We start from the raw sequence: 539,767 nt of genomic DNA on the forward strand, positions 1-539,767 counted from the left end.
TTTTTTTTCGCACAGTGTATTCTATGCAATCAAATTAGTGAAAAAAAATATTTGAGATAGTCCTGCATTTAAACAGACAAATGAATCTAACTTTATATATATAAATAAGTAATTTCCAATTAGATTGTATCCTATCATTTTGTGGTCATTTATCTCATAACAGTAAAAAAAGTTCAAATTGTCCTTTGTGGATAAGATGTTGCAAAGCTTAATTATATAGCCTAATTGTAAAAAGTATCTCTAAATTTTGATTTTTTTTTATATAATTTTGTAAAACAAAATTATATAACAGGTTGGTTCAGACCAGGGTAGGATAACTACTGCTCTTGGTTATACATGTAGGACTGTTTGGAAAGTATTTTAAGTTTAATCAGAAATATTTTTATATAACAGGTTGGTTCAGACCAGGTAGGAAATACTACTTGCTCTTGGTTATACATGTAGGACTGTTTGGAAAGTATTTACATGTAAGTTTAATCAGAAATATTTGAGAATTTCAGATTGTTAAGCTTTTCTCTTGCAATGCATATACATTATAATCAGTCATGGTTTGAATAATTGATATTGTGCCATATCTCACACTTGTGACTAATCATACTATGGTATTAACATTTAGATCTAATACTGAATAAAAACTACTATGTAGCCTCTTTTAATGATTTCATATAATCTTAAGATTTAGGGCGGACAGACCAAGGATTAACATGCGAAAGGCAATCAGATTCTAGAACCTGTAAGGAATTATGGTGAACGGATTTGTTGATTAGGGCTCTGTATGTGCTAATAATAGTGTAAGAATAGACTAAACAAGGCCGTCATTTTCAGAACATACATTTAATCGTCACAAACACACAGACGCTTGATAGGCTAGATGCTACTAATACTAGTGATATTATTTGAGACAATTAAACATGCCTAGAACTTCAGTGACTTGAAGTTATTACAAATAATTTAAAAACATAATTTTCAGTTGCAAACATGCAGCTGCCAAATATTTTCAGACATTGTTTTTGTTCATAGGTCACTGAAACATTATGAATATATATATTAATGCCGAATTTTCTTACTTTCGGTTATACAGGCATGTGTTAGTTCTATCAAAACAAATGAATGTTTTGTCTACATACTAACTTCACTAAGACTAATAGTAAGATGACATTTCAAAACAAACAAGTTAATTGCGACTCACCTATTGAAGGTATCAGCAACCTCTTGCCAGGTTTGTTCCTTTTTTTGCCACCTAGTGTGGCACCTTTAAATCGACAATATAACTCGTCGTACCGATCATTTATCAGTTGAACCACGAAGGTTTTTTCCGACATAGACCAATGCACCTGAGCAGTCATTGTAGTTGCAGCAGACGTCAACAAAAAACAACTTCCGCTTTACCGCTTACGTCCACAAAAAGTCGAAAAAAAAATCGATGTCGTTAAAAACCGATGTTGAACGACATCAATTTTAAATAACTTAGTGAACTCGAACTTTGTCATCGATGTCACTTGACAACGATTTTCAATTTCATGCAAAATCGATTTTCGATGACAGTAAAAAGTTTTGTGAACACGGGGCCAGGCCTAGTCACAAAGAAGCTGTATTTACAGAAAATCATCATTTTTTTAGTGAGATATGATGCGTTTTGGCAAATTTCACGGAAAAAATGCGTTTGTTTCACGAATTTAAGGAGCATCGTGAGTTTTTAAGAAAAAATACGTTTTCAGAGGAAAATAAGAAAAAAAATGTACAAAAACTCGTCTTGAGCATCTCAAATCGCAACAGTTTGTGCTAAAAGAGCTCATGAATACGTTTTAATAGTTGTTTACTTCTTTTTCTACATAGCTTGTAACAATATTCAAGTATTTTGACCGATTGTAATTATTTAGGGTAATCGTTTTACGCCTGAACGCCCGTTATAAATCAAAGCTCCGAACGCGAAAGCCACATGGCTTATCAGGCGTTATAATAAAATGCATTTTCAAGCATTTCTACGTGAAAGATCGGTCTGAAAATTGGCATGCACATAGAAAATAGATTTATAAGTATCGAGAAGTGCTTATTTTTCGCGATGTTAACAGTAAACGTTGTCTTATACGCAAAACCAGGCCTAGTCACAAAGAAGCTGTATTTACAGAAAATCATCATTTTTTTAGTGAGATATGATGCGTTTTGGCAAATTTCACGGAAAAATGCGTTTGTTTCACGAATTTAAGGAGCATCGTGAGTTTTAAGAAAAAAATACGTTTTCAGAGGAAAATAAGAAAAAAAATGTACAAAAACTCGTCTTGAGCATCTCAAATCGCAACAATTTGTGCTGAAAGAGCTCATGAACACGTTTTAATAGTTGTTTACTTCTTTTTCTACATAGCTTGTAACAATATTCAAGTATTTTGACCGATTGTAATTATTTAGGGTAATCGTTTTACGCCTGAACGCCCGTTATAAATCAAAGCTCCGAACGCGAAAACCACATGGCTTATCAGGCGTTATAATAAAATGCATTTTCAAGCATTTTCTACGTGAAAGATCGGTCTGAAAATTGGCATGCACATAGAAAAAAGATTTATAAGTATCGAGAAGTGCTTATTTTTCGCGATGTTAACAGTAAACGTTGTCTTATAGGTTACAATACACTAAATGATCGCTTCATGTAGGGCTGTACTCTCTAAAAAAATATCATAGTTTACAGGAAGGCATGTTTTACACTTTTTACCATTATTCAGGTGTTATCTTGCGGAGATAATGGTAGGGCATGAATAGGTGTTCACTACTGAATCCCTGAAATATGATACACTTGAAGACTATAGTAAACCATTGCACTAGAAAAGGTTACATTCCACTAGGAAACGGCCGAAAAAAAAAGTTGCAAAAACAGTCGATTTTGATTTGTGTCAAGTTCTTTCTTGCATTGTACATGACATATCTTTTTTATTGCATAAATCGATTCCGCTTAGAATGGCCTTTAAGAAAAGGTATGGTTATGGGGGTCTCTATGTGCAAATGTTGCATTTATTTTCGCTCAAAGTTGTCGCTTTTACATTGAATTATATAGGGAAACTATTTGGTGTATTATGACCTAAACGCAAAACCAGGCCTAGTCACAAAGAAGCTGTATTTACAGAAAATCATCATTTTTTAGTGAGATATGATGCGTTTTGGCAAATTTCACGGAAAAAATGCGTTTGTTTCACGAATTTAAGGAGCATCGTGAGTTTTTAAGAAAAAAATACGTTTTCAGAGGAAAATAAGAAAAAAAATGTACAAAAACTCGTCTTGAGCATCTCAAATCGCAACAGTTTGTGCTGAAAGAGCTCATGAACACGTTTTAATAGTTGTTTACTTCTTTTTCTACATAGCTTGTAACAATATTCAAGTATTTTGACCGATTGTAATTATTTAGGGTAATCGTTTTACGCCTGAACGCCCGTTATAAATCAAAGCTCCGAACGCGAAAGCCACATGGCTTATCAGGCGTTATAATAAAATGCATTTTCAAGCATTTCTACGTGAAAGATCGGTCTGAAAATTGGCATGCACATAGAGAAAATAGATTTATAAGTATCGAGAAGTGCTTATTTTTCGCGATGTTAACAGTAAACGTTGTCTTATACGCAAAACCAGGCCTAGTCACAAAGAAGCTGTATTTACAGAAAATCATCATTTTTTTAGTGAGATATGATGCGTTTTGGCAAATTTCACGGAAAAAATGCGTTTGTTTCACGAATTTAAGGAGCATCGTGAGTTTTTAAGAAAAAAATACGTTTTCAGAGGAAAATAAGAAAAAAAATGTTCAAAAACTCGTCTTGAGCATCTCAAATCGCAACAATTTGTGCTGAAAGAGCTCATGAACACGTTTTAATAGTTGTTTACTTCTTTTTCTACATAGCTTGTAACAATATTCAAGTATTTTGACCGATTGTAATTATTTAGGGTAATCGTTTTACGCCTGAACGCCCGTTATAAATCAAAGCTCCGAACGCGAAAACCACATGGCTTATCAGGCGTTATAATAAAATGCATTTTCAAGCATTTCTACGTGAAAGATCGGTCTGAAAATTGGCATGCACATAGAAAATAGATTTATAAGTATCGAGAAGTGCTTATTTTTCGCGATGTTAACAGTAAACGTTGTCTTATAGGTTACAATACACTAAATGATCGCTTCATGTAGGGCTGTACTCTCTAAAAAAATATCATAGTTTACAGGAAGGCATGTTTTACCACTTTTTACCATTATTCAGGTGTTATCTTGCGGAGATAATGGTAGGGCATGAATAGGTGTTCACTACTGAATCCCTGAAATATGATACACTTGAAGACTATAGTAAACCATTGCACTAGAAAAGGTTACATTCCACTAGGAAACGGCCGAAAAACAAAGTTGCAAAAACAGTCGATTTTGATTTGTGTCAAGTTCTTTCTTGCATTGTACATGACATATCTTTTTTATTGCATAAATCGATTCCGCTTAGAATGGCCTTTAAGAAAAGGTATGGTTATGGGGGTCTCTATGTGCAAAATGTTGCATTTATTTTCGCTCAAAGTTGTCGCTTTTACATTGAATTATATAGGGAAACTATTTGGTGTATTATGACCTAAACGCAAAACCAGGCCTAGTCACAAAGAAGCTGTATTTACAGAAAATCATCATTTTTTTTAGTGAGATATGATGCGTTTTGGCAAATTTCACGGAAAAAATGCGTTTGTTTCACGAATTTAAGGAGCATCGTGAGTTTTTAAGAAAAAAATACGTTTTCAGAGGAAAATAAGAAAAAAAAATGTACAAAAACTCGTCTTGAGCATCTCAAATCGCAACAGTTTGTGCTGAAAGAGCTCATGAACACGTTTTAATAGTTGTTTACTTCTTTTTCTACATAGCTTGTAACAATATTCAAGTATTTTGACCGATTGTAATTATTTAGGGTAATCGTTTTACGCCTGAACGCCCGTTATAAATCAAAGCTCCGAACGCGAAAGCCACATGGCTTATCAGGCGTTATAATAAAATGCATTTTCAAGCATTTCTACGTGAAAGATCGGTCTGAAAATTGGCATGCACATAGAAAATAGATTTATAAGTATCGAGAAGTGCTTATTTTTCGCGATGTTAACAGTAAACGTTGTCTTATACGCAAAACCAGGCCTAGTCACAAAGAAGCTGTATTTACAGAAAATCATCATTTTTTTAGTGAGATATGATGCGTTTTGGCAAATTTCACGGAAAAAATGCGTTTGTTTCACGAATTTAAGGAGCATCGTGAGTTTTTAAGAAAAAAATACGTTTTCAGAGGAAAATAAGAAAAAAAATGTACAAAAACTCGTCTTGAGCATCTCAAATCGCAACAATTTGTGCTGAAAGAGCTCATGAACACGTTTTAATAGTTGTTTACTTCTTTTTCTACATAGCTTGTAACAATATTCAAGTATTTTGACCGATTGTAATTATTTAGGGTAATCGTTTTACGCCTGAACGCCCGTTATAAATCAAAGCTCCGAACGCGAAAACCACATGGCTTATCAGGCGTTATAATAAAATGCATTTTCAAGCATTTCTACGTGAAAGATCGGTCTGAAAATTGGCATGCACATAGAAAATAGATTTATAAGTATCGAGAAGTGCTTATTTTTCGCGATGTTAACAGTAAACGTTGTCTTATAGGTTACAATACACTAAATGATCGCTTCATGTAGGGCTGTACTCTCTAAAAAAATATCATAGTTTACAGGAAGGCATGTTTTACACTTTTTACCATTATTCAGGTGTTATCTTGCGGAGATAATGGTAGGGCATGAATAGGTGTTCACTACTGAATCCCTGAAATATGATACACTTGAAGACTATAGTAAACCATTGCACTAGAAAAGGTTACATTCCACTAGGAAACGGCCGAAAAAAAAAGTTGCAAAAACAGTCGATTTTGATTTGTGTCAAGTTCTTTCTTGCATTGTACATGACATATCTTTTTTATTGCATAAATCGATTCCGCTTAGAATGGCCTTTAAGAAAAGGTATGGTTATGGGGGTCTCTATGTGCAAAATGTTGCATTTATTTTCGCTCAAAGTTGTCGCTTTTACATTGAATTATATAGGGAAACTATTTGGTGTATTATGACCTAAACGCAAAACCAGGCCTAGTCACAAGAAGCTGTATTTACAGAAAATCATCATTTTTTTAGTGAGATATGATGCGTTTTGGCAAATTTCACGGAAAAAATGCGTTTGTTTCACGAATTTAAGGAGCATCGTGAGTTTTTAAGAAAAAAATACGTTTTCAGAGGAAAATAAGAAAAAAAATGTACAAAAACTCGTCTTGAGCATCTCAAATCGCAACAGTTTGTGCTGAAAGAGCTCATGAACACGTTTTAATAGTTGTTTACTTCTTTTTTCTACATAGCTTGTAACAATATTCAAGTATTTTGACCGATTGTAATTATTTAGGGTAATCGTTTTACGCCTGAACGCCCGTTATAAATCAAAGCTCCGAACGCGAAAGCCACATGGCTTATCAGGCGTTATAATAAAATGCATTTTCAAGCATTTCTACGTGAAAGATCGGTCTGAAAATTGGCATACACATAGAAAATAGATTTATAAGTATCGAGAAGTGCTTATTTTTTCGCGATGTTAACAGTAAACGTTGTCTTATACGCAAAACCAGGCCTAGTCACAAAGAAGCTGTATTTACAGAAAATCATCATTTTTTAGTGAGATATGATGCGTTTTGGCAAATTTCACGGAAAAAATGCGTTTGTTTCACGAATTTAAGGAGCATCGTGAGTTTTTAAGAAAAAAATACGTTTTCAGAGGAAATAAGAAAAAAAATGTACAAAAACTCGTCTTGAGCATCTCAAATCGCAACAATTTGTGCTGAAAGAGCTCATGAACACGTTTTAATAGTTGTTTACTTCTTTTTCTACATAGCTTGTAACAATATTCAAGTATTTTGACCGATTGTAATTATTTAGGGTAATCGTTTTACGCCTGAACGCCCGTTATAAATCAAAGCTCCGAACGCGAAAACCACATGGCTTATCAGGCGTTATAATAAAATGCATTTTCAAGCATTTCTACGTGAAAGATCGGTCTGAAAATTGGCATGCACATAGAAAATAGATTTATAAGTATCGAGAAGTGCTTATTTTTCGCGATGTTAACAGTAAACGTTGTCTTATAGGTTACAATACACTAAATGATCGCTTCATGTAGGGCTGTACTCTCTAAAAAAATATCATAGTTTACAGGAAGGCATGTTTTACACTTTTTACCATTATTCAGGTGTTATCTTGCGGAGATAATGGTAGGGCATGAATAGGTGTTCACTACTGAATCCCTGAAATATGATACACTTGAAGACTATAGTAAACCATTGCACTAGAAAAGGTTACATTCCACTAGGAAACGGCCGAAAAAAAAAGTTGCAAAAACAGTCGATTTTGATTTGTGTCAAGTTCTTTCTTGCATTGTACATGACATATCTTTTTTATTGCATAAATCGATTCCGCTTAGAATGGCCTTTAAGAAAAGGTATGGTTATGGGGGTCTCTATGTGCAAAATGTTGCATTTATTTTCGCTCAAAGTTGTCGCTTTTACATTGAATTATATAGGGAAACTATTTGGTGTATTATGACCTAAACGCAAAACCAGGCCTAGTCACAAAGAAGCTGTATTTACAGAAAATCATCATTTTTTTAGTGAGATATGATGCGTTTTTGGCAAATTTCACGGAAAAAATGCGTTTGTTTCACGAATTTAATGAGCATCGTGAGTTTTTAAGAAAAAAATACGTTTTCAGAGGAAAATAAGAAAAAAAAATGTACAAAAACTCGTCTTGAGCATCTCAAATCGCAACAGTTTGTGCTGAAAGAGCTCATGAACACGTTTTAATAGTTGTTTACTTCTTTTTCTACATAGCTTGTAACAATATTCAAGTATTTTGACCGATTGTAATTATTTAGGGTAATCGTTTTACGCCTGAACGCCCGTTATAAATCAAAGCTCCGAACGCGAAAGCCACATGGCTTATCAGGCGTTATAATAAAATGCATTTTCAAGCATTTCTACGTGAAAGATCGGTCTGAAAATTGGCATGCACATAGAAAATAGATTTATAAGTATCGAGAAGTGCTTATTTTTCGCGATGTTAACAGTAAACGTTGTCTTATACGCAAAACCAGGCCTAGTCACAAAGAAGCTGTATTTACAGAAAATCATCATTTTTTTAGTGAGATATGATGCGTTTTGGCAAATTTCACGGAAAAAATGCGTTTGTTTCACGAATTTAAGGAGCATCGTGAGTTTTTAAGAAAAAAATACGTTTTCAGAGGAAAATAAGAAAAAAAATGTACAAAAACTCGTCTTGAGCATCTCAAATCGCAACAATTTGTGCTGAAAGAGCTCATGAACACGTTTTAATAGTTGTTTACTTCTTTTTCTACATAGCTTGTAACAATATTCAAGTATTTGACCGATTGTAATTATTTAAGGTAATCGTTTTACGCCTGAACGCCCGTTATAAATCAAAGCTCCGAACGCGAAAACCACATGGCTTATCAGGCGTTATAATAAAATGCATTTTCAAGCATTTCTACGTGAAAGATCGGTCTGAAAATTGGCATGCACATAGAAAATAGATTTATAAGTATCGAGAAGTGCTTATTTTTCGCGATGTTAACAGTAAACGTTGTCTTATAGGTTACAATACACTAAATGATCGCTTCATGTAGGGCTGTACTCTCTAAAAAAATATCATAGTTTACAGGAAGGCATGTTTTACACTTTTTACCATTATTCAGGTGTTATCTTGCGGAGATAATGGTAGGGCATGAATAGGTGTTCACTACTGAATCCCTGAAATATGATACACTTGAAGACTATAGTAAACCATTGCACTAGAAAAGGTTACATTCCACTAGGAAACGGCCGAAAAAAAAAGTTGCAAAAACAGTCGATTTTGATTTGTGTCAAGTTCTTTCTTGCATTGTACATGACATATCTTTTTTATTGCATAAATCGATTCCGCTTAGAATGGCCTTTAAGAAAAGGTATGGTTATGGGGGTCTCTATGTGCAAAATGTTGCATTTATTTTCGCTCAAAGTTGTCGCTTTTACATTGAATTATATAGGGAAACTATTTGGTGTATTATGACCTAAACGCAAAACCAGGCCTAGTCACAAAGAAGCTGTATTTACAGAAAATCATCATTTTTTTAGTGAGATATGATGCGTTTTGGCAAATTTCACGGAAAAAATGCGTTTGTTTCACGAATTTAAGGAGCATCGTGAGTTTTTAAGAAAAAAAATACGTTTTCAGAGGAAAATAAGAAAAAAAATGTACAAAAACTCGTCTTGAGCATCTCAAATCGCAACAGTTTGTGCTGAAAGAGCTCATGAACACGTTTTAATAGTTGTTTACTTCTTTTTCTACATAGCTTGTAACAATATTCAAGTATTTTGACCGATTGTAATTATTTAGGGTAATCGTTTTACGCCTGAACGCCCGTTATAAATCAAAGCTCCGAACGCGAAAGCCACATGGCTTATCAGGCGTTATAATAAAATGCATTTTCAAGCATTTCTACGTGAAAGATCGGTCTGAAAATTGGCATGCACATAGAAAATAGATTTATAAGTATCGAGAAGTGCTTATTTTTCGCGATGTTAACAGTAAACGTTGTCTTATACGCAAAACCAGGCCTAGTCACAAAGAAGCTGTATTTACAGAAAATCATCATTTTTTTAGTGAGATATGATGCGTTTTGGCAAATTTCACGGAAAAAATGCGTTTGTTTCACGAATTTAAGGAGCATCGTGAGTTTTTAAGAAAAAAATACGTTTTCAGAGGAAAATAAGAAAAAAAATGTACAAAAACTCGTCTTGAGCATCTCAAATCGCAACAATTTGTGCTGAAAGAGCTCATGAACACGTTTTAATAGTTGTTTACTTCTTTTTCTACATAGCTTGTAACAATATTCAAGTATTTTGACCGATTGTAATTATTTAAGGTAATCGTTTTACGCCTGAACGCCCGTTATAAATCAAAGCTCCGAACGCGAAAACCACATGGCTTATCAGGCGTTATAATAAAATGCATTTTCAAGCATTTCTACGTGAAAGATCGGTCTGAAAATTGGCATGCACATAGAAAATAGATTTATAAGTATCGAGAAGTGCTTATTTTTCGCGATGTTAACAGTAAACGTTGTCTTATAGGTTACAATACACTAAATGATCGCTTCATGTAGGGCTGTACTCTCTAAAAAAATATCATAGTTTACAGGAAGGCATGTTTTACACTTTTTACCATTATTCAGGTGTTATCTTGCGGAGATAATGGTAGGGCATGAATAGGTGTTCACTACTGAATCCCTGAAATATGATACACTTGAAGACTATAGTAAACCATTGCACTAGAAAAGGTTACATTCCACTAGGAAACGGCCGAAAAAAAAAGTTGCAAAAACAGTCGATTTTGATTTGTGTCAAGTTCTTTCTTGCATTGTACATGACATATCTTTTTTATTGCATAAATCGATTCCGCTTAGAATGGCCTTTAAGAAAAGGTATGGTTATGGGGGTCTCTATGTGCAAAATGTTGCATTTATTTTCGCTCAAAGTTGTCGCTTTTACATTGAATTATATAGGGAAACTATTTGGTGTATTATGACCTAAACGCAAAACCAGGCCTAGTCACAAAGAAGCTGTATTTACAGAAAATCATCATTTTTTTAGTGAGATATGATGCGTTTTGGCAAATTTCACGGAAAAAATGCGTTTGTTTCACGAATTTAAGGAGCATCGTGAGTTTTTAAGAAAAAAATACGTTTTCAGAGGAAAATAAGAAAAAAAATGTACAAAAACTCGTCTTGAGCATCTCAAATCGCAACAATTTGTGCTGAAAGAGCTCATGAACACGTTTTAATAGTTGTTTACTTCTTTTTCTACATAGCTTGTAACAATATTCAAGTATTTTGACCGATTGTAATTATTTAGGGTAATCGTTTTACGCCTGAACGCCCGTTATAAATCAAAGCTCCGAACGCGAAAGCCACATGGCTTATCAGGCGTTATAATAAAATGCATTTTCAAGCATTTCTACGTGAAAGATCGGTCTGAAAATTGGCATGCACATAGAAAATAGATTTATAAGTATCGAGAAGTGCTTATTTTTCGCGATGTTAACAGTAAACGTTGTCTTATACGCAAAACCAGGCCTAGTCACAAAGAAGCTGTATTTACAGAAAATCATCATTTTTTTAGTGAGATATGATGCGTTTTGGCAAATTTCACGGAAAAAATGCGTTTGTTTCACGAATTTAAGGAGCATCGTGAGTTTTTAAGAAAAAAAATACGTTTTCAGAGGAAAATAAGAAAAAAAATGTACAAAAACTCGTCTTGAGCATCTCAAATCGCAACAATTTGTGCTGAAAGAGCTCATGAACACGTTTTAATAGTTGTTTACTTCTTTTTCTACATAGCTTGTAACAATATTCAAGTATTTTGACCGATTGTAATTATTTAGGGTAATCGTTTTACGCCTGAACGCCCGTTATAAATCAAAGCTCCGAACGCGAAAACCACATGGCTTATCAGGCGTTATAATAAAATGCATTTTCAAGCATTTCTACGTGAAAGATCGGTCTGAAAATTGGCATGCACATAGAAAATAGATTTATAAGTATCGAGAAGTGCTTATTTTTCGCGATGTTAACAGTAAACGTTGTCTTATAGGTTACAATACACTAAATGATCGCTTCATGTAGGGCTGTACTCTCTAAAAAAATATCATAGTTTACAGGAAGGCATGTTTTACACTTTTTACCATTATTCAGGTGTTATCTTGCGGAGATAATGGTAGGGCATGAATAGGTGTTCACTACTGAATCCCTGAAATATGATACACTTGAAGACTATAGTAAACCATTGCACTAGAAAAGGTTACATTCCACTAGGAAACGGCCGAAAAAAAAAGTTGCAAAAACAGTCGATTTTGATTTGTGTCAAGTTCTTTCTTGCATTGTACATGACATATCTTTTTTATTGCATAAATCGATTCCGCTTAGAATGGCCTTTAAGAAAAGGTATGGTTATGGGGGTCTCTATGTGCAAAATGTTGCATTTATTTTCGCTCAAAGTTGTCGCTTTTACATTGAATTATATAGGGAAACTATTTGGTGTATTATGACCTAAACGCAAAACCAGGCCTAGTCACAAAGAAGCTGTATTTACAGAAAATCATCATTTTTTTAGTGAGATATGATGCGTTTTGGCAAATTTCACGGAAAAAATGCGTTTGTTTCACGAATTTAAGGAGCATCGTGAGTTTTTAAGAAAAAAATACGTTTTCAGAGGAAAATAAGAAAAAAAATGTACAAAAACTCGTCTTGAGCATCTCAAATCGCAACAGTTTGTGCTGAAAGAGCTCATGAACACGTTTTAATAGTTGTTTACTTCTTTTTCTACATAGCTTGTAACAATATTCAAGTATTTTGACCGATTGTAATTATTTAGGGTAATCGTTTTACGCCTGAACGCCCGTTATAAATCAAAGCTCCGAACGCGAAAGCCACATGGCTTATCAGGCGTTATAATAAAATGCATTTTCAAGCATTTCTACGTGAAAGATCGGTCTGAAAATTGGCATGCACATAGAAAATAGATTTATAAGTATCGAGAAGTGCTTATTTTTCGCGATGTTAACAGTAAACGTTGTCTTATACGCAAAACCAGGCCTAGTCACAAAGAAGCTGTATTTACAGAAAATCATCATTTTTTAGTGAGATATGATGCGTTTTGGCAAATTTCACGGAAAAAATGCGTTTGTTTCACGAATTTAAGGAGCATCGTGAGTTTTTAAAAAAAAAATACGTTTTCAGAGGAAAATAAGAAAAAAAATGTACAAAAACTCGTCTTGAGCATCTCAAATCGCAACAATTTGTGCTGAAAGAGCTCATGAACACGTTTTAATAGTTGTTTACTTCTTTTTCTACATAGCTTGTAACAATATTCAAGTATTTTGACCGATTGTAATTATTTAGGGTAATCGTTTTACGCCTGAACGCCCGTTATAAATCAAAGCTCCGAACGCGAAAACCACATGGCTTATCAGGCGTTATAATAAAATGCATTTTCAAGCATTTCTACGTGAAAGATCGGTCTGAAAATTGGCATGCACATAGAAAATAGATTTATAAGTATCGAGAAGTGCTTATTTTTCGCGATGTTAACAGTAAACGTTGTCTTATAGGTTACAATACACTAAATGATCGCTTCATGTAGGGCTGTACTCTCTAAAAAAATATCATAGTTTACAGGAAGGCATGTTTTACACTTTTTACCATTATTCAGGTGTTATCTTGCGGAGATAATGGTAGGGCATGAATAGGTGTTCACTACTGAATCCCTGAAATATGATACACTTGAAGACTATAGTAAACCATTGCACTAGAAAAGGTTACATTCCACTAGGAAACGGCCGAAAAAAAAAGTTGCAAAAACAGTCGATTTTGATTTGTGTCAAGTTCTTTCTTGCATTGTACATGACATATCTTTTTTATTGCATAAATCGATTCCGCTTAGAATGGCCTTTAAGAAAAGGTATGGTTATGGGGGTCTCTATGTGCAAAATGTTGCATTTATTTTCGCTCAAAGTTGTCGCTTTTACATTGAATTATATAGGGAAACTATTTGGTGTATTATGACCTAAACGCAAAACCAGGCCTAGTCACAAAGAAGCTGTATTTACAGAAAATCATCATTTTTTTAGTGAGATATGATGCGTTTTGGCAAATTTCACGGAAAAAATGCGTTTGTTTCACGAATTTAAGGAGCATCGTGAGTTTTTAAGAAAAAAATACGTTTTCAGAGGAAAATAAGAAAAAAAATGTACAAAAACTCGTCTTGAGCATCTCAAATCGCAACAATTTGTGCTGAAAGAGCTCATGAACACGTTTTAATAGTTGTTTACTTCTTTTTCTACATAGCTTGTAACAATATTCAAGTATTTTGACCGATTGTAATTATTTAGGGTAATCGTTTTACGCCTGAACGCCCGTTATAAATCAAAGCTCCGAACGCGAAAGCCACATGGCTTATCAGGCGTTATAATAAAATGCATTTTCAAGCATTTCTACGTGAAAGATCGGTCTGAAAATTGGCATGCACATAGAAAATAGATTTATAAGTATCGAGAAGTGCTTATTTTTCGCGATGTTAACAGTAAACGTTGTCTTATACGCAAAACCAGGCCTAGTCACAAAGAAGCTGTATTTACAGAAAATCATCATTTTTTTAGTGAGATATGATGCGTTTTGGCAAATTTCACGGAAAAAATGCGTTTGTTTCACGAATTTAAGGAGCATCGTGAGTTTTTAAGAAAAAAAATACGTTTTCAGAGGAAAATAAGAAAAAAAATGTACAAAAACTCGTCTTGAGCATCTCAAATCGCAACAATTTGTGCTGAAAGAGCTCATGAACACGTTTTAATAGTTGTTTACTTCTTTTTCTACATAGCTTGTAACAATATTCAAGTATTTTGACCGATTGTAATTATTTAGGGTAATCGTTTTACGCCTGAACGCCCGTTATAAATCAAAGCTCCGAACGCGAAAACCACATGGCTTATCAGGCGTTATAATAAAATGCATTTTCAAGCATTTCTACGTGAAAGATCGGTCTGAAAATTGGCATGCACATAGAAAATAGATTTATAAGTATCGAGAAGTGCTTATTTTTCGCGATGTTAACAGTAAACGTTGTCTTATAGGTTACAATACACTAAATGATCGCTTCATGTAGGGCTGTACTCTCTAAAAAAATATCATAGTTTACAGGAAGGCATGTTTTACACTTTTTACCATTATTCAGGTGTTATCTTGCGGAGATAATGGTAGGGCATGAATAGGTGTTCACTACTGAATCCCTGAAATATGATACACTTGAAGACTATAGTAAACCATTGCACTAGAAAAGGTTACATTCCACTAGGAAACGGCCGGAAAAAAAAGTTGCAAAAACAGTCGATTTTGATTTGTGTCAAGTTCTTTCTTGCATTGTACATGACATATCTTTTTTATTGCATAAATCGATTCCGCTTAGAATGGCCTTTAAGAAAAGGTATGGTTATGGGGGTCTCTATGTGCAAAATGTTGCATTTATTTTCGCTCAAAGTTGTCGCTTTTACATTGAATTATATAGGGAAACTATTTGGTGTATTATGACCTAAACGCAAAACCAGGCCTAGTCACAAAGAAGCTGTATTTACAGAAAATCATCATTTTTTTAGTGAGATATGATGCGTTTTGGCAAATTTCACGGAAAAAATGCGTTTGTTTCACGAATTTAAGGAGCATCGTGAGTTTTTAAGAAAAAAATACGTTTTCAGAGGAAAATAAGAAAAAAAATGTACAAAAACTCGTCTTGAGCATCTCAAATCGCAACAGTTTGTGCTGAAAGAGCTCATGAACACGTTTTAATAGTTGTTTACTTCTTTTTCTACATAGCTTGTAACAATATTCAAGTATTTTGACCGATTGTAATTATTTAGGGTAATCGTTTTACGCCTGAACGCCCGTTATAAATCAAAGCTCCGAACGCGAAAGCCACATGGCTTATCAGGCGTTATAATAAAATGCATTTTCAAGCATTTCTACGTGAAAGATCGGTCTGAAAATTGGCATGCACATAGAAAATAGATTTATAAGTATCGAGAAGTGCTTATTTTTCGCGATGTTAACAGTAAACGTTGTCTTATACGCAAAACCAGGCCTAGTCACAAAGAAGCTGTATTTACAGAAAATCATCATTTTTTTAGTGAGATATGATGCGTTTTGGCAAATTTCACGGAAAAAATGCGTTTGTTTCACGAATTTAAGGAGCATCGTGAGTTTTTAAGAAAAAAATACGTTTTCAGCGGAAAATAAGAAAAAAAATGTACAAAAACTCGTCTTGAGCATCTCAAATCGCAACAATTTGTGCTGAAAGAGCTCATGAACACGTTTTAATAGTTGTTTACTTCTTTTTCTACATAGCTTGTAACAATATTCAAGTATTTTGACCGATTGTAATTATTTAGGGTAATCGTTTTACGCCTGAACGCCCGTTATAAATCAAAGCTCCGAACGCGAAAACCACATGGCTTATCAGGCGTTATAATAAAATGCATTTTCAAGCATTTCTACGTGAAAGATCGGTCTGAAAATTGGCATGCACATAGAAAACAGATTTATAAGTATCGAGAAGTGCTTATTTTTCGCGATGTTAACAGTAAACGTTGTCTTATAGGTTACAATACACTAAATGATCGCTTCATGTAGGGCTGTACTCTCTAAAAAAATATCATAGTTTACAGGAAGGCATGTTTTACACTTTTTACCATTATTCAGGTGTTATCTTGCGGAGATAATGGTAGGGCATGAATAGGTGTTCACTACTGAATCCCTGAAATATGATACACTTGAAGACTATAGTAAACCATTGCACTAGAAAAGGTTACATTCCACTAGGAAACGGCCGAAAAAAAAGTTGCAAAAACAGTCGATTTTGATTTGTGTCAAGTTCTTTCTTGCATTGTACATGACATATCTTTTTTATTGCATAAATCGATTCCGCTTAGAATGGCCTTTAAGAAAAGGTATGGTTATGGGGGTCTCTATGTGCAAAATGTTGCATTTATTTTCGCTCAAAGTTGTCGCTTTTACATTGAATTATATAGGGAAACTATTTGGTGTATTATGACCTAAACGCAAAACCAGGCCTAGTCACAAAGAAGCTGTATTTACAGAAAATCATCATTTTTTTAGTGAGATATGATGCGTTTTGGCAAATTTCACGGAAAAAATGCGTTTGTTTCACGAATTTAAGGAGCATCGTGAGTTTTTAAGAAAAAAATACGTTTTCAGAGGAAAATATGAAAAAAAATGTACAAAAACTCGTCTTGAGCATCTCAAATCGCAACAATTTGTGCTGAAAGAGCTCATGAACACGTTTTAATAGTTGTTTACTTCTTTTTCTACATAGCTTGTAACAATATTCAAGTATTTTGACCGATTGTAATTATTTAGGGTAATCGTTTTACGCCTGAACGCCCGTTATAAATCAAAGCTCCGAACGCGAAAGCCACATGGCTTATCAGGCGTTATAATAAAATGCATTTTCAAGCATTTCTACGTGAAAGATCGGTCTGAAAATTGGCATGCACATAGAAAATAGATTTATAAGTATCGAGAAGTGCTTATTTTTCGCGATGTTAACAGTAAACGTTGTCTTATACGCAAAACCAGGCCTAGTCACAAAGAAGCTGTATTTACAGAAAATCATCATTTTTTTAGTGAGATATGATGCGTTTTGGCAAATTTCACGGAAAAAATGCGTTTGTTTCACGAATTTAAGGAGCATCGTGAGTTTTTAAGAAAAAAATACGTTTTCAGAGGAAAATAAGAAAAAAAATGTACAAAAACTCGTCTTGAGCATCTCAAATCGCAACAATTTGTGCTGAAAGAGCTCATGAACACGTTTTAATAGTTGTTTACTTCTTTTTCTACATAGCTTGTAACAATATTCAAGTATTTTGACCGATTGTAATTATTTAGGGTAATCGTTTTACGCCTGAACGCCCGTTATAAATCAAAGCTCCGAACGCGAAAACCACATGGCTTATCAGGCGTTATAATAAAATGCATTTTCAAGCATTTCTACGTGAAAGATCGGTCTGAAAATTGGCATGCACATAGAAAATAGATTTATAAGTATCGAGAAGTGCTTATTTTTCGCGATGTTAACAGTAAACGTTGTCTTATAGGTTACAATACACTAAATGATCGCTTCATGTAGGGCTGTACTCTCTAAAAAAATATCATAGTTTACAGGAAGGCATGTTTTACACTTTTTACCATTATTCAGGTGTTATCTTGCGGAGATAATGGTAGGGCATGAATAGGTGTTCACTACTGAATCCCTGAAATATGATACACTTGAAGACTATAGTAAACCATTGCACTAGAAAAGGTTACATTCCACTAGGAAACGGCCGAAAAAAAAAGTTGCAAAAACAGTCGATTTTGATTTGTGTCAAGTTCTTTCTTGCATTGTACATGACATATCTTTTTTATTGCATAAATCGATTCCGCTTAGAATGGCCTTTAAGAAAAGGTATGGTTATGGGGGTCTCTATGTGCAAAATGTTGCATTTATTTTCGCTCAAAGTTGTCGCTTTTACATTGAATTATATAGGGAAACAATTTGGTGTATTATGACCTAGCAGCAGTTTAATGGCGGACAGTCACGTGACTGACAATATGGCGGCGGTCAATTTATCGATTATGGAACGGTCTATAAGAAAAGGAAATAGGTCTCACACCTAGGAAAACAAAGTTCAGAGTCCTCGAATGAGAACTTTCAGTGCCTGTTATACTCTCCAAAAGCGCACGCATAACGTTGTGCAATAATTACATAAAAGCGCACATATGAATTGTGCACAAAAAGCGCACAAACAACGCTCAGTAAAGCGCGCAAGAGCGCACAATAGAATTTGAGCGTTCTTGACACGGTAAATGTCACTCGTCTTGAAATGATATTTCTGACGATATTACAATGAAGCAGTAGTCAAATACATATCAATTAAATCAATAAATCATTTATAAAGATGACTCTTACATTTTTAAACAATTGTTAAGAAGGAATATGAGTATTAAGCAAATTATATCGTATGACTAAACTAAAAAATACTGTAGTCACTGTAAACAACCCAGAGTGCACTTATGTCAGCATCAGGAAATCAACTTCCTGTTTATCCAAAATGGCTGCCATATTAACAGACGCTAATACAATGAGACATTTAAAAAGGATATTACAAATAATAAGGAAGCGAAAAAGGTAGGCATCGGCTGTTATCAGCTCTTATTTCCACACAGCATCCAATAGAGCATTAAATAACAGTGACATAGTCATTTAGATGCAAAACATAAACGGTGAAAATGAACAATGTACATGTACATAAACACATGTTTTCATGAACAATCTAGGGCATGACATTATTTTGCTTTTAAATGAAGCCCCTTATCAAAAATATATTAAAGGCGGAAAGTGTCGTCCCTGATTGGCTTTTGCGAACTGCACAGGCTAATCTGGGACGACATTTTACGCATATGCATTAATCCACGTTTTCCCAGAACTAGGCTTGACTTGGTAAATTCGGTCAATCCCGACTACCATTAAATATGATATATTCCGAAGTTCTCTATTTGTGCTTTTTTTACGATTTAGTAACTGAAAATTGGTCGACAATTTACCATTGAAGAATGACACAACCGTTCTCGTTACATCCGTTTCAATAGAATTAATAGAAATACGAACGTACTCCGGCATATTAACATATAAGCTGGAAACGACTGATATTGTGACCTAAACCGGCGAAGTAAGAGGTGTAACTTGTGTATTAACTCTTTCTAACAGTTGTCTCCACTGTACTCATATTGGCTACTTAGAAGCGTATAATAAACATGTAAAAGGTTTAGTACCAAACTTTGTCATCTTCACAGAAAACGACTTCCAGTATGAGCTAGGTTATAACGGACATTAAAAGGGCTTGTTCACTGATAATTGTTTATTTCTAATATAATTACATTTATTTACTTGAAAAACTGTATTATTTGGAATATATTAAAACAATAATTATATGTAAATAAGGCGAATATCCTGCCTATAATACAGGAAGAAAATTTACGTTTCTAAGTAATTAAATTAAAAACAAAGGTTTAAGTATTGTTGAGTTCTTTTTTTTCACTTAAAAGTCGCATATCCACCGCATTTTATATTTGCTATGATGCGCACGTATATGAAACCACATGAAATTTTTCGTTGATGCAAATTTTACTACGTGCGATCACATATGTTTCCTCGCGTGGCTTATTATGCATTTATTTCTTTGTCATCGAAACATAATAATGGGTTGTTGATATTTGAATAAGACGCAGTTTTCTTAACACACATTCAAATAACACCGTTACATCCGCGACATGCGAAAATTGGTCTTACGGCATATGCGGCCAGCGAAGTTCAAGCCCAGCCAGTGCACTTACGCGATCTGGTAAGGGGCTACGCTTTCCGCCATAAAAAGAATAGCACGCAAGGTTTCGTGGTATCAACTGAGTACTGAGCCACGCTGGCACAATAAGATATTGCATAAGACCCATCTTCAAATTACGCGGGTCTTTAAAAATCTAAAATTTACGTTTTGTAAATGGAACATCAAGCCAAGAGGCTTTTCGGTAAAAAATTGACGTGTATTGTGTATAGCAAACTGGCAAATCTCGGTTGCATAATCAGGCTTGCAGGAAGGATTTTTATTTTCACCGCATACGTCACACATGTTTTGCTAGATAGTTAAACGATTTCACTTGGATCATGGATCATTTCGGTAGTTGTCTCACAATTCAAGACAAATGTCATTTACCGATAGGTTCTTTTTCATTTATTTCCCTAAAATTCGTGTTATGTTATATCTTGAAAACAATATCAATATTAGACGTTTATTGATGGTACATTCAGCTTTTTCTTGACGATTTACTGACCCAGCACTGACCCTTCAAATCTTTGGGATGGAATTTACCGGTAATAAATAACTGTAACAGGGTCATAATGTATGTCTATGGTTCGAAATTAACCCGTATTTCCCTACAATGAACAGTGTTACATCCTGAACTACAACGACGCGATGATGCTGCCAATGTTCCGGGGAATTATGCTCAAATCAACCAATTGAATTATTCGAATGTATTAATTCGGGTCTGCTGGCGTTATGTAAAGGTCATTTTAGGCGAAAAGCTGGGTTAAAAAGCCATGCTGCATAATAGACATAGACATGTGTATAAGGTAATATAGGCCACTGGCCCAAAATACAGCATTTACACGAAAATATGTCAAACAGAGTGATACATAATCATACATTTAAGAACATTAAAGCATGTTGTTATACACTTGATTTATGTAAAGCATTTAATGCTGGGATAGAACAAGTTTCTGAAATGATAACTCTATACACATGATTAAAAAGTAAGAACGAGCATTACAGCAATCTATTTCAAGTATGTATGTTAAGATTTCTTTTCTTCTTACAAGCGAGTTATGCAAAAACTTAGTGATATTTATAATATTATGTTTATTTTTAAGCTCATCTTCAACTACGGTTATATTATTTTTTACACATAATTGACACAATCTTAAATGTCTATCTATTGATAAATGGCGACCTTTCTCAATCATGAGATCATGCGCTGGGCAATGAAAACCTGACAAAGGTTTCCTTAACTCAAAAAGCAAATTAATATTAAGATATGGTTCACTGTACAGATCGATTTCAAAAAATCTATTATAGGAGAATTATCAATTTGTTATTTCCATACTTGAAGAAAACAATCTTTTATTCGAATTTTGAACGGATGCATATTCATGCCCAACACCTTGAGCAAACCAAACATAACCAAATCCATAACTAAATAGTAATTCTGTGATATGAGTAGCCCATGCCCTTCCACCTGCATCATCTAACTCTTTTAACATTTTATAACACTGTCTAGGCTATCTATGATTTTCCATACGGGTGATTTTCAACCAGAACTTGATGTAATTGGGATATATGTTATACATAAAGGAAGTCTTCCTAAAGCTAAGATATTAGATGTGTATTGTTTACAAAATTTTATTTGTACTTTTTCAATTTAATCTATATATGAATAGCCCCATATTTCGGACCCGTAACAAAGTATAGGTTTAAACATGGCATCAAAAACTTTAAAAATATTTACAAAACTTAAATGACCAAATTTACGTTGCTATCGAAATATACAAGCCAATGATTTTATACTTTGAAATGCTAACATTTCTTGAGTTTTTGACTTTTGACCAAAGAAGTTTTGGCGTAAAATAAACACCAATATATTTATAAGATAAGACAATATCAATATTTTCCCCACAATATGTCCATTTTTCAGATTGTTTAACAACTCCACCATTTCTACATACGATGATTTTTGTTTTATCAAGATTAATTTTCATATCAACAGATTTAAAGAATTGCTCAATGGAATAAATTTGCATTTACAGACGTATGATGGTATCAGAGAAACTGAAAACATCGTCAGCAAACATTAAAGCAAACATTAAAGCAATTAACTCATTTATATCTTCAGAAAAATATATACCATTTTCACATTTTAATTGGAGATATGTAACTAAGTCATTTATGAACATTGAAAAAATTATGGGACTGGCCATACAGCCCTGCCTGGTTCCAATATAACAAGGGGGAAATTCCGTCAATCTGTTATTAACCTTAACACATGATTTTGACTTGCTATACATCGATCGAAGAATAAAATGTACCATTAACATATTTTGCATGCACAATTTTTATGTATGCTATCGAATGCTTTTGCAAAATCTACAAAAAACAATAAAAACAACCTTTTTTCTTAGATAATTTTTTTTCACAGAGCGCCATTAATGTAAAAATGTTATCTGATGTTGTATTTTGTTTTCTTAACCCTGCCTGTGACTCATCTATAACACCAAAAGTATCACATCATATGGTCAATCTATTACTTAATATATGGCAAAAGATTTTAGATATCGTGTCTATAAGTGAGATACCTCGGTAATTATTAGGGTCGTTAATAGATCCTTTTTGTATAGTGGAGTAATTATACTCTCGCCCCAATTATTAGGAAACATGCCTGAATCAAAAACCATTAAAAGTGGTTTTAAAAAAGGAAATATATATCATGAATAGTAAATTTATACATTTCAATACAAATTCCGTCAGGACCCCTGAGCGATTTGATTTTAGGTGACGTATGCTATTAATGATTTCTTGGTTACAATTGGGTGCGTTTACTACAATCGTATTGAATATGTTCAAAACTGATGTCATCTTGCTCTTGATAATTGATTTCTTTATTTATTAATACATTTTTGAGATAATCATGCTATTGCGGTAGGTCTATACTATTTTCTTGATGTTTACGGTTTCCTTTAACGTTTTCCAAAGCATTTTAGATTTTTTTCCGGGAACTTACTAGGTCATTACGCTTTTTCTAAGATAATATGACTTTATTATTTAAACATATAGATTTGAAAATACTTTTTAGCCTTATATGTCATTAGATCTTGTCTATCATTTGTTATTCTAAAATATCGTAAAGCTCGTGACTTTTCAATTTTAGCAATATTACATTCATGATCCCACCATTCAGGTTGTGAAGTAGTAAACTATTTAGAATTTGACTACACATTTTTTCCCAGCAGTTTGAAATACATTTATAAAATCAGAGATATACGAACTTAAAGTACGATTGTTACTAGTTCTTAGTTTTTCTTTAAAACAACGGAAATTAATACAAATTTATTTATTTATTATAAAAATCGTCTTTCAAATAATTTTTCCAAATAAACTTCTGCCATAAACGCACATTTGAATGACACATATTGCTTGTTGAATAAGTTGTTTGAGTTGATTCAAAACATTATTGACAAATAAGTGGAAAATTAATAGAGTTATCTTTATCACCAATTTTAAAGTCAGAAATATATCTAAATAAACTTGAAAACGTAATCATATAATCAACGACAACCCTTATTAGCAAAACATGTAAAATTACCATCTTTATCACCAAAAAGACGACCATTAAAATATGGATATCAAATGTACAACATAATTCTATAAGTGATAAACCAAAATTATTATAATGTTCATCTTTAGAATTTCTTCGAATTGCGAAATTATCAGATGGGTAATCAATATCATTCCCAAATGTAAATGACAGATCATCTTCTGGAATAAAGTCGTTAAAGTCTTTGATCCTAGAATTTAGATCGCCAGCCAAAAATAATTCGTTATTAGGAAAATCAGCAATACTATTATTTATTTTGGTACTTAGAATATCAATACCATTATTATCGTTTCCATCATAACAAGTTGAGTTTTCAGGTAAAACATATGCAAAAACAAAAAATAATTTCATCTAAATTTTTAAACAATGAGCCTTTTAACAATAAAACAACACATTCGGTAACATCATGACAATAAGCCCATCATTAATAAGAATATCTTTTATATAAACTGACACGCCTCCAGCACCTCTGTAAGCGGACAGTCTTTTCGGTCGAGGATAACAGAATGGAGTATAACCATGAATATCAAACGTATTATCTTTGACAGACAACGTCTCGTTTAATCCAACAATATCAAATGTTGAAATATAATTATGAAAATCTATATCATCTTGGTATTTTAAAAGACCCACAATGATCCACGTACAAATATTAAGATTTCACAGAAGAAATGTTGTTATGAAGATAATTAGTTGACTCATTTTCGTTATCATTAATTATTATCCAGTTGTTATTCAAACTCGTCGATGAATAACGCTGTAAATCAAAATAGGTGACCGTTAAGTCAGTGTTATTTTCATTTGAGTTTAAGTCATTGCTAACAATAGCCGATGTTAGGAAAGCATTAATTCCAAAGTATTACAGATGTCGCCCAAATATGTTTAAGTTTATCGAACTACTTAATAGTTCAAAGAAAAATGTGTTAAGAAAACTAGTCATGTTTTGTTTAAAAGGCTTTGAAATGCGAGAAAATGTCTTATATATGTGAACATGTTTCATTGTATTATATTTGTATTTACTGGATTTTATTTGTAATGCATTGATGCACTTTGACTGTATTGTGTTTACTAGTTTGTCAATGGTCCAAGGCGTTTTGCCGATTTTCCAATAAAAAACTTGAAACTTGCTATGTAGTATACATTTTATATCTTTCATAAAGCCACTAAGCGTATAATAATGTAATACTTGCTGCAATCATTAAACAACGTTTGTATATTATGTGGTCACTCAGTATTAACCTCTTCCATGTGACATTCTCACTTAAACATGTTGTATTTCATTCCTTTTTTAATCGATCTTCCTTCGAAATGATGTATATTTTGTATTTAATTGTAACGCATGCTGTTATTGTATATGTATGTTAACGACGATGAGCTGTATATATGCTTAAGTCAAATAAACTATTATGTTCTGTTCTGTTCTGTTATCACAAGAGCGTCGGTCGGCAACCTATTTAAATGATGGGACTGGACGCTTTTTATTTTCGTCGTATGGATTGCTGTTTCCATTAACGATAAGTTTATCAAAACGTAGATAGGCGTTCTTTCAAGCTTCAAGTGATTCTTTCAAGAATGGAATAAGAGAGGATCTAGCCTTCCGGACCCGCTCCGGAAAGTCCTCACACACACGAACACGTTTTCCACGTCCGGTATCAGTCGTAGATGCCTCATTGGAAGGAGCATCACTGGTTTCGTTCTCCCGATCGGATTTCCTTTGCTCACGATATCATTTAATAACGCATTCCTTATCCTTAAAGAAGGAGAATGTAACAATTAAAGGACGCGGATAATTTTTCCCTGGTAGACGATGGGCACGTTCAATTCTTCTAGTTTAAGCTCACTTTTTTTATATAATCTCGTACTTTTGCCGATTCGTCCCATGTTTCATTTCATGATTCCTCAATATTAAAGAAGTTCAAATTTTGACGTCTTGATTGACTCTCAAGCTGATCCGATTGTGGTGATTTTTAACCTACCGCCGTTTTACTTACGTTCAGTTTTCTGTTGGTATATTGTTCCTTTTAGTTAATATATTAAAAGCGTTCATTGATTTCCGGTAAGCATTGCCGAGGTTTTATTCATCGTTGAAAATATGCCTAGAAATGTATCGTTGTGTGTTGTTTTTATATCCATTTGTTTAATAAATGTTTATTGCGTTGATAAAGACCATAATCTCATTATTATGCTATATAATTAAGTCAAACCACTATTACGTAGATCTCAACTGTATCACTATGGAAATGTCAGAGAAACGCCGTATGAAAAGACAGTATAAAAGCGCGCGTTTTCTCTCTAAACAGGCAGTTCTCCTCCCGACTTCGTCGAGTTAACATCGCGAAAATAGGTAATTAAATTATATTATTAACATACATTAGGGACTTTGGGCACATAGAGACTGGCTATTCTCTTCAAACGTTCTGAGAGCTTTGAAGTTGGATTCCTACCCCTCAGCAGCCCGGGTCGTTAATAGTTGATATATAAGTCACATACCTTCATACAAACACAACAAAGCTCCATACCTAGGGCATCGAGTCACACAGACTCGGAGTCATTACGACGTTTTCCGAGACATAGGTCTCCATACATAGTTCCGAGACATAGGTATCCATACATAGTCCCGATGACATATGTCTCCATACATAGCTCCGAGACATAGGTATCCATGCATAGTCCCGAGGACATAGGTCTCCATACATAGCCTCGAGACATAGGCCTCGATACATAGCGTCGAGACATAGGTCTCCATACATAGTCCCGAGGACATAAGTCTCCATACATAGCTCCGAGACATAGGTCCCCATACATAGTCCCGAGGACATAGGTCTCCATACAAAGTCTCGAGGCATAGGTCTCCATACGTAGTCCCGAGACATAGGTCTCCTTACATAGACCCAAGGTCAAAGGCGTACATAGTGAAGTTCGAGGTCATATGATTATAGCATTTGATTATACTTGATTAACTGTTTCAAACCAATCATTGTATAAATAGCCAATCATAAAGCAAGGTAGCTTGAGGACAATTATATACTATTGTATTGTGCTTTGAGTTATTGTCTGGGCCATACTAAAAAGATCGACGCTCGGTCGAAGACACGCCACACAATTTATATGAAGACCGTTTTGATGTTAGTTCAAGCTCCGACACATTTGTAGCAAGTGAATTTACTGTTTCCGTGAGCTTGCGGTTTTGTTCTTCTCGTTTGGGGCCTCTATTAATAAATAAATAAATTTTATTTTGAGTCGGCAAGACATATAACAAAATAACATAAGCTGCAAAGCTTTTTAACCGACTAAGCAACAAGTGTAAGCAATAAAACATGAGTAAAACAGCTAAAAAAAAATCAAATACATGTTTTTAAGGGTGAAAGCACAAATTAAGACAATAAATTACATGCAACACTGAAATAAGTTTGACAATATTAAAGAATAAATAAAATTTGAGGCAATTAAAAACTGTGTAGGAAGCTGCTGATCTAGACCTGCTTGTAGGACTAAAAACTGCAATAAGACGACTGAATAAGAAACTGAATTCAAAAAGAAACACAAAAGTGCGACAGATAAAAAAGTGCTAAGAACGAATATCACCTCGAATCAGATTCGAAATGAACTGATCAGCAGCTTTCTCACAATAAAAACAAAATAACGCATGAAACAAAATTAAGCATGAAACAAACTAGAAGCAAACTAGAAGCAAGCACAGGCAATCAGAATAAAATAATACATACTACATAAGCAAAACAAAGACATCAAAAGCCACTAAACACAAATTAGAAGCAAGCACAAAAATAAAGCATGAAACAAACTAGAAGCAAACTAGAAGCAAACACAGGCAATCAGAATAAAATAATACATACTACATGAGCAAAACAAAGACATCAAAAGCCACTAAACACAAATTAGAAGCAAGCACAAACAATCAGAATAAAATACTAAATAATACATAAGCAAAACAGAGGCAGCAAAAGCAACTAAACACAGCGTGGCATGCAGCTCCAGAACTTTATGTACCTATGTAACTTTACAGGAAGAACATTTGCATTCTTTGCCAGTCCAGCTCATCATAAAGCTTTTAAATTGGTTAAAATTACTTGCTTTCCTGTGGCTTTCTGGTAAAGCATTCCACAGAACTGGAACTGCATGCCGGAAGCTGTTTGTACCATACTTAGTTGACTTGACTTGGGGAATCTCAAGAAGATTGGTATACCTGAAGTGATAACGAGATTCACGTTTGATAACAAGGTCATTTAGAACAGGTGGAGACATTCTATTTATAATTTTGAAGTGCTATAACTCTGGTTCTTCTAATGTATAGACTAGGTAAGTTTGCTTTTGTAAGTAATTGGTCATATGAACTGTTGTAATCATCATATACGAAGCGAAGAGCTCTCTCTTGTATTTTTTCAATTTTGTCTGTGTTACTTTTAAAACAGAAATGCCAAGTTAGAGGGAAGAAACTGAAATTTGATAAGATAAATGAATGGAAAATGGTCAGTCTACTAAGACGACAGAGGTTTTTCCCTATTCTTTTCAAAATATTTAGCTGTTGTGCTGCCTTACTACAAATGCTACTAATGTGGTGATCAAAATTTAGGTTTGAGTCTCGGACGCGTGGGACGGTATGGAAAATAGGTCTATTTCACTTATATTTTTATCTGAGCCTCTTCCCTGACCTTAAGCTCTTGAACTACGTCCTCCAGCCCCGCGTGGGTTACCACCCCTAGAACCAGGTCTAGGGTTCAACTCAACGCCGTGAACGGCTAAAAGCAAAAATAACGTCACACGAATGCACAGAGGTATACTGGAACCACTAACAATCAGAACTTGTAATGTTGTTTAACATACAATAATAATAACATTTAAACATGGGTCTGTCCTAGTTACGGAACGCGGTATCTATACAAGCAAAAGCCAACGCGCTTTCACTGTACCGTGCATGCTTTTGAATGTGTAACGTGTTTGAAACGCTTTGTCGGCACTACACGTGTGCGTTAAGTTATCGATGAATTGCGTTACAAACGCGTATTATTTTATGCTTTCCGATGGTTTATAGAGAAATATCAGTGAAACAAAACTGGAAATTCACTGTTGCAAACAGTGAAAACAAAGAGCGGAAATTATAGTGAAATAGTGAATGCCATAATTCCAGGAAAATTCTTCATTTTTAATGTAAATAAACGGTGTCGCATTCACTGATCGTAGACGCATGGATGCGCCACTCATAAAAATGTCAGTTTCTCTGATCATCGTGAATTAAAACCTTATCTACCAAAAGCAACACATTTGCTCTGTTTTGTTTTGCGATTTCAATTGACGATTATTGATTAGCGAGCTTTTTTCAACAATTTTCTGGGAAGTGTTATTTTGCTTGTTTTTAATGATATGCATAACGGAACATTCTTTTTTGGCGTAGCTGTCTTACCCAGTTTAAGACAATCTGTGATGCGAAACACGTTTTTCAATCCAGTTTGGTTAGGTACGATAAACCTGATAACTGCCGCATCCGCGACGAGAAAGAGTTATATAATTTATGCCAGACGTTTCAGTTCTTCAACTATATCCATTCACAAATGGACACATAATGTGAATATCGTGTAAAATGGAATATCTTTGAACGGAGCGTATATAGAAACAAGAAATATCTTTTGAAAAAGATATACGGCGTTGATTGTGGTTGGAGTTGGTGAAAGGTAAAGAGTTCAATGAATGAAATCAAAGATAGCAAATGTATTTTTCTGTGCAGTTCTTAGCTGCATCACACGCAGTACGGGATGTTACGCGGAGTTTTCGCGGCTTATTTTACATTATTACATATTGCTGGTCATAAACCTATAGATACAAAACAGGAAACCAAAAGAAGAATGGAAGTGAAATTAAAACATATGAGTCAACCGGCCACACGCGAAGTATCCGTACATATTTTAAATATTTATAGGCGCGTTCTTCGAACAAACCTGTTTTAGTGGTTGATCGGGCATTGCTATTTGATTCGAATATTAACAGTATCGAGAATCATCGCGCTCATGCTTAATACATTAGTCAAAATAGTGGAATGAGTTACAATGCTATGACGTTAAATTTTATTTACACTTAAATGTATTATGAATATTGCTGGGCCAAGTGTGAGGTTGAGCGCTCTATAACCAGGTTTAAACCCCCAATGCTTTGCATTGACCGTTCCAAGGCGGTGACCCCAGCTTTATTCATATTTTGTGTTTATGTTGGTTTGTATTGTGCTGTATTGTGCTGTTTTGTACTGTTTGGGCAATCGGTCACTTGCCTTAAATAAAGGACCAACTAATTGTTTTTAATGAAAATTCAATACTGCTCCAGCAGCTGGAGTTTCACTTCTTTATATTGTTAAGAGGTGTTGCTGCAGTTTTGCTGATTTTTTCCATCTAATCGATTTTGTCCAAAATTTATATTTTAGATATATATATACAAATACTATATGAAAAAATAAATAAAAACATAGGGTCACCGGCCTTGTTTTGATTTTATTCACCATTATATAATATTTACTTTTTCAATAAAACTGAAAAATCTCTAATTGCGTAAAAATAATTAATAACCTATGAAATTGGCAACATGTAGATATTACATAAGCTAAGATACATCATACACCATTTAATTTAACCACACACTACCAATAAAATGGAGTTCACAGGTTAAATGTTTTAATATTTTTATGTCACCCCAAAAAACGTCATTTTTTACTATTGCAACCACATTAATGGAATTTAAAAAAAATCTGTCTAATAGAATTCTGCGAAACTGATCAAATATGTTCATCTACGTATTGTCATCATAAAACACAAACAAAAAAGGGGGTCACCGCACTTGTAACAGATATTTTTTGTTTTAACTTTCCCTACCGTCAACGTTTGATGTTGCGGCAGTTTATTTTAGTGATAACACAAATATTGAGTTGTGATAATCGCATCATCGGTGTTGCTATCAATATATCCTTGGTTAAATAAACTGCCGCAACACCCCTTAAATTAATTAAAAATAATATTTATCATGGTATTGTTGAAAACACATTAAGAATCTATTATTGACATACCATAATTGTATCGCTGAATATCTTCATTTAACATATTTCTGGTCTAAAGAAAGTTACAGTTCACCTAGTTCACTCGATAGCGTCTATATTATATAACGATTATTTTACTGGACGCGAACTGACCCTGATACCTTGCGGGTTGGAATGCAATGCATTAAAGTGAGACCACGCTTCCACTGCTGGAACGACGGCTGGTTTAAAACTTTATACTTTTACATGTTACATGTTCAATTTCGAAAACAATTTAAAATGGTTTGGCCAAAACGAATATCAGGATAGGGAAAATGATACTTTTATGAACTTAAATATACTAATACACATACAGGAATATGGAAGTAATTACTAAATATGAGAACATAGCCTTTAAGTACAAACGCTATTGCGCATGCAATCCTCTGAAAATACAACCCATAGGCGGTTCCAGGGGGGGGGGACGGACGCGGCGTACGCCCCCCCCCCCCCCTAAAATCTCCAAATAAAGTAAATTCATTTGATGTTTTACACTTAACTAGATCTAAATCACCTATTGAAACTTGTCAAAGCCTTCAAAATCACTAAAATCGTGGAGCTTCCGGGGGGCTTCGCCCCCCCCCCCCCCCCTGGACCCCAAAAACTTTAAACTATGCACTTTTTTGGCATTATAAGAAGGTACTTTGATGAAAGTATATAAGGAGTGACATGCTCGAGAAGTGGTTGTCAAAGCCTTCAAAATCACTAAAATCGTGAAGCTTCCGGGGGGCTTCGCCCCTCTAGACCCCCTAAACGATAAACTATTCATTTTTTGGCATTATACGAAGGTACTTTGATGAAAGTATTTAAGGCGTGACATGCTCGAGAAGTGGTTGTCAAAGCCTTCAATATCACTAAAATCGTGAAGCTTCCGGGGGGCTTCGCCTCCCTGGACCCCCTAAACGACGAACTTTGCATTTGTTTGGCATTAAAAGAAGGTACTTCGATGAAAGTATATAAGGCGTGACATGCTCGAGAAGTGGTTGTCAAAGCCTTCAAAATCATTAAAATCGTGAAGCTTCAGGGGGCGACCCCCTAAACGACAAACTATGAACTTTTTTGGTATTAAAAGAAAGTACTTTGATGAAAGTATAAGGCGTGACATGCTCGAGAAGTGGTTGTCAAAGCCTTCGAAATCACTAAAATCGTGAAGCTTACGGTGGGCATCGCCCTCTGGACCCCCTAGCAGAGCTTTGCCCTGCACCGGCCAGGGGCCCTAGCGCCTAGCGGCCCCCTTGATCCCCAGCAAATCTTTCAATATCCCCCCCCTCTAACCAGAAATCCTGGATCCGCCCCTGATCTTCCCCTGGACCCCCTAGCAGAGCTTTGCCCTGCACCCGCCAGGGGCCCTAGCGGCCCCCATTGATCCCCAGCAAATCTTTCAATATCCCGACCCCCCCCCCCTAACCAGAAATCCTGGAATCGCCCCTGTTTTAACCCCCCCCCCCCCCACACACACACACACATTAAGAGACGTTCCCTTACATCCCTCCTTTGCCTATATAGCAAACAAACAAAAACTCTGTGTTTTGGTACTAGCCGCAGGGACTCGCATACCGGCTGTCCATTTATTATTATACTTAACATAATAACCATCATCAAAACGTCAAACATACATCACATAATACAATCTTTCTAACAGTCATCATACAGTGACATTCTATGTAAATTTAGTTCAATACATATATCAATTATTCAATTTCATATATAATTTCCATAATATGAAATATTAACACATTATTTTAAAAAATAACATGTATACCGTGCGAGTTCCCAAAGCTGAATGACGAAAACTGACCACGTTTTAACCATGCACGAAAACCTCGTGCTTCTAGAGCGCCTCTAGCGGCAAATTCATACTGAAGGGAAAGTAATTTTCGACTCATTCAATAAATTTCAAACATCGAAAATTATGTATATTTTTAGTATTTTTATTTTTTTACTGCACTAGTAGTAGTAGTAGTAGGAGTAGTAGAAGTAGTAGTAGTAGTAGTAGTAGTAGTAGTAGAAGTAGTAGTAGTAGTAGTAGTAGTAGTAGTAGTAGTAGTAGTAGTAGTAGTAATAGCAGCAACAACAGCAACAGCAGCAGTAGTAGTAGTAGTAGTAATAGTAGTACTAATAGTAGTATGTTATTTTATATCAAAGCATTGCTGTTTGTTTTGTTTGTATCAGAGTTTATTTACAGGTCCTACTAGCCTCTTCACGAGGTCTATGCAGCCCGACCTGATAAGAGCATTGCCTGCTTTGATCACCTATATATATGCGTACAGAATATTTACACATGTTACGCAAAATTTGATTGGCTGACTAACTCGGATTCTCGAGATAGCGAAAATTCTCTCCTCTTTTGTTTAATGCACTCTGCCTTTATTTACTGCACCGCTCTTTTTTTAATTGCACTCCGCTTTTATTTAGTTTTGCACTCCTCTTTTATCTATCTCGTGGCCACGACATAGCTTACTCGTTGCCACGAGATAGAAAAAAGAGGAGAGCAATTTAAAAAAAGAGAAGTGAATGTCACCTCTAAGCCACCGTACCTCACTGTCAAGTAATATTTTACTCGTATCTCCTAATTAATTATGTGTACCGCGCCCCTGTGCTAAATACCACGGACCATTACGATATTTGCCGATGGAAAACGATCTGTGTCGACATTCCGATATACCACGTGACTCCCAGTCTCGTCACATCTAGGCTTGTTCTCGAGGTGTGTCACTCAGCCGACAGCTTCAGCAGACGACAGACCGATCGCTTCAGAAGGCAACTAGGATAACTTAAAAGATGGTAAGTTGTTGCAGTACGTTTAAATAGTGATTGGAATATTAACTGTGAAACCATGCAATTATTTTCTGTAACCGCAATAAAAAACGGCAATTGCAAAATGTAATATTTATTTTTTCTCCATGTTTTTTATCTTTGTAAGTTGATGGAAATGGTTTTCATAATTTTAAACCAGAAGCGCTGCAGTCTCATTATTATGTTTACGCTTACGCAGTTTTAGTACCACTGAATGGCTTCATTTGTTTCTGCCAGAATTGTTTGTACACATTACTTTTTTACATACAAAAGATATCGTTCAACTAACATATCAGCCGCGCTCTGGGAAAGGCGATTGATGCTTAATGCATGTGCGTAAAGTATCGTCCAGGAGATTGATGTTTAATGCATGTGCGTAAAGTATCGTCCAGGAGATTGATGCTTAATGCATGTGCGTAAAGTATCGTCCAGGAGATTGATGCTTAATGCATATGCGTAAAGTATCGTCCAGGAGATTGATGTTTAATGCATGTGCGTAAAGTATCGTCCTGGAGATTGATGTTTAATGCATGTGCGTAAAGTATCGTCCAGGAGATTGATGTTTAATGCATGTGCGTATAGTATCGTCCAGGAGATTGATGCTTAATGCATGTGCGTAAAGTATCGTCCAGGAGATTGATGTTTAATGCATGTGCGTAAAGTATCGTCCTGGAGATTGATGCTTAATGCATGTGCGTAAAGTGTGCGTAAAGTGTGCGTAAAGTATCGTCCAGGAGGTTGATGCTTAATGCATGTGCGTAAAGTATCGTCCAGGAGATTGATGCTTAATGCATGTGCGTAAAGTGTGCGTAAAGTGTGCGTAAAGTATCGTCCAGGATTAGCCCGCACAGGCTTATCTTGCACGACACTTTCGCCTAGACTGAATTTTAGTTTAGAAGATACTTTCTTGCACGAAAAATTAAAAGCGAAAGTGTCGTCCTCGATTTGCCTGTGCGTTCGCTAAGGCAAATGCATTAAGCCCTGTTATCCCAGAGCGTTGCTCATATTGTTTTAAAATGTTTATTGATAGATATGTGCATAACACGCGTAACAAATTTACAATAAGTGGGAATGAATTTAATGTTACGTTCTGATTGCAGTGTATAATTTCAATTCTCTACACATCACATTACTTCTACATCCTTTTTAATTTTAAAATACATGCATACTTTAACTAGTGCAAAAGTTCGCTATTATTGTATTGCTTTCCATGAAAAACTCCTATTATTTCACTAGTGAAAATTTGCGCTTGTTTGTGTAGCGCTTTGTTAAAAACCTATATGTACAGTTTTTCTTCTCCAATACAGTAAACCGGCCAATACACTCCACAGGGACATTTAATAAAAATTCTCTACATACTACACATATATATACTGTTATATAGTATGTAGGTTTTTTTGCTTAAAGATCCCTGTGATACATACAGCCGCTGTACATGTCTCTCTCTCTCGCCCACTAATTTTTGATGCATGAATGGTATTCGTTAAGCGGTCGTAATTATATGTATATTTCTTCAATACGATGTGGTTACACAGATCTCGCAAGTTGTTTCGTGTACGTATACCGATAGATGTTTTACTGTTTCTTCAGGCTAGAATAACATGGTCAAGGTTGACTGGGCATTCTTCATGCATAGTTGATGACCTTGCGAGACTATCCTAAAAGAATATGGCCTTGTTACAGTATGGGCTGAAATATTGGCCTTCAGCCAAATGTACCTGTTGCATGTACGTTACGGACTTATTGATCATTCGTGCACGTAGATCTCAAACATTATTAAGATGTGTAGCGCTCATTTCAACTGGGAGTTTTTAAGCAATACTGTCCGGCAAAATTTAGTTATTTCTTGACTATCGATGCAACAAATGCTCAGAGTATTTTTTGGCGCAAGTGTCTAATGCAGGTTTTACTCATATTAAACTTTATCAACAGCAAATTGAATGTCATTAAATTAGAATTGTCATAGGGGCTTTTCGATTATATAAACAACGGATTCAATCACCGTGAAATTGTTCAACCTTTGACTGTGTGTACCCTTTCGACAAGAATTCACCCGTGAAGGAGAAACTCTGTCTCTTACAGTTTGTTAATGATTTGGTTAAAATTTGATAACTTCTCATTTAATATCAAAGTAACTAGTATCCTAAAAGCGGGGTGCATGTCAGGAAATCAATGGGCAACATTTGATTTTGATAGTTTCAATCATAACAAACCCTGTTGGAGACTCTAACCTTAGACTTCCGCTACGTAGGTTTACACCAGCCAACACAATCAAAAATACGTACATTTCTTTACATAACGATTCAAATAGATAGAGAACAATGCGTTAGTTTTAACCCATTTATGCATAGCGTCTAGAAAAAAAGGTCTTGGCAAACAGCGTAGACCCAGATGAGACGCCGCATGATGCGGCGTCTCATTAGGGTCTGCGCTGTTTGCTTTAAGAAATTTATGTAAGAAATATTCTAAATATAGAAATAAATATACTAGACATCCCTAATTTTGGAAATAATTTGATCAAATTTAGAAGGATGGGATAGTCCACTAGGCGTAAATGGGTTAAATAAAGATGACTGTTATCAGGCGAGGCATAGAGACCGGTGAGCGCGAGGCTTGCCTTAAAAGGTGTGTACAATTTATTTGAAAATTGACATAAATACAAAATGCACATTGGTTCCAAAGTTCAGAACTGAAATTACTTTTTACTACAAGATTATGTGACGTCGCATTAATTAAAATACATAGCATTTAAATAAGAAAATATCGTATACTAGTAAAGGTGTGCTGAAAATAGCGATCATATACATTTTAGCTGGAGTTATAGGATAAAATAATGTGCTTTACTCTGCAGCGCGAGAAATCTGGACATCGGCATTTTGCATAACAGCGTTGCAACTAATTGAGCCGCGTTCTGGGAAAACTGGACTTAATTTATTTACGTAAAACGTCATGCCAGATAAGACTCAGCAGTATACACAGGATAATCGGGGACGACCCTTCTGCTTTAAAGGGATTCTCATTTAAATGAAAATCCAGGCGGACAGTGTGATCCCTTGTTAGCCTGTGCGGACTACTGCACATACAAATCTGACTCGACGCTTTACGCTCCATCTTCCGCGCAGAGATTTGACTAGAACCAGCAAAGCTGGATCAAATTGTATGTGAGACCATGGAACGACACACTCATGCATGAAGTCCAGTTTCCCCAGAACGAGGCTCAATTTCTGAAGATGGCATTGAGTAGGCTCCCCTGAGTATTCTCCATAGAGCAGGGTGAAAATTTACTCAGTTATCGTTTCAATGTTTCGTTTCAAGGTCTTACGTTGTTCTCGTTATTCATAGTTGGCAAGTGCCCAACGTGCGGATCATTACACTCTATTAAGAAAGCATTAATAATTATTTCCCGAATGATAATTATGAAGCAAAGGGAATACACATCAGCATCGTGCAGTTTAGTTCCTGTAATTCTACTCGTCCAATAAAATTTTGCAGTATTACGACAGGATTACAATACATAATTATGTACTACTAGAAAGTAAAGAAACTAAATATGCTTTTCAATACAATAAATCTTTATGTCTTACAAAGAAATATGTATTTGCAGAAAAGTTCTGGGATTCGGCGCCCCAGCCGGGCAAAACATGTATGAGCATGCAAAAAGAATCGCAGCATTGGCTGGCATGGTGTGGATACAACCGTAATCTATGTAACTAATGGCATCAATTTAAGCCAGTCAGTAACCTACCAAGACGTACACGGCCACTTAGTTTCTCATTTCCGCGAGGCGGGAAAGGCAACGCTATAACAAAACTGTCTGCAGTATCGATCTAAGTTCTGATGCTGAGATCAATTCTTGAATGTGGACGAGAACATTGCTGCACAAAAACTTCTTAAACCGTCTAGACATGTTAGGGCAAAATTATTCTCCTGTTTTATTGCCAAGGTAACTCAAACGCTACTGTTCAAATACCGGGATATCATTCAAGAACATGTTGCTGTTTTCCGAAGTTGAACATTACTTTTAAAGGGGCCTTTTCACAGATTTTGGCATTTTTTAACTTATTCATTAAATGCTTTTTATTGATAAATGTAAACATTGGATCGTAAAAGCTCCAGTAAAATATCAAGAATAAAATTAAAAAAAGGAAAAGAACATTGCCCGGAGCAGGTTTCGAACCAGTGACCCCTGGAGTCCTGCCAGAGTCCTGAAGTAAAAACGCTTAGCCTACTGAGCTATTCCGCCGAGTACACATACTCGACGTATTTTATACCTTATATAAGCAATCTTCGTAGTTTCACAAAATTTAACGACAAAAACAGAACTCTCCAAATTATTCAATCGTTTCGCATTGCAACGCTTTATAATTTTTAGGTTTTAAAATCGTCAAAAGATGCATATAATGGCTATATTAGACCGTGGTAAATGTTCAGTATTACTGTTTCCTCACAAATATCATAACTAAAACGAAAATTTGCGAAAATCTGAAACAACTTTTTTCAATTTTGTCAATTTACCAAAGCGTGAAAAGATCCCTTTAAATGGTCACTGCCTTCGCAATGTAGACCTCGAGTGCGCATGTGCATATACTCACGTACCTGAAAAGCATGCTGTATCAGTCTGTGGACCCTATGTTATTAGAACTGAATCATCCAAAATGCCACAATCTATTAATTTTGCATTTAATATCATAATGAACAGTAACGTAGTCCTTAGATGTGTTTCTTGGTATGAAAATAAAAGATAGAAGTCGTTAATATAGGAGATCGTCAACGCAACCCCCAAAGTCATTATGTCGAGTCATAATTTCAAGTCAATAAGTGGACCGGGCTCTGTGAAAACAGGGCTTAATGCACGCGCGTTAATTTTCGTCCTTGATTAGCCTGTTCAGTCCACACAGGTTGATCTTGTACGACACTTTCTGCTTTTATGGAATTTTCGTTTACAGGAGGTCTCCTCTACACGTAAATCCAGTCTAGGCAGAACGTATCGTTCCTGACAATCTGGGACGACACTTTACGCACATTTTTTTTTACCGGAGCTAGGCTCAATGTCTGATTAAAGAGATAGATGCCGTTTTTGCTGCGTACTCCTGGGCTGGTATTCTAGAGTCTTCTTAGATAAATATGAAACTTTATTTTACTGGGATTAGTTTTTATGTACTTTTTTTTCTGTGCCAAGCCAATAATTCATGCTCTTAAAATTAAAAAACTATCTAAACAGCTTAAAGTATTATTTATAATTACACATAATTAAGCCAAATATCGATACATAAAATAGCTTAAAAATAAAATGGAATAATATAAAAAAAACTCTTTGTTTTTCTCTTAGAAATCTCTAGGATACCAGCCCTGCTGAATATAATATCTTGTTGAATACTAGACTCGCACTTCGGATTGGATATTTCTAAAGTTTCCGCAGTGAAATTGTGTTAAGGTTGTCCCTAGTGAAGTTAGATATATTCGACAAATGCAAAGTTTCTATGCTAACTGTTAATGAAACGTATGAAAGCACGTGAACGATGTGTTAATACGTTCAGTCTTACTTGGTTGGGGACCTGCCAATTGTTAAGAAGTAACATACTTTAAACGGAAAGAGGGTTTATTAAACCGCTTTGAATGGGTGGTATATGTGAATACAATAACCTGTAGGCTAATTTTCAACATTCCGTGCGAATTAATCCGACTGTGTTGTTGCTAAACCACCTGATATGAATATTTCATTAATCCTTCGTACAAACAAGCCTACTATGATGGATTGAATGTTATAAAATATTTTTGTAGTAGGTGATCATTCAGGCGTCCCGAAATTGCGTTACCTGTCATACGATATTTGCCGTATAGAGTGGATGCTTGAATGGTGGTTTCACTGGTGTCGCGAATGGTTTATCGGTCCATATAAAATAAGTTTATGAAGTTTGTATATTTATGTAGGTGTATACATTTATGTAGGTGTATTGAAGATATAAACCTGAATTGACGGACAAAATTAATATCATACTGTGCACTGTGATTTATTTTTTACACGATTCAGTCATAACAGTTGTTGTGCATATCTCCCCATTACAAAATTACCTAAGTCCAGTAAAAACTATAGTTTTAACCATATTTCACATTTCTCATCATTTTAAACTTGTGCAGCGATGCCCTTTAAACGAAGAATTTTTAACGTTAGTTAATTACTTGTCCATCCTATCATTTTGCCATGCCCCCACTTGACATAACCGCTCCGCGTCGCAACCTAGTACATTTTACATGGACCGCCGTTCAGATATCATATCACTAATGGCCTACGGGAATGTCCAAGTCATCGCCGGGGTAGAGGGGGTGATTGATGACATTGAAAGCATCAACGTGACTCAGAACGGTCGAATGTATTCATGGACAGTCTCAATAGTGATGAATTCGTTGGAATACAATTTGAACAACAACAAAATCCCCATTTATATTTATTATTAGCTCGGCTGTTTTCGGAGAAAACCCGAGGTATTGTCATAGCCAGCTCGTCGTGTCCGCCGTCCGTGTCAAGGTTTGTAAAGGTTTTTAGCATTGGCTCTAGAATCAAAGTCCTTCCACCTACAACTTTGAAACTTCATATGTAGACGCACCTTGATGAGTTCTACACGCCACACCCATTTTGGGTCACTAGGTCAAAGGTCAAGGTCACTCTGACCTCTAAAAAAAATAAAAAATAAAAAAATAAATAAATTCTGACAAGCTTTCGCAGCCGAGCGTAGCACCCGTTATGCGGTGCTCTTGTACATAATATACACGGTATGAAACGCACTATACGTATATTTTATAAATAGTTTTTGTACTTTTTTGTACTGATCATCATAGAACAAAGGTCCTAAACATGTATCAACCAAACTTACCACCCAATTGACTTTGAGTTTAAGTGGTAATTTCGGACGGGGCAATAAGGTTCCAAGGAGCGTGTGCATTTATATGATTTTTGGCGACTAATACCGCTGCCTATAATTGCTCCTTTTACAAATAGCAAGGTAGGCATTTCTCACGTCTAGCCCACATCAAGTTATATGCTGTCCTAACACGCCCGCGCAATTTTAGTAATCAATCCAAATGTATGTATTACGAGAGTTAATAAAACATATCACAATGAACATCATATCGTGTTTAGTTTTCTACGTCCACTGCTTTAAGTGGCAATATAATTATAGCAATATGATACCGAGATACTGTTTGAGTATGAAATGAAAATGAGCTTCTATTTTCACGACTTTACTGATTGATGTAAATTCCTTAAGTGTAGATTGTTTGCCATTGTTATAAACGATGTCTCAAATGCTTGTGGCAGGTTACATACATTTTGATAGTGGATGTTAACCTGAACGCGCGGGAACGCTTTGGAACCCGGAAATTTTTGCTATAAAGATTAAGCATATATTGCACCGCTAAACCAAAGTTTTTGCAAAACGACCAATTAGTTGTTTGAGGTCACATTGAAGCATTAACGTAAGAATAAACTTGCGATTTAATTTTGCTGGGTTGGACATTATTCGGTGGGTCTGTTCGGGGTAACATCATAAATTAGGACACATACAAGCGCACAATTAACTCTAACGTAATGAAAGGGATCTTTTCAAAGATTTTGGCATGTATTGAAGTTTGTCAATTTATGCTTTATAAAGATAAATGTAAACATTGTATCTAAAAAGCTCCAGTAAAATACAGAATAAAATTAAATAAAAAAAGTAACCCTGAACTGGGCTCGTACCACTGACCGTGGAGTAAATGTCTATCGCTTAGACCACTCGGCCATCCGTGCTGATACAAAGATGATATATTTTATACTTTACATACTAATATATAGTGTCACAAAATATAACGAAAGCAACAGAACTCTCCAAATTATTCAATCGTTTCGCATTGCAACTTTTTATAATTTTCAATTTTTTAAATCGTCAAAAGATGCATATAATGGATATTTTAGAACATGGTAAATGTTCAGTATTAATGTTTCCTCACAAGTATTATAACTACAACGAAAATTTGCGATTCTGACACTTTTTTTTCATTTTGTCAATTTATCAAAACGCGAAAAGGCCCCTTTAAAGCACATGATGAATTTTAACGTAATTAGTTGGGATAAATCACAATACTATGATGTAGTGCTTGGGGATAAATCACAATACTATGATGTAGTGCTTGGGGATAAATCACAATACTATGATGTAGTGCTTGGGGATAAATCACAATACTATGATGTAGTGCTTGGGGATAAATCACAATACTATGATGTAGTGCTTGGGGATAAATCACAATACTATGATGTAGTGCTTGGGGATAAATCACAATACTATGATATAGTGCTTGATCATTTAGCTGCGTACATAATATGAACCGATATAACGCACTTGTACACATAATGTTTTGCAGTCTTTTTTTATCAATATTGGTTTCAAATGTCTTCATTGTCAAGGTCATACATAGTGCCGGATTAGCACCGTTGATGCCCATAGGCAGTGAAACTTTTGGGGTCAAGGCCCAGAGTCCCTAGTCATACTAGTTCCTACTAGAACCGTAGAACGCCAGCGCCCAGTCGATTTCACTCTTAAATAAGCATACTAGTGCCAAGGCTGGCTAGACATTAAATGTGACAATTTGTAATGGTGTAATATTTCATTATAATACCGTTATGCCAATACGAAATTAAATTTATTAGATTACGAATTTAAGAAAACAATCACTTTAATATAACAATTGTTTCGTCATGGTCCGATGGGGTCCCTAAAAGTAGCGGGGCCCATAGTCAGTTGCCTACTCTAATGGGTAATCTGGGACTGGTTATACAGCAATTGATGGCACTTGCAAAAGTGACAACTCAACACCACATCTCACATGAATGTTCTATAAATATGTGAACGTTGCGTTGCCCGATTATTGAAACGAGAGTTACAATACAATTCATACAATGCAGTAAACCGTGACTAGATGTTTGTGGTTGATTATGAAAATGTTTATGTAGTAAAGGTGGTAGTGGTTCGGTCCATATAGATATTTTGTTACGATTAATTCTCACAGGGGCGCGTCTCAATAAATGGTGAACTTCACATAATTATAAAAGCTTTTATTCAACTATAATATTATTGCAACATTTTAATTAATAAAAGAAGTAATGTCCCTTCAGTTCTTGTCATTGAATATAAATATACCAAATCAGACACATGTTTTCAACAGCTCTCTGCGTTCTTTCGAAAAGAAAAATCCACCACAACGTTCAATCTATCTTCAAATTGTTTCATTTTTAGCTCATCTATTTTTTGAAAAAAAATTATGAGCTATTGTCATCACCTTGGCGTCGGCGTTGGCGTTGGCGTTGGCGTTGGCGTTGGCGTCGGCGTCCGGTTAAGTTTTGCGTTTAGGTCCACTTTTCTCAGAAAGTATCAATGCTATTGCATTCAAACTTGGTACACTTACTTACTATCATGAGGGGACTAGGCAGGCAAAGTTAGATAACTCTGGCGTGCATTTTGACAGAATTATGTGCCCTTTTTGTACTTAAAAAATTGCAAATTTTGGTTAAGTTTTGCGTTTAGTTCCACTTTTCTCAGTAAGTATCAATGCTATTGCATTCAAACTTGGTACACTTACTTACTATCATGAGGGGACTGGGCAGGCAAAGTTAGATAACTCTGGCATGCATTTTGACAGAATTATGTGCCCTTTTTATACTTAGAAAATTGACAATTTTGGTTAAGTTTTGTGTTTAGGTCCATTTTATTCCTTAAGCATCAAAGCTATTGCTTTCATACTTGCAACACTTACTAACTATCATAAGGGGACTGTGCAGGCAAAGTAATGTAACTCTGACTGGCATTTTGACAGAATTATGTGCCCTTTTTATACTTAGAAAATTGAAAATTTGATTAAGTTTTGTGTTTAGGTCCACTTTATTCCTACAGTATCAAAGCTATTGCTTTCATACTTGCAAGATTTATGAACTATCATAAGGGGACGGTGCAGGCAAAGTTATGTAACTCTGACTGGCATTTGGACGGAATTATGGGCCCTTTATACTTAGAAAATTGAAAATTTGGTTAAGATTTATGTTTTGGTCACTTTACCCCTAAAGTATCATAGATATTGCTTTCATACTTGGAACACTCACAAACTATCATAAGGGTACAGTAAAAGGACAAGTTGCATAACTCTGGTTGTCATTGTTACGGAATTATGGCCCTTTTTTGACTTAGTAACTTTTAATATATGGTTAAATTTTGTGTTTCGATCCACTCGAAGTATCAAGGCTATTGCTTTCAAACTTCAAATACTTACATGCTATCATGAGGTTACTGTACCTGGCAACTTGAATTTTACTTTGACCTTTGAATGACCTTGACTCTCAAGGTCAAATTATTAAATTTTGCTAAAATTGCCATAACTTCTTTATTTATGATTAGATTTGATTGATACTTTGATGAAACTACTCTTACCTGACATACCACAATAGACTTCACCCAAACCATCCCCCGTGCCCTCCCCCCCCTCCCCCCCTCCCCCCCCCCCTAATTTTTTTTTTTTTTTTTTTTTTTATAAGATCATCTCACAAATGACCACCACACCCTCACACTATACCCCCACCCCACCCCCCCACCCCCCCCCCCAAATTTTTTTTTTGATTTTTTTTTTTTTTTTTTTTTTTTTTTTTAAGATCATCTCACAAATTATCACCACACCCTCACACTATACCCCCCCCCCCCGATTTTTTTTTTTTTTTTTTTTTTTTTTTTCGCTTTTTTGGAAGATAATGTAATAAATGTCCACAACCCCACACTATACACCCCTCTTCACTCCACTCCTCCCTCCTTTGTGATTGAAAATGAGAGTCCCTTCACCTTTAAAAAGAAAATAGATGAGCGGTCTGCACCCGCAAGGCGGTGCTCTTGTTAATACTTTTGAATAGCTTGAATTCTGCTGTGTTTGCCAGCTAGCAATTGAACGACGGCACATTTACAGCGATATTAAATTTGTTTTTGTGTGTGGGTGTGAGGTAAACTTCATGTAGTATCGACCATACTGTAGACTGCTGTCTGTGTCTGTTGATTATTTATTTACGTGCTCCTGTTTCTGTGTTAGCGATAACCTGTCGAATCGGATGTAGCAAGTTACTCCCGGTCGTGTAGGTTTTATTAATATTAATGCGGATGATTAAGCGCTGTTGCAATTGCTTCTTGTTGTAGGCTACACATGAATACATATGTGGGTGTCAGTATTTGATGATTATATATTTTTTATAGCTTCCTTCCGATATTTTGCAGTTAAATTGCTGTGATTGTTTCTTTCGAACTGTCAGGCAACTGTAACTGGCGATCCCGACTTCACCGACGAAACTGCAAAGCTGGTCGCCGAAAAACTTAAGGATGCTATGGATGGCATGGGTAGGGTGGGGAACCAGATATTGTATATGTTGTGACGAATGCATTGATCGTTGTCGGTTTAGCACAAGTTTCTGTTCGTATGTAGAAAACGAATTATCATTTTCGGTATCGCACAAATTGTATTTTCATGTGTGGTGACAAATACGCTGATCGTTGTCTGTTTAGCACTTTTACCTGGAACACGTATGTGCAATTAATTTATAGTATTCCTCAGAAGAAAGAAATCTGATCCCAAGATTGCGAGAACTTAATTGTTTTAGAAAGCTGGTTGTATTTCAATTTTTAGTACGTTGCGTATCTAGCTGATGCAAATCGTGATGCATAGTTTCCAGAATAATACGTTAGAATGATTACAAACGTGTTACATCGACTATTTCTAATATCCTCTCTTAGATTGGTATCAATCGTGGTAGATCGACTATGTCCGAAATCCTCCGTATAGTAGATTCGATGTATACAATAAATTGTCTGCTTATCCGGAGTCTAGCTAATTCCTGCTTATCCGGAGTCTAGCTTATTCCTGCTTATCCGGAGTCTAGCTAATTCCTGCTTATCCGGAGTCTAGCTAATTCCTGCTATACATGTATATGGTTTAAACGGTATTTTCCTATGCTTTACTAATTGCGGTTCCCACTGCTTTTCCTACTGTGGTATGCATGATAACAATGTGTTTATAGAATACGAGGGCTTTTAAATGGCTTATTTATTATTTGTGTTATTGTTTATGAGGCAGTGTTTTATGGAGACCGATGTTCACAATTCGCTGTAAGTGTGATTGTTAGTTTGCTTAAAGGCATATCGGGAAAAACAAACGATTTTTTGCAATTCGGATCATGCCTTCCAAGTGATCATGTCTACCACGTGATAATGTATACCATGTGATAATGCCTACCACGTGATCATGCCTACCACGGGATCATTCCTACCACGGGATCATGCCTACCTACCAAGTTCTAACTTTGCCAACTGGAACGATGAACCTTTTCTTGTCACTGACGTAGACAAACAATTCTTGTCACTGACGTAGACAAACCATTCTTGTCACTGACGTAGACAAACCATTTTTGTCACTGACGTAGACAAACCATTCTTGTCACTGACGTAGACAAACCATTCTTGTCACTGACGTAGACAAACCATTCTTGTCACTGACGTAGAAAAACCATTCTTGTCACTGATGTAGACAAACCATTCTTGTCACTGACGTAGACAAACCACTTCGTATGAGAGCATCTATAATATCACACCAAAATAAAGATGAGCGGACAAACAATCGTATCTGCATTGAAACTTGCAATAAAACGTTGGATCATCCCATCGCCTATGAATTATACTAAACAACTTCATGTATTCTACTAGTAATAATAAATAAAAAAACTCATTTTCATTCGACCAGACCCAAGTGACACACTATGCCACTATGCAATGTTAATGACTGATGCTATGCTACGCGACATAAAGTCTCTTCATCGGGTCTTCAATTACCTAAAATGCTTCGAAAAGCATTGAAACGTCCGTCCACACAATGGGCCTATCGCCTGTTATGCTGTAGTTAATAACATTCTCATACTCCCTGGGTATATGTTTGCTTTTGCCATTTATGTTTTGTTCATGCACATAGAAGACATAATTTCATAGCCACCATTGTCATTCCTTTCGTCCTTCCCTCCGTTCATTCTATTTTTCTGTCCGTCCCACTTTTTTCTTACTCGGAACTCGCAAAGTATTGGTGCCAGAAGGATTAACATTTACACACTTATCAGCCAGCAAAAGAACATGCGCACACCCCACATTTGGTTCGCATATTTTCGACATAATCAGTTATTGCCTCTCTCGTAGCGAACTCATGACTTTTTCGGCGTAGCTGTTTAACGTCACTTTTGACCTTAGATGACCTTCATTCATGATAGGTCCGAAATAAATAAAACCCGAATTGTGCATTGGCTAATAATACAAAAATCACAGTAAACATTGGTAGTCTGGTTCCCAGACTAAAACATTGGATGCATATCATTTGAACTGAAATATGAATATATTGTAAATTACATGTAAATTACAATAAATTAAAAACTGTCATGATACAAAATATCCTCTTAACATTACATCGAAACGTTTCTCCTTAGTTTACGAAGCAGTATAGCATTAATCACATGTCTGTACAATTAAAAGAATCTATTGTTTACATGCCACACTAAACACTACAAAAACAGGCTAGATTGCACTTTACCGGTACGCAGTTGTTTACCACTATCGACAAAGCGGGGGTTTGGGGGCGGTAGCCCGCGATACTAAGGAAATATATAGGTGTTGGAAATATCTCTGTTTTGATTTATTATAATCCATATTTGCGTTTATTAGTGTAAATATGTTTCTTTGTACTTTGTTTTGTTCATTTTTTACATAAAATTCTGTTTCTCTGCAAAAAATTCATATCACTATGATGCTTGCAATATTGAGTCTTTTATGTTTACATTCTACTAACATCTGTACACATTATAACACATTATCTTTTATTTCATTTCAACATTATGTTCATATTTTTTCAGTGGCGAATATGTTTTCTTTTCCTATTGAAAGTAATTTATTACTCGTTCAATTATGAAAACCTAGTCATTACAATACTTATTGACAATAAAACATACAATTTCACCTCTTCTTGTTCTTCATTTTTATTTGTTAATACATTAAAATATATCATCTTATTATCACTCACTACCTTCATTAAAATACATGGTCGCTTCATTCCTTCTCCTTTCACTGGTCGCAAACATTACAACATCAACGCCGTATATCTTTTCAAAGATATTTCTTGTTTTTACTTATGTCGCTCGTAACTCAAAAGGTATTGCTGCTAGAGGGCTGGGATTTGCGCAAAACCATATGTTGGCTTTGATGTTTTCAATATAAAAGGAGATATGACCCATTTGAGCAACAACAAAAAGAACATGATTTAAATTGTGTCGCCGTAACTTGTAAGTATTGTGCTGCTTGGCATACAATCACCAAACATGTTAACCAGCATGAGAACTTCCTCACCGCAACATTTTGGTTTTCAGGTTATCAACACAACTAGAGTTATGGCCCCTTTATCTGTGTATGCACTACGTAAGTGTTTATATTGATGTGATTGTATACGTGTATACACGAATTTAATCTTATTTTGCATGAGCACTTCAAATGTGTGTGTGTTTGTACATGCATTTCAGTCATGCGTGGAACAATCCGAGAGGAAAGACGCCAGTCTTCATCACTTCAGCGGACCTTTTAAAGCTTCGGCTCACTTTTCGTTTGCGTTGTTGTCACTATCCTTATTTGCTTCCGCTTTGTTGCTAGGCAACAGTTCTCGGTGACTCGAACTTCACGGACGCAGAAGCCAAGCAGATGGCAGAAAAACTCAAGAACGCCATGGATGGCTTTGGTACAGGATGTTTATTTGAAAAAGTTGTTGTTTTCGTCTTAAAATACCACCATACTTCGTTTAAATATGGCTTACGTCTTACTACACAATAACTGTTGTATAGTGTTCAACAAAAGTATGGCTCCACAAAACAAAATAACTGTTGTATGGTATTTAACAAAAGTATGGCTTCACAAAGTGACAGGTATGCAGCACTGCACTTGTCTGTACGTACGTCCGGAATTTTGTGGACCCAACTGCTCTGTAACTGCTAGCTGGGTGCGCTGAAACTTCCACTTATTATTTATTCGACCATTAAATAATTAATTACTATCTGGAAGTGCACTAAACTCCTCTACAACTAACTGGTAACATGTGTCATTAGGTCATCCCTGTTGCGCCCATTAAGTTTCACATGTTCGTATTAATACTTATTTTATGTGTCGGTGTTTGTTGTCTGATTTTTAACTTTATATTTTATCTAAACAAATGGATCGTGTTTTTTTACATTTCGACATCGATCTGAAACATTTGAATTTATCCTACTAATAGTTTGTTCATATTTAATTTTTGCGCATAGCATATAATATAATGTGGTTGTTTTTTGCTTTCATATAATTAAGTTCACCTCGATAATAATTTTATAATGTTTAACTATTTACAAGTTGACCTAATACACTTGATGACCTTGACTTTGACCTTACAGGTACCAACGAGGATGAAATCATCGAGGTGCTGGTTACCCATAACAACGCCCAGCGGCAAAAGATCGCCGCCACCTATGCGCAAGCATACGGCAAGGTAGGGGCTAATACTCCGGTCCCCATAATGTCCGAACTCCGTGAAGTTACCTCTCTTGTCCGTGAATAAAATGGGTGTTTAGCTCAACTGAGCACAACCTGTTCATGGTGAGCTTTCGTAATCGCGTTTTGTCAGTCGTGCGTCGTCCACATCTTCCTTGTTTATACTCAACTGAGGTCCCATTATTGTCCAATCTTTCAAAAACTTGGTCAAAGAATCTTTCCAAGTGACATTTTGGCCGAGTTCAAAACTGGGTCATGTGGTTAATTGATTCTATGTAATAACGTTTAAATTAAACTAATAGTTTTTTAACACTCTGAAAGTCGTAGTTTTGCTTAATAAGCATAAAACTTAAGTCTGTTGTTCTAATGAAATCGAAAATGGTTCTTGTCTGTTGAAAACACGGCCGCTACAGTGCGGGTTGCTAGGGTACTGGTCAGCGTTACTTATATGGCACAGTGAAACTTTGTTAACACTATGGAAGTCACATACGTGGCACAATAATCATGACACTTGATCATAACATAAGGTCTTATGATATGTCGACCTAATTTGAAAATAGTTTCAATCAGTTGAAAATCTTTGGCGCTAGGGGGAGATTGGCGGGCGGGTCATTTGTGCTAAACAGGCTTAATGAACGCTTGATAACACTATAAAAGTCAAAGTTTTATTTAAATGGTCACACAACTTGATCATAAAAGCTTTGTAACTTGAACAGATGATGTCTTTAAACAGTATCAACTGATTAACTCAATCGACCACATTTTTTCGTTGACAATAAGCTACCGTTGGACGTTGAAAAACTCAGAAGGTTCGAATTCTTAGTTAACCCAATATGGCGCGTTATATTGTTTCAGCCACTGAAGGACGACCTGATCGCGGAGTTGACAGGGGACCTCGAGGAGTGCATCGTGGCGCTGATACTGCCGCCCCGGGATCTGGACGCTCAGATGATTCACGACGCCATCCAGGTGAGTTGAACGTTATATTAAACTTCGCTCAGGGAAAACAGGTTTTAATGCATATTCGTAAAGTGTAGACCCAGATTAGCCTGTGCAGTACGCATAGGCTAAGCAGGGTCGACACTTTCCAGATAAACTGGATTTTCGTATGAGACTTATTTTAAGCGAAAAATATTATTAAAGCGGACAGTGTCGTCCCTGATTCGCCTGAGTGGACTGCACAGGCTAATCTCTTATGACACTTTACGTCAATGTATTCCTGAAGTCCTGGAGTAAAAAGCATCCCGCCAAGACCACTCGACCATCTACGCTCATACTCAACGCGGATGTATTGTTTAGCTATATAAGCAATCCTCGTAGTTTTCCGAAATACCGAATCGCGTCGATACGACGCTTTATCTGTTGGACGGCCCCTTTACGCTGCTTATACATTTGTGATGACATTTATTCTTCGAATCATGCCACTATAAAGTCCCCAATCATTGCTACCATCACCACTACCACTACCAACGTAACCTACTCCTATCATTTCCTTGGTCCACGTGGTCACAAATAGGTAACTTTCAGAAATCATGAATCAGTTGTTGATAGAGCTTTTTTTTAATGTATTTTTATACTGTTTTATTTTGCCATTGGTATATGACCGAGCTTGAGCATTCAATTTTTGCGATTTTAAATAGATGCTTTTCCACAGGGTGCTGGCACCAATGAGACGATGCTGATCGGTGTCCTGTGCTCGCGATCCAACAAGGAAATCCTTGAGATCAAAGCCGCATACAAGAGGAGTAAGAACCGTAGTTTTTTCTTCTGAAAAAAAAAGCAACAACACATTGAGTCGTATCGTTGGAAAACTGGGCTTATTGTTTGGGCTATAGTGTCGCACCGATAAATTTTGTTCAGCCTGCATGTGCTATTCCTTGATGACACATGCCGCTCGTATGGTATTTTATGTTTGTTCAAAGTTTATGCCCATTATGGGCGGAACGATGGTACGACACTTGATGCACTTGCATTATGCTCACGACACGCCTAAATATATAGAGAATAATATGTTGGTGTCAACCTGTACTTTACTTTATCCGACCAGTTGAGGCAAAAAAATACACGGCGAGGCTTGCCTTTCTGAGACGAGTCGAATAAATGCAATCACACAAAGCCACTAATATAGTATTCTATTTTTATCATTCAGCTGACTGAATGATTATAATGAAACGCGGCTGTGGTGTAAACTTGTGCTTTACATGTCTACTAGCCTTTACACTGCTACTTCATGTACATAGCGTATAATCTATTAGGCCTTTCCCTTGTTAGACTTGAAGACGATATTACATTTTAACTGAATGTACAACAGATCGCTAAATTTATCGCGATTGCCTTCTTACATTACGTCACTGCATTGCAGTATTCATTCAGTTCAAGGACTTGAGTTTCTGAGCATTTCGAAACGCTATTGCATTAAAATATGGCGTTTTTGTGTGTTTAGGACGGATAATTATAATAAAATAATACCAGTGTTGTGAAAGGCCCGAAAAAGTAGTCCGCTATGAGCATGAAGTATGAGGTGATAAGGCTTATAGGCATGGAAAGCACAAGATTACATGACACCAATAGTACACATGTAATATCATTTAGCTGTCGGATAAAAAAAATACTGACTTCGGCTGTCCGGTTAGCGCAGTGTTTGCACACGGGCCTCTCACTCAGGCGACCCTGTTTTAATCCTTTGCCTGCTGGGAAATTTGTCGTCTGCTAAAATGTCGTCTGCTGAATTTCTAAAATTAGCATTTTCTTCGATTATTTTTCAAAGAATACTATCAGAATAGCAAACAGTTTGGATCCTGATGAGACGCCACGTTCTGTGGCGTCTCATCCGGATCCAAGCGGTTTGCGAAGTCCTTCAAAATTCGGTTCCAGCACTGAAAGAGCTAATCCTCAGGCGAGTTAGCTTGGTATGTTGGTAGGGTCTCCACCGAACAACACCACACGAACATGGACTTACTTTTAATCAAAACGAAATAGCTAGAATTAGCATGATGTGCATGGCATACATATACTGACGCTCGTTTGCGCTATTTTTTGTTTTCCAAGTTTTTAATATGAAAATATGTATACGTAATGTGTATAATATATAGACTTCCATTAATCCAAACTAATCTGCCGCCATGTTGTAACGTTACAGTGTATGACGCGGATTTGAACGACGACATTCAGGGTGACACCAGCGGCTACTTTGCCCGGATGATGTACTCGGTGGTTACCGGCGCGCGCCAAGAGTCCAAAGCGGACGAACATCTCGCTTATGAAGAGGCACAGAAACTTATTGAAGTAAGAAAACTTACCATCAGGCGACTTAAGACTGCCAGGTTTGTGCAGTGGTTGGCGCACGCGATTTTACATAGAGTAGTCGGGTTCAATTGCCACTCTTCCGACAAATAGTGGATTTGGACTCGTGCTCGCCTGCCAAGATAAATTGCGTGTTCAGATTATGTACACACCGGTTTTACTGACCTGTGTACTAACGCGAACGGAATTGTGGGTAGCACTTCTTTTACGAGTGAAACGTGGAAGCGAAAGTAGGTCAGGAAATCGTGCTTCTGATAATCGCTATTTGTCTTAATAGAGATTCAAAATCACATTTAAACATAATTAAATAACATTTCTTTAAAAAACATTCCGTTTTAAACACACAATAAAAAACGATTTTTCTTTCATTATTAACATTTTCATTTCTACGTAGAACTACTTTGGCGGAAGCATAATACCCCAAACCAGGGGAATGTGATGCGTCTTAGAGGTGACAATAACGTAGTGACGTCACCATCTATGTATATAATGAAAATTGCGTCTTTAATTATATATAGTTGTCGCGTTTCCTGAGAGTCGTTTACGAATACCTTACTTATTGAGATGTGTTTAATACCATTTAAGATTTTTTTAAGTTGGATGATTTATTTGCTACGGTCAAAATAAATCTTCTTTGTGAAGAATTAAATCTTAACAAGAATTACTAAAGTCTTCATGAGGACGATAGAGAATACTTTGTTAGTGTCATTTCGTACTTGAATTTATTCAACGAGTTGAAGATAACATAAGTACACACTGAAACCAACATGGTATTCGATTTATCCTACAATATTTAAAACGTTTTTGGTAAGACAATTAAAATATCAGCGTTTAATTGTTACAATCAAAAGCCAAACAGATTAAATTAACTGAATCGCACATTGCTTATCAAATTAATTTGGGATCTTTCCCGATTACGCATTGAGAAATATCCCTCAACAATTCCTTGCAAAAGCAGAGTAACAAGACAAATATAGCGTTATGCCTCGATTCAAATTTAATCAGCAATGCCAAATAATACACAATCAAGTAGAAGAAAGAGGTTTTGTTCAAACTTAAATTCTTGCTTCGCCAAAGAAAAATACAAAGATGGTTGCCGTGTTAAACTTACAAAATGTGTAGCTCAATGTCAAGCAATATTTAACCCGCCGCTATTGTAAATTTTAGTCTACATATACAACTCTCTTCAATTCTTCTTTTAAGTCCTGTACTACTAACTGGCATATAAAGTCAAACATCTACGGGCTAATGCTCTAGATCTACTCACAAAAGTCTTCGTTTGGATTAAAATCACCATGTTTATTTTCGTCTAGTTTCTAAAGCCCTCGGGCCGTTATGCTCCCTGCGGGCCGATTATCACTGTCCGGCCCGGCTCAGCCGTGTATTATCGTCTAAGGGTGAATGGTGTCGTCCCGATTGTCCCACATTTAGAAATTCAATACACCGTTCAAATAGGTGTGAAGAGGCGTAAGATGGGTAATACAAGTATAAAAAATATCATGTCTAGGATTTATTATGATTAACTACGATCAAAGTATAAAACGATGATTATCTATTGTTTGTCTGCTGTAACATAAATACAATATAAATTTAAAAAATAAGATAAATAAAAACTGTTATTTTATATAATTAAATAACAGTCGAACATCTCAAACATGCATTAATATATACCCATGCGTTATCAACAAATTAACCTAACTTCACTTTTTTCAAAATTCCACGTTGCTGTATTTACTTATAAACACGAAGGGATGAGCATTTTGCTTGACGGATTCAGATTTGTACTAAGTATGTATACTTGTATACTCATTGATCTTATAACATGCGAAGTATTGTTAGTATGCCATTCGAATTAAAGTATACAGAATCTTTATTCAGAGGGGAGATTAAATAAAGGATTGAACGATTGATGCTTTGAATCGAAATATTAAGAATAAATGGTGATTGTTAAATAAACAAATTACCTGAGATTGTCTAAACGTTACACTGATTTTAAATGTATTCATTCAGTTCATGTATATATTGAACTTAAAAGTCCCCGTTCATAGCTATATATATGGGCAGAATCCGAAGAAACGTGTTTTTTTATTGAGGATATCACTGAAAATCCGGTTGAAATCGGTTGAAAACAAATAATATAGCGATATTTAGTTTGGGGTCGAGTTCGTTAAAGCACGAAAACGACCTAATTAATATTCATTATTCGACACGTTAATTCAAACACAATTGCGGATACGGGCGAATTTAGCTGAGAGAAGGTAAGAAAAAATGCAAATACATCTGTTACAGACGGAAACTGAGTTGCAACGCTACGTTTTCGCAAAATCTATGTATTTATCTTCCATATGCTAATAATATTTAGCGAAAGCTAAATATAGATATAATTTGCATAACTCTCGACGCTGCAATGATTTTCGCCTATCGCATGTATTTATGATCATTTATATTTTATTTAATCGATTCAAAACCGATTTTGACCAGGTTTTCGATGTCAACCTCGAAAAAATATATTTCAATAAATTTATGTAAAGTTTATTTCTCGCTATACGATTTATATGCAAAATAACGATCCAATCCGCGAACTGGGGCTTTTAGAACAAGTGATTTAGGATTTTGATACATTTAACGAGTTAAATAGTCTACAAGTCTCAGTTGAACTTAAAACGGAAGTGACGGGCCTTAAAAGTAATCCGCGAAGTAGACGTGTAACGCCTGGTAGGCATGTAAAGCACAAGTTTACATGACACGCAGATTTTCCTTCTACAAAATATTTAAGCTGTAGGATAAAAAATAAACAGGGTATGCATGATTCTCTGATACACTTTTACTCTTGACTAGAGAACTTTATGGTATACTTTCATGTTTCCACCAATCGCCATTTTGGTTCCTGTTTTCAGGCCGGAGTGCAATCTCTAGGCACGGATGAATGCGCATTCAACGCTGTACTGGGTGTTTCGAGCTTCGATCATTTGCGGCTTGTCTTCAAAAAATACCAGGAGCTGCGAGAGGGTAACACTATTGAAGATGACATCAAATCCGAAATGAGCGGCACCCTCCAAGAGGGATACCTGGCCATTGGTAAGCGCCTCTGTGGATCTGCTAGCACATCCAATGAACACTTATAAAATAATAATTTGTTAGTGCCATTGAGAAATTGAATGTATCCGATGAGTTGAAGAAAGATTTTCACGGCGAGGCTTGCTGAGCCTTTTTGAGAAGAAAAAATCTGTGGTTAGACAATCAAAGTATTACCGTTTAATTTTAAAAAGCAATAGGCAAACAGATTCAATTGAATGAATTAAACCATACGTAGTAATATACACATTATTTGTGATCTTTCCCGGTTACGCCGCGCGAATAAGTCCTCAGCAATTAAATGCAAAAGCAGAGTAACAAGACAAAATATCGCTTTATGCCTCGAATATAATATAATCCGCATTCTAAATGTTACACGCTCAGGTATAAAAAAGAAGGTTTCGTTCAAACTTAAATTATTGTTTAACCAATTTTAAAGCAAAATACCATACACAGGTCCTTATATATATAAGAAAGAAAAGGTATTCCACGATGATTTCAAAGGTGTATTGAATTACACTATGCACCAGCATGAAAGATCACACAATGCAAACATATGTCGTTGTGGTTGCCAGCAGGAAGCGTCCATCTATGATAAAACACCGTTTATTTGATAAAAAATCCCCCAAGTATGTCCAAAACAGCTAAAAGTTTTTCAAATATGACCCCAAAACTGGAGTTTGTAATTCTCTACGTCCAAAGTGAGTTATGACAGGAGGCGATTTTTAGTTGAAATTTCACAATTAAAGAAGAACCTTGCTATAAATCCACGTACGTTTTTCATTGACTAAGTTTTCCTTCGATACCAAAAGCAAAGATGGATGGCGTTTTCAAGTTACAAAATGTGTACCACAACGTCAAGCATGATGAAGCCCTTATCACCATAGATATTGCTAGAAACAACTTTTCATCAACTCCTTTTCCGACACACTTTAAGGTTTAACTGAATGACAAGTCAACCCTTTACTAGCTCGTGCTCTACTCACCATAGTTTTTTTTATGGATTTTTGTTATCAAGTTATGTTTGCTTCCATGATGAGTTGAAAATCTACACGCGGCATACAAAATACATTAAATTTGCTCATCGCTATCCTTCTTTCCAATATGACAACAGTTGATGTAAGCAGACTATTCTGTGTGGATATTCATTCGTTGATCATCTAACAAAGAAACGACCTATTTATCAAAGAAATTATCCCTTAAAATCTACTTCAATTTCCGTCGAAAAGTGAAAGAACAATGCACCACATTCATAAGATTTAACGCTCTTTTTAGCCACTGACACTGTTCTCTATTCGTCATTTTTTCAACAAAAACACTGAATTTAAAACATCGTGTTATTCGAGTACATTCTACATTATTAAAAACAGCTACATTGTACAATGAAAACTCACCGGTTTCATTTGAACCATGTATTCCAATACTTGTATTCATATTTTATTGATATATTCCATCTTAAACAAACAAATACGTCATATTTTAATATAAATACGTTTCAAAATAACCTGACCCTCCCGTCCTTGAACTGATTGAATGAGGCAATGTATTCACGTAATGCCATGGGGCAAGCGCGTTCAGGTTGGCGATTTATTTGCATTCAGTTAGAAAGCAGAAACGGGTTATTGGGTGATGACATACAGCTGATATCATTTTACGGTATATTGGGTTTGAAATGTTTATACCATGTATGTAGTATATAGAAATTTTAGAGCATTTTACCGAGTCAAGTCGTATTCAAGTCTTAACCAAAAAAAGTAGTCCGCCATTTACATGGACGTGGCAGTGTACGGGCTGGTAGGTGTGTAAAGCACAAGTGAACACGACATCTAGCTCGAGTTTCCATCTATGAAATCATTGAGGTGTTGGATAAGCAATATTTCTTGTTTATTGAGAAGTCTTGTATTGAACAAGTTTTACAATTGACACCGGATTCCATTTCAACTACACCAAAATATCAACACGACACCAAAGCAAACTTCTAATTAGCGATGTCTATCAGGTCTCGGCCACTCGTTGAACGCTGTTCTTCTCTTTAACAGTGGGGATAGCCCAGGACAAGCAGCAGTTCTTCGCCGACTGGCTGTACAACACCACCACGGGGGTCTGGGGCACCAAGGACAGCGAGCTGATCGGAATTATTGTCTCCAGATCAGAGGTGAGTGCAGATGGGGCCAGGCTCAGATCCTCTCGAAATTTGTAGCATAAACGGACATATGACATCCTGATAGTTGTAGCATAGTCGGAGAGATGTCCTCGCGATAGGGTAAGCATATAGGGTTATTTTTAATGTAGACGGACATATGGCCTCTCGAATTACCATATATAAGACCTAATATTTCAATAATTTTAGATTATGTGACCAAGTATTACAACGTTTCTATAGGAATAACACAAACGTATTAAAACATCTGTAATCGGTTTCAGGAGGATTTGAAGGAAATCAAAAAAAAGTTTGCCAAAAAGTATGGCACGCCCCTGGAAGACACCGTGCGAAACGAATGCTCCGGCTACTACAAGCGCACGCTGCTGTCACTCATCGAGGGGCGTTACGTCAGCAAGAGCAGCTAACTTTAAACTCCGCCCATCCGGATAACTTCGCCCCACCCCTTTCCAACTGCTGTAGATCTGATTCTTGTTTTTGCATTTATTATTGTTACGTGTGGTTGTAAACTCTGTAAGAAGATTTAGGTAATTACCGTAAAGACATATATTATATTTGCAAGTGCTCTAAAGTATGAACCAAATTCAATTGCGTGTAAGCATTTCGAAAATAACAATAAAGTTGGAAAAATACATGCACTCAACTTGGCAACCCATTTTTAAATATCACACACATGTACTCGATATCCACAACTTTTATTGTGCTTCATTTTTTATAGACAATTCTTCATTTCGTGCTTAATTGTTGTGAAACAAACTTGCATTAGTTTATAGCTATAGGCAATTTGTATACTGAATTAAATGTGTGACAGACAGCGCAGGACCAAACACTGGTTGTGATTGCAATACATTTTAGTGATTTATGTATATTTTACATACACATTTCAGGTTGTACAATCTGTGTCGTATACGTAGCTTTTTCGAATACTCGTATGTCTATAGTGTCACTGTGTATTTACATGTCTAAGTTACGGTTCTTTCCGTCTTTGTCTTAAATACGCATTTTATATCGTTAGACGCACTTTTTCAAATGTATTTATGTTTTTTCTTAAAACTGTGTATGTATAGATATAAGATATTTTTCTTAGTTCAATAATGAATCCGTGTTATTCAACATCGTAAGACACACTTTCACATAACATTCGTTTATGAATATATTGATCATAAATGTCGTTTTCTATTTCACTAAAATTTCGGTCGTTACTAACATTTGTCGAACGATCATATACAAGACAGGGCCCATATCTACAAGAAACAGACTTTATTTCAACTTGTATCACCACTAATATATACAAATAAAACGTCTTGAGTTGACTTATATTGAACCAAAATAAAAGCGTGTATTGAATTTTAACATATACTAGTATATCATTTCTGATCCTCATTGAGACCAGCAAAACCAGTCTTCAAGAACGCTTGTTGGTCTTTACGATGGTGAACAAATGAGTCGTATCATGTAAAAGTGAGCCGTCTGTCAGATGCGGCCAGTGTAGCATCAGACCTACCTGCGCATAAGCGCGGTCTGATCAGGAGCTTCACTTATCACTTAAGATACTACGCACTACGCAACCTTGTTTGAAAATGGCGAACATGGTAGCTGCCGACCAGACTGGGCTAATGCGCATGCTGGTTTAGAGCTACGCTGGCCGCATATGGCACGAGACCCATTAGGCATAAAGTGGCTCATTTGTTCACCAATTTGGATGCGACCCTACCATAAACCGGCTTACTTATCCGTACGACGACATCGCTAAGGCACTTGATGATGGTATTGTACCAAGGTTTATTGGTCAAATTATCTTTCTATTGGCATAAGTGGCTCTATCTTGGACTAATGTTCTTCTAACCACTCTAGCAAGCAACGTGTTGTGTACGCGAATACATCTTCCTCGTCGTCTGTTAGTGTGGATGTCCCTAAAGGATCCATTCGAGTCCCATTGCTCTTTTTATTCCCCTAGTAGGGTGGCATATAGCATTTGAACTGCCTTTTGTCCGTCCGAAAACTTTAACATTTGCCATAACTTGCAATATTGAAGATAGCAACTTGATATTTGGCATGCATGTGTATCTCATGGAGCTGCACATTTTGAGTGGTGAAAGGTCAAGTTCATCCTTCAAGGTCAAAGGTCAAAAAAACAAATCCAAGGGAAGTAACAAGCTTTAAGGGGAGATAATTTATATTTATCATTTGGTAGGTACAGATCATTTTTACAACTCTCTCTCTCATCATTATAAAATTGTTAAAAATCCGCAACTGTCTGCCAATTTTTTTAACACTGGTCTGTATCGATTCATTTTCGGGTCGAATATCTGACTGGTCTCTTTTAATTTAGCAAAACATACTATTTCATATTCTGTCGTAATAACGTAATAAACACAAAACATTCGAACTGTAAATGAACGACATTCCAGTTTCGCAAGTCCGGTCCTACAAGCATCTTGGATATAAACCTTTGCAGTTGATGTTACATGGGAAAAACACACCTCTCATGATTGACGAGGCTTGTCAGATAGTCCGAGTAATTAATCCGTTAATTAAAGGATGTTTGATCTCGCCCGAAACTAGAGCGCATGTATCTTTTATTTATCCGACCCGTTTTTAATTGTTCGCTTGCGAACAACTAAGGTTTGTACCACGCGTTTCAAAGCCAGTTCCCTCTTCACTACGATAAACATGATAACTCATCATAACTGCCACATCTGCCGCACGGATGCGCGAGAAAGTGTTGTATAATTTATGCAAGAGTTCTTCAACTATATTCATTCACAGATGGAAACATAATGTGAATATCGTATCAAATGGAATATTTTTAGAAAAAAAAATCAGTAAACAATATTTGTATTAAACGTGTCGAGGAAGAGAATGTTTATGAATGATTAAAATAGTCCACTATCTGCTGCGTCTTAATGACGTAGTATCTTTGCTTAGCAAAGGTCATTCATAATCTGACGCTATTAATAGATGCGGGAAAATAAAACTACTGCTGATAAATAGAGAATAATAGGTTAGTGTTGATTATAGATCAGGTTTATCATGCGAGGCTTAGAAAACAAAAAGCACGAGCCTTGGCGAGTGCTTTTTCGTTTTCGTGCCGAGCATGATAAACCTGATCTATAATCAACACTGACCTATTATTCTATTTATCCCACTTTTTATTCAGTAAACTTTTTTTATTTAAACAAAATAAGTTTTCATGAGTGTTTGTCGTACTTTGATAATGACTGTAGTGTAACCAAGGCGAGTGTATTACTCCGCGTTCAAAAAATAACCGCTGATCAAATAATCTTTTTTTAAATCAGAATATCGTTCTGTAACAAAGTGTCGAGGGTTATTAATTACAATTTTAATCATATTGAATTGCAAATCTTAAAGTTTTATGATATCAATATGACATTAAGTTGTTATATACAAGGAACTACATTTGTTTACAACGTAGCCTAACACCACACACAATTCACTTTCGATAACAAACCATCAAGTAGATCACGAGGTGCACAATATTTGCTTCTTTGTTATAATATTGGTTATTTCGTGACGAAATAACAAAGATTACTTGGATTTAAGCTAATTATATACATTTTGAATGTTGAAAGTGGCACCAAAGAATTGTGAGGCAAAGTTGTTCGAACTAGAGAAAGACATTTGCTGGTGAAGTGACTGGGTGGGGCGAACATCAAGATCAACTTGTTCGACGGTAGACAGTGGTTGTCTAGGCTGCATTTCGGCCATAGTTTCGGTGCATGAAGGTGAACAAGAGGAATCTGTTGGATTGTTACATTTACTGGACTGAGCAAGAATGAACACTTTTGCTGCTGTTCAACAGATATGTTGGAATAATTGGTTATGGACTGGACATGTTTTGCCCTGTTATGGCCATGGTTTCAGTGGGTGGAATGTTTGCATTTCGAAGTTTTTTGACCAGGAATTTGCGAACTGAGTGGTTCGTTATTCTCTTGTGCTTGAGAAAGCCGGCGTCTTTTGCCATGGCCTTCAGCATCTGACCTAGCTTGTTGACACCCAATTGTTGACGCAAGAACCACTGGGATGCAGTGTCATTTGTGCGTATTGCCAGGTTGGAAAGATGCTTTGAAGAAAAATCAGATGGACACATATCCGAGTACAGCTTGTAAATTAACACAGGATTTCTTGGTCCAGACGATTGTTTTCTACGGTCAAAGGGGAGCAACTCGAACTGACTTCTTCAAAGGGGAGCTACAACAACAGAACCTATTTGCATAGTGTTAAATTTACCTAATACTAGAGGTTTTAATAAAAATAAATGACAAAAATACACGGGTTTTTTTGCTACTTTTCTTTGTTTTAAGGTCATTAAGATTGACAAACTTTTGAGTGTTTTTATTATTGATGCACTTGGCAAATACAGGTGACGAGGTGCGTGGGAAAAAGTAGTCCCGGTTCGGCAGTTGATGACGTCATTTCGTGCCATTGATTATAGCCTTGCCGTTGATTATAGATGAAATTTAATCAACGGGGCTTTAATCAACCGAATTCGCTGTAAAAGTGGGATAAACAAGTATAGTGGGATGTCCAATATACTATCACGCAACTGTAGCGTAACCTCGTTCATAGCGCATGCTACTACAGCGGGGTTAAATTTGTATGTCTGGGAGACGTTATTTTGTTCTTAACAGATAGCGGCGATCTTTTGTATTAACTGTGCAAACTACGCACTAGTAGAAGGTTAAGTGTGTTTACTTACAGTTTACTTCACAGTTCTCAATTTATAAACCGTTGAACAGGAGTTAACAAAAAATATAGGTATACTATAGACAACAACAAAAATGCTTTATAATCGCTAAAACCGAATATGAAAAACAACTAAATATAACAAGAAATATCTTTTAAAAAGGTAGTCGGCGTAAATGCTGACTTTGTTATAAAATTTGAAATTTATGTTTTTAAATAATTAAATTGAAAACAGAATTTTAGCAATTATGTTTTTTCACTTGTTAGTCGCATATTCACCGCATGAAATGTGTGTTATCATTGTCAAACCACACATTAATGAAGTAGATATTAAAATTATGCTACGAGAGTGCTCATCATATGTGTCCTCACATGCCTTATTATGAGTGTATTTTTTCACCATTGAAATATATCGTATGCTAATATTTGATTTACACACAGTTTTCTTTCCACACATTTAAATCACACTTTCATAGCCGCGTCATGCTAAAATGGGTCTTATGCGTTTCGGCAAGGGTATCTTAAGCCCAACCTGTGTATTTGCGCAGTCTGGTCAGAGGCGATGCTGTTCGCTATAAAATAACTCGATATGTTATGGTCTAATTATGTATCTTCTGACCAGACTGAGAGATACGCAGGCTGAGTGGGCTATATATAAATGGCCGCATATGGAATAAGACCCATTTTCGCATTTGTGGTTGGATAAGTAAACGATTTTCCTCTTATCGTGACACTATACTATTTCGGTAGTGTTTGTTTTCTCATCTCGAAAGCAAAACTGTGTTCATCGATAGTCAATTATACATTCCCTGGACTATTTAGTGAACGAGTACTGACGCTGAAATTCTGCGAGATGGATTTTAACGCATAATTGTAACTGCTCCACAATTTGTGTCGTTTGAACATACAGAGAGTATTTTTACTAACAAGAGCACCACATAACGGGTGCCAACGCTCGGCTGCTGTAGCAGTTTTGAATAAATGCTTGTCAATTTTTTTTTTAGAGGTCACAGTGACCTTGACCTTTGACCTAGTGACCCAAAAATGGGTGTGGCGTGTAGAACTCATCAAGGTGCATCTACATATGAGGTTTCAAAGTCGTAGGTGGAAGCACTTTGATTTTAGAGTCAAAGTTAAGGTTTTAGCACGTGGACGGCGGACGAGTTGGCTATGACAATACCTGAAATTTTATCAGAAAACAGCAGAGCTAAAAATAAACTTTTAACAATTTTGTACATGTATTCACAGTCATAGATTATTTTTCACAAAATTCAAAAAATAATATCATAACAATGTAGAATTAAGTTTGCCGTACACAGTTTATTTTATTTGCTGCGTATTAAAATTATTTAACTGATACATACATTGTACACAAAACCAAAAGAAACCAACTCGAGCAAAATTTCATAACTGCTGTAGCAAAAACATAAAACACGAAATTGAATCATTTGGACACAATGACATTTAAACTTGCCATAAAATGAACAAGATTATCAATTTATTTTCACTTCTAAACGGAATTCACAAACATATTGCATGATCAAAATCTGATCCAAGTTGTTATAAATGATTAGCGAGGACAAAAGGTATTTATTAGTATGCATCTAAAGCATCCAGAATTGAAGTTTTGAGCTTCTTCACAGATTTGTTTCCACATTCTTTATTATCAGTGTCCTGAAGAACTGGATTTTTTTCATTTGTTACACATGAATCCCGTTCAAAATAATTCTCAAACGTTCGTTTCCGACTTATCATATTAATTTTCTTTGTTTTAAAACCATGCTGTGCCTCGCCAAATTTTAAGACAAAATGAGATTTATTTGTGTTCATATCGGAGTTGCCTAACAGCACAAACTGTTTCCTATCTTTACACAACTGTTTTTCTTTTACTTCCACATTGCACTGAGAGATATTGGAAAAATGCTTCTGAGGATTACAGGAAGGATCACTATCCGCTGGCTGATCATTACACATGGAATCTATGTTGACACTTCCTGTGGAGGTAGAACTCTTCAAGAAATTTGGTATAAATGTTGGTTTCAAGGGCAAAAACTCTTGACAATCATTCTTTGTGTACTTTGAAAATTGCATACCCGTTGTCCCAATGTTAGATAGCGCTGCTTTATTTGATTGTTGACATGACATATTTGTTGATTTTGCATCTGCAGGCAGCGGAGCATATTTCAGCTGGCAATGGTTTCCAGTTTTCATAAGACTGCTATGCTGCTTTCCATCCACTGTTCTCCCCTTGACTTCTGCAGATATGTTCAGCAGTGGTTTCAATCTCTTACAAACTCTGCCACCTTTGGTACTTTTGTTACATGGCAATATGTCCTTCCTTGAACTAAGCATGTTTTCACAATTTTCCAAATTGAGAACATGTGTGTTTTGTCCAATAGGAGAACTACAAGATCGCCTGTGTTGTACACTTCTTTGATCCATTGAGACAGTGGCTGTACTTCTCAGAGTATCTAGGGAGTCTAAGAGGCCATGCCCATGAGATACTTTCACATCATGACACGCAGCATATATAGTCATAATAGAGCTTACATGATCCTCGCTTTCTTTAATAATGTCTTGAACCTGTTTCTTTTTGTCATGATTCTGTGCATATGGTATGACGATTGTGCTAGTGGTCACTCCATCATCTTTTACAGCAACTATAAAACCTTCCATGGTTTCATTGGATGATTTTCTTGACCCACAATGCATTAGTTCATCCACCTTTCTGCGATCTGAAATGAGCATACAAATGAATCAATCGAGAAAATAGCCATTACATCAACAAACATGTTCATTATGGTACATTGCACACAAAATTTGATGTGTAATTCAGTGGAATAATGATTGTTCATTGAATTTTAATCTACTATTTAACACAACGCTTTCAAAATTCACATTTATTTAATTAATAAAATTGTCAAGCATACGAGCATTTTCAAGTGCATAAAATATTCTAGACAGTCTTAAGCAAATACTGTTACATAGATACATTGTTAAATAAATAATTTAAATTATGCAATGTGGATGCATATGTATTAACATTGACATACCTGTCTTTCACCATATGACAAAATACTAGTTTAGATGCAATTTGTTCTGTACAAGATATGTTATGGATATGAATGGATCAACTGATTCGATCATGTTGACTTTCTTTATTAAAGTTTAGACTGTTTTATGTACAATGTTTTACTTTACTGGTGATTTGAGAATTGTGTCAGTTGTTATCTTTCTTATTAAATCGAAACCAGAATGCAAACAAGAATGCTGTTGAAATTTAACAATCTTCTTAATAATGTTGAGTTATTAAATCAACACACCTTATTTTCATCTAATTAGATATTAATATTATACGCAACAAAAAATAAAAACAAGACTATTGCCAAGCAATGTATGTTCCCTACCGGCTCCACCATTGTCAGATTTTTGTTGTTGTTGCCATAGCAACCAGAATTTTTGACGTAGGAACAAAATGAAATGACATGCATAATGTCCATATTGCCATCTATCCATGTTTCAAGTTTCATGAAAAAATATGATGCACTTTTTAAGTTATCGCAGGATCCAGAAAAGTGTGACAGACAGACGCACAGAGCGTAAACCATAAGTCCCCTCCAGTGAAACCGGTAGGGGACAAAAAATATTACTGAACTAATAAAGTTTATCCTTGATACAACAATAATGTGATGGCTATATCTGCCAAAATTAAAAAAGAAACAATATTGTAACATTATTATTAGTAAAATTTCATCCCTCTAGCATATGGATGTTAGTTTTGAGAGCTTGCAGTTACATACATGGAATTTCTATGAGCTCAGACTCAAATCCATGAGCCAAGTAAACACTAAATACCAAACATGCATGTACAAGATTTGAAATCCCTTTATATATTCAAAATGAGGTATGTCAAACTATGAAATTCTTAATGGGTAATGTGCATTAATTTTTAACCTTAATATATTAAAACGTTCATTCAATTTAAACAAAACCTCAATTTAAAAAAAATAGAAACAAATACTGCTATTTAAAAGGAGAAATTCAGCTAACAGAGGAATATTCCTATGTATATAAGGTTACCATATTTCATAACATTCCTTAAACCCACTCACACTTTTGCCAGATCAGCTGGTTTACCAGTTACCAGTACTCAGTGCACACACTTATGCCAAACACTGAGAACAGATTTATTCCTATCAGAGGTGGTGAACAGCTGTAGAAAGGATTTCATGAGCCATGTCTTGACAAACATTAACTTCAATTCAGCCCTACTCTGGGAAAACAGGGCTCCTTGCATGTGCGTAAAGTGTCGTCCCAGATTAGCCTGTGCATTCTGCAGCAACACTTTGGCTTTAAAGGAATTTTTCTCTTTAAGGAAGTCTCCTATAAATGAAAATCCAGTTTAGCGGAGAGTCCTCCCTGATTACTGGTAGCCTGTGTGTACTACACAGGCTAGTCTGGGATGACACTGTAGGCACATGCCTTAAGCCCAGTTTTCAAGAACACAGCTTAAAAGATAGAACAGAAAAATGCTTGCACCCATAATCTGAAAATGACGAACAACACCAAAACAGAATTGTGTATAATCTGAACTGTACTCATGAAGTTGGACATACAAAATAAAATGTATAGAGAAATCATTATGACTAAATCATAAATGTAAATATCGATAGTTCAAGTGCAACCTACATTTCTTTGGTGAAACTTATTTTTTTTTTTAAACCAAACGCGAAATTTGTACTTGCTGAGTAATATTACATGCAAATAATTGACGCTTATTTGAGCTCATGAATACCTTATTAGTAATTTTTTCCATATGACCCTTTCCAGATGCCAGCAAATCACTTTGGCATGTTTGTGCATGTTCTATTCAAATTTCCAGTTTGATTGTTAATGAAAGACAACAAGAGGGCCTAAAAGGCCAAAGTTGCTTATCTGAGATACAAAAGAACTGACCTGTTCTGTGCAGCCCAAGATATCATTAGATTAAATGTTCTGACAAAGTGTCATGAAAATTGAACTATAAGAGTTTTTTACTATAGACATTAATAGCAATACAACTTACAAGGAAAAATGCCCCGCCCCCCCCCCCCCCCCCCCCTGGCAGCCATGTTTTTCAACCAGCCAGAACCATTTTAGAACTCATCCAAGCTATCATTGGGACAAATCTTTTGACCAAGTTACATGAAGATCGAAACATCAAATGTTGCCTCTAGAGCGCTTACAAGGTTTTACTATAGCCATATTAGGAAAAATTCAACGCCCCCTGGTGGCCATGTTTTTCAACAGACCAGAACCATTGTTCAACTCATCAAAGATATCATCAGAACAAATTGTCTGACCAAGTTTCATTAAGATTGGACAATAAATATGTCCTCCAGAGTGTAAATAAAGGCACATGTTGACGACTCAAGACGGATGACTGACAAAAGGTGATCACAAAATCTCACCATGCTCAGGTGGGCTAAAAAGAAAACATACCAAGCCATCCTTTGAAACAATGGCAACCATGTGTACTTATGTCATTTTTAGTCCCCTACCGGTTTCACCGGAGGGGACTTATGGTTTGCACTCCGTCTGTCAGTCAGTCTGTCACACTTTTCTGGATCCTGCATTAACTTTAAAAGTTCCTAATATTTTGTCATGAAACTTGGAACATAGATGTCAATATGGACATTATGTTCGTCATTTCATTTCGTTCCTACATCAAAAATTCTGGTTGCTATGGCAACAAATAGACTAGAAATACTGCTGAAATGGTGGTTTTCTGGATCCTGCGATAACTTTTAAAGTTCTTAATATTTTTTCATGAAACTTGAAACATGGATAGATGGCAACATGGACATTATGCACGTCATTTAATTTTTTTCCTACATCAAAAATTCTGGTTGCTATGGCAACAAATATATATATAAAAAATCTGAAAATGGTGGAATTTCTGACAATGGTGGAGCCGGTAGGGGACTTATATTGCTTGACAATAGTCTTGTTAAACATTTTTCTTTACATGAATGAGTATTATTCTTTAAATAATTAAACAATACTGAGGCAAATGTTTAAATTGGTTAAAGCACTCTTCCGCCTTAATTTGAAACCTGGGCCATTGACATTCATTGTTCATTTGTCAAATGCTAATTTATATTTCTGTCCTAGCAAAAATTATTTTTTACACAAAACAATACCTTAACTTGTAAAAACAAAAACAAAATAAAGGCAGCATAATATATTGACACCCTGGCAACCACTACTTATATGCCAATGTATTGAAATCACATACTTAAACTTATTAATAATGAAACATTACTGAAATGCTAAATACAACTTATTCCCTTTTAAATGGCATGGTTGTGATAATTTCTTATTTAAACAAAAAGCATTCTAACATGCTTATACCCATCCTTGTCATATGAAATCATTTGGTCTGCCTTAAGATTACATTAGACTCAGTTATAAATATGGTTTGACTGTAGATAATTACCTCACTCTGGGAAAACTGGGGCATAATGCATGTGAGTAAAGTTTTTTCCTAGATTAGCCTTTGCAGTCGGCACAGACAAATCTTGGACAACACATTACGCACATACATTAAGCCAAGTTTTTCTAGAACAAAACTCATTGAAACTAGAGCTTTGTCACAGACATGATGTATACCCCCACATGCTGCATTGACACAGAATATATTACATGCTGTCTTCAAAACAAGAGAAGCTAATGTATGGCGATTTTTAAGAATTATTATGCCATTATCATTTATGGCCATTTTGACCTTTGAACTCTTGAATTCTTTCGCATGACACGCCATCCGATGACTGTGAACAAAATAAATGTACAGATTCTCTTTATAATCTCACAATGAATGACATAGTTATGGCCCGGACAAGCTCATTTATGGCCATTTTTCAGTGCTCACGCTGCTGCCAGACATTACAGCCAATGGCGATTATTTTATCCAACTGGCTATTATTTCTTAAAATTGTCTAGAAAAAATGGCGATTATTTTATCCTCCTACATCAAAAAACAAAATGCCTCTAAATGTTGTCCGGCGAATGTGAAACGCCTGCAAATCGGGCCATCAAGCAGGAAAAATCGATAACGAGATTACCTGTGTACACACTCGACCCTGTGTATTGTCATACACGCATCAATAACTTTTGCGACATTGTGGCCTAGAGCGTTTTTCTCAATCAGTGTCCGACAGCAGTGATATATTTCAGAAAAGAACGTTTTTAATCTTCCCGTGCTTTACCAATTATCAGAACTGTTAGATCTTTGTTAATTTTTCGCCAATTATTATTTGTTTTTCACGCCGTTTTTTCTGCAATTAGACTACGTTGAACATTGCTTGATGAAATAATTATTTAATCGCCATCAACTAATTATCCCCGTAATTACCGCTGTTTGTCGTCTGCTTTAACACAATTATTTCAATTTTTTACCAGGTAACCTGGTTTTCCCAATTCAAAGGGACCCGGCATATGCCATGGCCAGCTAATTTTAACGAAACACGTGTTTGGAATTACACTGAGATGATGTATTTTAACTCACGCGCTGTGAAGTTAATTGATATGAACATGATCGACATTGCGAACGTGTTATTTTTGGAATAAATCATTTTCAATTGATATTGGCCTCTGCCTACAATAATGCCGCCGATGGCAAACGTCGTATTAGGAGATAAAGTAGTCGAACGATATGCACATTTTAGATTATGCATATTAATATTTATGCCCCCCTTCGAAGAAGAGGGGGTATATTGCTTTGCTCATGTCGGTCTGTCGGTCCGTCCACCAGGTGGTTTCCGGATGATAACTCAAAAACACTTGGGCCTAGGATCATGAAACTTCATAGGTACATTGATCATGACTTGCAGATGACCCCTATTGATTTTGAGGTCACTAGGTCAAAGGTCAAGGTGACCCAAAATAGTAAAATGGTTTCCGGATGATAACTCAAGAACGCTTAGGCCTAGGATCATGAAACTTGATAGGTAGATTGATCATGACTTGCAGATGACCCCTATTGACTTTCAGGTCACTAGGTCAAAGGTCAAGGTCACAGTGACCCAAAATAGTAAAATGGTTTCCGGATGATAACTCAAGAACGCTTAGGCCTAGAATCATGAAACTTGATAGGTAGATTGATCATGACTCGCAGATGACCCCTATTGATTTTCAGGTCACTTGGTCAAAGGTCAAGGTCACGGTGACCCGAAATAGTAAAATGGTTTCTGGATGATAACTCAAGAACGTTTATGCCTAGGATCATGAAACTTTGTAGGTAGATTGATAATGGCTGGCAGATGACCCCTATTGATTTTCAGGTCACTAGGTCAAAGGTCAAGGTCACGGTGACCCAAAATAGTAAAATGGTTTCCGGATGATAATTCAAGAACGCTTATGCCTAGGATCATGAAACTTCATAGGTTCATTGATCATGACTCGCAGATGACCCCTATTGATTTTCAGGTCACAAGGTCAAAGGTCAAGGTCACGGTGACCTGAAATAGTAAAATGGTTTCCGGATGAAAACTCAAGAACGCTTATGCCTAGGATCATGAAACTTGATAGGTAGATTGATCATGACTCGCAGTTGACCCCTATTGATTTTTAGGTCACTATATCAAAGGTCAAGGTCACGGTGACCTGATATATTAAAATGGTTTCCGGATGATAACTCAAGAAGGCTAATGGCTACAATCATAAAACTTCATAGGTACATTGATAATGACTCGCAGATGACCCCTATTGATTTTGAGGTCACTAGGTCAAAGGTCAAGGTCATGGTGACCCGAAATAGTAAAATGGTTTCCGGTTGATAACTCAAGAACGCTTATGCCTAGGATCATGAAACTTCATAGGTACATTGATCATGACTCGCAGATGACTCCTATCCATTTTGAGGTCACTAGGTCAAAGGTCAAGTTAACGGTGACCCGAAATAGTAAAATGGTTTCCGGATGATAACTGAAGAACGCTTATTCCTAGGATCATGAAACTTGATAGGTAGATTGATCATGACTTGCAGATGACCCCTATCCATTTTGAGGTCACTAGGTCAAAGGTCAAGTTAACGGTGACCCGAAATAGTAAAATGGTTTCTGGATGATAACTGAAGAACGCTTATTCCTAGGATCATGAAACTTGATAGGTAGATTGATCATGACTCGCAGATGACCCCTATTGATTTTCAGGTCACTAGGTCAAAGGTCAAGGTCACGGTGACCTGAAATAGTAAAATAGTTTCTGGATGATAACTCAAGAACGCTTATGGCTAGGATCATGACACTTCATAGGTACATTGATCATGACTGGCAGATGACCCCTATAGATTTTCAGGTCACTAGGTCAAAGGTCACAGTGACAAAAAACATATTTACACAATGGCTGTCACTACAACGGAGAGCCCATATGGGGGGCATGCATGTTTTACAAACAGCCCTTGTTTATATTATGCGTATTTCATGTGCAAAACGCCACAATTTTTCGGATTACTGTTTTCGGATACTGTATTTTTTTCGTCGATTATGATTTATTTTCAAAGTTCATAATATTAAAAATAGAATGACGAATACACATGCGGTGTTATGGAAGGTGTGGTTTATAATATTTCGAGTTGTATTCACCAAAAATTGTAATTTGAAAACCTTAAAAAAATTAGTGTAATTAGTAAGGGCTCTGGGTGGGTTGGGGCCTCTGCCCTTAATTCTTATGTGTATGTGACTGTAGCTGAGATCTGGTTTGTTAATTCACACCCACAAAATTGATTGTATTCTTTATTGTAAAGCCATGATAATATTTTATAAGAAAATGGCACACTGATATTATGCTTGTTTTAAAGTGTATATATATATATATATATATATATATATATATATATATATATATATATTATAAGTAAAATGCAATAATCCAGATTGTGAATATTATATAATAAAAGTAAAAACACGTGTCTGGGATTTTAAATATATATTGATTTAGCCAACGCGTTATATAACTTTAATCCAATAGATATACTTTTAATAAAACATAGATAAAATGAGATTCATTGTTTTTTCTTTCTTTATGCCTTCAGTACCTTTTTGCGGAAAAGTCCGCATATGTTTTGGCTATTATTTTTTTAAGGAAAAAAATGATGTCTATTATTTTCTGAAGGCCAGAGTGAGCACTGATTTTTGACTTTTGAACTCCAAGTGTGACCTTGGAGATATTGACGTAATTCTTTCGCATGACACAGTCAAATGAATGTGAACAAATGTATCGAGTAATTTTAAAATCTCACAATGAATGACATAGTTATGGCCCAGACAAGATCATTTATGGAAATTTTTGACCTTTGAACTCAAAAGTGTGACCTTGACCTTGGAGATATCAACGTAATTCTTTCGCATGACACACCGTCCAATGATTGGGAACAAAAGTACTGAGTAATATTTAAAATCTCACAATGAATGACATAGTTATGGCCCGGACAAGATCATTTATTGCTATTTTTGACCTTTGAACTCAAAGTGTTACCTTGACGTTTCAGATATCAACATAATTTTTTCACATGACACACGGTCCAATTATGGTGAACAAATGCCCCAAATTATTTTAAAATCTCACAATGAACGACATAGTTATTGCCAAGACAAGCTCATTTATGGCCATTTTTGACCTTTGAACTAAAAGTGTGACCTTGACCTTGGAGATATCGACGAAATTCTTTCGCATGACACACCGTCCAATGATGGTGAACAAATGTGTCAAATGATTTTAAAATCTCACAATGAAGGACATATTTATGGCCTGGACAAGCTCATTTATGGCCATTTTTGACCTTTGAACTCAAAGTGTGACCTTGACCTTAAAGATATCGAAGTTATTCTTTCGCAGAACACACCGTCCGATGATGGTGAACAAATGCGCCAAATGATTTTAAAGTAGCACAATAAATGACTAAAAGTTATGGCCCGGACAAGCTCATTTGTGGGCATTTTGACCTTTGAACTCAAAACTCTAAGTGTGACCTTGACCTTGGAGATATTGACGTACTTCTTTCGCATGACACACCGTCCCAGACATCATCCAGATACAACTTCTGACCAAGTTTGGTGAAGTTGGATGAAATTTTCGGGACAGACAGACCGACCTACCGACCGACTGACAAAGTGTCTCCTATATAGCCTCCATTACCAATGGTAATAGGGGTATAATAATGATGCTTGACAAAATAAGTAATCAAAAGGCCTACAAAATCCAGAGGATTTCTTGGGTTTCAGATTCTTCAGCCTCTGAGCGTTATTCTCCTTCCAAGTCTTGATAACAGGCTGGGCCCACCCTTCTGTCCCTATTACCATGGTGACTGGCCTGACTTCCTCTGAGCATTTCCACGGAGACACAGGCACTGGCTGAATATCAATCAGTAAGAATACTTGGAAAATGGGGCTTAATGCATGTGAGTTAAGTGTTGTCCCAGATTATCCTGTGCACTATGCACAAGCTTATCAGGGACGCCTCTTTCAGCCTAGACTGGATTTCCATTAAGAAAAGACTTTATCTAAAAAAACTATAAAAAAAAATCCATAAAAGCAAAAAGTGTTGTCCCTGATTAGTCTGTGCAGACTGAACAGGCTTATCTGAGACGACACTTAACACAATTGCATAAGGCCCCATTCTTCCTCAGCCCAAGTTTAAAAACTACCATAAAAGTATGACACCAGGTTGTGCTTAGAAAAAGATTCAGGACAAGATAGGTAAGAGGGGTGGGGAATGGTGGATGCTGGTCACATTATTTGAAATTGTTCACACTAATAAATGCTGTATGAATAAGTAAATGATAGGAAATAAAAGAATATATGCGAGTTAATTTCTACTTGGGGATTATGAAAAATGCCATATTATTATTTATCAAAATATATTAATGGTAGTCCAACGTCAGATTTGTGTCTCCTGTTTTTTAGCATATCTTCATGAAAATACTATTGAAGAGTATAGGAGATATAGAGCAGACAGGAAAATGGATAATCAAAGCTTTTACCTTGAAGTACAACCTGACCAGACCATAAGCTGGCATGATAAACCCATGTCTAAGACTCTTATGCACATAACTGATTGCCCTAAATATATGCGGCAAGTTTCATGAATATCCTTCAAAAGGTATGGGAGATATGGAACAGACAAGTAAATGGAGTCTTGAACCTTTGACCTTGATGTAGAACATTGACCTTGAGGCAATATTATAGACATTTGAGGAAAGTTTCATGAAAATCCTTCCAAGTGTGTAGGAGATATGGAGCAGCCACTGAAGTGTTATGGACAGACTGACGGATAGGCAAAGGGCCTATAATGCCACCTACCGCTTTGCGGTGGGATATAATCAAAGAAAATATTTTTTGGTTAATATGGAGGAGGGTAATATGAAGCACTCTACTGCAGATGTTTGCTGGATCTTTCCTTATTACTGGACCATACAACAATTGCATTTGAGCTTTGCACTAGGAAAACGGAGTTTAATGCATGTTAGTAAAATGACGTCCCAGATTAACCTGTGCATTCCACACAGGCTAATCAGGACTTTCCGCCTAAACTGGATTTTTTTCAAAGAAGAGACTTCCTTCAAACAATAAATAAAAAACAGGGAAAGTATTGTCCCTACAGGATAACCTGGAACAACACTTTAAGCACATGCATGAAGCCCTGTTTTACCAGAGTGCAGCACATTTTAATATATATCACTCACTACTTTACTGCTTGGACCATTGGACAAAACCACCCTTGTTAGTCTGGGAAACTGGGTGAAGTATTTCAGGCAGAGAACAGACACACCTGTGTTTCCTGGAAAAACAAACAAACAATATTAACCAGATCGGCAACATATCTTTACGAGCTGACTGATTTCAGTTGCTGAAGACATATACAGTAATATAAACAGTCCAAGTATGCAGGTTCAGTAATTGGTTGAGATTGCAGCTTGTGTCCCAATATAAATTTAATACCCTGTATCACTGTGCGGGGTACAGATGAAACCTTGTAACCAATTAATTTTTCAGTCTCCATCCTTAATTTTATAACAGTTGAAAACTTTACTGTATTATATAACATAGTCTCATTTACAACTGTGACGTTATTTTACCTTACTAACCTAAAATAAAAAGCTACTTACCTAATATGACAAATTAAAAAGTCAACATGTGACGTAGCTGAGCCAATTAAAAACGAGTATTTTGTACGAGGTAAAATTATGAGTATACATAATATGAAATGATGAATACGTGAAAGATCAACCACAGAAAGTCTGCTGGGTCCATGTTTGAACATTCTAAATGGAATAGTCAGCTTTTGAATGCCAGCATCAGTGATGGAATTGCCTTTCAAACACAGCTGCTCCAGACTGAAACATGTCATGTACTGTTATTGAAAAGTGTTCTTAAAAAGTAGGTTTAAGCCAAGCAGGAAAGGTTGTTTGGCTAATTTGGAAAATTCAGCCGCCATCATTAAGAAGTGCATTAAGTAATCTGGCTGGTAATGAACTTAATCTAGATTATATGCCCAAAAACATTGTCACCATAAAGATGCAATTTAAAGTGTTTAAGTTAAGTTTAAGTTAAGTGACTGGATATGTTTTTGGGGGCAAAATTTGGTAATTTAAAGGGGCTGTAACTCATAAGTGCTTCAGGCTATCTGCTTGATTATTGAACTTGATGGTGATTATATGCCCACTAACATTTTCACCAAGAAAGATGATGAAACGATGTTTAAACATTTTTTTTATATTTAAGGGCCATAATTCTAAGTGCTTAACCTGATCTGGCTGGCTTGGCCATAGGCTGAGATCATATAACAGCAAACATTATCACCAAGTTTGATGTCAGATTAAAACTATTTGAGATAGAGAGCGGACACCATTATTTTACACTTTTTTATATAACGCAATGGCCATAACTCAGATATGATTCAGGCAATCTGGTGGGTAAGAAAACTTTGCTGAGACTATAGACCCAGAAACATTGCCATCATATTTCATGATTATCTGATTAAAACTATTTGAAGATCGAGCGAACACCTTTATCTCCTTGAGCCATCACCACAAGTTTTCCCATGATAAGCCTGGTTTTTGTAACAGGTGAATATTAGAAGTAGGTAGTTTTTGGCTGAAGATAATGGTCCCTATCACTGGAACAAGTAACTACGCTATTCTCAATTAAATGTCTGTAAATCATAGCATTCATTGAATTTGATATTTGTGTATTTCATTTCATATACAAGAACAAAAACTGTAAATAACTAGAGCTTTGTCACAGACGTGACGTATACCCCCACATGCCGCATGACAAAGACTATTTTGCATGCTGTCTTAACAAAACGAGAATTTAATTTATAGTGATTAATTTATAGTGATTTTTAAGAATTATTATGCCATTATCATGTATGGCCATTTTGACCTTTGAACTCTTGAATTCTTTCGCATGATACGCTCTCTAACGACTGTGAACAAAATTAATGTACAGAGTCATATTAAAATCTCACAATGAATGAAATAGTTATGGCCCGGACAAGCTCATTTATGGCCGTTTTTGACTTTTGAACTCCATGTAAGACCTTGACCTTGGAGATATCGACGTAATTCTTTCGCATGACACATTGTCCAATGATTGTGATCAAATGTACCGAGTAATTTTTAAATCTAACAATGAATGACATAGTTATGGCCCGGATAAGATCATTTATGGCCATTTTTGACCTTTGAACTCACAGTGTGACCTTGACGTTGCAAATATAGACGTTATTCTTTCGCGTGACACACCATCCAATTATGGTGAACAAATGTGCCAAATGATTTTAAAATGTCACAATGAACGACATAGTTATGGCCCGGACAAGCTCATTTATGGCCATTTTTTACCTTTGAACTTAAAGTGTGACCTTGACCTTTGAGATATTGACGTGATTCTTTCGCGCGACACAAAGTCCAATGATGGTGAGCAAATGTGCCAGATGATTTTAAAGTCTCACAATAAACGGCAAATAAATGGCCGGGACAAGCATTTGACCTGTGAACTCAAAGTGAAACCTTGACCTTGGAGATATTGACGTAATTATTTCGCGCGACACACCTTCCAATGATGGTGAATAAATGTACCAAGTCATTTTAAAATCTAACGATAAATGACATAGTTATGGTCCGGACAAACTTTCGATTAAAAACGCTCTAAGTGACCCCGTGAACTAGTTTTTGACCAAGCATGACCCATATTCAAATTTGACCTAGATAACATCTAGGTACAACTTCTGACCAAGTTTGGTGAAGATCTGAAGAAATTGTCGAGACAGACCAACAAACAGACAGACTGACAAGTGACTCGTATATAGCCCCCATTACCAATGGTAATGGGGGTATAATCTCTCAAGCCTCGATTGACCATTTGTCAAAATTAATATAAAATATATGATTTTCAATGCAAAACAATCATAAGCAAAGTCTTATATAAAGCCTTTCAGGCTTTTGTCAACAAAACATATTTCAATACCTGAATAAAAATCTTATTAAATTCAAGAAAATGATGTTTCTTTAAAAACTATTTTTTGTAATAAATATATTTAATCATATTTATGTTCAAAAGCATTTGATGCAAATGGAATAAATACTTTTTTAGGCTTGGTACAACCTAACTCTATTAATTACATTTACTCCAGAGGCTCAGAGGCTATTGAATAAAAACAAACCACCCAATTAAGTGTTTCCAGAGTGTTAGTATTTAAATGCATATTTTATGGGGGAAGGTGTTGGTAAGATGTTAATAACAAACTATGCATGAATATTATTTTCTTGCAATACTTGTGGACAGGGGCTTTTATTTATGTTATGTCTCAAGCTAAGACTTTCTTTGGAAGCTTTCAAACATGCTCCCAAGAAACGTACCTTATCATTCTAACCAGGTACCTCTATCAGTTTTAATTTCATTTTCCAAATTGACAAACTATATTACCATACCTGTAGAGGTGCGCTATGTGCTGTAGGAGTTCATGATTATCACCTAGACCACAGTGAGATAGGTCCAGACAATGGAGGTCCTGAAATTTTATTATGGCTTCTAGATGATAATTCAGACATAGGTGCTCACCTGAAATGTATAGGAACTGCTTTAGTCTTATTTATAAGACGCGCAAAGAATTTAGAGATACTTTTTATATGGGCTAAATTCTAACTTCTTATCAGGGAAAAGTCATTATGTGGAAGACACCAGATAGTTTAAATTTTCATAAATTTGCGTAAAATTGCAAAATAACATTACCAACTCATAATGTTTTAGTTCAGAAGTCCATTTTTATCTCAAATATCTTCGAATTGAAGTTAGAAAGGCATAAATTCTTCAGTTAAACTTCTGCTTAAATCGCAAAACAATCACTGACCTGTCGCCATGTCATGAAACTGATTTAAATATGAACCAATCAGAAGAAGGCATTACGGTGTAACGTGTACTAGTACGGTGCACGCGTAATTTTATTTAACATTAGCTTTTAACACCGACTTTTACCTAAGTAGATCTAGTATGCTCATCTTTGTCGATTTAATAAGCATATGTTCAAAACAGATATGGTGCAGTTTCTATTCACTCTTCTAAGTTTCAGCAACTTTTTATGCATGTCTTTTCCGCACCTCTGTCTGTGTTGTTTTATGTACTTACATTCTACCTTACATAGGACGGTATACTGTATGATCTGTATCACTATTATTTACGTACCGTATACAAATAAAAGATGTTGTTTATTTCAGAACGTTTTAATTGTCACTTTAGAAAAAAAAACAATGCTTAATTAATCCAGAAAAGTATAATAACATCCGTTTACTATATAACGCTCTGCACCACAACAGACGAACGCAAACTGTATTTTACGCAGTTTATTCTTCCACATGCTTTACATCGAGGCTGTGTTATTGATTTATATCTACACAGCGAGCGAATCGACAGATATTGAAAATTTGAATAGTCGATGGATTTAAATTGCTCAGGCATGCAAAATTAAAAGTGTCATTACATAATTTTTACGGAACATTATCGAGCAATGAATGATCCACACAGGTATGTAAATATTATTGCAATCCGTTGATATTTAGTGTCTGATATCGGGGCTTGAATGTTGCGCACAAAATCCTTGTGAAACAATATAGACAAAGAAGGAAAACTTTCCACCATTGTTTGAGTCCTTCCCCGGTTGTACGCTCCAAATATCACCAATATAAAAAGTAGCTTAATATTTGAGAGCGTCAACAAGTTGGACTAGGAACTGCTTATACCAGTCTGAATATCTCAATTAAATGAAGCTGTGCATCCAGTGACCATAGTGATGTATGGAGTCAGGGTTCGACATTAACTTTTTTTACAGCAAGACCGTCGGACCAGCTCCTCTTAAAATGAACTAGCCCGAACCTGATATCTACTAGACAACAAATGACATAGCAAATGAACACAATTGTGTCATGTAACTGTTTAATCAGGATTTATCAGTAAATAATCAGTGAACACCAGATTTTTTTGATACATAGAGTAAAACAATACAATAAAACTTTTTTTTTTGCTTTTCTCCGTCAAATTCAATCCATGGGAACCGACTCGATTTTCCATCTAGGATAAAATGGACATTTTCGTGTTTCTACGTATTTACGTTTCGTGCCAGTTTAAGCGTCGGATTCTTTTTTATTAACTGATTTGTCGGACGAAAATCCGAAACTTGAACAAAGCCATTCTTTAAATTACATTCTCTTGTCTGCTGCGCAAAAATGTTTACATTGACGATACCGATTTTCGATAGAAGTTGTAAAATCATGCTCTGCAGTTTTACGACACTGCAGAAAATCATTAATATTCATGACAACATGACCAATCGAAACAAGCAATTTCTGCAGGATGCTCTCCTTTGCGTCTAAAAATAGCAATGAATCATGTGAATGCTCCGCGTTCATTTAAATACACTAGTTTTGTTTTAATGTAAATAACAAATACGAGAGTAATTTTACTTATAAAAAATAAAGGTTTTCACAGCAGTTAGTTATAGTTATATGAATCAGTATAGATTTGTCTATGTACGACCAGTCGGACAAGCTAGCCCGCAGTTTTACTAGCCCGACAACGGATCTTACTAGACAATGTCTGTCGGACGTGCCTTAGTGTCGAACCCTGGGAGTGGGAAACTGCACAGCGTATATATGCATTATAAGGCAAAGGTTTTGTTTTTTTTCCAAAATAAGAAATCCACATAAAAACGCGGTGGTGTAGTGGATGAGGTGTCCGCCTAGCGATCGGGAGTTCGTGGGTTCGAACCCCACTCGTGACGCGTTCTCATTAACTCCTCCATAGACACCTAGTACTGGTTCTTCCCAGGAAACGGACTCGATAATGTCCCTCTGCCTATAATGCTCGAAAGAGCGGTTGGCAGTATACAAAGAAAGAAAACATAAGTTTTAAACCAAGAAATTTCATGCAGACAAATATAAATGATTTTTTTCAGTAACTCACACAACACGCATGTCTATTGCTAAGTAAACAAACAACACAACACAACTGGTACAGAACCTGCCATATTCAAACTGTACATCAGCTCTTCTCCAAATGCCTCACTGAAAACATTCAGGGTCTGGTCTGCGTACTCACGATCATCAAAGAACCTCGGCTGCATGATAGCTGTGCTGAAGATCTTTTCTCCAATCTGGGATGGAAACCCCACAAAGTCCTCGACCTTGTCCACATTGTAGGCGATAAACAATATGCACTGGTCAAACAGAGACTGGGGTGAAGACATGATAGTAATGGCTGGATTGTATCATATGAATGCCTTTAGATAAGCACCTGAAAAAGATTCATTTATAATTAAATATAATTTATTTATTGTGGCAATTGCCAAATGTTGGGAACGAATAGTTTTTTATGAAAAAAAAACTGAATGCTTAGTTCCGCAAATTAAATTCCGCAATCACTGCTGGGCAATTGAGCTATGCAAAAAAAATTAAGTTATTGAAGCCAGAACTAAACTAGGACACTTTGTAAAATAAGACTGTTACAGTAGAATAAAACAACTTCTGAATATTTATTAATCAAATGTGTTGTGCTTTCCTGGTGAGCCTATTCAAATTTAGACCATCAATTATTGAAATAAGACTTGTTAGACACTGTTTTACACGTCCGTTTTCACCTGTCAAATTTTCCCTCAAAAAAGTTCTTGTTTGAAAGTTTTAGCTCGACAGAAGTTTTACCGGCTCATATCAAATTCCCGATTAAAAGGTACTTTAAGAAATGATTTGTAAATGAAAGAGATCATCTTATAACAAAAAAATAAACATAAATATTTTAATAACGTCAGTTTTACTGACGTCTCAGTTTGATCGATTAAGAATTGTCACTGTAAACAACAATGGCGGCGGAAAACAAGAACTGACTTGAAATATTTTTTGTTACAAAAAATGCAACTCCTGTTTTGCTAAAAGACAACAAATAAACAGTTGTTTACTGAGGTAAGAATGTTAAGTAACATTATTTCTGATCATTAAATTATGTTTCAAAGTGGATATTAAGAATACGCAAAAGCATCGTAATGTCATATGTTTTCGCGACATAAATGTCTACACTTTTTCCACAGGGGCCAGTCAAAAAAAAAAAAAAAGTATATGTAAGAAAAAGGAAAAGAGCACCAACGCAATCATACTACCGGACATGAATTCCAAGGCACTGCTACACAATTCATATGTTTATCACCAAAAACTCTGCACAGATTTACAGCAACATAAATTATCTTTCAAACGGTACCTGTGTCATTCCATTTGACGCAGTATTAAACTGTCCACATGGCCTCAAACACGAGAAATTGTCAAAAATTCGGTCGATGTAGCTAAGCCTGTCCACTTGTGTTTACACTGGAGGAGTCCTGTTAGGCACGTAATAAGCGATTCCCTGATAAATTGTCTATGTCTCCATATAAAACACATCCAAGGAACACTATCCACGTCAATAACTCGCTCGGTCTCCAAATATTAGCCAAGAAATCAACTCGTTTTCACACACAATAATTCTTAACGTCAAAAGCAACCATTTGCTGGTGTCAATGTCAATTGTTACCTTACCTTTGAGCTTTTTACAATTTCAACCAATCAAATAACGGTGTTCCAAAATTTGTGCGATGCGGTCGGCAAATGGCTGCTTTTGACATTTAGAATTATTGTGTGTGAAAATGAGTTGATTTCTTGGCTAATATTCGGAGACCATGCGAGTTATTGACGTGGATAGTGTTCCTTGGATGTGTTTTATATGGAGACATAGACAATTTATCAGGGAATCGCTTATTACGTGCCTAACAGGACTCCTCCAGTGTAAACACAAGTGGACAGGCTTAGCTACATCGACCGAATTTTTGACAATTTCTCGTGTTTGAGGCCATGTGGACAGTTTAATACTGCGTCGAATCGAATGACACAGGTACTGTTTGAAAGATAATTTATGTTACTGTAAATCTGTGCAGAGTTTTTGGTGATAAACATATGAATTGTGTAGCAGTGCCTTGGAATTCATGTCCGGTAGTAGGATTGCGTTGGTGCCCTTTTCCTTTTTCTTATATATACTATTTATTTATTTTTGACTGGCCCCTGTGACTTTTTCTCATTTAAATATCTATGGAATAATAATTAAAAAATATTCATTGTTTGTTTTTTTAATTTTGTGTTAAATTATGTATGTTATATAGGGTTATTATCAACTGTTGAAGAATAACAGCTATTTACAAATGCTCCCAACATATATTTTTACATTCTGATTGACCTAGGTAAGCAACCCAGATACAAGATTGTACACTTGTTTTGAGATAAAGGTCTTTGCTTTGAAACACAATTACATGTAATAAATTATCATTTGCTTTCCAGATGCAGGTAATGTTGATGAATTAAGCTCCAAGATGAAGATTGATTTGGAGGTTTTAGCATCAACAGAAATAAGGCGGAAAAAACCTTGGCCTAGAATAATATGGATAGGCGAGGTAAGAAAAGATCCAACATACTTGACTGAAATGCAATCGTCTATTTATTAGCAAAATAAAACACCAAAAATATTGGTTAAAAAGTTACAGTTATCAATTTTAATTTAATATGTGCAATTATAGAACAAACAGATTTTAATTAATTGAACACTTGTTTACAGGAACAAGAAAGTCTTCTTCTCCTAGATGCCCCTGGAAAGAGGGTCAGTGTTCTGTATGTGCCGTCAGGCAAAACAAAACGAAGACTTTCTAAAATAACACCACTTGTGGAGCAAGTGAAATGCTTCACCTCAACCAGAAACGGTAATAGATTGTTTTTGTGGTTTTGTGTTGTTTAAGCTGCACATCTGGTTTTTTTTCAAGGAAAAATCTGTGCCACTAAAAATGTACGCTGGGCCCTCGATCTGCATTTTTACTCGCGCATATCCGTTGCTTCCCCCATCAAAGAAGTATACCTTTTTCCCCTATTTTTGTGGAAAATTCCCCCTTGAAAATAAAATAGCGCAAGCAAAACCCGTAACGCTGAACATATATTGAAAGTGTTTTCTAGTCTCATCGTTACGGTTCTATACATAATTAAATATTATGTTTCTCGCACCATCATGAGTTTAACATCTAGACCATTTCCGGTTTATTTAATCTCTCGTAATGCAAATTCATACAGAAAAAAGCTTAATAACAAAAATTATAACTACATGCAAAAAAATTATGTTCTCTTAAATGTGACTGCCTTACCATATTCAGTTGAAGACATTCTGTCAAAAAAATATTGGCTGACTAATTAAGAGATGCAAAAAGAAAATTAGTCTTTCACTAATTATATGAGCACTGAAAATTGTCACTTGCCATAAATAAAGAAACATGTATGTGTGTAAAATTGGAGAGAAATACTGCTAAAGCAACAGTCAATAAATGTGTAGACCCGATTGTTCTTGGCCATGTGTTTAAGGTTAAAAATGGATTGGCCCCTAACTATATGGGACAACATTTTATTCCGCAGGCCTCTATTCATTCATACAGGATCAGGTCAACTCAAAAAGGTGAAGTTGCTGTCCCCAAGGTCAAAGGTGTCGGGTCAAAGTCCTTTTGTTACACCGGATGCTCATTATGGAACAATCTACCCTCCAGTATAACACAGATTTATAAATTGTCTGTTTTTAAGCCATCTTTAAAAAATCATTTATTAGAAAATTTGTAACTTTTGATGTGTATTGTTTGTTTTTTTTGGCTTAAGGAATCATTTTTAGTCATCAATTTTTATCAAAATTGATCCTATCTTCCTTAAATGTTATGCATTCTCCATTTCTTATTCTAAGTATTTTAGGATAAATGATGCTATCTGTTATATTTAAACTATTTCTTACATATTTATGCCCCCCTTCGAAGAAGAGGGGGTATATTGCTTTGCTCATGTCGGTCTGTCGGTCGGTCGGTCTGTCGGTCGGTCCGTCAACCAGGTGGTTGTCAGACGATAACTCAATAACGCTTGGGCCTAGGATCATGAAACTTCATAGGTACATTGATCATGACTCGCAGATGACCCCTATTGATTTTTAGGTCAAAGGTCAAGGTCACGGTGACCCGAAATAGTAAAATGGTTTTTGAATGATAACTCAAGAACGCATACGCCTAGGATCATGAAACTTCATGGGTAGATTGATCATGACTTGCAGATGACCCCTATTGATTTTGAGGTCACTAGGTCAAAGGTCACGGTGACCCAAAATAGTAAAATGGTTTCCGGATGATAACTCTAGAATGCATACGCCTAGGATCATGAAACTTCATGGGTAGATTGATCATGACTCGCAGATGACCCCTATTGATTTTGAGGTCACTAGGTCAAAGGTCAAGGTCACGGTGACCCGAAATAGTAAAATGGTTTTTGGATGTTAACTCGAGAACGCATACGCCTAGGATCATGAAACTTCATAGGTAGATTGATCATGACTTGCAGATGACCCCTATTGATTTTGAGGTCACAAGGTCAAAGGTCAAGGTCACGGTGACCCGAAATAGTAAAATGATTTTTGGATGATAACTCAAGAACGCTTTTGCCTAGGATCATGACACTTCATAGGTACATTGATCGTGACTCGCAGATGACCCCTATTGATTTTCAGGTCACTAGGTCAAAGGTCAAGGTCACAGTGACAAAAATCGTATTCACACAATGGCTGCCACTACAACGGACAGCCCATATGGGGGGCATGCATGTTTTACAAACAGCCCTTGTTTTAATAGTGTATTTTTAGGATATCGTAATTAATAATGATATATGTGATATTTCAAGTATCAAAATAGTGTTAGATATATTTGCATAGTATTTAACTGTTTATTAAAATTATGTTTGACATTTTTATTGATGCAATTTAATTTAATATGTTTGTAAGTGCCTCTCTATGTCATGCCACCAGCACAAAGCACCACAATGGAAAAATGGGTTTACTCATTTAGGGGTCTCGCCAGTGGGCGAAGTGGGCGATTTCTTCTCTAAATTAATCTGCACTTCGCACATTAATTTCATGAAGGCGAAGTGACTTCTCCTCCTTTTAATTATTTACTTTGTGCCAGACATTGACTGATTAAAATCATTTTGATGTGGAAAATTGACATAGGAGGATTCTCAGCCATAAGTTGCCCTATTTACAGGTCATGCAAAGTTGACCATTCAAAGGAACAGTCTGGAGCTATTACACTTCTTGAAATTGTTAATAGATGATGCCTTGATTAATTGCCTTGTGCTGGCTACCAATAACTATGATTCAGCAAATTTAAATGGCCCATTAAAACAATACTCAAGAATGATCAAATGGGAAGAGGTAACCTAGCATTGGCAATACATATGGGGCTTGTTTACAGGTCTTATTTGTTATCTCTGCTGTAAAATGAGATTTTAAATGATTTTTTAATTTAAAGCAAATAATTGTAACAAAATATAAATTTGATTTAATGTTGAATTGCTTAAATTTTACAAGGAAGTAAAAAGATTCTGTACATTTCTGGTTTTGTTACACTTGAAGTTTTAATTGATACACCTGTACAGGAAAAAATATGTTAAAAGTACCATCATAAATTTACAATCAATGACAAAGAAGAACAAGAACACCGCCTTGCGGGTGCAGACCACTCATCTATTTTTATGTCTCCCACTATAGTAGTGGGGGACATATTGTTTTTGCCCTGTCTGTCTGTTGGTCTGTTTGCGCCAACTTAAACATTTTGCAATAACTTTTGCTATATTGAAGATAGCAACTTCATATTTGGCATGCATGTGTATCTCATGAAGCTGCACATTTTGAGTGGTGAAAGGTCAAGGTCATCGTTCAAGGTCAGAGGTCAAATATATGTGGCCAAAATCCCTCATTTTATGAATACTTTTGCAATATTGAAGATAGCAACTTGATATTTGGCATGCATGTGTATCTCATGGAGTTGCACATTTTGAGTGGTGAAAGGTCAAGGTCATCCTTCAAGGTCCGAGGTCAAATATATGTGGCCCAAATCGCTTATTTTATAAATACTTTTGCAATATTGAACATAGCAACTTGATATTTGGCATGCATGTGCATCTCATGGAGCTGCACATTTTGAGTGGTGAAAGGTCAAGGTCAAGGTCATCCTTCAAGGTCAGAGGACAAATATATGTGGCCCAAATCGCTTATTTTATGAATACTTTTACAATATTGAAGATAGCAACTTGATATTTGGCATGCATGTGTATCTCATGGAGCTGCACATTTTGAGTGGTGAAAGGTCAAGGTCAAGGTCATCCTTCACAAGGTCAAGGTCATCCTTCAAAGTTAAACATCATATAGGGGGACATTGTGTTTCACAAACACATCTTGTTCTTTTTAAAGGTTCAGGGACCTATCTCAATTTCAATCACAAAGGAGGAAGGGGTGGAGTGGAGAGGGGTGTATAGTGTGGGGGTGTGGTCATTTATTACATTATCTTCCAAAATGCAAAAAAAAATGCAAAAAAATAATAATTTTTTTTTGGGGGGGGGGTTCTTGGGTTGGATGGTTGGACGGTATTTCAAAAATAAAATAATAAAAATGAATATTTGTGTTTTTTAACCATGTTTGAAAAAACAAGAGATGTGTTCGTCAGAAACACAATGCCCCCTATTGCGCCACTTTGAAAAAAAATAAAAATAATTTTTTTACCTTTGACCTTGAAGGATGACCTTGACCTTGAACTTCCACCACTCAAAATGTGCAGCTTTATGAGAATGCCGCTTTGAAATATTAATATTTTGACCTTTGACCTTGAAGGATGACCTTGACCTTGAAGGATGACCTTGACCTTGAACTTCCACCACTCAAAATGTGCAGCTTCATGATAATGCTGCTTTGAATTATTTTAATTTTTTTACCCTTGACCTTGAAGGATGACCTTGACCTTGAACATCCACCACTCAAAATGTGCAGCTTCATGAAAACGTCGCTTTGAAATTTATTTATTTTTACCTTTGACCTTGAAGGATGACCTTGACCTTGAAGGATGACCTTGACCTTGAACTTCCACCACTCAAAAGTTATGGCAATTTTAGCAAAATTTAATAATTTGACCTTGAGAGTCAAGGTCATTCAAAGGTCAAGGTAAAATTCAACTTGCCAGGTACAGTACCCTCATGATAGCATGAAAGTATTTGAAGTTTGAAAGCAATAGCTTTGATACTTTAGAAGTAAAGTGGATCTAAACACAAAATAAAACCATATATTCAAAGTTACTAAGTAAAAAAAGGGCCATAATTCCGTAAAAATGACAACCAGAGTTATGCAACTTGTCCTATACTGTCCCCGTATGATAGTTTGCGAGTGTTCCAAGTATGAAAGCAATATCTATGATACTTTAGGGGTAAAGTGGACCAAGACAAAAAACTTAACCAAATTTTCAAGTATAAAGGGCCCATAATTCCGTCAAAATGCCAGTCAGAGTTACATAACTTTGCCTGCACAGTCCCCTTACAATAGTTAGTAAGTGTTGCAAGTATGAAAGCAATAGCTTTGATACTTTAGGAAAAAAGTGGACCTAAACACAAAACTTAACCAAATTTTCAATTTTCTAAGTATAAAAAGGTCACATAATTCTGTCAAAATGCCAGTCAGAGTAACATAACTTTGCCTGCACAGTCCCCTTATGATAGTAAGTAAGTGTTGCAAGTATGAAAGCAATAGCTTTGATACTTAAGGAATAAAATGGACCTAAACACAAAACTTAACCAAAATTTTCAATTTTCTAAGTATAAAAAGGGCACATAATTCTGTCAAAATGCAAGCCAGAGTTATCTAACTTTGCCTGTCCAGTCCCCTTATGATAGTAAGTAAGTGTACCAAGTTTGAATGCAATAGCATTGATACTTTATGAGAAAAGTGGACCTTAACGCAAAACTTAACCAGACGCCGACGCTGACGCAGACGCCGACGCCAAGGTGATGACAATAGCTCTTTTTTTTTTCAAAAAATAGATAAGCTTAAAATGTAGGTTTTATACACATGTCTTATTATAAATGAAATGCAGCCTTTTGAAATCCACCATCAATTTCAGTCTCTATTATAGAAATTATTTCAGCAGTATTGAGGCTTACCAGTTATTACATAAATAGCATGTGAATTAAGTATTAAATATATTAATTAAACTCAGTTTAATACAGCAATAACACAACATTAACACTTAAGTGTGTGTGTTTGTATTTGTAAATGTTGTCCCCAAAAGTGCGAAATGAGAGTTGTTTCTGATTAATGATAATTGGCATGGTGTAAATTTGAACCTAGGCTGAGCCCTGATTCTATCTTTTGAAGCAAAATATATGTAAAACTAAGATCTATGATGCAAATGTACCATTTCTCCAAAAGATGTTACCACTTCTCCCTATTTTGGCTTTAGGGAGAAGTGACTTCTCCCTAAATTTTGAGCCTAGCTAGACCCCTGTCATTTTTGTGTTATCCTTGGTGTGTATGTCATGGTATATTTATCTTCATGTATGTGATATTTTTATATATTGTACATGTTGTTAACGTCCATGTAAGCATTCTTTGCCAAAATTAAATCTATCTATCTATCTAACAGGAGTTTCACCTCTTTATTATATTGACATTCACTGTACAATTCATACTTACAATATAGTCTAATTTGAGTGTCAAATAGAAATTCTATTAGAAATTATAAAAAAGCAATGAATATAGTGCAAATATGTACACATGTAGTAATGAGAGAGTGGGTAAAAAAATTCCCCATAATAGGGAAACTGCGTGAAAATTTCTCCTCATTAGGGATGTGGGTAGCTTTCCCTGATGATTAGAGAGGGCCCAGATACATTTCCGAAAAATCTAAACCTGATATCAAATAATGCTTTCTCGAATGGGATACTGTGCTTAATTGAAAAAAAATCAAAGGTGGTTTTGTGTTGTTATAATTGTATAATTATGTAGGTTTCTGCTAGGAAATATGATTTTGTAGCTTTCTTTCCAATGATGTATGTTTTATAGAACTTTTCGCCAAACATTCTTCTCAGAATGCATGAAAGAATGGAAAGAATTGTCAGAAATGATACGAGCCAATTATATGTAAAACATGGATATTTTGGGTTGCTTGCACAAAAACAGTTTCTGCTTGTACATAATGAGGTTGTGTATTTCCACAATACCATAAGTCTTATGTTATGCTAACATTTTCCTTTGCTATCTATGTTACTTGAAGCAAGCATTATTTGTTTAATGTTTTCAGTTCCATTATAAATAGTTCCAAGAACATTCAGAATGCTTTGAATATTGTATTTTCATAAGTTAAGAAATACATTAATAGTAAAAAAAAACTTAAAATGTAACTACCTGGTAGTGTGTTTTTATGCAAACATTATACATGTATATGAACCATAATCTGAGAAAACCCGACTAAATGCATGTGTGTACAGAATTTTCGCTGAAGGTGCAGTCAGCACGGCCTAATCAGTGAGGACACTTAACAAAAATCCATTTTAGGCAGAAATTCGTTCCAGAATAGCCTGTTGTGACTGTACAAGCTAATCTTGGACAATATTTTATGCACATTAAGCCTCACTTTTTCAGAGCACTGCTCCTATATATTATACAGAACCTTTCCAAATAGTGCATTCTGTTATTCAGGACGTTACCTGCTAGGCTTGTTGAACAATGGAGAGCTGTTCATCTGGCATAAAGATAAAGATATCTCCAAATTCATTGCTGGTTTTGACAGACTGGTTGATGACTTTAGTGAAGGTAAGAACATACATGTCCTCAGAGTGTCAGATTTTGCTGTTTGTTTACTACATCTAGTAATAAGTGGTTTTCATGCTACTAGATAGATCCTGTGTATTGAAACATTAACAATTTAAAAAGGAGTCATAGGTTTATATAAAAAATTGTATACCGGTATGATGAATTGTAACATGTAAATCAAGGACTTTTGTGACTAATGGAAAGTACATACTGGTCCAATTTTGTTTTTGCAACAATTTGAAAGTGTGCATTTTAGTTATACAACTTCAATATTGTCTGCGTGCACTCATCATTAAACTTCTTATATAAGAATTAAAGTTGTATTAATCAAAACATTGTCTTTACTGTCAATAGGAAAATTACAGATGATCACTTTATGGGCATGCTTTTTGTTTAAGAAAACTTCCATATTAACGCCTCGGATAGCTGCTCCCACATTTTTGTCTCCGTTGGCAACAGGCAGTTCTTCTTGTGGGCGATGGAAAAAGGGGAGACAATTCTGCGGGACAAGGTGACCACACTGAAAGGGACGTGGCATGAGGTGTCAGTGCCGACGGGAATGGAGTTACCTCCCCTCAACGCCAGGGAGACCAGCATAGCCAGTGTGTTCTATGAAAATGTGGTATGAGATGAGATTTGTTTCTAATGGTGTAACATTTTCTTTAGCCAAATATAAAGTAGCATAACAAAATTCTTCCCATTTTGGCTATTAATAAGATTTTATGACAAAGAACATATGGAATTTTCTTAAGGCAAATGTGGTACATGTAATCAGTAGCCATTGACTAATTGAGCCGCGTTCTGAGAAAACTGGGCATAATGCTATGCGTAAAGTGTCATCCCAGATTAGCCTGTGCAGTCCGCACAGGCTAATCAGGGACGACACTTTCCGCCTAAACTTGATTTTTGGCAAGGAGGGACTTCCTTGAAACTAAAAATACCATAAAAGCGGAAAGTGTCGTCCCTGATTAGCCTGTGCAGACTGCACAGGCTAATCTGGTATGACACTTACGCACATGCATTCAGCCCAATTTTCTCAGAACTAGACACAATTTAACAAATGGCAGAGAAAGCCTCCTTAGATAAAGCTTGTTTGCCGTAATTTGAACAAATTTAAATAAGAGTCGTGCTCTGGGAAAATTTGGCATAATTCTTGTGAATAAAGTGTTGTCCCAGATTAGCCTTCGCAATCAGCATAGGTTAATTAGGGACAACATTTTCTGCTTTGATGGAATTTTTTGTTTAAATTAAGTCTCTTCTTTTAAAAAATCCAGTGTAGACAGAAAGTGCAGTCCTGATTAGCCTTTGTGGGCTGCACAGGCTTATCTGGGATGACAATTTAGGAGCATGCATTAAGCCCCATTTTCAAAGAACAAAGGTCATAATATAGCATTCAGCTTTATGATCATGTACCAGTGTATAGGAGTTTTAGGAAGGGCATAGTTCTTGCCAGAAAATTAAGTAGAGAATGTTTCTGAAGCTTTGATATTTCAATCCTATCAAGTTGGAATTACAAGGTTTAAATAATGATGGCCCAAATTTTATTTGTATGCATAAACAAATATGACACTATGAAGATTGATGTAACTGGCACTTTGATGCGTCTGAAAATTGACATTTTCATTTATATCGCCTCAGATTTAAAGATGAAATAAAATTCAGTTACATTCTACTTATACATGATATCTTTGCTGGCTATTGAGAGCATTTATAAACTTTATAGAAGTACATTACATAATTATCATAAGTGGTATGTGCGTTTTCAATATGTGAATTTTTTTTTCTTTCTAGCAGTGAAGTTTATTTTAATGTTTGTTTCTGACATTATATTTCAGAGCCTAGGCCAATGCTTTCAATGCTCCATGGTATTCAACAGTGACTGTATTCTATGTGTGGCAACGGTTGTGCTAAAGTTTCCAGATCCAGCATTGACACTGAAGTTTCCTGATATCGCACCTAAAAAGTAAGGAATATTTTCATTTCTTGAACATAGCAGCTAGAAGTATGCTTCAAACTGTTTATTTATGACTCATGATTTTTTGCATGCTTAAACTCTTTTCCACTCGAAAGCAAAGTGAAAATGGCTATGTGCAAGCAGTTTAAAACCAGAACAGACTGCGAGTAACTGTTTGCTGCTCACCAGTATAAGGGTTGAAAATGAAGCCTTTAAACTTGAATTTAGTATGAAAGGTCTTTAATTAAATGAAACTTTCTAAGGGACTACAAATGCGTGAAAATACGTATCTAAGTGGTAAAGGGTTAATTTTGTATCACACTTGAGGCTTTACATATTGTGTGATGCACCATCACAGGAGCCACACAGAGGTAGTCTTAAGATCTTTTATGAAGACATAAAGTACTGGTTTTACCCAGGAAATAGACTAAAGAGTGTCTCAATAAATTTAGATGCAATTGAGATAGATTAAAACTCAGCTACTGGACTTTTACATTGTCTTTAAACAATTGTTTATGTATACGAGTCTCGCTCAGGGAAAACAGGGTTTATTGCATGTGTGTATGTGTCATCCCAGATTAGCCTGTGCAGTCCACAGAGGCTCATCAGGGAAAACACTTTCAGCTTTTATGGAATTTTTCTTTAAAAGAATTCTCTTTAAAACAAAAAAACAGTCTAGGCAGAAAGTGTTGTCCCTGATTAGCCTTTGCTGACTTCTTTAAATCCCATTTTCTCAGAGTTAGGCTCATATGTAATATAAAGTTTGTTTTTTTCTCAAATCTTTTCCCAGTCTGCCAGTCTTTACTGCCGAATGGAGCCTCCTGCAGTACCCGTTCCAGCAGATGCATGCAGAGTTTGAGCCCGTCTCCACACTGGGCGCCTACGTCTCTGCATACAGCAGCAGCGGGCAGGTCAGTGATTTAATTTAACCATTTTGGGGATGGGACCAGGTCCTTTTGGATTGGGAAAAATTGCGTTGTTTTGACTAAAATGGGGAAATAAGTGGTTTTATTTTGTTAACAAATACGTAAAAATTGTATATAAAAGTTTGTTCAATACTATTTTTATGTATTTGTATTTTTTTTCCATTGGGAATGGGCCTCTTTAACAACCTTAAATTTGAATTTAAAAAAACACTCTGCAGGTGCTTGCAGTGGCGGCCAATCAGAGATTCCCATCTCGGACCACCATGCTGTTTGTGTCCCCGTTGACGGACACTGTGCTGGTCGGGGGTATGGGGAACTGCGGCGTAAGCAACGTCACCAAGACTGGCAGGTGAGGCCACTACAAATTGAGCCTCGTATTGGGAACACGTGACTTATTGAATGTGCAATCTGGGACAACACTTTACACACATGCATTGAGCCCAGTTTATTTAGAGCACGGCTCAATTTATCAGTTGTTAGACAGAATTTTCCCCATTAATGTTTTGGTGCGATCGAGGGCGAAATTTAAAATACTGTCCACGATTTTATCGTGGAGGAGTACACATTACAGACTTATATAGTTATACAGTGGTATAACAAAGCCACTGAAATAATTCACAACAGCGTGCATCTACGCTGCCTTAGGGCCATACTCTGATACTATTCGGCTTAAAAGTTTGGTCAAGAGCCTTGAAAAGGATAATAAGATGTTATCAATAAGGGCATAGTGGCGTTCAGAACAGCAGCGTGGCGCAGCCCCACACAGAAAGGGCCTGGGAAAAACACTAGAACATATTTGTTGAACATTTCTGCCAAATGCAGTTAGCTTGTCAAATGCTGCCATTTTGTACTATTGATTGTTTAAGGAAAATATATTCAATCTTTATTGTAAAATAAGTAGGCTTAAACCAAAATGAATACAAAGAAAAACAAATGTTCTTTTTAAAAATCCGATGCAAGAAAATTTGTCTTTTTGCCAAAATATATATGTATTTATAAATTGAAGGTTCTGCAACTCTTAGGAACATCTGTTTCCTTACATTTTTCATGCTTTACTTCATTATATTATCTGCTTTGCATCATTTTGCTGCGCATGCTTCCTACAAGCTTACTTCAAACTGTATTACATGTATATATCATACAGATGGATTTTTTTAATAGTATTAGTAATAGTATTAAAACTTTTATTTAAAAGCAACATGTACAGAGCATGTGACAAATATGCAGAAATTGAATGACTCTGGATTCCTTTTTTATTTGCACCTTGAAAATTCAAAGAGTCATTTTTTGTAACCAATATACCTGTAAATTCTTGATGCATTCTACAGCTTCTCTCCATTTAAAGAGCATGATGTGGGGTTTTAAAGGGAATAGGAGGCTGTTATGTTCAGCTTTTAAATTGTGTGTGTGTGTGTGTGTAGATAAAGAAAATCTAATAAAAAGTTTGACACTGCAATTTGTTGCTTATTGGGGAGCATCCTATAAATTGACTTTTAATTGTGTTTTGTGCTAAACATGTAATATGTAATGCAAGGAACTACACTTAATAGCCCAGCCTATTTCATTTTCACGTTTACAATCATGGTTCAGTTTGGCCCATTGAAATGGTTAGTGATGGTAATTGTCAAATCAATATGCTTAGCACATGTCAAGATTTGAATGATCTTATTTTGAGTTTTTAGTTTTTTAGTTTTGTTAATTATTTTCCATATTGTTACTGATAGGTTTATCTTCTTTTCGTCTATGGGAAAAAAGGTAGTAGGTATTTGTTATTTAGTAATTTGCCAGTGTTGTAATGTATTGCTCTGGAAAAATGGGGTTGAATGCATGCGTGAAAAGTACTATCCCAGATTAGCTTGTGCAGTCTATACAGGCTAATCAGGAACAACACTTTGACCTAAAATGGATTTTGGTTAAGAAGAGAGTTCATTTAAACAAAAAATACAGTGAAGCAGAAAGTGTCTTTCCAGATTAGCCTCTGCACAGACTGCAAAAGCTAATTTGGGACAATGCTTTACACACATGCATTTAGCCCCATTTTCACAGACTGATGCTCATTTTAAATATTTGTCACATATATTTCTTCTTCATCTTCCCCAGACAATACTGGGTGAGTGATCTAGCCTGGACCTCAGACAATCTCTTCCTGGCGGGCATTCTCAAGAACGGCAGCGTGTGTCTGATACCAAGGCTGGGTGACCCAGTCGCCATAGCAACCGATGGATGCTCCGTAACCATGGGACCCAGCCTGTTTTTGCCACTTCACCCGGCAATATTTGTCAGGTATGGGAAATTATTATACTGGTAAGCGGTGAATGTGTTTGGGGTGATATTTATCTTGGGGTTTATCACCTGCTCTGTGCATATACAACTAGATTTTGTGATATAACTGATATTATTGGAAAATATGTTTGTTTGTTTTAAACCTGATGATAGTGTATGTGACTAAAACTTACTAGGTGTATGGATATCAATGAAGAGAAGTGTCATGCACATGAACCATAACCCAAAACTTTCTTAAATGAGAGTTATTGCCCTTCGTTTGTTTCTGAATTCTATTATGCACCTTTTCAGGGCCGTATCTCAGATACCATACAAGATTTCAACATGAAACTTCATGGGTGTATTTTTATCATTGAGGAGAAGTACCATTCTGAGGAACCATAGCCCTTCACTTTCTTAAATAAGAGTAATTGCCCTTTGTTGTTTTGGTATGATGTAATTTTTCAGGGCTGTATCTCAGATATGATACAAGATTTCAACATGATACTTCATGGGTTTATAGATATCTTTTAGGAGAACTTTCTTGCACAAGAATCACAACCCTACACTTTCTTAAATAAGAGTTATTGCCCTTTTTGTTTTGATATGATGTAACTATTTAGGGTTATATCTCAGATACGCTACAAGATTTGAACATGAAACTTCATGGGTATATAGATATCAATGAGAAGAATTGCAATGCATAAACAAATACCCTACACTTAATTATTTTGTAATAAAAGGATTTTCATCCATCCATAAACAAACTTTATTGGCAGGGGATATCAATTCAATGAATTTGCTTGTATTATTATGTTACACATTTCAGTGGCAATGATGGCAACCTCGAACCATCAGCTGAAGAATGCGACCCCATGAGGCAGCAGTTCTCCGTGGCGACACATCCATCTCTTCCAATAGTGCTCTTCTCGGATGGTTTCCTGGTTACTGTGGCGCAGTTGCCAGTGGAGGTGACCTCAGTGACCCTAATGAGAGGCCTGGTTCTCGAGTCAGCCAAGTATTTGAAGAAACTCGCTGCACAGGAGAACCTGGATATGACAGTGGCTGATGCCTACAGACTGTCAAGAGGTTGGATATTTCATAACATGTTATAGAAATGAGCCTTGCTCTGGGGAAAATGAGACTTAATGCATGAGCTTTAAGTGTTGTCCCATTGAAAATGGTTTAAAAATTGAAAAATTGGAAAACTAAGCTTATTTCATTTTTTGAGGAGTGCCATTCTACATTCTTATTAAGATAGACACTTTTTGCTTGTATGGTATTTTAATGCCCCCGAAGGTGGGCATATAGTGATCACACTGTCCGACCGTCTGTCACACTTTTGTGTTTAGGTTTTGAAAATGATCATAACTTCTATGTCGCTTCTGATGTAACCTTCATATTTGGTATGCATGTGTATATGGACACGGCCTTTCCATCTGCACACAAATTTTGACCCCTTTAACCTTGACCTTGAACTAAGGGTCCGCATTTAGGTTTCGAAATCTGCGTTTAGGTTTCGAGTTTTTAGCGTTTTTTGGGGGCATATGTCTTCCAATGGAGTCAGCTCTTGTTTGTTCAAGTAAATTTATTCATCAGGAAAATCCATTTTAGGCGAAAAGTGTTGTCCTTGATTAGCCTGTGCAGACTGAACATGAAAGTCTGGGATATAAGCACATGCATTTAGCCCTCTTTTCCCAGACAGCATTCTAATTAACTTAGAAATCAGAAAACTGTATTACAACACTTAGAACAAATCTTGACAATTCAACTGAAAGTCATACAAATAACGGCCTCTTTTAAGGGTTAAAATTTAAACCAGCTTTTCTTGTTTTGTTATTTCGTTTAATAGTTTGTTAGAAGATACGCTTGTCTTTTTGCTGCATGTTGTATGTTGTGAATGTTATATTATGTTTGAAATATAACAACAGCTAACGTTTAATTGTCATGCATGTTTCTTACATTTGTAGGACAATTTACCTGGTACTTTCTTTTAACTTCTAAATTTAAGATTCGTTAAATTGTGAAAATAGTTTACACATCTTACTAGTCTTGTTGCCAGTCATAACCTTGAAATATATCTTATATATTATTTTGAGTTTTAATTTAATGTTTTTGTTCATTAAATATTTAATTATTCAAATTATGATGAATATATTTTTAGCTCGGCTGTTTTCGGAGAAAACCCGAGGTATTGTCATAGCCAGCTCGTCGTCAGCTGTCCGCTGGTGTCGTGCTAAAACCTTTACATTGGCTCTAAAATCAGAGTGCTTCCACCTACGTTTTTGAAACTTCATATGTGGATGCACCTTGATGATTTGTACACGCCACACCCATTTTGGGGTCACTAGGTCAAAGGTCAAGGTCACTGTGACCTCTAAAAAAAATAAAAATTCTGACAACCTTTCATTTATTAAAAAATGCACCCGCCGAGCATTGGCACCTGTTATGCGGTGCTCTTGTTGATATTTTCTTTCTATATCTGGAGCAGAGTTTTTTTCCATTGGGAAAAAGACGTAATAATTTGAGAATTGGTAACTGGAATATGAGGTTTTATAGACAAAGACCACATTGTGTTTACCTTTATAAACTCATTCTTTATATAAATATAACACAAATTTCAGGTCAAAAAGGTTCGAAGCAGAATCTTTCTGAAGTTGCAAACAGAGAGAAGAGCGGCAAGAAACGTTATGAATTTGAAATGGCAGAAGTGTCTTTGAACGCTACCAATGAAAGTGAAGTAAGCATTATAGAGACCACAAACAGGTTCGGCTTTGACCAGTTTGGGGCCATTGGTAACATGGAGGCTGGAAAGATTGTTTTCGGTGAGCCAGAAATGATTTCCATAGATCCAAATGCAACATTCAGTGGTCTAGAAGCGTCAACGTCTTTGCTTAAGTATTTAGAAGGAGCAATGTCTTCCTTGACCCTGGTGTGGAAACTAGGAGCCTCGTATTCCGAGGTTTGGTCAGCAGAAGTGGACAATGTGGTAAAGCAGGCGGTCCACAACCTCTCCAAGATTTTCAACGTGGTTCTAGACTGCCCAGCCGTCGATGCAATAATGCCGATCCTCACACCCCGACAGAGCTCCGCCATTCAGAATCCTCGAGTGTACAACATCATAGTAGCATACCGCAACATTCTGCAGCTGCTACGGTTCGACACATACAACCAACACCTGATCCCAGCGGCCCTTAGACTGGTCCACAAGACAATCACGCTGATGCTGACCAGTAAAGAGTTGGAAAACACTGATCCCAGGCTGAAAACACTCTTTGGATGTTTCAGTCTTCTGAAGCATGCTGAAACCAGTCTGAACCGGATCTACGTCTGGGTGCCGTCTGAAAATGGCGCGTCACCTTCGAGCAGTTCGCCTAGGACTTTTGAGCCCGGTGTCCTTGTAAAGAAAGATGCAGGAAGTGGGGGCTCTGGTAATAGGGGGCAGCTACCTGGGAAAAGGTAATACACTCTAGCACTGTTGATCCTCTTTGTGGGAAAATTGGGCTTAATTAATTTCCTTAACCCTTTCGCCAATAAGAAGCAAAGTGAAAATGGCTTTTGAAACCAGCATGAAACCAAAACAGCCTGCGAGTAACTTGCAGTCTGTGCAGGTTTTATGCTGTTTGCTGCTCATCAGTAACTAAGTGTTGGAAATGAAGCCTTTAAAATTTGAATTTAGTAAGGAAGGTTATTTATTAAAGTTAACTTTCTAAGTACCTATAAATGTGTCTAAATATGTATCTTAGTGGTAAATTGTTAAAGTGTCATCTCAGATTAGACTGTGCAGACAGGGAGAACCCTTTCCTCCTACACTGGATTTTTGTTTAAAACAGATCTTCTTTTAAAAAAATCCATGAAAGCGGAAAGTGCAGACTGCTCAGGCCCATCTGAGACAACACTTAACCCTTTCAGTGCGGGAACCAAATTTTAAAGGCCTTTGCAAACAGTTTGGATCCAGATGAGAAGCCACAGAACACTGGCGTCTCATCAGGATCCAAACTGTTTGATATTCTGATAGTATTCTTTGAAAAAAATCGTAGAAAATGCTAATTTTAGAAATTCAGCAGACAAGATTTTAGCAGACGAAAAATTTCCCAGCATGCAAAGGGTTAATGCACATGCATTAAGCCCAGTTGTCTTAGAATAAGGATCTATTAGTCTTCAATACTATGATGACTTTTGTATTCGTTGCATGTACACATTACGTACTTACAAAACCTCTAACAGTATATGTTTGGGCAAAAGCTGTTATTCTTTGTTATGAACCTTGTTGTAAAATTGAGACAAAGCACATTTTAATTTTCCTTCTTATATTTTAACAAGTGTGTCGATGGCAGAATTGGGTCAAACAAGTCATGATGTAAACATTTCACATAAAACGTCATAAACGAGCCTCTTTATGGGAGAAATGGGCTTAATGCATGTGCAGAAAGTGTCATTCCAGATAAGCCTGTTCAGTCTGCACAGGCTAATCAGGTATGACACTGTCCAAATTAATGGAATTTTTTGTTTAAAGGAGATCTCTTCTAATTCAAAATTCTGTCCATGCAGGAAGTATTGTCCCTGATAAGCCAGTGTGGACTGCACAGGTTTATCTGGGATAACACTTTACACACATGCATTAAGCCCCATTTATCCAGAACGCAGCTCTTTTTTAATCATCAGGCTTGTCCAGCTTTGGCTACTTTCTGATTTTGGTTACTACCCATCCAATGGTGTGGTAATAATATCTGGAAAACTTCTCATATTTGTTTCATAGACTGGCTGCCACATGGAAGTGTCTGTACCGGCATGTGCTGGAGTACCAGTCTAAGATTGCGACAGACAGTGATACCAGCGGGGATATCCCCCACACGGAGAAGCTTCTAGACTCCATACAGCGCATCTTGCATGATGGGGATGAACAGATCACTCCACGATCTGCAGCGGCAAAACTGTCCCCAGGTAGAATTTATTTAAATGTTTAAGAGGTAGAATTTATATGTTTTTAAACTTGAAACAAGTAGAATTGATATGATTGTACATTTGTTTCTAGGTAGAATTAATATGACTTTTCCCAGATAGAATTGATTTGACTTTAAACATTCTCCAGGTAGAATTGATATGACTTAAACTTACCCCAGGTAGAATTTATATGACTTAAAACTTTTCTCTCAGACTAATTAGATTTGATATGGCTTTAAACTTTTCCATGGTAGAATTGATATGACTTTAAACTTTCCCAATGTAAAATTGATATGCCTTTAAACTTTCCCAAGGTAGAATTGATATGACTTTAAACTTTTCTCTCAGACTAGTTAGATTTGATATGGCTTTAAACTTTTCCATGGTAGAATTGATATGACTTTAAACTTTCCCAATGTAAAATTGATATGCCTTTAAACTTTCCCAAGGTAGAATTGATATGACTTTAAACTTTTCTCTGGTTAGAAGTGATATGGCTTTAAACTTTCCCAATATAGAATAGGTATGTCTTTAAACTTTAAACAGGTAGAATTGATATGTCTTGAAACTTTTCTCTAGGTAGAAATGGTTTAAATTCTTTAACTCTAAAATGAGGTACTGACAGTGTTTTCTTTTATAAAAATGTTCAACATTGCAGTTTTGGAAACTTAAGGACATTAAAACTTTATATTTTTAAAAATGTTTTTTTAGTCTTTGTCAATTGAAGTGTACTTGAATAAGTGTGCACTGGTAGTTCAAATATCCACATATTCATCAAATATTGCTAGCTTATATTTATTTGCATATGCTACTGTTGGTCATAATGATGAAACCAGTTGGTATGACATTTTCCAGTTTGGCTTCGACACGTCTTTCCGTTTGATCTTCTCTCAAATTCTGACAGTTTCATGTACACTGATGATGATCAAAACACCACAAATGAGCCCAAATCATCCACCCCAAGCCCAAATAATTCCACACCCAAAAGTGATGATCAAAATGTATCCCAGTTAAGAACTACTGACATGGATCTTTCATTTGGAACTGCAACAATTAAAAATAATAATTGTTCCACATTTGAAAGAGACCCTTCACTTACATCAACATTAAGAAGTGAGCAGAAGTCTATTTTAAAGAGTGGTCAGAGGTCAAATGATTCTAACATAAATGTTCAGTCCCTTTCAACCTCCAGTCCTACAGTCGATGAGAACACAAGTTCTAATGGTGCTGTAACACCAAAGGGAACTTCACTGAAAGTTGCCGGTCTCTCGACTATTTTTAGATATGACTCCTCCCCCTCATCGGGTCAAAGTTCAGCACGATCTCCAAAAGGAGTTGGAGCCAAGTTCAAACTCTTTAACAAAATCAAGTCTGCTGTTTCAAAGCCGAAATCTGAAAAGTCAACTTTAAGAGTTGGAAGTGTTTCTTCCTCATCAAAAGAAAATAGTTCCTCCAGTTCATTTATGAGTGCTATAAGGTCTCAGCTTAAGATCAGGTCGTATTCCTCCTCACCTAAAGAAAGTAGTTCCCAGAATACGTCATCAACAATGCCAATTATTATGCTTGATATCACTGAAAATGGCTCTCTGAAAAATGAGCAGCCTGCTACTGCTGAAATTGAAACCAATAATTTCCTTGAAAAGGGTCAGATAACAGTGAAATCTGAAGATATAATTGATCCAAAATCAGAAGGTTTTGAAGTGCATGCAATAGATGAACTTGAGAGAACAATAAGTATGGAAAGTAAATTGTTTGGGATGAAAAAGAAGAAACACAATCTTCTGAAGAGTGAGTAACTGCACTTGTGTGTGAACAAGTTGGATTGGTGCACAGAAAATCTAGACATATCTGATAAATCTTTAACCCTTTCCCACTCAGAGGCAAAGTGAAAATGGCTATGTGCAAACAGCATAAAACCAGAACAGCCTTGGAGTAACTCACAGTCTGTTCAGGTTTTATGCTGTTTCCTGCTCATCACTATCTTAGGGTTGGAAATGAAGCCTGTAAAACTTAAATTTAGTAGAAAGGTCTCTGATTAAATGTATCTTTCTAAGGGACTTTAAATGCCTGAAAATACGTATCTAAGTGGTAAAGGGTTAAATAAGTAATATGTGTATGAGCTGTATTCTAGGAATATAGGGCTTGATGCAAGTCCTTGAATTGTCGTCCCATATAAGCCTTATAGTCAGCACAGGCATATATAGGACTACACTTTCCACTTTTATGGAATTTTTATGCCCCCGGTAGGAGGGCATATAGTGATCGGACTGTCCGTCCGTCTGTCCGTCTTTCCGTCACACTTTGCGTTTAGGTTTCGAAAAATGTTCATAACTTCTATGTCCCTTGAGATGTAACCTTCATATTTGGTATGCATGTGCATATGGACAAGGCCTTTCCATACGCACACACATTTTGACCCCTGTGACCTTGACGTTGAACTTAGTGTCCGCGTTTAGGTTTCGAAATCTGTGTTTAGTTTTGAAAAATGCTCATTACTTCTATGTCCCTTGACATATAACCTTCATATTTGGTATGCATGTGTATATGGACAAGGCCTTTCTATACGCACAAAAATTTTGACCCCTGTGACCTTGACGTTGAACTTAGGGTCCGCGTTTAGGTTTCAAAATCTGCGTTTAGGTTTCGAAAAATGCTCATTACTTCTATGTCCCTTGAGATATAACCTTCATATTTGGAATGCATGTGTATATGGACAAGGCCTTTCCATGCCCACAAAAATGTTGATCCCTGTGACCTTGAACTTAGGGTCCGTGTTTAGGTTTCGAAATCTGCGTTTAGGTTTCGAAAAATGCTCATTACTTCTATGTCCCTTGAGATATAACCTTCATATTTGGTATGCATGTGTATATGGACAAGGCCTTTCCATACGCACAAAAATGTTGACCCCTGTGACCTTGAACTTAGGGTCCGTGTTTAGGTTTCGAAATCTGCGTTTAGGTTTCGAAAAATTCTCATTACTTCTATGTCCCTTGAGATATAACCTTCATATTTGGTATGCATGTGTATATGGACAAGGCCTTTCCATACGCACAAAAATGTTGACCCCTGTGACCTTGAACTTAGGGTCCATGTTTAGGTTTCTAAATCCGCGTTTAAGGTTTTGAAAAGAGCTCATAACTTCTATCAAGGGTTTATAGGGGGCATAAGTCATCCTATGGTGACAGCTCTTGTTTTGTTTATAGAAAGTCCCTTCTAAACAAAAATTCAGTCTAAGCAGATGTCTGCCCTGATTACAGGATGACACTTAGTGCACAGATGTCTGTCCTGATTACAGGATGACACTTAGTGCACATAAAATTAACCCCATTTTCCAAGAGCCAGCTCATTTCTTTTAATAGCTACAGATGTCAGACCCGTTGTAATAAGAAAACATTCCAGAATTCCAATCATTGTTGGTGACTGTTTTTGTGTGCGCAATGCTGGTGATGGTCATAAAGTTAGCAATTTCTTCTTTTCAGAGTTTGGTATGTGTGTGGAATTAGCATTAGATTGATTTTTTTCTGTTCACAGATTGACAAATGACGACATGTACAAGTATTTTCATAATATGAATCTCATTCTAGTCTTGATGCAGTGTATTAGGCTAATCAGGGACGACACTTTTCGCCTAAACTTTATTTTTGTTAGAAGAAACTTCCTTTAAACCAAAAGTACGATAAAAGAAGAAAGTGTCGTCCCTGATAAGCCTGTGCAGACTGGAAAAGCTAATACGAAATGACACTGTGTGCAAATGCATTTAGCCCAGTACCGAATTTTGAAAATAAGAGAAACATGCATCCATCATTTTCTGATTGTTTGTGTTCTGCAATTCCTGGATTGGTTTAGCCATGAAATCAACAGAAATTAATGTCCCACAAATAATAAAGATTGTATAGTATCTCATTCATAGCCTTTATAAAATACATAATAATTATTTATAATATCAAATTTTAACTCCACAACATAAGAACTTCAAACTGTTGGTAATTATTGCAATAAACAACACTTACCCATCAATATTTCTTAAATAATGCATCCAGCTGGTTGTGGGTTTGATGGACATCATACACAGACCCTGTACAACCTTGTGTTAATCTGAGCTCTCAACCATTGATTATTACCTCAATAAACAATGCTTTTCTGTCAAATATTTAAGTCTCATTTTGGAAAAATGGGACTTATGCATAAAGAATTGTCTAAACACATATGCATACAGTATTGTCCCAAATTAGCCTATGCATTCCACACAAGCTAATCAGGGGCAACAATTTCCTACTACTAGTACTTGACTAAATTTTCATTTAGGGGAGACATCCTTTAAGAGAAAAACTCCATTACTGCCGAAAGTGTTGTCCCCGTTTAGCCTGTATGGACTGCACAAGCTAATCTGGAATGACACTTAAAGCACAAGTATAAAGCCTGGTTTGCCAATAACGCTGCTCATTTCTCTCCTACCGCGTACAGGTGAGAAGCTGAGTGTGGATGGTCAGCATACACAGGCCCTGGAGGCGTGGAAGGACCAGCTGAGGCAGCTGAAAGGTATGAGTGTACACAGAAAAAAAATATTAATAATTACATTCACCGCTGTTATACAACAAATAAGCTTCACTTTGGGGAAAAGCAGACTTCATGCATGTGTGTAAAGTGATGTCTTAGATTAGCCTGTGCAGTTTGGAATATTTGTTTCAAGGGATCCATAAATCAAGTCAAGTTGGAAATTGGGAAGACACTTTACACATATGCATTAAACCCTGTTTCCCCAGAGCATGGCATAAGTGCTTTAATGTATGCTTAAGACATCATTGCTAGTTCAGTGGTTTGACTTTAAATTTAAGACAATTGATATTTTCAACGGTTCTAATTCTTAATAAAAAAGTCACCATATAGGTAATGGGGACCCGATCCTCGTTATTGAAAACTTTTTCTTGTTTTGAACAAAATTGGCAGTTTGTTGATTTTTTGTAACAAATACTTTAATTCATAAATTAAGAAAAGAATACAATAAAATTGGTTTTAATATTCTATTAACTAAGGTTCAACTTTAACAGTGTTCTTTTTTTTGAAACCTTAAATGGGAAATTTAAGGCAGTCATTTGGGAAAAATATATTCTTTTTGAGATTGGGAATGGGGGAAAATACTGGGAATGGGGGAAAATACTGGGAATGGGGGAAAATACTGGGAATGGGGGAAAATACTGGGAATGGGGGAAAATACTGGGAATGGGGGAAAATACTGGGAATGGGGGAAAATACTGGCCCCAAATTGGGAATGGGGGAAAATACTGGCCCCAAATTTGGCCCCCAAAAATTTGTTACTGAAACTTAAGATTTTGAAAATCTTTTGGAAATTCTGTTCACAGGCAGAAAGGACAGTCCTAAGACCTCTAAGATGCTCCACGCAGTTCTGTACACGTACCTCCTCAAGGACGACCTCCGGGCGGCGGTGGACTTCATAGATAGCATCATCCTCCAGGCTAGCGTAGACATTGCTATGAGCTCCCAGGAGCTGCCTGCGTATGAGGACGGCACACGACCTCCACTCATGACTCTTGTCACCCATCGCTCACAGGTGGGTTTTGGTTTTGTCTCCCAATTCTTTTAACACATCCACGTCACCTGACCTGATTTTAACCTTGACATTGACCTACTGTTTGCCGGTCAGGGATTACAATTTCCGCCTACACTAGATTTTGGTAAAGAAAAGACTTCCTATTAACACAAAATTACGTCAAGCGTTATGGGTCTCCCTGATTAGCCTGTGCAGTCTGCACAGGCTGATATGGGATGACACTTCAGGCTCTTCACTCACATGCATACGCTCAATTTTCAACTGCATAGTTTGTTCCCTGCAAAAAGAACTGAGCAATCTGTCAGACCCTGCAGTTGATCGCTTAATGCCTACACAGGATTTTGGCCCAAAAGAGAATATCTTTGAAGGAAAAACACCATTAAAGCAAAAAGTGATTAGCCTGTGTGGACTGCGCAGGCGTATCTGGAACGACACTTTACGCACATGTATTAAACCCCGTTTTCACAAAATGTCCTCTGCAGGACTCTGAGGAAGAGGAGCTGGTTCCCTGCATAAAGAACCGAGCAATCCGTCAGACCGTGCAGTCAATGGCCCGCTTTATGGCAGCCTACTTCAGCAACCAGACCATGTTCATCTACCCACCGCACAGCGCCCAGCCTCTACCCACAGTGCACCTCAGTCAGGTCCCTACCAGTAAGTTTAAGTTTAAATATGTGATAATGTTTACTTGTGTCTATTAAATGTATTATATTCAGTAGAGATTGACATGTTCATAATGGTCTGTTTTCTAAGAAAACTCTTACTGATATTACATGTGATTGTATTCAACAGAGAGTCGAATCATCCCCAAATATCACGAGGAGGTCACAAACGTAATCACACAAGATAATCTCAGCAGCGTGTGGACTACGGAGCGCACAGTCGAGTACCTGCTACTTAGTGGACTGGTTTGTGAGACGGCCTGGTTTGCACACAAGATGGGAGACTGGAAGACTGGTTACCTTCTGTCTGTGGCACATACCAGTCACAGAGAGATAGCACCGCAGTTGTATAGGAAGTATGCACTGTGCTAAGAATGTGTTCATGTAATAGATGTTTTTTTGCTAACCTGAGCTCAGCTGAGCACATATTGATCACCGGCACCGTAAGGATACCGTTTTGTCCTTGAGTGTGTGCATCCTTCTGTCTGTCCGTTTACTTTTTTCTCCTAATTACTGTTTTCCTGAATGATGGGGCAGATTTTAATGCATATGTAGGTCAATGGAGGTAAAAAAAAATATGAAAACTTATCAAATCTTCTCCTCTGAAACCTCAAAGGTCAGGACTTAAATATTTGGTGTATAATATCATCTTGTTGTCTTCTACTGTGGTAATCATGTCCTTAAGGTAAAAACTGGTAATTCCCTAGCGTTCACAAAATTTGTGTAGACTTATACAGTTACTCACTTTAAAACGGTGTTTCTATAAAACTGCAAAGGTCAGGCGGTTCAATATTGTGTGTGTAAGATTGTATGGCGGTCCTCTACCAAGTTTGTTCAAATCATGCCTCTGGAATGAAATTTGGCCCCCCCTTGGGGGTTACTTTTCTATTTTAATTGCCTCAGACATATAACTTTTGTTTCAATTAAATGTAAACAAATGACAACAATGAATGCAGATCCACTTTCCTCCCTTTGATGACAGTATTGTTACAAAAATGTGTTATTCGTTCTGTTTTGAATATCATTTGGTGGATATGTACCCAAATAATTTTTATTATGCTTACTAACATTTTCTGTGGTTCTCTTCTACTATTTGTGAAACGGGATGGGAAGAATTTTTCCAACAAAAAGCGAAACATCACTTTTTATGTTTGTAATAACATATATTTATACTTCTGATTGAGGCATTAGCAAAATCATGTAAAGCATTTATGTAATTCAAATAAACAAACCTGATGTGTTTGTATGTTAAAACGTATTTTATGGCAAGTAATAATGTGTTTTTGAGGCATAATAATAAATGCCAGAGCCAACCAAAAATTTGCATTGATATTGTAGTATGACAAGGAGTAAGAAAACACTAGTAGAAAATATGGTGTCACATATTTGATTATGTGATAAATACATTTACTGGCAGAAAAGTTATAGGTATGTAATTTAAGTAAATGACTATTGCTTTGCAAAAATGGGGCTTAATGAATTTCTTAAGTTTCGTCCCAGATTAGCCCGTGCAGACACTTTCCACCATGAGTGGATTAAAGTTCAGAAGAAACTTCCTTGAAACAGACAATTCCAGTAAAGCGGAGACTGTTGTCCCTAAGTGAATGAGCCTTGCTTCGGAAAAACAGGGCTTAATGCATGTTCTAGAATGTTGTCCCAGATTAGCCGTTGCAGTTTGCACAGGCTTATCTGGGACAACTTTTTATGCAAATGCATTAAGTCCGCTTTTCCCACAGCAAGGCTTATCTATATTCAGATTTAAGAAGCCCCTTGGATTAGGAGAGGATCTGACCCCTGCAAGGATCCTACAGGAGAAGCTTGCAGGGCTAATAAGGTCCAACCGCGCTGACAGCACGCCAGCAGTCAACAAACAGCAAAGATGTAAGGCCATGGACCATGAAGTTTTCATAATATTGACTAATTCAAGAAATTATAATAACTATAAGCTCAGTTTGGTAACCAGTTTTCAGATATTGTAGATTTTATTAACATTGTATCAAATAATTCATTATGTGATATTATGTGGCACTTAAATGATATTGTGCGTTCAGATGCTCAGTATTCTGACTACACTTGTTATAATCTAAGAGATATCTCACTTCTCTAAAAATACTTTTCTTTATAAGCATCATTAAAACTTTTTTGTCAAACACATATTACAAATTTTCCATGTTCCAGGATATTGTATATACCTTGTACATTTTGTTTATTAATTTTTGGGTTTTGTATTTCTCAGATTTCATTCCCATCAACACAGAGACAAACATTTCCCAGCTGACCCGGACCCTCGGTGACATTTTTACAGCCGGAATAGTGTCAGACGTGGAGTTAGCCCCCTGGTTTCTCGCTACGCTGATCGCCAAACTGAAGTCAGTTGTGTGTAACCTGTCACCCCTTGTTGCTACGGAGTTCTACCTGCCTGCCCCACCGCTTTTCTGTCCACAACCAGGGGAAATAGAAACGGTTGGTTATTTTGTCTCAACCAGGCGAAGTAGAAATGATGGGTTATTTTGCTGTGCAAAATAGAAATAGTGCATAATTGTGAAAAATAAATTGTGGTATAGTGTGAACAGAAATGTTGGGTTTTTGTTATGAAATCATAACAAAGGACAATAACTCCATGGCTTTTTCATTGCAGGTGGGTTTTTTATGCCACCAAAGGAGGGCATACAGTGATCGCACTGTCTGTCTGTCTGTCTGTCTGTCCGTCTGTCTGTCCGTCACACTTTGCGTTTAGGTTTCGAAAAATGCTCATAACTTCTATGTCGCTTCAAATGTAACCCCCATATTTTGTATGCATGTGTATATGAACATGGCCTTTCAATACGCACACAAATTTTGACCCCTTTGACCTTGACCTTGAACTTAGGGTCCAAGTTAAGGTTTCAAAATCTGCGTTTAGGTTTCGAAAAATGCTCATAACTTCTATGTCACTTCAGATGTAACCTTCATATTTGGTATGCATGTGTATATGGACAAGGCCTTTCCATACCCACCTTGACCTTGAACTTAGGGTCCGCGTTAAGGTTTTGAAATCTGCGTTTAGGTTTCGAAAAATGCTCATAACTTCTATATAAGCGTTTTTCGGGGGCATATGTCATCCTATGGAGACGGCTATTGTTTTTCTTACAAGTTAAATTAAAAATTCTGACTGTACCTTTTCCTCAACAGGGCATCATGGCAGGAGATAGAATTGCTGTGTAATGCAGTTGGGCTAAGTGTCAATTGTGTGCACAGGCTAATCTGGGAAGAAACTTTTCGCTTTTATTGTGTTTTTTTAAAGGAAGTCTTTGTGTTTTTTTACAGGGTACTGAGGCCCCTGATGTCCAATACGAGGGTGAGATACGTATGGAGATCTCCTCCATCATTCAGCTGGTGCTGGTGGCTCTAAACTCCGCCCACCTCTCCCTCCCGTCAGCCAGGTGGTACATTCAAGAGCTGTTCAAAATGCAGGAGAGGGCAGCACAATTCAAGGTATGTAAAGTTCACTCAGTTTCAGCTATTATGACCCTCGCTTGGGAAAAAAGGGGCTTAATGCATGTGTTAAAGTGTCATCCTAGATTAGCCTGCAGTCTGCACAGGCAGACTTTCCTGGATTTTGGTTTAGACTTTCTTTAAACAAAAAAATATGTAAAAGCGGAAAATGTTGTCCCTGATTAGCCTGTGCAGACTGTTCAGGCTGATATGGGACGACACTTTAAGTACATGCATTTAGCCCAGTTATTCCAGCCTAAATTATTATTTGCCAAACTCTTAGCCCTTGGCTCGGTAGTACATTTAGAAGCTGGTCAAATTGCAAGATTAGGCAGCACAGTTCTAGGTATAAAAAAAATCATCTGTGATATTGAGGAATTATTACTTACAGGTATTTGATTAATGTTTTCTGTCACAGAAACAGTTAGAACTGAATATATAAACTTTAGAGCATGCAAGAGAGGTTTATGTCAATAAATAGTGTGTAGGGTTGACCATACATCAACACTTTGATCCAAGAACAGCTGTTTATTGTTTTCATCATTAAGCAAACAGCTATTCACTGAATTTGCTTTTCTCTATGAACTACGCTGCTAATATTAACATTCAGGGTTCCCAGCCAACCTGGAAATCAGGGAAAACCTGGAAAAAGACTCACTTTTTCCAGTCAGGGAATTTTGGAAAAATTCCTGAAATCAGGGAAAATTCAGGGAATTGTGTTTGGTCAGACTTTCCCGACTTGTGTCGAGAAGTCCATACAATTAAAGCAGCAAATCGATTCCTCTGCATGGCTATGGTGGCTTTGTAGTATACATGTAGCTTAGTTATGTCTGCAACTGCTATTTATTTTACGACTGCAACGATAAAACAACACATTACTCCATTTAACTAGTTTAATGACCCGATTCCAAAATATTTTGCCTCCCAATAAACATCACAAAATGTAATAGAATGCACAAAGTATTCACTAACAGATCTCTTTAATATTATACGAGTAAAAAGTGGGATATAAAAGGCCGCAGCGAAAAAACAGCCGGTGGTAACCACGAGCCCAACGAAAAATCGGCTACTCACTCGTGGAAACCTGTTACTTTGAAAATATACCTACCGGAGGTGGATGAGCACACGATAAAATTACAAAACGTGAAGTAACACCGTTATAGTAGCAACACCGTGTACCCAAAATAAAAAATGCTATTGCTCATCAAGCGACCGAACTAGGAAGAACCATATACTTTGCTGGGCTAAACCTAGTTCTACCAATCGCTTGACCATTGTATCCACTTTTACATGATAATCGCCATGACACTTTTAATGACACACTATAACTTTTACTTGATCACTACACTTGTGATCGCACTTTTTTCGCACTTGCGAATTACATACTTAATCGGACATTGATCACTACACTTGTGATCACACTTTTGCGCACTTGCGATAACACTTACTTGATCACTACACTTGTGATCTTTTACATACTTAATCGGACATTGATCACTACACTTGTGATCACGCTTTTTGCGCACTTGCGTTAACACTTACTTGATCACTACACTTGTGATCCAATACTTTTACTTGTACCTTTTACATACTTAATCGGACATTGATCACTACACTTGTGATCACACTTTTTCGCACTTGCGATAATATACTTAATCGGACATTGATCACTACACTTGTGATCACACTTTTTCGCACTTGCGATAATACTTTTACTTGATCATTACACTTGTGATCACTTTTATCGCCACACTTGCGATAATATTACTGGTACCTTTTTACAATCTTAATCGGACATTAAAATACAACTTATCGTTCAGGCAGCGATTTGACACCTAAACGTTTTTTACCCTACGGTATTGCTACTATTTTTTATTCTGTTCAAGCAGCTTAAACTTTAATAACTTGGAATTACCCGAAAGGACAAGGATGATAAACTACGCAAGTAGTCACAGAGTCCATTCAGATAAATGTAAACTTGGAATTACCCGAAAGGACAAGGATGATAAACTACGTAGCTTAGTTATGTCTGCAACTGCTATTTATTGTCGAAAACAATAATAGGTTGAAAATATGATCCTGGAATATTTATTTTCCATCAGGGGAAAATCAGGGAATTTTGTTCATACAAAAAGCTGGGAATCCTGACATTTTATAAACATTTTCTGTCCATTTAAAAAAAAAAGTGAATAAAATAGTGTCATTTTGTCTCAAATAGGCGACAACAGAGGGTCCTTGTTTGGAGCTGCCGGAGATTCTGCAGCAGTACAAGATTTTCCGTTCTGAATTTGTCGACCTGCGCCAAGTTCCCAGCGTTCATGAGGTTCTAGACAGCTTCCGTGACTTCTGCACGATACTCTGGCTCCTCCACGTGAGAGACAAGCTCTCACAGCATCTGCGTATGCGGGGAACACACCTGAATGAAAAGGATGGCCAGGTTAGCGAAATAGTAGTTTTATATCATAGCAGTTTTGGGAAAATTGATAAATAACTTTTATTTGTTTCTACTGTGATTAGTCTTCCTCCCTATTCGAATAATGCAGTTGCCAGTTCATTCATGTAATGCACTTGCCAGTTCATTCATGTAATGAAGTTGTCAGATCATTAAAGGAAAGCGTGGTCTGTTCATTTAAGTAAGGCAGTTGCCAGATAATTCATGTAAGGCAGTTGTCAGTTTAGTCAAGTAAGGCAGTTGTCAGTTCATTTCACTAATGCAATTGTCAGTTCATTTAAGTTCTTTTAAGTCAGGTATTTGTCATTTCATTGGAATAAGGCAGTTGTCATCTCATTCAACTACGGCAGTTGTCATCGCATTCAAGTAAGGCAGTTGTCAGTTCATTTAAGTCAGGAAGTTGGGCAGATATCAGTTCAAGGAAGGCTGCTGTCAGTTGATTGGAGTAAGGAAGTTATTAGTTCATTTGAGTAAGGCTGCTGTCAGTTCATTTGAGTAAGGCTGCTGTCAGTTCATTTGAGTAAGGCTGCTGTCAGTTTATTCTTATTAAGGCAGTTGTCAGTTCAAGTGAGGCAGTTGTCAGTTCAAGTGAGGCAGTTGACAGTTCAAGTGAGGCAGTTGTCAGTTCCTGGCATAATTATATGTATGTATGCACTGGCTGAACCAGCGTACCCAAGGAAAGTATACCAGGGTTTACTGACCTCTGTGATATCACTGAAACGATGTTGAATAAGTATTGTGAAACATCCAATCAAACAAACAACATTTCATGGTTGTAAGGTACTGAATTGTGTTGTGGTTGGTTTAGTATGACGTCAATTGCAAGTCTAAACTTGCATAGACATGAAATTTGTATGCCCCCCTTCGAAGAAGAGGGGGTATATTGCTTTGCTCATGTCGGTCGGTCGGTCGGTCGGTAGGTCGGTAGGTCGGTCGGTCGGTAGATCGGTCGGTCGGTAGGTCGGTCAGTCCGTCCGTCCACCAGGTGGTTGTCGTATGATAACTCGAGAACGCATACGCCTAGGATCATGAAACTTCATAGGTAGATTGATCATGACTCGCAGATGACCCCTATTGATTTTGAGGTCACTAGGTCAAAGGTCAAGGTCACGGTGACCCAAAATAGTAAAATGGTTTTCGGATGATAACTCAAGAACGCATACGCTTAGGATCATGAAACTTCATGGGTAGATTGATCATGACTCACAGATGATCCCTATTGATTTTGAGGTCACTAGGTCAAAGGTCAAGGTCACTGGTGACCCGAAATAGTAAAATGGTTTCCGGATGATAACTCAAGAACGCATACGCCTAGGATCATGAAACTTCATGGGTAGATTGATCATGACTTGCAGATGACCCCTATCAATTTTGAGGTCACTAGGTCAAAGGTCAAGGTCACGGTGACCCGAAATAGTAAAATGGTTTCCGGATGATAACTCAAGAACGCATACGCCTAGGATCATGAAACTTCATGGGTAGATTGATCATGACTCGCAGATGACCCCTATCAATTTTGTGGTCACTAGGTCAAAGGTCAAGGTCACGGTGACCCGAAATAGTAAAATGGTTTCTGGATGATAACTCAAGAACGCAAATGCCTAGGATCATGAAACTTCATAGGTAGATTGATCATGACTTGCAGATGACCCCTATTGTTTTTGAGGTCACTAGGTCAAAGGTCAAGGTCACGGTGACCTGAAATAGTAAAATGGTTTTCGGATGATAACTCAAGAACGCTTTTGCCTAGGATCATGAAACTTCATAGGTAGATTGATCATGACTCGCAGATGACCCCTATTGATTTTGAGGTCACAAGGTCAAAGGTCAAGGTCACGGTGACCTGAAATAGTAAAATGATTTCCGGATGATAACTCAAGAACGCTTTTGCCTAGGATCATGACACTTCATAGGTACATTGATCGTGACTCGCAGATGACCCCAATTGATTTTCAGGTCAAAGGTCACTAGGTCAAAGGTCAAGGTCACAGTGACAAAAATCGTGCTCACACAATGGACTGCCACTACAATGGACAGCCCATATGGGGGGCATGCATGTTTTACAAACAGCCCTTGTTTATTAACATTCTTTTAAATTGAGGCAAGCTAAAGTACTTCTATTGGTGGGACCGTTGAAATTTTCAGACGAAGCATGACAAATGTGTGATTTGTTTTCTTATGCATTTATTGAAGGAAAACTAATGCAAATAAGCACATGTGGTAATCAGAATATTTATTTCTTTACAAGTTCTCTTTTTTCCCAATTTCCCAATCTCTATAAGAATTATTTCTTCTGTTTCAATACCAATTGTATTGTGTATTTTTATATTTAATGTACTTGCCAAAATATAAATTTGTTTAAACTAAGTCTTCTCTTTTGCCAGGAAAGTCCAGAATCCACTCTAGGCAAGGAGTACATACAGGAATGCTTTGAACTCCTGAAGTGGGCGGTGCACATGCTGACATTCAGCCAGTACATTGCTGATGATGGCTGCATCCGTAAGATCATCCTGTCCCTCATTCTGGAGCTTCCTGCGACGGAGGACACGGCGGACATCTTGGCTGAACACTTCTACGCACCGCAGACTTATGATCCAGAGGTGCAAGAACAAGCATGCTTTTTTTGTGCATTATTTTATTTTCTCCGTCGATATTACATACATACATTTTTTATGTACAGAGTATTTTTAACGCAGGTATTTGATGATTTGATGAGTAAATAAAATAAGTTATTTCCTCCGTAAGATATTATAGACATGCATACATACAAGAATTTAATTTGTAATTTTTGTGTGCGTCATTTTATTTTCTCCATAGATATTACATACATACATTTTTTACATACAGTGTATTTTAAGTACAGGTATGTACAGATGATTACATGCAAAAAGTTATAAACATACAATAATTTGCAATTTATTGAGTTAATATTTCAATGATTACACCAACAAAACTAACTTGCACATGCATACTATAAAGTTTTAGTAATAAGTACTCATATCTTTTATCTTTAATATATTGAACATTATGAAGGTTAATTTGGTGCTGAATTGCATTGTGTAAAATACATTATTAATGCAAGGTGCAAGAAAAGCTTGAGAGACTTGTGACCAGCTGGCAGAGCATCGAGGTCGTGCCCGAGGACGACGGGAAGTCTGCTAGACTGGACGAAAAGGTTGTTCTCAGGTGAGCTAAAAACAAATATTAAAAATGTTGTGCTTAGTTGAGCTAATAAAAAATACAAAAAATCTTGTGCTCAAGTGGGGTAATAAAAAGACAATAGTATTGATAATAAAAAAGACCTGTTTGATATTATAAAAAGGTCACGTGACCAAAGACGCTCACCTGAAACCAGAAGGAACCAAGTTATTCTGAGTAGTAGGAGTTGAAAACAAAGTACTTTATTAAACATGAATATCTCATTTCTAGGCAAATTTAACTTTTGAACTCAGCTGAAATGCCATTAGAACAAATGTTCTGGCCATATGCAGATTCTATGTTAAATGTGACTTGAAGAGCCTTAACAACCTTTCTCTTTAATTTGACCTAGTGAGGAAGGGAGAAAGAGCCAGGATAGCGATGACGTTGATGAAGACAGCTCCGTCAGGAAGTCCGTGACGTTCTATCAGGCTTCCCCGCGAGCTAAGACCCTGTCGGTGTACTTCCATAAACAGTGCGACGTTGTTCAGAAGGTGTTGAAGAAGAAACGCAAGATTTTTGGACAGTATGATGAGTTTGTTTTTAGCTCAGAGGCCGAGACTGAGAGTGAGAATGGAAGCAGCGGGAATATTTGTATTGGGTCAAGGTCATTTGAGACCAAACAGTCGTACCTGGAATTTCTGGACAGGTTCTATGCCATCTGCTTCACAAAAGTGGTGGAGAGGGAATCAGAATCAGGGAAGGCAAAAATGCACGCCATCCTGCTGCCCTTCTCCAAGCAGATCAGAGAGGCTGAATTGGAGGCACATCTGTCAAAGAATGAGGAAACTTACCAGAAGAAGACAAGCTCCGTTGTTATGGCATCCCCTCGCGCAAAGTTCTTCCGAAGTCAGAGTGAGTCTCAAATGTCAGATGAAAAGGACTCCGCTTCACACCAGCAGAAAAGGAATCTCTTTAGGAGCAACAGTTCAGGCAACATGGCCCAGTCGCCGAAGCAATCAGGGATGTCAAAGTTTGTTAGTGAGGGATCATTGTTTGGCAAAAGTAGACCCCCATCGTCTCCTTCAAGGGCTAAACCCAATATGACGGTTATGGCCTCAAGATTCTTCCATTCCGAGGAGGTCTTGTATCGAGATGTGGCCAGTAGTGAAGAAGTTCACTGGATTCTGGACGTAAATTTTGGACAACGGTATGATAAACTGTTTTTTATTATTTATTTGATTATTGGTGTTAATCCCTAAGTGACTTGCCAAGGTGGTTCTCTTGAATATATATAAGTCATTACATAAAGTAAACTGATGCCTCTCTCATTAATGAGGTCAAACCAATTGTTGAATTGACAGAATGTCCGTCTGCCATTTAACCTGAAAATATACACCAATGAACCCGCTACATGTGCTTTGAAAGAATGAACTAATTAGCAAAATGAGCAAGGGAAAATTACTTTGTGCCTTCTGGCTGGCTAGAATTATGTTGACATATGATTCTCATTATCGTAAATACGGACATAACCCAGGTGTATAGTCCAACAATTAGTAATTTTAATGGTTATTGTTCATAACCTATCTGTGTAATTGTATCATTACTTGACAGGTACCTGGCTCTGCAGCATTTGTTGGACTACCTGCACCACTGGGCCGGGAAACAGAACTTGCTGGGGCTTCATGGGAAGGGCAACAAAGATCTGGGGTTAAAGCCCACTATGCGAATTGAGGTTCCAACTCAGCTTGTGGTGCTTGGACTGTGGCTGCTGGAGAATAAATATGATAGTGGGAAAAAGCAAAAATACCTGGGTAATGATCGTCAAGATGAATTTGAGACAAAAGCTGATGCTCAGGTGGAGAATACACCAAGAACGCCGAGAGATCGTGCAAAAAAGAAAGCTCTTCAAACGGTTGAGGAAATAACAGAACATGACAGCTTCACTCAGGTCTCCAACATTCCAAGGTCAAGGTCACACAGTCCCAAAGGTCAAAGGCCAAGGTCACCAAGTCCAAAACAGGATGCCTCAAGGTCACAGAGCGCAGGCTTTGATATGTCAAGGGACAGAACCCTGGACTTTGTGAGAAGCATCACCTCAACACAAGAAGAAACAGAACAAATGAAAACTGCTTACAAGAAGGTTCTTGATGGGTAGGTAATTTTTTTTAATGGTTTGTTTAATCAGTAGAATGCAAATAAGGCGTAATTTTTCTGACAGTTCATACAATTATAAAATGAGGAAAAATGCTCTTCAATTCTCAACAACTGTCACATATTGGTTGAATCGACTCGTGTTGATTTATCCAGTTTGTTAGCTCATCTTAGCAACATGCTCATGGTGATTAATTCCAGCTGTAGCACTGGACTGTCATCAGTCTGTAAACTTTTGTTTCAAACAACCTCTACTCCTGAACAGCTGGGCAGACTGTGATGAAACATCACAGGAATGGGCCTTGAGGTGGTCCTTTATGATAATTGTTTTAATGGTTCTGGTTGGTTGATCACTATGGACATGGGGCCAACATGGGGTTTTAAAAATGAAAACTTAAAATATAAGCAAAACTGTATGTGCAGAGGGCGAACTTTTGCTATGTAACATTATATTGTGTACCTCTACAAATTTCATATCATTACCCTGGGGTCAAAATTGACCCCACCCCAGATGTTACATTTTAATATTAACTAAATTAGCAAAAATAACTTCACACAAATGGTATGGAACATCACGCAGTATTTCGTATATTACATCAAATAATGGTCCTGTACTAACTTTGTTCAAAATATGCCCCTGTTGTAAAAGGTAGCCCTAGACCAGAGGTCTAGAGTATTATAGAACTGAGCTACAGTCTCTTAGGGGAACGTTTAAAGATCCAAAGGGTCCTCGTGTTAATTTTTTATCCTTTGGGACATGCTTCATAATTTCATAGGTCATATGCAAGATACATTCTTACTTCTTCAAACTAACATATTTATATGAGCCGCACTCTGTGAAAAGGGGGTTTAATGCATGTGCGTAAAGTGTCGTCCTAGATCGGCCTGTGTAATGCGCACAGTCTAATCAGAGACAACACTTTCGGCCGAAACTGGATTTTTGCTAAAAACATCTTTTTTTTAAAAGAAAAATATCATAAAAGTGGAAAGTGTCATCCCTGATTAGCCTGTGCAGACTGCACAGGCTAATCTGGGACAACACTTTACACACATTCATTAAAACCCCTATTCACAACGCACAGACAATTTGCATGATTAATTGCTTTTATTTGATATACCAGTTTACAGTTATTGTCATAGTTTCTGGGGATTATAATCATGTAGCAACATTTAAATGACAAACATATAACATTAAATATTAGTAGATTTTGTGATTGCTATTTTTATGCAATTTAATAGCATGTAAGAAACAGAAAAGATTTGAGACATGCTCTGAGAAAGCGGGGTTTAATGCATGTGGGTAAAGTGTCATCCCAGATAAGCCTGTGCTGTCTGTACAGGCTTATCAGGGATGACACTGTTGGCTTGAACTGGACTTTGGCTTAGAAAGGACTCTCTTTAAACAGAGAATAAAATAAAAGCAGAAGGAGTTGTCCCTGATAATACTGCGCAGACTGCATAAGCTAATCAGGTACGGCACTTTATGCACATGCATTAAACCCCACTTTACTGCCATCCTTCGAAGAAGAGGGGGTATATTGTTTTGCTGGATGTCGGTCAGTCTGTCTGTCAGTCGGTCAGTCTGTCTGTCTTTAGACAAGTTCATTTCCGATCAATAACTTGTGAAATGATGGAAGGATTGGCTTGATACTTCCCATGTGTAATGGCCTTGGACAGTAGATGACCCCTATTGAAATTGGGGTCACTAGGTCAAAGGTCAAGGTCACTATCACAATAAGTGTAAAAATCGTATCCGATCAATAACTCTTCAACGAATTGACCGATTAGCTTGATACTTCTCTTGTACATTGGCCTTATATAGTAGATGACCCCTATTGAAATTGCGGTCAATAGGTCAAAGGTAAAGGTCAATGTCACAATAAGTGGCAAAATTGTTTCCGATCAATAACTTGTCAACAAATTGGCATATTGGCTTGAAACTTCCCATGTGCATTTGCCTTAGACAGTAGATGACCCCTATTGAAGCTGGGATCACTAGGTCAAAGGTCAGGGTCACTGTCACAATAAGTGTGAAAATTGTTTCTGATCAACTTGTCAACAAATTGACTGATCGGCTTGATACTTCACATGTGCATTGGCCTTGGACAGAAGATGACCCCTATCGAAATTGGGGTCACTAGTTCAAAGCCCTGTTTGGGGGTACATATGTCTCTGACTGGGAAACTCTTGTTTCCAGAGTGTGACTCATATTTACTTGCATTTAATGTAAAATGTGTTTATTTGTATACAGTTTGGAATATAACATTGCCATGACTCATGGTTTGTTATGTATTCTCACTTATCATTTACCATTTCAGTCATCATTTTACACAGTAAGTAGTCACAGAATGCTTAATGTAGGATAGTTTACGCTAATTATTATTTGCTCTTCAAAAATGTATGAACGTTCAAGACGTCGCATGGCTTTTATGTATTACCTTTGAAATCACATTATTTGGTGTATTCATTTCAAAATCACATGTTACGACTTTTTTGTACTTAGTTATACAGATTTATTTTATGAAAATAGAGCATTTTATAACTTAAATTATTCAAATAATACATTTCAATAAAAATATGTGCGTTTTTTGTTTAGTTTAAGCTGTAAAAAATGATGTATTGCTGTATGAATGTACAGTTATCAATATTTCATGTGTGACACTAGTTTTGGAGTGTATTTTCTGTCTTTGTTGACTGGCTTGAATAAATGTTTGTAGATAATTTAGCTAGTGTTGGGTATTAGTACACAGTGTGTTTTTTATTACCTACATAACAGGATGGAAATAAGAATTTTTTATTGTATTACATTTAATACAATAACACTATTGTTCAAATCCTTAAATTGACATTTAATACAATTTTCAAATATATTACAGCTGTTTTATGTACCAAATAACTATTCTTATTGACCAGAGTATTTCTACAACTGCTACAATACAATAGGGCTCTTCTCTTGGAAAACAGGGCTCTATGCATGTGCCTTAAGTGCTATCCCAGATTAGCCTGTGCAGTGCTGTTATGAATTTGTTTGTGTAAAGAAAGTCTCTTCAAAATAAAAATCCAGTCTAGACACAAATCAATAAGCCTTTGTTGACTTCACAGACATATCTGGGATTACACTTTATGCACATGTTTTAAATCCTGTTTTCCCAAAAACAGGTTAATTACAATCTTGTAATACATTAACAGTAATTAACTTTGCATGATAATACACTAACCTTTATATATAGAGATGAATATTTGTGTTCATTTTCTATGTGTATATACATACATTCTAAATTGCTCACATATATTGACCTGAAACATAGGAACTCTTTAAGCATGAATTATGTGCTTTTATGGGTTCTTTTAAGTGACAATTCAAATTAAGCGTTTCCATTTCATATAATGAGTTTCTTTATACATGTACCATAGCAATATGTTATAATGGTGAAGTGCATTCATCTTAGTTTCTTCCCAAGCTTTATGATAATATGTATTCTATTCTTTTATGTCAGATATGTGTCTCATTTTCATGCACAGATTGTAAATTGAGCCTTAAACTGGGGAAAGTGAGCCCCAAACTGGGGAAAGTGGGCTTAAGGCATGTGCATAGAGTGTTCCCATGTTTAATTAGGGACAACACTTTTCGCCTCAACTGTATTTTTGTGTTGCAAGAGACTCTTTAAACCTAAAATTCCATTAGAGCAGAAAGTGTCATCCCTGATTAGCCATTGTGGACTACACAGGCTAATCTAGGACAACACATTACGCACATGCATTAAGCCCCATTATTCCAAAGCAAAGCTTAAATTGTTATTCAGCAGATCCAAGGCAGGTCACTCTGTTTGTCTTTCAGGGGAGATGACAGTAGTTCTCTGGAGGTAAGCTCCCTTGAGGAAGAAGCTTATGAGGCAGATTTGAAACAGCAGCTGTCCATTCAAAGGTAAGTAACCTAGCAACTCATGTATTGAGTCGTGTTCTGAGAAAACTGGGCATAATGCATGTGCGTAAAGTGTCAACCCAGATTAGCCTGTGCAGTGCGCACAGGCTATTCAGGGACGACACTTTCCGCTTTAATGACATTTTTCGTTTAAATGAAGTCTCTTCTTAGCAAAAATCCAATTTAGGCGGAAAGTGTCGTCCCTGATTAGCCTGTGTGGACTGCACAGGCTAATCTGGGACAACACTTTACGCACATGCATTATGCCCAGTTTTCTCAGAACGCGACACAATTGTCTAGCCTAGAAGTTGAACATATTGGGTCCTGGAAAAAATAACAGTATTATATTTACGTTTTTATTGCAATAGATACAATATAGGGGAAGGTAAAATGTATATTTGGGTATAAACTAATTATTAAGGTTCTAATCTTTGAGATAAAGATTTTTCATTTCATATTAAATCATTAAAAGTTTTTTCATTTTATCTCAAAATCATGAGAGGAAACAGCCATTGCAATATTTTAAAACAACCGCAAACAAAACAAAGGAATAAAAAAAACCTACACTGCAAGAATTCAGATTAACGTTTTACAAGCAATGATGTGGAGCCAGGAAAACATCTGTGATTTCAGGTCAGGGAGTGGAAGGGCAGGACGCAGTAAGAGTCTAAAACTGAAGAGTTCCCAGAGACTGGACTCGAGTCCAGATTCCAGGAACAATTCAGCTTTAAACCACACGCTGCAGCTCAATGCATCTCCAGAACGGGGCTCCCATCCACCCATTGTAAGTGGCTTATCTCTCTTTGAGGCATTTGTTTTATTTCTTGAAATGTTTGCTATAGACAGCTTTAAATGAGATTTTCAATGAAGAGCTTTTAACTCCACCCACTAGTGTTTCATCAGAGTGGCCTACTTTTTACTTTCACACTTGTGTTTCATCAGATGGGACAACTTTTAACCCCCCTATTAGTGTTTCACCAGAGGGGACTACTTTTACACCCCCAACCCATAGTGTTTCACCAGAGGGGACTACTTTTAAGCTTCCTAGTATTGTTTCACCAGAAGGAACTATATAGTGCGCAAATCTTGCTGACGTTAAAAAAACAACACCTGAAACCTGCAATCATTTAAACTTGGCAATGTTGGAAATTAAATTTTATTTCGGCTTTCGTCAGGATTATACCCTTCTTCCTATATTTTATACAAATCTCACAACTGGGTCAGTAAGACTGTAGAAATAATCAAATTATTTTAATGCTATGTTCTTTTTTTCCAATCTATCAGTTGGAGGCTTCAGCAACACTTTAGAACTGTATCTTTTGCTATATTGATCAATAAATGAAGTGATAATTTTACTATTAAACTCACCTGAGCAAAAAGTGCTCATGGAGAGCTTTTATGGTCACCTTTTATGCATCATCTGTCGTCCCTCGTGGGTTGTCAACATTTAAACACTCTAGAGGCCACGCTTAATGTCCTATCTTCATGAAACTTAGTCAGAAAATTTGTTCCAACGATATATTGTACTAGTTTAAAAATGGCTTCGGTCTGTTGAAAACATTATTGCCAGAGGGCGGGGCAGTTTTCCATATATTGCTATAATGAAACCTTGTCAACGCTCTAGAAGTCACTTTTTTGTGCAATCTAAATGAAACAAAGTCAGAACTCTTGGTCTAATTACTTCTCCGTGAAATTAAAAATATTTTGTTTTGTTCAAAAACATGGCTTCCATGGGAGGGGTGCAGTTTTCTTGATACGGCCATTCTTAAAACTTGTTGACACTATTTAAGCCACATATTTTGGCCAATCTTCATGAAACATGGTCAGAACATTTGTCCTAATCAATTCTCGGCTCAGTTTTAAACTGGGTCATGTAAATCCAAAAACTAGGTCACTAGGACAAATAAAACAACCATGTAAATACTCTAGAAGACACTTTTTTGGTCAAATTTTCATGAATCAGCTGGCACTTCTCAGTATACATTGTAGTTTAGTTAATTTGGGTCTCAATTGAGCACCTTAGGGCCCATTGCCCTCTTGTTTTCTAGTTCACAAGTGTTATTGGGCTTAAAAAAAAGATGTTATGTTTCTTTTGGAGTCTATGACAAAATGGTCATAAATGGTGTCGAAAATGGTAGACTTTTCCAAACTTTGCTCACATCAAGTCAGAACAAATATGAACAAACCTTATAATGAGCCAAGTTCTGGGAAAACAGGGCTAAATGAATGTGCTTTAAGTGCCATTTCAGATTAGCCTGTGCATTTGACACAGGCTAATTAGAGAAGACACTTTCTTTTTTGACTTGATTTTCATTTAGAAGAGACTCCTTTTAAACAATAATCAAGTTTAGATTGAAAGTATTTTCCCTGATCTGGGATAACACATAACATGCATGCTTGAAGCCCAGTTTGCACAGATATCTTATATTAATTATATCTTATGTATAATATATTTAGACGAGCACCCCATTGATGGGTAACAGTCCCAGCAGCAGACTACAGCGAAGTCACCAGGTGGAGTTGCAGTCAGCAGATGTATCCCGAGTAACCATGCCACCTGCTTTTGGTCTCCATGGCAACAACACGGCCCCACCCAGACCCCCTCATTACAGGTAGGAATGTGTATGAGCTTATTTTTGTGAGCCCTGTTCTAAGAAAAACTGGCTTATTGCATGTACATAAAGTGTTATACCAGAGCACGGCTCTATTATGTTTGCTCTCATTCCCAGGGGTGGACTTTTGGGAGGGGATCCCGCCCACACTGCCCCCTCTGTCATGAACGATGTGCAGGCTGGAACGCAGGCAGGGGCAGGTAATCCAGTCAATGTGCAGGGAATGGACCTGGCCCAGCAGTTACAGCTGATCGTGAGGGGAGAACTGAGGAGAATGATGGAGGTTAGCACTCTTTTTTGCAAATGATGATTATTGTTTTATTGAGGTTAGCTGCCATTGTTTGCAAATAATGATTCTTGATTTATGGATATTAGCTTTCTTGTTTGCCAATAATAATTCTTAGTTTTATTGAGGTAAGCTCCATTGCTTGCAAATCATAATTATTGTTTAATGGAGGTTAGCTCCCTTGTTTGCAAATAATAATTATTGTTTTCTGGAGTTTAGCTCCCTTGTTTGCAAATAGTAATTCTTGTTTTATGGATGTTATATCCCCTTGTTTGCAAATTATAATTTAGTTTTATGGAGGTTAGCTCCTTTCTTTGCAAATAACAATTATTTTTTTCTGAAGTTTATCTCCATTGTTTTAAAATTATAATTCTTGTTTTATGGATGTTATCTCTCCTTGTTTGCAAATTATAATTTAGTTTTATGGAGCTTAGCTCCCTTATTTGCAAATAACAACTATTGATTTCTGGAGTTTAGCTCCCTTGCTTGCAAAAAATAATTCTGGTTTTAGGGAGTTTTGCTCCCCATGTTTGCAAATCATAATAATTGGGTTAAATCCTCTTGTTTCAGATAAAAAAATATTGTCCTGTATATGTTTAAGTCTATGACAATACTCAGTGTTTGCTCTTCGGTGTTGTTCACATTTGCAACTTTCTTTGATGGCATTTATGTTTTTAAAGAACATTCACTGGATTACTGGATGCTGTGCATTTCTTTTAAAAGTGCCAATTTGTAAAGCTTTTATTTTGGGTGCAGGAGACAGTATATAAATATTACATGTCTGACAGGGTGACAGTAAATTTGTCAACTTGAGGAAATACTGTCAACCGAGGCGAAGCCAAGGTTGACAGTATTTTTCCAAAAGTTGACGAATTTACTGTCACCCTGTCAGACATGTAATTTTTATTTTATTATACCAAACAAACTATTCAAACATGAAGAATTTATATGAACCATGAACAATTTTTAATATTCAATAATTGTATTTAATTTCAGCAATAAACAACCATTAATATGTTGAGTGGTCGAGATTTTTGGGCCGAGCAAAATGAACTTTGCTTTATTCGGCATCGACCTAGTAATCGATTTATTCCATCAATTTTCTTAGTCGTCAATTATTTCTTTAAAAATACATTACCGAACCAGCTTTCCGTATTTTATTTTTATCACTTGATTACGCAATTTATGACGTACTCGTGTGACGTCATTTCGCTGACCAAACATTTTGGGATAACAATATGGAAGTGGTGGTTTTTTTAACAGTAAGATAATTATTTAAAGCATCGAACAAATCCAAAACGTATTTCGGATTGTGTGTTTGTCATGCATAACACCTTAAGAACAGACACTGGAAGTGTATATCGTTGTAACTTTATTGTTATTAGCATTGGATTAAAGTTGCCATTGAGGAAAGCGTGTCGTTGATGCTAAATTGATTTTTTTTATGACTCCTGTCAAAGCTTTAATAATGGCATTAATCTATTCTACAGCACAGTTTCAGCTGCAATTGATATTTTAATTATCCAAATACAATGGACATGCAAAACTGCGTACTGCGCATGCGCGAATGAGACAGTATTATTTTTTACCATTCCGCACGTGATTGCTAAGGTAGCGGGCGACAGTATTTTTTTGGACAGTATTTTTTTTTTCCGCTGGTGGCATGTGATTGCCAATGTAGCGGGCGACAGTATTTTTTGGACAGTAAATTTTTTCCCGCTGGGTATGACAGTATTTCTATGTCACGATGGCCTATGGGAGTTTAGCATTGTGAATAAAAGTGAGGTATAATAAAAATAATTGTATACCAGTAAAATAATTGCATATGAATTTCTTTTAATTCTGATAAACGCTTATGAATAGATGTGCATGTATTTATTTGTTAAAACTGAATTTATTTAATGTATCTCTTCAAAGGAAAAAGCTAGACAACCAGGCAGATCATTGTGCATTTCCTCAAGCTGTTCTAAAAATCATAAGCTTCTTCCTCAAAGGAATTAACTTCCAGAGAACTGCTCTATCCCCTTATCTCCTATGAAAGAAAAATAGAGAGACTTGCCTTTTGTATGTAATTCAAATTTACCTTATTAGTAGTAGTGTAAAAACATGTGTTTTTAATGCCCAGGTGCAGCACCAGAGCATGATTGCAATGATGGGGGCCCTAGATGGCGTTGCTCCCCCTATTGCTATGCAACAACTTCCAGCCAATCAGATGCCTGCCTATGTTCCTATGGAACCACCTTCAGCTAATCAGACGCCTGCTTATGCGTATGAGGAGATTCCACAGGAACAAGGTGGCAGGAGATCTCTCAAGGGAAAGAACTCCATTAGAAATGTTCTTGGAGAGCTGAGAAACTTGCAAGACGAAGAAAAGAAACAAACCAAGAAAAGGTCGAGGTCTTCGCCTGGGAAGGAGAACATGGTTGATTCTCCGTTGAGAATTTCTGAATTAAGGCCACAACAGAACATTGAGGTGTATAGAGTTGATGCTCCAGATGCTGCTGGAAACTTATATCCACATTTTTTACGCATTCAAGCTGAACGAGAAAGTGATGGTGTACGGTTTCCTCCAATACCAAGAAATGTGTGGGGGTCTCAGTTCAACTTTGTGCCGAGCCAAGACATTCCAGATATGCCACTACTCCAAGTGGATAGGACAGTTCCAGGGCACAAGTTCCCAGTTAGCCAGCGTAGTCAATCCTTGCCTCGATACATACCAGAACCTGGATTCTTCCATCCTGCTCCTCCACCGCCACAGTCAAATTTGCCTCGCCAGCCAAGTTTTCCGTTGTTTGGGACAACGGCCAGCTCAGACAGCGGCATAGGGATGCCGTTGCTACGGTTTCAGAATGAGGAGGAACGACAGGGGAGAGCACCAAGGTTTGGAGAGTTACTGCCCCCTGAACAGGTCATTGAGAGTGTGGGAGAGGCTGAGAAGAAGCTGCAGCTACGTGAGAGATACCTACGTGAATATCACCAACTGCAGGTAAAACACAATTTCTATCTTGATCTGGGGAAAATGGGGCTTAGTGCATGTGTTTAAAGTGTTATCCCAGATTAGTCTGTTGAATCCACATAGGCTTATTAAGGACAACACTTTCTGCTAGACTGGATATTCTTAAAGAAGAGACTTCCTTCAACAAAAAAATTGCATGGAAATGGAAAGTGTTGTCCTGATTAGCCTATGCAGACTGCATGAGCTAATCTACAGGGACCACACTTATGGCATATGCATCAAGCCCAGTTTTTCCAAAGCAAGGCTTATATTATTCTTTTTCTATTTTGTTTCATTAAGAAAAGAAATTATAAGTCCATTTTAATTGAAGAACTTTTTTTTCCAACCTTAATATTATTTCTCAACAATTTATCTTAATTTCTGTTGTTTGTTTTTGCATATATTCATTTATATTAAAGGATATGAAATTTGTCTTTATATTGAATTGTTGAAAATTTTTCCTAAAAAAAATCATGCTAATAAATGACTTTATTAGACCTTTTATAATTGGTTTTATCTTTAAAGTCATTGAATTAGAACAAATTTAAGTTTTTTAACAGACCTCGAAAGTTGAACAGTAAGTATTTTTGATATTAATGAAATAGAAAAAAATGAAGGTAAACATTACTTACACCATCAACCATTACTACTTATGGACTTGCCATTCGCCATAGGGAATAATTTATTACCACTGTACTTTAGAGAGTATAGCATGCATCCATGTATAATTCGCGCCCCATATTTAAATGTCTTAACGGATTCTGCATTGAACTTTAAATCAGCACCAACTTAGCAGTCAGAATAGCATTGTATCAATGTATAACAGTCAGAATAGCATTGTATCAATGTATAACGCACTCTTACTTTTTAAAATGAAATTTGGAGGGTTTTAATTGCGCATAATACACGATGAATTACGGTAATATCCAAATGAGGGCATAAGTCTCTGACTTTGAATTAATTATTCCTGTTCTTATTGTTTTGAAGGATAGTAATATTATTTAAAATGTAACAATTTCTTTAGGCTGAAAAGGCAACACAAGATTACAAGCGCCATTTTGGTGAGCATTTGTTGAAGATGGATCTTGAAGAGAGGCCAGACAAATCGGGAGTCGCCTCCCCTCAGAAGGCACAGAGAACCCCGTCTCCAAGGAAAACACCTCGTACACCTAGATCTGTCTCTGAACAAGTAAGTAAATATGAGCTTTGTTCTGGAAAAATGGGGCTTTAGGCATGTGTGTAAAGTGCATTTCAGATTAGTCGGCTCAGGCTAATGAGGGACGACATTTTCCTAAGTAATTGTATGTTTGCTATAAATGAAAATACCATTAAAGAATAAATTGTTGTCCCTGAGTAGCCTGTGCAGCCTGCACAGGCTTATCTGTGATGATAGTTTACACACATGCATCAAGCCGCATTTTCCCAAGACATAGCTCATAATTATTTGTGTATGTTATTAACACAAATATTACAAAAACTTGATTTCTTCAATTAGTACTAGACTGCAAGGACTAGATAAACTGTGTTTTATAAACTCTGTTTGTTTGTTTATTAATTTGTTTTTTTTGTCTGAAGAGTTTCTTGATCGTTTCAATTTACAATTCTGCATACTTGTACTTTTGTATTATTCTTTCATAGTAGAAATCTTATGTTTGCTATTATCAGAAATGTTGAAAATATATTTACTTTAATTAACTAGATATCTTCAAAATCATCAAAGAAATCAAAGAAAATGTTTGAGTTTGAACCAGAAGATAATTGGGATGATCAGCCAATCAGTGATGAGTTATCTGATGAGCAGCAGCCAATCAGTGAAAGGCCTTCTCAGAAACAACAAATCAGTGAGAGGCACTCTGCTAGGCAACCAATGGGAGAGGAGGAGGGGGAGGAGTCAGAGGCTGATGATATCACAGAGGCGGAGACTATGACAGAAGAAGAGGAGGAGCCTCTGCATGATGGATATGCCATCAAGCAAGGTAGGAGGGGTGTGGGGCTTATATTCTAAAGTTGTTTTAGTATTTTAAACATACTTTTAACCTTGATTCCATAAAATCCTGCCCCTTTTAGAGGCTCACTTGATTCTGATTCATGGACAAATCAAGTACTTGGTTAACTTGGATAGACTAGAAAAATTTCTCTCTTTAGGTGTGATCCAAAATGGCACCTCATAATTATAACGCAATCACTATACCATACTCTATCATCGTAACGGCGAAACTGGGCTAAATAAATGTCGTAAAGTGTTATCCCAGATTAGCATATGCAGTTTGCTAAGACTTATCAGGGACTACATTTACCCGGTAACAGCTTTTACAGAATGGAATAAGTGCTTCTAAACAATATACCAGTGTAAGTGGAAAGTGTCGTCCATGATGATATTCAGTAAGGAAACTTTAGGCACATGTATTTTGCCCAGTTTATCAAGAACAAGGCTGATATACCAAATTTTATGTTTTGCTGATTTGAAGTTCTATAAGGATGATGGTTTTTGCTGTTTTTGTGAAGCAAATTATAATGCAGAAGAATGTCATCACTTGCAACTTGTAAGTTTACTGAGAATTAAGCTACATAGATATCAAAATCACTGTTGATGAAATTATATAAATGGCAAAGAAACCAATTGAATAAATACGCGCTGGCTACTGGCTTTTATGACTGAACGACACTTACTGATATTCTCACTAAGGAATGTTGGTAATACATGTAATGGTACATATTCTTCAAACAGCACAGCTGTGTCATAGCAACACAGGTGTCAGAAATCTCATAGTAGCTTGTGTTACTCAGGTGTTTGAAAGAAATAGAGGAGTGTAAATTCTGTTCTGGTGTGTCAAAGTAATAAACTCCAATTGACAGGAGAGTTTGAGGCGTACCTTGCTCTGGAGAATGCCCTTGCCAAGACTAAGGACACCCATGCCAGGATCCAGCTGAAGACTGCCCTGAGGCTACAGAGGCAGAGAATGACCGAGAACTGGAAACGGCCCAAGGTCAAGGTAAATAGTGAATGCTATGCAGATGAGGCTTGCTGTGGGGAAATGGGTCTTAATGCATGTGCGTAAAGTTTCATCCCAAATTTGCCTGTGCAGTCTGCACAGGCTAATCAGGGACCAAACTATCTACTTCCATATAATTTTTCATTTAAAGGAAGTCTCTTGTTTATGAAAATCAAGTTTAGGCGAAAATTGTGATTCCAGATTTGCCTGTTCAGACTGCATAGACTAATCTGGGACTACACTTTACGCACATGCAATAAACTCTGTTTTCCCTGAGCCACACTCAGATCGTTGTGCCGTCTTCAAGGTCAAAGTTAAGGCTTGCAAAGTCGAATACATGTAATGGATATGTTGAAGCCTTAATTGCAGTCCTTTTGGCATCAAGATAAAAAGCTTCATCTATACAATTAAGTGAACCTTGAATCATACAAGTACAATTTAAAAGTTGCATAAGTTCAAATTCAATTCAAGCTATTACAAAAGAATGTTCTATTTACAGGGAGCTTCAAAATTTACAAGATGCCAACAGCAAAGACAAACTTAACTGATTTATAATTTTCAAGAATTTGCAATTTGATAGAAAATACTAAAATCATTTTCTTTATAACATGCTACCCATCAATAATTCCCTGTGATATGCAAAATCTCATTTTGATTTCAGGTTGATTTTGCCACCAATACAGCAGAGCAGCTCGACATGGGTACAGACCCAGAACATTTCCCACCTGAGCCTGCCCACGTGAGATATGCTGAGAAAGCAACCTCCATTACCAAGGATACTGGTCTGTGAACATTCTGTAGAATTGAGCCTCATTCTGGGAAAACTGGGCTTAATGCATCTGCATAGTGTTATCCCAGATAAGCCTGTGCTGTCAGTGCAGGCTAATCAGGGACAACACTCACCTTTATTTGATTTGTTTATTAATAGGAAGTCTTATCTAAACAAACATCCAGTTTAGGCCCAAAGTGTCGTCCCTGATTAGCCTGTGCGGACTGCATAGGCTTATCTGGGAAGACACTGAACACACATGCATTTAGCTCAGTTTACCTAGAACAAGGCTCAATTGCTTGCATGGTCATGGATATGGGTCATGGATAATTCTGTAGCATTACTTGCATTATCTCTGATATAGGTAATTGAATACAGTCAGGTCACTTGCTTGTAAATTTGTCAAATCTGTCATGATTAGGGGGAGAAAGGGTTCTGTGTAATATGGATTAGTCCTGACTCTTCCCTGACCCTGTATTAATTTACTGACCCTGTATTCTTAATACCTGTTAACCAATTTAAAGACATTGATTACATTGATTATGTGAGACAATCACATAACTTTACCTATCTTGTGTGCTTAAAGTATCTTCCCAGACAGGCTTATCATTGACAGCTCTTTCTGCATACATTGAATAGTTGTTAAGAAGAGACTTTCTTTAAACCAAAAAGTCCATCAATGTGGAAAGTGTCATTCTTTATAAGCTTGTGAGGACTGCACAGGCTAATCTGGTATTACACTTTACGCACATGCATGAGGCCAAGTTTTACCTGAGCGAGTCTCAGTTGTGTATTCCATACATTGTAGGTGTAGATCCTATACAGGAATATTCCATACATTGTAGGTGTAGATCCGATACAGGAATATTCCATACATTGTAGGTGTAGATCCTATACAGGAATATTCCATACATTGCAGGTGTTGATCCGATACAGGAATATTCCATACATTGTAGGTGTAGATCCTATACAGGAATATTCCATACATTGTAGGTGTAGATCCTATACGGGAATATTCCATACATTGTAGGTGTAGATCCGATACAGGAATATTCCATACATTGCAGGTGTTGATCCGATACAGGAATATTCCATACATAGTCGGTGTAGATCCTATACAGGAATATTCCATACATTGTAGGTGTAGATCCGATACAGGAATATTCCATACATTGTAGTGTAGATCAGATACAGTAATAGTCCATTACATTGTAGGTGTAGATCCTATACAGGAATATTTCATGTGTTGCAGGTGTAGATCCTATGCAGGAATATTCCATACATTGTAGGTGTAGATCCTATACAGGAATAGATCCATACATTGTAGGTGTAGATCCTATACAGGAATATTCCATACATTGTAGGTGTAGATCCTATACAGGAATATTCCATATATTGTAGGTGTAGATCCTATACAGGAATATTCCATACATTGTAGGTGTAGATCCTATACAGGAATATTCCATACATTGTAGGTGTAGATCCTATACAGGAATATTCCTTGTGTTGTAGGTGTAGATCCTGTACAGAAATATTCCATGTGTTGTAGGTGTAGATCCTATACAGGAATATTCCATACATTGTAGGTGTAGATCCTATACAGTAATTTCCATGTGTTGTAGGTGTAGATCCTATACAGGAATATTCCATATATTGTAGGTGTAGATCCTATACAGGAATATTCCATACATTGCAGGTGTAGATCCTATACAGGAATATTCCATACATTGTAGGTGTAGATCCTATACAGGAATATTCCATGTGTTGTAGGTGTAGATCCTATACAGGAATATTTCATACATTGCAGGTGTAGATCTGATACAGGAATATTCCATGTGTTGTAGGTGTAGATCCTATACAGGAATATTCCATGTGTTGTAGGTGTAGATCCTATACAGGAATATTCCATACATTGTAGGTGTAGATCCTATACTGGAATATTCCATGTGTTGTAGGTGTAGATCCAATACAGGAATATTCCATACATTGTAGGTGTAGATCCTATACAGGAATATTTCATACATTGTAGGTGTAGATCCTATACAGGAATATTCTATACATTGTAAGTGTAGATCCTATACAGGAATATTCCATGTGTTGTAGGTGTAGATCCTATACAGGAATATTCCATGTGTTGTAGGTGTAGATCCTATACAGGAATATTCCATGTGTTGTAGATGTAGATCCTATACAGGAATATTCCATACATTGCAGGTGTAGATCCTATACAGGAATATTCCATACATTGTAGGTGTAGATCCTATACAGGAATATTCCACGTGTTGTAGGTGTAGATCTGATACAGGAATATTCCATGTGTTGTAGGTGTAGATCCTACACAGGAATAGTCCATTACATTGTAGGTGTAGATCCTATACAGGAATATTCCATACATTGTAGGTGTAGATCTGATACAGGAATATTCAATGTGTTGTAGGTGTAGATCCTATACAGGAATATTCCATCTATTGCAGTTGTAGATCCGATACAGGAATATTCCATGTGTTGTAGGTGTAGATCCTATACAGGAATATTCCATGTGTTGTAGGTGTAGATCCTATACAGGAATATTCCATGTGTTGTAGGTGTAGATCCTATACAGGAATATTCCATACATTGTTGGTGTAGATCCTATACAGGAATATTCCATGTGTTGTAGTTGTAGATCCTATTCAGGAATATTCCATACATTGCAGGTGTTGATCCGATACAGGAATATTCCATACATTGTCGGTGTAGACCCTATACAGGAATATTCCATACATTGTAGGTGTAGATCCGATACAGGAATATTCCATACATTGTAGTGTAGATCAGATACAGGAATAGTCCATTACATTGTAGGTGTAGATCCTATACAGGAATATTTCATGTGTTGCAGGTGTAGATCCTATGCAGGAATATTCCATACATTGTAGGTGTAGATCCTATACAGGAATAGATCCATACATTGTAGGTGTAGATCCTATACAGGAATATTCCATACATTGTAGGTGTAGATCCTATACAGGAATATTCCATATATTGTAGGTGTAGATCCTATACAGGAATATTCCATACATTGTAGGTGTAGATCCTATACAGGAATATTCCATACATTGTAGGTGTAGATCCTATACAGGAATATTCCATGTGTTGTAGGTGTAGATCCTGTACAGAAATATTCCATGTGTTGTAGGTGTAGATCCTATACAGGAATATTCCATACATTGTAGGTGTAGATCCTATACAGTAATATTCCATGTGTTGTAGGTGTAGATCCTATACAGGAATATTCCATATATTGTAGGTGTAGATCCTATACAGGAATATTCCATACATTGCAGGTGTAGATCCTATACAGGAATATTCCATACATTGTAGGTGTAGATCCTATACAGGAATATTCCATGTGTTGTAGGTGTAGATCCTATACAGGAATATTCCATACATTGCAGGTGTAGATCTGATACAGGAATATTCCATGTGTTGTAGGTGTAGATCCTATACAGGAATATTCCATGTGTTGTAGGTGTAGATCCTATACAGGAATATTCCATACATTGTAGGTGTAGATCCTATACTGGAATATTCCATGTGTTGTAGGTGTAGATCCAATACAGGAATATTCCATACATTGTAGGTGTAGATCCTATACAGGAATATTCCATACATTGTAGGTGTAGATCCTATACAGGAATATTCTATAAATTGTAGGTGTAGATCCTATACAGGAATATTCCATGTGTTGTAGGTGTAGATCCTATACAGGAATATTCCATGTGTTGTAGGTGTAGATCCTATACAGGAATATTCCATGTGTTGTAGATGTAGATCCTATACAGGAATATTCCATACATTGCAGGTGTAGATCCTATACAGGAATATTCCATACATTGTAGGTGTAGATCCTATACAGGAATATTCCACGTGTTGTAGGTGTAGATCTGATACAGGAATATTCCATGTGTTGTAGGTGTAGATCCTATACAGGAATATTCCATGTGTTGTAGGTGTAGATCCTATACAGGAATATTCCATACATTGTAGGTGTAGATCTGATACAGGAATATTCAATGTGTTGTAGGTGTAGATCCTATACAGGAATATTCCATCTATTGCAGATGTAGATCCGATACAGGAATATTCCATGTGTTGTAGGTGTAGATCCTATACAGGAATATTCCATGTGTTGTAGGTGTAGATCCTATACAGGAATATTCCATGTGTTGTAGGTGTAGATCCTATACAGGAATATTCCATACATTGTTGGTGTAGATCCTATACAGGAATATTCCATGTGTTGTAGTTGTAGATCCTATTCAGGAATATTCCATACATTGTAGGTGTAGATCTGATACAGGAATATTCCATGTGTTGTAGGTGTAGATCCTATACAGGAATATTCCATGTGTTGTAGGTGTAGATCCTATACAGGAATATTCCATGTGTTGTAGGTGTAGATCCTTTACAGGAATATTCCATGTGTTGTAGGTGTAGATCCTATACAGGAATATTCCATGTGTTGTAGGTGTAGATTCTATACAGGAATATTCCATACATTGTAGGTGTAGATCCTATACAGGAATATTCCATACATTGCAGGTGTTGATCCGATACAGGAATATTCCACGTGTTGTAGGTGTAGATCATATACAGGAATATTCCATGTGTTGTAGGTGTAGATCCTATACAGGAATATTCCATGTGTTGTAGGTGTAGATTCTATGCAGGAATATTCCATACATTGTAGGTGTAGATCCTATACAGGAATATTCCATACATTGCAGGTGTTGATCCTATACAGGAATATTCCATGTGTTGTAGGTGTAGATCCTATACAGGAATATTCCATGTGTTGTAGGTGTAGATTCTATACAGGAATATTCCATACATTGTAGGTGTAGATCCTATACAGGAATATTCCATACATTGTAGGTGTAGATCCTATACAGGAATATTCTATACATTGTAGGTGTAGATCCTATACAGGAATATTCCATGTGTTGTAGGTGTAGATCCTATACAGGAATATTCCATGTGTTGTAGGTGTAGATCCTATACAGGAATATTCCATGTGTTGTAGATGTAGATCCTATACAGGAATATTCCATACATTGCAGGTGTAGATCCTATACAGGAATATTCCATACATTGTAGGTGCAGATCCTATACAGGAATATTCCACGTGTTGTAGGTGTAGATCTGATACAGGAATATTCCATGTGTTGTAGGTGTAGATCCTATACAGGAATATTCCATGTGTTGTAGGTGTAGATCCTATACAGGAATATTCCATACATTGTAGGTGTAGATCTGATACAGGAATATTCAATGTGTTGTAGGTGTAGATCCTATACAGGAATATTCCATCTATTGCAGATGTAGATCCGATACAGGAATATTCCATGTGTTGTAGGTGTAGATCCTATACAGGAATATTCCATGTGTTGTAGGTGTAGATCCTATACAGGAATATTCCATGTGTTGTAGGTGTAGATCCTATACAGGAATATTCCATACATTGTTGGTGTAGATCCTATACAGGAATATTCCATGTGTTGTAGTTGTAGATCCTATTCAGGAATATTCCATACATTGTAGGTGTAGATCTGATACAGGAATATTCCATGTGTTGTAGGTGTAGATCCTATACAGGAATATTCCATGTGTTGTAGGTGTAGATCCTATACAGGAATATTCCATGTGTTGTAGGTGTAGATCCTTTACAGGAATATTCCATGTGTTGTAGGTGTAGATCCTATACAGGAATATTCCATGTGTTGTAGGTGTAGATTCTATACAGGAATATTCCATACATTGTAGGTGTAGATCCTATACAGGAATATTCCATACATTGCAGGTGTTGATCCGATACAGGAATATTCCACGTGTTGTAGGTGTAGATCATATACAGGAATATTCCATGTGTTGTAGGTGTAGATCCTATACAGGAATATTCCATGTGTTGTAGGTGTAGATTCTATACAGGAATATTCCATACATTGTAGGTGTAGATCCTATACAGGAATATTCCATACATTGCAGGTGTTGATCCTATACAGGAATATTCCATGTGTTGTAGGTGTAGATCCTATACAGGAATATTCCATGTGTTGTAGGTGTAGATTCTATACAGGAATATTCCATACATTGTAGGTGTAGATCCTATACAGGAATATTCCATACATTGTAGGTGTAGATCCTATACAGGAATATTCCACGTGTTGTAGGTGTAGATCCTATACAGGAATATTCCATGTATTGTAGGTGTAGATCCTATACAGGAATAGTCCATGTGTTGTAGGTGTAGATCCTATACAGGAATATTCCATGTGTTGTAGGTGTGGATCCTATACAGGAATATTCCATGTGTTGTAGGTGTAGATCCTATACAGGAATATTCCATACATTGTTGGTGTAGATCCTATTCAGGAATATTCCATGTGTTGTAGGTGTAGATCCGATACAGGAGGCTGTGATAGAGTACAACCAGAGTAGACAGCCCAACGTCCTCCCACCAGACATCTACATGGGGCTGAGATTCAACGAGCATGACCAGGCCTCTGCCAAGCAACAGGTACGTTTCAATGGCTTTGGCTGATCTAAGTATCACAAACATACTAAAGTTAATATTCTGACTTAACTGTGAGTTTTTTCCCAATTTTTGAGATGGGTTTGACCATCATGCTCAATTTGGTTTTGATTAAAGCTTTTCTGAGTTTTGTGTTCAACTCAAGATTGAGTTTGAGGAAGAATGTAGGCATATTATTATAGCTAATATTTAAGATTGTAGCTAATATTTAAGATTGTAGCTAATATTTAAGATTGTAGCTAATATTTGTTCTTGAACGGACTGACTTCCTCAATACTCAGCTGGGTTGGAACTCAAATCTCATCTTTTGAGATGAGCAAAAAAAAAAGAGAACCTCCTTCATAATAGGTCCTATTTTGGACCTTGTCAAGGCAACAGGCATGTTTGAAGGGCCTTTTTGGGTCATTTCAGGGCCTTTAAAAGAATGGTTTTGGTCACGATCATCAGATTTGTTAAAATTTATTTCAATGAGAAATTTTTGTGTTCTATTTCGGAAATCTTTAGGGATACAAAATTGGCATTGATCATTGGATTAACAATTTTATTTTTTTTAATGAATACAATTATTGTTTGATACATTTCAATTAGGCAATTCCTACATTTTATTAATTAATTATTTTTTTAGATTCTGTTTATCTGGCCAAAGATTTTGTCTCATATTTAACCTAATTAATAGTATAAATTAATTATATTAACACTATAATGTGATACTGCATAAACATGGGATGAAGAAGTACTGAATTTTTGTTACATCAATTGACATTACTCCGTGAATGGATGAAATTTTATCCTCCGCCAAAGGCGGAGAGATATAAAATTGGACTTGTCCGTCGGTCCGTTCATCTGTCATTCCGGCAGTACGTCTGTCCGTCTGTCACTAAAATTTTGGTGGCTATTTCTGAGAAACTATATGAGATATCAACATGAAACTTCATATGTGTATAGACATCATTCAGGAGAAGTGCCATGCACATGGGTCATAATCATACACTTTCTTAAATAAGAGTTATTGCCCTTTGTTTTTTTATGATTTACCTTTTCAGGGCTATATTTCAGATACAAAACAAGACTTTGACATGAAACTTCATGGGTGTTTTGATATCAATGATGCAAAGTGCCATGCACAAGAATCACAACCCTACACTTTCTTAAATTAGAGTTATTGCTCTTTGTTGTTTTTGTATTATGTAACTTTTTAGGGCTATATCTCAGATACACTACATGATTTCAATATGATACTGCATAGGTGTATTGATACCAATAAGGAAAACTGCAATTCATAAAAACAATTACCCTACACTAAAATATTTTTAACCAGGTTTTCCGAAGGAAAAAACTGGTTATTAGATTGGCGAATGCGGGCGGGCTGGCTGGCTGGCTGGCGGGCTGGCTGGCTGGCTGGCGGGCTGGCGGAACAAGCTTGTCCGGGCCATAACTATGTCGTTCATTGTCAGATTTTAAAATCATTTGGCACATTTGTTCACCATCATTGGACGGTGTGTCGCGCGAAATAATTACGTCGATATCTCCAAGGTCAAGGTCACACTTTGAGTTCAAAGGTCAAAAATGGCCATAAATGAGCTTGTTCTGGCCATAACTATGTCATTCATTGTGAGATTTTAAAATCATTTGGCACATTTGTTCACCATCATGGGACGGTGTGTCGCACGAAAGAATCACGTCAATATCTCCAATGTCAAGGTCGCCACGACTAAAAATAGATTTTTTTTTTAAAACAAACTTACAAAGGGGGTTAATTTTGTTTGTTCATTTCAAAAGTTCAGTTTGAGTTTTCTCCCTTTATCAGATTTTTTTTTCACAATGAAAACCTGGTTTTGTGACAATTTTGTCCCTTGTTTTATGATTATACCATATATAGGGATTTGCACCAACAGATAGACAAACTTTATTTGGCAAGGTATATCAATTCAACTACACTTCAACACCTTTATTTCGAAGTCGTGGGGACCGTTAAAAAAACTTCGGATTAACGATAATTCGAAATAAACATTTGACAGAAGACTTCTTTGATTCCTTAAAAATAAAACGTTGTGGAATGCGCATGGTTGGGTTACACGCTTACTTAAAAACGTAAACTAGTCAGATAGCAATATATTTCTACTCGTAACAAACGGGGGAATAAAACGATTCTTTTTCTTGTTTTTATTTTTCTCTAATTACAGAACATATAAAATAAAACGAATAGCACAAATTATCAGACATACATACATATGCATACATTTTCGGAAATAAATTAACCTTTTTTTTAATAATACGCGATGTCTCTCTGAACACCGGCGTTCGCGCAGACGACAAAGGTGTTATTATCAGCTTTTGACGCGCCACGACAAAGGTGTGAAATTACGCTCAGTATTTTGCAGTTTTGACTTCGGATTAAAGATTGATAATTAGGTGCAAATTATAGTGTTGGGACCGACAGAATCACTTCGAATTAACGATTTCTTCGGTTTAACGAAGTTCGGATTAACAATGAAATTTTACATTAAACAAACAAGAATCAAAATCGGGACCAGAAAAATACTTGGAAATAACGGTGACTTCGGATTATCGGTGTTCGAAATAACGGTGTTGAAGTGTAATTTGCATGTTTATTTTTGGAATGGGAACATCATTATGCCAGTAATTGTTATGATACCAAAGATCTCTATAGCTGTTCTCATAAAAGTAAGATTTTAGCAGGCAGATATTAAATATGCAACAAACAAGATTCTTGATAAATACAATTCTTAGATAAACTGAGCCCTGCTCTGGGATAACAGGCTTAATGCTTGTGCAGTCTTCACAGGCTTAATGCATGGGCAGTCTCCACAGGCTTAATGCATGTGCAGTCTCCACAGGCTTAATGCATGTGCAGTCTCCACAGGCTTAATGCATGTGCAGTCTCCACAGGCTTAATGCATGTGCAGTCTCCACAGGCTTAATGCATGTGCAGTCTCCACAGGCTTATCAGTGTTGACACATTCAACTTTTATGTGTTTTTTCATTAAAAGGAAGTTTCTTCTAAGCGAAAATCCACTTGAGGCTAAAAGTATCACATGAATTAAGCCCCTTTTTTCCCAGATTATGGCTCAAGTTCTTTTGTCATTTTCCAACAGGGTGAACGTGGACGTAGCTACCTGAATGTGGTTGACCTCAATGCGTCTTCTGTGCTCAATGACCTCAGAGAGCGACCCGAGACTACTGAACCACGACTTGATGTGTCTCTTACAGAAGAACAGATGAGGTTGAGGAGTAGGATTGGTAGGTGGAACAGCATCTTGATTGGTTGAGAATAAGAAGTCGGGTCAGTAGGTGGAACAGCCTCTTGATTTGTTGAAAATTTGGAGTAAGATTTAAAGGTGGAGCAGCCTCTTGATTTGCTGAGAATTAGGAGTAGGATTTGTGGGTGGAACAGCTTATTGATTATTGAGATTGAGGAGAAGATTTGTGACGATTTATGAGTAGGATTGGTAGGTGGAACAGCCGGTTTTTTTTTTTTTAATGATGAGTAGGATTGGTAGGTGGAACAGCCTCTTGATTAATTGAGATTTAGGAATAGGATTAGTAGGTGGAACAGCCTCTTGATTTTTTAGATTGAGGAGAAGAATTGGTAGTTGGAACAGTCTTGATTTGTTACCTCATGTAGAAGGCGTTAAATTTCTGGATGGGACAGCCATTTTGGATGAGCCTATATGCCCGTTACTAAAAATGCATTTAAACAATACTTGTTTTCTCATTTCTGTAGAATCTCTTATTTTTTCCAGAGGTCTTTTTTTTACGTTTTTTGGTTTCATAATTGCGTGAACTTGAGAACATATCCCAGTACTTGGATAGAGGGAAAATGCATGTTATTCCAGGTTTTTTGCAAAACACCAATTGTTGTTGGTATGGTTACAGAAATAAGTGATAACTATAATCTTGATTGTGCATAACTCCAAAATATTCAACCTAGATGGATGAAAACCGGTGTGTGTATAGAGGGCAATATGCTGAATATGCCTTTGTTTTTTTTTGTCTTGCCAAAATTGTGATTGCTATGGTTACAGAAATAATTGAAAACTGAAATCTGCATTTTGCCATAACTTAACCTTGTTAGCTTGGTCAATGAAACATTAGTTGTATCATCCTTAAACTAATGCATCTTCATTGTGAATTGTGAGTTTTTAAGCTTGAATTTACTACTGCGTCTTTATATCCGCAATAAAATCCTTGGCAAAATATATAGCTTAAAAATTGTGAGATTTCACAAAAGATTGGATAAGACTTAAGGTTTAACATAGAACGTGGTAGAAGATTTTATGATACCTGAATAATGGCACGTCATTGTGAACTGACCGGTGGAAGAAACCTCTGTTTATACTTTCGTTGTCAGTATGAGGAAAAATGAACACATTTATTTTTGCTATTTAATGTAAAAAACATGACAAGATTGATGCAATTTGAATGTTTATAGGTAAGCAGCTCTATGGGAAAACTGGGCTGTACAGGCTAATCAGGGTTGACACTTTCTTTTTATACTTGGTTTGTTTAGAAGAGATTTCTTTTAAAGGAAAAATCCATAAAGGCTGAAAGTGTTGTCCAAGATAAGCCTGTGTGGGCTTCACAGGCTAATCTGGGATAACACTTTACAAAAAATTCATTATGCCCAGTTTGGCCTGAACAATTCTCATATAAAAAGCATGACTAGGTTAATGCAATTTGAAACTTTATAGATGACAACCTTCTCAATGTTGTGTTGCAGCTCAAGAAGAGAGAGCAAGGACCTCATATGAGGCGCCTGTGATTGAGCGTCCAACCCGAGCAGATGCCCTCACTGTGAAGATGTTTGAGACCAAAACACATGATGGGCAAGACAGGTATGCAGGGGCTTATTATCCAGGGGCAGTGTATGGCTACATTTGCGCACAGAGCCAAAATGTCCATCTAAGTGAGCAGCAAGATGTCGATTAAGTTAGCCTTGAACTATTTTTATATAATGTTGAGTTTTTTTAACCACATTCATTTGAGTGAGTCCATTTAAGTAAGTAATTGTTTATGATAAGTTTACAATTAGTTATCACAGAGCAGAATTTGGTGCAAAAAAAACACAAATCTGTGAAGAAGTCCCATACCCCTTTCCTTCTCAGAAGCAAAGTAGAAATGACTATACATGTATGCAACTAGCACAAAAACAACAATCTGCTGGTAACTCGCTGTCTGTTCAGGTTGCTGTTTGCTGCTTATCAGTATCTTAGAGTTTTAAATGAAGTCTCTAAAAGTTGAACCTGTAAATTTTTTTTTTATTTAAAATGGTTTTCTAAGGAATTACAAAGGAGTCTAAATGAGCAGTTAAGGGTTAACATGACATGCTCCCGTTTATCAGGTTCACGATGGCAATTGTACCACGGGACAGCATGCCGGAGTCCAAGTTTATCATTATGCAGCGTCTGCGCGAGATGAACTCACAGCTGGCGGCCATTGACCACATGTCCAACAACATCGAACGGGAATTCAAGAGCACCAGATTGGTATGATAAGCTTTCAATAATCCATGGGCAGGTAATTAATGCAAAAAAACAACATATGATTACAAGGGAGACAACTATGAAAACAATAATTATTGACCAGTTACATTTGCATCTTATGATAATGACCTTGTTGGCTAGAGTATTCAAGCATATGCACACAAAAGGTTTACATTATGGCCTCATTTTACATTGAATATATTATTTATTAATTAAGAGGAAACTTCAATGTTATATTTTTATGTCGCCCAGTCTATACTGGGTGACATATTATTGTTTTTGCCCTGTCTGTTTGTTGGTTTGTTTGCGTCAAACTTTAACATTGGCCATAATATTGCAATATTGAAGATAGCAACTTGATATTTGGCATGCATGTGTATCTCATGGAGCTGCACATTTTGAGTGGTGAAAGGTCAAGGTCATTCTTCAAGGTCAAATATATGGGGGTAGACATAGTGGTTCATGAACACATCTTGTTTATATTAAAATATCCGAATTTTATGAAATATTATTATGTTATAGGGTTAAATAAATAATTATTGTTAGTTACTACTGTGGTAGTATTTTGTTAAACAGGTTTTCCGAAGGAAAAAACTGGTTATTACATTGGCCAATGTCGGCAGGCGGGCTGGCGGGTCGAACAAGCTTGTCTGGGCCATAACTTTGTCGTTCATTGTCAGATTTTGAAATCATTTGGCACATTTGTTCACCATCATTAGACGGTGTGTTGCGCGCAAGAATTACATCGATATCTCCAAGGTCAAGGTCACAATTTGAGTTTGAAGGTAAATAATGGCCATAAATGAGCTTGTCCGGGCCATTACTTTGTCATTCATTGTGAGATTTTAAAATCATTTGGCACATTTGTTCACCATCATTAGACGGTGTGTCGTGCGAAAGAATCACGTCAATATCTCCAAGGTCAAGGTCACAATTTGAGTTTGAAGGTCAAAAATGGCCATAAATGAGCTTGTCTGGGCCATTACTATGTCATTCATTGTGACATTTTAAAATCATTTGGCACATTTATTTACCATGATTGGACGGTGTGTCGCGCAAAAGAATAACGTCAATATCTCCAAGGTCAAGGTCGCCACAACTAAAAATAGATTGATTCTGAAACAACTATGTAACTATGAACAATCAGTAACAATGCACATTTTGATTTTGAGTCGTCTCTCTTTATCAGACTTTTTTTTCTAATTGACATCAAGGTCAATTTTTCACAAGGGGGTTAACAATTCACATTTTGAATTGTCTCCCTTTATCAGACTTTTTTTCAACTGAAAACCTGGTTTTGTGACAATTTTGTCCCTTGTTTGTCATAAATTAATTTGCATGGATTAGGGTTAGGGTATCTCAATTGAAGCAATACATATGCAATATTGTGATTATTAATGCACATCCAAACACACCGATGATTCCAGGCTATACACACTCTGGAAGAGATGACCGAAGCCATGCAGCCCCCCAGAAAACAAGACCTTGATGACATTGATGAAGATGTCCCAGAGAGGCTTGTTGATTCTCGGTCAGACACCCGCTCAGAGTCGCGAACTTTGACCCCTCAGCTCTCTGCCAAATCCCCGATCCCTAGCGTACGGACTACCGCAAGGTCAACTGGGAGGTCGAAGAAATCGGCCCGAGATCAAAAGAAAGAAATGTAAGAATAGATGACATATACAATAGTATTAAAGAAACACTGAGATATGCAATAGTATTGTACCTCACTTATTCAACATCCAAATGGAACGGTGCTTTCTTAGGCTGACAATGTGAGCTTTTGCTGGAGAAGAATGAATTTTTATGCCCCCGGTAGGGTGGCATATAGCAGTTGAACTGTCCGTCTGTCAGACAGTCCGTCCGTCCGTCTGTCCGTCCGAAAACTTGAACATTGGCCATAACTTTTGCAATATTGAAGATAGCAACTTGATATTTGGCATGCATGTGTATCTCATGAAGCTGCACATTTTGAGTGGTGAAAGGTCAAGGTCATCCTTCAAGGTCAAAGGTCAAAAAACAAAATCCATGGGAAGTAACAAGCTTTAAAGGGAGATAATTTCTATTTTATATCCTATGGCAGGTACAGATCATTTTCACAAGGGAAGTAATCTTTTTTTAAAGGATATAATCTAAAACAAAGTTTAAGGTCAAGGTTACCCTTTAAGGTCAAAAGTCAAAAAATACAATCCAAGGTAAGTAATAAGCTATAAAAGGAAGATAATATCTAAACCTGCCAAATGATATATTGAAATTTTATTTCGAAGCGGCGCAATAGCGGGCATTGTGTTTCTGACAAACACATCTCTTGTTTTTTACATAAGCCGCATTCCTGGAAAACTGGGCTCAATGCATGTGCTTATAGTTTGGTCCCAGATTAGCCTGTGCAATCTGCAATAAGGGACATGTTTTGATTTCACAGTTTATTGTGTTTAAAGGAAGTCTCTTTTAAACAAAAATCCAATTTAGCCTGAAAATTGCCTCACATGCGAATCTGGGACAACACTTTACGCACATGCATTAAGCCCAGTTTTCAGTGAGTGAAGCTCATGAAAAGAAATCTGATAGGCCCTGATAGTAATCTTGCTATGGTGTCATTGAAACATTCCATAATGCTGTGAACAAGCAACAACATGCTAAATATCTCCATATATAGTCAGTTTATGTTTTTAAGTGATCTTGTTTTTTTATACCAGTTTTTCAAATGATTTTAACTGTTGTGACTTGTTTCACTGATTTAAAATTATATAAATTCTGTTTGGTTTCAAATTTAAGTCAATATGTAACACCTCTCAACTTGTTTGAAATGATATTTTTACATATGTTCTTTATAGTATTTTTTTATGGTTTTCAAATGTTGTTCTTGTTATCTTTCACCTTGTTGTAAATAACAATTTTAAAAGCATTATTATTTGTAGGACAGTTTTTTGTAATTTGAGGGTATCTTATTGGAATTTGATCAAAGTAAATTCCTCTTTTTTTTCCCAAAATTAGAAACCCCCACAATTTACATGTCCAGGAAAAATTCATGATTTGAAAAACCACACAATTTCACTCAGACAAATATCAGAGACTTAGCAGAATAAATGGGTTGTTAAGTAGAGATCTACTGTAGGTTCTTGTGATTTTCTTCAAATTTTCTTCAGATTTGCGTGTCTGATATTTCAAATATGAGCAGCAATATCTACTAAAATCAACTTGATTTACAAAGTCCACACATGCTCATAAGGGACAACACTTTCTATCTACACTGAGTTTTCGTCAAGGAGCGACCTCTTCTAAATAAAAATTCCATAAAAGCGGCAAGACTTGTCCCTGATAAGCCTGTGCAAACTGCAGAGACCAATATGGGATAACACTTGACACACATGCATTAAGCTCTGTGTCCCCAGAAGAAGACTGACTTGTGTGTGTTTGCAGGTCAGCAGAGCTTGCCAGGGTGTCAGGTCTCAGTGGTATCAAGACTGACTTGTGTGTGTTTGCAGGTCAGCAGAGCTTGCCAGGCTGTCAGGTCTCAGTGGTATCAGTGACATCATAGGAGAGATGGTGGCCCACGGAGAGATTGACATCGAGGATGTTGGGCTGTCGAGACGCGAGGCTGATAGACTGGTGCAACGAGGAATCATCAGGTAACCAGTAAATATAGTTTTGTAGGTAACCAGTCAATATTAGCTTCAATCTGAGAAAACTTGTACTAATGCATGTGGTTTAAGTTTAATATTGTTTTTATTACCAATAAATTTAGTCTTGAAGGTTAACAGTCAATATGAGTGAGAGGTATTAACCCCTTACCACTTACCGCAATTACTCTATGTTTTCGGACACTCTAAGTTTTCGAACACCCCTTTTTTTAGCAAAATTTTTTTTTTTTCGTGACTCTTAATTTTCGAACACACGAGTTTTCGTCCATAATTATTGTCTCGGACAGTATATTTCACAGCGCTATTTTACACAATTTTTCACCTGTTTTTGATATCTAATGACACTTCGATCATGGGGTTTTACAACCAGATTGACATAATAAAACATGGCAGGTGCATGCCTGAGGGCAACAGACCATTACATTTGCGTAATTGGGTAAATAACCTTGTAAACCGGTATTAAACAATGGTTTCACCCGATAGCATAAGCGTTATGACAATTGCCAGGGGTAACGCCAATTAACAGTTAAATTATCTACCGCAATGGTACTACCACTTCTCAGTAAAATAACTGTGACAAATACTAAACGCTTCAAAGTGTGATGCACCCTTTTGCAAGTTTTACGAACAATGGAAGGTGTTAGACAACAACTGTCGGAAAGGAACAAACAAAGAATTCATAGTTTGAATTTTTTAATGCATTAATTACAGGTTCATACTTGCCAGTATCGGTACATCACATGCTTATCTTTGAACTCGTTGGTCAAACTACAACCTTGTAGTAACTTTTTGTCAAATAAATTAAGCATTTAAAATTATTTCAAATGCAGTGCAAACATGTATAACTGTAATTTATACTTTACAGCATGGTATTTTACAAGCGCGTGCTATTACCGGTAGTCGTTGATACAATAGAAGCTATTTTCGGACACTTCAATTTTCGGACATCTGTATTTTGTGAATATTTTTCGTATCTAAGTTTTCGGACACGAAAAAAAATAATTATTTTTAAGTGTCCGAAAACATAGAGTAATTACGGTAGATACGTATTTTTATGCATTTGTAGTCCCTTAGAAAGTTAAATTTAATTCAAGGCCTTTCTTACTAGATTTAAGTTTCAAAGGCTTCATTTCCAACCCTAAGATACTGATGAGCAGCAAACAGCATAAAACCTGAACAGACTGTGATTTACTCCCAGGCTATTCTGGTTTTATGCTGTTTGCACATAGCCATTTTCGCTTTGCTTCTGAGGTGGAAAGGGTTAATTCAATATGGGTTCTGAATCATGAGCAGGGGTGTGATTTCTCCTCATTTGAGCTGATTTCCTCCCTTTCAATGTCAAACTAATTTAACCAAAAGTTATTAACTTGTATGGATCTATACAGAAATGAAGAGTTTTATTCAACTATGTAAGGGCAATGTCCTCCAATGAGGTGGTACTTAAATCACAAACCTGATTAGGGAACATGTCAATATAGGTTAGGAATCAAAAGGTAACAAGTCAATATGTGTTTGGAGGTTGTTTGGTAATGTTGGATTGGAGCTTTGTTAGCAGGTATACCTGATTCAAAATCTGAACAGTTAAGACTTTGTCTGCATTAAACATTTGAACCTTGTTCTGCGGAAACCATGTTAATTCATGTGCGTAAAGTGTTGTCCCAGATAAGCCTGTGCATTCGGCTTAGGCTTATTCGGGACAACATGTTCCACATAAACTGGATTTTCGCTCTAAAGATATTTTCTTTAAACAAAAAAATATCAAAGCAGAAAGTGTGGTCCCCAATTAGTCTTTGCAAACTGTACAGGTTAATCTAGGACTACACTTTAGGCAAATGCATTAAGGCCCGTTTACCCATAGAGAGGCACATATGAATCCTCAAGATAAATAGAATATTTCATCATTTGTATTAACTTTCACCTGAGTTTAGCGGTCACCTGGCGTACATGGTCAGTCTAAGTCCCCCCAACGACGAAAATAAGTCTTTTATTAACCAGGTTTTCCGAAGGAAAAACTGGTTATTAGATTGGCGAATGCGGGCGGGCTGGCTGGCTGGCTGGCTGGCGGGCTGGCTGGCTGGCGGGCTGGCGGGCTGGCGGAATAAGCTTGTCCGGGCCATAACTATGTCGTTCATTGTCAGATTTTAAAATCATTTGGCACATTTGTTCACCATCATTGGACGGTGTGTCGCGCGAAATAATTACGTCGATATCTCCAAGGTCAAGGTCACACTTTGAGTTCAAAGGTAAAAAATGGCCATAAATGAGCTTGTCCGAGCCATAACTATGTCGTTCATCGTCAGATTTTAAAATCATTTGGCACATTTGTTCACCATCATTGGACGGTGTGTCGCGCGAAATAATTACGTCGATATCTCCAAGGTCAAGGTCACACTTTGAGTTCAAAGGTCAAAAATGGCCATAAATGAGCTTGTCCTGGCCATAACTATGTCATTCATTGTGAGATTTTAAAATCATTTGGCACATTTGTTCACCATCATGGGACGGTGTGTCCCACGAAAGAATCACGTCAATATCTCCAATGTCAAGGTCGCCACAACTAAAAATAGATTTAAAAAAAAAAAAAAAACTTACAAAGGGGGTTAATTTTTTTTGGTCATTTCAAAAGTTCAGTTTGAGTTTTCTCCCTTTATCAGATTTTTTTTTCACAATGAAAACCTGGTTTTGTGACAATTTTATCCCTTGTTTCACATTTTTCACTGGTGTTAAGTGTATTGAATGTCTGCCATGTTTCAGACAAGAGCAGGCAGAAGACGCCCGTGTAAGCCTGGATGAGATCAAGAAAATGGCGGACATAGCGCACCGCGATGGGGCCCGAGACCGTGAGGCACTAAGAGAATGGATGGCAACCAAGCGTAGCAAGCAGATGGAGGAATACAAGCGCCACCTGGAGGAATTGAGAGAACGGGAACCGCGACCGTTCAGGCCAGCGCATGAGAACTTTGATCAGGTGCGTTTTGTTTCCATTGAAGTTTAACATTTTATTTGGCAACTGATATTTTATGTTTTGAAAACGAATGCAAATGTACAAAATGACATACCGTAAAACGTTGTGTATAACGCGCATTTATGTATAACGCGCATCTACTTTTTAAAGCTAAAAAATCGGGAAAAAAAGTTTTTGAAGCAAAACAATCGGGGGAAAAATTCCGTACCGCAGGCTAACTGAAAATCGTTATATTTACATTGCCGATCTTACTTATTCTTTTATTGCTTCAATTATAAATTATTTTTAAGACGATAACGATACAACTAGTTGGTGTTTTTTTTAATCATATTATGCGTAAAAATAAATGTTTGGATTTAAATGAATTATGCATGAAATGCACACTTTCCAAGAGGATACCATCAAGGTTTTCATCATATGTCTCCGAAGTAACTGTCCACGATTTTATCGTGGAGTACACATAACGGATGGATTAGTTATAACTAAGAAACTGACATTATTGATTGGTATTGTCACCTGGTTATTCATGCATGACTAATTCACAAACGCGCGTTTTATTTACAATGCCGATATCATGCGTTCTTTTCGAGTGTCTAAAATTGATAGGAGACTTTAACGACTCAAACTTCTCAACACCATCACGACATTACCGGCGATAAACAAACAATGGAGTTGTGAAGCCGTTTGCCGGTTCGCATGTTTTGATAATAGCCCAGCTACACAAAACTTGACAGGTAACGCAAATTGCTCAATAATCACATCCTCAATCTTGACAAGACGTATGAAAACGTGTAAACAAACACAGCATCAATTTTATTAACACATTTGAAAAGCAAGAAAAATAATCTTAAATATATCGGGAAATACCTTGCCGACATACTATTGTAAGTGCCCCCAAATAAATTGTGTAACCCTATATATAATATTGTGGGAAAAGTAAACAATAACATTTAAATAAAAATGGCTTCCTCGTTTTTCATTCTCTTCTTCAAATTTATTTGATTTCAATGCTCTGTACGTACCTGAAAAAGATAGAAAATATATATGTTAACTTTATAATGTTTGTTCATCTTATTCAGATCGTCAATATAACACTATTATTAACATAGTTACAGTTAAAACACCGGAAAACAGAATGATGCGAAGTACCGCTACTGGGTAACTGACAGCGAAAAAATGTCTTGGCATGGCTGAAGTTGTGCATAACGCGCATCAAGTTTTTAAAATGAAATTTTGGGGTAAAAAAGTGCGCCTTATACACAACTTTTTACGGTATTGAAAGAGTGCATAATTAAAGAGTACATGATGAAATGGTACTTAATGACAAATAGAAAATATCTATATTGGAGTATATAATGTAAATGTACATTATGAACATTTACATAATGGAAGATTACATAAATAAATTAATTGGATTAAATATCTGCTTTACCCAGGTGTAACATTTTTATGCCCCCGGTAGGGTGGCATATAGTAGTTGAACTGTCCGTCATTCAGTCAGTCAGTCAGTCAGTCAGTATGTCAGTCTGTCTGTCTGTCCGAAAACTTTAATGGTCATAACTTTTTCAATATTTAACATTGCAACTTGATATTTGGCATGCATGTTCATCTCATGGAGCTGCACATTTTGAGTGGTGAAAGGTCAAGGTCATCCTTCAAGGTCAAATGTCTAATATATGGCGTCTGTCCGTCCGTCTGAAAACTTTAACATTGGCCATAACTTTTTCACTATTGAAGATAGCAACTTGATGTTTGGCATGCATGTGTATCTCCTGGAGCTGAACATTTTGTGTGGTAAAAGGTGAAGGTGAAGGTCATCCATCAAGGTCAAATGTCAAATATTCCGTCCGTATACTTTAACATTGGCCATAACTTTTTCATTATTGAAGATAGCAACTTGATATTTGGCATGCATGTGTATCTCCTGGAGCTGAACATTTTGAGTGGTGAAAGGTGAAGGTCAAGGTCATCCTTCAAGGTCAATTGTCAAATATTTCATCCAAAAACTTTAACTTTGGCCATAACTTTTTAAATATTGAAGATAGCAACTTGATATTTGGCATGCATGTGTATCTCATGGAGCTGCACATTTTGAGTGGTGATTGGTCAAGGTCATCCTTCAAGGTCAAAGGTCAAAAATAAAAAAAATAAAAATTCATTTCTCCATTCAATCTCTTACTTACTTCTCATGGAACTGCACATTTTGAGTGGTGAAAGGTCAATGTCATCCTTCAAGGTAAAATATATGGCTTCAAAGCAGCGCAATAGGGGGCATTGTGTTTCTGACAAACACATCTCTTGTTTAAATATTTATTGATTTAATCAAATTGGTAACTGCGAAGTTCGAATGATATTACGAATACTCAAATTTTGCTTTTTTGACAGTGATTGTTTTAAGTGATTGATTTGAATGTGTTTGTTTTTTTGTACTTTTGGCTTTCTATACCGGTATTTGATTTCTGGTTTAAAAAGTAATTGCACCAATTCCATGTGGTTCTCAAAAGTGACAAACTGGGTTTAATGCATGTTTGTAAAGTGTTTTCCCAGATGAGCCTAAGCAGTCAGCAGAGTCTTATCAAGGATGACACTTTCTGCCTAAAATGGATTTTTATCTAGAAGAGACTTCCTTCAAACAAATATTCCATAAAAGCAGGAAGTGTCGTCCCTCATTGCCTTTGCAGACTGCCCAAGCTTATCTGGGACAACACTTTAGAAAATCATTTCTGATCAATAACTTTCAACCACTTGACCGATTGGCTTGATAAAATTGTTTCCGATCAATAACTCGTCAACAAATTTACCAATTGGCTTGATACTTTACATGTGCATTGGCCTTGGACAGTAGATGACCCCTATTGAAATTGGGATTCTCTAGGTCAAAGGTCAAGGTCACAATCACACTAAGTGTGAAAATCATTTCCAATTAATGACTAATCAACAAATTGATTGATTGGCTTGATACTTCACATGTGCATTGGCCTTGGACAGTAGATGACCCCTATTGAAATCGGGGTCACTAGGTCAAAGGTCAAGGTCACCATCACACTAAGTGTGAAAATCTTTTCTGATCAATAACTCTTCAACAAATGACCGATTGGCTTGATACTTCACATACGCATTTGCTTTGGACAGTAAATGACCCCTATTGATTTTGTGGTCACTAAGTCAAAGGTCAAGGTCACTATCACAGTAAGTGTGAAAATCGTTTCCGATCAATAACTCGTCACTGAAATGACCGATTGGCTTGATACTTTCCATGTATATTGGCCTTGGACAGTAGATGACCCCTATAAAAATTGGGGTCACTAGGTCAAAGGTCAAGGTCACTATCACACTAAGTGAGAAAATCGTTTCCAATCAATAACTCTTCAAGAATTGACCGATTGGCTCGATACTTTCCATGTGCATTGCCTTGGACAGTAGATGACCCCTATTGAAATTGGGGTCACTAGGTCAAAAGTCAAAGTCACTATCACAATAAGTGTGAAAATTGTATCTGATCAATAACACTTCAACTAATTGAAGGATTGGATTGATATTTCACATGTGCATTCGCCTTGGAGAGTAGATGACCCCTATTGAAATCAGGGTCACTTGGTCAAAGCCCTGTTTGGGGACTCCGACTGCGGAACTCTTGTTGTTTCTGTGGCTTTCAATTTTTGATTTCTGGTTTGAAAAGTTATTAGGCTTATCTCATGTGTTTATCAATTAATCCTTGTTCTGGAAAACTGTTATAAACACCTGTGTGTAAAATGTCCTCCCAGATTTGTCGCAGGCTAATCAGGGTGTCACTTAGACCTTATTTGGATGTAAGGTTATAAGAGACGCTCTAAAAAGGAAAAATTACATAAAAGAGGAGAGTGTCACCCCTGATCTGTGTGGACTGCACAGGCTTATCTGCCGCAACTTTTTATTCACTTGCATTAAGCCCAGTTTTCCCAGAACAAGGCTGACTTTGTCCCTTCAGTCCTTCACGATGCGAGAGCGCAAGGAGAGGGAGGAGTCTAGGAAGGAGGCACAGAGGACTTTCATGACTAGACGTCTGGACGAGGCTCAACATCTCCTGGGAAACATCCTGACTGACAAGCCTGAACTGCCACAGGAACCAGCGCCCAGACCTGTTACAACCAAACAGCGCATGTCCAGCAAGGACAGGTCACCAGCCAGCATGAGGGACCGGATTCCAGTGAAGGCGCAAACTGCACCTGCTAAGGAAACACCTCAAGTAAGCTGTAGATACTATACTTAAATCTTGAGCTAAGAGGGGACATTTTTTTTGTGTCATTGTCATTGAACTATATGAAGACAAGCTAAATGAACATGTACGATGTCAGTGTATATTTTAGCCTAGGAAACTTGGGCTTAAAGCAAATGCATAAAGTGTCGTCCCATATTAGCTTGCGCAGTCTGCCCAGGCAACAACTCAGGGGCAATGGTTTCTGTCTGAACTGGATTTTTTTGTAATATTACAAATCCTCTAAATGAAAAATCAAATGAAAGCAGAATAGATGTCCCTAGCCTATGTGGACTACACTGGCTAATCTGGTATGACACTACGCACATGCTTTAAGTCCAGTTTTTCCATAACAAGGCTGAATTCTCAGCATGTGATTACATGTTCATTGTTTAAGTCTTTGTAGTTGATTTCATAGGATACAATCTTATTATTGTAAGTTTTTTTTTCCATGGTTTTCTACAAAATCAAAAATACATACAGATCATCATAAAAACAAACAATGACGCAAATAAAAGATAATCATTTTCCACTAAGCAAATGAACATCTTTGATATTTTCATTAAAATGCAGGGAATTCTCAAAGTGCGGGATTCAAGTCCACCATTTACATCTGATTATGATGTGTCCATGGAGGGCTATGACAGCCGCGACCTTGACCTTGACTTAGAAGAAGACTGGGACATGCATGACCAGTTACCGCAGCAACTACAACCAAGGTCTCAAGTACCGAAGAGGGCTGCTCCTGTACCAGCCAAAAGAATAGACGTGTCCCCTGCACGAGGTCCGGTACAGAAAGGCTCTGGAGTAGTTCCAAAGCTGAAACTGGGCCTGGAGGATGTGGATGAGGAGGAGCCAGTCAGATTGCAGCAGACGGGAGAAACAACAGGTGAGATTGGTGTGAGACTGCAGCAGACGGGAGAAACAACAGGTGAGATTGGTGTAAGACTGCAGCAGATGGGAAAAACAACAGGTGAGATTGGTGTGAGACTGCAACAGGAGAAATAACAGGTGAAATTGGTGCAAGACTGCAGCAGATGGGAGAAATGACAGGTGGGATTGGTGTAAGACTGCAGTAGACTGGAGAAACAACAGGTGAGATTGGTGTGAGACTGCAATAGATGGGATAAACAACAGATGAGATTGGTGTGAGATTGCAGCAGATGGGAGAAACAACAGGTGAGATTGCTGCAGACTTGAGAAAGATTGCAGAAGACAGGAAAAACAAGTGGTGAGATTGCAGGAGATGGGAGAATTAACAGATGAGGTTGGTGTGAGACTGCAGCAGATGGGAGAAACAACAGGTGAGATTGTTGTGAGAATGCAGTAGATAGGAGAAACAACAGGTGAGATTGGTGTGAGATTGCAGCAGATGGGAGAAACAACAGGTGAAAATGGAGCAAACGGGACAAAGATTGCAGAAGATGGGAGAAACAAAAGGTGAGATTGCAGGAGACGGGAGAAACAACAGATGACATTGGTGTGAGACTGCAGCAGACGGGATAAACAACAGGTGAGATTGTTGTGAGAATGCAGCAGATGGGAGAAACAGCAGGTGAGATTGGTGTGAGATTGCATCAGATGGGAACAACAACAGGTGAAATTGCAGCAGAGTGGAGAAATAACTGGTGAGATTGCAGCAGAAGAGAGAAACAACAGGTGAAATTGGTTTGAAATTGCAGCAGACAGGAGAAACAATGGGTGAGATTTCAGCAGACAGGAGAACAACAGGTAAGATTGCATTGAGATTGCAGCAAAAGAGAGAAAGAACATGTGTGATTGAAACAGACAGGAGAAACAACAGGTAAGATTTCAGCAGACAGGAGAAACAATGGGTGAGATTGTAGAAGACGTGAGTAACAACTGGTGAGAGCAGACTGGAGAAAGATTGCAGAAGACGGGAGAAACAACAGGTAAAATTGCAGAAGACGAGAGAAACAACAGGTGAGATTGCAGCAGATGGGAGAAACAACATGTGAGATTGCAGCAGATGGGAGAAACAACAGGTGAGATAGGTGCTTGAGCCAGTGAGATTGCAGCAGATGGGAGAAACAACAGATGAGATTGCAGCAGATGGGAGAAACAACAGGTGAGATAGGTGTTTGAGCCAGTGAGATTGCAGCAGATGGGAGAAACAACAGATGAGATTGCAGCAGATTGGAGAAACAACAGGTGAGATTGCAGCAGATGGGAGAAACAACAGGTGAGATTGCAGCAGATGGGAGAAACACCAGGTGAGATAGGTGCTTGAGCCAGTGAGATTGCAGCAGATGGGAGAAACAACAGATGAGATTGCAGCAGATGGGAGAAACAACAGGTGAGATAGGTGTTTGAGCCAGTGAGATTGCAGCAGACAGGAGATACCACAGGTGAGACTGCAGCAGACATGAAGAACAACAATTGGGATTGCAGTATATTGGAGAACAGCCTGTGAGATTTGTGTGAAAGCTTTGTTCAGACTCACTTGTTAATGAAGGGATTTCACTGTACGTGCAGTATCAAGATTAAAATCTAAATAATATTCTTTATACTGGAATATAAGAAGAATAACTTTAATTTGAGGCAATCAGGGCATTTACCACCTCTATCTACATCATTTTTCAAGTAGACCATTTTGTTAATGACATAATTACGTGTGATAGTTTGTATATATTCAAATGCAGGTTTAATTTTTCTTAGTTTAAAGTCTTTTCTTTCTTCTTAAGTCTAAGAATGGGTTGGAGATAACCAAGTGTTTACTGCATGATCAAGATCAATCTTATCTGTAATTGATTCAGGAAATGTCAACAACAAAAGTAAGCTCTCTAAGTAACTGAATTGTGAGTCTTCAAAAACAAAATCTTTACTCTAGTATCAAGAAAAGTATTGGCAGTAATAATGGATATGTGAAATGTAAAACAATAAAATGATATCCAAATAAACTAAACTGAGCAACTTTTTACAATTATTTACCACAGGGAAATCCTAGCTGATATTAGTGAGAAAATCTTATCGATGAAATTAATTCTCATTAGGCAGCCATTTGAGTCGCTTTGTTAACCAATAGCTTACTGCAGGATCACAATCAGTCTTAGCTAATCAAGATCAAATAAGCGAAATTTCAAAAATAAATGGTAGGTCCTTATGGATGCGTAAGGAGAATGCCATGTTTACGGAGGATATACTTTAGGATCACGTTTATTACGAGTGGATTGGAAAAAAAATATTATTAAAGTTCATATTTGGATCTTAGTTCCGGAGCCATAATTCTGCCTAAATCTGTCCAGCTTATGTAATTTTTTTTAAATCATTTCTTTACATGATAATCACTTATAACTCTTAAAATTCAGCGGAGTCATTAGTTTTAAACTTACTTTAACCCTTTTCCACTAGGAAGCAAACAGAAAATGGCTATACGCAATCAGCATAAAACCAGAACAGCCAGCAAGTAACTTGCAGTATGTTCAGGTTTTATGCTGTTTGCTTCTCATCAGTATCTTAAGGTTGGAAATGAAGAACCTTAACACTTTAATCTAGTAAGAAAGGTCTTTAATTGCCTCAAAGTGCATATCTGAGTGGTAAAGGGTTAATTTTAGTTCATGATTGTATGCCTGCAGGTGAACTCACGGAATACTACAAGGCTATGCAGGATATGGACGTCTCATTCAGTCAAGACAACCTTGCTAGACAACAGTCCGTAGAAGAAACAAAGGACGACAAGCCATCTGCTACGCCGCAGAAAACTTTCAAACCAAAATCATTCACGGAAATAGTTCGCCTCCAGAGACCTGATAGGACCAGAAAACAGCCCAACAAGTTTGCTCTGAACTCTGCGGGTCGCGTGCAGTCTGTTAGCCAATCAGAAACGTCCCGTACGTCTGTACGTACACAGACCTCACAGCGGGAACAGGAAATGATACGTGGTAAGACTTGACAACACTATTAATAGCAATGTAGAAAAAAAATCAAACTTCTACTATTAACACCTTTTCTACTATTATTTAAAGACGTGTTTACATTTGTAAAGAATCACAGATGAACAACTGGAGTATAAGATTGTTATGCACTTTTTCCCATATACATATTATTTCTTACTGCGATTAAAAGAGCTAATTTGGGATTTTGGAATCGTCCATTCTACATTAAAAGAATAAGTTCATCGTGTTGTTTGTAAGAGAAAGGTCACAGTAAGAGTTAAAGGCTGTTTCAAAGCAGTATATTCTGCATCATTAGAATTTATGAAACTTTAAGTCTTTAAAATTGTTCATGTAATTTGATGCAATGTTTGCTGTCCTTCTGATGATCATGTCATAATTTGTTATCAACATCTAACTTCAAAATTGTTGTAGCTGTGCACTTTTTTATATCCAATTAAATGTTTTGTGTTTATGACAGGTCAAGGTCATCACAAAATCACAATTAAAGGTAAAATGTCTGTGTCATAGCGGTATGTTTGGGTAAATTGTCACTTTAGGGTGATTTATCGAGCCATGCTCTGGCTAATTTAGGGACAACTATTACCGCTCTATGGAATTTTTCATTTATAGGCAGTCTCATCTAATCAAAAACCCAGTGTAGGCAAAAATAGTTGTCCCTGATTAGCCTGTGCAGACTTCACAAACTAATATGCAACAACACTTTACACACATACATTAAGCCCAGTTTTGTCAGACCAAAATGAAAATAATCACAGTATTCACCTTTAGTTGCTTTATTCTAGCTAACATTTTCACATCTAGGTACAAAGAGGTCACCCATGAGGAAGTCTTCAGAGACAGGTCCCAGGCGTGTGAAGACGTACGCTGAACGTCTCCAAGAAATGAAGTCCGGGGAGAAATTTTCCACACCTGTGGCCCCTAAATCACATCTGGGATCATCAAGTAGGGGAAATACTACCTTCATCTTGTATCACCTTAATAACTTGAAAGTCATGAAAGTATTTATTCTTGTCAGACTATATCGCTAGGCTCATTTCATCTTTTGTTCTCCCCTCAGTTGCGAGCACCACTGCTCGCCCGACTTCCCGCCCTGTGAAGCCCAAACACAAGCCCATGACGTATGTGGAGCAGCTGAAGAAACTTAATCAGCCACACCATAAACCCAGAGGTAGTAGCCATTGTTTGTTTGTTGTTAATGAGATGTGCCCCCACACCATAAACCCAGAGGTTGAAGCAATTGTTAATTTATTATAATTGTGCCCACATACCATTAATCCAGAGGAGTTAGTCATTGTTTGTCTGCTATTATTGCGATGGGCTTCATTTTCTTATGATGGTAACATTTGACCTAGTTTATTTCAAAAGCTGCTGCCATCTACAGAATGTTTTGAGTCTGTCTCTAGGGAAGAACTAGTATGGGGTGTCTTGACCAAGATCATTGAAATGCATCAGATTAAGACTCTGAATCATTATTATTTGTGTCTTGTTCTGAGAAAACTGGGCTAAATTCATGTGCGTAAGGTGTCGTCCCAGATAAGCCTGTGCAGTCCGCACAGGCTAATCAGGGATGACACTTTCCGCTTTTATGGTATTTTTAGTTTCAAGGAAGTCGCTCCTTACCGAAAATCAAGTTTAGGCGGAAATTGTCGTCCCTGATTAGCCTGTGCGGACTGCACAGGCTAATCTGGGACGACACTTTACGCACATGCATTATGACCAGCTTTCACAGAACAAGACACATTTAAGAACAAGCTCTGGAAAAACACGTCTTAATGCATGTGTTTAAAGTGTTACCTCAGATTAGCTATGCAGTCTACACAGGCTGATTTGGGACAAATCTTCCTTGCTTAACTGTATTTTTTCTATAGAAAGACTTCTTTTACTCAAAAAATACGATTACAGCGGAAAGTGTTGTCCCTGACTGCACAGATTAATCTGGTACAATATTTTACACACATGCATGAATCTCCATTTTCTGAGTTTGAAGCCCATTTATATGAAGGCTTAGTCAGTAACAGTATTTTTTAATGTTAAACAAATATATATGAGCCGCACTCTGTGAAAAGAGGATGTATTGCATGTGCGTGAAGTGTCGTCCCAGATTAGCCTGTGCTGACTGCACAGGCTAATCTGGGACAACACTTTACTTACACGCATTTAACAAGGCGCGGCCCATATACAAAAGTTGGAAACTATCTAAATACTAGTATATCAGAGAAAGCTTTGTAGATTGAACTTAAATTCTTAAAAAGGTCACAGTGGTGTAGTGGGTACGGTGTTTGCCTAGCAACCGGGATGCCATGGGTTCGATCCCCACAGTGGGAGGGTTCTTTTGATTTCCCCCATAGACACCAAGTACTGGTTCTAGTCCCAAGAAACGGACTCGAAAGCGTTTCAAATAAGCCCTAGGCTTTCAAAGCAATCAAGCTAAAATAAATAGGTTTAAACTAAATTCTTAAAGAGATTACTTTGCCTCAGTGTGGTCTGGGCCCATATTCACAAAGTGCCTTTGGTAAATTTTAATATTAGTTGTACTTGAAGAAAGATTTCAGATCAAATTGTCAGTTAAAATTATAATGTGTTCTTCTGACGCAAGAATTAATTATTATTCATTTTAGCAATATTTACTTGATTTAAACATTAATCTAAAAATAACTCATCAATAAATAGCCAGAGACATAAGGAATGTTATGGTTTTAAGGAGTGTTTTTAAGTTTGCCCTACCCGGTAGGTAGCTTTGTGAATACAGGCCCAGGTGTTTACCAATCAACCTTTGTTTTCCTAGTAGGTGGCCAGACAACCGTCCTACAGAAGCCTATGATCCGCTCTCACAAGCCCCCACACCAACCAAAGACTTACGCACAACAGCTTCAGGAGCTACAGCCTGCAAAAACATTTTCCGGTATGTAACCTATGAAATTTCCTGGTATCTAACCAATGATATTCACTGGTATGCTACCTGTAACCTTTGGGTTCCATGTAACCCAAAAAGTATTGTTGCTAGAGGACTTTAACTTTACAAACGTACAATGTGAATCTGCGCATTTCTGCAAGGGTCATGGGTTTGATATTTGGTGTGTAACAGAATATAGTTTTCCTAATCTAAGATTGTTCAAATCATGTGCCTGGGGTCAAAACTTACCACGCCAGGGCTTTAATGATTTATATAGAATTTTACAGCAAGTAATGTGAACAATCATACTCTCTGACAGCGGTTAAATATTTGATGTGTGACATCGTCTGGTGATCCTCTACTTAATTTGTTCAAATCTTGCCACTGGGGTAAACAAATTTCCCATTTTAGGGTTTACTTGCTTTTTTTGTGGCGGCATATAGGAGTTGGACTGTCCTTTCATCCGGAATTTTGTTCCTGGTGTTTTTTCCTTGATGGTTTGATATATTGACCTGATTTTTGGTATGTGATTCTACCTGCATGAGTAACATTTCAAGTTCAAAGTTTGTTCCAGTCAATTGATTTTTTGCTGTTTGAAAGTTGATGAGCCTTGGGCTATTCTTGAAAATAATACTGGTCCGAATATTTTTGCAAAACGCTTTCAGATTATTTCCCAATTTTTTATACGCCCGTTTAAAAAAATGGGACGTATTAGAGTTTCACCTTGGCAGCAGTGTCCGCTCTCTAATTCAAATAGTTTTCTTCCGATCTTCACCAAACTTGGTCAGAAGTTTTATCTAGACAATATCTAGGTCAAGTTTGAATATGGGTCATGCAGTGTCAAAAACTAGGTCACAGGGTCACTTAGTGCATTTCAAGCATTTTTTAGCATGGTGTCCGCTCTCTAATTGAAGTAGTTTTCATCCGATCTTCACCAAATTTTGTCAGAAGTTGTGTCTAGACAATATCTAGGTCAAGTTCAAATATGGGTCATGCCGGGTCAATAACTAGATCACGAGGTCACTTAGTGCATTTCAAGCATTTAGTATGGTGTCCGCTCTCTAATTGAAGTAGTTTTCATCTGATCTTCACCAAAGTTGGTCAGAAGTTGTGTCTAGATGATATGTAGGTCAAGTTCAAATATGGGTCATGGTAAAGTTATCAAATTGTCCAAAACCTTCAAACGGGCGTATCTTGTGACAGTTTGGCACTCTTGTTGGTGTATGAGTCTACCTGCATGACAGATCAAGGTTGAGTTTTTTTACATGTGTGGAGTTTTTAGACAAACGTGCACTTTGCCGGGTGTGCCCTATGTACATATACCTTGTTAAATACGTGTTTATAGTAAACACTTTCATTTGTTATTTTACTTTTTTAGACCACATTAAGTCTGTGTCATACAGAGTAATAAGAAAAAAAGGATAACAATTTATGTTATCACACAAAAAACACACATAAGAAGGGCTAGTAGGTTGGTTTATACTTTTCTCAGGTTGGGGACCAAGGGCCTTAAATCAATTACCAATTTCATAAGCAAATGATGGTTAATAAGGTACCATTTATCATTTTCACCAACAATGACTTCAGGTGCACCCATCAAGCGGCCCCACAAGACCCACGGGGCCACACGGCAGCGCCCCTACCAGGACCCTTACAGAGCGCTGGGACCCAGTGACCTTGACCAGCTGGAGACCGCCTCTATCGTCAGTGGATGGTCCATGGGTGAGGACGTGAGGAACATCTTGTATGATGGGGAGAGCTCCATTGTAAGTACCTTTGAACATCTTTCTGATTGAACATCTTTTTATAGTGTTAAGTGCATAATTTGAAGATACGTATTTAACCCTTTACCACTTAGATACGTATTTTCACGCTTTTGTAGTCCCTTAGAAAGTTACATTTAATTAAAGACCTTTCTTACTAGATTCAAGTTTTAAAGGCTACATTTCCAATGCTTAGATACTGATAAGCAGCAAACAGCATAAAACCTGAACAGTCTGCGAGTTAAAATTGCACATAGCAATTTTACTTTGCTTCTGAGAGGGAAAGGGTTAATTTAAAGTAAAAACATAGGTTTTAAAATGGTAAAAATAACTTTGTCAAGTAAGTATATGCATAATTATTTTGAAAATTATTACTACTATTACCTATTACATGTTCAATACATTATTTTTATAAAGAGGCAGTGTGTTTTTACCCCCCCCCCCCCCCCCCCCCGCCCCCATATAGTGATCGGACCGTCCGTCTGTCTGTCCATCTGTCCTTCCGTCACACTTTGCGTTTAGGTTTCGAAAAATGCTCATTACTTCTATGTCCCTTCACATAGCAACTTGATATTTGGCATGCATGTGTATCTCATTGAGCTGCACATTTTGAGTGGTGAAAGGTCAAGGTCATCTTCCAAGGTCAAAGGTCAAAAAACATGTATCAAAGCGGGGCAGTAGGGGGCATTGTGTTTCTGACAAACATATCTCTTGTTTCATTCAAAATCTGGTCCGGTTATCAGCCTTAATGAAAAAAGTATATATTTTTTCAAAATGGGAGCTAAAAATTCCAAATGGAAGGTTTTTTCAATGTTTTTTTTAATCTTCCATCCATATAAGTTCAACCTTAGTAAATTTAATATTGAAAACATTTGTATTTTCAATGTTGAAGCATTTTTAGCGAGGCTGTTTTCCGAGAAAACCCGAGCTATTGTCATAGCCAGCTCGTCGTCCGACGTCAGCCGTAGGCGTTGTGCTAAAACCTTAACATTGGCCATAACTTTTTAAATATTGAAGATAGCACCTTGATATTTGGCATGCATGTGTATCTCATGGAGCTGCACATTTTGAGTGGTAAAATTTCAAGGTGAACATCATCCTTCAAGGTCTAGGGTCGAAAAAACAAAGTCAAGGGAAGTAATAAGCTTTAAATGGACATAGTTATCTGACCTGCCCACGCATATATTTTTGTTAAATAAATCAAAGCGGCGCAGTAGGCGACATTGTGTTTCTGACAAACACATTGTGGTAAAAGGTCAAGGTCATCCTTTACGGTCTATGGTAAAAAATACAGATTTAAGGGAAGTAATAAGCTTTAAAAAGGGTGAAAGTTATTCAATATTGAACATAGCCACTTTATATATTTGGCATGCATGTGTATCTCATGGAGCTGCACATTTTGAATGGTGAATCTACAGTCACAGTATAGTGGCTTTTAATTATTTGCTACTAAAAATAAAGATTTGTTACAGACAATTATTTTCAAGGAAATAATTTATATAATTATAAATCTCATATTATATATATCCTTACCAAGAATTGAAGTTCTTTTCACAGTAACTGTACAGATTTATTATTTTGATTATTTATAACCCAAATGATTGATTTTAGCAAAGTTTTTTTTTTAAATGATATAATTATAATTTCTTTGATGTTCATTACATACCTGTGGACTTATGTCCATAGATACATGATCAACTCTGGTTAAGATCTCTTTTAAACCACAGACCTTGGTTGTCAGTGATGTCTGACATGGTCATAATTGACTGTTAGACCCTCCCCACCCCCCACCTCCCGGTTGGATTGGACAAAAATTAAGGGAAGTAATAACCTTTAAAGGGAGATGATTTCTATACCTGCCAAATGATAAATAGAAATTTTATTTCAATGCGGCTCAGTAGGGGGCATTGTGTTTCTGACAAACACATCTCTTGTTGGGTCACTAGGTCAAAGGTCAAGGTCACTGTGACATCTAAAAAAAATAAAATCTGACAAGCTTTCGCAGCCGAGCGTGGCACCCGTTATGCGGTGCTCTTGTTTAGCAAAACAACAACAACACTAATTTCCCAATTTTAGTCAAAAGGCAGCGAATTTTCCCAATCCAAAGTACCTGGCGCAATTCTCAAAAATGTGATTAAAAACACTGCAGACGTTGTGTGAAGTAGCAAGTACATATGATAAAGACACCATTTACATTACATTTTAGCCCCGCTGTGGAAAAATGGGGTGTAGTGTGAGTCTTCCTGTAATTGAAAAATACCATAAAAGCGGAAAGTGTCGTCCCTAATTAGCCTGTGCAGACTGCAAAGGCTAATCTGAGACAATACTAAACACTTATGCATTAAGTCCCATATTCCCAGAACCAAGCTCATGTTCAATCTACTTTGCAGGCTGTGGGTCGTTCTGCGTCCTACGCCCCGTCAGACCAGATATCCGACTACTATGATGTTGTCATGGACAACCGCAGCCTAGGAGACGATTACACAGCGTCTGTTGACATTGATGACCTGGTGCAAATAGCTGATGGTGGATCCATGTCGTCTGGAAGCATGATGAGCTACATAGACTGGGACCAGGTGGACGATCTCATAGCAGACGTCAGATAGACTGTGATGCAGTTGCTGATGTGAGATAGACTGTAACTGTTTGTTTCTGGATTGTGTTGCTGAAATGTGATTTGTTAATTTTTTCTTATTTATCAATGGTTGAAGGTGAAACCACGTATCCAATATTAGTGTTTTATACAGGAAGGAAAAAGGGCGTGGTGCAAAATTTCAAAAAAGGGCACTTTAGCGCGTGACATCCATAAAAAGGGCACAAATATATCTGTATAGTGACTTAATAACAAGCTTTGTTACACACAAACATTGTATGTATAGTTTTGAGATTTATTGTTAAATAATTAAACCAACAAAATCCAGAATGTATATTTTATTATGTGTTTTATATTTTCATGTAGTAACAAAAAACAAGATTAAACACCATAGGATATATATCTTATACAAACTATAGCTTTTCAAAGAAGTCTTAGAATACTGTTAAATGAGTTACCCTCTTAAACAATTATTTATATTTAAAACGTTACACACATTGCACAAACAAGTCCTTTATATGCATCTTAAATGGAGATTCACAAACACTAACACTTTGTTGAATAGTCAGAAAGTTCTGCGTAATGACATTGTTTTCATGACCACGAGTTGTATTGTGTACATTTTATTTCGCAAAAAGTGTAACTAGGAACGGCGCCGTACTGTCTTATGTTCATTGTCAATTAATTCAAGACACGTTAATTGGTCTCCGATATAATTGTTTTGCTTACAACGCAATTTGCATAAATTTCTAATTTACGTTTCGTCGAAAGTGGAATGCCAAAATCGGAAAGCGTACGTTGCGACATTCTAAACACGAATGATAAGTGGTACAAGTTCAATATTTTTGTAAAATTCATATCTGTGTTTGCCAATTAACATATTTTGAAAAGTTACAAACGGGTCATAATGTTCTTAATTGAACCAATGGTGCAGGCCTACTACTGTTACAACAATTAACAACTTTTGGCCAAACAGGGTCCAAGACGGGTTATCAACTTCTTTGCCGACATTCACACGTTATTGTAATCAAAACATCGTGACAATAAACAAGCACGTGCTCCAATTAAGCGCGGTCTGCCTAACCGTGAACAGCAAACGTGTTAAGATTGTCGTCTGCTACAATTCATCAACACACATCTACTGTGAGCCTGCGCCAATTGTATTGGATAGGAGGCGGAGCGTTATTTTAATCGACAGCTTTAATATGAGCCTGCGCCAATTGTATTGGATAGGAGGCGGAGCGTTATTTTAATCGACAGCTTTAATATGTCACGGGGTGCTATTTTCGGCGTATGGCAAATTTTCAGGAAGTACAGTGGACGTCATGGGGTTTTGTAATCGGCGTATGGAAACAATTATCGGGCGTAATATACGGCCGTACGCCGCTTAGTGCAAGCCCTGTATAAAATTAATTTTTATTAACTTAAAACTGATTTGCATTAAATTGAAATCAAATCAATGTTTTACAGATACAACTGGTGTTTTTTTTTAATTTAATTACGCGTAAAAATAAATGTTTTGATATAACTGAATTATGCATGAAATGCACAATTTCCACGTGATAACATCGAGGTTTTCATCAAGTCTCCTAAGTAACTGTGCACGATTGTATCCGGACCGATTAGTGTTACAAAGCCACTGAAATTATCGATTGATATTGACACATGGTTATTCACGCATGAGGTATTCACAACCGCGCGAATCTTCGCTGATAATAGTCGGCTTAGAAGCTTGGTTAAGAGGCAATTAAGATGTTATCAATAAGGTCGCGCACGGCGGAAAACAGGGCGGCGGCCTTTGAAAAGGGCAGCGTGGCGCTAATTTGCTTTGAAAGGGACAGCGAGGCGCTTCAAAAAAGCGGCGTGGCGCCGCGCCACGCTAAAACGGCCTGGATAAAACACTAAATATATAAAATGTTTAGGAAAAAACATGTTAACTGATCTGTTGGAATAGGGAGACGGAAAACTACAACGGGCGAGGCATGGTCAGGGGTGATAACCCCAAAATAGGTTTAGGGTAAGGGTTGGGTTTAGGCTAACCCAAACCCTAACCCGACCCTCTAACCCCCCCTTGCGCAATACAATACCATGCCTCGCCTGTTGTAGTTTTCCGTCTCCCGTTGGAATAGGGTAACAACTTAATATTATATGTTGGAATATATTGCTAAATTTGTTTCTACATATCAGTAATCTCGTGAGCACATGGTTGTTTTGTATTGGGAAATGTGCTGTGAATTACTTTGGATTTTTATGCATAGTTAATTTTTTTGTTTGACATAGAATATGTATAGTTTTTAGTTTTTGTTCCAAATTATGACTCTGCCTAAAATATTTAACAATATAATAATATATTAGAAAATTGTTTTTTTACAAACTGGTCTGTAATTTTGAGTACCTCAGTCTGAATGATATTTTCATGTGAAAGATTCTCTCCCCTGTTTGTAGCATTGCCATGTGCATGTTGTGTGGTATAAATAAGGATAGGGTTGGTAAATGATAGCATTATGGAGAATTCACCATTTTCAACCAGTCATGATGCAATGCATGAATTAATATACACTATGTGTGGTCCATGTACCCACTCTTGCGAGATTAGTGTTTCTTTTGAAACTGTTGAAAAGATGACATTCCCTTTAACATTACCTATAAAAAAACATAAAGGGACCTTTTCACGTTTTGATAAATTGACAAAATTGAAAAAAAAAATTGTTTCAGATTTGCAAATTTGTTATGTAGTTATGTCTTTTGCAAGAAATCAGTAATACTGAAGATTTACAGTTCTTTAAAATATCCATTATATGCATCTTTTTAAAAATAAAAAAGTGTTACATACCCAAAATGAGTATCTAATTTGAAAAGTTCTGATGTTATTGTTATATAATGTGACATTACGAGGATTGCTTACATAAAGTATAAAATAACGTTACGACCATGTTAGCACGGATGGCCGATTGGTTTAAGCGCTAGTCTTTTACTCCAAAAGCCAGTGGATTGAGCCCGTGTGTGGATTACCTTTTTTTCTTTCTTTAATTTTATTTTTGTTTTATTCTGGAACTTGTTAGTTCCGATGGTTACATTAATCAATTTAAAGCATTTAACAACAAAGTTCAATACATTCCTAAATCTGTGAACAGGTCCCTTTAAAGCCCATAGAGCCATCCAGACAGCAAATGGATGCAAAGTGAGCGACTGTTTGTTTATTTTGTATTTACAGCAACTCAACAACTAATGGTTTTTTCCTGTTGTTAACATGTGATGATTTTAAGTTGATTAAGCAATGTAGACTAAATTTTGTTACATTCATAAAGCAATTGACTAAATAGGAGCAACTAAATATTATGTGCTTATTGTTTTAAAAGTGACATTGGTACTCTTTGAATGAAAATCTTTTTTTTTTAAACATTTTATTAGCTCGGCTGTTTTCGGAGGTATTGTCATAGCCAGCTCGTCGTTTCGTGTGACATCCTCTTGCCAAAACCTTTACATTTTGTTAAGATTTTGAACACAGGCTTCAACCTACAACTTCGAAACTTAATATGTAGCTGCACCTTGATGAATTTTACATGCCACACCCATTTTCGGATCACTAGGTCATTGGTCAAGGTCACTGTGACCTCTAAAAAAAAAATATAAAAAAATTAAAAAAATTCTGACAAGCTTTCATTGATTCAAAACTGCACCCGCAGCCGAGTGTGGCACCCATTATGCAGTGCTCTTGTTTATTTTTAGTATTGATTTTGTGTGATCTATACTGTTTATATTTTTATATAACATGATGCTGTTGAAACAAGACTGTAGATATTCAGTGCTAAGTTACGTATATTTTCCAAAGGTACTTGTGAATAGCACATGCAGATTATCATTTGTATATACCGGTAGATATATATTTATAATAAATCTCCGTCCACAAAAAACAATGGTTTTGGTTAATCTTTTACATTTTGGAATTTCAAGAGTGTTTTTTTAAGAAAAAAAGTGTCTCTATACATCCTTAAAGACAAAATCGATATGAAATGGAGTTGGTTGATTATTTTGGCTCTAAGCTCGTACAAAATACTCACATTTCACTGATTTAGGAGTGACGGAGGAGTCGCCTACCTTGCATTGTTTTACTCTACAGCAGAATTGGTTCATATCCAATGAGTAACATTATTTCATATATGAATATAACAAAATTAATTGAATACTGTGTTATCTTTCAATTTATCTATGTTAACAAAGTGAGTCTTAACACTATTTTTCACAAGCCTCGAGTCATTTTATGTTAATATTAACAGAGGAAAAAAAAGTATATATAAATAACAGGAACAGGATACAAACCCTCCCTGATATACCCGGTATGCCCTTCCGATATTTAATATAGACAGACAAATGCTCTCTCTGACATACTTCATCCAAGAAATATTTCACAAGTCTTCTCATTGTTTATTTAAACGTTGATTAGTGATGCATTTTAATACATTTCATGCAACAATTCAAATGCAAATTAAAAATCCATTACTTAAATCTTGAAACTGTTCATTTTATAAAAAAAACAACATCAACTCGTTTTGAGGTTATATTTTAATATTTGTACCCATGAATGCATATTATCCTCACCTAAAACAGCTAATAGTAATGAGAAGTTTGGAGAACCAGTTTTCGAGGTGAACATATAGCTGTATGGCAGAATGGTTGGTAGTACATTGGAGGGGATCTTCCTTACTTAAATTTGAGTAGGTGGCATATAACCTGGCATAATCTGACCTTCCTCAATGACAGCATGTCATACTAAGTGAAGGTATGACATACAATCAAATGATGACATCTTTTTACCACCATGCATGCATGCTGTAGTTCAATGCAAGAAATAAAAATGGTAATCAATGCAATACATTTGATACATATATGACCACACTTTGTGGGTGAAGGGTTGTACTTTTATATTGGTCTTAAGCTTAAGTTCTTGGCAAATGTTCACACCTTTTAGGGTCAATGAGAAGTCATGTATCCACTGCCAGTAAATAACAGGTATCGATAGTGTCTTCAAAATTAAAGCATTATGATTTAATAGATGCAACACAGAGATGCTTGAGGTGGGCAAGTTTAATATGTAATGAACAATCTGCATTTGGAATTGTTCTGTTTTAAAATAATACAATGTTATAAAATTTAGCACATCTTTATTTCTGTTAAAGGTGAATTTCTAATTCAACGTAAAAAACACTTTGACATTTTGTGAGTAAAAAGATATGTATGCCAACAATTGGCATTGATTTTTCTCGAGTCAATTTAGTTCATGAGATATACTACAGTTGATTTAAACAGTTCATAATGGTAATATAAGCCCTTACAATCTAGGATTGTGTCAGTAGGTTACCCGTCCACCATGGTTTGACTCGGCTTGTCATGTGCCAGGAACTGTCTACCATGATATGACTTTTAAAAGCAATTGGCAATAATATTCAACCAACCAAACCAACAACAATCACATAAACTTTCAATGTGCTGAAAACATTTTCTTTTCTTTGTGTTCCACTTCAATGATCTCCAAACCAAATATAATCTAAGCTAGATTGACAATAAATGGAGTCAAAATTTAAATTTCAATGTTTTTCAAGGTGAAAATGTTGACATTATAATGGCATGAGAGGAATGCTAAATATTTTTGCTGTAAGAAGAGAAAATGTCAGGCATTGCACAGTTTGAATAACAATCTGTCTAGTGTATAAAATAGAGTCTGACAAAGCCAAGTGGTTATAGATGAAAAAATATGTCTTAATATTGCATGCATTTAGCTAAAGCTGTAGCTTTATACATTTACACAATACTTTTAAAATGGACGTTAATCCTGCTGATATTGAGCTAGAATGGTAAGATCTTATTTAAGATTGCAAAAGAAACCAATATCAATGTGTTTTGTTGTTAAGTGTTGTGCAAACAAATGGTATGGACATGTCACAAATTATATGGGGGGGGATTTCAATGCAGACATCTTGATTGTATTTGATTTATGGTGAAAAAGAGTTGTCAACTGGAAGCGAATAATTGCTCTATTAATAACATCATGGGAGAAAAAATAAAGTGTATGATATATGTGAATATTAGGCAGTAGACACTGCTGGAGTTATATTTCATGTTTTACTATTGTATTTACAAAATATATTTATTTTACCAACAAAATTTACCCAATTATTTATTCAAAAAATTTGTTTGCAGAAGTTGTCCGATGTTACAATATGTCAGCCCTTCCATAATTGTGAGAAACACCATAACAAGTTGCATAAATAAAATAAAGTTTATAACAATAAACCAAACATAAGAATAGCCAAGCAGGTTTTTTTTATTAATATCAAATTTAAAAGCTAGCTTTACATTGTATTTTATGTGCAGAGATTGTTTCTCTTTTTTTCGCATTAATAATCTTTCTGTCGGATGTCTAGTATGTTATGTAAATTATTTGCTTGCTTTCTTATTTAAAGTAGTTGAAAAAAAGGAGAGGCTGAACAACCGATTTCATATCCGTTTACCAAAGTGTCTGTTACAACACAGCTATGTAGACCAGACTGGCCATTGATGTTATAATGAACTTTTTGTAGGTCATCTCATTGCTGTTTAATCTGCTTGTATAGGGAATTAGTCAGATATATTGTTAATTTAAAAAACAATCTTACAGATATTGAAGTCAATTAATAGTTCACCAAAGCTGATATTGATCTATATGATCATCTGACCAGAAGACAGATTTCTATCCATTTGTCATGGGTTAATCCTTTCCCACTCAGAAGCAAAGTGAAAAAGGTTATGTGCAAACAGCATAAAACCAGAACAGCCGGCCAGTAACTCAAAGTCTGTTCAGGTTTTATGCTGTTTGCTGCTAATTAGTATCTAAGGGTTGGAACTGACACCTTTGAAACTTAGATCTAGTAAGAAAGGCCTTTAATAAATTTTAAAATTCTGAGGGACTACAAATGCATGAAAATACGTATTTAAGTGAAGTGGTAAAGGGTTAAATACAGGGGCAGGAATTTAACAATACTGATTAAAAAATATTATGTGTTATGGTTAAGATATTAAACATAGACTGCATTTCTTTGAAAATAGTATGGCTATTTAATCATGTGCAGCTATTAAGGTAGCTCACATTTGATAAAACACTTCAAAACTCCTGTGACTACCTTTATATCAGTTAAATTAACCCCAAATATAATTATGCATTTAACAAACTGTTTAAAAAAATTGCATTGCACTTATTTGTAGGGATGCAATGAACACTTATAATGGTGTAAAACCAAAAGCTGATCTCTAGACAGTATAGTTGAAAATAAGACAAGCTGATCTCTAGACAGTATAGTTGAAAATAAGACAAGCTGATCTCTTGACAGTATAGTTGAAAACAAGGCAAGCTGATCTCTAGACAGTATAGTTGAAAACAAGGCAAGCTGATCTCTAGACAGTATAGTTGAAAATAAGACAAGCTAATCTCTGGACAGTATAGTTGAAAATAAGACAAGCTGATCTCTAGACAGTATAGTTGAAAATAAAACAAGCTGATCTCTAGACAGTATAGTTGAAAACAAGGCAAGCTGATCTCTAGACAGTATAGTTGAAAATAAGACAAGCTGATCTCTAGACAGTATAGTTGAAAATAAGACAAGCTGATCTCTAGACAGTATAGTTGAAAATAAGACAAGCTGATCTCTAGACAGTATAGTTGAAAATAAGACAAGCTGATCTCTAGACAGTATAGTTGAAAATAAGACAAGCTGATCTCTAGACAGTATAGTTGAAAATAAGACAAGCTGATCTCTAGACAGTATTGTTGAAAATAAGACAAGCTGATCTCTAGACAGTATAGTTGAAAATAAGACAAGCTGATCTCTAGACAGTATAGTTGAAAATAAGACAAGCTGATCTCTAGACAGTATAGTTGAAAATAAGGCAAGCTGATCTCTAGACAGTATAGTTGAAAATAAGATAAGCTGATCTCTAGACAGTATAGTTGAAAATAAGACAAGCTGATCTCTAGACAGTATAGTTGAAAATAAGACAAGCTGATCTCTAGACAGTATAGTTGAAAATAAGACAAGCTGATCTCTAGACAGTATAGTTGAAAATAAGACAAGCTGATCTCTAGACAGTATAGTTGAAAATAAGACAAGCTGATCTCTAGACAGTATAGTTGAAAATAAGAAAAGCTGATCTCTAGACAGTATAGTTGAAAATAAGACAAGCTGAAGACAAGCTGATCTCTAGACAGTATAGTTGAAAATAAGACAAGCTGATGTCTAGACAGTATAGTTGAAAATAAGACAAGCTGATCTCTAGACAGTATAGTTGAAAATAAGGCAAATGAAAATTGTATTTAATATGAGCCTCGTTCTGGGATAACTGGACTAAATGCTAGAAAGTAAAGTGTCATTCCAGATGAGTCTGTGCAGTCTGCACAGGTTTATCAGGGATTACACTTTAAGGCATGTTTTGTTGAAATGATTAGTCCCTTCTTAGCGATAATCCAGCTTAGGCAGAAATTGTTAATATCCCAGATTAGCCTGTGCAATCTTGCACATGCAATAAGCACATTTTCCAAGAAAAAGGCTTATATCATGAAAAGCATCTTAACCCTTTGCATGCTGGGTAGTTTGTCTTCTGCTAAAATGTTGTCTGCTGAATTTCTAAAATTAGCATTTTCTTCGATTTTTTTCAAAGAATACTATCAGAATAGCAAACAGTTTGGATCCTGATGAAACGCCACGTTCTGTGGCGTCTCATCAGGATCCAAACTGTTTGCAAAGGCCTTCAAAATTCGGTTCCCGCACTGAAAGGGTTAAAATACCGGGGACTGAACATAATAATAAATTCCTATACTTGTCACTGCAATTTGATATGAGCTGAATAGTTAAGATGTGGGTACACAACAATTTATAAATACTGTCTGAATTTTAAACTAAATGAATTAAAATTGATTATTTTCAAAACATGTATCACACTGAATGTTTTTGTATTAATTACAATTCTGCCTTAAAAAAACTAACACATGTATATTGAAATGTTAATTTAAACAACAACAACAACAACAACAGGCAGTTAGTGTATTAAATTTGAAAGGTTTTATTTTAAGCACAAGACTATAGTCAAACAACTATCAATACATAGTAAGTTAAGCTCGATTGGTCATTGTCTGCTCGGGTACTACTTACATGTACCCTGGGTACACTTAAGTATACTAACATGTACCCTGGGTACGGTAAATATACTAAAAGGCACCCAGGAAGGGTGACGCTAAATCGGTCTTTGTCTGCTAAATTTTTTGAAATGAATTATGTTCATATTTATGTCAATTTTTTGTAAAATGGCCTATATTTTATCGAAACTCATATTCAAAAAGCACGTTGATGAAGTTTTTTTTTTTTAAATACAAGTTTTTTTCGTAATATTTTATGTACCCGAGGTACATGTAAGTAGTACCTGAGCCGACAATGACCAATTGAGCGATAGTTAATGATCTCTTGTGTACAATTTATTGTAAATTAACCTAAGGTTCTACACAAAAATGTTGTATTTTCTGTTAATAAATTATAGCGTCAAATGAAAAAGTTCGGTTGTAATTGTTTTACATGAATTAATCAGGGTTGAAAGAAACAAGTGAGTGTTACCCACTCTATATACAAAACCTCATATCAATTATAATTGTACTTGTACCCCTTTAAATCTGATTTATTTAAGTCCAATGCAAAAAAGATAAACATATCAGAAAATGTTAAGCTCAAGTTACTGGATCTGCAATTGGAATAAATGTGTAAATCTAAAACTACCTGGGGATTTTTACCCATTTATAAAGGAAGTTGCAGAATACTTCCTATTTAATGGTGAACTCTGATTAAAAACCTTACATTAAGTTGGCATTCAATACTGTTGTATTGACATAAATCCGACTTTCACTCCAAAGAAAGAAAAGTTGTACCAAAGATCTAAAAATAGTCTTTGTTTATTTTTATTGTTTATTTATAGGTCTTTGGTTGTACTATTGGTTCAATTGAGAGAACAGGTGTTACACATGTTTTTAGGAAACCATATTATTAAAAGGGATCTTTTCACGGTTTGGTAAATTGACAACATTGAAAAAAGTTGTTTCAGATTCGCAAATTTTCGTTTTAGTTATGATATTTGTGAGGAAACAGTATAACTGAACATTTACCATGGTCTAATATAGCCAATATATGCATCTTTTGACGATTTAAAAACCTAAAAATTATAAAGCGTTGCAACACGAAACGATTGAATAATTTGGAGAGTGCTGTTGTTGTCGTTCAATTTTGTGAAACTACGAAGATTTCTCATATAATGCATAAAATACTTCTATCAAGTATGCTTGGCAAAATAGCCGAGCTGGCCAATGCGTTTTTACTCCAGGTTACTCCAGGACTCCGGGGGTCACTGGTTCGAGTCCAGCTGCGGCTACTTTTTTTTCCTTTTTTAAATTTTATTCTTGATTTTTTTACTGGAGCTTTTAAGATCCAATGTTTACATTTATCAATATAAAGCATTTAATGACTTATTTCAAAACATGCCAAAAACTGTGAAAAGGCCCCTTTATATATATATATATGAAGTATGACATATTATTAGTAGAGAAATAATTATTTGCAGTAACAAAATCATCAGATTGGGTGTGTTTTCAAACTTTATAAGGTCCATTTGTGACTGTCGCTGCGCATTATGTGAGGACCCGGAGTGTGTCCTTGCACTTCAAACTATAATTGACTTCACTTGAGTCATGAAAGTTGGGACCCATTTTGAATGGAAACAGCGGTTTTAAAATACTTTTACTGAAAGATTTGTTCTGTGGACCACTAACCAACCTCACATGCATGAGGAGTTGTGGTCGAATCCATGTCGCCATGTTTATAAATGCAATATCTTTTAATAGGTGATACACAGTATCAGGTTATTCAAAATATATAGATAATGACATAAATGTAGATTAAATATATTTATTTAGTTATATTTATCATATCAATATAATTTTCACGAATTTAAATGTCGATGCATTAAAATTGTTGATAATTAATGCATTTTAAAATGATTTTTATTAATGGATTTTAGATTCACTGTATTTATACAGAAAATACATGACTCCCTTTGATGTACACAAACTACCGAGTTCTTGCGGACAATACCGACTGCGATTCGGAGATTTCCGTTAAACTGACAAGCCAATCGGAGCGAAGGACGGAGGCGATTGTGTTTGTAAATCTAAACAAAACATGTCAGAGTTTAAGTTTGACAGGGCGAGCTCTGCGAGTTCAGATGGAGATAGGTATTTTATTCTCACTTATAATTTAAAAATCATGATCAAAATGGTACCTTTATAATAGGGCTTGAATATTACCGAAGTGTCACGTTGTTAATTGTAAAGGTAATTGAGGAAACACGTTGCGCGTTGGCGTTTTTCCAGACACGTGCTTGAAGTTAGACCGTCTGAAAAATACAGACTTGTTATGTTGTTGTCTGTTTCGATATTTGAAAAGCGTGTTTATTTTATCAGTTTAAGGTTGTTTATTTAGATGTCAATGAGTGGTCATTCAAATGAATATTTTGCCATAATGAATGTTGCATTTACACATTTACTCCACACACTTGACAGTATGCTGCATCATCATGATCATCATTAATGAATGGAATTGGTATTTTCTGACAGCATCTGTGCCGTTGATTCGTGAAACACGTTCACAGTGAAATGAATAATTTCATCTTTAGTGCTAACTTTACTAATAGCGCTCAGGTTCCTGGAAATAATATACCGGTAGTTTCGATAAAATCTATCTATATATACTGTCTAACTCCCCTTTTGGGTATTATCGAGAGGTGTGCAGTCAGTGCAGGTAAAAGTCTTAAAAGTGAAAAAGTGAGAATTAAAAGATGAAGTGATTTAAGGTTAAAAACTGATAAAACATGTCTCCCAGAGTTCAAGGGGCAGAAGGGGAAGGCAGGGACTGCTTAAACCCTTCAAGATCAGGATGTAAAGCTGTAGGGGCGGGGAGGTTGTTCCACATCACAAAATTGTAATGGTTTATCTATATGTAAATACTGGCTTCGATATTTCACTACGATTTAGTGATCCATAAACATTTTATCGAGAAAACCTTTGTAGAGCATGCATCAACAACTTAACATATGTGTGCAGTTTTAGGTCAATCATGACAGACTCGTTTTAATTTTAATGCTTAAAAAACTTTTTTTGTCATATCAGCACCTTTCTGAAGTCTAAAGATTTAAACATTGGTGTGAATTCTCACCAATGTTTAAAGCTTTAGATTTCAGAAATGTATTATATTTGAATAAGATGGAAAGCAACCTTTGAAAATAAAAAAACTTATTTAAAAATATATCATAAACATATTACCGGTACTGATATACAGTCAATCTTGTATTAAGAGACCACTCAAGGGAGTAATCAAAAGCGGTCTCTTAAAAAAATGGTCTTTAAATAAAAAAGGCCATTCTGGAAGAATGCTTACTTTTATAACAAAATGAAAATAAACACAAAACATAAACAATATTTTACTTATAATGTGTTTTATTTTTTCACTTATTACAAATTATCATTTATTATAAATGAATCGTGTGTACATATTTATTTGCAAAAACAACATAGAAAAGGAAATATTTTTCGCATTTTCTTTACCTGACACATTATTTTCCACGTCTTCAAGCACCTTGGCTTTACGCGTAAGAATGTTCTGAATTTTAGTTTTACCGACTCCAAACTCATCAGCGATTTTATGTGCACTTTTACTCTTTGACAATTCCAAAACCCGAATTTTCTCGTTCAACGTTAACACTTTTCGTTTTGACATTTTAATTTCTGCATGTACGCTTAAGGAAATCTGACTCGATTATGATACATAATTAGCTGAAAAAATTAAAACACGTCAATTGAAAACAAACAAACAGACCTGATTGGAAAATTTATTAAGTAAATAACAATGTGATTGGCTAACAAATATCTACTAATTAGCATAAATACAAATTGGTAATGTACGGATTCCGACAGATGTTGCCTATTAATAGTTTATTTTCCGCACTTCTCAGGAAATGTTTGTTGCATACAGTGCATTGTTTCTGCACCTGTTATCTTCACTCGAGAAAAATCGGTGTTGTCTCTTAACTTTCCACATAGTTAACTATTTAAGCTGTAGGCTGTGCGTAATACGTTCCTCTATTATTCAACTCAATAAATTGATACGCAGTCTACAAAAATACCGGTCAGAACCGGTCAACGAGAAAAAGCATTATCAGTATGGTTGGTGTGAAAACAAAGCAGAGGTGTAACAGTACATCTTATCGGCTTAGATAAACAATTAACACGGATTTGTTCCTGAAAGATAAATAGATTTACCACTCTTACCTCCAAGTGGTCGCTTAATTCAAAATTCGAACATCAAAATACACAAAAATCAGCGGTCGCTGGTCGCGTAAGACAAAAGTCGCTTAATACAATATCATTACATAGCGAAAAAGCTCCGTGGGATTTCAAAATGGTCGCATAAGACAAAGGTCGCTTAATACAAGTGGTCGCATCCACAAGATTGACTGTATAACCATAATAGTATTTATCTTTGAATTCAAACCTCTAAAGTTTCAAAGTAAATTCCTAATAAAATGTTTATCATCTACTACACATTTTTTACTTTCATCATCATCAATATATAGATAAACCATTACAATTTTCTACAACTCCGACATTAGATTGTACTTAAACATTTTCTCTATAATAATAATATAATAATTGTGTCGGTCAAAAGCTATACATAGCTAATGTTATACTGTTATTTGTTGTTAACCGACTTGAAATAAAAGTTTGTATCTTGTATCTTAACCATTGTCTGGAAAATAAAAGCCCCCAAAATGTAGTCATTTGTGTGGGCAGAAATAACCTTGAACATATTCTGCATGTTGTTATGCAACCACAAAGGAAATGATGCATGCATTTAGATCGTAGTGTTTATTCTGCCTCTTGATAAAATACCATCCTTAAGAGTTCAGCAGTGTTTCAAATGATGGTATTGCCACCCTTTACTAAAACTAGAAAACAAAGAATTGAAATATGTTTTCAGCTCAATAAAGAAACAAAAAATAGGTTTAAGCATGATAAACATTTTGTTTTTGTATTTACAACCTTTATTGTTTTTCTCAGGCTCACCTAAGGGAATGGAGTGTACTTTTGCTTTAAAATGGTATTATTACACTGTATATCTTTATTCAAGGCACATTAGCTGATAACTTAAGCTGGAAACACATTTTCTAAGAATTATGGATTCTAATCATGGTAATTTTTACTTCCACTTGGGAGGAATAGCCTGTGTTTGGAATGAATGGGTCATTTACTGGTTAAAATTATTATTATAAGGATTTAAAACATCACAGCATTACCGAAGTCACACAATCATAATTTTCTGATGACCAAGTGAAAAACCAAGACGCTTTGATTAATTGTATCACACAATGATGACAAACATGACCTCAAGTAATTTAATAGAAATTAAGGGTTTGTTTGACCATCATTCTCAGAAATTGAGCCGCTCATCAGGGATGTCGCTGTCTGTATTTTTAGCTCACCTGAGCACAACATGCTCATGGTGAGCTTTTGTGATTGCCTTTTGTCCGTCGAGCATTTTGCCTTGTGAACACTCTAGAGGCCACATTTATTGTCTGATCTTCATGAAATTTGATCAGAACATTTGTCTCATTGATACCTTGACTGAGTTGAAACTGGGTCATGCTGGGTCAAAAACTAGGTCACTAGGTAAAAAAAAACAACCTTGTGAACACTGAAGAAGTCACATTTGATGCCCAATCTTCATGTAACTTTGTCAAAATGTTTGTTTAAATGATATGTTGGTTGAGTTCAAGAATGGTTCCGGTCCATTGAAAAACATGGCCGCCAGGGGGCGGGGAAGTATTACCTATATGGCTATAGAGAAACCTTGTGAACACTCTAGATGTCACAATTTTTGCCCAATCATCATGAAACTTGGTCAAAACATTGGTTTCATTGATATCTCGGACGAGTTCCAGGGCTTCCGCAGTCGCTCGCCAAATTCGCCAATGGCTAAAATTTAGCAATTTTGACAAATAAAAAAATAGGCGAAGGCTTTGTATTCCAGTCAAGTACCGTCCCAGATTTTAAACTCTGTAAACCGTAGACTGTGATGCAATACATCACCGTGTTATTGACTGTAAAATTAGAAACGCAGTCTGCATCAACACCGGTCAGAACCAGGCATCGAGACAAAGGAAAGTGTCTGGTGTGAAAACAAAATAATGGTGTAACTGCACATCTTATCAGCTTAAATAAACAATTAAATCTGTTTTAAGACTGCTGCCAATTTAAAACAATTTGAGTAAAAGCAGTTAGCGAATTATAAACCCATTTAAGATTATTCATGAAAACATTTAAAGTTGACTTGTTCTAATTAATTCTGTCATAATTTGTTAAAATGCTTTACGTAATACTGCATCTAATTGCAAAATTTCCATGTGGATCCCATTTGGTATCTGGTTACGATTTTATCGTGGAGTAGTACATCGTAGGAACAATTTAGTGTATTAGCTATAACAAAGCTAACTGACTATCCCAAAACCCCAGAAAACCGAGAATTTGCTTACCGATAAATAACATGGTGTTTTTCACGCCTGACTGATTAACCACCATTCGCATCTAAAGTGCTGTGGGGCTATGTTTCCCAAAAATCGTAAAGTAAAATGGCATAAAATGAACAGACTAATATTGTCTTGAGTTGTTCGCATTAGTACGGGTATTAATTTTAAATTAAATTTACCGATGACATAAGTTGCGCTACATTGTACGTATACCAAGGCAAGTGCTCTAATTGTAAACATGCAGAAACGTATAAAAGCAAATATAAGTCTCTTGTCTACTTCTAGACTTGCAACAGGCAGTCCATAATGCTTGGCTAAAACTTTGGCTACAATTTCTAAAATTTGGCTACACAAAAATCTATTTGGTGAAAATGTTGGCTACATAAATTTTTGAGCCAGGGGAAGCCCTGAGTTCGAAAATGGTCCAGATCGGTGAAAAAACATGGCCGCCAGGGGGCAGGGCAGTTTTCTCTACATGTAGATATTGAAAACATGCGAACATTCTAGAAGTCACAATTTTGGCCCAATTTCATGAAATTTGCTCGCAACACTTGTTTCCTTGATTATCAAAGTTGCTGAAAGATCTCAGTCAAGTTTGATAATGAGCAAAATCACATAATTAATGCAATAATTATTGCCCTTAGATTGTCCAAATTTTCATTATATTATACAAAATCCTTGTAAACACTCAAGAGGTCACAATTTTGTTTCAGATTTTATGAATCTTGGTCATAATATTTAGTTTTGTAAGCAAAGTTTGATGTTTGGTAAGGGGGGGTCAACTCAAAATAAAGGTCACCAGGTCAAATCTTACAAAAACAAAAACACTCCATATGCCAGAGTTTTGATTAAAAAATGATGAAACTTGTCCAGGATGTTTGTCTGGACAATATCTAGGTCAAGTTTGACGTTTGGTTAAGATTCAATGAACCGACTCCTCTCAGGTGAGCCAACTAGGGCCACCTTGGCCCTCTTGTTAATAAATAAAATCGGCGCAGTAGGGGGCATTGTGTTTCTGACAAACACATCTCTTGTTTTATGTTATTTTACATTAACTTCTTCATTTCTACACTGATTTACTTCTTATTGATACTGAACATCTCTCATGACAATATGGTCAATCTCAACTATGCATGGCCCCATTACCAACCCTGGGGCGCCCCCTGGGTAAAACATGCGGCGTGGAAATACGCGTTGGCCTCTGCTTCGCCATTTCTAGTCCTAGTCTGTATTGATCCCAGTTTGTACTTATCTTAGTCTTTCCTATCCTAGTCTGTTTTGATCCCAGTCTGTACTTATCCTAGTCTGAACTATCCCAGTCTGAACCAACCCAGTCTGTATTATCCCAGTTTGTATTATATCAGTCTGTATTTCAGTTGTAGCAGTGAGGAGGCAGAGAAAGGGGACGGCGAGCCAGTAGAATCACCGCTTAAACTTGTGATAAAAAAGGGCGAAAATGAGCGGCCTCCTCGATCAAGCAGCAAGTTCCCACAGAGTCCGACCAAGTTACAGCCCAAGAAGAAGCCGACGTCGAGTGGTGCACAGAAGTCTATGGCTCGAGTCCATCAGTCAGGGATACGGGTGTTGTATACAGCGGGCAGGCCTCCCTGGTATAATACCCATGGAGAGCTCAAGGAGGCTTTTGTCATTGGTGAGGAGAAGTCTGTATCATTGTTATCTCCTTAACTATTACCAGCTTAGAGATGCACTTGAACTTGTTTGAAGTCCCTTAGAAAATGGAATTAAATTATGGCCTTTCTTACTAGTTTCAAATTTCAAAGGCTTGATATCTTACCCAGGCTAAGGTACTGATGAGTAGCAAACAGCATAAACCTGAACAGCCTGCGAGTTACTGGTTGCATATAGCCATTTTCACATTGCTTCTGAGCAAGAAAGGGTTAAGAAATTGAAGAATATACACCTTTTTTCCTTTTGCTTTATAAAGGCATTGTTAACAAAGCACGTTCCTTTTTTAGGCTCTATCGTTATAACAAAAGTAATGGCCTTACCACAGGTGAAGAGAGTTAAACATCCATCCAAGTTAAATATCATTAGGAATTCAATAGAGTTGAAAGACAGTGTTGTTTTTAGCTCCACTGGCCAAAGGCCAGCGGCGCTTATGTCATTGTTCTGTGTCCGTCGTGTGTGCGTCTGTGCGTTAACTTTTCCTTTAAACATCTTCTTCTCCTAAACTACTGGTCCAATTCTGATGAAATTTCTCAGGAATGTTCCTGGGGTGAACCTCTTTCAAATTTGTTCAAATTATGCCCCTGGGGTCAAATTTGCTTATATAAGGCCTATTTTGTGAAAACTTTCAAAATCTTTTCGTCCATAACCATTGGTCCAGGGGCTATCAAATTTGGTATGTAGAGACATCTAATAGTCCTCTACCAAATTTGTTCAAATTATGCCCCTGGGGTCAAATTTGACCCTGCCCCGGGGGCAACAAAATTGAACATATGCTTATATAGGGTCTATTTTGTGAAAACTTTACACATCTTTTCGTCCATAACCATTGGGCCTAGGGCTACCAAATTTGGTATGTAGTGACATTTTATAGTCCTCTACCAAGTTTGTTCAAATTATGCCCCTGGGGTCAAATTGACCCTGCCCTGGGGGTCACAAAATTGAACATACACTTATATGGAGCCTATTTTGTGAAAACTTTAAAAAATCTTTTTGTCCATAAACATTGGGCCTAGGGCTACCAAATTTGGTTTGTTCTCTACCAAGTTTGTTCAAATCATGCCCCTGGGGTCAAATTTGACCCTGCCCCGGGGGGTCACAAAATTGAACGTATGCTTATATAAGGCCTTTTTTGTGAAAACTTTAAAAATGTTCTTGTCCATAACCATCGGGCCTAGGGCTATCAAATTTGGTATGTAGTGACATCTAATAGTCCTCTACCAAATTTGTTCAAATTTTATCCATGGGGTCAAATTTGACCCTGCCCTGGGGGTCACAAAATTGAACATATATATATAAAGCCTATTTTGTAAAAACTTATAAAAAATTATTGTCCATAACCATTAAGCCTAGGGCTCCACAATTTGGTATTTAGTGACATTGTATAGTCCTCTACTTAGTTTGTTCAAATTATGCCCCAGGGGTCAAATTTGACCCTGTCCTGGGCGTCACAAAATCGATTATATGCTTATATAGTGCCTATTTTGTGAAAACTTTAAAAATGTTATTGTCCTTAACCATAATTGATTGGGCTACCAAATTTGGTAAGTAGTGACATGTAATAGTTCTCTACCAAGTTTGTTCAAATTATGCCCCTTGGGTCAAATTTTGCCCTTCCCGGGGGTCACAAAACTGAACATACGCTTATATGGGGCCTATTTTGTGAAAACTTTAAAAATGTTCTTGTCCATAACCATTGGGTCTAGCGCTACCAAATTTGGTATGTAGTGACATTTAATAAACCTCTACCAAATTTGTTCAAATAATGCCTCTGGGGTCAAATTTGACCCTGACCCGCGGGTCACAAAATTGAACATTATATACGCTTATATCTTGCTTATTTTGTGAAAACTTTTAAAATATTCTTGTCCTTAACTCTAGGACTTAGGGCTACCACATTTTGTATGTAGTGAGATATAGTAGTCTTCTACTAAGTTTGCTCAAATTATGCCCCTGCGGTTAAATTTGACCCAGCCCAGGGGGTCACAAAATTGTACATGTGCTTAAATAGGGCCTATATTTAAGTATTATCACATGCCGAGAATATTTGTTTCAGCCTTTTTTTCAGCAGTGGAGCCATACAGGGCCATCATGGCCCTCTTGTTTCATTCAAAATCAGGTCCGTTAATCAGCCCCATTCCCAATGGAAAAAAGAATATATATTTCCCAAATGGGAGTTAAACATTTCTATGGACGGTTTTCAAAAAAACAAAACAAACATTGTTATATCTATATTTTTTTAGATCTCAATATTTTGTTCAACTCCCATCTATATAAGTTTTAACGAAGTAAATATAATACTGAAAACACTTGTATTCTCAATTTTGAATCATTTTTTAGCAAAACAATTTCCCAATTTTAGTCAAAATGCCGCAAATTTTCCCAATCCAAAGAGACCCGGCCTCATTCCCAAAATGGTGGAAAAAACACTGAAAGATATTAACAATCTCAATAATCTCATTTTTAGCAGGTCTGTGTATTGTGATGTCTCTGAAAAATTTGCAGATGCTTGCTTGCACCGGCAGAACGCTATATTGATTGCGCAATATAAAAGTGTTGGCCATTTTTGGTCTGATTTTGCTAGTTTTCTTGTATTTAAATCAGTGTTTCGTCATTTTGGCATTGAAAAACTGGGTGAAAGTTTTACAAGGTCAAGGTCATCCTTCAAGGTCAAATGTCAAATATATGGCGTCTGTCCGTCCGAAAACTTTAACATTGGCCATAACTTTTTCAATATTGAAGATAGCAACTTGATATTTGGCATGCATATGCATCTCACGGAGCTGCACATTTTGAGTGGTGAAAGGTGAAGGTCAAGGTCATCCTTCAAGGTCAAATGTCTAATATATGGCGTCTGTCCGTCCAAAAACTTTAACATTGGCCATAACTTTTTCACTATTGAAGATAGCAACTTGATATTTGGCACGCATGTGTATCTCATGGAGCTGAACATTTTGAGTGGTGAAAGGTCAAGGTCATCCTTCAAGGTCAAATGTCAAATATATGGCGTCTGTCCGTCCGAAAACTTTAACATTGGCCATAACTTTTTCAATATTGAAGATAGCAACTAAATATTTGGCATGCATGTGTATCTCATGAAGCTGCACATTTTGAGTGGTGGAAGTTCAAGGTCAAGGTCATCCTTCTAGGTCAAAGGTAAAAATAAATAAATAAATATAGTGGCATTCTCATGAAGCTGCACATTTTGAGTGGTGGAAGTTCAAGGTCAAAGTCATCCTTCAAGGTCAAAGGTAAAAAAAATAAAAAAAATAATTTTTTTTCAAAGCGGCGCAATAGGGGGAATTGTGTTTCTGACGAACACATCCCTTGTTTCATTTTGGGAATGGGGACGAATACCCGATTTTAAACGCAAAAAAACAATTGTTAATTGGATATACATGGTTAAATACGGTATTAATATTTCTGCAGTTTCTTAGCACAACTGGTTTCTTGCTTACAGGTTTGTGTGGAGGCAGTGCCTCTGGGAAAACAACGGTTGCCAAGCGGATTATAGAGGCTCTCAGTGTGCCCTGGGTCAGCTTGCTCAGCATGGACTCCTTCTACAAGGTACTCTAATCACTCTTTTCATACTCACTAATGTGAAAATACATACAGAATATTACGCTAGTCAATTGTTCCAAGAGTTTGTATCACTCGAGTCGCTTGTGTGATGACGCATCACACTGGAGGCTGAGCCTCGAGTGTGATGCGAAATAGCACAAGCCATGAGAGTGATACAAACTCTTGGAACAATTGACTAGCGTAATATTCCTTTTATTATATACAATAACTAACGAAAACAGTTAGCAATCGTATTGTTTACTTTAACAAAACTGACAAAACAATGACTAAAACGGTACGCCATAGTTTTTAAGACTATGAATACAGTTTATGTAAATTAACGTGCAAACATATTAACCGGGGAAACACAGGTTTTCGACACGCTTACCTTAATGCCATTGTTAATCCAATCTTTATAACAATTAAGTTGACAACTTTAATCCGATGTTTATAACAAAACGTTGAAACAATATGCACTTCCACTTCTATTCTTCCATGTCTTTATTGAAACTTAGTTTAAACCTCACTATTTTATTGTATTCCTATCTAAATAAACATTTAAGCATAAGAAACGCACACTCCAAAATACACACTCCAATGAATTTGTTCGATATTTTTAACAAATAGTTTACTGTAAAAAAAACACCACGTCCGACATGTCCTTAAATTCCAGAGAGTTTAGATAAAACTATTGTGTTTCGTCACAGAAATGACGTCACACGATGTTCTAATTAATATATTTCATAATATAAAATATTTATATTTTCGGTGCGCCGAATGTGACGTCATTAAATGGGTCGAAGAAGTCCGGCTAGTATGGTAGTACGGAATTGGAAACAGCAAGAAGCGTAATACGGGATTTCGTATTTCAACGATTGATACAACCTGTATTTTGTTAAATGCATTTAACAGATATATAATAAAGCTCTTTATTGTCCAAGACTTTATTGATCTCAAACAGATATTAGAGGCTAGTAATAAGCTTTGTAATTTTATCCTAGCCCCCCCCCCCCCCCCCCCCCCCCCCCCCCCCTACTCTAACAAACCACCTGGTTAATGCAAATGGGGGCAAGGATAAGCCCTCCCCCCCTCTACTCTAACAAACCACCTGGTTAATGCAAATGGGGGCAAGGATAAGCCCTCCCCCCCCCCTTCTCTAACAAACCACCTGGTTGATGCAAATGGGGCAAGGATAAACTGGAACCAATGTCCATCCATCTGTTTGTAAGAAAAATAGTTATGCTGCACAGTGACATGCAGAAGTATTACAGACACAATGGGGAAAGTTCTAGTTGTGTTTGTCAAAGTGTTATGGTAAACAATCCCATGTAGGTTCATAGTGTCAACCTGCTGAGCTTCTAACACAAGGCAGGCAAAGCTGGGCCAGTATTCTCCAAACCATTCTTAAACTTAAGAATAAAGAATTGACCTTGAACGAAAAAATACGTCCAGTGATTAAATATATACAGGCTACCTCTAGTGATTATGCCATTACAAAAGGGTCTACAAGAATAATAATTTAATGCCAAGTTATACTCAAAATTAAAGCAATATTTGAATATTCAAATTAGAAAAGTCTAAGCATTGTGTAGTGAAAACAGGCCCTGGTGACATTTTGTACAGATACAAATATTGTGTAGGTGTTGCAACGGTTACTCTGTTTACCGTAAAAATGAAGTCATAAGTCGAGATTTATGTTTATGCCCCCGGTAAGGTGGCATATAGAAGTTGAACTGTCCGTCAGTCAGTCAGTCTGTCCGTCCATCCAAAAACTTTATTAGCCATAACTTTTGCAATATTGAAGATAGCGACTTGATATTTGACATGCATGTGTATCTCATGGAGCTGAACATTTTGATTAGTAAAAGGTCAAGGTCATCCTTCAAGGTCAAAGGTCAAATATATGGCGTCTGTCCATCCGTCCGAAAAATTTAACATTGGCCATTACTTTTGCAAAAGTGAACATAGCAACTTGATATTTGGCATGCATGTGTATCTCATGGAGCTGCACATTTTGAGTGGTGAAAGGTCAAGGTCATCCTTCAAGGTCAAATTTCAAATATATGGCGTCTGTCCGTACGTCCAAAAACTTTAACATTGGCCATTACTTTTGCAAAAGTGAACATAGCAACTTGATATTTGGCATGCATGTGTATCACATGGAGCTGCACATTTTGAGTGGTGAAAGGTCAAGGTCATCCTTCAAGATCAAAGGTAAAAAAACAACATCCAAGGGAAGTAACAAGCTTTAAAGGGAGATAATTTCTATTTATCATTTGACTGGTACAGATCATTTTTACAAGGGAAGTAATATTTTTTATTATATCCCTTTAAAAATATTACTTCCCTTGTAAAAATTATCTGTACCTGCCAAATGATTAAAAAAAAAATCAATAAAAGTGGCGAAGTAGGGGCATTGTGTTTCTGACAAACACATATCTTGTTTCCTCCAAAAATTGATTAAAATTATAGTCTCGACTTATGAGATCGTTCATGAAAAAAATCGAGGTAGACTGATCCCCGAGTCGTCGCGGTTATGGTTGTTGTTTTCATGAAAACCCATTGATTTGCAGCCCACAACCTCTTATTTTAACTGACGCAAATTAATTAAATAATATTTTTCAACTTCACTTTTGCTTTGTAATAATTTAATCCAAAGTTTAATGTAAGCAAGTGTATTTTTACTGGACTTTTAAACAAAGAGTCTGGAAAAATTGCTCTCCGTGTGAATTGACAGTTTGACGTCATAAGAGGAAAGCCGCTTCATGCCCAAAGCCATAAAGCGACAAATTTCTTGCCGACAAAATTGGCTTCATTTGTCTAGAAATCGACATGCTGAACCAATGTGTGTTTGTTCATTAATGGCTATCATCCAATTAAATAATAGCACGTGCATAGCTCTGCCTTTCAAATTTTTTGCAGAGAACAGAGGTGGAGTTTAACGGTTGATTGAGCAAGTGTTTTACGCAAGTTGAGTTCAGATTTGCCGTAATTACTCGGCCTAAGCATTGAAACGACGAATACATTTATCTATGATTTTCCGAGAAATATCGATTAATTCCGATTTACAAACTCCCAGCAAAGTTCCTAACAATGGCAGAAACACGTATATCTTAAATAATGGCACAGTGTTTTGTTGGGTTATTACTAATTATCAAATTGAATGGTAATACTATTTTTAACTACAATAATATCTGTGTTTAATATAATTAACATAGTAATCAATATAGTTGCGTCACAGAATCAGAAATAAATTTGATGGGGTCCCAATTTTACTGACGCTGATTTTCCAAATGTCTGTAATTTTTACCCGACTTATGAAATGCACATGCACAAAATGTCACATTTTCGAACCATTTTTATACCGTTGACGTATGAGAAGGTAGACTTATGATTGAGTTTTTACGATATTTTATTTATGTACACGTGTTAGGTATTGGGAGAAAAGGAGCATGAAGCGGCCAACCGGAACGAGTACAACTTTGATCACCCTGATGCCTTTGACTTTGAACTCCTTGGTAAAACCCTCGCTAGACTACGCTCTGGCAAGAAAGTGGATGTACCAGTCTACAACTTCCTCTCACACAGTCGAGAGACTCAGACTGTAAGTTAAAAAAACACTCTAAAAATAATTGTGCATGCAAAAAATTGAATAAGATTTAAAAAAATATTTTTTCTTTTCTTCAAAACTTCAATTTTTATGCCTCAGTATGTAAGTTTAATACCTTGTGTACATAAGAAATTTTGTGCACATATATTTATATATACATTTAATAGAATATGGTAAATGTTTGTTGTTTACAATTTTAATACTTTTTATGCCCCGGGTAGGGTGGCATATAGCAGTTGAACTGTCTGTCAGTCAGTCCGTCTGTCCATCCGAAAACTTGAACATTGGCCATAACTTTGCAATATTGAAGATAGCAACTTGATATTTGGCATGCATGTGTATCTCATGAAGCTGCACATTTTGAGTGGTTAAAGGTCAAGGTTATCCTTCATGGTCAAAGGCCAAAAAAAAATCCAAGGGAAGTAACAAGCTTTAAAGGGAGATAATTTCTATTTTATATCATTTGGCAGGTACAGATCATTTTCACAAGGGAAGTAATATTTTTTTAAAGGATATAATCTAAAATAAATTAAGGTCAAGGTCATCCTTCAAGGTCAAAAGTCAAAAAATAAAACTAAAGGGAAGTAATAAGCTATAAAAGGGAGATAATTTCTAAACCTGCCAAATGATATGAAATTTTAGTTCAAAGTGGCGCAATAGAGTGTATTGTGTTTCTGACAAACACATCTCTTGTTTGAGATACTTTTGCCATATTTAGTTCAAATAAAACATAAAAAGTAAAATGAACAGTTGAAAATTCACTATTTGCTAATGGTTATTTTTTATGAAAAAATTCCTTGTAACAAGTATTTTCTTTATTCTGGTATGTATTTGAAATATATATTAAATGTGTTATAATTGTGATAACATTATAATCTCTTTTATGTTTTCAGAAAACTATATATGGTGCCAATGTTGTGATATTTGAGGGCATCATGACCTTTGTGAACAAAGAATTATTACCTGTAAGTATTGCAATATGTTGTGCATTAAAAAATGCATGAATTGTAACACGTTAAAATATCCAGGAAAAAGATGTTTTTGTGTACAATGTTTCATTTCAGGGGTGTGATTTTTCAGCGGATTTCTGCGGATCGTGTTGTCCCGGGGGTCACTTCTGAGATTCGCGTAAATTCGTTTTAAAAAATGTGGGGGAGAGGGGCTACCACCGATTCTGCGGACGTATTTCATAAGCAGCCCGAAATATCCGCGGCCTGCGAAATCTCTCTGCATTTCACACTGGTAGATTCTGCCTAAGCATTTTTGAAACGAGTGATATAATTGGCTGTCGTTTCCCAATCTTCCAATTAAAATCGTTTTCTTAACGCGTTTGGAATTTCTAAGCTGATTAGTTTGCAAATAGAGCCGTTGTGAAGCGAAAATTAAGATTATTGAAATGACAAATAGCAATCGAATAAACGACTGACATCACCTAGTCTGATAGGAATAATGAAATGTGTTTGTCAACGAAAAAGACTACGTTTTAGATACAAGCAACACATATTTTGTTAAGAAATGTGCTCAGTGAATTTGTGTCACGTCAACCAGTGTTTGCAAATTGGAGTTTAGTCTACGCGTGAAGTAAAACAATTTAGAAAGAGTATCGTTCGAACATGGAAATAGACAAACCTAATTTGATTTATATGTTAGTGGGTGTGTGTATAATCAGATTCATATGCATATTCTGCTTTATTATGTTTGTCATGCTGTTCAGTTAACTGAAATAGCATTGAACTGAGTGAAGATGTGAAATGCAAGATGTTGAAAGGTAAACAAATTAAATATATTAATTTAACTCAGTTTAATACATCATTAACACAAGAAGAACACTCAAGTGTGTTTGTTTATATTTAGTCCATTAACTGTAATTCAATACATTGAAAAACTACTGCTATTGATCACAATAAATACTGACTTTACTGTTTACTTTGCATCCTCAGTATGTTTAATGTGAAGTTTAACAAGTTTTTATAAAGAAATATTGTTATGAAGTTCAAGAAGTTGTTTATTTTAATGTCTGTTTTAAGGTTTGTCATTGTGTTATGTGCGCCATTCGCGTAGTCAAAATCAGTCGACAGAATTTTCCTCCCCTCTGACTTTGCCTCAATCAAACCCCTGCATTTGGAGGCTTCCTCTAATTTTGTAAATGTACAATAAAATAATTAACTTTTAATGTTGTCCGGATAGTCTCTCTTTTGATATGTCTGAGATAAAATGAATTGTGTCCAACATTTGTAAAAAGTAAGTATGCTCTCACCATTACAATTCAAGCTCGTTTTTGCTAAAACTCACCACAAAAGCCCCCTTATTGCCTGCTGATAACAGCAGTTGCTAGCCAAGTGGTGTTATTTACACATTATCAATAAAGCAATAAAGATCTATTCGTTTTGTCACACTCGTCATACTACGATGTATGACCCTTGTCGCTTATTGCTACAAACAATGTATTTTTATTCTTTTGTGGCAATTAATGGTTTGGCCAGGAAAAGTGTGAGTAGGTTAACTGACATCACTTGATTATATTTTGTTCTCGTAGCTCATGGACATGAAGATATTTGTGGACACAGACAGTGACATTCGTCTGGCAAGGCGTATGAAGCGTGATATCACAGAGCGAGGCAGGGACGTGGAAGGGGTGCTCAAGCAGTACAACACCTTCGTGAAACCGGCCTTTGACTATTACATCGCCCCAACCATGAGTTACGCTGATATTATCGTCCCCCGTGGGGGAAGCAACAAAGTGGCTATAGATCTGATAGTGCGCCATGTGCATTCTCAACTCAAAATGGTAAGACAGGATACTGCTTTTGGAGAATTAAGAATTGTGCAGTCTAGTTGGAAGGCAAGTGTGGCCCTTGATAAGCCAAATAAGACAGAATACAGGTTTGAAACACCTGCTTGAACAATTTGTTGTTGATAAAATGTACTTATATACGGCAGGTGTAAGGTTGGCTGCAAAATATCGTTTGTTCTCAATTTTCATTTTTGTCAGTACAATAATTTTTTGGGGACTTATTAGTGTGTAAGTGTAATCTGTATAGTGATTTGTTACATATTGGGTGTGCTTTGTGACATCAAGTGTACTTTGTGATGTGAGGTTAATTTGTAACATATCAGGTGAGATTTTTTACTTATTACCATGGAGCTGACATGAGCCTTGGGCGACACCATACCATGAGTTGTGTATGTGTTTTCAGCGAGGTTTCTGTCTGCGACAGAGCCTGGCCAGTGCAGGTAACAACGGTCATCCACTGCCATCATCCCTGAAAGTCATGGAGAACACATCACAGATCAAGGGAATTCACACATTCATTAGGTAGATCAAATAAAAGAGGGGTCAAGGGTTGGCAATATTGACTAGCCATTTTGACCAAGAAGAAATAAATACTAGAGTAAATAGACTTAACTTGCTGTATAACTGCTCCACAGACAAGTTCAAAATGCATTTAAAAAACCCAGGTCAAGTATCTACTATTGGGCTGTGACTTTCTTTAGTGATAGGATTTCCTCCGTTTCTGTAAATCAATGAGTTTGGGCTATCCACTCAAGAGACAAGTGGGTGGCGAGTTGATTTATGAAAACTGTATAGAGAGAGAAATTTCTAGTTTCAAAAGGTTCTTTCATTCACAAACTTAATTAATGTAGTAGCTGGATGTAGCTGAATTGTGGACCAAATGTAGGATGTATGCGTTTATTATGTTGGATATTAATGTCCTTCATGCCTACGGAAATTCTGTCTTCAAAAAGTTGTTGTTGGGATTACCCACGAAATCAAGACAAAATGTCCCACAAATAATAATAATAATAATAATTATCCTCCGCCCGCCATAGGCGGAGGGATATTGTTTTGGCGTTGTCCATCCGTCCGGCACACTTGTGTCCGGAGCAATATTTTGGAAGTGCTTTGGCGGATTTCATTGAAACTTGGTATGAGTATATATATATATATGGATAAGAGGATGATGCACACCAAATGGCATTGTACACCATCTGTTAATAACGGAGTTATGGCCCTTTGAATCTTCCAAAATGCTTTTTTTGTGTCAAATATAACACTTGTGTCCAGAAGCATATTTGCGGGGGATATCAATTCAACAAATTTGCTTGTTTTACATTCATTGATCTTGCTGTGCCATGCCTTTTATTAATTGTTCAATAAATGTGACTTCAGAAATCGTGACACATCTCGTGATGAGTTCATATTCTACTCCAAGAGGCTCATGAGACTGCTGTTTGAATACGCCATGGACCTTCTACCACACAAGGTGAGAGGACCACGACACTCTGCCTTACTTAGGATCATAATGAGCCGCTTTCTTGATGCATGTGCGTTAAGTGTCTTCCCTGTGATTAGCTTGTGCATTTGGCATAGGCTAATCTTGGATGACACTTTCCGCCTTAAGCAGATTTTCGTTTAGAAGAGACTTCTTTTAAACAAAATAATTGGTGATTCCGAAAATGTTGCCCCAGATTAGTCTGGGAAGACTGCACAGGCTAATCTGGGATGAAACTTTTTGCACATGCATTAAACCCAGTTTTCCAAAACGAAGCTCATTATATCTCCGCAATAGAGGTTTGTGAATTGTGATATTTGAGTCACTCTGCTGGTTGGTTTATCAGTCAGTTGGTCAGTTGCATAAAATGCTACAAATTTGTAGAGCGAACTACTTCCATATATCTTAAGGTAGCGCACCTCTAATGGGCACATATCCAAATATAATCTGATTAATTATTTTCTTAATCAGCATCATTTCACTGAACTACATGCAAATTTGTAGGTAGGCTTTTCATGCTTTAAAAAAAATATACCGAGTTTTTCAAAACCACCCCCACGCTCGGCTTTTTCCAGTTTATTTTCACCCCTGGGGTATATAAAAGTTCCATAATTCATTCAAATTTCCAAATATGGGCATGCAGTTGGTGTGTACAGATGCTGTAAAGGTGTTTAAAGTTTAAACAAGATGAAATAAGTACTCTTTTACAGACATTTATTTTTTACAAATTTTTATCTATGGAATAGCGCCATGAAATGTAAGTGATTTCAGCCAAGTAAAAATTGGGTCGGTTAAAAACAAAGTGTCATAAAATTCAAAATAGTATCATTTAAGTTATATTTTAAACTTATTTTTTATAAAAACACTATATACAGCAAAAATACCAAGAAATAGACAGATTTACCGTTTACTTTTTGAAATAAAAATAAAAATGCAACATGCATCATTCGTATTTTCAGCAGTAAATTACCCAATTTAGCCATTACGTTTTAATTTTAAAAATTGAAGGATGTGCATACAATTTTCAACATATTTAACAATAAGCATAGCTTATATGCTATATTAAATCAAATTATGTTAGAAAAGAAATAAAACGCGTTGCAAAAAGTATGCGATGTCGGCAGGATTCGAACCTGCGCTGGAAGATCCCAAAAGATTTCTAGTCCATCGCCTTAACCACTCGGCCACGACTATTTCACTTCAGTCCAATTTTAAATTAGATATCCATAAGTAAACAGGTAAAAAGGCTCGACAATCTTTCAAGAAATAGCGAAATCGTATTTTTCAAATGATAATTGGATTAAAATCAATATTTATAGTGAAAATAATGTATTCTAAATGAATAAGGTAAACACATATCAAAATTAGAAGTTTGAAAAAAATAAAATGCATCTCTCGGAAATAACCGATCATTGAAGATCGGCAATGATCGTAAAATAAATCGCGGGAAATCATTAGAAGTGCGCTACCTTAAATTGAAACATCAATATAGCATTTGAACTGTCTGTCCATCCGTCTGAAAACTTTAACATCAGCCATAACTTTTGCAATGTTGAAGATAGCAACTTGATATTTGGCACGCATGTATGTTGTATCTCATGAAGCTGCACATTTTGAGTGGTGAAAGGTCAATGTCAAGATCATCCTCTAAGGTCAAAGGTCAAAAAACAAAATCCAAGGGAAGTAACAAGCTTTAAAAGGAGATAATTTCTATTTTACACTTCAACACCGTTATTTCGAAGTCGTCGGGACCGTTTAAAAAACTTCGGATTAGCGATAATTCGAAATAAACATTTGACAGAAGACTTCTTTGATTCTGTAAAAAATGAAATGTTGTGGAATTCACATGGTTCTGTTACATGCTTACTGAAAAGCGTATGCTAGTCAGATAGCAATAGATTTCCACTTGTAACAAACGGAGGAATAAAACGATTATTTTTCTTGTTTTTATTTTTGTCTTATGACACAAAATATAAAATATAATGAATAGCACAAATTATCAGACATCAGGGGTTTTTTTTACTAAGAAAGTGACGCCGATATTCGGCGTCTTCCCCTACCAGAATTTTTCCCCTTAAAATACCATTTCCCCTCCTAAAATACAATTTTCACCAAAATATAATAATTTTACCCTCAAAGAAATGTTTTTTTTCTTTTGGGAAGTCGACACTTATCCAATTTGTACCATGTACAACGATCTCGCTCTCTCTCTCTCTCTCCCGACGAACACTCAAATCTGGGAATCCCAGTGATTCTATATATAGCTCTTAAATTACGTCATGGAAACCGGGCAACTAATCATATTAATCATGTGACTATATTACTGGATTCCGGTCTTGTTCGAGACGGGTGTTTCGTCAATTAATTACCGGAAACCAGTCAAATTTTCATACGGGTTATGTGAAAGCCAAGATATAAACGTTTAAACAGAAAAAAGTCTCACAATTGGCGTTCATACACGAACAAAATAAAACATTCGGACTCGGAAAATATTAATTGCGTTGACGCATTTTTTTTAAAATGAATCATCAAAAACAGTTGAAACCCAGCAGGATTCGGAGGTACATGTAATCAACATCGATCAATACTGTGGGATTATTGTGAAAGTGAAAGTAGACAATCGGCAGCTGCCGCACCTTTCCCTTCCAATACTGTGGCAGATCTAGATCGTCAACCCATTCATCATAAAATTGAAATCATAATATTGACATCATTCCCCGGCCCCAGTTGAAAACATTTCCCATTATTAGATCTACACCTGCAACTTTATTTAGGACTTTGACTTTAATATCATACTTGTTCATGTGTTAAAGAACAAAAAGGTCAGAGACATGCCTCTTTTTCTAAAAAAAAACTGAAGTCTGTAGGCGAGTTATAGACATTGAAATGAACAGTTTTTATTTTTCCCCCAAATATGTCTCTTTCGCGCTTGATTTTCCCCTTTTACCCAGCGTCCAGTGTCTTCCCCTTTTTCTAAAAAAAAACCCTGGACATACATACATATTTATACATTTTCGGAAATTAATTGACATTTTTTTAACTAATAACTAAAGCGTTGTCTCTTTGAACACCGGAGTTCGCGCAGACGACAAAGGTGTAATTATCGGCTTTTGAAGAGCCACAACAAAGGTGTGAAATTACGCTCAGTATTTTGCAGTTTTGACTTCGGATTAAAGATTGTTAATAAGGTGTGAATTATAGTGTTGGGACTGACTGAATCACTTTGAATTAACGATTTCTTCGGTTTAACGAAGTTCGGATTAACAATGAAATTTTACATTAAACAAAGAAGAAGCAATATTGGGACCTGAAAAATACTTCGAAATAACGGTGACTTCAGATTATCGGTGTTCGAAATAACGGTGTTGAAGTGTATATCATTTGGCAGGTACAGATCATTTTCTCAAAGGAAGTAATATTTTTTAAAAGGATATAATCATAAACAAATTTTAAGTTCAGGGTCATCCTTCAAGGTCAAAAGTAAAAAAATACAATCCAAGGGAAGTAATAAGCTTTAAAAGGGAGATAATTTCTAAACCTGCCAAATGATAAATTGAAATGTCATTTCAAAGCGGCGCAATAGGGGGCTTTGTGTTTCTGCCAAACACATCTCTCGTCCTGTGATTGATATGTTTCCTATTTAGATTTGGTAAGAGCTTCAGTTTCAAAATATTGATTTTTTTAGTATTTTGGTTGACAACATCTTAACAGCTGCCTTATGGTCATTCGCCCTATATCTCGGCCCATCTTACTGAAGTGGTGTGGGGGTGATTAGTCATTGTTTGCCAAAGCTCCAGTATTCAAATGTTTAAGGCACATGATATGCACTATTGTTTGGAACCTTATAACAAATTTGACAATTGGCTACCTAACAGTCGTGGCCTTCTTAAAAAAACAATTGAAAGAAATAGGCACTGAGGTTCACTAGGTTAAAGTGATATTATGGGCATTTTTCACTATTGAATTGAGCTGAAAAGTATTAACAGGTCAAAAGAGTTAGTTAAAATGTGGTAACTGACCAATTATCTGCAACTCATCTTGCTACCAGTTGTTTATAAAAATATATATGATATTCAATAGTTTACATGACTCACCCAGTCCTCTAAACCGAAATGATCCGTAAAACAAAATTGTGCCTTTGTGTCGTATGAACGAATCTGCACTAAAACTAAATTTAGATTCACATAGTACTTCGAATCATTTCTGTCGTCAGTTGTCAAAACGAAAGCACGCTTGATATTCAAATGCATTTTCTCTTTTCTGGATATTGTTTTAGTATGTTGATGTTGCATTAACAAATATAAGTGTATATGAAGTGAAAACACCAAAAATAAAGAACGGTTGCGATGGACACCTATAAACATAGCATATACTGTTAGATGCCCATAATATCACTCTAATAAAGTTTATTGCTGCCATTTCAGACAGTTATCATTGAAACTCCACAAGGCATTCCATATGAGGGAACAAGACTAGATACAAAAAAGGTAAAGATTATTATGTATTCATACCTTTATGGTACTATCTCTATAAGAATGTTCTCATCTTTTTTTTCATCAATGGAAATAATAACATCAAGCAAAGCATCAATCAAAGTAGTGTACATGTGTAACAAGATAACAAATTTGGTTGTCAGATTTAACAAGCTTATGTTGTGTGTTAGTACTCATTTTATAAAAAAGTTGTTAATAATAACAATAATTGAATAGTTTCATAGCCGAAAATTAAGATACAGAAAAATATTCCCAGAAGTCAGTGCTCCAAAATGTACAGATCCATAAAATCAGCATTTTTTTTCCTTCTGTATAAAGTACAGGAATACGGCACTTTCAAAATAGAAAAAACTACACTGTCAAAACATTAACAATTGAAGGTTTCTAAAAAAAATAATTGCAACATTTAGTTCTTTCCCTATGCAGCTCTATGGCTTGAACCTAAGTTAATATAATATTGACTAATTGACAATAGATTATTTATTTAGTTATCAATTTTATAATATAAAAAATCAATTAACCAATTTCAGGTTTTTTTGCAGACAATTTTTCCACTTGGTCTGGTACCGGTACTTTTCTCGATCGGGCAAAAAAAAGCAAGCTGAAAATATGCATATTGCATCTACATTTGGATAGTCCACTGTATGACGGCTTTGTCTTAATAATTGTGTGTGCTAGTGAAAACCACGTCAAGAAGTGTTGAATACTTGGAGATATTTTGTCAATGAATTTAAATCCATTTCACTTGTTGATATTTTTAATGAAGAATACCATAGTTTAACATTCACCACCAAGTACAAAGATCAGTAGTTAATATTCTGTAGTATAACCCTCTATCAGCAATTAGTAAAATCATCAATTGGCATTTGTTTTCGATCGATACAAAACAAAAGCTCTGAATACATAAAGCAGAACTTATTGCTTCTTTACAAAGATAATTTCAACTGAATAACAAAATTAACCATACAGATGAAAAATTATCTACAATACATGTGTGCATTTTGAAGTTTGTCAAGTCCTTCCCGCCAGAGGTTGCATAAATCTACTTTATATCAGGTACACATGACCAAATGTGCCGAAATAAAGCAAATGTAACGGTCCACTTACTTTTTAACCAGCTGACAGGTTGTATGACCGTCATCCGGTTGTAAAAGCACGCCAATGTGTCAATAGATCAACGCAACTAGAAAGAATTTTGATATTCTACGATTGTCCAAAAAGGTAGAGTCATTAATATTACTATTGGGTGTCCAATAATTAAGAGTTACACCGTATGAATACAGTATTTTAGTTATGCACTGACAACACACAACCTATTATGCAGTGGGTCGAGGTTATGTGTTCCTTGAGCATTCAGAAGATTTGGTATTGAACTGTCCTAAAGATGTAGAGGACATTTTGTATGGCTAATTATCATAATGTGAGATTTTATGAAAAAGATAATCTGGATATTCTCATAAGTGGTGTGTAATTTGTTGCATCTAAACTAGAGCTGCAACGATTCACCAACAGCTCGATTCGATTCGATTTCGATTTCAGACACTCCGATACCGATTTTTTCGATTCGATTCATCTTCAAACCTAGTTTTATCATATATTCACTCTTACGCCTCAAAATTAACATTTCTGTTCAAATGTGATTTCAATACAACACATAAAAAAGAAAAGCAAATTAGGAATTTTAATATAAAAACTTCTGACTAGAATATTGTGTTGATTACACAATAATATAAAAGATAAATAAATAATCATAACAACGTATCTGGAATCAGTTGAATGGTAGTACTATCACTATTATACTTTTACCCAAAACCTCTATAAGCATGTCTACCATTGTGCCATGACAGCATCACCTGTTACCTGTAGGACAAATCACATTCTCTAATAAACTTAACAGAATTCCAACAGAAATAGAACTACTTTTCTGGCTCGCGACTTCAGTTGTTGCACTTGTGCGACCTCTTAGTCTTGCTAAATCAACGTTATGTTTGCGTTTGACATGTTGCATTAGATTAATGGTTGAGCCGGACTTAGCGTACGCCACATCCGTGAAGCACAGTTTACAATTTGCTTTATCGGTAGGGCTACCATCCCGAAACCCAAAATACTGCCACACTTTTGATTTTAGCTTCTTAGGCGCATCTGATAATTTCAATTTGTCGGCAACAACTTGTTCAGCCATTTTGACGCTTTTTGCCGAAAGTAGACCGTAATGCGCTTATTGATTGGATGACTAAAGTAATAAGCAACCAATCGCGCGCGTCGTAATTACAGGTAAAGATAAAACCTTCACCTTCCCGTATCAATAGTCAGAATACAGCGTTCTTTACGTATCTATGTATATATATGTATATATGTTAAAGAATCGAATCGAATTTGGTAGGTTTGGTATCGTAATCGAATCGAAGCATTTCGAATCGATTTTCGATGAATCGGATCGAATCGTTGCAGCTCTAATCTAAACTGGTATTTACTGGTGTAACGGATCAATGTCTTTGTTGGCCAATAATAAACATAAAAATAGTCAAATACATTATGAAGCCTTAAACAAACAATAACTATATTAAAGACCAACAATAAACTTTGTAACGAAATTTAAAAGAAAATTGAGTTTTATAAAGAAATTTATGTAAATTGAATCAAAAATAAAATAAATGTATAAATATTGAATGCATACACACATTAAGTAGTATTTTCTTATTAACTCATTACAAATTATTATTAAGCCATAATTTTTCTTTAATTATAATAGTTTTATCATCACATTCTTACTATTGATGGAAAGTACGAAAAATGCTTTCAGAAAATGTCATCAAGTTCAACCTCCACTGTATTGTGGAGTTTAGACTTCCGTGTTCATTCCTCTCAGCCAATTGACCAGCTGGTGTTGGAAATTGGTCAGAACAGACTGTTTGCTTGGTAACTTTACCTTTCATTTTCTGAAAGCATTTTTCGTACTTTTCATCAATTTGAGTGAGAAAGTTTTCTTGTATGAATATGATGATAAATGTATGAAGATCAATGTGCTTAAAAATTTTATAAACACAAACATATGCCATTTTTAAGAAGTGTTAAGTATTCAGTTTATTATGGAACAGAGGTTTCACTGGGCACTGTTCAGATTTAATTATAAAAGCCAATGGACAAGTGAATTTAAATTTAGATTGAATGCATTACAAGCTAAAGCAATTACCCATCTGCGATATATTGGATTCTGCATTTTGACGTTGTGCATTATATTGGATTTACAGTGTAACGTATTATCCAGTTGCCCATGGTTTTATTTGCTGTAAGTTGCAACTTATTAATACCTATGTTTCAAGTAATTTCATTATGAAGCTGCTTTTATAGGTCTTATTAAACCTTAATTAAAGTGTATGAGCTAATCATGTAATGACTCTATAAGTAGTGTGTATAGAGTTTTGAATTGCAAGCTTGGAAAGTGCACCTATTCATAAACAAAATTTATTTGAAGGGTGTTATCAATTAAAAGAATTTTCTTGTTGTTCCCTACCAGTTTCACCTCCCTCTGTACGTCAGTCCGTCAGTCTGTCACACTTTTCTGGATCCTGCGATAACTTTTAAAGTTCTTCATATTTTTTTATGAAACTTGAAATATGGACAGATGGCAATATGGAGATTATGCACGTCATTTCATTTTGTTCCTAGGTCAAAAATTCTATGGGAATAAATAAAAAAATTATTCTGACAATGGTAGAGACGGACATATATTGCTTGGCAATAATCTTGTTTATATTAAAATGTGTGGTCTTGCGTCATTTTGAAGAGTATTTTATCAAGATTATGATGTTTTTACATGGCACATACAACTGAAAAACACTACAATGTCAAGATCGTGTAATGTTCTACAAAATGCTTATGAATAGGTACAAATTAATTATTTTTATGCCCCCCTTCGAAGAAGAGGGGGTATATTGCTTTGCACATGTCGGTCGGTCGGTCCGTCGGTCCGTCCACCAGGTGGTTTCCGGATGATAACTCAAGAAGGCTTGGGCCTAGGATCATGAAACTTCATAGGTACATTGATCATGACTCGCAGATGACCCCTATTGATTTTGAGGTCACTAGGTCAAAGGTCAAGGTCACAGTGACCCGAAATAGTAAAATGGTTTCCGGATGATAACTCAAGAACGCATACGCCTAGGGTCATAAAACTTCATAGGTAGATTGATCATGACTTGCAGATGACCTCTATTGATTTTCAGGTCACTAGGTCAAAGGTCAAGGTCATGGTGACCCGAAATAGTAAAATGGTTTCCGGATGATAACTCAAGAACGCATACTCCTAGGATCACGAAACTTCAACGTTAGATAGATCATGACTCGCAGATGACCCCTATTGATTTTTAGGTCAAAGGTCAAGGTCACGGTGACCCGAAATAGTAAAATGGTTTTCGGATGATAACTCAAGAACGCATACGCCTAGGATCATGAAACTTCATAGATAGATTGATCATGACTCGTAGATGACCCCTATTGATTTTGTTGTCACAAGGTCAAAGGTCAAGGTCACGGTGACCTGAAATAGTAAAATGATTTTTCGGATGATAACTCAAGAATGCATACGCCTAGGATCATGAAACTTCATAGGTAGATTGATCATGACTCGCAGATGACCCCTATTGATTTTGAGGTCACTAGGTCAAAGGTCAAGGTCACGGTGACCCTAAATAGTAAAATGGTTTCCGGATGATAACTCAAGAACGCATACGCCTAGGATCATGAAACTTCATTGTTAGATAGATCACAGGGGTGTCAATTTTCCGGATTATTCCGGAAATCCGGATTTGAGCCGTCCAGGGTTGATTTTGAGGTGAATATAAATCCGATGAGTTTGTTTAAGGGGGGTGGGGTAGGGACAAAATTCTTTTAGTGCGGGATCATTTCAGAAGAATATTGTTATAGCATCGTCGGCATTCCGGACATTTGCGCTTGGTACCGATTTTATTTATTGATTTCTGATTGGTAAGCGGCTGGCACTGACATGAGCAGTAACTGACAAAGTAAAGCACTGTAATATCATATTTTAAAACAATATGTTAATCAAATTATATATTGACTGCGTATTTGCTAGGTTACTGGTTACTGGTTTACATTTTCTGCAGTCAAACGATATGCATATTTTATTTCATTTGCAAATGATGTATCGGGACATGTTTTCGGACAGTCGTTTTCGGATACGGTATGGTTTGTCGATTTTAATTTAATTTTGAAGTTCTTAATATCATTTGTTTAGAATGACAAATACACATGGTGTTACGGATGGTTTGGTTTGTAATATTTCGCATTATACTCACCAGAAATTGCACCTAGAAGGACTATAAAAAAAAGAACAATAAGCTAGGTCTCCGGGGGGGGGGGGGGGGCGGGGGGGGGGGGGGGGGGGGGGGGGGGGGGGGGGGGGGGCCTCTCTTCCCTTTATCCTACGGCCTCAGACTCTCGGCTTAATTTTCCAGATTTCAAATTTGGGACAATTGACACCCCTGAGATCATGACTCGCAGATGACCCCTATTGATTTTGAGGTCACTAGGCCAAAGGTCAAGGTGACCCGAAATAGTAAAATGGTTTTCGGATGATAACTCAAGAATGCATACGCCTAGGATCATGAATCTTCATAGGTACATTGATCATGACTCGCAGATGACCCTATTGATTTTCAGTTCACTAGGTCAAAGGTCAAGGTCACAGTGACAAAAAACGTATTCACACAATGGCTGCCACTACAACGGACAGTCCATATGGGGGGCATGCATGTTTTACAAACAGCCTTTGTTTTGTCATAATTAAACATTCAAAGTTATAAATATGTTTAAGTTTTTAAGAACAACAATTATATTTTTAAATTTTATTTGAACTTTGTAAAAAGTTTTCACTTTTTTTCCCAGCTTGATTGCTTTTAAAGCCTAAGGTTTATTAAAATGTCCATTTAATGGGTGTAACCAATACTTGGTTTCTTAAGAATGCTCCCACAGTGGGGATTGAACTCATGACCTCTTGGTCCCAAGGTGGGAACCATATCCACTACACTACTGCGAGAAATCAATTAAAAAATCACTTAAGTCTCTTAAGTACTCAACAGATATTTTGAGAGCTAATTCCAACCACCTGTGGAGCATTTTCTTGACAAATTAGGTTCCTTCTTGTGTAATTATTAACTTACAGTTAATTGATTAAATACATGATAAAGCCTTTTACAATCAAATACTTAATCATTTTATACGGATACATAATTAAGTTGAAATCGGGCTCGCAAGATAATTAAGTATTGACAAAAGTAAGCTAGAAATAAATTTAATCACAAAATCACACAATTATTATACAGCCTTAAACAATAAAGAATTTAATGTTGAATATTAAGAATACATAATATATTTAAAATCAATCTGGCAACAAAATCAAGTATAAACAAAATGTAAGCAAAAAATTAAATGAAATCACAAAACGACAAATATCCTTGAATGCATACATTCTGATAAAGACAATAGTCATAATCAGTTGATTAAGTAATTTAGTGACTTGAATGAAAATCTTTTCATCCTAGTGCATCTAATTCTCATTCTCATAAGCAGCTTACTGTCCACCAAAATTTACCTTACACTGACCTGGTTTCACGAATGTATTTAAAAAAACACTTTAGGTTTAATGTATTAGTTCCCATGCTGGAATTGATCACATTAGAAATAAAAATCCCTTTCATTTCTGTTTTACTTATGGAAAAAATACTTTAAGTTGTAGGAAATGAAATAAAATCATTCATTCATACATTATGTTATCATACAATAAACAAATCAAAACAAGAATTGGAAGCATAATCATGTAAAAATATGGCAACATCAAATGTATTGTCACATGGTTACACAAAAAGGAACAGTATGAAGCAATACATGCATGCACTAACTTGCAGTAACTTGCATTACAGACACTGGACCCCCAGTCTTTCATCCATGTGTGGGGAGGGACTCCCTGTGCTCTTGCACTTTGTCCCCCAGTATCGCCTCCATATTTGCTCAATGTTGATTAAATCACTCTCTCTATAAAACTGGTAAGTATCATTTGACATCTTTATCATGTGATACTCTTCGTTGATATTTGGGTTGTTTCTATAGTAACGCATCATGGCAGAGTTTGGGTCTGCAATATGATCATCCATGTTGTCAACAACTTGGAAATCTGGGGCTTCGCAACTAGTGTCTTTTCCAGCTCTCATGTTATATGTGATGTCTCCAAAAATTAACTGAGGCGGCGATTGTTCAACGAAGTGGAACATGAAGGTGACGTGGCCAGCTGGTGAACGCACTTTGTCCGAACAGACTGCTTGCTTGATCAGTGTACCATTCATCTTAGTAAAGCATTCTTCAAACTGCCCATCAGTTTGAATGAGGAAGTTTTTGTGTGTTATATCATATTTGATGTTAACTCTTCTATCTGTATTTGAATGTTGCAAATCATAAATTGATAAAAGTCTGATAAAATTTATGTTCTCTCTTGAAATATTTGTTTCATATTCTAGATAGGGATGGCTGAAATAAATGCTGACATTTGTAAAGTACCTTCTGTCATCATATTCGCCTTTCAAAATATTGTGGGGCACCTTGGCTTCGAAAGTTCCATCTTCATTCTTATCAATCTGTGTTTCATAAAGGAGCAAAATGGCAAGAAATATTTGAATGTAAACACAACAGTTTTTATAAAAAAGATCCATCCAAGGCTTTTTCTCTTTCCTTAATTTTGACATTATCCACCAGGATATGGTTAAACGTATTGTGGCAGACGCTATGCTGATGTTGGATTTCCATATTTGAAAATAACTGATGGCTTGCTCCCTGCATTGGACTATGTTTAGGTTTATTATCAAGAGTGAAATGTCAGTATACAATAATATTAAAGTTCTATGAACATCATATTTTGGTTTTTCTGCCTCTTTGTCCAGTGGAATGTCAGTATCCAATAATATTAAAGTTCTATGAGCATCATTATTTTGTGTCTCTTCCTCTTTGTCCGTTAATAATGCCTTTTTTAAGCATTCATGTTCCTCACTGCCAATGATCTCTCGCCAGTCCATAATACCCTTAGGAACAACTGCAAATGAACCAATTATTGTAAATGCAAGCATTAAATATATGAATATATTTCCTGGAGGACCAAACACCAGGCCTTCCTCAGCAGCAGAAACGTTGTAATATAGCCACCAATCACTTGCAACACTAGCAAGATTGAGGAGAAGAAAGGCAGTAAATCTTACTCTCTTGCCGCCCTTACTATTGTAGAGATCTTTCAACTTCTTAGAGCAAGGCATCTTTTTTCTGATGTTCTTCGTTTTTTCAAATATTGCACTAAATCTGAAATGTAAAAACAATTATGTTGATAATATGAACCTGTAAGTACATCTAACATTTAATTCAGGAATTTAAGAATTTTCCATTGTAATTCGCCATGCGTTTTTAAGGAACCTTTTCACATTTTGGTAAATTTACAAATTGAAAAAATAGTTTAAGATTTGCAAATTTTCATTGTAGTTATTATATTTGCTAAAATATGTAAAATATAGAGTTCTGTTGTGATCGTAATATTTTGTGACAATACAAGGATTGCTTATGTAAAGTATAAAATACACAACACACTATATGGGTAAGGATGGCAGAGTGTTTTAAGCACTAGATGTTTACTCCAAGGCTCAGTGGTTCCAGCCCAGTTCATGTTTTTTTGTTTTTGTTTACATTTATTTATTTAAATCATTTAATGACAAACTTAACTAGAAATGGCGCGGCAGAGGCCGACGCGTATCCCCACGCCGAATGTTTGACCTAGGTGTGCCCCAGGGTTGGTAATGGGGCCATGCATAGCTGAGATTGACCGTATTGTCATAAGAGAAGTTCATCATCAATTAGAAGTGAATTGGTGTAGAAATGAAGAAGTTATAGTAAAAGGCAATTTTGGGTGGGTGTGACATATGTGGGCAGGGCGCCCCAGGGTTGGTAATTGTGCCATGCATAGTTGAGATTGACCGTATTGTCATAAGAGAAGTTCAGTATCAATTTGAAGTGAATCGGTGTAGAAATGAAGAAATTATAGTAAAAGGCAATTTTGGGCGGGTGTGGTCTATGTGGGCGGGGCCCCAGGGTTGGTAATGGGGCCATGCATAGTTGAGATTGACCGTATTGTCATAAGAGAGGTTCAGTATCAATTTGAAGTGAATCGGTGTAGAAATGAAGAAATTATAGTAAAAGGCAATTTTGGGTGGGTGTGGTCTATGTGGGCGGGGGCCCCAGGGTTGGTAATGGGGCCATGCATAGTTGAGATTGACTGTATTGTCATAAGAGAAGTTCAATATCAATTTGAAGTGAATCGGTGTAGAAATGAAGAAATTATAGTAAAGGCAATTTTGGGGTGGGTGTGGTCTATGTGGGCGGGGCCCCAGGGTTGGTTATGGGGCCATGCATAGTTGAGATTGACCCTAATGTCATAAGAGAAGTTCAGTATCAATTTGAAGTGAATCCGTGTAGAAATGAAAAAATTATAGTAAATGGAATCTTTGGTGGGTGTGGCCTATGTGGGCGGGCGCCCCAGGGTTGGGATTGGGGCCATGCATAGTTGAGATTGACCCTAATGTCATAACAAAAGTTCAGTATCAATTTGAAGTGAATCCGTGTAGAAATGAAAAAATTATAGTAAATGGAAATTTTTGGTGGGTGTGGCCTATGTGGGCGGGGAGCCCCAGGGTTGGGAATGGGGCCATGCATGGTTGAGATTGACCGTATTGTCATAAGAGAGGTCCAGTATCAATTTGAAGTGAATCGGTGTAGAAATAAAGAAGTAAATGTAAAATAACCTAAAAAAATGAGTGATAATTTCTGACGCGGCCCCACCCCAACCGCTATAACTTTTGACCCAGGGGTCAGATCAAAATTCCAAATAGTGCAGGGTCGCACATATGCTCATAGCTACCATGTGTGTAAGTTTCAAGGTTCTAGTGCTTTTAGTGTAGGAGGAGATAGTGGCCAGGACGGACGGACAGACAGACAGACAGACGGACGGCGGAGATAACCACAATATCCCCACCTTTTTTCAAAAAGCGTGGGGATAAATACATGCAGAAATTTGTGAAAAGGTCCCTTTTATCTGCTTGCCCTGTTTTAAGCTCTTCTGAGCACAATGTGCTCATGGTGAGCTTTTGGGATTGCCTTTTTGTCTGTTGACCGTGGTCAACAGTTGTCTTTTTAATACTCAATGCCACATTTATTGTCCGATCTTCATTAAACTTAGAAGATTTGTCCCAATTATATCTTGGCCATGTTGGAAACTTGGTCATGTGAGGTCAAAAACTAGGTCACTAAGTCAAATTAAAGAAAAAGCTCTTTAGAAGTCACATGTTAAGTCCAATGAAAATTTTGTTTAAACATTTGTCCAAATGATATCTCAACTGATTTGGAAAACGGTCTCTGTTCGTTGAAAATCATGGCCCCCAGGGAGCGGAGCAGTTTTCTTTATATGGTTATAGTAAAACCTTGTTCACCCTCTAGAAGTCAGATTAATAATCCAGTCTTCATGAAACTTGGTCAGAACATTTTGTCTACTGAATATTTAAACTAAGGTAAGTGACATTTTGTAATTTCATCCCCCACCAAAAGCAGAGGGATATAGAATTGGTGTTGTCTGTCAGTTTGTCAGTCCATTCGTTCGTCTATCACAAACTTTGCAGGGCTACATCTCAGAAACTACATAAGATATTAACATAAAACCATGGGTGTATAGTTGTAAATGTGGAGAAGTGCCATGCACAAGAACTATAACCCTACACTATCTAAAATAAGAGTTATGGCCCCTTGTTTTATATTTATTTGTGTGATGTAACTTTTCAGGGTTTCATCACAGATGTATTGGTGTATAAATATCAATGATGAGAATTGTCATGCTTAAGAACCATGACCCTACACTTTTAAGCTCACCTGATTGCTCAGGTGAGCTTTTGTGACCGGTCTTTGTCCGTCGTATGTCCGTCCTTCCGTTAACATTTGCTGGTAAACACTCTAGAGGCCACATTTCTTGTCCCATCTTCATGAAACTTGGTCAGAAGCTTTGTCCCAGTTAAATCTCGGCCGAGTTCGAAACTGGGTTGTGCCAGGTAGAAAACTAGGTCACTAGGTCAAAAATAAGAAAAACCTTGTAAACATTGTAGAAGTCACATTTCATGCCCAATCTTCATGTAACTTAATGAAAAGAATAGAATATTTATAATAACGCAAGTATAAAATCACAGATAATCTTGAATTAAATGTAATTGTTGGGTAACTGTTATATAACGCATAACAAAATCCTTTTTGGCATCTTTACAGACATAGTGCAGTTACAAACAAACGCCCAATAGTTTTTTCTGTCAGTGCAAGATTGAGAAAATTTATCAGTGTTGTTCAACTCTGGTAGATTCTTCTTTCGTACCGAGGCACCCTCTGTTAGCAATCACGCGGATTTTTTTACTATTAATGGTAGCTGATTTAAAGGTATATTTTCTTTTCTCTTTGGTTTTCTTTTCAACAGTGCACATTTGGGATTGTCATTCGTGTAATAGATTTCAATAACATGTAGCAGTATGGATCATTCCACTTGGTTTTCTCAATCACATTGCAATGCAGTAAGATGTACAGGTCCAAAAAAATTTGTACCAAATTTTTTTCATACCTGAATTGTTTTTCATACCCAAATTTTTTTGGTAGGCCACATTTTTTTTTCTTTTTTTTCTTACCCATTTTTTTGTACCCAAATTTTGTTTGGCATAATTTTTTCGTACCCAAATTTTTGTTTTCATTTTTTTTTGTACCTAAAATGTTCACCATTCATACAATAGTCAAAATATGGTTAAGAATACTAATACAACCATGCAAATAAATATGTGTGATAAACCTGGGACATCCTTCATAAATTTGGTGTACATAAAGACAGTAGATTGCATTCAGTTTAATAAACCTATTGTTTCTATGTCACAATAACTGTACATATACTAATGCACTGTAGAGCCTTATCTTTGATATTTACTGATAAGCCAAGTTAACCTACTGTGTTTTGGTGTATTGATTGAAATGTGCAATCAAACTGTTTCCATGGCAACTTTGACTTCAGGAGAATGCACTGGTTTACCTGTACATATGTAGTGCAGTTTATAATGACCATCCATAAAGGAGACATAATGTTGATAATGTTGATTCCTGCATCTCTTTCACTATAGGGTGTCATTATTTTGCATTTAAATGTGTTTATACTTTGTTTGTGAACATACTGTAATTTCTTTCTTTATGAGTGGTGTTTTGGGGATGTTAATGTCTCAACTGCCAGTAACTAATTAATAACACAAGTCTGTCATCTGATAACCGATATATGTCATGTTTATACTCAAAATGAAGCATTTTGTTAGAGGAACATTGATGTGCTTATTGTTGTTTTTTATTTTGACTCTTATTTTTATACATGAATTTGAGTTAATTGTCATGTTTCCTTTGTCTAAGCTGAGGAGTCACAGAGGGAGGGGCTGAAATGTCTTGTCTTAGATCCTTATCTGTCAATCACAATCTGAACACTCATCAAAGATCAGGCAACAGCCAATTAAAGTTGAGATAAGCCCAGAAAAGATGTATTGAAGGATATTATTTGATGTTGACTATTGGCCAATGTCTTTCTAGCCTGAAGGTGTATAAAACATGCTGCTCAGGGCTTATCAGCATTCTGAAACCTAAATTTAGTATGCTTAAAGAATCTGTATCACTGGTAATTATAATTTTGGACATTGAAAATTTGCCAACATTTAGGATAGTTTATTAAAGACTGTAAATACTGTGTACTTTAACTATTGGGAACAAAGCTGTTAGTCCAAGAAAAATAAAGGTTCCTGGCTATCTGAATTAAAAAAGCCAGTGGTGTCTGCAACCTGAGGATTACACCAAGAGAACTCAGTAAACTCAGACCAAGCACTGGGTTTACGACATATCGGCGCCAAAAGTGGGATGACCACAGAAAGGAATCTGTTCAACAAAGAAGACTTTTTGGAGGTGAATTTTTTATCTTTACTTCTTTCTTCCTTTGCAATTACAACACTCTATCAACACAAGAGTCACTAAAACCAACATCACATACATTATCAGTTACAACTTACTTGTTCTAAATTATGGAAACGGTGTGAGTGAAAATGAGTGAAAGATAGTTAGGGGCGATAGCTGCATGCTTTAGGTACAGTGTATATATTTAATTGTTTGCAATAAGTTTTAATCTAAAAGTTACTATAATCAAACGTTCTCTTTACAGACACAGATCACCCTGCGGGGTCCTGTGGTTAGTTTTAAGGCCTGCATTAAGTTGTAGAATTAGCAAGTAAATTTTCCAAATGTCCTTAGGGAGACTACTAACATAAAATACTAACCTCCTTCGTGGATGACTCTCCCACAACGTAGTGATAGAAATTCTCTCTAGAGCATGCAATAACTTTAATTGGCTTGCAAAGGGTGTGAGTGAAATGAGTGAAAGATAGAAAGGAGTGATAGCTGAATGCGTTAGGTATAGTGTATTTATTTAATTGTTTTCGATAACTTTTAATTTTAAAGATACTATAATCAAACATTCTCTTTACAGACACAGATCACCCTGCGGGGTCCTGTGGTTAGTTTTAAGGCATGGGATGGGTTGATTTTGTTAAGTTTATAGCTTGATACACTTGCATAATTAGCCAGTCAATTTTCCAAATCTCCTTAGGGAGACTACTAACATAAAATACTAACCTCCTTCGTGGATGACTCTCCCACAACGTAGTGATAGACATTCTCTCTTAGGGCATGCAATAAGTTTTATTGGCTAATATTTAGCCGCATGTGTTAAGTTGTAGAAATAGCCAGTTAATTTTCCAAATCTCCTTAGGGAGGCTACTAACAAAAAATACTAACCTCCTTCGTGGATGACTCTCCCACAACGTAGTGATAGACATTCTCTCTAGGGCATGCAATAAGTTTTATTGGCTAATATTTAGCTGCATGTGTTAAGTTGTAGAAATAGCCAGTCAATTTTCCAAATCTCCTTTGGGAGAATACTAACATAAAATACTAACCTCCTTCGTGGATGACTCTCCCACAACGTAGTGATAGAAATTCCCTCTAGGGCATGCAATAACTTTAATTGGCTTGCAAACAGTGTGAGTGAAATGAGTGAAAGATAGAAAGGAGTGATAGCTGCATGCGTTAGGTATCATGAAACTTCATAGGTAGATTGTTCATGACTCGCAGATGACCCTTTGATTTTGAGGTCACTAGGTCATGGTCACGTTGACCCCAAATAGTTAAATGGTTTTGGGATGGTGACTCAAGAACGCATATGTCTAGGATCATGAAACTTCATAGGTAGATTGATCATGACTCGCAAATGACCCCTATTGATTTTGAGGTCACTAGGTCAAAGGTACATGTAAAGGTAACGGTGACCCAAAATAGTAAAATGGTTTTCGGATGATAACTCAAGAACGCATATGCCTAGGATCATGTAACTTCATAGGTAGATTGATCATGACTCGCAGATGTCCCCTATTGATTTCGAGGTCACTTTGTCAAAGGTCAAGGTCATGGTGACCCAAAATAGTAAAATGGTTTCCGGATGATAACTCAAGAACGCTTATGCTTAGGATCATGACACTTCATAGGTACATTGATCATGACTCGCAGATGACCCCTTTTGACTTTCAGTTCACTAGGTCAAAGGTCAAGGTCACGGTGACCCAGACACAGTAAAATGGTTTTCAGATGATAAATCAAGGAAGCTTACGCCTAGGATCATGATACATCATAGTAGCATTGATCATGACTCCCAGATGACCCCTATTGATTTTTAGGTCAAAGGTCAAGGTCACAATGACTCGACACAGTATTTTTTTTTCCGCATGATGTCTCAAGAATACTCATAGGCCTACGATCATGAAACTGAATAGGTACATTGATCATGACTGGCAGATGACCCCTTTTGATTTTCAGATCACTAGGTCAACGGTCAAAGTCACAGTGACATAAAACGTATTCACACAATGGCTGCCACTACCATGGACAGCCCATCTGGGGGGCATGCATGTTTTACAAACAGCCCTTGTCTTTGTAACTGTTGATCGTATAAACTTTATATTGTGTATGCATGTGATTTGCAGACAGCCTCTTATTTTCGATGGTTACATTTCAAGGTCAAGTTTTTCTGCAACAGTCATTGCTTAAAATTGGTCATTTACTTTAAATTGGCTGCACTTTTGTCACTATTGTACATAGCAACTTGATACTGTGTATGCATATAAATTTCTTAAATCCTCTGATTTCAGGCAAGAGGGAATACCTCCACTTTCTGCTCGGGAATAAAGGCATCCACAGCTACAACGGAAACATGCGTCATGTGTGCCATCTGTGTAACAGGGAGTTTAGCACGGAAAAACTCCTCATCAATCACAAGTGTTCGTACTTTACAGTGTGTGGCAAACTTTTCAGTACATATCAAAGATATCAGAGCCATAAATGCACTACAGTTGTACCTACTTATGCATCCACTGTGTCCAGGAATAAACAAAGTGACAAGGAACTAATTCAAGAAATAGTGATTCCTGGATGCTATATATCAGATGATATAATGATCAAAGTGTTACACTTATTGGCACAACAATGGCCGGAAGTGATCATTGGATTTCGATTGCCAACAGAAGTAGAAGTTCTACGGAGAGGAGTATCCACAGCAGACATGTTGTTAGTGCCCTTGAATAAACACAGTGTTAACATACACTACCTTGATAATCACTGGATGGCATCATGGTAAGACCCATGCGATCTTACTATTAAAATATATGACTCGATACAGGACAACAACAGATTAATGAGACTGCTACCAATTCTGCGAACACTATATGACATTAAGGTTTACACCCCAAGATACGTTGCTGTAAGCCAACAACAGGAAGCTTCATGTGGGGCATTTGCAGCAGCTTTTGCAGTGTGTTGTGCAGAACATAAACCTCCAGAAAGCTTCAGCTTTAAATCAGACTTGGAAATGCGACAACATTTGAAACAGTGCATCATTGATAGTAAAATGACAATGTTTCCCTCTCAGCCAAGGGCAATGAGCACTCATGTTACACTTGAAACTAAGTCACTTATGAACATTTTAGATGAAATGGAAAGGCAAAAACAATTTCGGCATGAAAAAGCAAACTCTTTATCACGAGGATGTGAAACAAAAGATCGGGTTGTAAATGTAAGGAAACAAGTAAAGGAGGCGGCTAAAAGGAGATGTGAAGATGAACTTATTAGAAATGAGAGACTAAAAGGCCAAAAGGAAAGACAGAAAAATATCAGAGAACAGGAATCTGACATGGAAAAGAAGAGGAGAAATCAGTTAGATCAGGAACGACACAAGAGAAAGAGAGAAAAGGAATCTGACATGGAAAAGACACGGAGAAATCAGTTAGATCAGGAACGACACAAGAGAAAGAGAGAAAAGGAATCTGACATGGAAAAGAAACGGAGCAATAAGTTAGATCAAAACAACACAAGAGAAAGAGAGAAAAGGAATCTGACATGGAAAAGAAATGGAGAAATCAGTTAGATCAGGAACGACACAAGAGAAAGAGAGAAAAGGAATCTGACATGGAAAAGAAACGGAGAAATCAGTTAGATCAGGAATGACACAAGAGAAAGAGAGAAAAGGAATCTGACATAGAAAAGAAACGGAGAAATCAGTTAGATCAAAAACAACACAAGAGAAAGAGAGAAAAGGCATCTGACAAGGAAAAGAAGAGGAGAAATCATTTAGAACAGGAACTTATGAAGAGGAAGAGAGAAAAGGCATCTGACATGGAAAAGAAGAGGAGAAATCATTTAGAACAGGAACGTCTGAAGAGGAAGAAAGAAAAGGCATCTGACATGGAAAAAAAGGGCAGAAGTCTGTTAGAACGGGAACGACTGAAGAAAAGAACGGGAACGACTGAAGAAAAACAGAGAAAAGGAATCTCAAACCGAAAAGAAAAGAAAGTAGATTATTGATAAGGCATTACATGCAGAAACAAGACACCCAAAGTCTATTGATTAGGCAAACAAACAGTTCTTGAAGGAGATACAGAAAAGCCCAGATTATACGTGCACAGTGTGTCATAGAATGATGTATAAGGAAAATGTTATTCAGTTTAGGCCCAGCAGCTTCAAAAATTCCAACTTGGCAGATTTCTGCAGAACTAACCTCAAAACTGTGTCAGATAAAGTGTGGCTATGTACAACCTGCCAGAGACACTTAAAAAAAGGATCAACTCCACCACAAGCCCAAGTGAACAAGATGGAATTGCCAGAACAGCCCTCCATTGTAGATGAACTTACTGATTTTGAAGCCAGATTGGTTGCCAAGAGGATAACCTTTATGAAAATTACTGCTTCACCAAGAGGAAAACAACAGGGTATCATAGGTTCAGTGGTCAATGTGCCATCAGATGTTGATGAGACATGAAACATTCTGCCAAGAACTCCAATATCGGCTGGTATCATCCCTGTCAAACTGAAAAGGAAGCAAGAGTACAAAAGTCATGTCTATTTTGAACATGTTAGGCCAAATGTTGTCCATGAAGCATTACAGTGGTTGAAAGAAAACAATCACCACTATGCAGAAGTGATTGATGCCTCTGACAAGTGGGAAGAGACTTTTACTATGGAGGACAGTGAACTTTGGAATCACCTCACTCAACCTAAAACAGACAATAGGGTATCTGAAGCTGTCAACAACATAGAAAATGATGATATGAATGAAAATGCAGATACATTTCATGATCATAACCAACTACTTGAAGCAAATACTGACCATCCACTTGATACCTGCATACAAGTCAGCGACATAGCTTTAGATGTGAGCAAAGCCATTAGTATCTCTCCAGGAGCAGGGAATACACCAGTTGGGCTCATGACAGATTCAGGTTGTGAAGAATTATCCTTTCCAAAACTATTTCCAACGGGCAAATTCGGCTTTGACACACAAAGAGAAACCAACATCACACCAAATAAATACTTCAATGCCAGAATCTTGAATCATACAGGGAAGTTTGCAAGCAGTACAGAGTATCTTTTTTTCTCCCAATACATTACAGAGTACAAACAAGTCTGGGACAATATTTCAATTGCTCTGAGAAAGACTTACAGTCGCACTGAGTCGGGCCAGTGTCTTACTTCAAGCATGGTTCAAAATACAGAAACACTTGCCTCATTCATAAAAAAAGATCATGCATATCAGTTCCTACAGACAGTGAGAGGTTCCCCTCCATACTGGCAAAAGGCAATGTACAAGCTTCTAGCTGCTGTGAAACAATTTGGAATCTTTACTTTTTTTGTCACACTGTCATCAGCTGACTTGAAGTGGCATGATACCCTGCAGGCCATTTCCAGGCAACAAGGCAGACCTCTGACTGATGATGAAGTTGACCGCCTGACCAACGAGGAGAAGACCAACCTATTGAGATCCAACCCTGTGACTGCAGCCCGACACTTTGACCACAGGCTGCAGAGCTTCTTTAGGTTGTTTTTACTCTCACCTGCACAGCCTTTAGGGAAAATAACCCACTACTCATATCGCATTGAGTTCCAACAGAGGGGCTCTCCTCATGCCCACATTGTTTTTTTGGGTTGAAAACTGGCCATCTCCCAATGATGAAGATGATGTCATTTTTGACTTCATTGATCGTTTTGTCACATGCAAAATTCCAGATGAAGAAGAGGATCCAGAACTGCACAAGCTGGTAACAACAGTGCAACAGCATCACCACACTGCAACATGCAGGAAAAAAGGGACTGTATGTAGGTTCAATTTCCGTAAACTACCATCAAAAACAACTAATTGCTAGAAAATTGGATATTGAAGACCTTGAAGAAGCAAAAAATATACAAGAAAAGAACAAGAAAATTCTAATAAAGGTTCATTAACAACTTGAGGACAAAAACACAACCCTCTCATCCGTGGAGGAGCTAGTGGAAATACTGGGCGTTTCTATGGAAGACTATACCAGTGCTTTGAAAATGTCAAGTAGAGGATCTTCTGTAGTACTGCAACGTGCACCAGCTGAGATCCACACCAACTTCTACAATGAACACTTACTTAGAGCATGGGGTGCCAACATTGACGTTCAGTTTTGCTTAGACCCCTATGCTTGCATTATGTACATGGTGGCATATATCACTAAGGACGAGCGTGAAATGAGTCAGATCCTACATTCTGTGTCTAAGGAAAGCGCAGGTTTTGGTTGGAAGCAGAACTTGAAGAATTGTGCTAAAGCATTTTAAAATGCTCGAGAGATAAGTGCCCAAGAGGCAGTGTACAGACTATTGAGTTTTCCTCTCTTTAAGTGCAATTTTAGAACAGTTTTTGTGCCTGCTGACTTACCACAGAATCGGGTTGTCTTCCTGAAACCTCTCTCACTCATCAATGCCATGGATAATGATGAAAATGACATCTTCCAGAATAGCATCGTTGACAAATATGCCCTTAGACCATCATCACTGGCTAACACCTGCCTCGCCTTCTTTGCAGTGTGGTTTGTTACCATGTACAATAAGGGAACAGATAGGAATGATGAAAGTGACCAAGAGCCAAAAGGCAAAGCATCAGAGACAATAACTCTTAAAGATGAAGCAGGCTACATGAAAAAGCATCTAGTCCAGCAGTTCTAAGGTACCATAAGAAGTCTGAACAAAAGGCTCCAGAAGAATATTTTTATGGTCAACTTCTTCTGTTCTTGCCATGGACAAATGAAGAGGAACTACTCAGTTTGCCATCTTATGAACACTATTTCAAGGAACACAAAAGTACTATAGATGCAAACAGAGGCAGCTTGAAGCATCACACAGGCATTATTGAGGCAGCAATCCAAGACTTTGAAGAAAATGGCCCTCCAAGACATGCCTTTGATGAGATCTCTCCAGCTGTAGAACAAGATCAAAGTGAGATGTTGGAAGAATGAGTTCACTTGGACCCTGAGGCATTATTTCTACAGCCACTTCCAGAACATAATGAATCAGTTAACTCTGCCGTAGATGCTATGCCTGGGAAGCCAATAGAAATGAGACCTGGTGTCCTCCATGATGATGACTATCGTTCTGTAGTACGATCGTTAAATGAGAAACAGAGAGATGTCTACCAGCATGTTTTTAACGGGTGTTCCAGCATGTCTAAGAAACATAAGACGGGCATCACCCCTGAGCAGCTATGTCTCTTTGTATTAGGTGGTGCTGGCACAGGGAAGTCCCACCTGATTTCAGCACTCTACCAAATGGCAGTCAGGACACTGCAGGTTGTGGGAGAAAGCCCATATGATGTGACAGTTACCCTGGCTGCTCCCACTGGGTCAGCCGCACACAACATTTCTGGTGTAACTCTACATGCTGCCTTTCTTCTACCTCTGGGACAAACAAAGAGTTATGTAAGATTGTCAGATGAGAAAAGAAATGGGCTCCGAGCCAAGGCAGGAAAGCTTCAGCTACTCATCATTGATGAAATATCCATGGTCAGCTGTAACATCCTTCTCCAAATCCACAACAGATTATGTGAAATTAAAGGATCGACAGAGCCTTTTGGTGGCATTTCAGTTGTTGCGTTCGGTGACCTGTATCAACTGCCTCCTGTTATGCAGCCATTTGTATTCAAACTTGGACATGATATCATAGCCAATTTGTCAGGATCACTTTGGAGGCTCTTCTACTACAAAGAGCTAGAAGAAATAATGAGACAGAAGGATGACATGGACTTTGCCTTGCTACTAAACAGGGTTAGGATAGCAAAGCATACTGACAAAGACATAGAGTTCCTTAAGTCAAGAGAAATTGATGAAAACAGCCAAAACTATCCCAGAAACACTCTTCATATCTTTGCGCAGAACTCAGTTGTTGATAAGTACAATGATTCCATGCTGGATGCATTGGATTTGGAAACAACAAAGGTGTGTATTGTTGCAGTTGACAAGAAACCAGCAGCTTTGGCAAATTATGACGTCAATTCAGATTCGAGATTTACAGGAGGACTTGATCTGTAATACGTGTGGCCGTTGATGCAAAGGTCATGCTGATTCGCAACATAGATGTGATGGATGGATTAGTCAATGGGGCACAGGGCACTGTAGTAGGTATAACTCGATCAGGATCAGAGGTCTCTGTCATCCTTGTTCAGTTTGATAATCCTGTTGCTGGAGCAAAAACTAGGGCTAACTCAAAGCATGTTAAGGAAACCTGAAGATTTTCCCAGGCTACACCTATAGAAAGAAGTGAGATCTCATTCACTGTACACAAGAAGAATAGAGGACTTACCATAACCAGACACCAGTTTCCACTCAAATTGGCCTGGGCTTGCACAATTCACAAGGTTCAAGGCCTCACTGTATCAAGGATTGTAGTGAGTTTCAAACATAACTTCAATGATGGTCAAGCTTATGTTGCTCTTAGTAGAGTCAAATCAGCAGATGGGCTATTTCTACTCGACTTTGATCCTGCAAAGATTCATGCTAGCAATGCTGTTCTTGACGAGATGAACATACTAACGAAAGAAAGATGTCTGGTACCTTACAGCACCTTCTCTAAAGATAGCCAAGCAGCTATTATATCAGTCCTCAATGTTAGGTCTCTTCCAAACCACAGTGCTGATGTATTGAAGGACCCTTCATTTCTTATGTCTGATGTGATAGTTTTGACGGAGACCTGGCTGTCTGAAAACATTGCCTCCTGCACTTTGTTGCCAAGTGGACAGTTCAATGTGCAGCAAGTAGACAGACGTTCTACGGCCAATTGCCAAAGAAGTGCTGGCGGTGTCCTAGTCGCAGTGAAGATGCCATACCAAATGACTGTGTTCAACAAATATACTAGCCAGCATATTCAGATCATGACAGTACACATATCTGACATTCAACAAAAAGGGTTGTATGTCTTGGCAGTCTACAACTCCCCAGATCGACATAACAGCCCAGATTCCCCTTCTGCAGCAAATTGAAGCCATGCTGGTAACCATACCACACAACGAGCCATGTATGATCCTAGGCGACATGAATGAGGATGCACTGGCAACTACACATGGACCCATACAAACCGCTCTAAAGAGTTTACACTTCCAGCAAGTTGTTCAGTCACCTACCCACAGATTTGGAGCCTGCTTAGACCACATTTACACAAGAAACATTGACTGTATGGACACATGTGTCTCAGCAACTTACTATAGTGACCATGACTGGGCCTCATGCAACTTTAAGTTTTAGTTGGTTTCAGGTGATTAAATGAAGATGAATAATTGACATTACCTGTTTGAAGTATGTCTTTCCATCTTTTGTTACCTACCTCAGTTGTAATTCTCCTGTTTTGTAACTATTTCTATCACAGTCGCTTGCATTATTACTATGAAACAGTTGTCTAGAACTATTGATAGTGCAGAGAAGACGTCTGACAGATGTGTTTGATCTGACTTTGCATAGATCTAAACATTGCATGGAAATTATAGTGTGATGAAAGTAAGCATTTGATATGTGTATAACGTATCCTGAGGAGCTGTCTAACCAGGATGGACTTGATTTTCAAAAGTTGCCCTAAGTCGTCACCAGGGCTTAACGAGTTAACACCCTTTATGCTAGATTTCTGGTCAGAACCATGAGAATGCAGAGCATGCACCATCATTTATATGATGTCTTTTCAGGATTTGTATTACTTTTGTTAGAGCAATCATCTTTAGGTTAACATTATTTCATTAATGTATATGTACTTTTTGTGTAAAAACTTTGTGTAAATAATTGCATTATATGCTATATAGCACTTATTATTAAAAAATATTGCTCTTGCTTATAAATGCTTAGTATTTTGGGCCGGAGTCCATTATCTTTTGTAAAATATTTTCATTGTCATGTTTGTCCCATACATTGACAGTCTAGTACGGTCAATGAAATTTCCAATGCCAGTAATCATACATAATCCAGGATACCTACTGGTGGGCATAGTGTTTCACAAACACATCTTGTTTTTTTGTTGTTTTTTTAAGATCATCGCACAAATGACCACCACACCCTCTCACTATACTATAACCCCCCCCCTTGCAACACTTACTAACTATCATAAGGGGACTGTGCAGGCAAAGTAATGTAACTCTGACTGGCATTTTGACAGAATTGTGTGCCCTTTTTATACTTAGAAAATTGAAAATTTTGGTTAAGTTTTGCGTTTAGGTCCACTTTTCTCAGAAAGTATCAATGCTATTGCATTCAAACTTGGTACACTTACTTACTATCATGAGGGGACTGGTCAGGCAAAGTTAGATAACTCTGGCGTGCATTTTGACAGAATTATGTGCACTTTTTATACTTAGAAAATTGAAAATTTTGGTTAAGTTTTGTGTTTAGGTCCATTTTATTCCTGAAGTATCAAAGCTATTGCTTTCATACTTGCAACACTTATTAACTATCATAAGGGGACTGTGCAGGCAAAGTTATGTAACTCCGACTGGCATTTGGATGGAATTATGGGCCCTTTATACTTAGAAAATTGAAAATTTGGTTAAGTTTTGTGTTTTGGTCCACTTTACCCCTAAAGTATCATAGATATCATAAGGGTACAGTAAAAGGACAAGTTGCATAACTCTGGTTGTCATTTTTACGCAATTATGGCCCTTTTTTGACTTAGTAACTTTGAATATATGGTTAAATTTTGTGTTTCAATCCACTTTCCTTCTTAAGTATCAAGGCTATTGCTTTCAAACTTCAAATACTTTCATGCTATCTTGAGGTTACTGTACTTGGCAAGTTGAATTTTACCTTGACCTTTGAATGACCTTGACTCTCAAGGTCAAATTATTAAATTTTGCTAAAATTGCCATAACTTCTTTATTTATGATTAGATTTGATTGATACTTTGACAAAACTACTCTTACCTGACATACCACAATAGACTCCACCCAAACCATCCCCCGTGCCCTCCCCCCCCCCTCCCCCCGAATCCCCCCCCCCCCCTTATTTTTTTTTTTATTTTTTTTTATTTTTAAGATCATCTCACTAATGACCACCACACCCTCACGCTATACCCCCCCCCCCCCCCACCCACCCCACCCCCCAATTTTTTTTTTGAAACGGTTGAAAAACATATTTAATTTTATTATTTTATGTTTGAAATACCGTCCAACCATTGCACCCAACAATCCTACCACCCCCCCCTCCCCCCACCCAAATCCCCCCCCCCCCCCTATTTTTTTTTTTTTTTTTTTTTTTTTAAGATCATCTCACAAATTACCACCACACCCTCACACTATACCCCCCCCCCCCACCCCCCCCAATTTGTTTTTTTTTTCGAAACGGTTAAAAACACAAATATCCAACCACCAACCATCGCACCCAAGAATCCCTCTCCCCCCCTCCCTCCTTTGTGATTGAAAATGAGAGTCCCTTCACCTTTAAAAAGAAAATAGATGAGCGGTCTGCACCCGCAAGGCAGTGCTCTTGTTTGTTTTTTAATATCATCTCACAAATGACCACCACTCCCTCACACTATACTTTACCCCCACCCCACCCCCCATTTTTTTTAAACAGTTAAAAAACACAAATATTTTATTTTATCATTTTACTTTTGAAATACTGTCCAACCATAGCACCCAAGAATACCACCCCCCCCCCTACCTCCCCCCCCTATATATTTTTTTTTTTTTTAAGATCATCTCACAAATGACCACCACACCCTCACACTTTACCCCCATCCCCAATTTTTTTTGTTTTTTGAAACGGTTAAAAATCACAAATATTTATTTTTATGTTTGAAATACCGTCTAACCATCGCACCCAAGAATCCCCCCCCCCCCCCCCCCCCAAATTTTTTTTTTTTTTTTTTTCATTTTTCTTTGCATTTTGGAAGATAATGTAATAAATGTCCACGCCCCCACACTATACACCCCTCTTCACTCCACCCCTCCCTCCTTTGTGATTGAAAATGAGAGTCCCTTCACCTTTAAAAAGAAAATAGATGAGCAGTGCTCTTGTTTTTGGTGTGCATTATTTGATATTTTTGCCACATTCCATTGTTGGTTATTTTAGATAATTGATTACATTGAAAACACTTACAGTTTTGTTGTGTTTGTTTTTAAAATGTATTAAAAATGTGTTTGAAAGTTCTAAATTCTAATAAATTATTCTTGAAGTTTTTCTTCCTATTTCAAATATTTATAAAAACTATACTAGGTAATTGTAATTGCCAACCCTTAAATGTGTGAGTGCTGCAAGTTTTTGTCGGTTTCTTTGTGACATTAATTACATATAACAGAATGATAGCCTTATAAGGCTTGATAAAACGATTGGTTCATCTGGACTATGATTTCAGCTGAATTTGCATTTCAGGTAATCATTAACCTGTGTGATTAGGAGTTATTAGGTTGAAGTACGGTGTTCAAGTGATGTAAATGTGCTCCTGCAGTAATGATAATTTTGAAATGTAGGACATTGAATTTGATAATTTTATCATAGTTTATGTAACATGCATTTTACGTGTAAATTGGACACATTAACAGACTAAAAACGATGTTAATTTTTCAACAATCTAAATGTCTTAATGGTTTCTAGGTCATTGAATATCCCTGCATTACAGTCCCGTTCAAGAACACCCACTTAGGCCAACAATTATTATACGCCCGTTTAAAAAAAAATGGGATGTATTATAGTTTCACCTTGGCGGCGGCGTCCACAGCAGTGTCAGCTCTCTGATTCAAATAGTTTTCTTCTGATCTGTACCAAACTTGGTCAGAATTTTTATCTAGACAATATCTAGGTCAAGTTCTAATATGGGTCATGCTGGGTCAAAAACTAGGTCACAGGGTCACTTAGTGCATTTCAAGCATTTAGCATGGTGTCCACTCTCTAATAGAAGTAGTTTTCATCCGATCTTTACCAAACTTGGTCAGAAGTTGTATCTGGACAATATCTAGATGAAGTTCGAATATGGGTCATGCCGGGTCAAAAACTAGGTCACTGGGTCACTTAGTGCATTTCAAGCATTTAGCATGGTGTCCGCTCTCTAATAGAAGTAGTTTTCATGCGATAATCACCAAACTTGGTTAGAAGTTGTATCTAGACAATATCTAGGTCAAGTTCGAATATGGGTCATGCTGGGTCAAAAACTTGATCACAGGGTTATTTAGTGCATTTCAAGCATTTAGCATGGTTTTTGCTCTCTAATTGAAGTAGTTATTCGATCTTCACCAAATTTGGTAGAAGTTGTGTCTAGACAATATCTAGGTCAAGCTTATATATGGGTCATGCCGGGTAAAAACTAGGTCATGATAAAATTCCCTTCCCAAATAAGTGTGTAAAACTCGAGTTAAACACGGGTTTTATCCGTGTTAAACCAAGCGGTATTGGCAGTTGGTTAAAGTGGGTCTTTTTAGCTTACCGACTTGGTTAAAACTGTGTAAAACACAGAAAAAACTCACTTGGTACCATAGTGGGTTTCGATAAGTTGGTTTTTTGTTGGTTTTGGTAAGTTGGTTTTTAGTGGGTTTTGGTATGTTGGTTTTTGTGAGTTTCAGCTTCATGAGAACGCCGCTTTGATTATTATTATTTTTACCTTTGACCTTGAAGGATGACCTTGACCTTGAAGGATGAACTTCTACCACTCAAAATGTGCAGCTTCATGAGAACGCCGCTTTGAAACTTTTTATTTTTTGACCTTCAAGGATGACCTTGACCTTGAATTTCCACCACTCAAAATGTGCAGCTTCATGAGATACACATGCATGCCAAATATCAAGTTGCTATCTTCAATATTGAAAAAATGTGTTTCAGGGCTTTCCACAGGCAATTTAACGATCCCTCGCCAGGGCGCTTGAATTTCGAAATCAGAGTCCCCGGGGCGCTTGAAATTTTCTGATCAGTGTATTTTCTAGTAAAAGAAAGTAGAGATTGTAAAAAAAAAAATCAAGGTTTCTCTATCAGTGTATCAATATTCCCTGTTTGAAAAGAGCACTCGTTAACTACTTTCACAAGTAATGGCCATAAACACCACATGGGGTAATGGATAATCCACTGTTAAGAGAATAGCATGACGCGCGTATCGATTATTCTAGCCACATTACACAAAGGATGTATCAGGTAACTTTCCAGTCGGCAAACTGTGATGTTCATTGTCCAATCGGTTACGGGAATGCTTATGAAGGAGGGGTTAACTATTGACCATTATTTTTTATTGACATCGGGCACGAAGTAAGAGTTTAAGAGTACTATTAACGTAATATAAAACCGGTAACTAGTACAGTACAGTACATTAAAGACGGTTTGCGGCATCATCACACCTTTTTACTGTAAACAAGTGTTACATATGACTCATAATTAATACGAGAAATTAATTGCAAGTGGTAAACAATTAATTACTTATAGCGAGTAAGTTGTGCAAATAACTCCAGATTATAATTATGCAATAACAATTTAATTCCAGTACATGTGTATTTTATCATGTCCATTCATAGAACTGATTCACCTCGTTTTTCTGACATTTATTCGACACTTAATGCTCTTTAACAAATTTTCGTTGAATTAATTACGCGCACTTGTAAATGTTTCGTCCGATAATAGGTACTTAGAAGACTGATGATGGCAACAGGCCGTAACTCTCGTGGACAACGTAAATTTCATGCATAATTCCGTCAAAACATTAATTCCACTCGTAAAGTGTTTAAACAAATTATCGTCGAATTCATAACGCAACTGTTAATATTTTGTTGAAATCTCAAATGGGAATACTTAAATTTGTAATCCGAAACCCATTCGCGTAAGTCGATGTTAACGCGTTTTTAATCTGTAAAATATTCTTGCTTCAAATTAGCAGTGCAAATTTATTTTGTGTCGAATCTGTTTCCCAATTCAAAAGAGCGCGAAAATTATGCAGCATGTACAATGTTGCGTTATTTGCAACGCATGTTCAGTTGCAATATTTCATCAAATCTATAAATAGTCACTTAAAAATAATATGGTACATAAGAAAAATGGCAAGGTTTGTGTTAAAGAAATAATTGAGAGTTTTTATCGTAAATATTTACCAGAAAGTTATTAATAAAAACGAAATAAACAGGATTATCGGGTAATAAATAGAAACTTGAAAAGTAGTAAGTATACAGCACGGACTCTAGACTCAATATACGCTCTGTGGTATACAGTAATAGAGTCTGGTTGAAACTGATGTATTTGGGAATCGTTCGAATTGGGATTTTACTATCTGTGCGGGAAAGTTTTATAATAATTAAACAATATAAAAAATTATATATATTTTTTAAATGACCGGGGGATTTTCTTGAAGAGTCAGAGCGCACCAAATGACGTCTTTAAACGACGCTGATTTTCTTTGAGTTATAACGCACCACAGAACATGAACTGGCACGTAAAATATAAATCTAATCATAAATAAAGAAGTTATGGCAATTTTAGCAAAATTTAATAATTTGACCTTGAGAGTCAAGGTCATTCAAAGGTCAAGGTAAAATTCAACTTGCCCCCCCCCCCCCCCCCCCCCCCCCCCCCGAACCACCCCTATCAGCCCCGGGGCGCCTGACATAAATCCTGTGGAAAGCACTGGTGTTTGTCAGAAACACTATGTCCCCTTCTGCGCTGCTTTGAATTTTTTTTTTTTTTGAACTTTGACCTTGAACGATGACCTTGACCTTTCACCACTCAAAATGTGCGGCTCAATGAGATACACATGCATGCCAAATATCAAGTTGGTATCTTCAATATTGCCAAAGTATTCATAAAATGAGCGATTTTAGCCACATATACTTGACCTCTGACCTTGAAGGCTGACCTTGACCTTTCACCACTTAAAATGTGCGGCTCTATGAGATACACATGCATGCCAAATATCAAGTTAGTATCTTCAATTTTGCCAAAGTATTCATAAAATGAGCGATTTTGGCCACATATATTTGACCTCTGACCTTTAAGGCTGACCTTGATCTTTCACCACTCAAAATGTGCGGCTCCATGAGATACACATGCATGCCAAATATCAAGTTGCTATCTTCAATATTGCAAAAGTATTCATAAAATGAGCGATTTTGGCCACATATATTTGACCTCTGACCTTGAAGGCTGACCTTGACCTTTCACCACTCAAAATGTGCAGCTCCATGAGATACACATGCATGCCAAATATCAAGTTGCTATCTTAAATATTGAAAAAGTTATTGCAAATGTTAATGTTGGAGCAAACAGACCAACGTACAGACCAACAGACAGGGCAAAAACAATATGTCTCCCACTATTGTGGGTGGGGGACATAAAAATAATAATGTGAACATTTTTACAATAATTTTTTTTAACAAAACCAGAAAAACATCTACCCAAGATACATTATCACAATATGCCAGCACATTTAACATAATAAATTAAAATAAATAACATTTTCATCTTAGGGCTACCACAGGTAAAAACGGGAACCATTATATATACAGTTTCAGTAAGTGAGGGGTGATAAAAAGGATAAAATTAACAAGGGCTGTTTGTAAAACATGCATGCCCCCCATATGGGCTGTCCGTTGTACTGGCAGCCATTGTGTGAATACGACTTGTCACTGTGACCTTGACCACCTTTGACCTAGTGACCTGAAAATCAATAGGGGTCATCTGCAAGCATACATGCCATACGTCCCGGATTGTCCGGGACAGTCCCGGAAATGAAGAACTTGTCCCGCTGTCCCGGAAATCTGTCAAATGTCCCGGAATTTACAAAATCCATATATACATGTACCTTATCTTAGGCTTAACTGCACCTCGAATCTGTGTATATCTGCAGCGTCTCCATGACAATGCCTACCCGAATAGGCAGACTACGCTACGTGTCAAAATCGATAAATTTACAGGGGTCCTGTTATCATATTGATTGTCTCACGTTCGCGGTCAAACCGAAAAGGCGGCATTGTTTAATGTGGTTGTAAATTGACTTTAATCTACTACGCCATTATTTCCCGCTGCGTAAGGGCAAAGGATAGTTGTTCACACATCTGAAGTCCAACATCGCTGAGTAAAAATTAAAAGCAGTTTATGTTCGCATGTTTAACCGACAAAGAAGTTGAGTTAAACAGTAAGCATATAAAAACGTCATCCTCACTAGGTTTATTATTGTCTTGTTCTAAACCCCCAGTAAACATAACGTTAAAAATAATAAGTAAATTTGAATCGTGTTCAATTTATTATATAAATGTTATAAATGAATAAAGGCGTATCAACAACTACGCGTTACACACCGTCTTAATAAAAACAATAACGCAGTGACGTCACCATCTATGTTTAGAACGCTTACACTGAAAACACGTGGCTTGTATCTAGTAACGGAAGTAGTAATGTTTAATTTGACGTTAATATATCAAGTGTATTTCGGATAGGCTTTTGAACTTTTGCAATTAACGATACGAAACAAAAAAAAAACGTACCAAAAATGCATATGTCTATAAATATCGCTACATTTTATACATGTCTCGGAAAATCGGCAAAAGTCCCGGACAATTTAACTCAATGTCCCGGAATTGGTCTGAAAAATTATGGCATGTATGTCTGCAAGTCACGATCAATGTACCTATGAAGTGTCATGATCCTAGGCAAAAGCGTTCTTGAGTTATCATCCGAAAATCATTTTACTATTTCAGGTCACCGTGACCTTTGACCTTGTGACCTCAAAATCAATAGGGGTCATCTGCGAGTCATGATCAATCTACCTATGAAGTTTCATGATCCTAGGCATATGCGTTATTGAGTTATCATCCGAAAATCATTTTACTATTTCGGGTCACTGTGACCTTGACCTTTGACCTAGTGACCTGAAAATCAATAGGGGTCATCTGCGAGTCATGATCAATCTACCTATAAAGTTTCATGATCCTAGGCATATGCGTTATTGAGTTATCATCCGAAAATCATTTTACTATTTCGGGTCACCTTGACCTTGACCTTTGACCTAGTGACCTGAAAATCAATAGGGGTCATCTGCGAGTCATGATCAATCTACCCATGAAGTTTCATGATCCTAGGCGTATGCGTTCTTGAGTATCATCCGGAAACCATTTTACTATTTCGGGTCACCGTGACCTTGACCTTTGACCTAGTGACCTTAAAATCAATAGGGGTCATCTGCGAGTCATGATCAATCTACCCATGAAGTTTCATTATCCTAGGCGTATGCGTTCTTGAGTTATCATCCGGAAACCATTTTACTATATCGGGTCACCGTGACCTTGACCTTTGACCTAGTGACCTCAAAATCAATAGGGGTCATCTGCAAGTCATGATCAATGTACCTTTGAAGTTTCATGATCTTAGGCCCAAGCGTTCTTGAGTTATCGTCTGACAACCACCTGGTGGACGGACGGACCGACCAACCGACCGACCAACCGACATGAACAAAGCAATATACCCCCTCTTCTTCGAAGGGGGGCATAATAATAATTGTGTTTAACAGTGTTGGTGGTACCGGATTTATAAAATGACGCAATTAAGGAATCCTTCATCCTATTTTTTCCTGGAATAGTCCTTTACACATATTTACACCTATATACAAAGGCAACAAATTGCTCAGCACTACACAGTTCATATATTCTCCGAGCAGTACATGATACAAAGCCTCCTCAAGGCCCATCTCATTTTTTCTCCCACACTGTTGAAATGGTCATGGCAAACTTTTTGGAGATGACATCTGCAATGTATATGAACAATCAATGCAGGATTTAACTGTACATTACAGTATTCAAAAAACATGTAGAAGTTTATTCGACCCAATCAAGTCTGATTTGAATGACTTGATTTTGGTGGAATAAACTTTTACACCAATATCATTAGTTCAGATATCCCATTTTAACATCATCAACATTAGAAGGATTTCAAACGAGGTTTTTGAAACAAGGAGGCAAATTACTGTTGCTTGATTTTTTTTTATATCGTTCAAAATGAAAGCTTGATCTTTAACTTTATACTGAGGTTATTTTTGTCTGCCTATGTGTTTAATTCTCCAAAACTTTTTTATACACAAACACAATTTTTTGTAATTCTTAAATTTTATCAGTAGTATTAAGTTAACGCAAGACAGATTATGTGCTGGAGTCAAATTTGAATTAATTGCATGTGTTTCAAAATGGATATGGAGGCAATAGGACACTTATATCTTTAAATCCCCCTTTTCCCTAAAAAAAGAATCATACCAACTATGGCGTAGTGTTCAGCAATCAGGAGACCCTCTCGAATCCCCCCCTTAAGGGAGGTTGAACAACACTTCATAGAGCAGTCACCAGCTGATCAGGTCTGAAAACTATACTGCCATGGCCTTTGCGAGGTGCGTCTCATGCATGATCTCATTTGAGATCAGGTCCTGAAAGATATTTTATAATGTAAGTGTTAAATATTGCTGTTATGGTAATCTTGTTAATATAAAAATTATTAATAGTGTTTTTCCCAGAAGGGCAAAGGGGCATGGCGCATTACTTTCAAAAAGGGCATTTTAACACGCAGTTTAGGCAAAAATGGCAAAAACGTTCCCGGAATACCTGAATTACGGGGAAACATGTAATCGCATCAGAAGCAGTTGTGGAAAAAATAACATATAAACAAGCACATTTATTGGTTATAAATGTTTTTAACTTGCTATGATTTATATTTATATATTTACCTTGCAATGTACATTTAAGTTCCATACTGTTTCAATAAACTGTACAGCACGACAAACATAATAAAGCAATATATGCATATGAATCGGATTATACACAGATCCACTAACATATAAATGAAACCATGTTTGTCTTATCCCATTTTCTAACAATAATCTTGACAGATGTTTAAAATAACATTGCGAGTAAATTGATCGCTAACAATATGCAAACACTTGTTTCCGTGACATACATCCACCGAGTAGATTACAAATAAATAAATAATGTTGTTGCTATCTAAAACATTTTTATGCATCGTTGATTATCACAGACATTTCATCAATTCCTTCTTAATGTATTATCTCCATCGTTAATTAGATCGTTTACGACGTTATTTGCCATTTTTGCCGAGTCACAATTTAATTCTGTATAGTCCGCCATGTTGATAAAATGTCAAATGATGTAAGCGACAGGTGCGCATAGCAATGTTAAATCGTATACGCGACTCGCATTTTGTTTAATTAGTATACGTCTCAGTAATTATTTAAATAATTAGATCTAATTATCTTAAAGACAAAAACGATTAAGAATAAATTTTTTTGTGATTTTAAATGTAATTATGCGTAAAAATATATGTTTTGATATAACTGAATAATGCATGCAATGCACAAATGCCACAAGAATAACATCCAGTTTTCATCAAAAGTCTCCGAAGTAATGATTTTATTGTGGAGGAGTACACATTGCCGACCGAAAAGTGCGCTTGGTATAACATAGCCTCCGGCATTATCGATTGATACTGACACGGGGTTATTCACGCATGACTAATTCACAGTTTGGAGCAGTCAGTTTGACTACCTATAAATCGGGCACTGTAATAGATTAAATCTACTTGATTAATGTAGTCGATTAGACATTGACGTCTCTCGAGTAAATCAAGCACAGTCGGAGCGTCACAGACAATCAAGGAAGCTGATTTTGCGGACCAAGTTAGATCGCAAGGCAATAAAGATGTTATGGATAAGGGCGCGTGGCAAAATTGGCCTTTGAAAAGAAGGGCGCGTGGCGAAATTTGCCTTTGAAAATAAAATACAAATTATGATTGATTAAAAAAAACTTAAATAATATTGCCAAGAAATCCCATTTCACTTTGAACAGTATGTACACTTCCTGCTAGTGAGTTTTCACAATTCTAGACAATTTTTAGACTTTATATTCAGCCGCACCGTACAACCTACTCACTAATCTCAAGAGTCCCGATGTAGTGAGCTCTTTGGCCTCATACTTACCCCAGGCATCAAAATTTTTTCGGTCAGATTCCCTATACTGGTTTCTTTGCCGTCTGCCAACACCATTATCAACCAGCTGGTCAATGTCCAACTCAGCCTCCAGTGCTTGTTTTCTGAGTGCAGGAACAAGTTTGTAGAATGTCAGTGATCTACCACCAGAAACGCCATTCAAACGTGTGTGAAATCCTTCAACATCGTTTTTGGTTCTGATGTGCAACCCGTAAATACACCAACTCTGTATTGGGAAGGTCAAAGACTGAATCCAGGTTGAGTCAATGTTATTGATCAGTTTCGTCAGAGGTTCTGTGTTGGCACGCTGCGCGAGGTTCCTGAACAGAGGTTCGATCTGACTAGACTGCACAAATGAATGCACAAGTAACTTGCGTACATAATCCCACAGGTCCTTGCGCTCCATATAGGCTGGACCAGGGATCATATTTTTTTCGGTTTTGTCGGTCCTAGACCGATTGGGGTCATGAAAGACCGATTGAAAATCCCAAACAGTCGGTCCGATTCTGTTTGCTATTAAAATTCCCATGTCATGAAATCGATTACACAGTGTACATGCTAACACACCCTAATGACATTCTTATCTCGATTAGGTGGGATAAACCATTCGCTGCTGTCTCTAAACCGGTCAGGACCGGATTATTGCACGTCAGACCAAGAATCAAAAACTTGTGAACAGCGGATTAAAGACGCATCCGAAAAGACGCGTCTGAATGCACGCGCTGTTACTAAACTAAACATGCTGATACATTTTCCACCAGCGTAATAATCCGGTAATATAATTATGAATGAAAGTCGCGGATCTGATCGACAGAACAGCCGATAGTTATTTTTATGGGCGGAACTTCACATAAAATAGTTCACAAGAAAAATATTATACATTGAATAGATCTTTAGTAAAACCGTGTTAGAATCGAAATAATTCATGTACTTTATACTTTGTTGTTGAATAACTCACGACCGGAAAATTAGATGCGTGGTTTCAAATGCTTCGCACTCGTGATTAAATCCCTACGCATCTAAACTATCGGCCGTGGTTTATTTGACAACAAATTATTTCATAATTATTTGGTTTGTTGTTGTCAGTAGCCAACCTACGCACAGACATTGGTTTGGTTCAGTGCATGTTTGTAAGCTATTATCGAGTCGACAACAATTTAAAACATTGGTATAGACTTACACAGATTAATAATATTGACAACGATGAAAAAAGTCTGATAAAACAGCACACGAAACAACAATGAAATATCAAATGATAAAACCCGTTGAGAAAAATCGTTCCGTTTAAAAAAATGCCTAAGGGAATTTTACATGTACATGTATTAAACCACCTTTATGAATGGCAAAATCAATGGTATATATTTTAACGTAATTTGTCATGATTTCGGATATACATTTTCGGATACTTTTGCCCATTTATATCCGGACCGATTGATGTTGCGGGAAAATATGATCCCTGAGCTGGACCAAGCCCCACTGCCTGTACATGGCGCCACACAGACTGTGCCCAGTGGAACACGCACCCTTTAATTTCTACGCCTGGAAAGACATGTTTAATCGCTCCCCAGGATCCTGCCTCGAAGTCAACCACAAATCCTTTCACTGAATAGGCCCCCAGAATTGATTTGATCTAACCCAGTACCGCCACATAATCTTCTTTCTTCCCCCCGAGACATGAGAGCGAGCAGGAGTGGATTTGTTTCATCTTTCCATCAAATTGGACGAACTCATGGATTGACATCAGCTGCCCTCTGCGAAATGGTCTGTCTACAATCTGTTGAGGACAATATGACAATATTAAAGTTTCATACAATAAAATTGAATTGTTAATCATAATCAAGATGCATTTTTCAAGCTTAATCATCTTTTATCCTTTTATTAATTTAAAATGTGTGCTGTCATAACAGCTTTCCTGCCTGAATTATAAAAAATAGTTAAATAAAATAATTGCAATATGTATTGGTACTAGTAAAATCCCCAAAGCCTGGAAGAGAATATACAATTAAATAAACACTTACTTTAAAGGTCCCGTCCATAAACCAGCGCTTGGTTGAGCATAGTATTTCCAATTGCCTTGGTGTGGAGAAGAAAAATTAGAACTATTAACACACTTTTTTATCAATTTGAATCAATAAACCAAAATTTTTGTTTTGGGGGCGTTTTGACAGAGTAACAGTGTATACCTAAAGTATGATATTTTCTAAAATTGTTCTGGTATATATGGGGACAATGAGTAAAAACAATTTGCATTGAGTATTTGTCTTATTAACTTTGTTACCTTTGATGTTTTGATATTCTTTTACCATGACATAAAGATGCAATATTCTTTAGAATTCATAAAATCAAACAACAACATCTTCAAATGAAATTTAATGATAATGTTGTGAACAAACTCCTTTAATTTTAGGTGTTTTTATTACACTTTGATAATTAACAAATTATTTGAAAAGATCAAAGAACAATTTTTCCGGACCAAAAAATTGATATTTCCTATTTAAAACTGCACATCAATAAGACAGACATACAGACAAACAAACAATAAAAAAACTTGGACAGACCCCCATTGGACACACATTAAAGCAGACACATCATTAATCAAGTGAAGTGTGCCCCATGGTAGGTGTGATCACACCTTAGTAACCTAATCAATTATGTTAACATCTTGGGAGGTGTAATGTCCAGGCTTATAGGGTGTAAAGACTAGGGGTGTAACGTCCAGGGGGTATAAGGACTGGAAATCAATTATGAGACCATATCACTTTAACCATCCACTTTGAATCTCCTTTGCAACAAACTTATTGTTGATTTACACATTGTAGTAAATACACATTGCTTTCATCACACAAAACTTCATGCTGAAAGTATTTCAAGACATTTTACACTAGAATTTTAAGTCTTAATGTTACTCAATTATACCTTAAAGCTCAAAGTCAGTTGCTGAAAACCCCCTCTGTTTTCAAAAATTAACTTCCTGTCTCCAGCCAATCAAAGTCGCTTGTTTTCAAATAGATAGTGGCTTAACCAATCAAAAGTCTATCAACACCCCTTTGTTAGGCCTATAGATGGAGCACTGATAGGGATTAATGTTTATGATTTAATTGGAGGGGGCTAATCTCTTATGTGTGTCAGCCAATTACTAAATCTGGGAAATATCCACTGATTTCAACACCAACATACATGTATTTATTGAATAATACACAGCACCCTTAGCATATTATATTTAATTGTGAATACTTCAATGTAACATGCTGAATGGTGTTAGCAAATAATAATATTATAAATATTATTTTTATTGCCTTTTCAATTGTATGTTAAAGGTCAATGTGGTAGACATTAATTGTATTGGGGTTAAATATCAGTATAAGAAAGTTCAAAAAGTTATTGTTTTTATGTTGAGGAGATATAATCAGCGATTTTCCTTGTCCAATTGGGAAAAGTACCCGTACCGGTCCAATTGGGAAAAATCGAGTCGTGAAAACCTCAAAATTGGGAAAAATCGAGTCGTGAAAACCTCAAATTGGGAAATTGGTGTATTTGATTTTTTGCTCCCAAATACTTTAAAATTGATAATAACCAAGTGTTTTCAAGTTTTCAATATTATATAAACCTAGGTTCAAGCTATAGAGCTGCAAAGGGAAACTAAGAAAATGTTGCTTAAAAAAAAAAAAAAAAAAAAAAAAAAAAATTTTTTTTTTTTTTTTTTACCTTTAATTGGGAATTTAAGGACAGCAATTGGGAAATTTGTATTTTTTTCGTAATTGGGAAAGTGCCGTTTACCGGTACTTTATAAAGAAGGAGGAAAATCGCTGATAATTGATGCTGGCAAGCCCACATACATTGCCATATATTAATCAACACTTTCACACTGCAGGTTTTTTTTTGACCCGATTTTATAGCCAAAATTCGGCTATGTTCCCAATCCCAAAAAGTATACTTTTTTTCCCAAAATGTGGAAAAACACACCAAATTTTATTTTTTTAGAAGGAAGTGTCTAATGCGTATTTTATCTCAATTTTAATTCAATTACATCTAACAAAGTATTATATGATTTTGTTCTTTTAACTTGAACGATTATAAAGAGTTATATCAAATTAAGTATTTCCCTTATCTGTGAACTTTTCGTGTGGAATAAAAGGCTAATGAATTTATTTTCCCAATTACATGAAAATGCCGATAAAATTCCCAATTCCAAAGCCATGGGCTATATTCCCAAAAAGTGTAAAAAAAACCTGCACTGAAACTCGTTTTATTTATTATAGAAACAGTGTCACCCTCCCCCTCAAAAATGAATAAAAAAAACAAACTGTAAGTCTATTGAATTCTACAAAGAACATTAATTAAATGGAAGTATTCACATTTTTATAGATGTGTGATTGTTCTTATAATATATTTAATATTTATGTATTGATTCAAAGTGAATTTCATATTCAGGTATAAAACTAAGTTTTAACATTTTAACATTTAATAGTATCTGTGAACCTGTGATGTTCTGAAAGAGCAATTTTCATCCAATATTTCCGTAAAATTATGGGGAGCCCACAAATGTACAAAAGGTGCAATGGCAAACAAGCTGTAAAAAAAAACCTTTACAATTCACCTTGATAATATATGGCTATAAACATGAAACAAAGACCTAGTTGAAGAAGTATTGTTTTATTGTTGAGTTATATTAATAAACAAAAGACCAACTTATTGAAAAGTGTGTTAAAGTGCGTCTTTTAGCCTTGTTGCGGCTCTCAAATTATTTATAAAAAGACCAACTTAAACTCGCTTAAACCCACTTCTGTTTATAAAAAGACCAACTTCTGTTGTAAAAGACTCACTTATGAAACAAACAGACACACTTAAACACACATTAACCAAATCATTCATAAAAAGACTCACTTTTGACACATACAAAACCAACTTCTTACAGCAAAAAAACACGCTTTAACACACATCTACTTTAAAAACAACAACTTTAAACTCAGTTAAGCACAGTTTAGCTCACATAAAACTCGCTTTTATAAGCAAAAACCGACTTCCGCTCAGAAAAACTTAGAAAAAACACAGTTTTGAAGTAAAGAGTGGTAATTAAATAATTAGTTTTATGATGCTAATAGAGTTTATTACACCTTTCTGCCGATTGCCGAATTAAATTGAAATGTGATAATTAATTTGTTTTTTACTCCCAAACTAGCCTAAATGACAGCAGCGTATTGTAATTAAAGAGATCACGAAAAACACGAGCGGTTTAATTGTATTTTAAGTTTAATTTTAGTATCGAATTTGTAACACTTCGGAAAAGTAATTCATCTAGACAACTATAAAAACGGAAGTAACCATTTTGTCGTCTTATTACTTTATTATTATTATAATAATTATCGTCCTGAATATTGTCAAAGTGAATTAAATGTGATAACAAAAGACAGCGTCTCTGCTTTTTTCTTTTGCAATTATGACTGCTTGACTCGGATGTCAGCAAGGGGCCCGTGTGTTATTGGTAAAAAACAATGGTAATATAAACAATTGACAGAGATATTAATTATGCAACTGTCATGACAACAGCACTATAACACATCCCGATCAATATACAGTCAATCTTGTGGATGCGACCACTTGTATTAAGCGACCTTTGTCTTATGCAACCATTTTGAAATCCCACGGAGCTTTTTCGCTATATAATGATATTGTATTAAGGGACTTTTGTCTTACGCGACCAGCGACCGCTAATTTTTGTGTATTTTGATGTCCGAATCTTGAATTAAGCGACCACTAGGAGGTAAAAGTGGTTAATCTATTTATCTTTCACGGACAAATCCCTGTTAATTGTTTATCTAAGCCGATACGAGGTACTGTTACACCTCTGCTTTGTTTTCACACCAACCATTATGATTATGCTTTGTCTCGTTGACCGGTTCTGACCGGTATTGTTGTAGACTGCGTATCAATTTATTGAGTTGAATAATAGAGGAACGTATTACGCACAATCTACAGCTTCAATAGTTTACTATGTGGAACGTTAAGAGACAACGCCGATTTTTCTCGAGTATAGATAACAGGTGCAGAAACAATGCACTGTACGCGACAAACATTTCCTGAGAATGGCGGAAAATAATCTATTAATCGGCAACATCTGTCGAAATCCGTACATTACCAATTTGTAATTGTGCTAATAAGTAGATATTTGTTAGCCAATCACATTGTTATTTACTAAATAAATTTTCCAATCATGTCTGTTTGTTTGTTTTCAATTGACGTGTTTTAATTTTTTCAGCTCATTATGTATCATAATCAAGTCGAATTTCCTTAAGCGTACATGCAGAAATTAAAATGTCAAAACGAAAAGTGTTAACGTTAAACGAGAAAATTCGGGTTTTGGAATTGTCAAAAGGGAAAAGTGCACGTAAAATCGCAGATGAGTTTGGAGTCGGTAAAACTCAAATTCAGAACATTCTAAAGCATAAAGCCGAGGTGCTTGAAGACGTGAAAAATAATGTGTTAGGTGAAAAAAACGCGCGAGGTGCACGAGGAACGAGGACATTAATGATCTTGTGTTAACGTGGTTTAAGGATGCAACAACGAGGAGAATGCCTGTGTCAGGCCCTCTCATTTGTGCTCAGGCCCTTAGATTTGCATCCGACTTAGTAATTGTGACGTTTCAAGGCTTCCACTGGCTGGTTAGCTTCGTTTCTCAGCACATTTTTAGCCAAATTCTTTGTTGTTTTTGCAAATAAATATGTACACACAATTCATTTATAATAAATGATAATTTATAATAAGTGAAAAATAAAACACATTATAAGTAAAATATTGTTTATGCATTGTGTTTATATTCATTTTATTATAAAAGTTAAAATCATTGTGGACAAAAGAGATTATCCTTCATATAGATTACAATTGAGGGTAAGCATTCTTCCAGAATGGCCTTTTTTATTTAAAGACCATTTTATTAAGAGACCACTTTTGATTACTCTCTTGAGTGGTCTTTTAATACAAGATTGACTGTACTGGGGTATTACTGTGAAACAGATAGTTGACAACACCAAATTGATTTGCTATTTTCACAACACAAAAATATATTGACAATTTTTTTTGAAAATGGCTATTTCCGACACTGATTTTTAGCTCCACTGGCCAAAGGCCAGCGGGGCTTATGTCATGGTCCTGTGTCCGTCGTGTGTGCGTGCGTCCGTGCGTGCGTGCGTCCGTGCGTTAACTTTTTCTTTAAACATCTTCTTCTCCTAAACTACTTGTCCAAATCTGATGAAATTTCTCAGGAATGTTCCTGTGGTAAACCTCTTTTAAATTTGTTCAAATTATGCCCCTGGGGTCAAATTTGACCCTGCCCCGGGGGGTCAAAAAATTGAAAATTTGCTTATATAAGGCCTATTTTGTGCAAACTTATAAATCTTCTTGTCCATAACCATTAGGCCTAGGGCTACCAAATTTGGTATGTATTGACATCTTATAGTCCTCTACCAAGTTTGTACAAATTATGCCCCTGGGGATCAAATTTGACCCTGCCCCGGGGGGTCAAAAAATTGAAAATTTGCTTATATAAGTCCTATTTTGTGCAAACTTTAAAAATCTTCTTGTCCGTGACCATTGGGCCTAGGGCTACCAAATTTGGTATGTATTGACATATTATAGTCTTCTACCAAGTTTGTTCAAATTATGCCCCTGGGGTTAAATTTTACCCTGCCCCGGGGGGTCAAAACATTGAAAATTTGCTTATATAAGGCCTATTTGTGCAAACTTTAAAAATCTTCTTGTCCGTGACCATTGGGCCTAGGGCTACCAAATTTGGTATGTATTGACATATTATAGTCTTCTACCAAGTTTGTTCAAATTATGCCCCTGGGGTTAAATTTTACCCTGCCCCGGGGGGTCAAAACATTGAAAATTTGCTTATATAAGGCCTATTTGTGCAAACTTTAAAAATCTTCTTGTCCATAACCGTATGGCATAGGGCTACCAAATTTGGTATGTAGTGACATCTTATTAACCTCTACCAAGTTTGTTCAAATTATGCCCCTGGGGTCAAATTTGACCCTGCCCCGGGGGGGTAAAAAATTGAAAATTTGCTTATATAAGGCCTATTTTGTGCAAACTTTAAAAATCTTCATGTCCATAACCATTGGGCCTAGGGCTACCAAATTTGCCATGTAGTGACATCTTATAGTCCTCTACCAAGTTTGTTCAAATTATGCCCCTGGTGTCAAATTTGACCCTGCCCCGGGGGGTTAAAAAATTGAAAATTTGCTTATATAAGGCCTATTTTGTGCAAACTTTAAAAATCTTCTTGTCCGTGACCATTGGGCCTAGGGCTACCAAATTTGGTATGTAGTGACATCTTATAGTCCTTTAACAAGTTTGTTCAAATTATGCCCCTGGGGTCAAATTTGACCCTGCCCCGGGGGGTCAAAAAATTGAAAATTTGCTTATATAAGGCCTATTTTGTGAAAACTTTAAAAATCTTCTCGTCCATAACCATTGGGCCTAGGGCTACCATATTTGGTATGTAGTGACATCTAATAGTCCTCTACCAAGTTTGTTCAAATTATGCCCCTGGGGTCAAATTTGACCCTGCCCCCGGGGGGTTAAAAAATAGAACATTTGCTTATATAAGGCCTATTTTGTGTAAACTTTAAAAATCTTCTTGTCCATAACCATTGGGCCAAGGGCTACCAAATTTGGTATGTAATGACATCTTATAGTCCTCTACCAAGTTTGTTCAAATTAAGCCCATGGGATCAAATTTGACCGTTCCCCAGGGGTCACAAAATTGAACATATGCTTATATTGGGCCCATTTTGTGCAAACTATAAAAATCTTGTCCATAACCATTGGGCCTATTTCTACCAAATTCGGTAGGTAGTGACATCTAATAGTTCTCTACTTAGTTTGTTCAAATTATGCCCCTAGGAACAAATTTGACCTTGCCCCAGGGGTCACAAAAATGAACATAAATAATAATAAATAAGGCCTATTTTGTGCAAACTTTAAAAATCTTGTTCTTAATTATAGAGCCTAGGGCTACTAAATTTGGTATGTAGTGATATCTTATAGTCCTCTACCAAATTTGTTCAAATTATTCCCCTGGGCTCAAATTTGACCCGGCCCCGGGGGTCACAAAACTGAACATGTGACGTTTACCAGTGGAGATTACTGCGGCTGTTTGGCTGTGACCAACAACAACATCAACATCAACCCCCCCCCCCCCCGACTCATTTTTTTTTGAAAAATTTCCCGTAAAACAGATAATTAACAAGAGTGCCAAACTGTCACAAGACAGCCCGTTTGAAAGTTTTGGACAACTTGATAACTTTACCATGACCCATATTTGAACTTGACCTACATATCATCTAGTCACAACTTGTGACCAAATTTGGTGAAGATCAGATGAAAACTACTTCAATTAGAGAGCGGACACCATGCTAAATGCTTGAAATGCACATAGTGACCTCATGACCTAGTTTTTTATCCGGCATGACCCATATTTTAGCTTGACTTAGATATTGTCTAGACACAACTTCTACCAAATTTGGTGAAGATCGGATGAAAACTACTTCAGTTAGAGAGCAGACACCATGCTAAATGCTTGAAATGCACTAAATAACCCTGTGATCAAGTTTTTGACCCAGCATGACCCATAAGTCGAACTTGACCTAGATATTGTCTAGATACAACTTCTGACCAAGTTTGGTGATTATCGGATGAAAACTTCTTCTATTAGAGAGCAGAAACCATGCTAAATGCTTGAAATGCACTAAGTGACCCAGTGATCTAGTTTTGACCCGGCATGACCCATATTCGAACTTCACCAAGATATTGTCCAGATACAACTTCTGACCAAGTTTGGTGAAGATCGGATGAAAACTACTTCTATTAGAGAGCGGACACCATGCAAAATGCTTGAAATGCACTAAGTGACCCTGTGACCTAGTTTTTGACCCGGCATGACGCATATTCGAACTTGACCTAGATATTGTCTAGATAAAACTTCTGACCAAGTTTGGTAAAGATCGGATGAAAACTATTTGAATTAGAGAGCGGACACTGCTGTGGACGCCGCCTGGCCGCCGCAAAGGTGAAACTATAATACATCCCGTTTTTTTTAAATAGAGTATAAAAAATGTTGGCCTAAGTGGATGTTCTTGAACGGGACTGTAATGCAGTGATATTCAATGACCTAGAAACCATTAAAACATTTAGATTGTTGAAAAATTAACATCGTTTTTAGTCTGTTATTGTCTTCAATTTACACGTAACATGCATGTTACTTAAACTATGATAAAATTATCAAATTCAATATCCTACATTTCAAAATTATCATTACTGCAGGAGCACATTTACATCACTTGAACACCGTACTTCAACCTAATAACTCCTAATCACACAGGTTAATGATTACCTGAAATGCAAATTCAGCTGAAATCATAGTCCAGATGAACCAATCGTTTTATCAAGCCTTATAAGGCTATCATTCTGTTATATGTAATTAATGTCACAAAGAAACTGACAAAAACTTGCAGCACTCACACATTTAAGGGTTGGCAATTACAATTACCTAGTATAGTTTTTATAAATATTTGAAATAGGAAGAAAAACTTCAAGTATAATTTATTAGAATTTAGAACTTTCAAACACATTTTTAATACATTTTTAAAACAAACACAACAAAACTGTAAGTGTTTTCAATGTAATCAAGTATCTTAAAGGGATCTTTTCACGCTTTGGTAAATTGACAAAATTGAAAAAAGTTGTTTCAGATTCGCACATTTTCGTTTTAGTTATGATATTTGTGAGGAAACAGTAATACTGAACATTTACCATGGTCTAATATAGCCATTATATGCATCTTTTGACGATTTTAAAACCTAAAAATTATAAAGCGTTGCAACGCGAAACGATTGAATAATTTGGAGAGTTCTGTTTTTGTCGTTATATTTTGTGAAACTACGAAGATTGCTTATATAAGGTATAAAATGTGTCAAGTATGTGTACTCGGCGGAATAGCTCAGTAGGCTAAAGCGTTTTTACTTCAGGACTCTGGCAGGACTCCAGGGGTCACTGGTTCGAAACCTGCTCCGGGCAATGTTCTTTTCCTTTTTTTAAATTTTATTCTTGATTTTTTACTGGAGCTTTTACGATCCAATGTTTACATTTATCAATATAAAGCATTTAATGAATAAGTTAAAAAATGCCAAAATCTGTGAAAAGGCCCCTTTAAATATACAACAATAAAATGTGGCAATAATATCAAATAAGGCACACCAAAAAAAATCTATTTGTGCACTCGAATTTGCAAGAAAAGTTGTAGGTCAGGTCAGGCGAATACAGTCTTTTAAATACTCTACCAGCCATGTAAGTGCTCTTCCTGGTTTTGATATATTAATCCGTTATCAACAAGATCTGCCAAGAACATAGGTTCTTAACAGGTTTTAAGAAGAATAGACTAAAAAAGGACTTCTAGAGTGTTAACAAGCTTTTACCATAGCCATATCACGAAAAGTGCCTAACCCCCATGGTTGCCATGTTTTTCAAATAACAGGAAACATTTTCAAACTCAGCTAAGATAAAATCGGAACAAAATGTTCTGACCAAGTTTCATGAAGATTGGACTATATATGTAACTTCAAGAGTGTTTGCAAGGTTTTATAATAGCAATATAAGGAAAACTGCACCACCCCTTGTCAGCAATGTTTATAAACAGACCTGAAGCATTGACAAACTCAGCCCAGTTATCATAAGAGCAAATCACCTTTTGAATGTTGAAAGTCACATAACTGACATTTTTGTACAATTTTACTTATTGTTCATATATGTGTTTTTTATGGTGACATTCGTCAACTATGAACAATATTAAAACAAACTATTTAGAAAAAATAATGTTTTAATAAAATTTTCCAACTTGATATACGACATACCTTCTTTTGTATATTCTTTTCAAAAATTAATACTGGTATTCCAAATATTTATCATAAGCTATGCATTTGGTTGCCAACTTACACAGTGTGTTATTGCTTCAATTTGTTGTTCGGTTGTGAATGAGCATCTTAAATAAAGATAGGCTTGAGGATTGATTAGATTAATCTTGACTTTCATTTGGGTGAATTTCCATTCTAAGTAATCATATTTGATTTCATTCCAACTAATCATAGTTATCACTTGTATTCAAGGTTTTAAGTCCAGGGTACAATTTAAAGTGCTGATCATGTGCTCTTTCAGTAATGATCACATGTTAAATGAAGGACATTTTACTATTTATATCTTGTAAACCTTTGAAATTATGTTTGCATTTGACCTGGCAAGGTACTTTGATAGTGAAATGTTTGCTCCATATTAATACCATTACGTTTTCAAGGACATTGATGTAATACAGTAACGTGCAAAATTCTCTCTTACTTGAAGCTGTGAGCAAGTTAATATCTGTTCTCAAAGCACTCAGAAATCATCCAGAAATCATCCTCATCTTTCAAATCAGCCTTTTTAGTCAACATAGTTTCTTTTCTTATAAATAATTGAACAAATATAAATTAGGCATGCATGTTTGTATTTCATAGGGTTTTCTACACATATAGGTAAAAAACATTCTTCTGCTGCTCTTATGTTGTTAATGTGCAACAGTGATAAACCTCCATGACAACGCTCAGCTAATGTATATCCAGGGGAAACAGTGTGCCATCCTCCTTCAGCAATGGAAGCAGTTTGTGTTAGTGCCCAATATGACACTAAGTAGTAATCAATTGAAAGTATACTAAAACACAACTTTACATTAACATTTAAGTACATGTGTTTAACAAACAAGTTATTAAGGGTCTGGAGGGCGAGTTATTTACCCCTTCCTTCTCCTTCTCCATATCATATCCACGTCAAACACACTCCTCAAATGGGGCATAAATAGATTTACCACACATATAAATGACAAAACACGAAATCTGGGAATATTTTGCTCTTAACCATTTCTGTACTTCCTCTTCTATATAACATGTTCAATACCAACACAAAACCATATTTATTTTAAGAGAATACTTTTAATTTACAAGTTCCATGACTTCAGATATATCTGTTTAATTGTATTCAGGACAAAATCTTCATTTTAAGGTAAGCAGGTTGAGCCAACCTGAATAAGTGAAATGCTTCTTCCACAGAAAACTGGTACTCAATTGATGCTAGCTTTTAATGGTCAGGGCCCACATTTATTAATAGTCGTAAGTCGTTACTAACTTGTTTCATAACAAGTCAGAATAAGAATTAATATTTGAATCAGAATGAAATAAAATCAGAAAGATGAAATCCATATGCAATTATTTACAAATTGATGACAAGTACAGTCTATTTAAAGCAAAAAATACTGAAAATCTCTCAGAATTATAAGAAAGGAACATCATGGGTAACACAATACCTAATCAGCAACTTTTGTTTAGCATTGTAAACTTGAACAGGGTCTTTTAAAAATTAAATTTCCTCCCAAATGAATCAGCAAAGTAATTTAAATTAAAATTAATGGTATGCACAGCACTTTGAAATGCAAAATTGCACAATGAATTTATTGTTGTTGCAAAAAATATTTTTGAATTTTAAAGAGATTGCATTTATTTATTGCAAAAAACAATGCTCTTGTCCTTGTGTGGCGCTCGACACCCAGTGCTCTTGCAATAAAGTTTCCAAATGTCTTCAATGTTGGTCAAATCACTGTGCCAATAAATGTCATGAGAAGAGGGCGACTTTTCTAGGATGTGATTGTCTTCTGTAACATCTGGCTTAGTTGGGTAGTAACGCAGAAATACAGTATTTGGGTCAGTAATGTACGGTGGCATAGAGGTGACATTCACTTCTCTTTTTTTAAATTGCTCTCCTCTTTTTTCTATCTGGTGGTTACGAGTTAGCTATGTCGTGACCACGAGATAGAAAAAAGAGGAGTGCAAAACTAAATAAAAGCGGAGTGCAATTAAAAAAAGAGCGGTGCAGTTAATCAAGGCAGAGTGCATTAAACAAAAGAGGAGAGAATTTTCACTATCTCGAGATCCCGAGTTAGTCAGCCAATCAAATTTTGCGTAACATGTGTAAATATTCTGTACGCATATATATTGCTGGTCAAAGCAGGCAATGCTCTGATATAACATATTATACTACTATTAGTACTACTATTACTACTACTACTACTGCTTCTGTTATTATACCCCCACAAACGAAGTTTAGGGGGGTATACAGGAGTGAACTTGTCTGTCGGTCTGTCTGTCGGTCAGTATTAAGTGTCCGCTCTCTAATTCAAGTAGTTTTCATCCGATCTTAACCAAACTTTGTCAGAAGTTGTATCTACATGATGTCTAGGCCAAGCTCCAACATGGGCCTTGCCGGGTCAAAAACTAGGTCACGGGGCAATTAGTGGGTTTTAAACTTGTCTGCTGTCTAATTCAAGTAGTTTTCATCAGATCTTCACCAAACTTGGTCAGAAGTTGTATCTAGATGATCTTAAGGCCAAGTTCAAACATGGGCCTTGCCAGGTCAAAAACTAGGTAACGGGGTCACTTAGTGCGTTTTAAACATTCAGCATGTTGTCCGCTCTCTAATTCAAGTAGTTTTCATCCGATCTTCACCAAACTTGGTCAGAAGTTGTATCTAGATGATCTTAAGGCCAAATTCGAACATGGGCCTTGCCGGGTCAAAAACTAGGTCACGGGGTCACTTAGTGAGTTTTTTAACATTCAGCATAGGTGTCCTCTCTCTTATTCAAGTAGTTTTCATCCGATCTTCACCAAACTTGGTCAGAAGTTTTATCTAGATGATCTGAAGGTCAAGTTCGAACATGGGCCATGCCAGATCAAAAACTAGCTTACAGGGTCACTAAGTACGTTTAACATTGAGCATGGTGTCCGTTCTCTATTTCAAATAAATTGAATCCAATCTTCACCACACTTGGTCAGAAGTTGTAACTTGATGATGTGTAGGTCAAGTTCGAACATGGGCCATGCGGGGTCAAAAACTAGGTCACCGGGTCACTTAGTGTGTTTTAAACCTCACCATGTTGTCCGCTCTCTGATTTAAGTAGTTTTTATCCAATCTTCACCAAAATTTGTCAGAAGTTGTATTTTGATAATGTCTAGGGCAAGTTTGAATATGGGTCATGCCGGGTCAAAAACAAGGTCACGGGGTATCTTAGTGCCTTTTATACCTCACCATGTTGTCTGCTCTCTAATTCAAGTAGTTTTCATCCAATCCTCACCAAACTTGGTCACAAAGTTTATCTAAATGATCTCTAGGATAAGTTTGAACATGGGCCATTCCGGGCCTAAAACTAGGTCACGGGGTCACTTAGTGCGTTTTTTAACATTCAGCATGGTGTACGCTCTCAGATTCAAGTAATTTACATTCGATCTTCACCAAACTTTGTCAGAAGTTTTATGGGGATGATTTTAAGGGCAAGTTAGAACATGGGCCTTTCTGGGTAAAAAAACTAGGTCATTGGGTCACTCAGTGCGTTTTAAAAATTTAGCATGGCAGGGTTTTCCCTTCCTTTTATTTGAACAGGCCAAATAAAAATTTGAACCGGCCAAGCAAGGCACTCCTGCTAGGGGGGTCCGGGGGCATGCCCCCCCCCCCCCCCGAAAAATTTTGAAAATCTAGACGCAAAATGGTGCATTTTGGGGGGGGGGGGGTTGGACAGAAATTTTAGAGATGAAAATTACTTGTTTTTTTGTGTATCACTTATGGAATTTTTCTAATTTTTTAAAAAATTTGTGAGGGGAGTGCCAAATAATTATACTGTGCATAGTGTGCGATGAATTTTGAAACAAGTCAATAACACGTGTATTTGGCTAACACAGCATTGCAAACGTTATTCAACTAAAAGTATTGTTTGAATAATTTCTTTCATGCATTTTCATCGAGATTTTCATCAATACAAACCTTTCTGACGTTTTGAAGGCGCTGTCACACTGAAAAAATCTCTCAGGGTTCGTTTCATTTTGAGAAAACCATGTGGTTACGATTTTTGAAGTTATTTGCGTACTCAAAATAATCAGCCAATGAGAAGCGCCGTTTTGTAGTTATTTGCGTACTCAAAATAATCAGCCAATGAGAAGCGCCGTTATAAATTATACTTGTTCGGTAAAACGTACACACGGAAGTATAAAGAACATAAACAAAACGATGTTAAATCGATGTTTTCGCTTGTTTAATTTCGTCTTTTCTTAACTTTAACAATTACATCGATCAAAGTTGCAAAACCTCTCATTATTTTTTTTTGTTACCAGCATTTGAACCGGCCAGAAAATCGATTGAACCGGTCAATTTGGCCGGCGGCCGGTTCTTAGGGAAAACTCTGGCATGGTGTCCGCTGTTTTTTGTGAAGACGACATGCAAAATAGTATGTGTCAATGCGACATGTGGGGATATTAGTCACATCTGTGACAAAGCTCTAGTTGTTGCTGCTGCTGTTACTACTACTTTTACTTCTACTATTACTACTACTACTGCTGCTGCTGCTACTGCTACTGCTACTACTACTACTACTACTACTACTACTTCTACTACTGCTACAGCTTCTTCTACTACTACTACTACTACTACTACTACTACTACTACTACTACTACTACTGCTAAAACTACTACTACTACTACTTCTACTACTACTACTTCTACTACTACTACTACTACTACTACTACTACTACTACTACTACTACTACTACTAGTTCTACTACTACTACTACTACTTTTACTACTACTACTACTACTACTTCTACTACTACTACTGCTGCTACTACTACTTCTACTACTACTACTACTACTACTAAGACAACTACTACTACTTCTATTACTACTACTACTACTACTACTTTTACTACTACTACTACAACTACTACGACTACCACTTTGACGACGACGGATGACCAACCGACGACGGACCGATGGACGAAGACCGACAGACGACCAACGGATGACCGATGTTTGGACGAGGGACGGATGACCTAGAGACGAGGCCGGATGACTGGAGGATGGACGATGGACAACCTACGGACGACGCCCGATGGACGACCAACAGACGGTGCATGACCGACGGGCGCCGCCGGATGGACGACCTGAGGAAGGACGATGGACGACCTGAGGAAGGACGATGGACGACCGACGGCGGATAGAAGACCAACGGACGACTGTAGAACGGACGATGGACGACCGAATGACGACCGGACTACGACCAACGGACAACGACTACGAGGACGACAACTACTACTGCTACTGCTATGACTACTACTACCACTACTACTACTACTATTACTACTATCGCTACTGCTGTTACTGCTCCTCCTCCTACTACTTCTACTGCTAATGCTGCTGTTGCTAGTAGTAGTAATTGTAGTAGTAGTAGTAGTAGTAGTAGTAGTAGTAGTAGTAGTAGTAGTAGTAGTAGTAGTAGAAGTAGTAGTAGTAGATGTCATAGTAGTAGTACTGTAGTAGTAGTAGTAGTAGTGGAAGTAGCAGTAGCAGCAGCAGCAGCAGAAGCAGTAGCAGTAGTAGTAACAGCAGGAACAATAACAGCAGCAGTAGTAGTAGTAGAAGAAACTGAGCATTTTGTATGTACATACATGTTTTTCATTCTGTGAAAAGCCATTGATAGAAAAAAGACCAGTTTTACTCCAAATAATGCAATATTAAGACTTTCTCATCAAATTTAATACACTTGTTAAACTTAAAAATCATTTCACCACAGCAAAAATCATATGTGTTCTGTCAAAATTTTATTTACATACAAATTTATTATATTTTAACTATTCTTTGAAAAAACAATGAAAATTATTTCTGTTTATCCCATGACACCAAGAGCACGCATTATCACAAGCAGAAAAAACAACATTATCTATCTTCTTATTGTTAACAAAACAACTATGAATGATTCATGGAATCAAGTTAAATTATCAAGAAAGATAAATCAGCTATTGTAACATAGTCAGTGAAACACAAAAACATACAAATGTCCACAAAGTTTTTATTGAAATTCATTTGCTTTAATTAATCTGTAGCACAAAAGCTTTCTTAATTAATCTGTAGCACAAATGCTTTCCAATGTTAGTAAAATACAAGATAAAAGCGATGCCTAACGGCCTCAAGTTGTGAGTCCTCTTATGTCCGGCTGTGTGTGTGGTACTGTCCAACTACTCAATTGAATAAGTTAATAGAAAATGTGCAAATTTCGACGGGAGCATGTGCAGAGAAACGTGCTCAGAAATTACAAAGTAAATATGATGTTTGCAACTTACAATGTTTATTAACAAAGTTTTCATGCCCCCAGTAGGGTATCATATAGCAGTTGAACTATCTGTCTGTCCCTCTGTCGGAAAACTTTAACATTAGCCATAACTTTTGCAATATTGAAAATAGCAACTTGATATTTGGCATGCATGTGTATATATATCTCATAGAGCTGCACATTTTGAGTGTTGAAAGGTCAAGGTCATCCTTCAAGGTCAAAGGTAAACAAAAACAATTCCTAGGGAAGTATCAACCTTTAAAAGGAGATAATTTCTATTTATCATATGGCAGGTACAGATAATTTTTACAAGGGAAGTAATATGTTTTTATTATATCCCTTTACAAAATATAACTTCCCTTGTAAAAATTATCTGTACCTGCCAAATGATAAAACAAGAGGGCCTGAAAGGCCCAAAGTCGCTCACCTGAAATAAGATATTATTGGGACAAATCTTCTGACCAAGTTTCATGAAGATTGAAAAATAAATGTGGCCTCTAGAGCATTAACAAGGTTTTACTATAGCCATATTAGTAAAAATGCCCCGCCCCCTGGCAGCCATGTTTTTCAACCAACCGGCATCATTTTTGAACTCGTCCAAGATATTATTGGGATGAATCTTCTGACCAAGTTTCATTAAGATAGGACAGTAAATGTGGCCTCTAGAGTGTTAACATGTTTTTACTATAGCCATATAAGGAAAAATGCCCTGCCCCTTGGACGCCATGTTTTTCAAGCAAACATAATTATTTTCAAATGCATCCAAGATATCATTGAGACCAATCTTCTGACCAAATGTCATGAAGATTGGACAATAAATGTGGCCTCTAAAGTGAAAACAAGGTTTTACTATAGCCATAAAAGGAAAAATGCCCCACCCCTGGTGGCCATGTTTTTAAAGCAACCAAAACCATTTTCCAACTTATCCAAGATATCATTGGGACAAATCTTCTGACCAAGTGGCATGATGATCAGAAAATAAATGTGACCTCTAGAGAGTAAACAAGGTTTTACTGAAGCCATATAAGGAAAATGCCCCGCCCCCGTGGTGGCCATGTTTTTCAACCAACCAGCAGCATTTTTGAACTCGCCCAAGATATCATTGGGATGAATCTTCTGACCGAGTTTCATGAAGATCGGACTATAAATGTGGCCTCTAGAGTGTTAACAAGATTTTAGTATAGCCATATAAAGCCATATAAGGAAAAATGCCCCGCCCCTTGGCAGCCATGTTTTTCAAGCAAACGCTACCATTTTCTAACTTATCGAAGATATCATTGGGACAAATCTTCTGACCAAGTGTCATGAAGATCGGAAAATAAATGTGGCCTCTGGAGTGTTAACAAGGTTTTACTAAAGCCATGTAAGGAAAAATGCCCCGCTCCCTGGCGGCCATGTTTTTCAACCAACCCGCATCATTTTGGAACTTGTCCAAGATATTATTGGTTATGAATCTTCTGACCAATTATCATGAAGATAGGAAAATAAATGTGGCATCTAGAGTGTTAACAAGATTTTACTATATCCATATATAGCCATATAAGGAAAAATGCCCCCCCCCCCCCTTGGCAGCCATGTTTTTGCAAGCAAAGGTAACCATTTTTTAACTCATCCAAGATATCATTGGGACAATTCTTCTGAGCAAGTTTCATGAAGATCGGAAAATAAAAGAGGCCTCTAGAGTGTTAACAAGGTTTCACTATAGCCATATAAGGAAAAATGTCCCGCCCCTTGGCAGCCATGTTTTTCAAGCAAACGTTACCATTTTTGAACTCATCCAAGATATCATTGAGACCAATCTTCTGACTAAAGTTCATGAAGATTGGACAATAAATGTGGCCTCTAGAGTATTAACAAGGCAAATGTTTACGCCGCACAACGGACAGCGCACGACGGACAAAAGGCATTCACAAAAACTCACCATGAGCACCTTGTGCTCAGGTGAGCTACAAAATAATAAAATGAATCAAAGCGGCGCAGAAGGGGGCATTGTGTTTCTGACAAACACATCTCTTGTTGATGCTAATTATGACATACATTAATTAAGGAGATAAATCCAGAGATGTTGGTTTGATGGTCAGGTATCTCAGGTATCTATCAATATATATGAGCATGCTTTGTAAGAGAAGACTAATTGCGCATGACATTAATCGAACAACTATGCAAAAATAACAACAAAAGTAACAATAAATATTATTCATGTCTGTAAAAAACGCTTTCAAATATAATCTTGATAAGTTGATTATGGAAACCATACAAGTAGGAAAAAATTCCAGCATTTTCCCTTAGAAGAGCAACAATAACAAAGTAAAACTATTGTTCATATTTGTTTTAAAATATTCAAGCATTTTGGTTTTGATCAGTTACCACAAAAGGGCTATAACTGGAGGCATTCTCACTGACACTTCATCTTATATCCCTTTTGTTGACAGTGACAGTAATGAAGGGCCACAACTTCAAAGCTCAAGGATATTGTCATTCAGATTTCCATTTTGTGTAAAAGTAACAGCAAAGGGTCACAACTGTAGATCTTCTCATTGATAGTGTACATCCAAGTTGTCCTTTTTGTGTGAACAGCAACAAGAAAGTGCCAGAACTGCAGCTGTTATCACAGACACTTAACATTTAAGTTGTCCCCCTTGTGTGGCGCTGGACTGCCGCTACTCTTGCAGTAAGCAAAGCCAGTCTTCCACACATCAGCAATGTCTATCAAATCACTTGCATGATAAAATTGGAGAGTTGTTGATGTCTTACTGATATGGTTGTCCTCTGTAACTCCTGGTTTAGTTCGATAGTATCTCAACAGGGCACTGTATGGGTCATTCATAAGCGTTGCTAGGTTGTCTACTACTTTAAATGTTGGTGTTTCACAGTTTGTGCTGGTTCCAGTCTTCAAAGCGTAGGTGATGTCACCAAAAATTAAACTGGGGACGGATGGTTTGATAAAGTGAAAGGTGAATGCAAATTGTTGAGGATTTATTAGTGCTGAACATGGTGTTTCCCTTGTAACTTGCGTAGTACTCTTACTGATTGCATAGCACTCTTTCTGTCCATCAACTAGAATTTGAAATTTGTAGGTTCCATCATATTCTATGTGAACACTTTTGTCATTGTTTGTGCTCTTTATGTCATTGAGTTTTATCAAGCGTATTAAGTTCTTGCTCCCAGCAGAAGGGTTTGCTTCATAATCAAAATAGCTGTGGCTGAAATAAATGCTTACATTAGTGAAGTACTTTTGATCATCAAATTCTCCCTCCACAATTCTGTGTGGAACTTTGAAATTCAGACTTCCATCTGGATTTCTCTCTGACTGCGTAAAAAGAAAGATCGTAATGGCTCCTCCCAGTGTTACAAACAGTCCCAGCATTATAAAGACACGGTACACAACATGGCGTCTAGATTCCGTATTCACCTTGGCACATTCCAAATCCTTGCGGGCAGATTTGCTGCAGTATCGGACAAGGGTGACAATTATGCGTATGACTGCCCCCACAATAATCAGTGAGGCCTTCACCAGCTGGAAATAACTGATGGCTTCTTCTCTACATGCTACTATGACAACGTTGATGGCTATCTGCGGAACATCCTCTATCCAGACGACAATTGCAGAAAGTAGGTCAACATCCATCCATGGATTTCTGCGGAATATCTCCCACCAAAGGTTGCTTATCTCAAATATAAAGGTGAGAGTTCCAAGAATGGAGAATGCCATCAGAGAATATTTGACGGCGTCCTCTGGTGGTCCATATACAAGGCCTTCCTTGGCTGACCAAACGTCACGAAACAGCAGCCAATCACTGACAAGGTCTGCAGCGTCAAGGCAAAGAACGAGCAAGAAGACAAACACCTTGAACCCAAACTTGTTGTGGCATTGCTGGCAGAAGGGGATGTTGTCCATCATGTTTTTCTGAGGCTGCCTGCGCGCACACACCTCCATTAATTCCACAGGTGTTATTGAGGAGTTCTTCTTTTTATCAGCCATCTTTCGTATTTAATTATAAGGCTTCAAAACATCCACATGGAAGACCAAACTTGGAATTAATCTATGAAATCACTTTATGATCTTTCTTGTTTTAGTCCAAACCTTTTTGTTAAAAAGTCATGTACATGTAACTGTCTTAGTAATTATGGAGTTAAAATTACTATTGCCCTGACAATGACACAAAGTTAAATCCAGCACAGTTCAATTCTACAGCACTGCAATGTTCAATCAAATGTATAGCTCTTTGAAACAATTCTCACTTGTAGTTCTTGGCTATTCCAATTTGTTATTTTACAAAAACCTGTGGTTGCTATGGCAAACGTGGTCCAGCTGCAACTGTTCAATATCTCCTCTCAAAACACAGAAAAATATTTCAATACTATGGCAGTCTGCAATCATTCAGCATCTCCCCCACTGAGTATACATCACCACACCATCTGTCTGCTCTATATTCAAGATCCTTAACACCACAGTTAAATGTTACTGTTGCAAAGCACTTTAAAACTCTCAGCCCTGTGTTATCTTTAGCAGTAACCCATAGCAACAGTGCATTGGCAGATCATCTTACCAAAGATTAAAGTTCAAATGTAGGCCATGCAGGCTTTTCATGAAGTCAGCCAGTGGGAGTTGTGAATGTTTGCCCTTACCCCTTATCTGTGGATATTGACAATATTTGTTCTGATTTGCTTTGATGACACATGTGGGGTGATCTGTTCCCTCGCCTGATATTAAAGACAAATGTTTAAAATATGGCAGTCATTATAATGTAAGATAGACAGACATGAATGTTGGTGTACTGTTTTGTAAAGGCCAACAGTTGTAATTCAAATTTATGCTTTAATTCACCATTGCTATTATAAATGTGTAAATTTATTAATGATAATTGCAGAAACATGGTTAAATTTAATAATGAAGCCTGCAGAAACAATGTGTAAGTTTGTTAATGCTGCGCAGCTTGCATTGTGATTTCTTGTAACATTCCATATAATTCTTTTCCACTTGGAAGCAAAGTGAAAGTCTTATAATTTGCAAACAGCACAACACCAGAACAGCCTGCGTGTAACTCGCAGCCTGTTCAGGTTTTATGCTGTTTGATGCTCACTTGTATCTAAGGGTTGGAAATGAAGACTTAAAAACTTGAATTTAGTAAGAAAGGTCTTTAATTTAACTTTTCAAGGTACTACACAGGCTTCAAAATATCTAAGTGGTAAAGGGTTAATTGATTCATTACTTATTATTCATCAAGAGTATTAATGTACATGTAAACAAGCATTCAGAGTCATTTTGCTGTACAGACCGTACATTTGTTTTGCTGATATGGTGAAATAAAAAAAACTGCAAGCAGTAATCTGTTGTGATATGATATGCAGTTAGAGGGATTCATGTGATGTTCATTGTTACAAAGTCTACATAACTTAGTCAGTGCACAGTCTAATCAGGAACATGTTGCGATATGATATGCAGTTAGAGGGATTCAAGTGATGTTCATTGTTACAAAGTCTACATAACTAAGTCAGTGCACAGTCTAATCAGGAACATGTTGTGATATGATATGCAGTTAGAGGGATTCAAGTGATGTTCATTGTTACAAAGTCTACATAACTTAGTCAGTGCACAGTCTAATCAGGAACAAAACTTTTGGCCTAGACTAGATTTTGTTCAGAATAAACTGTCTTTTAATAAAAACAGCATAGGCTAGTCATTGGCCATACTTGACCCACAAGCATTACATCAGGTTTACACAGGCTGTGGCTAAATTATATGTAGGACAAAAACTGTCTATACCTGTAAAATTAATAGAAAAATAATAAATAAAATATGCATGTTGGGTGCATGTGCATTGTGAATCTGACTGCCTCTTTAAGAAATATTCAAACGTTTTGCCTAATCTAAACATTAACAGAGTTATCAGCAATGGCATTTATGAAACGGAAATCAATAGTATACCTGATTTTCTTGCAGTGTTTGCCAATGACAAGATAAGTGATTATGTTATGCCATGTTTGATGACAGCTAGGTGCAAAGAAATGCTATGCTGACTGATAATCACATTTTTGTAGCATTTCCTATATCAGGGTTCCACACATGCGCCTGCTCTGGGAAAACATTAAATGCATGCAAAGTGTCCTCCTGGATGAGCCTGTGCAGTTTGTACTGACTGATCAGGGAGAATACTTTCTATTTAGACAGTATTTTTGCTAATGAGAAATGTCCCGTGAAAAATACAACAAAAGCAGAATGTGTCCTGATTTATAGCCTATCTGGGCTGCTATTTCTATTTGACACTTTACACATATGCATTTAGCCCCATAATCCCTTATTCAGGAGCATATATAAACTGTCATTGAAATGCCCATCAGGTCATACAGTTTAGAATTCAGATGAGAACGTTTCATTTTGTTAACCAGGTTTTTAACCTGGTTTTCCGAAGGAAAAAACTGGTTATTAGATTGGCGAATGCGGGCGGGCTGGCTGGCGGGCTGGCTGGCGGGCGGGCGGAACAAGCTTGTCCGGGCCATAACTATGTCGCTCATTGTCAGATTTTAAAATCATTTGGCACATTTGTTCACCATCATTGGACGGTGTGTCGCGCGAAATAATTACGTCGATATCTCCAAGGTCAAGGTCACACTTTGAGTTCAAAGGTCAAAAATGGCCATAAATGAGCTTGTCCTGGCCATAACTATGTCATTCATTGTGAGATTTTAAAATCATTTGGCACATTTGTTCACCATCATGGGACGGTGTGTCGCACGAAAGAATCACGTCAATATCTCCAATGTCAAGGTCGCCACGACTAAAAATAGATTATAAAAAAAAAAACTTACAAAGGGGGTTAATTTTGTTTGTTCATTTCAAAAGTTCATTTTGAGTTTTCTCCCTTTATCAGATTTTTTTCACAATGAAAACCTGGTTTTGTGACAATTTTTTCCCTTGTTATTCATTGAAACAAAGCAAAAATCAAATAATACAAACTTGTTAATAAAACTTATGTTTCCAAAATGTGCTATGTGCTGTTTTTTCCTGATCTATATACGGACTGTACTTGGTTGGGAATTGAGGCAGAAATGTAGATTAGTATGAGCCTTGAGAGTGTTTGCTCCAGTGATTAAATAGTATTAATGCATTTTGGACAGATATAAGAGGATTGTTTTGTATAAACAATATGTAAGTCATTGAAAAAGAATAAAGCAGATATATTGGCAGGAATTTCTGGTTTAAATGATTTATATAACGTGCACCATGTTTATCAAAAAGTGCAATACGCATTAATGCTCATAAATCCAATAGTGTCCATGAGAAGTGCTTCAGATGGTAATGAAGTCCATTTTATGTGAAAGGGTTATGGTTAAGTTAAGGGTTTGACTGAGAAAATCCTAATGTTCATTTCATTAAAAAAAATGGCTGTGTCCATTTCAGATTGTTTGCTCGCCATTTCAGATTGAAGGCACATAAATTCCATATAATGGGTATAGCCATTTCAAATTGTAGGCAGATCAATTGTATATTATACTGTTATTTCAGATAGTTGGTGTGTCCATCCTGCGGGCGGGAGAGACGATGGAGCAGGCCCTCTGTGAGGTGTCCCAGAACATCACCATTGGCAAGATCCTCATACAGACCAACCTTGACACTGGCGAACCGGAGGTAGGCACGCTTTCATTCAATAGACTGTAAAAATATTTGAGCCACGTTGTCTGAAAATGGGGCGTAATGTATGTGTGTAGACTGTCATCCTAGCCTGTGCAGTCTGCACAGGGTAATCAGGGACTGCAATTTCCGCCTTGCTGAAATTTTTTGTTTAAAGATGTCTCTACAAAACAACAATCCAGTTTAGGGGGAAAGTGTTGCCCTGATTAGCCTGTGCAGACTGCTCATCTGTTACATTACTTTTCGCACAGCCATAAAGCCTTTTTACAGCAAGAAGCTCATTTAATGGTTTGCTGATTGAGCAATCTTGAACTCTTATAATGACTGTAAAACATGTAAAGCAGGAACAGCAGTTCGGTCAACTTTCAAAAACTATTTTCATTTGTCAAAACACATTTTTGTAGGCATTTTTAAAACCCTATGTTTTAATAAATGACATATCACATTGAAAGAAGTACATTACCCATTGCTTAATCTTCCGTCTAGGCACATCTTCCATGTCATTTGTCAAAACAGCGCTTTTAAAGGTCACTCTAGAAAATCTAGGCTGAATGTAAGCGTTTAAAGTATCATCCCAGATTAGCATGTGCAGTCTGCACCGGCTAATCAGGGATTACACTTTGGCTTTTATGGAATTTGTTTAAAAAAGTCTCTTCTAAAGGAAATAAAGTCTAGGCTAGAATAGTTCACAGGTTAATCTGGGACGATACTTTACGCACATGCTTAAGCCCTGTTTTCCTAGAAAGCTGCTGGTTACATTTCCAGCTACTCTTTGTCAATTACAACAACAGGCGCGTGTTTCACTTTGTCAATTACAACAACAGGTGCTTGTTACATTTGTCAAGTACAACAACAGGTGCTTGTTACATTTGTCAATTATAACAACAGATGCTTGTTACATTTGTCAATTATAACAACAGATGCTTGTTACATTTGTCGATGGCTACAACAGCACTTGTTACATTTTCCAGCTGCACTATCTGCGCCTGCCCAAGGACATCAAGGAGGCCCACGTGATGTTGATGGACGCCACCGTAGCCACAGGAGCGGCGGCCATGATGGCCATACGGGTCCTGCTGGACCACGACGTCCCTGAGGAGAATATCATCCTTCTCTCCATGCTCATGGGCGGATCTGGTTCGACAGTTTTAGTTAAAACATATATTTAAGCTTGATTTAAGCTTATTTAAACACTCTAGAGTCCGTTTAATGGGTAGAATCAGTACTTGGTGTATTTTTGGCAAAGATCTAAAGAACGCTCTCACAGTGGGGATTGAACAGGTGACCTCCTGGTTGTTAGGCAGACACCATAGCCACTATGCCACGACATAGTTACTTAGACAGCAATGAGATTGATTGGTTAGTGCTCATGGGAGGATCTGGTTCGCAAGTTTTACCCTTTCCCACTCCGAAGCAAAGTGAACATGGCTATATGCAACAAGGGTAAAACCAGAACAGCTTGTGAGTAACTCTCAGTCTGTTAAGGTTTTATGCTGTTTGCTGCTCATGAATGTATTATGATTGAAAATGAAGATTTAAATGTTGAAGCCAGGTCTCACATTTAATTATATTTTTTAAAGCACTAAGAACTTGTCAAAGTGTTATCTGAGAAGTAAAGGGATGAAAGGAAGCCATGAGATTGATTGCAATCATTGCATTAGCAGAGGCTGGATATAGCACCATATAATTTATAAGTTTACCACGTATGATTTTCCCCATTTTTTTTTTTTCTTCAAATGTTTTTCTTGCAAAATAGTATGCTTGTCCCTTTCCCATATCAAGTGAAAAGTTAAGATGTTAAGAAAGGTTGAATTTGCATTATTGGTGGCCTGAGTATTTTGGACACTGGGCAGCCCAAGGAAGCAAACAGCATTGGTAAAAATCAAAGTGCTGAAGGCACTGAAGTTGTTCGCTGTTGTCCTCCTTGATTAGCTTGTGCGCATTGCACAGGCTAATCAGTGTGCACAAGCTAATCTTATTTGACGTGCATTAAGCCCCGTTTTCCCTGAAAGCAGCCAATATGTACAGATTTCAATGATAAACACTAGACTGGCAAATGTCGACTTACAAGCTGCTATATAAACTCACTGCTAGAGGGTATATACACTCACTGCTAGAGCAGAATCATTTGTCATCTGCTGCAGACAGGCAGCGGTAATCGTCCCTTGCAAGGTGAATTTTGGTTCTTACCATACTTACCGTAAGGCTTCTAAGCACATGCTGATTTGCAAAATATGCTCTGTAAATTAAGCTTGCCGCTAATGCGACCAACTAATTATGCAATGTGTGTGCAACCTATGTGACACTATTGTCGTTTTCAATAAAATTTAATATAAAACCCTTTCATGTGTTTTTTATGACTGTGTCTTCAGGTGTTCATTCTATTGCCTACGCATTCCCAAACGTGAAGCTTGTCACCACTGCTGTGGATAAGGAGGTCAACGATGAATTCCACATTCTACCTGGTCTTGGTGAGTATAACATTAGCTGCGTTCTTAGAAATGTGGGCTTAATGCATGTGCGTTAAGTGTTGTCCTAAATTAGCCTGGTCCACACAGGCTTATTAGGGATGACAAATTTTGCCTTTTTAGATTTTTTTGTTTAATCAAAGTCTCTTCTAAACAAAAATCCATTCTAGGCAGAAAGTGTTATTCCCGATTAGCCTGTGCTGGGGTGATACTTAACCCACATGCATTAAGCCCAGTTTTCCCAGAATGAGGCTCATATTATGTTGGGGCAATGTTTACTGGAGAATGATATCCTGAAGCCTAGGATTGAGCAGCTGATTTTTCAATTTAATTGTAATGTTCTGAAGCTACTTGAAAGTTATCCTATCATGGACATCAACACCACAAATAACATCATTCTTAATTTAAAACAATGTATTGATGACATAAGCACAATTTTGAGCCTGTAAATATTGAATCTCTAAAGTATGTTTTCTTGTGTATATTGTATACTGTGAAACCATTATTATTCGCCAGGCATTAATTTTGGTATATTTTGTCAGCAGATCAAAGACAAATTTAAGTTTGTAACTAATAATTATGTCAAATGCATCAAAAAACATTTTAAGACAGAATTACCTTAGGCATGAAATAAATTAATATCCATCTTAATCCATGCATACATCCCTTGTGTGTTTCGCAATATAGATATATCCAGATACTGGTATTACACCATGTGGAGTACATTATTCTGTGACACATTATTAACTGACACATTACATCTTCTGTACAACGCTAATGCAGTAAAGCTGTTTCAATAGTGTTGACTTCGTTTAGATATAGTAGAAAGGAATAGCACTAATTGTAAACCATTTTATTATCCATATATTTATTATTTTGCTGTCACTTATTATAACCCATAACATTCACACCTTATCTAATTAATGCAGATAAAGTTAAATTTGTTGTCAGTTTGGCCTTGATTGTAATTAAATAAGACTTCTTGGAAAATGGCTTCATTGCTTCAAACTATAGTAACCAGTCGTTCAGTCCAACAAATCCGCTTATCATAACAATGAACTAGTTAATTGGCATATATTACATATCGTTACTATAAATAGTAACAAAATGACGTTGCAAGCGGGCTGTTTTTCGCATTAGCCTGTGGGGAGTTCACATGCTTATCTGGGACAACACTTCATGTACATGCATTAAACATGGTTTTCCTACTGTTGGGAGTTCACATGCTTATCTGGGACAACACTTCATGTACATGCATTAAACGTGGTTTTCCTACTGTTGGGAGTTCACATGTTTATCTGGGACAACACTTCATGTACATGCATTAAACATGGTTTTCCTACTGTTAGGAGTTCACATGCTTATCTGGGACAACACTTCATGTACATGAATTAAACATGGTTTTCCTACTGTTGGGAGTTCACATGCTTATCTGGGACAACACTTCATGTACATGCATTAAACATGGTTTTCCTACTGTTGGGAGTTCACATGTTTATCTGGGACAACACTTCATGTACATGCATTAAACGTGGTTTTCCTACTGTTGGGAGTTCACATGCTTATCCGGGACAACACTTCATGTACATGCATTAAACATGGTTTTCCTACTGTTAAGAGTTCACATGCTTATCTGGGACAACACTTCATGTACATGCATTAAACATGGTTTTCCTACTGTTGGGAGTTCACATGCTTATCTGGGACAACACTTCATGCACATGCATTAAACATGGTTTTCCTACTGTTGGAAGTTCACATCCTTATCTGGGACAACACTTCATGTACATGCATTAAACATGGTTTTCCTACTGTTTGGAGTTCACATGCTTATCTGGGACAACACTTCATGTACATGCATTAAACACGGTTTTCCTACTGTTGGGAGTTCACATGCTTATCTGGGACAACACTTCATGTACATGCATTAAACATGGTTTTCCTACTGTTGGGAGTTCACATGCTTATCTGGGACAACACTTCATGTACATGCATTAAACATGGTTTTCCTACTGTTTGGAGTTCACATGCTTATCCGGGACAACACTTCATGTACATGCATTAAACATGGTTTTCCTACTGTTGGGAGTTCACATGCTTATCCTGGACAACACTGCATGTACATGCATTAAACATGGTTTTCCTACTGTTGGGAGTTCACATGCTTATCTGGGACAACACTTCATGTACATGCATTAAACATGGTTTTCCTACTGTTGGGAGTTCACATGCTTATCTGGGACAACACTTCATGTACATGCATTAAACATGGTTTTCCTACTGTTGGGAGTTCACATGCTTATCTGGGACAACACTTCATGTACATGCATTAAACATGGTTTTCCTACTGTTGGGAGTTCACGTGCTTATCTGGGACAACACTTCATGTACATGCATTAAACGTGGTTTTCCTACTGTTGGGAGTTCACATGCTTATCTGTGACAACACTTCATGTACATGCATTAAACGTGGTTTCCTACTGTTGGGAGTTCACATGCTTATCTGTGACAACACTTCATGTACATGCATTAAACGTGGTTTTCCTACTGTTGGGAGTTTACATGCTTATCTGGGACAACACTTCATGTACATGCATTAAACGTGGTTTTCCTACTGTGGCAAGTTCACATGCTTATCTGTGACAACACTTCATATACATGCATTAAATATGGTTTTCCTACTGTTGGGAGTTCACATGCTTATCTGGGACAACACTTCATGTACATGCATTAAACGTGGTTTTCCTACTGTTTGGAGTTCACATGCTTATCTGGGACAACACTTCATGTACATGCATTAAACATGGTTTTCCTACTGTTTGGAGTTCACATGCTTATTTGGGACAGCACTTCATGTACATGCATTAAACATGGTTTTCCTACTGTTAAGAGTTCACATGCTTATCTGGGACAACACTTCATGTACATGCATTAAACGTGGGTTTCCTACTGTTTGGAGTTCACATGCTTATCTGGGACAACACTTCATGTACATGCATTAAACATGGTTTTCCTACTGTTTGGAGTTCACATGCTTATCTGGGACAGCACTTCATGTACATGCATTAAACATGGTTTTCCTACTGTTGGGAGTTCACATGCTTATCTGGGACAACACTTCATGTACATGCATTAAACATGGTTTTCCTACTGTTGGGAGTTCACATGTTTATCTGGGACAACACTTCATGTACATGCATTAAACATGGTTTTCCTACTGTTGGGAGTTCACGTGCTTATCTGGGACAACACTTCATGTACATTCATTAAACGTGGTTTTCCTACTGTTGGGAGTTCACATGCTTATCTGTGACAACACTTCATGTACATGCATTAAATGTGGTTTTCCTACTGTTGGGAGTTCACATGCTTATCTGGGACAACACTTCATGTACATGCATTAAACGTGGTTTTCCTACTGTTGGGAGTTTACATGCTTATCTGGGACAACACTTCATGTACATGCATTAAACGTGGTTTTCCTACTGTGGCGAGTTCACATGCTTATCTGTGACAACACTTCATGTACATGCATTAAATATGGTTTTCCTACTGTTGGGAGTTCACATGCTTATCTGGGACAACACTTCATGTACATGCATTAAACATGGTTTTCCTACTGTTGGGAGTTCACATGCTTATCTGGGACAACACTTCATGTACATGCATTAAACATGGTTTTCCTACTGTTGGGAGTTCACATGCTTATCTGGGACAACACTTCATGTACATGCATTAAACATGGTTTTCCTACTGTTGGGAGTTCACATGCTTATCTGTGACAACACTTCATGTACATGCATTAAACGTGGTTTTCCTACTGTTGGGAATTTACATGCTTATCTGGGACAACACTTCATGTACATGCACTAAACGTGGTTTTCCTACTGTGGCGAGTTCACATGCTTATCTGTGACAACACTTCATGTACATGCATTAAATATGGTTTTCCTACTGTTGGGAGTTCACATGCTTATCTGGGACAACACTTCATGTACATGCATTAAACATGGTTTTCCTACTGTTTGGAGTTAACATGCTTATCTGGGACAACACTTCATGTACATGCATTAAACATGGTTTTCCTACTGTTGGGAGTTCACATGTTTATCTGGGACAACACTTCATGTACATGCATTAAACGTGGTTTTCCTACTGTTGGGAGTTCACATGCTTATCCGGGACAACACTTCATGTACATGCATTAAACATGGTTTTCCTACTGTTGGGAGTTTACATGCTTATCTGGGACAACACTTCATGTACATGCATTAAACATGGTTTTCCTACTGTTGGGAGTTCACATGCTTATCTGGGACAACACTTCATGTACATGCATTAAACACGGTTTTCCTACTGTTGGGTGTTCACATGCTTATCTGGGACAACACTTCATGTACATGCATTAAACATGGTTTTCCTACTGTTGGGAGTTCACATGCTTATCTGGGACAACACTTCATGTACATGCATTAAACGTGGTTTTCCTACTGTTGGGAGTTCACATGCTTATCTGGGACAGCACTTCATGTACATGCATTAAACATGGTTTTCCTACTGTTGGGAGTTCACATGCTTATCTGGGACAACACTTCATGTACATGCATTAAACATGGTTTTCCTACTGTTGGGAGTTCACATGTTTATCTGGGACAACACTTCATGTACATGCATTAAACATGGTTTTCCTACTGTTGGGAGTTCACATGCTTATCTGGGACAACACTTCATGTACATGCATTAAACATGGTTTTCCTACTGTTTGGAGTTAACATGCTTATCTGGGACAACACTTCATGTACATGCATTAAACATGGTTTTCCTACTGTTGGGAGTTCACATGTTTATCTGGGACAACACTTCATGTACATGCATTAAACGTGGTTTTCCTACTGTTGGGAGTTCACATGCTTATCCGGGACAACACTTCATGTATATGCATTAAACATGGTTTTCCTACTGTTGGGAGTTTACATGCTTATCTGGGACAACACTTCATGTACATGCATTAAACATGGTTTTCCTACTGTTGGGAGTTCACATGCTTATCTGGGACAACACTTCATGTACATGCATTAAACACGGTTTTCCTACTGTTGGGAGTTCACATGCTTATCTGGGACAACACTTCATGTACATGCATTAAACATGGTTTTCCTACTGTTGGGAGTTCACATGCTTATCTGGGACAACACTTCATGTACATGCATTAAACGTGGTTTTCCTACTGTTGGGAGTTCACATGTTTATCTGGGACAACACTTCATGTACATGCATTAAACATGGTTTTCCTACTGTTGGGAGTTCACATGCTTATCTGGGACAACACTTCATGTACATGCATTAAACATGGTTTCCTACTGTTGGGAGTTCACATGCTTATCTGGGACAACACTTCATGTACATGCATTAAACATGGTTTTCCTACTGTTGGGAGTTCACATGTTTATCTGGGACAACACTTCATGTACATGCATTAAACGTGGTTTTCCTACTGTTGGGAGTTCACATGCTTATCCGGGACAACACTTCATGTACATGCATTAAACATGGTTTTCCTACTGTTAAGAGTTCACATGCTTATCTGGGACAACACTTCATGTACATGCATTAAACATGGTTTTCCTACTGTTGGGAGTTCACATGCTTATCTGGGATAACACTTCATGCACATGCATTAAACATGGTTTTCCTACTGTTGGAAGTTCACATCCTTATCTGGGACAACACTTCATGTACATGCATTAAACATGGTTTTCCTACTGTTTGGAGTTCACATGCTTATCTGGGACAACACTTCATGTACATGCATTAAACACGGTTTTCCTACTGTTGGGAGTTCACATGCTTATCTGGGACAACACTTCATGTACATGCATTAAACATGGTTTTCCTACTGTTGGGAGTTCACATGCTTATCTGGGACAACACTTCATGTACATGCATTAAACATGGTTTTCCTACTGTTTGGAGTTCACATGCTTATCGACGACAACACTTCATGTACATGCATTAAACATGGTTTTCCTACTGTTGGGAGTTCACATGCTTATCCGGGACAACACTGCATGTACATGCATTAAACATGGTTTTCCTACTGTTGGGAGTTCACATGCTTATCTGGGACAACACTTCATGTACATGCATTAAACATGGTTTTCCTACTGTTGGGAGTTCACATGCTTATCTGGGACAACACTTCATGCACATGCATTAAACATGGTTTTCCTACTGTTGGAAGTTCACATCCTTATCTGGGACAACACTTCATGTACATGCATTAAACATGGTTTTCCTACTGTTTGGAGTTCACATGCTTATCTGGGACAACACTTCATGTACATGCATTAAACACGGTTTTCCTACTGTTGGGAGTTCACATGCTTATCTGGGACAACACTTCATGTACATGCATTAAACATGGTTTTCCTACTGTTGGGAGTTCACATGCTTATCTGGGACAACACTTCATGTACATGCATTAAACATGGTTTTCCTACTGTTTGGAGTTCACATGCTTATCCGGGACAACACTTCATGTACATGCATTAAACATGGTTTTCCTACTGTTGGGAGTTCACATGCTTATCCTGGACAACACTGCATGTACATGCATTAAACATGGTTTTCCTACTGTTGGGAGTTCACATGCTTATCTGGGACAACACTTCATGTACATGCATTAAACATGGTTTTCCTACTGTTGGGAGTTCACATGCTTATCTGGGACAACACTTCATGTACATGCATTAAACATGGTTTTCCTACTGTTGGGAGTTCACATGCTTATCTGGGACAACACTTCATGTACATGCATTAAACATGGTTTTCCTACTGTTGGGAGTTCACGTGCTTATCTGGGACAACACTTCATGTACATGCATTAAACGTGGTTTTCCTACTGTTGGGAGTTCACATGCTTATCTGTGACAACACTTCATGTACATGCATTAAACGTGGTTTTCCTACTGTTGGGAGTTCACATGCTTATCTGTGACAACACTTCATGTACATGCATTAAACGTGGTTTTCCTACTGTTGGGAGTTTACATGCTTATCTGGGACAACACTTCATGTACATGCATTAAACGTGGTTTTCCTACTGTGGCGAGTTCACATGCTTATCTGTGACAACACTTCATATACATGCATTAAATATGGTTTTCCTACTGTTGGGAGTTCACATGCTTATCTGGGACAACACTTCATGTACATGCATTAAACGTGGTTTTCCTACTGTTTGGAGTTCACATGCTTATCTGGGACAACACTTCATGTACATGCATTAAACATGGTTTTCCTACTGTTTGGAGTTCACATGCTTATTTGGGACAGCACTTCATGTACATGCATTAAACATGGTTTTCCTACTGTTAGAGTTCACATGCTTATCTGGGACAACACTTCATGTACATGCATTAAACGTGGGTTTTCCTACTGTTTGGAGTTCACATGCTTATCTGGGACAACACTTCATGTACATGCATTAAACATGGTTTTCCTACTGTTTGGAGTTCACATGCTTATCTGGGACAGCACTTCATGTACATGCATTAAACATGGTTTTCCTACTGTTGGGAGTTCACATGCTTATCTGGGACAACACTTCATGTACATGCATTAAACATGGTTTTCCTACTGTTGGGAGTTCACATGTTTATCTGGGACAACACTTCATGTACATGCATTAAACATGGTTTTCCTACTGTTGGGAGTTCACGTGCTTATCTGGGACAACACTTCATGTACATTCATTAAACGTGGTTTTCCTACTGTTGGGAGTTCACATGCTTATCTGTGACAACACTTCATGTACATGCATTAAATGTGGTTTTCCTACTGTTGGGAGTTCACATGCTTATCTGGGACAACACTTCATGTACATGCATTAAACGTGGTTTTCCTACTGTTGGGAGTTTACATGCTTATCTGGGACAACACTTCATGTACATGCATTAAACGTGGTTTTCCTACTGTGGCGAGTTCACATGCTTATCTGTGACAACACTTCATGTACATGCATTAAATATGGTTTTCCTACTGTTGGGAGTTCACATGCTTATCTGGGACAACACTTCATGTACATGCATTAAACATGGTTTTCCTACTGTTGGGAGTTCACATGCTTATCTGGGACAACACTTCATGTACATGCATTAAACATGGTTTTCCTACTGTTGGGAGTTCACATGCTTATCTGGGACAACACTTCATGTACATGCATTAAACATGGTTTTCCTACTGTTGGGAGTTCACATGCTTATCTGTGACAACACTTCATGTACATGCATTAAACGTGGTTTTCCTACTGTTGGGAATTTACATGCTTATCTGGGACAACACTTCATGTACATGCACTAAACGTGGTTTTCCTACTGTGGCGAGTTCACATGCTTATCTGTGACAACACTTCATGTACATGCATTAAATATGGTTTTCCTACTGTTGGGAGTTCACATGCTTATCTGGGACAACACTTCATGTACATGCATTAAACATGGTTTTCCTACTGTTTGGAGTTAACATGCTTATCTGGGACAACACTTCATGTACATGCATTAAAACATGGTTTTCCTACTGTTGGGAGTTTCACATGTTTATCTGGGACAACACTTCATGTACATGCATTAAACGTGGTTTTCCTACTGTTGGGAGTTCACATGCTTATCCGGGGACAACACTTCATGTACATGCATTAAACATGGTTTTCCTACTGTTGGGAGTTTACATGCTTATCTGGGACAACACTTCATGTACATGCATTAAACATGGTTTTCCTACTGTTGGGAGTTCACATGCTTATCTGGGACAACACTTCATGTACATGCATTAAACACGGGTTTTCCTACTGTTGGGAGTTCACATGCTTATCTGGGACAACACTTCATGTACATGCATTAAACATGGTTTTCCTACTGTTGGGAGTTCACATGCTTATCTGGGACAACACTTCATGTACATGCATTAAACGTGGTTTTCCTACTGTTGGGAGTTCACATGCTTATCTGGGACAAGCACTTCATGTACATGCATTAAACATGGTTTTCCTACTGTTGGGAGTTCACATGCTTATCTGGGACAACACTTCATGTACATGCATTAAACATGGTTTTCCTACTGTTGGGAGTTCACATGCTTATCTGGGACAACACTTCATGTACATGCATTAAACATGGTTTTCCTACTGTTGGGAGTTCACATGCTTATCTGGGACAACACTTCATGTACATGCATTAAACGTGGTTTTCCTACTGTTGGGAGTTCACATGCTTATCTGTGACAACACTTCATGTACATGCATTAAAATGTGGTTTTCCTACTGTTGGGAGTTCACATGCTTATCTGGGACAACACTTCATGTACATGCATTAAACGTGGTTTTCCTACTGTTGGGAGTTCACATGCTTATCTGGGACAACACTTCATGTACATGCATTAAACATGGTTTTCCTACTGTTGGGAGTTCACATGCTTATCTGGGACAACACTTCATGTACATGCATTAAACATGGTTTTCCTACTGTTGGGAGTTCACATGCTTATCTGGGACAACACTTCATGTACATGCATTAAACATGGTTTTCCTACTGTTGGGAGTTCACATGCTTATCTGGGACAACACTTCATGTACATGCATTAAACATGGTTTTCCTACTGTTGGGAGTTCACATGCTTATCTGGGACAACACTTCATGTACATGCATTAAACATGGTTTTCCTACTGTTGGGAGTTCACATGCTTATCTGGGACAACACTTCATGTACATGCATTAAACAGTGGTTTTCCTACTGTTGGGAGTTCACATGCTTATCTGGGACAACACTTCATGTACATGCATTAAACATGGTTTTCCTACTGTTGGGAGTTCACATGCTTATCTGGGACAACACTTCATGTACATGCATTAAACATGGTTTTCCTACTGTTGGGAGTTCACATGCTTATCTGGGACAACACTTCATGTACATGCATTAAACATGGTTTTCCTACTGTTGGGAGTTCACATGCTTATCTGGGACAACACTTCATGTACATGCATTAAACATGGTTTTCCTACTGTTGGGAGTTCACATGCTTATCTGGGACAACACTTCATGTACATGCATTAAACATGGTTTTCCTACTGTTGGGAGTTCACATGCTTATCTGGGACAACACTTCATGTACATGCATTAAACATGGTTTCCTACTGTTGGGAGTTCACATGCTTATCTGGGACAACACTTCATGTACATGCATTAAACATGGTTTTCCTACTGTTGGGAGTTCACATGCTTATCTGGGACAACACTTCATGTACATGCATTAAACATGGTTTTCCTACTGTTGGGAGTTCACATGCTTATCTGGGACAACACTTCATGTACATGCATTAAACATTGGTTTTCCTACTGTTGGGAGTTCACATGCTTATCTGGGACAACACTTCATGTACATGCATTAAACATGGTTTTCCTACTGTTGGGAGTTCACATGCTTATCTGGGACAACACTTCATGTACATGCATTAAACATGGTTTTCCTACTGTTGGGAGTTCACATGCTTATCTGGGACAACACTTCATGTACATGCATTAAACATGGTTTTCCTACTGTTGGGAGTTCACATGCTTATCTGGGACAACACTTCATGTACATGCATTAAACATGGTTTTCCTACTGTTGGGAGTTCACATGCTTATCTGGGACAACACTTCATGTACATGCATTAAACATGGTTTTCCTACTGTTGGGAGTTCACATGCTTATCTGGGACAAACACTTCATGTACATGCATTAAACATGGTTTTCCTACTGTTGGGAGTTCACATGCTTATCTGGGACACACTTCATGTACATGCATTAAACATGGTTTTCCTACTGTTGGGAGTTCACATGCTTATCTGGGACAACACTTCATGTACATGCATTAAACATTGGTTTCCTACTGTTGGAGTTCACATGCTTATCTGGGACAACACTTCATGTACATGCATTAAACATGGTTTTCCTACTGTTGGAGTTCACATGCTTATCTGGGACAACACTTCATGTACATGCATTAAACATGGTTTCCTACTGTTGGGAGTTCACATGCTTATCTGGGACAACACTTCATGTACATGCATTAAACATGGTTTTCCTACTGTTGGGAGTTCACATGCTTATCTGGGACAACACTTCATGTACATGCATTAAACATGGTTTTTCCTACTGTTTGGGAGTTCACATGCTTATCTGGGACAACACTTCATGTACATGCATTAAACATGGTTTTCCTACTGTTGGGAGTTCACATGCTTATCTGGGACAACACTTCATGTACATGCATTAAACATGGTTTTCCTACTGTTGGGAGTTCACATGCTTATCTGGGACAACACTTCATGTACATGCATTAAACAGTGGTTTTCCTACTGTTGGGAGTTCACATGCTTATCTGGGACAACACTTCATGTACATGCATTAAACGTGGTTTTCCTACTGTTGGGAGTTCACATGCTTATCTGTGACAACACTTCATGTACATGCATTAAACTATGGTTTTCCTACTGTTGGGAGTTCACATGCTTATCTGGGACAACACTTCATGTACATGCATTAAACATGGTTTTCCTACTGTTGGGAGTTCACATGCTTATCTGGGACAACACTTCATGTACATGCATTAAACATGGTTTTCCTACTGTTGGGAGTTCACATGCTTATCTGGGACAACACTTCATGTACATGCATTAAACAGTGGTTTTCCTACTGTTGGGAGTTCACATGCTTATCTGGGACAACACTTCATGTACATGCATTAAACATGGTTTTCCTACTGTTGGGAGTTCACATGCTTATCTGGGACAACACTTCATGTACATGCATTAAACATGGTTTTCCTACTGTTGGGAGTTCACATGCTATCTGGGACAACACTTCATGTACATGCATTAAACATGGTTTTCCTACTGTTGGAGTTCACATGCTTATCTGGGACAACACTTCATGTACATGCATTAAACATGGTTTTCCTACTGTTGGGAGTTCACATGCTTATCTGGGACAACACTTCATGTACATGCATTAAACATGGTTTTCCTACTGTTGGGAGTTCACATGCTTATCTGGGACAACACTTCATGTACATGCATTAAACTGGTTTTCCTACTGTTGGGAGTTCACATGCTTATCTGGGACAACACTTCATGTACATGCATTAAACATGGTTTTCCTACTGTTGGGAGTTCACATGCTTATCTGGGACAACACTTCATGTACATGCATTAAACATGGTTTTCCTACTGTTGGGAGTTCACATGCTTATCTGGGACAACACTTCATGTACATGCATTAAACATGGTTTTCCTACTGTTGGGAGTTCACATGCTTATCTGGGACAACACTTCATGTACATGCATTAAACATGGTTTTCCTACTGTTGGGAGTTCACATGCTTATCTGGGACAACACTTCATGTACATGCATTAAACGTGGTTTTCCTACTGTTGGGAGTTCACATGCTTATCTGGGACAACACTTCATGTACATGCATTAAACATGGTTTTCCTACTGTTGGGAGTTCACATGCTTATCTGGGACAACACTTCATGTACATGCATTAAACATGGTTTTCCTACTGTTGGGAGTTCACATGCTTATCTGGGACAACACTTCATGTACATGCATTAAACATGGTTTTCCTACTGTTGGGAGTTCACATGCTTATCTGGGACAACACTTCATGTACATGCATTAAACATGGTTTTCCTACTGTTGGGAGTTCACATGCTTATCTGGGACAACACTTCATGTACATGCATTAAACATGGTTTTCCTACTGTTGGGAGTTCACATGCTTATCTGGGACAACACTTCATGTACATGCATTAAACATGGTTTTCCTACTGTTGGGAGTTCACATGCTTATCTGGGACAACACTTCATGTACATGCATTAAACATGGTTTTCCTACTGTTGGGAGTTCACATGCTTATCTGGGACAACACTTCATGTACATGCATTAACATGGTTTTCCTACTGTTGGGAGTTCACATGCTTATCTGGGACAACACTTCATGTACATGCATTAAACATGGTTTTCCTACTGTTGGGAGTTCACATGCTTATCTGGGACAACACTTCATGTACATGCATTAAACATGGTTTTCCTACTGTTGGGAGTTCACATGCTTATCTGGGACAACACTTCATGTACATGCATTAAACATGGTTTTCCTACTGTTGGGAGTTCACATGCTTATCTGGGACAACACTTCATGTACATGCATTAAACATGGTTTTCCTACTGTTGGGAGTTCACATGCTTATCTGGGACAACACTTCATGTACATGCATTAAACAGTGGTTTTCCTACTGTTGGGAGTTCACATGCTTATCTGGGACAACACTTCATGTACATGCATTAAACATGGTTTTCCTACTGTTGGGAGTTCACATGCTTATCTGGGACAACACTTCATGTACATGCATTAAACATGGTTTTCCTACTGTTTGGAGTTCACATGCTTATCTGGGACAACACTTCATGTACATGCATTAAACATGGTTTTCCTACTGTTGGGAGTTCACATGCTTATCTGGGACAACACTTCATGTACATGCATTAAACATGGTTTTCCTACTGTTGGGAGTTCACATGCTTATCTGGGACAACACTTCATGTACATGCATTAAACATGGTTTTCCTACTGTTGGGAGTTCACATGCTTATCTGGGACAACACTTCATGTACATGCATTAAACATGGTTTTCCTACTGTTGGGAGTTCACATGCTTATCTGGGACAACACTTCATGTACATGCATTAAACATGGTTTTCCTACTGTTGGGAGTTCACATGCTTATCTGGGACAACACTTCATGTACATGCATTAAACATGGTTTTCCTACTGTTGGGAGTTCACATGCTTATCTGGGACAACACTTCATGTACATGCATTAAACATGGTTTTCCTACTGTTGGGAGTTCACATGCTTATCTGGGACAACACTTCATGTACATGCATTAAACATGGTTTTCCTACTGTTGGAGTTCACATGCTTATCTGGGACAACACTTCATGTACATGCATTAAACATGGTTTTCCTACTGTTGGGAGTTCACATGCTTATCTGGGACAACACTTCATGTACATGCATTAAACATGGTTTTCCTACTGTTGGGAGTTCACATGCTTATCTGGGACAACACTTCATGTACATGCATTAAACATGGTTTTCCTACTGTTTGGGAGTTCACATGCTTATCTGGGACAACACTTCATGTACATGCATTAAACATGGTTTTCCTACTGTTGGGAGTTCACATGCTTATCTGGGACAACACTTCATGTACATGCATTAAACATGGTTTTCCTACTGTTGGGAGTTCACATGCTTATCTGGGACAACACTTCATGTACATGCATTAAACATGGTTTTCCTACTGTTGGGAGTTCACATGCTTATCTGGGACAACACTTCATGTACATGCATTAAACATGGTTTTCCTACTGTTGGGAGTTCACATGCTTATCTGGGACAACACTTCATGTACATGCATTAAACATGGTTTTCCTACTGTTGGGAGTTCACATGCTTATCTGGGACAACACTTCATGTACATGCATTAAACATGGTTTCCTACTGTTGGGAGTTCACATGCTTATCTGGGACAACACTTCATGTACATGCATTAAACATGGTTTTCCTACTGTTGGGAGTTCACATGCTTATCTGGGACAACACTTCATGTACATGCATTAAACAGTGGTTTTCCTACTGTTGGGAGTTCACATGCTTATCTGGGACAACACTTCATGTACATGCATTAAACATGGTTTTCCTACTGTTGGAGTTCACATGCTTATCTGGGACAACACTTCATGTACATGCATTAAACATGGTTTTCCTACTGTTGGGAGTTCACATGCTTATCTGGGACAACACTTCATGTACATGCATTAAACATGGTTTTCCTACTGTTGGGAGTTCACATGCTTATCTGGGACAACACTTCATGTACATGCATTAAACATGGTTTTCCTACTGTTTGGAGTTCACATGCTTATCTGGGACAACACTTCATGTACATGCATTAAACATGGTTTTCCTACTGTTGGAGTTCACATGCTTATCTGGGACAACACTTCATGTACATGCATTAAACATGGTTTTCCTACTGTTGGGAGTTCACATGCTTATCTGGGACAACACTTCATGTACATGCATTAAACATGGTTTTCCTACTGTTGGGAGTTCACATGCTTATCTGGGACAACACTTCATGTACATGCATTAAACATGGTTTTCCTACTGTTGGGAGTTCACATGCTTATCTGGGACAACACTTCATGTACATGCATTAAACATGGTTTTCCTACTGTTGGGAGTTCACATGCTTATCTGGGACAACACTTCATGTACATGCATTAAACATGGTTTTCCTACTGTTGGGAGTTTCACATGCTTATCTGGGACAACACTTCATGTACATGCATTAAACAGTGGTTTTCCTACTGTTGGGAGTTCACATGCTTATCTGGGACAACACTTCATGTACATGCATTAAACTATGGTTTTCCTACTGTTGGGAGTTCACATGCTTATCTGGGACAACACTTCATGTACATGCATTAAACATGGTTTTCCTACTGTTGGGAGTTCACATGCTTATCTGGGACAACACTTCATGTACATGCATTAAACATGGTTTTCCTACTGTTGGGAGTTCACATGCTTATCTGGGACAACACTTCATGTACATGCATTAAACATGGTTTTCCTACTGTTGGGAGTTCACATGCTTATCTGGACAACACTTCATGTACATGCATTAAACGTGGTTTTCCTACTGTTGGGAATTTACATGCTTATCTGGGACAACACTTCATGTACATGCACTAAACGTGGTTTTCCTACTGTGGCGAGTTCACATGCTTATCTGTGACAACACTTCATGTACATGCATTAAATATGGTTTTCCTACTGTTGGGAGTTCACATGCTTATCTGGGACAACACTTCATGTACATGCATTAAACATGGTTTTCCTACTGTTTGGAGTTAACATGCTTATCTGGGACAACACTTCATGTACATGCATTAAACATGGTTTTCCTACTGTTGGGAGTTCACATGTTTATCTGGGACAACACTTCATGTACATGCATTAAACGTGGTTTTCCTACTGTTGGGAGTTCACATGCTTATCCGGGACAAACACTTCATGTACATGCATTAAACATGGTTTTCCTACTGTTGGGAGTTTACATGCTTATCTGGGACAACACTTCATGTACATGCATTAAACATGGTTTTCCTACTGTTGGGAGTTCACATGCTTATCTGGGACAACACTTCATGTACATGCATTAAACACGGTTTTCCTACTGTTGGGAGTTCACATGCTTATCTGGGACAACACTTCATGTACATGCATTAAACATGGTTTTCCTACTGTTGGGAGTTCACATGCTTATCTGGGACAACACTTCATGTACATGCATTAAACGTGGTTTTCCTACTGTTGGGAGTTCACATGCTTATCTGGGACAGCACTTCATGTACATGCATTAAACATGGTTTTCCTACTGTTGGGAGTTCACATGCTTATCTGGGACAACACTTCATGTACATGCATTAAACATGGTTTTCCTACTGTTGGGAGTTCACATGTTTATCTGGGACAACACTTCATGTACATGCATTAAACATGGTTTTCCTACTGTTGGGAGTTCACGTGCTTATCTGGGACAACACTTCATGTACATTCATTAACGTGGTTTTCCTACTGTTGGGAGTTCACATGCTTATCTGTGACAACACTTCATGTACATGCATTAAATGTGGTTTTCCTACTGTTGGGAGTTCACATGCTTATCTGGGACAAACACTTCATGTACATGCATTAAACGTGGTTTTCCTACTGTTGGGAGTTTACATGCTTATCTGGGACAACACTTCATGTACATGCATTAAACGTGGTTTTCCTACTGTGGCGAGTTCACATGCTTATCTGTGACAACACTTCATGTACATGCATTAAATATGGTTTTCCTACTGTTGGGAGTTCACATGCTTATCTGGGACAACACTTCATGTACATGCATTAAACATGGTTTTCCTACTGTTGGGAGTTCACATGCTTATCTGGGACAACACTTCATGTACATGCATTAAACATGGTTTTCCTACTGTTGGGAGTTCACATGCTTATCTGGGACAACACTTCATGTACATGCATTAAACATGGTTTTCCTACTGTTGGGAGTTCACATGCTTATCTGTGACAACACTTCATGTACATGCATTAAACGTGGTTTTCCTACTGTTGGGAATTACATGCTTATCTGGGACAACACTTCATGTACATGCACTAAACGTGGTTTTCCTACTGTGGCGAGTTCACATGCTTATCTGTGACAACACTTCATGTACATGCATTAAATATGGTTTTCCTACTGTTGGGAGTTCACATGCTTATCTGGGACAACACTTCATGTACATGCATTAAACATGGTTTTCCTACTGTTTGGAGTTAACATGCTTATCTGGGACAACACTTCATGTACATGCATTAAACATGGTTTTCCTACTGTTGGGAGTTCACATGTTTATCTGGGACAACACTTCATGTACATGCATTAAACGTGGTTTTCCTACTGTTGGGAGTTCACATGCTTATCCGGGACAACACTTCATGTACATGCATTAAACATGGTTTTCCTACTGTTGGGAGTTTACATGCTTATCTGGGACAACACTTCATGTACATGCATTAAACATGGTTTTCCTACTGTTGGGAGTTCACATGCTTATCTGGGACAACACTTCATGTACATGCATTAAACACGGTTTTCCTACTGTTGGGAGTTCACATGCTTATCTGGGACAACACTTCATGTACATGCATTAAACATGGTTTTCCTACTGTTGGGAGTTCACATGCTTATCTGGGACAACACTTCATGTACATGCATTAAACGTGGTTTTCCTACTGTTGGGAGTTCACATGTTTATCTGGGACAACACTTCATGTACATGCATTAAACATGGTTTTCCTACTGTTGGGAGTTCACATGCTTATCTGGGACAACACTTCATGTACATGCATTAAACATGGTTTTCCTACTGTTGGGAGTTCACATGCTTATCTGGGACAACACTTCATGTACATGCATTAAACATGGTTTTCCTACTGTTGGGAGTTCACATGTTTATCTGGGACAACACTTCATGTACATGCATTAAACGTGGTTTTCCTACTGTTGGGAGTTCACATGCTTATCCGGGACAACACTTCATGTACATGCATTAAACATGGTTTTCCTACTGTTAAGAGTTCACATGCTTATCTGGGACAACACTTCATGTACATGCATTAAACATGGTTTTCCTACTGTTGGGAGTTCACATGCTTATCTGGGACAACACTTCATGCACATGCATTAAACATGGTTTTCCTACTGTTGGAAGTTCACATCCTTATCTGGGACAACACTTCATGTACATGCATTAAACATGGTTTTCCTACTGTTTGGAGTTCACATGCTTATCTGGGACAACACTTCATGTACATGCATTAAACACGGTTTTCCTACTGTTGGGAGTTCACATGCTTATCTGGGACAACACTTCATGTACATGCATTAAACATGGTTTTCCTACTGTTGGGAGTTCACATGCTTATCTGGGACAACACTTCATGTACATGCATTAAACATGGTTTTCCTACTGTTTGGAGTTCACATGCTTATCCGGGACAACACTTCATGTACATGCATTAAACATGGTTTTCCTACTGTTGGGAGTTCACATGCTTATCCGGGACAACACTGCATGTACATGCATTAAACATGGTTTTCCTACTGTTGGGAGTTCACATGCTTATCTGGGACAACACTTCATGTACATGCATTAAACATGGTTTTCCTACTGTTGGGAGTTCACATGCTTATCTGGGACAACACTTCATGTACATGCATTAAACATGGTTTTCCTACTGTTGGGAGTTCACATGCTTATCTGGGACAACACTTCATGTACATGCATTAAACATGGTTTTCCTACTGTTGGGAGTTCACGTGCTTATCTGGGACAACACTTCATGTACATGCATTAAACGTGGTTTTCCTACTGTTGGGAGTTCACATGCTTATCTGTGACAACACTTCATGTACATGCATTAAACGTGGTTTTCCTACTGTTGGGAGTTCACATGCTTATCTGTGACAACACTTCATGTACATGCATTAAACGTGGTTTTCCTACTGTTGGGAGTTTACATGCTTATCTGGGACAACACTTCATGTACATGCATTAAACGTGGTTTTCCTACTGTGGCGAGTTCACATGCTTATCTGTGACAACACTTCATGTACATGCATTAAATATGGTTTTCCTACTGTTGGGAGTTCACATGCTTATCTGGGACAACACTTCATGTACATGCATTAAACGTGGTTTTCCTACTGTTTGGAGTTCACATGCTTATCTGGGACAACACTTCATGTACATGCATTAAACATGGTTTTCCTACTGTTTGGAGTTCACATGCTTATTTGGGACAGCACTTCATGTACATGCATTAAACATGGTTTTCCTACTGTTAAGAGTTCACATGCTTATCTGGGACAACACTTCATGTACATGCATTAAACGTGGGTTTCCTACTGTTTGGAGTTCACATGCTTATCTGGGACAACACTTCATGTACATGCATTAAACATGGTTTTCCTACTGTTTGGAGTTCACATGCTTATCTGGGACAGCACTTCATGTACATGCATTAAACATGGTTTTCCTACTGTTGGGAGTTCACATGCTTATCTGGGACAACACTTCATGTACATGCATTAAACATGGTTTTCCTACTGTTGGGAGTTCACATGTTTATCTGGGACAACACTTCATGTACATGCATTAAACATGGTTTTCCTACTGTTGGGAGTTCACGTGCTTATCTGGGACAACACTTCATGTACATTCATTAAACGTGGTTTTCCTACTGTTGGGAGTTCACATGCTTATCTGTGACAACACTTCATGTACATGCATTAAATGTGGTTTTCCTACTGTTGGGAGTTCACATGCTTATCTGGGACAACACTTCATGTACATGCATTAAACGTGGTTTTCCTACTGTTGGGAGTTTACATGCTTATCTGGGACAACACTTCATGTACATGCATTAAACGTGGTTTTCCTACTGTGGCGAGTTCACATGCTTATCTGTGACAACACTTCATGTACATGCATTAAATATGGTTTTCCTACTGTTGGGAGTTCACATGCTTATCTGGGACAACACTTCATGTACATGCATTAAACATGGTTTTCCTACTGTTGGGAGTTCACATGCTTATCTGGGACAACACTTCATGTACATGCATTAAACATGGTTTTCCTACTGTTGGGAGTTCACATGCTTATCTGGGACAACACTTCATGTACATGCATTAAACATGGTTTTCCTACTGTTGGGAGTTCACATGCTTATCTGTGACAACACTTCATGTACATGCATTAAACGTGGTTTTCCTACTGTTGGGAATTTACATGCTTATCTGGGACAACACTTCATGTACATGCACTAAACGTGGTTTTCCTACTGTGGCGAGTTCACATGCTTATCTGTGACAACACTTCATGTACATGCATTAAATATGGTTTTCCTACTGTTGGGAGTTCACATGCTTATCTGGGACAACACTTCATGTACATGCATTAAACATGGTTTTCCTACTGTTTGGAGTTAACATGCTTATCTGGGACAACACTTCATGTACATGCATTAAACATGGTTTTCCTACTGTTGGGAGTTCACATGTTTATCTGGGACAACACTTCATGTACATGCATTAAACGTGGTTTTCCTACTGTTGGGAGTTCACATGCTTATCCGGGACAACACTTCATGTACATGCATTAAACATGGTTTTCCTACTGTTGGGAGTTTACATGCTTATCTGGGACAACACTTCATGTACATGCATTAAACATGGTTTTCCTACTGTTGGGAGTTCACATGCTTATCTGGGACAACACTTCATGTACATGCATTAAACACGGTTTTCCTACTGTTGGGAGTTCACATGCTTATCTGGGACAACACTTCATGTACATGCATTAAACATGGTTTTCCTACTGTTGGGAGTTCACATGCTTATCTGGGACAACACTTCATGTACATGCATTAAACGTGGTTTTCCTACTGTTGGGAGTTCACATGCTTATCTGGGACAGCACTTCATGTACATGCATTAAACATGGTTTTCCTACTGTTGGGAGTTCACATGCTTATCTGGGACAACACTTCATGTACATGCATTAAACATGGTTTTCCTACTGTTGGGAGTTCACATGTTTATCTGGGACAACACTTCATGTACATGCATTAAACATGGTTTTCCTACTGTTGGGAGTTCACGTGCTTATCTGGGACAACACTTCATGTACATTCATTAAACGTGGTTTTCCTACTGTTGGGAGTTCACATGCTTATCTGTGACAACACTTCATGTACATGCATTAAATGTGGTTTTCCTACTGTTGGGAGTTCACATGCTTATCTGGGACAACACTTCATGTACATGCATTAAACGTGGTTTTCCTACTGTTGGGAGTTTACATGCTTATCTGGGACAACACTTCATGTACATGCATTAAACGTGGTTTTCCTACTGTGGCGAGTTCACATGTTTATCTGTGACAACACTTCATGTACATGCATTAAATATGGTTTTCCTACTGTTGGGAGTTCACATGCTTATCTGGGACAACACTTCATGTACATGCATTAAACATGGTTTTCCTACTGTTGGGAGTTCACATGCTTATCTGGGACAACACTTCATGTACATGCATTAAACATGGTTTTCCTACTGTTGGGAGTTCACATGCTTATCTGGGACAACACTTCATGTACATGCATTAAACATGGTTTTCCTACTGTTGGGAGTTCACATGCTTATCTGTGACAACACTTCATGTACATGCATTAAACGTGGTTTTCCTACTGTTGGGAATTTACATGCTTATCTGGGACAACACTTCATGTACATGCACTAAACGTGGTTTTCCTACTGTGGCGAGTTCACATGCTTATCTGTGACAACACTTCATGTACATGCATTAAATATGGTTTTCCTACTGTTGGGAGTTCACATGCTTATCTGGGACAACACTTCATGTACATGCATTAAACATGGTTTTCCTACTGTTTGGAGTTAACATGCTTATCTGGGACAACACTTCATGTACATGCATTAAACATGGTTTTCCTACTGTTGGGAGTTCACATGTTTATCTGGGACAACACTTCATGTACATGCATTAAACGTGGTTTTCCTACTGTTGGGAGTTCACATGCTTATCCGGGACAACACTTCATGTACATGCATTAAACATGGTTTTCCTACTGTTGGGAGTTTACATGCTTATCTGGGACAACACTTCATGTACATGCATTAAACATGGTTTTCCTACTGTTGGGAGTTCACATGCTTATCTGGGACAACACTTCATGTACATGCATTAAACACGGTTTTCCTACTGTTGGGAGTTCACATGCTTATCTGGGACAACACTTCATGTACATGCATTAAACATGGTTTTCCTACTGTTGGGAGTTCACATGCTTATCTGGGACAACACTTCATGTACATGCATTAAACGTGGTTTTCCTACTGTTGGGAGTTCACATGTTTATCTGGGACAACACTTCATGTACATGCATTAAACATGGTTTTCCTACTGTTGGGAGTTCACATGCTTATCTGGGACAACACTTCATGTACATGCATTAAACATGGTTTTCCTACTGTTGGGAGTTCACATGCTTATCTGGGACAACACTTCATGTACATGCATTAAACATGGTTTTCCTACTGTTGGGAGTTCACATGTTTATCTGGGACAACACTTCATGTACATGCATTAAACGTGGTTTTCCTACTGTTGGGAGTTCACATGCTTATCCGGGACAACACTTCATGTACATGCATTAAACATGGTTTTCCTACTGTTAAGAGTTCACATGCTTATCTGGGACAACACTTCATGTACATGCATTAAACATGGTTTTCCTACTGTTGGGAGTTCACATGCTTATCTGGGATAACACTTCATGCACATGCATTAAACATGGTTTTCCTACTGTTGGAAGTTCACATCCTTATCTGGGACAACACTTCATGTACATGCATTAAACATGGTTTTCCTACTGTTTGGAGTTCACATGCTTATCTGGGACAACACTTCATGTACATGCATTAAACACGGTTTTCCTACTGTTGGGAGTTCACATGCTTATCTGGGACAACACTTCATGTACATGCATTAAACATGGTTTTCCTACTGTTGGGAGTTCACATGCTTATCTGGGACAACACTTCATGTACATGCATTAAACATGGTTTTCCTACTGTTTGGAGTTCACATGCTTATCGACGACAACACTTCATGTACATGCATTAAACATGGTTTTCCTACTGTTGGGAGTTCACATGCTTATCCGGGACAACACTGCATGTACATGCATTAAACATGGTTTTCCTACTGTTGGGAGTTCACATGCTTATCTGGGACAACACTTCATGTACATGCATTAAACATGGTTTTCCTACTGTTGGGAGTTCACATGCTTATCTGGGACAACACTTCATGTACATGCATTAAACATGGTTTTCCTACTGTTGGGAGTTCACATGCTTATCTGGGACAACACTTCATGTACATGCATTAAACATGGTTTTCCTACTGTTGGGAGTTCACGTGCTTATCTGGGACAACACTTCATGTACATGCATTAAACGTGGTTTTCCTACTGTTGGGAGTTCACATGCTTATCTGTGACAACACTTCATGTACATGCATTAAACGTGGTTTTCCTACTGTTGGGAGTTCACATGCTTATCTGTGACAACACTTCATGTACATGCATTAAACGTGGTTTTCCTACTGTTGGGAGTTTACATGCTTATCTGGGACAACACTTCATGTACATGCATTAAACGTGGTTTTCCTACTGTGGCGAGTTCACATGCTTATCTGTGACAACACTTCATGTACATGCATTAAATATGGTTTTCCTACTGTTGGGAGTTCACATGCTTATCTGGGACAACACTTCATGTACATGCATTAAACGTGGTTTTCCTACTGTTGGGAGTTCACATGCTTATCTGGGACAACACTTCATGTACATGCATTAAACATGGTTTTCCTACTGTTTGGAGTTCACATGCTTATCTGGGACAGCACTTCATGTACATGCATTAAACATGGTTTTCCTACTGTTAAGAGTTCACATGCTTATCTGGGACAACACTTCATGTACATGCATTAAACGTGGTTTTCCTACTGTTTGGAGTTCACATGCTTATCTGGGACAACACTTCATGTACATGCATTAAACATGGTTTTCCTACTGTTTGGAGTTCACATGCTTATCTGGGACAGCACTTCATGTACATGCATTAAACATGGTTTTCCTACTGTTGGGAGTTCACATGCTTATCTGGGACAACACTTCATGTACATGCATTAAACATGGTTTTCCTACTGTTGGGAGTTCACATGTTTATCTGGGACAACACTTCATGTACATGCATTAAACATGGTTTTCCTACTGTTGGGAGTTCACGTGCTTATCTGGGACAACACTTCATGTACATGCATTAAACGTGGTTTTCCTACTGTTGGGAGTTCACATGCTTATCTGTGACAACACTTCATGTACATGCATTAAACGTGGTTTTCCTACTGTTGGGAGTTCACATGCTTATCTGGGACAACACTTCATGTACATGCATTAAACGTGGTTTTCCTACTGTTGGGAGTTTACATGCTTATCTGGGACAACACTTCATGTACATGCATTAAACGTGGTTTTCCTACTGTGGCGAGTTCACATGCTTATCTGTGACAACACTTCATGTACATGCATTAAATATGGTTTTCCTACTGTTGGGAGTTCACATGCTTATCTGGGACAACACTTCATGTACATGCATTAAACATGGTTTTCCTACTGTTGGGAGTTTCACATGCTTATCTGGGACAACACTTCATGTACATGCATTAAACATGGTTTTCCTACTGTTTGGAGTTCACATGTTTATCTGGGACAACACTTCATGTACATGCATTAAACATGGTTTTCCTACTGTTCGGAGTTCACATGCTTATCTGGGACAACACTTCATGTACATGCATTAAACATGGTTTTCCTACTGTTGGCGAGTTCACATGCTTATCTGGGACAACACTTCATGTACATGCTATTAAACATGGTTTTCCTACTGTTGGGAGTTCACATGCTTATCTGGGACAACACTTCATGTACATGCATAAACATGGTTTTTCCTACTGTTGGGAGTTCACATGCTTATCTGTGACAACACTTCATGTACATGCATTTTAAACGTGGTTTTCCTACTGTTGGGAATTTACATGCTTATCTGGGACAAACACTTCATGTACATGCACTAAACGTGGTTTTCCTACTGTGGCGAGTTCACATGCTTATCTGTGACAACACTTCATGTACATGCATTAAATATGGTTTCCTACTGTTGGGAGTTCACATGCTTATCTGGGACAACACTTCATGTACATGCATTAAACATGGTTTTCCTACTGTTGGGAGTAACATGCTTATCTGGGACAACACTTCATGTACATGCATTAAACATGGTTTTCCTACTGTTGGGAGTTCACATGTTTATCTGGGACAACACTTCATGTACATGCATTAAACGTGGTTTTCCTACTGTTGGGAGTTCACATGCTTATCCGGGACAACACTTCATGTACATGCATTAAACATGGTTTTCCTACTGTTGGGAGTTTACATGCTTATCTGGGACAACACTTCATGTACATGCATTAAACATGGTTTTCCTACTGTTGGGAGTTCACATGCTTATCTGGGACAACACTTCATGCACATGCATTAAACATGGTTTTCCTACTGTTGGGAGTTCACATGCTTATCTGGGACAACACTTCATGTACATGCATTAAACATGGTTTTCCTACTGTTTGGAGTTCACATGCTTATCCGGGACAACACTTCATGTACATGCATTAAACATGGTTTTCCTACTGTTGGGAGTTCACATGCTTATCCGGGACAACACTGCATGTACATGCATTAAACATGGTTTTCCTACTGTTGGGAGTTTACATGCTTATCTGTGACAACACTTCATGTACATGCATTAAACATGGTTTTCCTACTGTTGGGAGTTTACATGCTTATCTGTGACAACACTTCATGTACATGCATTAAACGTGGTTTTCCTACTGTTGGGAGTTCACATGCTTATCTGTGACAACACTTCATGTACATGCATTAAACGTGGTTTTCCTACTGTTGGGAGTTTACATGCTTATCTGGGACAACACTTCATGTACATGCATTAAAGGTGGTTTTCCTACTGTGGCGAGTTCACATGCTTATCTGTGACAACACTTCATGTACATGCATTAAATATGGTTTTCCTACTGTTGGGAGTTCACATGCTTATCTGGGACAACACTTCATGTACATGCATTAAACATGGTTTTCCTACTGTTGGGAGTTCACATGCTTATCTGGGACAACACTTCATGTACATGCATTAAACATGGTTTTCCTACTGTTGGGAGTTCACATGCTTATCTGGGACAACACTTCATGTACATGCATTAAACATGGTTTTCCTACTGTTGGGAGTTCACATGTTTATCTGGGACAACACTTCATGTACATGCATTAAACATGGTTTTCCTACTGTTTGGAGTTCACATGCTTATCTGGGACAACACTTCATGTACATGCATTAAACATGGTTTTCCTACTGTTTGGAGTTCACATGCTTATCTGGGACAACACTTCATGTACATGCATTAAACATGGTTTTCCTACTGTTGGGAGTTCACATGTTTATCTGGGACAACACTTCATGTACATGCATTAAACATGGTTTTCCTACTGTTTGGAGTTCACATGCTTATCTGGGACAACACTTCATGTACATGCATTAAACATGGTTTTCCTACTGTTGGGAGTTCACATGCTTATCTGGGACAACACTTCATGTACATGCATTAAACATGGTTTTCCTACTGTTGGGAGTTCACATGTTTATCTGGGACAACACTTCATGTACATGCATTAAACATGGTTTTCCTACTGTTGGGAGTTCACATGTTTATCTGGGACAACACTTCATGTACATGCATTAAACATGGTTTTCCTACTGTTGGGAGTTCACATGCTTATCTGGGACAACACTTCATGTACATGCAATGGTTTTCCTACTGTTGGGAGTTCACATGCTTATCTGGGACAACACTTCATGTACATGCATTAAACATGATTTTCCTACTGTTGGGAGTTCACATGCTTATCTGGGACAACACTTCATGTACATGCATTAAACATGGTTTTCCTACTGTTGGGAGTTCACATGCTTATCTGGGACAACACTTCATGTACACGCATTAAACATGGTTTTCCTACTGTTGGGAGTTCACATGCTTATCCGGGTCAACACTTCATGTACATGCATTAAACATGGTTTTCCTACTGTTGGGAGTTCACATGCTTATCCGGGACAACACTTCATGTACATGCATTAAACATGGTTTTCCTACTGTTGGGAGTTCACATGCTTATCTGTGACAACACTTCATGTACATGCATTAAACGTGGTTTTTCCAGAGCACGGCCTATATTTTTGTTATTTGTGTTGTAGGTAACTTTGGAGACCGCTACTTTGGCACTGACTTCACGGCTGACAGACAAGAACCACCAATGGCATCTTGACAATGCCTACCTGCCACATTGTGCATCTGACAACACACCTTCATTATCATCATCATCAAGCAATTCTAGATAATCGATATAATAAAATATTATTTAATACCTAGTTGATGTAATTACTTATAGGAGCTATGATTGTTTTGCAATTTTTCACATAATTTGATTATAATAAACGTGGAAAATATTTCAAACATCATTTCTGCGTATCATCACTGAATATTAACTTTGAACTTTATGTTTTGCAAATTAATTAAAATTAGCCTCGCTCTAGGAACACAGGGCTTAATCAACTTGCATAAAGTGTCATCCCAGATAAGCCTGTGCTGTCTGCACAGGCTAATCAGCAGTGACACTTTCCCCTTATTTGTATTTTTTGTAAACAGGAAATCTGTTCTTAACAAAATTCCAGCATAAGCTGAAAGTGTCAGCCCTGTTTAACCTGTGGAAACTGCGCAGGCTAATCAGGGACTACACTTTACGCACAGGCATTAAGCCCTGTTTTCCAGAGTGAGACTAAAATCTTATTTATGGGATTCAACTGTTTTATCAAGTCATTATTTGCCCTGGAATGCTTAACAAGATATTATGTTTTTTATTTTCTGTACCTACAAGGCTATGTGCATAATGTGTAGATGTGTAGGTTTGAGTTAAAGCTAACAATATATTATTGTTCTTAAATATTGTTGTATCATTTTGAGGTAATCATTTAATATTGAAGATGTGTTACATAAAGTTTATCTAAAAATGTGTTCAGTAATCAAATGTCTTTTTTCAAGAAATTTCACATAAGTCAACTAAACAATGATATTTTTATAATTTTACAGAGATTTGTGTTTGACTGTGGGTTGTCAATTATTTTATCCTCCTGGTATGTCCAGGTTTCTTTTAAATTAATAATTTAATCCAAAGAAAATGTTCATGAATCGTTTCTGTTGTCTTAATGTCATAATAATTTGAAATGTAACCAAGGAATTCTGTAATCAGGTAATTGTCATGTTAATATGTCAATAATAATTTTTTGCTATTTAAAAAATTCAGAATGTGTAAAAGCCAATTTTTTATGCTCCCCCAAAATTTATTTTGGGGGGAGCATATAGTCGCCGCTTCGTCTGTCCGTGTGTGTGTGTGTCCGTCCGTCTTTGCACAATTTTTACCCGGGCTATTTCTCAGCAACTAATGACCGGAATTAAATGAAACTTTATGGGAAGCTTCACTACCAAAAGGAGATGTGCATATTATCAGCGGGTTCTGGTTGGATGAGTTATGGCCCTTTGAAATTTTCTATAAAAAAATTCTTGTCCCCCCAACTACTGTGCCCTCAAGACGTCTCCTTTTATCTGAATATATAGTGCAATATTGTGACAAAAAAACCTTTGGGGAGCATCACCCATCTCCGACGGTTTCATGTTTGTTAAAAATATGTTCCAAATTCTGAACAAATATCAGCCACTCTGGGACAAATGCACTCTTAAATGCATAAAGTGTAGTACCAGACTAGCCTGTGAAGTGCACGCACACACAGGTTAATCAGGGAATACATTTTCCGCTTTTATGGAATTTTTGATTTAAAGGAAGTCTCTTCTAAACAAATATCCAGTCCAGGCAGAAAGTGTCAGCCATGATTAGCCTGTGCCTCAGTCAATAATACATGCTAGTATTTACCTTTTTATCAGTGTATATTATAGTATTATAGCAAAGTATTATCATTAGGTGAGTAAACGAAACAAATGATACAAAACTATGTACTTTGGGTGACCAGGGACGTATTCTCACCATCATTTAAACTTTAAATTGTCACTGTTGTATTGTACGCTTTGCATCAACAATGTGACACATTGTCATCCCAGATTGCCTTTGCTATTACACATTAACTGTTCACTCATTGCTTTTTCAGACTCCATTAAATGGTATCCCATCGTGTATAACATTATGATGAATATCACAAATATCTTCATTTGGGTCATTTGTTAGTATACCCTAAACATGAATTATTCTGAACAAACATCAGACGAGTCATTCCTTTAATGTAGAACATGCTCAAGTGTGAACTGTTCTTGCTTCGAAAATGTTGTATGAAACCAATTATTTACATAAACGCATCTAGATTTTTGCAAATTAATTTTGATTTGTATGAATACATTTTTCTTAAGAATGGAAATCCATGATTGTAAAGGGCTTAAAAGTATAAGGGTTGTTACTCTTCAGTATTTACAGAGTAATAATTAGCCTTTGTTTTATGATCATTTTGATTGCATTTCTTCATCAGTATAAAAGGGCTTTGGAATGTACTTCATGTTATGTTAGAGATCTTGCAGAGGAAGTTGAATTACACTTTCTTCTTTATAAACATGTCTTTGTTAGCATTTATTGTTAATTGCAACAATCTCATTCATTTAAATTCATTTATTCTGGAAAAATTGGATTTATTAAATGTTCCATTCATCACAAATTTTAACCTTTTTTCTATCAAAATGTGTTAAAATATCTCTTATTTTAGTTTAGTGCAATTTAAGCTATTTATATGGTGTTTTAACAGTAATCAAAGTGTGTAAAATATGTTTTAAGTGTTTTCATTTGTAATGTCATAATTACCGTGCCTGTTTTTAACACAGAATAGGTTATAAGAGGCATTTTTATAACACATATTTAAGGTTTACAGTATCGTTTAGCTTAATTTTGAACTGTCTGTATAATTTTGACTGACTTTGAAAGAAACCTGTTATGTTATAACCATTGCCCAATATCGATTTCCAAAGTGTGCAACGTGATGTGTTTTTTTTCCAAAATTATTTTGTAAATATTTTCCAGTGTGTTTTGAATGAAAAAATGTGATATTTCTTCTCTTTCCAATGATGTACCAGCATAATAAATGGAAGCTAACACAATTTATATTTTTATTGTTGGGCTTTTGTCATGGTAACCAAAAATTGTAAGAAAATACTGTTGAATTGATAATATGTGTACTGCTGCAAGTAGCAATAGTGTTATTAATTATTTTATCATAATGTTAATTGTGCGAATTTTATGGTAAATTATATTTTTATATTACAAGATATACTGGAAGATTTTGTATGTGATAATTAAATTCGATTTTAAGTGTTGTAATATTAATTTCAGCTAAAGTTCTGTTGATTGAGTATGCTGTTGGTATTGTGTGAGATTGACTCCAAAAATGTATGATCCAGTATGCGAAAACCAAATCGATCAACACTTACGTCTTTCGGCCATCTTGACAACATGTTGAATCTCAGTGAATTGATGTCATTTTACATTTTCCTGATTTGATTGTTAAACCACAGCAACCTCACAAGGTGTGAATGATTAATAAGATGAATGAATGTTCAACACTTGTTTATTAAAGAACACCCTCTGAAAATCAGATAGCCTCTAAAAGGTTTAATACAAATAACGGTATATTTTGATCTTTCTAACAAGTGGGTTTGATGTGATCTAAATTGTTTGATAATGAGTATCATATACATTTTACTGGAATCAGATTTTTGTTTGTAAGCAAATAAAACAGATTTTTTGTCACAATGTCAAGCATATATTGTCACATAACTTATGGATTTAGAAATATATGTTAATGAATGAGTGAAGCATTTGTAAAACATAAACATTTAAACAGGAAGCTGTTAATTCTGCTGTTCATAATATGCTGTAGTTGTTTAATTTTATGTAAGGTATATACTTGTATAATTAAATCCAACTTATGGACAAAATGCAGATGTCCAACATCATAACATCAAGCCTGATTGTTTAAAAACATTTCTAATAGGTATGTGTTTTTGATGTGTGCCATTGCCTTAGGTTTAGTTAATTTGGAAATCAAGGTAACTTGTTGTTCTACTGAATGTCACTTTATGTAAATCTACTTGTGGGTGTTGTTTGAATGCAAATCTTCTATGAAATGTTTAAGAAATTTTGAAAAATGCTCTAAGGTCCTAACTGAAAAGCCACTGTCTTTCAAATTGTTGTTCATTGTCATGTGTCCCACGGAAGATTTTATTGGTCATAATCATATTTTATATTAATGCGGTATAACATCATAATGTTTCTTGTGATTTTCAGACACAGTTTGTTGCTGTTAATTTATATAAAGCAACATGGTGGTATCACATTCAAATTACTGTAAAATTATAGGCTAGTATCTTTTTATGCCCCCGGATCGAATGATCGGGGGTATATTGTTTTTTGCCTGTCTCTCTGTCATTGTCTGTCTGTCTGTCATTGTATGTGTAAAAAAACTTTAAACTTGGGCATAACTTTTGCAATATTGAAGATACCAACTTGATATTTGGCATGCATGTGTATCTCATGGAGCTGCACATTTTGAGTGGTGAAAGGTCATGGTCATCCTTCAAGGTCAAATATATGGCTTTAAAGCGGTGTAGTAGGAGGCTTGGTGTTTCACAGCTCTTGTTTGTATGTGTTATAATCCTACATGTATATATCCATCATCTATCACAAATATAACTGCCAGCTACTCTCCTTGATTCTCTTCTAAGCATGAAGTTATCATTTTGGTTGTTAATCAATAAAATTTACATTGTGGTTTAATTGTTGAAATCAGTTCATGTTTGTGTTAGGTTCACATAATTGGTTGCCAATAATTTTCATAAGCAATAATGTGTATATCAACATAGCTGTATTTTTTTGCATCTGTTTTGTTTAAAAAACAAATAACTAGATTGTGGAAAGCAATGATTTTAATAGCATTTTATTAATTTATTATAAATCCATCTATACATCTAGAACTGTATTGCTATACATCTTTATTTTTTGGTTGCACTTGTATCATTCATAAGATGATTTACAATGTATTGTTTGTTTAATGTCATTTGTAATATGTTTATGTTTAATACGTATTTGATTTTCAAGAATTGAGAATGTTTTTATTACAAATAAAAAAACTGTTTCAAGTTGTAATCACAATTATTATAACCTAAATGATTTTTATGCCCCCCTTCGAAGAAGAGGGGGTATATTGTTTTGCTTATGTCGGTCCGTATGTCTGACCGTCCATCCACCAGATGGTTTCCGAATGATAACTCAAGAACGCTTAGGCCTAGGATCATGAAACTTCATAGATACATTGATCATGACTCGCAGATGACCCCTATTGATTTTGAGGTCAAAGGTCAAGGTCACGGTGACCCAAAATAGTAAAATGGTTTCTGGATGATTACTCAAGAACGCTTATGCCAAGGTTCATGAAACTTCATAGGTACATTAATAATGACTCCCTATTTATTTTCAGGTCACTCGGTCAAAGGTCAAGGTCACGGTGACCCGAAATAGTAAAATGGTTTCCGGATGATTACTCAAGAACGATTATGCCTAGGATCGTGAAACTTCATAGGTACATTGATCATGACTCGCAGATGACCCTCAATGATTTTCAGGTCAAAGGTCAAGGTTACGGTGACTCGACTTAAAAAAACGGTTTTCGGATGATTACTCAAGAACGCTTACGCCTAGGATCATGAAACATCATAGGTATATTGATCATGACTCGCAGATGACCCCTATTGACTTTCAGGTCACTAGGTCAAAGGTCACGGTGACTTGACACAGTAAAATGGTTTCCGGATGATAACACAAGAAAGCTTACGCCTAGGATCATGAAACTTAATAGGTACATTGATCATGACTCGGAGATGACCCCTATTGATTTTCCGGTCACTAGGTCAAAGGTCAAGGTCACAGTGCCAAACGTATTCACACAATGGCTGCCACTACAAATGACAGCCCATATGGGGGACATGCATGTTTTACAAACAGCCCTTGTTTTCATAAATATATTATAAGCATCACTTAATTGTTCTTCTTATTAGAAAAAAGCAGTTGATTTATATGTTTCTGTCTTACAAGTTAAAAGTAGTTTTTCGATATTAGACTTCATTTCAATATTATATTTTACTACTTGTTTGTATAGAAGTATTTTCTGTAAATAACGTTCATTAGATGATTTCTATGTGCCTGTTCAATACATTGTGTAAATAGTGTCATTCTAGTTTTATATAGTAGTGCGTAATATAAGGAATATTATCAAACAATTATTTTAAGTAGTTGTGTAATTAATGGTAGTTCTATCATTTGATGATATCAGTTTATAAATACATGTTCTTATTTGAGCAATATCTTCCCAGTCATCTGTGCAATTATTATTCTACCACAGTCGCACAGGCATGCACATTAGTTTGAGAAGGGAGCTTACCATGGGTTATTATCCGGATATCCCAATGGATGTTTAAAGTGACGTCAATTTGATTGTCCGCGCACTGTTTATGAATGAAGACGAGGCAATTTGATTTTCATTGTTGTGGTGATGAGGAAAAGTGAAGGACATTCGATTAATGTAATTCTCATTTATTACCTTTAAATCACGGGTAACTTATTAATGAAATCATGTTAGAATTGAAATAATTGATGGGTAACAGTTGGTTATTGCGGAAATAATAAACGGTATGTCGTTCAGATGCTTGTTATCAAACTACTCGGGCTACGCCCTCATGCTTTAATTTCTACGCATCAGAACTCCATACCGTTGGTTATTACCGCAATAACCAACTGGTACCCGTCGATTACTTCTTAATTAAATGTTAATGTTAACTAATGTATTAAAGCACATTTTATCTTTACTCCAACCTTGCAACTACCCAGGCAATTTTTTCATTGTCACTATATAATCTTTAGAGTGATTTAATTGAAATGCACAACATGTGAAAATACCAATGCAATAATTTCTTAATTTGCCAAGTGTTTCAGTGTGTCAAAAAATACACATGTAACATTACTTTAGTACAGTGTAATAATTCTTCATATTTAAATAATTGCTTTGTGTTCTAATGTTTCCACATACATGGCAGTACAGTGATATTTAAGTTGATGTTGTCTACACGTTGATGATAAAAGATATTTTTGCATTTAAAGATGTTCAGGGTGATAGTTTATTAATTTACTCTAGGGTTTTCTTTATTTTACATGGTTTTATCATTGCCCTATGAAATACTATGATTGTACATACATGTATATCAATATATCAAGGTGTCATTTTATGCCTGAATGCGCATGTATACATATGTTATACAAGGTTGTCATGTAAAACAGGCTTTGATGCTTATGGGTCTCAATAAAATACGAGAACATTCGAGTTCTGTTAAAGAGTTTTGACTCTTCTTTATTCGGCAATGAAGCGACGGAACCAAAGTTCCCTACATATACCCTATGCCCTTTGATCAATGATCAAGTGATAACGGAATATACAGAGTTGGTTTCGATATTAGCCTCAGTTTGACTTCAGTATTGTGATTTATTGTTGACCACCAAGTGGTAGGTCTAATTTTATCGCCTCGGAAAAAGTGGCTTAAAGCATGTGCATAAATGATAAAGAGTCGTCCCAGATAAGCCCTTGCAGTCCACAGCACTTTCCGCTTGTATTTTTCGTTTAAAGTGACCTTTTCACGTGTTGGTAAATTGACAAAATTTAAAAAAAAAATGTTTCAAATTTGCAAATTTTCTTTGTAGTAATGATATTTGTGAGGAAATTGTAATCCTGAACATAAACCATGCTCTAAAATATCCATTATGCATCTTTTGACGAATTAAAAACCTGAAAATTAGGCGTTGCAAAGCGAAACCATTGAATAATTTGGACTTCTGTTATTGTCGTTATATTGTGTGACACTACAAGAATTGCTTATATAAAGTATAAAATTCGGCATTCATTGTATGAGCACGGATGGCTGAGTGGTCTAAGCTGTAGACTTTTACCCCAGGGGTCAGTGGTTCGAGCCCAGTTGAGGGTTACTTTGTTTTCTTTAATTTTATTCTTGCTTTTTACTTGTGCTTTATAGATCGGATGTTTAAATTTATCAATATAAAGCATTTACTGACAAACTTCAATACATGCCAAAATCCATGACAATGTCCCTTTAAAGGAAGTCTATTCTTAGCAAAAATCTAGTTATACGGGAAGTGTCTTTGCTGATTCACCTTCGCGGACCGCACAGGCTTATCTGGGACGATACTTTACACACGTTCATTAAGCCCCATTTTGCCAGAGTGCGGCTCAATTACATTACATGTGCATAAACAATGACGGAGGTTTTTGATGCAGGCCCGAGTTGTCTGGCGTATGTCGCGTATTTAAAAAAATCAACTGAAAATCTTAGTCCAGTGTTTAAAACTTGGCACAGTTTAGCAATCATCTAATTGTATACGATGGACAGGCCATGGTTCTGTCCATGAGCAAATACAAATATTAAGCATTAATAATTTTATTTGCGCACTTCAAAACTTAACATGCGTAGTAAAGGCACTAACAATTCTTTGCATTGATATATATAAATATACCTTCAAGAGTGTTTTTGATGCTGATTTTTCAGCCATTATTGGGTTTATTCCCAACGAAAAAAGTATAATTTTTTCAAATCCAGTCCAAAACTCCCGCCTAGACAACCATGATTTTAAGTACCGGTACTTATTTACTGAACAGATTTATCATGTAAAATAATTTTCTCCAGTTAAGAGTAAATTAAGGCTCAAATTCCCAATTTCACGTTATAGGTCATATTCTTCTAAATGAAAAATCTTTGCAAACGAATTTAACATTATTGTGTAGTTTTACAAATTGCACATCGCACACTAACACTGGCAATACACATATAACTAAATGCATAAATAATATACTGAATCAAACAATCTCCACAATCAAATAAGCACTCGGCCTCACTCAAAACACGTCTGCAATTCTGGCCAAGATTTCTAGAATAGTCTCGTCAATCTCGACAGAGGGCGCTACAAAGCGAGACTTCGCGCTGTCGGCAAGCGCGCGTCGAGTCTCGCGCTCTAGAATAATAGCGGCCTCCACCACTGACAGGATATTCGTGTGGGTGACGCCCTCGACGGCAAAGGTCACGTGGAGCTGGTCGGCGAGCTTTCGGCGGTAAAACTCGCCGGTGTCTCCTGGAAGTTTGGGGTCATCGAATTTCCCCTCCAGGTACATGAGCGCTTCCCGGATGTTGGCGAGGCGGCGTATGGCGCACATGCCCGTGTTGTTTAACATCAGCAGGATCCTCTCCTGTGCCACCGAGGCGATCCGATTGAGCGCAGTTACCACCGACATCCGGTCCGGCTTGAAGTCGAAAGAGCGGAAGCGCGACTCCGGCTGCTTGACTAGTTGGTAGTTGACGTGGTACGACATCTGTAATAAACATATGCTGTTCGCGTGATTTGGTATTTACCAGTATTTCGGATATGGCTTCAGCGACGAAGCCAAAATAAGCATATTTATATAACTATTTCGTCATAAATTTACTTGTTTGTCACATCTATTATGACAGCGAATCAACGACAACAAAAACAAAGAAATGTCATAGTCTTAAACTAAATATATAACTCCCTGAATGGATGGTATGTAGAGAAATTTGAACCGGTTCTCGGCTATTTCAGAACAAGTCGCACAAACCGCGATTTAATAAGAGCCATGATCTTTGTGAAAACGCGGTTTAATGCATGTGCGTAAAGTTTTGTGCCAGATTAGCCCCGTGAAGTCCGCACAGGCTTATCGGCGATCACGATTTCCGCCTAAACTGGATTTTCGCTTAGAGACTTCCTTTAAACGAAAAATACCATACAAGCGGAAAGTTTTGTCCCTGATGAGCCAGTGAAGGACATTGTACACGCACATGCATTAATGCCCGTTTTCCCAGAGCGCAACTAATAAGTATAGCAGTACTTGTTAGGCTCTAAATATAATATAAGTATTAAGCTATTTTTTAACATAAATGAATACTTCCTCACGAATTTAACAACATCAAACGTATCACTTTGTGATGTCAAAGGTCCAATGTATTGGGCAAAATTAAGTAGCGCTACGAAAGTCAGTATTTGTCAAAAATAGTCAGTAAATAGTACCGAACACTTATTTTACCTGTATTTATATCGAGTTGTAAACATGTGACTGAATACATGCGTTTAGCATGGGGAAAAGTCTGCCTTTGTGTGCGTCCGTTTTGCTGTCTCAACAACAGCATACAGATCTACATTATTTATAAACAAAATAATGCCTCTATAATGTTCTCAACTCGGCATTAAAATTAAATGATAGTTGATGAACTTTCAGCTTAAGTCAGAGAAATATTTTAGCTTTGAAAAACGGCCTTTTGTTGTAATTAATCCATACTAACCATGCCTGTAAGTAGTAGCAAAAGATTGAGAATTTAGCAGCAACATCAACAACAGTAATTGACCGTAATATAAGAGTCACATACAAACCGAGTAGGAAATACTGTAACATTCGCTATAGTCACCCGCGTTTTGAACCTCCACGACATTATAAGTGTCATTATTTAAGTCGCAATTATCGACAGAATTGTCATCGCAAACAATATTATAATCATTTTAGACTGATTTCTGCCATATTGTCGTTGTTGCGTGTTTGTTGCTGTGAATGTCACCAACATGACCAATCGCCAGAACGACAAAATGGTCGAAATTCGTAAAAATTGCCGTTCTGGTATGTTGTCGTGTTGGACCTTCAGACCCGCTAACTTGAAAGAACGCCAGAGCAACGAGAGCGGCGACAAATATCAGGACGCTCGTATCGACACCCTTGCTATCGTTCTGACGGGTGTACTTTCCGTTACGAATTGGCGACATTCTTCAAATCGGACAACAAGCTAGGGCGATATGTTAGATATTAGCCACCATAAAAACAGTACTCACTGCTTTGCTTCCTTAAAAATATAACTGAAGATAGTTCTTCCTTAGATATATAACTGAAGATAGTTCTTTTACGCGTGAAAAGAACACAAGAATGCAAATATACCAACAAATGTCTCACGCGTTGCATGCGTTGCGCGTTGTTTAGAAGAACCCACAAACGCGCTAGCTAACGTTTTCTTTTCTTTTGTTTTCCATAACGGTCATACTTTGCATCACGTGCTAAACATGCCTCATCTGCAACTTTATTTGTAAATTTTGATAGCAAAAAAAATTAACTCGGAAAAATCCTTCCGCAAGTAACCATATATTTTACGCCTTCAGTGTAGATGTATTGCGTGCCAGTTTATACAAAGGCAGCGTTTGGAAGTCCGCATAATTTACAATTTGATTCGATCGAATTGAACCTATTTATCACCGTATCATATGCATGTACATGTATATTCAATATTATAAACTCTGCTGTTACAATGTCTTTAACACCCATTAATTAGCAAGAAAATATTGCGTTATAATGTTTAACGTAATTGTAAGGGATTAATCTTATGAAATCATCGATAATTGTTCCTGTAAAGATATTAACACATACAAAGTTTATCTGTCGTAAACTGTAAGTCTTGTATACATGTGCATTTGGATATGAAACAGTTTTAAACGTGAAAGATTAAGAAAAGAGATAAATGGTGTTAAAATGTAATTGTTTACTGGTATGGGATAGCATACATCGTTTATTAATGCTAAACAAAGTTCGATCTGCTGATCCATATCCCATACACATATGTTGCACTGATTGATTAAACAAAAAATTACCTTTTAAACTAGACTCCACTCAAATTGGCTTCAATTCCAAACTAACCCTGGTTACTCAGCGGCCATTTGTAAACAAATTTAAAGTGCTCTCATATCGAGTTGTGAAATAAAGTCTGCTTTACATATATATCGATCGATTATTTATCGTCTGCCGTATACTTAAATGTGCGGGATAATTTAAATTCGTTTTAAATTGTATTGACATAAAGTATTATCTACAAGTTTAATACGATTTCACCTTATGTTGACGTTGTTCAATATATGGTATGTCAATACAGCCTTAAATATTTAAATTGTTTTATATTAGTAATTGAAATGACATTGCATGTAAATTGTGTACACCAAATTAGTTAAAATCCTCGGAAAAATACGACAAATTTCGTGTCCAACATTCCATATGATTTTTTAATATTGAATGAAGTACCGTGCCTTGAAAAAAATATTTGGCGCCTAACATTGTAATAGAAGCACCAAACCACACATCTTAAAGGCCCTTAATGACGACCAAAACGGTAATGTATTAAAAAATATCGCTCAAATCATTTCATTAGAGTCTCATTTTTTTAGTATACAATTAGTGTCTAACGGAAATTGTGGGACAACTTAACAAAACTTTCAGTATTATGTTGTTTTATTAAGTTGTCCACGGACACTTTTCGCGGGCGCGTGAAAAGCAGTTTAAGTTATATGATTCTAATGCGCGAAATGAAAGCCATTCATGAAATACACCTATGTGTGCAGTATTGATGACGACACTGTACAGTGAATGTAGTTTTTTATGTATCCTAGTACAGTGTATAGAAAGATTTGTTTGGCAATCTATAAATATTTTACTTTCGTTACGATAATACACGTATTTAAGTGTTATGTATGAGTGGGAGAAGCGGTCGCGTGGATAGTTTGATGATTGTCAAAGATTCAGGAAAAAACGTCTATATGACCCATGAATTCACAACTTAATTTTGTTTTACAGTAAGTGGTGTGCCAATTGAAAAGAAACAGCCAAACAAATATAAAGTATGAAAACGTGATAATGTTTCGGGAAATAGTTGTCGTGCTTGATAACATTAAATATTTGACGTTAGTGAAATCTGTCAACGCAGCCAACGTGATGATTAATTGAAACAATTAATACTTATGAGACCCGCTCTCGGAAACCCCATTTGCGTAAAGTGACGTCCCAAATTAGCATGTGCAGTCCGCATAGGATAATGCGGGACACGCATTCCGTTTAAACTGGATTTTTGCTCACAATGGCCTTCATTAAAAAAGCAATCAAAGCGGAAAGTGCAGTCCATGATTAGTCTGTGCTGACTGCACATGCCAATCTGGACGACGCTTAACGCACATGCATTAAGACCAGTTTTCCAATAACGAGGCTAATATAGTAAGAATGGTACCGAGATTCTCTAAAAACCACTACAATAACTGTCCGGAATCACAACGCATACTATTTTATGTCAAGTGACCATAATGAGTGAGTCGCTTTTTTCGAATTCTAAAAAGTCGCCCTCTATAAAGTTTGTTCGCTTGACGTTTTGATCATTAGAAGGTAATACAATCCTTTCATATAATGTTGTGAAAGAATAGAATCGATTGAGGTAGCCGTGACGTAGTGAATATGTTCTCCACCTAGCGATCGGGAGATGACTGGTATGATCGAGGGGGCATTCTTTAAATCTCACCCAAAGACACAAAGTACTGGTTCCACCCAAGTGTCAACTTCGAGAGTGGCGCATTAAACCCATTGTGTTTTTGACGGAATCGAGCTAAAATACATGTTAAACTACACTAATAGATTGAAACAAGAAACTAAATTATAATATATTCGTGTCGATGTACATATTTAAACAGAATGCAATATCTGCGTTACATCGCCGGTTAAAGCACTAGCCGCCAGTGTTCGTTGAAGATTTGAATAGCATTGTTTTGCATTCATCGATGTGTGAAAAGTCGGAAAAAAATACGCATAATGTGCATAAACGCCGGCGTCAAGTATTGACATCATCAGGTGATTATCGCATAATGGCAAGCAGCAAGTTGTTATTAACTTCTAAATAACGCTGTGTGGGAATGCACAACCAGAGAGTAAAGGTTCTCCGCCAATAGGTTTGAATGCTTCCGAGCATTCGGAAAAGATAAACTAATACCATTTTTGGACTGCAAATTATTAATCTTTGTAATCTGATCACTTTCTTACTAATATGGCTGGAAATTGAGCGGCATTAAAAAAAAGTGATAAATGGTATAAAACGATGAAAACTACCTGTGATTACCCCCTCGGTATATTAAACGTGTCCGATGCCTGACATTGAACGCCTCGCATGTTCATAAAACTTCGCTAAGGATAAATCTTCTCAGTTTCACAGGCACAAAGAACCACAGATGCCAAAACATGTTATTTTCGACGGTTTTCAAGAATAATTTATATAATTAATGCGAGAACACCCCGAACACATAATTTCACATTATGTTAGATCATGAATGCATGATTATTAAGATCTTACGATAGCCGCCAACGTCAACATTGCCTGATAACAGGCCTAATTTACCAACTGTGAATACGCCGATCAGAAATGCGCTTTTATGGGTATTGGCAAACTGTTGACCCGCTTACGTTTGAGTATTTCAAATGTCCTTCCGTGCCTGCATTATGCACGGAGCCGGGGTGTGTCTAAGTACCCCTATCTTATTAACTTACTACTCACCGAGTTGAAACAAATTCTAGCCTCATGTTCAAGGTATTAAGTTGAAACAGGGAATGAACCCGGTTTGCCTACGTGAGAAGCGCGTATACCAACTACTGTGGTAACCGACCACCCACCCAACAAAAATTAATTAATGATAACACATCGGTACAAAACACGCAGGTCGATTTTATCCACCATTTATTGTAGTATTGTAGTATTAAAATACGGTTATGGTATCCAACCATTAATCATCTGAAACAGCAGATGATTTATGTTTTGACGAATGTCGCACATCTTTTCAAGAATCGTTAAGATTGCTTGTTAATGATTGCATTTGACCTGCAGCATTTACTAATCTTTTTATCAATTTCCGGTGTATTCAAACGTGGTTTTCGTAGGTGCGAATGCCTATAGAATGTAATCATCGGAACACGTCACCTTAGCAAGCACACCATTGTGTTTTCTTTGTTACTGATACTAAGTAAATCTAAGCTGATGTCAAGAGGACACACGCAAGATTCCCTTAAAATGACATAAGACGCCTTGTTTAACACAAATTGTATTGTTTACAAAGTTTATTGTTAATAACAAAGTAAAAACGAAATTGAAATTCATATAAATGTATTTACAGGTGAACAGCAAAATAACGATGTTAGTAGAAACATTTTAAATGCAAATGTTGAACCAATCAGTCACTCAGTTACAGGATCAGGCAGACAATAATTGTCCAAGTTTTTAACATTTTTTTTTTCAAAAACAATTTCGTAAAATAATAGAAAAGCATGTTACATAATTCTATGGACGCGTTCATATTTAAAATCATTCCTGGATATTTATTAAGTAAAATAAAGCTATAAGTAGGCTAACATATCGAAAATAATACTGGACAATTCAGGAAAAATGCCATCATTTAATCTCTTGGTGAAAATTATTCAACCACCAGCGAAAATCTGAAGATTTACAGCGACAGAGTGTGTAACGTGGTATATCAACAAATGACGTTATGCTCAGTGTGGACGTTCGCCGCTGTAACTGGGTGACGTCATCCCTTCACTTGCACGAGCAGCTGCTATCGCACGTACATGAATCGGGCCCCGTGCACCCGGCACCGCACTTGCAGGGGTCTGTAACATATAAATTCATCGTTTATTTGTTTTAAAAGCTCCTTTAAGAAATGAATGAGATAGGGAACACCTATATTTACCAGAATTAGCTTTTTTAATGTACTTATTAATTTTGGCCAGCAGATTTCAATGTGTGTGCATATTTGTTGAAGAAAAACAATCGTCGATCAAAATCAACATCTAGAAAGCTAAGATATATACATTATAGCTGTTTCAGCCTGTTTAGTATTTAAATATTACATGTTATAGTAATTGCAATCAAAATCGTTTCGTACAGAGTTGTATTACACATAGTCAAATTTCTCAAATTTGATTGACATATAACATATTTTTACTTCTGGCCAATAACTGTCAATTTACAAAAAATAAAGGATTATTTAAAGACAGGGAAAAGTAAATGGACGTTTGGACTAATATTACGAAGGTGATTCGGTACGGTCACATGGTATCGCTACCTATGATGCACACAACACATTACTAGTAACTGATTAGTGTATGTATGTCAACGATGTGCATTATACAGAAATACCGTGCACCATACTGTATTACAGAGATTTTTGTTGCTTGATATTTTACAGCCTGTGGCGTTTTGCTTGGCAAAATAGCGCCGTAAACCATGAGAAACACGAACGATTAATAGTGTGATACAAAATAAGAACATTAAAATTGTTTATAGTTGAATTTGAAACTGCATTTTTTAAATTTATATTTTAAAGTGCTGCTAAAATTTCTTTTCTCAACCATGTCAATGTTTAGTTAATAAACTATCACAATAGATTGTTACATACACAATGTAAATATAATATTTGTTCCATAATATGTATTGGATCCAGTTTATCTTTTCTTTAATTAAAGATCATATGGGCCACACATTTATAAAATGAAACAGATATTAGTATGTTATGGAATGCATTTTGTTATTCCTGTTGTTGTCTCCTTTTCAACCTGCTTAAAGTTAATGAAATAACGGTGGCAAAATGTATTGTTGGAAACCTTATATGCAGGTATTAAGTTTAAACCTATTTATTTTAGCTCGATTGCATCGAAAGCCTAAGGCTTATATAAACGCTCTCGAGTCCGTTTCCTGGGCCAGTACTTGGTGTCTTGGGGGGAGATCTAAAGAACGCTCCCACGGTGGGGATCGAACCCGTGACCTCCCGGTCGCTAGGCAGGTATTTGCATTAGAAGTGAATCGCAAAACACACCAAATTAACACCATAATCTTAAAATTCGTAAGAGATCAAAATGCTTCCATAGTTGGGCACGGTAAAACAAAAAATGCAATTTCACATGTAAATATCATGTTTGTCTACTTTCAGTTTCTTTAAACGTATCTCCGAACAAAAACTGGCGATATGTAACACTTGTTCCGATTGGTAAACAACAATCAACAAGTCTTACAGCAATATTTTGATATTTGACCACAGTTACAGCCCATGTGAAAACTCAAAACGGGAGAGAACTGCATTGCCTGTTTTTTTATCAGACAGTTGAACGTCGTAAAAACTTGACAGAATTATCCCAGCATAACATTTTAGATCTAAATGAGTTTATTGGAATAGTTTGGCCAATTTGGATGTAATTTTGGTATGATTTTTAGGGCAGTTACTTTTTGCCATCGGAAAACTGTCGAACGTTGGCGTTACTTTTGAGCAAAAAAGCAAGCAATATGATTCACCATTATGCAGAAACCATCCATTCTTAATACAAAAAGTTCTAAAACAATAAACAATGTCTCCGTACCTCCACACGTGCAGACCGCCTTGCATCCACACTCGGATGGATTGCATTTACAGCTGTCACCGCACTTGCACTTGGAACAGTCGCAGTCGGCATCGCAAACGCATTCGCCGGCTGAAATACGAAGGGTTATAATAATTCATTAGTTATTCACTCGCTTGCATGATGTTTGTTTAAAATTAAACAATCATACATTATTCCCTGTTCCACATATTTGTATAATTAGCATTAGCTAAAGAATCTTCAGCGTACAGTTTATATAGTATTGACAGACCTGTATAAAGAACTGTATAAAGTCGCGCAAGTCAAAAATCATAAAAAGCGACATTTAAAGTTATGGTAGCCAGAACTAAATTAGCATAAGACCTAATGGCAAATTTTTGCATCGCAAATGCAGTCGCCGGCTGAGAGTCGCCGTATATTTTTTACAATTATTCACTCACTGACGGGATTTGTTTTCATAGTTTTGAAATAATATATATTTCCCTGACATGGCCGAGAGTAATGCCAAAAACTGTACATTTTAGTTTAGAAACACCATATAGTTGATCTTTTGTCAAATCGTTTTTGCGACCAACGTGCCTGTTAAAATGCAATGTTCTGGTACACCAACACCATTGCATAATCACTGGCCCGGCCCCCTTTTTTAACAAAAAACAAAAATAGAAAAAGAACATGAACTTACTTGTAAAGCAGTTGCATGGGTCACTCATGATGAAAGTGCAGTATCTTCTTCTCTGAACGTAATTGAAATAATATCTTCGATAGTCGAGTCACTCTGTAATTTTGAAAAGTGCAAGCAGCAGTATTTTATGGCTTTGTATTGCACACGGACGTACTACCATGTTTGGATTGAGCGCCAAAAATTTCACACGGCACTGAAGACGCCGTGTGCACGGCAAAAGCAAAGCCGTGTGAAACAGTTGTTATTCAGACTTCGACCTTTATCCCGTGAGAAATAAATAAATTACACTTCTTTTACTTCGTTTAATAAGTGACCATGTCTGGATAGTCAATACGTTATTTAAATTTGAATTAATATGTCTCAATTGTTCAACAATCAGAATGACCTTGTATTTTGCAGAAATTATAATGTATTGTTTAAAAAAATGTTTTAAAACGATCAATCAATAAAAAGCGATTGGTGTTATCGAGAGTTCATTAAGTCATTGGTTCATTAATAATATCTGTCAATATCATCAATATATCTTCTGAAAAATCGTTGAATGAAAATGGTAAATGACGTAAAAAAATAAATATAAATTGCATGAAATAAATTATCTATCATCAGATGTTCGTTAAGTGTCGTCCCAGATAAGCCTGTGCAGTCCACACAGGCTAACCAGGGACGACACTTTCCGTCTTAACTTGATTTTTGCTTAAAAAAGACTCTAGAAACGAAAAATATTAAAGCGGGAAGTGACGTCCCTGATTAGCCTGTGCGGACTTTACGTACATGCATTAAACCCCCTTTTCACATAGCTCGGCTCATTTATATTCATTCATAATCCTATAATGATGGATGAGAGATAATCAGCGTGAGAGTGGTTTGCGTGAGTGAATCAGTGGTGAGATGTTTTAACAGTGCATGCTTTTAATGAGAGTTGTTTTCTGAATTATCCAAATGATTTTTAAATTATTCATAAACATTGGATCAGTTCGTTATTAAACCTTGTTAGAGATGCAGCCATTTTTCAATTTGCCTCATAGCCTACTGTTTTTTATATAATATTGTATAAATCGGGTCACTGACCATCATTTATATAATAAACATAAACTGGAATATAACCCACTTAAGTGTGTTATAACTACGCAACACTGGCTACAGTCTGGTCGTGGCGACCTTTCTCTTCACTCATTTGACGAATGGGAAATTATCGCTATACCTGTAGTAGGTAGTAAATAATTGTATCATGAGTGACACAGTATGGTCACAAATCGGTCAAGGCTTTTCATCATGGCTAAAGGGAATCTTTGTTTATGAAAATAGCGCATGCAGGTACGCTGTGCCTTGAATGAGGTGATGTTGATGTATACGTTGTAAAAAAATAAAAACAAAAAAAGCATCAAGTATTATTATTTATTAAATTTTCTCATGACAAAAACAAACTAATGGTACATTCCATATTATAAATCATTATAATTGACCAGACGCCGACTAAGCAATTGCATCCCCCTCCCCCCGCCATCACATCAGATAGTTGTATAACAAAAAACTCCCATTGCGATACTTTGACACGCTTTGTTTGGCGCACTATATTTCGGCGATAACGGTATCTGATCGGTTGATCCGCTAGTGTGATTGACCGCTGGCTAATGGTCAATTAATTACCTCCGGACAATTGATGCAATTTTGACATGGTTGTTTGCGTCTCGAAGTTAGTGTAACTGCTGTGTTGTCAAAACTTATACCAATATTGTCCATAAACCTGTCAATAAGCAAAGATTCCTGTTATCGCGAGTTCTCGTCGATTCTTCGGTTTATTGATAAGATCTTGATGATTCATTTTGATTGCAATTATTTTACATGCGTGCTGCAATCGGAGTTTGTAGACATCAATCAAGTTTAACCTGTAATTTGTTATTTACGGGATCGCTAGGCCATGATTATTTCATAAATTAGCATACATTATAGGTACAGGGCCACACGAAGCCTGTTTACCGAAACGGCCTTGATCGGGGGTAACCTTGACCGACCAATTAATAAATTACTGCTTAGAAGTCCGATTGTTCTTTGGTAAACAACGTCTCAGTTTCAAGGACAGCGTGCTAAATATAAGTCGTGCTCTGGGAAAACGGAGCTTAATGCATGTGCGTAAAGTTTCGTCCCATATTAGCCTGTGGAGTCCGCACATACATACATTTTTTTAATGAGAGGCTTCCATTAAACGAAACATTCCATTAAAGCACAATGCGTTGTCCCTGATTAGCATGTGCGGACTGCTAAGGCCAATTTGTAACAACACTGTACGCACGTGTATTTATAAAAGTTTCACAAGAACGATGCTCATGCCATGGCGACTTTTTGCATGTGTTACGAGTCGGATTAAATATACGGTGTACGGAAGAAACCCCCTCCGGAAGAAACCCCCTTCGCTTAAAACGGCAGGGCGGAAGAAACCCCCTTTCAAAGTTTGCATACGCGGAAGAAACCCCCTCGCTAGTTTTGCATAGGCGGAATAAACCCCCTTGCTAGTTTTGCATAGGCGGAAGAAACCCCCTTCCATAGCGGAACAAACCCCCTTCCAGACGATTAAGTTACATTCAAACGCACGGTAATTGTTTACAGAAAAACACTTTCATTTTCAGAAAGTACCCGGGAAGCATGATTGCATGATTCAATTTTTTTTTAAAGAATGCTTCCGTTATTGTAGGAAAATATGTAAGAAATGTCTTCGTCACTATCGGCTCTGGGCGCTAATTTTGTGTTTATGTTATTTTTATCATCTAGTAAAAGTTAACGCATATAAAATGGTATAATCTCACTGAAACGAGTGCAAGACAAATTCACACGAGCATCTCATCATTAACAACTTGTGAACAAACGGCCGGTACACCTCTTTACTCAGCACATAACAGTTTGGAAATAGTTTTTCGCATCTTCATTTAATTATATAAAAGGTCCTTTAATGTACCGGCTATTGTAGATAAGGATGAGAGGTTGTGTCATGATCGGCGCCTTTGCGGCTTGTGTGAAGTTATGTACAGTTTTTTTATTAATTACATTAGCATTCGGCTATAATTGTGTGATTTTATGGAATGATTTGATCTTTGTAAATAAATGTAAATATATGCCTGTTTATCGTTAATAAATGCGTGTCTTTTTTCAACAACAAATTGTTTATTGCTTTTTAATATATTCTTGTTTGAGATCTTTGTAAATAAATGTAAATATATGCCTGTTTAATCATTAAATGCGTGTCCTTTTTTGCAACAACAATCTGTTTAATGTTTTCTAGTATATGCTTGCTTGATCTTTGTACATAAATGGTAATATATTTAATTCTATTTATTCTATTTTTGTCTATTTTATCCTTCAATAATAATTATTTCCCCCATTCATACATTATTCGTTTTATTACCATCTTGATTAATTCTTCACAGCTTGTGAACAAACGGCCGGTACACTCCTTTAATCAGATTTTCGCACCTTCATTCAATTATCACGATAACGATTTTTGAGTTTCACAGATTTAATATTTAGTGTGTATCATTAACACCTTCATTAACAACTTGTGAACAAACGGCCGGCACATTTCTTTACTGTAAATCCGAAACACACTCCCGCAAGTTGGTGTTAACGCTTTTTTAATACGAAACACACTTCCGAATGTAAATGTTACCGCAACGTTGAAATATTTTTGCAGTGTAAATTCTATTTTGTGTTGACTCTTTTTCTCAATAAAAAGGCCACGAAAATTATGCAGCATAGAAAGCGTGGGTGTATTGAGCGTTGTAACAAGCACACAACTAGTCAGGGGATTGATGCATGTTCGGAGGGAATATTTCATCAAGTCCATAAAAAGTCACTTATGCCGAAATTTATTTGATACAAGAGAAAAAATGGCAAGGTTTGTGTTAAAGATATTATTGAGAGCTTTTATCGTTAATATTTACCAGAAAGTGCTTTAAAAATGTTATAAACGGGATTATCGGGAAATGAATATAAACTTGAATATAAACTTGAAAAGTAGCAAGCATGCAGTAATAGAGTCGGGTTGAAACGGATGTATTGGGGAATCGTTCGAGTCGGGATTTTACTACCTCTGCGGGAAAGATTTAACACTTAGGAAGGGGGTTTATTCCGCCTCTCTGAAAACACGAAGGGGGTTTATTCCGCCTGTCTGAAAACTCGAAGGGTGTTTGTTCCGCCTATGCAAAACTAGCGAGGGGGTTTCTTCCGCGTATGCAAAATGTGAAAGGGGGTTTCTTCCGCTATGTCGTTTTTAGGGAAGGGGGTTTCTTCCGAAGGGGGTTTATTCCGGTAATCAAATATACGTGTGTGTGTATTTCGTAGTAAATGAGTTCCTTCCGGGCCAGAGGCCGAATAAGTATATGAAGATCCAGTGTTTAGCACTCGTACATAATTTGCTTACTGGTGCCACCAAAGTTGGGACGAATTTTGAATTAGAGCGACAATTTCCAGCTATTTTATTTAAAGTTACTTAAGTTACTCAATTTTGGTGTGTTCTTATGCTGTGGGGGGAGGGGACCGGAGTATCCGGTGGAAACCCACCTATCCGTTATGGTGACCACCTACCAAACGCACATGTTCACCACCACCACCACCACCACCACCACCACCACCACCACCACCACCACCACCACCACCACCACCACCACCACCACCACCACCACCACCACCACCACCACCACCACCACCACCACCACCACCACCACCACCACCACCATCATCATCATAATCGTCGTTGTCAACGTCTTCGTCGTCGTCATCATCATTAACAGCAGCAGCAGCTGCATTATCACCGCCGCCACCGCCATAGCCACAACCACCACCACCATCACAACTTTAACAGCCGAACTGTGACCTGTAGATCGGTCAGTGCGAAAGTTTCGAGCATAATTTTTGTGTTTTCGTTATTTATCATATCTTGTCTTGTCAAGGGCAAAGTGGGTAAACACGCCATAACAATATCTTTTTATTATCATCTTCTGACGTTACTTTGTTTTACCATGACACAGTTCGTCTAAAAGCATGCCTCTTAAAGTACAGCCGCTATATATGACTCCATGCCAACGACTGCATACATGGGAAAACATGTGCCGTACGTTTTATGAAAAGTTTTTTAAATTGTTATTGAGCTGTGCCGGAAACTCATTTATTAATGTAGGGCAGAAGCAAATTCCGAATTATGTTGCTCCAGGTTTCGAAATGTACGGACATATCTGTAGAAAAGCACTTTGCCGTCACAAACTCTTATGACTACTGTGACAACCGTGCATGAACAAGTTCAAAGAACCTGCCGCCAAGATTTCACATTGAAGCAAATAAAATAGTGATGAAGAAAGTTTGCTTGACTCAAATAGTAAAAGGCAATGCTCCATTAGACTCAGAAGTTGCTCATTGTGGCGTAATTTATGGCGAAATTTAATGAATGTAAATCAAGTGAAATCTTCTGTAATTCAATCAATGCAATAATTTATTGTGTGTTTTTGTTATAATATTAAATTATTGTGGTGATGTGGATAATTCGTTATATGTCTTGAATCAGGTCCCTGCTTGAATCTAAATTTGCGAATTAAGTTTCGTTTTTCTGGGTGGTGCTTTAAACTTTATTTTAAATAACAAATACAACACAGTTTTAAACTTTGATGTTTTAGCAAAATTTATTAAAATCTTGTTGAGCCTTCGTTGCATTTTAATACTGAAATAGTGTACCTTTCGTGTTTCATATTAAGGATTTTCAAGGCTCCAAAACATGCAATCTCTGGAAGTTGTTTTATTAATTTAGAACATAGTTTGTGATTATCTTTACATGTATTATATTTAATGACCTACTTAAGAAGTTTCTGTATTGTGATGATATTTACTTTCTTTATAAGCCCTTTTATATTTACATTCATTATTTACCTTTGATATAATGGATGTATCTGATTGTCCCATCAAACCAACAGACCGATATCGCGTGTTTATCAGAGTTAAGGGTAATAAAATGCATAGATAAATTTTATGTTTCCGTTGTAAACATTTCACCTTGGAGTGGCTGTTAGAGATTTTAAAGCTTAAATATCTTTGAAGAGTTTTGCCTAGGTGCAGAAAAGGTACTATACTCATTCGTCCGTCCGTCTGTCCATCCATCCGTGTATCAACACATGCATGCATGTTAATATTTATTTGTACAAAATGTACTAAATGACTGTTTGCAATTGCTGGGTTGATGTACAATCTAAAAAGACAGACTACGCAAAATGTACTGTCCCTGAGGCTTTAATCTGGACTTGTTTGATGTTACAAATGGTTTCCATGAATGGTGGACTGTCATGGGAGAACGTGCCGCCATCAAACCCTTGTCGAGTTGTTTGTTAAGTTTATAGCGATACCGTATTTTTAACGGATTATTCTTTGTTGAAGTCCAAATAAAATTGACAAAAGTCAATGTCGTCGAACACAACGAAAAAGCGGATTTTTAAATGTCTACCAAAATATTTTTACCAATTTAAACGTCATTGAACTAATGCGGGAAGAAAGTACTTAATTTTGGAAACAATTTTTAAAGATTAACATTCCATGTTGAATAGTTTCTTAACACTAGCCTTGGTAATTTCGTACTGAGGTGGATAAACAAGTGCCCTGCTTTTCTTCTAACCGTCATATGTCGGAAAAGTTACCATGAGGGATGGGTAGTAAGTAGTATATTGTAGTACACGGATTTTAAAATAACAATTACCATAATGCGTTCCTAAGCTATGCGTTAAGTGGTGTTCTTAATTTTTCTTTATAAAAAATATGTTTAATAGATGACCAAAGAAATTTTCACCACAATAACGGTATTTCTCCACGGTCGTCATGTAGCATGCCGGCCATTTACATGCTCCTGCGCAGAAAACTAGGCTACAAAATGTAAACCGTAAACAAGCGAATATTATTTTATGTACATGTATTTACTCAATGAAAATGCCAAATTTCATTCCGTCACAAAGCTTTATTTTTCGTGTTTGTTAATTTTTTGTTAAAATATTACGTTTTCCTTTCCCATGCGACACCTTGTGAGCCCCATTAATAGAAGATTATCTATACAACAATAATTACATTTGTTTCTATGTTTATTTTGTTTCGTACACGACAACATACAACTACAGCAACATAGAAATGTATAAAAGTGAAACAATAAAGGTAGTAAAAATACAGCATCAAGTGCAAATGTGTCTTGTACTGTGAAAATTGGGCAAAATGCATGTGCGTAAAGTGTCGTCCCAGATTAGCCTGTGCAGGCTAATTAGGGGCGACACTTTCCGCTTAAATGGTATTTTCCGTTTAAAGAAAGTCCCTTTTTACCGAAAATATAGTTTAAGCGGAAAGTGTCGTCCCTGATTAGCCTGTGCGGACTGCACAGGCTAATCTGGGACGACACTTTACGCACATGCATTATGACCAGCTTTCTCAGAGCAAGACACAAATGATGAACATATGAGTCACTCAGTTACAAGGCGAGTCTGAAAAAACACGTCAAGACGAGTACCGACAAGAGATTGACAGTCTTATAAAGAATTTCGTAAACAGATTGAAGTCTACATTTAACATAATGCTGATAATGGTTCATGTATCATAGCTGATGAAGAGAGATATTGGTTGTTATTGATTAAAAAAAAAAACCTCTTAGTATTTGAATACAATGTACATGTATTTGCTTGCTCCTCATTACTGTTAAAATATGATGTTAAAGCGTTAATTTGTTATGCAAACTAATACTGCTAAAAGCTAGAACAATACAAATTCAAAACACGTCTGCAATGAAATCGGTTGTTTTTATGAAGATTCTTGAACCACCAACGAAAATCTGAAGCTGTGTAGAGGCGGAGTGTGTAACGGGGAATATCAACAAATGCCGTCATCATCAGTTTTGACGTTCGCCGCTGTAACTGGGTGACGTCATCCCTTCACTTGCACGAGCAGCTGCTGTCGCACTTGCATACGGTCCCTGTGCATCCGGCTCCGCATTCGCAAGCGTCTGTAACGAATGAATATATCGATTGTTTGTTTTGAAAAGCTTACAATATATAGATATTATTTACAGGGAGGTTTCCCTCTGGGGCAAATGACTAAGTCGCAAATACAGCAACCATTTTTCGTAATTTGCGAATTTTTCAAAAAAACGAAATTCTTCTTGCAAGTATCTCTACAAGATGACATATTTAGCACTATTTTTAGCCAGTTTAGAACAATCTATTCCTAGTACAGGTTAAGTCTCAAATACATTGTCCGTAACATAATAGCTAGATCACTAATTAGCATAATGTTTCAGCTGATGGCTGCATAGTAACGCGAAAGCTTATCTCTGATGTTAAGGCATCAGTTTTTCGCTTGGCCAGTTACAAGCAGAATAAACTTGTACAGTAATATTGAGATGTAACCTTCCTAGTTTTAAGTGTGTGAGAATTTTTTTTGTTGTCTTTCAAATTATTAAGCTCTGGTAAAAAACGGTTGCAGAACTCACTTTATGGTGTCAGCACCATGCTTAAAATAAATAAAATACATAATTATAAAAAACCCTTTAATATTAACATATTGTGTAACAATGTCCCCGTACCTCTACACTTGCAGGCCAATTTGCAGCCACACTGGGACGGATTGCATTTACAGCTGTCGCCACACCTGCACTCGGACGGATTGCATTTACAGCTGTCGCCACACCTGCACTCGGACGGATTGCATTTACAGCTGTCGCCACACCTGCACTCGGACGGATTGCATTTACAGCTGTCGCCACACCTGCACTCGGAACAGTCGCAGTCGGCATCGCAAACGCATTCGCCGGCTAAAATACGAGGGGTTAACATTATTTATTAAAATCATTCATGACACGATACGTATTCCTCTTTGTCGTTCTATCTATTTTGTTGAACACTTGCTGTAAGGTCCACAAATTGGTATACTTTTCATGAGACCACATCGGCAAGTTGGAGAATTTAAAATGAAGTCGTTAAGTAATTGTGAATATGATATTGAATTCAAGATCAATCAATGAATAGAAAATTTAAGATCTTTGGTTAAGACACGGGAACCCTAAAGAAAAATTCCCCCAAATACTATAAATACATGTATAAACAAGGAAAACAAAAAACAAGAGGGCCAAGATTGCCCTAGTTCGCTCACATGAGAGGAGTCGGTTCATTCAATCTTTACCAAACGTCAAACTTGACCTAGATATTCTAGACAAACATCCTGGTCAAATTTCATCATTATTGAACCAAAACTCTGGCATATGGAGTGATTTTGTTTTTGTAAGATTTGACCTGGTGACCTATGTTTTGAGTTGGGTGAACCCCCTTACCAAACATCAAACTTTGCTTACAAAAATAAATATTACTAGTGTTCACATGTTTTTACAATAAACATATAGAGAAAAATGCCCCGCCCACTGGCGGCCATGTTTTTTCACCGATCTGGACCATTTTCGAACTCGTCCGAGATATCAATAAAACCAATGTTTTGACCAACTTTCATGATGATTGGGCAAAAATTGTGACTTCTAGAGTGTTTACAAGGTTTCTCTATAGCCAAATCAGGAAAACTGCCCCCCCCCCCCTCCCCCCCTGGCAGCCATGTTATTCAACTGACCGGAACCATTTTCGTTTCGAACTCAACTCTCATATCAAGGAAACAAATGTTCTGACCAAATTTCATGAAAATTGGGCAAAAAATGTCACTTCTAGAGTGTTCACATGTTTTCACTATATACATATAGAGAAAATGCAACGCCCACTGGCGGCCATGTTTTTTTCACCGATCTGGACCATTTTCGAACTCGTCCGAGATATCAATAAAACCAATGTTTTAACCAACTTTTATGATGATTGAGCAAAAATTGTGACTTCTAGAGTGTTTACAAGGTTTCTCTCTAGCCAAATAAGGAAAACACAATTCATTACTTTTAAAACGTAACTTTTCTCTATAGTTTAATGACCATGCTGTTGTTAAGGAAATTGTGCCGTTGAATCCTTTACATATATTTATAAGAATATCATAAATATATATTATATACATTTATTTTTAAATTCCCTGCGGTAAAAACTGTGAACAATTTTCGATAAAAAACACTGAAGCATTGCACATAAAACTATTTTAATCTTTTTTAACGTGGTTAAAGCGGAAAACGTGACTAAAATATAAAATAATTCTACGCCAATCAATATTGCATCACCACTTAACACGCCCCTTTTCGTAAACAAGAAAAACGAACGCATTAACATGAACTTACTTGTAAGGCAGTTGCATGGATTACTCATGTTGAAAGAAGAAGTCTTAGTTCTCTAAATGTATTTGATATAATACCTCCGATATCCAAAGTCGCTCTGTAATAGACCGTTTCAGTTATTGCCGGTTTTTAATTATCTCCCTTGTGTGACGTCATTCGAGGATAATCGAGTGTATTGATTGTAAACGAGAACAGAGATCTTGTTAGAAAATGTATTTTTTAACGATGTAAATGGACTGAAAATATGCACAAAAAGGTTGATACTTACTAATTGTTAATAATGTATTATTTTCTAATGAAATTTTGATATTCGGTTTACACTGCTGATAAAGCAGCGGTATTGTTCATCAGATAACGTGATCGGAGGACTAAATACTGAAAATGCCAGAAAACAAAACAACTAAATAAGCCGTGTTCTTTCTTATAGTAAGACATTTATAAATGATGTTTCAACAATAATGAAACATATATTTATTTGATCACAATTATAAGTGGTGTGGATATTGTTGTTGTTCATCAGCGATCGAATGTGTAAGATGTGCATTTAATCAATTGTACAACGAAGCCCTAAAATGCGAAATACATGACAATTGTTAAATTTTATCATTTTCTTTTCCATTGAATGAATTTTCGTTTCGTTTCCATTGAATGGCAATATTAACAATTTTAAGCATATAAATGGAAAAGTGGTGTGGATAGTGATATTTTTCATCAGCGCTCGAAAGTGCATTTCAATTATAAAACAAAGCCCTAACAGGCGGAATACATTACAATTTTCCTAATGCTGTGGTTATTTTCTTTTCCATTGAATGGATTTTCGTTTCCTTTACATTGAATGACAATATTAATAAATTTTAGCAAACCTACGGAAAAGAACTCTGCATATTATGCAAATTAACTGTCTGCATGTATACATGTTGAAATCTCTTCACTAGTGATAAGGAGTGATAAAATTCTGGCATTTTATGATCAATAAATTTATATATTTAATTTATTTAACGCATGCATTGTTTACCCTATTGTGATTGCTTGTTTTCATGATGGTGTTTACGACACTGCAATAACGTACTTGAAATCTTTACACGTAATAGCGAAGTTTACATTTGCCGGTACCAGTTAAATACCTCAGTTGATTAGCAATTAAATTGCACAATATTTTAAATTTATTTATAGTTATTAAACATTGTATTGTTATGATTAAACTGGCTTTTATATATAGATCTACACTAGTTCCTGTAAATCCATTTCCGATAATGTCTTCATTTTTTAAATGTTTAAATATTTAATTGAAGCAACTGTTCACTATTTTGGCTTCAAAATTTGGCTAAAATGACATGGGGGTATCATAAATGGTGTTTAATTACCAGACACTAGGCTGCAACATGTGGTTTATGCAGGGACCCAAGTATAGGTCCCTAGATTTATGACACCTTGTTTTCTTTGTAATTGTGTGGACAGTATCCGATCATAACGAGATAATCGGGTTGTGATGAACAAAGGTGCAATAAAACACCGGGATAAAAATGCTGCAACAAAGAGTGTCAACATTGGTGTAAACAATTAAAACAAAAAATAACATTTATCGAGAGAATTTATTTTCTGTGTAACAAGGTAAGTTTTTTCAGACAAATAAAGGTTCAAATCAAGTACAATATGTTGCGTACATAAAATCGATATATTTGTTGTTTGCTTTCATCATTATTTGTTTTCGTTCGTTAAATTTAATTTATTCTGAAATTAGTTCACTTTATGAGCAATTTTTAACCAAAAACTGGTCGCGAAGTGCCAAGTACTGAGATTTTGTCGTAGCTACATACCGAGCTCTAACATTGTGTTCTAATGGTATACGGACCATGGACCATACGGCCCAGATAAGCTGATAATACGGCCCAGATTATCGGACAATACGGCCCAGATTTGAGGACCATACGGCCCACATGTTTCTTTACGTCATGTACATTATTCTAAAACACGAATACACTACAATACTGTGCTACCATTGTACTATGAATGTGTTAAAATAAATACATGCTAGTATGTGTTTCGCTTTTGAAAATAAATAACACGGGAAATGAAATAGTTATTATTTCTCTCAGATGTTAAACATTCACTTTAATCGACAGAATATATTTTAATAAAGTTGTAAATTAATACTTATTAAATTTAAAACATGCCGCGTGGTGAAAACAGTAATAAAAATTTATAACATAATTATTAAATTTAATACATGCCGCGTGGTGAAAACGGCAAATAACAATTTGTAACATAATTATTAAATTTAATACATGCCGCGTGGTGAAAACGGTAATAAAAATTTATAACATAATTATTAAATTTAATACATGCCGCGTGGTGAAAAAAGTAATAAAAATTTATAACATAATTATTAAATTTAATACATGCTGCGTGGTGAAAACGGCAATAAAAATTTATAACATAATTATTGAATTTAATACATGCCACGTGGTGAAAACGGTAATAATTTGTTTAACATTATTATTAAATTTAATACATGCCGCGTGGTGAAAACGGTAATAAAAATTTATAACATAATTATTAAATTTAATACATGCCGCGTGATGAAATATATTATAATTGCAATAGGGGTATGACACTCGAATAAGTGACTCGTATGTTTGTATATTGGATATGTCCTATTTATGACACCTACTAATTGATCTTATCAGTAATTGATAATAGACCCTAATGGATTAACACGTCTGTAAGTACCAATTAAAGGTAAATTGTGATAATCGTTATAATTGTATACAACAACGGCTTATGTTTGCACATCTGGTGCGCTATTTAAAACATAAATATTGATTGATGTTGATAATTACACTTCGCACATTAGGATTGAAAACAAGTGAAACATGAAACCAAGTGTCGATATGTACCACATCGTAAATCAATATAATTTAAATTAAAAATTTACACGAAAGATTCATAAAAATATGTGTCTCTGCAACAATATTCAGTGACAACACGTAATGTTTAAGGCCGAGTTGGCATTTTTAAGCATACCTTTCAGCATAATGCCTTTGTATAAAATTTAATTATTTTTATGGAATAAAATTATTCAAGCATAATTATAAAGGTATAGAAATATCTAAAGTGTGAAGTAAACGTTGTGATTTTAGCGTAAATAGTGCCGAAGATATTAACAAAGATCTATCAATATATAAAGATTGGAAGCATCCATTCAGACCATATTGTTTGGATAGATCTTTGTTATTAATTAGATAGATTAAAGATCGATGTAGACAATTAAATTGATTTCTGCCTTTGTTTAGGCCTATATTATTTCTTATTAAATGTCGTACTTTCTATACTTTCCGGAGATATTCATTAAGAAACGTTGTAAGATTAAAGACTTAGGACGACTTCTTTAATTGAATAATACATCTCTTTGTTTGTCTAAACAGTTACCATTTCGCTATTAATATTTCCCCTGTAAGTGTCATTTTAAAGGTAATACACAAATCTATAGCCGAAATGAAGTTTGTGATTCTAAAATTGTTTCGTAAATCTTTGTTATCGAAACTCTGTAAGATTTTCAGGTAGAGATTTTTTTAAATTAAAAAAATGTATCTAGTTTAGTCTAAAACTAAAGTGGTTTTTAGCAATCTTTTATTTAAAAATCGCTCTCAATCTAATACAAAAATAACTAGCCGGAAATGAATTTTGTGATTTAAATGAACAAGTATCGGAGTTATTCGCTTGCAAAACTGTGTAAGATGTCAGGATATGTCATACTTTTTTATTGAAAAGGACATATCAGCATTTGTCTACAACTTTCTTATATTATTATTTAAATAACGTTTTACATGTTGCCTGAAATATTATTAAATTTTCTTAATTCACGATTGAAATGTTCAACATGAAAAATAATGAGCCTTAAATAAACTTAAATAGTTCCAATTGCGTTCTCTAGATTTCCTAAACGTATGTCTTTATTAAATGTTCGTAAAACGGTCTAAATTTACGCTTAAAAAATAAAAACACGCACGAAATAAGTGATTTATTTTTCTTTAATTACGGATTATAAATGACAGCAACATACATCTCTTGAAAAAAACATCAGCGATAAAGGCGCGAACGAATTCGCTCAATGGGAGGCGATGTTCCAAGTGTGGATTAAAAGCGTTTATGGGTTTGCCCGTGACACCACATGTCTGCACATGTGTTGATACCGAAATTTAGATAAGATATCACGCGTCACCTTTAAATAACGTGTTAAATGACAATCAAGACCTTATTCATGCCAGGGACCTACACAAATAGGTCCATGTCCATGCTGTGTGTTATTACTCTTAAACGAATGCAGATGAACCTTATTTCTACTAATTACGTAATTTATATTAAAAAAAAAAAACACGAACTATTATCTGGTTGTCAGATCGATAACAGAAACTCTTTAAATCCTCAAATATATTTGATAAACCCGTTTCGCTTCCTTGTTTTGCGTAGGGACCTATACACAAATATATAGGTCCATGTTTATTTCTTCAGTACCGTTTTGGAGGCGCGCGCGAGTATTCAGGGGCGGGTAATCCGGGAGGAAATCGATTTCTGGGATTGTCTATAGAGTGAGCAGGTCTTTAATTACTAATTAAAGGTAAAGTGTGACAATCGTTATCATTGAAGACAATATAAATATCAAGTATGGACATGGTCGTACCATATTCGATGAAAAATGCCTGCGCCTCCGTATTTATTTTGTTTAAGGAGAATTTACTCCAACTCAAGAGCGATCACTTGTGACAAGTGCCAACGTTGGCATCACATCCGATGTGGAAACACCGGAATATCGGAAGAGGTATATGACGAAGCGGTTCGTAATCAGGATGTACTGCGTTTCGTATGTGAATGCGAATGAAGTACCTATGCAGTGCAAACTCATCAAGGAAAAGAAATTGCAGCGGCATCAGAGTCGGCAAATACGTGCCACACAAGGGCGTTTGTGCGCGGCTTGGGACCGGTACGGGAAAAAAGAAATTAGTACGAGTGAGCTTCTCTGAAAGAGTGCTGTAGACTGTATGGACCCGTGTAAATGTGTACGTGTGTTTGTTTGTTTGCTAGTGTGAACGATTGAGTGAAAATGTATATATCTGTTTGTTTGATTGTATATAAAATATATTTGTTTGATTGTATGTATGTAATACAACTTTGTTCTTGTACATTTGTTTGCTCACATTTCACAATATTGCTATAAATGTTTTTTTTGTTGTACATATATATGTATTTGTTTAGAAGTGTTCTGTATATCTATGTGCCTGAAATTGTTTTTTTATTTGTTGTACATATATTAGTTTTTGTTGTGTATTTTGATGTCGATATTATATTAACAAGCAATAAAGGAATTTACTAGGGTATCCATAGGTGTGTCCTTACACGATGAAATAATATAAAATATGCTTGAATGAAAATGAAATACTATAATTTTAATATGTCCTTAAATTTATTCATACAATATTTAAAGGAACACTAAAGAAATATTAATTAAGATATGGTCCGTATGCTTTGCAAATCTGGGCCGTATGGTCCGCAAATCTGGGCCGTATAAACGATAATCTGGGTCGTATTTTCTGGGCCGTATGGTCCATGGGCCGTATATTCCCTAATCCGTTCTAATCCCGAGTTCGTTTTTAGTAAAAACAAATATAATCGTTTCAAAAATGCAAATATTTTATTCAGACATAATTAGTAAAATTATTTGATATTTCGCATGATTATCATTAAAAACGATGACTTTGTCAACCTTCCCTATATGCGCTTTTATGAATTCCACCTCTTTGCCAACAGTGGGCGGAGTCTAAACTTTGCAGGTGGGGTGAATTGACACTTCAATTCCCATTTTTAATGATAAAGGTCATGTTCCCAGTGGTAAAAAAAAGCCCTCAAATCAAATCCCAAAGATCATTACCATTTAAACGTTTGGCGCTTTTTTTAATATTTGGCATTTTCATAAAATATTTACGTTTAAAGTGTATTGGTAACAGTACGGGATTTGTCTTGCGACACACAGGGTTATTGAACGGAATGTTTAATGTATTTTCACGCTTCAGCGTACTAAAAGTAAATATGCGAAAAGCGATAGCCTTAATAGGCGTCAATGTAATAAAAAAATGAAATATTTGTGCAATTTAAGCATATATAGTGCAAGAGACGTTGATATTATCAGCGACACTGTACAATTGACATGACGCCTTATCAGTGATCGCTCCGCCCACTTAATCACGTGGCTCAGCGGGAAGAAAACCTAGACAAGCTAACACCAAAATGGCTTCTTTGCCTATAGACTGCATATAGATTAGCGCGATATTCCGGATGATTTTATGAACTTGGTTAACACCATACTACACTTGTAAAGGGGTTGATGTCATTAAGTTATTCTGCAAATGCAAAAAATATACGATTAAAGAGAACATCAGCTATTTATAACGGGTAAATCGGTACATTAAACACGCTCTCAAACGCTTGCGCGCTTACCGAAATCGAACCCGTTATTACGTGTAATGGTGATATTTGCAATAAATTAACACTTCACCGGTATTTACCCGTGTTATTAACAAAATTATACTGAAACATTTCCCCCTACCCGTGTATTTGACACGAAATAGCGCTTTATAACTGGGAATTCGGTGAAGTTTTACGCGCTTTCTGACGCCGGGTGGGTACCTCAATCCCATATGTTATGGCGTATAAAAGTGATATTAATCATATTAAACATTGCTTATGGGACATTTATCAATCACTATAATTAAAAGCGCAAAAACAACACAGTAAGTTTGGACATTGTCTGATATAAAATTAGCGTTGTACGAAATGGAATACGGTCAGTCTATTATAAATTTATAAGGCTACCAATATCAGACGCTCGCGCAGGTACCGACTTCCCCGAAGTTATCGCATTTATTGGTTAACTAATATCAGTAATAACAACTCTTTTACAATAGAATTTATCGATACGTCTTTATTAAAATAATAACAAAATGGTTTTCACTTGTTTCTGACACACACAGAAACGCGATTTTTAACGGGGATTTCGTAAAGTTACACGAGTTGAGTACCAAATTTCTCAATTATTGTACATGCACGCGTGACATAATACATACTTAATAATGCTTAGTTATTGCTTATATGACATTTCAAGTTTGTGAAATAAATTAATGTTCTATAAAGGGGATCTCGGTAATTCTTGAAGCTTCCACTCGCTCTTGTCAAGACCGCGTTGCCGCGTTTGAAATGGTATAAATTTAATTCATCTACCTTATCTTTCTGGATAACAAATGTCAGAGCTGCATTAACCCTTTTTACACTGTTTTTGCCATATTAATGCATATTTCATTTCCGTTTTTTAATCCGAACAAAATAAACGAAACTCGTTTAAAAAATGAGATCTAGGCATTCGAGCTCCTAGTGTGGATTAAAAGCGTTTATTGGTGACACCACATGACTGCAAATGTGTAGATACCGTTAATAAGATAATATATCACATGTCACCTTCAAATAACATGTATGATGTCAATTAAGTGCATTACTATCAGAGTAATAAACACAGCATGAATTAGGCTTCATGCTGGGTTTCAGTTTTCGTAAAGTAATGCAGATGAACATGTTAATTAAGTGCATTACTATCAGAGTAATAAAACACAGCATGAATTAGGCTTCATGCTGGGGTTCAGTTCTCGTAAAGTAATGCAGATGAACATGTCTATGATACGGTTAAGCGATATACCCGATGATTTTGGTGAACATTTTTTGCCGTATAGATGCTCTCTACGTCAACGAATTCAAGGAAGAAAATTTGCTCATGAGTCCTACATTGACTCTGTTCAAATTTTAAGGGGAAATAACGATGAAATCGACGTCAAATCCCGTATTTTCAGAAGTCAACGAAAGGGAGAGGATCCCAATACCGTGAATTTCTCGAAATAAATTCAATGTCACCAACTAATCTGTCAGGATATCGATTGTCCGAGTTACATAATCCCCATTGACACCGTTTAATCATTTTTAATCGTTTTTTTAAAGAAGAAAACAAAAGAAACTCGTTGGAATAAAAGTGAACCTAAACATGGAGCTTGTCTAGAAAATGGCGGACAGGTCGTTAGCAACGAGTGGGCCCGATTAATCGATCGCTGATTGGTGGATCAATTCTAGTGGGCGGAGCGATCATAGATAAGGCGTCATGTCAATTTTATCTCTGGCGGATTTTGTTATCATCTCATTACGTCACATCCGGCTAAGGGACACAACTCTTACACAATAAATGCGAATAACTGAAAGGGTCTATTGAGAGAAAGCCACGGCAGAATTATATTGTTTACTAGTATTTGCACACGAACCTAAAGCCATGTTTGAATTGTGCTCAAAAGGGTTCACACGGCTCACACGGCACTGAAGATGCCGTGTGCACATGTTACTTCTAGGTAACGTGTTCACACTGCACAGGAGAGGTCGTTCGATTCAGTGTAAAGGCGCAGTCACGTGCTATCCCGAAGGCGAATTTCTCCCCACCTCACAAAACGGCGTCAACATTTACATATCTTCTGTTCTGTTCTGTTTAAAACAAATAGCAGGAAATCGCAGCTGTTATTCTAAAGCCGCCCCAATTTACGCAAGTCATCTGAGTTAATTAGGTGGGAGTTTAATATATTACCCAAAAATGTAATAGTGTCAGATAATAATACTAACATGATTATGATTATGATAATGATTATTATTGTTATTATTATTATTGTTATTATTATTATTATTATCATTATCATTATAGTAATAATTATATTATTATAAACTGTAGTTATTATTATTATTAAAATGTTTATAAAGTAATAATAATAATGCTCTGATGTCATTTTTACAAAATTAAATATTCTTACATTTTTCATATTGCTTTTAAATGCGAAAAGATTTTGTTGTTAAAATGTGACCAGCTTTACACGAACTCTATTAGTGAAATAAAGAACATACATACTATTTTGTTAAACGACTTTAGTCAGGCATTCTTTAAGCAAACTTTTTTATTCGGAAATCGGGGCCAGACATACAAACAAATAAAGTAGTTCGGGCTGAACATTAATATGATGATAGATTTTTATTTTGTTTTGGATGCGTTTTTGCCAACTATATATATATATATATATATATATATATATATATATATATATATATATATATATATATATATATATATATATATATATATATATATATATATATATATATATATATATGTCATTTATAATCCTGACAATTTAAAGTGCACGCGTTCGGTCTACAAATTAAAGATGTGCATTTCGGCGCATAGCACACAGAACACCTTAAAGTAAACTGTCCAACTGTCTAAATACCATCTGTCCGTCATGTGAATTAATGATAGTCATAAATTTCGTAGTTGGTCAATAGGTCATCCTTGACTTTGGACAAGTCGACCGACTTGTTTGGTGTACTATTACTGCTTTATATAAGTAACCCGATTGTACATTTGTATTGATGTAAACAACGTCGCAGTTGTTGAATATCATGAAAGCCAAACGTTTCATACAAGAAAAAGTCCTATAAATACTTCTGCAATAAAAACAGACACGAACAACAACAAAAGTAGAAACAGCAACAACCAGATCATCATCTTCATCATTACATCATCATCTTCTTCTTCTTTTATTCTTTTTCTTCTTCTCCTTCATCATCATCATCATCATCATCATCATTACCAACATCATTATCATCATCATCACTACCACCATCATCATCATCGTCCTAATCATCATCATAATCATCATCAACAATTACAACAACAACTAAGCGTTACTTACTATTTCAATTTTCAATTTAACCACCGCCAACAACAACAACGTCTACTACTACTGCTGCTGTTGTTGTTATACGAGCAAGATAAACTGTATTTCAGGTTATCTTTTCATGAAATAATGCAGTTTGATAGGCATGTCACTCATTTCATGAATGATACAACGTACTAGTTTCTGTTTTTGTTGTTGTTGACTTTTTTGTTTGCTTTTGATGTTGTTTTTAGTATACAAATAAACAGAGAATAACTGGTATTTTAAGAATTGTAAGAACTGTTTCTAGTCTCATCAGCACGTTAACACCTTCCAGTGGTTTGATTATAAGACATACGAAATATAAACTGCCCCGATAGCCTATTGGTTAGGCAATTCGGATACGGAGAAGGTGGTTGAAGGTTCGAGTGTTTGGCGTGGCCAGTTGTCGACCCAGTAACTATTAAAATCAAAGTGCACAAAGTAAAACTGTGTCCAGTGCGCAGCGTAAGGAACAGAAGTTAAGTAGCAAAGAATGTCCACACTTATAAGAATCTCAGCAATGTGTCAACAAACGATCTTTCAGATAATAACGTGACAATAACGTAGTGACGTCACCATCTATGTATAGAATGGAATCTCAGACGTTTGGTGACCTCGATAGGGATGAATACTTTATATTTTCATCAATCAACTGCGGTCAACATATATTCGGAAGGATAGTGATGTCAACGAAACCCACGAATTTCATTATGAGGGGAGTTAACCGGTGATTTAATATATGTTCGTTGAATGTAGCCTATCAAGCTATTTTGACGATTTAAATATATTTTGATACCAAAATCAGACGAATTTTGTATTTGACAGTTCCTGGTCATTCTATACATAAATGGTGACGTCACTACGTTATTGTCACCTCTATACTTAGACGCATCACGCACCTCCATTTGGAGGCATTTATGACTACGACACAAAGAAGTCCGCGGATGAATGAAGAATTTGCTTTATAAGTAAACTTTCATGTTATGATTTAAAAGTTAAGTATAATTTTGTTCAGTCTTACGGTCTTATGTTAGTATCATTTCAAATTTTCGTAAGTTTTCAACAATTTCGCTCTTTATTCATTTTTTTTTAAACTGTACTTTCACTTTCGGTTGTACAACAACATGTATCCTTTATTGACGAAAGTTTGCAATGAAATTGCGTTTTCAAAACCGCTTAAAAAGTTTCAGAAGGTGTGTCTGATGCATGTTTAAATAGACACAATGTCATAGCAATATTGCCGACTAGTATAAGAACAATTTGGTATTTCAAGTGGCTCCATTTGCATTGCAAGAAAAGTTCAAATTGACTTGTTCAGTTTGTTAAATTTTGACACCCTAATTATATATTTTTTTATAAATGCCTGATAGTTTTTTTTCTTTAAATAATTGAGATCAATGAAAATTTTAGTAAAAGCACAGCATTGATGTTCTATGATGGTCATTTTTTAGTGGAATAGTATGTTACAATAAAACAATTATAACTATTGTATTAATGAATTTAGATTAGGTGTCATCTTTAAATGGGGTAGTAATTCATTATATGAGATTAGCACATTTGACATTATATAGTTGAAAAATAAATAACACTTTAATGACTTACCATAGTAAAATAAAGTAGCATAGAATATGTTGCAGGTCATAAAATGTAAAACTGAAATTGAAGAAGCTTTACAAATATTTTACACTGACAACACTGTTGGTTTTAAAAAAAAAAAATCTTCCTATCTACCTGCCCTAGTTTTTTTGGGGCAAATTTAAATATTATTAATATCATTGAGTTAAATTTTTAAAATATCAATATGTTTTGATTACATTAGCTTATTTTATTATTAATAATAAATACTTTGCAAGGAAAGTCCAATTCTGTTTTAATTAGTCTTAATTAGGTACTAGTAAAATTGAAAATATCAGTGACATCCAAAACTTGGCTTATATGCGAATGAATGCATATTTTCTTTGACAGTTACATAGTACCCTATTTAATTGGATTAAAAACAACAAATAACTATAGTTCCACAACCCAGCCTAAGTTGACTCAAACTGAATTAATTCATCAATTGATCCTATTTAATTATATTAAAAATAACATGTGTAAGATTTTGAGAATATCCCATGTATTCCTCTAGTATTCCTCTAGTACACCAACATGCACGTCTTACTAATGATTTACATGCACTCCTTAAACAGTTTAACAAAAATAATGAATGATTAATCCAAAGAAAACAACAAACAAGCTGCTTCATATTAAAAGTTAATTACATAAGATTACATAAGCAAAAAAAATCATTTTGATAATAAATCAAGATTATACTTCAACCAAACCATTATAAATTTATTGTGGGGTGGGGGGGGGGGGGGGGGGGTAATGTAAGCACTAAAACTAAAATGGGGGAAATGTCTGGGGAGGGAACATCTTAGGGGGAGCGTCCGGAATTCCTGCTAAGGGCGACAGTGTTGTTAATGTGTCTTTAGAAGAAATAACTGAAGGAAAGTACTCATTGGTGTATGCCCATCCAGAAGCATTTCTGAGCATATCAATTGGAACAGCAATATTGAGTGCATTTGAAAGAGATATAACTGTTTCATGCATTGCTTTTGATGAAGCCCACAAGTCACGGTCCTTTAATGGTAGCTTTCCTATTAGGGAATTTTATACTTATTTTTTACTCTACAATCTAGCTCTTTTGTCATAAAATGAGAAGTTTTATTATCCAACAGGTTTTGTATTTGAACCTCACAAATTTTATAATACCAAAGTCCCATCATATAATCATCATCAAAATCAGCAGCAGCATTATCATATTCATCATCATCATCTTTAGCAGCAGCATCATTGTGTTCTATTATCAGAATTCAATACAAATACAAACACAACCATTACAACTCTTACTACTACTACTACTAATTAATTAATTATCTACTACTACAACAAGAACAACAACTATGACTGCTACTACTGATCTTACTTCTACTACTACTAGTCTACTACTACTACTACTACTACTACTACTACTACTACTACTACTACTACTACTACTACTACTACTACTACTACCACCACCACCACCACAACCACCACCACTACTACTACTACTACTACTACTACTTGGTACACCAGAACTTGTTGTCCATGGAGACGATAATGAGAACTCCCAGAGTATTGAACGAACCCACGCCCAGCGGACATCATTCTCTACACCATAGCGACCATGAATTAATATTTGACGCCATGTAAAACATATTTCACCTTATTACAAAAAACATGGAATTCACAAAATGACTGAAAATTCTTTAAAATAAATGCAAATTTGAAACAAAACAACCTAAGCAATACATAATAAGAAACACTACATTATTGAAACACTGATACCATGAACATTTTAGGGTGTAACACCTTATGTACATGGACCAGACCTTTTGTGTACTTTGAAACTTTATGTACCACCTACATAAAATATAGGTGTTATTGTCCATTCATTCATAGCAGTCCTAATGAATTAAGGTCATTCTCTAAACATGATTAAAGTCTAAAGAAGGAAATAATTTGATTTTTTTACAGTTTGAACATTAAGGTCATTCTCTCTTCTCTTCAAAGTATCACATTTCAATTATACAATATAATACAAACATTTTAGACTTTATAATCCTTAGTCAGGATAAGATAAGAGACAAATGAATTTTTATAATTTACTTCAATTTCAGGTAAGACTAATAAGTCATTTATTAAGTACTACATGTACTTGGGCTAATAAATTAAACTAAGACACTCAGTGACACTTAGACAATCTGACAAAATATAAAATCTATGGCCAATATATAAGTCTAAATTCATAAATACTATCACACAAAATACATTTCATCAATAACACACATTCATACTAAATTAGTTATCTCTTTATATTATAAATATGGTACATAAAGTGTCAGATAGTGGTACATAAAGTGTCGGTACATAAACGGACTGGTACATAATGTGTGACATTCAACATTTTAAAAATCAGTTAACAATATATGGACTTCATTGTTTTGCATATACGCAATCAAAGCATATTTATTAAAAATTAAAACGCACTGTTCATGGCTGTATCTTTTTATTTATACATGCATAAACTATTCTGTTTATTAATACATTTTTAAAATTATATATAAACAAGAGCACCACATTATGGGTGCCAAGTTAGGCTGCGGTGCAGTTTTGAATAAATGAAATTTATTAAAAGAATTTTTTAGAGGTTAGTGACCTTGACCTTTGACCGAGTGACCCCAAAATGGGTGTGGCGTGTAGAAATCATCACGGTGCATATACATGTGAGGTTTCAATGTTATAGGTGGAAGCACTTTGATATTAGAGCCGATGTAAAGATTTTAGCACGACACGGACATCTGACGACGAGCTATGACAATACCTAGGGTTTTCCCCGAAAACAGCCGAGCTAAAATTGAGCGCCATTAGTCCAAATTTTTGACGCTCTTAAATATTAAGCTACTTATTATATGGGTAATATTTGGAGCAAAGAATTTAGCCCATATAAAAAGTATCTCAAAATTCTTTGCGCGTCTTATAAATAAGACTAGAGCGCCATTAGGAGTAGAGCGCCATATAAATTAAATGGAAAACATACAACATTATGTCAAGAAAAATAAAGCTGTAAAAATCTCACCTGCTCGTCTTTGATGTTGCAATTAGCACATTCAGCATTTTCAGTATCTACTAAATAAATATATGAAAGTGCCAAATGTCCAAGATACCATGACGTCCTCCTCAAAATGTTGGATCCTTTGAGTTTGAACTCCATTTATTTTATCCCTGATTAATCCTCTCACACATGAGGCCTACATGTAAGATTCCTTGTAATGTTCACAGCGTTTATTTTAAATCGTTTACTTTCTCAAATTTCAGCAGGTATTTAATTATAAATATTTATTTATTATTTTGATTTATTTACTATTTCGAAGATACAGTCTTGCAACGTGTTTAGTTAGTCTAAGTTACGTGTTTAGTGATTCTTACAAACAATAGACCGACATGAAAAGTGGCTCCTTTTGAAGCACAAACTGCATCCATGTATATATTACAGCTGGCCCGGTTTGATGGGGCCTGTTTTTGATAATAATTAATTACCATTTTTCACTTCCGTGTTTATTATGTTTACCAACGCCATGATGGAAAAAAGTCCGTTTCCCACAATGCTTAGCGCGCATTCACACAGGTCAGTAAGACCGGTGTGACACATTGAGTTCCTGGTTAGTTTCCCCAAAAATTGCTCATAATATAAGCATCTTCAATCGAAAACACTTAATTGTTTGCAAAATACTTATTCAATGCAAAGGTTTTGTATAATATAAATTAATGACTTGGTGCGCGTCCTTGGATATTCTGACTGAAAAGTTAATTGGTCATAGCCAAGGTCAAGGCCGTTTGTGTAAGCTGCTGCAAAGTCAAAATGACTTCGTGAATCGGATTACAAGTTAAGTGTCATAAACAACCGTTGGTAAGTTTGCATTTATATGTGATTTTGTTGAAAATTACCATTTAAAATTTGATCAATCATGTTGAAATCATTTAAATTGCAACTTAACTTGAAAGATTTGAGTCTGGTTGCCTACTTTGATAGTTGCAATTATCCAACTCAGGAGTCCCAGCTACTGACCCAGTCCTGGTTCTATCTATCTATATATACTGCTAGTCGCCAACAATTAGCATTACAAGCAGGTGCGTGTCAGTGCTAGGAAATTAAGGAAGAAGTGTATAGGAGATAAAAGTAATACATAATGTATTTGTGAGACATAGAAACAAAGGTGATAGTGTTAGTTAAAAGAAGGAATATACAGATAAAAGGTTAAAAACAGCCAACCTGCTTAGAAACTGTGGTCTAGTTTGGTCACCCCCAGCCTAAACTGGTCCAGGGTAGGTGCCTGTACAATATTGGCTGGTAGAGAGTTCCATAGGACAATAGTGGCTGGATAGAAGGAGAATTTATAGTAGTTGCTTGGTGTGGGGATTTGTCTGAATGAAAGAGGGTGCAAATGTCTAGTGAGCCGGGTCGGAGGAGTGACATAGGGAGGCATTGGTACAGCAACCAGTCCGTGGACAATTTTATAGAACATCAGTAGCCGGGAGTCATACCTTCTGTTCTCAAGTGAACGCCACCCTAATTTGTCTAGCATGTGTGTGACACTGTTGTGATATGAGTAATCATTTGTAGCCCATCGAGCGGCCCTGCGTTGGACCATCTCGATCTTGTTTATGTTGTGTTGTGTGTGTGGGCTCCACACTGAGCTACTATACTCAAGTTGTGGGCGGACCAGGGTTTTGAAGGCAAATTCTCTAATGCGTGGGTGTTTTATGGGAATGTTTCGTTTGATGAAGTTTAGTGTTTGACTGGCTGTTGCAGTAATCTGGTTTATGTGTTTATTCCAGCTGAGGTCAGATGTGATGCTAACACCCAAGTATTTAGCATCACTAACTGTTTCTAGAATATGACCGTGGAGTGTGTAAGTGGATTTGTAGGGACGTTTTGACCTGGTGATGTTCATAAGCGTACACTTGGAAGGATTAAATTCCATATCCCAAGTGTGTTCCCATTTTTGTAGCCGATCTAGATCTTCTTGCAGGGTTGCTGGTATTTGCAAGTCTTGAATGCTTTTTTTCATGTTAACTCTTTGACTGGAATCCAGGCAGTACTTTACTCGTTAATATGAGCCATATTAAGTATTTTCTGGCATAAATAAATGCAAAAAATCATGAAGAATATCCCTAATGCGCAAATTAAAATATCGATATGGTGTTCATGCAGAATATTGATAATAATATTAATCCAATTTTCAAACACGTCAATGGTTCATGAACACGTGTAAGTTTTTTAAACGTCAAGTATTCCAAACAAAAAAATTGCTAAAAATATACATCGGGCCAAAAAAAAAATAGGTCCCAGGGATTTCAATAGACGCAGAATCCTGCGTTTTGACGCGAGCAAATAAAAAACGACTCGCTTTTGACGCAACCCTTTTTTCTGCCGTGCGTCATTTTGACGCATAGAAAATTTGACCCATGCGTCAGTCAGTTAACATCTCGAGTTCCATGGTAATAAATCCCGTTGTGCTCCTTATTGACATAAATGTTTCAGTATTTGAAACTCGGTCTATAATCGAAGGAATACCCTGGGCGTTGTTTATCTTATCTCATCTCTTCCAATACACATGTCACCGTCTAAATAGTGCATGCGCACTAACTGGGTAATTAGCAGCAGTGATTACATGATAATTGATTGACAATCCGATAATTGCAGGGTTTTTTGCAGACTTTGCAGACGGCACGGTTAAAGAAAGTCGGCGAAAATAATTAAAGAAAAAACAAAATTGATCAAAGGTCCATTAATTACGTAGATCCATTATTAAGTCCAGCAAGTTTTGTCAGTTTGTTAATCCACCAATAATTACGAGTTACACCCATCTTATATAAACCGGAAGCACAGTTCATTTATTATACTAACAAGTCATAATACTACACATAAACATTGAGAAAACACATTTCCTTGATTAGATATAATTTATCCGAGTAGAATTAAATTGCTACGTCATGACCTTCGACATTGTAAATGCCGGACGTATTGTAAATTAACATTCAACCCGCGTTCAATTCAAAGCTGGCGATTCAACAACAACAGATTCAAATAACAAGTAATGGTTATTCAATAATGGAGAAAGCATTAACTGGATTTAACAAACATTTGATTAGGTTTGTTAAACCAGATAACAACAAGGAAAATTTGGATTATTACAGTTAAACTACTACAGGTAAGGCATTCTTAAGTTTACATATTTCGGACATGTATAGTATTCGAATAAACAGTAATAGATATACTAGATGTTCCATGCAGTTAGATTGTATTTTGTTACAAAAGCTATCATAGGGATGATGATAATATACATATAATGATGATAAATATGTGATGAAAAGGTGCTACAGGTACATATCTTAAATTACTTAAATGTGTTAAAAGACTTAAAAGTGTTATGATGAAGTAGATTTTAATGAGCAATTAATGTTTTTACAAATAAACATAGTATAGTGATAGAAATAATAAAAGTCGTGAAAGGAACATGTTTTGTTTTTGAAAAACTTAGTCGATATTGTTCGCACAAATTTTTTATATTTTGTCATGATCTTTGTGTACCAATTCATTAAAATATGTTGTGTTATGTATCATGGTATTGTTATTTAATAATTAAAGCAGTATAACTTTTTAAGATATTGTGTTACTCTTAGAGCATCTTTTTATCTAAAAAAAATGAATAATACAGACAAAAACACAATTAACGCGCTTCAAAATTGACCCCAGCATTTTTCAATTTGACTCCTCAAAATTTCAATCCAGGGGTCATTGACTCCTGGTTTCTAAAATCTATTGAAATCCCTGGGTCCGTGTCTGGTCTCCTTGGAAAAAATAACATTGTCGGTAGGTATCCCTTACTTTCATAGTATCGGCCCTCCTCATGGTATCGTCCCTTTAACAAAAAACCTTCAAGAAGTGCTGGAAAATTAATGTTTTTTTCAAATTTTAGAAGTTGTATTTATTTGATGGTTATCCTTGACTATTACGACGATCATTCTCATGATTTCCGGTGTTCATTGGAAAGTAGGTCATATTTATTCCAAGGTGATGCTACGATTTTAAAATTACGTAACAGACACGTAAGCATTTTGTTAATTTATTAATAGTAGCTTTATCAAATGTGTTATATGCCGCTTATTTTTCAATGAAATGTAAAAATATTTTAAAAACAAAATGAGCAAGAGTTTCCTTTTTCCGTTAAGTTACTATTTATAGAACAAGCACGTGCGCATAGCAGCAAATAGTAACAACCAATCAGAAGGACCGATACTATGAGAGAATGTGTACATGAAACAGATTACTTAAGGGAGCTTAGTACTTTGTCAAAACATTGCCTATTTGAATGCAGTTTTCCTTGTTATGTCCAAGAATGCACATTGAACTTAATATTTCCATATAACACATGCGTGTTTTTGTATTTTTTCACTTCCAAAATTCGAATGATTTCATTAAGAGGGCTGATGCTACGGTAAGACATGCTAGGGATTTTTTTTAATTTTTTTTTTTCGGTTACTAGAATGGAAGGCTACAAAAGCTTATAATAAGAAATGCATGCATATATATGCTTTGTTTGCTTGATATTTCATCTTATATGAATGAAAATGAATGATTTTTTGTATTTTTTTTCTGGCGACCCCAATAAAAAGTCGAGGTTCGGCGCCAATTTGGGAGACACGGTTGGGAGACCTGAAACGGACCTATTCTTTTTTTTTTGGCCTCAACTATCATCTAAATTCCCTGTAAGATAGATTGAATGGTCAATTCAACTTTTCAGCTTTCGGTCTCATAACTTGTTTGAGCATATGTCCATACAATACAAACAAAATTGATGTCTATGGTAACAGGTATTGTGTTTGTTACAATGTATTAGTTTGATTTAACCAGATTTTATTAACATTGTGAGACATATTTTTATGACCCCTTTCGAAGAAAAGGGGGTATATAGTTTTCGCACTGTCCGTCTGTAAGTCAGTCTGTCAGTCTGTCTGTCACACTTTTCGTGTCCACTCTCTATTTCAAATACTTTTCATCTGATCTTTACCTAACTTGGTCAGAAGTTGTATCTAGACAATATCTAGGTCAAATTCGAATATGGGTCATGCCGGGTCAAAAACTAGGTCACGGGGTCACTAAGTGCATTTCAAGGATTTAGCATGGTTAAATGCTCATAACTTCTATCAAAGCGTTTATAGGGGGCATTTGTCATCCTATGGTGACAGCTCTTGTTTAACATGTCTTTTTTTTCTTTTAAGAGGAAGAATTTTGAGCTGTATGCTCATAGAAGCTTGAAGCATTCAAGAAGAACTTTACAATGTCTTTGACTACTGATACATTACTAATTTACTGATACAAGTCCAAGAGCCATTGGAAAATACCATATTTATCTGTTTAATTTTACCTATTTCGTTAATAAAATAAAATTTAATTACATCTAATTTAGTGTTTCTCCATGAATTCCAGTTGTGATAAGGTCTGACATGGAGGCACAATATAAACAATAAAAGAAAAAGAAATTTAATAAAATAAAAAAGCAGAGATAATAAATGCATTTTTCCTTGAAAATGTTTCTGATGTACTAAATGCCATTATTAACAGATTTGGAAGCAATATTAAAATTTGAAATATACATCATTAAATAATGCAGAATTACAATGTGCTGTCACTTTTATGTATACTTTTATGTATACTTAAAAATGATGGACCCATACAAGTATTAAGAGACCTTCCATATGATGTCTGCACATGCACAAGGGTAAATGGAAATCCCCAGCAAAATTTAACATGACAAATGGAATCAAAAGCTAGTTAAATATCTGCTTTTTAGTATAAATTCTTGTTAGAAACAGTTGAACATTTATAGAATTCACAACAACATGTTTGCTGCTCTGACAGGATTTTAAGAATTTAAGTTTTTTTTTATTATTGGTCCTCTGCTGTTATTTGTCCTTGAACAGTGTGGCTTGTGCAGTTGTACATCACAGACAGCTCGTGGCCATTAGTTTCACACATGCTAGCTGTGAACACTGCTGTAATGGATCATGAGACCTTGAAACAACGATTGTTCATAAAGAGTGACTTATGCCAAATTATCCAAGCCATTTCTGTTCTCATTTACAGTCAGTGTTTTTCTTATGTCCCCCACCACTATAGTGGGGGACAATAGTAGTGGGGGACATATTGTTTTTGCCCTGTCTGTTGGTTGGTTTGTGTGTTTGTTTGCTCCAACTTTAACATTTTGCCATAACTTTTGCAATATTGAAGATAGCAACTTCATATTTGGCATGCATGTGTATCTCATGGAGCAGAACATTTTGAGTGGTGAAAGGTGAAGGTCAAGGTCATCCTTCAAGGTCAAAGGTCAAATATATAGCTTCAAAGCGGCGCAGAAGGGTTATAGTGTTTATGACTAACACATATCTTGTTTCCATAAAAAATCAGATCCGGTATTTGGCCCCATTCCCAATGGAAAAAAGCATATATTTTTCCCAAATGGGAGCTAAATATTCCCAATTGAAGGTTTTCAGATTTTTTATTTTTATTTTATTTTTAGGATTATTAGGTTATTATAAGTTCAACCTTAGTAAAAATAATACTGAAAACACTTCTATTCTCAATTTGAAGCATTTTTTAGCAAAACAGCAACAACACTAATTTCCCAATTTTAATCCAAACACTGCAAATTTTCCCTATTCAAAGGGACCCGACCCCATTTTCAAAATGTTAAAAAAACACTGACAGTATGATTTTGGAAAGTAAATACAGTAACTTTGTCTGCAACAAGTTTTGGCATAATAATGACCCTTTATCTGTTTTAGAATATGTTGTCCCAAAATGTTGTGTTTTCAACTCCTCTTTAACAACTGATTGGATCTTGCTCAAACTTTCACAGTTCAATTTCTCTTTAATGTTTTGGAATCACAATTAAAGAAATTTTGGTCCTGATTGGTTTTGACAGAAATATGGCCCTTTGTCCATTTTTTCTACTGTAGAATATATATTCTATTTTTTGTATGTCCCCACCACTTTAGTGGGAGACATATTGTTTTTGCCCTGTCGATGCTTTGTTTGTTTCTTTTTTGTGCAAACTTTAACATTTGCCATAACTTTCGCAATATTGAAGTTTCAACTTCATATTTGGCATGCATGTGTATTTCATGGAGCTGCACCTTTCAAGTGGTGAAAGGTCAAGAATAAGGTCATCCTTCAAGGTCAAAGGTCAAATATATGGGTCATAATCGCTCATTTAATGAACACATTTGCAATATTGAAGATAGCAACTTGATATTTGGCATGCATGTGTATCTCATGGAGCTGCACATTTTGAGTGATGAAAGATCAAGGTCATTCTTCAAGGTCAACGGTCAAATGTATGGCGACATAGTGTTTCACAAACACATCGCTTGTTTATTAAAGTAAGTACCCTTTAACTACTGGCAGAATCTTGTTTAAACTTTTACAATTTAAATACCTCAATTTGTATATTGCCTTAAAGAACAGATTTTTGACTGCAACAAGTTTTGGCGGAATTATTTCTCTTTGTCTTTCTTTCCACCGTAGAATATATAGTGTTTGTGAAACATTTCTAGTTTTCTTATAAAATTGAAATTTTTTATTAGGAAAACAATACGGGTCTTTTTGCTTTGGGATCAGTAGGTTTTACAATTTACATCATTTTTGTTAAAGAGCAGGAAAGGCCTTGGTCAGTGAATTTTTAAGTCTGCAGCATCAAACAACCTAATGTTCAAGTAATTGCTTTTTATTTAAGATTTATGTAAAGTTCATTTCATTATTAAACAAGATGTGTTTGTGAAACACAATGTCCCCCTATATGACGTTTGACCTTGAAGGATGACGTCGACCTTGACCCTTCACCACTCAAAATGTGCAGCTCCATGAGATACACATGCATTTCAAATATAAAATTGCTAGCTTCAATATTGCAGAAGTGACATTACATGAGCAATTTTGACCCATATATTTGACCTTGAAGGATGACCTTGACCTTGGCCTTTCACCACTCAAAATGTGCAGCTCCATGAGATACACATGCATGCCAAATATCAAGTTGCTATCTTCAATATTGCAAAAGTATTCATAAAAAAAGCGATTTCGGCCACATATATTTGACCTCTGACCTTGAAGGATGACCTTGACCTTGACCTTTCACCACTCAAAATGTGCAGCTCCATGAGATACACATGCATGCCAAATATCAAGTTGCTATCTTCAATATTGCAAAACTATTCATAAAATAAGCGATTTGGGCCACATATATTTGACCTCTGACCTTGAAGGATGACCTTGACCTTTCACCACTCAAAATGTGCAGCTCCATGAGATACACATGCATGCCAAATATCAAGTTACTATCTTTAATATTGCAAAAGTATTAATAAAATGAGCGATTTTGGCCACATATATTTGACCTCTGACCTTGAAGGATGACCTTGACCTTGACCTTTCACCACTCAAAATGTGCAGCTTCGTGAGATACACATGCATGCCAAATATGAAGTTGCTATTTTCAATATAGCAAAAGTTATTTCAAAATGTTAAAGTTGGCTCAAACCAACCAACAGACCAACCAACCAACAGACAGGGCAAAAACAATATGTCCCCCACAACTATAGTGGGGGACATAATAAAAAGAGCATGCTTAGGATAATAAATTTTTTTTTCCATTACAAGTAAATATAATAATATTCACTATAAATAATTGCAGCTATTAAAGCTCCAAAGGACATACACTCTTATTATAAAGCTAATAATGTTTATGCAGACCTGTGCAGAGACACACACTTTTTATTATTTTACTTAACTATCAAACAAATGTTAAACAATGTTACTTCATATACATTTAGACAGGAAACTTCCTTTAGAGGAGCTGCTTAAATCACCATATCACTAACAGCTATCACTAAAGATGTTCATTTGTAAAAAGGATGCAAAATGTTGCTTGAATGTCATTTTTGTAAACAGAGACAGTGTGTAAAATGTCATCCAAGATAAGTCTGTGAAGTCTGCACTGGCTTATCAGGGACAACACTTTCCACTTCTGTGTTTAACAAAAGTGCTTCTGTATTTTTTATGTAAAGGAAGTCTGATATAAGCAAAATCCGGTTAAGACAGAAAGTGCACACTGCAGAGGCTTATCTGAGGTGATACTTTAAGCATTAGCATTAAACACCTTTTTCCCAGAACATGACTCAAGTATATGCAATTTAGTAGTGTATAAATTTGTAATATTGCTGAAAAGGGTAAATCATAGTTCTTGTTTATGTGATGTGACATGTTAACATTTGAACATACTCTGGATAAAGTTTATGATGAACATGACCTATATTGTGAAATGCTCCAGGATTGCTTGATGGAGATATCTGTGATAGAGAAATAAGCTTATGCAGCATTATGCTGCACCACCACAATGGCATTTTCAGCTGGTGGAATATGATCTTACAGATTGAAAATATTATTGTAGCAAATACAAATAAAAGTATATGGTAAAAATCAGTAAAAAAAACTTAAGATCTGTGCAGTTGTTTTCTAATTTTAAATTTATACATGTATGGTTTCCTGCTCTGTTTGTGACAAATGTAAACTTAACCACCATGTTCCATTTTTAAAAGGGAAAAAGGACCCCAATTAGCAGTGGTTGTCATTACAGAAAATGGCTACCTGTCAAGTGCGTGTGCTCACCTTGAATAAAGATGACAACCTTGAACGCACTCTGTTTCGTCTGGAAAAAGGTAATTAAAAAAAACCCATTTAATATTTATACCTTGTGCATGACTCCCAATTCTGTTCTAGGTAAAAGTAGATACATTAAGAAGTTTCAGATGTAGAAAACTGAGAATTATAAATAATAAATATAATCTCTGCAAATTATCAGTTTCCTATTAACCCTTTACCCCATAAGAAGCAAAGTAAAAATGGCTTTTGCAACCAGCATAAATCAGAACAGACTGCAAGTAACTAAGGGTTGGAGATGAAGCCTTAAAACTTGAATTTAGTAAGAAAGGTATTTAATTAAATGTAACTTCTAAGTGATTACAAATGCGCCAAAATGCGTACAAATGTATCCAAGTGGTAAAGGCTTAAGTGTGAATGTTTAATGTTTGCAATTGCGATGACTATTTAGGTAATGTTTTATATGGAGAAACCTGTCACAGCATTGAGACTTAGACGTTTTACATATTTAATGCCTGATTTGTATACACCTGTTCATATTGAACCATGTCAAGATTGTTCAATATTAATGCATTGATAACAAAGTCTCAACAAAGTCTGCTCAGAGAGATTTAATTTTCATGTATGTTCGTCACTTTATAAGGACAGTTTTCTATTTTGAGATATTATTGTTTGTTGAAATCTTAAACAAAGTCTAACTAGAAATGGCGCAGCAGAGGCCCACGTGTATCCCCACGCCGCATATTTGACCCAGGGGCGCCCAAGGGTTGGTAATGGGGCCATGCATAGTTGAGATTGACCGTATTGTCATAAGAGAAGTTCAGTATCAATTAGAAGTGAATCGGTGTAGAAATGAAGAAGTTAAGTAAAAGGCAATTTTGGGTGGGTGTGGCCTATGTGGGTGGGGCACCCCAGGGCTGGTAATGGGGCTATGCATAGTTGAGATTGACCGTATTGTCATAAGAATAGTTCAGTATCAATTAGAAGTGAATCGGTGTAGAAATGAAGAAATTATAGTAAAAGGCAATTTTGTGTGGGTGTGGCCTATTTGGGCGGGGCGCCCCAGGGTTGGTAATTGGGCCATGCATAGTTGAGATTGACCGTATTGTCATAAGAGAATTTCAGTATCATTTTGAAGTGAATTGGTGTAGAAATGAAGAAGTTATAGTAAAAGGCAATTTTGGGTGGGTATTGCCTATGTGGGTGGGACGCCTCAGGGTTGGTAATAGGGCCATGCATAGTTGAGATTGACCGTATTGTCATATGAAAGGTTCAGTATCAATTTGAAGTAAATCGGTGCAGAAATGAAGAAGTTAATGTAAAATAACATAAAAAATGAGTGAAAATCTCTGACCCGGCCCCGCCCCAACCCCCATAACTTTTGGCCCAGGGGTCAGATCAAAATTCCAAATAGTGCAGGGTCGCACATATGCTCATAGCTACCATGTGTGTAAGTTTCAAGGTCCTAGTGCTTATAGTGTAGTAGGAGATAGTGGCCAGGACGGACAGACAGACGAACAGACCTGTTGAAAAGTAAAAATGTGCCTGCCCTAGAAATAAAATATTTAACCATATTCATTTTTCATACAAATCTTTTATTATTCTGAACTACACTTAATTTCATTACTTTTGCCCCATTTTGTTACTTTTTGCCCATATACTAATTTTTCCCATTTAATTACTTTTTGCACTTTTTATATCATTTTCCAAATTTACAGGGTGGCATCTAAGATTCATACTGGGGCCCTCCCTCCATGCCAGCAATGTGAGGCTGTTCTGTAACCACCCAAGGGACAAAACAGAGCCATTTGAGAGGGCAACATACTACGAGCTGGAATGGAAGAGCTCCACTGGATCTAAGAGCGATAGTCACGATGACTTCAGTGAAATTTCCATCGTCACTGCTGGATCGTTTAACTACTTTTTCACTATAGATGGCAGGCAAGTTGTAGGATAGTATTTAACATTTGCTATCTTACCACTCAATACCTGTATACTGTGTATGTAAGACATTTTAACAATCCGTAATTATTTAAAAAAACACACTATGAAACAGTAATTTTTAGCGAGGCTGTTTTTGGAGAAAACCCGAGCTATTGTCATAGCCAGCTCGTCCGCCGTAGGCGTCGTGCTTAAACCTTAACATTGGCTCTAAAATCAAAGTGCTTCCACCTACATCTTTGAAACTTCATATGTAGATGCACCTTGATGAGTTCTACACGCCACACCCATTTTTGGGTCACTAGGTCAAAGGTCAAGGTCACTGTGACCTCTAATATCAAACTTCAACATAGGCTCTAAAATTAAAGTGCTTCCACCTACAACTTTGAAACTTCATATGTAGATGCACCTTGATGAGTTCTACATGCCACACCCATTTTTGGGTCACTAGGTCAAAGGTCAAGGTCACTGTGACCTCTAATATCAAACTGTAACATAGGCTCTAAAATCACAGTGCTTCCACCTACAACTTTGAAAATTCATATGTAGTTGATGAGTTCTACATGCCACACCCATATTTGGGTCACTAGGTCAAAGGTCAATGTCACTGTGACCTCTAATATAAAACTTTACAAAAACCTTAACATTGCTTCATTGGAGAAAACCCGAGCTATTGTCATAGCCAGCTCGTCCGCCGTAGGCGTCGTGCTTAAACCTTAACATTGCTTCTAAAATCAAAGTGCTTCCACCTACAACTTTGAAACTTCATATGTAGATGCACCTTGATGAGTTCTACACGCCACACCCATTTTGGGTCACTAGGTCAAAGGTCAAGGTCACTGTGACCTCTTAAAAAAAAAAAAAATTCTGACAAGCTTTCGCGGTCGAGCGTGGCACCCGTTATGCGGGGCTCTTGTTTTTATATATATTCTATTCTTAGAAATTCTTAAGGCTTCTATGTATTTATTTTGTATTGACTTTATTATTCCCCGCTATAGGCGGAGAGATATTGTTTGGCGTTGTCTGTCCGTCCTTCCGTCTTTCCGTCTGTCTTTCCGTCCGTCCGGAGCCATATCTTGGAAGTGCTTTGGTGGATTTCATTGAAACTTGGTATGAGTATATATATGGATAAGAGGATGATGCACGCCAAATGGCATTGTACACCATCTGTTAATAACGGAGTTATGGCCCTTTGTATCTTGAAAAAATGCATTTTTTGTGTGTCGGCAGCCATTTCTTGGAAGTGCTTTGGCCAATTTCATTGAAACTTGGTGTGAGTATATATACATGTATATGGATAAGAGGATGATGCACGCCAAATGGCATTGTACACCATCTGTTATTAATGGAGTTATGGCCCTTTGTATCTTGAAAAAATGCTTTTTTGAGTGTCAAATATGAAACTTTAGTGTCCAGAAGCATATTTGCAGGGGATATCAATTCAACAAATTTGCTTGTTTTATATAAATTCCAATTCAAAGGTGTTTTGACTTTAATTCATTGTGAAATAATGTCAAAGGTTTTATTTCTCAGCAACAAACACACCAGGTCCTGATATTTTATAATAATATATGCATAATACAGTTTAAATGATAATTGACTGCTACTCATTCCAGTGGTCACAATGCCAACGGGCATGGGTACTTCCTTGTGGACCCCACATTGTCAGTGGGTACAGGAGACGAGCAGCTCACCATGGATTGCCTACAGTGCCAGTCAGTCCTTGCCAAATGCCTGGGTCCGTTCCACGAATGGGAGGGACGATTATATGTTGCCAAGGCAACTGAATACAATCTTATACACCTGACGCCCATTCAGGCACTCGGAACTTCCAATTCCTCGTATTCGATTAAAGACCAGCTCCAGCTGAATCCGATGTTCGCGAACCACGGTCGGCAAAGCACCTTTGAGGACGTGGAGAGACTGATGAGGAAGATGAATCAGGAGTGGAAGGTGCTTTGTATGACTGATCTCGTGTACAACCATAGTGCCGACAACAGCCCCTGGCTTATGGAGCATCCTGAATGTGGCTACAATCTGGAGAACTCGCCCCATCTGAAGCCTGCGTTCCTCTTGGATCGGATACTCTCTCATTTCAGCATGGAGGTAGTGGAGGGAAAATGGACACATCGGGGAATACCCCCTGTCATCAAGGATGAGGGCACCCTCACGGTGAGTTGCTAGCATGTACATTCTCAAGTCCATTTTTTTTCTAGGGAAGAACAGTTTCTTAGTGCTTTTGAGAGCCCCCCCCCCCATTTTCACTACACCAATGACTTTCTAATGTCAGCCTTTAGTAGCTCCCACAATATTCACCATATCAATGCCACTTATTTTGTTTGCCTTAAGTAGCTAGCTTCTTCAATTGTTATTTTAAACGCTTAACATGTTCTACAGGATAAAGAGATCAAACTTAAGTGACCATTTTTGAAGTCGTTGGGGTAGCTATTTCTTTGGTCCAAAGGAAATTGATACACAAAAAATTCAAGGCAAAGTTCAAACAAAAACAGGTTTTTTTTTCCACTTTTTGGGAAGATAGCCCATGGCTTTGGAATTGGGAATTTTATCGGCATTTTCATAAAATTGGGAAAATTAATTCATTAGCCTTTTTTTTCCACACAAAAAGTCCACTAATTAGGGAAATACTAAATTTGATATAACACTTTATTATCATTAAAATTAAAAGAACAAAATCATAAAATACTTTGTTAGATGTAATTGAATTAAAATTGAGATAAAATACGCATAAGACACTTCTTTCTAAAAAAAAAAAAAGAATTTTTTTTTTTTTTTTTTTTTTTTTTTTGGAAATTGGGAATTTTTTGCCACATTTTGGGAAAAAAGTATACTTATTGGGATTGGGAACATAGCCGAATTTCGGCTATAAAATCGGGCCAAAAAAAACCCTGAAAAACTGACTTGATTTCAGATATATGAGCCTCCATGTTTGAAAATGGGGCTTAATGCATGCGCATTCCACACAGGCTAATCAGGGACAACAATTTATGCTTTTATGTTTTTTTTTGCTAAAGGCAGTCTCTTTTTGGTGGAAATCAAGTTAAGGTGTGAAGCGTTGGTCCTGGTTAGCCGGTGCAGACTGCAAAGGCTAATCTGGAACTAAATTTGCACACAATGTCAGTTACCTATTTTTATTATGTTCTTATTTATCTGTATGCTTCAACAAATTTACTTCAACCTGATGCTTAAAGTTGTAAACAAAAACATCCTTGTTGTGTTTCAGAGAATTAAAGAAGTGCTGCATCATGAGATATTGCCTAGTCACAAAATGCACGAGTTCTTTGTAGTGAATGTAGAAGACATAGTCAGGAGATTCAGACATGGCATTGAAGGTATCTTGCATGTTGTTTAGTTGTAATGGTATGCATTCAGTTTACTTGAAATAAGACAGAAATAGCTTCACTCTTTGAATATGGGAGTTGAACGCATAGGCGTAAAGTGTAAAGACTTCCTTCAACCTAAAAATACCATAAAAGCAGAAAGTGTTGTCTATTATAAGCCTGTACTCACCGATTAGGCTAATCTAGAACAACACTGCGTGCACAAATATGTTAACCTCATTTCTGAAGAGAGAGGCTCCCTTGTATTATGTGCTGTGGATAATACTTGTAAAATGAATGGTAAAAGATGAAGTACTTAGACATTAACCTTCCAACACCTTCAATGACACTGCATATTCATAGATAGTAAGTTGTTAAGTTGGAATCCTAACGCTCTGGTAGATAAAACACAATATATTGATAATAACTGCAGTATAAGTTTTAAAGCGATTAAATGTGATTTTCAGAGAACAGGTGTATCTCCACAAATGCCCGCAGCATTTCCATCATACAAGATCCTCAGTTCCAGAGACATCAGTGCAGAATTGACATGGATGCTGCCCTCAAAATCTACAATATTGACAGGTAAACAATCGGTACAATCCTAGAAGAAATTACAGGAAAGTAAAATGATGGCCAACAAATCTTAATGATTGAAGATATTACAGGAAAGTAAAATGATGGCAAAGAAAACTTAAATTCACTCTCTCCTTACCTCTTATTAAAGTGGGCCAGTTATCCATTACCGACAAAATTACATGCACTTATATGAAGTGTTAGCATGTCAACTAACTGCTGTGATACAATATGGTATGACTTAAATACGTTAGTGTAAAAAAACACCAACAATCAAAAGAAACAAGCAAATTAAGAGACAAACATAAATGAATCTACAGAAACATACAACAATACGAACAAACGTCAATAAATCCAAACAAACTAACAAACATCAACATATCCATATTAACAAATATCAACAAATGCAAACTAACAAAGGCAGCTTACCTTCAGGCCGGGTATGTCTAGTCGTACTGAGAGGATCCAGGCCTGCTGTCAGAGTCTACGCTGTGACGTGGAGGCCATGAACTCGGAGCGGGTGAACGCCCTGCTAGATCACTTGAACACCGCAGTTAACAACTTCATAGCCAACGCTCGCTATCGGTTCCTCAATCCTGCTGGTCCGAAACATGAGAAGGTTTCCAAGAAACATCCGTTGATGCACGAGTGAGCATGGAATGTTTTTGTTCTGTAACACTTTTGCACGCAATCTTTGTGTGTATAAACTATGAATTGGTTGATGAAGTCTTTTTTATGCTCCCCCAAAATTTTTTTGGGGGAGCATATAGTCGCCGCTTCATCTGTCCGTGTGTCCGTCCATGCACAATTTTTGTCCGGGCTATTTCTCAGCAGCTAATGACGGGAATTCAATGAAACTTTATGGGAAGCTTCACTACCAAGAGGAGATGTGCATATTATCAGCGGGTTCTGGTTGGATGATTTTTCACAGAGTTATGGCCCTTTAAAATTTTCCATTAACTGTACATATAGTGCAATTCTTGTCCAGGCTATTTCTCAGCAATTAATGACCGGAATTCAATTAAACTTTATGGGAAGCTTCACTACCAGGAGGAGATGTGCATATTATCAGCCAGTTCTGGTCGGATGATTTTTTACAGAGTTATGGCCCTTTGAAATTTTCCATTAACTGTACATATAGTGCAATGCTTGTCCGGGCTATTTCTCAGCAACAAATGACCGGAATTCAATGAAACTTTATGGGAAGCTTCACTACCAAGGGGAGATGTGCATATTATCAGCCGGTTCTGGTCGGATGATTTTTATGCTCCCCCCAAAAATTTGGGGGGGAGCATATAGTCGCCGCTTCGTCTGTCCGTCCGTCCGTCCGTGTGCCCGTGTGTCGGTCCGTGCACAATTTTTGTCCGGGCTATTGCTCAGCAACTAATGACTGGAATTCAATGAAACTTTATGGGAAGCTTCATTACCAAGGGGAGATGTGCATATCATCAGCGGGTTCTGGTCGGATGATTTTTCACAGAGTTATGGCCCTTTGAAAATTTCCATTAACTGTACATATAGTGCAATTCTTGTCCGGGCTATTTCTCAGCATCTAATGAGTGGAATTCAATTAAACTTTATGGGAAGCTTCACTACCAAGAGGAGATGTGCATATTATCAGCGGGTTCTGGTCGGATGATTTTTCACAGAGTTATGGCCCTTTGAAATTTTTCATTAACTGTACATATAGTGCAATTCTTGTCCGGGCTATTTCTCAGCAACTAATGACTGGAATTCAATGAAACTTTATGGGAAGCTTCACTACTAAAAGGAAATGTGCATAATATCAGCGGGTTCTGGTCGGATGATTTGTTACAGAGTTATGGCCCTTTGAAATTTTCCTTTAACTGTACATATAGTGCAATTCTTGTCCGGGCTATTTCTCAGCAACTAATGACCGGAATTCAATGAAACTTTATGGGAAGCTTTACTACCAAGAGGAGATGTGCATATTATCAGCGGGTTCTGGTCGGATGATTTTTCACAGAGTAATGGCCCTTTTAAATTTTCCATTAACTGTACATATAGTGCGATTCTTGTTTGGGCTATTTCTCAGCAACTAATGACCGGAATTCAATGAAACTTTATGGGAAGCTTCACTACTAAGAGGAGATGTGCATATTATCAGCGGGTTCTGGTCGGATGATTTTTCACAGAGTTATGGCCCTTTGAAATTTTCCATTAACTGAACATATAGTGCAATTCTTGACCGGGCTATTTCTCAGCAACTAATGACTGGAATTCAATGAAACTTTATAGGAAACTTCACTACCAAGAGGAGATGTGCATATTATCAGTGGGTTATGGTTGGATAATTTTTCACAGAGTTATGGCCCTTTGAAATTTTCTATAAACTGTACATATAGTGCAATTCTTGTCCGGGTTATTTCTCCCCAACTACTGACTGGAATACAATAAAGCTTTATGGGAAGCTTAACTACCTTGAGGAGATGCACATGTTATTAGTGGGTTCTGGTTAGATGATTTATTTAGAGAGTTATGGCCCTTTGAAATTTTTAAGTTGCTAAACCATCCATCGTATTATTTTGTCCAAAGTTATGCCCCTCAAAACGTTTCCTGTTATCTGAATATATAGTGCAATATTGTGACAAAAAAAAACCTTGGGGAGCATCACCCGTCTCCAATGGTTTCTTGTTAATCCTAATGTTTTGTGAATAAATTTAATGAAAACACAAAAGAAAGTACATTTCTCATACAAAACACCTAGAAACATTAATGCGAAGCAAATGTTTGCATGTAAAAAAGGAAGTTTATAAAGAGTGACCTTTATCTAATTTGAGCCTTTTTCTGGGACAATTGGGCTCGATGCATATGCGTGAAGTGTTGTCTGAGATCAGCCTTCCCAGCCCACTCTGGATAATCAGGAAGGACGCTCTCTGCTTTTACGGAATTGTGCGTTTGTAGAAAGTCTTTTGTAAACAAAATTCCCGTCAAAGCGGAATGTGTTATACCTGATTGACCTGTGTGGACTGTACAGGCTAAGCTGCAACAACATTTACGCACATGTATAAAGCCAAGTTTTCACATAACGAAGTTCATTTGGTCCTTAATTAAAACCAGGGGCATCTGTGTGTATTTAAATGTTGGGTTTTGTTTTACCAGTTACTTCATCGTACCTGAGAAGTATCAGAGATCGCTGGCTGCAGAGGAGGGATTCATGTATGGGGATTCTGCCAAGTACATTTTTGCCTGCAATGGCTGGGTCATGAATGATGATCCCTTGAAGAACTTTGCAGAGCCAGGTTTGTTTATTCTCATGCACTCCAAATAGCTAAGATTGTTTTGTTTGTACCGTTTATATTTCCTTCACAATAACAATCTATACCTTTACTATGCTCTTCCCACTGAAAGCTCAAGGTCATGACTGATGGTTCTCTTTATTTATATTTGCATGCATGATTTCTTTATGAATATAAATGAGCTTGGGTTTTATTGCATAGGCGGAGAAAACACTTTGTAATGATGTGAGCTGCATTTTTCTAGGAGTTTCTAAGCCGAGAAATTGTAAAAATATGTAAGGTCCTAATTTCGGAAATTAAATAAAAAAATACAAAAACACAAATTTGCCTTTCCGCTTTTATAATATTTAAAAAAAAGAAAGTCTCCTCTTAGCAAAATTGTTATAGAGGCAGAAAGAGTAATCCCTGGTAAGCCTGAATGGACGGCACAAGCTAATCTTGGACCACTATTTACGCACATGATATAAGCCCCGTTTTCCCAGAAGTAAGCTCAAATGAATCCATAGTATTGCTATATGTACTACACTTCAGGCTCCAATGTGAAGTAAGCTCAAATAAATCCATAGTATTGCTATATGTCCAACACTTAAGGCTCCAATGTGAAGTAAGCTCAAATGAATATTATTGCTATATGTCTAACACTTCAGGCTCCAATGTGAAGTAAGCTCAAATGAATCCATAGTATTGCTATATGTCCAACACTTCAGGCTCCAATGTGAAGTAAGCTCAAATGAATCCATAGTATTGCTATATTTCCAACACTTCAGGCTCCAATGTGAAGTAAGCTCAAATGAATCCATAGTATTGCTATATTTCCAACACTTTAGGCTCCAATGTGAAGTAAGCTCAAATGAATCCATAGTTTTGCTATATTTCCAACACTTTAGGCTCCAATGTGAAGTAAGCTCAAATGAATCCATAGTATTGCTATACATGTATTTCCAACACTTCAGGCTCCATTGTGAAGTAAGCTCAAATGAATCCATAGTATTGCTATATTTCCAACACTTAAGGCTCCAATGTGAAGTAAGCTCAAATAAATCCATAGTATTGCTATATGTCCAACACTTCAGGCTTCAATGTGAAGTAAGCTCAAATGAATCCATAGTATTGCTATATGTCCAACACTTCAGGCTCCAATGTGAAGTAAGCTCAAATGAATCCATAGTATTGCTATATTTCCAACACTTCAGGCTCCAATGTGAAGTAAGCTCAAATGAATCCATAGTATTGCTATATTTCCAACACTTTAGGCTCCAATGTGAAGTAAGCTCAAATGAATCCATAGTTTTGCTATATTTCCAACACTTTATGCTCCAATGTGAAGTAAGCTCAAATGAATCCATAGTATTGCTATACATGTATTTCCAACACTTCAGGCTCCATTGTGAAGTAAGCTCAAATGAATCCATAGTATTGCTATATTTCCAACACTTAAGGCTCCAATGTGAAGTAAGCTCAAATAAATCCATAGTATTGCTATATGTCCAACACTTCAGGCTCCAATGTGAAGTAAGCTCAAATAAATCCATAGTATTGCTATACTGTGAAACCATTTATTTTCGACAGCACAAAATTTCGTCATTTTTATAAAAATGACGATTTCGTCAGCACTTAAATTCGCCGATTTCTGATTTTGAATTAAAAAAAAAATGTGTCAGTCAATATCCAAATTGTGTGTAATACATATTCGCGATCAATCGCAGTTGCGAAAAATCGTGGTACGAATGCGGGAACACACTTGAGAATCACTGCAGGAGGTGGGGCCTGTTTGTCACATGCCAATTAAAGGGGCCTTTTCACAGATTTTGGCATGTTTTGAAGTTTGCCATTAAATGCTATATATTGATAAATGTAAACATTAAATTTTAAAAGCTCAAGTGAAAAATCAAAAATTAAATTTAAAAAGGGAAAAAAAAGTAGCCCGCAGCAGGGCTCGAACCAGCGACCCCCGGCATCCTGAAGTAAAAACGCATTAGCCAACTGAGCTATTCTGCCAAGCATACATAGAAGTCGTATTTTATACATTATATAAGCAGTCTTCGTAGTTTCACAAAATTAAAAGACAACAACAAAACTCTCCAAATTATTCAATCGTTTCGCGTTGCAACGCTTTATAATTTTTAGGATTTTATATCGTAAAAAGATGCATATAATGGCTATATTAGACCATGGAAAATGCTCAGTAATACTGTTTCCTCACAAATATCATAACTAAACCGAAAATTTGTGAATCTGAAACAACTTTTTTCAATTTTGTCAATTTAGCAAACCGTGAAAAGATCCCTTTAACTAGTCTTTTGTTATCAAGGGACAGTAAAGGACCCTCTTAATGTATGCCATTCAAACGTTCATTGTTATGATTAGCGGACAAGTGGGATCGAATACTAGTAACCGTTAACGAGTGTTTTTAACAACGAAGCCAATTGCCAATAAGTCTTATTCTATTATTATAATTGCCATACTGATAACAATCGTACCTTTATCGGCACCAATTAGGGAAGGTGTGAACAATATGGGTAATAACTAGTGTTAGGAAATTATTTTGTCACTTTTCAATAAAGTTTCAAGCGTACATTTTTGATAATTTTAAGAAAAGTAACTGGTCTCAAATGTCACTTTTTATCCTGATATCAACATTAAAATTATAAACTCTATGTGTGTGTTTGTTCTTAAAAATTAAACTACCGGTATATAAATCAATAATGTCAATAATTTAAAAATAAATAAATTGATACATATAAAATAGTAATAAGTGTGGTTAAACACAAACAACAAACAGAAATTAAAATATTCTTTATTAATTTGTGATAAATACGCATGTTGATCACACATCGTCATCTTTTCATTTGGTTTATTGTCTTTCATCGGCATTCGCTGCGTGATGGCTAATATGCAACACCCCTGAAAAACACAATGCACCTAATGGGTAATAAAGTTATAAACAATTAGCGCTAATTCATTACCATTCTACATAAACGTAGTCAACGCATTCGATACAGCTGTACTGCACACGCGTTTTAAAGAAGTGTAACGTGTCAGTTAAGTACCTTGTGTAATCTACATCCCTTTGTGTCAAAACCGGATTAATCTTGATTACGAAACAGCAGTGAATGTGTGCATGGATTATGTTGGAATTTAATGCCTCATGTCTACGGTAAAGTTTTAAAATATTGTTCAACTTAGTGTTTGTTTTTGTTCAAACATAGAGCATGATTGTTCGTTAGGATCTTAAATTCGCCGATCGGTCGACTGACGAAATTTATGAAAATTAATGCCTGACGATTAATAATGGTTTCACAGTATGTCCAAAACTTCAGGCTCCAATGTGAAGTAAGCTCAAATAAATCCATAGTATTGCTATATGTCCAAAACTTCAGGCTCCAATGTGAAGTAAGCTCAAATAAATCCATAGTATTGCTATATGTCCAACACTTCAGGCTCAAATGTGAAGTAAGCTCAAATGAATCCATAGTATTGCTATATGTCCAACACTTCAGGCTCCAATGTGAAGTAAGCTCAAATAAATCCATAGTATTGCTATATATCCAACACTTCAGGCTCAAATGTGAAGTAAGCTCAAATGAATCCATAGTATTGCTATATATCCAACACTTCAGGCTCAAATGTGAAGTAAGCTCAAATAAATCCATAGTATTGCTATATATCCAACACTTCAGGCTCAAATGTGAAGTAAGCTCAAATGAATCCATAGTATTGCTATATGTCCAACACTTCAGGCTCCAATGTGAAGTAAGCTCAAATAAATCCATAGTATTGCTATATATCCAACACTTCAGGCTCAAATGTGAAGTAAGCTCAAATGAATCCATAGTATTGCTATATATCCAACACTTCAGGCTCCAATGTGAAGTAAGCTCAAATAAATCCATAGTATTGCTATATATCCAACACTTCAGGCTCAAATGTGAAGTAAGCTCAAATGAATCCATAGTATTGCTATATGTCCAACACTTCAGGCTCCAATGTATACTTGCGTCGTGAGCTGGTCGGCTGGGGAGACAGTGCCAAACTTCGCTATGGCAACAAGCCAGAGGACTGCCCCTACCTCTGGGACAGAATGAAGACATACACAGAGATGACTGCACGTATGTTCCACGGAGTGCGCCTTGACAACTGTCACAGCACACCGCTACATGTGGCAGAGGTCAGTGGACAATTTGCAAAAATATAATTTTATCCGACAGTTTTTAATATTTGTTATATGCTGTAGCCTAAGTTGCCATGTACAAGTAGGTTCAATTTATAATGCAAGCCAATTGTTTACTCGCTTAGCATGAAGTGTTCTAGATGAGGTATTGTGGCCACTCTATGTAAGGCATTGTGTTTCATTGGTTTGAATTGTATGCCACATTCAGCTAGTTACCATTGTAGACACTGCAGACTTTGCTCAATTTTGATGAAATTTTATCAGAAAATTTATCGAGACAGTAACAAGCCCTAGTTCAAATTCGGTTCAGATTTGGTAAAAAACTGGGTCAAAAGGTCAAATCTAAAAAACTTAAATTGGAAATTTTGACAATAATGATATATAGTGTTCAAAATCTGGCTTGACATATCTAGGTGAACAGCATTTTTTTACCAATTGGGAAAATTGTGCACGAAAAAGCCTGAAATTGAAAAACTTCGCGTTGTGAATTCTTCATTTATACCCCTTCAAACGAAGTTTAGGAGTATATATGAGTGAGCTTGTCTGTCTGTCTGTCGGTCTGTCTGTCGGTTGGTCAGTCGGTCCGTATTAAGTGTCCGCTCTCTAATTCAAGTTGTTTTAATCCGATCTTCACCAAAATTAGTCAGATGTTGTATGTAGATGATGTCTAGGTCAAGTTCGAATATGGGACATGCCGGGTCAAAAACTAGGTTACTGGGTCACTTAGTGCGTTTTAAACATTGAGCATGGTGTCCGCTCTTTAATTCAAGTAATTTTCATCCGATCTTCACCAAACTTGGTCAGAAGTTGTATCTAGATTATGTCTAGGTCAAGTATGAATATGGGTCATGCCTGGACAAAAACTAGGTCACAGGGTCACTTAGTACGTTTTACACATTCAGCATGGTGTCCGCTCTCTAATTCAAGTAGTTTTTATCTGATCTTCACCACACTTGGTCAGAAGTTGTATCTAGATGATGTGTAGGTCAAGTTCGAACATGGGCCATGCCGGGTCAAAAACTAGGTCATGGGGTCATTTAGTGCGTTTTAAACATTGAGCATGGTGTCCACTGTTTTTTGTGAAGACAACATGCAAAATATTCTGTCTCAATGCGGCATGTGGGGGTATTCGTCATGTCTGTGACAAAGCTCTAGTTGGAAATTGGTGTATTTGATTTTTTGCTTCAAGATACTTTAAAATTGATAAGTTGTCAAGTTGTCATATTATATTAACTTAGGTTCAAGCCAAAGAGCTGCATAGGGAAACTTACTAAATGTTGCATTTTATTTATAAAAAAATAAAATGTTAAGATCTGGGTCAAGTGTGATTTAAAACTAGGTCACCATATCAGTTCTTAGAAAAACCTTGTTAGCATCCTTTTTCAGCTCGTTACCATATCAGAGGTCACAAATTTGGCTTAGTCTTGGTGAAACTCAGGTAAAATGTTTAAATGGACAAAATCTTTGTCAAGGGCCCTAGTGGCACTCTTGGTTTTGTATGCCAAGTTTAAACCATGTCTTGTTTTGTGATCAATATTAGAAAAGATAAAAAAACAGACTCCACAATTTACTAAGATTTTGGTCTAAAAAAATATTTGCAGCAACTACAATGCTACTTTAAAAAAAGCCTATTTTTCAGCAAAGAAATGAATCTGGATACAAATGTTTTTAATGAGGGGGACATGTGCATATTTGGTATGCGTCACAGACTAGATTTGGGCTGTGCTCTATGAAAAGTTGATTTAATGCTTGTGCTTAAAGTGTCGTCCCAGATAGGTCTGTTAAGTCTAATCAGGGACGACACTTTCTGTCTACTTTGCTAAGAAGAGAAATGAAAAATATAATACAAGCGGGAAGTGTTGTCCCTAATAAGCCTGTGTGGACTGCACAGGCTAATCTGGGACAACACTTTAAGCACATGCACTTAACCCCGTTTTCACAGAGCACAGCTTATATCTATTTGCTCACTTAACTGGTGTCTGGATACAGTTTATCTCGTTAATAAATTAAGGTATTCATTTCACGTACAACATTAAGACTAACAAATTTTCATTAAATCTCTGTAAATAAGCATTACTTTTGATAACTTATTGCTGATCTACCTACAGAGCTTTAAGATTAACATCCCTGGCTGCTACTTTTTTCAAAGTCATTGTTACTCTTTTTCTTGCAGTTGAAATGTTTTCATCTGCATGCATGTTATAGTCTCTCTCCCACAGTACATGTTAGATGTGGCAAGAAAGATACGTCCTGACCTCTATGTCGTCGCTGAACTCTTCACTGCCCATGAAGGTCTTGATAATCTCTTCATTAATAAACTCGGAATCAACTCACTAATTAGAGGTAAAGTCTTGCTTTGTATTGTAATTTTATCTGTTTTGGGTGTTACTCAATTAAATAGATATACAGTGAAATCTCATAGTCCTCCAGACGTCTTATTGCATTTAATATAAAAAGTAAAAAAATTATGAATAACTTAAGACTCAAAATAAACGTATAATATTTGTGGAATTTTGATAAATACAGAGGTGTCAATTTTCAGGATTATTCCTGAATTCAGGATTTAAGCCCTCAAGGAAAACTTTTGATATTGATATAAATCAGATGATTGTTTTGGTTATTTTAAGCATTCTTGTCACAAAATGTCACTCTTTGACACAAATTATTGACCTTTGGCATATTGTTTACAAAGGAAACATAATTTAATGAATCATTAAAACTCTTTTGACTCTGGTCCCCAAATTCTAGGATGAATTTCAGGATTTTAGATTTCGGTAAATTGACACCCCTGTAAATAGTGTTCAAAATAACTGCATTCAGTTTTTTGTTAGTTATTTTCATATCTCAAATGTATTTAAAGAGCCTCTTGAGACTGACCAGTCATTTTGCTTAAATGGGACATTCAGGTACCAAAATGTTGGTAAACCACCAATAACATGGTGCCTGTTATGTCTATGTGTGTGTGAAATACTTCTAAATTGTTCAAGAGGTGACAACCACATGAGCCTCTCTGCGAATACTGGGCTTTATGCATGCACATAATCATGGATGAAACTTTTCAACACTATCAGATTTGTTCCTTTAAACAAAATTACGATAAATGCAGAAAGTGTCGTCCCTGATTAGTTTGAGCGGACTTCACAGGCTAATCTTAGACGACACTATGCATGTTCATTAAGCCCCATTTTCCCTGAGCACATCTCATATTCAAATGTTTGTAGAGGCCCTCTCAGCCAAAAGCAGCCATGACCTTGGAGGTCTGATCCACAGGTATGGGGGCCAACCTGTAGGTGCCTTCATTCAGCCCCGATTGAAACCCCTGGTCCCCTCTATGGCACATGCCCTTTTCTATGATCAGACCCATGATAACCAATCGCCCGTCACGGTAAGTGTTTATAATCTGTCGCCCGTCATAGTTAGTGGTTTTTATGTCCCCCACCCACTATAGTGGGGGACATATTGTTTTTGCCCTGTCTGTTGGTCTGTACATTGGTCTGTTTGCTCCAACTTTAACATTTGCAATAACTTTTTCAATATTCAAGATAGCAACTTGATATTTGGCATGCATTTGTATCTCATGGAGCTGCACATTTTGAGTGGTGAAAGGTCAAGGTCATCCTTCAAGGTCAGAGGTCAAATATATGTGGCCAAAATCGCTCATTTTATGAATACTTTTGCAATATTGAAGATAGCAACTTGATATTTGGCATGCATGTGTATCTCATGGAGCCGCACATTTTGAGTGGTGAAAGGTCAAGGTCATCCTTCAAGGTCAGAGGTCAAGAATATGTGGCCAAAATCGCTCATTTTATGAATACTTTGGCAATATTGAAGATACCAAATTGATATTTGGCATGCATGTGTATCTCATGGAGCCGCACTTTTTGAGTGGTGAAAGGTCAAGGTCATCCTTCAAGGTCAAATGTCAAATATATAGCTTCAAAAAGGCGCAGTAGGGGACATGGTGTTTCTGACAAACACATGTGTTTCTGACAAACACATTTCTTGTTATGTAACTACACTGTAAGCCTCTGGGACTCGTACGCTGCTGGCATGCTCAAATTGGCCTCACCTGTTGGCTAGTCCAATATTGTGTGTCAGATGTGTACTCATTTAAATATGTCACCGTGTTGTACAAAATTTTTATTAAATAACCGTATTATATCACACTAGTGTTATATGCTACAATTCAGTAATGTTCCCTTATTCGATTTCATGACAGAACTATGTATAATTTATTTGCATAAAAAAAAGTTCATTTCATATTTACCCATGCTGTATTCCAGTTGAGGTCAGCTTTTGATATGCTTCCAAATTCTGCCCTGGTTGCTATGGCGTGTTGTGCAACCGGCAGTAACCGTGGTTATGATCAGATGGTCCCCCATCATGTAAGCATTCCTTGTTCACTCGATCATTGATGCTTTTGTTGTTAGTCTTTATTGGCCACCAATTTTTTAATTTAATATAACAGTGTTAAACTGTTGTTTTTGATGTTGACATTTTAAGCAAATTCAGCATTTTCAAATTCAACTTGTGGTATGTATTTCTGTAAATAGACATATTAATATTTTTGCTGTATATTTTACAATTTGTTTGCATAATTTGCGCAGCCACATGCCCTATTACCCATGGGCCTATGCTATGACCATATAAGACGTGTCCTGGTCTGCACAGGCTTATCAGAGAAAAAACTTTCCGCTTTTAAAGGAAATCACTTCTGATAAAAAATTCAGTTTAGGCAGAAAATGTCATCCCTGATTAGCCTGTGCAGATTTCACAGGCTAATCTGGGATGACACTTTAGGCATAGCATTAAGCCCAGTTTTCACAGAGGGATGCTGACATACATGTACTAACACCCTTCCCAGATTGATGTAGTGCTTGAGGACCGCAAGTACATGTCTTGGGCCGACTGGGACTTCCCTGACCGGCCCTACATCAACCAGACGTTTGGAATCACTCGGGCCAAGACCCTGCTCAACAAGCTCCACTTCATGCTGGGAGCCGGCGACGTGGACACTGGCAGTGCCAGCGAGAGGCACAACTTCTCACAGGTTAATACCTTAATGATAAGTGTATTTGATGTTTTATCTATTTGAGTGGTGCTCTGTGAAAAAGGGCTTTAATGCATGTGCGTAAAATGTTGTCCCAGATTAGCCTGTGCAGTCCCCACAGGCTAATCAGGGACGACACTTACCGCTTTTATGGTATTTTTCATTTCAAGAAAGTCTCTTTTTAGCAAAAATCCAGTTTAGGCGGACAGTGTTGTCCCTGATTAGCCTGTGTGGACTGCAGAGGCTAATCTGGGATGAGACTTTACCCACATGCATGGAACCCCCTTTTCACAGAGCATGGCCCATTTATTTTAGCTTATTGCATCGAAAGCCTAAGGCTAATTTAAATGGTCTTGAGTCTGTTTTATGGGTAGAACCAGTACATGATGTATTTTTTGAAAGAACGCACCCACAGAGGGATCGAACCTGTGACTACCCGGTTGCTAGGCGGGCACCATAATCACTATACCAAGTTATCCTCAAAGGAGTAAGTACAAGCCTCTTAAAGGCTCCCAAGCCGTTTTCTCCATATTACAAGTTTCATGAGGATCAGGAGAACAATCATAGGGAAATTTGCTTTGTGTGGAAAATCATGCAACATTGGCTGTGTGTGTGTAAAAATCTTGGAAATATGCTTTTTCTTCATAAGTAATGGAAAATTGCCTAGAAAAGAATTGAGTCATGCAAATCTTGATTTTATGTTGAAATTTTCAAAGATTGTCATGGAAAGTAGAAAATATTAAAACAGGCCAATATGTACTTTTAGAAAATCAAGTAAAATAAGTAAAATATAGATACTAGTGTACCTTTTTAGGATAGAATGTTTTAATTGCTTTTGGTTACAAGTGATAATTTATTATGATGATAAATATGAGACTTGCTCTGGGAAAAAAGGCTTATGGCATATGCATAAAGTATCTTAAAAGATTAGCCTGTGCCCTTTGCACAGGCTTTCAGGCACAACACTTTCCACCTACATTGGATTTTATTTACCAGAGACCTCTTTTAAACAAAAATACAATAAGAGCAGAAAGTGTCTTCCTTGATAAGCCTGACAATCTTTACAGGCAAATCTGGAAAAACACTTAAGGCACATGCATTAAGTTCAGTTTTCCAAATGCAAAACTCTTTTTAATGTCATAAATACATACCTGCTATCCCTAGCTATACCTTTCTAGGTGGGTTAGCTTCTCCAGAAATCTTCAAGTGCCGGAATTCGGCCACCTCTCCTACTGAAAACAGATTCAGGTTAAACATAGTACAATGTAACCTTACCGGAAATCAAGAACCGTAACTCATCTTACTTTTCTGGAAAAACACCGTGCAGATGGCCATTTTCTATTGGCTTTAAATTTGGACTTTAAGTTAAATTCTGCGTGATGGAATTGGGTTTGAAATGAATGAATTGTATAATTTATCGTTTCTGCTTCATTCAGAAATTTTTTCTTGTATTATTTTGTTGATAATTTATTGTTTTTAAGACACTTTTTACCGTTTTTTTCCATGTGCTCATGATTTGAGCACGAGGATTTTGTGATTTTTGTCAACAAGTTTTTGACAATTTTGTACATTGTAAATACTTTGTTTAACTGATTATTTCAGTTATTTTTTTCTTTTTACATTGTTTTCTTATGCGGATTCTCTTTTTGTTCTACTTTCAGAATAAGAATGAGTTTACAAACTAGCGATTTAAGGTACATTAAGGCTTCGTGGGATTTCCACAAGACTTGTTTGTCATGCACTAATTGTTCCTTTGAACATAAATGGTCTGTTTGTAGTGCGTGAGACGATGCGACGTAGCAGAAAGCAATCCATCGCAGAACGTTTTCTAAGCAGAAAACATGCAGATGAACCTTCATCAGATGAGAAATTTCCGGTGACTTTACAGCAGACGTCAGATGATCAATTGCAGCATCAGTCACCGCGTATAACTTTAATTGTTTTCAGCTTTGCTGGGTATTTTGTACTTGCTCATGTACATGAGCAGGTACTTATCGTGATCTTCATCAATAGGTAATTGAGAAGATTTGTACTGTGTAAATTTTCTTCAGATGTGTTACAAGATCATGCATAGCGTGTTCTGCTAATACATTGACAGAATGTTTATCATTTGCCATTGTGTGCAATAATGATTTTACTTTCCATATGACAATTTAAATTATGGTCATTTGAATTTTAATCTGTTTTGAATAAAACTTTGTTTAATTTACAATTTTCGGCAGTCGTATTATAGGTTATAGGTACTTTTGACTTTCTCTTTTATAGTAATAATAAGAGAATGTTAATTATTTTCATTATGGGCAAATAATGATTTTATGTACCGTATGATAATCTGGTCTGTGACCAGTTTATTGTTGAATATGTTTTGCTCTTGTCTTTCATATAATCGACTACATGATGGTCGCAGATACAAGAGTGGATTAATACTCGGTGACTTTGAAGACCACAGATAACATATTGCAGCATCAGTCACCGGGCAAAATGGCGATCGTACTTTACCATCGGAAAGTCGATCAACATCAGACCATATGGCGACAACCGTCAGCTGGTCTTTGCCTGATGGCATTGGTCAAGGACATCAACCAATGCCAGACCAATTGGCACCCGCCATACGGTCATTATCCGGTGACAACGCTGGTCATGTCATGACCGGTACGTCACCGGGGACCGGTCCGATCAACATCAGACCATATGGCGACAACCGTCAGCTGGTCTTTGCCTGATGGCATTGGTCAAGGACATCAACCAATGCCAGACCAATTGGCACCCGCCATACGTTCATTATCCGGTGACAACGCTGGTCATGTCATGACCGGTACGTCACCGGGGACCGGTCCGATCAATATCAGACCATATGGCGACAACCGTCAGCTGGTCTTTGCCTGATGGCATTGGTCAAGGACATCAACCAATGCCAGACCAATTGGCACCCGCCATACGGTCATTATCCGGTGACAACGCTGGTCATGTCATGACCGGTACGTCACCGGGGACCGGTCCAGGCAACAACCGGTCATCGGGGACCGTTCTGGTCACCGGTCCGACCAACCGGTCAACGGAGACCGGTCCGGTCACCAGTCAACAGTCCGACCCACCGGTCAACGGAGACCGGTCTGGTCACCGGTCCAACCCACCGGTCAATGAAGACCGGTCCGGTCACCGGTCCGACCCACCGGTCACCGGTCAACAGAGACCGGTCCGGTCACTGGTCAACATAGACCGGTCCAGTCACCGGTCCGACTAACCGGTCACCGTTCATCTGTTACTGATGACCGGTCCTACCCACCAGGCACAGGTCACCGGTCATCTGTTACTGATTACCGGTCTGACTCACTGGTCATCTGGTACTGATGTCCAGTCTGGTCACTGGTCAGTACTACCGGTCACCGGTCAATACTACACCGGTCACCGAACACCGGTCAACATGCACCGATCATTAACCAGTCAACAGTTGCTAGTCACCGGTCAACGATCAGGAACAGACGTTCTTCTTCTTCTTCGGATTATTCCACTTCTACGTCGTCGAATTCACATTTGTCGTCGACTAGTTCCGATTATAGAGGTAGACGTCAGACACGCTCTTATTCATCAAGCAGTCCTCATTCCCGTCATCGTTATGATCAATATCGATCATCTCGATCATCACGGAAACGACACTCGAGGATACGTTATTCGTAGCCGTTCTAGCTCGCGGCGTCGTAGCCGTTCTAGATCTCGGCATCACAGGAATAATGGTCATAGACAAGCTTCACTGAAGCATTGTCATTCCAACTTTTATGACCGGTCTCATTACTATCCTATTTCTGATTGTAATGTCTCCTTACCCCATGCACCAGTTCCCAGTGTGATGTCAACACATGTTGCATTGACTGATCCGATTTTACAGCCCTTCAAATCTGGTGTTCATCTCACCACAACGGCTGTTTTGTCTGCCCCGAGGGTATCTACTACTATTCCTTTAGAAAACCCCGGTTGCTACTCTGTCTTTGCGTGACACATGGGGTCAAGATTCCTTTGGACAATATGTACCTGTCACTTGTGATTATTTACGGTCTATTTCCAGTTTTAATTATCAGTGTGATGACTTTGCGGATAGTCATTCTTCGTTACCAGAGAATCATCATTTGGTGAAGGATAATCCTCCGATCATTCCTACCATAGACTATGGTCGAGAATTGGCAACATCAGTCATTGGGTATAGGGCAAGATGGAGATCGTACTATGCTAACTTCTTTAGAAAGTCGATCAACATCAGACCATATGGTGATAACCGTCAGCCGGTCTATACCCGATGGCATTGGTCAAGGAATATGACCAATGCCAGACCATTTGGCAGACGCCATACGGTCATTGCCTGGTGACAACACTGGTCATAGTATGACCGGTAAGTCACCGGGGACTGGTCCGGTCACCAGTCCATGGCACTGGTTACCGGTCTGTGGTACCGGTCAACGGGGACCGGTCCGGTCCGTGGCACCGGTCACCGGGGACCGGTCCGGTCGCCGGTCAACAATCTGTGGTACTGGGGACCAGTCCGGTCACCGGTCCATTGTACCGAACACCGGTCACTGGGGACCGGTCACTGGGGACCGGTCACTGGGGACCGGTCACTGGGGACCGGTCACCGGTTCATGACACCGGTCACCGATCACTGGGGACCAGTCCGGTCACCGGTCATCGGTCTTCTATCAAAAGTGACCGGTCCGGTCACCGGTCAATACCACCAGTCACCAGGGACTGGTCCGGTACTACCGGTCACCGGCCAATAACACCGATCACCAGGGACCGGTCCAGTCACCGGTCAATACTACCGGTCACCGGTCAACAGTCAGTACTATCAGTCAACAGTCACAGTTCACCGGTCATCATTCGAGAAAGAGACATTGATCATCTTCATCAGACTATTCCTCCTCCTCTTCTTCTTCAAAGGCATCTGAGTCGTCAACTAGTACTGACAAAAGAGGTAGACGTTGTTCACGATCTTCTTTATCGAGTAGCCCTCATTCACAGTGTTGATATGATGGTACTGATCATCTTGAGACTCTAGGAGATGTTATTCTAGAAGACGTCGTTTTCATCGAAGCCGATCTGTTTCTCGGCATCGTAGGGATAAAACTCGTCGTAATGCTTCACATAAACAGTGTCGCTCTGACTACACTTATCCTACACAGTACTATCCTGTCTCGAATTGTAATGTTGCTGTACCCTGTGTACCAGATCCAGTTTCCAGTTTAACATTATCAAATGTTGCTTTGACTGGTACTACTTCCCAGACTTTGTCTTCTGGTGTTGTTCTCACCACTACAGATACTTACTCTGCTCCACGGGTTTCAGCTACGCTACCTGTTCGGAAACCTCCTTCTGCGACATAGTCTAATCCGGACACTTTATGGCTTCAAGATTCCTATGGACAATTCGTTCCAGTCAATCCTGATAATTTACCGTCATCTTCCGGTTTTAATTATCAGGGTGTTGATTGGGTAGATGGTCATTCATCATTAACAGATACTGGCAATCTGGTGTATGATAATCGGCCTAGTATTTCTAATTCTGTTTCCGCTGATTCTTTGCACACTTCTGGTGTTGTAGACAATGAGGCCGATTCAGAGACAGATTCCAATGATGACAGGGATCAAATATTGTCATCAATTAATCGGATCTATGAAATGATATTTCAAAATCTTGGTGAATATTATTGCCCAAGACCTGTGGAAATGTCTACTAATTCGACGATCTCTATCAAGAAAAAATAGTCCGTATATTTGATTCCAACAGGCTTTCTAAGGATGCTTCTTGCATTGATACACGCCTTCCTTTTGGTTTGACTGTTTTATCAGTATTTCAATCCTTGGAATCAGCTAAGTGTCTTAGGATTTATCTAATCCTAAGCATAATGAACGGACTAGAAGCTACAAACCTCACACAGTTTGTTTGAAATGGTCCCCGGACAATCTGTTATCGCAGATTCCAATTCTTCCGGAGTTAATACCAAGACTCTTGTGTGATGGTGTCAACAGACAACACATCAGTTGTGACTTACATTCAGGCACAGGGGGAACACATTCTCACTCCCTGTATCTGGAAACTAAGGAATTACTTGTTCTTGCAAGACGCTAAACATTTTTCTTCTAGCATAATATATTCCAGGTCGTTTCAACGCTCTGGCGGATTGTTGTCTCGCAAACACCAATTACTTCCATCGGAGTGGACACTTCATCAGGAAGGACCAATCAGATTTTTCTCATGTTTGGTTATTCTATGGTCGACCTATTTGCAACCAGACACAATCACAGACTCCCTCTGTATGTGAGTCCGGTTTACGATCCAGCAGCGTGTTCAGTAGACGCGTTTTTGTTCAATTCGGACCAACTGGACGCTTAAGCTTATCTCCCATTCTGATTCCCCAAATATTAGCGAAAATCAGGGTGAGTTTGTGTAGCATACTCCTGATCGCCCCTTGGTGGCCCAGGAGATCGTGGTTAATGATCTTCTCAGTCTCCTGTACGATTATCCCAGGACACTTCCTCACAGATCAGATCTTCTGTCTCAAGAGGCAGACTAAATGCGGATCCAGCAATGTTCCACCTACACGTCTGGCTGTTATCAGGCAACCTCTGCAGAAGAAACGCTTTTCTGTCAGGGCTTCAACCCTTGTTGCTTCTGCAAGGAGAAAAGTTCACTAGAGCAGTCTATGATGCTTGATGAAAACTCTTCTCTAATTGGTATATTCGAGGGAAATTGATCCCCTCAATCCCTCTGCTAGACGCATAGCGGATTTTCTCATCTATCTTTTTGATGATAAGATACCTTCTCTTAGCTCCATCAAAGGATATACATCTATGATTTCGCATACATTGGCATTTACTTAATCATCACAAGTCTGTGCTGATCCAGTGATTTCAGAACTAATACGATCTATGGAACTTAAACGTCCTGTTTCTCGTACACTTGCGCCTAAATGAGATTTGGCTTGTGTTCTTGATTCTCTAGATCAAGCTTCTTTACAGTTTCTATCTTGGAAGACAGTTTTCCTTCTTACTATGGCTTCAGCCAAAAGGAGAAGTGAAATTCATGCTCTGTCTATCGAGGATGGTCATCTTTCGTTTTCATTCCTCAGATGGATCTGTAACCTTGTTATATGAGCCAGGATTCCTTGCTAAAAATCAACTCCCCTCTATGGCTTCTAACCCTTTAAAGTTCCAAGTCTTTTTAATACTTGTGGACATGAAGATGATGATAGAGTTCTTTGCCCAGTCAGGGCGTTAAATTCTATTTTAAAAGAGTAAAGTCTATTCAGGTTCTCGTAAGAGACTTTTCATTCTGTTAAAAAGGGGGGATGTGTCTGCAGCTTCGATTTCTCGTTGGGTAACCTCGACTATTAAGAAGGCGTATTCATCTCTCTCATCTAGGGATTAATCCCTTTAAGATCAGACTGCATGAATTAAGAGCTCTTTCGGCTTCGTGGCATATATTAATAATGTTCCACTTTCTGAAGTGCTTCAAGCTGCTTTTGGAGGAATCCTACCACCTTTTCCTCATTCTATCTTCGTTCTCTTGAGTGTCAACAGGACAATTTATATATGTTGGGTCCTCTTGTGGTTGCTTAAACGGTAGTTTCTTCCATGGCGTAAATGTACTGGTCCTGTTCAGAAATTAAGTACAATACTGTACTAACGAATATTGTATGAGGACACATTTCTGCTATCTCTGGCTGAAAAACCTGATTATGGGTTTTTGCTGTGATGGGAAAATATAACGAGAACCTCCCGCCACAGCTACAAAATCAGCTAGGGATAGCAAGTATGTATTTATGACATTAAAACAAATTTTCTTAAAATAAAATTCATTTTAATTATTAAATACTTATCTGCTATTGGTTAGTCCCACCTCCCAACCCCGCTCATCGTTTTATATTTTCATAATTGTATGAAAAGTAAGATGAGTTACGGTTCTTGATTTCCAGTTAGGTTACATTGTACTATGTTTAACCTGAATCTGTTTTCAGTAGGAGAGGTGGCCAAATTCCGGCACTTGAAGATTTCTGGAGAAGCTAACCCACCTAGAAAGGTATAGCTAGGGATAGCAGGTAAGTATTTAATAATTAAAATGAATTTTATTTTAAGAAAATTTGTATTAATTTTTATAATGAATAAGATTTTGTAACTAAAATCAATGGCCACTCAAACATTTTTTCATACAAATATTTCACTAGTATCCAAATTTTACTTGATTTTCTTAAATATTTTATAAACTTATTATGCCACTGTTGATTTCTTCCCAGGTCTATGTAGACCAGATAGATGGGGACACTGTGTCCGTGACTCGACACAACCCGGTCACCCATCAGTCGATCGTGCTCGTGGCCCGCACTGCCTTCCATCAACCCAAGGATCCCACAACCACGCCACACATACGACCTGTCATCATACAGGGCAAGTGTCATGTATTGAACTTTTTTATTTATTTTTTCCATTTGATATATTTCATTATCCTGTGTGAGGGTCAAGGGCATCCCACTCCACACCGTACATAGTTTGCAAGCAATGATTGCATAGTATAACAACATTTAAATATTTGTTTATTAATAACATTTACAAAATAATACAATAATATCTGTGAAGGTCGAGGGCATCCCACTTCACACTGCGCATAGTTCGCAAGCAATTTATGCATATTATTATCATCAATTGCTTTTACATTACAATACTAACAATATTGGTTTAACAAATAATTATTTGATTAGGAAAGTTTCTTGGTTGTTATTCACTTTTATTTATAGTTTTTTTTTTTTTAAAGTGTTTGAGAATGAATTGGAGAATCATCTTACCTGTTACTGATGGCAAATTTATTGTTATAATTGTTTATTGTTGTTAACTGTTGTGTACTGTTACTGTTGTTTAATTATTGTTTTTCCACATAAATAATTTAATACTGTTTATTTGTATAACCCATGTGTATGTTCCAGGAGTGATAGAGTCGATCTTGTTTGAGATCCAAACCTGCCACACTGAGGCTTATGCCTATAGCAAAGACCCAGACTTCATCAACGGCATGCCAGACTATTACCTCAAAATGCAGGAGAACATCCCACCCAGTCTCAGCAAGCTGGTCTCCGTGGAAACAAGCCCTGACGGAAAGTTCAGCATTGTGAATCTGAACACTTTCACCCCTGGCAGCGTGATTGCATTCAAGTGAGGCTTCATAGGGTGTATAAAATGTCCTTTTTCTGGGAAAAGAGGGTTTAATGCACATGTGTAAAGAGTTTTCACAGGGTCTGCACAGGCTAATCAGGGATGACACTTTCCACCTGAGTTGTATTTTCTCTAAGAAGAGAATACTTAAAGAAAAAATCCATTGAAGCCGAAAGTGTCATTACCGGATTAGCCTGTGTTGATTGCACTTTCTGATCTGGGAACACACTTTATATACATCCTGTGTTGATTGCACTTTCTGATCTGGGAACACACTTTATATACATCCTGGGTTGACTGCACTTTCTGATCTGGGAACACACTTTATATACATCCTGTGTTGATTGCACTTTCTGATCTTAATTGATTTTAATTTAAGAAAAAAAGATTAACTGAACAATTTTACGGGAATAATAATAATGCCATGAGGTCCAAATAACGTCTTTTCACAGTAGACCAGTACAAATTATTGATAAAGCTTTAAAATAAATTTCCAGTGTTTAAAACAGAGAATTACAAGTTTTGAGTTACTTATGTTATCATATTTATCCTATTTGCATAGTATTAACCCCTATCTATGTTTAAGATAGCGGTGTGTGTAAGTTGCATATATTTGTCAGTATGTCGATTTCAGTATCAAAACTATTGTATTATGTAAGCCTTATTGTGGGACTTGATGCATGTGCTTTAGGTGTCCCAGATTAGCCTGTGCAGTCTGCACAGGCTAATCAGGGATAACACTTTCCGATGTTATGGTTTTTGTTCTTTAAAGGAAGTCTCTTTTAAAAGGAAATCTATTCATAGCGGAAAGTGTTGTGTGGACTGCAAAGACCAATCAGGGACGACACTTAACACTTGCCCAGATTTCCCAGAATGTGACTAATTTTTTTTTAGAAGTGTTCTGCCAGCCAAAGCCCACAAGGCCATTCTGGAGCTACGTCGAGGCCTGGGACAGTTTGGGTACATGATGAGGTCCTACAGTGGACGGACGATGTTTGATGAGACGTTTGACACCTCCAATTTCCGTGCCATAGTTTCCAACTTGACCCTGGCGGACCTCAACACTGTCTTGTTCCGTTGCCATAGCGAAGAGGAGGCTGATGGGAAGGGGTTTGGCGTCTACAACGTCCCTGGTTATGGCGATATCAAATTCTGCGGTCTCCTTGGTATGTTCTTTCTATGCTTATAATAACATAATGCACAATCATTTTTATATGTCTGCATAAAAATACGTGTTTTTTTCAAAAAAGGGTAATATCGTGGAACGTAAATTTGTGGAATCTGTATTGGTAATTCCCCGATATGTTTGTTACATGTGTCTTAATTAAATAGGGGGTGGTTATCGCATGCCAATTCACTAGTCCACTGTTTAGATAAACAACCAAATGCAAATCAATATGTTTTTATTTCCTTTCTATAAAGGCACAGCAACTTTTTTTAATCAGGTGTTGATCACACATCTTTTATTGTCTTCTTTCCGACGTGTGTGAGCTAATAAAAGTGCAAAATTCCCTGACAAGAAACAATACACACACTGGGCATGAAGGGTGTAATCAATTAGCGCTCTGTGCTACCTAAACTAAGTCAGTCTTGAATATGAGCAGGGTCTTGATGCATGTCTTAAGGCTATTCAGGGATGACACTTTCTGCTTGTATCGTGTTTTTTGTTTAAAGGAAGTCTCTTCTTAGCAAATATCCCCTGTAGGAGGAAAGTGTTGTCCCTGATCAGCCTGTGTGGACTGCACACGCCAATCTGGGACGCTGTATGCCTGTGTTGCTGTCTATCTAGAAAAATGAAGCAAAATTGTAAACAAAATTTTTAACTAGAAGAAATAATTAACTTTATGTGAGAAATAGCCAAGAGCTCAGTATATGGGCCATGCTCTGAAAAAAAGGGGTTGAATTCATGTGCGTAAAGTGTCGTCCCAGATTAGCATGTGCGGACTGCACAGGCTATTCTGGGACAACACTTAATGCACATGCATTCAACCCCTTTTTCACATAGCATGGCTCACATTTATCACAGCTTTGAATTCAAAGTGATGCTGTTCTTCATTGCAGGGGTGTCTACTGTCCTTGGCTCAATCAGAGCCCACAATGATCTAGGTCACGCACTGTGTAACAACCTACGGGAGGGTGATTGGCTGCCTTCGTACATTGCCAAACGTTTACTGGTCCATCCTGGGACCTACCATGTGAGTGTCCACAACAAATAGCACAAGATTCTTATGGGAGTTTTTACCTTTTCTTCATTGTTCATCATTTTCTATCGTGTAAAGTCCATAGTCAAGACATTTTGCTATTTAATATCTAATGCCCAACTATCATAATTGGCTCTAGTTGACATCATACCAAACAATGAAACAAAACTGTAGAGTCATTATTTTCAAACTAAAATAATTTTAACTTCATAATCTGTAAACTATCTGTTTGAAATGTTGTTACTTGAATACATGCTAATTTTACCCAAATCACACAAATGTTACGGTCCATTTATTTATTATGTATCTGCCACTTTTTCACAAATTCATATGGTTTTAAAAACACATGCGTGTTGTGTTACCCAATTAATGCAAACCAAGAGAATTCTGATAAAGGCAACTATTTGAAAATAAAAGGCCATTTTTTTTAGAAGAAAATCTGGGTGTGAGTAAATTAAGAGTCAAAAAAGATACTTATTTTGGCAAATACTGTGAATGTCTGAAAACTAAGAGTAATTATGGCAGTAAACCAGGTTGCCCTGATAGCAGATATGGTGTCCACCTAGCAACCGGGAGGTCACAGGTTCAATCCTCACTGTGGGAGCGTTCTTTTGATGGCTCCCATAGACATCAAGTACAGGTTCAATCCCCACTTTGGGAGCGTTCTTTTGATGGCTCCCATAGACACCAAGTACAGGTTCAATCCTCACTGTGGGAGCGTTCTTTTGATTGCTCCCATAGACACCAAGTACAGGTTCAATCCCCACTTTGGGAGCATTCTTTTGATGGCTCCCATAGACATCAAGTACAGGTTCAATCCCCACTGTGGGAGCGTTCTTTTGATGGCTCCCATAGACATCAAGTACAGGTTCAATCCCCACTTTGGGAGCGTTCTTTTGATGGCTCCCATAGACATCAAGTACAGGTTCAATCCCCACTTTGGGAGCGTTCTTTTGATGGCTCCCATAGACACCAAGTACAGGTTCAATCCCCACTGTGGAAGCGTTCTTTTGATGGCTCCCATAGACATCAAGTACTGGTTCAATCCCCACTGTGGAAGCGTTCTTTTGATGGCTCCCATAGACATCAAGTACAGGTTCAATCCCCACTGTGGAAGCGTTCTTTTGATGGCTCCCATAGACATCAAGTACAGGTTCAATCCCCACTTTGGGAGCGTTCTTTTGATGGCTCCCATAGACACCAAGTACAGGTTCAATCCCCACTGTGGAAGCGTTCTTTTGATGGCTCCCATAGACATCAAGTACTGGTTCAATCCCCACTGTGGAAGCGTTCTTTTGATGGCTCCCATAGACATCAAGTACTGGTTCAATCCCCACTTTGGAAACGTTCTTTTGATGGCTCCCATAGACATCAAGTACAGGTTCAATCCCCACTGTGGGAGCGTTCTTTTGATGGCTCCCATAGACATCAAGTACTGGTTCAATCCCCACTTTGGGAGCGTTCTTTTGATGGCTCCCATAGACATCAAGTACAGGTTCAATCCCCACTGTGGAAGCGTTCTTTTGATGGCTCCCATAGACATCAAGTACAGGTTCAATCCCCACTTTGGGAGCGTTCTTTTGATGGCTCCCATAGACATCAAGTACAGGTTCAATCCCCACTTTGGGAGCGTTCTTTTGATGGCTCCCATAGACATCAAGTACAGGTTCAATCCCCACTGTGGGAGCATTCTTTTGATGGCTCCCATAGACATCAAGTACAGGTTCAATCCCCACTGTGGAAGCGTTCTTTTGATGGCTCCCATAGACATCAAGTACAGGTTCAATCCCCACTTTGGGAGCGTTCTTTTGATGGCTCCCATAGACATCAAGTACAGGTTCAATCCCCACTGTGGGAGCGTTCTTTTGATGGCTCCCATAGACATCAAGTACAGGTTCAATCCCCACTGTGGGAGCGTTCTTTTGATGGCTCCCATAGACATCAAGTACAGGTTCAATCCCCACTGTGGAAGCGTTCTTTTGATGGCTCCCATAGACATCAAGTACAGGTTCAATCCCCACTGTGGGAGCGTTCTTTTGATGGCTCCCATAGACATCAAGTACAGGTTCAATCCCCACTTTGGGAGCGTTCTTTTGATGGCTCCCATAGACATCAAGTACAGGTTCAATCCCCACTGTGGGAGCGTTCTTTTGATGGCTCCCATAGACACCAAGTACAGGTTCAATCCCCACTGTGGGAGAGTTCTTTTGATGGCTCCCATAGACATCAAGTACAGGTTCAATCCCCACTGTGGAAGCGTTCTTTTGATGGCTCCCATAGACATCAAGTACAGGTTCAATCCTCACTTTGGGAGCGTTCTTTTGATGGCTCCCATAGACATCAAGTACAGGTTCAATCCCCACTGTGGAAGCGTTCTTTTGATGGCTCCCATAGACATCAAGTACAGGTTCAATCCTCACTGTGGGAGCGTTCTTTTGATGGCTCCCATAGACATCAAGTACAGGTTCAATCCCCACTGTGGAAGCGTTCTTTTGATGGCTCCCATAGACATCAAGTACTGGTTCAATCCCCACTTTGGGAGCGTTCTTTTGATGGCTCCCATAGACATCAAGTACAGGTTCAATCCCCACTTTGGGAGCGTTCTTTTGATGGCTCCCATAGACATCAAGTACAGGTTCAATCCCCACTTTGGGAGCGTTCTTTTGATGGCTCCCATAGACATCAAGTACAGGTTCAATCCCCACTTTGGGAGCGTTCTTTTGATGGCTCCCATAGACATCAAGTACAGGTTCAATCCTCACTTTGGGAGCGTTCTTTTGATGGCTCCCATAGACATCAAGTACAGGTTCAATCCCCACTGTGGGAGCGTTCTTTTGATGGCTCCCATAGACATCAAGTACAGGTTCAATCCCCACTGTGGAAGCGTTCTTTTGATGGCTCCCATAGACATCAAGTACAGGTTCAATCCCCACTGTGGAAGCGTTCTTTTGATGGCTCCCATAGACATCAAGTACAGGTTCAATCCTCACTGTGGGAGCGTTCTTTTGATGGCTCCCATAGACATCAAGTACAGGTTCAATCCCCACTGTGGAAGCGTTCTTTTGATGGCTCCCATAGACATCAAGTACTGGTTCAATCCCCACTTTGGGAGCGTTCTTTTGATGGCTCCCATAGACATCAAGTACAGGTTCAATCCCCACTTTGGGAGCGTTCTTTTGATGGCTCCCATAGACATCAAGTACAGGTTCAATCCCCACTTTGGGAGCGTTCTTTTGATCGCTCCAATAGACACCAAGTACAGGTTCAATCCTCACTTTGGGAGCGTTCTTTTGATGGCTCCCATAGACATCAAGTACAGGTTCAATCCCCACTTTGGGAGCGTTCTTTTGATGGCTCCCATAGACATCAAGTACAGGTTCAATCCCCACTGTGGAAGCGTTCTTTTGATGGCTCCCATAGACATCAAGTACTGGTTCAATCCCCACTGTGGGAGCGTTCTTTTGATGGCTCCCATAGACATCAAGTACAGGTTCAATCCCCACTGTGGGAGCATTCTTTTGATGGCTCCCATAGACATCAAGTACTGGTTCAATCCCCACTTTGGGAGCGTTCTTTTGATGGCTCCCATAGACATCAAGTACAGGTTCAATCCCCACTGTGGGAGCATTCTTTTGATGGCTCCCATAGACATCAAGTACAGGTTCAATCCCCACTGTGGGAGCGTTCTTTTGATGGCTCCCATAGATATCAAGTACAGGTTCAATCCCCACTGTGGGAGCATTCTTTTGATGGCTCCCATAGACATCAAGTACAGGTTCAATCCCCACTGTGGGAGCATTCTTTTGATGGCTCCCATAGACATCAAGTACAGGTTCAATCCCCACTGTGGGAGCGTTCTTTTGATGGCTCCCATAGACATCAAGTACAGGTTCAATCCCCACTGTGGAAGCGTTCTTTTGATGGCTCCCATAGACATCAAGTACAGGTTCAATCCCCACTGTGGAAGCGTTCTTTTGATGGCTCCCATAGACATCAAGTACAGGTTCAATCCCCACTTTGGGAGCGTTCTTTTGATGGCTCCCATAGACATCAAGTACAGGTTCAATCCCCACTTTGGGAGCGTTCTTTTGATGGCTCCCATAGACATCAAGTACAGGTTCAATCCCCACTGTGGAAGCGTTCTTTTGATGGCTCCCATAGACATCAAGTACAGGTTCAATCCCCACTGTGGAAGCGTTCTTTTGATGGCTCCCATAGACATCAAGTACAGGTTCAATCCCCACTGTGGGAGCGTTCTTTTGATGGCTCCCATAGACATCAAGTACAGGTTCAATCCCCACTGTGGGAGCATTCTTTTGATGGCTCCCATAGACATCAAGTACAGGTTCAATCCCCACTTTGGGAGCGTTCTTTTGATGGCTCCCATAGACATCAAGTACAGGTTCAATCCCCACTGTGGGAGCGTTCTTTTGATGGCTCCCATAGACATCAAGTACAGGTTCAATCCCCACTGTGGAAGCGTTCTTTTGATGGCTCCCATAGACATCAAGTACAGGTTCAATCCCCACTTTGGGAGCGTTCTTTTGATGGCTCCCATAGACATCAAGTACAGGTTCAATCCCCACTGTGGAAGCGTTCTTTTGATGGCTCCCATAGACATCAAGTACAGGTTCAATCCCCACTGTGGAAGCGTTCTTTTGATGGCTCCCATAGACATCAAGTACAGGTTCAATCCCCACTTTGGGAGCGTTCTTTTGATGGCTCCCATAGACATCAAGTACAGGTTCAATCCCCACTGTGGGAGCATTCTTTTGATCGCTCCCATAGACATCAAGTACAGGTTCAATCCCCACTTTGGGAGCGTTCTTTTGATGGCTCCCATAGACATCAAGTACAGGTTCAATCCCCACTGTGGGAGCATTCTTTTGATGGCTCCCATAGACATCAAGTACAGGTTCAATCCCCACTTTGGGAGCGTTCTTTTGATGGCTCCCATAGACATCAAGTACAGGTTCAATCCCCACTGTGGGAGCGTTCTTTTGATGGCTCCCATAGACATCAAGTACAGGTTCAATCCCCACTGTGGAAGCGTTCTTTTGATGGCTCCCATAGACATCAAGTACAGGTTCAATCCCCACTTTGGGAGCGTTCTTTTGATGGCTCCAATAGACACCAAGTACAGGTTCAATCCCCACTGTTCTTTTGATCGCTCAAATAGACACCAAGTACTGGTTCAATCCCCACTTTGGAAGCGTTCTTTTGATGGCTCCCATAGACATCAAGTACAGGTTCAATCCCCACTTTGGGAGCGTTCTTTTGATGGCTCCCATAGACATCAAGTACAGGTTCAATCCCCACTGTGGAAGCGTTCTTTTGATCGCTCCCATAGACATCAAGTACAGGTTCAATCCCCACTGTGGAAGCGTTCTTTTGATGGCTCCCATAGACATCAAGTACAGGTTCAATCCCCACTTTGGGATCGTTCTTTTGATCGCTCCCATAGACATCAAGTACAGGTTCAATCCCCACTGTGGGAGCGTTCTTTTGATGGCTCCCATAGACATCAAGTACAGGTTCAATCCCCACTGTGGAAGCGTTCTTTTGATGGCTCCCATAGACATCAAGTACAGGTTCAATCCCCACTTTGGAAGCGTTCTTTTGATGGCTCCCATAGACATCAAGTACAGGTTCAATCCCCACTGTGGAAGCGTTCTTTTGATGGCTCCCATAGACATCAAGTACAGGTTCAATCCCCACTTTGGGAGCGTTCTTTTGATGGCTCCCATAGACATCAAGTACAGGTTCAATCCTCACTGTGGGAGCGTTCTTTTGATGGCTCCCATAGACATCAAGTACAGGTTCAATCCCCACTGTGGGAGCGTTCTTTTGATGGCTCCCATAGACATCAAGTACAGGTTCAATCCCCACTGTGGAAGCGTTCTTTTGATCGCTCCCATAGACATCAAGTACAGGTTCAATCCCCACTGTGGAAGCGTTCTTTTGATGGCTCCCATAGACATCAAGTACTGGTTCAATCCTCACTTTGGGAGCGTTCTTTTGATGGCTCCCATAGACATCAAGTACAGGTTCAATCCCCACTGTGGGAGCGTTCTTTTGATGGCTCCCATAGACATCAAGTACAGGTTCAATCCTCACTTTGGGAGCGTTCTTTTGATGGCTCCCATAGACATCAAGTACAGGTTCAATCCCCACTTTGGGAGCGTTCTTTTGATGGCTCCCATAGACATCAAGTACAGGTTCAATCCCCACTTTGGGAGCGTTCTTTTGATGGCTCCCATAGACATCAAGTACAGGTTCAATCCCCACTGTGGAAGCGTTCTTTTGATGGCTCCCATAGACATCAAGTACAGGTTCAATCCCCACTGTGGAAGCGTTCTTTTGATGGCTCCCATAGACATCAAGTACAGGTTCATTCCCCACTGTGGGAGCGTTCTTTTGATGGCTCCCATAGACATCAAGTACAGGTTCAATCCCCACTGTGGGAGCATTCTTTTGATGGCTCCCATAGACATCAAGTACAGGTTCAATCCTCACTTTGGGAGCGTTCTTTTGATGGCTCCCATAGACATCAAGTACAGGTTCAATCCCCACTTTGGGAGCGTTCTTTTGATGGCTCCCATAGACATCAAGTACAGGTTCAATCCCCACTTTGGGAGCGTTCTTTTGATGGCTCCCATAGACATCAAGTACAGGTTCAATCCCCACTGTGGGAGCGTTCTTTTGATGGCTCCCATAGACATCAAGTACAGGTTCAATCCCCACTTTGGGAGCGTTCTTTTGATGGCTCCCATAGACATCAAGTACAGGTTCAATCCTCACTTTGGGAGCGTTCTTTTGATGGCTCCCATAGACATCAAGTACAGGTTCAATCCCCACTTTGGGAGCGTTCTTTTGATGGCTCCCATAGACACCAAGTACAGGTTCAATCCCCACTTTGGGAGCGTTCTTTTGATGGCTCCCATAGACATCAAGTACAGGTTCAATCCCCACTTTGGAAGCGTTCTTTTGATGGCTCCCATAGACATCAAGTACAGGTTCAATCCTCACTGTGGGAGCGTTCTTTTGATGGCTCCCATAGACACCAAGTACAGGTTCAATCCCCACTTTGGGAGCGTTCTTTTGATGGCTCCCATAGACATCAAGTACAGGTTCAATCCCCACTTTGGGAGCGTTCTTTTGATGGCTCCCATAGACATCAAGTACAGGTTCAATCCCCACTGTGGAAGCGTTCTTTTGATGGCTCCCATAGACATCAAGTACAGGTTCAATCCCCACTTTGGGAGCATTCTTTTGATGGCTCCCATAGACACCAAGTACAGGTTCAATCCCCACTTTGGGAGCATTCTTTTGATGGCTCCCATAGACATCAAGTACAGGTTCAATCCCCACTTTGGGAGCGTTCTTTTGATGGCTCCCATAGACATCAAGTACAGGTTCAATCCCCACTGTGGAAGCGTTCTTTTGATGGCTCCCATAGACATCAAGTACAGGTTCAATCCCCACTGTGGAAGCGTTCTTTTGATGGCTCCCATAGACATCAAGTACAGGTTCAATCCCCACTTTGGGAGCGTTCTTTTGATGGCTCCCATAGACATCAAGTACAGGTTCAATCCCCACTGTGGGAGCGTTCTTTTGATGGCTCCCATAGACATCAAGTACAGGTTCAATCCCCACTTTGGGAGCGTTCTTTTGATGGCTCCCATAGACATCAAGTACTGGTTCAATCCCCACTGTGGGAGCGTTCTTTTGATGGCTCCCATAGACATCAAGTACAGGTTCAATCCCCACTTTGGGAGCGTTCTTTTGATGGCTCCCATAGACATCAAGTACAGGTTCAATCCCCACTGTGGAAGCGTTCTTTTGATGGCTCCCATAGACATCAAGTACTGGTTCAATCCTCACTTTGGGAGCGTTCTTTTGATGGCTCCCATAGACATCAAGTACAGGTTCAATCCCCACTGTGGAAGCGTTCTTTTGATGGCTCCCATAGACATCAAGTACAGGTTCAATCCCCACTTTGGGAGCGTTCTTTTGATGGCTCCCATAGACATCAAGTACAGGTTCAATCCCCACTGTGGAAGCGTTCTTTTGATGGCTCCCATAGACATCAAGTACAGGTTCAATCCCCACTTTGGGAGCGTTCTTTTGATGGCTCCCATAGACATCAAGTACAGGTTCAATCCCCACTGTGGAAGCGTTCTTTTGATGGCTCCCATAGACATCAAGTACAGGTTCAATCCTCACTGTGGGAGCGTTCTTTTGATGGCTCCCATAGACATCAAGTACTGGTTCAATCCCCACTGTGGGAGCGTTCTTTTGATGGCTCCCATAGACATCAAGTACAGGTTCAATCCCCACTGTGGAAGCGTTCTTTTGATGGCTCCCATAGACATCAAGTACTGGTTCAATCCCCACTGTGGGAGCGTTCTTTTGATGGCTCCCATAGACATCAAGTACAGGTTCAATCCCCACTGTGGGAGCGTTCTTTTGATGGCTCCCATAGACATCAAGTACAGGTTCAATCCCCACTGTGGGAGCGTTCTTTTGATGGCTCCCATAGACATCAAGTACAGGTTCAATCCCCACTGTGGGAGCGTTCTTTTGATGGCTCCCATAGACATCAAGTACAGGTTCAATCCCCACTGTGGAAGCGTTCTTTTGATGGCTCCCATAGACACCAAGTACAGGTTCAATCCCCACTGTGGAAGCGTTCTTTTGATGGCTCCCATAGACACCAAGTACAGGTTCAATCCCCACTGTTCTTTTGATCGCTCCAATAGACACCAAGTACAGGTTCAATCCCCACTGTTCTTTTGATCGCTCCAATAGACACCAAGTACTGGTTCAATCCCCACTTTGGAAACGTTCTTTTGATGGCTCCCATAGACATCAAGTACAGGTTCAATCCCCACTGTGGAAGCGTTCTTTTGATCGCTCCCATAGACATCAAGTACAGGTTCAATCCCCACTGTGGAAGCGTTCTTTTGATGGCTCCCATAGACATCAAGTACAGGTTCAATCCCCACTTTGGGAGCGTTCTTTTGATGGCTCCCATAGACATCAAGTACAGGTTCAATCCCCACTGTGGGAGCGTTCTTTTGATGGCTCCCATAGACATCAAGTACAGGTTCAATCCCCACTTTGGGAGCGTTCTTTTGATCGCTCCCATAGACATCAAGTACAGGTTCAATCCCCACTGTGGGAGCGTTCTTTTGATGGCTCCCATAGACATCAAGTACAGGTTCAATCCCCACTGTGGAAGCGTTCTTTTGATGGCTCCCATAGACATCAAGTACTGGTTCAATCCCCACTTTGGGAGCGTTCTTTTGATGGCTCCAATAGACATCAAGTACAGGTTCAATCCCCACTGTGGGAGCGTTCTTTTGATGGCTCCCATAGACATCAAGTACAGGTTCAATCCCCACTTTGGGAGCGTTCTTTTGATGGCTCCCATAGACATCAAGTACAGGTTCAATCCTCACTGTGGGAGCGTTCTTTTGATGGCTCCCATAGACATCAAGTACAGGTTCAATCCCCACTTTGGGAGCGTTCTTTTGATGGCTCCCATAGACATCAAGTACAGGTTCAATCCCCACTGTGGAAGCGTTCTTTTGATGGCTCCAATAGACATCAAGTACAGGTTCAATCCTCACTTTGGGAGCGTTCTTTTGATGGCTCCCATAGACATCAAGTACAGGTTCAATCCCCACTTTGGGAGCGTTCTTTTGATGGCTCCCATAGACATCAAGTACAGGTTCAATCCCCACTGTGGAAGCGTTCTTTTGATGGCTCCAATAGACATCAAGTACAGGTTCAATCCTCACTTTGGGAGCGTTCTTTTGATGGCTCCCATAGACATCAAGTACAGGTTCAATCCTCACTTTGGGAGCGTTCTTTTGATGGCTCCCATAGACATCAAGTACAGGTTCAATCCCCACTGTGGGAGCGTTCTTTTGATCGCTCCCATAGACATCAAGTACAGGTTCAATCCCCACTGTGGGAGCGTTCTTTTGATGGCTCCCATAGACATCAAGTACAGGTTCAATCCCCACTTTGGAAGCGTTCTTTTGATGGCTCCCATAGACATCAAGTACAGGTTCAATCCCCACTGTGGGAGCGTTCTTTTGATGGCTCCCATAGACATCAAGTACAGGTTCAATCCCCACTTTGGGAGCGTTCTTTTGATGGCTCCCATAGACATCAAGTACAGGTTCAATCCCCACTGTGGGAGCATTCTTTTGATGGCTCCCATAGACATCAAGTACAGGTTCAATCCTCACTGTGGGAGCGTTCTTTTGATGGCTCCCATAGACATCAAGTACAGGTTCAATCCCCACTGTGGAAGCGTTCTTTTGATGGCTCCCATAGACATCAAGTACAGGTTCAATCCTCACTGTGGAAGCGTTCTTTTGATGGCTCCCATAGACATCAAGTACAGGTTCAATCCCCACTTTGGGAGCGTTCTTTTGATGGCTCCCATAGACATCAAGTACAGGTTCAATCCCCACTTTGGGAGCGTTCTTTTGATGGCTCCCATAGACATCAAGTACAGGTTCAATCCCCACTGTGGGAGCATTCTTTTGATGGCTCCCATAGACATCAAGTACAGGTTCAATCCTCACTGTGGGAGCGTTCTTTTGATGGCTCCCATAGACATCAAGTACAGGTTCAATCCCCACTGTGGGAGCGTTCTTTTGATGGCTCCCATAGACATCAAGTACAGGTTCAATCCCCACTGTGGAAGCGTTCTTTTGATGGCTCCCATAGACATCAAGTACAGGTTCAATCCCCACTGTGGAAGCGTTCTTTTGATGGCTCCCATAGACATCAAGTACAGGTTCAATCCCCACTTTGGGAGCGTTCTTTTGATGGCTCCCATAGACATCAAGTACAGGTTCAATCCCCACTTTGGGAGCGTTCTTTTGATGGCTCCCATAGACATCAAGTACAGGTTCAATCCCCACTGTGGAAGCGTTCTTTTGATGGCTCCCATAGACATCAAGTACAGGTTCAATCCCCACTGTGGGAGCATTCTTTTGATGGCTCCCATAGACATCAAGTACAGGTTCAATCCCCACTTTGGGAGCGTTCTTTTGATGGCTCCCATAGACATCAAGTACAGGTTCAATCCCCACTGTGGAAGCGTTCTTTTGATGGCTCCCATAGACATCAAGTACAGGTTCAATCCCCACTTTGGGAGCGTTCTTTTGATGGCTCCCATAGACATCAAGTACAGGTTCAATCCCCACTGTGGAAGCGTTCTTTTGATGGCTCCCATAGACATCAAGTACAGGTTCAATCCCCACTTTGGGAGCGTTATTTTGATGGCTCCCATAGACATCAAGTACTGGTTCTATTCCCCGGCAGCAGAGTCAAGAGCGTTATAAATAAGCCTTAGGTTTTCTATGCAATTGAGCTAAAATAAATAAATTTAAAACTAAAACTAATAATTTTACCTTGATTCAGAACCACTTTTGTTTTTAAATTAATGTTCATGGTTAGAAACTAAAAATTTGTTAACATGATTCCTCACCCTTATTCTCTCTATACTTCTTGTGCAGACAGAATTCTGAGAAAATTTAGGGGACTTCCACAAAACTAAGGAGCCCATGCTAGTTTCCATCCCTGAGAGCTTACAACTATGCCACGCTCGCATAAAACAGGACTTAATGCATGTTTGTGAAGTGTGCCATCTGCACAGGCTAATTAGTGGACTGCATAGGCTAATCTGAGACGACACTTAACCCTTTCAGTGCGGGAACCGAATTTTGAAGGCCTTTGCAAACAGTTTGGATCCAGATGAGACGCCACAAAACGTGGCGTCTCATCAGGATCCAAACTGTTTGCTATTCTGATAATATTCTTTGAAAAAAATCAAAGAAAATGCTAATTTTAGAAATTCAGCAGACGACATTTAAGCAGACGACAAATATCCCAGCATGTAAAGGGTTAACTTGGATGCACTAAGTCCAGTTGTCCCAGAGTGTAGCTCACTTTTATTTAATTTCAGCTGGGTAAATGGTTTGAGAACATCTTCCATCACCTAGCTGACGTGCCACGCTATCTGATACCCTCCTACTTTGATGCCATCATCACAGGGGCCTATGTCATACTGAGATCTCACGCCTTCTCACTTATGTCAGAGTAAGATTCTGAAAAATTACTTCTTACATAAATTTGTTTCAGCTTTGCACATATAGTTTATTGACCTTAAATCTGCATGGTTTGTAATTTTAATGTTTCTTGATCTACATATTAAGGGAACATCCTTCAGGGTATGGATGGCAGATGGATTGGTGGGTAGCTTTCCGCTTTGTAGTTTTCATAGGATCTTAACCAAACTTTATGTTTGTTGACATCAAATTTAGGAAAAGTTCTATAGCTATCCAATTCGAACATGTCGCTTCAAAGTAAGTGCTCTTTGTTTATAAAAGAAATGTGAAATTTGCCGTTTCCACTCACTTACTCATTCACTTTTATTAAATCTTTACCAAACTTTCTGCATCTGTTTGTTTACATAAAAAGGAGGCCATGTCAAATAACCAGCCAAATCGCATAGTTATTGCCATTGGTTCTAACAAAAAAATGCAAAATATGCAATTTCAGCTCTGTTGACTCTTTCACTTTTCACAGAATCTTCACCAAACATTTCAGATGCTCTTAATGTGCCAATAAAAATTGATTGAAGTTTTATTACATGTACCAGCAAAATAATATGGCATACAGCATCCCACAGGGTTAATTTTTATGATGGCCGTATATTTCTCACCATGACCTTGTTGTAATTTAGAACCGGTCACCAATCAAGGTTTATGCCGTCTAAAAATTTAGTGAAGTGCAGCCTATTGATGTATTTTTACAGCACACATAAATTTAAAGAACTTTGATTAATTACTTGCATTGCATTTCTCATAGAGAAAGTTGCAACAATCTCATAGAAAAAGTTGCAACAATGCTATTTTATTGTTATATTTAAAGATTCTTTGAGGTCTAAACAAGATACAATTGATTTTTAAGTGACAGCGCTTAAAATGAAGTAGGCTACGGATAAAAAAAAATCCACTGCTAGGCTTCACTCAACAATATTTCAAGAGGGTGTCAAGTTTAATTGATGAATAGTCTTGAATTATCTAAATCTAGGAAAATTCTAAATCTGCACATCTGTCATCATGATTATGTGTCAAATAAAAATTGAAGTTGTGGTGAAATATAAAAATGGTAAGCAACATTGTGAGCCTTTTGACATTTTAGTTACCTCCTAATCAGCACTCAAACAGATATCAGACATCAGCCTTTGGCTTGGGTTTTAATAAAGTATTGTTACACCTCCTGTTATAAATTAAAGTGAAGAATGCTGAAATCACCATGAGCCTATGTCCTGCCTGTTTGTCTGTCAGTGTCTGGCAGTCGTTCAGTCTTTCTGTCTGTCCGTAGACGCAATCTTGTGACCACGATAATTTTAGAAGATAACATTTCCTGATAAGGATTTTAGCCAGTTATTTCTTGCTTCCACAGCTTTGTAGCAGATGGATCCACATTTGTTCAAGCTTTGGCCATTGGCTCAGTAATGTTCTGTGGCCACGTGAAGAACTCCAGACTTCCCCAGCTCTCTCCCAATCTGGCACAACCCAAACCCCCAACAGCTGGCAAGGAAACCAAAGATTGCAGCAAGAAAACAGGAAGGGTAACTCCTGATGAAAGTGGCAGACAAGTGGTGAGCACAAAAACAGGGGACACAACCAAGCTGAGTGCTGATGGGCAGACAGAGTCTCAAGAGCAGAGTTGTCTTTCCCTTGCAGCAGGCAAGTGTAGAATCTTATACCGGATTTTCAACTACCTGGTTATAAGATTTGGTTATGGCTTGCAGGCAGGGCATATGGCATGCAGGAGGATTGCACCAAACAGGATTTCTGGTCAATAACTTCATTTTGCATTGGCCAATCTTGTGTACATTGAATTAGACCAGTACACCACTGTGGTCATGCGTCAAACATTTATAGGAGGCAAAGACAAACAGGAATAAAACCTGCATATAATGCAAATTGAACTGTCTTTGTATGTATATTGAAATCTATTTACCAGTGATAAGGAGTTAAAAATCTAGCATTTTATGCTAAATAAATCTATATATTTAATTTATTTAACGCAAGTATTTTAAACCATGTTTTGATTGCTTCTTTTCACGATGGTGTTCGTACACTAAAGTAACGTACGATCTTTACACGTATTAAATAGTGTACATTTGCCGGTACGCGTTCAATACCTTAATTGTGTTGCAGTTAAATTGCACAATATTTTAAATTTATAGTTATTCAACACTGTATTCTAATGATTAAACTGGCATATATATGTGCACTTGTTCCTGTTTATCCATTTCCGACAAATGTGTTCATTTTTTTTTAATGTTGAAATATTATATTGAAGCAACTGTGAAGTATTTTGGCTTTAACCTTAGGCTTATATGACTGCTCAATATGTCAAGAGATGACATGGAGGTATCATAAATTGTGTTTAATGACCCCACACTCTGTGGTTTATGCAGGGACCAAAGTATAGATGCCTGGGTTTATGACACCGTGTTTTCTTTGTCTGGACAGTATCCGATCATAACGAGATAATTGGTTTGTGATGAACAAAGGTGCAATTAAACACCGGGTTAAAATGCTGCAACAAAGAGTGTCAAAATTGGTGTGAACAATGAAATAAAACAATTACATTTATCAAGAGAATTTATTTAATGCGTAACAAGTTAAGTTTTTTAAGAAATATAATGTTCGAATCAGTATTAATGTTGCGTACCTAAACTCGATATATTTGTTGTTTGTTTTCATCCTGAACTGTTTTTTGTTCATTAAATTTATTATATTTTGAAATAAGTTCTGAGAATTTTGAACTAAAAATGGTCGCAAAGAAGTGCCAAATAGAAAGATTTTTGTGGTCACCATATATCGAGCTATTAGATATATTCCACTCCCGATTTCGTTGTTAGTAAAAACAAATATTAACAACAATATAATCGTTCCAAAAATGATTGTCCTTGCATGCTAAGGTTTTAATTAGACATAATTAGCAAAATTGTGTTTGATATTGTGCGTGATTATCAATAAAAACGATGATTTTGTCAACCTTCTCTTTACGCGCTTATATGAAATCCACCTCTTTTTGCCAACCAGTGGGCGGAGTTTAAAGTTTGCAGGTGCACGTTACGTCACTTGTCAACTGGTCTATGGGATAAAAAGAATTTTACTTCGCATCACAACAATAATATGTTTGCTGATTCATTTTTATATACCGATAAAGTTCAATTGCCAATCTTAATGAAACTTTGGATTTATATGCATGGGGACCCAGTTAAGTTAATAGCTGGATTATTATGATCAAAATGGTTTCGTATATTGATTGCATTCTTCATCTTTCATTTCTTATGTTGATTATTATGTCCTGCTTGTTGTGCATAGTAAAACTAGGAAAACATGGCCACCAAAGTTGTGAAAGTTTTTCTTGTAAGGCAATATTAAAGTCTTTTGAACTCTTTTGAAGTCCAATTTTTGGTTAAATGTTCATAAAATGTGTGCAGTACATTTGTGTTAATGATATATTGGCAGGCTTTGAAAGAGGTTTTGTTCTCTCTGAAAAGAATTGCTTTGTTTGGGATGGCAGTTTTTCTCATATAGCTATAGTGAGACAATACCAGCTCAAGAACAGTGCATGTGTGGTCTCAGGTCAGGTGAGCGCCTTAGGACCTTTAGCCTTCTTGTTTTCCTCCAGTTCAGAGCAGAACTTGGAAGTGTTGAAGGGATTGCCATGCATGTCATGCTAGGTTTTAAAGGGGACATGCATAGTACAAAGCCCAATACTCTTTTCAGAATTATTGCCCTTAGGTAAATTTTCTTGTGCAGAGAATAATTTCTTAGTATTGAAGGTATTTAAATGAAACTGTGTACATTGATAGCGCATAGTGAGAATATGTTTATAGTATAAAAACAACAACTCTTTTGTCCGTATTTTTGGAGTAAATGCCCTTTGCTTTATTTATTTTTAGCTCATCTATTTTTTGAAAAAAAATTATGAGCTATTGTCATCACCTTGGCGTCGGCGTCTGCGTCGGCGTCCGGTTAAGTTTTGCGTTTAGGTCCACTTTTCTCAGAAACTATCAATGCTATTGCATTCAAACTTGGTACACTTACTAACTATCATGAGGGGACTGGGCAGGCAAAGTTAGATAACTCTAGCGTGCATTTTGACAGAATTATGTGCCCTTTTTATACTTAGAAAATTGAAAATTTTGGTTAAGTTTTGCGTTTAGGTCCATTTGATTCCTTAAGTATCAAAGCTATTGCTTTCATACTTGCAACACTTACTAACTATCATAAGGGGACTGTGCAGGCAAAGTAATGTAACTCCGACTGGCATTTTGACAGAATTATGTGCCCTTTTTATACTTAGAAAATTGAAAATTTGGTTAAGTTTTGTGTTTAGGTCCACTTTATTCCTACAGTATCAAAGCTATTGCTTTCATACTTGCAACACTTATTAACTATCATAAGGGGACTGTGCAGGCAAAGTTATGTAACTCTGACTGGCATTTGGACGGAATTATGGGCCCTTTATACTTAGAAAATTGAAAATTTTGTTAAGTTTTGGTCCACTTTACCCCTACACTATCATAGATATTGCTTTCATACTTGGAACACTCGCAAACTATCATAAGGGTACAGTAAAAGGACAAGTTGCATAACTCTGGTTGTCATTTTTACGGAATTATGGTCCTTTTTTGACTTAGTAACTTTGAATATATGGTTAAATTTTGTGTTTCGATCCACTTTACTTATAAAGTATCAAGGCTATTGCTTTCAAACTTCAAATACTTTCATGCTATTATGAGGTTACTGTACCTGGCAAGTTGAATTTTACCTTGACCTTTGAATGACCTTGACTCTCAAGGTCAAATTATTAAATTTTGCTAAAAATGCCATAACTTCTTTATTTATGATTAGATTTGATCGATACTTTGACAAAACTACTCTTACCTGACATACCACAATAGACTCCACCCAAACCATCCCCTGTGCCCTCCCCCCTCCCCCCCCCCCCCGAATCCCCCCCCCTAATTTTTTTTTTTTTTTTTAAGATCATCTCACAAATGACCACCACACCCTCACACTATACTATACCCCCCCCCCCACCCCACCCCCCAAATTGTTTTTTTTTGAAACAGTTAAAAAACACAAATATTTATTTTTATTATTTTATGTTTGAAATACCGTCCAACCATCTCACCCAAGAATACCCCCCCCCCCCCCCCCCCCGAATTCCACCTCCCCCCCTAATTTTTATTTATTTTTTATATTTTTTTAAGATCATCTCACAAATGACCACCACACCCTCACACTATACTATACCCCTCCCCCCCCCCCCCCCCCCGAATCTCCCCCCCTAATTTTTATATATTTTTTTATTTTTAAGATCATCCCTCAAATGACCACCCCTCCCTCCTTTGTGATTGAAAAATGAGAGTCCCTTCACCTTAAAAAAGAAAATAGATGAGCGGTCTGCACCCGCAAGGCGGTGCTCTTGTTTTTAATTCCTTTTCATAAGTGTAGCATTACTCTTGTATTTAAGGTGGGTTACTTAATGCCAAGTACAAGGACCACAGCTCTCTCTTCATTATTTAAAGAGTTATTTTCCTTTCTCTATGTTTCTCTTGTCTTGTGGAGCATAAATTCATATGTATTGAGGACATTGACATGTTTTTCCTTATTTGGATATTATTCCCTTAGTATTGAGGGGAGTCATAAAATGTTCATATGTCTATTATCACTGTTAGGTAATAAAAGACTTTGAAGGTTTTTGACACTTACAGCACTTGTAAGTTTTGCAATTATTTGTCTGATTAAAGTGACTTTTTAGAAATGATACTATATTTATATCCCAAAATAGATATAATATAGGTAGTCACACTGAGCCATCTATATCTATTTTAATCAAGCAATTGAATTGAAACGTAAAATATGAAGTTACTGCAGATGTGCAAGAAACTTTTTTAAGGAACATTTATCCCTTTGTTCCTGAGTTATGATTGTTTGAACCTGTGACAAAGCAGTGCGGGGGTACAGGGCTTCCCCTGGCTCAAAATTTTCTTTAGCCAAATGTACCTTAAAACACAGAAATTCTTCATATTTTATCTGTTTCATGGGGTTTTATGAACAAAACGTTGTAGCCAAATGGGAATTGCTTGAGCCAAATTTGCTAATCTGTAGCCATTTGATCATTTGGTGACTGGCAGAGGCAGTCCTGGGGTATACTTCAGTAACTTTTGTGACAAAGCTCCAGTTGTTTATAGTTGTTGCTGTTTGTTTGCCTATTTACAATACAGACCCTATTGAAATCTTAACAAACCTTTAGAGACAAAAATGGTTATTTTACATTAGTTCCATGTTGCGTAACAGTATAAAAAGTAAAACGTTTACCTATGACTTTACCATATTCCCCAATTTGGGTAAGATTTATTGGATGCATGTTCGTATTGCATATACAGAGCAGCAAGTGGCCAATTAAATCCATTGTTAACATCAGTGTGTTTAACTTGCAGGGTTTCCCCACTTTGCCAGCTCATACATGAGGAACTGGGGACGTGATACATTTATTGCATTGCGGGGACTCTTGTTGCTTACGGGAGATACGACGAGGCCAGGTAAACTGTGTTAACAGTACTTAATATTTTATTGTAGCTTTTGTTCTATATGCCCCGGCAGAGTAGTAGGCCTTAAGAGCTTTAATGTCCTTATTTCTGTCCATAAATTGGGTTAGGTAAGGGTTAACCATGTCTTGTGTTTTTCATCTCATTAACTACGGGATCTATCTTGCTTTAACTTTCACAATTTAATTACCCTAATATGAAGATAATCTTTAAGAAAGGGATTTTTTCTGCATGGATTTGCTTTAATTCAAAATTCATCACAACTTTCGTGAGTCTAGTACGTTGATAAATTAGGAGTGCTGGAACACATTGGGTGAGTCTAGTACGTTGATAAATTAGGAGTGCTGGAACACATTGGGTGAGTCTAGTACGTTGATTAATTAGGAGTGCTAGAACACATTGGGTGAGTCTAGTACGTTGATAAATTAGGAGTGCTGGAACACATTGGGTGAGTCTAGTACGTTGATTAATTAGGAGTGCTGGAACACATTGGGACTCCACACATAATGCAGCCATTAGGAGTGCTGGAACACATTGGGACTCCACACATAATGCAGCCTCAGCCACAGAAGGACCTCATAAACTTAAAAAAAAACAACAACAAACACTTAAATACTGTTCCTTTAACAGTTTTTCCACTTTCAGATAAAAATTGTGTTGTTTTTTTAACTCCTCTTTTAACTATTGGGTGATTCACAATAAAGCTTTCACAGTTGAATAATGTTAATGTGTAGGAAAGGAATTTTTACTGTGAATAATTCTGGCTGAGTTATGGCCCATTGTCTTTTTTTCAACTGTTGAATTTATTGTAGATTTGTCTGTGCCCAAACAGGTGCTGTGGGGAATCAGTGTCTATAATAATTGTCTAGTTTTTGCCTGAATCTTTTGGATGAAATACAGGTAACTAACTAACAGTGTTATGAGATGCTGTTGAAATATGATACAAATCAACAAAAAAAGGAAACAAACCTAATCAAAACATAATAAATTGAGCTTCCCTGTGAGAAAATGGATCAAAATCGTGTGCCTTAAGTGTCTGACGCAGGCTTATCAAGGACAACACATTCCACAGGAGTTTTTTCTTTAATTGAAGTCATGTCTTAACAACATCCAGTTTAGACCGAAAGTGTTGTCCCTTATTTGCATGTGCAGCATGCACATTCTAATCTGGGAAGACACTTTATGCATATGCATTAAAACCTGTTTTTTATGCCCCCGGTATGGTGGCATATAGCAGTTGAACTGTCCCTCAAAATGTCAGTATGTCAGTCAGTCTGTCCGTCCGTCCGAAAAAACTTTAACATTGGCCATAACTTTTTCACTATTGAAGATAGCAACTTGATATTTGGCATGCATGTGTATCTCATGGAGCTGCACATTTTGAGTGGTGAAAGGTGAAGGGCAAGGTCATTCTTCAAGGTCAAATGTCAAATATATGGCGTCTGTCCGTCCGAAAACTTTAACATTGGCCATAACTTTTTCAATATTGAAGATAGCAACTTGATATTTGGCATGCATGTGTATCTCATGAAGCTGCACATTTTGAGTGGTGGAAGGTCAAGGTCATCCTTCAAGCTCAAAGGTCAAAAAAAAATAAAAATAAATTAAAAGCGTTGTTCTCATGAAGCTGCACATTTTGAGTGGTGGAAGTTCAAGGTCAAGGTCATCCTTCAAGGTCAAGGTCATTCTTCAAGGTCAAAGGTAAAAAATAAATAAATTTCAAAGCGGCGTTATCATGAAGCTGCACATTTTGAGTGGTGGAAGTTCAAGGTCAAGGTCATCCTTCAAGGTCCAGGTCATCCTTTAAGGTCAAAGGTCCCAAAAAAATAATTCAGAGCAGCGTTCTCATAAAGCAGCACATTTTGACTGGTGGAAGTTCAAGGTCAAGGTCATCCTTTAAGGTCAAAGGTAAAAAAAAAAAAAAAATCAAAGCGGCATGATAGGGGGTATTGTGTTTCTGACGAACACGTCTCTTGTTTCTCAGTAACAATTATACAACAAAATAACTTGTTTTTCAAATAAAAAAGCAAAAAGTTTTTGTTCTCCAGATTCATCATACTTGCCTATGGGGGGTGCTTGCGCCATGGTCTGATTCCCAACCTGCTCAACGAGGGGCCAGGGGCCAGGTACAACTGTCGGGACGCTGTCTGGTGGTGGCTCCAGGCTGTTCAGGACTACTGTAAGATGGCACCGGGCGGCCTCTCCATTCTCCAGGACCTCGTGTCACGTCTCTATCCCCAGGATGACTCTCCGGCCCAAGCACCTGGAGTCTGTGTAAGCTCAGTGCCCAGCACCAGGGCTTGTATTCACCAACCCTATCTTACACTAAAGAACGAAGAAATATTTACCAGAATATTTGTAGACTCAAAATATATACCTCAGGGTTTGCATTTATGCATTCTATAACTGGTGCTTGTATCATTAACATATTATTCTCAATGAAAAATAATACAATTTAAAGTGTAAACTACCATGCTAGACATTCAAGCAATTTAAGTTCATTGCAATTAACATACTATTTTGTAGTTATAGGATTATATTTAAGAATTGGTTGGTTAAGATGTGGCCAGGACCAGATATCTAAACCATTCTTTAATCTTTTTTTTAGGGCTATGATTTCTTCTGCTTTTAGCTGATTTCTTGCTTTTAATTGTGGATCGTGCTTCACAAATAAAACATATAACTGTTAACCCTTTCAGCGCTGGAACCGAATTTTAAAGGCCTTTGCAAACAGTTTGGATCTCATCAGGATCCAAACTGTTTGCTATTCTGATAGTATTCTTTGAAAAAACCCCGAAGAAAATGCTTATTTTAGAAATTTAGCAGACCACATTTTAGCAGATGACAAATTTCCCAGCATGCAAAGGGTTAATAAATGTCACTGAGCCTCCCTCCTGGAAATAAGGGTTAAATGCATATGCATAAAGTGTTGTCTCATATTATCCTGTACAGTTGGCATAGGCTAACTAGGGAAACACTTTCAAGCTTTTATTGTCCCCTACCGGTTTCACCGGAGGGGACTAATGGTTTTGGCTCTGTGCATCTGTCTGTGAGTCTGTCTGTCACACTTTTCTGGATCCTGCAATAACTGTAAAAGTTTTTCATATTTTTTCATGAAACTTGAAACATGGATAGATGACAATATGGACATTATGCACGTCATTTCATTTTGTTCCTATGTGAAAAATTCTGGTTGCTATGGCAACAAATATATATAAAAAAATCTGACAATGGTGGAGCTGGTAGGGGACATATATTGCTTGGCTATAGTCTTGTAGTATTTTTATGCTCCGGAAGGAGGGCATATAGTGATCAGACTGTCGGTCCGTCTGTCTGTCTGTCTGTCCATCACACTTTGCGTTTAGGTTTCGAAAAATGCTAATAACTTCTTTGTAACTTCAGATAGCAATTTCATATTTGGCATGCATGTGTATATACACAAGGTTGCAATTTCATATTCGGCATGCATGTGTATATACACAAGGCCTTTCCATACGCACACAAATTTTGGCCCCTGTGACCTTGACCTTGAACTTAGGGTCTGCATTTAGGTTTCAAAATCTGCCTTGAGGTTTCGAAAAAAGCTCATAACTTCTATCAAGCTTTTATAGGGGGCATAAGTCATCCTATGATGGCAGCTCTTGTTCATTTAAAGGAATTCTTTTCTTAGTGAAATGTGTCGTCCCTGACTTGGTCAGCACAGGCTAATCTGGGAAAATACTTTACAGTCATTCATTAAGCACTGTTCTTCCAGATTGAGGCTGAACAGATGAAGACTTAGAGAAATAAAAGGGCAAAGGGTATTTTCTTCACTGAAATGTTTAAAAAATCTCCGCTCTCATTATTTATCATACCTCCGCATTGTTATCTGCCTTAAATAACGTTGCCTGATATATTTTTTTGTATCATGGTAAACAGAAAGTTCTTATATCAGTAAAGTGTGGAGGATGGTCATATTACTTGGAATCAACTATAAAGTTTTCATTTTTTGTTAAATCCAATCAGATTCAACAAAACAAACAATTTGATACCAAGATGTAATATATTTTAAACACAAAATGCAACATAAACAGCAAAAACATTTTTTACAAATATAAAGCGTTTGCTCATGACATCATTATTAACATGTCAAACAACAAAATTAAAGTCATATTCTTTCCCGCTTAAACTGAAGCTTTTTAGCGATTTTTTAATTCTATTTCTTTATAAAAGAGACGTAGAGGTATGATAAACAAAAAAACAAATAACTTCCTGATCTTTTTGTAATATATCAGGCAAGGCTTAGAATATAATAATGGCGAGACTTGCTATTATTCTCTATATTATAGCAGTAACAATAATTGGAAGATGTGTGTGCCTTCCAATATCCAAGCTACTCAATGCTGTGACTTTTTAGCTCACCTGATTGCTCAGGTGAGCTTTTGTGACCGGTCTTTGTCCGTTGTCCGTCCGTCCGTCTGTCCGTCCGTCCTTAAACATTTGTTCGTAAACACCCTATAGGCCACATATCTTGTCCGATCTTCATGAAACTTGGTCAGAAGCTTTGTCCCAATGAAATCTCGATCGAGTTCGAAACTGGGTCGTGTCGGGTCAAGACTAGGTCACTAGGTCAAAAAAAGAGAAAAACCTTGTAAGCACTGTAGAAGTCACATTTCATGCCCAATTTTCATGTAACTTTGTCAAAATGTTTGCCTTAATGATATGTTGGTTGAGTTCAAAAGTGGTTTGGGTCTGTTAAAAAACATGGCTGCCAGTGGGCGGGGCATTTTTCTCTATATGTATATTGTGGCAGTTTTCCCTATTTGGCTATAGAGAAACCTTTGTAAACACTCTAGAAGTCACAATTTTGCCCAATCATCATGAAAGTTGGTCAAAACATTGGTTTTATTGATATCTCAGACGAGTTCGAAAATGGTCCAGATGGCTGAAAAAACATGGCCGCCAGTGGGCGGGGCATTTCTCTATATGTATATAGTGAAAACATGTGAACAATCTAGACTCACATTTTTGGCCCAATTTTCATGAAATTTGGTCAAAATGTTTTCCTTAATATTTTGGTTGAGTTCAAAAGTGGTTCCGGTCCGTTGAAAAACATGGCTGCCAGTGGGCGGGGCAGTTTTCCCTATTTGGCTATAGAGAAACCTTGTAAACACTCTAGAAGTCACAATTTTTGCCCAATCATCATGAAAGTTGGTAAAAAAAAATTGGTTTTATTGATATCTCAGACGAGTTTGAAAATGGTCTAGATTGGTGAAAAAACATGGCCGCCAGTGGGCGGGGCATTTCTCTATATGTATATAGTGAAAACATGTGAACACTCTAGAAGTCACATTATTGGCCCAATTTTCATGAAATTTGGTTCAAAAATGGTTCCGGTCAGTTGAATAACATGGCTGCCGGGGGGGGGGTAGTTTTCTTATATTTATATAGTAAAAAAAAGCTTGTGAACACTCTAGAAGTCACATTTTTTGCCCAATCATCATGAAACTTGGTGAAAAGATTGGTTTTATATTTATCTCAAATGAGTTCGCAAATGGTCCCAATCGGTAAAAAAACTTGGCCACAAGGGGATGGGACAGTTTTCCTTATGTGACTAGAGAGAAACCTTGTGATCGAACACTATAGAAGTCACATTTTTACCTTATCATCGTGAAACTAAGTCAATAGATTGGTTTTATTGATTTCTCTGACAAGTTGGAAAATTGCTCAGATCGGTGATCTTTGTAGCTCACCTGATTGCTCAGGTGAGGTTTTAGGATTGGTCTTTGTCCGCCTCTGTCCACATTTGGTTTGTAAACACTCTAGCATTCACATTTCTTAAGCATTCTTTATCAAAGTTGCTGAAAGATCTCGGTCAAGTTTGATAATGAGCAAAATCACATAATTAATGCCATAACTATTGCCCTAAGATTGTCCAAATTTTCATTGTATTATACAAAATCCTTGTAAACACTCTAGAGGTAACAATTTTGTTTCAGATTTTATGAATCTTAGTCATAATATGTATTTTTGTAAGCAATTAAGTTTGATGCTTGGTAACGGGGGTCAACTCAAAATATAGGTAACCAGGTCAATCTTACAAAAACAATAACACTCAATACGCAAGAGTTTTGGTTCAATAATGATGAAACTTGACCAGGATGTTTGTCTGGACAATATCTAGGTCAAGTTTGACATTTTGTAAAGATTGAATGAACGGACTCCTCTCAGGTGAGCAAACTAGGGCCATCTTGGCCCTGTTGTCCACTCTATATGCATTTTAAAAATAACATACCACTAATGTTGACCATCACAAAACAAAGTTAAGAATGTAGCAATTGATTTCCTACCTTATTTGTCAAGGTCACATATTGCATGTTAAAAATAGCAAGTTAAAAAGGCAGTCAAATTGATAACAAGATGAGAAAAGTGCTTCACTTTCGCACAATGGGGCTTAATGCATGTCTGATAAGTTTCATCCTGGATCAACACAGGCTTATAAAGGACACCACTTTCTGACCTTCATTTTATTTCTTGTTCAAAGGAAGTCTCTTTTTAGCAAAAAACAGGTAAGGCTGAAAGTATTGTCCCTGGTTAGCATGTATTGTCCCTGATTACCATGTATTGTCCCTGATGAGCAAGTATTGTCCCTGATTAGCAAGTATTGTCCCTGATTACCATGTATTGTCCCTGATTAGCAAGTATTGTCCCTGATGAGCAAGTATTGTCCCTGATTAGCAAGTATTGTCCCTGATTACCATGTATTGTCCCTGATTACCATGTATTGTCCCTGATTAGCAAGTATTGTCCCTGGTTAGCATGTATTGTCCCTGATTAGCAAGTATTGTCCCTGATTAGCAAGTATTGTCCCTGATTACCATGTAATGTCCCTGATTAGCAAGTATTGTCCCTGATATGCCTGTGTAGACTGCTCAAGCTTATCAGGGAGGACACGCACATGCATTAAGCTCAATTTTCCTAGAGTGAGTCTTTTATGTTGCTATTTCACTTACAGGACCAGCCCCTGCACCAGGTGATCCAGGAGGCACTGCAGTGTCACGCAAGGGGAATTAAGTTTGTGGAACGCAATGCTGGAAAACAGATTGATGAACAGATGACAGAGCCGGGTGAGTAGGGGCTAGCCAGGTGATTAGGGGCTAGCCAGGTGAGTAGGGGCTAGCCAGGTGAGTAGGGTCTAGCCAGGTGAGTAGGGGCTAGCCAGGTGATTAGGGGCTAGCCAGGTGAGTAGGGGCTAGCCAGGTGAGTAGGGGCTAGCCAGGTGATTAGGGGCTAGCTAGGTGAGTAGGGGCTAGCCAGGTGAGTAGGATCTAGCCAGGTGAGTAGGGGCTAGCCAGGTGATTAGGGGCTAGCCAGGTGAGTAGGGGCTAGCCAGGTGAGTAGGGGCGAGCCAGGTGATTAGGGGCTAGCCAGGTGAGTAGGGGCTAGCCAGGTGATTAGGGGCTAGCCAGGTGAGTAGGGGCTAGCCAGGTGAGTAGGGGCTAGCCAGGTGAGTAGGGGCTAGCCAGGTAGTAGGGGCTAGCCAGGTGAGTAGGGGCTGGCAGGCTGGGAACATCTGTGTGGTGAAAAGTTTTATTCTGGGAAACATTTTGTATTTACTGTGCATGAGTCATTGTCCATTTTGTTAATTAGCGTGCCCAGCAATTCGAATGTTGGTCAAAAACTGTTGGAATTTGCTGTCTAAATCAAAGTGTCCTTAAAACCCTCTTAGTGCCATTGCAATTGACATTTTAATAAGTGGCTTTTTCTGCTGTTTGGTTACTGGTATTTTTTATTATATTAAAATATGCATGAAATGCAAAACACCCGAATGGGCAAGTAGATGTGTTAGATTTACACTAAACAGAAATGAAAATAGGGCTTAATACATGTGTGTTTTGTGTCTCTGACTAGTAGCCTATGTGGACTGCACAGGCTAATCTGGGACAACACTTACGCACATGCTCTAAGTACCATTATTGTTGTTATCAGGGTTCACAGTGGAGGCTGGAGTGAAGTGGGACCTGGGGTTTGTGTACGGAGGTAATGAGCACAACTGTGGCACCTGGATGGACAAGATGGGCAGCTCCCATATAGCTGAAAACAAGGGCAAGCCTTCTACACCCAGGTTAAACAAGCTGCTCTATTTATATGAGCCTGGTTCTGGGAAAATAGGGCTTAATGCATGTGCATAAAGTGTTTCACAAATTAGCCTGTGCAGTCCACACAGGCTAATCAGGGATTAAACTTTACTTCTAAACTGATTTTTTGCTAAGAAGATACTAACTATAATATAAATATCCAATACATGTGGAAAGTTTAGTCTCTGATTAGCTTGTGCAGAATGCACAGGCTAATCTGGGATGATGCTTTACCCACATGCATAAAGCCCAGTTTTCCCAGGGCAAGGCTTATTTCTATGCCTGCAAACAAAGCCTGCAAGTTGGTTTGTCTGTGGTTTTGTGCGTGGTTGGTCAGTTTGCATATGATGATTATGGAGCAAACTATTTCCAAATCAATTAAGCAGTTTGCTGTCATCTTTAAGTGTATATGAGCAGGACACTTTTAGTGCCCAGTGATCCTCACATTCCTGATGTATTTGTCTTAACAAATCTTGGTAGTTTTTTCATGTGAGTGTTAATGTCCTTGCTGTTACATTTGAAAGGCGTCAATGCCTTCAATAAATATTTTTTGATCCATAATCAAATATTTTTTTAATGTTTTGGGTAATGCAAAAATTATGAAGACTTTATCATGATCTGACAGATATTCAATCTAGTTTAAAAAAAAGAGTTTTGATGGAGATATTTTTGAAATTTTGTTTAGTTTGCTCATATGCAGACCTATTTTAGGACTGTATTTGAAGTCTATGGGATCAAGGTCAAGAACATTGTTACTTAAGAAAAAAAAGATGTCTTCTGAATAACTTGAGTTTGGATGGAAATATTTAATGAGAGCTTGTTTTTTGAGTAGCTTACATGCATACCTATCTTTGGTTGAATTTCAGGCTAGTCAGAGCTCCAGATAAGGTTTTGTGAAATTCTTAACATTACTACCAGATTTTCAAAAAGAATTCTTAACTTTGAAATTTTATTCTTAATGTTACTACTAAGTTTTGGAAAATCATTCTTAACTTTTCAAAATAACCTAAAAATAAATTATAATTGGTGTTATCGTATAAGATCTTTTCTATAATGTCTTTCTAAACATTCGGCTCACTTTGAGTACAATGTGTTAAAAGCGTGTGTTTTTTTCACGCTTTGCAGTTTTTAGGTCGTCCTCTGCGTGCAGCCTTTTTTTTTTTACATAAAGACTGTACATGCCGCTTTTATTGGAAAAAATGCGCTTCGTAATACAAACCCGATAACCATTCTATATAAGTACCGAAAAGATCTTTAATACGCAAAAAGAACTCAATAAAAATCGATACGAACTGATGTAAAAATAATATTCGTAACTTGATTTTGTAATTCTTAATGATACGACCAGATTTTAAAATAAAACCGTAACAGACTTGAAAATAATTCTTAATTACGAAAATACGACCCTTATCTGGAGCTCTGACGCTAGTCTAGTCAAAGTCCAGTGTATATGTAAATATAAAAAATAGTTTTTACTCAAATACTAAAGTTTGGATGGAAGGCTTTTATTGGTGACCAATTCTGTAAAGGGCAATGTAACTTATTACCATATTAAGAAAAACTGTTAATACTTAAAAACCTTTAATTGTGGTATTTTCTGTAGATAGTGTATATTGTAATGTTATATTCAGGCCTAGCTTGGGACTGGGTTTGGGGCCAGTTTGATCACGGTTTTAGTCTCTGTTATTAGATATAGTAAAACTGTTTTTGTTACAATTCTTGTGTTTGAATGGAAAATTTGGTGAAATTTTGTGTGTAGGTACATGAAAGGCAGATCAGTATGGAATTGCATACGTTTTAAATAAAATAAATATTAAAACGTTGAAAACCTTGATTTGTTGCATTTTCATGCTTCTTGTTTTGCAATTGAAATTAGATTTACTTATAAATATTTCAATGATTCATTAATGACTATGATTTGTGTTTTGATATGTGTGTAGGTTTCTACAATGTTGTTCTTTGTCTATAGAAAATAAAGGCCATTGCAGTTTATTTTCAAGATACATGTTTGGGGATAAAATGCAATCTAGCTAGTTGTCATTGTCACGATTCCAATATGTAATCTTATTGTTATTATTATTGTTGTTATTTGATGCATTAACTAAGGCTGTTTCTCGTATTTTCTAGGGATGGCTCTGCAGTAGAGCTGATTGGTTTGTCAGCGTCTGCGCTCCTGTGGTTGGATGGTCTGCACAAGTCGGGACATTACCCCTACAACTCTGTCACAAGTTACTTCAATGGTAAGAGTGCTCACATTTTGCTGTTGGTTGTTTAGTCTGTTTCCTCCTGTAAATTATCTTAACATTGATGCTTATAGGTGGCTATTACTTATAGTTGGTTGATACTTATAGTTGGTTGATGCTTATAGGTGGTGAATATGTACTGTTGGCTGATACCTACATTTAGTTGATGCATATAGTTATGCTGCAGTATTACAATAAGAAACACAATCAAGGGATTCCGAATTGGGACCAATGTAGAATATTGTCTGCCTTGGTTTGTAATTGACAAGGAAAATAATGGGATAAATCACAAAAGTTGTTCAAGTTTTTCATCTGTCAAGGAATAGAATACTGGAACCTCTTAAGTATACAATTGACGTTTAATTCTTGATCCTAAATCACTGCTTGTTTAAGGTTACCTCACCTCATGTGGCGTTTTATCTGGGTTTTCCCCAGCGCAAGAAGACACCAGATGTTAAGGAAGTCCAGTAAAAAGTATATTGAAAATGCCATGATGATACAACTCTTCTCGGATGTGAAATCAAATGGTATTTGATAAACAACTATAAATAATGTGTCAATTCCAGGAAATGAAGAAGAAATCACATTCAAGGAGTGGCATGACATGATCCGGTACAACTTTGAGCCATGTTTCTGGGTGAACACTGACCCTGTACCTGACGAGGTGGCCCCTGAACTGATCACGCGGCGCGGCATCTACAAGGACTGCTACTACGCGACTCAGTTCTGGACGAATACGCAGCTACGGCCTAACTACCCGATAGCCATGGTTGTGGTATGTTAGAGTATAGCCATGGTTGTGGTATGTTAGAGTATAGCCATGGTTGTGGTATGTTAGAGTATAGCCATGGTTGTGGTATGTTAGAGTATAGCCATGGTTGTGGTATGTTAGAGTATAGCCATGGTTGTGGTATGTTAGAGTATAGCCATGGTTGTGGTATGTTAGAGTATAGCCATGGTTGTGGTATGTTAGAGTATAGCCATGGTTGTGGTATGTTACAGTATAGCCATGGTTGTGGTATGTTAGAGTATAGCCATGGTTGTGGTATGTTAAAGTATAGCCATGGTTGGGGTATGTTAAAGTATAGCCATGGTTGTGGTATGTTAGAGTATAGCCATGGTTGTGGTATGTTAGAGTATAGCCATGGTTGTGTTAGAGTATTTGAGCTTTTTGAGCCTTGCTCTGGGAAAACAGGGCTTAATGCATGATGTGCGTGTCATCACAGATTAGCCTGTGCAGTCCACACAGGCTAATCAATGACAACACTTTCAGTTTTTATGCCCCCGGTAGGGTGGCATATAGCAGTTGAACTGTCAGTTTGTCTGTCTGTCTGTGCGCCCGTCCGAAAACTTAAACATTGGCCATAACTTTTGCAATATTGAAGATAGCAACTTGATATTTGGCATGCATGTGTATCTCATAGAGCTGCACATTTTGCGTGGTGAAAGGTCAAGGTCATCCTTCAAGGTCAAAGGTAAAAAAAAAATCATTTGGCAGGTACAGATCATTTTCGCAAGGAAATTAATATTTTTTAAAAGGGAAATAATACATATTTTTTTTTTATTCAAAGCGGCGCAGTAGGAGGCATTGTGTTTCTGACAAACACATCTCTTGTTATGGAATGTTTCATTTAAAGACAGTCTCTTTTTTAGCAAAAGTCCAAACTAGGCCTCATTAGCCTGTAAAGAAGGACACTACATACATGCATTGCGCCCTGTTCACCCAGTGCTAGGGAAATTTATTTGTGCTTATTTTTGAATTCCATATTGACTTTAGATTATAAACTGGATAAGTTCACGACACCATGTGATATTATTCAAATATTGACATTTTGGAGCATGCATTCATGTACCGGTATTAACAAATAAACAACCTCCTTTACATCATTAAAATACTTTTTATGCAATATGTTTTTCCATGCGCCATGGTAGTTCTATGTTGCAGTTGTCTTTTGTTTTACTTGAATTATTTGATGATAATACATTAAACAGGGTTATACTGGAACTCTCATCAAAGTCTGTCTGTCTTTCCATCCATCCATGCATCCACACGTCCATCGATCATAAGAGATAAATTCAGTTTACAACATTGAAACTTGAGTATTGTTCCTTATTATATGATTATATAGTGTTGATGTTGTGCATGTAAGCTTTTTACTGCCTTTCTTTAAAAAACATTATTTCCGTTCTCAATTAAGAATCGCCATAACATTAATTTTCTTGCTGTACTTTATTAGCAAAAGTATACATCTTTGAAACTATATAGTCGATGTGTGTCTTATTTGTTATGTAAGATTGTATATTTACCCTCTACATATCATGATCCTTGGGGAAATTTGGTCTTACCCAGGGAGCCAAATAGTTTATATAGACAATAATTGCAAAATAACTAAATAACTATTTTACCTTGAAACCACAAGGCACGAAGGTTTTATATTTGATAATAACATTGTATTGCTTATGTCTACAAGCTGTAAAATAATGCCCCTGGGGTAAAAGTTGGCCATGCCTTAGAGTCCTATTGTTCATATTTACTTTTTTCAAATTACTACGTATGGCGTTAAGGCTATTCATTTCTTCTTTGAAAAGCTCTAGTGGTAAATATGGTGCCTAGAACTTTAAGTTTTGTTAGAACATGTTCATGTAAAGCTAAATATTGAAGCTGAAGCATCACATTTGTTGTTTTGCTTGTTTAAAATGTCTACACCAGATACTTGCATAGCCCATTAATTTGTATTGAATTATTCCCACTAAATATTGTCACTAAAAAATCATGTATTCCTGTTCACTTTCAACCCCCTTCCCCCTCATTTACTGATTTAAATAAGAAATATTTCAGCAAGTACTTGGTATATTGGCTTATCCAAAAGTATGAGAGTTCAGGGAGATATTAGTGTGTTTCCGATTCCTGCCACTATGCTTTGTACCTTGATTGCAGGCCCCAGAGTTGTTCACCCCTGAGAGAGCATGGACAGCATTGAACTCCGTGCAACATGTGCTGCTAGGACCCCTAGGAATGAAGACACTAGATCCACAGTAAGTGTTGTAGTGTTATTTGATAATGTATAAACAAGTTTACAACTCCAGATTCTAAGAACATTGTGTTCCTTGTTTGCCCACAATTACTTGCAAATCCAATCTGTTACTTAACATAAATATCTAAAAACATTAATTTGAAAGCATTTTTTGCAGAGACACAGATATTCTTTATTCCTAGATTATAGGTGTAAATATTGATTGGTTTAACATGGTGATATTTTTAGTAACTGTCCCCTTCTATGACGACAATTTAGGATCGTCTATGTATTTATTTTCAAGTGACTGGAGATACATACCCTAATATATCAAAATTGTATGATGGTATATGCTTACTTTCTAGTTTCTATGGAGTGACAGGAGTTATCTTTTTATGCCCCCCCCCTTTGAAGAAGAGGTAGTATATTGTTTTGCACATGTCTGTCGGTCTGTCTGTCGGTCGGTTGGTCATCCACCAAATGGTTTCCGGGTGATGACTCAAGAACGCTTAGGCCTAGGATCAAAACTTCATAGGTACATTAATCATGACTGGCAGATGACCCCTATTGATTTTCAGGTCACTAGATCAAGGTCAGGTCAATCATTGACTGGCAGATGACCCCTATTGATTTTCAGGTCACTAGATCAAAGGTCAAGGTCACAGTGACTCAAAACAGTAAAATGGTTTCCGGATGATAACTCAAGAACGCTTACGCCTAGAATCATGAAACTTCATAGGTACAATGAGCATGACTGGCAGATGACCCCTATTGATTTTCAGGTCACTAGGTCAAAGGTCAAGGTCAAAGTGACTTGAAGCAGTAAAATGGTTTCCAGATGATAACTCAAGAACGCTTAAGCCTGGGATCAGGAAAGTTCATAGGGACATTTGTCATGACTGACAGACAGAGCTCCAGATAACTTTTCTGAGTAATTGGGTAAATACCCACTACTTTCGAGTCCAATTGGGTATTTTCATTTTCAATTGGGTACAAAAAAGTAGATACCCACTACTTTACTTGACAATTGGGTATTTTTGCATTAAAATTGGGTATTTTCATCGACTTAAATTCTCAAATGCTTACCTGAATGAGCTAGTTGAAGTTTCACTCTTAATTGATAAGTTTCAGAGATCTTTTGTAATTATGTAGATGTATCAATAATATACAGTCTTGATTTTAAAAAAAAGTTCGACAATTCTTTCCACTAGTTTTCTTACAATTTAATCACTGTCAGCGCTTGCCTCCTACACAATATCGTCAAAAATTAGTTTCACTATATTTTCCGCTTCTGATTTTGTGTTGCTCGCGGTGAAATAACTTAAAATTGTTTTTTGTGCCTGAGATACGATATTTCCCCGTTTACGGTCTCGCGGTTTTGACATTTTCACAACAATAATACGTAGTTACATAGAGGCTTTCTTCCGTACATATAATTGTGCTGAAGGTTATACTGAAGGTTGGACGAAGCGGAAAGAATCCGGGTATTTCCTACCCGGGTATTTCCGGGACAGACTTACTAGTTACGCAGGGAAAAATACGATATGCGTAATCAGCAATTTCAATTGGTTTTCGGTATGCAGAGTTCAATTTTTCTATGCGTAATTGGCAATTTTACATTGGGTATTTACGCAAATACGCACCTTATCTGTAGCTCTGCTGACAGATGACCCCTATTAATTTTCAGTACTCTAGGTCTAAGGTCAAGGTCTCAGTGACTTGAAATAGTAGAATGGTTTCCAGATGATACCTCACGAATACTAAGGGTTAGGATCAGGAAAGTTCATTTGGACATTGGTCATGACCGGCAAATGACCCCTATTGATTTTCAAGACTCTAGGTCAAAGTTCAAGGTCACAGTGACCTGAAGCCACTACAAATGACAGCCCATTTGGGGGGCATGCGTGTTTTACAAACAGCCCTGGTTTACTATGACTACCCTTATAACTCTTAAGTTTTCCAGACACCCGTTTTGGCCAAAATAATTTTTTTCGTGACCCTACATTTTTGGACAGTATACTTCACAGTGCTATTGTAACAGATTTCGGCACTGAATTCGCTTTTCTTGTAACACTTTGATCATGGATTTTTACAAACGGATTAAGGTCATTAAACCTGGGAGATGCATGCCTGAGGGCGATGGACCATAAATTTGCGTAATTGGGTAAATAACCATGTATGCCAGTAGAAAACAATTCACCCAACATTAAGAAAGCAGTATGTTTGATGTTTTTATGTTTTTGTTCTGTATCAATTCAGGCAAGAGTTAGCAAAGCTATGAAGTTGTATTTATTTCAAATTTGAAACACTTGTGCATTGAGTTATTGATTTGATTTCAATATAATTATATTGTTTGGACATTAAATTTTTGTCTCCTGTAATTTTTGAATATTTTCCGTATCTAAATTTTTGGACACATAAATATTAATTATTTTTAAGTGTCCGAAAACTTAGAGTAATTACTGTACATTACATGATGGTACATGTTTATATTTAAGTGACTGGAGTTATGTCCCCTACTATGACAACACTGTGGATGGGACAGATGCCAAGATTGCCAAAGGGTTCAGCTACCACCAAGGCCCAGTAACTTTCTTTTCACATGACCTTTTGCTAAGTATATTATAGTATGGTTAAGACTGACAATGTACTATGTACAAGTCGTAATGAATATCTGTTCTGTTCTGTTCTGTTCTGTTTCTCATTCATGTTTGTTTCTTAAAATGTTGTTTATAAGTTATTTCTTGAAGGATAAAAACATTTGTCTTATGCTTCTGTCTTACGTATTTAACCAATCTGTTCTCTTCACTTTATCCACTATTCAAATCACTGGTTCAAATTTATACAAAATCATATAACAAAATTAATAAATATTGTTTCTGTTCTAGGAGTGGTAGTGGCCAATAGGGTATTTCATACTTTACAAATATTTAGTTAGACCCCCATTACCATTGGTAATGGGGCTATATAGGAGTCACTTTGTTGGTCTATCTGTCTGTCGGTCTGTCCCGAAATTTCATCCGATTTTCACCAAACTTGGTCACAAGTTGTATCTTGATGATGTATAGGTCAAGTTTGAATATGGGTCATGCCGGGTCAAAAACTAGGTCACAGGGCCACTTAGTGTGTTTTAAACCCAACGTTTGTCCGGACCATAACTATGTCATTTATTGTTAGATTTTAAAAATAACTTGGTACATTTGTTCACCATCATGGGATGGTGTGTCGTGTGAAAAATGTATGTTGATATCTCCAAGGTCATGGTCTCACTTGGAGATCAAGGGTCAAATGCTTGTCCGGGCCATAACTTTATCATTTATTGTGAGATTTATAAATCATTTGGCAAATTGTTCACCATCATAGGACGGTGTGTCGCGCGAAAGAATTTCGTCCTTATCTCAAAGGTCAAGGTCACACTTTGAGTTCAAAGATCAAAAATGGCCATAAATGAGCTTGTCGGGGCCATAACTATGTTGTTCATTGTGAGATTTTAAAATCATTTGGCACATTTGTTCACCATTATTGGACGGTGTGTCGCGCAAAAGAATGACGTTGATAACTCCAAGGTGAAAATCAAACTTTAAGTTCAAAGGTCAAAAATGGCCATAAATGAGCTTGTCCGGGCCATTACTATGTTGTTCATTGTGAGATTTTAAAATCATTTGGCACATTTGTTCACCTTCATAGGCCGGTGTGTCGCGCGAAAGAATTACGTCCTTATCTCCAAGGTCAAGGTCACACTTGGGTTCAAAGGTTAAAAATGGCCATAAATGAGCTTGTCCGGGCCATAACTATGTCATTCATTGTGAGATTTTAAAATCATTTGGCACATTTGTTCACCATCATTGGACAGTGTGTCGCGCGAAAGAATTACGTTGATATTGTCAAGGTCACACTATGAGTTCAAAGGTCAAACATGGCCATAAATGATCTTGTCCAGGCCATAACTATGTCATTCATTGTGAGATTTTAAAATTACTTGGTACATTTGTTCACAATCATTGGACAATGTGTCACTCAAAAGAATTACGTCGATATCTCCAAGGTCAAGGTCACACTTGGAGTTCAAAAGTGAAAAATGGTCATAAATGAGCTTGTCCGTGCCATAACTATGTCATTTATTGTGAGATTTTAAAATGATTGTTCATTAATTTTGTTCAAAGTCATTGGACGGCGTGTCATGCGAAAGAATAGAAGAGTTCAAAGGTCAAAATGGCCATAAATTATAATGGTATAATAATTCTTACAAATCGCAATAAATTAGATTCTCTTGTTTTGTGAAGACAGCGTGCAAAATAGTCTGTGTCAATGCGGCACGTGGGGGTATACGTCACATCTGTGACAAAGCTCTAGTTTTATTTATTGCAAAATGCAAAAGGCAGGCTGTTTAAAGTTTGAACTTTTTTTCAATGTCTTGCTCAGACAAAAAGGATATTTATACATTTGCAGAAAATGTTGTCATAGACGGACATTAGGGACGACACTTTCTTCTTCTATAGATTAAAAATAAATAACTCTCTTGTGAACCAAGATCTAGTCAGGGCTGTAATTTTTGTCCCTGATTAGCCTGTGTAATCTGGGACAACATTTTACTTACATGCACTTAGCCCCATTGTCCTACAGCGCAACTGTTATCTTTTTCCAGGAGTGGGTTTGGCCTATTGGGTATTTCCTGCGGGCAAAGCTGATGTTTGCCAAGAGGCTGGAGTCCTCTAGACCAGGAATCCTCAAGGAGACTGTTCTGTTCATCCGGACCACCCTGACCCGACACTACGAGGAGGTCATGAGGTCAGACTGGAGGTCACTGCCGGAACTGACAAATCACGGTGGAGAGGTGAGAAAAATGAAAATTGTCAGATTTTCATTAAGTGGGCAAGCATATATGAATATAAAGGGAAAAATGGGGAAGAATTTTTCATAAGATCAAATGAAATGCACACATGACAATAACTTTTAGTGTGATGTTCATTTAAACTATTGCTTACTGCATTTGTATTAGTGCCCAGTTATATTCATTCTTCCCAAAAATGATGTTTGAAAAAAAGTTCCAACTATATTGGGCATGCAAATGGAAAGTCTAGTCTTCTGTATATTGAATTGCCTAATGCTTACTTTCGCTATTTTTAAGCCTAATCACTTTGGTTGCCCGGCCCAGGCCTGGTCTGTGTCATGTGTGCTGGACGTACTGTATGACCTTGAGAAATTGGAGACCCCCGTCACCCTGCAGCCTAGCAAGTCTACTGACAACCTCACAATAGCACCTGTGTGAATGGAGGGACAACCCGACCATAGCACACATGTGATAGGAGAGCCCAGCCAGTCCACTGACAACTTAACCATAGCACCCGTATGATAGGACAGCCCAGCAAGTCCACTGACAACCTGACCATAGCACCTGTGTGTTAGGACAGCCCAGCAAGTCAACTGACAATCTCACCATAGGACCTGTTTGATATGAGCTTGCAGCCAACCATGTTTACTGACAACCTTACCGTTGCTCCGGTGTGATACGGTGTGATAGGGGGATTTCTTCTTATTATTATCCCCACGCTTTTTCAAAAGCGTGGGGATATTGTGGTTATCTCTGCTGTCCGTCTGTCTGTCCGTCCTGGCCACTATCTCCTCCTACACTATAAGCACTAGAACCTTGAAACTTACACACATGATAGCTATGACCATATGTGCGACCCTGCACTATTTGTAATTTGGTCTGACCCCTGCGTCAAAAGTTATGGGGGTTAGGATGGGGCCAGGTCAGAGATTTTCACTCATTTTTTATGTTATTTTACATTAACTTCTTTATTTCTACACCCATTTACTTCAAATTGATACTGAACATCTCTTATGACAATGCAGTCAAACTCAACTTTGCATGGCCCCATTACCAACCCTGGGGCGCCCCGCCCACATAGACCACACCCACCCAAAATTGCCTTTTACTATAACTTCTTCATTTCTTCACTGATTTACTTCAAATTGATACTGAACATCTCTTATTACAATACGGTCAATTTCAACTATGTATGGCCCCATTACCAACCCTGGGGTGCCCCCGCCCACATAGACCACGCCCACCCAAAATTGCGTTTTACTATAACTTCTTCATTTCTACACCGATTTACTTCAAATTGATACTGAACATCTCATATGACAATATGGCCAATCTCAATTATGCTTGCCTTCATTACCAACCCTAGGGCGCCCTCGCCCACATATACCACGCCCACCCAAAATTGCCTTTTACTATAAATTCTTAATTTCTACACCAACTTACTTCAAATTGATACTGAACATGTCTTATGACAGTACGGTCAATCTTAACTATGCATGGCCCCATTATCAACCCTGGGGTGCCCCCTGGGTCAAACATGCGGCGTGGGGATACGCGTCCGCCTCTGCCGCACCATTTCTAGTTAAGATTACTAAGTCCACTGACAACCTCACAGTCTTACTAATGTGATGAGAAAGATTGTTAAAACTGATTTTATTAGATTCAAACAAGACAACTGAAAAGGTCACAGTGGAACCGGTGTTATAAAAGAATTTAAACCTTAAAATAACTGTGAAATAAACCATTATTAACTTGTCTTTTTGTTTACTGTATATGCACTGGGCTGTACGTACTCTATTGTAAAGAACCAGTTACCCCAAATACGTTTTGCTGATATTTAGACAAGGATCAAATAAACAAATTGGTTCAAGTCTGTGAGCATTAAAGAACTAAACATTGTTATAATTGAACATAGTCCAATATTTTGTACAACTGGACCTAGTTTGATGCATTTTACTCTCTAAGATGCAAATATATGTTAGGCTGCCCATGAATGGTTATACATAATTAAAGGTAGATTTGGGACTTTAGTAGGCTTGTTAAATGTTGAACAAGAATGTTGTTTAAAGATTAAAAACAACATTATGAAATATGTGTGCTCGTTCTCGAGCAGTGTAAATGCTTAATGGATTTTTTATACACTATATTCCAATAGTCATATACTTTGTATATACAGTATTCAGAAATATATTGCTATATTTTAATATTTAGATTTTGTATACTATAATCAAGTATACAGTATTCAGAAATATATTGCTTTATTTTAAATTTTTAATATTTAAATTTTGTATACTATAATCAGAAAATTGTTTGTTAATGGTACTACATTTTGTTTATTATGTTTTAATTAAAATGTTATGTGATACATTGCCATAGGGCATTTATATTTCATTACCAGTAAGTAAATATATGTCCATCCCTTGAATGCCAAAAGCACATGTGCTGCCACAGTAGAGATCCATGTCTGGTTTTCATAGGGCATGGGCACTATTTGTCTTCTTTGTTGACTTGTTTGAAGTCTTATCCCACTGACATTTGCTGAGAATCATTTGTGTGTTTAATACTATACAGTAATATGTCTTTGCTTGTTGATACATTTTTTTGTGCTTTTTGTGTAAAAATGGTAATGTTATGAAAAAAAAAACTTACTCAAAATTAGAGAATTTTTTTCCATCTTAATAAACAACATTTTGAAAAATGTTTCATCATAAGAATATGTCATTATTTTTATGTTTTTTTGTTGGTATTTATGTTACTCATATAGTTTTGTTTGTCTGTGCAGTGTTTTATTTCCTCATTCAGGATTGAATATGGCTGTGCATTTATGTAGACTTTGACACTATTTCGTCTGCAGTTCACATGACACACATAAGGATACTTAATAAGAAATATATATTTCTATGTCATTTTATATAGAGAATATTATGTGAGTTTTGGATAAAGATCAAGTTTATCATGCGAGGCTTAGAACCGATGTATCCAAAACTCACATAAAATTCTATTTATCCTATTATTTTGTGGTCGTTTATCGTTCAAAAAGACTAAAAATATTTTTAAATTCAATGAAACAGCGCTGGTTTTCCAAGTTGACTCAGAAGTGTTTGTTTACTTCAACGTCATCAGTTGCTATGACGTCACATTGAAACATATAGTGTTCTTAAGATAGAGATCGGAAAACCATGATCTAAAAATAGCGATAGTATAAAGCTCATGTTTATACGATCGTTGTTGTACTATCGATTTTCATCTGGTAATAGGATAAAATGTATTATAGTATTTGCGTTGACTTAAGAAATGTGTATTTGGTGCACAATTTCAATAGATTTACAAACTTGTGTAAAAAGCTTTAGATATGGTGCAAGATTTAACCTCAAATAATATTACATTTATTGAAACTACATTTTATTTCTGGTATTATGATCATGTTCTATAGTGCTTCATTATTAATGCAGGCATCGGATATTAAATTAATTCGAGTGAACTTTCTATAAGCTTTCAATTCATTTACGCTTTGCCAATATTTTCACTAAATGCAGTGCTGGTTTATACTGGAATGTGTTTTTGAATTGTTTGTCTAATCAATAGTTTTGTACTCATTTTTACTGAACAGTATTATTGGACTATCTGTCCGTTGTTTTTAAATCATATCATATCAATGTTTATGACGATTTTAAAACTCCTTTACACAATGACCTTAGTCTGATGTACTCAGCCTGTGCTGATTTGTACTTGATGCTGTTAACAAAGGACACATCAAAACGTATCCCTTGAGAACCCTAATCTACAGACTAGGTCAATTAAAGTCAAGGCACACAAACACTGTGTTCTATCTTCAAGGCTGTCCTATCTCATTCTTCATGAACTTTAAACTGTATAGCTACTAAAATTTGCCAGGAGTTTATCCTGAAAAATCAATGAAGTTTTAATTTAACACTTAATACTTAGCCAGATCTAATTATAGGGATGTGCAGTGCACAAGAATTTAAGTCTGACTTTCATGTTTTTAGAGTTGACAATTATTTATTTTTTATTATAAATTTTCTCTGTAGCATATCTTAAAAGTTATAAGAGGTATGATTTTGAAACTGAATAGGTCGGTATATCTCATGAATGGGATGTGTTATGCAAATGAATTCTATCTCTTGTTATTGCCGTTTGTTATTGTATTACATTTAAATTTTGAGTGGGGCATATCTTGCAAACTATACAAGGTATCAACTTTACATTTCATAGGTAATTACATCTGCAAACAGGAAGTGCAGTGCACAAGATTCATTACTCCTGTTTTCATTATTTCACAATAATGTTGAGTGTGAATGTTCATGTTAAAATATTTCCAGGGCTTATCTAGATTATGATATGAGGTATGGATGGTACTGCTTTGGTTGTATTTCAACAAAAAAGGAGAACTCATAGTCAAGGCATGTTATTGTGTATATACAAAAGGACTAGCGTTGTTGACTTGAAATATGATCTGCTGTTATTTTGCTGTGATATTATCCCATCAATTTTTAATCATTTTGGCAAGATCTGTATACAAAAGTGTTTAATTTTCAATAATAGATGAACTAGAAAATCCCTAGTTACAGCCCCTTGTAAGTAATATTGTTACCATGGAATACATGTATTCAACAACAAATACCAACTATTTATTTTATTCATATTCTGAACAAATAATTTATAATATGCATATTGTAGAAAAACGGCACTTTAAATAGATAAGTTAAGGGAGGGCAAAATTAATGCAGTGAAACTATATCTTTACTAGTTGTTTTTAAAGATTATTTTTTTGAAATTTTCAACACTTTATTAAAAATTATAAACTAACTGAAAAACTGTAAGCAATTGATCTTTATTATAGGTTAAAACTACTTTTTAAAATATTGTACATATAAATACAAACATAAAACATATTTGTGAGACTGACTGTACCGAGCAAAGATGTCTGTTTGCAGGTGACACTTGTATACATATCGTATCACAATGATATAAGTAATATATCACATTCTAGCTTTATTCATGTGCTGTTTTGATGGGTATTTTTAGGTCATATTTCAATTTTTGGAAACTTACAAGACAGTGTGCGTTGGTGCTCATTTTCGTAAAGTTACTAGTCTATACTTTCTGTTATTTGTTTTATAAATATTTCATCACGAAACATGTGTCACGAGTTTTGTTCTGCCGTCAGCATCAATACTCATATCTGACGAGGTGCCTAGTTTCATTTATGATGAAGCTTCTGTTGCAACAGGGATTGTTTCCTTGTTAACAAATAAACGATGTCGACTACCGATAGATGTTTTTGCTTCCTTTCCTGTATATGTTTGGTACCATAGAGTGTGCTATATCCTAATATAATAAAGTGTATGAATAAACCGAATTGGGTATTTGGCTCTAGTTTATTGTAGTAAGAAGTTTATTGTTATACAATTTTTTTATATAAATTATTGATGGCGTGTAAAAACAATTTCGGCGTAGCTGTCCTTTGTGTTTTGACCTTTATAAATATCCTAAGAGCGAATAGAGGAAGCACATGAGAGTAATAAGGCCAAATGCCAGCGGTTACTTGATGTGTGCCGACAACAAGGATGGAAGATGTGGAACCTCTCTGTCGAGGTTGGCAGTCGGGGCTTTGCCGGGCAGTCACTCTGGAAGAGCTTCGGAGTACATGTACTTGGCATCACTGGCATGGCAATGTGACGGGCGATAGCAGATGTCTGCAGAAAATGGTTATGGGCGATGAGAAAACAGCAGTGAATAGCTAACCAGTCTCTGGTCGAGATTTGATCCTCCTCGGTCGGCGCACCTCCGGAAGATGGACTCCACCCGAAAAGACTGATGCATGGACCTCATCCATTGTTTATAGGTAAACTATACAATTTTGAGATAATTTCCCGCCAAGAGACGTGAATGATTGCATTACATGTTTTCATTTGTAACAAATTCGTAAACTGAGCAAATAAGAAAATTGTCTTTTTTTTTTAAACAGATAAAGTGCCTGGTTATTTATATGGCATAGTACAGTGTAAATGATACACCTTTGTAAAATCGCCACTGTGCGCTGACATGTTCATACGACACATGAACACATCAGGTTCAATTATTCCTAGAATAACTCTGTCGTTTTGAGTAGCATTAAGTAAGGAAAGCAATTTTCCGGCGTACCTGTATACGTTAACTTTAACATACAGTTCCTGTGATAATTAATAACAGCGTAAAAATTGAACATCAATCGTATTGAGCACATTTTCGGAAATTCAGGAATTGCAAATTTAATGCATTAAAATAACTGCTGTACTCGTGAAATAATTATTAAAACGCAGCGCGCGGCATCATTGTGCTCATATACAGACATGAAGCTTACTTAGAACATTACAATCTAAATGGTTTGTAGTATTCATCGTGTTTAAGTAATACCGCCACCTTCAAAATGGGGAGCTTTCATGGACTCTTTAAATTTATGTAAACGATTATGTCCCATTGAATAGTCTTAAAACTTACAATTATAAAAAATATATTGGCACTAAAGTACACTTGTAGACGCTATTCATACTTCAATTTATAACAAATAAATACGATGATCTGTGTGATATAGTAAAAACAAAACACGCCGAGTCTTTAAAGGGGGTGAAAATTGCAAACTGTTCTGACTGTTCAATAATTTATTAAATACTTCTATTTTAAAACCTCTTTTTATCCCGTAACAAAATTAATCAACCTGAACGATTAGACGACTTTTCACAGAGAACCGTCAACTTTACATTGAAAGTCTGCTCAAATCGTACCTCTTCAACTTGTGTGCCACAAACTATTAGTTTGGCTCGCATTGTTAATATTACACGAACAACACTCCGTCATTGTTATCGCATGAGATCAAATTGTCACAACTTATTAATAATTGTTGTTCAGAACTATGTTTAGCATCAGCACAATAATCGTCTGTCTGTAAAGTTGTTAACGGCAATAACCACAGGTTGGCGGTCTTTACTGTTGCTCTTAATATGAGTCTCGCTTGGCTTAAACTTTGCTTAATGCATGTGCGTTAAGTGTCGTCCCTGATTAGTGTAGTGTAATCCGAACATGCTGATCCGAAACGCCCTTTTACGCACATGCATTTAGCCCCGATTTCACAGAGCGATGCTAAATTATGTCTATAACGCTCACAGGACAAATACACACTTTGCATGTGCTTTATTGTTGGTGATTGTATCGTCGTCCATGTATTGTATCTCTGTTAGGTGATCCCCATTGTTGCCATCTATATCCGTTGCCAGATCTGGACCGTCCGATTTATTGTCGTCTGCTGCGTCAGAAGGCAAAGTATTTCCGGTGAAAGAACCTATGTGTAGTAGGGAGACGCCCATTATACCTAAAGTGTTTCCAAGCTCCTTCCTTGTTCCGGGTCGTTTTCGGCTATGCCGCTCGTCGGTTGTCAAGGTAAAATCGCCTGCTGATATTTCTCTATCTATCTCCAAAAGATGGCGCCTTCCTTCGATATGTTTTACATGTTCTGCAACCCTTTGACAATGCAATTTCATTTTTATTCTTTCTCCGTCCATTTTCAAAAGAGTTTCCTTCTTAAGATACTTCCCAATGCTTTCATCCTGAATGTAACTCAAATGTCTCTCTCCCCTATAACGCTTTATCCGCACTAGAAGCGTGCAAAACACTCCAAATATCGAGTACACGAGCACTGTAGCGACGATAAAGTGCATCGCGCCATGTCCGTCGTAGCTGTCCTTTTCCGTTTTCGGTTCCACGGTCGTCTGTGACGAGTCGTATAATAACCTGATCAGCGTTCCGTTAAGAACGGTATCGTTGCTCAATAATTGGTACAGAGGCATTGTAAATGTTTTTCTTGCAGATACCCCCTTCGACTGTGTAATTGCAAAACAAGTACTTAGTAATAAACTATAGGATCTTAACATCTTCCAATATTGTTAGTACATTTTATACAAAAATTATTCATACCAATATCGCACGGTTACTTCAGCGTTTGGAGTAAATTCCTCGTGTAAAGATATCACATATGAATCCGGTACACTTAGATATCACATATGAATCCGGTACACTTAGATATCACATATGAATCCGGTACACTTAGATATCACATATGAATCCGGTACACTTTCATGGCTAATAAACCCTCGATTAGGAATGTTTCGTTGCATTGTTCTACTGCCAATATTACGCTACATAACTTGTTTAATAAACAGAATGGCGATCACGAAAAGTCCAAAGACACAGCTGATTAATCTTTCAGTAGCAAGATCCAATTCTTATTGAAATACATAAAGTATTCAATTATGGTGGCCTTTTTAGTGAAGGATAATCCTGTTCGCACAAATCCGTTTATCCCATTCTCTTTGATGTTAAAACCACTATTAAATCCATGTGTGAACGGTCAGCACAGTTTGTTTAAATCCATGTGTGAACGGTCAGCACAGTTTATCCCATTCTCTTTGATGTTAAAACCACTATTAAATCCATTTGTGAACGGTCAGCACAGTTTGTTTATTTCTCCGCTATTCAAGACTCTACATATTTTAACTTAATCCTCCAATTTTTTGAACGGTTTTTCTATAAATACATTCCTGAACTTCATCGCTTATAACATTTACTTTAAAGGGGCCTTTTCACGTTTCGGTAAACTGACAAATTAAAAAAAAATGTTTCAGATTCGCAAATTTTCGTTACAGTTAAGATATTTGTGAGGAAACAGTAATACAGAACATTTACCATGCTCTTAAATATCCACTATATGCATCTTTTGACGATTTAAAAACATGAAATTTATAAAGCATTGCAACGCGAAACGATTGAATAATTTGGAGATTTTTGTTGTTGTCGTTATATTTTGTGATACTAAGAAAATTGCCTATATATAATATAACATTCATTACGCATTATGTGAGCGTGGATGGCTTAATGGTAAAGGCGATAGACTTTTACTCCAGGGGTCAGTGGTTCGAGTCCAGTTGTGGGTTACTTTTTTCTTTCTTTAAATGTATTTTTTTTTACTGGAGCTTTTTAGAAACAATGTTTAAATTTATCAATGTATAGCATTTAATGACAAACTTCAATACATGCCAAAATCTGTGAAAAGGCCCCTTTAAAATACCAGTTAGTTGTACGACTATTTAATTCATATTATCTATTCAAACGCTACAAAGTCCATTCTGAAGACGCTTGAATGGTTGTATGGTAGAATGACGGGGGTTTAATGAGACACAATCATTTACATAAATGCAAATCGCGAAGAGTCCGAATTGAAATGCAAACCCCTCGTTTTAAAGGTGGCGAGATTCATTGAACACGATGAATATTGAAAGCCAATACGAATACAATATCCTTTGTACTCTGTTAAATAAGTAACTGTTAGCAATGTTGGTGGGGAATATTACTTTATAACGAAAAGACGTGTTTTAATTTACATTGGACCATTATAATTGCAGTGACGGGCTTCGACAGTAAATAATGAAACGTTTTAGTTTTGGTTAGGTTTGAATAAATAGCATCCCTGATTTCCGTTAAAATGCAAGACGATACAAAGAATTCGCGTATTTTATCCGTTTATCCTTGACGGAGTTATTGTCCTATTGTCTTTTTCTAATTTTTAAAATCAATTCATTCTCTACAAAAGTACACTGTCGCGGATCATCCATATCGTTAACTGATCTTCTCGTTCGGGGAAAGGTGGGGGTGTTTTTTTATGTTAGTGAAGGTGAGTTAGAGACCATTCAATAATTGCTTCCCTTAGAAATGCTACAATTTGACTTAAATTTGACGGACGACATGGCTGCGACTCGTTTAAAATCTTGTTGATCTGCTAAGCCGTGACTTTGGCTTTCTGTTTTTGGCCTATTTCTGTCCTATGTTTCTGTCCTATATTTCTGTCCTATATTTCTGTCCTATATTTCTGTCCTATATTTATATCCTATATTTCTGTCCTATATTTCTGTCCTATATTTCTGTCCTATATTTCTGTCCTATATTTCCCAATATTCACGACATGATTTGGGCCATGCTCTGTAAATAGGGGGTTTAACGCATGTGTGAAAAGTGTCGTCCCAGATTAGCCTGTGAAGTCCGCACAGGCTAATCGGAAACGAAACTTTACGTCTTAACTTAATTTTGCTAAAAAGAGACTCTCATACAAGCGGAAAGTGTCGTCATAAATTAGTCTGTGCTGATTGCACAGGCTAATCTGGGACGACACTTAACGCTCATACATAAAACCCGCTTTTCACAGAGCATGGCTCATATGTACATATTGCAGAAGCTCCGTGCATACTTACACTTCTGAGTGGCATATGGGCAGCAGTTCGCGTTCATATAGATATATATAGATCGATATTCATATAGATTTCCAAGTGACGTCATGATTTCATATATTATATCATATATACACGTCTGAACATTTATTCCCTTTAATACAATATGCCCTTGTTATGAAAGTGTGTCATTTAGCTCTTCAAATTATTTACCACTGTTTAAATTAAAAAAATCGTGTACCTGACAAAACTATAGAAAGTAAACAATTGAATGAATTAGTGCGTCATTTTTTTGTGTTAAAACTTTGTTTTTGTCAATGTTTATTTTACTTACAATCGATATGCATAATTTTAGTTGGGTTAAATTAATTGGTTATTTGTTACGAGACTGTGCACTTTTGTCTATTGGTAAATTAAGATATGTGTCGTTATACTGGAAAGATTAACATAGTATGCATGATTGAAAGAAGCAATTAATCTAAAAATATATGGAATGCCTTTTTTTCGGAGTCTGGTCTAAATAATAAGACTCAATGGAATAAGTGAAAACAAAAGAATTATGTAACGCCTAATAAAAATATTACAACATTTAACAATAAATGATGAAATATATGTATACCTGTATCATGGGTATTAAAGAAAGTGAAGGTGAGTTAGAGACCATTCAAGAATTGCTTCCCTAAGAAATGCTAAAATTTGACTTAAATTTAACGGACGACATGGCTGCGACTCGTTTAAAATCTTGTTGATCTGCTAAGACATGACTTTGGCTTTCTGTTTTTGGCATATTTCTTTCCTATATTTCTGTCCTATATTTCTGTCCTATATTTCAATCCTGTATGTATTTCCTATATTTATGTCCTATATTTCTGTCCTATATTTCTGTCCTATATTTCTATCCTATATTTATATCATATATTTCTGTCCTATATTTCTGTCCTATATTTCTGTCCTATATTTCTGTCCTATATTTCTGTCCTATATTTCTATCCTATATTTCCCAATATTCACGACATGATTTGGGCCATGCTCTGTAAATTGGGGGTTTAACGCATGTGTGAAAAGTGTCGTTCCAGATTAGCCTGTGAAGTCCGCACATGCTTATCGGGAACGAAACTTTACGTCTTAACTTAATTTTGCTAAAAAGAGACTCTCATACAAGCGGAAAGTGTCGTCATAAATTAGTCTGTGCTGATTGCACAGGCTAATCTGGGACGACACTTAACGCTCATACATAAAACCTGCTTTTCACAGAGCATGGCTCATATGTACATATTGCAGAAGCTCCGTGCATACTAAGACTTCTGAGTGGCATATGGGCAGCAGTTCGCGTTCATATAGATATATATAGATCGATATTCATATAGATTTCCAAGTGACGTCATGATTTCATATATTATATCATATATACACGTCTGAAAATTTATTCCTTTTAATACAATATGCCCTTGTTATGAAAATATGTCATTTAGCTCTTCAAATTATTTACCACTGTTTAAATTAAAAAAATCGTGTACCTGACAAAACTATAGAAAGTAAAAAATTGAATGAATTAGTGCGTCATTTTTTGTGTTAAAACTTTGTTTTTGTCAATGTTTATTTTACTTACAATCGATATGCATAATTTTAGTTGGGTTAAATTAATTGGTTATTTGTTACGAGACTGTGCACTTTTGTCTATTGGTAAATTAAGATATGTGTCGTTTTACTGGAAAGATTAACATAGCATGCATGATTGAAAGAAGCAATTAATCTAAAAATATATGGAATGCCTTTTTTCGGAGTCTGGTCTAAATAATAAGACTCAATGGAATAAGTGAAAACAAAAGAATTATGTAACGCCTAAAAAAAATATTACAACATTTAACAATAAATGATGAAATATATGTATACCTGTATCATGGGTATTAAAGAAAGTGAAGGTGAGTTAGAGACCATTCAAGAATTGCTTCCCTAAGAAATGCTAAAATTTGACTTAAATTTAACGGACGACATGGCTGCGACTCGTTTAAAATCTTGTTGATCTGCTAAGCCATGACTTTGGCTTTCTGTTTTTGGCATATTTCTGTCCTATATTTCTGTCCTATATTTCTGTTCTATATTTCAACCAATTATGTCTGTCCTATATTTCGGCCCTATATTTCTATCCTATATTTCTATCCTATATTTCTATCCTATATTTCTGTCCTATATGTCTGTCCTATATTTCTGTCCTATATTTCCCAATATTCACGACATGATTTGGGCCATGCTCTGTAAATAGGGGGTTTAACGCATGTGTGAAAAGTGTCGTCCCAGATTAGCCTGTGAAGTCCGCACAGGCTAATCGGGAACGAAACTTTACGTCTTAACTTAATTTTGCTAAAAAGAGACTCTCATACAAGCGGAAAGTGTCGTCATGAATTAGTCTGTGCTGATTGCACAGGCTAATCTGGGACGACACTTAACGCTCATACATAAAACCCGCTTTTCACAGAGCATGGCTCATATGTACATATTGCAGAAGCTCCGTGCATACTAACACTTCTGAGTGGCATATGGGCAGCAGTTCGCGTTCATATAGATTTATATAGATCGATATTCATATAGATTTCCAAGTGACGTCATGATTTCATATATTATATCATATATACACGTCTGAAAATTTATTCCCTTTAATACAATATGCCCTTGTTATGAAAGTGTGTCATTTTGCTCTTCAAATTATTTACGACTGTTTAAATTAAAAAAATCGTGTACCTGACAAAACTATAGAAAGTAAACAATTGAATGAATCAGTGCGTCATTTTTTTGTGTTAAAACTTTGTTTTTGTCAATGTTTATTTTACTGACAATCGATATGTATAATTTTAGTTGGGTTAAATTAATTGGTTATTTGTTACGAGACTGTGCACTTTTGTCTATTGGTAAATTAAGATATGTGTCGTTATACTGGAAAGATTAACTTAGCATGCATGATTGAAAGAAGCAATTAATCTAAAATTATATGGAATGCCTTTTTTTCGGAGTCTGGTCTAAATAATAAGACTCAATGGAATAAGTGAAAACAAAAGAATTATGTAACGCCCAGTAAAAATATTACAACATTTAACAATAAATGATGAAATATATGTATACCTGTATCATGGGTATTAAAGAAAGTGAATCGTTTTTAGCAAATGAACGAACTCATCAATATTGTTATATATCTGCTATATCCGCAATAATTGACCAGTCGCCAAATTATCGATCGCTCCGCCCACATAGTCACGTGGTCTAGTGATTAGAAAACTCCGACAAGCAGATCGCAATTATAGCGGATTACGTGAGGGAAATTCTATATTTGTAATGATGTATAATGCTCTTTTCTATAATATAAATTATTAAAGCCGCACACTAAACTAAACTGCTTTGTAAAACGTTAATACAATCATAACAACTTTAGAGAGAAATGGCGTTATCAAATTAAATGAGTTAACGGCAGACTGACTATCAGAAACGTTTCTTATACATATTATATAGGGAGTTGATGAAAAATCCGTTGTAAAAATGAGCATTTATTTCATATTGATTTTGAACTTGTATTCAACCGTCTGACAGTAAACCCGGTGGCTATTCATAAATAATTTTGAAAATATTTTTATTAAATGGAAATGACATATCCATATCATGATGGGTTTTTTGTTTATTAAAAATGTTTAGATCTTTGTTTTATTGTGTTATTTTTAAAAAGACACCGATTTTTTTTTTAGATATAAATTAAATTTTGATTGTAACCATAATTTAATACAGGCCTAATTTCGTGGTTTCATTAACAGATAGTCTAATATGCATTTTATTTCATTTATTTTTAATGCGAACCTGTTACATTTCACTATCAAAAAATGAAGTGTTGGTATTACGGTGCTGTTCACGAACATTCGAATTGAATACATTTAGCATATTATGCATTTGCTTACTTATAACAAGATGGCCCTTATATGTTAATTGCAATTTTCACATTTCTCCCCGTATCAATATATGTTGTATAAGAAATGTTGTTGTTGTATTATAAGCCGTACATTTTACACTTGAAGTCGCTTTAAGCTGGCTAAGCCGCGTTGAAATCACCTTTTTGTTGTTTTTACTTTAGTTAAAACAATATTAAAGTAAACAATTTATAATGATTTCCCTTGTTTATGCTCCACAGAAAATAAATATATAATTGGAAATCATTTAAGTAATTAAAAAGTTTTCTTTTCTTGTGTACAGTACCTTACAATGCCTTAATGTTCCTTCATTCTGAGATCCACGCAACATACTGTTATTTATTAATCATCGACAATTACGCTGAGATTAATAAGCACGTGTGGCAATTATTACGTTGCCCAAACTGCTTAATAATATTGTGCATCAAACGGTATAACACGTTTTATAGAACACACACCTGGTGTGGTTAAACTATTTATTGTGTTTGTTTTCTCATTACTCGTTCATATGTTCAAGAAATAAAGATAAAATAATAACCTTTTATAAAGTATGTATAGCACCTACAATTTTGAATAATGATCGAACAGTAATGATCATGCATTTGATATAAAATCTGTGTAAACTCTTAAAAATTACGTCCATTCCATATGTACAACACGCTTTGTTTGTCGGACAAAATGGCGGCCAGATAAGCGTTGCTGAGGGGTGTGTGAAAAATCGATATCTGATTGGCTGATCGACAAAATGTGGGCGGAGTTGGCGACTGGTCAATTGATATAACCCCTGTTGCGTGTTATCGACTCAATCGTTAATTGATTTGAGTAAAAGAGGACTTTAAATAAAATATTGGTACATAAAAGTATATATTTGGTTCTTATTAATTGAAAAGCAGAAAGGAGTAAGGAATTTAAGCAATATGTGTACTCTTCAACTGGAGGTAAAAATGTTCGTAAACAAAAGTTTATTAGAAATCGGAGGGCTCGAATTTCGGATGGCTCGAACTGTTGTTGCCGGTCCCGACGAGTACGAGCCATCGGGTTTCGACTGTAATTGTTATTTGATGAACTGTAAGATTAAAAAAAATAAATTATTTTTTGTATAGTTTCATGGCGCTCTTATTACGAATGTGTATCAATTTCATGAATCACACCGTCATTCAAGTAACTGCATGGTGTGGCGTAAGTGATAAATAATATGATAATAGGTGCTACCTAATTTACGGGCAAAAGCTTATTTGATAACCACGTATCGTAATAAATATTTGGACATTATTGTGTACAAAACATTATAATTGTTTCAATTATAAAGTAAATCAGCCAAAATAAATCATATGTTTTGCTTGATGAAAAAAAAGCATCTGCCAAGCTTTAACATTTAATATCTCATAACCGTGTGCTTTTTTAGCCTCTGGAATTTAAAGCTGGTTCGGTGGCTGCGGCGTAGTAGATATGGTGTCCGCTTAGTGACTTGGGGGTCTCGGCATTGATCCCTTTAGTGGAAGTGTTCTTTAGATAACCCTTAAGATGCCAAGTACTGATCCTACCCAGGAAACATGTTATTCCATCTCATGTCTCAAGTCAAAGTAAGCTGTTGATTCAATCATAAAGTGATTTAACATAATCAAAATAATGTAATGTGTCAGATCAATTTTGATTGACAGGATTATCAATGTATAATAATGTGAACTGTAGGATATCTTACTTATTTTTTTTTTTTGCAATTGAAATATTTCATTAATACCGGTATCTCCCAAGGTTACAGTTTTTTTGGCAAACTATTGTCGCATAGTTTAAATAAGGTTTCCACTAAAAACGAGCCATTTTGTAGTAATTCAAAAATCACAGTCTAAACTGCATACACTAAGTTTGTAGCTGTATGGTAAATATTTGAATTCAAACAAACATAAGGTTATATCATCCATATATTTTTTTTAATTTATACATTCTTTTAACACAAACAACACACACATATATTTCAGTAATCATATGAGCTTATTGCCCCCCTCCAAAGGTGAAGGGATATAGTTTTGGCATTGTCCGTCCTTCCGGCACTTTTGTGTCCGGAGCCATATCTTGGAAGTGCTTTGGGGGATTTCATTGAAACTTGGTATGAGTATATATATATATACGGATAAGAGGATGATGCACACCAAATGACATTGTACACCATCTGTTTATAATGGAGTTATGGCACTTTGTATACATTCTGTGTAAATGCAGCATGTGGGGATATATGTCACGTCTGTGACAAAGCTCTAGTTTGGCGGGGGATATCTATTCAACGAATTTGCTTGTTTATATGTCAGTCTGTCTAGGCTTAGAAGAAGCATGTTAATTATGTTAGTATATTCAGTCCATATATAAAACTTATATGGTAATGCATTGCGATACAATATAAATAGTGAACACTTCACATCATTTATTTGCAAATAAAAGACTAGTAACACAATCAGTAATGCTTAAACACTGTCATCAACTTACAAGAATATTTATGTATTATGTAGTTACAAAGTGATGTTATCTTTTGAAAAACTGTTGAATGAATTCCTTATGTATCACAATCCATTCAATGCATTATGAAAAACAAGAATAATACAGAATAGTATGCAGTTTATTCAAAACAATATATTATACATACAATTTTATAAATAAACAATGCTGGTTTTTTACTAGTGTATAAAATATTTATCATGGGACAACAACAATAAACAGCCAATTTATTTATTTATGATGCTAGTTGCTACTGTTTATTATTACACTGTCTTACTAAATGATCACAACGTCTACGTATGGAGTTCTTTTACCAACTTGTGGTAATTTGTTTTATTTCAAGTTTAACATTTAGTTGCAGACACTGGTCGACATATAGGCTAAATTTGCATCCGAACAATCGCTTTTCTTCAACATGTTAATTGCCTTTAAATCGTTAATTTAACAACCCATTGACAATGTTTGCTCATACGTCTTTTTAATGTGACAGCTGATTTTTGTTTACAGAGAGACAGATATAGACTCTACAAAGCACAGGTACTTGAAAAAAAAATTTGGTCCTTACATATATAATAAGAGTAAAGGTATCCAACGATGATTTCACAGGTGTATCGAATAACACAATTCAACAGCATAAACGATCAAACAATGCACACATATGTCGTTGTGGTTGCCAGCAGAAAGGGTCCATCTATGATAAAACACTTTTTATTTGACGAAAATCGTCCAAGTATGTCCAAAACAGCCAAACGTTTCACAAATAGCACCCCAAAATGAAAGTGTGTTGGTTTGTATTGTGCTGTATTGTGCTGTTTTGTACTGTTTGGGCAATCGGTCACTTGCCTTAAATAAAGGACCAACTAATTGTTTTTAATGAAAATTCAATACTGCTCCAGCAGCTGGAGTTTCACTTCTTTATATTGATAGCCTATAAGGTAATGTCTCTTTGTATTTCAGAAAAATGATACAAATTAACGGTCAACGCCCGCTTCGCGGGCTTTTGCCCGTATTATTAACTGGTGTTCACAATTGTAACGGTCAGGATTGCAGAAGCTGTGATAACCCAGCGCAATAACCCCTCCATAACCAGATACAAATAAACGTGAACAATAAATCAATTTATTTACAACATTAAAATAAACTATTTATGGCCAGTTACAATTCCGATGACATAGTCCAACTGTAGATGATAAAGTCGAACGGTAGATGTAGTGGTGGAGTAATATTGAGTGTCACGACCTGAACTTATGTCCAGCCGTCAATGACCAGCACCGGTCGTATCGTTCTGCGAAGTAGCAAACCTCGAGCTGTATCAAACCCGAAAGTAGAGTGCAGATAACCCAAGCTTCATGAAGCCCGGAAGTAGACTGTAGATACCGAGCTTAATGAAGCCCGTAAGTAGACTGTAGATACCAGAGCTGTATGAAGCCCGGAAGTAGACTGTAGATACCCGGAAGTAGTGTCGAGTAGACTATGCCCGGAGGTAGAACGTTGTCAATCGCCGAGCAGACTATGCCCGGAAGTAGAACGTACTGATGACGTATTACGTGACCGGCCGTATACCGGTGCGAACGGTTTCCCGTATTGCCGCCTTATAACGAGGTGTCGTAGGTACTGTCAACGAGTATGACGCCCTGTAGACTTGCGGATGCTCATGTAACAATGGCGTAACGCTAGCGGTGCGTTGACGACCTGACGTCTATCATGCCATACGACTTACCACATTGAAACGGCTAAAATCGCAACCCGCTAAAACCAGGTGGCATCGCAACCCGCTAAAACCATGTGGCATCGCAACCCGCTAAAACCATGTGGCATCGAAACCCGCTAAAACCACGAGGCATCGCAACCCGCTTAAACCATGTGGCATCGCAACCCGCTAAAACCATGTGGCATCGCAACCCGCTAAAACCATGTGGCATCGCAACACGTTAAAACCATGTGGCATCGCAACCCGCTAAAACCATGTGGCATCGAAACCCGCTAAAATAATGTATCATCGTAATCCGCTCAAACAATGTGGCATCGTAACGCGTTAAACCCATGTGGCATCGTTACCCGCTAAAACCATGTGGTATCGCAACCCGCTTAAACCATGTGGCATCGCAACCCGCTAAAACCATGTGGCATCGCAACCCGCTTCAACCATGTGGCATCGCAACCCGCTAAAAGCATGTGGCATCGCAACCCGCTAAAACCATGTGTTATCGTAATCCGCTAAAACAATGTGGCATTGTAACGCGCTAAACCCATGTGGCATCGTTACCCGCTAAAACCATGTGGCATCGTAACGGGCTAAAACCATTTGGCATCACAACCCGCTAAAACCATGTGCCATCGCAACCTGCTAAACCCATGTGGCATCGCAACCCGCTAAAACCATGTGGCATCGTTACCCGCTAAAACCATGTGGCATCGCAACCCGCTAAATCCATGTGGCATCGCAACCCGCTAAAACCATGTTGCATCGCAACCTGCTTAAACCATGTGGCATCGGAACCCGCTAAAACCATGTGGCATCGCATCGCGTGCGTGTGTGCGTGCGTGCGTGCGTGCGTGCGTGCGTGCGTGCGTGCGTGCGTGCGTGCGTGCGTGTGTGTGTGTGTGTGTGTGTGTGTGTGTGTGTGTGTGTGTGTGTGTGTGTGTGTGTGTGTGTGTGTGCGTGTATTTTTATCGTAGACAAAGTTGACAAGTAAAGAATGCCTGTGCCGACGTGTTAAAAGCATTTAAATTAAAAATGTCTTTGTGCTTTCCTTATCATATACGCGTTTTGTGTCTCGCGTTTGAGTATTTGTCTTCTACTACTAATATCACGCGTCGGCTAAAGTACGGGATACCGTTTGCCCAGAATAATACATTTACGAAGAGCATTCTTCTGCCATCAAAGCTGTCTGGCGGTTTTTTTTTACAAAATGTCCATCTATTACACTGATGACAAGTGACTGTACGACGAGCTGGCTTACTTTTGTTTACGACATGATTTTTGTCTGTTCCCGTATACATTTATGTTTTTAAAGTAAGCTGTTCATTAATATGCGCATTTCTTTGTGTATCTTGTTTGTTCTGTCCGCGTTGAAGGCATCATTAAAAAAGCATGTTATAATTAAATAATATTAATATTCAAAGTATCGAAACATTTGACTGATGCGTTTATGACGTAATCATATTCATGAAAATTGAAACGAATTGACAGGCCAATATGCCACACGAATGATCGGACATTAACAAACCACTTCCTCTCTAAATACATTACTTTGGTATCTAAACCAGCATCTTGATGATGCTACATTTGATTTTAATTCATCAATTGACATGGAATGAATTGATATATAACTGCTTGCACGCCGATCATCTTTGATTTCCATTAACGACGTTTTCACAGACTCGGACAAGCATTTATCTAAATAAACTTTTTTCGTTACCTTTTTATTATTTTTGTTCATATAAATGCATTTTCAAATTGTGTTCATGTACGAAACGACAAGGTTTTGTTGATAAAAAAATGTTACTAGTTTTGTACAGTTGCAGTTTTGTGGTTAAATCAATTTAAATGAGTCAATTATATACGTTGGTGAATATATTACATTTAATTTGTCAAAATGTAAAAATACATCAGAGAAAACTTCACATATTGAATTGTTGAACAAACACAAAATGTAGTATTCTAACTTAATTGTGTGTTGTGTGTCCGTTTTGCATGTACAGACTTACATTATCAGAATAAGTTCAATTCGATAGTAGGAAGATACTCGATTAAAAGGACATTATAACGTTAATAAAGAAGACTTATTTTGCCTGTTAAAGCACGTTTTCAATAACGTTTTGCGGCGTCAAGCAGGTGGTTTCCGGTAGTTTGCCTTGACCAATGTTGCTGACACAATGGAAATAGCAAGCTTGCTTTTTTTAACTAGCCAAAGCAATTGTATGGTATATTCATTCGGTTTAATAGGAATAAACATCCTTATGTACTATTTAACAAGGGGACTCAGAAGATCCATCAACGCTGACCGGAGAATCTTTGACTCAGTGGTGTACTACTAGAGACGCCTGGCTACTTGTAACGACAGAGGCATAATTTGAACACATCCTGCCATATTAATTAATTAACACAAATTTCAAAACACCACATTGGAGTGGCAAAATTTGATCCCAGGTGCATAATAAAAACAAACTTAAGGGGGATGAAGTTCAAACCCTAGTGACTTAATTTGAACAAACTCACTTGCTGATGCTACGTACTAAATATTGAAGCTATGGGCTTTGTTGTGGCAGAGAAGGCGTTAACATTATTTAGAGATATGCCCATATTTAAAAGTGTCACCCCTGAAGAGTTGACGGATTTAATCTCTATGGGCATGAGTTAATGATGTTGTGTTAAGGGCCTCTTATTGAGTCTACACACTGCATATGAAAACCTTGTGGCTTGCGGTTCAAACAAGAATAATTTTTAAAAGGTTTTTCTTATACAAGTCAATTGTAATTGGTAAACCCTGGGGAGAGGTCAATATCGATCGCAGGTGCGTAAGTCCAACACATATTTATAATGTCTTTAGATGATGCTCCTTTTAACATATGAAAGCCATGCGTTTTGCAGTTTCAGACAAACTATTCTTTTAAAGGTTTTCTCTATAAAATTTATGACCTTGAATGTTAGGCCATCAATATAACCCCAAAGCGGACCTAATGTGGACCACAGGGACATGAAATGAACAAAATTGGCAGAGGCCAAATAAACGATGTTGCTTAATTAATACCAAACCTCTGGGCATTTCGGTTTCATGGATTAAACTAAAAATGATTTTACTATATACATGTATGAAAAAGAATTTACTCCATGGGCGGCGCCAACTATGACCTCTGGGGAATGATTCGAACAAATTTGGTACACAGGTGGTTAGCGTGTGGCTATGATATTAATTAGTGAAAACATCATTTTGAATGATAAATAATCATATTATAACGAAAAATTAACTTTTCTGAAAAAAAATTATTTCACTATCAAATATATATATAACAAGGTATGCAACTCAAAATCACCCCAAAACGGGGTGCATCGCTTTGAACAGCCATATCTTCATAAATTTTGCAGCGGTTTTCACGATCTCGGTCTTATTCAACGCAGAAATGAATTTCCTTTCTGGAAATGTATATGTCTTGCAATATTTTTACAAATGCTGGGTCAACTTTTAAGAAATAACACGATACACAACACGCATGACCCAGTTGACAGTGATCATGCTGTCTTTAAGACTGAAATCTTCACGGAGTAAAGGGCAACTTCCCTACAAAGTTCATGTAGTTCGATACCATAATTCAATAAAACGTATGAAAAAACATTATAACCGTTCTTGTCGTTACATTCTGCATCAAGACTAACTGTCCAGCGCCGTTTGAAACCTTTGTTTACATACATTTCAACTAACTGACATTTTAAACATACGAGTGATTTCATTGGTCCAATGCGGAGGTGTGTCTTTACAACTGGAGATTTCATTCATAAAGAATACATGATCACTGTCAACTGGGTCATGCGTGTTGTGTATCGTGTTATTTCTTAAAAGTTGACCCAGCATTTGTAAAAATATTGCAAGACATATACATTTCCAGAAAGGAAATTCATTTCTGCGTTGAATAAGACCAAGATCGTGAAAATCGCTGCACAATTGATGAAGATATGGCTGTTCAAAGCGATGCACCCCGTTTTGGGGTGATTTTGAGTTGCATACCTTGTTATATATATATTTTATAGTGAATTTTTTTTTTCAGAAAAGTTAATTTTTCGTTATAATATGATTATTTATCATTCAAAATGATGTTTTCACTAATTAATATCATAGCCACACGCTAACCACCTGTGATTTGGTAGAGGACCAAAATACGCTGTTACATTCCAAATGTTTAAATTCAAGAAAATGCGATTTTACAAAAGATTTCTAAAATGTTATCTATAAAACTCTATTTTATCACGTAACAAAATTAATCAATACACAGAAGCCATTTTAACAATTTTTATAGAGGACCGTCAAATAAACATCCCTGTGAAATTCTGTAACAGCGTAATCCCTCATCTTGTGTACCACATGCTATCCGTTTTGTTCTTTTTGTTTGACATTGCACGAACTCCACTCCGTCACTGTAATAGCATGAGAGCAAATTGTCACCACTTATTGAGAATTGTTGTTCAGAACTTCTCTGAGCATCAGCACAATAATCGTCCGTCTGTAAAGTTATTAACGGCAACAACCGCAGGTTGGCGGTCTTTATTGTTGCTCTTAACCCATTTATGCCTTGTGGACTCTCCCATCCTTCTAAATTGGATCAATTTTTTCCAAAATTAGGGATGCCTAGTATATTTATTTTTATATTTAGAATATTTCTAACAGAAATTCCTTTAAACAAACAGCGCAGACACTGGCTCTGGGTTTACGCTGTTTGCCAAGGCCCTTTTTTAGACGCTAGGCATAAATGGGTTAATATGGGTCTCGCTTGGCTTAAACTTTGCTTTATGCATGTGTCACCCCTGATTAGTGCAGTCCGAAAATGCTGATCCGAAACGCCTTTTTACGCACATGCATTTAGCCCCGCTTTCACAGAGCGAGACTAGATTATGTCACGCTCACAGGATAAATACACACTTTGCATGTGCTTCATTGTTGGTGATTGTATTGTCGTCTATGTATTGTATCTCTGTTAGGAGATCCCCATTGCTGCCATCTATATCCGCGCTTAAGGAATTAGTTCCCTGGTCTCCAATAATTGTTTTAAGGGCGATATTTTCTGCCAGATCCGGATCGTCCGATTCAATGTCGTCTGCTGCGTCAGAAGGCATAGCATTTTCGGTTAAATTACCTATGTGCAGTAGGGAGACGCCCATTATACCTAAAGTGTTTTCAAGCCCCTTCCGCGTCCCGGGCCGTTTCCGGCGGTGACGCTCGTCGGTTGTCAACGTAAAATCTCCTGCTGATATTTCTCTGTCTATCTCCAAAAGATGGCGCTTTCCTTCGATCTGTTTCACTTGTTCTGCAACTCTTTGACAATGAAATTTCATTTTAATTCTTTCTCCGTCCATTTTCAGAATAGTTTCTTTCTTGAGATACTTCCCAATGCTTTCGTCCTGAATGTAACTCAAATGTCTCTCTCCCCTATAACGCTTTATCCGCACTAAAAGTGTGCAAAACACTCCAAATATCGAGTAAACGAGCACTGTGGCGACGATAAAGTGCATGGCGCCACGTCCGTCATAGCTGTCTTTTTCCGTTTCCGGAGCCACGGTCGTCTGCGACGAGTCGTATGATAACCGGATCAGCGTTCCGTTAAGAACAGAAGCGTTGCTCAAGAATTGGTACAGAGGCATTGCCAATGTGTTTTCTTGCAGATAACCTCTTCAGGTGTGAAATTACAAACTAAGAACTTAGTAATACCGTGTGTGATCTTAACATCTTCCGACACCATTTGTATAATTGATTCACATAGCACGAATACTCTTAATGTTGGAGTATATTCCAAGTCTTAACATAAACGTATCCGGACCAGTTTAATTGATAGTTGACTCTCGATTTGGAATTTCTCGTTGAATGGTTCTAATGCATAAGCCGATTCGACACTACATCATTTGTCAAAACAAACCAAGAGTGGCAAACAAGAAAACTCCATAAAAGACAAGCTGGTTAATCCTGCTGAAGTAAAGTCACGTTTTTATTTTGCGTATGTTCAAATTCTTGTATGACCTTTTTAGTTTAGGATAATCCTATTTGTCAAATTCGATAATTAAATTCTCTTTCATGTTGAAACAATTATTTAATCCAGTTTTGAATAGTCAGCACAGCTTGTTTATTTTTCTGCTTTTCAAGCTTGTTTTTAACCAAATCCTTCAATTAATTCAACAATTCTGCGATTAATGCATTCCTACCATATCACCAATAATATTGACTTTTAACTATCAGTTACTTTGTAAGACTATTCAATTCACATTATCTATTCAAATGCTACAAACTCCAATCTGAAGACGCTTGTATGCTTGTTTATGGTAGAATGGCGGTGGCTTAACGGAGCACACAAATTTACATAAATACAACTCGCGCAGAGTCCAATTGAAATGCAGCCCTCGTTTTAAAGGTGGCGAGATTCATTGAACACGATGAATACTGAAAGCCATTAACCCATTTATGCAAAGCGTCTAGAAAAAAGGCCTTGGCAAACAGCGTAGACCCAGATGAAACGCCGTGTGACGCGGCGTCTCATCAGGGTCTGCGCTGGTTGCTTAATGTAATTTCAGTAAGAAATACTAGACATCCCTTATTTTGAAAATTAATTGATCCAATTTAGAAGGATGAGAGAGTCCACTAGGCATAAATGGGTTAAAAACGCAATATCCTTTGTACCCAGTAAAAGGGACCTTTCCACGTTTTGATATAAAGACACAATTGAAAAAAAAAAGTTTCAGATTTGCAAATTTTCGTTGTAGTTATTAACTTAGCCTATATGATTGAAAGTAGCAAATAATCTTAAAATATCTGGAATTCCAAAACAAGTTCAGGGTCTGGTCGAAATAATAAGGGTCAATGAAATAAGTAAAAAAATGCAACGCCTATGGGAAATATTGAAATATTTAACAATGACTAAGGAAATATGTTTATACATGTAGTATGGGTGTTTAAAAAAGTAAATAGATTTATGTAAATGAACGAATTACTCAATATCGTACTATAGCTGATTTCGTATTTTGATTATGATATTATTCGGATCTTTTGAAGACGAAGTTTCCAGTTCCAATTTACATGTGCTATAAATACAAATTACATTAATCAGTGGGATTATGTTTTGTCATTCATATTACATTGATTTTGTAAAAAAAATTGAAAATTATATTTTTGTATTGTTTTATGGCGTTCTTACTATGAGTTTGTGTCATTTTCTTAAATCATGCCGTCATTGAATACATTAAAATAAACTCAGGGGGGTATATCGTACGCAAGTTATTGGTGTGGCGTTTGTGAGAAAGATATTTACTGGTGTTCAAAATGGCGGCCAACGGCTGATTTATCGATGTTTTCGTCCGAACGTTTGAAATGTTTGTACATTTACCATACTTATTCGACATCATCCTTACGCGCAGGATGATCTACTGATATCCATGAACCTAGGTATAAGTCCTGTATATGTTTTATCAATATTTAAACAGTTATTTAATACTTTATACGCAAGAACCTGATTGATAACGATTGACACAATCCATTGTATGTGCATTTTAAGGTCATATATAAGGTTTTCTCAGCAGTTTTCATGGAAAGTTGGTTTCAAGAACGATAAAATTATGCATCAATATATGCATCACAATAAGAACAATAACTCCCTTTTTCATAACTGGTGAGCACAGTAACCCCACTTTCCGTAACTTGTGTTTATGCAAAACAACAACACACTAGGTATTTTCATGTAACAAATTTCATCAGTCTTACAATTTTAGGACAACATTTAATGTATGCATGTTTTTCTCTCTCCCTCTCTCTGTCTCTATTGATTAACTAACCAGCAACATTACAAATGTTATAAACACAATTTATAGTTCAGCAACACATCACATTTTATATTTATTAATCAACACGCATAATAAGCATAAGTATACATATATATATATACATAATACAAGTAGTGAATACCTTTGAATACACATGGGAAAAAATATGTCTGAAGAATATAATATACTTAACAACCATCATTGCAATATATGAGCCACCAAATTTTAAAAGAAAATGTATCATAAATTGAAATAAAAGTGCAAAATTCTGAGAACGCAAAAAGCAAACAAAAAGTCACCGGTGTCTCAAAGTGTTTTAATATAAAAAACGCATTGATATTTAGCAGTTGATTGCGCTATGGTCTCAGGTCAATATAGCTCGCGCTCCGTTCGCAACTAACACGACTTCCATGTTCGACCATTTTCCCTGAAACAAATGATTTGCAACTGACAGATAAAATACATAAAAAATCTTCAAAATAGAATTGCATTATTATTTTAGAAAAGTGTTTATTTGTGGTCCCGGCAAGTGGAGCGATACATTTAAACAAGCAGGGCAAGATGGCCCAATGTCACTCACCTGATTTACCTGTTTCAACTTGACCAATATACTGTATTGGTGGTATGTTAATGTATGTTAAGTTTCAAACCAATACGATTAGTAACTGTTTATATATTTAAATTTCAATAACTAAAAATGTGTCCATAGGACATGGATGTCTCTTTAAAGGTACCTTTTCAAAGATTTTGACTTGTATTGAAGGTTGTCATTAATAGGGCTGTCACGATACGCTGTGAGCGTACCGCGGTATATCGTGGTACGGCAACACTGTATCGCGGTACGTACCGCGATATTTTACAGAATATGTATCTGTGAAGAAAACAGCAGAATAACAAGTTTTACAAACTTTATTAAACTCAATAATCAGAAAACACTGGTATCATAGTATGACTAGAAACTGTAAAAGAAACTGTAATAAACTTGATAGAAGTAGTCATTGTTATTATTCGAGTCTTTTTCTAAAATGTCCGCCATGTTGTTTACAATAGCTGTGACTACGATCTGTGTAAATCGAACGCTTCAAGGGCATGTTCAAAATGCGGAGTCAGCGGGCCCAGTATTGAAAATCCGTAGCGTTCTGACTCTTCCTCGACTTATTCAGAATCTTAAGATAACATGATTCGGAAGTGCCATGCTTTGAACGATCGATATACTAAAGTTCGAAAATGAGAAATAGAATAAACATCTTTTGGATAATAATGAACTTATTTGCAAAGGAAATCTGTCCCTAATTCCAAAAAAGGTACGGACCCATACATCGCCGTATTTTAAACGTGAAAGTTAAACATCTACAAGTGGAACCGCTTGCTTGACCTGAATATTAACGGATTATTTATTTAGCCCTTTCGAATCGCTTCTACATTTTTCAAAATGATATCTATATCAAAATAATTATGTAATGTATTTATATCTGTGCTAATATAATAATATTAAAAAAACCGGTGCGGCAACGCCGTACCGCGGTGCGATTTTTTTCACGACATGCACCGCGATATACCGGTATACCGGTGAATCGTGACAGCCCTAGTCATTAAACGCTTGAAATTGATAAATGTATGTAAAGTCTTTTACACCACTCTGCAATCCGCGCCCACAAAGTGAGTCGTGTTATTTATACTTTATTTAAATATTTAAACAATGCTCGTAATTTCACAAAATATAACGATTACAACATAACTCTTCAATTTCTCAAGTCGTTTTGCGTTTGTAACGCTTTATAATATTCAGATTTTAAAATCGTCAAAAGATGCATATTATGAATATTTTAGAACATGGTACATGGTAAACTCTGCCACTTTAAAGGACCAAATAAGATTAGTTATTTTTTGTTTTTCTTTCATTTTTCACTCTGTAGAATAGGTTGTGATAAAGTATATCAATTTATCAAAAAAGATGTCGCTCTAATTAAAATCTATTTTGGTTATACTGAAGGATTTTGTTAACAGATACCTTTAATACGTAGTCATATATATTCGGTGAACTTAAACAGTTTGTTTATTTGCATGTTTTTAATTCCTACAAAAAAAATATGTTTTACAAAATTAGAAACCAAATACTGAAATATAGCATTATGCGTCGCCTTTGCTAAACATGTTATGAACAAGCCAATAAATGTCACTATTTACTATGGAACGCCTTCACTGTCTTATAATACTAAAACTTGTGATATTACGTCAATCTGACTGTGTATGAATGCCTGTAACCATTATATATTTGCATAATCACAATATATAAATACATAATTTGAATATATACAGATAAAGCATTAATGTATAAAGACATAATTTCTTATATATAGATAAAATGTAAAAACATACAGATACGAATGTATTATACACAGCTAATCTTCCATTGTATAAAGGCATTACTGCTTTATATGAAGGCAAAATATCTTTATATGAACATAAATCGTTATGTAATAATGATAACGAATATTTTCTCATTATATATAGGCATAACTTGTTTATATAAAGGCAAAATACCTTTATATAAACATAAATCGTAATTATATAAACCCATTTGTCTTTATATGCAGATAAAATTTGAAAAATACGTTAAAAATCTTAAATTAATTTATGTAAATATGTTATTTCAACACGTAAAGATAAATTTATAGTACAGAAAGATTTTAATGTTTTGTATGATCATAAATAGTTGTTTTATTAAGATAATTACGTTATTACATAAATCCATACAAAGTTAAGATGCTTATGAACATCGAAATAAATTACATTAATACAAAATTTCGTAAGCAATATATATAATCTAAATGATTTAAAGATAACATAAAAAATATACGAAGCTTTTATTACACACGGGAGAATTTTTTTTTTGCATTATTTCACAACAATGGATATGGATTTGATACTTGAGCGAATTGGAGTGGAAGAAGGAGTGATACGGCGCTTCAGACAAGAGAAGATAACACCGGACATCATATCACTTATGTCACTGTACGACTTATAAAGAAGTAATGCCTTTATATAATGGAAGATTATATATCTATATATAAGAGAATTATATCTTAATATATTAATGCTTTACCTGTATATATTGAAATTATGTATTTGTATATTGTGATTATGAATATATATAATGGTTACAGGCATTCATATAAAGATCTTTTGCCCTCATATAAAGAAGTAATGCCTTTATATAATGGAAGATTATATATCTATATATAAGAAAATTATATCTTTATATATTAATGCTTTATATGTATATATTCAAAATATGTATTTACATATTGTTATTATGCATATACATAATGGTTTCAGGCATTCATATAAAGATCTTTTGCCTTCATATAAAGAAGTAATGCCTTTATATAATGGAATATTATCTGTATATAATACATTCGTATCTGTATATTTTTACATTTTATCTATATATAAGAAAATGATATCTTTATATATTTATGCTTTATAAGTATATATTTGAATAATGTATTTATATATTGTGATTATGCATATGTATAATGGTTACAGGCATTCATGCACAGTCAGATTGACGTAATATCACAAGTATTAGTAAAGTAAGACAGTCAAGGCGTTCCATAATTTACGATTAAACGACATTATTACCTGCAGTTCTTCCAGCATAGTCTGTGCCCTATCGGCGAAGCGGTCAGGGTGTCTTTTCAAGGCGTTTTGTATAATGGGGAACGAATCCGAGTGAAGACTGACATCTTTGAATGTAGTATCCATTGTCTTTTTGTGTAAAAATAAGAAATTAAGACACTCTCTGCATTGATTATATTTTTTCTAGGAAGAGGCTACATTTGAACAAAAAAACAACAACAACAAAAATAAGCGGAAAGCGTTGTTCCACATTACGTTCTACGGATTGCTTAAGCTAAACTGGAACGCACATGTATTTAACCCCGTGTTTTCTAGAACGCGGCTCAAAAAGTTATGATCTTCCAATCCACAGTCTATGAGGTTTATTTCAGTGTATTGTACATTGGCTTTACATACTAGTTTTTATTGCAATAGTTAACAAGGGCTGTTTGTAAAACATGCATGCCCCCCTATATGGGCTATAAGTTGTAGTAGCAGCCATTGTGTGAATACGTTTTTTGTCACTGTGAACGGTGGTGGTGGTGGTGGTGGTGGTGGTGTAGTAGTAGTAGTAGTAGAAGTAGTAGTAGTAGTAGTAGTAGTAGTAATAGTAGTAGTAGTAGTAGTAGTAGTAGTAGTAGTAGTAGTAGTAGTAGTAGTAGTAGAAGTAGTAGTAGTAGTAGTAGTAGTAGTAGTAGTAGTAGTAGTAGAAGTAGTAGTAGTAGTAGTAGTAGTAGTAGTAGTAGTAGTAGTAGTAGTAGTAGTAGTAGTAACGAGTCATGATCAATCTACCCATGAAGTTTCATGATCCTAGGCGTATGCGTTCTTGAGTTATCATCCGGAAACCATTTTACTATTTCGGGTCACCGTGACCTTGACCTTTGACCTAGTGACCTCAAAATCAATAGGGGTCATCTGCGAGTCATGATCAATCTACCCATGAAGTTTCATGATCCTAAGCGTATGCGTTCTTGAGTTATCATCCGAAAACCATTTTACTATTTCGGGTCACCGTGACCTTGACCTTTGACCTAGTGACCTCAAAATCAATAGGGGTCATCTGCGAGTCATGATCAATCTACCTATGAAGTTTCATGATCCTAGGCGTATGCGTTCTTGAGTTATCATCCGGAAACCATTTTACTATTTCGGGTCACCGTGACCTTGACCTTTGACCTAGTGACCTCAAAATTGATAGGGGTCATCTGCGAGTCATGATCAATCTACCCATGAAGTTTCATGATCCTAGGCGTATGCGTTCTTGAGTTATCATCCGGAAACCATTTTACTATTTCGGGTCACCGTGACCTTGACCTTTAACCTAGTGACCTCAAAATTGATAGGGGTCATCTGCGAGTCATGATCAATCTACCCATGAAGTTTCATGATCCTAGGCGTATGCGTTCTTGAGTTATCATCCGGAAACCATTTTACTATTTCGGGTCACCGTGACCTTGACCTTTGACCTAGTGACCTCAAAATCAATAGGGGTCATCTGCGAGTCATGATCAATCTACCCATGAAGTTTCATGATCCTAAGCGTATGCGTTCTTGAGTTATCATCCGAAAACCATTTTACTATTTCGGGTCACCGTGACCTTGACCTTTGACCTAGTGACCTCAAAATCAATAGGGGTCATCTGCGAGTCATGATCAATCTACCTATGAAGTTTCATGATCCTAGGCGTATGCGTTCTCGAGTTATCATACGACAACCACCTGGTGGACGGACCGACCGACCGACCTACCGACCGACATGAGCAAAGCAATATACCCCCTCTTCTTCGAAGCGGGGCATAAATATGGCTATTCACCTTTTTAAATGCGATGTAAACTGATGGCCCATACTTATGTGCATGCCAGTGATGTTAAATTCACTGGAACTAATTTGTTTATTGTATAAATGCATTTTATAATCTCTATGTAAAAAACATGTTTCGTGCAAACATGGTGATAAATATATATCCCCATACATATGACATTGTTAAACAGCTAGACCAATAAAAGAGTGCTGTACTGCGAGATTATACGATATTTTATTTGTGTTAAATTGTAATATATTGATAATGTATGTAACAATAACACAAAATAGGCTAGAACAATTATACATTGAAGACGAATTTCATAAAATGCAGCAAAGACAAATTAGCGTCCCGAGCCGATTGTGACGAAGATATTTCGTACATATTTACCTACAATAACCGAAGCATTCGTCTTTTTAGTAAGTGTTCGCTTGTTGTATGAATAGATATCGTTGCAGGAATTTAAAATGAACCGTTAAACTAAATTTAGAATCACATCGTATCGTCCAGTCACCTGTTTCGGTCGGTCACCTGTTTCGGTCGATGGTAGATTTATTGCGCGTGCGCTCTATCCAAGTGACGAATGACGTCATCGTTTTGTGTGGACATAGCAAATGTCAACATCGACGGCTACTCGAAGTGTTTATCAAAAAATAAGGAAATAACATGTAAAGATTTAAATCTGAATTGATTACCATTGACATTTTGATCATTTTTGCTATTACTTTTTTTGCTCTTTTTACAAAAATATCATCAATATACAGAAACTTCGTTTTTGATAGTTCCGAGTATGCCGAGGCCTGCTACAGTCACTACTATTTTAATGTAACTGTTAGGACAACCCTCGCCGAAATATTTAGGTCTGGAGTCAATCGACCGAAACAGGTGACGCAGTACACAACTTTCCTCGTATGTTTTCATGGCAGAATCTTGGTGATATGGAAAAAAGGGGAAGCACTTGAACGATCTCAATAAATGAATTGATGAACTGTAAATAAGTCTTGCTGTGCGTATTTGTTATTTTGCCGACTTTATTGTATTAAATCTAAAATATTTTCGATTATTTGTTACATCGACCGAAACAGGTGACTCAAAGATACATACATGCAGTATTTACCTGCTGACGAATTCGACTGTACAGACATTTTCAATTTCAGAAATAAATATCTGGCTTATTTCGCATTTTTGAACACATGTTCTTCTTAACTTTTATTTTTAATTTATATTGAAATATATGTTTTATAAATTTTTTTTACACATTTTATGTTAATATATAAATATTGGACACAATAGTTTAATCTCGCTTTAACACACTATTAGGTAAAACATTTGATAGGTGATGTTTTTCATTCAATATTGTTTATAAACCGTAATTAAACAAATATGTTAGCTTTATTTATCACATGGACCAATGCATGTATATTTGATTGTTTTACGTTGAAAATTTCATTTGTAATTTTCCGGATGTGTTTCTACAGACTCAAAGACGGACGGTCATACGTCCATGGTAATTCCAAGAAATCACTATACTTACTAGCGGGTATATAATTATAACGTTACAATATCAATAGTGTGTTCTTACCTGGAACACGTTTAGGGCGATATCGATGTACTTAACAAGGTTTGTCAAGCCAAACGTCATCTGCTGAAGGGCGAGTATGGTACTTTCTAGTTGTGCTGAAATCGAGTATTGTTCAATGTTTATATAACTATGTACATGATAAACATTGGTGTTTGTGAACAAGTTTTATAGCGGTCTTTTCATATGGCCTTTGGTTCTGAATTTACTTTAGAACGTCTTCTGGACATTTGTCGCAAAGTATACAGGTAGATTCGACCATTCGTCTAATATCAAATGTACACAACGTGTAATTATGATTTCGGAAACTTAAAAGGGACTCACAATTGAGCCTCGTTCTTGAAAAACTGGCCTGACTCCATTTGCGTTAAGTGTCTTCCAAGATAAGCATGTGCAGCCCATAGAGACTTATCAAGGACGACACTGTAACGGACTTTTCTTTAGAGGTAATACCATTTTAAATACTTGATTACTTATAGCTTTCAAATAGCTGTTAATAAAGTGTTACGCTAGTTCCATCTATTTTTAAAATACGACACAAGTCGAAATAAATGCTCAAAAAATTATTTATTTGTGCGAAGACAATAATCGCAATAAATAACCCGTAAGAGAGCGACACAATGTAAGTTATTCCTAACCGCCAGCTTCCCGGTAATTATACTAGGGTAGTGTTTACAAGGATTTATACATGTGACGCACAATTAGTCAGTTTTGCGTTCGTTCATAATTTATGTAAATAATACATTAAAAGTGTTAAAAACGCTTCCAAAAGCAGTGTTACTTAATGTAAGCAATCTTTATATCAATGGATTATTACTATATAACGTAAGTGATTATGACTTAAAGGTATTTGCTTCGAAAAATGAATAACTGTCCCTCGACAAGAATTACGTCTATTCTAGATCTTGACTTTAGCTACACTCTCTACTGTTTTTGACTTATTGTTCAATACTGATGACCAAAATTGGTCAGTGATCAAAATGGTTGATTGACCAAGATTCTGGTCAGTAAACACGATTCTGGACAGTGACCAAGATTCTGGTCGTTAATGACCTGAATTCTGGGCACCAGTGACCAAAATTGGTCAGTCACGTGACTGACCAAAATAATGACCAAGACATTGTAACGTGTCATGACGTCGTTTACCAAACATCATAACAATTAGACATATTTGCGCCTTATTTAGAAAAACAATGAAAACTACCAAGTATTAAAAATTGATTTACTTTTATGTGATACATCTTGCTGCAACAACGAAGTTGAAATCTCAAAGTGACTTTCAGGAAAGGGGATTTCCCAGAATTCAATGAATCAAATGACTACCAGAAAATTACAAGGTGCCACTTGTAGTAAATAGGTAAGCTGGCAGAAACTGTAAAATATTGGAATGTACCACAAAGAAACGAAATTCTATAACATGGATGGCTAACACAAAGATGAAAGTTCTGGTGATTTTTTGGCGTAGCTGTATTAAGCCAACTTTTCACCTTACCTGACCTTTGTAAGTGTCCAATGAAATTTAAATAAAATTTCCCGCGGCTAGGTAAGAATGAATACTCTTCATTTATTCCATTGGCTGATTTGAGTATACCACCAGAACATTGGAAACATATCCGTGTCTTTGTAACACTGTTTTACTGCATGAAACAATTTTATCCCTAATGAAAAGGCTTAATAAGAACAGTTTTACACTCAATGCTCGACATCAATACAGTTTGTGGGTGCACCTGTTATTTTCAGAGGATTGCCAGGGCAAAAGCGTTTATACTTAAAGGCTATGTTCTCATATTTAGTACTTAATTCCATATTCCTGTCAACATGTTAACATACAAAAAATGTATAAAGAGCAGTGGAAGCGAGGCCTCACTTTAATGCATTGCATTTCAACCCGCGAGGTATCGGGTCAATTCGCGGCCAGTGTGTGAATGTCAGAGTTTATATACAGGTCATCACCGGAGTTCGCGGCCAGTAAAATAATCGTTATATAATTAAGATGCTATCCGTGAACTAGGTGACCTGGAATTTTTTTTAGACCAGAAATATGTTAAATGAAGATATTCAGCAATATAATTATGGTATGTCAATAAAAGATTCTTAATGTGTTTTCAACAATACAATGATAAATAGTATTTTTGATTAATTTAACAATAATTATTCCACCATATTGACTAATGTATTAAGCATGTGCGCGATGATTCTCGATACTGTTAATAATCGAATCAAATAGCAATGCCCGACAAACCACTAAAACAGGTTTGTTCGAAGAACGCGCCTATAAATACGGATCCTTCGCGTGTGGCCGGTTGACTCATATGTTTTAATTTCACTTCCATTCTTCTTTTGGTTTTCTGTTTTGTATCTATAGGTTTATGACCAGCAATATGTAATAATGTAAAATAAGCCGCGTAAACTCCGCGTAAAATCCCGTACTGCGTGTGATGCAGCTAAGAACTGCACAAAAAAAGACATTCGCTATCCTTGATCTCATTCATTGAACTATCAACGCCGTATATCTTTTTTAAAGATATTTCTTGTTAGATTATATACACTCTATTGTGAAAATATGTCAATTGATTTATATAGTCACATAATATCACCAGTGTGAACAACTTCACAGTCCATGAGGACCTGAAGTGTATCAACACTTTCTGCTTTTATGGGATTTTTCGTGTATAAAATAACGTTTCTTTTTAGAGAAATTCCAGGCGGAAAGTGTCGTCGTTGATTTACCTATGAGGACGGCTCAAATAATTGCATCACAGTTATGTTTGTCGTATTTTATGTTTGTTTAAGCTCACATGAAATATTATATGTGGGCCATTCAACATGTTAGATTGTTTAATAGTAAGATGTTTTAAAAGCAGTGTTGCTGTTGTAAATGAAAATGCGTTTACAAACACCTTTTTTCGACTGGAGTCCTTGGATTTCCAGTTCCAGGGCGGATGTTCTTCCCGCCGCTGCTGCGTTTTGTTCTCGAAGTCTCTGGGCATCACTCCGCCTGGTTTGAGCTATTGCTCGTAAATCACGAGCAGCCTGTCGGCAGCTGTCAGCGTCTTCAAAATTTTTGCCCGCATAGACGCCTCCCACTGCGGCTAGGCCGAGACTAAGACCACCTAAAATAACATATAGGTGACTCGTTCTGGGAAAACTGGGCTTAATATATGTGCGTACAGAGTCGTACAGGATCAGCATGTGCAGTCGTCACAGTAAGATCAGAGACAACACGTTTTCCTTTTATGGAATATTTTGTTTAAAGAAAGTGCCTTATAAAAGAAAATCCAGTTACATGTAAGGCGAAAAGTGTCGTTCTTGATTAGCGGAATCTTTACGCAAATGCATTCAGCACAGCTTTAAATAGCGAGGCTCATAAAATAAGCAGCACGTTAGACATAACTTTAAACCACTTCAAAATGTTTCGCGTATTAAATGTATTTTTTGAAATTCGTGCATTTTTTATTCACATCAATTTACAAAGAAAACAGTGCAAACGTTCAAGTTTGCATTTTTGCGGCTCTCCTTAACAAATGCTCAACCAAACAAATCTATATTAACGATACAGAAAGACCGCTAGAAATTCACGGCTACCTGTAAATGGCGCGAGACCTATTCCAGCGATTGTGGTAACCGCTCCCCAGAAGCCACGCTCCTTCTTCCGGCGTCTGGCGCGGTCTATGTCGCCCGCCCGGTTCTCCAGCGTCCCCGCGTCATTGTCCATACTGACAATGTCCGCCTCAAACGTCGCGATCTTGGTGTTTATCCCCTGAATTTCCACCCGTATGGCATTCAGGGTTAGCTGGTCCGTAGCGATGGTAGTTTCGTGCGTTTGTTTACGTCCTCGACACGATTCGATGTTTGAGTGAACATCTGTTTGCAGCGCAAGTGACGCGTCGCGAACGGCCCGCATTTTTACGGTAATGCCGTCTAAAGCTGATTGCATTCTTTGAACATTGACATCCCCTGCACTTTTCGCTGCCAAAATGAGCTCCTTCTGAACAAGAATCGCGCCCCCTTCTTTTGTGATGGTGGACTCGTAACTGTTCAAACATTCTCGCCCTTGCGATACCATCTTATCCACTGATGTTTGTATATCCGGGTCGAGGTTAAGCAATGACGAAAATGTCGTCAAACTTGACCGCATCGTTGATACTTCCTTTAAAACATGTCATTCATAACAACATGAGAATGATATCAATACAGAACAACGTGGGACTTTCTAACGGATTCTCAAGTAATTTTAGTATATCATATCACATCATTTTTTTTTGCGTATCAAACGTATGTTTTTCTCACTTTAAACATGTAACGTTTGCCTTACATGTATACTTATTAAAAGATTTGCTTAAAATTCATTTATTTATAACCGGTTTGAAACTTAAGTATATTGTAAGACGTCTTTTTCACAACGATACCATTTTACGATCCATATAACTGATGCAATAATAATTATAAATGCAATACAATTTTATATGATTATAACGAAATGTGCCAGATTGCATGTAAAGCGTGGGTGAATTACTATTGGATGACATGTTAAACATTTTAAACAAGACTTTTGTCACACACAAAACAGGATTCCCCTACTGGTAATGTTGTCGACGTACCGCACTGGGCTGATGTTGTTGGGGTAAAAAGAGTATCGCAATAAATTCATTAAACAAATACAAGTACTTTCTAGTCAAGGCAGGGTTTTTAGCTACAGAAATCACAATTCATGCCTCACAAACAATGAAATAACGTTCATTTTCCGCATCTGGCCATCTATATAAATACCTTTATCAACCTAACTTAAGTACTTTTAGTTTATCGCAGGATACAGATTTTTACAGACGGACGGACGGACGAACAGACAAGACTGTAATGACGTGCATACTGTACCCGTGAAATTAATAATCATCATACCAATTTTTATCAACTAAACTTAAAAACTTTACGAGTTGTCGAAGGATCGAGATTTTAATTTTCACGTATTTCTGACCATACAAACCACTTTTTTCACACGAAACAAACTAAAATAACGTGCATTTTCCTCATAAAGTAAGCAAAATGAGTTTCATCGACGTAGCTTAATTATTTGTATTACTTTTTGAGTGTTCGCAGATGCATGATATTTTTCGATCGAACGGACGAATTGACAATACATAATATGAATATTCCCCATATGACACTCTATCCACAACCAAGTTGCATCTACCTATCTTAAAATTATCGTTAGTCATCGCAGGATCCAGTTTCGGACGGACACATGCTCAGACGGACGGACAGACACACGAACAGACAGGAGTTACACCTATAGTCCTCTCCGAATACACCGGTTTAGGGATCATACAAAATAATCTACTCACCAAAGACATCGCGTAGCTCTATATGAAGCTGCAAAAGTATAATATATATGTTCAATATGATAAGGTCATCGTAAGCAACATGTAACGTAAGGGGCTATCAAATACTATTGTCGGCGTAACTGTTTTCCTTTAACATTAGTATGCGTGCAACATATTTCGATAAATACTGAGGAAAGTGTGCAAGGCGGTTAAGTTTTCGATGAGTTATGGAAAACCAGCAAGTCTTCAATACATTTTTTGAAAATCGACGCATGACAATAATGATATTATTTTTATAAAGTATGAACAAACACGGAAGAAAAATATAATCCACAACTTGGCTCGAACCAATGACACGGTGAAGATGCATATCTCTGTCAAAATGCTGCCTCTCTGTTCATTCTCGGTTGCCTCTCTGTTATAAACATGCTCGATTGGCTCACTTTTCTGGCACGGTCAGCCTAGTCGTCGATTAACATTGTTATATTTATAAATAAAATGAGTTTAACACTTGTTAAAAGTATTGATAGTAATAACTTAAATGTCAGATTATTGGATGTAAATATCAAAGGCGAAAAGGAACTTTTAACTTAATTATTTGGGCTAACGCGATCGGCTACATATAATTGACGAATAGGCTTCCCTTGCCAGAAAAGTGAGCCGATCGAGAGGCTTTCTGTGCCACAACGAAAGCGAAAGTAGGCCCTTTTTAAGTAAAATTGACGATAATTACTATATAGCGTACATTGAACGTAAAGTTTTGATCATAAAGATGATATCAATGACATTATATATTTGACATATTACGGAAAAGCTATGTTGAAAAGTCATCAAAGTGGCATGTATGCACGATTGTTCCACCACCCTCGTCATCATTCCATCTTCGATTGAGTTTGTGATAAGTGTTTGGACCTGCGGAATTCGGTGAACCTGCAGCTGGATATATGCTTCAACTCATGGACCACCTCTTTTTATGCACACATGTGTTTACGGGTTTTAATTTTAGATTTTCTTATCTGTTTTGTGAATTACGATCATCCAGTTTTCATGTTTATAACAGAGAGGCAGCCGAGAATGAACAGAGAGGCATCATTTTGATAGAGTGGCCACCGATAAGCATCTACACCGTGAATGATACTTGGAGTAAAAGTATAGCTCGACTCGTCACGTATATGCAATCGATTTTTCGTGACACTCGTACAACAACAAATTACTGAAACCAAGTGAATCATCTATAGTTTTAACATCATTAGGCGACCACACTTTGCTATCAATGTGTAAGCAAGCATAATCAGTTGTTAATTGTTACAAACTCTATTATTTAAAGTATAATGTTATCTGATGATTTTTATGCCCCCCTTCGAAGAAGAGGGGGTATATTGCTTTGCTCATGTCGGTAGGTCGGTCCGTCCGTCCGTCCGTCCACCAGGTGGTTTCCGGATGATAATTCAAGAACGCTTGGGGCTAGGATCATGAAACTTCATAGGTACATTGATCATGACTCGCAGATGACCCTTATTTATTTTGAGGTCACTAGGTCAAAGGTCAAGGTCACAGGTGAAGGTCACAGTTACTGGAAATAGGCATTTTAAAGATTTAGCATGGTTCAAACAAGGGAAACAACTACGGTTTATGCATGTTCTTTTTATTACAGATTTTTAACGATTAGTTTATGCATCGTTCATGACAGTCAATGAGTTTGATTCTGCTGAATAACGAAAACATAAGGCAAAAATGAAATACAAATAATTGTAAACAGCATATGTGAGTTAAAAGAATACTGGTTTGCCGGTTGTACTCGTACTTTGTAGCACTTTTTTTTCATTTTGATAGTTAGAGCTAGCTTGTGTGTGCCTATATAAACATGTATGTAAGACAATAAAACGCGATTTAACAACCAGACGTGATATAATAAAGCACACAAAAACTTTTTACCTATCAGTGAAGCGATGATGTAGATTCGACAAATCCTGAAACAAGTTAACATTATTTAACCAGCAATAACTGTTTTTTATACGTAACACTGAAAATGAAAGTAGTACTAAAATAGCCATGACCGGATTTCCCGATTTGATCACATCACCAGTTGAGCTGCGGAGAAGCACGAAAGCGAAAGTTGTTTTTAATCAAAAGTGCGTAATAGCCGAATTATTGACAGACATTAATTATTTTCAAAATTATGATGTGTCCAACATCAAATTTGAATATTTCCATCGAAATAAGTCGCTAATCTGAGACGACACTTTACGCACATGCATTAAGCTCCGTTATCATAGAGCTCGTCTCAAATCATTGTTTTTAACTGCACATATCTGATTTGAATCTCCCCTACTTTGAAATAATAGTTTCTTAAGCGTCATTGTAAAGCTGTTAGAACACCGATTGTATTCATTTTCATAAAATACATTGACTCTTCAGCGCGTATTTTAAAGGGGCATTTTTTACGTTTTGGTAAATTAACAAAATTTAAAAAAGTTGTTTCAGATTCTCAAATTTTCGTTTCAGTTATGATATTTGTGAAGAAACAGTAATACTGAACATTAAATAGGCTCTAAAATTGCCTTCATATGAATCTTTTGACGATTTAACAACACGAACATTATAAAGCGTTGCAATACAGTTTGAAAAAATAACCCTCGTATAGGTATTATATATAATATCTATAAGAGGGGTATTTCTTTTAAACTGTTATTTTTTGTCAATATTCGTTGTTGGAAAGTTAAACCATACACAATAGGTGTGCATTTAACAATCTGGAACCCCTGGGGTAAGCTCGGGGGGGGGGTATGGTGGGGGGGGGCATTTATTTATTTTATATTTTTTTTTATGATACTGCTGCCTGTGACCATGATTGTATGAGCACGGATGGACGAGTGGTCTAAGTGGTAGATTTTTACTCCAGGACTCCAGGGGTCAGTGGTTCGAGCCCTGTTGAGAGTTACTTTTTTTCTTTTTCTTTTTAAATTTTATTCGTGATTTTTTACTGGAGCTTTTTAGGTCCAATGTTTACATTTATCAATAAAAAGCATTTGATGACAAACTTCAATGCATGCCAAAATAAGTGAAATTGCCCCTTTATTAAAATAATGGACACATGATTTTATTGTTTTAGTGTGTTATTTCACAGTGTATATTGAACAAAAAAGCAAGTAAATGTATTCGCAAAATTGAATGAGTTGGCTCACCTTTTAACAACCTGTGGGCATTTATCTGGAAGCTACATGATTGCTGTTTTGCTCTTAACAGTGTCATCTTAGCGGAATTTTCGATAACCTAAAAAGACTTTGAACATAACGATATAACGAGTACTCGTAAATATGCCTAGAGTCAAATGCACACAAAAGGCCTCATGAAGATATCGTAAGGTCTGTTTCATAGCAGATCGGATGCATATGAATATCAATAAAATTATTTAGCATTGCAGTAACCAACTATTCGTATACAGACGTCCTGCCATTGTCCTTATTAGTGAATGCATGTTTATTTTAAAATGTATATATTTTGTTTTCGACCGTTATTTTGATTCAGAAAACAATTCTGCTTTTGCTATATTTTCCACAATTAATTTCTAATATTACCTGGATTGCAACCTGATTTCGAAAAAAATCTAATTTATGTATTCTGCTTCGCATTAAGCTATATAACATTTGTTTGACGTATTGTTGTAACCATTCATCATTTAAAAAAGGAATATGTAATAAGTCCATATACATTTGATGCAGTCTTTACCGCGGAGTTTGAAGTAAAGGCATCAAGGAGATTACCCAACGAGATATTATGGAATTTCTTGTTCACTACCGTCCATTAGGTTGTTTGACTAAAGTTCATACTTACTTATTCCCAAAACTCGTTGGCAAAAAAGCGGTGCATGTATTTAAAGTAGCATCTGTGCGCTTGCGATTGCGTTTCGCAGATATGCTCAGGAATGAGCGTGTTGCAATTGTCTCTACACCAGTACGCGACAGCTTTGTGAAGTTGACGTCCCAGGTTAAAACCACATGACAGGAACGTTTGTATTGTAATTATAATCATTAAAAGCTATCCTAAATATTATAGTTTTGCTTATAATATCATGTAATGACAATTTAAAACACACACGAAAATCTGTTAATTGTTCCCTTGTAATGATCATATAAGATTTAAAAAAAAAACAGGCAGACTATATAAACAATGTAGTTGTTATTCTCTGCCAGCACAAACAAAAATTAAGAGGCCCTTTATCGGGAATCATGTTTCCATCTTACCTTCTGGCTGCTTGTCAAGCAAATTACTCGTTATGTATCCACATGAAACTCAATAGGTAAATAGGTTTCATTGAAAGTATGTGTCCTGTATAAAAAAGCAATAACTATTGCTACCATATTTACATGGTCATTGCCCTTTATAAATGTTTCATGCTTAACTGCTGTCTGCGAATTATTTCGTTTTTACAAATATACGTTGTGATTCACTCATCTCCCACTTAATATAATTAATAAATCAGAACTAGCAAAGCCCTACTATCAGTGGTTCATTTTGGGGATGAAGGGCGGGGCGGGGGCGGGGCTGGGGACTTGGTGGGGGGGGGGCTTGGGGCTGGGCGGGGGGGGGGGGCGGGGCGATGGAGGTTCAAGCTATTTCAGGCGGTTTCAAAAGTATTTCACTCATATGACGGTGGTCATTGTAAACATATGTACACTTTTGCACGTACAACTGGTTAACCGGTATTGAGTATTTACGCTTTCACAATTAACTGGCAACTGCGCTTTTTGAATCGAAAGTTACGGCCAAATGGCCGTTATAATTATTGGGGCTAAGTAGTAATTTGGACTGTTCATGAGTTTTACCACACAATCTCCGTATTTGTAATCCATTGGTCTTTAAAAGGAGCTAGTCGAACCTTGATAGCGTTCACGGTGCTTTTTTGTGTATGGTACATCTAAACACGTGAATGAATATACCCAAAATGGACACCAGTATTTCAGTTTTAATAACAAATAAAGAAGTAATAACAAATATATACTCATTATATTTTGCATTGTAAATTGAAAATCGATATGAATTTCGCATAAATGAGATTCGTCGAAAGACCCGATTTTTTTGCGTAACAAGGTATCCCCCACAGAAAACAAAAACTAAAAACAAAAGAAAAACAAAACAACAACAAAGCAAACAAAAACACAAAACACAATACGTATTTCAGTTATTGCGAAAACCTTCGGACACAACTTAGTAATTAAAGGGACTTTTTTTACAGATTTTGGCATGTATTGAAGTTTGTCATTAAATGCTTCCTTTTGATTAATGTAAACATAAGATTTAAACAGCTCCAGTAAATACAAGAATAAAATTAAAGAACGAAAAAAGTAATCCTCAACAGGGCTCGAACCACTGACCCCTGGAGTAAAAGGCTAGCGCTTAGACCACTTGGCCATCCGTGCTCATAGAAAATATAATGTAATTTATACTTTATATTAGCAATCCTCGTAGTGTCACAAAATATAACAACAACATAACTACCCAAATTATTCAATCTTTTCGCGTTGCAACGCTTAATAATTTTCAGTTTTTTAAATCGTCAAAAGATGCCTATAACGGATATTTTAGAGCATGGTAAATGTTCAGTTTAACTGTTTCCTCACCAATAAAAAGGCCCATAGCTATTAGATAACTTAGTAGGCCCAATAAAGGTATCACCAGTTGGTTGTATTTTGTATTTAACTTTCAATACAGTTATACCAATAAAGACTTAAAATAATATGATATTCAATCAAGTAGTGAATCTTTTACGAACTCTACTTCTCAGTGGTTGGTTATGTTATGGCATTTCTATGCCACCATACACTAGCTTTATTATGGTCGAAGTTTAGGAATTAGAAAATATTGTGGGCTTTATCATTTAAAAATTAAATATATATTTAAAACATTTCATTGAAATGACCTACTAACTATCGCGTGATAAATTAAAAATAACTTTAATACGTAGTAAAACATATTGTAAACTGCCACAGGCATTCAACAATGGAGATGGTGATGTCACACTCAATTTGAGTTCCGTTCGACGAGGTTTATCTCGGTTTGTTCTGGAAGTTAACACGCCCGAATAGAAGCGCTTGGCATAAGCATTTTTTTTCCAAAAAGTGCAACCGCGTGTTTGAAAAACACAATTGAAATGCTATGTGTGGTATATTTGTTATTCAATCAACAAAAACGTTCATTATAATATTGTTGAAAGTTTAAAAAATAGGGCGGACATTGTAATTCTTCATAGAGAAGCTACCTACATTGTATGTTTGCGCATATACATCTGATTCGGCTTCTGTGTATAAAAATGCAATAGTGCTATGTGTGGGACACATTTTTGAAATGCTATGTGTGGTATGCAAGAATTTTCCCGTCAGTTCTGCATTTAATCTAAACACAGTTTTGTAAGAATCTAAAACATATACTTCAGTCTGTACTGAAAATATATCAAATTAACCAAATGTTACATGATGGAATACTGAAGTAATTGTGTAATGTTTAAACAATTTATGTTTAATTGAACATAAATTCTAAATAAAATACACTGCGTAATTGTTATCCAACCAATGGTCTTTTTTAACAAACACGTTATGTTGAACTATACTATTTTCTTTTTTTTGATTTATTGTCTTTAAATAAATATCATGATTGATATTTCTGCCTGATTATTAAATTCGGCCTTTTTTTTTATAAATGAATGACAAAGAAAGTAAAAGCACATGCTTTAAAATGGGTTTTACTTCTGTTGTTTTTCAGACTTGACAAGGATTAGTCGAAGGATTTGTAACGCTTTAAGGCGCGAAGCTGTGTTAGAATTAGATGAACACCATCAAACCACACGGAAGGTGTTATGCGGCAAGTTAATTATCAAAACCACAGTGACAGAGACGGACCCAGCTTCATTCTGTGATGTTTACGGAAAGCTATTTCAACTAACTATGCAAACATACCATTTAATATGTATTTTGGCATAATCAAAACAAAGTGTATGTATTGATATTTGTGTATATTTATGTGTTTTGTATCTATGTTATTAATGCAATTGATTAGATGAATATAAAATCTGAGTATATATGTTAATAAAACAATTGTTTCATAACAAATAACAATATAAATCCAATGATGATTGTTTGTGGTCTATTAAGTTCATTTAGTTTCCAATATCATCTCCATATGAATATCTTAAGTATTTCAAAATAAACACTTCATTAATAATAACATTTCTTTATAACCAGCATGCACATGTTACAATAAAAATTCGCAAAGTAACACATCTTGCTATACAAACATATAAAAGATCTAATTAACACGTAACTACTTCTGCTTCTGCTTGATACGGTGAAGGGCCAGTTACGGCGTAGTACACCGGGGAGTGCGCCTAGTCGAAATGAAGGGCAGACTTAAAGCTCTCAACTGTCTCTGCGTGAACCACTCTACTGTCCAGGTGGTTCCACTCTATGATGGTTTTCACGAAGAATGAGTTTTTGTATTGATTACTGTTTGAGTTTTTCACCACAAAACCTCTATCGTTATTTATCACTTGTTTATCTATTATATTTGATGTAACACAGTCACTGTATTGTTTTGCCTTAATTTGCCTTTTAACCCTTGCTGGTTTCAAGTAATCGGTTGCTGGTATGGCTGGCACCAGCCCCTCGGCCACTTTGTAGAGCATCACTAAACGGTTGATCTTACGCCGTTCTTGTAGAGGTGGTAATTCTAGTTGCTTTAGCATGTTTGTAACGCTGCCTGCCGTTCTTGAATTGTAGTCTCCAGTTATGAAACGGACAGGTTGTTTTTGTACTTGTTCAATTTTATCAATATCCCGAGTTAAGTAAGGATCCCAGATTGAAGAGCCGTAATCCAGACAGGATCTTACTAGCGCTAGATACGCTGTTTTCCTACAATCTATAGGGCAGTTCTTTAAGTTTCTACGCAGTAGAGCCATTGTCGAGTTCGCTTTCTTTGTCAATTTACTTATGTGAGTTGACCAAGTTAGATCTTCAGATAGGAACAAATGATCATCGCAAAAAGTATTGGCTTTGGGGGTTTATTATACCAACAAACATATTTAATTGTATTAATACTTCATGAACTCAACTTCAAATGAAATCATAATAACAGAACAGAACAGAACAAAATTTTATTACACATAAACTTTACAGTTTCTAGTGTTAAACAAAATGATATTACAAAATACATGAATATAATAAGTCGTTGTTTTTTCTTACAGAAATATCATAATTTGGTAATGGATGAACTTTACAGCTATTTTAGACAAACATGATAACAGTGTATCTAGCTATATATGGAACTGCTTTAATTTGTCGTTGTATCAACGAAATAAATCAATTTCTATGTAAAGAACAAACAATAATACAATTTGGATCACAGTAAAATGTTAGTAGTACACAGAATACCGAATTTTATTTATACTTAATGTTAATGCAACAACTCCATCAGCATAAAATAGTTACACAACATGATCAAAAAAATTATTCAATATCTTTTTAAAGAACAAAAGATAATACAATTTGAATCACAGTAAAATGTTAGTAGTACACAGAATACCGAATTTTATTAATACTTGATGTTAATGCAACAACTCCATCAGCATACAATAGTTACACAACATGACCAATAAAATAAATCAATATCTTTTTAAAGAACAAACAATAATACAATTTGAATCACAGTAAAATGTTAGTAGTACACAGAGTACCGAATTTTATTTATACTTGATGTTAATGCAACAACTCCATCAGCATACAATAGTTACACAACATGATCAATAAAATAAATCAATATCTTTTTAAAGAACAAAAAATAATACAATTTGAATCACAGTAAAATGTTAGTAGTACGAAGAATACCGAATTGTATTTATACTTGATGTGAATGCAACAACTCCATCAGCATACAATATTTACACAATATGATCAATAAAATAAATCAGTATCCTTTTAAAGAACAAAACATAATACAATTTGAATCACAGTTAAATGTCAGTAGTACACAGAATACCGAATTTTATTTATACTTGATGTTAATGCAACAACTATATCAGCATACAATAGTTACACAGCATGGTTAAATGCAGCCTATCACTTTATAGCATAATGTATCATAATGAATTCAGTCTACAGTTATACATATAACACTACATATATACATATAACACAATTATACATTACTATGATTATAAACTTGGCGAATAGTTAGTGCCTCTGATATGAACTTCCATAACTTGAACATTTCACTTTTACTTTGTGTGGTTAATAACTGTGTGAGTTTGAACATGCTAGGTCTGACTCTATAATAAGTTTTAATGTATTTTTCTCTGATTTGGACAAATTTGGAGCATTTCAACAGAAAGTGGAATTCGTATTCCATTCGTTGCTGTTACATAATTGGCAGAGTCACATATTTCTTTCCATTCTATCATATCTACCCGTCTGATTCTAAGGTTATGTGCACAGATGCGTAATTTCGTTATCGCCATTCTTAGATTTCTTGACAAAATTGTCTCGAGATATGATTCAAAAGAAAAGGTTGTTTTTAATGCTTTATATACAATGAGTACCCTATTATCATCAATATCTCGTTTCCACTCTTGTAGGTATTCGTCGAAAACTCTTTGTTTAAACAAAGACAAAAAAGTTGCCTAATTTATTTGTGAGTTATTAGACCACACATAATTGAATCCGTATTTACATAGTAAGTCCCTGACCTTTCCGAACCAGTTACATTTATTATCATTTAAGTCAGCCAAACCTTCTTCCAGTATTGATCGTAATATAATGTTTTCACTTTTAGTTATTTTAAACCAATATTTTACTATGCGTACATATCTGTTCATATATAACGGGTGTCTACCAAGCTCGCCGTAAACGCCTACATTTGAAGTTGATTTCCTTACACCAAGAACAGCTTTGCAGAATTTAAGGTGCAATTTTTCCAACTCGCTACACTTTGAAAAACCCCATATTTCGCACGAGTATGTAATAATTGAAGAAACAAACGCATCAAACAATTGTAAAGCTACCTTAGGTGTACAACTATAGTTTTTCAAGTTTGATAGCAATATATTAAGTGCCTTTAGACCCTTACCACGCAAAGTGTTAGTATTGAGATTAAAGTTCCCTGTATAATTAAGTGTTACACCCAGATATATAAAATCTTTTACAATGTCTATGTTTTCGTTACCATATACCCACCGCTCATTACGTTTGATAGCTCCGCGTTTGCGGAAAACAATAATTTTGGTTTTTGGAATGTTAACTTGCAAACCCCAGGTATTACAATATTTATATAAACGGTCGATACACTGTTGTAGATCTTCCGGCGTTTCACCTATGACAACCATATCGTCTGCAAACAGAAGTATAATTAAACATGTGTCTTGTATATTTATTCCCGCATTATGTCTATTTTGTAAAAACATTTCAAGATCGTCTACGAAAAGAGAAAAAAGTACCGGCGATGTTATCTCCCCCTGCTTTAGCCCGACTGCTATATTAAAATATTCGGAGTATGTGTTGCAATGTCTAACACAGCATTTGACTGATTGGTACATACTGCGTATAATGCGCAACATTTTTCCGTCCACATTCGACTTATATAACTTTAGCCATAATATATTTAAATATATGGAATCAAAGCAACGTTTCATATCAATAAAACAACAATACAATCGTCTGTTCATATTAACATATTTTTCAATAATAGAATGGAGTATGAAAACTGCATCTATAGTTGACCTGCCTTTGCTTAACCCGAACTGCGCGTCAGATATAACATCATTGTTTTCGCACCATGTCGATATTCGCTGATTGAGTATACATGTAAACAATTTTGCAAAGTTACTTAATAAGGTGATACTTCTATAATTACTAGGATCGGATTTATCACCCTTCCTATGTATAGGAATTATAACCCCTTCTGTCCAAGCTAACGGGAATTTACCTGTATTTAAAATGATGTTAAAAATCGTTGTTATATAACCAGCCAAAATATCGCAGGCTTCTATAAAATATTCGTTTAGTAATTTATCTAAACCAGACGATTTACATTTCTTTAAGAGGGCAATAGCTTTAACTACTTCGTTATATGTTATTTGGTTATCAAGGTAACACACTTTCGAAATTTTCGAAGTCATGGTTGGAATTAAATTCTTCTGCATTAGCATTATGAGTAAGATTTTCGTCCGAAAACATTTGCTGAAAATGATTTTTAAAATCATTGAGCGACGTATTACTATTGTATTATGGTGTATTCTGCGACCTAAAGCACTTCCAAAATTCCATGTTTTTTCCCACTAAGGTCTACGAATTGTTTACAGCGTTTAAGATTGTATGCTTTCCGTTTATTTTTTGTAATCATTTTAAAATTACTTTTTAATTGACACATTTTAACTCTATCCGTATCGATATGTGAGTTATTAAATATATGCAATGCATCTTTATACAACTGTTTCGCTTCACTGTATTCTTGATCAAACCATTTATCGCTGTCCGATATAGTTTGTCGTTCAAATTGAGGATATTTTTTAACGCGTTTGATAAATAATGGGTCTGCTACATCTCTAAAAATATTTGTGAATTTTTTAACTATTGTGTCAATATTTGTGTTATTTTGATCTACGTGACTATGAATTAAATTGTTAAAATCCGTTGCCCTGCTCATTTAACCATCTCGGAAATGCTGTTTTTTATCATCCCTCCATTTCACGTGCTCGCTTATGTATGGTTCGTATACTTAAACTCGCAAGTTACATTTTTATAATTAAAAGACAGCGGTGCGTGATCACTGAAATTATTAAACTCTTTTACACTAAAGTTATCTACCACATTAAAGGACTGTTCACTTAGAATCAAATAATCGATGACACTTGCACCATGAGTATTTACCAATGCTATAATCCGAGCCCAATCTCCCGTTAGCGATTCTCAATATCGTGGCCTTACAAAGGTCAAGTAAATTATTTCCTTGAGAGTTACTTCCCTTATCCATTGAAAATCTTGGTAGCGTGTTATCAGCTAAATAGTATTCGGGGTCAACATCGTATACATATGAATCACAAAGAATGGCATCACATTTACACGCTGTTCTAGCGTTAAAATCCCCAGCTAACATTACTGTGCCCAACCCTTGAAAATGGTTAATATCGCTACCGAGACTTTCAAACAGGTCCGTATCTATCAAGTTGGCCATCGGCGATTCGCTTCCCCACATATATACTGCTGCAATAAATATATCTTCATTATTGTTAAAAAACGATTTATCTAGTTTAAGCCATATTATAGTGTCGTGAGTATTCTTAACAACCGATATTCCACTGGTTATGCTACTGCGCGTATATATTACTATACCGCCACTATTGCGCCTGGCTTGCCTGTGTCTATATTTCCTAAAAAAGTTATTACAATCGTACCCAGAAAGTGAAAAAAGTGTAAGATGTTTAATGAAAATACTCATTCGACCCGGTCATGAAAGGGGCTGCAAGATCGTGTTACCACCGCACCAAGTAATAAACAATACATGTTGTTCAATTTGTCGTAAAATGTGTATTTAATGTTTACTTTGATTGTTTTCTTTCACTGCAATACTTGCACCATCTGGTAACAAAACAAACAGTCCTTTAAACTTTTGAACATTAACTATATATGACAACGTTTCATTGATCAAGATATCAGTACGTCTCTTGAAGGTGCTTCCAAAAATACTTTAATCTCCCTGAAAAGAACAAAATACACATGAAATAAACTGTAAAACTTAAATAAATAAATAAATAATTGTCATGCGTGATATATAAGATAGCTCAATAGGATTTAGATACGAATACATGATTGTACAGAAAACAAAGTTATTGATCCTTTTGTCTATTTGTTTAAATAATGCTGTATTATCTCTTTATGCTTATTTAATAACTCTCGTTACGGTCTAATATGTTTTCCTGATAAAAAGCACACAACCATAAGTTCAATAACACTTTTTGTAATGTTGTTACAATTATATTCACATGACACCTTGCACAAACAATCCTTACGATTTTGTGTATTAAACAAGTGCCTTAGTTGGAAGTAACAATTCACTGAAAATTTAACATTTTGTAACAATAAATTTTATAGAAACTTACAAGAAAAGGTTTGACGCAACATAAATATTTTCCTTCCCGTGCGTGGGTGGCTTTGTGTTTGGAGATTCCCGACTGTGTTTTGACCTCTCTACCACACTGTTCCCAAACAATTGGCATTCTACAAGTAAAAAATATGAATAATAATTATCGACAATCATGATAATTTTGAGTAACATGAACGTCGTGATTATCATATTTTAAGTACGCAAAACAGTACCAACAATGTTTTATTGACCATTATTGCATTTTTAAGCACACACTCCGAATCAGAAGTATTTGTGCAAACATACAATGTATGTAGCTTCTATATGAAGAATTACAATGTCCGCCCTATTTTTTAAACCTTCGACAATATTATAATGAATGTTGATTGAATAAAAACAAGAGGGCCATGATGGCCCTGTATCGCTCCACTGTTTTTTTTATGCGAAAAAAACGCGCAATGCGCATGGGTTGAAATGTACTCAAGCATGTGACTTTCTCTGTCTATCCCTCGTCCCATTGGGCGCTTAAAGTTGGAAGGGTGAGCATTTTTATATATGGAAAAAGTTACTACCGTGTTAACTAAACAGACTAAAAAGCCTGTGAATTGTTCCTTTGAAGCACAGTCCAATTGCTTATAACGTAGGTACATTTATCTCTCCAAAAGATATTGTCGTTCTTTCTATTTCACATATTTTAAGATGCCGAAGATCAAATATACGCATTTGATTTGAAACAGATTCACAAGACCCGTAGGAATCAAAATGCCTTAACCCTTTACCAAACTACACATTTTGGACTTTCCCAATTTGAAAAAGGTTGCAGACGACAATTAAATTGTAATGGACTATTAAGGAAATAATCAGGTAGTGTAGAAATAATTGTGATAAAAGGACCAATTGCTCATCTTGAGCAATTTCTCATTTTATCATAATTTTTTATAAAGTCGTCAGCTATAAACCCGTAAAATCCTGTTGGTGTTTGGTAAAGGGTTAATAATCTCTGGTTCCTTCTTAGAGCCTTTGACACATTTATAACAAATACAATAGTAGCATCTTTCTTTGTAAAGAATCATCTCAAACAAGGGCTGTTTGTAAAACATGCATGCCCCCCATATGGGCTGTCAGTTGTAGTGGCAGCCATTGAGTGAATACATTTTTTGGCACTGTGACCTTGACCTTTGACCTAGTGACCTGAAAATCAATAGGGGTCCATCTGTGAGTCATGATTAATGTACCTATGAAGTTTCATGATCCTAGGTGTAAGCTTTCTTTAGTTATCATCCGGAAACCATTTTTTTGTGTGAAGTCACCGTGACCTTGACCTTTGACCTAGTGACATGAAAGTCAATAGGGGTCATCTGCAAGTCATGATAAATGTACCTATGAAGTTTCATGATCCTAGGCGTAAGTGTTCTTGAGTTATAATCCGGAAACCATTTTTCTAAGTTGAGTCACCGTGACCTTTGACCTAGTGACCTGAAAATCAATAGGGGTAATCTGCGAGTCATGATCCATGTACCTATGAAGTTTCATGATCCTAGGAATAAGCGTTCTTGAGTTGTCATCCAGAAAACATTTTACTATTTCGGGTCACAGTGACCTTGACCTTTCACCTGAGAATCAATAGGGGTCATCTGCGAATCATGATCAATGCAACTATGAAGTTTCATGATCCTAGGCATAAAACGTTCTTGAGTTATCATCCGGAAACCATATTACTATTTCCGGTCACCGTGACCTTGACCTTTGACCTAGTGACCTGAAAATCAATAGGGTTCATCTGCGAGTCATGATCAATGTACCTATCAAGTTTCATGATCATAGGCATAAGCGTTCTTGAGTTATCATCCGGAAAACATTTTACTATTTCGGGTCACCGTGACCTTGACCTTTGACCTAGTGACTTCAAAATCAGCAGGGGTCATCTGCGAGTCATGATCAATGTACCTTTGAAGTGTCATGATCCTAGGCCTAAGCGTTCTTGAGTTATCATCCAGAAACCATCTGGTGGACTGACATACGGATGACGGACGGACCGACATGTGCAAAACAATAAACACCCTCTTCTTCGAAGATGGGCATACATATAATTAACAACCAACACATCCCTTAGACCAACAGGCCTGAGAATATAATGATAATCTAAAGATTATTTCTTATATTTATAAATGTATTTAATTAAGTAATACATATGACTTCTAAGAAAATTATAAAATGATAAAAAAATTATATAGATCGTTGGGCAATTGACAATCATATCTCCACAATTCATGAATCACAATTCACAAATGGAACAATGAATCTTTAGTTATTAAAAAGCAGCATATAGACAGTTAAGAACATTGCACTTCATTAATTCCAACACCTTCTCTTGGATACAAAGTTTGAGTTTACAATGCAAAATCATATATTAACTTTTATGGAAATAATTATGTTCATGGAAGTTGTGTTTTAAAATCAATAAGATATTATTAAACTGGTTTAAACACTACAAAAAAGACATTAAATGAACATGTCATCCGAATTTTTTTATCCGGATATATGGTCACTTTCGACATATTTAAATAAATCCCGACTTTTTTCAGTTTATAAGAAAAACATTCAGAACACATGTTATTACTTCAATTCCTTTGTAAGCAGTAACCATCTGATCTAAAATGGCACTAAATGACAGGGTTTTATCTCATGTTTACAAGATGTTGTTGTTGTTGTTGGTCACAGACACACGGCCGCAGTAATCTCCCCTGGTAAACGTCATATGTTCAGTTTTGTGACCTCCCGGGACAGGGTCAAATTTGAGCCCTGGGGAATAATTTGAACAAATTTGGTAGAGAACTATTAGATATCACAACATACCAAATTTAGTAGCCCTAGGCTCTATAATTAAGAACAAGAAGATGTTTGAAGTTTGCACAAAATAGGCCTTATTTAAGCATATGTTCATTTTTGTGACCCTTGGGGCAAGGTCAAATTTGTTCCCAGGGGCATAATTTGAAAAAAACTAAGTAGAGAACTATTAGATGTCACAACCTACCAAATTTGATAGAAATAGGCCCAATGGTTATGGACAAGAAGATTTTTATAGTTTGCACAAAATGGGCCCAATGTAAGCATATGTTCAATTTTGTGACCCATGGGGAACGGTCAAATTTGATCCCAGGGGCTTAATTTGAATAAACTTGGTAGAGGACTATAAGATGTCATTACGTACCAAATTTGGTAGCCCTATGCCATACGGTTATGGACTAGAAGATTTTTTTTAATTTTGCACAAAATAGGACTTATATAAGCAAATTTTCGATTTTTTGACCCCCCAGGGCGGGATCAAATTTGACCCCAGGGGCATAATTTGAACAAACTTGGTAGAGGACTATTAGATGTCACTACATACAAAATTTGGTAGCCCTAGGCCCAATGGTTATGGACTAGAAGATTTTTAAAGTTTTCACAAAATAGGCCTTATATAAGCAAATTTTCAATTTTTTGACCCCCCGGGGCAGGGTCAAATTTGACCCTAGGGGCATATTTTGAACAAACTTGGTTGGGGACTATAAAATGTCACTACATATCTAGTTTGGTAGCCCTAGGCCCAATGGTTCTTGACAAGAAGATTTATAAAGTTTGCACAAAATAGGCCTTATATAAGCAAATTTTCAATTTTTTGACCCCAGGGGCAAAGTCAAATTTGACCCCAGGGGCATCATTTGAACAAATTTGAAAGAGGTTCACCACAGGAACATTCCTGAGAAATTTCATCGGAAATGGACCAGTAGTTTAGGAGAAGATGTTTTAAGAAAAAGTTAACGCACGCACGCACGGACGCACGCACGCACGCACACACGACGGACACAGGACCATGACATAAGCCCCGCTGGCCTTTGGCCAGTGGAGCTAAATATACCACACTTAGCATTTCAATTCGTGTCTTTTCAAACGCGCGGTTGCACTTTTTGGAAAAAATACTAAATTAATTCTGCGCAAACTTAACTCAGTTGTGTATTTTGACAATGCCCGGGCTGTCGTCTTTTTTTCTTTTTTTTTGAAAATGGTTTTGAATTAATGAAGAAATTATCAAAAACGTTACCTGAAGCGATGGTTTGTTGACATCCGATTGTCCCACACATAGCCGAAAAAGTCACGTGGTACAGGCACCTTGATTAAACGCAGGCGAGTAAACAATATTGGAATTACGATACAGATTGATATGATATATTGTGTACTACGTCACGAACAGTGCACTATGCCTATTTTGCGGTTCGATTTCAATTGGGTTATCATGGTGCAGAATCAACGGGGTTTTCAGGGATTTGCACACGGGCTGTACTGAATGTAAACACACCGTTTAGAACTTTACTTATTGAATATCTCAAGTTATTGAAATACGTTTGCAAAAATCTTTAGTGCCTAAAAGGCATTTGTTCTTGCAGTTTGTGTTGATATCTTAAGGTATAATGTCTGAAATTGGTGACAAACGTACTAAAGCGTAATCGTTCAGTATACGTGAACTTTTTGAAAAAGAACACAGGCTTATTAAATAGCGTAATTCTGATGTATTTCACATTGTCAGAAGCAGCATAAAAATCTGTCTATTATGCACTAGTCGAATTTCTTAAAGGGATCTTTTCACGGTTTGGTAAATTGACAAAATTGAAAAAAGTTGTTTTAGATTCGCACATTTTCGTTTTAGTTATGATATTTGTGGAGAAACAGTATTACTGAACATTTACCATAGTCCAATATAGCCATTATATGTATCTTTTGACGATTTGAAAACCTAAAAATTATAAAGCGTTGCAACGCGAAACGATTGAATAATTTGGAGAGTTCTGTTGTTGTCGTTTAAATTTGCGAAACTACGAAGATTGCTTATATAAGGTATAAAATTCGTAAAACAGTGTTAACTTGGCGGAATAGCCGAGAGGGCTATTGCGTTTTCCAGGACTCCGGGGGTCACTGGTTCGAGACCTGGTACCGGCTACTTTTTTCCTTTTTTAAATTTTATTCTTGATTTTTTTACCGGAGCTTTTAAGATTCAATGTTTACATTTATCAATATAAAGCATTTAATGACACACTTCAAAATATGCCAAAATCTGTGAAAAGGCCCCTTTAAGAGAAATTGTTTTTAAAAGTTATTTGGAAAAAACAGCACTTACACACCTACCGGTGTGTTAAAATCTATTAGCGTCTATTTGGGAACCCAACAAAGTCAAGTGATCATGCATTCTGGTTATGTATATTGGGAAGCCCTATTAGTCTGTGTAAAGAATATTTTGCATGTCATTTTTAAGGTTGTATTTGGATAACATAATTTACAGCATTTACACGGAGCCTTACATTGAGATTTTATTTATAGATTAACTTTTTATGGTATGTATTCTCATTTACATGGATTCAGGTGGCATGAATGTATGCATACTCTGTTACAACTGCACATTATTTGTAGGATAAATGAAAAATGATATACACGTATAACACAATAATAGACACAAAATACTTTAATTAAACTTAATAAACATACCAAGCTACGATAAAAGCAGATATAAATATTGAAAAAGAACAGATTAATTGGAGTGCATAACTTAGTTATAACATGTAACTATAACATCAGTGCCAGATGTAGCACCCCGAAAGTCCATATGCAGTAAAACTTTAGGGGCCCACGCCCCTGTCCCCGAGTCGGCCTTGTGCCTTCCTAAACGCCAATGTCTACCAGAAAAACAATGCCCTTTTGCAAATAATTAATAACTGTCGCGTGGAAAGACAATGCCAAGACTTTTATCGGAACACACACTTGGTCGGTCACGGTCTGATGGGGACCCTATAAGTTGTGGGGCCTATATGAAGTTGCTTACTCTGCCTAATGGGTAATCCGGGAATGTCTTTTATCTATCATTATTCTGTAAATGCTGACTGAAGGCTTGTAAGTAGAGGCTAAATACTACTTTAATGCAATAACAAACTACCGGTAAATGCACCCGGTTTAGTTTTTTGACGCAGATTACCGTATTATTTTTTTATGTAAAATGCAAAAAAGAGCGCACAATAATCCTGTATGTGTTGGCTCAGTTTGATAGTGGTTTATTACTTTTTTAATCCAATTAATACTGTATACGCGCATGTGAATTTTAAACGTGTCCAGATTAATAGGGGTCAATAACATAGAAAACACGATTTCAACCGTATAAGCGGCCTGTAAAGGTTGTCGGAACATACGCAGATTTGGTTTAATTGAACATTCATGAAAACATGTAAAGATTGCAAAAACACAAAATAACTCAGTTTAATTAAATAAAAACCATAGTGAAAAATTAGAACATTGTTCCGGAAAATAAACCTGCAAAAAATACTCAATGTCTGATGACATAGTACACACTGAATTATAGTCTGCCTTTTACTAGTAATAGTTTAGTCTGCATCTATTAATAACGTTTTGAAACGAAAAAGAAACCTGTTTGACTTTTGGTAAATTCAGAAATGCGAGGGCATGATATTGGATGAAGACAGCGCGACTGTCGACAAACAAGGTTTGAGTGTAGACTATTATGTATAAACAAATAAAGTTCTAATGACGTGTTGTGCCGGGCACCAGTCGCTTGCGAAGAGGGAACTGGCCGCTGCAAGCATGATTGGTGGAAGTTAGCCGAGGCACGAGGAATGAGTTCCAAAAGATCGATGCGCGGGACGAGATTCTCGCTCTCTTCTTGCTGGACTGCGGCTGAGAAAGGTTCTTTCTGACTGTGCGAAGAATACTAAGAAGAACGTCACGTTTCAACATAACGTAAGTGTTATAGTTTTAAGTGTTATCCTGATAGATTACCAGTACTCAAACCCACAAGCAAAAGTTAACCTAGATAAACACTTTATTGGTAGTACGGGTGGGGTTTTAGTGTCGACTTGTGTTTTTTAGGTTGTATCTTTTTGCTTGACCTCGTGTTTGAAAAAAAAAAATGAAAAATAGGGGATTGAACCTTGCTACATTGAATCCACGCTGTATCGTAACCATTTGTCAAATTTTATAGCAACGCTATTTCTGCTATTATTATTGTATTAAATTGTAAGTAATATTTGAATTTCCCGGCCACGTGTTAACTCGTCCGTGTCGGCCATCTTTGTTGTTGTTACCACAGTTTAGGGCTTAAACTCACGTGGAAGTTAAGTATTTGGTGGGAAATTTATTGTTTCTTTTGAAAAACGTTTTTATTGTCCTTACCATTTTAGCACAAGTTTTCATTTAAGAATTTTTTGGATTTAGTAACTTCCAGTCCGTTTTTTGTTTTTTGTTGTTTTTGTTTAAATTTTCTTCATTTACTTGTAAATTTCTCAATTAACAATGGATATGGGAAATATTTGAGTTCACGTGGTAGGTGGGCCAGTCTGAGATAGTTATAGGTTAAAGGAAAACGTTTTTTACATTATTTTCATTGTCATTGTCACACGAATTTTTCTTTCTTGAATTCCTTTTGTTGTTTTTTTTTTTTTTTTTTTGGGTTGTTGTTGTCTACCAAACATTTTAAACTAAAATGGCGGATATGGGCAGTAGACCCGCCACACCAAGGACACCGGTATCACACAGAATGGTACAGGTAAACTTTGACCCTCCTCACATTTTGACCTCCGTTCCGGGGATTGGACCAAAATTGGCTAAAGCAATTGTAAATCTCCGGGAGAATGCGCGTAACGTATATCCCGAATCTCTGGGAATACTAATGCGGCGACCTCTGGATGAAGAGGTCATGCAGATGCTGGACTTCCGTCCGAATCCAAGGTTATTTGCAATAACATTGGACGAAGATGAAGAAGATATGGGGCGGTTGTATACTGGTGTGTTAGTCCCACACGGGGGGTGGGGGTTAGGTGCGCCAAGGAACCGGCCAGACGCACGAGAAAGGGCTGCGCTTGCCGCAGAGATTAATACCCTGGAGGAGAGTATCTCGGAACTGCAATCGCAGTTGCAAAATTGGTCACAACCCCTGTTCCAAAGATCACTTCCCATTCATGTCCAACACCAATTGGCTGGTCCAGACCAAATATCAACACCCAGCCCCTCCTCCAGGCCAAGACCTTTTCTTTCCTTGCAGACTTTGTCTCATACCCCCATACCCCGATATTTATCTCATACCCCCGCTGGACGTAGGAAACAGAAGTTGCCGTGGGGAAGAACAGACAGCGAGGCGGGTCTTAGGTGGCGCAGTCCAGTCGCCTATAAAACCGAAGAACCTTCCCCCACATACCCATCACGCGTGCACCAGGGCGCATTTGGAGGAAAAATTGAGACGTCCCTACCCCAAGCGACCCTCATGAAGGCATTGCAAGAACTTCCCAATCCTCCGACCACAAGCACACCTTACTTTATTTTTCCAAATAATGGGTCTGTGCTATCTAACCAGGTACCCATTAACCAACCGGTACAAAATCAGCCTGCTAACCTGGTACCTATCAACCAACCTAGCATGTACAATCAGCCTGCTACGTTGGGTACCCATCAACCAACCGGTACAAAATCAGCCTGCTTACCAGGTACCCAACAACCAACCTAGCATGTACAATCAGCCTGCTACGTTGGTACCCATCAACCAACCGGTACAAAATCAGCCTGCTTACCAGGTACCCAACAACCAACCTAGCATGTACAATCAGCCTGCTACGTTGGTACCCATCAACCAACCGGTACAAAATCAGCCTGCTTACCAGGTACCCAACAACCAACCTAGCATGTACAATCAGCCTGCTACATTGGTACCCATTAACCAGCCGGTACAAAATCAGCCTGCTAATCCAGTGCCCATAAACCCACCTAGCCTACCCAATCAGCAGGCTACTCTGGCGTTCATCAACCAATCGGTAATACCGAGACTTCCTATTGCACTCCTGCCTGCAACTACACCAAACCCTGCTACTCGGGATGTGATTACCCGAATACCTAAAACCTTACAGTTTGATGGTCGAAGCAATTGGCCAGTTTTCCGGGGCAAGTTCGAGCGCTATGCCAATTTGCACCAATGGTCAGATGATGAGTGCGCTGATGGGTTGGTTTGGTGTTTGGTGGGACAAGCTGCGGACTTCTATGCTGTATTAACTGACGGCAGGAAAACTGTCCCTTATAAGGAATTACTGCATCGTCTGGAAGAGCGTTTCGATGCCAAAGAGCTCCCTGCTACTGCGCAAGGGCGTTTCCAGGCAATTTCTCAGGGGGTAGGAGAATCATTGGATGAGTGGTCAGATCGGGTACTCACGCTAGCCACTAAGGCATTCCGAGATCTGCCCCAAGTATACGCCACCGAGCAGGCAGTGGCAAAATTCTGCCACGGGTTACAGGACAGAGAAACCGGCCGACAGGTGAGCATTCAGCAACCGAAGTCGATTGGAGAGGCCATTGAAAAAATTAAAATGTTTAACCATATTCAATTGGCTTGTGCCCTTCTCAAAGGGATGGTCATAAAGGGAAATCGGATGAAACTAAGCGGGTTCACATAGTGAACCCAGAGCAGACAACCCAGCCTGTAAGTGGGTTGGCTGTTGATAAACTTACACAAGTGATGGCCCAATTACAAGGTGCGGTTGAAAAACTGAATATCTCTTGTGGAAGTTCGGGTATTGATTCCCATGTCAAACCGCCAGTTCCATTTAACCGTCCTGGGACAGGTGGAGCAAATGGTGGGCAACGTCAAGCAGGCCCCTTTCCAGGGAACGCTCAAAACCAAGGATACAATACCCAACGTCAGGGAATGTTTAATGGAGGTAGAGGTGGCGGAAGGGGTTATCAAGGGCCTAACGCCTACAGAAGGGGCGCCGGAGGGAGAGGGAATAATCCTTTCGTCAATCGTGGGTATCCCTACCAGCCGGCGGTGAACCCTGACGTACGTCAGCCTCAAGGTCTCGGTAGGAGACCCGATAATAGAAATAATGGAGCTTGTTTTAGGTGTGGCACTGTGGGCCATTTCCAACGCGAATGCCCAAGGCCCAACCCCGCCCCTGGCAATATGAACAATGGAGCTTGTTTTAAATGTGGCATTGTGGGCCATTTCCAACGGGAATGCCCAATCAAGCCCCACAAAGAGATTTAAACTAGAGAAGGTCGGGCACTGCGGCCCATGTCCGACCTTGACGTCCGCGGCCAAAAAGGAGAAGATGCCTGTACCGGCTAAACAGTCGGTCCAACAGGAAGTAGTTCGTGTAAGCCATACAAGTTCAATTTCCCTGTTCTGCATGAATGTGCAGGTGGGGGACATTGTAGTTAATGCTGTTGTTGACTCTGCGTCCGAGGTCAGCATCATATCCGAAAAAGTTTATAAGTCCATGAAGCACCCTCCTCCTAAATTACGCGACGTTAAGCTGTTGACTGCGGGCAAGGACATGTCCATGCAAGGTTTTATTGTGGGCCCAATTAAGTTGAAAATTGGCAATTGTTGGTACAAAGAACAATTGTACGTAGCCCCGATTGACACAGATATGCTTCTTGGATTTGATATTCTGGTCAATACGGGAAAAGCCATCCTTAACATGGCGGAGGCCACTTTAATATTTGATGGACAGGTTCTGAGCCTTAATCTTGGGTCAACAGACGGACAACCACGGGTCGCTGAGGTGCGAGTGGGGAAGAGAAGAGTGATACCCCCCAATTCTGTTGTAAGGGTTAAATGCAATATGTCTAAATTTGAGACAGACTATGTGGTGGAATCATTCGGCAATTCAAAGTTGCTTGTCCCTAGGGTGGTACTGTCTGCGGGTTCGGACCCCGTATTGTGCCTACTTAACCCTACGGACCTCGTGCAATTAGTTAAAAAGAACTTTCTTATTGCGAGGGCGTATCCGGTTGCAGAGTATCTTTCCAATGACTCTGCCACCCCAGACTCAGGGGGATGCCGGGTACAAGCTTGCTCTCTTGTGGATCCAGTAATGACGAAAGCATTACCGGAGCACATTCGGGATTTGTACGAACGTTCCGAAGAGCATCTTAATGATTTAGAGCGAAAGCAGCTGGCGGACCTGTTGACTGAGTATCAGGATGTGTTTGCCAGGGACGAATTTGACCTGGGAAATTTCACGGCTATCTCTCACACTATAGATACCGGAAACGCCCTACCTGTCACCGAGCGTATGCGGCGGACACCCGCTATGTTTGTAAAGGAGGAGGAGTCACATCTTGAGAAGATGTTGAGGGCCGGTGTGATCGAGGAATCGACGTCGGAGTGGTCCTCAGCGCCAGTGCTGATCCGGAAGCGAGACGGTAGTGTCAGGTGGTGCATTGACTACCGGAAATTGAACGACGTCACAGTTAAAGATGTGTTCCCCTTACCCTTGATTGATGATTGTCTTGATACGCTAGCAGGCAGTATTTGGTTTTCAAAGCTTGATGCCAACTCAGCTTACTGGCAGGTGAATATAGCGGAGGAAGACCGGATGAAGACGGCGTTTGTCACCAAGTATGGCCTATTCCAGCATGTAAAAATGGGATTCGGACTCTGCAATGCCCCCGCGACCTATTCCCGGGTAATGAACCTGGTTCTTAGGGGTCTCAATTGGGAGACAATGTTGGCCTTCCTTGATGACGTCATGGTTTTAGGTAACTCCTTCACTCATCATCTTTCGAATCTGCGAGATGCTTTGGCCAGATTTCGCTTGCATGGTTTGAAGCTGAAAGCCAAAAAATGTGTCCTTTTCCAGCGTGAGATTGAGTTTCTGGGTCGCAGAGTGAGTAGCAATGAAATTGCCATGACCGATACTGATATTAAGGTTGTTTTAGATTGGCCAGTACCAACGTGTTCGAAGGATGTGGAACGATTCACCGGTTTGGCAAACTATCACCGGGTTTTTATAAAAAATTATTCGGATATAGCGGCGCCATTGTACCGGGTAACGGGCAAGAGTCTCTTCCGGTGGGAAGATGAACAGCAGGATGCTTTTGATGCCTTGAAAAGGGAATTGACATCTCCCCCGGTACTAGGGCTCCCAAACCAGAATAATGAGTTCATCCTGGATACTGACGCGTCGGACGTCGCCATAGGAGCTGAATTAATTCAGTTGCAACATGGAGAGGAACGGGTGATAGCTTACGGTAGCTATGCCCTGACCAAAGAGCAGAGACGGTATTGTACTACCAGGAGCTGTTGGCGGTAGTACGTTTCACACGTCAATTTCGACATTATTTGTTAGGCAGGCCTTTCATAATCAGGACTGACCACTCAAGTTTGACTTGGTTGTTGCGTTTCAAGGAACCACAGGGACAACTGGCACGGTGGATGGAAGAGCTGTCTCAGTTTAATATGGTGCTGCAACACAGAGCAGGCCGGAAGCATGCGAATGCAGATGCTCTCTCTCGTATTCCGGAAAGGGATGGGTCTGCTGAGGGTTCATGTGTGATCCGGTCTGGCGATTTGCCTTGTGGTGGATGCAAGCACTGCCAGAAAACAGATCTGTGGGACGCGTTCATTGAAGACGTAGATGATGCAGTTCCGTTGGCCCAGCCAACAGTGCAAGAAGTTGTCTGTGACCTTGGAACGGTCACCGATGAAATCACTGAAGGGGGCAACGGTGAGACGTGCGGCGTCGGTGGTGGTGAAGGCGTTTATGAGGCGGTTCCGTTGGCCCAGCCAACAGTGCAGGAAGTTGTCTGTGACCTTGGAACGGTCACCGATGAAATCACTGAAGGAGGCAACGGTGAAACCGGCGGCGTCTTACACGATAAAGCAACAACAAAGGAAGACAACAGTGGCAAGCCAGATCCTGAGTTCCAAGGGGAATGTCCGTCTTTAGAAAACCTGTTTCTCAATGCATGTAGAGTCGACGTGTTAATGGCGGATGGCGATTTCCGGGTATGCGCATGTGGTCCCGAACCTGAAGCTGGGGTGCAGATTGCACCAATTGTTTTAGAGCCCAGTAGCTGGGGCTTCACTTGTGCTGATTTGATCGAGGCACAAAGCCATGACCTAGATCTAAGTTTTGCTCTGCAGTGGCTCACCAAGGGGGTAGAGCCTGGAGATGCAGAACTGTTCTCTTCAAGCCCAGAGGCTAAGTACTATTGGCTGAATAAGGAGCAATTGGTGTTAATAGATGCCATAATCTACCAAAACAACCCTGTAACAGGCGAGAAGCAGTTGGTGATGCCAAATTCCATGAGGGAGGAGGATATCCGGTTGCATCACAACATTCCGTCATCGGGTCACCAGGGTATTAAAAGAACTAAGGAAAAAGTCAAAGAGAAGTTCACCTGGTATGGTATGAACGGAGACGTGGCCGGATATGTGTCCTCATGCGAGATCTGTAATCGAAACAAAAAATCGGCCCGTAAGGGGAAAGGTCCCTCGACCGAGTACCAGGCTGGAGCTCCAATGGAGAGGGTCCATATGGATTTCCTGGGCCCGTTGCCCAAAACACGTCAGGGCAATGAGTACATACTCATGATGGTCGACCAATTTACGAAGTGGGTCGAGTGTATTCCCCTTCCCACACAAACCGCAGAGGAGACGGCTCGAGCCGCAGTGAATCATTTTTTCTCCAAATTTGGTTTCCCTCTTCAGTTTTTTTCGGATCAGGGACGGAATTTTGAGTCCAAGCTATTCACAGAGCTATGTAGCTTGCTTGAAATTCATAAGGCTCGTACAACTCCGTACCGTCCTTCGGCCAATGGCCAAGTAGAGCGTTACAACCGAACGCTGATGGATGCTGTCCGATGCTACATAGGTAAACACCAAAATCACAGGGATCAAAATCTGCAACAGATAGCAGGGGCACTTCGAGCCTCTGTTAACCGCAGTACTGGTTTCACTGCGAACCGACTGATGTTAGGTCGGGAAGTGAATACTCCCGCCAGTCTAATGTTTCCCCGAAAGGGGGAGCGTTTGGAAGAAGACAACTATGCTCACCAGTTGGTGAAGGATCTCCAGACAGCGCACGAGTGCGCCCGTAACAAATTGAAGGCTGCAACAAAGCGCATGAAGCGCAATTACGACTTGCGTTTGCTTGAGCGCAATTTTGAGGTCGGAGATGCGGTGTATGTCCTTGACACCGCCACCCTCAAAGGTAAGTGCAAGAAGCTCTGCCCTCCTTGGAAAGGACCCGGTCTGGTGGTAAGAAAATTGTCCAATCTGCTTTTTCAAATCAAATTGAAAAATGCAGTTCTTATTTTAAACCATGACCGCCTGAAACCATGCCAGGACAAGACTTTGCCTGCATGGCTGACAACGGAGAGAGATAGGCCAGAATTGGACGGCGGCGAAATAGCTGATGATCAGTTATACTGTTTGTGTAAAAAGCCTTGGCAAGGCCGGTTTATGATTCAATGTGATCATTGTGACGAGTGGTACCATGGGTCATGTGTGAATATTATAGCCACTGACGCCTTGGACATTCAGAAATACCGCTGTCCCAAATGCTAGAATGATAACAACAACCTGTGAATCATATATTGTGTTTTTTTTTTGTGTAAGCGTTAACACTAATGTAGAGACAGAGTTTTGCTAGGCATTCTTTTTTAATAACCTAGAAATGTTAAGCACTGCCAGTTTTCATTACCTGCATTCAAATTATTCAGACAACAAATGTTAAAACTGCTCTACTCCTGCAGTGTATATTAAATCAATAATGTTTAACAGCCTGTAAGACGACATAAGCCATTTTAGTGTTTATCATTGAGATCTGTATATGTTGGCTGTTTTCTGGGAAATTGGTGCTTTATGCATGTCAAGTGTAAATTAGCCTTCGATTAGCTGATTAGCCTGTGCACACTGATTAGCCTGTGCAATGCACTGATTATTGACGGCACTTTTGAAATTAATGGTGATCTGCGTTTAGAGATAGTCTCTTGTACTGGAATGAAAATCAATGCATTATGCATTAAGCCCTGTTTTTCCAGAATCTAGCTAACATTATTAATTTTCTATGATTTAACATCTTGACTGGTGCTTTAATTCCACTTGTATCATTCTAGAATGGATTCCGATCAGATTACGGTTGATGAAATTGTGTCCGATTCCTGCTTGGACCTTGATCCTGAGGAATACCGTGGACAGTTTCCTAGCTGGATGGACCAGATGGAGGAACGTAACCGGGTATGGTCCGATGTCGCTCAACGGATCACCGCTGAGCGTTCCGGTAGAGTGTTGCCGACAGCCTACATGCCTGTCGAGGTAAGAGTTCAAGTTCCTGACCAAAAGTCGGAAGAAACTGACCAATTGAAACCTGAAAAATCTATCAGTTTAGCTATTTGCCCGTCCCCGGTCGCTGGCCATAGTAGGGCTAACCTTCAACCACCCGCTCGAAAATCCAGGGGTCGTGGTTGTGGTGGGCCCGGCTATGGTAGGCGTGGACCGGAGCGAGCTTTTCAACCACCCGCTCGAGACTCCAGGGGTCATGGTTGTGGTGGGCCCGGCCATGGTAGGCGTGGACCGGAGCGAGCTTTGCACCCGCGTCGTTGGGCTCGATCGCAAGGGTGGAAAAATGGTAGTATAGGGGGAGGTGATAAATCCGTACCCAATGTACAAAGGCCGTATGCAACCGTCTCGCACTATAATCACCAGGAAATGCCCCATGGAAACATGGGAGGTCCCTTAAGGCCTAATGATCAATGGAAACATCCAGGGGGTCAAACCAATCAACGCAAAAGAACTGGTGAACTAATGGGAGGACCATTGAAAAGGTCTCTGGGTCACTGGGAACCTTCAAAGGGGGCAAGTGTGGGTCCAGCTAAGAGTCCCAGGGGGGACTCTGTCTGTCCAGTCCGAGGCTGCGACGAACCTCTTAGTTCACGACACGTATTTAGGTCGCACATTCCTCAGGTTATGGACATGAGAGTCCCCTTGAGCGAATCAATCACACGTAGAAGGTTAGCTTTTCTCATGGTCCTTGGGTCAAGGGTGGTACGGGAAGGAACCTCTCTAGGAGACTTAACTAGATTTTCTCTACACATGGGTTATGTCCCTCAAGGGGGTGGTGAACATTCATCCCAGGTTGAGGCTGTTCAGGCCATATCCAGGTTAACGGGGGAGGAGGTAGGGACTTTCCACAACCTATTACACTGGAGTGTGTTGGGCCGACTGTGGGCACTTCTCACAACCAGTGAGCAGGATTTCTTCGTAGATACTTACCCTCTCACCTCTGATGAACAAAAGTCTAGGTGGCCTGAGGCTACGGATAGCCATTGCCATTTGGATAGGTGGTGTGCAAAAGTGGGGATGACTCTGGATGATAACATCTGGAGCCATCTCAGGGACCGCTCCCCTATGATAGAAGTTGGGGTCAATCTGGGAGCACTGGTCACTTATTTCTGTGATTCCCATACCTATCCCAATGATACTCTACTCTATTCACACTTTGTCTGAACTCAGGTGTTTTCCCACCATTGGACTACACCCCAAGGGGGCTGCAAAGTACACAGACTCTGAAATAAATGAGTTCATTAGGCTATTGGGTAGACCGGAAGTTGTGGGATTCGGGGAGGTAGGACTCGACCACTCTGTACATTATTCAGAGTGGTTGGGGCAAGCAGTCCTCTTACAACGGGTTTTAGGTTACCTAGAAGAACGCCATGTTCTAGTGCTACAATGTAGAGGGTCAACCCATGATATGGATGGCAGGGAGGTAAACATGCGCCTCCTATCAATATTGCATGGGGTGATAAACCGGGATCAGCGAATATATCTTCACTGTTTCCGGGGGGATATGGAGGTTTTTAGGGCGTTTACGGATGCATTTCCGAATACCTATGTGGGATACACCCACAAAACGGGGGATTTGACACCAGGGTCATTACTTGCTCTCCGCACTATTCCCACAGAGCGCTTGCTAATAGAAACGGATGCCCCATATTTTTCTGGACCCAACATGGGTCCCATTTCATCCCCAACTGTGGTGGGATTAGCAGCCAGGAATGTGGGTATGGTTAGAGGGGAAAGTGTAAATGATGTATTGACTGCCACAGTGGCGAATTTCCAGAGGCTGTACCGCCTTAATTGGTAAAAAGTGGGGGTGGGTGCAGTGTTTTAGACTAAGAATTCTGTCCTTTTATTGATTGACGTAAAAATATTACGTCATGCTTCTTGTTTAGATAGTGTTATTATTGTTTACAATGTTTCAATTAGGTTAAAGACCATGAATTCTGTCTTTTTATTGATTCACGTAAAGTTATTACGTATGTTTCTTGTCTTACATGATGTTATTATTGCCTAAATTAAGGTAAAAACTATGAATTGTGTTTATTATTATTATGGAGTAATGTAAAATTATTACAAGTGAGTTATGTAAAATTATTATGTTATGTTTCTGGTTTTAGACGCTCGCCACTTCGTGTCGCACCCGATTCTTGTCTTTTTGGGGTCTCTCCCAGTAATTTTTATTTTTTATTCTTGTCTTGTTTTTGGGGTTTCTCCCAGTAATTTTTTATTCTTGTCTTGTTTTTGGGGTCTCTCCCAGTAATGTTTTATTTTTGATTAACCGGGCTAGGCTGTGCCCATTATTTCCATACTTCCATCTTCCTTTATTTCTAGTTTCGATAGGAGCAATTATATACTTCCGTTTTAACGGGTAAAGTGATCAATTTCAGCGTCCCAATTTTCTTTGGCCATATCCATATAATATAATATAACATATAACATGTAAAATAGACATGGAAGTTAGCATTAAGTGACACGTTTAACTTAATATATTTGCATATCAAATAGATGTTCAAAATCATCAAAGAAGAATAAGAATAATCATAATAATTTATCAATCAGCTTTGTTGTTGAAGTTGTTGAACATAAAATTCTCCCTCTAGTTTCAGAAAAATAGTCTCTTGAGCTGTCTTATTTCCTGTGTTATTGCATTTATAACTCAAAGGGAGACTAACATCTTCCATTTTCGCAAAATGCACTTTTTGCATATGTAATGCCATAACTCAAGAAAAACTAACATTTTCCTCTAAATCTGAAAAATCTATCAGTTTAGCAATTAGTATGTCCCCGGTTGCTTTTGCTTGTTGACGTACAAGCAACTAATCTTTTATTTTATTTTATGTCTGTTGTAACCAGTATCTATTTCCGAATGAAAGGTGGTCGTAATTATTAGATTTTATTTTCAGTACTTGGATTATTTCTTGTGGTCGGTGGTTATAGTGTTTCACATCGCACCGCTAGATGTTTATGTTGTTTCTATTAAGTGCGCAGTCACTTGACAGCTGCCATAACTTTTTGTTGTTTCCATTTAAAGTGTGAAGTCACTTGATAGATGTGTATCTTGTTACTTTCCTTATGTAATAATAGGCTTTTGGTTGGTGGTGACAGGGTTTCACACCGTACCACCGGGTGTGGTAGTTGTGAACCCCAAATGCGTAAGTCACTGGACATAATCTGTATACTCTTAGGTGTTTTGCATTTTTCCTTTACTTACATTTTCTTTTATGTACACTATGCACTATTTGGCATTTAAAATGGTCCCTATGGAGACGCTTCTCACAAACAGTGAACATGATTTCTTCATAGATACCTACCCTCTAACATTATTTTATGTGGCCCAACGACTGGTGCTGGCCAAATAAATGAATAAATAAACAAATTTTCATTTCATAAAACAGAAAATGAAGAACAAAGGTGAATAATTAAAATTAATTGTAAAATTAATAATTAAAATTAATTATGAATTAATTAAAATTAATTTATATATAATTTAATAAACACAGATACACCCCTGGCCACCGACCATTCACATATGTCATATATGTCAAAAGTATTTGGTCCAAAGCCTTAAACAAATGACATAACAAACACATAAAGAATAAAACATAAACAAAATTATAATTTTGAGGTTTTCAAATAATGTAACATCTCAAACTTACTGACAAACATTTCAACCAAAATTGGTTCAGTGACATCGCTTGAATTGTATGGGTTGGAAACAAACTGTTTACATATGGCCATTGTATTAAAAAAAAAAATATATATAATAGAACCAATAAAAAAACTCCTGTCCTTGTCTTGTTCCCAGCAATTTCCCTAAAACCTACAATTCCCTCAGCCAATTTTGGCCCCTGGTTCCGACGCCCACGCTGGGGTCTCTTCCCTAAGATGTACAATTGCCTTAGCCATTTTCTTTGCCCCACCCCCGGAATAGATGTCAATACATTGGGAGGGTCCCAATTTACTCGTATTAATTGTGGCCCCGGTGAGCGACTCTTGCTGCCCACGCAACTCATCATTGCCAATTTATTTATTTAAAATTAAAAAATACTTCGGAAAAATAAAATTCCAATCAGCGTAGAACTGGACGACAGATTACATAACATTGCTCACTAATAAAAGATAAATAAAATTGCTACCGCTGTTGTTCCTATAAATAATTAATCAAAAACTGCAAATAAAAAACACGTCGCTTTAACTTTACGTTAAGCACCAATTTCCCGGGACCCAGTTTCAGATAAACATTTTTATTATTTTTTAATTTAAATTGATACTGATTGAGTGCCTTTTGCAGCATAATCACTTCATTGACATCTGGAGGGAAGATTCCCAAACAACTATGTTGGATACACCCACCAAACGGGGGATTCGTCTCTATTTTAGAGGTCAGCTGGGGAGTTGCAGTGCATGTTATGTCTCACCATTGGTGTATTAGCTCTATTTTTAATATTCCTCACAGGGTTGCAAAGATTGGACTCTTCTGCTCGTTGGCTGCACGTGCGCGGTGGCCAGGAGCGTTGTCGATTTCGACACGTGCACAGTGGCCTTTGTCTTTTTGACCCGTCAAACACCTATTCTTTTTTAAGGAAAGACGTCTTCTTTCGCGACAGCCATTTCAAATAACTTTCAAGCAGTCCTATTGCAACGGGTTTTAGGGTACTTAGAAGAACCTCACACTTTTTGACTCGTCCACCCACTTATCCTACACAATCAGCCTGCTATCTTGGTACCCATCAACTAAAATACGTAGTATGACACCCGGTTTTACCTCTCTATGAACCTCTTGGTTCACGACACGTATTTAGGTCACACATTCCTCAGGTTATGGACATGAGGGTCCCCTTGTGGGTTTTACTACAACAACAACAATCACTAGCCTTCCACACTCACAAGTCAACATATACAATACAAAATACAATATAATACAATACACACAGGCTCATAGCTAGACACTGGCTAACATGCACAGGCTTAACCCCCTGGAACTACAAACGTACTCAGGGTTACAAGCACAGGTTCACAGTTACAGGCTCACAGTTACAGACATACAAAATACAATATAATACATTTTCCGTGCACAAGAGGTTTTTCGGTCATTTCTCTTAATGCCTGATGAATCACCTTTCTTTGGGCTATTTCGGCTCACAATAATGAATAATATATAGGTGTTATGTGATAATGGGTCTTATGTCATCTATTTAACTTTTGAAGTTCTTTTTAACTGTACCATTTCACATTCAGGAAACCACCTGTGTGCAGGGAAAGAGAGTCTTAACCTAAGTAACCAATGTACAGGACGATTTGCAATCTTCTCGTACTATAATCACCAGAAAATGCCCCATGGAAACATGGGAAGTCCAGTTAATCATAATTGGCGAATTTCATTACATTTAAAACCCAATCCACAGGACGATTTAAATAAACACTCTAATATTAATCTTATAACAGAAAATAAATCTTCAAATTCACAGCATCAGTTGGATTATTGCATCACGGCTTATACTGTTATCCCCTCGGCTCCGGGTGTTTTCCTGAAAAAGACTTTCCTAAGCAGTGGTTCCACGGTGCCTAGCGATTGTTTGATTTCCCAGCTCAATTTGTCTCAATTAGAGGAAACTTTCTCATATATTCTTTAGTAAATCGTTTTGTTCATTAATTTAGTGGTTTCTAAGGTCCAGGGTAAATTGGCTGTACTGCTGCATTCCTTTATTTTTTATTGTACTATGCTGAACAGGTTTGATGGATTTGGTGATGGCAGTTCACCAAATTCAAAAGCTAACCTAGATAAACACTTTATTGGTCGTACGGATAAAAAATAAATAAATATATAAATGTATATATTAAAATGTTTAATCACATTTAATTAGCATGTGCCCCCATCCACAGCGTACGGATGAAAAGCATCACTAAAAATCTTATTATTCAATCAATCAAACATTTCTATTATAACAGAATCACTAAGGAATGTGTTAAGTTTACTAAATCATTTTAAAAGAATAAGTAATTAAGTCCATTGTAAATGTACAATGAAGTTTGTTTCAAGTGTGGCACTGAAGGCCAATTTCTTAATCATAATTAACGAATTTCATTGCATTTAAAGAGTAAAGCTTCAGATTTTTATGCATTATTAACTGAAGGGAGGGAAATTGTTCCTTATTAGGAATTACTGCATCGTTTGTAGGAGCGTTTTGGGGTCAGATCGGAATCGATCATATCATAGGAATAAAAGTCGTCTTCAAAACTACCAAGTCCAAAATGAAAGTTGACCATGGTTCATTCACCTTGGTACTGGTAACGGCTTCCACATGTCCGGTTTGACAGCCCTGTGTCCCTGAATATCTAGTGGCTGTGACTACGGTGCTCAAAACACTGCCCTTTTGGCCAATTTATTCCACTTTCAATAATTTATGATCTTTGCTCAAACGTTGATGTCCTGTGCCAATTTCCACAGCCTTGACATTTTATATTAGCTGATGTATTTTGTTTTCCGTTTCCTTAGTGACGGTTCACTTGCTTATGTCTCCTCTCTCATATGTGGTATGAAATAGCTCGGCCTTCAACCTTGAGTGCAACAAATTAATCAATGTCCCACACAACTAATGGTTGATATTATATAAAATATTTGAATTGAACAATACTCCGCAATAATAAAATAGAAATCAGCATACCATCATACTACACGGAAACAATTAAGATAACGTGGACTTTGCTAGAGGTTTTCTGATTCATTCTTTATCCATTTATTGTAATAGTATTAAAAGCTGTCCCAGCCGCTGTGTTTGGTTAATCTTTGGTGTTTTGTTGAGCGCAGTGTGTCAGTTTAGTTACCTCCCTTAATAGAGTTCAAGATCTATAACGTTTAACAGATAAATGCATCAGACGATTCAATAGTGTAAATAATAGTATAATAATAAATGAATAGTACGAGTAAATAGATAAATAATAATAATATGAATATAACTACCTAAGGATAAAAACCGGAAAGGTATGTGGTTGTTGGACTTCTTTCCTAACCCAAGATTGTGGGCAGAGGGTATGCAATTGTTAGATTTCCTTCCTAACCTAAGATTGTAAGAAAATTGCAGTCACTTAATGCTAACAGTAATATAGTAAGAGATTGCCGCAGAGATTAATACCCTGGAGAAGAGTATCTCGGAACTGCAATCGCAGTTGCACTTGATTTTTGTGATCCTTTTTACTACTCTGAGGATGTTTTCATGCAAACTTTATCTGACCTCCGGTGTTACCCCATTTTTGTTTAAAATAGAAATTCTTAATATGAACAGTGTTCTGTGAAAAGAGGGTTTAATACATGGGAGTAACGCGTTGTCCCAGATTTGTTGTACAATCCGTACTTTGTTTTTTATAATGTTGTATATAGAGTGCTTTGCTCACTCAGGGATGGGTTCTTTTATTTTCCATGAATCTATGGGAAAGTGCTTTCTTCCATTTCTTATTTTTATCTAACTGTCTGAGGACCACTGTTATATGAACAGCATGGCTGCCATTGGCTGGATGAGTTTTTTTCCAGACCATTCTTCGGTTTTTACTTAACAGTTCGGCAATTGAGTATGCCATGTATTAATTCTAATTATGGGATGGATTTCTAGAAATATACCCCATATTAAGACGAAACTTTGTTTATACAAAAAAAAGAAACAATAATAATGAATAATATTCAATATACAATTCTACCATATAGAAACTTGAAAGCACTAGATGCAAATATTATAATATATGGATAATGTAATCCGAATACACATACTGTTACTACAGAAAGATAAATAAAAATAAAATGTATATATATAAGTTATAAAAGTTGTCCTTTAGAAAAAAACGGTTTAGTGCACTTGTATTTCTAATTTGTGGACGAAAGCCATTTAGCATTTTACATGCATACTTGTAATTGGTGGAATTCCTTTTTATTTTTTATGCAACCGTGCTTGACGACCACGGTTGCAGCTCTTCTTAAGTGCTCAGATTTTCTTGTAATTGTTGGACTTAAAGCCGACCCGTATTTTTATGATATGTTTAACTGTCGTGATGAAACTTCGGATAGCTTCAAAAAATGGTTACCAACCGCTAGAATGCAGTGGTTCTTGATTGCCCCGTTAGGTTAAGGCACCCCTGTGCCTACGGGAAGGGGTCTTTTGATCCATTTGAGTCTGTCTCTGGTTCTTGATTGCCCCGTTAGGTTAAGGCACCCCTGTGCCTACGGGAAGGGGTCTTTTGATCCATTTGAGTCTGTCTCTTCTGCCTTGGGTGCGACCATATGGCTCCTAGGATGGGTGGCGGCCCAAGAAGAGAAAAGTGGGAGGAGTGTTGTGCCGGGCACCAGTCGCTTGCGAAGAGGGAACTGGCCGCTGCAAGCATGATTGGTGGAAGTTAGCCGAGGCACGAGGAATGAGTTCCAAAAGATCGATGCGCGGGACGAGATTCTCGCTCTCTTCTTGCTAGACTGCGGCTGAGAAAGGTTGTTTCTGACTGTGCGAAGAATACTAAGAAGAACGTCACGTTTCAACATAACGTAAGTGTTATAGTTTTAAGTGTTATCCTGGTAGATTACCAGTACTCAAACCCACAAGCAAAAGTTAACCTAGATAAACACTTTAGACGGTTTAATATATATGATATGTATTGCAAGAAGACTAATAACGTAATTTCTAGCTTCCGGGTTGATACATCTATCTATATGGTTTTATTGTAGTCGGTAATTAATCTGAATATTATTAACCCTTAATTATTGCACATTATAATGATGCTATAAGCATATAAAATGTCTCCAGAATAACTCGCCATTCAATAGTCTGTATAGAACACTTACAAATAAGTGCTATGCTTACGTCACTAACAATGTTCTTATCCCTATTTTTAGTAACAACACATTCGCGGTAAAAAGATTTCGTGCAATGAGTCTGCTAGGACTGTTGAATTCTTCTGATGCATCTGTGCACGTTAACCTTACAGAAAAGTGGCATTTGATTAGCATTTCCTGCTTTATATTTATAAATTTATGTTTAAAGGGTACTCGTTCACATACTTTTTTTGAAAAAAATGTCATAAAACGAATTGGCGAACATAACGTTTATATTGAGAATCGTTTAAATAAATCGGACGAAATATATGGTTTTTCTTGAAATGCGTCCTTAAAATAAGACATATGTCATGTAAAATTCACTGATATATCCTGGACACGAGGGTTCTTCATCTACAAGCGGGTGTAAACGCATGTTTATGTACGCATGCGTATGTACGAGGACAATATTACTCAGTATATGGGGTCATTAAAGGGAGGTAATATGGTAATATTCCATTGTACAGAAACGTTAAAAAACATTTATTTGAGGTTCAATGTGTCGTATTCTGCGTGCGAAAAATAAAGTTATAATTTGTTGCCAATATAAGTGCAAACAAAGATATATAGAAACATGTTTATTTAAAGATATTTGTGCAAACAAAGATATCTCTTCTCAAGGGAGAAAATCCAAAAAGTGAATTTACAATGCTAAATGAGAATTGTGTCTTTTTCATGAATTTGTTCACTGGTACCTAGTTTTAGCGTTACAAAAGACAAAATAAATAAACTGCTGTCCGACAAATACTGGCTAACCAGTACCTCCGATATATTTTATTTTCAATTTGTGGGACAGCACCAAATAATACATCAATTATTAACAAATCATCGCGTGGTTCCTTTTCAAGACACATGACAGGAAAACATGATGCTCAATGAATTCATTTAAGGCAGGGTTTATCAACTCAATACACTGTATTATCGTTCTCTTGGACATTTTATGTGTCAGTTAAGTACACAGTATACTGAAGACTCATAAGTGAAGTATCTGAATATCACAACAAACGCAGGATGTGTGTGTCGATTACATTCGATAATATGATCTATGCCTACGGTAATTTGGTCTCTTAAAACATCGAGAATAATAGTTATGCGGATAGGTATACTCTTGAAATCGAGTAACATTTATGTCACATGAATGAAGAACGATTTTGCATTACATAGAAAAACAGTTAATGCTGGCATAAATTCCAGGCTATAATTGCTATATATAAATTGCTTGTAAGGTTCTATATTACAAATAAGTGAAAAAGGCAGAATATACACTCAAACAGCTTCGATTTAACCTAAATATGCATAAAAAACGCGTTTAAAAATGCACATCCATGTTTTTATACAGTATTTCAGATGTGTTTATTGAAGGCTTTATTACGCGATCCAGTTTTGTTTATCTCTAAACATTCCACATTTGTTCAGGTGAAAATTTAAGTTTTAAGTACACTTGTCATTATTGGTTTTCCAAATGATATCAAACCTTTGTAGCTTCGCAAACGTTTTTAAATGGGATGGGTTTTTATGTCGTAAGCATTCCAAACTGTATTGTTCAACAAAGAACAAGAAACAAAACCAACATATTTGTTGTTTTGAATTTAGATCGAATTTGCATCGTGTTACTTTGGAATAAAACGTATTAAAGAGGAACACAAACGTTTGCAAAGAAAGTGTTTGAATGAAATATAGTAGTGGAATATACTAGTTTATTATCAGAATTGAACGGTTTGTAATTTAATGAAGAATTACCTATAACGCTTTTCATTTTGGTAGTTTCCATCATTGTTGATATCAAGATTGGTTGATATGACGAAATGTTGACATGTTAGATAGTACATCATTTCAAAGGTAAACAACCACACAATCTATTTATTTTGTACTTGATAACTTTTAACATAATGTTTGAGCAACACCAATGTTTCAACAATATTACAAATATCTTTTTGGACCCTCTAACAAACTACCTCAAATAGATTTTTTGCACAAAAGGATGCCCTACGTGAACAGGGTGTGACATTTGTTTGTATTATGTTAACTAAACATCAAATTATAATGTAGCCAATTAATTCACAGACATGTTTTCAGAAACTTCTGGCAAATGATTTCACTGTATTTATATACGTGAAAAGTTTTAGCAAATGACAGCATACAATTTCTTGCATAATGTGTTTATATTAAGTTTTTCCATGCACATGGTAAATGATAAGTTTGAATGCATGTTGCGGAGTATAGCAATTATTTCAAACTTGTCATTTCCTTTGGCTGACATATCCCTTCTCAGAAAGCATTATTAACGATATGCATCAATGTGAAATGATATTTAGAATATATCCACTAAAACGTATATATCACTAGACGTTATCAAACATTATGGTTATGATATGAATACCATAGTTGTCATTCAAACAAATTTCATTTAAACGAATTGCATTTGCTTATTCAGGTAAATACATCTGACGCAGCCTGTGTTCGTGCAGAATAGAAAGCAACAATGGCGGGTCTGGCAGACGTGTTCTCCGAACAAGAAAGAACAAACTGGCTGAAGGCGTGTCTCGGACTTACCATTGCAAAACATGCTTTAGAAGAGTTTGTTGACAGAGAGATCAAGGACTTTCAGACCAAAATATTTCAATCTGTGCGGTCAAGACTTAATTTATCTATAGCCACTGTATGCACGAACTGTACTACCGCCAACTTGTTGAAATGTCCCACATTGAACGTATGCAAGATAAGTGGTAAAAATGCTTGCAAATCCATGCACAGCACACCAGCAAAACAACCTAGACATTGTAGCATGAAGATATGTGATAAAGTTCGTGATGAAATTATTAAAGAACATCGTTATGGTAATCCATCCTGGAAGAATACATCATCTGAACAATGGGGAAGCAATCATTGGCAGATAGCTAAATGCTTTTTACCTCCTGACGGGTACAATGGGGTGGGGTCTGCACATGAAACAGATTTCAATGGTATCATCAGTGTTATGCTGAACTGTAAACACTTCGACAACAAGGTTTCCTTTTCTATAGCACCAGCACCACCTGGGTCAGCGTCTCTATTGTCAAGGTGATGCTTATTTTAATATTTTCTTCTTGATTAAATAAATCAAATAACTGTAATAAATGACATCTGCAATATACTATATGTATGCCCCCTTCGAAGAAGAGGGGGTATATTGTTTTGCACATGTCGGTCCGTCGGTCGGTCCGTCGGTCTGTCTGTCGGTCGGTCCGTCCACCAGATGGTTTCCGGATAATAACTCAAGAACGCTTAGGCCTAAGATCATGAAACTTCATAGGTACATTGATCATGACGGGCATATGACCCCTATTGATTTTCAGGTCACTGGGTCAAAGGTCAAGGTCACAGTGACTCCAAATAGTAAAATGGTTTACGGATGATAACTCAAGAATGCTTTGGCCTAGGATCATGAAACTTCATAGGTACATTGATCATGACTGACATATGACCCCTATTGATTTTCAGGTCACTAGGTCAAAGGTCAAGGTCACAGTGACTCGAAATAGTAAAATGGTTTCCGGATGATAACTCAAGAATGCTTACGCCTAGGATCATGAAACTTCATAGGAACATTGATCATGACTGGCAGATGACCCCTATTTATTATCAGGTCACTAGGTCAGAGGTCCAGGCCACCGTGACTCCAAACAGTAAAATGGTTTCAGGATGATAACTCAAGAATGCTTACGCCTAGGATCATGAAACTTCATAGGTACATTGATAATGACTGGCAGATGACCCTATATTAATTTTCAGGTCACTAGGTCAAAGGTCAAGGTCATAGTGACTCGAAACAGTTACATAGTTTTCTGATGATAACTGAAGAATAATTAGGCCTAGGATCATGAAACTTCATAGGTACATTGATCATGACTGGCAGATGACCCCTATTGATTTTCAGGTCACTAGGTCAAAGGTCAAGGTCACAGTGACAAAAAACGTATTCACACAATGGCTGCCACTACAACTGACAGCCCATATGGGGGGGCATGCATGTTTTACAAACAGCCCTTGTTTATAGTACAATTTCATTATTGGTAACGTTGTTACACATGTAATGGTGCAATTGCGTAAAATATGGTATATGTTTATTTGTTCAGGCGCGAGAAATAGGAAAAGCTGTTCGTCATAATTCCAATTGTAAAATGAACAATAACGATCTGCAGAACGCCTTTAGCTCGTTGATTGGTCTTCTGAGTGATCCGACATGTTTAGGCCAGGATGGACATGCACAAGAGGCAATCAGAAAAATCAAACAGGTTTAGTTTTTTTCGGCATAGCTGTTTAACGTCACATTTGACCTTTCAAGACCTTCACAGAACGCCAAAAAATTTAAAAGAAATTTTCCGCCAGTAGGTCCGAATGAATTAAATCAAATTTTACATTGGTCCATTTGAAAGAAAGCCCCATTAAACATTGACCACACAGAACTTCGAAATAGACAGAATACATTGAACGCATTCACGATTCCCAACAGCTCTCTTTGTAGAGGCGTAGCTAGTGTTTCTCGGCCGTGTAAGATCAATAATTAGAACATCGCCAGCTATAAATAGGACAACATATTCTGGGAAAAAGATTTAATAATAGTTTAAAAACGTTAATTTTAAATCAGTTATATTCAATCCATTATATGTTTATTGATCAATGAAAAAACTATGTATTTCTGTATTGTATTTGATAGTTGTCGTGATTCTGTAAATAAATTGCAAATGGAAACGTGTATAATTAACGTTTAACGCGATTATGAGTGTAAAGAAAACGAATTATTTCGAACCTGCCATTTGTAAACGTTATAGCGAGCATGGTTTATAAGCAGCATAGAAGTTATTAAATTAAATGAAATTCGCCCAATGAAACTCGCTATAATGCGTGCTTACACATTTTGCATAGTTAATAAACTTTCAGACAGAAATTACAGAGCCACTTCAGTGCACAAACTATGTTTGATAAATCATTTGTTTGTTGGATACTGTTTGCTGTTTTCAACACATATTGGGTCATATCGCGGAGATTTAGTTAATCTTACCATGTGTTCATGGGCGAACTCATGTATTCAAGTGATCTTACGACACGGGTCCGGCTATGTGCTCATGCCTACCTTCGAGAATCATCATGAGATTATTGCCGTACTTAACGAACAAACATGCCTAAGCTTATTGAATTAGAGTAAAAGCAATAATCAATAGTGAAACATTTTATGTTCATGCACGTCCGTACACATAACATCATTAACTTAGGAAAGGAAACAACCAAATATAAAGTTTGGTATGAAATATATGTGTAATTAAAGAGCATGGTGTAATTAAAGAGCATGTCAAATTTTGAATATATTTGCTGAAACGTAATGTTATAACCCATAAACGTTTTACTGTAACAGTAAGTTTTTAACGATAATTGGTACAGAAAATACACGCCAAATATAAAAAAAAGAAGATATTTCTTGTTTTTGATATGTAAAAAAGGCCATAAAACGGACCAGTACCCAGAGCAAACGGTCCCGATCCCCAAATCTAAAATACAAAACATTCCTCATCTCAAAAAAACAAAACAAAAACAGAACACTTTCTTTTCTTTTAAGAAAGAAGTGTCTTATGACTTATGATTATCATACTCTATATATCAATTTTATGTATTGAAACAACCTCCAAAATATATAATTATAATTTATATGATTTTTTCCCAAAATGGCCGGGAACAGACCTGTTGTGTCAATATTTGTTGATAAAAATTCCTTTTATGTCCTTTTTGTCGATACAAATTTCCAATTTTTCCACTTAAATCGATTACAAAAAAATCCCAATTTGATCAGTTTCCTTTTACCCAAAATTGCTGGAAAAGCCACTGAAGTTATTATTTAAAAAAAGTTTTAATAAAGCTAAATGAATTTGATAAGACATCATGTATAAATATATTTTCATAAACATATGTTTTGCAATTATAAACATGCATAGTATCTATTGTTTACTTTACAGCTTCAACTTGACGGCTTAAAAATAACCGAGGCAGAAATGAGTCAATTACTGCAGGATGCGCATGGCACATTGAACGATATGAAGCAAGTGGCCGATGAATCGATGAAGGAGATGAAAGCTTTTGTAAAGAACTTCTACAAGAAACACGCAGCACGGGATAATGAGGACTACGAACGTGCTGTGGAAGGTAAACCTAAATAAGTGCAATATGTGAACCATTTAAAATTGGGAGTTAAAAAAAGTTCTCAGATTTAATTGTCTTATATCTGTAACAGTTTTGACCTTGAACAAAGATAAATGCAATTACAATTAGTATGCCGGTTGCAAATACAACACTTTAATAAGGAATAACTACAACAAGTACTCAAAAAACAGTCAATACTGATATCGCTGTTATTATACTACTGCTTCTCTTACTACTACTACTGTTACTGCTACTGCTACTGCTACTTCTACTTCTACTACTACTACTACTACTACTACTACTACTACTCCTACTACTTCTACTACTACTACTACTACTACTACTACTACTACTACTACTACTACTACTACTACTACTACTACTACTACTACTACTACTACTACTACTACTACTGCTGCTACATCTGCTACTTCTACTACTGCTGCTACTACCACTACTGCTACTACTGCTACTACTACTACTACAACTACTTCTACTTCTACTTCTACTTCTACAACTACTACTACTTCTACTTCTACTACTACTACTACTACTACTACTACTACTACTACTACTACTACTACTACTACTTCTACTACAACTACTACTTCTACTACTACTACTTCTTCTACTATTTCTACTACTACTAGTACTATCACTACTACTACTTCTACTATTACTACAACAACAACTACTACTACTACTACAACTACTACTACTACTACTACTACTACTGCTACTGCTACTGCTACTACTACTACTACTACTACTACTACTACTACTACTACTACTACTACTACTACTACTTCTTCTTCGTCTACTACTACTAATACTACTACTACTACTATACTTGCTGCTTTTGCTACTTCTGTTGATTCTGCTGCCCCTGCGGATGCTTTTATGTCTACTAGTACTACTTCTATTACTTCTACTGCTGCTACTATTATTAGCACTACTGCTAGTGCAACTACTACTTGAACTTCTGCTATTCTGTATCTTTTATTCTGACTACTACTACCACTTCTTCTACTTTGGCTAGTGTTGCTGCTTCTTTTACTATGATATTGTTACTTTTCTGCTACTTCTGACATTTTTTCTACTTTTAAATGTTATAATGAAATATGTCATATTCTTCAGATTTTGTGAGGCAATTAAAACAGCACTACAAAGTTACGCTGAGTCATGTGTCTATATCAACATTGTTGCCAAGTGGCGACGAATCTCTGTATAAACTCTATGCAGCGCCATCAATATGCAGAATAGCTGAAAACATTGAGGGAAATAAAACTGAACATCCAGTTACAACTTACAAAGAAATTTTGTGTACGGATGGAAATGAAAAATTGAACAAGCGCATATATTTGCAAGGTGAAGCTGGCATTGGGAAATCAACGTTTGCTTCTAAACTTGTTTTGGATTGGTGTAATCTAGGAGAAGCATTATCATCTCCCTCTAAAACATTTATTGATGCGAGCACGTTGCGAGAATTTAAAATTATTTTATTTATTACGTTGAGAGATGCTGCTTGTGAACGTGATGTGACAAAAATGATCAAAGAACAGATACTCGACCTGGTTTATCCTGATACAAATCGTAAGGTTGCGTATGAATTGCTGAATAAAATAATGCAAAAAGAAATTTGCTTGGTGGTACAAGACGGGTTAGACGAGTGGATGGATCCTCAAGGGAAACTAGCGCAGCCTATATTGGTTTCCTCTTACAGCCAGTGTACACTTTTGACTACAACAAGGCCATGGAAACTGACCGATGAACGCATCAAGAAATCTCAAATTTCCAGCTTGTTTAAATTGAAAGGAGTCAGTGATCCATATGAGCTTTGTGATTCAGTACTGAAAAGCTTAGGATGCAAAACATCCATTGAATTTAAAGAATATGTAGCAGACCATAAACTATATGCTTTGCTGGTGTCACCAATGTTTCTGTCGCTAATTGTTAGTTCTTGGGTCGACGGAATGCGATTGACAGGGTCAGGTTGCGAGCTTTACACTGTTTTGATCGACGGTCTTTTCAAAAAGGCGAGTGAAGATAATAGCTTTTTTGATCAGCCACCCTTCATGTGCTTTCAGAACACACGTTACCTCAACAAAAATCTGGATTTTCTTCAAGCCATTTCCAAAACAGCGTATTTAATGTTGTTTACAGCGGAGAGGGAACAATTTCTAGTTATAAGTGACCGACGATTGTCACAATATTTGACACGAGAACAGAAAAACCTTGCCCTCAAAACAGGTGTTCTAACGGAAAGCAAATGTGTTAATAGAACCTATCTTACTTCAACGTGTTCATTTATTCATAAAAGTGTTCAAGAATTTCTAGCTGCTGTTCACATAGCAGGAAACAGTGATGCTCTTCTGGTCGTTAGTAGACATTTTGCCCAAAATTCTGACAGGATTTTTAAAAATCAGGTATTTACTTTTTTGTGCGGTTTAAATATTTCATCAGCCAATAAATTGTCGCGCACTATTGACAGCATTTTAAACACCAACGCATCTTATAAATCGTTCTATTTGTTGGACTTATACATATCGGGGTTTATCGAAGCTCAAGTAAATGGCCAGAATCGGAATGATATTGATCTTAAACTCAGCGGATTCTACCTTCACAATTTGATAACTGGTGTCAAACTCAAAGCTTTTCTTAGCATCTTACAAATGAATAAGTCAAACGCGAAGCTTCTTATATGTAACGGGCAAGGGGAACTTTGGTTGGATTTGTCTTCTTTTCGCAACCTTGAAACCCTACACATTCCTAATGCCACTCTACAACCGAATTCCCTTCAAGGACTGAAGAAATTAACGTTCGAGGAATGTGAGTGTGTACAGTTGGACTTATCATCATTTCACAATTTGGAAAGTTTAGAACTATCAGGAAGAATCACATTTCAACCTAATGCCTTTCATGGACTTGCAAAGCTGAAGGAATTAAAGTTGGGATACTGTCAATGGAGGTCGTTGAACTTATCATCATGTGACATGCAGAAAAGCATTGAACTCTCTTGCGTAAGTTCGCTTAAAAAAAGACATTAATGCACTTGTGGTGTTAAACAAATGTTCACATTTGGACTTCTCATCATGTCAAAATTCGAAAAGTAAAGAACTAACGAGAGGAATCACATTACAACCGAATGCTTTTAATGGACTTGCAAAGCTGAAGGAATTAAAGTTACAGGGCTATAATTGTGAGTCGCTTGACTTTTCACTCTGTCACAATCTGGAAAGTTTAGAAGTATCGAGAGGAATCATATTACAACCGAATGCATTTCATGGACTTGTGCAGCTAAAAATATTAAAGTTGGAGGACTGTAAATGCGAGTCCTTGGACTTATCATCATATCACAATCTGGAAAGTATAGAACTATCGGGAGAAATAACATTACAACCGAATGCCTTTGATGGACTTGTGAAGGTGAAAATATTGAAGTTGGAGGACTGTCAATGCGAGTCCTTGGACTTATCATTATATCACAATCTGGAAAGTATAGAACTATCGGGAGGAATAACATTACAACCGAATGCCTTTCATGGACTTGCAAAGCTGAAGGAATTAAAGCTAAAGGGCTGTAAATGTGAGTCGTATGACTTCTCATTCTGTCACAATCTAGTAAGTATAGAACTATTAGGAGGAATCACATTGCAACCGAATTCCTTTCATGGACTTGTGCAGCTGAAAACATTAAAGATGGAGGGCTGTACATGTGAGTCGTTTGACGTCTCATTCTGTCACGATCTGGAAAGAGTAGAACTATCGGGAGGAATAACATTACAACCGAATGCCTTTCATGGACTTGCGCAGCTGAATATATTAAAGTTGAAGGGCTGTAAGTGTAAACCATTGGATTTATCATCATGTCTCAAGCTTTCATATGTAGTACTTAGTGAAGGAATCACCCTTCAACCGAATATCCTTCACAGAAAAGTTTTAGAGGCACTACTTGGATAGGAATCACCCTATAACCGAATTCTTCCTGGACAAGCTTTTATATGTAGTACTTAGTGAAGGAATCACCCTTCATTTGAATACCCTTTACGGACAAGCTTTTAAATGCAGTACTTAGTGAATTAGTGAAGGAATCGCCCTACAACCGAATACCCTTCATGGATAAACTTTTATATGTAGTACTTAGTGAAGGAATTACCCTACAACCGAATACCCTTCATGGACAAGCTTTTATATGTAGTACTTAGTGAAGGAATCACCCTACAACCGAATACACTTCATGGAAAGCTTTTATATGTAGTACTTAGTGAATGAACCCCCCTACAACCGAATACCCTTCACGGACAAGCTTTTATATGTAGTACTTAGCGAAGGAAGCACCCTACAACCGAATTCTAAATGGACAAGCTTTTATATGTAGTACTTAGTGAAGGAATCACACTACAACCGAATACCCTTTACGGACAAGCTTTTATATGTAGTACTTAGTGAAGGAATCACCCTACAACCGAATTCTTTATGGACAAGCTTTTATATGTAGTACTTAGTGAAGGAATCACCCTACAACCGAATACCCTTCACGGACAAGGTTTTATATGAAGAACTTAGTGAAGGAATCCCCCTACTACCGAATACCCTTTATGAACAAGCTTTTATATGTAGTACTTAGTGAAGGAATCATCTTACAAGCGAATAACCTTCAAGGACAAGCTTTTATATATAGTACATAGTTAAGGAATCACGCTACAACCGAATACCCTTCGCGGACGTGCGATGCTGAATATATTAAAGTTAAATACTATACCAAAACTCCTGTGTATGCAGTACTTAGTGAAGGAATCACCCTACAACCGAATACCCTTTATGAACAAGCTTTTATATGTAGTACTTAGTGAAGGAATCGCCTTACAAGCGAATAACCTTCACGGACCAACTTTTATAGATAGTATTTAGTTAAGGAATCACCCTACAACCGAATACCCTTCGCGGACGTGCGATGCTGAATATATTAAAGTTAAATACTATACCAAAACTCCAGCATAGAAACTGCAATTTCGTTTTCAACCATTTCAATAACACCGAAGGACACTGCTTTAAATCTCACTTAGTATGTATACACTGAAAATGACCGTTATATAGGTCATTCTGTAAATCATTATCAACTGAGTAACTTACATGTAACAACATGATTTATCATTAAGGCTTGTTTTTCAGTTACAAAATCCTGGTCCTGGTTTTTAATTATCAGAAATAACGTTGGGAAATGCTCTAGAAATATTGTTTAAGGCCTGCCTCAGACGCAAATGGGTATTAAGTGTAATTTCCATTTTCCTAGCTTATAAACTCAATTAAACAATATCGTGAAATACCGTTCGCTCCATGTGGTATGGGGACGCAACCCATATACCCCTATCACCCGTTAACACTCTAGAGACCACATCTAAGTCTGGTTTGAAACGTGTTTTAAAAACTAGGTCACTGGATCAAATTCAAGAAACGCGTGTGAAAATTCAAGAGACTTTTATATTGTTCAATCTTCATGAAACTTAGTTAAAACATTCATGGAAGTGTCATATTCGTCGAGTGTGAAAGTGGACCATTTGTGTCAAAAAGTCTAGGTTACTGTCATATTGACGATAAAGCCTGTGAAAAATATGTTTGAACATGTAAATCCGAATGTTTATTTTGTCGAGGTCTAAACTCATTTCCGAAAGATATTTTCTACCGCGTTCGAAATTAGGTCATTTGGAAACCAAAACTTGGTTACTTTGCTAACTTAAAGAACAAGATTGTTTAGATGGCACATTTATTGCACTATTTTTATATCAGGTAACTTGTCTAGAATATATTTTCGAATTATATATTTATCGAGATCGCAACAGTCAAATAAAAAAAATAAATAGATTGTGAACACTTGTTTAGGCCAAATTAATTGAACAGTTTCCACGAAACATTGTCTGAACATTTGTTATACTGATCCCAGACAATCGGAAGATATTGCTGCCATGACGCGTTGTGATTTTTTTTATATGGCTATAGTAATTCCACTGGAACACTAGAAGAATATGTGCAACTTATTTATCATGAAACTTCCCAAGAATATTTAAATGATATTGTAAAAAAAAACGGCTGCTAAATTGTTGAGGCAGTTTATTGTTAAACCTAGCGAAAACTATCTGCTCAGAACAGTTTAGTTCCATGGGTTTTTAGGTGAGCACCGCAGGGCCTTTGGGTAAGGGGATATGGTTGTTTATTTATCTATGAATAAACATTATCTACCTTTTCGTCTGTAATGCTTTTTAATTGTTGTTACCATTTTAACGAGTTTGCACAAGCTAACCACTTAGAAAATTGTCATCTTTAATTTAATTTTTCATTTAAAGAAGGCCTCTTCTTAAGTATATCCAATGCAGACTCTAATTCGGGACGTAACTCAACGCACATGCATCGATCCCAGTTTTTTTTACAACAAAGCTTACATTATTTCTTTAATGATCTCTGATTTAATTATATCATTCTTACACCCATAGTCATAAAAAATTACTATGTATCATTAGTACACCTACCTAAAAAAACACACGCTAATTGTTTTTATTGTTGTTTGTGTTTCTTTGTTAATACCTATATTTACCTGTGTTATGCTATTATTTCAATTAGTAGTGTAAAATGTATTGTTTTCTCACAACAACATAATAATTATCTTTAAATATTCTATGTACGATACTCAAAGTTGTAACATTTTCACAACTGCATGTCACATATGTAAATTTAAGTGCCATGATGGCCATATAGCGCTCGTCTGATTTAATTGATACATATTTTAGAACTCCTTACCAGGTTTGCGAGTTTTTGACATCACTTGATCGAAACATAAGCATGACCGTCATTTTGTCAAGATCGTCTTGACCATTTGATTTAAAACTCAGTAATACAAATGGTATCAAGAGCAATAACCAGTGAAAAAACACTGAACTGGTGACCTTGTTTCTAGAGCCAACTGACCCAGATTCGAGTTCGACCTAGAAATTGTCGAAAAAAAACAACACGTTTTGACCAAGTTTCATTAAGATTGAGTCATAAATCTGGCCTCTAGTGTGGTTATAATGTCTGTTTAAGATTTGAACAGGTCACATTTTTTGACGGATGTTACTCTGTTAACGGGTCTTTTTAGTATCCATTTGAATTCCTGTATGTATTGCGACAATTTTGATTCCATTCTAACTAAGACGGCACGGCGTTTAAGTAATGTATTGCAGGAAATTTGTGCTCGTCCCGTATTCATCTGGCAAAATTAAATATAGTATCAATGATGTTTCATAAACAAAACACAGCTTACCGTAGCATCTCTCTTGTTAATCGTCGATGCAAAGCCCGATGCCACGCCAGTTTACTTTGATTCAATTGTTTGTCTGCTACTGTGGATAGTACCAGAGGCCTAGCATTGCTCTAAACGTGCTTATAGTGTATTGTACAACAAACACTGATTAACAAAACTGGGTCTTCTATAATGTGCATCGCTATTAAAAAGAAATCAAAATGGTATGACTGGTTACTTTATTTTTTTAAAACTATTTGTAACAAATAAGTTACATTATCTTTTTCTAAACGAATTTCAGAAACATATTTACTTAAGGCTTCATTAAGACCCTATAAGCACAAACTATGGTCTCAAAGTACTTAACAATTTATACCAGGATGTTGAAGAAAAAAATATATACTTATTTGCCTATTATATGTTTAAGATCCGTCACAGTTGATGAATATTTTAAAATTTCGTCCACCTGATCATATCCTATAACGTTTTAAATGCATTATAACAACTGTTCCTAGTGTTTAAATGCATTATAACAACTGTTCCTAGTGTTTAAATGCATTATAACAACTGTTCCTAGTGTTTAAATGCATTATAACAACTGTTCCTAGTGTTTAAATGCATTATAACAACTGTTCCTAGTGTTTAAATGCATTATAACAACTGTTCCTAGTGTTTAAATGCATTATAACAACTGTTCCTAGTGTTTAAATGCATTATAACAACTGTTCCTAGTGTTTAAATGCATTATAACAACTGTTCCTAGTGTTTAAATGCATTATAACAACTGTTCCTAGTGTCAAGTTTGACATAATTTAAGCATTGTGGAAAGTTATGTATGTGGAGCAGAACAGATGCCATTAAGTGTTGGTAAACTACTAAAAAGCTACATTGCTTTGCAGAAATGATTTGTTTTGTCATTCAACAAAAATTATCCTGTCTTGGGCATAGCTGATATTTTTTTGCTGGAAAACCCTTAAGGGGATCCGAAAATAGTTGTACGGGGATATAACAAAAAGACAACGCAGTAGTCGAAAATGCTGTGCACAATGTGTAATTGTTATAAATCGTGGTATAATGCAAAGTTATCAACCAGTGACTCAACAGTCTTCGGCAATAGTCGAAGGGTGTCCTTTGATTTCTGTCATTTTTGGAAGCTGACATGACATTCCGTTAATTATTAACTAAAATACCCTTCTTTTTTATAAGATTATTTATTCAAGTTAATCAAAATGTTTTTTCAGCCATTTAGATAATTATCTAAAAAGGTTATTGGACTGAAATTTGAACCCACAAACAGTATGCTTCATCATTTTGTTATGATATCTATAACAGTTAGAGCTTTAACAGACATTAATAGCGATGACAACAGTTAAAAAACAATCAGGTTAATAATTGTGCATTATACACAAAACAAATATATATTAATAACAAAGATTCCAATTCCATTTTGCCGGGACCGGCTTCTTAGGTCCTCTCAAAATTTGCTGTCAAAACTTCTGTTGATTTCAACAATTCTACGGTTAAAAATTGTAAGTGAAAAACACGCGCTATCTTGGAAATGACTTAATCGAGAAATTAATTATATGGTGATCTGACGTTTGCATATTAAATACAACATAATTTTAACGCTTAAAGACGAAGACTCATTGGGTTTCTGGAAAAAAATAACCGTTTTTGCGTCAAATAAAGTTGCGTGCAACTTATAGTACACTTTTTTTTACAAGTCAAAAAGGTTGGATGCGAACGCACCCAACGCATACCCCCACCCTCGGCTACGGGTATGGTGATGGCTTTTCAATTATTTGTTTATCCATAAGTTTTCCGTGTACGCATTGAAATATTAACGCGTGATTCCTTCGGTTGAATCTAATAGACTGATTAAACAACTCGTATTCAAACGCGTATTCTCAAATAAATGACAAACCAAATGACAGTCAAAAGGAACGCTATTTAAATATAATTAAAATATATACATTGTACAGCACTCGATTTCAGAACAAGTAGAAAGTACCATTATCACCCTAAAGCAGATGGCATTTGGCTTAACGAACCTTGTGAAGGACATTGATAGTTCCCTTAACGTGTTCCAGGTAACTTAAACATGATAAAAAATTACTTCATTATTATATCCCCGCTAGTAAATGAGGAGTTTCATGGAATGAACATGAAAGTTGGACTGTCTTTATGTCTGTCTTTAGACAAACACTTAAGGAGAACTCTTTTTATATTCAACAAACGAACAATATTCAAGTATCCATTATTTAAGTTTTCAGACATTGAATGTAACACACCACCTATCAAAATGTGCTACGTGCACGTTTGTGAACTAATGCAATAAAGCACTCTCTGTGATCTAGTACTTAAATACTGAAGCCTTATCTGTTTGAGAATGCTTTATGTCGTAATACATGATTTAATATGTTAATACTAAACAGTAGTAAACTTTTAGCGCATAAATATTATTGTACCGTGTCAATTGACTTGAATGTTTTGAACACTCGGACAGATATGTACTTCTAATTTAAACCTCATTAAAATAATCGTTAAACTGCTGCTTGGAGGCTGAATGATCCTTTACATTTGTTCGACTCAAAACATTTATGTGATGTCAATTTACAATTTATATCAAAAAATAAAATCATTTTACATCAAAAAGTCCATGGGCACGACTTTGAAAGATGTCAATCTTTAATCGTCGTCCCTCATCATACAGACCGCCTTGAAGAAACACCCAGAATGATTTTCCGACAAGGCACAGGCTCTGCTGAAAGAACTTCAGGTAATACGTTCGTTTATTGTTATTTGTGACATGTTTTTTAATTTGCTATATTTTAATTATTGGTTTCGCTTTTTGTAATAAAACGTGTTAAAAAAAATTAAAACACGCACAACAAACAACTATTTGCGTTCGACGATTATATATTGATGTATCTTTAAGAGCATTTATATATCAGAATTTTAATTTGAGCGACGTGTTTTTTTGACCAAGCAGGCAAATTGTTCACAAAATATCCTATTCTGCAAAGTATGTACTAGAAGGCCAATAGTTGATCCTTTTAGTTTGCAGCTGGGTTCTCTTCATGCATGTCAAATTAATACACGCACGGACACACTCTCTAACCAACACCTACAGCCTACTCAAACACTTTCACAATTACACTTCAACACACAACCATTCATCTCTGAACCTACCCACTCAACATCCTCCCCCAATACATACACACACGCGAAATATCTTCTACACCCCATCAAACAAAAACCCCGCACCCATGCTACAATCCCACACAATGACCCACGTCCATCAAGCACACCCTCACACTACCCACACCTTCAGAACTTCCTTCTTCACACATGATTGGACTTCAAAACAAATCAGCACATGTAAGCATGCTTGGAAGACCCTCTTCATGAGTGTTAATAAGTGCTGTACTTATTGTTACATATTGCTTGCCACACAACAGTCATGCCTTTGTCCTGTAACATTTACAGGGGACATGCATTTCAATTAGAAATATTTCTGATTCTTGACATTTGAATATCTGAGTAGAAACTAATTGGATAGGCTTTAAACTTAACATACATTTACAAATAACTAATACAGTAGATTTTTCGATTTGAAACAGGTAAATCAGGTTAACGAAATCTGGTCATATTGCTACTCTTGTTTTAAATGATTTCGTCACCGGCCCTGACCACAAATTAAACACTTTTTTGCTAAATAATTATGAAGATCTATTTTAGTGATGTGTTTTCTGTGCGATGTGTCAATCGTGATTCATTTGTTTCAAGAAAAATGGTCGAGCATAGAAGCTGTGTTAATTGCAAACGGAGCACGGGCCATATTGACATGTGACAGTGGCGGCATTAACTGCTAAATATCAATGCGTTTTTACACGAGCCTCGCTCTGTAAAAACGGGGCTTAATGCATGTGCATTAAAGTGTTGTCCCCTATTAGCATGTGCAGTCGACACATGCTAATCAGGGAAGATACATTCCGCCTAGTCATGATTTTATATAGGAGTGAGCTTGTCTGTCTGTCTGTCGGTCGGTCGGTCTGTCGGTTCGTATTAAGTTTCCGCTCTCTAATTCAAGTTATTTTCATCCGATCTTCACCAAACTTGGTCAGATGTTGTATCTAGATGATGTATAGGTCACGATCGAATATGGGTCATGCCGGGTCAAAAACTAGGTCACGATGTCACTAAGTGCGTTTTAAACATTGAGCATGGTATCCGTTTTCTAATTCAAGTTGTTTTCATCCGAGCCTCACCAAACTTGGTCAGAAGTGGTATCTAGTTTTTATTTAGAGAAGACTCTGTTTAAACGAACAAATCCGAAAAAAGCGAAAAGTGTCGTCCCTGTTCAGCCGGTGCGGACTGCACATGCTAGTCTGGACAACATATTACGCACATGCACTAAACCCAGTTTTTCTCAGATCAATGCGTTTTAATATTTTAGCAAAAACATTTTTAGACTCGGGTGACTACGTTTGCATATGTCGTTGTCTTGAGATTGTGGTTTCAGCACACTTATTCCACTAAACTATTAAATGAATTATTATTGTCTATTGTCACCTATTCTTACTTCCCTCTGCCATAAATTATTGATGAAATTGATTTTTTAATAATAGCACGTTTCACCATGCCCACGTACAAACAAATGAAACCACACATACCTCACGTTCTTAAGCGTCCGATCGTCACGGATGGATAATGTTATCGTCAACATGTTCAATGAAGTAAAATAAAACACGTTCATTTTTTAATCATAATCTTAACTCATAACTGAGATATTAAAGCTTGAAAGGTGTCCATATGGGATAACTTAAGCAAAGTTCAATTATGTTACATATATATACCTAAATTACTTGGCAGTAGGAAGTAAGAAGAAAAAGAAGTGTGCGTAAAGCTGGGTGTCAGTTTAAACACACTAAAATGTAATAAGTAAATACATAAGCTTCTAACATGGCATTTTATTAAAGTTACGTAAGTAATATAATATAATTGTTTTACGTAATGTGGGTTGCACATGTATTTGCATATAAAGTTAAGGTTTGTCTTTATTCTTAGTGCACCGTACATGTATGCCTAAATATATTTCTAAAATAAAAAAAATTTGATACTTTGGTTCTGTTAACTCTGTTCAAACAGTGGCTTGCTTTACTTTTGTTACCTTGAAATTTTGTTACTAATTAACATGGCGTATTTGTTGCTAATATTCGTTGATTAAAAAAAACAACAACAAATCACTGAAAATAAGCATACGTTTAACATTTGAATTCATAGTCGAGTAGACCCCCGAAAATAAATTCCTTTAATAATACCCCACCATTGAAACGTGTTAACATATTTTTGTTTGTTTAAATATTAAATAGCAATATTGTGCAGTACATACAACACACAGCTTATATAAAACAATACTGAGAAACCAATATACATGTAATTACAGACTTCTTATTAGGAATAATGACAAATAAAAATAAAACAGTTTAACAATCTCAGTCTGTGAACAAGTCTTTTTTGGTCATTATTATGACAGGAATATAATATTCGTCCCGTATCAAATTGGCAAAATTACGAACGACACCCTTTTGTTTTTTGTTTAACATTTGATTGGTCACAATATTGATGCTGGGCATTATTACATGTGCATAAATGGGTAAGAACACAGTTGCAAAATAAATGCATAAAAATACCTAGTTTTACACGATGTATGGTGAATATAAAAAAGTTGTTTCCTTATTTTTATTCGTTCGATCTTTAAAATCGAATTCAATTTACTTTAGATGCATTTTGTCGGTGTGACAATATTTTATTTATTGAGCGGATTGCAGGGGTGTTTTATGTGATCATTGAACGACAAAACTGTGAGATTGTGATTCACGTTGAGATGATTTAGAATGTGCTTTCAAATACTCTTCTTTTACGTCATATTGTTAAAAAACCGTACCGTTTCGTTTTATGAACCATAATTTTGGTCAAGTATTGAGTAATAAAGTATCACACTATTAATCATAGTTATGAGTGGCACGAATGCACACATTTAAAGATGCATATTACAGTTGCAACCTGGTGAGGCATCTTAATCAATTCAATTATATCTGATTGGCTGACAATGATCACATGGTGTAACCTTAAAGTGTGTATATTATTTGGTAAAAGAACTGGATACTGTAAATGAGCACTATATAAACACGTGAACAATGACATACATACACTATTCAATGTTTGCAAAAAATGTTATTTATAAATAACTTGATCAACAAGTGAACGACTGCATTGGAGGCTTGATTGATCATTAAGTTTGTTTGTAAACTTAACCCACATAAAATATATTTTCAGAAAATTAAATACGTATGTTTTATGGAATTTAGAACATTGTCTTTTATTTAAAGTCTAAACATATGAAACTGAGTTTTAATATATCAGCCCGTAACTGCGTAACTGCGAAACTGCAAGTGATACAACGTATTCTGAACTCGATCACTTTCAGTGTCTATGACAGGTGTGCATGAATCTAGTGTTTGTCTCATTTGAGTATGCTTTTCCGAGAATCGGAATTGAAAGTAAAACAGTAAAATAACATGGCTAAAATAGATATAATCATTAGATAGAATACATAGATTAGGATTTAAGAAATGGACACGTTGCTTAAAACTTCAACTTTCTGTTTATCGTACGCACGAGTATGTACTTGCGTGTAGAATATAGGAAATACAATCTGAAGGTACAGGCGACATTGTAAGGAGCAGACGACATGCTAGGTAACAGGCAACATTCTTAGTAGTTCTTTGCCAGAAGAAACCCGGTTAATGTTAGTACGGGTTGAATTGTGTTTCGTTTGTTGCTAGCATTATTTTGGTTACATTTGTGTCATTTGAATAAAGCCCCAGTCCTCGTCCCAGCAAAAAGAAAATTCATTATCAAAGATCCATATTTCTTATCATTGGTTTCTATTTTGTTTTATATAATAGTATATATTTTACAAAACATAGCAACAAGTTCAAAGAGCTAGCCGTACAAAACGGATCATAATAAAACAATTATAACCATATTGAAAGATACAAATACTTATTTCGATATAAATTGTCTAATTTGCTGTTGCTAATGCTTTATATCTTAACATTAAGTGGTTTCAATTATAAGGTTAATTCGCAGTTGTGTTTGTAAATAACTTTCGCTTTCGTTGTTCTACGCATAAAACTGACGATATGAATAGAATAAGGAAACCCGGTCATGGGTTTATAGTCTCACTTTTATTTGTAGTGTAATGTATAAATTGTAAATAAAGTTGTTTGGTTATATGATGTAAATGTTTCTTCCGGGCATTGTCGAGTGTACTTCATCGCAACATAGTTAGGTAAAGTATTTTAATGATGATATATTCAATCGCTCATGTCCACTTAATTACAGTGCTTTTCATAAACTTGCGTGTGCGTTTGACGCACACACATGTAAGCTCTTCTTTTTTCGCTACTTTTGCATTTAATACACACACACACTCACACACGCTATTGTAAGGTTACCTTTACCGTTACGTGAAAAAGAAACGTTATATTAAGAAATAGTATTTTCTGAAAATGATAAGACGTTTACTGTGAGCGCATGCGGCATACATACCCGTGTAAAATTGTTTTGCTTACCCTATGTAACCCGAGTAACTCGGGTAACGGATTTAGTCCGAACGCTTATGGAGTAATTCAAGATGGCTGACAAAACTCGAAGAAAGAAAGGTTTAATAACGTTAGCAATTAAAAAACTCATGGACGCTTACCGCACCAGATCATTGTTCATTCTCATGACTCAAAATGACTTTGTAACTACAAGACTTTTACGGCGCGACAGTGTATCTCGCATAAGATTGTATGCAGAATCGATAGTGCCAAGATACAGTTTGAGCGACTTCAAAAGACACTTTCGCCTAGAAAGAAGCTCATTTGAAATCATATGTGGTGTCATTGGCAGTCATTTGAAACGACGCAAAGGAAACATACCACTGGCTTTGGAGAAACAACTGTTGATTTTCCTATGGTTTATGGGTACTTATTTTTACTAAATCTTCATAGATTAAAAACAGTACTACTTTGCCTATATGTATATACAGTAAACATGTAGATCTATTAGAGCTATAGTTATACTGCATTTCATGAACAAATGAACAGACTCATCTGATTGGTGAAACACATACCTCTTTATGACTTTTTTGCGTCATTATTTCTGCAAGTGTAATCATATACTTACTACAGCGCAGTAATATGTATTGCACACATTACTTCATACAATATTTTGTGCATGTGTTTTATAGTATCACTCATTGATAGTTGGAAAAGTGTATCAGAAAATTTAGTCATGGCACCCAGGGACCTATACGTATAGGTCCCTGTGGCACCGTTTCTAAACACTGTCAAAATATTGAATAAGCTTTATTTATATCCATTTTTTTATTTTCAGGAACACACGACAGTTTTTGGTCACTGGCAGACAGATTTGGGATATCAACATCTACCGCACTCATTTGTTGTTGGAAAATTGCACGTATAATAAGTATGCATCTAGTGAGACTATTTATAAAGTGGCCAAGGAATGAAGCACTTGACTCTGTAACTCAGGGATTTTCGGAAAAGAGCAAGCTTCCAGGCATTGTTGGCGCGATAGATGCGTCTCATGTACGTATAACGGCTCCTCAGATACATCAAGAATCCTATTACAACAGGAAAAAAATTCACTCAGTTATTCTCCAGGCTGTTAGTGATCATCGTCTTTTGTTTCTTGATATATTTGTTGGCTGGCCTGGCAGCAGTCACGATGCACGAGTTTTCAAAAACTCACCACTCTTTTTAGATAGTGCTGAAAAGGTTATACCCAAGAACAAGTATATACTTGGAGATGCTGCATATCCACTACTACCTTGGCTGATGACACCATTCAAAGATTACGGAACTCTGTCAAGGGAAAAGCAAAATTATAACAAGCAGCACAGCAGAGGAAGACAGATTGTAGAACGTGCTTTCGGCCAACTGAAGGGGAGGTTTAGACGATTAACATTCTTTTATGTACACAAAATTGAGTTTTTAACTTACTGTATAGTAGCTGCGTACGTTCTCCATAATATCTGTCTTATAAATGACGATGAAATCACTGATTTTTGTGCAGAACCTGATATTAATGTGTATGATGAACTAAATGAAGACAGAGAGAGTGGAATCCAATTTAGAGATAGCTTATGTCATAATCAGTTCAGATTGAGATGTAAATTAAGGTACCAGTTGGTTTTACCTTACATTTCACTATATGTCCTTATTTACAGCAATACACCTGGTTACAGTTATGTTGTATTTGCATGTATGTTCATGTGTCATATTCTAACGTTATCGTCACATATAAAGCATAGTATTTACTGATGTTCTTAATTTATGTTTGATATATTTCCTTCTTGAATACATCTTTTCCAGGAAACATAGTAATATTATACTCAAATTTCATATGTCAGAATTACGTTTTAATACATAGTCTTTATATACGCCTAATGTAAGTTTTCAACAGATAAGTTAACATTCCAGTGGTCGGATAACAAACCAGCATTCCTGGAGTTCAATGAGTACTGACAAATCTTTTCTAAAATTTCTTAGGTGGAAGGTTAATATCCATTAAGACACTGACCTTGATTAAATAACCACAGATAAATTTTGCCCGCCACCCTGTGGTTCAAACCAGCAACGACTGGAATGACAGTCTGATGTCTTACCAACTGAGCTATCTAGGCAAGCTTGGAACAGACATGTATTAAGACACTACTAATTTTCGCTGCCGGAACATATGATTCTGGGAACCTTCAATCCACAACACAAAGAATGTTGATTGAGTTGAAACATAATTTATTAACAAATTATAGAAATTTAAAATAAATTATCATAGTAACAATGTACTCTTTGTACTCTTAGGGAATTGACTAGATTAAACAAAACTAGGAATAAGTCCACAGGACATAAAATTAATGCCCCCCCCCATCTTTCACCTGCTTGTCTTTTCCCCATTTCTGTGATTAAAACACATAAGGTTGAAGTTTAAACCTACGGGAATGAACAATTTTGACAAACACATTTAACAAGAAACCTTCGGGGACTGGTGATGTTTTTTTTGTCACAATATTGCACTATATATTCAGATAAAAGGAAACATCTTGAGGGGCATAACTTTGGACAAAATAATACGATGGATGGTTTAGCAATTTAAAAATTTCAAAGGGCCATAACTCTCTAAAAAAATCATCTAACCAGAACCCACAAATAACATGCGCATCTCCTCAAGGTAGTTAAGCTTCCCATAAAGCTTCATTGTATTCCAGTCAGTAGTTGGGGAGAAATAGCCCGGACATGAATTGCACTATATGTACAGTTTATAGAAAATTTCAAAGGGCCATAACTCTGTGAAAAATCATCAGACCAGAACCCGCTGAAAATATGCACATCTCCTCTTGGTAGTGAAGCTTCCCATAAAGTTTCATTGAATTTCGGTCATCAGTTGCTGAGAAATAGCCCGGACAAGAATTGCACTATATGTACAGTTAATGGAAAATTTCTTAGGGCCATAACTCTGTGAAAAATCATCCGACCAGAACCCACTGATAATGTGCACATCTCCTCTTGGTAGTGAAGCTTCCCATAAAGTTTTATTGAAATCCGCACATTAGTTGCTAAGAAATTGCCCGGACAAAAATTGTGCACGGACGGACACACGGACGGACGGACAGACGAAGCGGCGACTATATGATCCCCCCAAAAAAATTCGGGGGGAGCATAAACATGAAATAAAATACAAAAATTGTCAAACAAATGGCTGCTGAAAAGCAATAGTGAAGTAAACCACATTTTCACAAAAATGAGTTATTGATTTCTTACAGAATTCAAAATTGGAAAATGATGATTAATTTTTAAGAATCTAGGTGTTGAAATTTTGAACTTGTAAATTAGGATTTCATTGAAGAGATATAGAAAAATAGGTATACTGCATTTGGGCCATATTTCAGCCCCAAAATGAAGGTAGGAAAATTCCTTTAGTTTCATTGTATGTCAAAGGCACCCAAAAAATCAATAATTTTGAGTATACTTTTCTGTAAAATATTTAGGGAAATTATATTTTTGCAATCTGTTTTAGTACACTACTAGATTGTGCAATTCTACATGAAAGTAATTTTTAATTAATTAGCCTCAATCAATGTTCCATCATTTAATACTCTTAGTCATAATTTTACAAGTAATCATACTGTGAGGGCATTATGACAATATATCACTATGTCAAATATTATGCATGTAATGCTTTCTTGTTAAAATTGTGATAAGTTTGGAAATAAATTTATATAGCATAGAATTATAGTTTATATACAAGAGCTCCCGCGGAAACCAATGCTTGTCTGTTAATCAGAGTCAAAGGAGTCAAGGTTGAAATCAGAGGTCAAGGTAAAAAATTCAGTTCTGGATAGGCATTGTTGCAAGAAGAAAAATATTTGTGAATTTGATGAACATATGCAAATAACAAAGAAGTAATGACTCACATCAAAGTTTTTGCACGACGACTACGCTAATAACCCTTTGTATTGAGAAACATTTGCAATGTGGGTTGGTTGACTATGACATATTTATCTACGAATTAGAAATAAAAGAATGTCATAAAGAACTATCCCACAAATTTATGTTTTTATTAAAAAACAAGAGATGTGTTTGTCAGAAACACAATGCCCCCTAATGCACCGCTTTTGTTTTTGACCTTTGACCTTGAAGGATGACCTTGCCCTATCACCACTCAAAATGTGCGGCTCCATGAGATACACATGCATGCCAAATATCAAGTTGCTATGTTCAATATTTCAAAAGTTATTGCAAAACTTTACTATATAAGAGTTTTAAATTTTTGACCTTTGTCCTTGAAGGATGACCTTGACCTTTCACCACTCAAAATGTGCAGCGACATGAGATACACATGCATGCCAAATATCAAGTTGCTATGTTCAATATTTCAAAAGTTATTGCAAAACTTTACTGTAAGGTTAAAGTTTTGGGACAGAATGACAGACAGACAGGCCAAAAACAATATACCCCCGATCTATCAATCCGGGGACATAAAGAAATTAAACTAATAAACATTCGTCTATGAAAGCCTTCAATTGACTATTAACAAAATTACGATATATGACACCAATGTTTAATAAGTTGAAGGCACACTTAAACACTTCAATTCCATTTTTCTAAATATTACGATCATGTGAGTAAGTTCACTATAATGCTTTTAACCCTCAAAATAGCCTTACTAGCATGCAAAAACATAGTAATTAAAATTAACTCTTCAAATTAAAATCAATCAACAAAATTTTAACAGTTTTTCTAATTCTTTAAAACAATACATCTTTAGTTCAGATAAGTTTACAACTTATCAATAAGTTTTTTCATCAGCTCATTTTGCTCATTATTCATTTTCTCAAGTGCAGAGAGCAACCTCTGATCTCTTTCTTCCATCAATTCCTTCAACTCATTTATCATGCTTCTCCTGCAATAACGCTTGGGTTCAGACACTGGTGTAGAACTACTAGAAGCAGTTACACTCTCATCACTTTCATTAGCATCGAGATCAGCACACTCTACTTTATCACCTGATCCGAATGTGAACAGCGGTTTTATTGCTGGGTCATCTCCAATCAGAGCATGCATCTGTTCTTCATATTTAAATGAGCATTTACCACTTCCTGACTTTTTGCTTTTATCAAGATATGCTTTGTATGATCGTTTCATATATTTGTACCTGTCTATGCACTGAGTTACAGTGACATTGAAACCATTTCTTATGAGAACACCTGCAATGCAAGACCACACCTTATTTTTGTTTTTTGCAGTTTTCAGTTTTTCCATGTTCTCTGCAGTCGTGTCAAGTAGTAGTTTAGTCTCGGCCTCATTCCATTCATGACGTTCTCCATTGTTGGAATCTAAAACAGTAAATTAACTTTATTTGTGGGTTATAATAAACAAGAGACGTGTTTGTCAGAAACACTATGCCCCCTTCTGCGCTGCTTTGAAGCCATATATTTGACCTTTGACCTTGAAAGATAACCTTGACCTTTCACCACTCTAAATGTGCAGCTCCATGAGATACACATGCATGCCAAGAATCAAATTGCTATCTGAAGCGACATGGAAGTTATGAGCATTTTTGGAAACCTAAACGCATAGTGGGACGGCAAGACAGACAGACAGACAGACGATCGGTCCAATCACTATATGCCCTCCTTCGGGGGCATAAAAACAACTATTTAATCAATTGTTTTTCACAATCAAATTACATGTACTGAAGTAATTATGTTTATTATTATAAGTTTATTATTTAAGTGATTAATTAAGTTTACATGTATTAAGGTCAAATTTTCAAAGGATTTTGATGTATTGGCATTCACAAGAAAATCAAGGACACAAGACACTGTCAATGTTCTTCTCAAAATGTGAAAAGGGTACAGAAAAGACAAATTATTCTAGAATCTTAAAAACCAAAGTCATACTTGGTGCACAATGATAGAAGCAATCCAAACGATTCGGGTTTCGTGAGTTAGAATCAACCAGACCACTTAACCTGGTTTATGAAAATGTTTCTAAAGTTATTCAAACCCTGCTGATGAATATGTAGGGAGGTTGTCAGCATTTAGCACTAGTGTTCCACTCAAATGGTAGGTTAATTTATACAGGATTTATTTGAATTTGTATGGAAGGAGGCTTGAAGCTTATAGATACAATCTGGAATATGTTCCTTGAACCAACAAGTACTTAGCAAGCATTAAGTTTCTTGCTCATCAAAATACGGCTGGCCAATGACAGGAACACCTCCAATAACAAGTATGATGCACTAACATTTCTGCCATTGGTGTTTGTTAGTCAGCCCGTTAACACTTGGCATGCTGGGAAATTTTTCGTCTGCTAAAATGCTGTCTGCTAAATTTCTAAAATTAGCATTTTGTTCGATTTTTTTTCAAAGAATACTATCAGAATAGCAAACAGTTTGGATCCTGATGAGACGCCACGTTTTGCAAAGGCCTTCAAAATCAGGTTCCAGCGCTCAAAGGGTTAAAAGCCAGCTTGCATTAGGTCAAATAACTGGCTCCATATACCCATAAAACAATAACGTGGTTACCTGTATATAAACAAAATGATTATGAAAAATTATACCTTGGGCACTTGATGTTTGCTTTGTTTCTTTGTCAACTGAAGGTGGATCAACAGAATCTGAAATCCATGGATACAATTTGGTGTTTGAAGTTTAATCACTGTCGCTTTTGTGAAAATAGACAAATGCCAAGTTTACAAAGATGTTAACCAAATGCTTAAGTTCTCAAGATTATGCATTTTGAAAAAAATCATATGATGGCAAATACATTAATAAGTAAGTGTATGAAGTTTCATCACTGTAGAAATAGACTAATAGCCAACTTGCCAAAAAAGGTTAAGCATTTTGTGATGGACAGCATGCCGGAATGGGATAAAGGGCCATTTCCATTGTTATTTTCTTTTAATACAGGGCCATTGTCCCCCTATTCTATTGTTACGGAATAAAGTCTATTGTTATCTTATGTTCTGTTTACAGTTAGATGGCTCCCAAACCCTAACCGGTAGTTCGGAAGGACGGTGCTAACACTAGATGCTTGGGGCATAAAAACAATGTTGGTCAAATCATTGCAAATTTTACAGCCATGAGTCAGGAAAAACACAAACTAGTTCATCAATCATTATGCAACCATTTCTGGCATTGAAATGAGAGCCAGGTTTCACACACTAACTTATGTTCTAAACTGCTTTCCACAGAAACATAGCAAATTGAAATACATGTATATGCATTTTCTCAAAATGTGTTTAATAAAAATATTTATTTTATAAAATGTCAGTGAACTTACTTTTTCCGGTGGAACTTTCCTGTGGCAACTGCACAACAGATCCTTCAGCCCCTGCTGAATTTATAACAACATTTCTCTGATAAATACACACATCCTTAAAGATTTACATATACATGTACATATACATGTACATATGGCTGACTTTTGACACTTCTAAACTTTAAGTTTATTATTTTTGAAAATCTGGTAGTAACGTTAAGAATTTCACAAAACCTTATCTGGAGCTCTGAGTTATTATTCTGCAAAGAAAAGATCAGGTGAAATTTAATGATTTCAATCACCACATCAATTTACTTGGTAACATAACTAATGTACAAATCAAATCCAATGTAAACTGTACAAGTAGTTTGTGACAAAAATTGCGGTAAATTTCAAGTCTGTGAAGCAAAGTTAGACGTCAAATATTATGACCTTAGCATATAGTATTAATTCAGTTGAATCTGTACGATTACATGTACTTTGTGACAAAAATGCCTACTAAAGTCAACAGACAATCTGACCGGCAGGTGATTAAGATTCCTATAATCCCCCATCCAAACTTCTTTATCCTTTAATATAATATGATCTTAACAAGATGAACAAGTTTCTAAACTGTATTGCCAACTTACCTTCACAAGTAGAACCCGGCATGTCACATATAACTCTGTCGAATCTTTCCCAGTCAATTAACGTGCACAGTATCCAGGGATGGAGGTCCTTTAAAGCTGCCTTTCCTATGGCATTTAAGTTGTCCAAGACCTTTGGATAAACAGCTATAGTGTATTCTCGAACGATTACAGGTATGTCAGCTGGGCACATTTGTTTTTGGAGCTGGTCTCTGTATTTATCGTCACAGGCAATGTAAGATTTCAGAATGTCTTTTGACAGATATCGGTGATATCTTATAGGAATGACGGTAAACAATGGCCCGATGCACATAATTCTGAAACAACAGTTATACTTTGTGATTACATTCATACTGTAGATACATTTGCAGTTTTAGCAGGTACTATATAAATATAAAATTTTACTGGCCCAAGGTTGTTGGGCGCTTACGGTCAACTTGAAGACAGCATAATGATGAGGCCATTAAATACGCATTTAAAAAATCGACCAGAATAGATCTGAATGGACTTTTGTATCCATTATAGCTTTCTTAAAGGGGCCTTTTCACGTTTGGTTAAATTGACAAAATTGAAAAAAGTTGTTTCAGATTCGCAAATTTTCGTTTTAGTTATGATATTTGTGAGGAAACAGTAATACTGAACATTTACCATGCTCTAATATAGCCATTATATGCATGTTTTGACGATTTAAAAACATGAAAATTATAAAGCGTTGCAATGCGAAACATATTTTGTTGTTGTCGTTATATTTTGTAAAACTACAAGGATTGCTTATATAAAGCATAAAATACCTCTGACATTGTATCAGGAAGGATAGCCCAGTGATCTAAGTCGTTTTTACTCCAGGACTCAAGTGGTTCGAGCCCTGCTGACTGCTGAGGGTTATCTTTTTTCTTTTTTTAAATTTTATTCTTGAATTTTTACTGGAGCTTTTTAGATCCAATGCTTACATTTATCAACATAAAGCATTTATTATTTAATGACAAACTTCAAAACATGCCAAAATCTGTGAAAAGGCCCCTTTAACAAAACATTTGTGCACACAATGGTCATATAAGTAACTATTAAACACAGTTTCCAGTTTCTCATTCTTCACAGAAACCGTATATTACATCCGGTTCTTGTTCTTCGGTATATCTTCTTTAATATGTTTGGAAAGACAGGTAAGGAAATTACCCCACCCACAATTGTACACCCATGTTGATTCTTTTAAGGCCGAATAATAAATAAACTACACTCGCAAACCCCGACAGTAGAAAGATAAATAAATAGTTTTTATCAAGTAAAGTCACGCTTGCTAGATTTTCATCCAAATAATAACATTATTTCATATTTTATCTACCTGTTTCCTTTCTCGTCAACCAGGTCAGCCATTTTCCCGCTTCTTGTTGGAAGAAGAAGTATATTCGGACAGTCTTACCCGGCTTCCCGGCTCCGTGAGGTGGGTAGCAATCGAGTGACTCGCGCACCATAACCAGGGTAACACGAGTATATACTCGAGCATTACCCGGGTTAACTCGTGTTAGCTCGAGTTAGTATGCCGAACGCGCTCACAGTTTATATTAAGAAACTGATACAACACCGCAGCCATGCAAGGTCAAGCCTACTCTAAAGGCATTTGGATTTAAATTGTCTTGTTCACGATTTGATAAAACGACGATGAAAAAACTGTCATTGATTAAAAAAACATGCAAAATAATACGCCTGACTAAGAAACATGTTAAAACTATCGAATCATTTATGGATAATCGCCATTCGAAATCAGTTAAATAACCGGCAAGCGTTTATAGACTTTTCATTTATACAAACGATTATAGTGTTTTTTTTCGGTAATAAATATCACAGCTTGCGTGACGCACCAATGTTTTCTTCCATAGGTCCCGTGAATCTCGGGAAGGCAAGTAATTTTTATTCAACTTTTGTTCTTGGACTTTTTACTAGTTAAGACAAATGAAAACATTCAACATTTGTAAGTAAAAAACTGTCATGAGATTTTTCAAAAATATGAAAGTCAGTGAAGACGTCCCTAAACGAAGAAATTTTAAATACCAAAAATATATAAAATGAAAAACAGGTAACTATTAACACGTTACACATAATTATTGATTATAGCAAGTATGTAAAAGCATATTGTACAACACATCGTACACAAAATAAAACGAAGTACATGTATTTACATAATCCAGGTTTTGACCTTTGTTATATTCAGTTCCATGTTGAGAAAACTTTCCTCCAGTAGGCCCGACTTAATAATTTGAATGTTTGCATTTGTCAAAGAACGTTATCTGAGCCGAATAGAAAAAATTCCATCAGGTTTACTTTTTGTGCAGATTTGTTCATGTTGCAAAAATGTCACGCCAGTAGACCCAAATATATTTGCCCTCATATTTCCATCAGTCGAATCTACCCGTATACTGACGGGCAACTTATATTCAGAGAAATATTTCAAAATAAATTGCGAACCAAATGCCAGTCGAAAGGACTGCTATATAAAAATATATAAAACATGTACATTGTTCAACACTCGATTTCAGTACAACAAGAGAGTACCATCAAACTTGCCCTTCAGCAGGCTTCACGTACCTTGTTGAGGATATAGATAGCTCGCCTAACGTGTTTCATAAATACATGAAACACTATCGAAATTTACTGTATTATTATATCTCTGCTAGTCAGTGGAGGAGTTTTATGGAATCACCATGAACGTCGTTCTGTTTAAGTGTTTGTCTTTAGACACACACCGTATAATTACTGTGTGATTTTCAACAAAGCATGAGTACTTATTATGAATGAATATAACCTTAAATTATGGTTTACATACATAAGTGCATGTAATACATCACCTATCAAAATGTGCATACATGCACGTTTGTGGACAAATGATGTGAAACAGTTTCTTTGCTCTTTTTCGTTAAAACTAAATCACTGTTAGTGCTAATTTTCTATATGCGGGAATATATCATTTAATACGTTTATACGAGACATTTTGCACGAAACCATTATTAAAGGAGTTTCTTCAAAACGTGTCAATTGAATTTTACGTTATGAAGCATTAGACATAGTTAAAAATACAGTGTATTGATGAAGTTCAAACAGGTGAATAAGGTGAGTAAAATCGCGCTAGTATCCCCGCCTTTTTCTTTAAATAATTACTTCACTCGCCGTGACCACAAATGAACCTTTGTTTTTACAAAACATTACTGTGGATCGTATTTTTAATTTTTATTCAAATGTATTCACTACGTGTACCATCTATATAAATTGACACTACTTATTCTAAGACAATTCTTTTTTTGTAAACAATTCTTGATTAATTGATGTAACTTCATATTTTGCTCGACAATACATTTTGGTTATAAAATTTGTAATGTTTATTAAAAACAACAGCCACTAAAACATGCAGTTGAACTGCTATTGCACACACCAGTCATCCTATTGGTTTCTTCATTTCATCATATTCAATGATAACTCGTGCACATTTTTGGGGAAGCTCGGATTAAATTCTTCTGTTGGGAGGAATGAAAACGGAAAATAAGAGATGTTGTACTTGCATTTAAGGACGAGTGATCATTTGAATCATTGTATTTTTAATTTGCTAACAGCAATTAATCAGGAATGTACACTTTATATTGAATGATATGCAGTATAATGTTAATCAGACAGGTAGACATGCAGTATAAATACAGACAGTAAAACACGAAAGAACGATAACTATAATAATAGACATTTCGTCGTGTGGCCGTGTTGTCGCCCTTCGAAATCACTTACACACTAGAACGACATGACAGACATCATTCAGTTAACACAAAGTCTTCGTTATTTATGATCCCTTCATCTAATCAATAACACAAATTAGTTTCTTCGCAAATTTCTTAACGCATGTTCATATGAATACATCAAATTAGTTTCGGGAACAGAAATAACATAGAGCCATGTATTGGTACCCTGTTAATTGGAGACGATTGTATTCGGTTTTGATAAAAAATAATAAAAAAAAATACTTGACATGGCTATTCGAAATCGTTGATGTATGTACTTTTACATAAATCTTAACTTATATGAGTTATGTTAACTTGAATAGTGTGTTCATATAACTTCATACAACGCGTATGCACTCGTATAAATAGTTTCCATATTTTTGTAACAGTAGTGTACCTTACGTCGAAGTTTAATTTGACATGTAAACCTTTATTATGAAGGACACATGCAGGGGCTATTCATGCATGGTAAGATTCACGCTTCGCTAAGTAAACCACTTGACGTGAAAATAAAGTCAACTAAAATTAGTATGCTTCCTCTTTTAATATGATTGGAAAGGCATTTAGATTGTACCACGCCCGTCTTTACGTATATGCGGTTTCCTTTTCAGAAAATAAATTTGCCAAGTGTTGAAGTATATTCAATGAACTAAAAAAATGATACGCATAGTGATCACAAGAACCTGGCCTGTGTACCCGTGGTCAATGTCACACTTGAAGATCAAATGTCAAGTATCAGATTGTAAGGCATAGGTCCTGTTCGGAGCGTTTCACGCATGGAAGAAATATCAAACAATAGAAGTGTACTCATTTCGAGAAGGTTCGTCGCGCTCGAGAAGCAGGTCGTCGTCAGTTGTGCTTACTACCTCGTCTTTGTCATGTGAAAACGATTATGAAGTGGATAATTCGAAATGAATTTAAAGTATATAACTGTAACTTCACTTATATATGGGTTAACATATGTCGTCAATAGGAATTGCATAAAAGGTGAACAGATTTCAAGGCGTTTGTCACTTTTGCAAAAAGGAACATAAACTAGAGAACTCGCTGTGATAATTACGTCACACTCGCTGATGCATAAGTTCTAATACATATATATCTTAGCTCAGTCCCATATCACGTTACAAACAAAATACTGTGTTCACCAAGGAATAAGAAAATAATTTGAGATATGTTGTTTTAATATAAAGGTACCTAGAATTTCCGATATGATGGAAATGCTGTGATGGTTAATGCTCACGGTTTTCACCAAAAGAAAACGACTTCCACTTTTTAGCGCACCGACTAATTAAGAAATAAAATTCCGTATAAAATCACGTGTATTTAGGTCAGAATCTTTTGAAAATACCTTTCATACCATTTCATAGTAAGGCATAACTTAAACGTGGTTAAAATAACTTAATTCCGCTCTACAGTACGTCAAATAGAACAAACCACAGCATACTATTCATAAATCTGATATACACCAAGGTATGTACATTGTGTATATGTACATTATTTAACGCGTGTTTAATGCTTATCATTCAAGCTGTTGCTAAGACCTTGATCTCAAAAAGTGTTTATCTTCCAAAGTAAATCGTAAGTAAAAAGACTATACATGTTGTTTCCGTATTGGTATCCGATTGGGCTCCTTTTACTTTGTGGTACAATTCTGTTTAATAGCCTGATGTTGTATGTCTAAAAACAAACAGATTCGCCTGGTTTCGACACTGTAAGTTTCTTACGGGGTTCATTTTAATGTAAAATAAAATAGCATTGTATGTTAAACCAAATTTCAATACAAAACAGCTTTTTTTCTTGGGAAATGACAGAGTTCAAATGCATACCAAAAACATAATTTAAATGAAATTATATAACACCCTACAAAATCAATACTTGCACAAAAACATTTGCTTAAAGGATTGTTAACATAATGGTATCACTAAACCACAAATATTGTCGTTAAACAAGTAACTTGTATAGTGAGACATAATATACAATTTTGTAGAATCTTAATGTCAAGTGTAATGGCCTATGAAAAACATAAGAACACATCAAACAAGTGTTCCGTGGCTCCAATGATTGGGAAATTGCTACGTGACTTTCATATAAATATTTACAAGGTGTCCTAAAGTATCGATGTTTTTTTACACCAAACACCAACTAAACGATCGTTAGAAGTTTGCATAAATCTCTAGGCGTTTTTGCTTTCGAAACCACATAATTGATATTAATAATATATCAAAGAAATCAGCGTTGCGTAATGGTTTCATCCATATACTTGTATAGTGACAATTTGTTTACGGACACTGTGTTCACGCAACGAACTATTTGCGATGATGTATTTGTGTGTTCAGTTGTCGCACAGTTACTATTTATTTTTTAGCGTAAACATATTGAGAAACATACTACTCTGCATTTTAAACGGCCACCGGAAAAACTTTGCGAAACCGAAATTTCGCAAACTTAAGTACCCTTTTTCTTAAAGATTTGCTACTTTGAGACATAGTATGCGATAAAAGTCTTATCGTTGATTAATAATTGGTTATTTTCACTCAAAAAACGCGTTTTCTTCACTATGAAATTTATAAGCAAAGTTGGGGTTCCCATGGGATTTTTGCATTTTCCCATGGGATTTTTGATTTTCCCATGGGATTTTTTCTCCCATGGGATTTTTTTTCTCCCATAATTTGCAAATGGGAGAAAAATCCCATGGGATTTTGAACATTTTAAAAAACGTGTTTTATTTGCGTTTGCAAGTATTTTAACGTTATTTAAGGACTGTATATTGGTTTTATGCCAATTATATATAAAAATATTTAGTAATAAAAAAATCCCATTTTAAAATGGGAGAAAAAAATCCCATGGGATTTTTTTCTTATTTTGGGAGATTTATTCATGAAACTTTCAGAAACATCATATTTTATGAAATGATGAACAACTACGATATTTTAATGCGTTTAGTCGTGTTTAAAAAAAATAAAAAATCCCATGGGATTTTTTCTCCCATGGGATTTTTTTCCAATGGGATTTTTCAGTTTCGTAAGCCGAATAAGTTTCTTAATGCGAAAAACAACAATAAAGGAAATAATAATTATAATTTTGAATAATAAATTGAATAATATAAATAACATGAATATTTTTAAAATGAGTTACAATTAAAGGTTTATGCTAGTAGAACTTATCATTTCTTGTTCGAGCAGATGGTTGAGTCCAATTGGTGAGTATGCCAGCTTAGAACCAGTATAAATGCATCGCAGACAGACAACGCTGTCATACTGTACACACCGCTGAGTAACAATCTTTATTGCATTTCATTTTGCAACAGAAAATGAACTCCGTAGTATAATTGATCTTATATATGCCCTCTGCTTTTGAAAGCGTGCAACACATTAACATAACAATAAATCCTTGCCAAAAACTATGTGCAAATTCCATTCAAAGCTATATACACATTATAAAGGTCAGATGACCCGCGTCATGCGAAAATGGGTCTTATGTCATATGCGGCCGAAGTTGGTCCATCCTAGCTTGTCCAACCGCGCAGTCTGGTCAGGTACTACGCTGACTGATATATAAAGTCAGGCCATGATTCGTGGTCTCATATCCAAACTCGGTAGCTCCTGTGCGTAACTTTCACCGGAAACGACGGCACCGAGACGGGCGCTCGAACTTTGCGGATGCGCGTTATATGTTATATATAATAGCGCGATGTGTTTTTTCTTGCCTCAAATTAGTAAGCCCAATCAGCGTTTTATTGTGTTCTTTGCTTCTACTATTAACAAGAACTTCAACTGATACGAACATGAATTTTATTTTAATATGTTTATTTAATGCTCGGAAAACTCATTGTATATTTAGACTACTACTTATAAAACAAAGTCTGGTTTTCAACATCTGTTTTCGGCATAAAAATTGTTATTCCAAACCAGATTTTACGCACTTTACTGTACAAAATACCGTTAGGGCCACCGTGGTTACTCATTAAAATCCAGAGGGCGAGAATGCGAGAACGCGAAAGTACGATGACGACAGTGCGACAATACGATGGCGACAATGCGTTCGTACGATTGCGAAAACGCGCTAGTACGATGACGACAATGCGACAGTGCGACAATACAATGGCGGCAGTGCGATAGTACGGGGGCGACAATGCGATAGTCATATCGTACTGTCGCCGTGGTATCATCGCAATGTCGCCATCGTTTTATCGCATTGTCGCCATCGTATTGTCGCACTGTCGCCATCGCATTTTCGAATTGCCGCCATCATACTATCGCGTTATCGCATTGGCACCATCGTACTATCGCACTGTCGGCTATCGCCATCGTATTGTCGCACTGTCGTCATCGTATTTTCGCACTGTCGTCATCGTATTATCGCACTATCGAACTGTAGTATTGTCGCCATCGTACTATCTCACTGTCGCCATCGTATTGTCGCACTGTCGTCATCGCACTGTCTGATTGTCGTCATCGTATTATCGCGTTCTCGCATTGTCGCCATCGTACTATCGCATTGTCGCCATCGTATTGTCACCCTGTCATCATCGTATTGTCACATTGTCGCCATCGTACTATCGCGTTCTCGCGTTCTCGCCCTCTGGATTTTAATGTGTAACCACGATGGCACTAACGGTATTCCGTAATACTGCTAAAGCACAGTATGATTAGGTCACTCCCAATGCTCAAATCTCTATGTCTATTTTAGTAACAACACATGTCTATGGAAGGATATTTAGGTAAAAGTTACATCATTCGTGGTGAATATTTACATTATGACTGATGCTTATTCTAATTTGCTTTATGACAATTCCAACATGCTTGTTGTCTATTCGTTTATACTTGATGATTGCTGCAACATTACATCATTCATGAATAATATTTACATTATGCGTGATGTTTATTCTAACATGCTTCATGACAGTTCCAACATGCTTGTTCTCTATCGGTTATACTTGATGATTGTTTCAACATGCTTGGTGACTATCCAATGTTTGTGTGTTCATTTTTCCTGAAACCAGTCATAATCGGTTTTGCCACTAAGCGTCATTAACAACGGCAGTTAGCAACAGGCAGTAAGCAGAATGCAAGTTACTAAATTATGACATCAGGTGGCGCGCGTTTATTTTCCGTATGTTGAATAAATTACTTTTCGGAAAAAAAGCGAAAACATCCGAATCATTTTGACTAGTAAACTGAATAAGCTGAATTAGTTCCCTTCGTTATATAATCTCCATTAAACTAAATACGTTCATTATTGCCATGAAGACCAGTACGTTTACACAATGAATTGACTGCCGTGAATGTTTTTGATATTTGTAAGATGCAATTGGCACTCAAGAAATTATACATGTATTTTATTCAGAACATAACGGGGCTGATGTGTTGGAATTGTGGCCCTTCCCTAGTCCAAATAATTACAGTAGACGTAATCTACCGATGTGCATTGCATATCGACCTCATATTTATAAAGTAGCCCAAACCCCCATTGCCACAGACCTGTGCGTGAAACTTTCAGATTTCTCTAGTCTATTTACCATGCTATAATTACAATTTCTATAAACACATATTTATCATTTTATGACTATATAATGTCTGTGGTATACAGAGAAACCTGAAAGTTACAAGTACTCGTGTCTAGTACTGTACAACTATTGTACTCCTCGTTGAGAAAACAACTACTTCATCTACATGTATTAAAATATCATAAAACATAATTTTCAATCAAGTTGGAAAAAATCAATAAATAAATGTCATATAAACAGGTTTGTCATGAACGTTGACGTCGCTCTTGGTTACCAGAAAAATTCCCACGCACGGATTTCAACCGTCATTGTTTACAATCAATTAAGTGCATAAGTACTTGAATTTGTATTGTGTTTTTTAAAAGTGTCCAGCTACAGGTGGTTAGCGTGTGGCTATAATACTAGTTAGTGAAAACATATTTTGGAATGATAAGTAATCATATTATAACGAAAAATCAACTTTTCTTAAAAAAAATAAGTTAAATATATATTCAACAAGGTATCCAACTCGAAATCATCCGAAAACGGGATGCATCGTTTTAAACAGCCATTACTTCATCAATTTTGCGATTTTCACGATCTTGGTCTTATTCAACGCAGAAATAAATTTCCTTTCTGGAAATGTATATGTCTTGCAATCTTTTTACAAATACTGGGTCAACTTTTTAAAAATAACACGATACACAACTCGCGTGACCCAGCTGTGATCGATCAGACAGTATTCATGACTGAAATCTTCACGGGGAAATGGGCATTTTCCCTGCAAAGTTCACGAACCTCGATACCATTATTCAATAAAACGTATGAAAAAAACATTCTTACCGTGCTTGCCGTAGAATTATGCATCAAAACTAACTGTCCAGCGCATTTTCAAACCTTTGTTTACATACATTTCAACGAACTGACATTTTAAACACAAGAGTGATTTCATTGCTCCAATGCGGAGTTGTGTCTTTACAACTGGAGATTTCATTCATAAATACGGTCTGATCGATAACAACTGGGTCAAGCGAATTATGTATAGCTTTATTTCTTAAAATTTGACCCAGCATGTGTAGAAATATAACAATATATATACATTTCCTAAAAGGAAATTCATTTCTGCGTTGAATAAGACCGGGTCATGAAAATCGCTGCAAAATTAATTTAGTAATGGCTGCTCAAAACGATGCACCCCGTTTTCGGATGATTTCGAGTTGGATACCTTGTTATATATAAAACGGTAGTGATTTTTTTTATATAGAAAATTTGATTTTTCGTTTTAATATGATTATTTATCATTCAAAAAGATGTTTTCACTAATTATTATCATAGCCACACGCTAACCACCTGTGTGTCCAGCACGTGTGCCGGGAGAACAGGGCTTAATGTATTTTTTGTTAAGCTCTATAATATTTATATCCAATCTGTATGAAAAAATGTCGGTGAACATTATTCCGGTGTTAATTTTTGAAAATATTGAGGCATTCGTTAATTATGGATCTAAAACGGAACATTAATCCGCAAAAAAAAACACCGGGCATATTGCATATTAGATCGGACACATGAAATTATTTCGAAAGAAAGCAATTAGAGTTTTAAATTCTACATGAGTAAGTCTCGCTGTGCACGATTACGCTCTTACTGCTCGTATATATTTGACTCTTGGCAAATACCTAGTGTTTTATTTTGCTTAATCTAAATTGTGTCATGCATCTATATGTACTTAAAGCAGCATGACCAACAGCTCTTTCATATGTGAACGAGATTGCCACGAAATACCTACCCATCTATAATAAAGTTTATATGTGCACTTCAATATTATAGTTTTAAAGCATTTTATGTGGTGCAATATAAAAGTACTCTAGTAAATTTGAAATTATGTAATCGATTTCCTCTCAACATACATGCAAAGTTCCAGATAACTTTTTCAGCAAAATCTTGGTTTACACTCTATAATAATCCAGCCTTAAAGTCTATTATTAATTCTTTTTTTTTCAGGTAAATATAATTTTTGGCACATCCGCATTTAGGTTTATAGTCTAAGAAGAGCTAATGACAATTGCCGGGTTACAGCAGACTTTTTGCGATAAAAGGACCAGATAATGGAAAACGTTCGGCTTTTCGACTGTTGTAAAGATGGTCTGTTATTCATAATAACGTTAAAGTGCTGTTGATTTCATAATTGTAATGAGGGCCTAGACGAGTGGGAACTCATTGATAAAATGTTTACATTATATGCATTGATATTGAGTTTTACGCATGATCACACATTTTGAATTCTTATTTTATTTTTCCAATGTGTAACCGTACGCACAGAATTTAAGTCTACTTTTTTACTAAATTTAATTCAATTTTTTACGACTTTAAGCGTCTTATCTGGAGCTCTGCATACATGCATTAGTAGCATATATTGAAATATATCCATAGACTTTCTTTGGTTATTGAAGGTAAATTACTGTACAAAAATTATGGTTAGTCATTAACCAAAAAAAAGTTAAGTCTACAAACACGCGGTTAATTTCGGTTCAGTAGCAAATATCTTACAAAGGTGCGCAACTTCTCCTATAACATAAAATTTCCGTTATACGCCGTAAATTTCCGTGGTCCTCCGTAGCATTTCGGAATGACTGTCAATTGACATCATTGTATCATGCATGATAGTATGTTGCTTTGTGCTTGGGTGAAACTCACATCTTACCATCGCGTTAATTTATTAAACGCATTAATATTTGATTTCATTATGCACTGCGCCTATTGCACAAGTCTCTCTGCACAAACCAACATACACATATGCAGCATGCAATTAACGAACAAGAATGTTGCATCTGTACACATGCATGATACCATTAAGCAGAATGTAAATAGACATTGGACATCAGGCAAGATGTAAGTGTCATCAAGCATGAAAAGGTGTCTACATACTAATTGAAAGTACCATCAAGAATCATGACACAGTCACAAAGAAGGATGTAATTTTTACCTAAATACCCTTCCATATTTGACGGCACTGTGTGTTTGCTTAATTTCACTGAAGAACGTCTACTGGTAAATCTTACAAAAAAAGTGATAAATAAGACTGAGTAGCAATTTTTTTGGCGTTGCTGTTTAACCTCAAATTTGGCCTTTCAACGAACTTCTTAAAAGCCCATTGAATTTTAATGAAGAAGTTTCCCGCTTGTAGGTCCGAATGAATTAAATCAAATTTTGCAATTGGCAATTTGATAGAAATCCCCATAAAACATTGCACATAGCTTTCTGAAATAAACAGGCCACATTGAACGCATTCACGATATCCAACAGCTCTCTTTGCAAAGACCTATCTAGTGTTTCTTGGCCGTGTAAGATCTATAATTAGAACATCGTCACCTAAACATCTACTAATAGAAGAGCATATTTTGGGGAAACAAATTCAATAAGAGTATAAAACGTCCACGATCAATAATGTGTAGTTTGTTAAAGATATCACGGCAGTAAAAACATAGCACTTTAAAGAGACCACAATCTGGTACATTTGGTCAATTTTTGCGTCCGTGGCGGACAATACATTTTTAAAAAGAAAGCGTACAAAAAAGCAAACACAAAGTTCTTCGTAAGCTTGTTTTAATCTTAAAAACACATAATCGACAGTCATTCCAGTCAAATACAATACTAACAGTCAGCACTCTAGAGATCAAAATTGCGGATATAAATATTTAATTCAGGGATATCAAGTGTATCAAGTTCGAATTCCGGAAAAAATAGCCGGTAGTCTGGGGCATTAGGTCCCTTACAGGGATAAAAGGTAAATCCCCGCCCGAGCCGTAGCTAACTGATTTATTGTAGTCTTTCTAGTTGCAATTTCTGGTGAGTACAATGCGGAATATTACGGATATTTGCAACATGTCGAAGATTTTCGGAAAGTAGCGAAGAGGTTTTCGTCAGTTAATATTCATGTCCGTGCCGGCCGCTAACTTATCAGAATCAATAAAAAAGAACCAGGAAAAATCGGTACCGATCGCAAATTTCCGGAATTCCGATAAAGCTTCAACATAATTTGTTCTCAAATGATCGCGTACTCGAACGAATCTGTCCCTACGCCTCCAACTCCCTTTAAATCTCATCGGACGTACATTGATCTCAAAATCTATCCTTGACGACTCAAATCATATTTCCTGAATAGTTTGGCCTATTGACGTCCCTGTAATTATAACAATGGTCTTTTGGATAAACACCGCTAAGTTGTTGCAATATAATAACCGTTTAAAATAGTTACCGGTTTTCATTTAATAAAATGATTAAGTCATATTCGAGATTTCAGCGATTGCCAATATTTTGCTTTTGTTTCTCATAAGCATATGGTGCTTGGTATCTGCTATTGACTCCTATGTAGATTGCAAATATTACATAACCCTTACAGCGGCCGAGCGCAGATATCTGCATTTGGCCGCTAAAAAGAACAATCTTTGCGCATTAATTTAATTCAAATCTCATTATCATAATCAAAATCATCATCATCGTCGTCGTCGTCACTACAACCACCACCACCATCATCATCATCATCATCATCATCATCATCTTCTTCTTCTTCTTCTTCTTCTTCTTCTTCTTCTTCCTCCTCCTCCTCCTCAACATCATTAACAACAACAGCAACAACAACTTAACATCATCATCAAACAACAATAAACATCGGTAGCATACAATGTGCTTCATCAACCATACATAATTATATGCGTTAAAACACCATAATAGAACAGCATGAATGAAGCTGTCTATTACTCTTTTATATTTCCTATACCAATTTTTTTTTTCGTTAATTGAAGGACTAGTTGAAATCTTCTATAAAAGCCCTCCCACCCCCCCCCCAAAAAAAAAATAAAAAAAATAAAACATAATAATAATAACCCTAGCAAACAACAATAAACATAGGTTAGTTAGTATACACTGTGCTTTAGCAACCATGCATAATGAATGTTTATGACTTCGGACCGTTGTGATCAAATTTAAAAAAGCAAGATGGTATGTATGCGGCACACAACACATAGATAATTATAGTTTTATACCTTAAACGTAGTTCATCAAAATAAAGATAAGTTATTATCTATGTAATACTTAAATTAGGTTTATAATGTATGCATATTTGTCTAAAACTTGTGAAATGTGATTCGTAAGCCGACGACAACATTATCATTCGGACCCTTCTCCCCACCTAACAATCGAGATTAAACACCTGTGGAGATCCCGATCTTATCAATGAATAAACCGGTTCAATGATGTCAAGTCAAATAAAACATACTATTACTATCCAAATAAATATCTATCAAAAAATGTAAATTGATATACCTACTTAACTAAAACTAAACTTAAACGATTAGCAAGAAAAATATATAAAGAAGAAGCAGGCAAAGTAGACAAATTAATTGTAACATATGTTTTCTCAGTCTCCCACTGTTGAACAATATAAATAGTATTTATCGCCACCCCAAAAGGGATCTTTATCACACGTTTGGCTCAACTAATATATAATTGTGACAGGACAAACTGTCAACAAATACCTTGTTAATGTTTTATACATAACTCCAATCAAAGGTCAACTTCCAAGGAAACTGCGGCATGTTAAAACTGTTGATTATGACAAAATGTTGTTTAGTACAAATCAGTACAATAGCGTCTGTTATGTGGCCTATACTAATCCAGTTAAATAAAACTTTAATCGCAGAAAAGTTTAGATTCTTTACACCTTTAAAGGGGCCTTTTCACAGATTTTGGCATTTTTTTAACTTATTCATTAAATGCTTTATATTGATAAATGTAAACATTGGATCATAAAAGCTCCAGTAAAAAATCAAGAAAAAAAAAAAAAAAAGGAAATGTACATTGCCCGGAGCAGGGTTCGAACCAGTGACCCCTGGAGTCCTGGCAGAGTCCTGTAGTATAAACGCTTATGCCTACTGAGCTATTCCGCCGAGTACACATTCTCGACGTATTTTATACCTTATATAAGCAATCTTCGTAGTTTCACAAAATTTAACGACAAAAACAGAACTCTCCAAATTATTCAATCGTTTCGCGTTGCAACGCTTTATAATTTTTAGGTTTTAAAATCGTCAAAAGATGCATATAATGGCTATATTAGAGCATGGTAAATGTCCAGTATTACTGTTTCCTCACAAATATCATAACTAAAACGAAAACTTACGAATCTGAAACAACTTTTTTCAATTTTGTCAATTTACCAAAGCGTGAAAAGATCCCTTTAAGAAAATATATATAACAGTTCTTTCCTGTTTTAACAAAATGATACATTTAAAAATAAATTATGAAGCATCGCTAGCAATATTGGAAAGAGAAGTAGAAGGAGAATTATTATCAATAGTAGCAGTAGCAGCAGCAGCAGCAGCAGTAGCAGTAGCAGAATCAGTAGCAGTAGCAGTAGCAGTAGCAGTAGCACTAGCAGTAGAAGTAGCAGTATCAGTAGCCGTATCAGTAGCAGTAACAGTAGCAGCAGCAACAGCAGCAGGAGCAGCAGCAGCAGTAGCAGTAGCACTATCAGAAGCAACAGCAGCAGCGGCAGTGGCAGCGGCAGTGGCAGTGGCAGTAGCAGTGGCAGTAGCAGTAGCACTATCAGTAGCAGCAGCAGCAGCAGCAGCAGCACTGGCAGCGGCAGTGGCAGCGGCAGTGGCAGTGGCCGCGGCAGTGGCAGCGGCAGTGGCAGCGGCAGTGGCAGTGGCAGTGGCAGCGGCAGCGGCAGCAGTAGCAGTAGCAGTAGCAGTAAGAGTAGCCGAAGCAGTAGCAGTAGCGGCTTTTTGCTTTTTTGTTTTAGAAGTGTTTGTCGTATAAGAAGAACGCAAGGAAGACAAATTAATTGTAACATGTGTTATCTTAGTCTCCGTTGTAGTAGTATTTGTTGTATCTACACAGCCATTTTTCAGTCACCTGAGAGACATGTTTTTATAAGAGATTTAATTGTGGACCAATACATCGTGTATTAATATCAGTGTACCCACTGGGACACCACATGGGGCGAGGATTAACAGATAAACTAGGCCTTCAATTAATTATGCGCCTAGAGGCAAACAATACTATAACTTACTGATAATTTTAGGATTGGGATGTGTTTGTATCTTATTTGAAATTAGCTAGCTTAATTCAAAAACTAATTATAGCCTCAATATTATCACAAGAACATCATCACATATTCATTGTGCAATATATAATCATATCACCATCACAATGTGCCAGAGCGTTAGTATTTATTGTGCATACATATCCTACAGCAACATTTACAAAACTTATTACAAACCAACCGCTCAAGCTTTAATTAAGATTGATTTCAATTTATATTATGACATACATTAAAGATCACTGTCAATTAATTAAAAAATAGCTTGATGCTTCGTACTCAGCGATTTAAATAAAAGAAACGTTGCGTACACAATAATTGGGGTTAATAAAAAAAGTCTGCAATTAAAATAATCAAATTTAAATAATACTAGATTTAGTTTCAAATTGTCGCTCAAAAAATGTATCAGTTATATCAGTTACTAGGGAATCGATTTGTTTAATCTCCGGAATCCAATAATAATTATGGTGTTTGTATGACAAATTAATAGCTATTCGTCATTGAATGTATGATACTCATAAAAATATTGAAACAATAACCACAACAACAACAACATATGTGATTATGTATATATCTTCTTCAGATACTCTGTGTCATACTTTCAAAATTATCCTCATAAGATTCATAATAATAAAATAAACACTATTGCAATCTTAGTAAAAACCAACTTAGCCGTTATGCTAATGATTTATGTTCAGTATGCGTGTACATTTCAATATTATATAACAACAAGTGTTCACAAATACCTATGTTTAATAAATATTAAAAACATGAGAACCAATGAAGGTATTTCATTTTAATAGACTAGTTTTACCGTGTGTACATTCATATAAAATCTTTTGAAAATCACACTTGAGATAATGTCTTTAGGTTTTGCTATTTCTAATCGATTTAAACACCATAAAACCACCGTATTTTCTCTTACATTCTAAATTTTCTTACATTTCCTTTTTAAGCCAAAATATTTATGTTTTCATGATTCTAAATTTTCGGACATACGGATTTTCGTACAGTCAGTTAAACAGCGCTATTTTATCAGATTTTGACCCTGTTTTTGCTTATCTGATGACCCTTCGGTCATGCATTTTTACAACCGGATTAAAGTAATAAAACAGAATCATGCCTAAGGGCAATCGACCATTACATTTGCGTACTTGGGTAAATTACCTTGTAAACCTCTAATAAGCAATGGTTCCTTCCAACAGCGTTTGAAATGATATCGTATTAAGAAAGCCAAACGTTTATTGTTTTTACTTTTTATATATTATTTCAGTTGATTGCAAAGCTGTTAAGTTGCATTTTTAAAGTAAAGAACGAAGGGAACAACACAATAAAATTATGTACACTGATGTATTATTTCTACTTCAATTAAATAATTGACAAACAAACATAACACACTTGTCTCTAAATATTTTTCGTATTTAAATTTTCCAACACGAAAAACAATATCTTTAAGTGAACGGAAACTTATAATTATTACGGCATATAGTAAAAGCAGAGTTGTCTGAACCATAAGTAAAATAAAAAATAAAAAATGACACAGCTTATTTTTCCCTCAAGTGTTAATGATAATATGGATAAACAATTAAAAATACATAAAGTCAATTGTGTTGATTACTCGTTATTGAAATATTGCAATGCCAATTATAAGACATCTGATTAAAAACAAAATGTATGGTGGAATACCTAATCTGGAAATACAAACTAATGATACTATTAATGCAACAACAACAATCACATCTTTTCAAGCGCAATCAGAAAACTGCTACAGCTTTGTATTAACAAACATAAATATGTTTGTGCTTATAGATTTAGATAAACTTCAAATCTTTAAGCGTGCTATGAATTGAATATAATTTATATTTAAAAGTTTTGCTACTCTGTTGATAACTAGCAACAGCAAAAAGGAAGATACCATTTTTTATCATCTAATTTTATTTATATTTCATTGTTTATTTGTTTATGATCACAAGGATTGTTTGGATAACAGAGTGTGTCTAGATATACCGGTACCCTTAAAAATATTTTTATGAATTGCAATTAAGCGTAGAAATTAAACAGGCCCTAATACAGACACCATTTTTATCGGAATGCGATTATAGTTTCAATAGCAACTCGTAACGCTTTTTGGATTGAATGTGTAATGACTACTTTTAGCGACAAATTGACTTGGTCAAATACTGCATCTTAAACGGATAAATAAAATTGAAACCATTTATTTTCAATATTATCAACATTATTATTTAGTTATTAATACATTAAGCAGCAAACTCTATTAATCAAAAAGATTTGATATAACATCCGAATTCACTGCAAAAATGAGCTGAGCGATAGGTTTTACGGTTGTTGAAATTGTTCATGATGAGAATGACGATGACGACGATGATGAGGATGACGACGACGAGGAGGAGAAAAACGACGATAACAATGACGATGATGATGATGATGATGACACTGATGATGATGATCACGACGATGACGACCATAACGATGTTGTTGGTGATAGTGACGATAATGCTGCTGCTGTTGCTGATGACGATGCTGCTGCTGATGATGCGGTGGAGGCGGAGGAGCAGGACGAGGACGAGGGCGACGACGACGACGACGACGACGACGATGACGACGACGACGACGACGACGACAACGACGACGATGATGATGATGATGATGATGATGATGATGATGATGATGATGATGATGATGATGATGATGATGATGATGACGATGATGATGACTGATGATGATGATGATGATGATGATGATGATGATGATGATGATGATGATGATGATGATGATGATGATGATGATGATGATGATGATGATGATGATGATGATAATGATGATGATGATAATGATGAGATGATGATTATGTTGATGATGATGATCATGATAACGTTGATAACGATGATGTTGATGAAAATAACGATACTGTAAGTAGTAAATTAACTCATTAATTGTTATTATAATACACAAGCACATGCTAATGGATCTGTATCCGCAAGGCGGTCAAATGGAAACTCACTTGGTATAAATATGAAAAATTGAATCAAAATATCATAATGCGGAGTGTTAAAATGTGTTCAAATCTAGCGAAATTGTTGCAGTACTTTTCTACCGAAACCAATGCTTAGCCCAGTTATTTTTAAAATAATTTCAAAATACCACGATACACGTCAATTGGCTAACAAATACATTTGTAAGTTTAACCTCACTCAAAAACAGTATTTATTGAAGACAGGGCGTCAACAATGTCCGAGTTTCTTCAACGTAGCTTAAGTACCTAAAGTACCTTTCCGTTTGATTTATCGCAGGATCCTGGGTCCGCACCCACAGTCTTTTAAAGTGTATATTAGTAGCTATACGCCATATAACATAGGACATAATTTATATTATAAATCAAAGCGCTGAAGGCACTTTAGTTGTTCGCTGTTGTCGTCCTTGATTAGCTTGTTCGCATTGCATATGCTTATCATTGTGCACAGGCTAATCTTATTTGACGTGCATTAAGCCTCGTTTTCCATGAAAGCAGCCAATATGTGCATATTTTAATGATAAACACTAGACTGGCCAATGGCGTTTACAAGCTGGTATATACATTCACTGCTAGAGCAGAATCATTTGTCGTCTGCTGCAGACAGGCAGTGGTAATCGTTCCTAGCAGAGTGAGTTGTGGTTCTTGCCGTACTTAAGTCTTCTAAGCACCTACTGATTTGCATTTATTACCCATTCTCTTGAAACGCCGACTAATAAAGTGCGATAAACCGCCTTTAAGCACTTGGCACATTAACAAATAAGAACATTCCACACCTAACCGAGAACCGACGTCTTTAATCGCGAAACTATTACCAGAAATTGAATACCGCCAGAAACAACAATGTGCTCACTTCGATTAAATATAAATACACTATATTCATTGCGTCCTAAGCAATCAAACATATCAACCGAAAATACCAGCGAATACAGTATTATATATGACATCGATCTTATATATCGCCTCAGACATGCGAGAGCGCCACGATGAGTGAAGAGTGTGTGTATGAGAGTTTGTTTACAGGTCCTACTGGCCTCTTCACGAGATTTGTGTAGCCCGACCTGAATGATGAATGAAATGGATGTAGTAACAGTTATATGAACACGATATATCCGTACCAATATCCATGTGAGCATATACTAATAATAATTAATTTTTTAATCGCCATAAGCTTGAAAATAAACGTAAATAGATACAACAAAGACCAATTCGGAGACTTTAAAAATTTTAAATTACCTCCCCTGCAATAGAAAATATATATGGAGACTCGCATTCTATGGAATATCAAAATCTCAATATATCTTTCTCCGAAATTTTTTTCTGGTAAAAATCATCTTAAATTTAGCTGTATATTCGTATGTAATTAATTAAACAAGAGTTATAAAAAGGCATTGCAAAAATATCGCGTTTTACTTGAATAAGTTACCTCCCTTAAGCCTATCGGAATATCAAAAATACGTATATAAACAAAACGCGTTCCTTGCATAAGTGATATTAAAGCGCGTGCCCGTGCCACTCGTCCTCCAAATACTTACTAAATATAGTACAACGTATCTACAATCATTGCGACTAACTCATACCTCAGTAAATAAGTAACCAGGATAAATATACGTTTAGGTAATTAAGATATAAAACATACAATAACAAGAAATATCTTTAAAAAAGATATACGGCGTTGATTGTGGTTGCAGTTAATGATAGGTAAAGACTTCAATGAATGAGATCAAAGATAGCGAATGTCTTTTTCTGTGCAGTTCTTAGCTGCAGCAAACGCAGTACGGGATGATACGCGGAGTTTTCGCGGCTTATTTTACATTATTACATATTGCTGGTCATAAACGTATAGATACAAAACAGAAAACCAAAAGAAGAATGGAAGTGAAACATATGAGTCAACCGGCCACACGCGAAGTATCCGTACATATTTTAAATATTTATACGCGCGTTCTTCGAACAAACCTGTTTTAGTGGTTTGTCTGGCGTTGCTATTTGATTCGATTATTAACAGTATCGAGAATCATTGCGCTCATGCTTAATTCATTAGACAATATGATGGCAATAATTCTTGTTAAATTAATTAAAAATAATATTTATAATGGTATTGTTGTAAAACACATTAAGAATCTGTTATTGACATACCATATGCTGGATATCTTCATTTAACATCTGTCTGGTCTAAAGAAAATTCCAGTTCACCTAGTTCACGCTATAGCGTCTTTATTATGTAACGATTATTTTCCTGGCCGCGAACTCCGATCAGCACATAGGGTAGAGACGCAGCGATGACCTGTATGTAAACTCTGACATTCACACACAGTGGCCGCAAATTGACCCGATATACCTCGCGAGTTGAAATGCAATGCATTAAAGTGAGTCTTCGCTTACACTGCTCTCTATACTTTAACATGTTAACATGTTGACAGGAATATGGAAGTTAGTACTAAATATGAGAACATAGCCTTTAAATGCAAACGTTCTCGCGCTGAAAATCTTCTGAAAATAAAAGGTGGACGCACAAACTGTATTGATGTCGAGATTGAGTGTTAAACTGTTCTATCTATTAAGCCTTTTCATTAGATATAAAATTGTTTCATGCTGAACACGCAGTAAAACAGTTTTCCAAAGACGCGGACATGTTTCCAATGTTCTGGTAGTATTCTCAAATCAGCCAATGCAGTCAATGAAGTGTATTCATCTGTACTTGGCCGCGGGAAGTTTTATTTGAATTCTATTGGACGCTAACAAAGGTCAGGCTAAGGTGAAAAGCTGGCGTATACAGCTAACGCCGAAAAATTTACATGTGCCCTGTCTGCCGAACCCGATCCATGGACTATAGCCACAAGAGGTTTCTATGTACCTATGTAGCCGGATTGCGCCCTCAGAGCGCCCAACACCGACACAGATCACGCTACTCTCCGGTCAAACACAATACTGCATAGGACTGCTGCCTTTGTCACCATATTATCAGAATCATTAACGTGCAAAATGGAAACTTTCAACTGTCCTTTCACTTCATACATAAGCCATTGCCGATCTTCAATGATCGCTTATTTCCGAGAGATGCATTTTATTTTTTTTCAAACTTCGAATTTTGATATATGTTAAACTTATTCATTTAGATTACATTATTTTCACTATAAATATTGACTTTGATCCAATTATCATCTGAAAAATACGATTTCGCGATTTCTTCAAAGATCGAGCGAGCCTTTTTACCTGTTTACTTATATATATCTAATTTAAGGTTACACAGATGTAAAGTTGTCGTGGCCGAGTGGGTAAGGCGATGAAATTGAAATCTTTTGGGATTTTCCCGCGCAGGTTCGATTCCTGCCGACATCGCATACTTTTTGCGACGCGTTTTATTTCTTTTCTAACGTAATTTGATTTAATATAGCACATAAGCTATGTTTATTGTTAAATATGTTGAAAATTGTATGCACATCCTTCAATTTTAAAATTAAAACAACGTTATGGCTAAATTGATTAATTTACTGCTGAAAATACGAATGATGCATGTTGCATTTTTATTTTATTTCAAAAAGTAAACGGTAAATCTGTTTATTTTTTGGTATTTTTGCTGTATATAGTGTTTCTTTAAAAACTTAATTTAAAATATAACTTAAATGATACTATTTTGAATTTTATGACACTTTGTTTTTAACCGACCCAATTTTTACTTGGCTGAAATCACTTACATTTCATGGCGCTATTCCATAGATTAAAATTTGTAAAAAATAAATGTCTGTAAAAGAATACTTATTTCATCTTGTTTTAACTTTAAAACACCTTTACTGCATCTGTACACACCAACTGCATGCCCATATTTGGAAATTTGAATGAATTATGGAACTTTTATATACCCCAGGGGTGAAAATAAACTGGACAAAAGCCGAGCGTGAGGGTGGTTTTGAAAAATCGGTTTATTTTTTTTTAAGCATGGAAAGCTACCTACAAATTTGCATGTAGTTTAGTGAAATGATGCTGATTAGGAAAATAATTAATTAAATTATATTTGGATATGTGCCCATTAGAGGTGCGCAAGCTTAAAAAGTTAGAATTACCGAAATTCCCGTTCTTACACGTTGTAGCATGGATCGGGTATGAACACGATACACGTGTGTATTAGCACCTTACTGTAGTCCCGGCGGGGTTATCAACTGCACCAATACACCGGTAAGCAACCAGGGGAATATCATATGAAAAAAGAACTATCATGCATGTTTGATTTGTTAAAGTGTGTCACAAAATTTCCCTAACTGCGATGTCGGCTATAATTTCGGTATAAACATGCAACGAAATTAACATATATATAATGTTAATGCCGATATGTATTGGACATTTTGTAGTCAAATGTTCATTATTTGTATTAAAATTAAGACGATTGTATTGAACACGATACACGTGTGTATTAGCACCCTACTGTAGTCCCGGCGGGGTTATCAACTGCACCAATACACCGGTAAGCAACCAGGGGAATATCATATGAAAAAAGAACTATCATGCATGTTTGATGTGTTAAAGTGTGTCACTAAATTTCCCTAACTGCCGATGTCGGCTATAATTTCGCTATAAACATGCACAGAAATTAACATATATATAATGTTATTGCCGGTATGTTATTGGACATTTTGTATGTCAAATGTTCATTATTTGTATTAAAATAAAGACGATGCTTATTTGCCAGAAAGCGTTTATTTCAAATTCAAAACAAGCAATAATCATACATAATACCAAAATATAAAACTAACAAAATGACAACACTCTCGCTTAACGCAACGTTCAGAAGCACGCGCACTTAACAAAATTATTGCAACTAATGCAAGCTGTAATTAATATGTGACTACTTGCTATACAACCAGTATCATGCGAAAATTGATCTTATTTAATGTGGTTCCCTCTTTGAATTTATGTTGCCTGTCGACTTTTAGAATAATGTGTCAGTAAGAAATGTATTGCTTGCTCTACAAACCAGCATCATGCGAAAATGGATCTTATTTATTGTAAATCCCTCTTTGAACTTAAGTTGTCAGTCGACTTTAGAATAATGTGTCAGTAATAAATGTTTTTCTTCAGTTTCACATGTTTTTTTAAGAAAATTTAGTGAAAGATGCAAATGTGTCTTTTTTTTTTTTTTGTGTCTTCAATGTATCTTATTTATATGTGACTGCGTGCTTATTTTTTTTTCAAGAAATGAAAGATGCAAATGTGTCTTATTTTAATTATATTCATGTCTTAAATGTGGCTTATTTATATAAGATAAAATGATATACTGCCAGTGTCATGCAAAAAAGGATCTAATTTCTTAATATCCACATTCACGCTTTGTTCTTTATTAGCACCGTCTTTAATTAGGCTATCTATTTAAAGTACAGATTACTGTGAACTTAATAATTGTGCAACGGTGATGTTGATCCATTATCGTTGTTAATTTAAAATGTAGACAACAAGTTAGCAATTAATGAAATCAGTTATTTTGGAAGTAAATCTAATTTTTTCTGTACAGTAGCCAGGTGGATGTGTATTGAGCGGATAAGATAGGGATCACCGCAACAAGTTTCTAATACATAGTATAGACTTCCCCCTATTATTATTAATTACCTGATTGGAATAAATAAAGTGTTAAAGATCATTTCATGTGAAAAGCAGGATTTCTGACATAATTTCAATCGTTTTTGCTTTTATACACAATTTCATGGAACAATGAATATATTGGCGCGATGGAACACAATTTATAAATCAAGCTGACAGTATAGTATCATTTTTTAATTATGTGTAATTTAATTCGCATCTCTCCCTTAACTCGTTCAATGACACGTGAACTTATATCAATTATAAAACATCACGTGCATCATTAAAAAAAAAATTTTTAATTATGAAAACATATATGTTCTACATGGTTTTGTTTAGTTTTTTTTTCTCAACCAGAGAGACATTATAAAACATTGTTATATATAAAGCGCTTTACTTTTCTACATTACATAAAGATATATCGATTTTTTTTGTAAGTGTACGTGCTTGACATATTATAAGAAGGCAGTGTTTATTTTTGTAATAAAATCGAAAATTGACATTTATTTGATGCAATCCACATTGTTTAGCGGCCAAGCGCAGTATTCCGCTCTCGGCGGCCGATGGTGTATTGCAATATATACAATGAAAAGCTGGGTTTTCTGACATAATTTCAATCGTTTTGTTGACGCGGACGTGCTTTTTGGTGGCCAAAAATACTATTGTTCCCTTTATTTAAACCTAAATCAGTATTTTTTTACACTTGAAGGTTTGTACAGCGGGGATTTCGGTACCGGCGTGGGTTATGTGCTTGTAAGAATTACCGAAATCCCCGCTAAGAGGGCAACATATTATCCTGATTTATGCTTTGATTAAACATTGATACTAAATTGCAAAAGTGTATAGCATATTGTAAATAAGGTAGTACGATATCATTTGTTTCATCAGATTTGTTTGGAAAATACTTTCTGAAGACTTATTATTACTATGTCATGTTATATTTACATATACTTTTGTGTAACCAATGTTTTAAATGTACATTTTACCTTTTTTACATTCGTTTACACATTTTCACATAATAAACATTTAATAATGGAAAAAATATTCTGATAAGAGTGTTTAAATGTATTACACTAATATGATTGTGTACAAATCAACATTAATGCAAAGCCAAAACCCAAACATAATGACATATAGACCCTTTAAGGCGTAATATGGGGGATTGGCGTAAACATGGGTGATTTCGGCTCTGGGCGTACGAATGTAGCAGTACGAAATCCCCGCTAATTATTTTCCAAAGAAGTAACCGAATGGAGATAATACATGTCACTGGTGCTAATGAAAAAAAAACACTATAATAATTTTGTTGACACTTGAAGGTTTGTACAGCAGGATTTCGGTACCGGCGCGCGTTTAAGTTCTAGTGTAGAATTACCGAAATCCCCACTGAGAGGCAACTTAATGCTGTCAAGAGTGCTTAATAATTAAAATTAATATCATTTTTTGCACCTTAACATTCATGTGAAGTCAAAAACCATTCATACCGATGACCTATTGACCCTTTAAGGCGTAAATATGGGGATTTCGGTACTAGCGGGGGCGAAATGTAGAATTTACCGAAATCCCCTTTTCATCATCGCACATTAGTGTAACATAAATTTTAACACAATATATGTAGGGAAACTCATATGATTCGCGTAATGTGAAAATGATTATTATGCTATAATTCGACCACGAAAACTTGACGTGTACTTAATACCGGACATTATGGAATGGAGCTACGCTTTGCCGTATTTGACATAAGACCCATTTTCGCAAATTATTCTTATCAATGCTTATATGAATTTGATTGCTATAATCTAATGCGTATTCGACACGGAATTATTGTTCAAGGTTTTCATTTTGTCAATATTATCATAGCAGGGGACATTGCTGACATCAATATGGATACTGTTTTCATTTTCTGTCGAGAAATGATATGACTTATTATCAAGATTTTTTATAGTACGGTAGCGTTCTCTTCACAAGTGAGATTATTTGTACTGGTAAATTGCTCTTATACTCACCATGCGGACCTCGACGAATCGGCTCGAATTTAAATAAAAATGTAGTCGATTTAAAGTACAAATTCATCATTATTGACGCACGATTATTATATTATTATTATTATTATATATTATATATTATTAGTATTATTAGATTATTATTTGATTATAAGTAGTAAGTACGATATAAGCGTTTAGAAAACTTAGGTACCTTAAAAAAAATCACATGGAAAAAAATCCCATGGGACAAAAAAAT

General features: G+C 36.8%; 10 protein-coding genes and 1 long non-coding RNA gene across 17 annotated transcripts; 6 read left to right on the forward strand and 5 right to left on the reverse strand.

Annotated features, from left to right (window-relative positions):
- The first annotated feature begins 33,363 nt into the window (after positions 1-33,363).
- LOC127842903 (annexin A13-like) lies at positions 33,364-59,015 on the forward strand. The gene is made up of 9 exons (XM_052372715.1): positions 33,364-33,512; positions 48,257-48,341; positions 49,027-49,121; positions 49,979-50,092; positions 50,778-50,868; positions 52,263-52,408; positions 55,324-55,504; positions 57,541-57,656; positions 57,926-59,015. The coding sequence occupies exons 1-9, from the start codon at positions 33,510-33,512 to the stop codon at positions 58,067-58,069; spliced, it is 975 nt and encodes a 324-aa protein (XP_052228675.1). The 5' UTR covers positions 33,364-33,509; the 3' UTR covers positions 58,070-59,015.
- A 4,573-nt stretch (positions 59,016-63,588) lies between these two features.
- On the reverse strand, positions 63,589-81,583 carry LOC127842897 (leucine-rich repeat-containing protein 42-like). 3 transcript variants are annotated; one of them, XM_052372705.1, is made up of 7 exons: positions 81,540-81,583; positions 80,924-81,196; positions 78,343-78,472; positions 75,623-75,741; positions 75,091-75,185; positions 73,603-73,759; positions 63,589-65,104 (listed from the first exon to the last, which is right to left on the reverse strand). In XM_052372705.1, the coding sequence occupies exons 2-7, from the start codon at positions 81,147-81,149 to the stop codon at positions 63,963-63,965; spliced, it is 1,869 nt and encodes a 622-aa protein (XP_052228665.1). In that variant the 5' UTR covers positions 81,150-81,196; positions 81,540-81,583; the 3' UTR covers positions 63,589-63,962. The 3 variants fall into 3 exon arrangements, with proteins under 3 accessions (XP_052228665.1, XP_052228666.1, XP_052228667.1); XM_052372706.1 differs by lacking the exon at positions 81,540-81,583 and having other exon boundaries at positions 81,002-81,527; XM_052372707.1 differs by lacking the exons at positions 73,603-73,759; positions 81,540-81,583 and having other exon boundaries at positions 64,934-65,104; positions 80,924-81,527.
- Positions 81,584-81,746: 163 nt separating this feature from the next.
- Positions 81,747-165,942, forward strand: LOC127842891 (ciliogenesis and planar polarity effector 1-like). Its single transcript, XM_052372669.1, has 50 exons — positions 81,747-81,858; positions 83,257-83,369; positions 83,531-83,672; positions 90,500-90,613; positions 91,012-91,235; positions 92,449-92,576; positions 93,358-93,478; positions 93,712-93,842; positions 95,594-95,776; positions 96,585-96,844; positions 98,380-99,214; positions 100,515-100,699; positions 105,164-105,238; positions 106,060-106,268; positions 106,751-106,922; positions 107,061-107,286; positions 108,687-108,811; positions 109,167-109,393; positions 110,237-110,404; positions 112,623-112,841; positions 115,241-115,456; positions 115,939-116,042; positions 116,407-117,204; positions 117,609-118,148; positions 120,467-120,481; positions 121,987-122,073; positions 122,704-122,854; positions 124,528-124,682; positions 124,800-124,965; positions 127,094-127,954; positions 128,988-129,152; positions 129,663-129,939; positions 130,820-130,956; positions 131,618-131,738; positions 138,160-138,284; positions 141,416-141,560; positions 143,041-143,155; positions 143,662-143,806; positions 145,231-145,466; positions 147,224-147,249; positions 147,315-147,432; positions 150,199-150,412; positions 154,377-154,634; positions 155,217-155,532; positions 158,240-158,545; positions 159,362-159,502; positions 159,618-159,728; positions 161,346-161,462; positions 163,041-163,219; positions 165,607-165,942. Exons 2-50 carry the CDS (start codon positions 83,289-83,291, stop codon positions 165,820-165,822), a joined length of 10,386 nt encoding a protein of 3,461 aa, XP_052228629.1. The 5' UTR covers positions 81,747-81,858; positions 83,257-83,288; the 3' UTR covers positions 165,823-165,942.
- An 11,004-nt stretch (positions 165,943-176,946) lies between these two features.
- LOC127842898 (uridine-cytidine kinase-like 1) lies at positions 176,947-296,304 on the forward strand. The gene is made up of 13 exons (XM_052372708.1): positions 176,947-177,108; positions 182,831-183,105; positions 186,601-186,707; positions 190,135-190,305; positions 191,205-191,276; positions 192,848-193,099; positions 193,509-193,627; positions 194,483-194,576; positions 199,010-199,072; positions 258,779-258,901; positions 259,876-260,041; positions 261,277-261,375; positions 289,083-296,304. The coding sequence occupies exons 1-13, from the start codon at positions 177,056-177,058 to the stop codon at positions 289,151-289,153; spliced, it is 1,665 nt and encodes a 554-aa protein (XP_052228668.1). The 5' UTR covers positions 176,947-177,055; the 3' UTR covers positions 289,154-296,304.
- On the reverse strand, positions 253,453-255,901 carry LOC127842900 (uncharacterized). Its single transcript, XM_052372712.1, has one exon. It carries the CDS (start codon positions 255,251-255,253, stop codon positions 253,880-253,882), a length of 1,374 nt encoding a protein of 457 aa, XP_052228672.1. The 5' UTR covers positions 255,254-255,901; the 3' UTR covers positions 253,453-253,879.
- A 1,112-nt stretch (positions 296,305-297,416) lies between the features above and the next one.
- LOC127842911 (uncharacterized) lies at positions 297,417-300,823 on the reverse strand. The gene is made up of 2 exons (XM_052372724.1): positions 300,689-300,823; positions 297,417-298,358 (listed from the first exon to the last, which is right to left on the reverse strand). Exon 2 carries the CDS (start codon positions 298,356-298,358, stop codon positions 297,888-297,890), a length of 471 nt encoding a protein of 156 aa, XP_052228684.1. The 5' UTR covers positions 300,689-300,823; the 3' UTR covers positions 297,417-297,887.
- A 31,374-nt stretch (positions 300,824-332,197) lies between these two features.
- LOC127842912 (glycogen debranching enzyme-like) lies at positions 332,198-413,309 on the forward strand. The gene is made up of 29 exons (XM_052372725.1): positions 332,198-332,500; positions 341,289-341,370; positions 343,030-343,252; positions 344,869-345,424; positions 346,494-346,602; positions 347,058-347,175; positions 347,602-347,814; positions 350,290-350,429; positions 354,407-354,594; positions 356,817-356,940; positions 357,819-357,982; positions 358,884-358,985; positions 359,465-359,650; positions 367,932-368,082; positions 368,616-368,841; positions 369,736-370,007; positions 370,903-371,036; positions 383,035-383,168; positions 384,540-384,826; positions 389,617-389,725; positions 391,752-391,998; positions 396,719-396,830; positions 397,693-397,828; positions 399,969-400,081; positions 400,651-400,859; positions 403,023-403,120; positions 405,597-405,684; positions 407,744-407,932; positions 408,227-413,309. The coding sequence occupies exons 2-29, from the start codon at positions 341,292-341,294 to the stop codon at positions 408,365-408,367; spliced, it is 4,848 nt and encodes a 1,615-aa protein (XP_052228685.1). The 5' UTR covers positions 332,198-332,500; positions 341,289-341,291; the 3' UTR covers positions 408,368-413,309.
- Positions 396,900-397,686, forward strand: LOC127842923 (uncharacterized). Of its 2 annotated transcripts, none has more exons than XR_008031983.1 (3): positions 396,900-396,982; positions 397,135-397,210; positions 397,248-397,686. It is a non-coding gene; the product is annotated as an uncharacterized LOC127842923 (long non-coding RNA). The 2 variants fall into 2 exon arrangements; XR_008031982.1 differs by having other exon boundaries at positions 396,911-396,982; positions 397,173-397,210.
- Positions 413,310-434,217: 20,908 nt separating the features above from the next.
- Positions 434,218-448,791, reverse strand: LOC127842902 (uncharacterized). The gene is made up of 7 exons (XM_052372714.1): positions 448,416-448,791; positions 446,502-446,529; positions 444,745-445,309; positions 444,060-444,272; positions 441,163-441,257; positions 437,803-437,928; positions 434,218-434,584 (listed from the first exon to the last, which is right to left on the reverse strand). The coding sequence occupies exons 2-7, from the start codon at positions 446,508-446,510 to the stop codon at positions 434,522-434,524; spliced, it is 1,071 nt and encodes a 356-aa protein (XP_052228674.1). The 5' UTR covers positions 446,511-446,529; positions 448,416-448,791; the 3' UTR covers positions 434,218-434,521.
- Positions 448,792-465,991: 17,200 nt separating this feature from the next.
- LOC127842895 (uncharacterized) lies at positions 465,992-497,071 on the forward strand. 4 transcript variants are annotated; one of them, XM_052372701.1, is made up of 6 exons: positions 481,528-482,868; positions 482,948-483,280; positions 486,042-486,667; positions 487,723-487,881; positions 489,595-489,781; positions 490,916-497,071. In XM_052372701.1, exons 4-6 carry the CDS (start codon positions 487,768-487,770, stop codon positions 492,823-492,825), a joined length of 2,211 nt encoding a protein of 736 aa, XP_052228661.1. In that variant the 5' UTR covers positions 481,528-482,868; positions 482,948-483,280; positions 486,042-486,667; positions 487,723-487,767; the 3' UTR covers positions 492,826-497,071. The 4 variants fall into 4 exon arrangements, with proteins under 4 accessions (XP_052228660.1, XP_052228661.1, XP_052228659.1 ...); XM_052372700.1 differs by lacking the exons at positions 481,528-482,868; positions 482,948-483,280 and adding an exon at positions 465,992-466,131; XM_052372699.1 differs by having other exon boundaries at positions 481,528-483,280.
- A 12,866-nt stretch (positions 497,072-509,937) lies between these two features.
- LOC127842110 (uncharacterized) lies at positions 509,938-512,842 on the reverse strand. Its single transcript, XM_052371438.1, has 4 exons — positions 512,583-512,842; positions 511,975-512,028; positions 511,253-511,356; positions 509,938-510,024 (listed from the first exon to the last, which is right to left on the reverse strand). The coding sequence occupies exons 1-4, from the start codon at positions 512,770-512,772 to the stop codon at positions 509,938-509,940; spliced, it is 435 nt and encodes a 144-aa protein (XP_052227398.1). The 5' UTR covers positions 512,773-512,842.
- Positions 512,843-539,767: the final 26,925 nt, after the last annotated feature.

The sequence above is a fragment of the Dreissena polymorpha genome, chromosome 8 (assembly GCF_020536995.1).
Source record: "Dreissena polymorpha isolate Duluth1 chromosome 8, UMN_Dpol_1.0, whole genome shotgun sequence".
Lineage (NCBI taxonomy): Eukaryota > Metazoa > Mollusca > Bivalvia > Myida > Dreissenidae > Dreissena > Dreissena polymorpha.

Coding starts and splice junctions, on each gene's coding strand:
- LOC127842903 (XM_052372715.1), top strand. Junction 48,342..49,026: donor GAACGCCATGGATGGCTTTG/GTACAGGATGTT, acceptor TTGACCTTACAG/GTACCAACGAGGATGAAATC. Junction 57,657..57,925: donor TTATTGTCTCCAGATCAGAG/GTGAGTGCAGAT, acceptor AATCGGTTTCAG/GAGGATTTGAAGGAAATCAA.
- LOC127842897 (XM_052372705.1), bottom strand. CDS start 81,149: ATGTCTTCACCCCAGTCTCTGTTTGACCAGTGCATATTGTTTATCGCC. Junction 75,742..78,342: donor CACATAGCGCACCTCTACAG/GTATGGTAATAT, acceptor GACATGTTTCAG/TCTGGAGCAGCTGTGTTTGA. Junction 65,105..73,602: donor CAAGAAATCCTCTGGATTTT/GTAGGCCTTTTG, acceptor TGCTCATTTCAG/ATCGCAGAAAGGTGGATGAA.
- LOC127842891 (XM_052372669.1), top strand. CDS start 83,289: ATGAAGATTGATTTGGAGGTTTTAGCATCAACAGAAATAAGGCGGAAA. Junction 116,043..116,406: donor GACGAAAAGGTTGTTCTCAG/GTGAGCTAAAAA, acceptor AATTTGACCTAG/TGAGGAAGGGAGAAAGAGCC. Junction 161,463..163,040: donor GCCTGCAAAAACATTTTCCG/GTATGTAACCTA, acceptor CAATGACTTCAG/GTGCACCCATCAAGCGGCCC.
- LOC127842898 (XM_052372708.1), top strand. CDS start 177,056: ATGTCAGAGTTTAAGTTTGACAGGGCGAGCTCTGCGAGTTCAGATGGA. Junction 190,306..191,204: donor ACAGTCGAGAGACTCAGACT/GTAAGTTAAAAA, acceptor TTATGTTTTCAG/AAAACTATATATGGTGCCAA. Junction 199,073..258,778: donor CAAGACTAGATACAAAAAAG/GTAAAGATTATT, acceptor CTGTTATTTCAG/ATAGTTGGTGTGTCCATCCT.
- LOC127842900 (XM_052372712.1), bottom strand. CDS start 255,253: ATGGCTGATAAAAAGAAGAACTCCTCAATAACACCTGTGGAATTAATG.
- LOC127842911 (XM_052372724.1), bottom strand. CDS start 298,358: ATGTCGTACCACGTCAACTACCAACTAGTCAAGCAGCCGGAGTCGCGC.
- LOC127842912 (XM_052372725.1), top strand. CDS start 341,292: ATGGCTACCTGTCAAGTGCGTGTGCTCACCTTGAATAAAGATGACAAC. Junction 343,253..344,868: donor TTTTTCACTATAGATGGCAG/GCAAGTTGTAGG, acceptor TACTCATTCCAG/TGGTCACAATGCCAACGGGC. Junction 347,815..350,289: donor AAACATCCGTTGATGCACGA/GTGAGCATGGAA, acceptor TTGTTTTACCAG/TTACTTCATCGTACCTGAGA.
- LOC127842902 (XM_052372714.1), bottom strand. Junction 441,258..444,059: donor AGGACTCCAGTCGAAAAAAG/GTGTTTGTAAAC, acceptor ACTCGATTTCAG/CACAACTAGAAAGTACCATA. Junction 434,585..437,802: donor CTATGCTGGAAGAACTGCAG/GTAATAATGTCG, acceptor CATTTGTTTCAG/GGAAAATGGTCGAACATGGA.
- LOC127842895 (XM_052372700.1), top strand. CDS start 487,768: ATGAACAATAACGATCTGCAGAACGCCTTTAGCTCGTTGATTGGTCTT. Junction 487,882..489,594: donor CAATCAGAAAAATCAAACAG/GTTTAGTTTTTT, acceptor TTTACTTTACAG/CTTCAACTTGACGGCTTAAA. Junction 489,782..490,915: donor CTACGAACGTGCTGTGGAAG/GTAAACCTAAAT, acceptor CATATTCTTCAG/ATTTTGTGAGGCAATTAAAA.
- LOC127842110 (XM_052371438.1), bottom strand. CDS start 512,772: ATGTGCCCAGCTGACATACCTGTAATCGTTCGAGAATACACTATAGCT. Junction 512,029..512,582: donor GCCGGGTTCTACTTGTGAAG/GTAAGTTGGCAA, acceptor TTATAAATTCAG/CAGGGGCTGAAGGATCTGTT. Junction 511,357..511,974: donor GGAAAGTTCCACCGGAAAAA/GTAAGTTCACTG, acceptor TTTTCACAAAAG/CGACAGTGATTAAACTTCAA.